Source organism: Macaca thibetana, chromosome 8 (genome assembly GCF_024542745.1).
Source record: "Macaca thibetana thibetana isolate TM-01 chromosome 8, ASM2454274v1, whole genome shotgun sequence".
Lineage (NCBI taxonomy): Eukaryota > Metazoa > Chordata > Mammalia > Primates > Cercopithecidae > Macaca > Macaca thibetana.
In genome coordinates this window covers 74797991-75374706 of record NC_065585.1, presented here as the reverse complement: position 1 = coordinate 75374706, position 576716 = coordinate 74797991, and the positions used below count along the sequence as shown (strand labels likewise).

The following is a 576716-nucleotide window of genomic DNA, read 5'->3' as shown; positions in this document are numbered from 1 at the left end:
TTTGGCTCTGCTGTTCTGTTTCAGCAATTTCAATGTATGTGTCAGCCACCAATGGCTTGTCAATCCAGTTCCATTTGTGTTGTGGTTACTGAAATTCTTCCCAAGGACTGGCAGTGCATTATTTGATATTTCTAGTTTTCAATGTTGTTGGATCTCTGCAGCAATTTTTATGCTTCCAAGAGTTTTCAATAGGAGGGTCAGGAAGGGCAAATCAGCCAGCTGCCATCAGAGCCAATAAATCCACCTGCTATATTGTCATTTAACAGCAGTGAAAGAGCCATGGATTTTCTAGGGTGAAATAAAGCAAGTGCTGTGTACTACTTTATACTATTGGAGCACATGTGTGCATGCACACACACACACACACACTAGATGTTATTCATGTAGGAGACACTCACTCAAGGATATAACCAAGATTATCATCAATTCACGGACCCTATCTCCAATATATTGGACTCTGCTCTTTCTCATGAGGCAAGATACACAATAAACATATAAATATATAACATATCAGGAGACGGAAGTGTTACAAAAATTTAAACAGAGTTGGGAATAAGAGAATTCAGTAGGAGGGGCATGGGAGGTGGTGTGCTATTTTAAGTAGGGTCACCATGGACATCCTTTCTGATGGGGTGACATTTGAGAAGAGACTGGAACGGCGGAAGCACCCAGATACCTGGAAGAAATGGGTTCAGAAAGAAAAAGAGCAAAGGCAGGAGCTTCATTTGTTTGAGGAAGAGGACAAAGCCAGTGTACGCAGAGGACAGCAGGAGATGATATTTGAAATTCATTTTAATTTTAAGATAAATATCTGTTGGCACATTTGTAGTAAGGGGTGGTGTGATCTGTCCACCCCAGCTGCTGTGTGCTGACAAGATCCAAAAGACCAAGCGCTGAGGCAGGTAAACCACTTAGGAGAACGTAATGCAATGATCCAGGAGAAAGATGGTGGTGGCAGCCCCCAAAGTGAAAGTGGTGGAGATGGAGAGGTGTGGTCAGGTTTGGGATATAATCTGATACATTTTCTAATGAATTAGATTTAGGGTGTGGATGAAAAAGCACTGTCAAGGATGACTCCAAGTTTTTAGCCCACACAACTGGAAGAATAAAATTGCCAGCTGTAATTTTACACTTTTCTTCCTTTATTAGGAAAGTACATTGCAATGCAAGTAAGCTTTTGCTGTAGTGACAAAGGACAACCTGCAATTTGTTCTAATTTATAAAATAAAGGAACATTTTAAAACATTAGTTTTCTTGACCATTAAATAGAAAAAGAGGCCAGGTGTGGTGGTTCATACCTGTAATCCCAGCACTTTGGGAGGATCACTTGATCCCAGGAGTTCAAAACCAGCCTGGGCAACAAAGTGAGACCCTGTCTCTAAAAAAAAATTTTTTTAATTAGCCAGGTACCATGGCATGTGACTGTAGTCCCAGCTACTCAGGAGGCTGAGGCAGGAGGAGCCCTTGAACTCAGCAGTTCAAGGCTACAGTGAGCTATGATCACACCATTGCCCTACAGCCTGGATGACAGAGTGAGACCTTGTCTCAAAATAATAATCACCATAATAATAAAATACATGTAACATACTTCAGCATAGTTGTGACTCAGTACATAACACCACATTTAGAGTTTCTGTCAGTTCTTTATTTGGAGTCTTCAAGAATAAATCAGAGCCAGGTGTAGTGGTGCAACCTGTAGTCCCAACTACTTGGGAGGCTGAGACAGGAGAATCACTTGAGTTTCAGAGTTGAAGGCCAAGCTGGGCAAGATAAGGATACCCATCTCTAAAAGAAAAACATTAAATATTTAAACAAAATTTTAAAAATAATAAATGAGCTTCCTGTGTTCCTCAAATGAAAGCCTACCTTAGGCTATTGCTTTAACTGGAAACTGCTTTGGAGAACACATAACCCCCATTTTGTAAAGATGTATATTCAGACATGAGCTATGACTGGGGTGACCATATAATTCATCATCCACACTAAGGTATTTTTGGGTGTGAAAGGGGTGTTATAATCATTGTTGCTGTAATAATGGGCATGTACAGGACTGTCCTAGGCTTTCTAGTTGTGGAGCGTCTTGGCAACAGACATAGCCACCAGCTCTGTGTAGTCAGCATGATCTGCTGCAGAAGCCTGAGGGATGTGACAAAAGCAGACCTGATTCGAGCTGGGTGTACAGCACAAGATGGTCTAATTTAATGGCAGGACATGATGGTAAGAGTTTCTAGGCAGAGGCAATGAAGATGGTATGGTTCTAGGAGAACCATACAGTCTCTGGTGGCATAGTACAGGGTCGGGTATGAAGAATGGAAACAGAGATTATCAGAGTCTGGTCAAGAAAGCTAAGATTTTGGATAAGGCTGTCATCCAAGTAACAGTCACTAGAGTGGAAGTCTAGTCCCAGTCACCAGCCCTCATTCCCACGAGGAGCCCTCATATGACGTAAGACAACTAGCCTATCCCAAACTTACCATGTTGTTGGGGGTAGTAAGATTCTTAGTATTCTCCTTGCCTTGCCTAAATGAGCTTTGAGAAGGCTGCAGCAGCCTCAATAAGGAATAACGTCTGAAGGGGATGTGCAATCTACATCATTTTATACAAGTAGAGGCAAGACCTGGGATAAATTCTATAAAATTCTTAAACATTTCAAAGGTTACCATCACAAGGCAGTTAAAATGTATATTATGAAATATTTTCAAACACATATAAAAGAGAGAAAATAAACACCAGTGTACTTACCAATCAGCTTTGCCAAACCCAAATATTTTGCAACATTTGTTTCAAATATTGTTTTTAAGAAGCAAAATATTATAGAATGCAGCTAAGTTTCCTCCCCCAATCCCATCTCATTTATCTTCCTTCCTCCCCAGATGTAACCACTATTCTGAATTCACTGTTTCTCATTCACATGCACACTTTTTATGTTTTTGCTAAATATGTATGTATATATTCAAAAACATTATTATGCTTTAAAACTCAGTTTAAATAGTGTCATAATGCTTACAGTATGCTGCCATTTTTCTTATCACATTAGATTTATTTTTCAGATATATCTATTTTGATGCATGTAGCCAATTTATTATTTCAATGGTTTTCATTTCATTATATTAAACATACCACTATATATGGTACACACACAGATAAATAGATAATATAGACAGAAAAAAAGACAGGTGAATAGACAGAAGATAGATAGGTAGATAGATAGATAGATAGATAGATAGATAGATAGATAGATAGATAAACTATTCTTCCATTAATGGATATTTAGGTTATTTCCAATTATTTGCTATTACATATCTCACCAACAGTGGTTGAGAATTTTAATTGTTTCACATGCTTGCCAACTCCTGAATTTTCACTTTTTTTAAGTTCTGCCTATCTAATGCGTATGACATAAAACCTGATTGTTGTTCAATTTCCATTTCCCTGATACGAGCAGGATTGAGAATAAATTTCATATGTTTGTGGGCCTCTCAGGGTTCTTCTGTGAATTTCTGGTTCACATCATTCACCCACTTTTCTCCAGTTGTTTTTATATATTCCAGACCTAACCATTTTTTCTTACATGCTTTACTAATGTCCACCACTCCCTGGAATGTCTGTTCACTTTGATTTTGATGTCTTTTATTCTATGAAAGTTTTTCATTTTAATGAAAACAGATTCATCAAAATGTTGCTTTTTTGCTTATGCTTTTTGTGTCTTACTTTTTAAGCTCTTTCCTGCTTCAAGTTTAAATTTCTACCAAAAGTATTGATGTTTTACTTTTTATATGTGTGTGTTCCATAAAAAATCCACTGAGCAGATCCACTGCTCAAGTTCCATAAAAAATCTACAGAAATGTTGATTGGAATTGCATGGAATTTGTGGATTAATTTGGAGAAAAGTGGTATCTTTACAATATCAAGGCTTTCCATCTATGCATTTGTATCTCTTTTAATCAAGTCTGAATTTGTGTTATGGCAGATTCTGCTACTTGCCTTCTCAACAAACTACTTTCTTCCTTGGTAAGAAAATATAAATATGTTTCAGAGATGGCAATGTGTTCAGCTTCAGGTGATGAATACACAGTAGGCATTCAATAAATAGCAACTACTTAATTATCATCATCCCCCTGGTCTACCATTTGGTAACCAAAGCAAAATAAAGTTCTAAGCAGGGGTCAGCAAACTACAGCCCGCAGTTAGTCTGATCCACTTACAATTTTTATAAAGAAGTTTTTCTGGAACACAGCCAGGCCCATTTGTTTACATGTTGTCTATCTCTGCATCCACACTATAGCAGCAAAGTTGAATGACTGCAACAGAGACTATGTATAGCCACCAGAGCCTATCTGGCCCTTTCACAGACGAAGTTGGCCAATCCCTGCCTTAGACGGTATTCTTTGCCAGCTATTGGTTTGGATGGTTCTATTCCTCTATGCCAGATGCTTATTGTTCCATACGTTGCTGCAACTAAGTGTCCGTGGGGCCCAATGTTGGCTGAATGTTTCTGGAAATACTTTTAAATTCCTGAGAAATGTAATGACCATAAAAGAAAAGCTTGCTATCACCAACTCTTCCATCTATTTCCTGCCTCAAACAGACTTGATGCCTGGAACTTTGAGAGCTACTTTGCAATTATGGGGCAACTCTTATGCGGGGAGGAGCTAGAGGGCAAGCAAGAAGCTAAAGATGGCAGGCAGAGCTAGCTGTATAATTTGCAAATCCCAAAAAAAATTAAAATGCAGGGCCTCACCCAAAGAGCAGAAAGAAGTGTCATTAAAGGTACTAAAATATAAAGCATTTTCCTTTCTTCCATGGACTCTTTCTCAACTTGCCATAGCATTTTTAAATTTTTTTTTGAGACAAGGTCTGGCTCTATAGCCCAAGCTGGAGTGCAGTAGCACTATCTCGCCTCACTGCAACCTTTGCCTCCCAGGCTCAAACCATTCTCCAACCTCAGCCTCCCAAGTAGCTGGGACTACAGATGCGTGCCACCACGATGGGTGAATTTTTGTATTTTTTATCGAGATCTGGTTTGCCATGTTGCCCAGGCTGGTCTCAAACTCGTGAGCTCAAGAGATCCGCCCCCCTTGGCCTTCCAAAGTGCTAAGATTATAGGCATGAGCCACTGCGTCTGGCTCCATAGTATTTTTTATTTACTACTTGACGATATTATCAGTAAAGAAAAAATAAACTTTAATTTATTAGCATGAATTTTATCATTGCAGTTTATATTGTTTAATGCCAATATTAAATGCAAGAGCATTTGATTTATATGCAGAATCACCAAAATTATGCTACTTGCATTTCTTAGCTCGTATATGCATGCGTGTGTATTGCTTTCTTACCAAACACTGAGAACACTGCACAAGAAAAACTCAGTTGTCTTTATTTCATGTTTTGATTCACACACATAGTCCCAAAACTCTCTACTTTCCACTTACTGATGAGTAAGGAAAGGACTGAAAAGAAAAGGTACAATGCATTTGCCCTATTTTTCCCTTTCCTTTGATGCCATCATTTTTGGTATAAATGAAATGGCCAATACAGGGAAGTGACATGAAAGTGAAAGGATATATGACTCCTTGGTTATTTATGGTCCTTAGAATGGCACTGCCTCCTTTTTATATTTGAAGCAAGTTTTGGTTTAAATGAAAAGTGTAGCCTCTCTGGAATATCATCTCCGCTACTTAGTGATAGATGTAACATGTTTAACTTGTGCTCACTTTGAGTCTCAATGAACTTCCATGCTTCCTGGGTCCACTGGAATCCATTCCTTATGAGACATCACAAAGACTATATGCAAATGGAGGGGCAAGGAATGACAGACACTCATATTGTATGTATTTCCTGTCATTACACACATGTTCCACTGTCCCATCAGAGTTCATTTACTCAACACAAGTTCAAAGATAAAATTTTCAAGGCATTCAAACAGCAACAGCAAGCTTTAAACCAAGCAAGAGACCCTTCTGAGTATGAACCCTGTATGACTTTACAGGTCACACGCCCACGAAGCCACTCTTAATGGCAGAACAAAAACGGGCAAATCCTAGACCACCGCCGACATTGTTGAGTTGCCAGAACAAACTACCTTCAGATATTTGTTTAACTAAATAATAAACGCCCTCATTATTTAAGCCCACTTTTCTTTTTCAAACAGCTGAAACTGCTCTGTTTTTATTAGATTTCTCAACATAGAATTTGTATTGCTATTGTAAAATATAACCTTTCAAATTAATTATTTGTTGTTGTAGTATGTTAATATATCGAATTTTTGCATACAGATATTCAGATTGCTGAATTCTCTTATTAGTTCTAATAAGATCCTCTTGGCTTTAATCACAAATTTATAAATATTATATATAAACATTGACAGCATTTTTGCTATTTTTCCAATCTTTATGCCTTTTTTCTGGTTGTGCTACAACTAGTTTATATCTCCAATACAATAATTAGTGAGCTTCCTGCTGTTGTTCCTGACTTCAATGGGAATTATTCTGTTCATCATTAAGGATGCTATTTGCTATATAGCATTTTGATAAATTCTTTTTGTGAAGTAAAAGAAATTCACTGCTGTTGCTACATTGCTGAGAGTTTCTATAGTGAAAGAATATGAAGTTTTATCAGATGATTTTTCTGCATCTATTGCAATAAATGTTTTATGTCATTTAATATTTAATAAAAAGAATTACATCAATAGAGTCTATAATTTTAAGCCTCTATATATTCCTGAGCTATGCCCAATTTGACCATGATGTGTTATAATATTGTACACAAATAGTGACATGCACACCCATAGAAAAATATACAAATATATACATACATGTGAATATAATATGAATGTCTATTTCATAATTGTTACTAAACCATAGTTTTTCTTTCTTGTGCTGTTCTTGTCTGATATTGTTATCAAAGTTATACCAGCTTCATAAAAAGAGGTGGAAAGCATTCCCTCTTTGCTCATTCTCCTTATTCAGTATTCAGTAATTAATATATTTAACAAACACTTATTTATAACATGCTGTGAAATATATGGATTATCTATTCCTTAAATGTTGGGGAGAATGTGCCTATGAACAATCTAGGCTTTGTGTGGGTTTTTTCTTTAGCTGTTTTTTTGTTATGGTTGTTGTTACACTTTTAACTGCTGCTACAATATCTTATAATATGTTTACTGGTTTATTTTTCCTTGTTTTATTTATATTTTAGAGATAAGGTCTTGATGTGTTGCCCAAGGTGGACTCAAACTCTTGGACTCAAGAGATCCTCCCACCTCAAACTTCTGAGTAGCTAGGACTCCAGGCATGTGCCAGTAAATATTAGTAAGTTACATTTTCCTAGAAATTTTCCATTTCACTTGTTCTTAAAATTATTATATATTTTATACAATTTATTTTTTCTTAACTTCATTGCAGCAAAGTCATTAATGTTATTTATTTTTTATTGACAAAAATTTACATATTTACGGTGTACAACATGATGTTTTTGATATATATACACCTTAGTTTTTAAATGTGTGAATAAGGTTCTTCATAACTCCATCATAACAATATTTGTATTTCTTACAATTATAATTTTTAAATTCACATTCCTACTGGATTATAAACTTCTTTAGGCCAGGCACTAGATAAATTCTGTATATGCCTTAGAACTTAGCACATGGCAGACACTCATGTACAAATTATTGAGTGTGCAAATGTATGAATGAATGAATGAATGTCCTCTTAAAGAAAACAATATGAAGCCCTTTTTTTAATCTTCAGCTCATAAGTTGTTTTTGTACATTTTTGTCGTTCTCTTATTTACTACTTTTTATTACAATGCAGAAGCTAAAGCAAGTAATTTATGAGAATTTTGCTGCATTTAAAGGATAATTCAAACTCATTTTAGAAAATCATTTTATTACATAATGTAATATTTTATATTTTTAATAACTTGATATCCCAAAACCAAATTTCACTGCAACATGTTCAGAAAGTTTTCTTCCTTTCATGGAAATTGAACCTTTCTAGCCAAGTAACAGTTGCTAAGGGATTTGGAATAGAGATTAGCACAGATTTGGGTGGCACAAGTGATCCTTTGTGCATGGTTAACAGTCTACTTTTCATTTATAAAATTAATATCCGTGTCTGTGATTCCCACTAAGACTAGTTTGAAAATAAGCTAAATATAATCCTCTTCTCTTTAATTTCCATGGGGCCAGCACCACTTGATCTTATTATGTAATGACAAAAAACTCAAGTTTTACTGGCAGAGTGTATAGCGTGCCTCTGTTCTAGTGCTAACAAGAGCCTTCAGCAATTAATTAAACTTCTATCTCTTCAAGGAGATTCACAACATACACTCAGGGGCAGGCAGTCCAAGAAATCTGAATGTAGAAACATTTTAATTTTGTTGCCTCCGAATTTTGGAAATTACTCAGATTTATTTCTTTCACAAAAGAAGTCTATAATTTTGTCTTATAGGTCCACATGCTTCCCACCAATCTTCCTCACTTTAGATCCTTATCCTCTTTTCCAAGGGTAGCATTTCCACTACCCCCATTTTCACTGGCTACAGACCTATTGAACCAAGGCTCAGGTTTGGATCTAGCAGTAGGGAGAGCTACCCATCTGTGGCCACTCCAGGTCTCACAGACAAGGAAGCCAGGTCGGGGCAAGGTCACGTGGACAGCCATGAGTCCTCTCCAGGATCTCATTCCTAGGACTCAGTGAGTACCTCCAAGTGTTTTGGGGATTTCCAGGCTCATCATAAATGTCCAGATGACTCCATTTAACCAACAAGATTTTTATGTCTAGATATGCTCCTCAAAGGTGGTTTTATCACAGTCACAAAAGACAATAATGTGAGCCATAGAACTTCCTAAGGTCTACCAAGAGATGATAGAGCTATTCCAAGATGCAGAGCAGAACTAAGAACCAGCAAAACAAAAATGAATTGTTAGTTAGACGGTTGCTAATATTGCACTTGAATACATATCTGTGTGAGAGGAACAACCTTAAATATTAAAATACTAGATCTTTGCAAACTTTGTGAGTAATTCAGCAATATTTATGGAACATCTGCTGTACAGTTGGCATCCTACTAGTTCTTGGGAAGAGTACAAAAATCATGTCTCTGTGGAGTTTATAATCCACTGAGAATGGTACAATATATCCTATAATTATATTTAAAAACATAATCTTAATTACTTTGAATTCTACCACTTATCCTCATGTCAGAAGAGCAATTGTGCACATATGCTTCTATATTCTTCACAGCTCCTCAATTTCTAACTGTCTTCCAGGGGGAAAAACATGTTAATTTCTCTCAAAATAAACCATAAGCAACTGGAGTACAATAACACACAGTAATACCGGAGACCAACTCGAAGGAGAAACCCTTAAGTTGTGTAGCGTAAGGAGTAAGCCAGTGATTCTCAAACTTGGTTAAGGGCTGGCTACCTAATTTGTGGGGCCAGTGCAAAATAAAATGTAGGGCCCCTTGTTCAAACACAGGGGGGAAAAAAGTGTACTAAAGTGTGAAATTTTCTTTTCTTTCTTCCACATTCTCTCTCTTGACTAGTAACGGTGTTTTTATTTTCTATTGTCATATGGCAACTTGGCATTCTGAGTACTTTGATCTGAAGGACATTGGAAAGGCCTCATAGCCAAGGTCTCTCTGATCTTTGCCTACCTTCCTGTCTCCTGACCCTCTTCCGCCTCTGAAGGGAGCCACAGAAATCAGAATTCCTCTTCCCCATGGTGATCCATGGAAACTAGAACTCCTGTCACCCAAAGCATGTCATAAAACCTAAAAAGGTCACCTCCTCCCTCTCCCTTCTCCCTCGAATACCCTCATTCCAGAGCGATCTTGTCCCATACCCAGGTAGAAGGAGTAGAAGCAGAACAGTGGTGATCTCCTTCTTCCCTATCATAAAGGTCACGGCCCAACCCTCTATAACAAAGATTAATGAGAAAAACATAACAAATTTATTGGATCACTGTTTTATGAAACACAGGAGTCTTCAGAGTGAACACCCAAAGATACAGGGAAAACTATCCATTTTTATGCTTAGGTTTAGCAAAGAATGGACAGCCATGTAGAAATGTGACTGGACAAAAAGGTTATGATCTATATGCCAGTAGACTGTGTGGGGAAACCAGTGAGGCCTGTCCATATTCCTGTTGACTTTGTGCAGCATTTCTTCCTCCCGGTTATAGGGTAGGATGCCTCTGGAATGAGGGTCTTCATTTCTTTATGACCAGTTGTTACACAGAAAAGCAGGGGTAGGGAAGGGGGAGAGTAACATTTTTCAACTTTATGGCTGGCTTTGGAAAAAAGGCGTTCTATTTTCTATGGCCTGCCTTAGAGGAGAATGGAACCGAGAGGCAGGAGAAGGTAAAACAAAAAATTCTGCTTCTGAGGCTGCTTCCTAGGACTTGACTTCAGAGCATTGTTTTCTGAGCCCAAACAGAGGAATGCTACATAGAGAGGCCAAAAAGAATCTGAGCAGATGGGCCTTGCTTGATTTCCCCATCAGTCTATTACCATGGTATCAGATCTTTTGGTCCCATCTCTTTCTACATGGTCGTCCATTCTTCACCAAACCTAAACATAAAATTAGACAGTTTTTCCTAAGTCTTTGGGTCTTCCTTTCTGAAACTTCTCATGGCATGTAAAATTTTTATTAAATAAATTTGTTATGCTTTCCCTTTTTTTAAGCCTCTCTTTTGTTAACTGGTGACGGGTGAGGAAAGATACCACACCTTTTTGACCCTACACTATTTGATCATGGTTTAAGAAAAGATAAAATCTCTAATTATTACCATTAATTATCTTTTTCCTTTATATTACACAATGCCAGTTTTAAAAGCAAATATAAGAGCATGTAACTCGTGCAAAACACCAAATTACCCAATTTGCTTTTCATACCTCATGCAGGAATACACTGTGTATTTTTTTGTCACAAAAACAGTGGACATACCACACAAAACTAACTTAATTGTCTTTATTTCACTTTTCAGTTCACACACATTCTACCAACACTCTCTACCTGTGGTTTACAGATGATTAAGGAAGCTCCAAGAGGAAAAGGTACTATGCGTTGCTCTCTCTTTCCCTTTCTTTCTATGTAAGAGAAAGGCTCAGTGTAAATGAAATGGCTGATATGACGAGGGGCATAGTATAAAAGGATTCAATGGGGCTCCTTGGTCATTTGTAGTCCTTAACACATCATTGCACTTTCTGGTTTGAATGGAAAGCATAGCCTCTCTGGACTGTCATCGCTCCACTTACTCAACTGTAGATGTAACCTGCTTAACTTGTGCACACTGTGAGTGTCACTGAACTTCTACACATCCTGGGCCCAGCAGAATTCAGTGCTCCAGGGGCCATAGGTGAAGGCAATATGTGAATGATGTAAGATGGTGAAACCCCATCTCTACTAAAAATGCAAAAAAATTAGCTGGGCGTGGTGGCACGCGCCTGTAATCCCAGCCACTTGGGAGGCTGAGGCAGAGAATTGCTTGAACCTGGGAGGCAGAGGTTGCAGTGAGCTGAGATCGCACCACTGCACTCCAGCCTGGGCAACAGAGCAAGACTCGTCTCAAAAAAAAAAAAGAAAGAAAGAAAGAAACATCAGACACAAACATAATGTGCATCCCCTATGCTCACAGGCAGGCTTCATTGTTCCATCAAACTTCACATGTGGCCGGTCATAATGGCTCACACTTGTAATCCTAGCACTTTGGGACGCTGAGGTGGGTGGATCATCTGAGGTCACAAGTTTGAGACCAGCCTGGCCAACATGGTAAAACCCCCGTCTCTACTAAAAATACAAAAATTAGCTGGGCATGGCGGTGGGCATCTGTAATCCCAGCTACTCAGGAGGCTGAGTCAGGAGAATCACTTGAACTCAGGAAGCAGAGGTTACAATGGGCCAAGATCACACCACTGCACTCCAGCCTGGGTAACAGAGCAAGACTCTGTATCAAAAAACAAATAAACAAAAACTTCACATGTAAAAAACCCGGTTTCAAAAATAAAATGATTATTAACTTCAAGATAGTGACAGCAGAGCCTTAAAGTAAGTGTGGGTTCCCTCTAAGAACCAGTCCATGAAGCCAACCATGAACACTGGATTCATCTGAGGAGCTTTAAAACTATTGAGGCCTGAGACTCATCTGCATAAGTTGTGATTTAATTGTAGCCTAGGTTTGATCATCAGAAATTTTACAAACTCTCAAAAGATTCTAAGTGTAAGCAAGGTTGGGAAACACTGGGGTTAGAGGAATCTAATGTTATTTTTCAAAGTGAATTAAAGAACTCAGTAATAATCAAAGAAGTACGTATTAGGACATAAGTTACCACTTTATACCACACCATTAGAAGGATGTTATCTATTTTTTCATTAAAACCGTCCAGGGTTTGTCAGCGTGTTAATAATGAGCCTTCTCAAGTTTTGCTGAAATAAAAACTGGTCCCTGTTTAGAGGACATATTAATAGTACTTACCAAACTTCTAATTAGCGTTCATTACAGCAGCATTGTTTGAGAAGGAGAAGGAAGAGGAGCGGGGAGGGGGAAGAGAGAGAGGAAGAAGTAGCAGAAAAGGGACAAGAGGAGGAGAGGGAAGGGGAGGGGAGGGGAGGAGGGAGAGGAGAGAAGGGAGGGAGGAGAGAGGAGACAACTTAAATGTCCAAAATAAGAAAATTATTAAATAAATTAGTGTATGTCTATGTAAAGATTACTATGCAGTCAGTTTTTAAGATGTAGAACTAAATATGCTGACCTAGAAAAAAAGTCCATGATATATTGTCAAGAAAAAAGTTTCAGAACTATGTAACTTATAGAGTCTTATTCTTATAAAATATATGTAAATAAATCATCCTTATACCTATGATGTGTGTGTGTGTGCGCGTGCATGTGTGTGTGAGAGAGAGAGTGTGTGTGAGTGTGTGTGTGTGTAGGCTAAGAAAAAAAATCTGGAAGGATAGCAACTAAAAGATAACTGTTGTCAGCTATGGGTAGTGGAATTTGTATAACTTTCATTTTTTTTCTTTGTACATTTTTATTTCATTCAATTATGTATAACAATTATGTATTAGCAAAGAATAAGACAGAAAATATAAGTGGGAATACAGCAGGAAAAGTCACTAGATTTGTATTCCAAAAACATTATTTGTATCCACACATTCGTTTTCCACAAATTATGAAAAACAAATGCTTTAGTTTATCATAAAAATAGGAATGATGGTTACAAATCTCTTCTCGGATATGAGTGAAAGTATTATGTGTTGTCTATGGGTCAAATATGAATTCTGTCTGTTACTATTATAAATATTTAGTATACATCTTCACTTTAAAATATTATAATCACATATAAAATATTACAAAACAAATCTAAAACTAATATGGGTTTCCTGATTTTGTTCTCCAACAAAATCAAAGTCATGCCTCTTAGGCAAAGGCCACCATCCAAAGAACTCAGGGTTTACACTGCAAAAAGCAGTAGGTTTGTATGTTAGGATATTTAACAGGTCTAGTCTCACTCAACTCCTTGCTATTGTTCCCAAAGATGTCCTTATTCCTTCAGAAAAAGATAAATGGTTGCAATTGTCCCTATTAGGATGGAGAATAATCAAAAGGAAAGCACTTCCTCACTAATTCCCATCTCCATAGAAACCACTCAGCTCCCAAGCCCCTTGTCCACATCCATCAGTCAACAGGGTTTTCTGATATTAGGCAGTCAGAGCCAGAATCCTGCATTCCTTCACATTGTGATACCTTGAAGGGTGAGTTTAGGAAACAGAAAGACTTGTGCCAAATTTTTAAAGACCTCACTGCATCAAATTTAAATCCTTCCTGGTCTTTTTCATGTTTCTAAGAAACTGTTCTTAACATAAGTTTAATAGGCCCATTTCACATGGGCCTCTTATCAGAGTGCCCTTAATCCTGAACATCCTAAATGTCCCTTTCTGTTATTTACACTCAAATGGTGCATTGATAAGAATTTCCTCTCTTCCCTAACTTTTTTTTTTATATGGATATCCTCAGAAGAGTGAGAGCAGACTGTGGGAATATTCACCTGCTGTGTGAATACGTCACTTTAATGTGGAAGTGATGGATGAGTATTATTCACTCCCCATGTCCTTTTGCTCTTATTCAGATCACAGGTTGGGGATGCTATGTTAAATAGCCAGAGTCTGACTGAAAATAATTTAACTCAGTGGCTAATTGGATTTAATAATTACACCACAGCCTTAAGTGCATCAGGTTCATTGACCTGGAAAAGAATTGTCAAACTAGAATTTGAAGAAATGGGTTGGCTTGATTGAATTTTAGAGCTAGAATTTGAGAGATCATTTAAGTCAGGATTCTAATCCTCATTTATTGGTGGAATAAGCTGGATAATTTTAAAAAAAAAAAGCTGATTCCATATCTGATGAAGCAGAATCAGCATGAATAGAACCCAAGGATTTATATGCTAATTTTTTTTATAATCAACTAAATTTGGAAACTACTTCCCTAGAATTGCCTATCACCCTCCCCACTGCCCATTTTATAGATAATAAAATTGGTTACATGGATATGTAGCTGCAAGATTGCAAGCTTAGTGCTGTAAGAGACAGATGGTAAATGAGGTACTGTGCCAGGATAAGACAATAGGGAGTGGTGAGGATAGTGGCCAAGACAGCAAAAGCTCCAGAGCCAAGGGATAGCCACATTCAGCTCAGATCAAAATGTGGTTGGAAATATGCAGGCCCAGTATCAACTGATTGCCCCACTTGTTTCAAGAGGAACTGGAAATCCATATTTTTAGGTGTCATTTTCTAATTTTCTATATACTATAAGAAAAATATAACATATTTTTGGAGTGAATCTTGGCCTCTGCCTGCGAGTTTTCCACCTCCTTATATAAAAGACTTATCTAAGATCATGCAAAGAGCGAGGAGCAACACTGAAGGAATAACTGAAGGGTTTTTTTGGATCTGAAGGCAATTATTTCCTCTACCCTAGGCTCCCATTTCTTCAAGTGATAGCAACTTGTAGAAGATCGAGGAAGGACGATTTTTAAATTTCTCCCATTTCTGGATTCTGTGATTTTATGCTAGTCAACATCTAGAGTTTTTATAGTGATTTTGCGTCCTTCTAAAAGGAGACTCACTTGGGGTTTAAAATGGCATAGTTCATTCTCTGGTTAAAGTCAAAGCTAATGGCTTAATGAACACATGAAACCATTTCCCTAATTATGTCCTCTGCTCCAGACCAACAATCAGAAGCCAACTGCTCTGTGTCTCTGTTTTATTATACCTGTCTCTGAAAAACAGTGAACTTTTAAAGTACATATTACTAATAATACTGGGCTTCAGGAAATGCTGTTCGTGACTGTAGGCAAAAAGCTTAGGTGCACTCACTGAGCAAGTTAAAACACCCTGTACATTACCATTTCCTATTACTTGCAATGACCATTTACCACCAGCTCTTGCCCCACCAGCCCTAGCAGCAACATTTCCTCCCATTTTTCCACTTTCCTGCGCCACAGGAAACCCAGTGGCAACAATCTATGGCTGATAAGTGCCTGAGTAACAAGGTACTGAAAAGGCTTCCAGGGCTAAAAGCATCTTTCTCAAGAGGCATGAAATTCCACACTTGACTTTCTCACACCCCTTGAAATTCTATCCCTTAGAAATGCATTTTGGTTAACTTACTGACCTCTTTTCAAACTTTAAACCCCCTGGGACAGCTGCACCCTAGGGTGGCTTTGCTTAACAGTTTGCTTTACTTGAGTCCTGCTGAAAAGCCCCATGGTTTTTTAGAAGAAAATGCAGAGGAAAGGGAACTTAGGGGCCTGGGTCACTTCAGAGAGTCACAGACCAGTTGAGACATGGGGAGAGTAGGGGGTACCAAGCAGCAAAAATATTTTGTACTGCTGGATGTGAAAGAGAAGACAAGAAAAGGAACTGGAAATAGACCCAAGTCAAACTTATCTTATCCCAGTATTTTACATGGAGATGGATGTCTTGTGGAGGAGTCAGAAAGTCAGGCCTGGACACTATTGGCCGCGATACAGGGGAAAGCTTCAAGGCTCTAAAATTGTGTTCCTTTCTCATCATACCTACTTTCCTCCCTTCCCACCACGTGTTTTTTCATCTTGAGTTGGTAATTACTTTTTACATTGAAATTTTATGACAGCTGACCAGGGTTTGTTTTCAAGTCGTTATAACGATCAGTTAAGGCGTTTTCATTAAGACCTAAACCAAGAGAAATCCTTGTATTGATCACACACACACACACACACACACATACACACTTAATTCATTTTTTAATTAGTTAATGATTTTTCCTTAGGAACAGCTCTGTATTATTGATATGTACTAGAAGAAAGAAAAAATTCACCACTTTGTTGTTTTAATACCAATAACTGTTGAAATTTCAATTTTTACAAGTAGTTGACTTTAGAGAGTGTTTTCTTGCCTAAAGTACCAGATCAGCTGAGAATGAATCTATGGAGCAATGTGTTCCAAGGGCCAGTGGACTTTTCTTTTTTTAACTTAAAAAATGGTGAGTTGGTTTGTTACATAAAAATGATTTCAACAATAATAACTTGCATGCTTTCTGTCTTTCCTTCTTTCTTTTGCTCAAAAATAATGTACTGAATGCCAAAGGCATGCTAGGCTTTGTTTTAGCATCTTGGGATGCAAAGCTGAATAGAACACAATCAATATATATATTGGTCAAAATCCAGAGGCCATTTGTTTATTCTGGAATAAAGGCATCAACAAATTGTCCTATCAGACCATTTTTATCCAATCATATTTCTGTATGGTTGTCCATACCTTATTGAACCTGACCATAAAAATGAACCATTCCCTCTGTATCTTTAGGTCTTCATTCTGAAGGCTCCCATGAGTATGCGTTAAATAAATTTATATATCTTTTCTCCTATTAATATGCCTTTAGTGAGTTATTTTTCAGTGAAACTTCAGCAAGTAAATGGGAAGTTCTCCCTTGGCCCCTACACTAGGGACACAAAACCATGTCTATGTGATTTCCAAAGACCATCCCTTAGCTACTATGCTATAGTTCTTTCCAACATTGAGGAAGAAAACCAGCAACACACCATCAGTCTGCCACCTGAGAGTCATTCACGAATGTTGGATAAATGCTGAATGAATGTTCAAGTCACGTAGCAAATTAGTGGCAGAGCTGAACGTAGAAAGAAACCAGGTGTCCCACCAGTGTTCTTCCCATGACCACACTTGGCAGCAATCTACCTTGGACCCAATTTAGACAGACAAAGTTGTCAAACTCACACCAAGAAAAATTACAGAAGGTCTGGCCTTATGTTGAACTCTCCAGCCTCTGAGTTAAATCTTTCAAAACCTCATCTCCTTGCAGGTTACTTCCAGCCCAGCGGGGTGGCTCAGGCAGGAGCTGACCCTTTAAATGGCCTAATAATCAGACCTTGAAAAGTCCAGCAGCAGCCTCAGAAAGCCAGATGAGATGAGGATCCAGGCATGTAGTATGACCATAAAGAGCCCTAACCAAGGCTTAATTTCTCACATAAAATGAGCTTGGCGAAACAAAAAACAAAAGCACTTGGAAAAGAGAGCTCTCATTCCATACCATATTTTGAACATTACCTAAAACACAATTTCTCATTGAAAAAAAGTTCAGAAAAAAATTGACTTCACCACAAAGAAAATGAAGGTATATACCGAGGAGACATTTGTCTTCCAGGAATTTAACTATGAAATAATTAAATTCAATGGAGTATGTAATTATACAAAAATGAAACCTGATCTCCCTAGAAATTTCCCCTCTGCTATCTCAGGGGATTGAACCAGACCCTGTGTTTCTTCTTGTTTGCATTTTCTGCATTAATCTCGTTGCAATTTGTAACAGGGGATCCCAGTATTAACCTTCAGATTGGTTTCACATCTTCTGGAGCTCCCATGTAGGGGAAGGGTCAGTTTTGCCATTGCTGGAGGGAGCCTGTGGGTACCTCCTGGCAAGCAGAGGTGACTGGGGGTGCAGTCGCCTTGTTGCTGCAGCTCTGTCGCTGGGGCCATCTCCGAGCCTGACACTAGGATTCCCTGCAGAACAAAGGCCTTGCTCACTCTGGGTGTTTTTGTTTTGTTTTGTTTGTTTTGTTTTTAATGAGTATTTGTTTTTTCTAACTACAAAACTTAGATAAACCTCTTGAAAATGTTTACGGGCTAAATGCTTAAATTGGCAGAATATGTTTTTCAAAAAGTGTGTTTTGTGATAACTTTGTTTTATTAACATTTAGTGGTTTATTAAAACTATAATAAGGTAAGAGGGGAATGCCTTTTTCAGATCCAGTGAGATCTTTTTACCCTTCTATAAACTGTGTGAGCCACATACAGTTGTTAACAAAAATATATATTATTTTTTCTTATTCTCATCAGTACTTTGGGAAAGAGATTTAGCATGTAGTACCAATTAGTTTTCCAAATGGAATAGCTTTGTGGTGCTTTCTTAGTTAGGAATGAACAATATTTAGGTTATTATTTGCCATGTTTTCAGGCATCTTATGAAGAAGTGTGTAGCATTTGATAGACAAGCATTTCACTCTAAGGTATTTTTGGTTATGTGGCAGGTGTAAAGAAACAGACTCACATTTGCTCTTCTCCCTGCCAGGCTCTTGGCCTGCCCAACTCCCCACCCTTTTAGGGGATTTGAGTGGCGAAAACGATACGAATTACAACCCTAGCTGCAATCAGTGGAAAAGCACAGATACTATTTTTCTTGGCTTGCATACATATTTTATGTCTTTTGCCAGATGAAAAGATTGGCAATACAGTAAAAGAAGCATCACAACTGTTCACTGTTTTTATTTTCCTGGTTTTCTTGATGAACAATCTTCTGGCAATTTCAGGATTGTCAAGGTTGCTGCTTTCAAAGGCGGATTCACCATGGGGGTGGATGCCCCTCCTCCACAGCTTTCCTCTTGCCTTCATTACATCAGCTGCTACTTAGGGCCCTCACTTGGCCACAACAGCCTGAATTGGAGGTTATAAATTTAAAAAAAGCAAGAAAAACTTTCCACTTTCTCTGCATCCCTAGGATAAAACATCATAACAGAGCAATGCTGTGGTCTCCAGCCTAGCTGCTCCAGGGTCTGGTTGGTTCCCAAAGAAATTGATTTTGTTTTAAGTTTTTCTTTGATATATACTTTAAGGCAAGAATTAGGAGCTCTCAGGGGGTTGAATTTTCATGTGAGTGTTTTAAACCCAATAGAAACACTGACTGACATGTAGCATTTGTGAATATGCTACTGTAATTAATGCCCCAAATCGAGTTTCTGCCTTTTTCCAGGAGTCCTGTGAGGTTTACAGATTAATTCCGTTGCAGACTTAGGATCCTTACTGCGATCCTCTTTAGGGAAATAAAAAAGGCAGGAGGCTTTTGGCTTAGACTGCCAGAGTAAGAACAATAGGCCTTAACGAAGTTCTTTTTCTTTGCCCCCTTTTTGAATGACGACTTTTTACTTCAATGCAGGAAGGTTTCATGAAGGATAAGGAAAAAGATCCCCTGTTCTGTTTGTGTACAAGTGCGTATTTAATGACTGTGGGTCAAAATATATCACAAAAGCATGGTCTTTGACGAAAGGGCTGGATTTCAATCTAAAGAGGATGGTTAAGAGACTTAGAGAGAGGTGATCTAACTGTATTGTTCTCTTCTGTTATAGGGGTTTTTTTCTAATCCACTGCGTCTTCTCAAGAGGTTGCACCCACTGTCTTCCAAGGCTGAGAGCAGGAACTTTCCTGTGCTTTCAGCATGGGAAAAGGGTGGTTTGTTTTCCTTCCTCCCCACCCCATTCTTTTTCTTTTTTGATAAAAGAGTGAAAATAATGAGTGAAGTTACAAGTATACGGAGGTTGCTGAACCGACATCAACTGACGTTTTTCTGATTGCAGGATATCTGTGGGTTCCCAGCAATTTCAATTTCAGTGACTCACTGTATATTCCCTGCATTACAATGCCTACATCTACCAGACCTGAACAGAGAACTCCTTATGCTGGTTTATGGTTTTCACAACTGCAAATGTATTAACTGTTTTTCATTCATGAGCATCTCTAGCTAGAAATAAACATTTCACATAGACTTTGAAGAAGTTAAACATTAAATTTAAATGCTCTAACACTGACCAAAATCAGTAATAGACTAATTTTAGACTACTTCATTCCAGGACAGTCTTCTAAACACACTGATTTTGTTCCCCAATGTTTTTTGATTCTTAAGCAACTACATTTTATTTTCTTATTTACAACTACATTTACAAATGGTAAAATTTATGGTCAGAAAATGAGTGTCTGATTCTTTTAAACTTGACACAAATCATTTGTAGATATTCAATAGAAAGTATTCACATAAAAAATAAAATCTCTATTGTTTTTCTTTTTACTTGCATGACTTAAACCGTGAAGTGGCTAAACTGGAATTTCATAAGTCTAACCTAAGCCTCTTATGTTTGGTACAACTTTCACATTTTTGTTGACTAAACTGAAGGGGGAAAAAGGAAGATACTGATTTTAGAAACTAACAATGTGCCACATGGGAAAAGACGTTCAGTTGCCAACAGGACAAAGGCCTCGCTACCTTCCAGCATGAGCTCCCCACACTCCTCTACAGAGCCTCTGGGATGTGCCTGTCCGCCCCACTCCCTTACCCTAAGACACATTCTGCCTTTCCCTCTGCGTGCTTTTGCTGCTTTCAAAGAACAGAAACATAATATTTTGCCAAGACTTTGTGTGCACCTTACCTATATGAGTTACATTATAAATATCATTCTATTCAACTTTCAAACCATCCCTATGAGGTAGACATCTCTATTTTACAAAAAAAAAAAAAAAAAAAAAAAAAAGCCACACACAGACACAGAAAGATTTGTCTACTTGCCCAAAGTCACAGAGCAAATAAGTGACAGAATAACTTTTTTAAAGCAATAAAGCACTGTCGTTTTTGTATATATACTATATGGTAGGAGTGCGAAGAGGGTGGTCCATTCTACCTGGTGGGAGAGAAAGGGAGAGAGTAAAGCCTTCCTGAAAAAGATAACAGGAGTCGAGCCCTGTAAGATGAGGAGGAGCCCAGTTTTCTGATTCCAAAGCCAAAGCTATTTGCATTATTCACTTTCCTAATCTCTTCATTCTCTTGGCCTATACAAATGCTACCTGTACTTCAGCACCAGGCTCAGATTCCACTTCCTTCGTGAAAACTTGCTGACCACCTCTGTCCTTTGAACTTCCAGGGCAATTATTCATTAGGCAATTTAATTGATGAATGCCACTTTGTGAGATCCCTTTATCAATGAAATAGGTTATAAATTCTTACATGTTCATCTGTATTTGTGGTTGATCACATCAAGTACACAGCAAGCTTTTTTTTAATACGTTTTACTGTATTTCTCATAGTGCTTTGGAGAACATCTCAAAATTATTAGGGGCTTGACAGATCTTTCATATTATTTTAGCTCTATTTTGTCGATTAAAACTGACAGTTACAAAACTCCTAACTGCATATCCCCCACTACTATACAAGTATGGTAAAAACATTAAACATTCAGACCAATGAAGGGATAAGAGGCAATCTAATTACAGAAACATCTAAATTAAACATACCTTAAATAAGTGAACTCTTTTTCAAGTAATCCAAAGCAAATGTAAACAACTGTCCACCTGATATTGTTTCTTGATTCATCTCCTCACCATTCCCCTTTTGTCTCTACCAGAACTGCCCTTGATAGCCCTTGATGGGTAACACTTTCTTGCATACACATATCTGTCTCCATGGCAGGCTTCTTCCATTAGACACCACTGCACTGGGACCAAGCACTGTGACCTGTTTATTCTCGTGTCTCCAGCACTGGCACAGGACCTGACTAGTACATAGTAAGTAGATGCTTCATGTTGAGTGAATTGATGAAGGAATGGGGACGTACATTTAATTATAATCCCAGATGGGAGCTACCGGGAGAAAGCTTCACAGGGAGCCATGTGGGTACACGGTAGGGGTCAACGCTTACTTGGTCAGAAAAGATCAGTGGGTATGTAAGGAGGGAAGACATTCTAAGTAGAAAATCCATGTGTGAGGGCAAAGACTGTGAGTCAGGGATGGTCAAAGAATGGCTGACAGAATGGTCACAGAAGCCCTGTAGGAAACAAATCACCCCAGCCCCACTGGGATCCCAGCACGCCTGACACCACCAGGCATAAGTCCTCCTTCCCAAACGAACAGATAGGATTTCAACAGATAGTGTCTTTTATCTCTAAGCAAGTTATTTCATAATCTGTTTCCTTTCTCAGAGATAACCTGCTTATCTACTAAAAAGAGAAACATAAACTGTTTATAGTTGCTCTGCATAAAAGTCCTTCTTAATTTCCAAATTATGCTCTTTCTCATGCCTTTTTTTAAAAGTAGAAATAACCAAAACAGTTTTGAAAAAAATGTTGGAGAGCTTATAATGTCTGATTTCAGGACTTACTATAAAGCTACAATAATCAAGATAGTGTGATATTAGCAAAACAAACAAGAAAACAAAGATATATAGATCAATGGAACAGGATGGAGTATAGACACACACATGTATAGTCAATTGATTTTTTTGACAAAGGCGCCAAGGTAATTCAATGGAAAGAAGATAGTCGTTTCAACAAATGGTGCTGGACTAATTAGCTACACACATTTTTTTTTTAACTCATCTAACATCATATACAAAATTAATTCAAAATAGATCATAGGCCTAACAGACAAACCTAAGACTATAAAATTTGTAGGAAAAAAACAAAACAAAACAGAAGAAAATAGCTATGACCTGGGGTTAGGCAAGATTTCTTAGATAGGACACAAAAAGTATAACTCAAAAATCATGAAAGAAACAAATTGACAAATTGGACTTAATTGAAATTTAAAACACCTGCTCATCAGAATAAACTGCTAAGAAAATGAAAAGATAATTCACAGAATGGGAAAAAAATATTGCAATTCACAAACATAACAAAGACTTTATGTCCAGACTGTACAAAGAACTCTCAAAACTTATAAGATAAACAACCCAATTACATAAATAAATAAACGCAAAGTGTTTAAATATATGAGATCACATTTCTGCTCTGTATTTCTGTTCAAGTTTGCTATGAAACTAAAACTGCCGTAAGAAATAATGTTTATTGGCCAGGTGTGGTGGCTCATGCCTGTAATCCCCGCACTTCGGGAGGCCAAGGCAAGCGGATCACGAGGTCAGGAGATTGAGACCATCCTAGCTAACATGGTGAAACCTCGTCTCTACTAAAAATACAAAAAAATTAGCTGGGCATGGTAGCAGGCGCCTGTAGTCCCAGCTACTTGGGAGGCTGAGGCAGGAGAATTGCTTGAACCCGGGAGACGGAGGTTGCAGTGAGCCAAGATTGCACCGTTGCACTCCAGCCTGGGCAACAGAGCGAGACTCTGACTCAAAAATAAATGAATTAATTTAAAATAATTTTTATGAAATATGTTTTTAGGTTGGGACAGTGGTGCACACCTATAATCTCAGCACCTTGGGAGACCAAGGCCAGCGGATCACTTGACCCCCAGGAGCTGGAGACCAGCCTGGGCAATATGGCGAAACACCCGCTCCACAAAAGAGTATAAAAATTAGCCGGGTGTGGTGGCACATGCCTATAGTCCCAGCTACTTGGCAGGCTGAGCTGGGAGGATCACCTGAGCCTGTGAAGGTCGAGACTGCAGTGAGCTGTGATGGTACCACTGCACTCCAGTCTGGGCAACAGAGTGAGACCCTGTCTTGAAAAAGTAAATAAATAATAAGTATGTTTTTAAATTTTATGTAATTAAATATGAGGAAGCAATTCTAAAAAATGGTATTTTCCTCCTTTTTTCCATATGAAATGAGAATTAATTTTATACTACCGCACCAAGCTTAAGGCAGTAATTCAAATTGAAGTTCCAGTAAATGATGTTTTCAAAACTCTGTAAGTAGTTTAGACCTTTATAAGCCTTTATAAGCAGTTTTTTTTTTAGCACCTCCATGGGCAAGCCTGGGCTTTTCACCTTGGTGGTTATTCTGAAGGCAAGTTCACAGCTTTGGTTCACTCAAACTGGTGAGCTTCGCGCAAAGTAAAACAATGTTCCAGTACGTTGGCAGCGTGCCAGTCGTGGATACCTCTCTTCCAGAAGGGATTTTTTAAATCACAAAGTGGACTGATCCAGCACGGATGGCTTACTATAAACTCATTACCATTATGAATAAAACAACTGAAAATGGTCTTCCTGCCCTGGGCCAGAGGAATACTTTATTTATGTTAAACAATGGTACATCACTGAGGATTTGTAAATTGAAGATTACAGAAGACACACTACTAATTCCTCACTGAATAGGCTAGCTAACCCTCTAAGACTCCACCACTTGGTTGTGACCCTGTAACTCTGCCTGGACAAATCCAAGTTTGTGTTATTAAACCACCATAATATTTCAGCAAAACGTCTCTTTCATTAGGGGATGTAGAAGGCCAGTTGATAGCCCTCCATTGCAGCAGCTATCTCCAAATTTATTTTGGAAAACACAATAGCTGAATGGGCCTCACTGTGTGAGTGGTGGTTCCTGCCCTTCCATCTCGTTGGACAGCATGTCTGCTATCATTTTATTAATAGTTGATATGGTCTGGATCTGTGTCCCCGTTCAAAGCTCCTATTGAATTGTAATCCCCAGTATTGGAGGTAGGGCCTGGTGGCAGGTGATTGGATCATGGGTGGATTTCTCATGAACGGGTCACCACCACTCTCTTCATGCTGTCTCACGAGAGCTGGCTGTTTAAAAGTGTGTGACACCTCCCCCCACCCCCCTCTTGTTCGTGCTTTGCCCATATGACAAATCTGCTCCCCCTTTGCCTTCCTCCATGAGTGTAAGTTTCCTGAGGCCTCCTCAGAAGCCAAGAAGATGTCAACACCATGCTTCCTATACAGCCCGCAGAACTGTGCGACAATTAAACCTTTTTTCTTTACAAATTACCTAGTCTCAGGTATTCCTTCATAGCAACGTGAGAATGGCCTAACACAGGAGTGTTAATCAAACTCTGATTTGTGATTTGGTTCTGCCAACCAGATTGTCCTTACTCAGGGAGGGAAGGAATAAATATCCTCAACACTGCCATGTGCTTCTCAGGCCCTCATTCCTTGCTATGGTCTTCTCGCCCATAATCTACTCATCTCACCCTTAGTCCCATCTCAATTAGCTACAATTTAATTCCACCCAAAGCAATTTAAAACATCCCATATTTCTTCCTGAGAAAGAGGACATAGAGTGCTCAGATTGTATCACTTGCTGTGTGCAGACACAAGGACATGGACTGAAAGAAATCACTCCTCTAGAGAGGAAAGGAAGCCCAGCAGCACACTTTTTCCAGGGCATACTAGAGAAAAGCAAAAGCCTTAGCAATGTTATTGATAAAAACTGCCCTGCAAAAGCAAGCATGGAAGAGGCTTAGGACTATCTGAAAATGGCACTAAAAGCCTACAAGAAAGATACAGGAAAAACCAATGTGTTTTCCTACTGTCTCTCACCATTCAGTACAATACTTCTGACACCAGAGGTGTGGGGTTGGATTTCCCTACACACCAACCAAGCAATCAATTCTGCAGCAGACCAGCTAGGTGTCCTGTAATTCGATTTAATTCTGACACTATCTATCAGGTAGCATCAGATCCCATAGGTTGAGGTCTCAGTCCCACAACACTTCCCCCTCCATTTCAGATGCCAGTCACAATCCCCAGATTGTGACCTGTGCTTCTAACTGACCAGCTATAAATTGGGGTTCCCACTACCCTTCCTTAGGTTAGATTTATGTGCTAGACATGTTCATAAAACTCAAGGAAACACTTAACTTGTGTTTACCAGATTATAAAGGATATTACAAAGGATACATATAAATAGCCAGATGAAGGGATAGATAGGGCGAGGCATGAGGGAAGGGGTATGGAGTTTCCATGCCCTTATCAGGCACACCACCCTCCAGGAACTTCCATAAGTTCAGCTATCCAGAAGTTTCCAGAACTCAGTCTTTTTGGGTTTATATGGAGGCTTCATTACATAGGCATGCTTGATTACATCACTGGCTATTGGTGATCAACTCAACCTTCAGCTCTCGCACCTCCTTGCAATTTGGGAGGTGGGGCTGGAAAGCTCCAATCCTCTAATCACGCCTTAATCTTTCTGGTGACTAGACCCTATCCTGAAGCTACCTGGAGGCCCCAGCCACCAGTCATCTCATTAGCATACAAAAGACATTCTTATCACTCCAGAGATTCCAGGGGTTTTAGGAGCTGTACATCAGGAAATGGGGATGAAAACCAAATATATATTTTACAAAATTGCACTGCCCAAAGCAGAATTCCATATCTGCATTTAATCCATCAGGAACAAGACAATTTGCAACAATTTGCAAAGAACGATCTGCAGGCTTTGACTATATAGTAAAAGAAGTTTAGACTAGACCAGAAAAGACACAATTCCCAGGGGGCCCTATAGCTCCCTGGGGTCACATGGCTATGATTTTCTCTTTACTGAGGGTAGGCATGGTGTCTTTCTCTTTTTTTGTTTTCCAAGACCTAAGGCATAATAGGTGGTTAATAAATGTTTTGAGGAATGGAGTAACGAATATATGAATCTATCTTCTCTCAGCTGTTCAGTTTGTGAGGAATTTTCAAATCCTTAATTAAGAACAGATACATCTATACAGAAGCAAGCTAGAAGTGTAAAACAAGCCTTCAATATCTATTATTTAGAGTTGATGGTATGTATGTATGTGTTTAGGCTAACTCAGTACTAAAGCATATTTAGTTCTTATGGTGGAGTTCAGTCATTTTCGGAAAATACTTATGTCAAATTCCTTAAATTTAACATTCTAGACTACCAAAATTCTGAATCACAAAGTGGGTTAAACTAAGTAAGTGGCATATTGCAACTTTTATTGTTTTACAAGATCCAATTCTGTCTCAATATGTGGCATTTTATCATAGTACCTGGCCTCAGTGGAACTTTTCCACCCCAAATGCTACTCCTGATTTAATTCTTCAGGGTTTTAAAAAAATTCAGATTGGTCTCTATCTAGACCTGCATGAGACTACTGAAACTGGTGGGGCTTAGGGGAGGAGAATGGGTCCCTCAGTGGTGGACCCATAGAGGGTCCTTCTGGCTTCTCCTCTACCCTTAGCCAACATAGGCACTGGGGCAGCAAGACCCCAAATTTCCCAGCAACACATATCCCACTGGCCTGCTCATCCTGCTTCTGCCCCTCCTTCTACTCTTTGTCTCTTCATCTTCTTTCCTTTTCCTTCTTTTCCTCTTTTCTCCATTCACAGTCCTTACTCCCTCCTTCCACTGAAGGTCTGTGTTGGTAGCCATGGCAGCATGGCAGGTTCTTTTTTTGGAAGATCCATGGCAACTGGGGCTGGCAGGGCTCATCTAGTAGAAGGATGGCTGAGGAGGGCCATTCACCCATCACAACTGTTAAAAAAAATAAGCAAATACCTAACACGTTTTTTGTTTTTGTTTTTTGAAACAGAGTCTCACTGTCACCAGGCTGGAGTGCAGTAGTGCTATCTCGGCTCACTGCAACCTCTGCCCGGATTCAAGTGATTCCCCTGCCTCAGCCTCCCAAACAGCTGGGAGTATAGGTGCCCACCACCACGCCCAGCTAATTTTTGTGTTTTTAGTAGAGACAGGGTTTCACCACATTGCCCAGGCTGGTCTTAAACTCCTGATCTCATGTGATCTGCCCGCCTCAGCCTCCCAAAGTGCTGGGATTACAGGCGTGGGCCACCGTGCCTGGTCTATTTTGTTTTTTAAACCCCATTTTAGGAACTTTGGGCAAATACTTTCCCAAGTCCCTATGTTGTCCCAACCATAACTAGAGTTCCCAGAATTTGTGGTAGAGGAATATCGAATTGAAAAATTGCTCACCAACACTGGAGTTGACATAAATATTAATAATCACTGCAAAGACAGTAACATTTTCTGCTCCCAAAGGGGAAGGAACAGCAGTCAGTAGGTACTGTTGACAACGCATTTGAGATCTCTCTTTCAGCCCTGGTTTCACTCATTGACCTCAGCAGATAGATCAGCTCCCTGGGAATTTGGAAAATGCTGATGCCTGGGCCCTACCCTGAGGAAACCTGATGCAATTGATTTGCGGTGTGGCTTGGCATTCGGATTTTCTAAAGTTCCCCAGTGAATTCAATGTACAAGCAAGGCTGGAACCTACTGACTTCACAGAGTGAGAACGGAAGCACTGAAAGGAAGTAGGGGGAGGGGCCAAGATGGTCCATTAGAAGCAACTGAGGTCCGGGGCGCTCATGGAGAGGAATGAAAGGGGCAAGTGAACACAGCACCTTCAACTGAAATATCCAGGTTCTTGCATTAGGACTGATTATGAAAACAACTCGACCCACAGAAAATGAAGAGAGGCACGAGGGGCAACGGTCCACCTGGGAGCGACAGAGAGCCAAGGGAAACTATGTTTCTCCCATGGATCTTTGCAAGCAAGAGATCAGGAGATCCCCTCGTGAGCCCATCCCACCAGGGCCTTGGGTCTGACACACACAGCTGTGTGGAGTCTCGGCAGAGCAGCTGCTCAGGCATGCACAGAGACCCAGGAGCTTTGCATACTTCAGCCCTGAGATCCCAAACAAATGTGTCTGCAACTCAAGCAAGGCGGGAGGTCCATACATACCCTTAAGAAGGTGGCAGAATCCGGTGACGCAAGCAGCCTCATTCTGCAAGCCCCACTTTCACACCTCCAAAGATAAGACCCACTGGCTTGGAATTCCAGCCAACCCCCAGCAACAGGATGCAGCCTGCCTGAGATGAGGCGGAGCCTGGAGGGGACGGTGGTGGGAAAGGGCGGTAGCCACCTCTCCTGTTAGATCGACTCAGCCATTCCAGCCTGCGGGCTTTGGGGCGTCCAAATGGTCTGGAGGAGAAAGGGTCCACCCAGCAGAGCAACACGGTCTCTTTGCCAGATCGTGGGCAGACTGCTTCTTTAAGTGAGGCCCCAATCCATTCTTCCTCACTGAGCAGGACCTCCTGGCCAGACCCCCTAGCCACACCCACCAGCATGTGTTAATAACAGAGCTCTCTGATTGCTCCCTGGGGCTGAGTGCCTAAGGGAGGGGAGGGCTGCCACCTGGGTTGGTTGGACAACTCAGCTGTTCCAGCCTGCCGGCTTTGGAGAGTCCAAGCTGACAGGGGAAGAGGCGGGTCCCTACCGTATCACAGCTGTTTTGTTGAGGCCTGGCCAGACTGCTTAAGTGAGATCCACTTTCCTCACAGGGTGGGTCCTGCCAGTGGGGTCCTCCAAGCTGGGGCCTCCAGCCACCCCTGCCCATGTTCTCCCTGGGATGGAGTGCCTGAGGGGAGAGGCAGGCTACCACCTTGGCCTTGGGGCTTCTCAGCCAGTCCAGACTGTGGGCCTGTGGAGAGCCCAAATCAATTGGGAGCTGAAGAGATCTCCAACACGGAACAGCTACTCTATCAGAAAGCAGCCAGAGAGCTTCTTTAAGCAGGTCACTGATCCCATTCCTCCTGATTAGGTGAGACCTCCAAACCAGGGTCTTCAGCCACCTGATACAGGTGCATTTGGGATGGCAGTAGGTCAGTACCACCCCGCCCACAGAGGAAGAGCTGGCTGCCATCTTTGATGTTTCGCAGCCTTCACTGGTGATACCTTCAGGTATGGGAAAAACTGAGGCAACTAGGATCTTGAGCAGACCCCCAACAAACCAAGCAGCCCTACAGAAGAGTGGACAGACTGTTAAAAGAAAAACAAACAACAACAACACAAACACAAAAACTCCATCCAGAGGTCAGTAACCTCAAAGATCAAAGAAAGAGAAGCCCACAGAGATGAGAATGAATCAATGTAAAAATCCTGAAAACTCAAAAAGCCAGAGTGTCCCTTTTCCTCCAAATGCCAAGAACACGTCTCCAGCATGGGCACAGAACTGGGCTGAGGCTGAAATGACAGAAGTAAACTTCATAAGGTGGGTAATAACAAACTTCGCTAAGCTAAAGGAGCATGTTGTAACCCAATGCAAGGAAGCTAAGAATTAGGATAAAGCAATACAGGAGCTGACAGCCAAAACAGCCAGTTCAGAGAGGAACATAACTCACCTGTTAGAGCTGGAAAACACACTACAAGAACTTCACAATGCAATCAAAAGTATTAATAGCAGAATAGACTAAGTGGAGGAAAGAATCTCAGAGCCTGAAGACTATCTTTCTGAAATAAGACAGGCAGACAAGAATAGAAAAAAAAAAGAATGAAAAGGGATGAACAAAATCTCCAAGAAATATGGGATCATGTAAACAGACCAAATCTACGACTGATTGGGGTACCTGAAAAAGAACGGAAGAATAGAACCAAATTGGAAAACATACTCTGGGATATCATCCAAAAGAACTTCCCCAAACTAGCAAGACAGGCACATTCAAATTCAGGAAATGCAGAGAACCCCAGTAAGATACTCCATGAGAAGATCATCCCCAAGACACATAATCTTCAGATTCTCCAAGGTCAAAATGAAAGAAAAAATGTCAAAGGCAGCCAGAGAGAAAGGCCAGGTCACCTACAAAGGGAAGTCCATCAGACTAACGGTGTACCTCTCAGCAGAAACCCTACAAGCTAGAAGAGATAGGGAGCCAATATCCAATATTCTTAAAGAAAAATAGTTTCAAACCAGAATTTCATATCAAACCAATCTAAGCTTCATAAGCAAAGGAGAAATATGATTATTTTCAGACAAGCAAATGCTGAGGGAATTTGTTACTATCAGGTCTACTTTGCAAGTGATCCTGAAGGAAGCACTAAATATGGAAAGGAAAAGCCATTAGCAGCCACTACAAATATGTTAAAGTACATAGACCAGTGAAGCAACCACATAAACAAGTCTGTAAAACAACCAGCCAACATCATGATGACAGGATCAAATCCACACATAATAATACTAATCTTAAATATAAATGGGGCAAGATCCATTGGTATGCTGTCTTCAAAAGACCCATCTCACATGCAAAGACACATGTAGGTTCAAAATAAAGGCATGGAGAAAAATTCAAGCAAATGGAATACAGAAAAAAGCAGGGTTACAATCCTAGTCTCTGACAAAACATACTTTAAACCAACAAAGATTTTAAAAAGACAAAGAAGGGCATTACACAATAGTAAAGCATTCAATTCAACAAGAAGGGATAACTATCCTAAAAATATATACACCCAATACCGGTGCACTCAGAGTTACAAAGCAAGTTCTTAAAGACCCACAAGAATACTTAACTCCCACACTAATAATGTTGAGACTTTAACACCCAACTGACAACATTAGCTCCTTAAGACAGAAAATTAACAAAGATATTCAGGACCTGAACTCAGGTTTTGGATCAAGTGGACCTAATAGGTATCTACAGAACTCTCCACCCCAAAACAACAGAATATATGTTCTTCTCATTGCCACATGGCACCTATTCTAAAATTGATCACAGAATCAGAAGTAAAACACTCCTCAGCAAGTGCAAAATAACTGAAATCATAACAAACAATATCTCACACTACAGCGCAATCAAATTGGAACTCAAGATTAAGAAGCTCACTCAAAAAAAACCACACAACTACATGGAAATTGACCAACCTGCTCCTGAATTACTCCTGTGTAAGTAATGAAATTAAGGCATAAATCAAGACATTCTTTGAAACTAATGAGAAAAAAGAGACAATGTATCAGAATCTCTGGGACACAGCTAATGCAGTGTTAAGAGGGAAATTTATAGAACTAAATGCCCACATCAAAGAGCTAGAAAGATCTCAAATTAATAACCTAACATCACAAGTAAAAGAACTAAGGAAGCAAGAGCAAACAAACCCCAAATCTAGCAGAACACATGACATAACCAAGATCAGAGCAGAACTGAAGGAGATAAAGACATAAAAAACCCTTCAAAAAAAAAAATCAATGAATCCAGGAGCTGATTTTTTGAAAAAATTAGTAAAATAGATAGACTGCTAGCTAGACTGATAAAGAAGAAAAGAGAGAAGATTCAAATAGACACAATCAGAAATAATAAGGGGGATATTACCGCTGACTTCATGGAAATACAAACAACCATCAAGAATAATATGAACACCTCTATGCAAATAAACTAGAAAATCTAGAAGAAATGGATAAATTCCTGGACACATACACTCTGCCAAGACTGAATCAGAAAAAAATTAAATCCCTGAATAGATTAATAACGAGTTCTGAAATTGAGGCAGGAACAGCCTACCAACCAAAAAAAGCCCAGGACCAGATGGATATACTGATGAATTCTACCACAGGTACAAATTGAAAAAGAAAGACTCCTCCCTAACTTATTCTATGAAGGCAGCATCATCCTGATACTAAAACCTGACAGATATATTTTTTAAAAAGACCCCGTCTCTACTAAAAAATACTAAAAAACTAGCCGGGCAAGGTGGCGGGCACCTGTAGGCCCAGCTACTCAGGAGGCTGAGGCAGGAGAATGGCGTAAACCCTGGAGGGGGAGCTTGCAGTGAGCCGAGATCTGGCCACTGCACTCCAGCCTGGGCAACAGAGTGAGACTCCGTCTCAAAAAAAAAAAAAAAAAAAAGAAAAGAAAACTTAGGCCAATATCCTTGATGAACATTGATGCAGAAATCCTCAACAAAATACTGGCAAACCAAATTCAGCAGCACATCAAAAAGCCTACCCACCACAAGCAAGTAGGCTTCATCCCTGGGATTCAAGGTTGGTTTGACATACGAAAATCAGTAAATGTGATTCATCACATAAACAGACCTAAAGACAAAAAAACACATGATTATCTCAATAGATGCAGAAAAGACCTCCAATAAAATCAACATCCCCTCATGTTAAAAGCTCTCAATAAACTAGGTACTGAAGGAATATACCTCAAAATAATAAGAACCATATATAAGAAACCCACAGCCAATATCACACCAAATGGGCAAAAGCTGAAAACATTCCCCTTGAAAACCAGCTGATAGGGTTTGGCTGTGTCCCAATCTAAATCTTGAATTTTAGCTCCCATAATTCTTATGTGTCACGGGAGGGACCCAGTGGGAGGTAAGTGAATCATGGGGGCAGGTCTTTCCCATGCTGTTCTCTGATAGTGAGTAAGTCTCATGAGATCTGATGGTTTCATAAAGGGGAGTTCCCCTGCACATGCCCTCTCTTTTGTCTGCTGCCATATAAGACATGACGTTGCTCCTCCTTTGCCTTCCATCATGATTGTGATGCCTCCCCAGCCCCATGGAACTATGAGTCCATTAAACCTCTTTTTCTTTATAAATTACCCAGCCTTGGGTATGTCTTCATTAGCAAAGTGAGAACAGACTAATACACTGGCACAAGACAAGGATGCCCTCTCTTCCCACTCCTATTCAACATGGTGTTAGAATTTCTGGCCAGGGCAATCAGACAAGAGAGAGAAATAAAGTGTATTCAAACAGAAAGACAGGAACTCAAACTATTTTTTTTTTTTTGGCAGATGACATAATCCTGTATCTAGAAAACCCCACTGTCTCAGCCCAAAATTTCTTAAGCTGGTAAGCAACTTCAGAAAAGTCTCAGAATACACAATCAATGTGCAAAAATCGTTGGCATTTCTATACACCAACAACAGGCAAGCCAAGAGCCAAATTATGAATGAACTGCATTCACAATTGCCACAAAAAGAATAAAATACCTAGGAATACAGCTAACAGGAGAAGTGATGGACCTCTTCCAGTAGAACTACAAACCATTACTCAAAGAAATCAGAGGTAACACAAACAAATGGAAAAACATTCAATGCTCATGGATAGGAAGACTCAATATTGTGAAAATGGCCATACTGCCCAAAGCAATTTACAGATTCAATGCTATTCTCATTAAACTACCATTGATGTTCTTCACAGAATTAGAAAAACACTATTTTAAAATTCATATGAAACCAAAACAGAGCCTGAATAGCCAAGAAAATCCTAAGCAAAAAGAACAAAACTAGAAGCCTCACTTCCTGACATCAAACTATATTACAAGTCTACATTAACCAAAACAGCATGGTACTGGTACAAAAACAGACACATAGACCAATGGAACAGAATAGAAATCCCAGAAATATGACTGCACACCTACAACCATCTGATCTTGGACAAACCTGACAAGAACAAGCAATGGGGAATGGATTCCCTATTCAATAAATTGTGCTAGGAGAACTGGCTAGCCATATGCAAAAGACTGAAAGTGGATCCCTTTCTTACACTATATACAAAAATCAACTCAAGGTGGATTAGAGACTTAAATATAAAGCCCAAAACTATGAAAACCCTAGAAAGCAACCTAGGCAATACCATTCAGTACATAGGCATGGGCAAAGATTTCATGAGGAAGACACCAAAGGTAATTGCAACAAAAGCTGACACATAAGCCTAATTAAACTAAACAGCTTCTGCACTGCCAAAGAAATTATCAACAGAGTAAAACAACAACCTACAGGATGGGAGAAAATATTTGCAATCTATACATCTGACAAAGGTCTAATATCCAGCATCTATAAGGAATTTAAACAAATTACAAGAAAAAAAACCCATTAAAGGTGGGCAAAAAACATGAATAGACAATTAGCAAAAGAAGGCATACATGTAGCCAACAAACAGGACAAGAAAGCTCAACATCACTGATCATTAGAGAAATGCAAATCAAAATCACAATGATATATCATCTCACACTAATCGCAATGGCTATTATTAAGAAGTCAAAAAACAACACATGTTGGCAAGGTTGTGGGAAAAAAAAAGAATGCTTTTACACTGTTGGTGCCAGTGTAAATTAGTTCAATCCATTGTGGAAGACAGTGTGGCAATTCCTCAAAGACATACAGGCAGAAATACCATTTGACCTAGCAATCCCATTATTGGATATATACCCCCCAAAATATAAATCATTCTATTATCAAGATACAGGCATGCACTTGCAGCACTATTCACAACAGCAAAGATATAAAATCAACCTAAATGTCCATCAGTCATAGACTGGATAAAGAAAATGTGGTAAATATACACTATGGAATACTATGCAGCCATAAAAGAGAAAGAGATCATGTCCTCTTCAGGGACATGGATAGAGCTGGATGCCATTATCCTCAGCAAACTAACACAGGAACAGAAAACTGAATACTATAACTTCTCACTTATAAATGGGAGCTGAATGATGAGAACACATGCACGTATGGGAGGAAGCAATGCATCAGGCCTGTTGGAGGGTTGTGGGGGGTAGGGAGAGCAGCAGGAAGAATAGCTAATGGATGCTAGTCTTAATACCTAGGTGATGGGATGATCTGTATAGCAAACCATCATTGGACATATTAACCTATGTAACAAACCTGCACAACCTACACATGTACCCCTGAACTTAAAATATTTTTTACAAAAATTTTAAGGAAGCAGAGAGAAACAGCTACTGCTGTTTATGGAGCACCGTCCTAGTGTTTATACATGTGATCTCATTTCATCCTTACAGCAATCCTATCCAGTGAAATATTCTTACTTCTTTGTTGCCTTATACCTCCTTTTGTTTTGGTTTGGTATTTATAGTGGTTCTATTTTTTTACTCTATCAAAGCTACACAAGAACATATTTAAAAATCACATAATTCTATAAGATGTATTATAAAAATGAGTAGCCCCCATTCTACCTAAGACACTGAGTCCAATTTTCTGACTACACAAAGCATAGTGCAAGAGATACCAAGGGGAACTTCCAGTGAAAGATGGAATTTTGAACGCGAGCACTTAAGGCTCTTCCTTCCAGAAACTTCTCTACCAAATTTTGAAAAAGGCATATATTCACAGGAATAGAGAAATGCAAGGGCAGTTGAGGGATACCCAATTCTAGAAGCTAGAAAGCAGAAGAATGGCAATTAAATTAAATTAGTTGTTCTGAGAAAATTAAATCCTTAACCAGCAGGAGAAAGTCAAGATGTAAGCCAATTTTTACCACAGAAACAATCCCAGAAAGTCTTAAAAATAAAACACCATGTTCTTCTAGAATCAGTGATTAACTGAGACTAAAAACAGCAAGATCTGTTGACAGTTTGCTTTAAACCTAAGTCATATATCTCTTCCTTCTTTTGGAGAGTGAGTATTAGTCTTTTTCTCACCATAGCAGATTACTAGAGGTTTATTCTTTGGGAAAAGAGACTGGAAAACACTGAACACATTGACTGCAAGGATATCATACTGAAAAGAGGGGGTTACATGAATTTTTACATGCCAAAGCTGAGGATGCTCAGCCTTTTCCCCCACTTTACATAAAAGTTCACACGATATCCTTTTGATGTTTTCATAATGTCTATAATATCAATAGTTTTGTCCATCTTTCATTCTTAACATAGGCAATTTGTATTTTCTCATTTTCTTGATCAGTCTTGCTAGGGGCTTATCAATTTGTAAAATCTTTTTTAAAAACCAATTCTTAGCTTTGTTGATTTTTTAAATTGTATTTCTACTATTTTATTAATCATTGTTTTTATTACTTTCTGCTTTCCACTTTCTTTGGGTTTAACTTGCTTCTTTTCTAATACATGCATTTGGAATTATAAATGTTCTCAGCACTGTTGTAGCTACATTCCATGAGTATGATATTGTCATCACCATTCAGTTTGAAAGATTTCTCATTTCTATTGTTTTCTTCTGTGTCCTGTCCAATTTAGAAGTATATTGGTTAATTTCCAACATTTGGGGATTTTTATGTAAGTGATCTAACTTAGTTCCACTGTGGTCAGAGAACACACTTTTCATGATTTAATTCACTGAGACTTGCATTATGGTGCTGTATGAAATCTCTTTTGGTAATGTCTTATACATATTTGAAGAGAATGTGCCCTTTGCAGCTGCAAGTCTAGTATTGTATATGTTGATTATGTCAAGTTGATTCATAATGTTCATAATTTCTGTATTCTTGCAGATTTTACCAGTTGCTGTATCAATTACTGTGAGAGGTGTGTGTCTTAGTCTACTTAGTGTTGCTGTAATGGAATACCTGAGGCTGAGTAATTTATTTTAAAAGGAGATTTATTTGGCTTACAGTTCTGCAGGCTGCACAAGAAGCATGGTGCTGGCATCTGCATCCAGTGAGGGCCTCAGACCTCTTCCACTCATTGTGGAAGGTGGAGAGGAGTCAGCATGTGCAGAGATCACATGGCAAGCGAGGAAGCAAAGGAGAGATGGGGCAATGCAGGCTCTTTTTTTAACAACCAACTCTAGCAGAAACTAATATAACTCGCACATTACTGCAAGGATGGCACCAAGACATTCATGAGGGATTTGCCCCCATGACCCAAACACCTCCTTTTAGGCCTGTTCTCCAACACTGAGGATCAAATGTCAGCAAGAGGTTTGCGGGGACAAACATCCAAACTATAGAAATATGTAAAAATTTCCCACAATTATTTTAAAGTTCTTGTCTGCTAATTTCAAGGTCTATATCATCTGTTGATCTTCTAATTTTTTCATGATTATTAGGCAAATATTTCCATTTCTTTGCATGTCAAGTAGTTCTATAGCAGACATTGTGTATAGAAGAACTGTAGAGACTTCAGATAGCTAATCAACTTAATTCATAATCAAGGATTGAACTAAGTTTGAAATGGGGCAGTCTTAGTAAGGTTTTTTGCCGCACTTTTCTTTCCTTAAGTATGACCCACAGCCTGCTGTCTCCCTTTTCATATCCCTGAAAGGCAAGGAGATTTAGTCCGGCTCTTTGGTCCTGATTTTTGGCCTCAAAATCTGGCAGATTCATCAAGGAGAGACCTACTATGAGTCTGAGGCAGGCCCACTCCCTCTAGTTTGACTTTGTTTCTTAAGCACCACTAGATTATGGGAAATTTTACTTTAACTTTCAGAAAACTTAGCCTGGTTCCCCAGCCTCCCATGTGCATTCCATGCATTTACAACTCTCTATAAGTTTCCAATCTGTCACATGGCCCAACATGGCTGCCAAAAGCGGAAATGCCTTCTATTTCCTTTAGTAGCATTCTTTCGGATGAGCCAAGCCAAGTGCTCAGTGTGAACCCAGAATTAGCAAATGTCCCCAGGAAAGAGAATGCCTAGTCATTTTCAGTTAATTGCAGAAGGACTGTAACTCTGAGGAATCCCAGTTCATCTGGTTACTTCTTCAGCTCTCTGCTGTCTTTAAACTTGTATTTATATTTGCTTGTTTCCTCTAGTTATTGTAGGAGAAACGTTGGAATGCAACAAACTAATACATCCTATTCAAAAGCAGAAGCTTAGTATGATCTTTCAGATATACAAATCTGAACACATCATTCTCCTACTTCGATTATCTAATGACTCTCCATTGCCTTCAGATATAATCCAGAATCTTTAAAAGAAATCTTTTATGATAAGAGTGTTGTCTGAAAGTGCTGTATTCTCTCATACTCATGGAGCTTTGTGAGATTGACTGTTCTACTGGAATCTTCTTCCTTCATTGTCCCCTCTTCATCCAGCTAATTCTTACCTGCTCTTCAGGACCCAGTTAAGCTCCTCCTTCTTCAGGAAGGTCATTTAGAACACTCAAGGCTGATTTAGGAGCTCCTGCCTAAATTCCCTTGTCAAACTGCATTTAAGTTACCCGTTTACTGCTCTGAATTATCTTCTAAACTGATCTCTGATGATTAAGAACATGTCATATTCATCATCAGAGGAGTATCTGAGGGTAGAGTTTAACAGCATTTGCTCTGGACCCAAACTGACTAATTTCAAGTGTTAACTCTGCCACTTCTTAGTTGTCTCATATTGACTGAAGTTTTGAGTTCCAGATTTTTCATCTTAAATGGAGATAGCAAAAGCACTTACATAGGGTTCGACAAAGACAGAGTGAGCTCTGAAAAATAGAGTGCCCTGCACAATAACAGTATCATAGAAAAATACTTATAACAAATAAATATAATGGGTGGGAGCTGGAAAGAAAAGACAAAGTCATGCATTACTTACCTCTGCCCTCCTCTCACATTTAAATAAACACAAGTCAATGGAAAAGTCCATGAAGCGAGGGTAGGGGTTTCTTATAGTATTAAGCCAATTCCAACCAGGGTTCATCCTCACTATTCCACCATGACTTGCCTCTGCATTGGTGAATCCAATGGTCAGTGCTCAATATTTACCTCACTTGGCCTATCAGCAACACTTGGTTCAAACGAACACTCTTTTTTTTTTTTCTCCACTTGGCTTCAAGGATGCCATATATTCTTGACTTCCTTCGTAGGTCACTGTGTTCACCTTCTTTGTCTCCTTTGCAGGGTTCTCCCCTTTTCCCTGACCTCTTAATTTTGTAGTACCCAGGACTCAGTTCTTGATCCCCTTTATGGTCTTTATACTCGTTCCCATAAAGATCTCATTTGATTTCTTAGCTTTAAAGACTCTAGAAATTACTTCTCTAGCCCAGACCTCTCCTGAACACCAGGCTTCTATGTCAAATTTCCTACTTGCTATTTCCATCCTGGATCTCAAATACACATCTCTAACTTGCCACGTCCGAAACTGAACTCCTGATGTTTCTCCAAACCTTCACCCACAGCTTTCTCCATTTCAGTTGATGACATATCTATCCCTCCAGTAGCTCTGACTAAACTCCCTGAAGTTTGTCTTGGTTCTTCTCTTTTTCTCACATCCTACAACAAATCTGTTAGCATGTCCTGTTGGCTTTATCTGCTCTACAGGTAGCTAGAAGAAAGTTATCTTTTTAAAATGATTTTCCAGAGGACATGCAAAACAACTTCTCATTGAGTGGGACTTAGTCACATGTCCATGTTTAGCTCCAAGGGAGGCTGAGAAATGTGGGCCACATGATTTCCTGAAAACAAGTAAGGTTTCTTTCACTTTGAAATAGAACGGATTATTGGAGTCAAGCCCATCACAGATTCTTAAGGACCATAAGCCACTGTAGATTGGTGTATATACTGATATTTCCTAGAAAACTAGCATTTAAATCAGTTTTCTGAAAACCAGATGTAAACCTGTCTTAATAGTATTGCATAGCCAAGACAATATAGGAAGTTTATTTCCCTACCTTGGCCAGCAAAACTTCCCACGTGTTTCAATCAGGGATCTGTTTCAGAGAACAGAATCTATTCTAGCTAGTTTATTAAATCTTGACTGAAAGATTAATCAATGGTTATCAAATGGCTTAGAGAATTATTGAAAAGGCCAAAGAGACATAGGTCCAGATAGACAGACATCCCTAGGAATTGTGCTGCAAAGAAAAAGAGGCTGTCCTCTACAATCAAGAAGCCACCCACAAGACTGGGAAACTCTAGAACCACACCACCACTGCCACAATCAGGAAGCTGCCAGTCAGTGCCACAACAGTGTTGCCTAAGAGAAAAGAGCAGAAACTATGGAAATTGAGGTTTTCCCTTGCTTCCAACTTTAAAAGAGCATCTGAGCATCTGATTAACAAACCTAAATGATATCCAGGGTCCTAGCAGAAGAGGGCCTGGAAGGAACTTGGAGTACATAAAATGAGAACTCCTGTGTAAACGACATGATTTGCAAATTTATAGCTATTACAAAAGCATCTTGTTTATTTGTGTTCAGAAGCTAGAAGAATGTAGCATGGATAACTGAAATCTATAGGTAATGGAGGGAAATTATTTTCACCAGCATTTGCAATCTCCTCCACTCTCTGACCATTTTAGTGGAAACGGTGATAAGTGACAAAATATTTTGAGTTTAATTTTGACTTCTACATGACTCTTCCCACAGTGCACTAATAAGTAGTAAAAGCTGGAAGGAAGATAGCTGTCAAGAAGAAAAACAAAATGCTTAGATCACTAATTCATCGGATAATCAGCCACGGAAAAATTGAGCATTGGCTGATGTTTCCACACTGTGACGTTTACACCAACGATACAACATTTAAGAATACAGACAAAAAGATGTGCAAACAATTAAAAATGTTGAGGCTTTTGAGCAGAAAAGTTCAAAAGAGAATTTTAAATAGACATGTTAAAGCACAGAGAAAAAAGTGAGGGCCAAAGGGCCATGAGGGGATATTTTAATCCGAATCACAGTATTTTATTTCAAACGTTTGCCATGGACCTAATTTGAGTTCCAGCCAAACAGCCTCAGCCGAGTGGGATCTAGCCTATCTTTGCTTTTTAGTGAGCCTCGGCTGGTCATTTTGACCAGCCAGAAATAAGGCAGGTGGTAGGTCTCCTGCCAGTCAAACCCCCAGGGCTCTTTCATTATAAGAGGCTGGAGCTCTCTTCCTGCTCCCATTGACCTCCTGGGATTCAGCCACTTTCTTTCACCTTTCAGTCTCCCCTCCCCCTAGACTGGCACACAGCTGACACTCAAATATTTGTTGAATTAATTAATTAAGGAGTGAACGAAGAGAACAGTCTCTCCAGCCTCACATTTCTTTGCAGTCTTCAAAATTGAACACACTGAGAGATCCGTGCCTCTTGCCCTTATAACAAATATAAGAAAAGGACAAGGTTCTAGGCTCTTAATAAGTTGGCCCCATCATTGACCCTATTCTCTAGTTTCTGAAACTTCCTATGTTAGCTGATACCCAGGAACCCTGTCAGCCAGAGGCTCATGTCAATTGATTGTAGCTTTTAGGCTAAGCTGCTTAGACTCATGTCCAGCCTGAAGCATAGCAGGACTGGTGTCAATGTTAAGGCTGGCAGTGAGAACCTGGATGATGAAGGCACTTTTATTCTTCACTCCAGAGTCTTCCCTATACTTCAGACCTTCCCCAACCAACTTTAGAGACTCCTATCTCACCCACCCCTGCATCCCCAAAAAAATCCCCAGCCGGAGCTACTATCTTTGTGGCAGATTATTTTCTAACAACGGCTGCAACAATACTTCCCATCCTACATGCTCTTCTTTTGTTTTTATTTTTCTGTTTAGAGACAGGGTCTTGCTATGCTGCCCAGGCTGGAGTGCAGTGTCTACTCACAGGCAAGATCATAGGGTACTACAGGCAGGAACTCCTTCCTGGGCTCAAGTGATCCTCCTGCCTCAGCCTCTGGAGTAGCTGGGACTCCAAGCATGAACCAGTGTGTCTGGTTTCTACATGCTCTTCTTACAAAGTGATTCTGACATTTTGCTCCAGTGTGGTCTGTTTCCTCCCCTTGAATTTGTGATAATGGTGAGAGTAATGCCATATGACTTCAGGAGCTAGCTCAAAAAAGGTGATGCAATTTCTGCTTGCGTCTCTTGGGTTGCCTGCTCTGGGAAACCATGCTGTGAGGCAGCCCAATGTAGAAACCACATGGCGAAGATGCCAGGTGGAATATTCCAGTGGACAGCCCCCGGTGAGGTTTCAGCCAACAGCCATTTCCAGGCATGTAGGTAAAACAACTTCAGATGATTCCAGGCTTTGACAAGCCAGCCCCCTATAGCCTATTCAAATTCCCAATCTTCATAATCCACGAATGTTAATAAAATGACCATTTTATGCCACTAAATTGGAGATGGTGGTGGTTATAATGTAACAGTAGTTACAACAACCATTCATCTTTTTAAAAAAAAAATTACTGAATTCCAAATATTTGTTAGACAAACTAGCTTTCTCAGCCCCTACCCAGGACTACTGGTCTTTCCTATTGAAATCTGAAATGTTCTCTTCCTGGTCTTCAGAGTACTTGCAGCTGCCTCTTCTACTCTTCCTATAACTCTACTTGGCTTCAGTCCTCAGAAAGCCTTTCCCTTGGCCCGGTTCTCTCTGTACAATGTGTTGTTTGTCTGCAGCACAATAGCTATGTGGTTGCTAAGGCTGGGTCCACCCTTCAGTGATGCTGGGATTCTTCACCTATTATTCTCAGTTAATGTCTAGGCCAAGGCTTCCTAGTTGCCATTTGGCCCAGATGGTAAAACTCTTTTTCCAGGAGTTTATTTGTCCAGCATGTCGCCTCCTCTGCAGCTCCTGTCTCACTGCCCTTCTTTGGCCACCCTTGGGGGATAGTTACAACTACATTAGAGGGGTATTTTGAGGGCTCAATAGAACACATATCATCTATAACATTGGCCAGTACAGTGTAAGTACTCAATCCATAAAAATTTTCCTTGATACATCCTCTCTATCAAAGAGTCTTAAGTCCCCACAGGATATTTTGGTAGATCCTTGTTTCCAGTCTGAGAAATATCCGATGTTCAAAGTCCATTTTTGGAGCAAAATTATTGTTATGCTCTGTCACTAGTATTCAACCTGGATTATTTTTAATCTGGAAGGTCTTCAGACATATTTTCCAGGAAACTACAAGTCTACAAGTCTACCAGTATTTTCAAATAGTGCATTTTCAGCACTCTGATGATTTTATAAGTAAAACTCTTTCGCAGTATTAATGCAAATTCTTAGAAATATTCATACATTTAGTTTAAATTTATTCAGATGGTATTTCTCCAATAAGGGTCAAGAAGTTCACAGGCATCTTAGCTGGGCGCAGTGGCTCATACCTGTAATCCCAGCACTTTGGGAGGCCGAGGCGGGCGGATCACAAAGTCAGGAGATCAAGACCATCCTGGCTAACACAGTGAAACCCTGCCTCTACTAAAAATACAAAAAAAAAAAAAAAAAATAGCCAAGCCTGGTGGTGGGCGCCTATAGTCCCAGCTACTCCGGAGGCTGAGGCAGGAGAATGGTGTGAACCTGGGAGGCGGAGCTTGCAGTGAGCGAAGATCACACCACTACACTCCAGCCTGGGCAACAGAGTGAGACTCTGTCTCAAAAAAACAAAAAAGAATTTCACAGGCATCTCCCAAGGGTCTGACAAAATTGCTATTGTTGGATTTTTTTTGAAATGGACCAAACGCTATTTACATTTAATTTTAAAACAGTATTTTCAACTCTGTGGGTCACTAACCCTAGAAGGGCCAAGTCAGGAATATTATTGAATATAGAGGTTCATTGGGCTTTTAGATTGAGTAAATAGTATATTTCAAACTGCTTTTTTGTTATTGCTGAAACGTACATAGATACTATTGTAATTGTGAATTTATTTAAAATCATACTGAATTCATTCGTAGTAGTTTCAACAAGATTTATTTTCTCAATGACTATTGAAAGTATGATCATTATGATACGAGAATACAGAAAATATTTTCAGTGTTAAAAACATCTTTCTGCTTTAAAAAGTTCAAATGTCATTTTTTCACTATTTCTTGTCTTCTGGTTTGAAGATAATATATTTAGATGACCACCCTAAGGAACTAAGGGAGATTTCCAAAATACATCTAAGGCAAAGATTGCTTAACTACGCATAAAATTTATAATTTTCACCAAGGGAAACAGCAGTTATTTTAGAGCACAGAATCACATTATAATATAGCAATCAAACTTGTGTGTGTGTGTGTGTGTGTGTGTGTGTGAGCGTGCGCGCGTGAGCATGCGTGTTTCATAGAGGGTGAAGGCTGTGTTTTTCACTGATCTCAGATATAACAATATATAAACGATAGTGAAATGACTGGGACACCTTAATCAGTCTGTGACCAACACCCCAATCCTGGTTTAATCAAGATATTCTTCATAGAAAATACACATTTTGAAAAACGGAACAAAGAATAACTGTTAAAACAAATCTTAGTTTCAGATAGTTTCTGTTTTCCCACACTTACAGGACAAATAATAATTTAGCTAATCTTTTTCTAAGGTATTTCTGGCTTATTTATTAAACAGAAGGATTCCTGTTTCAAGAAAATCTATAAATGCCCACTTTTCTTTTTCAAAAGCCTGAGTGACCTCTAATATGATTTCAATTTCATAGGGGGTGGAGGGAGGAGTGGGCGATGGGAATCACGTAAAAGTTATTGGTTCACTGCCAGCATAATGAAAAACATGTGTATGGGGAAATTTACAGCCATAAATCTCTCAGTGGACATACCTTCTAATTAAAACCTCATAACAGTCTTTTCCAAATAATGAACACGATTTTGAGATCTAGTTTAATTTCATTATTTCAGAAGTGGCCATAAGGAATGTGTGTCTGGTAATGCATTACTACAGTACTGTCACTGGATAGCAGAAGAGAACACCATAGCTACTATGTGTCTCAAAAAATGCAGGGACAGGAGGTTGTTAACCTTAAAAACTAGTACTTACTGTACAGAATTAATATCCAGTAGGCATCAGGTATCCTATTTAGTTAGGAAGTCACTCCAGGAAGTAAGCATGTATAACCTAGACAGAATCCATATTATGTTGAATTTAAAAATATCTGAGCTATACCTAGGAAACAGCTCATAGTATATGCTGTTTTGTCAGTCCAGAGAATGGAATGTGTGTGTTTATGAAACCACAGTCCCATTCTTTGGATCCTAAAGTCTTACACAGCCCAGTTTGCCTCTTGGGCAACTCCTTTGGGCCAACCCAAATAGTGTTAACAAATTCCAGGAAGGAGGACAAGTGTTTTCCCAGCGGAAGACAGATTGCATAGAAGGGCAGACAAAAAAGGGTCAATGATTCCAGCTTAAGCCAAAAGTTTAAAAACATTCTGTGAAAAATGAAGAAAACATTTCCTTTCAGTTAGAAGAATACAGAGAAAACAATAATTTGGCTCTTAAAATAGTATGTTAACTGCCTTCTTTACTAAGAATTGTTTCTTCTCTCGGCTGGACAATATTGATCATGGTAATAAACATGTTTAATCTATTAGTTTAAATGAAGCACTTATTCTGCCCTAAGAAGCCCTCTTTGAACTCTTCTCCTTTCTTCTGAAAGTTATGCCTAATCAAAAAGCACAAATCATTATTAAAATACAGTAAATCAAATGGGTGTATTACTTGCCTCTTAACAGAAAGTTAATTCACCAACTATGAATATACTCTAATGGTAGTTGATAGAAATTACAAATGGGACTTTTATTGAAGCGAAATAACATTTAACCATAGGTAATACAAGCGATAAACTTCCAGCACCAGCTCAACTAGAAAACATATGCAACTGCCTCGGTGCCAACTCAAATAGAGTTTTATTGAATGCACCTGATTTTAAGCTCCTTTTCGGTATTCCTTTTTAATAGTTTAATTAAAAAGCAGTTATAGCCTAGCCAGTTTATGCATATGTGTTTAAAAGTCAGAAAACTACATTAGACAAACTCATTAGTTTATAGAAACTCACCAGAAGCAGCAAAACATGAATTTAATACGAAACAACAATAACAACAACAAAACTATTTTCAAATTAACCTGGCCCTTTGTTGTAAATTACTTTCACAATCTGCTTAGAACATCTGAGGCCGGGCCTATCAAAGGTTTCTCAAGACCCCTTAATTCAGGCCTGGCCTTTATGTTCAAGAGCTCAAGCTGCTGGCTGCAACAAGGACTCTGGGATTACGGCTGAAGGAGGGTACCTAGGAGGGATCATTCTTCGCAAACATCTGCAGCCATTGAGATGGCGACCTGCTTGGAGGGCCGGGAAGCTGGCCATTATGGCCTGGCCTCTGTGTCCTCTCTCAGCTGCAACTGCACTGAAGTGCCAGGTGCAGAAGCCTCGCTCAAGAGGAGGCTGGAGAGGAGGGTAATGGTCACGGCGATTACGAACTGATAATTATTCCCTCCCTATTTCCTCCTTTCAACCAACTAGTTGCTCCACTGATTATTTTCTCTTTATTGCTGAAAATGGTATCCTATGGCTCGAGGCTGATTATCTTTCTTTCTACCAAGACTTTTATTTCAAAATTATGTAGCATATACAGTAGTTTGTTAGCTTGTACCTATTCACCACAAATCTGATGAAATCACCCTATTGAATATTTCACAGCAGAATGATGGAGAGTCAATGCAAAATACTATACTCTCAATACTCCTGTTTTCTTTTAACAATAATTCCATATGTGGTCCACCTGGTTTTTTGGTTTTTTTTTGGTATTTTTTTTAGTCTTTTTGTATTGGTTGAGCAAGTTCTCAATTTATCTTTGTAGAGCTTTCCTTATGTTCACTGACAGACTTAAGAAATGGTATTTTATTTCCATGCACCTACTAAAAGGTGGCCACTGTGTTTGCATTCACAAATGTGGCACAAATTTTATATGATACAATAAAATAAGTATTTTTATAGTAGTGCTCTATATGGCCAAATGCTAATTAAAAGCCGGATGGAGTTTTTATTTTCCCCATCAGAGATACGAAGGCCAAAGTGTTTCAGTACAACAATGGTTTTTGTTGCTCTGCAGCAGTTATTAAAGACTGAACACCAGAGTTCCAAATGAATATTATGCCAATAACAGGGGCTTCACAGACAGGCTAGCCTAAGTCACAATTCACCAAAAATAAGTGATATAGAAGAAATAAACTTGAAATTTGATGTTTTAAGAATTAAATAGTTAAAACAAGTATAAGATAAGCACAACACTTTCCTACAAGCAAGTCCAAATCCTTTCACACAGAATCTCAAAATCTACCCATGTGCCAGGTTTTCCTTAGTATAGGAAAATTCCAGGTCTTATAGAAGATTACAACCAATATCGGTAACATCTTAAAAAGAGATTTAACATTTCTGGAAATTTTAAAGCCATGGGGAAAAAAGATGTTTTCCATCTTTTTGTTCTTTTCCTCAAAGGATTAAAAAAAGAGAAAGTAAGAAACCTAGTGGAAACAATAAAATCATGCAAATAGTCAAGCATGTTTTCTGAATCTAAGATAACTTCACTACTTTTTGCATATTAACTATATTATATAGAAATTGGTTTTCTCAAAAAGTTATTATATTTACTTTAAATTTAAAAATAAACCTTATCAAGCTTGCAAAAGGTACCAGCTGATTTTTTTTGAATAAGTAGAAATTCATGCTATTAAAAGTTATGGAATCTAACCCCTTTTTTGTTTTCAACTTTTTCTAAACTATGAGAAGCTAGTCAAGACAGCAAAGGAGAAGAATCAATATTTTAAGATGTATCTATGGTGTCACATGGATACAGAAAGCACTTCTTTCTCTTTAGAAATAGATTTGAGGGGAAAAATAAGGGAAAGACACAAAATTCATTGACTATTACTTTTGTTATTTCCTTATATAAAATCTTTTGACTTTCCTCTCTTTGGGGAATGTGTTATAAGTTCCATATAACCTTATTTTGGGAAATATCTTCGAGACCATCTTTCTCTCTTGCAGGCGAGGTGGCGGGCGCCTGTGTGGGAATGTTTCTTGCTGAGCTGACGTTAGAAGTTAGTCTCACTGTTTCAAAAAAAAAAAAAAAAAAAAAGAAGTTAGTCTCACTGAGGGAAATAAATCAAAGAAAGAGAAATTTGTGGCCACCTTGAAATGAACACAAACACTAAGTAACAAATATCAGGTACAGACTGAGCACTGGTGGCCCCTTAGAGTTAACTGACCCCAGCTCTCCAATTTTCCTAGTCCCTCTCTCAGCTAAGACTGTTTTTGTGTGTTTTCCATATAACAGCAGATTGTAAGGGATTCTGCTAGGATTCATATGTAAGTTGTAAAAAATCTATTATTGAATCAAATGCCCATATTGTAAGTATTGTATTCATATATTGTATCAACTATGATTCAGATATTTAGGTGTTTTCACATACCTATAAATCTATGGTTGAGAGTGATTTTAAAATTTGCTGAAGGCACTTTTTTCCTTTTTCAAATTAAAAACATGGTAAACATGGCAAATACCACATAAGTCACCAGGACAAAAAGTAGCAAGTTTCCATTTCTTTTAATATTTGTTCTTCTTCTGTCCTGGTCATTTTCAGCAAACAAGACAATATGTTTTTTAAATTCTAATTTCTACAAGAATATATGCTTGTCATATTTCTAGCTCTAGATGGAAGATCAACTGTTCTATAAGTACACTAACTTCTTGCAGTTTCCTTTTACAGTGCAATATGAGTGTCACCTGTGGACAGAAATGCATAGGCTCTGGCCACCTAAACCTCTGCTCAATTGCTGGCATTCATTGCATATACTAGTTAATGATCTAAAATTATGGATTATTTCATGAAAGCAGCTTCCTAATGCATGCCTTTTAGACATTTTTCTTCTTTTTCTCTCTTTACTCCCTTATATTAAACTCTCAAACTGGAGATAATAGCATTGAAGCTATTCACTTTGTCAAGAGTCATTCAAAACACCACATTCACCCAAGTACACCCAAGTTCCTGGCATGCAATTCTGTAACTGGACAGACTGCCACACAACATGCCAACTCAATCTTACACTCTTAACATCCTCTACTTAAACTGAATAAATTTGGCTTGCTTTGCTACCCACAACTCCACTTCCTCATAACTGGACAATCACCCTTAATATCTTTTTGAAAGTAGTATATGCCATCCACGACATTGCGAGGCATGCTTTGTTGCTTGTTGCTATCATCTGGGGAATGAGGGAGGTGGGGGAATGCTAAACTCTTTAAAGTATGAAAAAACTTCAGAGGGGAAATCTATTTTCACTTTGTTATGGATGTGTTCACTGGTTAAGAATGCCTATAATATGGAAATAATTCAATTTTTGATAAAATTCCAAGCATATACTAAAGATATTCAATTGTAGGAGTCATGCACAGTTCAAAAACAAATACCGTGTGGTTAAGTTAGATCGTCTTTAAAGATACAATGTTAAGTGGTAACTCCTCTGTGTAACCTCTCTTTACTTCTTCTCTGTACGTGACTTGCAATTTTCTTAGTCATAATGATGTTACAATATATTTTCTCTCTAAATTTTTAAACCCAAATGTATAATTAAACTGTACTACCTTTTCTCTCCACCCTAGAAGCATTCATACAGTATCTCACTTATAAAAAACTGAATATTGGCTGGGAATGGTGGCTCACGCCTGTAATCCCAGCACTTTGGGAGGCCAAGGCAGGTGGATCACCTTAGGTCAGGAGTTTGAGACCAGCCTAGCCAACATGGTGAAACCCTGTCTCTACTAAAAATACAAAAATTAGTTAGGCATGGTGGCGCATGCCTATGATCTCAGCTACTCAGGAGGCTGAGACAGGAGAATTGCTTGAACCCAGGAGGTGGAGGTTGCAGTGAGCCAAGATTGCACCACTGTACTCCAGCTTAGGAGACAAAGTGAGATCTTGTCTCAGGAAAAAAAATAAAATAAACCGATTATTTTGCTTAGTTTTTATGGTAACTTGATGTCTTTAGCTTTTACATTTTCTCTAGAAATTCAATGAGTTCTTCAGATTCCCAAGATTTTAATTTTCCTCAAATATATGCATTAATAATGCACTTGTTTTATAAAATATTGAATTTTAATCTGTATTTTTTGGTGATGAAAATTAGAAACAACTTAAAACCTGTGACTCTGGTATTGCCAACACTTGCACCACTTCCTGGCCAGCACTTCACTTCAGGAGCTCTCTTTCTCCAACTCCAACTGGTGGGTCCAAGAGAGTGGCCATGATTGTATACATCTACCCAGGCCCCTCAAACACAAGATTACAGTTGATTGGTCCAGAAGTAGGTACCTGACCCAAAAATGGCCAGTCAGATTCCTTCCAACGTCTTTTGACCTGAATCCAAAGTAGAAAATTGGGCTGTCTCTAGTAGTAGAAGATACCCAATAAGAAACTCTCTGATTTTTAAAGAGCGCATTCCCTGCCCCAGAAAGGAACCTCAACAGTCATTAGAGAGTATAAAATTACTACAAATGTAACATGGTGAGAAATAGAATGAAAGACCTCAGCATCCATGTCCCTAGTTCCAGTTGCTCTGAAGATGCAGTCATATCTTTACCCTTCCTGTGGCTTAGGTCTTCAACCCTTCCTTCCAATAAATTCTCCTTCTTCTCTAAGCTACTTCAAGATGGCTTTCTGTCACTTTCAACTAAAAGAAACATAATTTATGCTAATTCCTAATAATATAGATTTTGAAAAACCTGAAGGCTGTGATTAAAATGGAAACTGAAACTCCTTGACATGATGGTTCATTTTCATTTACTCTTCATCACAATAATATAGAAAAAAGCTCTGAGCAAATTCCAGAATCCCCAAGAATTTTAGCCCATTTTACCCTCTCCTACAAATTCCTGTATTACATGTAGTGAGGATCGAGAAATCAGCAATTATGTAGAATTTTCTATTTTCCAGCAATAGGAAGAATAAGAGGAGAATAAAATATATCCCATTTAATCATACGTTTACCTTGTATGACTTACTTAGTGAGGAGATATTGCTTTAGTAATTTGGGTAAGGTTGCTTGAGTGGTAAAATTAAATTTAAATCAATATTTAAATATAGGATTTATTTCAAAGTCTAGTGTTATACCACCAACCATGCATTATCCCTTTCTATCAAGCATACTTTTTTCTCATTCCCTTCTATCCCAATATTTAATTTTGACAAATTTCCAACCTAAAGAAAGTTAAACAAATAGGAAAATAAAAATTCCCGATACCCTTCATCTAGATTTACCAATTGTTACCACTATGATACACTTGTCCTCGCTCATGTTCAATAGATAGTAAGGGAAATGCTAAGCCATTGGAAAGTTTCAGATATCTTGTAACTTTACCCCTAAAAACTGAAGAATCTCTGAATCTGCCTCTGTTTTGCCATTCCTAGCATTAACAAATTTAAACGGTCCAGGAGAGTTGTCTTGTAAAGTGTTCTACAGTCTAGATTTGTCCGGTCATTTCCTTAGATTCAGATTAAGCATTTTGGGCAAGAATACAAGATTGGTGATACTCTGTGCATCTCCCTACATCACAGCAGGAGGCATATAAATCAACTTATCCCATAGTGGTGCTACTAAATTTGATCCATTGGTTAATGTCGTTTCTGTCAGCTCTACCCTTTAAAGGTATATTTATGTCTCTATAATTAATAAATGACTTTAGCATCAATATTGCTAGTACTTACTTCAATCAATTAATATATTGGTGGTTGCAAAACAGTAATTTTCTAATTCTAGTTCACGTTTTGCTAGCTAGAATTTTTCTGAAGCGGTTTTTGTCCCTGACACCCTCATCTTTTTAAATTTAAGTATCATAGTAAATTCATGGATTGATTTTAATAGAATCTTATGATCCCTTACCACTATTATTCATTTTGATGCTTGTTCCATATTTGGTCGATGCAAGCACTCATTAAGCCAGTTCCTTTTTGGCACGTTCCCATTAGTCTTTGAGCACTTTGTTTTTAGCACAAAATGTTCTAGGCTCACCTTACACTTTCCTATTCCAGACCTGGAATTAGCCATTTTTCCTTGGAGTCCTGGTTTCTCTTAATGGAGAATGGTATTAGAAACCAAGATAAAAGTGCTAGGTGTGTTAATTGCTTCTGGGGTGTCATTGCTTTAGGCTCACTCAATGAACCAAGTTGTGAAATGAATATTTAAAGGTGAGTTGGTACTTAAACCTCCTACAAGTCCTACACTACAGGATTTTTATTCTTTCCATTGCACATTTATATAGCCTCCAGAAACCCTGGTTTCGAATGATATCAATGCTATTTATTCATTTGCCCTATTCTAAATATGAAATCAGTTAATTTCAATTCCAACAACAAGCCTGCTAAGTAAAGTGCGAGATTCCTTTGCACTTCTTCTTCTCTTCTCTTACAATATGTACTGCTAATAGTAATATGTCAGGGTACAGTGTATCCTGGGTGGTCATGTTATCATTTTGAGATACAGTTGAGTTCATGTGTTCATCACAGTCCTTTCACAACATGACTTCCTCCTTCTTAAATTCTGAGTTTTTGTCTATCTTTACTTTGGCCAAATTATGTTTCTAAGTAACTTTTTCAGGCTGATAGACATTTTTTGATACCTTGCCATATCTCTGAATTGTTTCTCCTGTCTTATATTATACGTGAGTGAAAATTTGAATCCCTTGTCTGTTTACTAAGTTTATTGCAAACATTTTCTAAATTTGATGTTATTGCTAAATGGAATTTCATTTCATCGCTTTTCTGCTTATAATATTAGATGTTAGTGTATTTATTCTGAAAAAGGCACATTATTAAATCAATTTATGATTTAAATAGTTTTTAATTGATTTTTTAACTTTCCTGAAAGATAATTCTATCATCTGAAAATACAGAAGCTCCCCTTTAAGAATAGGTTCACTTTCAAAAAGTTGTTCACTATCTCAAATATTATTAGTCCAAACTGACAACATATAAGTAATTGCTATGATATGAGCATCCAATGGTAGTGAGAAGAGATGATGTATTTTTGCTCAGGTAATTAAAATAAGTTAACATTTATAGTATTAGGTTTAAATGTATGTCATGCCTGCAGAAACAAATCAAATGCAAATGCTAGCAATAAATCTTGAAAGGAATGCAAGATATAATTAGATTAAGTTAAATATTTGGGGGCAAATGCCATTCTCTTAATAAATTAAACACATATTATTTTTAATAAATTAAACACTGATAAACTACTAAGTTTAGGAAGAAGTATAACAAAGTAAGAGTAAGCCAAGTAACTTTCCAAAAATTTGGGTACATTCTTAACTTCGGTTATTAAAGAAATGTAATTTTAAGATTCTTTAGCTTCCATATGATTGCCAAATCCCAATGTAATGTGTGTTTCCCATATTGTTTAGAAAGCTAGCAAAACAAGTGGGAAAATAAATGGGTTAAGAATAGATGGTTATGGAGCAAACAGCTTATGAGACATGAGTGAAACTCATAAGATGTATTAATTGTAGATAATAAGTAAGTGAGCAGCTTGAAAGACATAGACAGAATACCCAAGATTTACTAAATATATAGTAAGTTAGTAGCCACTAACACATGTTAAAGATAGATAAAACAATGGACTATATGATGGGACAAACAAAATGATACTTACAGAAAGAGATGGAAAGACCAAGTAATAAATTTTAAATAATGTTACCCCTAGCCTGATGGCTATGTCATCTCCAAATTGGTCACCCACTGGTAACACCTATCATGGTCTCATTCTGTCCCTACTTGTGCTTTGCTCAAGAAATTAAAAAACAAACAAAAACCCAGGGTTGATCAGCAGGCCAACTGGCAAGTCACCACAGGGGCTAGACATATTTATCTGCTTCTCTTGAATACAGCAAGGGAGTATGTTGACACCAGATAACTTCCACCTGTTGGACTTCTTCATAATCACACCATCAGCTGGGAGGACACTTGAGTCAAAAAGAAAGGATCCCCAGGTGCGGTGACTCACGCCTGTAATCCTGACACTTTGTGAGGCTGAGGCAGGTGGGTCATCTGAGGTCAGGAGTTCAAGACCAGCCTGGCCAACATGGTGAAACCCCATCTCTACTAAAAAAACAAAAATTAGCCAGGTGTGGTGCTGTGCTCCTGTAATCCCACCTACACAAGAGGCTGGGGCAGGAGAATTGCTTGAACCCAGAAGTTGGAGGTAACAGCGGGCCAAGATCATACCACTGCACTCCAGCCTGGGCAACACAGCAAAACCCCATCTCAAAAAAAAGAAAGGATCAAAGGTCAGGCAGTGTTGTCGTTTCACTCTGCCTACATCCTATCCTAAGTGAGTTAACCTCTCCCATCTTATCCCCTGGCCTCTCACTACGTATTTTTAAATGATTTAATAAACCATGTGATTTGAACACTTTAATTTGGTCTGTGAGTGACTCTGGTCCATGACTATTGGGAGTTTGCCTAGTTAATATATTTGGGGAGTAGTGTTGCACAAAGGTAATTTCCCATGTGACAGTAAAGTTAAGAAAAAATATATTAATCACTATATAAAAAGGCAAAGTCTCAATTATGTTCTATAAAAAAATCTAATCATTCAATTTACAAGTTAAACAAATTACATTGAAAATAACAGTAAATGCTTGAGCAAAAATAAATCAAGCAAACATCAACCAAAGAAAGCATGTATGTAATATGGATTGATAAACTTAAGTACTAGCAAATTAACTTCAAGAGTTCAGCCATTCTTAAATAGAAAGCCCATAAATAAATCGACCCACGTACGGTAAATTGATTTTTGACAAAGATGTTAAGAGCACACAGTGGAAAGAGGATGGTCTCTTCAATAAATGGTCTCAAGAAAACTGGATCTCAATATGCAGAAGAATGAAATTGGGCCCCTATGACATACCATATGCAAAAATTAACTCAGAATGGATAAGGCTTAAAGATAAGACCTGAACTGTAAAACTACTTGAAGAAAACATAGGCAAAAAGCAGATATTTTCCCTTGACATTGGTCTAAGCAATGAGTTTTTTGGATATGACCTCAAAAACAAAGACAACAAAAACAAAAATAAATAAGTGAGTGAATGTCAAACTGAAAATCTTCTGTAGAGCAAAGAGAACAATCAACAGAGTGAAAAGACAACCTATGAAATGGGATAATATATTTGTGAACCGTACATCTAAAAAAGGGGTTAATATCCTAAATATCTAAGAAACTCAAACAATTCAATTGTAAGAAAACAACCTAATTAAAAAATAGGCAAAGGACTTTTCTAGAAACACTATTATCAAAAGAAGAAGAAAGAAAAGAAAGATAGCAAGTTTTGGCAAGGATGTGGAAAGGGGAACACTGGCCCACTGTTGGTGGGAATGTAAATTAGAACAGCCATTATGGAAGATGTATGAAGGTTCCTCAAAAAATTAAAAATAGAATTACAATATAATCCAACAATCCCACTACTGGGTATGTATCCAAAGGAATTGAAATTAGTATGTCAAAGAAATATCTGCACCTCCCTGTCAATTGCAGCATTATGGTTGCTCATAAAAGCCAAGATACAGAATCAACCTAAGTGTCCATTGACAGATGAATGAACAAAAAATTACAATCCATATATCCACATATTGGCAATGAAATACTATCATATAGATGTAATATATATAATACCACATATATACTGCATATATACACACACACACACACACACACACACGCAATGGAATATTATTCAGCGTTTAAAAAGAAAGAAATCGCATTCTGGATTAATCTAGAGGACATTTTGCTAAGTGAAACAAATAGTGTATAACCTCACTAACATGTAGAATCTAAAGAAGTCAAACTGAGAAGCAGAGGGTGGAATGATGGTTGGCAAGAGATGGTGAGGGGCAGGTGGGGGGAAGGGAAGGTAACAATAGAGGGTAGGAAGGATAGAGCAATGATGATTAAAGGATACGATGTTTCAGTTAGACAGGATAAATAAATTAGATTTATTGATTGTATAACATGATGACTGTAGTTAATAATAATTTATTGTATATTTGAAAATTGCTAAGAGGGTAGATCTAAAATATTCTCAGCACAAATAAATGCTAAGTATGTGAGGTGATGAATATGTTAATTAGCTTCATTTAACCATTTCACAATGTATACATCTATTAAAACATCACATTATACAACATAAATACATACAATTTTTGTCAATTTAAAAAAACCAAAATTTTAAAATAAATAAATGCGTTTTTTAAAAATAATTTTAAAAGAGTTCAGCAGTTCTTAAATCCAGCATCATGTGTCCCAAATCTGTGAGCAAGAAAGGAATGAATTTGCATTGAATGTGTCAGGGATCACACATAATCTGCTATCCATCTTACTGACATAGTGGCCTGTGGTAAACAACTCCTCCCAGTGAACGTTATGCCTGCCTTCAACATATCACTTCTGCCATGCGGGAAAAATACAAAAGTCAGAGACAACTGAATGTTGAATCAGAGAAAGCTAAGAAAGGATTACTGACAGTAAACTTAACACTATAAATCATCTGGAAAAATAAATAGATAAATAAAACCATGTGAAAATTTTCACAGACAACAAAAAAAGAAAAAAGATTTAGAAACAACAAAAAAAGGTATCTGATTTTTAAGCAACTAAACAACTAAAGCAACTAAACTAAAAAATAACAACTGAAATGAAAAACTAGAATCAAAACTTCTGCAAAGTATGTTGAGTAGAACTTTTCTTTGTGCATCAGAATTGGTGGTGATCACAGTCTCAGTTGAAAATAAATGATACGAAGTACTCACATGTTTTATGATCTACCACAGTTGGATCCAGACAAGCTCACAGCCACTCCCACCACCTGTACTAAGAAGTAGCAGACTCCATCCTACCTCTGTCAAATCTCACCTTCTCCTCCTGCTCCCACCAGTCAGTCTAAGGAAAGAACTAGCAGAAAGAGAAGGGTCATTTAGGTGATCAGTCTCATGGAGTTACAGAATTTATGAACCCAAGGGAGGTGGGGCACTCAGGGGAATCGCTGGAACAGACTGAAGAACCTATGAGCAGGGAGACTGGCTTCTATTCCCATCAAGAGGCTTACTAAGGAACCTGATCTTTAGTCTGCTCTCACCTGGGGACATTTCTGGAGACAAGAGGCTTGCTGGACAACTCACCAAAGAAGATAGAGGGGAATCGCTGGAACAGACTGAAGAACCTATGAGCAGGGAGACTGGCTTCTATTCCCATCAAGAGGCTTACTAAGCCATAGAACCTGATCTTTAGTCTGCTTCTCACCTGGACATTTCTGGAGACAAGAGGCTTGCTGGACAACTCACCAAAGAAGATAGTGTTGACTCCTTGCTCTCTTGGCTCTCTGTGCCTTAGAAGATGGGTTCTGTGGCTCCATAGAGGTACAGGTGATGAAGATGGAGCACATCAGCAGAAATCTGTAGCAGCAGATAGACCCTGACCAAGGATGAGGGCTATAGGGAGGCCCGGGAGTCACTAGCTTGACCACAGTGGATGCCCTATATTTCTTAAAAAATAAGTGAGTGACCAAACTATCAAATAATTTTTAAAATTCTTTTTGTATACAGCTTATAAATCTATCCACTTATTTTTATTTTATTATAGTAAGAACACTTAACATGAGATCTACCCTCTTAAAGTGTCCAGTACATTATCGCTGACTATAGGTTTAAGTCACTTTTTGATACACCTCCAATGAGACTTATATCTCAAGATGAATTTCAATTTTTGTATCTATTTCATATCTCCCTTCATATTTTATAATTTCCTTGAGACTAAGGACCAAGTTCTTAACCTATTAATGTATCCTGGATACCATATCAAGCTAGCATTTTGAACAGAGATACTGAAGCATGTTCCTAAATGAGTAAATAGATGAATAAATACCTAATGTAACAAATGGCCAACACGCTTGCCTGAATCAACTTCTACTACACACTGGTCACACGTTCCAAGATTAATACAATTATTACTTTTGATCTTATCTGATAATTTTAGTAGAAAAGTTCAGGAAGAAAGGTCACCATTTCCTAGTGGCAACAATGCCCCTCTAAAACCACCCTTGGTCCCATATCTCCATTAAGAATCTGTCCCCTCTCCCACTACTCTTGTACTGGCAATTCTCAAAAGATTTGTCTACACTTCGATAAGGTGGTAACATTAACTGTGATTGTGTGCGTTTGTGTGTGTGTGTGAGAGAGAGAGAGGAAAGAAGAAAGGAAGGACGGAAGGAAGGAAGGGAGGGAGGGAGGGAGGGAAGGAAGGAAGGAAGGAAGGAAGGAAGGAAGGAAGGAAGGAAGGAAGGAAGGAAGGAAGGAAGGAAGGAAGGAAGGAAGGAAGGAAGAAAAAAAAAAGTTGAGGAGGAATTCAGGGAAGGGACCAGGTCATGCATTCACTGGGATATGTTGAATTTAAGATGCCTCTGAGACATCCACGTGAAATTGCTGAGTGAGCAGGTATGTGGTCATGTGGTTGGCTTATTCTAGGATGTACTAGAATCCTACATCCACAAATGTGGGCCTATCACTGTCCCACCCCAATTTCCACATAATACACATCAAATAAATGTTTGCTGAGTCAGATAAATTTAACATTTGTCGTATTATCTTCATTTCTTATATCACACTGTTTTCTTCCTTTTATTTTTTACTTTCTCCTTCTTTCTTTCCTTCCTCCTTTTCTCTTTTTCTTTTCTTCCTTCTTTAGTATATATTTATTTGAGTGCCTATTATCTGCCAGAGATCATACTGAACCTCAAGAATATAATGTTTAGCAATCTAGGCAATTCAATTCAGGACATAGGCATGGACAAAAATTTGATGACAGAGATGCCAAAAGCAATTGCAACGAAAGCAAAAATTGACAAATCAGATCTAATTAAACTAAAGAGCTTCTGTATCATAAAAGAAACTACCAACAGAGTAAACAGCCTACAGAACAGGAGAACAACTTTGCAAACTATGCATCTGACAAAGGTCTAGTATCCAGCATCTATAAGGAACTTAAACAAATACACAAGAAAAAAAAAAAAAAACAGCTCTATTAAAAACTGGGCAAAGGATATAAACAGACATTTTTCAAAAGAAGACATGCATGCAGTCAACAATCATATGCAAAAAATAGCTCAACATCACTGATCATTGGAGAAATGAAATCAAAACCACAATGAGATGCCATCTCATGCCAGTCAGAATGGTGATTATTAAAAAGTCAAAAAATAACAGATGCTGGTGAGGTTGTGGAGAAAAAGAAACATTTGTGCACTGTTGGTGGAAGTGTAAATTAGTTCAACCATTGTGGAAGACAACGTGGTGATTCCTTAAAAACCTAAAGACAAAAATGCCATTTGTCCCAGCAATACCATTACTGGGTATATACCCAAAGGAATGTAACTTATTCTATTATAACAACACATACGGGGTAACAACGTTCATTGCAGCATTATTCACAAGGGCTAAGAAATGGAATCAACCTAAATGCCCATCAATGATAGACTGGATAAAGAAAATGTGGTACATATACATTATGGAATACTATGCAGCCGTCAAAAGGAATGAGATCGTGTCCTTTTCAGGGACATGGATGGAGCTGGAGGCCATTATCCCTAGCAAACTAACACAGGAACAGAAAACCAAATACCACCTGTTCTCACTTATAAGTGGGAGCTAAATGATGAGAATACATGGACACATAGAGGAGAACAACTGACAAAGGGGCCTACTGGAGGATGGAGGACAGGAGGAGGGAGATCAGGATAAATAATGTATGGGTATGAGGCTTAATACCTGGGTGATGCAATAATCTGCACAACAAACTCCCATGACACAAGTTTACCTAAGTTACAAACCCACACAGGTACCCCTGAACGTAAAAGGTTTTTTAAAAAAGAAAATAATGTTTAGCACAAACGAGTCATTTCCCTCTCCTCTGGGAATTACAATACAGGGTAGAGAGTGATGTTATTTAAATAAATAAATAAAATTAATAATAAACAATGCTGAAAAGTGCTGTGAAGCAAAAGCACATGATCTGTTACATGGGAGTGGCTGATGTAGCCTCACCTGGGTAAGGGATAAAGGGAAACTTCTCTAAATGAGGTGGGCTGAGAGCTGAAGGATGCATCAGTGTAAACTTGGAGTCAAGGTCAAGAGCAAGAATAAGGAGGAGTCTGGGCAGAGGACCCATGTTGGAAGGAGGACCACATGGCATTCAAGACTCTGCAAGGTTCCGGTGGGTGGTGATTAGAGGATCGTGGAGAAAGTACTGTAAAATGAGGTTTGGGGGGGCACGGTGGCTCACGCCTGTAATCCCAGCACTTCTGGAGGCCAAGGTGTGTGGATCACAAGGTCAGGAGATCGAGACCATCGTGGCTAACACGGTGAAACCCCATCTCAACTAAAAATACAAAAAATTAGCCAGGCGCTGTCGCTGGCCCTTGTAGTCCCAGCTACTCCGAATGGCGTGAACCCGGGAGGCGTAGTTTGCAGTGAGCCCAGATTGCAGACACTGCACTCCAGCCTGGGCGATAGAGCACTCCGTCTCAAAAAAAAAAAAGAAAAAAAAAAAAAGAAAAAAAAGTGAGGTTTGCTTGCCATCCATTTTTACTTAACTTTTTAGCTTTTTCTTTTCCTGTTCTTGTGTATCCTTTTGTCTTCATTATTGTATTTTATCTTTACTTTTCAATAGCTTAAATATTGAATAACTAAAGTAACATCAGCACATTTCATCGCCCTCCCAAGACTTGGATGTAAACTCTGAATGATAATTTGGGAAACATGGAAAGTTGGAAAAGAGTTCAAGGAGATTCGTATTCTTAAAGAGCGTGAAAATGACATTTTAGAAATTTAAATAATTTATACTTTGAGGAGGAACAACTTGAGTGTCCAGTCCTATTGAGTGAGAATAGAGAGTGAATTATTAAAGGAGAATTAAAATACCTGTTCATACTTGTCTCTTGATTTGCCACCCCACTTGTACGCCATTAGCTACAGTAGAGTTTTTTATCATTCTGCAGAGTTTAATTGTTTTGATTAATGGCATGTATTATTCAAATGCAGCACATTAATAAAAACCATAAAATGATTTAAAAAAGAATTCTGCACAATCACCTCAATATATTATTTATCAGACCTGTAAATCAAATATTTTACACCAAGTTGTCTCCAGGTCATTCAGGGCTGGAATTTAAAAAAGCAAAGGTAGTGATAAATATATCTAAATTGACTTTACATTTATCATATATAAACATGATATATATGAACAATATAGAACTGGGCCATAATCCAAAAAGCCACAATCCCAAACATTGCAATCTCAAAAGATCAAAATCCTGAAAATACGGCCAGGCATAGTGGTTCATGTCTGTAATCCCAGCACTTTGGTAGACTGAGGTGGGCAGATTGCTTGAGCCCAGGACTTCAAGTCCAGCCTGAGCAACATAATGAGACCTTGTGTCTACAAAAAAAAAATTAAAAAAAATTAGCTGGGCATGGTGGTGCATGCCTTTAGTCCCAGCTACTCAGGAAGGTGAGGTAGCAGAACTAATTGAGCTTGGAAAGTTGAGGCTGCAGTGAGCCATGATCACACTACTGCACTCCAGACTGGGTGACAGAATGAGACCTTGTCTCAAAAAAAAAAAAAAAAAAAAAAATCCTGAAAATATAATTCTAGAAACAGTAATTTTAAAAAATTATTTCAAAAACATATATTTGGCTAGGTGCAGTGGCTCATGTCTGTGATCCCAGCACTTTTGGAGGCCGAAGTGCGTGCACCACCTGAGGTCAGGAGTTCTAGACCAACCTGGCCAACATGGCAAAACCTATCTCTACCAAAAATACAAAAATTAGCCAGACATGGTGCAGGCACCTGTAATCCCAGCTACTCGGATGGCTGAGGCAGGAGAATCACTTGAACCCTGGAGGCAGAAGTTGCAGTGAGCCAAGATTGCACCACTGCAATCTAGCCTGGGCAACAGAGACTCTGTCTCAAAAAAAAAAAAATCATATATTCACATTTTTAAACGGGAATTTATTTGAAAAATGTATGAAAGCAGAACATTTCATAGGCCACTTTATACAATTAATTAGGCAATAATAACTCACATATTTTTGTAAGCATAAACACTCAGTATACTAACAACAGTCACACACATATAACAGCTATGAGCAGATGAACCAGATTCAGAAAGGAATCAGTCAAAAAGAGAAACGAATAATTGTGTGCACCCAGCTTTATATCTGCCATCATCTGAAATACTATGAAGGACAACCTAATTCTTTATGAGATCAGTTAAGTTTGGATGGATCACCATCACACGTGCAGTCACCCAAAAAGCCAAGATCACGAGAAATTTTATTTTTCACAAATGGAGATGTACAAAAAGAACATCGTTTCATTTATTGAGGAAGTTTCCAACATTTTTACGTACACATACAATGCTTACACACAAAGTCAACATTGTGATAATGCACTTTCGTGGAATCAAATTTGTAAAACCCTGTATAAAACAAATTACTTTAAAGACTTTTAAAAAGTCTTTAAAAGACTTTACACAATTTATACCTAGTACTGGAAATGATGTGAAGATGAAATACATAGCATAGTGAATGAATGAATGCTATGTGTGGACAGATGAAAGTCATACATAATTGAATAATTTGGTATGAGAGAATTCTTGTGTTTTTCACCTGCATTTTCACTTTTCTATGATCTTTAAAACACTCACTGCACTTGAATTTGGAGATTGTCTACAAATTTTGGAAGCATATGCTGTCCATTTGAAAGTCTGGTTATTGCTCATCTCTCGTAATTAGGCAATTTTCTGCTTCCAGGCACCAATAATAATTAGCTTTTAAGCTTTATATTTCACCATTAAGTAACCTCATGTGCTTGAATTATCATAGTCTTTTGGTGAGGAAACAATTTTACAGATCTCTTCCATCACGTAACAAGGAATACAGTTTAAAAAAAAACGCATCTGTGGTCCCAGTTACTTGTAAGGCTGAGGTGGGAGGATCCCTTGAGCCCAGGAGTTTGAGCCTGCAGTAAGCTATGTTCGCACCACTGCACTCCAGCCTGGGTGACATAGCGAGATCCCATCTCAAAAAATAAATAAATAATAAACAATGATATTCATCATCCTCCAATACCAAATTTTTATTAGTCTCCAGAGAGACTATTAGGGTTCTCCAGAGAGACAGAATCAATAGGATATCTATATAGATATATGAGAGGGTGTCGTGAGCAGTTCAAAGTCAAACATAACCACGACCTTGCACATTTGTGTCTTTTTATAAGGTTAGAATTCCATTGATGTTATTTTAATTATAAAAGTTACACACTATATGGAGTTTCCAAGGAGGCGATTTTCTTTAGTACTATCCGTCTACTTGGTAGTCAAAGTTGTGGGCACGTGGGCTCAAGCCACCTTACAAGTTAGTTAATAACATAAACCATGCATAAAATTATACTTAATCAATATAAATGTTTTAGATTAAATATTTCACATCGAACAAAATCACATTGAGACAAAAAGGGATAGAAAAAAATGGGTTAATGAACAAGTTCAGGGAAAGTGACGTAGACAAATAAAATGTCCTGGCCTAGTCTGGACAGTCTGTTAATGTCTTGTAAGGAAGTGTCTTTGATGTGGACAGGACAGCAGGATGGAAGAATGTAAGATGGAGTCTTTTTCTAAGATGGAATTACTTATGTCAAGCGGATTCTATACAGAGGAGATTTATTAGGGAAATTTGCTCACATAATTACAGAACATCTGTAAGCTGGAGACCCTGGAAGAACCAGGGAAGCAGATAATGGTGTAACCCTCAGTCTCAGGATGAAGCCTCAGGACCCAAGGCACTACTGGTGTAAGTCCTGGAGTCCAAAGGCTAGCGAGCCTGAAGTTCTGATGTCCAAGAAACTGGAAGAAAAATCTGTCCCAGTTCTCAGAGAGAGATCAGTTCACTTTCTGTATTTGTTCTTTCCAGACCCCTAACCAATTGGATGGTGACCACCACCATTAAGGGCAGATCCTCCCCACCTAGTCCACTCAGGCGCAAGCACTGACCTCCTCTGGACACATCCAAAATAATGCTTTCCCAGGTTTCTGGGTATTCTTTCATCCAGTCAAGCTGATATCTAGTATTAACTCCACAAGTCTACCGTTTGTCAATATGGCAGCCATATGAACCTCTTTAAACCTTAGTACATTTCCAAATAAAGACAACAACAAGGTCCTAGTTCCCCTAACAAGATGCAACTATCCCAAGTACAACCAAAAACACACTAATCCCTTCCCCAAAATTTGACTTCCAGGATTTCAACATTTGGGATTTTATCTTTAGGGACTGTGATTTACAGAATTTTAGACTTAATTTTGATCAAGTGATATTGATCTTTCGGAATTTTCATCTTTTGATATTTTTTGCGTTCAAGATTATGGCATTCAGGATTGTGTCTTTCAGGATTATGATTGGCACCAGGACAATATAATTTGTGGATAGGTGCTTGCAAATACCATACTCAGGTATTCATCTTTTTAAAACATTTTAAATTTATAATAAATAAATAAATAAAAATTTTTAAATGTCTTAATTTAAAAAATTTTAAATTTCTTAAAAATGTCATTATTTAAATAATTATAATATAAAAACAAATAAATTGTTCTTTTGAAATGTATAGCAGAAATTTCAAATATGTCATAACAGTTTTTGTCTTTTTTTGATGCTGAGTATGTCAATTAGATTTCCGTCTGATTTTTGTTGTTGTTGTTGTGGAGATAGAGTCTTACTCTGTCACCCAGAGTGATGCGCTTACAGTTCACTGTAACCCAAAACTCCTGGGCACAAGCAATCCTCGCGTCTCAGGTTCCAGAGTAACTGGGACTACTGGCACACACCACCATGCCTGGCTATTTTATTTTATTTTATTTTATTTTATTGTAGAAACAGCAGTCTCATTTCATTGCCCAGACTGGTCTCAAACTCCTGGCTTCAAGCAGTCTTCTCACCTTGACTTCCCAATCTGCTGGGATTACAGGCATGAACTACTGTTCCCAGACCCAGTTTACTTTTTAATATATGTTAAGTCACTAGATTTTAAGTAATATCATATTATGTTTGTGGACAAATCATTTTTTCATATTTAAATTAAATTAAATAGCATGGGTCATGATAAATGGGGGAATTTTGAAATTTATTTCATCTTATGAATATTATTAAATGTTACATTAAATAAACCTTATAAATATAATTTTAACAATATGCTGATATTGTTTTATCTAAACTTATTTATAAATCACTTCACTAAAATAATGAATTACAAAAATTTTATAAAGAAGGTCTGTGAGATTATGTGCTACTTTGAAAGTAATTCATTAATTAAAAATGTTGAGAAACTGTTCTAATCTACTTGAACTCTATCCCAAAGAGCTCCAGTACACACAGTGGATATAATATTAAAGGAACAGCACACCTGCTGGGCATCTAACACTAACCTCTTGTTTTCTTACTACAATTTGTTTTTATCTTCTATAACATTTTACAACTAAGTGTTAATACATACATGCACATACACCCACACTCAATCGAAGAAAATGATATTCACAGTCCTCCCCATTAAAATGTATGTGCACCCAAGTAAGTAAAAATAACCTCCTAGATTTTTTTTAAAAATAAGGCATCAAGAAAATCTTTAAAAGTTAAAACCATAGCTATAGAAATGATTTGTGCTGCAAGTATTTAAGCCCACAAGGTCAGTGATTGGCAGTTAGAATTTTACATACCTCACAATGTGTATGATTTCAATTAAGTTCTAAATCACTTTAGGTGAAACTATGCAAAGAAAATTATTTTCCTACTGGAGAATAACAGGGACTTAACTTGGCTCCCTGAGGTCTATACAAAGCACTTAATCTCTTTTCCTCAGTTTCTAGCTGGGAATTACATCTCTACAATATAGAGATGGGATGACCAAATAATCTAACATCTATACCAAGCTTTGAAGTTTAGTAAAACGGATGTGCTGGTTGGGTAGCAGCGCTATTGTTTTCATTGTGTTTCATTACTTTCATAACCCGGGGTTTCCATTGATGAAAGCCTACAACAAAGAATTCATGGTGTGTGTGTGTTTCAAACTGCCACATTAGTGGCTGGCTGTGTATACACACAAAACATCTACTTATTCATTGGTAAATTAGTATGAAGTGTTTATTATTTAATAATTTAAACACAAATTTTTCAACCTTTCCATTCTTTTAACTTTTCTTCGGAGTCACCAGAATTATTTCACTAATACAGATCAGAAGTGCTCTTAAAGCACACACCCTACATTAGATAGCAACATTTATTTCACAGACATAATTTTGACCTAAAAAATAAAATTTTATAACCTACCAAATAAATGGATAAGTCATCAAGAAGAGCTGATACTTAAACTATGTGCACATGATGAGATCAAAGATTGCCAAATCAATGAGACTTCTTAAAATCCTAGAAAAACGAGAGCAAGACATCTCATTGACATCTATTAGAAGTACCTTAGTAAATTAATACATTTTTCTCTTCCCTTTCTTTGTCAATTTATATTTGAGTAACATAAAGGCTTATGTTTTCAACTGAAGCCAAAGAAACACCTATTACCATTGAGGTTTAGATTTTTCTTTTCCATTTTTCATAGGACCTACACAGAGTCCTTGTCTGCAAAATGTAAGATATGAATTTTATAAAATGCCTTTGCCACACAAATAAGGATTCATTTTAAAACACTAATCTATTTAAAGTGATACTACTTTTTCTTTCCTACATTAAATTTATTCTGAAAATGTTAAATTAATAATTAAAAGTGTTTTAGTTAGAGATAATAACCGTTTATGAGAAATGACAATAAAATAATATGAAGGATGTTGAAAGTATTCTACATATCCACAGAAATGCAGTCTCACTGATGTAATCTTATTAGGAAACTATACACATCTTCAAATGATATATTTTGACATAGTTTTATAGCTATTGCTTTATGTGTATTCGTTGTTTATCATATGCTAAATGCTGAAACATGAATGAATGAACAAGTGAATGGATTGCCTCAGAGACCACGTGATTTTTTAATAGCAAAAATGGTGATAAATATTTATGTTCCAAGAGTAATTTCAGAAATGACAAGACCATTAAAAGCAAACTCTGATGAATAATAAAGCTAATCAGAATTTGATGAATGGTAGAGAAAAAAGTGATCATTTGTTTAGCATCTACTATGTGCTTGCCTCATGGTAACTGCTGGTTTCCAATCCTCTTTTTCTGCCTAAAACCCCAAATTTAGTTGTTTTCCCTTTTCCCCTGCTAACTAAAACAAAGCAAAGTCAACCCTATTCCCAGATCCCAGGCTAGATCCTCATGAATCTAAGCCAATCAGTACACATGGAATTACCCTAGGAGCTCTTACTGGGTGAGGGTTGGGCATGTCATTTTGGCCCAATTAGACTAACAAAAAAGATTTCTATTTCCTGATCAGGAGATTTTTCTCTTCCTCTTTCTGAACATGAAAAAAGAGGCCTGTTTTTGCCCATTTCTAGCAGTCTTTGACAGGTTGGTTTTCCTGAAGTCATGAGGGAAACCAGCCTGAGGTTAAAGGAATAACACAGCTAATGGCAGGGTCCAGAGAATATCAGAGAAGCAGACCTGGAATCCTCATATAACATAGCTGGTGCCCACAAAATCTCTGAACTTCTTGATGTGAAGAATAATACTTTTCCTATTTTTAAGCTAATTTGAGTAGAGTTTTTCTTTCCCTTGAAAAAAGCATCTTAACTGAAAGAATAAGAGCAATAACACTAATCATTTATTGAGCAATTACCATTTGCCAGATACTGCAGCAAAAATTAAAATTCCTAATTCTCAATATAGCTCTGCCATAATTTTCATTTAATTGATGAGGAAAATGAGTTTAAAGAAACTAAGTGTTTTACCTCAAAAATATACGTATGTATATTTTACCAATTTTAAAGTAATTTTTAAAATATATTAATACAGTTGTTTTTTTTAAAATGAAGTATCTTATTCACAATATCTTGTTATCAGTGAGTGAATTACAGTCAGAATCTGGGATCCTCTAGCTGTAAAACTCATGTAAAGTACTTTATGCATCTTCACATTTGATGTTCACCACAGCCCTACAATGTGCTGTCATCAACACCTTAGAAATAAAGCATCTGTGCAAGTTGGTAATTAATTTGACTGTTAATAATAGAAAACTATACTAGAGTGGTTTAACCATATAAATGTTTATGCTTACATATAAAAGGAATTTTGTACTACACAATTCTGTGCTAGTGAAGTGGCTTCACAAAATTATAACGAACCAAGCTCCTTCTATCATACTATTCCATCATCCTAATCCAAGGGCTACTACATGCAGTCTCCTCATGGTTCATAATTGCTGCTAAAGTTCCAGTCATCAAGGCCATACTCCAATCAGTAGAGCAAAAGATACTTCTTCTAGATGAATTCACTTTCTTAGTCACATTGCCTCACTTAACTATAAGGGAGGCTGGAAAATTTATTTTATCCTATGTCTTGCTGTTTCAAATAAAATTATGATTCTGTAAGAATGAAAATTAAATGAATATTGGTAAGATAGAAATCTTTGCCTTAGCATAAGAATCTTAAGGAAGTAATAAGATTTGCATAAGGTTTTACAACTAGGAAGGGTAGTGACTCAATATGTGAACTATGGCTGTAGAATTCCAAAACTCAAGTTCCTAATTTTTATGCTACATTTCCTCACTAAGTAGATGCATGAATTATAGAGCGTAAAGAAATGACACCAAATGATAAAACAAAAATTAAAAATGATGTTAGATACTCATTTGTGAGTTAAAAATTAGACTCACTACTTTAGAGTTATCTTTTAGTATGTGTAAAATTTACTGACATAAAATAAATAGCATAGCAAAGTTAATCTAATATAATTTAATGACAGCATTATCATTGATATGTTGGCTTCTGTACATAAACAGGTATGTCCTGTAAGCACTACACTTACAATCTTATCATTATTTTTTAAATTGTCAATTAATTTAGCCCTCTATAGAATTATGCTATTCACCCTATATTCCTAATAGAGCAGCATGAATTAGACTCTTTATTCAAATGATGTATAAACATTATTAAAATGTATTTCTGTTGTGATGAAGGAAAGGAAAATGCATGTGAGGACAATTAAAAGAGCCGAACACCTAGATTCCAGTCCCGGCTTCACCCACGGCTCACTCTGTGATCCTAAATGGAGGCAATTTGGGCCCCCATTTCTGCATTGTTTTTTGAAAGACAGCTGAGTTTCTTTTATTACAAAATCCCAAAATCCTCATGTTCAATGAAAATAAGGTGGATAGGAAGAAGCAGGCAAAGACCTAAAGAGGGAAAAAACAAACACACACACACATTACAAAATAAAATCCGGGCCTGGTGAGGCAGCTCACGCCTGCAATCCCAGCACTTTGGGAGGCCAAGGCGGGCGGATCACGAGGTCAAGAGATTGAGATCATCCTGGCTAACACGGTGAAACCCCGTCTCTACTAAAAATACAAAAAATTAGAGGGGCGCGGTGGTGGGCTCCTGCAGTCCCAGCTACTCAGAAGGCTGGGGCAGGAGAATGGCTTGAACCCGGGAGGCGGAGCTTGCGGTGAGCAGAGATCGCGCCACTGCAGTCCAGCCTGGGCGAAAGCGCAAGACTCCGTCTCAACAAAAAAATTTAAAATAAAAAATAAAATAAAAATAAATAAAACAAAAAAATAAAACCCTAAGCTTTCTCTGCGCAAATTATGTTTTAACATAACCTGTGGAAATAGACTGAAACAGACCATTTGGGCTCCCTGTGTGTTCTGGTACACATCTTTAACCTGGCATTTCTCTGCATGCAGAAGAGAAAACGGCCCTCTTTGCAAGACTATGTTTCAGAGTTCTGAATTTGATAGTCTTATTGATTGTAAGTAGAATTTATACAAGTTCTATTTATTATCTCATCTATGCCTAAAATTCAAGGAACCAATTCCAACTGATAATCAAATACTGGGAATTCATAAAAAATAAATTAGGTAGCTCTATGTTACGGCTAATATTGAAAGAAGTTCAATACATATTGTTAAGTAAAATAAAGTTAAGGTGCAGAGCAGAGGGTATAGTTTAAAGGCATTGCCATAAAAAAAGTACATTTTTTAAAGTATATATTAACTATAATATATATTAAAAGTAAGTATATATTGACTGGGCATGGTGGCTCAAGCCTGTAATCCCAGCACTTTGGGAGGCTGAGGCAGGTGGATCACAGGGTCAGGAGATCAAGACCATCCTGGCCAACATGGTGAAACCCCGACTCTACTAAAACTACAAAAATTAGCTGGGTGTGGTGGCACGTGCCTGTAATTCCAACTACTCAGGAGGCTGAGGCAGGAGAATCACTTGAACCAAGGAGTCTGAGGTTGCAGTGAGCTGAGATCGCACCACAGCACTCAAACCTGGCCACAGAGCAAGACTCCATCTCAAAAAAAAAAAAGTAAGTATATATTTTTTAAAAAAGTGTGTGTATGTAAATACAAACACACACTTTGCAATATGTGCACATATTATGTGTGTATATATATACACACATACATATATAAGTAGCATATATTCACATATGTGTGTATGTATATATATGTATGTATATATACATACACATACATTGTCATATAATTTGAGAAAGCTTAAAGCAATTATCTTTTCAGAAAGTATTTATCATCCTTCTAGAGTCAGACATTTTCAACACATTTCACTGTCACTTCTGGTCCTTTTCTGTACTTTTCATTGTTTTCAATGTAAATATTTAAATATTTTCTTCTGATCTATCTTCCAGTTCACTAATTCTCTATTTGCTTTTATTTAATCTGCTGTTAAATCTATTTATTTAGTTCTTTATTTCATTTATTGTATTTTTTACTTCTAAAATTTCTTTTTCAGTTTCTAAATCTGCCAAATTTCCAATCTTGTTTAGTTTCTTGAACATAAACGTAGATATTTTAAATTTAGTTTCTGGTATCTACATGATCTATATCCCATCTAAATTTGTTTCTATTATCTGTTCCTTTCCCCTGGTTTCTACTCACATGATCATATCTCCTTGTATGCCTCCCTTTTTTGAATGCTGAAGATTATTTATAAAAAATTATGGTGCTAATATTAGGCTCTAGAGATTGTAATCTTTGTCCTGAAATAATTATTTGCTTCAGGCAGACAGCTATGTAGAGTCACTAGCAACCACAAATAACCTCAATCCAATCAAGAATTAGGATAATTTAAAGTTGGGTCGTCTCCCTGGAAGGGCTGATTGATTCTCAATTTATTGTCATTCCTACAATGTAGTCATTTTGAATCCCAATCCAAAGCTTCAGAGAGTTACCAGGTTTTCTTCTCCAACATGAAAAAGAAACACATATAGATACATAGTCCAGAGGAACACAAATTGGAGTGCAATTTGGACTACAATTTGTGCTCCTCTGGCCTATGTATCTATTGAAGCACACTTACAGAATTGATGGCACCTCTAGGGATTGAAGTGTCTCCAAATGTCAAGTTCAATTCTATGGCATTTTTCTTCTCCAGGGTCTTGGCTGCACAATCTCTCACCATCTTGGGAGCTTTCCAATGCCTTTAAAGAGAATTTTCAAAATTTGTCCAGCTTCTGTAGTTGTTTGAAGTGGGAGGGTTTGTCCAAGCTACCTAGCTTGCAATTTCCAGGAACAGAAATCCTATATATGTTTTTAAAATACATATAAATCTTTGGGAGGATATATGAGAAAGTATAAATGTGCTTACTTCTTGGGAGAGAGATAGAAATTTGGGTAAGGAAACTTTTCGCTTTTAGCATACAACCTTTCATATACAGTTAGAATTTATTTTTCTTGTAAGTATGCATTGCTTTTATTTTAAAAATCTAGTTTATAAAATTATTAAATAAAAGTTTAAAAAGAAAAGTAATGATCAAATAACAATAACTTTGTAACAATTTTGTAGTATTCACTACATGGAAGTGTTATCAGAAAACCTACCTAAACTACAGGTTGGAAGATATGTTTGTCTGTTAATTTGATGTGCAATCTATATCACATAGCTAAAAAATACACTTCTGTAGAGGAAGAGAACACATGAAAACAAATAAGTCAAAGAAGGCAAAAAGGAATCAGCAATATTAGCCATTGTATTTGAGATCTTAAAGTTTATTATTTATGCGTCCTGTTATTCACAATTAATAAACATAATTATCATCAATTATTAGACACTTAATATATGTAATAATATATATAGTGGTTTCTAATCACTAAGTTAACATTTTTTAAACTAGAATATCTGTTTTCAGGGCAAAATTAAAGCATAGAGACTTTCCAAAATTAGTATGTGACTTAAAAGACATGCAAAAGTACTCCCTGTAAATATTAACTTGCTTATGCCACCAATATGTACTCAACACTATTTGACAGTCCTGATAGACTCAAGCATTCAGTTATCTGGCAAAACCAACAAAGACTATGGCTTAAATGGGTCTGAATGATTGTGAGAACCATTGTTCTGCGGTTTCCCTCAGCTGTGATATCAGGCCTTTGTGCAATAAGTATCACAGAAGGAAAATATCGACAAAAGAAAAAAATAACAACACAAATTTTAAACTCAAGCTGATGGCATTTTCATTGTGTGCTACAGGTTACATCCCAATTCAGTGAAACTATAACTTTGCAAATATTTGTTGTCTATTAACAAGCTTGAACTAGATATTGATTTCAAAATGGAAAAACATAGGAGCACGTGGAAGATGTCTAGTTTACAGTGATACACAGAACATTTACAAAAGATATATGAACTACTCATATTTTGCTTCTGTGAACTGAACACTTCATTTATCCTTTTCAACTCTGTGAGTGAACAACTTGTTCCTTAAGAAAAAAAAGTAAAGCTGAACATTTTTTAAAAACCTTTCAAATCTCTACTGATATCCAGTTTATTTCAGTTATACAATCCCATCTCAATACCCTGTAAGCCAGAATTATCAACTAAATCACATCACGAGCACCTCCGATAAAAGAGAAAGGAAAGGTAAGTAAGGAAATGCACACATGTATGTCCATGTGTGTATATCTATGTATACCAAACCAAAGAAGAAAATGTAATAGTCATGATAACATAGCTGATACTTTATAATTTTATATATCCCCGTCTCCATTTGCTCCATGATCCTTTATTGTAAACTATATTCCTTGTTCATAATCAATGTTAATTGAGATTACCAGGACAGTGAATGATGTCAGAAGTTTGGCAAGCAGGGAAGGCAAGTGCATATCTTAAACAAGTGTTTATTCCCATGAATATAAGTCCTTCAGACAGAAGATATCTAATATCATTCACCTTCTGCCAGAGTATGATGCCCTACTAGGGACCAGCTTTGGTATTTGCTATTAATAGATTGTGCATTAGTAAAAAGCAGTAGCTTGATCAACTATGGTGAGGAGAAAATTAGGTTTTAAGCCCCCATCCTTCCCACCATGGCCACATTATTCATAAGCCCATGGAGCAAGCTGTGAGGTAGCTATTACCTAGGCTGACAAACACCTGCAGAGCAGGTCATTTTGTGCACCAGACTGTTGAGAACCTCTCTGCAAGATTTCATGTTGAATATTAATTTGAAACGCAAATATTTGGTCATTTTAAGAAGACTACCACACTCCTCTTCCCCAGACTTTCTTTTCATCAGTTCCAACTGTGTTCTCTTCAAAGTCCCTAGCCATTTGACCAAACCACTGATCGTTATCTAAGAATCAGTGGAGCTTCAATACAAAAGCAAAATCTCTTTCCAGGTGAATGGGTAAGCAGATACAACTCTCCGTGCCCTTTACTTGGAAGATTTTACTTCCTCAATAAACTTCAGCAGGAGGAAGGGGACTATAAGGATGTAGTTAGTCTATTTCCAGCTAGTGTTGGCAGATCATGCATGACTACTCAACTGGCCTTGGGAAACATCCCATGAGGAGTGAGTATACATTGAAAGATGGCAGTGAAGGAGTAGGTGCACTGGGCATTGTGAACCACCTGTTCTTTGAATAAATTTGTGCTTTCAGGGTCTGCTCTAGTCACATGATGATGGAAGCCTGCCATCAAGCTTAGGTAACAGGGGGTTCACAATGACTTTTGCATCTAAATAAAAAAATATTTGCATTGATGGAATCATGCACTCTTCAATATCTTTCAATAACACTATTTATACAAATATCTATAAATGATAAGTGGTTGAATTTTGCACAGCTCACATAGCTTTGTCTATCATGCAGTCAGAACTTAGTATTCCACTAAAAATCATAGTTCTTTACCTATTAGTCTATAGTTTAGTGTATTAGTCTTATCTTCTTTTATTCAACTGTAACATTCACTATCCAATATATTACTAGATTTTTAAAACAGTTCTCAGATGTAGGTTGATTTTATTTTCTCATTATTTATCTTCACAGTTTATTTTCTACAGGTCATATACTTCACAGTTTATTATAAATTTATTGATTCTTATTCCAGTATTGCATTCTCCTCCTTATCATGTTTTTATGGGTGTTGTTCTGTGAGATACTTCTCAGCACCTGCCAAGTGTTGTTTTGGTGTTAAAATACCCACATTGATTTTGATTCTATTTTTAGCAATTCGGCTACTTAAATAACACTTCCAGACTATGTAAAGCAGCACTTTTTCTTTTGCAACATACTTTGTGGATATGACCTCAGTTCGTAGTAACACTAAATCTAGGAGGTAAGGTGGGTAGAGAAGATTTTCTTTCTTTCTTTCTTTCTTTCTTTCTTTCTTTCTTTCTCTTTTTTTCTTTCTTTCACTCATTTTCTTTATTTTTAAATTTTTTATATTAATAGACTATTTTTAAAAACAGTTTTAGGTTTATAGAAAAATTGAACAGATAGTATAGGGTTCCCATATTCCACTTTCCCTTACACAGTCTCCTGTTATTAACACATTGCATTAATGTGGTATGTTTGTTACAAACGATGAACCAATGTAGGTATGTTATTCTGACCTAAAGTCCATAATTTACATTTTTTACTATTGTATTGTTTAAGTTCTATGGCTTTTGACAAATGCATAAGGTCATGTATACACCATACACAAAAATGTTGCCAACCTGAACCTCCTCTGTGCCTCACCTATTCATCCCTCTCCCTCCACACTAACTCTGGCAGTCACTGATCTTTTTACTTGCTCTACAGTTTTTCCTTTTTCATAATGCCTTCTTTCACTTGCAATATGTATTTAAGATTTCACTATGTCTTTTCATGGCTTGGAAGCCAATTGATTTTTATTGCCAAATAATACTCACCTGTATAGGTGTACCATAGTTTATCTATACATTCATCTACTAAGAGACATTTTGGTTGCTTCCAGTTTGGGGCAACTATTAATAAAGCTGCTATAAACATCTATGTGCAGGTTTTTATGTGGATGTAAGTTTTCAACTCATTTGGGGAAATACCTAAAAGTGTGATTGCTAGATCATGTGGTAAGACAAAGTTAAACTTAGTAAAAAGTAAATAAAAATAAAGGAGGTGGGCACGGTTATTGGGGGAACTCTCCCCCAATATTTCAACGTAGGTTCTCTCTATTTTCCATAAGTGTTGGTCAGCTGAGAAATAAACAGAAAGAGTACAAAGAGAGGAATTTTACAGCTGGGCGGGTGACATCACATATCGGTAGGACCGTGATGCCCACCTGAGCTGCAAAACCAGCAAGTTTTTATATAGGATTTCAAAAGGGGAGGGGGTGTAAGAACAGGGAGTAGGTCACAAAGATCACACGTTTCAAAGGGCAAAAAGGAGACCAAAGATCACAAGGCAAGGGGTAAAAGCAAAGATCACAAGGTAAAGGGCAAAAGAATTACTGATAAGGATCTATGTTCAGCAGTGCATGTATTGTCTTGATAAACATCTTAAACAACAGAAAACAGGGTTCGAGAGCAGAGAACGGGTCTGACCTCAAATTTACCAGGGTGGGTTTTTTTTTCCCCACCCTAATAAGCCTGAGGCTACTGCAGGAGACCAGGGCGTATTTCAGTTCTTATCTCAACAGCCTAAGACAGATACTCCCAGAGCAGCCGTTTATAGACCTCCCCTCAGGAATACATTCCTTCCCCAGGGTATTAATTATTAATATTCCTTGCTAGGAAAAGAATTTAGCTATATCTTCCCTACTTTCATGTCCATTTGAAGGTTCTCTGCAAGAAGAAAAATATGGCTCTATTTTGCCCGACCCCACAAGCAGTCAGACCTTGTGGTTACCTTGTTCCCTGAAAATCACTGTTACTCTGTTCTTTTTCAAGGTGCACTGATTTCATATTGTTCAAACACACATGTTTCACAATCAATTTGTACAGTTAACACAATAGTGGTCATTAGGTGATGTACATCCTCAGCTTACGAAGATAACAGGATTAAGAGATTAAAGTAAGATAGGCGTAAGAAATTATAAGAGTATTATTTGGGAACTGACAAATGTCCATAAAATCTTCACAATTTATGTTCCGCTGCCACGGCTCCAGCCAGTCCCTCCATTCAGAGTCCCTGACTTCCTGCAACACATGGTGGCTCATGCCTGTAATCCCAGCACTTTGGGAGGCCAAGGCAAGAGGATCACGAGGTCAAGAGATGGAGACCATTCTGGCCAACATGGTGAAACCCTGTCTCTACTAAATATACAAAAATTGGCTGGGCATAGTGGTGCACACCTGTAGTTCCAGCTACTTGGGAGGCTGAGGCAAGAGAACTGCTTGAACCCGGGAGGTGGAGATTGCAGTGAGCCGAGACCATGCCACTGCACTCCAGCCTGGTGGTGACAGAGTGAGACTCTCTTGCAAAATAAATAAATAAATTAAATTAAATTAAATTAAAATTAAAAACTTTAAAAACTGGCAAACTGTCTTGCAAATGGTTGAACAAGTAATGAATGAGAGTTTCTATTGTTCCATATCCTCATCAGCCTTTGTTGTTGTCAATGCTTTGGATTTTAGCCATTCTAATAGGTATGTATAATGGTACCTCATTCTTGTCTTAACTTGCATTTCCCTGATGATATATGATCTTCAGCATCTTTTTTATGTTTATTTGCTGTGCCCTCTTTTGTAAGGTGCCTGTTCAAATCTTATGCCAATTTCTTATTTAATTTTTTTATTTTCTTATTGATGAGTTTTAATAGTTCTTCGTATATTTTGAATATAAGTTATTTTTGAGACAGAGTCTCACTCTGTCACCCAGGCTGGAGTGCAGTGGCACAGTCTTGGCTCACTGCAACCTCTGCCTCCTGAGTTCAAGCAATTCTCCTGCCTCAGCCTCCCAAGTAGCTGGGACTACAGGCATCCACCACCACAATGGCTAATTTTTTTTTTCTTTTTGTATAGATGGGGTTTCACTATGTTGGCCAGGCTGGTCTCAAACTCCTGATCTTGTGATCTGCCCGCCTCGGCCTCCCAAAGTGCTGAGATTACAGGCGTGAGTCACCATGTCCAGCATGAATACAAGTTCTTTATCAGATATGTGTTGCCAATATTTTCCCTCAATTTGTGACTGGTCTCTCCTTTCTCTTAAATGTGCTTGATTTTTTTTTTTTTTTTGAGATGAAGTTTTGCTCTTGTTGCCCAGGCTGAAAGTGCCATGATCTCGGTTCACTACAACCTTCGCCTCCCAGGTTCAAGCGATTCTACTGCCTCAGCCTCCTGAGTAACTGGGATTACAAGTGCACACCACCTCACCCAGCTAATTTTTTGTATTTTTAGTAGAGGCGGGGTTTCATCATATTGGCCAGGCTTGTCCTAATCTCCTGACCTCAGGTGATCCACCCGCCTCAGCCTCACAAAGTGCTAGGATTACAGGTGCAAGCCACTGCACCTGGCCATGTACATTTGATCTTGTTTCTGTCACTTGCAAATGAAAGAATTCTGGCTAATAGATCTTTGTAAACTTTCATTAATATATAAAATAGATTTTAAAATTGTATCAGAACTTGACTATTGAAGATCATCTGTCCAAGGATATGTAGGTGGCTATCGTTTAAGAGACTGTCATTAATTAGTGAGTCCTGTAGACAAGACCCACGAGGGATTAGCCTAAGTAAGCTATCCCTAACCTTCTGAACCTTTCAGTCAAGCAGATTTAGCAATTTAAAAAAACAACAAAGACAAAAAGCTTTATAGGAAATATATACTTTATAATACCTGAAGAAGTGTCCATTTTCTTTTCACAGTTCTTTTTCATTTTGGCAAGTTATGATGAAGAATCTCTAAGCCTAAAAATTATAAAGAAAAAAATGGGGTAATGAAAATAATTAATGATATAAATATTAATATTTTTATATCTGTAAATTACTTACAGAATATTTTAAAACTCCAAGAAACTAGTGGCTCTCAATTTTCCATTTGCTTTTATGTTTATCAAAATGCAACAGGACAAAGTTGTTGATATGTCACGTATAATTTATTTATATATAGAAGTAATTCATGATAGTCAAAATTAAAATATTATGCCTTGATATAGCAGTGCTCATTACAGTAAAATCACTCTAGGTTACAGAAACGTCTTTTCAATTTAGAGTGTAAGGTTATTCAAACAATATAAAAATAGAATTTAATTGAGTTTGGGTAGAATTATTTCCAACATATGTATGAGATGAATTCAAGATTGGGAGCAGGGGGTGTAAAACAAATGTTTCTTCAAAGACATTTTCCTTCCAGTCTTAATGGTGACAACATTAAACCTGCCCTCTGCAAATTGTGCCATCTGGTCCTTACCAGAAGAGGCCATGACTATGTGCCTTCCACCCGTCCAAGGCAGGACTGGCCTTCTCCCCTTCACGCTGATTTTCTGGTTTGAGCACCCGTGCTCTGAGGCGTATAAACTGCTTTACTTCCCCTATTAAGACGTTGACACGAATCCAAAGTGGTATCCCTGCAGTAGTGAAGAAAGGCTTCGAAATTGAAATGAACCACCCTTGCAGTTTAATGTTCTTGTCATGTAGGGTTTCTTCCTTTCTTTCCTTTCTTCTGTCCTTTTTTCCTTCCTTAATTTTATTTTTAAATAAAGACTACAAACAGCAGGGGATATACAGACCTTGCAATCACTAGAAAATGAAATGTTTCCACAGCACTGAGATGCATTTAGTGCTAAGACAGAAATTTAGCTCCTTCTATTCTTTTGTAAGGCGAAGGGCTTTTTTGAAACAAAAATGAAACAGAAATAATTTCAGGGTGATGGGACATCCCCAGCCTTCAGGTCATGTTGCTCTCTCATCATTTTTTAGGCTGCATGGTGATTTAAAAAAAAGGAAAAGAGAAAATTTCCTAATCAGAGTTTCATCAACTGAGTGGATCAACAAGAGAAAATGGCCTCTTTTATATTCATTAAAGTAACTTTTCAAAGAGGAGAAATTTCAGAATTAGTGACACTGAGTGCATATTGCTAAATATATTGTTGACAGTTACTTGGAACTTTTTGTTTGATTTTTCTTTGTTGTCTTCTTCTGTGGTGTAGCTTCGTTATATATATCTGGTTGTGTCTTTCTTTTAAGTTCACTCTGACAATTTAGTTTCCTTATGTTTAGTTGTTCTGGGAACCACATTCAAAAGAAATTGAGAAATTTTTTAATTCAAAAAATGCAATAAATCTTTCAACAAATAACATAAATTTGTAATTAAAAAATAAAAACAACTACATGTATTATACATATATACTTTTTATTCATAAAACATTTCTTTATTTGATCTTTCTCCAAAGATAACAGTATTATACAATTGTTACAATTAAAATAGTGTAATATAAAAAGGTAGAGGTGCAGAAATAACTTTGTGTATACTCTCCACCTCACCCCATCCATCTACCACCATCTCACCCCGCTGAGTTAACTGATGTTGACCTCCTTTGATATATCCTTTTATGCTGCTATGTTTACATATTCTTTATGGTCATACATAGAGATTTGGAGGTAATACTTTTAGTGAAAAATAATCATATCATATGGGTTTTTTGCAAATTGTGTTATTTATTTTGAAAATATGTCATAGAAGATTTGTATAAGATTAATTTTTTTAACTTTTTATTACAGGAAATTTCAAACATACACAAAAGTAGAAAGACTTGTATAATTAACCCCCATGTACCCATCAACCAGCTTAAACAACAATCAACTAAAAGACAACATTTTTTGCATCTTACCCTCCCTACTCAATTATTTTGACACAAATTTAGACATCATCCCACCTCAGTCATAAATATTTAAGGTGCACCTATTAATAGAAATGATGAATATTTTTAGTACAACCATAATACTTTTTAACAATCTAAAAATTAATAGCCAGCCAGTATTCAAATGTTCAGTTTTCTCATAAATGAAGTCTTATGGTGCTACAGAATTTCTCACAATATGGAATTTTTTGGTCAGGAATAACTCACAGGTGGATTTGTGTGTATCTCCAGAATGCACATATCTGCTAGTCTCTTTTTTTGTGATATTAGCAGCCATTGATGATCATTGCCTACTTCTATTAATTTATTAGTGGTTGCAAAATTATAGTGGTCTAATGATACAACTTTTTCTTGATTCATTACCTGGAATACTTCTATAAAAAGAAAAGGCCTTTTATCAACAACTTTCTTACTCTGAAGAGGAGTTCATATAGGAAAGAGGGAACAAATGCTTAAATATTTCTCTTTGCTTACCTCTTTTCAAACTAATGAATAAGATTTCTTATACCCTCCAAAGATATCCAATGATTTCTAAGTATAAATATAAATTTATGGATGTAAACATATTTGGTATGTCTCAATCCACTGTGTTTATTATCCTTTATGATGTTTAAATAGTCACATCTTTTGCCATAGACTCTTTGAGCCCATTTTTATAGCCTCCGATGGCTATATTACCTTATTAAAACAAGTTACACCAGCTTTGGCATTTGACAAAATGCAATATCTTTCCAATATTAAGAAGAAAAAAAAAACTCAACAAATTAGGTATAAAAAGAATGCACTTCAACATAATGAAGAACATATATGCTGAACCCATAGCTAATATTACACTCAATGGTGAAAAGCAGAAAGTTTTTTCTCTAAGAATAGGAACAAACAAGGATTCCCACACTCACCACTTCTATTGAATACAGTATTGGAAGTCCTAGCCAGAGCAATTAGGCAAAGAAAGAAAGAAGACAGAGAGAGCATAAAAATTAGAAAGAAGTAAAATTTTCTCTGCTTGTAGTGATATGGTCTTATATTTAGAAAATCCTAAAGACTTCATCAAAAAAAAAAACTAAAACTGTCAAAACTAATAAATTTAATAAAGCTGTAGGATGAGCTTTATTTGTATTGATCAACAAAATCAATACACAAATCAATTACATTTCTATAAACTAACAACAAACTATCTGAAAAAATAAACTAAGAAAACAAACAGAAAACCAAACACCACATGTTCTCACTCATAAGTGGGAGTTGAACAATGAGAAGACAAGGACACAGGGAGGGAAACATCACACACCAGGTCCTGTCGGGTGGTGGGGGGCAAGGGGAGGGAGAACATTAGGACAAATACCTAATGCATGCAGGGCTTAAAACCTAGATGACGGGTTGATGGGTGCAGCAAACCACCATGGCACATGTATGTCTATGTAACAAACCTGCATGTTCAGTACATGTATCCCAGAACTTAAAGTTAAGAAAAAAAAAAAAAAGTTGATAGGAGTGAAACTCAGAGAAAAAAAGAAGGGGCAGATCATGGGACCCATCCCAGCAGGGTGGAAATCATTAGATTATTATTAGGAAATGGAATGAGATAAATGGAAATTTATTATGTAAAATAAAGGCCTTAATACACTATCAAAGGTTCAAAGGTTGAGTGGACCAAAGAGAGCCCCTGCTGGTCCCCCAGTATTAGAAAGATCCAAACCAATTTTCTATATTTACCCTAGATTGGAGAAATTTTTTTTAAAAAAATCAGAAAGCAAAGATTACAATAAGGGGGAAAAAAGTATAGGCCAGGCGCTGTGGCTCACACCTGTAATCCCAGCACTTTGGGAGGCCAAGGAGGGCAGATCATGAGGTCAGGAGTTAGAGACCAGCCTGGACAACAAAGCGAAATATCATCTCTACTAAAAATACAAAAATTAGCCGGGCATGGTGGTGCATGCCTGTAGTCCCAGCTACTTGGGAGGCTGAGGCAAGAGAATCTCTTGAACCTGGGAGGCAAAGGTTATGGTGAGCAGAGATCGCCCCACTGCACTCCAGCCTGGGTAACAGAGTGAGACTCCAGCAAAAAGAAAGAAAGGAAAAGGAAAAGAAAAAGGAAAAGGAAAAGGAAAGGAAAGGAAAGGAAAGGAAAGGAAAGGAAAGGAAAGGAAAGGAAAGGAAAGGAAAGGAAAGGAAAAATAAAAGAAATAGGATAAAATACTTAGGAATAAATTAATCAAGGAAGTGAGGAATCTGTACACTGAAAACTACAAAACATCAAGAAAAGAAAATTTTAAAAGACCCAGAAAAATGAAAAGATATGCCATGTTCATTGTCAAAATAGCCATACCCCCTAAAGAGATCTATACATTCAATGCAATCTCTATCAGAATTCCAATGTTATTTTTTGCAGAAACAGAGAAAAAAACTCCTAAAATTCATGTGGAACCACAAAAGACCCCAAATAGCCAAAGCAGTCTTGAACAAAATGAACAAAGCTGAAGACATTACACTTAGTGATTTCAAATTATAGTAGAAAGCTAAAGTAATAAAAACAGCATGGTATTGGCATAAAAACAGACACATAGACCAATGGTACAGAATTGAGAGCCTAAAAATAAACCCCCACATATACAGTCAACTAATGTTTGACAAGGGTGCCCAGAATACAAAATGAAGAAAAGACAACCTCTTCAATAAAGAGTATTGGGAAAACAAGATATCCACATGCAAAATAATAAAACTGGGCCATTATGTAATGCCATACACAAAAAATCAACTCAAAATGGATTAAAGACTTCAATGTAAGGTGTGACAAAAATAAAACTTCTAGAAAAAGGCATACGGGAAAAGTTCCTTGATTCATCTTAGCAATGAATTTTTGGAAAAGACACCAAAAGCACAAGCTACAAATGCAGGAATAAACAAGTAGGATTACATCAAACCAGAGAGCTTCTGAGTAGCAAAGGAAATAACCAACAAAATGAAAAGACTACAGCCTGGGCAACATGGCAAAACCCTGTGTCTACTAAAAATACACAAAATTAGCCAGACGTGGTGCATGCCTGTAGTCAGGTGCTTGCCTGTAGTCTCAGCTACTGGGGAGGCTGAGGTGGGAGAATCACCTGAGCCTGATGTGTTAGTCCATTTTCATGCTGCTATAAAGTAATACCCAAGACTGGGTAATCTTTATAAAGTAAAGAGGTTTAATTGGCTCACAGTCCCATATGCCAGGAGGCCTCAGAAAACTTACAATCATGGCAGAAGGTGAAGGGAAAGCAAGCAACTTCTTCACAAGGCAACAGGAGAGAGAGAAAGAGTGCATGAAAGGGGAAGACCCCCACACTTATCAAACAAACAGATATCGTGAGAATTCACTCACTATCATGCATACAGCATGAGAGAAACCGTCCCCATGATCCGATCACCTCCCACCAGTTTCCACCCTTGACATATGGGATTATGGGGATTACAATTCTAGATGTGATTTGGGTGGGGACACAGAGCCAAACCTATGATCCGGGAAGTCAAGAGTGCAGTGAGCTGTGATCACTCCACTCTACTCCACTCTGGACAACAGGAGTGAGACCCTGTCTTTTTAAGAAAAGGAAAAGAAAATACAACAGGATGGAAGAAAATATTTGTAAACTATACATCTGATAAGGGGTTAATATTCAAAATATATAAAGACCTCAAACAATTCCAGAGTAAGAAAACAGACAACCTGATTAAAAAATGGGCAAAGGATCTAAAAAGACATTTCTCAAAATGAGACATGTGAATGAGCAGCAGATATATGAACAGGTATTCAATATCACTAACCGTCAGGAAAATGCAAACCAGACCATAAGGATATATCATCTCACACCTATTAGGATGACTAATATTAACAAAACAAAAGATAATAAGCTTTAATGATGATATGAGAGAAAGGAAACCCTGATACACTGCTAGTGGGAATGTAAATTGGTACAGCCTTTAGGGAAAAAAACAAAAACAAAAACAGTAAGGAGGTTTCTCAAAATATTAAAAATAGAACTACCATATGATCCATCAACCCCACTTCTGGGTATTTATCCAGAGGAACTTAAATCAGGATCTTGAAGAAATACCTGCATGCCCATGTGTTTTGCAGCATGAACAGGATATGCAAACAACCTAAATTTCCACTGATGGACAAATGGATAAAGAAAATGTGCTATACACATACAATGGAATATTATTCAGCCTTTAAAAAGAAGGAAATTGGCCAGGTGCGGTGGCTCACACCTGTAATCCTAGCACTTTGGGAGGCCCAGGTGGGTGGATCACCTGAGATCAGGACTTTGAGACCAGCCTGGCCAACATGGCAAAACCCCGTTTCTACTAAAAATACCAAAAAAGAAAAAATAATAAATTAGCTGGGCATGGTGGTGCATGCCTGCAATCCCAGCTACTCGGGAGGCTGAGGCAGGATAATTGCTTGAACCTGGAAAGTGGAGGTTGCAGTGAGCCGAGATCATACCATTGCACTCCAGCCTGGACAACAAGAGGGAAACTCTGTCACAAGATAAAAGAAAAAGAGAGAGAGAGAGAGAGAGAAATCTTGCCATTTGCAACAGCATGGATGGACCTGGAGGGCATTATGCTAACCGAAGTAAGCCAGGCACAGAAAGACAGATAGTATAGGTATGATCTCATTTATATGTGGAGTCCAAAATAGTCAAATTCATAGAAGCAGAGAGTAGAATGATGGTTACCATGGACTGAGATGAGGGAAAACTGGGGAGGTGATGGTCAAAGGGCACAAATTTTTATTTATGCAAGGTAAGTTCTTGCATATTGCTTATAGCTAACAATACTGAATTGTACACTTAAAATTTGCTGAGAGTATACCTTTTGTGAAGTGTTCTCATCAAAGAAGAAAGCAATAACATAATAACAAAGGTGGCAAGAGGAAACATTGGGAGGCAATTAATATGTTTATGGCTGGCTGGGCACGGTGGCTCATGCCTGTGATCCTAGCACTTTGGGCGGCCGAGGAGGGTGGATCACCTCAAGTCAAGTGCTCGAGACCAGCCTGGCCAACATGGTGAAACTCCATCTCTACTAAAAATTAAAAATTAGCTGGGCGTGGTGGCGGGCATTTGTAATCCCAGCTACTCAGGAGGCTGAGGCAGGAGAATCGCTTGAGCCCGGGAGGTGGAGGTTGCAGTGAGCCGAAATCATACCACTTCACTCCAGCCTGGGTGAAAGAGCAAAATTCCGTCTCAAAAAACAAAAACAAAAACAGTATGTTAATGGCCGTGATGGTGATGATGATTTCATGGATGTATACTTATTCTTAAACTCATCAAGTTGTATACATTAAATGTGTATAGTTTTTCACATATAACCGTACCTCAATAAAGTAATATATATAGCATAAGTTAATAAGTGTAGAATGTGCAGAAGAATACATGGTGCATAATAAGCATTAGGTAAATGTAAACTAGTATTATTAATTTCAATGTGCTCTTCACACATTCCTACTATTGTGCTTTTTCTTTCAACATTAGAATTCTTAACTTTGCAAGTTTATTTTTATTATATCCATCTCAATCCTTTCTCAGTCAAACTTAAATCTATACATATTTGTGCAAAGACTTGTGTCAGGATTGTATTGTATTATGTGCCTTATGGAATATACAATAATTATATCATGAAAAAGATGGTGAGTTGAACACCTGTATCTACTTTGATCCCTCCTGAAACTTCACTAAAATAAGAATAAAAGGATTTTCTTTAATGAACAAACCAACGAAACTGTAAAGAACAGGAAAGAAAACAAGAAAAACAAAATTTCAGAAGCTGGAAAGCAGACAGACGAGTGAGTAGTGAAGGATTTATCAGAGAGAGATATAATTTACACCAGAAAATCTCCCAGAGGCTTGGGAATGGGTGACACCGGGGACTTCTGGAAGTCAGATGGATGGGGAGGCCCTGACATAAGGAAGGACAATGGAAAGCCCGGGGAGTTCAGCCACTAATCCACTCTTCCACACTGTGCCACCAGCTCAGCCGACTTTGGCAGGAGGCTAGAGCTATGGCTTCTGTGGGGGCCACTGGGACCAAGGAACCTGGGGGGCTGCAGGCTCGATGGGTGGGGAATGAGACCTTCCATTCTCTCACCTCCTCAGGCCCCAAAACACAGCAGGAGACTGGAAGTCATCTCTTGGATTTTGACTAGCACAAAAGTGAGGGCTTGGAAATACTCATTTAGAAGCTATCCACCAAGGAAATGACCCTGCCAGGTCACCAAGAGTAAGCATCACATTTGACAAATCCCCTTGCACCCAGAGCTTCTGTCACCCCACCCTTCCATATGAAAAGGCAAGGAGGATCATCAGACATCTGAGGAAAGCCGCTAACCTGACAGAGAAAGACAAAACCAGACTAATAAGAGAACAACTCCATGGAAGCAGATACAATGCAGGGGAAGAACCATTATTAAAAAGCAAACACTATCAATGATATCCTCAAATAAATTAGAGAAAACATTGTAGCCATGTGAGAAGAATGGAATGCTCTTTAAAAAGGGATTCTGAAAACAAAAAGCATAGATCTTAAGCTCTTGGAAATTAAAACTCTGTTTGCAGAAATTATACCTATTATACAGGAGAGAAGGAAGCTAGGCCTCATGGAAAGTAAAGCAAAAATGAAGGACAAGGAAAATAAGAGTAAAAATAGAAGAAAAAGAGAGAGGACTAGTTCAAGAGGTCCTAAAAGGAGAGCCAACAAACAGGGAGAAGGATATCATCCACAAACATACGCAAGGGAATTTCAGAAAATTGAAGCACATGACTTCAAAGTACAGAATCCACTAAACGCCCCACACAGTGGATGAAATAGATGCTACGAAATTCCAGATGACTGAGAAAAAAGAAAATCCTCAGATTTCTGCTGATCACTGAGAGATAAGAGCTTTTTGAGAGAAAAACAGATCACACGAAATGAACCATAAACCCAAATGGCTTCAGGCTTCCTAACAGATACACTTACAGCAGGATTACAGTGAAGAAATTCCTTTAAACTTCTGAAGGGAACATGTTTCATACCTAGAATTCCACCCCCAGTCCAACTACAGATCAAGTCAGAAGGCTAAGGCAGACATTTCCAGACAAATAACATCTCCGAAATTTTACCTTGCTTGCAACCTATCTATGAAAACTACTGGAGGATGCGTACCACAAAAATGAGGGAGTAACACAGGAAAAAGGAAGAATAAAATACAGAAAACAGGAGATGGCACATTGAAGAGACGAGGGAGGAATCATGAAGAAGGGAGACCAAGAATGACAGCTGTGACCTGGCACACAAGCCAAACAGGCCAGATGGGCCCAGCTCCAAGGGCCATGATGGATATTTTTTCAAGAAGATGCAAACGGGAGAAGACCTGATCCATCGGAAGGTCTTCAGACTGTGATTCATGCCTCTTGCTGTCCCTCGTGCCACTGACTTCTCTAGATGTTCAGGTTATTAATTTCCCCATACCATGAAATTTGGACTGTCATTGAAATTGAATTATTGATAAGGACAGAAACAAGGCAATTATTTTCTTAAGAGAAAACAAAACATACAGATTGGGAAAAGGAAGACTTACTTAGTACAATGGCTCAGCTTTGAACAGCATTTACAATTGTCATGTTATGGTAATATAAACACTGAATTCTGATGTAATCAAAACTATAGTACAATGTTGCAAGGATGAAGACATAGAGTGCATGGGTATGGTGACAATAGGAGGAAATAGAATTAAATCTCTCACATCTGTAGAGGCAGACGGAATACCTCAACTCAAAGTCAGAAACAGCAGTAAAATCATGGAATTTAGAGATATGGAGGTAAATTCTAAAATCAGCTAAAGTAATTGAAAGTGTTTCCCGCCAAGAAGGGAAGGGGGGCGGGGCAGGGCAGAGAGGACTGGTATATTTCGTAACAGAACTTGTAGAACTATCTAGCTCTTCAAACTAGGTGTACCCGTAATTGCAGTAAAAGTAAAGGAAAATTGAAATCACTTTTATGAAAATAGGATAACTAAACTGTGTTTTACAATTCTGTTTCCCAAATGAGATAAAGGGTATTTCTTCAAAGCTTATTTCCACGATTTATTTCTTTATCAGATCCATTTATCATTGATGGAGCCTATCCTGTCTTCATTAAAGCAAAATTAGCATTAGTGCAATTCATTCATTTATTTATTCAACAATAAGTAGATATCAAGGTGTCCTTGCCTTAAAGGAGCTCACTATACCTCAGGGGGAACATTAAATTACAAATCCCCCAGCTGCCAGAGGAAAAGAATACCAAATGTGTCATGAGAGGACAAGACAGGGATAGATTTGCCTGAAAGTATCTCAGAAAGTTCCACAAAGGGATTTTAAAGACCTGAAAGAGGAGACTATGTAGGTTTTTATTTTACTTTGTAGATTCTCAAGGTAATTCAGTAAAATGAATGTTAAAGAGTATATCTTTGTGTGGATCACTCTACTAAAGGCTATAGGAAACATGAAGATGAATGAGGATATGGTCTCTACTGCCGGCCCAAAATATAAGAGAGTAAAATAAGCACTGACATGAAAATTCAGAGAGCTTCAGGAGAGAGGACACAGAGAGTTGTTACAGAGAAGGGATCTGGAGTTTCAGGAAAGTGCAGTTTGAGAGGTGGGACCTGATTAATTGTCTATCTATTCATTGACTTCCAGAAGCAGCATACTTGATTTATCTGTTCACTCATAATTCTTTCCTTCATTCAACTGCCGTGTATTAAGTGCCTACTCTGTACCAGACACTGGACTGGGACTGAGTATACAAGGTGTACTTGAGCACAGGCAAAGGAAGACATCACAAAGCAAGTCCAAAGAAAGGAGACAAGCTGGCTGGGCTGGTGTACAGGAGGGAGTGGAAGGGAGGACAGGAAGGGAGGAGAGGAGAGAGGTGGCAAGGAAAGATGAGTCATAAAAATCAAAGAAGGAAGGGATGACTACCCTTCATGTTTCATTTTTCCCAACTTCCTCTAACTTCTAAATTATTGCCTGCTTTTAGGAAATTTTAAAGCCCCTGGGAAAAAAAAATTCTTAAAATAAACATATGCAGAAGTTAGTTGGCTCCTCTGGGTTCCTTGGGTGGAATATAACCTGACAGCCCGAATGGTGCAAAATAGATTGCCCCATGGACAAGAACCCTTCCCAGGTCCCAAGCCTGTGGGCCCTTATGTAATATCCCACCACTACCCTGCGCATCCCTTCACTCTCTAAGAACAGAAATGGAGCAGCTCAGTGTTTTGGAGGTTCATTTGTGTTGTATCGTGTGTTGGCACTTCATTCTTTTAGTTTCTTTTTAAGCCGTTTTGTTGAGATATTAACTCATGTACCATATGATTCAACCATTTAAAGTGAAAAGATTTTAAGTATATTCACAAAGTTGTACAACCATGACCACAATCAACTGTAGAACACTTTTGTTGCCCCAAAAAGAAACCTCATACCCATTGGCAGTAGTACTGTATTCTTTTTGTGGCTAAGTGCTATTCCCTCGCACAGATAGATCATATTTGATCTATCCATCCATTTATTGATGAACATCTGGATTGCTTCAACCTTTTGGCTATTGTGAATAGCGCTTCTATGGACATTTGTTTGCAAGTTTCCTGCTTCCCAGGAGGCAGATTGGCAGTTGCCAGGGACTTGAGAAATGGGCAGGGGGAGAGACTGATTTACTAAGTTCAAGGCTTCCTTTCGAGGTGATGACAAATTTTCTGAAATATAATTTTGGGATTGCACAGCATCGTGAACCTACTTAATGCCACTGAATTGTGTACTTTAAAATAGTTAAAATAGTAAATGTCATGTTTTGTGTATTTGCCATAATAATGCTCCCTTTTTCTTCTGTCAGAAGTCTCATTTCCTTTGCTCCCACTATCTCTCGCTTGCCCAGGCAGCTTCCTCTTCTCCGCCTTTAGTAAGGTCTTTAGTAAAGTCTGTACTCTCAGCAGCACTTGGGTGTCACTTAAAACTGTAGACAGAAAGTGCCCAAAACAGCTTGTTCTAATAGGAGAATTTATCTGGATGACACATTCTGCAGAAAATCCCTGTGGACAGTCCAGTCATTCCCATTTCCATGTCTGAACGTCTTTCTTCACTTTAACTGCTGAAATCTTTCACAGTTTCTATTAAAATTGCTTCTTAAATATAAATAGCTGCAATCTCATTCCAATTCATTCCAATAATTTCAGGCTCCTTACATACACAAGCGCACTCGCGCGCACGCGCACACACATACACACACACACACACACATATACTGCACTTAGAGCCCCGCCTGCTCTCCTGTTTCTTACTTTGGGAAGAGAATATTATCTACAGGGCTCTGTGTGCTACAAGGCCCACATATCTCTTCCTTGGGATGAACAAAGAGGCAGAGGCCCGATTGGCAAGATTCCTAAGGATGAGAGATTTCTCACATGTGGCCAGCAGAGGTTGAAGGAAGAGGTCCAAGTTACCTTGGTCATCAGGAGCTGACAGTGCCTCATAGCTGGCACTGGGCTTGGGACTCCTCCCCACCCCACCTCTATCTCCAGTTTTCTTGAGAAGAGTGACAGCAAAGGTAATCTGTTAGCTCCCTATTTCTCAGTGTTTGCCTTTTTCTGCTGACTGGGCGAGACTTCTTTAGTTTCTGAAGAAGTTTTGTGGTTGTTTTTCTTAGTCACAGCAGGCAAGGACTGTGCCTAATAATTAGAACAAACTAGTGATAAGAATTGCAGAAGGGTCTTTAGGAACTCAACATTAATGAGTAGATAGATGATTCTTAACTGCCTGCTACACCCATATAGGTAAAATCATGTTAACATGATTTTAACCTCTATGGTGGGATTCCAAACAAAAATAAGTCTGGCCAGGCACGGTGGCTCAAGCCTATAATCTCAACACTTTGGGAGGCCAAGGTGGGAAGATTCCTTGAGTCCAGGAGTTTAAGACCAGCCTGGGCAACATAGTGAGACCCCATTTCTAAGAAAAAAATTAAAAATTAGCCAGATGTGCTGGCACACGCCTGTAGTCCTAGCTACTCAGAAAGCTGAGGTGGGAGGATCACTTGAGCTTGGGAGGTCCAGGCTGCAGTGAGCCACGATTGTGCCACTGCACTCTAGCTTGGGTAACAAAGCAAAACCTTGTCTCAAAAAAAAAAAAAAAAAAAAAAAAAAATCGACCAGGCACAGTGGCTCACGCCTGTAATCCCAGCACTTTGGGAGGCCGAGGACGGGAAAATCATGAGGTCAAGAGATCGAGATCATCCTGGCAAACACAGTGAAACCCTGTCTCTACTAAAAATACAAAAAATTAGCTGGGCATGGTGGCGGGCACCTGTAGTCCCAGCTAATCAGGAGGCTGAGGCAGGAGAATGGCGGGAATCTGGGAGGCGAAGCTTGCAATGAGCTGAGATTCTGCCACTGCACTCCAGCCTCCTGGTGACAGAGCAAGACTCTGTCTCAAAAAAAAAAATCTAAAACAGAAATCTGAGGTGCTAGCATTTGATGTTTGTGTGTCTGCAAGAGAGAGTAAAGGTGACTATTGCTTATAAATTTATAGATTACTTGGGTTGTTTTTATTAGTAGAAATTTTTATCTTTAGAAATAGACAATAAAGTATTTTGACATTTTAAATTTAGTGAGGGCCGGTTGCCGTGGTTCATACCTGTAATCCCGGCACTTTGGGAGGCCAAGGCGAGCAGATCACTTGAGGTCAGGAGTTTGAGACCAGCCTGGCCAACATGGTGAAACCCCATCTCTATTAAAAATACAAAAATTAGCCAGATGTGGCGGTGCGTGCCTGTAATCCCAGCTACTCCAGAGGCTGAGGTGAGAGGATAGCTCGAGCCTGAGAGACAGAGGTTGCAGTGAGCCAAGATTATGCAACTGCAATCCAGCCTGGACAACAGAGCACGATAACTAACTAACTAACTAACTAACTAAATAAATAAATAAATAAATAAATAAATTTAGTGAGGAGCAAATGTAAGCACCCAGAATCCTCAAAGCTGATTTATTTTTATCTAAGAACACACGATATGAATTTGCTTGGCTATTCACCTTAACTTTTGCAGTGAAAATTTCGATTTGCCTCCTATCTTATTACAAAATTCAGATACTGTCTTTGTTTTGTCTTTATTTCCTAAGAAATTATTTCTTCTGTTCTTAATAGAAGATTCCAAAGATATATCTACTGACTCAATTTTGACTTACAGACCCTTTTAGACAAGCTTGTTTTGTGTCACAAGAAGTTCTTTAGATTCTCAACTAGAAGCCAAATGAGTCACCATTTTGTCTTCTGCATCTTTCAAATAGAATTTGTTTTTGAAATAATAGCTTTATTGAGATATAATCCACATATTGTATAATTCATCTTTTAAAAATGTACAATGTAAAGGTATTTAGTATATTCATAGAGTTGTGCAATTGTCATCACAATCAATTTTGGAATTTTGGAATATTTCATCACCTTCAAAAGAAGTCTCATACCCATTAACAGTAACTCCTTACCTCCCTCTCCACCAGTTCCTGGCAACCACTAATCTAGTTTCTGTCTCCATGGATTTGTCTATTCTAGATATTTTTCATAAATAGAATCACAATGTTTGTTCTTTTAAGTCTGTCTTCTTTCACTTTTCACAATGTTTTCAAGGTTAATCCATGTTGTAGCATATATCATCACTTCATTCCCTTCTATGGCCAATGAATATGGCATTGCATGGATATACCACATTTTATTTATCCATTCATTAGTTGATGGACATTTGGGTCATTTCTATCATTTAGTTATTATGCAAAGTGCTACTTGAACATATGTGTACGAGTTCTTGTATGGATGTATGTTTTCATTTCTCTTGTGTTCACATAAACATTTTAACTTAATACAGACTAGATTTGAGTCTGAATGATTTGGGTGGGTGTGTCCATTCCTGGAAAGGAAGAGGAGAGGTAATCAAAAGAGAGAGATAACAGTAAGGAAATGGAACTTACTTCACGAATTTCCCAATTTGCAAATCCCTCTAAAATAATACCATCTGATATCATAACATTATAAGATCACAATTTTACATATGAGCAACTGAGAACCCAGAAAAGGTAAATAACTTGCTCAACAATTTGTTGAAAACCAACTGGGCCAAGGGCCAATGGTTCCTGTTTTTTAGTAAACTTCCTTTTGCACCACCTGCATTGCATTAGTACACACTGATATCCAGGTGGTGTCTAATTAGAAAAATTTAAGTTGCCAAGGATCCTATTTAAAAAAAAAAAAAAAAAAGTTGAGAATTGGCTAGGATTTCCTTCATTTCACCAGGAACAGAAATAGCTCTGTTAATCAACACTAACTCTTATGGAGGTCTTAGTATGCACTATGTACTAAGCAGTGTTTTGCTTAAGCTACCATATTTAATTTTGAAAAGAACCCCATTTTACAAACGAAGGAACCAGATTTAAAAAAAAAAAAAAGTCACACAGCTTTAATACATGATGAAGAAACAAGTTGAAGCCAGAAGCATCAGACTCTATGAGATTTGGTTATGAAGTATTTTGTTGTGCTGATAGATAAAGATAAACATACTCTGTCCTCTGTCTCCTTCCTTTGTCCTCCCACTCCCACTGTTGTTTTCATAGGTTATAAGGCTGTTTTTTCTTTTTTTTTTTCTTGAGACAGAGTCTCACTCTGTCACCTGGACTGGAGTGTAGTGGCACGATCCCGGCTCACTGCAACCTCCGCTTCCTGGGTTCAAGCGATTCTCCTGCCTTGGCCTCCTGAGTAGCTGGGATTACAGGTGAGTGCCACTATGCCCAGCTAATTTTTTGTGTTTTTAGTAGAGACAGGATTTCACCATGTTGGCCAGGCAGGTCTCAAACTCTTGACCTCATGATTCGCCCACCTTGGCCTCCCAAAGTGCTAGAATTACAGGCGTGAGCCACCACACCCGGCCTATAGGTTATGAGTTTTAAACAACATACAAATCGGACATTTGTAACCTGGGAATGTTCATAAATTTGTAATTGTACTAAGCAAAAATATGAAATCATTCCATGTCTAAATAAAATCACATATATCCTCCAAAATTTTCGACAAAAGTGATATGTTCTTCATCTCAGGCCAAGATGACAAATACTTTTTGAACTCAAATGCAAACTCCAGGCAATTGTTAGTGGCTCCTAGAGTACTGTGTTGAAAATGATGCTAAAGCCTTGATCTAAATGATTCTAAAGACTGAATGTTTTTAAAAATTATCACATCAAGGCCACACACTGCCCCGCTGCCTGGTCCCACCGACTCGCAAGCCACCAACCCACAGATTGGCTCGGCTCTGGGCTGTGTCACGTCTGGTTCCCCCAGCCTTGCTGCTATAAAGAAAGTGCTTCAGCAGCTCTGGCTGGAGGCTGGACTCAACTGTATCAAAGTATCCCAGGGATCTTCCAACTTGAAACAATTCTGTCTGCAGAATGTTCCACATGACTTCCTGCTGACTGGGGTATCTTCGAGTTCAAATCTCTCCAGACTCCAGAACGTCTGTTCCTTTTTGTGGTCAAACGGACCTTTCAAAGGTTTCCCAGACCACTTCTCATGAACCAGTGAATACTCAAAAGAGAGCTAGAAATCTGAAGCCTGGACAAAAACTTATCCCTATAACATATGTGCCATAATATACAAACTTCTACCTTTTCAGTCCTTCACATCTACCTCTCCGAATTTTCATAAATTTCTGTTTCACAAGGGTAATTGTTTTATGTACACTGGCAGCAGCATACAACCAAATACATAGTATAAAAACAATTCTCACAATAAAGTGAGGGCAGCAATATTGGTTATGCGTATGTTCCTTTTTAATGTCATTTTTTTTTTCAAAGATATGACCACTTGCTTTTTCACTTTAAAAAATAGGATTCTGAGACAGGGCATGGTATAGCTCACCCTTGTAATCCCAGCATTTTGGGAGATCGAGGTTGGGGGGGATCGCTTGAGCTCAGGAGTTCGAGACCAGCCTGGGCAACATAGCAAAACCCCATCTCCACTAAAACAAATAAAAATTTAAAAAATGGTTTAGAAAGTTGGGTGTGGTAGTGCATGCCTGTAGTCCCTGTAGTCCTGGCTACTTGGGAGACGAAGACAGGAGAATCCCTTGAGCCTGAGAGATTGGGGCTGCAATGAGCTATGATCGTGCCACTGCACAATAATATTAAAATGTAAGATCCTGGGCTGGGCATAGTGACCTGTAACACCTGGAATACCAGCCACTCTGGAGGCTGAGGCTGGGAGATTGCTTGAGCCCAGCCTGGGCAACATAGTGAGACAGCATCTCTAAAAAAAACAAATAACAATAAGATTTTATTGATGCCTCATTTGGGGCATATTATAGTTAAATGAAGAGAGGCAACAGAAACTCAAGGGTTGGAAATGTCCTCACTTTAATGTGAGAATTGTTATATTAGATAAGAACTACTTAAATAGTTGAGTAACTTCAATCTTGATAAGAGTAACTAATGTAGAGGAAAATTTTGGGGGCATAGCTTGGTAACCAAAGGGATTCATGAGCTAGTACAGTAATCATATTTTCCAAACTCAAATTGGAACATACGACCTCATAATAATTTTTAAAATGTATAACTAAATTGATTAGTAGAAAGGTATTTTTAAAAGATATTAAAGTTAAGTAGCATTCGAGGATGTTTTAAATAAATCACGTTCATAGATAAAATATAGAACTACAGTATATTTGCTGATAATTCTGGAAAATACAGTGTTGTTGATTTAAATAACAACAACAACAAAAAAAGAATCTGGAGTTGCTGCTCTCCGATTTCTCCAAAGAAAAGTTTTTATAGCTTGCCAGACCCAGCGCCCTCCCTGAAATTCACTCACCTCCTTCTGCTTCTACCTAAAATCCATATAGGAGAAGAACTTTTCGAGCCAGCTGGAAACATACATTTCTCTCCAGATTGAGCTAATGTTCTTAAGAGCAGACTGTCAGTCAGGTTCTGAGAGTTCAATTTCTAAAGGTACAAGGAAGCCACTTTCTATATTAGCTGTAATTTTAGGATCATTCACATGGAGATTCTGGGCTCTCACCTTTTGCTTGCCTGAAATCCACCCTTCTAATCATTTGCTTACTTTCCAGGGGCGGCTTAGTTTCAGCTTGAGTATTATCTGGTGAGTTGGCAATCTGCTGTTTTCATGAGTGGTCTGGAAATTCTTCACTGGAGTATGAATTCCTCTAAATTCCAGGTTCATTGTCCTTGCTTATGACCTTTAGCCCCAGTTGAAGACGTTTCCCGCAGTCTTCTGCATTTAGCTTCAGGACACTCTGCCAAGCCCAGTGCTACAATGTCTTTTTGACTTGGGCATCCCTAGTCAGCACTATCCCTGGGTTAGTGTTTTTCTCTTTTTCCTACAATAAACATAGAAATGGGAGCCAGTATATTAGCTCAGTGAATTCTCAAGGTAAACCTACTACGCTTCCTTTATTGCCCATCAATAATCCTTTCATTTTGTCATGTTTTCTTGCCTTTTTGTACCCTGTTAGTTATTTGTACTTAAAGGTTAAATCGAGCTTCTCCACTCCTCACTTTTTCCCCTTCTATTCTTTGATCCTACATTGAAATCATAATGCTGGCTTTGTGACGTCACTCTCAATTGTTTCCAGATGGTTTATCAGACTGATCAAAAAGAAGATGAAGCCAATATATGTTAGTTAAAAAGCAGATCTTCAAACAGGGAGATCGTTCAGAAAAAAAAAATGTATAATAATAATGTTGAGAACACAAAACAACTATAGGTAAAGTAAATTGCCTTTTCTCTCTGTCCTAAAATAAAGTCTTTGATCAATTGTTCCAATGTATGAAAATTTGAACTCTAAAGAGACCAGGCAGCTTTCTAAACCCAAACATCAAAAGCTTTGCTTCCATTAGAAAAATTTAAACCCATGATACTTTGAATGGATTTGAAATTCTCTAAAATGAGCTTTAATAATAACCTTCACAAACAGAAAGAAAAAGAACAGTAGGTTATATGGCTTCGTGCTACCATTTTCTCTGGAACATTAGTTTTCCAAAGATGCCATTTTGGCTTGTACCAAATAAAAGGGCAAAGGTTACCAAATGCAAGCCTGGGGAAGCCAGGAGAGAGAACAGCTATTACAATGGAGAGGGAAATCCAAGCTGTCAGCTCTGAATGGATAGAAATTGCATGTGTGAAATTGACAACCAGCAACAGCATGGCACCCTAAGAGGGGCCAGGAAATGAGCTCAACTGGGATTTCTATTTACTGTATTAGAGCTGCAGTTTTGTAGAGTTTTATTTGAGATTCACAGATACAAATCTTCAGGTTTTTGACAACTTTAGTAATATTCAGTGGCTATTTGGAAAACAATCTAAACAAATAAAATATCAGAGTGAGAATGGTAGAAATGATACAGGAAAAAACATAAATAAAGGAAAAAAAATCACTCATGATCCAGCCTCCCGAGAGTCTCTGTTAACAAACTGTTGCATTTGCTTCTTCATACACACATTGTTCTACAACATTGAAACCAATTTGTATACATAACTTTGATTTCTGTTTATTTAGTATTATGTCACAAATATTTTTCCATGTCATGAAAATGTTTTCATAACCATTGTGTTTATAGAGCATTCTGTCACATGAATATACAGACTTTAATTTACTTAACCATAATCAATTCAACTACTAACTCTTTCCCCCAATTGTTTGTCCTATTCCAGTATTTTTCCCACTGAGCAACTAGAGTGATCTTTCAAAAACTTGATCTTGTCACTCTCCTTTATAAAACCATTCAATAACTTTTCTTTCTCTTAGAAAATATTATTGTCCTTAGCAGGCTCTTTGGAGCTTTATGTCCTTGCTACTTCGATGTGGTTATGTCCTTGGTATCACCTGGGAATTTAGAATCTTAGAATTTATGTTATGTCCTTGGTATCACCTGGGAATTTAGAAATATAGAATCTTCACTCGTTCCCTGACCTACTGAATTCGAGTCTTCATTCTTACAACATCACGGGTGGTTTCTACCCAAGATAAGGACTGAGAAGGTCTGCTCTTCATGCTCTGGCTCTTGTGTGGCCCCCACCAACCTCACCAGCCTCCTCAATACTTTTTAGGATCCAGCAGACACCTAGCTTCAGTGCCTCATTCACCACGCCCCTTTCGCCCACAAAGCCTTGCCAAGTGTTTGGACTAAATGTGTCTGTTCCTCCAAATTGACATGTTGAAACCCTATTCCTCAATGGAATGGTATTTGGAAATGGGGCATTTGGGAGCTAATTAGGCTTAGATTAGGTCAAGAGGCCAGGGTCCTCATGATGGAATTAGTGCCCTGGGAGAAGAGACACCAAAGGGTTCTCTCTCTCTCTTTCCCTTCCATGTGAGGACATAGTGATAAGGTGGCTGTCTACAAGCCAGGAAGAGAGTACTCTCACCAGAACCAGATTATGCTGGTCCCCTGATCTTCCAGCCTCTAGAACTGTTAGAAAATAAATCTCAGTTGTGTAAGCCACCCACACTACCAGATTTTGTTATGGCAGCCCAAGATGACATATACAGCAGGTACGTACTATGCTCTCTGCCTGGAAAGGTCTTCTCAAGACTAGTCACCAAGTTAACTTCCAATTATCCTTCAGAGTCCAGTTCAAAAAGGGAAGCGAGACTTCTCCCACTTCAGGTCTTTGATAAATACATGTTCACACAAAACCTTGTATGCAAAAGTGTATAGTGGGATGTCTCCCACTTCCCTTTTTGAGCTGGGATCTGAAGGATAAGCCCAGTGGGACTATCCAGAATATATAAGAACTTTTACAATTCAGTAAGCAACTCAATTTAAAAATGGGCAAGGACATGAATAGACACGTCTCCAAAGATAAATAAATGTTCTGGAACTAGATAGTAAAGCACATGAAAAGATGCTCAGTGCCATGAGCTATCAAGGAAATGCAAATCAAAGCCACAATGACATACCCCTCTGGACCCCGCCAGATGCCTACAATTTAAAAATAATAGTAAGCATTCATAAGGATATGGAGAAACTGGAACCCTGATACATAGTTGGTGGGAATGTAAAATGATACAGCCATGGTGGAAAACAGTCTGATGGTTCTTCAACAAGTTAAAGATAAAACTATTATATGACCCAACAATTCCTCTCCTGGGTAAGTGCCCAAGGGTAATATATGCCCCCACAAAACCTGTACACAAGTATGTAGAATAATATTATTTATTATAGTCAGAAGGTGGAAAAAAATCCAATGTCCATCAACAGACAGATGGATAAACAAACTGTGGCATATCCATAGGATGGAATATTATTCAGTCACAAGCAGAAATGAAATACTAATACATGCTACAGCATGGATGAACCTGGAAACATTATCCTAAGTGAAGGAAGCCAGACACAAATGGCCACATATTCCATTCCATTTATATGAAATGTCCAGAATAGGTAAATTCATAGAGACAGAAAGCAGATTAGTCCTTGCCAGGGGCTGTGGGGAGGGGAGAATGGGAAGTAAAATAGCTTTATAGGTTTGGGGTTACCTTTTGGGGTGATAAAACTGTTCTGGAACTAGACAGTGAAGACGGTTATACAACATAATGAATGTACTAAATGTAAATGAATTATACAATTTTAAATGGCTGAAATGGTAAATTTTGTTATGCATATGTGTATTCTACAATTAAAAAAAGAAGAGGAGGAGAAGCAGAAGTAAAAGGAAAGAGAAATACACAGAAACAAAGAGATAAAGACAAAGAAACCAAAATAAAAGGGGAATCTAAGAAAGATGCCTGGGCGGGCACAGTGGCTCACGCCTATAATCCCAGCACTTTGGGAAGCCGAGGAAGGTGGATCACTTGAGGTCAGGAGTTTGAGACCAGCCTGACCAATATGATGAAACCCTGTCTTTACTAAAAATACAAAAAATTAGCTAGACATGGTGGCGGATGCCTGTAATCCCAGCTACTTGGGAGGCCGAGGCAGGAGAATCACTTGAACCTGGCAGGCAGAGGTTGCAGTGAGCCAAGATTGTGCCACTGCACTCTAGCCTGGGCAACAAGAGCAAAACTTCACCCAGGAAAAAAAAGGGAAGGGAAGGGAAGGGAAGGGAAGGGAAGGGAAGGGAAGGGAAGGGAAGGGGGGAAGGGAAGGGGAGGGGAGGGGAGGGGAGGGGAGGGGAGGGGAGGGGAGGGGAGGGGAGGGGAGGGGAGGGGAGGGGAGGGGAGGGAGAGGGGAAGGGGAGGGAAGGGAAGGGAAGGGAAGGGAGGGAAGGGAGGGAAGGGAAGGGAAGGGAAGGGAAGGGAAGGGAAAAGGGAAGGGAAGGGAAGGGAAGGGAAGGGAAGGGAGAAAGGGAAGGGAAGGGAGAAGGGAAGGGAGAAAGGGAAGGGAAGGGAGAAAGGGAAGGGAAGGGAAACTTATTTATTGTGAGAACAAACTACCCAGTTTTTTGTTTGTTTGTTTGTTTGTTTTTGGACAACCCTTAATACTTGATTATAGAGGCAATCAGATCTTCTAAAACTTTCCCAGACTCGTCCGTGCCAAAAAGAAGTGCTTCTTCCAAACTAGTCCCTGGGCATGGACCTACTGTTTATATTCTTCCTCCACAAGAAGCTTCCACTTTCCACACGCCATCACTCAATTTGTATTTTTAGTCCACGCTTCGCTGCTGAGCTTGGAGATGGGAATTCTAATTCTTCTTGGATAATTCTACTGGAATACCTCACCATCATTTTCTTACTTAACATATTCACAATTCCTCCCCGAAAATAATCCCCATCTACTGCTTTACTATTGTACCCGTTTCACCAGTTATCTTAATTTACAGAGTCTGAAACCCAAGAAGTGTGAATGAGTTTTTAAAGTCACATAGCCAGCTTAGTGCAGTCCCAACTCTGAAAGGTTGTAGTCATTTTTCGTTCACTTCCTTCATCCAGGATCTCCCGTTAGTCACTAAATTGTGTTGATTTTTCCTTCAAATGGTCTTTGTATCCATCTGCACCCTTCCATCCCCGCTGCCAACCCCCCAATTCAGGTTTTCAACACCTCGCGCCTCAGTGCCTGTGGCAGCCTCCTGGCAGGCCTCTAAATCCATCCTGCACACAGGCCTCAGTAGCTTGCCTGAAACCACAGCATGTTTGCACAGAAAGGATTTGGGAGATCATCAAATCTGTTGCACTAAACAGAGAAAATGCCAGAGCCAACACAAACCTCTGCATGCTGCCTGGGTCCATGCTCATTCCCCAACTACTAAGACAGGGGAAAAGAATCAATTAAGGATACATTTCAAGATAGTCATGACCCCTCACAGACTGTCAGCAGGGCCAGCCTCATGCTTTAAGGACCAGCAAGGAGTACAGTTGTATAGAATCGCACAACAGGGTGCCCGAAGATAACTCAAGAGTTGTGGTTTTAAGAGCTCTGCAAGTGGTCAAGTGCAGTGGCTCACACTTGTAATCCCAACATTTTTAGAGGCCGAGATGAGAGGATCACCTGAGCCCAGGAGTTCAAGACCAGCCTGGGCAACATGGTGAAATCCTGTCTCTATCAAAAAAAAAAAAAAAATATATATATATATACACACACACATATATACATATATATATATACGGCAGGTGTGGTGGTGCATTCCTGTAGTCCCAGCTACTTGGGAGCCTGAGGTGGGAGGACTGCTTGAGCCTGGAAGGTGAAGTTTGCAGTGAGCTAAGATCGTGCCACTGTACTCCAGCTTGGGTGACAGAGCAAGACCCTGTCTCAAAAGAAAAAAAAGAAAAAGAGCTCTGCAATCTGGGTGCCATCTGCACTTCTGCCATCACACTGGGTCTGCAACATCAGAATGAAGTAAATATAGGAACTGCCTGAAAGTGAAGGCTCCCAGGATTACTTCTGGGGAATCTGGAAGCCACGCTTCAATAGTATGTGGCTGCCTAGTGGAGGGTCCTTAAGTATAGCAGAAGACATTAAACTGGACCTCGAAGTGTTCTAACATCTTCATTTTACAGATGGGAATACCAAGACCCAGATACATGAAGTAACTCACCCAGGCTCACTCAAACAACTGGTAGCAGGGCTGAAATAGAACTAAGATTACCTGCTTCCCAAATTAGTGCACGTTTACCTTTCTACTATGCTCTATATCAGTCTCTCATAATTAGGGCAGTAGTCCCAATAGAGTAACAATTGAAAAATATCAAAGCAGCTCTATTATCCACAACGTTCTGTCTTCCACAAACTCCACTCCTACCAACCCCAGGGGTGAGATAACTGTCATGCGCTGCCACCTTTTTGATTTTATGACCCTCAGAAGGCCCCTTTGCAGGTAGGTATTCATTGTCATACACTGAGGAGCCCAAAAGTGTAACAACTGCTCTGGCCCTCGAAGAGTTCATTGTCTTGAGGAGACAACGGTGTGCACAGATTCTGCCTCATTAAATACAATAATGAGGGTATGAATAAAATAAGCAGAAAAAAGAAAGGCACACTTGTTTCTGTCTATGAGGGTGGAGAATATTCTCAGAAGTGGTATCTGAGCAGGATTTTCCGGGACAAATAGGAGTTCTACAGATAGGCAACAGGAAAGTGTGTATGTTCTGGAAACACACCAGCATTTTAAACACTGGCCCTCACTCCCAGCGTAACCGGGGAACAGCGCTTGCTGCTCTCATCCTGAGCTCCTGCCCAGGAATACCACTTCATTCAGTCTGTACTAAAATTCTGGTCCTCTTAGTCTTTACCCACCGTTTCCAGGAAAGTGCTTAAAATGAAGGCAGAGAGAAGAAAGCCGCTGGCTTGACAGCCATCATATACTAATTAAGTAAATGCACACACCTCTTCCAGATTCTGCAGTGGTTTTCTGTTCTCTTGGCACGAAGTTATTTTTTCTCTCTAGTCATCATGAACCCCTAAGTCCAATCCAAGCTTGTTACCAAGGCTCCATTTCCTCCCACCTAGTTGAGCTCTCTAGAGCATCATGACTCCTGGCCTCTCGCCGATCCACATGAATTCTGAACTTTATCTAATTAGTGGACCTCAAATTCTAATCTTTCTCTCCCTCTCTCTCCCCTCGTCTCTCTGTCTCCTCTTTCCCTGCTTACCTCCCCATCTTGACACTTTGCATATGTCCTTTTCCTTAACTGCACATGGCCTTGTTCTGCAACAGGCCCAAGCTTTACAATCACAAAGAGACCCAAATTCAGCCATTTGTAGTATCTACAATTCGATTACATTCGCTGACCCAGAGGTACTCTGAAAGATTCAGAAAAAGATATTTGTTACTGAACTTAAACATGTGTCCTATCTGTAGCCCATGCTCCCCGTTGTGCACTAGAAATTATTATTTCTAATAAATCTTATAATCACGGTGTGAGTGGTACAATTATATTGCATTACATATTTGCTGGTTACAAGCATGAATTTTCAAATGAAAATACATAATATATTCCACAAGGATGTATTAGGTTATGGCAGTTCCTTTTTTTTTGAGTTTTGAGACAGAGTCTCGCTCTGTTGCCCAGATTGGATTACAGTGGTACAATTATAGCTCATTGCAGCCTCGAACTCGTGGACTCAAGCGATCCTCTCACCTCAGCCTCCTGAGTAACCAGCGTCATGATGACTCACAGGGCTCAGCTAGAGGAGAGGAGATGGTGTCTTAGTTACAGGCTCGATTTGGACTTGGCAGTTCATGATGATTGGAGAGAAAAAATAATTTCATGCCAGGAGAACAGAAAACCATTGTGATTACAAGAGCAAGCCAGCGTGACCTGCTAACTTTTTAAATGTTTTGCAAAGACTAGGTCTCCCTATGTTGCCTAGGCTGGTCTCGAAACCCTGGCCTCAAGCAATCCTCCTGTCTCAGTTTCCCAAAGCTCTAGGATTACAGCCATGGTACCTGGCCTCATTCTTTTTTTTTTTTTTTTTTTTTACGTGCCAGAAACTTTTCCCCAACCTATCTTCCTCCCTCATCACCAGCAGGGCTCTGCAAAATCTGGTCCCCAGATACTACCGCAGAGGTGAGAATTAAAGAAGAAAGCTAAGAGAGATGAGAAAGCACATTAATTTTCAGGGCATATAGGAAGAGTTTGGGAACCGCCTGAATATTTATAAATTGAAAGTGCATTAATTTTCAAGGGCATATAGCAAGACTTTGGGAACTGACTGAATATTTGTATATTGCTAACATGAACTTTAAGCTAATTTATATTTTTAAATCTTGCATGAATAACATAGGAAACACAGAGTGTCCTAGTCACTTTGGATTCCTGGTGTCTGGAAACTATGAAAACTCCCAACTCCTGGAATCAGCCTAACTGGGGAGCAGGATGTCATAAATGTGGTTATCTTTGAGACGAGTGTCAGAAGCCTGATTGATGTGTACTCTAACTAAATTATGCAGTACTAAATATGTCACAAGAAGTCTCAGAGTTTGTTCCCTTGCTTAGTGATAAGGTCGATTCTAATTGGGGATAGCTAAAGATTTTCTCTTCAGTCTTTCCACTCGCCTTCCTGCCTCACCCACCATCCCTACCCTCTACCCTCCTTGCAGTACCTCTTCCATGCTAGCTCCAATACCCTCATCATGAGTTAGGAATTTCTTCTCTGAGGAATAACGGGCAAGTATTTTTCATTTTTAAAACTACACCTATTAAACCAGCTAAATCTTCAGCAGAAGAATCTCAGATAATAGAGAGAAGTCAACCATGCTAAGAGTTTGCTGTTAAGATCAGCTTTCTGTTAAGATCAGTCCTCCGAATTTCCACTTTATAACTCTCAAATCATATAGAATTCCAAGGTTGTTTTTCTATTTTTGTTTTGAGATGAAGTCTCACTCTGCCGCCCAGGATGGAGTGCAGTGGTGCGATGTCAGCTCATTGCAACCTCTGCCTCCCGGGTTCAAGCAATTCTCATGCCTCAGCCTCCCAAGTAGCTGGGATTACAGGGATGCATCACCATGCTTGGCTAATTTTGTATTTTTGGTTGAGATGGGGTTTCACTATGTTGGCCAGGCAGGTCTCGAACTCCTGACCTCAAGTGATCCACCCACCTCGGCCTCCCAAAGTGCTGGGATTATAGACATGAGCCATCATACCCAGCCAGAATTCCAAGATTTTCACAGCGATTCTCAGGGCTTCAAATTCAGAGACTTTGAGTGTGGATGAGAAGAAGCACTGGCAAATTTCAAACACCAAATGTCCCTTCGTTAAAGACTAAGCAGTCTTTTTCTCTCTCCCCTAGAAGGTTGGGCTTCTATTTTGAGTTTGATATTATATTGAATTCATTTTAATGAGGTTCAAACAGCCCTCATTAATATAGAGCCCAGTGTGTTTGTCTATTTAATTCTATATTTACCTCCTGATTGATTTCCTGCCATGCAGCCATGGCTATCTATGACAAAGGGACTCTGACTCTTTGAGCTTAATGTCTGATAATCATGGTTACGTAATACACTAAAGAGTAGCTAACAGTAGCATTTAAGCCAATAATAAAATATACTAAGTTGTCCTTTTAAAGATTTTGCTTTCCAAGTTTACAAAATACAAATACTTGATTGATGTTTTTGTTGTAAAAGATCAGAAAATATGGATTTGGAAGCTTCTTCCTTTGTGAGCTCTCCATGTGTGGGACATTTGGAACTTTATGCCAGCAGATGCCCTGAGAGGACTTTTCTCTAAAAATAAATGTCTCTTGAATTCAAGTCTACTAATTTATTTGACTTTAATTTACCACCTCCAAAAAAAAAAAATACCCTCCATTTATTCACATGACTCTTTCTAGAAAATATTTCATCCAGCTGGCACAGTGGCTCACATCTGCAATCCTAGCACTTTGGGAGGCTGAGGCGGGCGGACCACTTGAGGTCAGAAGTTAGCCTGGCCAACATGGCAAAACCCCTTCTCTACTACAAATACAAAAATTAGCCTGGCGTGATGGCGCATGCCTGTAGTCCTAGCTACTTGGGAGGCTGAGGCAGGAGAATCGCTTGAACCCTGGATGCAGCGGTTGCAGTAAGCCCATAGCACCACGGCACTCCAGCCTGGGCGACAGAGCAACTCTGTCTCAAAACAAAAAGAAAAAAATTATGATTGACTTCATGCTCAAATGCTAAAGTATGCCTTACTAAGTCCATCAAGATACTTTAAAAATTGCGTCTCAGGTATATTTTCTTTTGGGAAAGCAATTTTTTAAAAATTTGGTCAATAAAGGAGACTATGAAAAATGAAGTATTTTCCTTAGGAAAATAAGCAACTTGAATTCATATCCTAGGTGATATTGGCAGAGTAATAAAAGTGGTAGGTAGAGTACCATATCAAAAATTTTTAACTTATTTCCACAAATCATTGACTGAAGGAGTCTCCTCTGTTGCCCAGGCTGGAGTGCAGTGGCGCCATCTCGGTGAACTTGCAACGATCACTTCCCAGGTTCAAGTGATTCTTCTGCCTCAGCCTCCCGACAGCTGGGATTACAGGCGCGCCACCACGCCCGGCTAAATTTTTTTTATATTTTTGGTAGAGATGGGGTTTCACAGTGTTGGCCAGGGTGGTCCCCATCTTCTGACCTTGTGATCCACCCACCTAAGCCTCCCTAAGTGCTGGGATTACAGGTATGAGCCACTGGACCCAGCAACAAATCATTTAAAAAATATTTCTGAGAAAAAAATTAAAGCTGTAGACACTGTTTCTAAAAAATGCTGTAACCCTTTATATTTACCCTTTGGCTACTGTTTTGTTTTGTTTTGTTTTGTTTTGTCTTTTGAGATGGAGTCTTGCTCTTTTGCCCAGAGCCTCCCAGGTTCATGCCATTCTCCCGCCTCAGCTTCACGAGTAGCTGGGAAAACAGATGCCTACCCCCATACCCGGCTAATTTTTTGTATTTTTAGTAGAGAGGGGTTTCACCGTGTTGGCCAGGATGGTCTCAATCTCCTAACCTCGTGATCCACCCACCTGGGCCTCCCAAAGTGCTGGGATTACAGGTGTAAGCCACCGCGCCCTGCCCCTTTTGGCTACTTTTAAATCTAATTTCTAATCCCATAGTTGAGTTCACAGTGGTTTAAACAGATATCAAACATATTTTAGGTATTAGAACTCATGGTATTGTCCTGAGAAAGTAACAGAGGTCAACTTAAATTCCCTTGTGATTAATTAAAGGAGTTAGAAATGAGTAAGACTGCCACGGGGATATTTGCCTTATTTTTAAAAATCAAATACAGGTAGCTAATAGGCCCTGCAAAAGATGTAGAGGTTTGGAGAAATGAAAGGCAACCAAGACCCCAATGTAGGGATCTCAAGGGTAAATAGATAGGCTTTCCTTTCTCAATGCTATGTAATATCACCTAAGCACCTGCTGGGCCCAAGCATTCCATTTTCACTGGGCTGGTGTGGTGCAGAAAAGAGACCTGTCCCATTGAATGCAAGACACAGATAGTTATAGGAAAATTCTTCTTTAGCATTCACTTGGGTCTCTCATTTCAGAGCAAAAATGGGGAGTTATTTCTGCAATTTGCAGAAATCTCTCCCTTTTACTTTATAATCATGCAAGTAACATGAGGCCAGTTAGGCTGTAGTAAAGTAATAGAGACTTTTGATGATGACTTTACCACCTTAAAATTTTTATAAATAGGAATTAGAGAGTTTAAGAAAGGACACATTCATTAGTGATATAAACTCTGAAAGTAGGAGCTCAATTTCAGGCTCGGCTTCTTGCCAGATGTTTGACCTTAAGCAAAGCACTTTATATTTCTAAGCCTCAGTTCTCTTGTCTATAAAATACAGATCATATTAAGACCTTCCTTATTGGAGTATTGTGACAGTTAATGAAATTAACTTGGGTAAATACATTTAAAAAATCTCATTCACAGTGAGAGTTCCAAAATTCTTAGCTATTATTATTTTTATTATGGTAAAAATTTGGAAGAAGAAACAGTTATTTTGGGGGGATATGCCGGGGAATAAGTTCGTCAAGAACAACAAACAGTATCTTTATAATCCATTAAAAGCTATGCCAATGTTTGCAAGGTTTCCTTCAGCAACAGAAAATTAATACACTTAAAAAGTAAAATCCAAAAAGTTATTTTAGAGAATAGATGTTTTAGATTAATTCTTTTGTTTTCAAAATAAGTAAGAACCATGGTAATGAACCTCAAAGGTGTATTATCTTAGAGTTTCTGGCTTTAATATTGTAACTGATGACATTAAAGGCTAATTAAACCATGAATTAAAAATCTGCATTGATTCAAAGCAGAGGGGAAATAAACTACTTCAACTTTAGCTTCTGACATATTTACACTTGAAATCAAAGCTTTTGTTAAGTTAAACTAGAGAGAGCTATTTAACATAAGAAAGAGTTAACACTCGCTTAGGGGTGCCCTGTTTTTTAAGTTTGTTGGAAAATACTTGACAAATCTGTCTGTAAAAGCAACTGCAAAAATATTGTCACTGCCCTTTTGACAGTCTGAAAATATCATGATTGTCAAAATAATAAGCAAACTACGTTTTATAACTATCAAGAGAAAAATATCAGTTTTCTATAAAGTTGTTTTTTTGGCATATCCTAGTGTGCGATGACTGACTACCATACAGATAGGTTAATAATGTCAATATGTAGGATATCTCCCTAAAAGAATCTAACAAAATCCAAGCTTTCATTTAGGTTGCAGAAATATATCATCCTACTGAGTAAGTAACCAAACATTGCGGCTGACTTAAAGAACATCTTCTATCCATGGAAATGAACATTTTTTAAACGTCTGTAAGCCCTGGTTTCTTGGTAAAGACAGTAATAGTAGTAAGTTTGAGTGGGCAGCTGTTTTCCATCTGTTACTCAGAAATTTTTACACAAGTACTTACTTCCCGGTAGTGTTGAGTGAGTACTAGACCTGTATTACCTTCCTTAAAAAGAGAAAGGAACGTGTGTCAAGGGACTGTATTCTGCTTCTGAAGAGCTATGTACTTAGCAAGTAGTTTATTCAGAAGTAAGAGCCTACAGCAAGCTGATTTCAAAAGTTACTTAATCTTTTTAGACAAGCTGAACATGTCATTCCAGAGGCAGCACATGTAAATTCTCCCAAGACAAGCAACCCACTAACATTGGAAACTTTTGTAGAAGATCTATCATGTAAATGCATCGTGCTAAATTCTAGAGAGAAAGGATGCAAAGATAATAAGACACAGTTTCTGCTCCCAAAAAGTTTTAAGGTTTTAAAATAAATTGGCCTTGAGGTCTAAAAGAAAGAAACTTTTCCCTCTCCTCTTTTTCTTTCACTAACAGTTTTTTGTTTATGTTTTTTAAGAGTATTTCCTTTGCCCTTTGTATCCATCTTTCTATTATCTTCTGCTGTGTTGGTTCAATGATAATGATTTTGCTGCTAAAGTTTTTATTTCTTCAACTCATCTGAGACTTAGCTTTACATTAAAAAATTTCAAATAAATGTCAGAAAAGTAGTGTTACTTTTTAAAACTCAATCCTGGTTGAGGAGCAATATGCCATTGTTAATTTCCCAAACATTAGGTAAATAAGTAGGTCATGTTCCTGCCCTATATTCTAATTGTTAGTAAGAGAAATTCTCAGTTCAGGATGAGATGTTTGTCTCTTCCAAAATCTATATAGCATTAATCTCATTGAGATACCCCAAAATCTCAAATCTGAAATATTGAAAAAAATACATGAAAGTAAGAAAGGGAAGTGATGTATCCCCCTGGGATCTACTCTACTTTTTACAATAAAACACGGCTATAAGAAAAAAAAAAATCACATTATCTAATAATTATCAAGTAAAGTTCTGTTGTGTTTATTATTATGTCTGCCTAACAATTCTCATGCCTTTTAAGCACTCTGATGGCTTAAAAGAAGAAATACTACCTAAAGACATAAAAAAGAAGAAATACTGCATATCTAAAGGTATTTTGTGCATCTAAATTCACACTGACTTCTCAAATTATGTAGCGCCAAGAAAACATAACTACTCCAGTTTAAGAGAGTCTTTGTCGTTCTGAATATTGTTTCTAATGAAAGTACATGTTATTATTGAGAGGCTATAAGAGCTAATGGATTAAATATTGGGGTGTATTCCCAATTCCACCAATGACTCGGATGTTACCCTTATGCCTTCCTGGGCCTCACTTTGCTCCTCTCTAAAATAAAGAAATTTGATTTTGTCTATTATTCCTTCCAAACGCAAAATTCTACTGCGTTTCTGAGACATGCATGATACTCATGGCTGCATTCAGTTTTCCACTTTCATTCATACTACTCACCTTAACCAAGGAATGTATTTATTACAAATGAAAGGTAATTATTTGACTCATTAGGTTTAGGGTATATACATGTCAAATACCCTCAACCTTACCTCCAGGTATATCAAACAAAACCTTGAGTTCCTACTGCTGAAATTCACAATTTCCTCTTACTTGGTATCTATATGTTCTATTATGTCTCATAAATTTTAATTATCTGGTAAAATGAAGCCTGAAGCCCAATGCCCCAAACACTAATTTCTGCAAATACGGATTCAGAATAGGTTTCTAAAAATTTTACTATCCTATTTCTCACAATTCTATTGAATCTATTATCTTTCATTAAATTATTCTGTGTGTGGGTCACTGTTTTGTCCTAAGTGATTTACTACCCAACCTTGCCCTCCTACAATTATTTACAATGCAGCTACACAACCCTTTTCAGCATGCTCTAGGCTTGTACTTCCTGGAGGGAACTTCACTTCAGGGACAAAACTATTCATCTGCTATGAACACTACCACTAGCTCCAGTGCCACCTCCCATGTAGCTATGCAGTCACTGCAAACATGAGTAAGCCTAAAGCTTGCTGCATCGCATGTGAATTCATTTAACAAGCAATAACTTCCCTTTTCTTTCTGATAATGACTTGGTTCCATGTAAATAAAGGCCATAAAGTTTAGTTGGAAGAGAATAAGAGAATATCGGAAGTTGTGTAGCCTGGAGTAATTTAGATATGCAGGATGTTCCAAGTTACAAGATTTATTGTGTATCTACAGACACTTTATGATACAAATGGCAATGAGCTAATAGTTATACATGCTTCTGGTGTCATGGAACTCTAGATGTCATTTGTCATTTATTTAAAGGACAAAACCTAAGGAAGTCAGGTTAGGTTTAGGAATCATCCAAAAAAAAAAAAAAAAAAAAAGAATGTGTCAGTATAAGGAGTATCACAGGTTCCTATATCCTATCCGATATAATAATGGTGATCAGAACTTTTTCTTTTCTATTTCTAATATTCAGATTACAGATGAGCTCAGAAGCCAACCTCAGAAACTATTTTAAGAATAAAACATTCCATCATTGCAATTGAAGGAATCTTATTTGCAATCATTATTTGCATGTTGGAAAAAATTGTGGTAGCAGAGGTGATACAAAAAGGAGAAATCTAATGCTACCATTTTGACTTACTTTTACCAAGATTAAACATGGCCATCACAACTTCCTAAACTGTGGGCATCTTCCCAGTTCTTATAAGTAAGGATGGTTTACCTCAAAGTAACACTGAATTAAAAGTGAGTTGTGTCCAAAGAGCTAAAGTCAGCACAAATTATAAAAGCCCATGGCTTACTGAGTTCTCACAATTTCAAGCATTTGCCTGAGGCCTTCGCCACTCACTTCTTCCGTACTCACACTAGCTGACTTCTGGGGGAATCCAGCAGCATCGCCGGCCCCCATTGGCACGGTGGCACAGAGCAGCCTGCAACCACTAAGATGCTGGGAGTCCCTGTCGCCTCCCTCCCCAGCAAGTGTGTGGAGGGGCCAGCTCTCTCCGCCTCCCTGATCATTTGTTTACTGTGCTCAAGTTGGGATTCTTGGCCAACAGGCAGCTCAAGGGGGAAAGAACCACCGTGTCTTAAGTGCATTAAATCTTCATATTAGCCCCCTGGCTTGGTAAACCTTTATGTTGGCTTTGTTCTCTTTTTTTCAAGCATGACAAACAAGTGGTTTTTCTTTTTCACTTTAATGATTCTTTAAACAAAAAGGGGTAGTTTAGGGCTTTCTCCGAGGCTGATAGGTGTTTCTGTTTAATGAGGTTTTTATTATACTGTATTGGCTTCCCTGAAAAGAAATTACGAGCAGCAAACAGCTGATAATAGAACAAGACTGGAAGAAACAATAACCAAGAGGGGGAAAAAATTAGTGTGGCAGCAGATGCACGCGTTGTAGCTGGGGGATTAAATGCCACTTCCATTCTCCCTTGGCCACCATTGTGCAAGTAATAAAGTGAATGTGGGCACTTATGTGCCAGTTATGTGTGTGCAAAAGATATGGATATAGATATAGACTCAGCTAAACTACCATCTGTGGAGGAAGAAGGCTGGTGAGTTCAGTCTAGACAAAGATGAGTGAAGCTCAGAGTGCGGGGTTTACAAGGGCTGGTCGGTTACCATGGAAACTAATTGGAGCTAATAAGTAAAGGGACATTTTAACTGTGGGAACAGAATAGGAGGGGCTATTTTTCAATATCACCGTTACCTACAATTAATCTTTCATTTTAGGAGTGTCCTTACTTAATTCTTACGGAGAAGCGCTTCACTCTGTGCACAACCTCACGCTGCTCAATGTACTTGAAAATCCGGCATCTCATCTTTTAGAATGTGCTGTATTTTAGGTTTAGATCTTTCAAGACAGAATCAATTTCACTTTTTTTTTTTTTCTTAAAAAGTAAACTGTTTGCAGATGGCAAGGAGAAAGGAAGGGAGGTAATGGAAAATTCTTAACTTCTAAACTGACACTCCACTGAGCACTAAAGCAGGCTACAGAGAGAAGGGGAGCTGGGACCTTATCCTGCAGCACCAGCTTCAGGTTTTTGTTTGAGTTGATTTTCCCTAACAAAAGCATTTCAGAACAACAAGGAAAAATGTGTCTCTGCGGGCTCACTCTTACAATACTTTCCAAAGGTAGCATTTCCAGCTACTGCAGAAGCAAGTGTTAAGATCACAGCAAACAGCCACATCTATTGCATCCTTGTATTTTTTATTTTAAAGCAAGTATTAAATCCTGTAAATAGCTGAAGTTATCAATAAAAGAGAAGCAGTGACTGAGTTTTAATGAAAAGATCTACAATGTAATAATAGAATAAAGTGTCTGTGTTAAAAAGCACTTCAAACAATATGTAGGTCAGAACCAGGCCCATTTGGGAACCCCTCATAGACGGTGTGTTGCAAGCACAGGATTGATAAAGCTTCTTGATTTGACATCTGTACAGTTTCTTAGGTTTTACTTTTGTAACTCAATTTACAGTTTAAGAGAATGCGAACTACCTTAATAATGTCTCTGGGGTCTTCAAAATCTATGCAGTTGAGGTAATCCAGATTTCCAGACATGGGTCTGGATGTTAACCCCCCACCCACCAAAACAGGAAAAAAAAATACCTTACAATAATTGGCACTATTAAAAGTTTTATGATGCCCAAGGGAAGGGAGAGCCCTGTTGTGCCATTTGCCATTGTTGAAAATGTTTGTGTTGATTATGTATCTGGACTTAGCTGATTAGGAGTAGTTTAGTGAATACACAATATATTGTGAAACAGACACCTCATAATCACTTCTGAGAAGCAATTGAGCAAATGAATCAGGACTCTAACTTCTGATTCTTTTTTCCCCTCCTTCTTCTTTATAACCCAATTATAAGAAAAAATGCACTGCGGAAAAATTAGTTTTCTAATTTTGTACTTCAGAAAATTGCACCAGGGATAATTTTTAAGTATCTTAATATAATACCACACAAAAAAATTCTGGAAAAACACAAGCTAGTCAAGTCAATGTTGCTAGAAACTGAAATAATTCTCCTTGTGATACTAGCACTCCACGTATTAGATAACTATTTATAGTCTAAATTTTAAGGCATTAGGCAAGTTTAAGTGTTTTTTTGTTTTGTTTTGTTTTTAAACAATCTCCCTTCCAGTTCAAAGAAATTCAAAAGATGCAATACTTAAAATATTGGCTTCCCACAGACACTGTCAGGGAGTTGGTAGTATTTAAAATTCCTATTTTCTCTTTCAGTTTATCAAAATTCCTTAGATGTCTGATGGAATTTTTGAAATTGTCAGATTTGTGGCAATCAATTGATTTCCAGATATCTTCTTAAAGTACTGTAACAAGTATAGCCATTTTCTGGTTCAGACGGCTGTCAAAGTACTTAGTTTTATAAAACAGTTCAGAAAACCAAAAAAAAAAAAAAAAAAAAGCACATAAGAAGGAGATATTGAAATGACCAAATTTTGAAAACATTTCAAAGAAAAATTGTTAATGAGCTGTTTGAGCTATATGGGCATTATAAGTGCAATTAACTAGAAGCCAATAAAAATAATCAATGGCAGAGTGCAGTCCTCTGGTACCAAAGTGCTTTTACAAAGAGATGTCTGTGAAAGCAGCAAGTGATTAAAAAAGCCACCTTTATCTATGGGAGCGCGTGCTATTTTACATGAGTAGAAACGAAAATGATTTTCATTGACTATTTCTGAAGTTCAGCCTGTGGCAAACAGTGAAGAGCTGTGTGTGGGAATAGGGAAGTTTCTGCTCTTAGCTGCGCCCCCACCCCCTCCCTGCCAGGAATGTTGGAGGCAGCCACGATCTAATCAAAGGAAGGTAGGAGTTTAGATTTCAAAATGTAGATGTCACATTTCAGTGCAAACTACTCCTACATTAACCCTTTATCAGCAAGTCAAGATGAGTCTTTTATCTCCTATGGAAGGGAAAGCCTCTTGCTGAGAAGATGGCCCTTCCGTAGATGGGCAGTAAAAAATTTTTAGGGTTTCTTTGCATCCCACTGAGGGTCCCCATCATCCCAGGGGGAGCACGAGGAGTTATGAAAAGTAACGCGCAACTGGCCATCGGAATAATTCATTCCCTCCACCTTCTCTGTAGCACCTCCCACTTCTCTTTTTATAGCAGTCCTCTCTCTCCGAAAATCTCAGGTTACTTGACTGGGAGTTCTCAGACCTCCAGTTTCAGCCCTGCCCTCAGCCTCCATTCTGTAAGAGACACCCAGCCCCAGCAATTGGATTGGGCAGCCCGTCTTGACACACCACTGTGCTGAGTGCTTGAGGACGTGTTTCAACAGATGGTTGGGGTTAGTGTGTGTCATCACATTCGAGTGGGGATTAAGAGAAGGAAGGCTGCCTTGCTGGAGCTGTGTGGTCTTCTCCAAGTGAGAGTCGTAGGCAATAGAACTACTTTGCTTTTGGAGGAAAAGGAGGAATTCATTTTCAGCAGACACAAGAAAAGCAGTTTTTTTTTCAGGTAAAGTAAAAGACATTGAATGCTTCTCTCTCCGTCTCTCTTTTAGCATAGTTTTGAATGGAATGCTAGCACGGCACACTTGTCAAAGCCAGTTGTTGCTGTCCTATCAATGCTGCTATTGTACGGCTGACAGATGACAGTGAGCATAGCTTGATGCTTGGCTGTCTTTGTAGAACTAACACTCCTCATGCCTTGCTTTTGAAGGTGTAGCTAAGAAAATATCTTTGGGAGCCGCGTTTGTACCTTTTCATATGCCCGTTGTGTACTCAAAACAGGAGCTATAACTTGCTTGTAAAGAGTAGATAAGGCTGAGAAAGGATTTATTTTAGCTTTCAAAATTAAAATTCACTTTCAAACTGTTGCATTTTACCGCTCAATTTATAAAGATTCTTTGAAGGGTCTATTACTGAGTTGCTAGCAGAGATGGAAATGCTTTCTTCACCGATTTGTGCAAGGTAGATTATGTCTGACTTATGACAGAGCAAAGGGTATTTTAAAATGCTTTTGGAGATTGACTCTAAAGTTTGGAAACTCCTTAAGAGAAGGGGCTACCCTCTGAACAGCCGCTAGGTCGGCTTTAAAACTAAAATGCTTAGAGCTGGAAGAAAAGCAGAGGAGGAAGAAGGAGGAAAATGCTCTTTAACATAGCCCTCTTGCAGCTGCAGGGAAAGCAGATGGAGGTAATTGATTTGCAGATCTGTTTGTGAAAGTTTTACAAGTCATGGAAAACTAAAGTAGCATCTCTGTAATGGATCATTAAGAGTCACTACATTTATAGGTTTTAGACCGGCTAAGTGAAGTGTTAATTAAACGTAAATAGATTTTCAGGTTTGGTTATAAACAGGCAAACAAAAAGGATTTAATTATAAACTAGTCATTGGAAATTAATAGTCATCTGGTGCCTGAGCAACATAAAATGAGTTGTCATCATATATGTGAGTAGCTGTAACGGCTCTACCAAAAGCACCCACCAAAATTGAATTGAACTATTTATAAATATAACAAGGGAGTGTATATGCTATGTTTAATTTGTGGTATAAAAAAAAAAAAAGCCTTTCAATTCAGGCTCTATTTTCACAGGGATCAAAACATAAAATTTTTAATTTTCCAAATTTTCTAGCAAGATAGGTGAGCCAATGAGACTTCTGCTGCCCCAATATACTTGCCCTCCGATAGCAACGTTCATATACCTGTGGTATGCAGAGATTTGGGCTCTTTCACATTTGGCAGAGAAACCCAGCATTATCCTTACCCTTTGCAGGTGAGAGATTCTATGAATAATATTGTATATAAGCTGTTCTGAAATAAGAGCTGTTTAGTAGGTTGAATAACAGGATTTATGGCTAGTGCTTTGTGATTTTAGTATTCAATTGCATAAAGATGCCTGTAAAATTATGTTTCAAGTTGCATTATACATACTTTTGCAACCATGCAGTTAATTTTTTTAAATCCTTTTTTTAAAAAAGTTAAGACTGAAACAATATTTTAATATGATCTTTCATTTTTATTCAGAATGTTCCCCAGTTATACTCTCAAACTTCTCCTTCAATGAGAAATTATCCTCATAAATACCCAGACAGTTATTTTAACTGAGTATTATCTGATTCCCAATATTACATAACCAAAATAGAACCAAGTTCATAAGCTGAAGTCTTTTGGAATTCCAGTCATTCCATTTTGACTTTACAATGGAAATGGGGTTTAAAAAAATAAAGACAGAAAGGCAAACTAATATCTTGTGTCGTATCAAGATTAGAACTACATGGACGGCATATAGCATGCATGGTGCTAACTACCAATGCCGTGTTTCACTACTGCAGAGATATTTCACAAGAAAGTCAAGTTCCTCCTCACAGATCGGATTTTCCTCCCTGCGATGTGGTGTGATGGCTTCTAACAGAGGCAAAGTGCTGTTTAGCAACAGGTATCCCACCAGCATACATCCCTAATGCTGCAGACCGATCACAGGGCTACCTGGACAGGACTGTGGCAATATGGGACAATTCCCCTGAAACAACAGTTGTACACAGGATTAGGCAGGATGGAAACAAGAAAGGAAGTGTGGAGAGATAATAAATTCACACCTTGAAACGGCAGCGGTGTTTTTGTCCCCCTACCAGGATAATGTGAAGTTACTTCGTGAACTGAAAGGGCTCACATAAAACACAGTGCCCACAGGGCAATCCCAGCTTCTTGTCAAAATCAAAATCTATTGTCCCAGATGGTAAACATGCAGAGACACATTTATGGTGACTTCTACATACCTCAGTTTGACATTTGGTTTCTTCCTGACAGCACTTGTGCTGGTAATACACATGAAGTTCCCATCAGCATTCCGCCAGCTGTGAAAGTGTTTGAGCACACGGGATATCCCTTTCAGAGAAGCAAAAAATAACGGAGGTCGAGGAGATCTGAAATGTGCACTCGGTGTACATTAAGGTGACAGATCTTAGATGTGAAAAGTGATCTGAAAGCTTGATTTGTGAAAGTGACAAAATTCATTTTTATGGTGGTGTGCAATACCAAAATACATTAGTCCAGGTATTGACTGAATCCATGGTAGGTTATGAGTGGGAACCTCCATCAGGAAACTAGAAGGGTTCTACTCTGTTTTCCTTCTAGGAAAATGTAAGTGACTTCATGCAGATTGTTGTAGCCATTTCCATCATAAGAGTAGAGACAAGTGGCAAGTGGGACATTTCCTATTTCCTTCCCTAATTATGTATCCATATTGGAAGGATGAGAGGTTTGGTTCTTTTGTGTTTTATATTGAAAATTAGTTTATTCTTTAAAAATCCTAGGACCAGGCACAGTGGCTCACGCCTGTAATCCCAACATTTTGGGACGCCGAGGCTGGTGGATCACCTGAGATCAGGAATTCAAGTCCAGCCTGGCCAACATGGGGAAACCCCATCTCTACTAAAAATGCAAAAATTAGCCAGGCATGGTGATGGGTACCTGTAATCCCAGCTACTTGGGAGTCTGAGGCAGGAGAATTGCTTGAACCCAAAAGGCGGAGGTTGCAGTGAGCCGAGATCACGTCATTGCACTCTAGCCTGGGCAACAAGAATGAAACTTCAGTCTCAAAAAAAAAAAAAAAAAAAAAAAAAAAAAAAAAAATCCATAAAGCAAGATTTCTGATACTGAGCTGTATATATCACCACATAGATGAGGCCAACCAAAGGGTAAGCTCAGGACATCTGTAGCCCCCCCGCCCCCGTGCGGTATTTTTGTGTGGAGAGCATGAAGTACATTTAAGGAGATTAAAATTTTTAAAACTGGACTCTAAATAGATGCTTACTTTTATCATTATTGACTTTGGGGAGGAGGCTCATGTATGAAATTAAGTCTATGATCATGTGGTAAATTCACCTTTTATTTAGATTAGATCCATGAAAATTTTTGAGAAGAGGTATCTTATTGGAAAAATATTTCCTGAAATATATTTCCTATTTAAAACATTTTTATCTATGTTAATATCCTGAGGAGATGGGGAATTCGCCTGTTAGCCTTTTTTTTTCCTCTCATATTTCCCTCTCCCCTATAGCCAATCTGTCATCAAATTCTGTGAGTCCTTCCTTTAAAATGTCTCCCACATGTGGCCCACAGCTACCATCCCAGTGCAGTGATCATCTCACATGTGGGTCATTGCAGCAGCCTCCTAAATGGTCCACTTGCCTCCATTTCCCTCTTCTGTCTACTACTGCAGACTCAGCTTCCTAAAATGCCACTTTCATCAAAGCATTTCTAGTCTGAAAATTACCACGTGAACCCTTACTACCCACAAAATGAATTTCAGTCCTATTCTAATATTCTGGCCTTCTGTTATTTGGCCCGAACTTTCCAACCATTTCTCCCTACCAAATCCCCACAACCTCAGAACTGTACCCTTCCTTCCAGCTAAAGCGGCCAGCACAGCATCTCCACTTGCTAGTCTTTTCTTTCAGCCCTAACCACTCTAGCTTTCTATCTTGTCTTTAAAATGAGACTTTGTCATCATGTGCACGGTTCCTTCTAAGTCTATATTCATAAGCCTGTGTGTAAAATGCCCCACTCAGTTCATCCTTATCACCTCTATATATTCATCCTTCAAAGTTTCAGCCTAAGTTCCACCTCCTTCGAGAAGCTTCCCCGATCACTACCTCTTCCTGCAATGCTTTTCTTCCCTTCATGTTGACCATTGGTTATCCATGGATTGCATTTAAAGCCATTGCTTTATTTTTTATTTTACTCTATAGTTTGCTTATTTATTCCTTGACTTCTCAGGGAGGGTGACAGCGACTGGCCCGGTCCACTTTAATGACCCACAGAAGACCCTAAAAAGTGTGCTTACTAAACTCACCAGGACATTCAAACACTCAAGGCACTTTCCCTTCTAGAGTTACCCCACTTTAGAGCCATTCACTGGCTCCACTAGCTTCCTCCCCACCCAGGACAGGAAACGAAAAAAAAAAAATGAAACTCAGTGGGTTTTATTTAGGGGAACCTTAGGGAAAATGGTCGTAAGGCAGAAAGTAAAATAATTGCCCCAGATTAAGCTTGACTATTATATGAAAAATCCCCATCAAGTTCAGCTTGAACTGTAGTAGAAATTAAGTGTATTGGCTGTTGCTCTATCATAAAATCCCAAATATGGCTTTGGAGCAGGAGAGTATGGGCTCTGGGTTCAAACAGACCTGTGTTCTAATCCAGGGACCGCCTCTCTAGCTCTGTGGCCTTGGACAGGGAACTGACCCATTCTGAGATTCAGCTCCTTCCTCTGTAAAATGCAGATAGGAGTACTTATCTTGGGAACATTGTAAAGAAAACACATAAATCAGCTAGTTCAGTGCATATCCAGTATTGTGTGTTCAATAAATGGAAGTGAGAGGGGGTTGATTGGTGCATACATAGATCCAGACCTAGGATGCAGGAATAACAATCATTCAACTGTGTCAGTCATTAATCCTACGTATTCATGATGTACCTTCCTTTAGCATTTTCTTCTGCCCCCAAAGGCAGGGGAATAAGGAAAGGAGGGAGAGAGCAAGGGAGAGAAAGTGAGAGTAAGAGAGAGAGAGAGAGAGAGAAGGAGAGAAGTGCTCTTGGCATTTAGGGATTTGGAGCAACTGAGCTAATGGCTGTGTAGGGACAGTAGTGACAGTTAAATACACATTGAGGGAGGAATGAAGCATGAAGCCCTGGGTCCTGCACCAAGGACGATAAAGAGCAGGCCCTGGGCCACGGTGCTGTTGGGGAACAAAGGACCCTCTCTGTGGACCCCAGCAGGGATTTGGATTCACTAAGGGTCATGTGCTTCCCTTCTTTCCTCCTGGCTCACCAGCTAGAAAGAAATATTAATAAAAACTTGACAAAACACTATAGAGAGTCAGATCAAGCTTCCAGAAGTAATTGATAAAGCAAGATACCATTTAGACTTCACCTGCAAGCCAAATTTAACAAAAAAACTGAAAGCAATCAGTTTGAGCCCCTTACCATTCCCAAACTCTGCACCCATCATCAAACATTGAACCTTCTATTTGTGCCTTTTCCCTGGAAGGGCAGCTGACTGCAAAATTCTCTAACAAGGCACTGAGTGCCACTTAGCAAATATGTCCTTAGACATTGGATATTCAGTTCTAGCTTTCTGATCATCTGGTCTGCACCTGCTCTCCGTCAGGAAGAGGAAAGAAACTGGAACTGCCAGGGATGATGGGCAAGCCAGTATTTCTGGAGATCCCTCCCTCTCCATAGCAAACATAACTATCAAATTTTCAAAGAGAGACATTAACAATTACGTTTGACACCATCTTCAGTTGTGGCCACTAAGCTGGTCCTCCTTTGCCCTCTAAATATGTCATCCATGTACTCCTGCACAATAGTGCATTAAACTTCTTAAATTTTAATTTAATTTAATTTTTTGAGACAATGTCTTACTCTCTCATCCAGGCTGGAGGGCAATTGCAAGATCATAGCTCACTGCAGCCTCCATCTTCTGGGCTCAAGTGATCCTCCTGCCTCAGCCTCGTGAGTAGCTAGGACTGTCGGCATGCACCACCATACCCAGCTATTTTTTATTTTTAATTTTTTAGAGACTGGGTCTCACTATGGTGCCCAGTCTGGTCTCAAACTCCTAGCCTCAAGTGATCCTCCCACCTCAGCCTCCCAAAGTGCTGGTATTACAGGTGTGAGCAACCATCCCGGCCCTAAGCCACTTTTAATTAAAAAAAAAAAAAAGCAGGTCTTCACTTTACCTTCAAAGGTAAAATTTTTCTTATGCTGTTTTGTTTTTGTTTTTGCTTACTACACAAGTGCAAACCTATAGGAAACTATGTCTACATTTTCTAAAATATGAATCTAAGGGACTTGGACATGCTACGGTTTAACTGTTGTGGGTGAGATTAATAATAAATCTCTGTGCTGAATAAATGAACAGACACACTGTGTTTCTCGATCAAAGGTTTTAATTGTAAAAGGTAGACTCTCTCAAAATCAATCTAGAAATTTAGGTCACACTAATCAAATTCTAAAATAAAGTTAGAAGGCTGGTGATGGGAGTGGAGTTTGGAACTGGCGAGAGTCCACGTGGCTCTTGTTGAATATAAACTAAAAAAGATTCTAAAGCTGGAAGGACAATCAATTCATGAGCAGGCCTAGACATTTTCGTAAAACAGTATCCTTGTAAGATGGGGATTTGTCTTATTACATATCCAATCACATTATAAAACAGTAACAACTGAATTGTCTGTTCTTAAGCAACGAACTCTGATGCAGCTTCATCTACTGTCATGTAATTTCACTCTAGCTCTTCTTTGTTTTGCTCTTTTCTTTTGTTGGCATTGACCAAATCTTCAACTGAGCTACAAACTGCTGTAGCCAGATACTAGTTCTGTTGTTAGAATTAACAGAAACTCTGAACTAATTTTTTATTTTTTCCTATGGTCTTTCCAATCAGTAAATAGGATTACTAATACATGCAACTTTTTCCACTTCATAATATGCAAAGAATTTCTGAGACACGTTTGTTTTAAGAACTCAGGAAAATCTCCTTGTATTCCTTTGATGACAGAGGCTCAAAGATTATTCAATCTAAGTGTCTTCCCATTTTTCTGAACAATATTGGCACATTTAGCCCATTCTTAAAAACCAAAATGGAAATCTGAAATACAAACAGTTCTGCTTATTGTCCAGTTTTTTGGTATGGTGTTACAGGCAACATCTGCTATATTAATTTAAAGTAAAACTAAAGGTTACACAATTAAAAGATATTAGCTATACCAGAATTATGGTGGGAAAAGATTAATTGCATTCCAAAGTACATTTGTTGATAAGTTAATTTAGAAGTGTGCACCTGTAGATATTATCTTCAAACTCCTATTACAAATATGCCTTTGCATCCCAATCACCTTTCTATCATATAACATGTGTTCTGAATAGACTTCCTGCCAATTTAAAGTTTCACCCTTAACCTTCACCTGCCAATAATCAATCTTCTCCTGAATAGAATGTCCCTGTAAACAGATGTGCCTTACCGTGCATCCAGAAATTCTTGAAACCAGCTTTTAACCTTCATCTTATAAAAAGTGCATCCCAGAAAAGAGAGGCCCCCTACAAATCATGTTCTCCTTTTTTTCTTCTGAGAACTTTATGCTGGTAAAAGAAAAGAAAGTTTTCCGAATATAACAGATAAAGAAAAGCATAGGACATGTAATATTTTTTACTTGGGATGCCTAGAGGCCTTACATGTATTATCGTGATCTTTTTCATATGTGATATTTAGATTTCATAAAGGAGATTTATGATATGGACCCGATATCAAACAGATTAAATCTCTTTATTTTACTTTGACTCAATTTCCTTCTCTGTAAAATGGAGTTAATGTTTATCACAAAAGTTTGTTACAAAGATTAAATGAGATAATAAAATAAGATGCTTAACACAGAATATAGAACAGAGAAACTGCACAAACACAAAACACAAAAGCGGCATTTTTGTTCCCAGATGGCAAAAGAAAAGGCTTGAGCTGAGGCTTGGTGATAAAGTGAGTATGTCCTTTTCAAATAAAAATAGCACTTTTTAATCTAATGATCTGTATGACACAATTTGGAAATATAATGAAGGGGGCCACTTGGCAAAGAAGATAAAGAGGAAGAGGGAGGGAAAGAGGATAGAGGCAAAGAATAGAAAAAAAGGAACGGAAGAGGAGAGGAAGCATTGTGATCCTCTCTTGCCTCTGCTCTGTGCCTTGCTATAATAAGCATTTCATGTCATAGCTAAGTCAGGCCAGATTCTAGAGTGTCCTAATACATCAGGTAGAGAGGTTGGACTTGATAGCTAAACAGATGCCTAGGAAGTTCAAGCAGTAGGTTTTTAAAAGAATGAGGAGAGATTAAGGAAAAACGAGAGTGACAGTGAGTGAGCAGAGTCAGAGAGAGAAAGAGAGAGGGGAATAACGAGACAATTGATCCCCAAAGTCCAAATAAATTTTTTAAAGTGTTGTCTATTCCCATTGATGCAGTGAGAATAAGGAAAGGATGAATATAAGAAACATTGTGAAGAAATAAATAACAATAATACAACTTGGTGATTAGTCAAATAGAGGACAAAAGAGAGAAAAATACTGAGGTATCAAGCCCAGGACACAGGGAAATGGTGGCTCAACCCAAAGCTACTGAAAGTGGAATTTCATTCGGCAACACCATATGTTTCCAAAGTGACAATGGTCATTATGGAACAAACGTTTATCTGTTATCTGTAAACAGACTACACTCGATAGAACTTTATAATGCAGACATAGGCAAATATATGTGTATATCAATGTTTAATAATATACGTGCTGCCGAAGCGAGCACTCAATGTTTAATAATATAATTTAAACAGATCTTATTTCCTGATCATTGGTGGGCATTAGACAGAATACACAACTGTGATTTTTATAAGGCATACGCTGCCTTAGATTAAAAAAAAAATCTTTTCTCAGATTAAGAAAATGGTTGGCCAAGTAACAATCTAGCATTTCTATAACTTAGGGGAAGTTATGGATATTCAAGTCAAAACACTCAACTACCTCTGCATAACACCTATAATTCTCTTCTTTTGACTAAGAGACTGCTAGTGGGGAGGAATATGAAATTTAAAAAGTCTAGAGTCAAGAAAAGATGAAATATTTAAGTTGCCTATGCGCACAAACCTTCATATTCTACCTTGGAGGAGGCTGATTGACATCCTTTCACAGAATGTACCAATGATTTATTTACAAATGAAATACACATTCCCTTATTCACTACAAAGACAAATCATCCTTAATTTTATGGATCTGGGAAAGGTTTCTGCATTCCCCTGCTTTTCTTTCTATCCCCTCTTGTTTTATCCCTTTTTATTTTATTTTATTTGTTTCAACCACTTCCTCTTCAAAATAAGAGAGCCATTCTCTAGTCAAGTCTTCCTACTAAATCAATGGGCAGTTTTCAGGATTAAGCATAGGTTTCTTAGAAGTAGAAGATTGTGTTTGCCATTTCAAACTCTTGCCTTATATGTGGAGGCTGCATGACTGAAAGAATACAGAGCTTGAGTCAGCAAAATCTGGAACTGAAATGTAGCCCTCTTACTGAAAATTTGTGGGAATAGCATTGACCCTGGAGACTTGACAGCATTTTGGTTCCTCAAAAGAGACTTGGTTCTCATTCAAGTTTTTAATGAAGTCTTTGGCCTGTTCTATTTCACCCAACTGAGTTTTCTGAACCATATTCCCTAGTTCCCCTGGAAGAAACGCCAGCCTAAGTATCAGCACCTGTAATCTATTTCTCACTCATGGTTGCCAGACATGAGGGATTAATTGACATAAGCCAGTTTATATTTAGAAGCCATTAATGGCTAACAACTGAATTGTTGAGACATCCAGTGCAACGAACCAGAGAGAAAAGAATAATACACAAGTGCCATAGTTAGATCAATAAACATCATCTTCAGCAAGCACAAACGTTGGGCTTAGCTGCCAAACTTAAAACTAGGTCTCTTCATCTAGTACCCACTTAAATCAATGGGCCAGGGTCCTGGTATAGAGGTTAGGGACTGAAACATGAGTTGATGTTTCCAAACTTCTTAAGTTTGGATTGTCTAAGTTCAAATTTCAATTCAAGATTCTACTCCTACCTGTTACGCTTTTAGATCTTAGAGGTACAAAGACTTCTGGAATTGGAGAAATTTGGTCCTTCTAAGAAAAGAAAAATGAGTAAGTAGAGAAGTCAAAAAAAGAATACAATGAGTCAAAACACGTTCCGTCATAGAGAGTCGCTTTACCTTTTTGACATAAAAATCAGTACAGAAAACATAGGGAAAAATAAGCTATATGAAAAACTTCATGTACAGCAATTGTTATTCTCATTAGCCATTCTCCTACAAAAATAGCTGTCTATTCATCTAACGTTCCGGTAAACTACTACAGTAGTCTCAGAAGTAAAATTACAGGTGTTCCTACAATTGCTTCTACCATTGTCATAACCCCTTTGGAAGCTTAGAATACTCCACTTAACTTCCTCATCTGCTTCAGGCAAATCATATTTCGTGTTGGGCAAATAATATTAAAATGTATATTTTATTATTTCCTTGGTAACTTTTCAAGTCTGAAAAACCAATTAAGCACACTATTAGCAATGAAATAAAATTTGCTGAAAATGACAACAGTGTTGGAGCTAGGAAAAAGAGGCAAGGTGGTACAGTGGAAGGACATTAGAAATCTGGATGCCAGAACTTGGCTACTATTAATAGTGTGATTTTGAGCAAATTAGTTAACCCTTCAGGAGCATGCCATTATCTCTTTGCCTGCATTCTGCCATTCTCTTCACCTAGATGACATTATTCTCCTTTACTGGCAAACTCTGCTCTTCCTGTTAAGACAAGCTTAAATAAATAAAGCATTCTCCTTTGTTGTTTGTTTTTTTGAGAAAGTGTCTCATTCTGTCACTCAGGCAGGGTGCAGTGGTGTAACCATGGCTCACTGCAGTGTTGACCTCCTGGGCTTCATTGATCCTCCCACCTCAGCCTCCCAAGTAGCTGGGACCTCAAGCACACACCAAGCCCGGCCAACTTTTTTCCTATTTTCTGTAGAGATGGGGTCTCCCTATGTTGCCCAACTGGTCTCAAACCCCTGGGCTGAAGCAATCCTCCTGCCTCAGCCTTCTAAAGTGCTGGGATTACAGGTATGAGCCACTGCACCCAGCCTAAGCATTCTCCTTGAAACTAAAAAGAATGGTTGGAGGAAAGAGGAAGGACTTCAATCCAGTTTTGCATCACCTCATGCATCTAAAATAAGCTCTGTACCTTATCTCTTTCTTATCTCCACTCGTCTTACCTACTGCCATTAAACTCATCTTATTTCTACACTGTTTCATCATATCATTCCACTACCCTAAAACACCTGTCTCCCAATTTTCTGCAGCATCCAGTCTAAATAAAGGACCAGCAATTAAGAACCTCCATTATCTTTTCCACGATAACCATTCCACTCCCCCTATACACTTTCTGCTCTTTCCTAAAGTGGTTCACCATGTCCTGAATTTACATCTTTACTTCTGCTACAAGGCACGTGCTCACACTGTTTTCTGGGCTAGGACTGCATCATGGTTCTGCATGTTCAAATTCCACCCATCTTTGAAAAGAAAGACTCAAGCCTCATTACCTCCATGGAACTTTCTTTTCCTAACTCTTCCAACCATCAATAATCTCTCTCTCATCTGTGCTCTCTTTCCACTTAAAATCTTGTCATATAAATTTAGCTCTTAATTATGTACAATTTTGCATTTATTCTTACTCTCATCATTTTTTTAAATTGCTTTCTCTCTCTTATATTTCGAGAAACAGTAAGACAAGTTGAGTTTCAGGCCCCTGCATCTATCAAGCATAGCTTCAAGGTGGTAGAGCCAGTACATCCTAAAGGCCTTCATTACACATTCACAGTTAGAATGATCAAGGACTACGGGGATAGAACATTATATTTTAGTCATTGAGAATTTTAGGAAACTAATCAGCAGCACATTCACAACTACCCCGGGCATTCTTTTGACAATGTGGAAGGCACTATCTCGGGCACTGATTCTCTGGCTCAGATTTTTTGTTTCCATCTTCTGCCCACATCACTCTCCAGGGCTGCATTTGCGCCAGCTGGATTCCATCCAGAAACAGATTCAAATAGACAATAGGCCAACTAGAATTCCCATCTTCCTTGATTAGATGTGAAATTGTATAGCTGGGTGTCACTCACATGCCAGCCACTCAAGATTCTATGTTATCAATTAATTTCTCTTGAGAGCTGAACTGAAGAGATTGTGACAATTCTGTTTTCAAGGACCTGTAAAATTACAGCGAGAGCAGATTTTCATGGATAGTGCTAGATATATAGGCCTGTCCACTATCTGCCACATAGCATAAATTAAAACACCCTGTTAATTTCACAGTAAATCGTGTTGGGTTTTTTTTTTTTTCTGCAGTGGGTATGGATTGGAAAAATTTTTTCTAGGAATGGCATTCTCATTTGTAGGACAATTAGCAACTGAGGTAAAAGGTTTTAAATTACTTGGAAGAAAGAAGAAATTATTGCACACTGTCAAAACTACTGAATCTTATTTGCTGTTGTTGCTTCAATAACTTAGAATTCGCAGTGGATTTTCCAGGAAAGGATATCATAGAAACACAGAATGCTGGAAGCATACCTTAGAGATAATCTAAGCAGAACCTCTCATTTTACATCTGAGGAAACAAGAGGACTGGGTTTGTTGGCAGACCTGCCTAAAATCACAAAACTCATTTTTTTTTTTTTTTTTTTTTTTGAGATGGTGTCTCGTTCTGTCACCCAGGCTGGAGTGCAGTGGCGCGATCTCAGCTCACTGCAAGCTCCGCCGCCTCCCGGGTTCACGCTATTCTCCTGCCTCAACAAAACTCATTCTTACCAGGCAGAGTTCTAAACCCAAGCTTTATATTTTTAAAAAGTACAAGTCAGTAAATTCTACTGGGACAAAAATGAGTTCATGTGTCCACTTTACATCAGGACCCAACAAGGAGAAGAGATGAGTCCAGCTCCCTTTTTGACCATGGACTTTCTTGCTGAGGGCTACCGTGAGTGATCAGGCAGTGTAAATGATGACTGGGACTGGAACAAATACAAGAAAAAGCATTTTTTTTTTCAGATGTACTCCTTATGGAAAATCTGTTCTAATGGAGATCACCAAGCACTGTTGCTATGGATGATCTGTGAAAATATGCAGCTTTATCATTGAGAAACTTCCTTGTAAATGCATTTTTTAACATATGTTTAAAGAATACACTATCCACTGTTGATGATGACAATATCAACCATCACGACTTCAAAACAATTTTCACTTGCACTAAATCACTGGAACTTGTAATATTTGGGTAAGGAGAGCAGTATGTCATTTCTGTACACCAGAAAACTGAATCTGAGGGACAGCATGCCATTTGCCTGAGTCTAAACACCTGAGTGAGGTAATTAGTGTTAGAACTCATGTCTTCTGGATCCCACTTCACTGCCCAATACTTCAAATGATTTCACATATACCATATTTTGTCAATATTAGGGACACCTATTGCATTAGAACCGTTGAACTGTCCCCTTAGTAATGTCACCTTACTGGGAAATAAACATTTGAATACCTCCTCAGGTACTGAAACTTTCCCAAGAGAAGTCTATAAGCAATATTCTTCATAGCTTAATGAATTACATGACTGTATATACAATTATGCATCTATATAATTTCCATTTGAAACTGATTTATTTGTAAAAGAAGTAGCAGTAGTCATTATTGTATTATAAATGTATTTCCTAGTCATAACTTCCATTTTTTATTTTGTACTATAAGGAATAACAATTTAATAACTCAAAATAAAAGGATTAATTTAGAATATCCTAAGTATGGTTTTGACTCTTTAAAAAAGTTTTGTTTTTCAGAGATGTTCTAGATTTTCTTTTTGATGTCGTAAATATCTCAAAAAAGCCATTATGATTTCCAGAGCAATGAAAGAAATAAGTCATAGGAAAAAGAGCATTTTCGTTCATATTTTTAGGTTATTGGTCATATTTCAATCCACTGGAAAATGTGATTGCAAATCTGGTTAGAATTATAAAAATATCAGGCTTACCAATATTACAACTTCTTATGAAAGTGTGAATTCTGTTGAGAATGTGAAGATAAAGTGGCAGAATAATTATCTTTTTTTATAGCTAAACTTTATGATAGTGAATGCTGTTGAAAAAGGGATTCTATGAAAGTTATTTTTTGATCTGTAAGAATATTTTGTTCATACTGTTTTCCTTTTCTTAAATTTCCAACTTTTATTTTAAGTTTAGGGATACATGAGCAGGATGTGCAGGCTTGTTACATAGGTAAATAGGTAAACGTGTGCCATGGTGGTTTGCTGCACAGTTCACACCATCACCCAGTTATTAAGCCAGGATTCCATTAGCCATTCTTCCTGATGCTTTTCCTCCTCCCAACCACCCACCCTACGACAGGACCCAGTGTGTGTTGCTCCCTGCCATCGTGTCCATGTGTTCTCATCATTCAGCTCCCACTTATAAGTGAGAACATGCAGTATTTGGTTTTCTCTTCCTGAGTTAGTTTGCTAAGGCTAATGGCCTCCAGCTCCATCCACGTCCCTGCAAAGGACATGGTCTCTTTCTTTTTTATGTTCATACTATTTTCAGCTAAGCCTATACATTAAACACTTCTATAAAACAATGCTTCCCTATTTCCTATTTGTATCTCAGTTGTTGTTTATAATGAAAATAAAGTATGCCATTTTCACTACTCAAAGAGAAGACCAGAAGAAATAAAGCTGAGCTCTTACTAAACTCTTAACAGCTGTATTCTTGATCTTCCCTCAAGTAGCAACTGCTCTTTAGTTTCTGTCACCTTGCCTCAAACATGCTCATAACCTCCACCAAAAAGACCACATAAAATGGCAAACTGTTGAAATGAGAAAGAGCACCAAGAAAAGATGTAAGTCCTCGCAGGAGGAATACAACTCAAAAAGGATGACATAGAGGGTGAGGGCATCAGTCTCTTTTGCTCTCACCACTGAGAAAAATTTGGCACTATAACCGGCTTGTTATGCAAACAGATAAGGGGCTTTCTTCGTTTGCACTCTACTACCATTTGTAAATCCTCTGAAGTTTTAAGTAATTTGATTTTCCCTATAGTTTATGAAATATACAACCTTCAATTTTTGTATAACAATTTACGCTTTTCAACATGCTTTTAAACATTTCATTTGATTTTGACAACCTATGGATCACGCCACATAACTAAGTACTTACGCCCATTTCAAAGAAATAGAAACAGAGACACATCTTAGGTGATACATGCTGAAATATTAACGTATAGTGGTATAAGATCATGATGTGTGCAGTTTACTCTCAATAGTTCAAGGGAGGAATATATATATGTACATAATTATGTATATAATATATTATACTTTATATATATATATATATAAAATCTCTGTGTGTATATATAGAGAGAGAGGGGCAGGGGGAAGGAATGAAACTGATAAGGCAAGACATTGAGGCAAGTTGTTAACCATAAATGAATATGGGTAACTGGTATGTAAGTGTTCTTTCTACTACTCTTCCAAATTTTCTATAAGTTTGAAATTATTTTCAAGTACAAATTTTTAAAAATTAATTAAGGAAAGTTAAGTAATTTGTATAAACAAACAGCTGATTAGAGGCAAAGTGAAGAACTAGGATCCAGGTCTCCTAACTGTAATCTATTTCTGTAAACTGAAAGTAATTTCCACTTAAATTATAGTCAGCCCTTCATATCCATAGTTCTACATCAATGGATTAAACCAACTTTGGATAGAAAAACTATTCAGGGGGAAAAAGTACAACAATAAAAAAATACAAATTTTAAAATACAGTATAACTATTATATTTACATAGCACTTATCTTGTTTTGGGTATTATAAGTAATCTAGAGAGGATTTAAAGTATACGGGAAGACGTGTATATATTGCAAATATCATGTCATTATATATCAGGGACTTGAGCATCCCTGTGGTATCTACAGTGGGGTTCTGGAATCAATTCTCCAAGGAGACCAAGGGAGACTGTCTTTATAAATCACAATCATACGTTTTGTCAGTCAGTCATCAATAATCAGTACCATAGCTCAGGAGAAACTCATAATGATTTATTAATAACCCTTACTTATACATCATACTACTCGTTGCAAACTGTTTTCACTGACCTTATTTTAGTTATCTTCATAATGCTTCCACTGAAGTGGATTGGACAGGCATTGTGGGACCCATTTTGCAGTTGAAGAAAGAGGCTGTGAAGGTTACTTATACCATTAATGTTCACAGCTACTGAATGGCAGAGTTTAGAAGGATGCCAAGAGAGAATATTGGAAAGAGCACTGGTTCTAGAATTTAGGATTTAAATTCCAATATGCCTTCTTAGCATTCTAATGCTTTTTTATACTCCTACTGACCATACCTAAAACTTCTAGGGCTCACATTATATTTGGCGCTAGAAAAGCAACGTTCTTGCCGGCACGGTGGCTCACGCCTCACCTGTAGTCCCGGCTAATCAAGACACTGAGGCAGGAGGATCACGTGCACCCTGGAGTTCCAGGCTGCGATGAGCTATGATTGTGTCCACTGCAACAGAGTGAGACCCTGTCCCTAACAAAGCAAAAATCAAAAACATTCTCTTAAAGAACAAAACAAAATGACTGAGAAAGATGTCTGTTTTACTTACTAATGTTATATATATAACAGTAACAGCTAAGATTTATTAAATACATACTTACCATGTACAAGTAAGTGCTGTACATACATTATCTAATATAATTTATGCAACATCTCTATGACATAGAATTCTCTTGGTCCCCAATCTTATAAGCAAGGAAATTGGCTCTGAGAGTTGGACTGACTTGGCCAAGGTTACAGACTTGCAGGGACCAAGGTTGGATATGGACCCAGAAATCTGACTCCAGACCCCCTACCATTAAATGGTCGTTATTCCACATTTTCCTTTTTTTCCTTTAAGCTCAGCTGACTTTTTAACAAATGTCTTTTCCTCATATTTAGTAATTTTTAAATTCTGAAATTAAGATCATCCTTTCTAGAAACATAGTTTATATGGAAAAACATTTGCATGAAAAAAATAGACCTTCCTTCTTATTTGCACCCTCTTGAAAGCAGGCACCACATCTTATCTGCACCAACAGCAGCTCCTGGCACACATGGAACACTCAATAAATGTTTGTTAAATGAATGAATAATGTTCAGAGTTCTCTATTAAAAAGTTTTTACATTATCTAAAATACTTAAAGACAAGACCTAAAAATTAAGTTGGTTCAATTCACCAAATCTCAACTTTATAGTAAAGCACACAGTTTCAGTGCCAGAAAAACAAATAAATGAAAGCAGAAAATAAATTTCACTTTCAAGAAATTTTTAATTCTGCCCTTGGAAAGTCAAATTGCTCTGTGGATATTTGAACAAATGTGGCCTTTGACTATCTGGGTAACCTTTTTTAGATTATAATCTATTGTCCGCATGGCAAAAAGTTATGCCCAGGCTCACTAATATCTGCATTTCATGATTTTCCTTTTGCTATAACCAGATAGGATAAAAAAGGAGAAACAGTCAAGCAAGGACCATGGTCCCAGGACAGGAGGAGAACCACCTCCAGGATATACAGCTTGCTTTCTTCTTCTTCTTCTTTTCTTTCTTTCTTCCTTTCTCTTTCTTTCTTTTTCTTTCTTTCTCTCTCTCTCTTTCTTCTTCTTCTTCTTCCTCCTCCTCCTCCTTTTCCTCCTCCTCCTCCTCCTCCTCCTTCTTCTTCTTCTTCTTTCTTCTTCTTCTTCTTCTTCTTCTTCTTCTTCTTCTTCTTCTTCTCCTTCTCCTCCTCCTCCTCCTCCTCCTCCTCCTCCTCCTCCTCCTCCTCCTCCTCCTCCTCCTCCTCCTCCTCCTCCTCCTCCTCCTCCTCTTCTTCTTCTTCTTCTTCTTCTTCTTCTTCTTCTTCTTCTTCTTCTTCTTCTTCTTCTTCTTCTTCTTCTTCTTCTTCTTCTTCTTCTTCTTCTTCTTCTCCTCCTCCTCCTCCTCTTTCTTTTTCTTTTCTTCCTCCGCCTCCTCCTCTTCCAGACAGGGGTCTCACTATGTTGCTTAGTCTGATCTGCAGCTCCAGAGCTCAAGCTATTGTTCTGCCTCAGCCTCCTGAGTATTTGGGACTACAGTTGCATGTCACAGCACCTGGCTACAGCCAGCTTTCCAAGGTGCCCGTCACAGTTGCCCTCTGAGCAATGACTCAAGAAGGGACCAGTTGGAGCGAAGATGGGAGCTCAAGAAAAGTGTCAGGATACACCTTGCCACCTCCTTCTTCTAACCCATGCTTCCAACCCTTCCTTTTGTGATTTCTTCCCACTCCAAAATTCCCCATAATATTTATTTGCATACATGTTCCCCCAAATAAGAATGACTAGGCATATTGAGAGGACCACATTCACCTACCTCCCTTCCCACTTTAGAATAACATCATTGTTCTATCCTGTGCATTCCAGTATAGCACACAGACATCTTAAGTGCAGAGCTTAACTTTATTGCAACATAAGGGAATTTCAGGGTAAAAACTGCATTTGCGAGGTCAATCACACATGGGCCTCAGGTTACTCACCCTGACATGGTTTAAAGCCTTATAGCAATTCCTTGTAGGTACTGCCTGTTATCACTCCCTTGGCTGCCTGTCACCCTTGCCTCAGGCTCCAGCCTTAGCCTCAGCTTCTTCTTCCTAATGCACCTGCCAGCCCAAGACATGAGTCGTTTCCAGATTCTGCAGAACGAGGCTTTTTCCTGTCTAAGTCTCAGCACATCCTTATCAGCATCTCACACAGACTTCAACCTCTGCAGTCGGCTTGTGTCCAGGGTCCTAGTCCCCACCACTGCTTCGTCTTTATCCTTTCCATCCAATGCCTTCTCCTGTGCATTCCCACACTCCTGCCCTCTGGCATGTACAGTTTCGCATTTGTAATTTATGCTTCTACCTGCTTACACTTAGAGGAAGTGACAAACCGGATTTGGCACATATCGAATTTCTTGGACTATGTTCATTTTTTTTCTGTGTCTGGAATCCACCATTTTCCAGCAAAAACTTTCTTAAGATTTCAAACACCAAACCCAACACTCTGAGTTTACATGCTTGAATGACTGCCTGTCCCTGGGGCTGAAGTCACAACATTCAGGTTATTATTAATGATTGTCAATCACCGTCTTTTTGGGTCCCTGTTGTTTTGCCTTCATATAATTTAATATTTATATTTAAACACAGAAACTTAGGCAACTGTCAGAGTCACTCCTCAGCTAATGCTCCCTGGAAAGGGCATATGCTTTTTGCTCACTCAAGGCAGATAATACTGAACAAGTTCTTCAGAATGTTCATGCTGTAAAAGACTCTCAGAAAAGGAAGGAGAAATTGAATGATACTGAGTCCTTACATATGCAGGACACGGCTATTTCCTTTCAGATTTTGTAATTCCTATACTGGTCATTCTAGTTCTAAGTAAAGAAAGCAGGTTTTAAAAAAAAAATCACAAACCTGTAGAGCTAGGTTTTGGACCCAAGTCAGTTTGTCTCCAAAAATTCATGCATTCTCTCAAAAGAATATAAATGCATTGTATATAAATGCTAAATAGTAAAACCCAGACATTAATTACATGGAGGCAGTTTACATTTTCCTGCAATTTACACCTTTTTTTTTTCCAGACTAATTAAATTTCCTACGCTGGTAAAGTGCTTCTTCCCACAGTTTACTAGAGTTTTTGGTAAAGAGCTAAAAGAAGGTTTGCTGTGAAGCTGGCGAGGAAGAGAAGACTGAGATTCCAATAAAAACTTGTTAACTGGCGTGCAACACCGTGCCTATTAAGAGTAGAACAACTCTCCTACAGAATACACAGCCGAGTCTATACATTGCTTGTTAAGTACTGGCCCAAGTGCTCATGTCTCAGACTTGTCCCTTGGAACCATGCCCAAGCCAGCCCTGAGAAGGTTGGAACAACCCTCCCGCCCCCGCAGAAAACACTGCTGGTTATTTAGAATCTAGGGCATCACAATGAACATGCCTCAGTATTTTCATAAGATATTACTACTGTTGTTGTTCTGAAAAAGCAAGGAATGTGCGCATTTACTTAATATGTTCTTTCTTGATTTACACGTCATTGATTTTTAAATCACTTCCAGAAATTCTTAGTAAATGGTAAAAGAATTTCTCAAATAAATATGTTATCTTTTCCTCCAAAAGAATGCCAGATCACTTCTTGAAAGATCATTTCCAGATTCTTCTTCAGTTCAAACTGATTTTCACAAACTTAAATCTGCACACCATAATTAGGAAGCTACTGTAGGCCAATTTATTCGGTTAATTTGCATCAGTCTAAATAATTTTTCCTGACAGATTACTTCCGTTCTAAGTACCAAGTACTTTTTAATCCTAGTCAGGTTATTGCTAAGGATAAATGATTTCACATTTCTCATAAAGATGCCTGTCATTAAGAATATTAACACAAATTCCTTCCCCTTGAATAGAAATGAGCTGTCATTTTAGCAATGTTGCTGTGTCAGCCTTTCTATTGTCAAACACAACAAATGATGGGAAAATCATTTACTCTTTAGAATTAGTCAAGTGAGGAATCCTTTGAAGTGGGGGTGCAGAGTTTCGCCTGAATTCTATAATCACGTAACAGCGAGTACTGTATGTATGTTGGTAAAATGTTGTGAAATTTAATGAGGACTATTTGTTGCCGTAAGACCTTCCAGACAGAATCTATCTCTGAAAAAGAATTCCCCACTCCTAAAATAGAGGTCTGATGAGCAACAGATGTGGTTTAAATGAACCCTTGTTCAACTGAACCAAGAATATATTGTGATCTGTATGAGGCACAATTCAGAAGAGAGGGGAGGTGGCTACAACACAGCCTCAGTGTTGAGTTTGGTTGTGGGGTTTAAATATATTTATTTATTTCATAAAGTTTCTCCCATAAGGCACAATGCAAATGAGTTTTAATTAATACAATCTAATGGTCAGCGGATGGTCTTCATGCTGTTTATAAAACAATTTACATTTTTATTTTGTAGTCTAAGAACGTGTGTCGAAAAGCATTTCAATGAGTAGCCATAACCTTCAGAGTGATATATGTCCTGGCAATGATTTGTGAGTTCCACAACTCAGTTTCTCCACCCATAAAGAGAAGATTAGATCGTTGTTCAAGAATGACAACTATTTAATATTTGGAAATGACTAAATAATGAAGTGCCTGGATTCTATAGAAATGCCAAGGAGAAAAGAAGATTAATTTCAAACCGAAGTCTAGTGCAAACATGACCTTCCTATTGTAAATCTCATGAATAGGAAAAGAAATAACATCTAAAGCTTTGTTTCTAGGGCTGAGACTCTGGAAATATATTAATTTTAGGTTGTTTCTGATGGCAAAAAAAAAAAAGGATCTGTTTGTTATAATGTCTTGCCTGTGGAGATGAGAAAAAATTCTTCCTGCTACATTGTACTGAAATAATGCAGTTAGCAAAGATTTAAATGACAAGAATAGAAGGTTCATCTTTTTGTCCCTTTGCCTCTAGGCAGGACTACAGTTAAGCCATCTCAGCAAAGAGAACAGTGCTGTTGTTTCCAAAAATCTCCAGGTGAGAATGATAAAAATTAAAAAGAGCAAGAGAGAAAACTCAGGGGCCCTGAAATTAATAAAGGTCAGTTCCAGCTCACATCGTTTCAGTTAAAATTTATTTCTATTTGGAAATAGCCTAACAGCAAAACTCCAACGGATGGGCTGTTTGGCACTAGCTCTCAGTGAAAATTCAATTTAGTATTACTACTAATGTCTGCTCATTTTTATTCGCCTCCTCTTCACCCTGTTGGTGAGAGAGGGAGTCCATCCTAGGGATCTGGGGATGACCAAACACACGGCACACAACAGTGGACAGATGAGATCCACAGCAGCTTAGAGTCACATAAACTCACAGGCCAGGGAAGGAGGATAACACATACTATGCAGGGCACACAGGGGTTGCACCGGGAACAGAGTGGACAAGCAGAGGCTGCGGGAGGCAGTAGTAATAAGAAAATGCGTTGCCCTCAGGCTCCCCGGGGAAGATGTAATTGGCTTGTTTGAATAATTGTGTGGGCTGGTAAGGAAGTAAAACCCATTAGGTTGAAGACCTGGTGGAGTGAGGCTGGCCCAGCTGACAGAGGAATAAGCCAGGTGGGCATCCTTTCCTGCTGGAGGGGACATATCTAGTGAAAATAGAGGAGCTCACAGTTAGGCCTTGGGGAGTCCTGGTAAGGCTCAAAGGTAATAAATACCAAGGTAACACGTGAGATTTCAGGCCTTACAAGCCAATCCATACAAACTATGCCAACTTATATGAGACTCATGTTCCCGTGACCATGCCTGATCTCTCTAAGGTCTTTCCCACACCTATTTTGTCTCACAGGAAAAGAGCCACTTTCGACTAGGTTGATAAAATGGGAGTTTAAGCAGTTTTTCTAGTAGGAGGACTCTCAGGCCAAGACCATGTAATTAGCTAAATGACTCATGCAGAAGTATCCTACACTCCTGGCTTTGGTTTGAATGAAAAGAGTAGGAGAGTCCTAAATCATCCAGACAAATTACAACTTTAACTCTTTATTTAATTTTAGTTTGTCACAAGGTAAATGTTGACAAACTTTAGACTTATAGCCAAAGGGCTAAAAAAAAATAAGTTTAGCTTGCCATTGTGGCTGTATTCCCGCCTTCCGTTTTTCAAGAATACTGTCGGGACACAGAGTCAGGTCAGGGAAATGTAGATTCTCTCATTTCCCCTGGGATTTAACAAATGTCCTTTATCTAAAAGACAAAACTTGAAATGTTCAGGCTCTGTCTGAAACTACTGGCCCCTTGCGTCCTTTAGATAAAGGACATCTGAAGTTAATGCTGGGCCTATCGCCCTTAGTTATACCATGTTGGACAAGGCATTTTATCTTCTGGACCCCAAGTTTCATCCTTTTCTTTTCTTTTCTTCTCTTCTTTCTTTCTTTCTTTTTTTTTTTTTTTTTTAGACAGGGTCTCACTGTGTTGCCTAGGCTGGAATGCAGTGGCACAATCTGGGCTCACTGCAACCTCTGCCTCCTGGGCTCAAGTGATCCTCCCACCTCAGCCTCCCAAGTAGCTGGGACTACAGGTATGTGCCACCACACCTGACTAATTTTTTTTTTTTTTTTTTTTTTTGCAGAGACAGGGTTACACCATGTTGCCCAGGCTGGTCTCGAACTTCTGGGCTCAAGCGATCCACCCACCTTGGCCTCCAAAGCGCTGGGATTATAAACATGAGCCACCATATGTGGCTATACTCTTTAATGAGGAAGTTAAACAAGAGTTTTAAAATATTTTTTTAGCAGCAAAACCATTGTCTCAAACAAAGTCTAAAGTCACTCTATAAAACAGATGGAAATAATGTTTATCCATTTGAATCCAACGAGTAAAGTCCAAGCCAGATTGCCTGGCCTCCCACACATTCGCCCGCTTCCCACACACTGCCAAGGTTCCTGAAGTATCCCTTGAAAGCCTAAAACTTCTTGGAACCCAGTTTGAAAACCGCCAGATGAGATAATATCTCAGGTTTCTTTCAGCTTTCAGTAGAATAGAAAAATCATTGACTACAGAGTCAGATAGACCTAGATTCAAATCCTAGTTCTGTCACTTTCTAAGCTGTATGACCAGACTCCATTTACCCATCTGTAAAGTGAAAATAAAAAATAGTTCTGCTAGGTTGAGAAGACATGTAAAGCATCTAGCCCGGTTCCTGAAACCCCAGAGGGATTCATAAATACTAACTATAGTAAAGGTTATGGTCCTCACCTGAGCATAACAAAATGACAGACGATCCTACACTTGAACTACAAATTTGCAGTAAGATCTCTGTCATTCCTGAAGCCGAATCCTCAGGAATTTGAGGCCAAAATTCTTTAAAACCTGAATTGGTTTTCATTGTTCCAAATTAGTGGAGGGGGGAAAATTCTTCCAATTCACTGAACAATTCACTGAACAATCTGTATGCGTGGAGAGCGTGTATTGCATAGACACACCCCAAGTCTCTGAAATGACACCACGGTCAATCCAACTGGCAGAGATGAAATTTGAAGCATGTTGCCTTTACCAAAAAATAACAGGAGAAATGTCATTAAGGACACTTTAATACAAAGCCACAAGAAATTCAGTATCTGACAGCTCGTGTTCTAAATTTCACCCCATATCATAAAACAATTCACCCGAGAGCAGCTGTTCATTTGCTAAGCTGCTGTTGTGATAGCACATATTCTTTCAATAGTGGAGGAGTTCCTCCATAAAATCTATCCCAGAAGCCAGTGATGTCTGAAAAATCTCACCTTTGGGTAATTTTCCTGGCATTCTGTAAAGGAAGTTCCACTTACGGGTCCCCTAATGTGCAGTAGCAAAGAATCAACAGATGCCAACATTCCTGTTTGCCTCACGAACTTACATCCTAAAGTAAGCTGACTTGAGTGAAGTTTAGAGGCTCCCCTACAAGTTTTAGAAAAGCTTTCTTTTTTAACTTATGCAAGTTTACAAACCCTCATGAACCTATTGCATATATCCAACAACCATCCATATTTTAGTACCGTGTGGTGGCTCTCACCTATGCCCATATAGCTGACGACAATGCAGGTAAGATCTGGTCAGCTGTCAGTTTCATTCAGTGAATACTCACTAAGCACCTGCTTTATGTAGGGCCCTGTCCTGGGCCACCAAGGAGAACAACGCAGGGTTCCAAACCTATGGAGACAGACAACGCATGAGGAATGACAACAGAGAAACAGAGTCACAGGGAGAAAAGAGGGGAAATCAGGGAAGGCTTTTGTAGGGGAGGCGGGATTTGAACTGAACCTTGAAGGAAATGGGTGTGAGGATTGGGGTATGAGTAAAGATGGGAAATGGAGAATTGAAAGGCCATCTTTAGAGAATGATTCACATTCTAATGTGCTGGGGGGTGAGGCAGGAGGGCGGGATGGGAAGTGGGAAATTAGTGTGGAGACAGAAATTGTGGGCTTTGAGTGCCAAGATGAGGATTTCTTTGCGTGTTGGGAAGCAGTGGCAGGCGCAGGCCAGGATAATAATAATTTTAAAGAAAATATGAGTAGCAAGTCGGGGGAGGGGGGAGGGAAGCTTGGTGCTCAGAATAATCAGAACTTTCTCAGAGGACCCAGGCTCAGTGGAAAGAGCGCTCTGGTTCCGTTTATTGCTCCCACAGAGAGGAGAGACCCAGAGACGTTTAAAATTAGAGGGATCGACAGGGCACAGGGAACTCCTGGCCAACCATCCTTAGGAAAACAAGAGACCAGGAATAAAGAGAACCAGCAGAAGCACCTGGTCTGAGTCTAAGAAACATCAGTGTTTACTAAGCACTTGGTCTCTGGAACGCCTGGCTTTCCAAATACCACATCTTCCCATCCACTCCATCCTGCCACAGGCAGCTACTGTGCCGGGCGGGTGCTCAGGGAGCCGGAACCGCACGCCTGGAAACCCCGAGCCTCTGCCCGCCGCCCTCTAAGCCGGCCGGCTGCAGCGCAGTTTGTTTGCAGAGGTTTGCATGCACATATTGAGTTGCCCTTTTTTTTTTCCCGCAGTTCTTTCAGCCGTGTCCCGAAATTCACCCCTAGTGTAACTTCTGCCTCTGCTCCTCCTCTTCTTGGAACTGCCTTTTGTTTGTCTGGCAGCGTTGGTTCTATGGGGGGGGTGTGATGATAATAATACGCGGGCTTATATAACCGTCTTCATCTTGCGAGCACTTCGCAGACCGTCGCTAATGAATCTTGGGGCCGGTGTCGGGCCGGGGCGGCTTGATCGGCAACTAGGAAACCCCAGGCGCAGGGGCCAGGAGCAAGGGCAGTGAGGATCAGAGGCCAGGCCTTCCCGGCTGCCGGCGCTCCTCAGAGGTCAGGGCAGATAAGGAACATGACTCTCCCTCTCCGGAGGAGGAAGGAAGTCCCGCTGCCGCCTTATCTCTGCTCCTCTGCCTCCTCCCTGTTCCCAGAGCTTTTTCTCTAGAGAAGATTTTGAAGGCGGCTTTTGTAAGTATCGTGCTCTGCTTTTACTTTAAAAAGAAAGAAGACAAACTTTCCTTCCTGTCCCTGTCCATTTCATATTATTTATTCATTATTCATCATATTATTATTCATTAGATTCTCAGATGATGGAAAGTTTGTTTCTGGCCAAAGTCCTCCACCCAAATTTGGTCCCTTGTAATGATAATAAGAGGGGAAAGAGTTTTCTGTTGATAATTAATTCACTTAACAAAATAGCACCCAGGCGAGGTGCTGAAATTGGCCACTTTGACAGCATTCTGGTGATGTCTGGCTGTTGATACACACCACACACACACAACACTACACACACACACACACACACACACACACACACACACACCTTTTTGCCCTTAAGAGGAGCCCTAGTTAGTCACCTGGCTTGTTAGACAAGGAGAAACGATGCCACTTCGATCTTCAGTTTCTCTGCCTTGGGTAGTCACAATTTCAATCAGTTGTAATTGTTGAAAGTTTCTTTTCACACTATGAAATAAATCCCATCTTTCAGTGCAGGCTTGAAACTTGCACTGACTTGGGTAAACTGTACAAAACACTGTAGCTATAGTGAACATGTGAATTTTTATTAAATTTTTCACTGCATAACTGAAGGTTCTAATATTAAAGAAACATGGACACTAACTTTTTAAGCACAGGCAAAACTCAAAGCCCTGTTATCAAACTATGTTTCTGTAAAGAGTGCTGAATTAACAGAGTACTCTTCTCAGAGATTATGCTCACTGCTTTGAGAAACTGCTTTTTAACAAGAGGTGAACTTAAAACTCTAGAATAACATGAAGAAAGACACAACTTCTGAATACTTAGCAACTATGACTTGCTATTTGAACAAGCCAAAAAACAAAGGGTCTATTTTGGGCAATTGTACAATTTGCATTTATAAAACCATGATTATAATTTGGTATGCTATGAGATACTGAGATTTATTGTTTTAATAAGATTTCAGGTAAGAAAACTAAGAACTATAAATTGGTAATAATGTAGAAAAGCAAGTCCTCTCACTTTTAATGCTGTAAGTGCTGTGATTCGTTCATAAGGCTTTATCATCTTTGCCTCTCGATGAATGGATGTGAAAACCATGGATAATATGTGTGTAGATGTTAGTGTGTATATGTGTCTTTAATTATCTTAAATTCTTACATTTATTGTATCTATCTAGTGCTCAGTATGTTACATGATAGTATAACATCCAAAATGGATCAAGTGGAGAAACTTATTTCACATTAACTTTCAGATTGCAATATTTATTCATTATTTATTAACACACATGAGAAATATTATAAAATTATGTCTTTGTTTCACATTCTCTTTAAATGATATTTTCACTTAGAATTCTCTGTGGCTCCCATGAAATTCTAAGGTATAATTGAAGTCAAAAATAAGACTGGATTCTAGTTGCTTTTACCCCTAAATTTAAAAGTGATATTTCAACACCAAATTCTATACGTTGCCTAATTTGATTACAAAGATGAACCACATAATCTCAGCATTAGCCTCAAAGTCATACTCAATCATAATAGAAAGAACACAAGCTTTGATGCGATCTGGACTTGAGGCTTAGTTTGGTCATTACCTAGTTACATGACCAGCAGCAAGATCTTTAAGATTTTCAGCCTCAGGTTTCACATCTATAAAGTAAGATCAATATTACTTACCCCAAGGAGAGGAGTTGAAAGGCCTAAAAGGAAATAATATATGTAAAATGTCTAGCACCCAGTCTGAAAGTAGTGGCATTTTAGTCCATTTTAGAGCTTTTTCATTTACTCTATTTTTTCGTCTTTCATTCAATTCATTCATTTATTGAGCATCTACTATGTACTGCGTGCTGAGCAAAGCACCAGTGGTACAAAGATGAATAAGATTCATATCCTACCTTGGAAGAGTTGGTAGTCTAAGGAGACAGACTTAAACAACAGATGATTTTCAAAACAAGATAATAGCAAAAATACAAATGTGTTCAAGATTAAGAGTCAGTACTAAAGCCAGAATGGTTCCCTCTGCCTAGTAAAAGTCTGAAGCCAGAATGGTTCCCTCTGCCCAGTAAAAGTCAAAGGAACTTTTCAGAGGTGTTACATGATAATCAGGAGGTGTGGAAGGACATTCTAGAAGAGCAGAGCACTGGAGAGCAAGAAGTAGAAGAAAGCCTGGGAACAGGAACTGGGTCAGATGGTGCTGGAGTGTTTAATTTGGGAGGCTGGAGGTCCAGTAGGGGCCCAGTCATCAGCATTTGCTGCTTCATGCTGAGGTGTTTGGACCCATTAAGTTTAGCAAAAAAAAAAAAAAAAAAAAAAAAATCATCCATGGACCAGCCTCTGATCTGCATACCGTTCATTTTTCTAGGTCACATTAAGATAAGAGCTTATTTGTGCCCAAATGTAAATCCACTACATCACTAAACCATTGTTTGGTTCAAGGGACTATTTTGATTATTTGTTTGTTGCAAACCCATCTCAGTGATGGAAGCATTGTAGCTGAGCTCTTATCTCACCCAGGCTCAGCACTTTCAGGATTACTTTTTAATTAGTGGGGACACATCAGAGGACTTTGTGTGAGGCTGAGAAGACCAAGAGTAAACAAGTCTTGTGATTTGAGTTTTGGAAAGATTTGATGTAGATCATCTAGTATCCTATATGAGCGTGTGCTGGGCAAAGACCTGGAGCTAGCAACACTCTCGGAGGCCAATTCAGAGACTATTGCAGGTCAGGAACAGTGTCTCAGGCCGGTAATCCCAGCACTTTGAGAGACTGAGGCAGGCGGATCACTTGAGCTAAGGAGGACGAGACCAGCCTGGCCAACATAGTGAAATTCCATCTCTACAAAAAATGCAAAAAATTAACTGAACATGGTGACACACACCTGTAGTCCTAGCTACTCCGGGGACTGAGGCAAGAGGATCGCTTGAGCCTGGGAGGTGGGGGCTAGAGTGAGCTGTGTTTGTGCCACTGCGCCCCAGCCTGGGTGACAAAGTGAGATCCTGTCTCAAAGAAAAAAAAAAGAGACTATTGTAGTGTTCCAGTGAGAACTGCTGGGAGCACTGGGCAGTGTAGGTGGACAATAGGGCACAGATTCCAGAGATATTTAGAAGGTAGAACATACTTGACTGGATGAAGAGAATGGAGGAAAAGGAAACTTTCGTAATACTAGTTTTGGGCTTGGGCAACTGGGTAGTTGTAATAGAATACCATAAAACAAGAGGAGGTACTGGTTTATAGAAGAAAATTGAGTTAGTTGGAGTAATATCAGGTTGAGATATCACTAAGAGGTTAGACTGCAACACGGAGTAAAAATAAAAAGCATTTTTTAATATAAAATTATTGTCTGGATGTGGTGGCATGTGCCTGTAGTCCCAGCTACTCAGGAGGTTGAAGCAGGAGGATCTCATGAGCTCAGAGGTTCAAGGCTATGGTGCACTATAATCAAGCCTGTGAATAGCCAGTGCACTCCAGCCTGGGCAACATAGTGAGATCCTGGTTCTTTAAAAAAAAAATGCTAGATTTTTGTCTTTGAAATTTTGAGTAGATACATAAAGACTGAGCTCTCCCTATTATGTTCTAATCCCCCCCCCCAAGAAATGGTCACTATCTGGACTCAATTGAATCAGAGCTTTAATCTTATGTCCCTGCTGCCAAATGAATTTTTTTTCTCATTAACTTTTAAATAGGAAGCCCATGTCTAGGGCAGTCTTGCCAGTAGCTGTGTGTACCCTCAAAGAGAGTAATTTTTACTTCTTCAGAGACTTCAGAAATGAGCAGAGACTAAAGATTTATGAGCCAGTAGAATACTTATTCATAAAAAGCACATATGCATAAAGAAGTAATACTCATCAAAAACAAGCCCTTTCCTTAACAAGGATTTTTCACTTCTGTTGAACGAGGAACTCACTCAGAGACTAACGCAAAGGAAGTAATTTCTTACCTGGTCATTATTTAGCCTACAATAATTTCATCCTTCTTCAGCATGACCAGTAAGTTCTTCCCATACTCTTGAACAGAGCATAATTGGAATGGAGAGGTGAGTAACATTTGCAAATTTTTTAAAGATGACAACTGGAAGAATTTTAACATTGAATGAATAGAAATCAATCTGATTAGCAGGCAGGAAGCTGTGACTTTTTAAATCTTGAGGTCTGATTACTTGATAACCCTGGTTTTCTTATAGCCTTTCACCCTTTCTATGCTCAGCACTTAATCTTCTAGGCAAAGCCTCTATCGGATTTCCTGGATTTCAGAGCTCTTACCCTACCTGAGCACTTCAGAGCGAATGCCATTTCTTATAAAAGGGGCTTAGCCCCAGACTTTGTGGCTAGTCTTGCAAAGTGGTATAATATTTCTTTCTGGTAGGTGAACTGTATCAACACATTCAAAAACAGATTTAAAAAGCCATTTCCACCTCTAAATATAAAAAGCCTTACCACTTATTAGAAAGATAGCATTTGACAACAATCTGAATTTCTTCTGCTTCTGATGGCTCACTTAATTCACTGAACTTTGGAAATCATCTTTGGCTTCTGAAATGGTGAAAAACATTTCTATTTTTGCTAAAATGCTTTTGCCATAAAAAAAATGAAGTGTCCCAAAAAGGAACTGTTAACATCTCAGCTATGCAAAATAATCACCAAATACATACTTTTGAATAAGATGACTTTGCATCATGGGAAAGTTTATTATTTAAGGAAGGAGCAAGATATATTTGGGGAAATTCCCATTAGCACAATTGAAGTATGAAGAATATACTGAGCTTCCATATATGGTGCTGGTCATTCCACATTTAGGTTACTCAAGCTATTTAAACTTGGCTTCATAAGCAAGTGCTACACCCTCACCATCTTTTTAGGTTTGCTGACATAATGATTTACTTCCATTTGGGTGCTGCCCGAGCCACTGTGCTTTGCCTCTGCAGCGTTTGAAGAGTGGATAGGTCGCAGCTGTGCAGTTCCCCAGACACTTGAGTCCAAACTGTTGCTGGATTTTGCTTCTTTCTGTGCTCCATGGAAAGCTGGAAGCTCCTCAACTTTCTCTTGGGTTTGGCTTCCTGTTCACATGTTTTCTGGCCCCATGTCAATTGTGTATGAAGTAATAGTCCCACATGCATGCACCATCCACAATGGCAAGATTTGTGTGGTTCAGCACAAGTTTTCTAATGAGCACACTTTGGACCTTCCAACAACCCTTTAAGAAAAGCAGTTTGGAACCAGTTATTACTTTCCAAGGTGACGCGAGCAAAGAAAGAATGTTCTTTTTTTTTTGAGATAGAGTCTTGCTCTGTCACCCAGGCTGGAGTGCCGTGGCACAATCTCGGCTCACTGCAAGCTCCACCTCCTGGATTCAAGCAATTCTCCTGCCTCAGCCTCCTGAGTAGCTGGGATTACAGGTGCATGCCACCACGCCTGGCTAATTTTTGTATTTTTAGTAGAGACGGGGTTTCACCATGTTGGTCAAGCTGGTCTCAAACTCCTGACCTCGTGATCCACCCGCCTCAGCCTCCCAAAGTGCTGGGATTACAGGCATAAGCCACCGCGCCCAGCCCAGAATGTTCTTAAGCAACAAGGCTAAAGCCACTTTTAAGAGACAATTAAAGGACAATTGCATAGGAAAAATGAACATTTACCTTACACATCTGTCTAAATGTGTGTATGTGTAAAGTATATAAAAATGCCTCCAATTCACAGTTTAAAAATATCAGTTACTGTTTCAGCATTTTGCTAGTGATGAATGGCGCTAGTGTTTCCACTAAGGACTGTTATTTTAATGACATTTCTCTGCAGTAAAATTTGATGAGTTTACAAAGTTTCAGAGCCAGGAAATGCAGCTTGGTTTCTGAACAACTGAGACAACCAAGAGAGTTAAGTTCAATCATCTAGTTGCTTTATAGCATGAATTCCTAAGTGCTAACTGCAGTAACACACTGACACAGAGAGTGAAGCCAAACCAAACTCTTAAAGTACAGCTGTTAAACTATCAAGCTTAACTTCCCGATATATTCTCAACAGGTGAAATTCTGGCACACACCCACACTTATCTGAAGATGGTAATGTCAAATGAATCGCCATACGTGCCAACATTTTATAGAATTTTAGAGTAAGAAGAGATATTGGAGGTCTTCCAGTTTTACCTTATCCTTTCACTATAGGAACAGAAAAACTGAGACACATGAGTGCTCTCTCTCTCTCTCTCTCCACACACACACACACACACACACACACACACACAGAAACACACACACACACATCTGAGTTGTGCTGAGTCATTACTTACAGAAAACATCCTAAGTCTGACTTAAGCAACAGAAAGGGACGCAGTGACCCACAGCTAGGCCACTGGTTTCCTGGTCCTTTCAAGTTTGTGTGGCCAGCTTCAGCCCTGTGGGCTGACAATTTGTTATTGCTTGAGAAAACATTCAGAGTCTTGGAGTCTATATTTTTAACCAAAACTTGAATAAACCCTAAAACAAACCAATGATCCATCGGTGACTCAGATCCTGACTGTCCTTTACAGTGAGGCTTGGCCACCTTCCAATAGTTACTGGGGCCACACTGTGATCCCATAAGATGGAGATGAAGCCCAAGACACAACCCTCGCTCTGAGAAATCCTGAAACCCAACCGGAGATGAGACCATCATGTATGCAGGTCACAGAGATGGTAGTGTGTGATCACAGTTCACTGCAGACTCAAACGCCTGGGCTCAGGCAATCCTACCGCCTCAGCCTCCCAAGTAGCTGGAACTACAGGTGCGCACCACCTTGACCAGCTATTTTTTAAATTTTTTGGTTGAGATGGGGGTCCCACTGTGTTGCCCAGGCTGGTCTTGAACTCCTGGCCTCAAGCGATCCTCCCACCTCAGCCTCCCAAAGTGCTGGGATTACAGGCACAAGCCACCACACCTGACCTACACATTATCATTTTAATGATGAGAAATCAAAGTCTACATTTATAAAATTTAAGAAAACTCTGGTCTCATTTCATGAAAATGTCTTTTGATTGCAAATATGCAAGGAAGGTTGTATCTTTATTACTGGTCTAAAAAAATCAATCCAAGTAATAATGATTGCCGATCTTTATTGAACCCATATTTTGTTCTAGGTAGTCTTCTAAGTTTTTCACATGAACGTTTTCACGTCATCCTCACATCAACCCTATGGGGTAGATAACATTTTAAATTCCCATTTATCAGAGGAGAATACTGAGGCATAGAGAAATTAAATAATGTGCTCAAGGCCACATAGCCAGTGAATGCCGTAGCCTGGTATTCCGGCATCTCATTCCAGACTCGGCTGCCTGGTAGCATATTCAGAACAGTCTCAGAAAAGGTATTCTTTTGACATCAGACTGTGCCAACCTAACCACAGCCAGATACTTTTGACATCACATTTAGATGTAAACTTTCACTGTAGGAGATCATGAGTTGCACATACGATTATAAGCACAAACATGTATGTGTCCTCTCAGAACATATTTTACAAGTAGGCATCTGCATGATGCTTCTAATAATTTGTGATATCAGCACCGTGGAGACAGGATGGAAAAGTTCTCCTGGAACTCCCCAACCCCCAGGAGGAGAAGCACAGTGAAGGGAGTGATCTAGAGGCCTAATGGGTGAGGTGGGGCACATTGCAGAGGGTGGCATAAAACTAGCAGTGGCGGAGTTTCACTCCAGTGGAAAGAGGGGTGATGAGAGTGGAAAGAGGGGTGATGAGAGTGGTGTGGGAGGAAAGTGAATCCTGCAGCACCAGGCTAGCTCCAAGGAGGTGCTGCTGCAGCAATTTTGTGGTAAGAATGGTCCATCGAGAGCAAAGCAAAGGACCTGGGGCTTAACCTGACTCGCCAAGGCCAGCTCAGGATAAAAAGAGATTCCAGGCCAATGGAGGGAAAAAATCTGCACCCATTACCTCTGAGATCCCCCCATGTGTATACCAAGGTACAATTGTATTCACCAGTGGAAAAGTATGAAAACTCTAAATGAAATGCTTTATTAAACATTAATATTTACATGGGCATGAGAAATATTTTTAAATGTAAAGGAAATTCTACGTTGTTAAATAAGATGTCTCATTTCCCTATTCTATCTTATATTATGTTCTCTTTTATATCATATACACATTTACATACAGTGTGTATGTGTCAGAATGTTCATGGCAGCAAGATTGCTTCATCTGATATTTACAACATTAAATGAGGGTTTCCTCTTATTCAAAGTGCTCAAATTTATTTTAATCACTTACATTTTTCAGCTGTCAAAAATGTGGAATATAAACAAATTTAACCACTTGGAAATGCTTACTTTGCTGCTCATCAAATAATAGCTTGCTGCAACTTTAAAAGATTCTATGATTCAGCTCATTTTCCTTTAAAATAGGTCTCCCAACCTGAAATTAGACAGCACTCAACCTTTAAACTTGGAACACTTTGTAAACTTTTAAAAAGAAACTCTTCTTTAATGGTTCTATGAAATCCAGTCAAAGAATGATATGAAATGAATCTAATGGAAAGTCTTTTCTTTGTTGGAGAAGCGGTCAAAATAGAAACTTCTACAAAAGGACCGAATCACCCACAATGCTTCAAAGACTCTTGCGAGTGATTGTAAGAAAATCGGTCTGGATGAAATTTGGAGAATATTATTCCTAATGATCACCCCCTTCGAGGCCGTGAAAGGGCAACATCTGAAAGATGAGAGGAATTGCTGATAAAACGTAACTCACGGCACTTTTGCTCTTCTCCATCGTAGGTGCTGACGGCCACCCACCATCATCTAAAGAAGATAAACTTGGCAAATGACATGCGGGTTCTTCAAGGCAGAATAATTGCAGAAAATCTTCAAAGGTACTCATCAAATTTTTATCTCTAGCTTAAACCAAGGGCCACCTGGGCACTCTATGTCACTTGAAGAGGGGAACATTTCACGGATGGGGAATTGTTAAGAACTGGCAGAAACTGAAGAGTCAATGGTCCTCTACCTTCCCATCACATTCTCATTCTTGTTGGCTGAGGGAGCTAAAAGGGGCCTTCCACGTGGCAGAGCCATGTCATGAAATCAGTCCTAAGAAATGTCAGAAGAACCATCTGTAAAATGGGAATCTAAACAATCATATGACTATTGACATATTATTAGCTGCTCAGGAAGGAAGCTCGGGGGAATTAGGGGGCAGTGTGGTAGGCCCATCATCCACAACGTACTCCACAGTGTCAGGAGTGAAAACTGTACCTGATTTATTCACAGCTTGTCTTCACAGTTTCTTTCCTTGGCCAGATAAACATTAGTGCCAAGAGCTTTCATGGAGCCAGGGAGCATTGTGGCAACCCATCTCAACAATTTCACCTTGGTGGCAAAAACATTTTTAGGGGTTGGGTTCGTATGAGGGTACAACCCCATAAGCCTTTTTCAAATGTCAACTTTGAGAGTTGCTCCCCTTTGCCCCAACCAAACTAATGCAAGTAAAACATTTAGTTCCTCTTGATTTCATTAGTCACTCTTCAGAATCGTTGCTATTTGCTTGATTTTTTTTTTCTTTTCTTCTTTTTCTTTTTTTTTTTTTTTTTTTTTTTTTTTTTTGAGAGGAAGTCTCCCTCTGTTACCCAGGTTGAAGTGTAGTGGCATGATCTCAGCTCACTGAAACCTCCACTTCCTGGGTTCAAGCGATTCTCCTGCCTCAGCCTCCCAAGTAGCTGGGATTACAGGCACCTGCCACTGCACCCAGCTAATTTTTGTATTTTAGCAAAGATGGGGTTTCACCATGTTGGCCAGGCTGGTCTTGAACTCCTAACCTAAAGTGATCTGCCTACCTCAGCCTCCTAAAGTGCTGGGATTACAGGCATGAGCCACCGTGACCAGCCTGCTTGATTTTTATTCTAAGCCTTCTGTTGGCCCAAGTTGGCTTGGAATAAGTCCTGTAATCACCAAAACGTTCATGAACCTCACCCAAAAAGCAATGTCTTCAAGTCTGGCCTGAATTTCAGGTTTGCCTTGGAGGGTTGTTTTATCCAGCTTCTCTTTCTAATACTTACGGAATTAAACATTTTTGTCTTCATTCTACAAGTTATATGTGAAGAAAGTGAATGAATGGTTCAAAGTGTATGGGAGATAGGTTAGTTCTTTGACATAAAGTTATAAGCATTAGCAGTTTTTCTAGAATTCTTGGAGCTTTGTCTGAAGATGGCATGGGGTATTAACCCCAATGGCTGATTACAACACTGTATCAGATGCTTGTCATAAATGAGCTGAATCCACAGTAAGAGAAGATAAGTTGAAATCCAGGTCTCCTTACTTCAAAGCTCTAACATGAGAAGAAAATATTCTAAAACAGAAACTTCAAAAGATAAATGTTTAATAATTCAATGAACGAGTTCATTGAATAAGTAATAAGTTCAACGAATAGAACTGGAACTTCTCAAGAGTTATTTATCTTCTTGAATCAGCTTGTGAACATTTTCTTTGTGAAACTCTAGCCTGATGCATCAACTTTTATGTTGGAAAAACCGAGGTTGGCCTTCGGTGCCATGCCATTCAAAATTAACTGTAGAAGAGACTGGAAAACCCCTGATACTACAAGAGCACCCATCCTTTCTGAAGAGGTCCCTGAGGACCTGATTTCTCAAAGTATCTTTCTTAGTTTCTCTTGTGCCATGAAGAAGCCATTCCCCCCCACCCCCACCCCCGAAACGGAATCTTCCTCTGTCTCCAGGCTGGAATGCAGTGGCAAGATCTTGGCTCACTGCAACCTCCAACTCCCGGATTCAAGCGATTCTCCTGCCTCAGCCTCCCGAGTAACTGGAACTACAGGCATGCGCCACCATGCCTGGCTAATTTCTGTAATTTTAGTAGAGACGGGATTTCACCATGATGGCCAGGATGGTCTTGATCTCTTGACCTTGTGATCTGCCCGCCTTGGCCTCCCAAAGTGCGGGATTACAGGCATGAGCCACCGCACCCATGAAAAGGCCACTTTTCTACAATGCCATGTTGTTTATTAACTAGCTGGTAATCTTTCATGTTGCACTTTTCTCCCCGTAATGTGTGATTTCACCGCTGTTATGTGTTTTTCACTTCTCAGCACATCTTTATTATGGGAAAACACAAATAAGTATCTAGACTGGGCACGGTGGCTCATGCCTATAGTCCCAGCACTTTGGGAGGCCGAGATGGGTGGATCACCTGAGGTCAGGAGTTCAAGACCAGCCTGGCCAACATGGTGAAACCCCATCTCTACTAAAAATACAAAAAATTAGCCAGGCGTGGTGGGGCGCACCTCTAATCCCAGTTTATGAAGAGGCTAAGGCAGGAGAATTGTTTGAACCTAGGAGGTGGAGGTTGCAGTGAGCTGAGATCATGCCATTGCACTCCAGCCTGGGCCACAGAGCAAGACTCCATCTCTAAATAAATAAATAAGTAAATAAATAAGTAAATAAATAAATAAATAAATAAAATAAGTGTCTAATGTTGGATCATTTAGATTCACTTGCTCAAATTTAACATACACAACACTTTTCTTGAAAATCTGTGGATTCTGTATGAGACCTGGTTTCAATCTCCTTTTTTTTTTATCTTGGGGCTGGAAAATTCAAATTTAATGTTTGGCTTCAGAGATCTCTGCCCCTTCTCATCCAACTCAAGGATTTGAGCTGAATTAGATAAGCAGCCGAGTCACTTCCCATCACTACCTCTGTATTTGTATATCCACAATCCTCCTTCTAGTCAATTTTATGGAAAGAAATGGATTTTTTTGTGTATGTGTTTGGACAGTCACGTTTATAAAATAGGGACCACTGTACTGGACCTTACAGTTTCAGAATGCCACCCTGCGCATTTTTGATTGCCTCTCTACTCATGTCATTTGGGTATAAAGTTCTTTCATTTAATATTCAGAACTGCTTACCTGTAGCTCATTGAACTTGGCATAACCTCTAAAATACATAACCCAAGAGAAAGTACAAGGAGATATTATAAGCAAATCTCAGAAGCTGCCCAAGCATTTCCTATCTTTCAGATTGCCAGATTATCTCTTGTTCCAAGGAGAGATAGGTTGTATTCACATATGAGAAGACACCAAAAGGACAATTAAATCTCACAGCTTGGGGGAAGATTTTGAGGGTTCTTATCAAAAATGCTCACACCTGTGAAACAGATTGCTTTTGTGTCTGTGTGTGAAGCCTGGTTTTCAGCTTAAAATACACCTGCCAATATATGAACGGCCTTTATTGTACCTTTTGGACAATAATATTGCACTGTTGGACGAGGTTTGGTGCACACAGATGGGATAACTTAGAACAGCAACTATGTTGTTTGTGAGAAAATTAAGACTATTCCCAGCCTCGTTAATGCCTATTTGGGATGGAAAATTTTATAATAAGGATGTCTTAGCAGTGCCTGGCACTTTATTTTTAATATTATTTTAATTTTTAAGTTAAATTTAGTATATTAATTTAAATCTAGGTGGTTTTTAAAATGGCCCATAGACTATAACAGTAAACTAAACCTTTTCAAGGAATCAATATCAGATGTGGACCCTAAATTTCTCCTTGTCTTGCTTTAAGTGCATGTTGGATACCAAGACAATGATAATTTGTCTTGCTACAGAATATAGAGACCTATATTTGGGGGCCCTAAAAAGTAGACTCTTTTCCTTTGTGATCACCCTTAGATATTTTGAAACATTTCTCATTGAAGAGGACAATTTATTACACAGAATATCAACTCATTTAAAATTAGGTATTTGTTGTAAAAACTATATGACAGTTGCTTTAAGAGTTTTTTTTTTTAAATCACACACTTAACCCAAACCAACTGGTCTTTTCTGTATAAATATATACTAAGTGGAATCATAGAAAATTGCTTCTATTTAACTATTGTTGACCTACAAAAGCAGTAATTTCATAGCGTACTATCTAATATTTTACAAAATTGGAAGCATGGAGAATGTACAATGTTTATTGTTTTGTTTTCACCTACCTTTGTATCAAAACAGTTCATACAGTTTCTGCATTGTCTTTTTAGTTCTTTTAAATTTGTGTATTGTGTTCCATTACATGGATGTGGAACATATAAGTTCTTCATGCTTTTTCTGTATAAGAGAGATAACACTAAACACTCACACACACACACACACACACACAATCAATACCTTCCTTCGTATAATCATTCTGTTTAGTTGCATTTTAATGATGGTTTTTAAATTGTCTTCTCCTGCACCATCCTTTTATCTCTTTGAGACTAATCACTTTCAGATGTGAGACTTCAATACAAATATAAGTGATAAGCAAATGTTAGTATGTACAAGCACACACATTTGCACCCATGTATGTACATAGCTAAATGGATCTGCTTAGACCACAGTCCTCAAAGCCAGTGAGCTTATGTTTAAAGAAAATGCCAAACTCCAATTGGAGGAGAAACATTGTGCCCATCAGGCTGTGCCATCTTTTGCAGGCTCCTCTCTCTTCCTTTCTGACTGAGACCTGTCCCAGCAGATGGCTCTGTCAGTATGCTTTGGCTGCCAATAAAATTGTGCTTTGCCTGATTTGGCGAGGAAGCAAACTCCAGAGATGTTGACCGACCCAAGGAAAACCCTTTGCTCTTGCTATAATGATACATTCAGGCAGGAAGTTAAGAGACAAATAGCTCTTCCCCTGGCAAGGAAAGGAGTTTAATTATGATGAGGGTGGGGACTGGGGGACATTCACAAGTGGATATTAAGGAAAAAGAATGGGATGATGTCAATCTTTACTGAGACAGTCACTGAAATGAAATCAGGTCACACAACAATGGTCTTGTTCTATGCTCAAAAGCGCAAGTTGGTATGAGACATTACTTTGCCATGATGCTCTCAGGAAGGGCCTAAAATGAAATTAGGTCACACAACAATGGTCTTGTTCTATGCTCAAAAGCACAAGTTGGTATGAGACATTACTTTGCCATGATGCTCTCAGGAAGGGCCTAAGGGGCCCTGCTCACATGAAACTATTTCCCCAAACACCTTGAAGACAGGTCAAAAAGTGCAGAATCATTCCATCTAGTGCTGGAATGGCCCACACTGGGCCAACATTTGTTTCAGATCACCATGCCACAGTTTAAGATAGAAAAAGTGTCTGGATTCTTACAACACCATGAATTCAAAGAAGCAGAATGTAACTGTTCAATCTGGTATCAGGCCAGATGTTTTAAATTGGTTCCTTTTTTGTAGGATAATTTTAAATGGCATACTGAAATTAACATGGAATATATTCCTCAGGGGAAGGTTTCAGGAAGTCACTTCCCAAGAAGAAATACTGCCTTGTATCATGGTAGAGAATTTGTAGGGCTGATTAATTCCGCTTACAGAGGAAGCATTTGATCTATGTTGATCTTGAGTCCTCAGTTCCAATGGCAAATATTCAATTTTAGGTTCCTTTTCTCAATGGTGTCCTAATTTGACCGCATTTATCTGCTTAGATTTCACAAGAGTGCATCATAATTATAACTGAAGATTAGACTTTCTAAGAAGCCATTCCTGGAATAATTAGGTGGTGGGGTCAAATCCTGTTACTAAGATTCTATCATTATTGCATTAAATAGGGCTTAAAACAAATAAGCCATTGGCTGAGGCTTTTTTTGAGGATATTTTTACTGCAGGAATATTTATAATAGGAGAATTGAAATGCTATGGGCTTTTTACATTGGTATCTGCAGTTTAGAGAATTTGCAAAAAAATATTATTTTGTAGTAAACCACTGGCCTTCAGGTGTATGTACACATTGAGACATGAGTTCCTTCTCTCTCTTGCAGATTACATGAAAATGTAAAAAAGTGGATTACAGTGGAAATTCATATTTGTTTTATGACTTTACTCTCAAATTATTCAAGAACTTTGTGTCATAATCTGGCGTGTAGGGGAAGTTGAGATGTGTATGGGACAAATCTAGTTGAAAACTGCTTTGGATTGTGGCCATCAGAATGAAAAGAGGCACATTTTGAAGAAGCCCTTTTTTGGCAGATACTAAAGAAAACCTCAGGGATTCCTGCTACCCTTATTTTTAAAAAGAAGGTAATTCAGCTATGGGGTTTTTGAGAGGGGATAATTTTTTTTTTTTTTTTTTTTTTTTTTTTTTGATACGGAGTTTTGCTCTTGTTGCCCAAGCTGACGTGCAATGGCACGATCTCAGCTCACCTCAACCTCCACCTCCTGGGTTCAAGCGATTCTCCTTCCTCAGCCTCCCAAGTAGCTGGGATTACAGGCATGTGCCACCATGCCCAGCTAATTTTGTATTTTTAGTAGAGACAGAGTTTCTCCATGTTGGTCAGGCTGGTCTCAAACTCAAACTCCCGACCTCAGGTGATCCACCTACGTCGGCCTCCCAAAATGCTGGGATTATAGCCATGAGCCACCAGGCCTGGCCGGGTAATTATTTAAAAATAAAAAGTGACTAAAATATTTCCAAACAAATTGTCAGCACCATCAGAAGTTCTCAAGTTTCCAAGAAAATGCTTAATATTATTTTCTATTTGTTTCTTAGTAGCCTTTAAAGAAATCTAAGTCCATTATCTGTAGTTGGTTGACACTAGCACTAAAAATACAGGTGTAATTTTAAGCAAATTCATTATTTACAAAGCAAATAAGAGAGTCCTGGTGTCTGACAATGGGATTCACCATAAAATTAATTTTAAAATTACTGGGTTTTAAATTTTTACCCAAAAATGATTTGATGCATTTCTGCATTAAAAACTGCATTTATTTATTACACGAAGTATGAACACCCCAGGAGATTAAATCCATCCTGCCCTACTCATGGGATCCTGATCTAGCCCGAGATATAGGCGTGATGATGCCCAGCAGGACACAGTGGCCATAGGAGAAAGGTTAGCAGCCACTCAGAGCGGTCAGCACTGTGCTGGAGGGATTGTAGGTATTGTGAGTAACTCTCTTGATGGTAAGTAGGTATAATATAATCAATCATAGGATTCTTCTCTCCAAAGAACACTTTGCTTAGAGTCAAGATATCGGCTCTGGTTTTAGGCATCTAATTTACTCTATAATTTCCTACAAAATTAGAATGTACTTGTCCCATTTCCCTCACTAGGATGTGGTAAAGACCAAGAACATAAAAGCACTTGTAGGGGGAGTAGACATATGAAGCCACTCAAACACAACCGATTGTTATTGTTGTAATATTTAAAGGATAAGGTATTACATGGTGATCATTAGTTCCCATCATAACTGTGCTATTCCCATCACCTTATTTCTCTCTCATTATCCTTTCAGTTTTACGTCTCTGCCTGCCAGTAAACTCATCTCAATGTGTATTTTTTAATGGTTGGCAAAAATTCAAAAATGTTCTTGAAAAGAAGGAAGGTCATACAATTGCCAGGATTATAACTATGTATTCAGTGCATTAAAAATAAAAAAAAACCAAAATAACAAAGTAAAATAGAATGAAAAATCTTTACTAGCTTAAGCATTGAAAATGAAAGTGAAAAATATTAGCACATTCTTTTTATATATACTTATTGTTGGAATTCAGCTAAAGGTTGACTTCAAATCATCTTTAGGATTAGAAAAAATTTCTATGATTAACTCGCTTGGGACAGGTGCTACTGCTTTTAGTATTTGTTGATTGGCTCCCATTGGGCACTAAGGTGATTCAGAAATTATCATCAATTTGGATTCCTCAAACAGAGGCCAGAGACAAAAAGTGACATCCCTCCACTCACTGTCCGTACCTGTCACGAGGCTGCCTTTCTCACAGGGAAATACTCAATTTTCTTTTTGCCTTTTCTACCCCCAAGCACTGATTTATAGAGGAATTTCTTTCAAATGTCATATACAGTATCAGCTTAGTAGTCTTTAAGTGCTGAAATGTCCCTTCTGGGTAAAAGGAAAGGAATGTAGTTTACGTTTCTCATTTGGAAGTCCATTTAGGTTAAAGTGCTTTCTGGTTGTGGAAATATTAAGGCAGAGTTTGTATGACATGACTTGTGCATACATGTTTGAACAACTGTTCTAGTGATAGCCAACCCCTAAATGTGACAGACAATAATTCTGACTATCAAAACATTCATTTTCTTCTCTGTAACTCATGTAGCCAGTAATACTGTGTATGCACCTAGTTATAACTAGCTGAGCTATTGGCTTTTGTGGATGTCTGAAAACATACGCAGTGATATGTGTCAGGGTAATGCAAGAAAGAGCCTTTCCTACCTTAGGGAGACTTTGGGAGGCGTTCAAGAGTTATCACCCACAAAAGTGAACTTGTCTTCTTAAAATGGGAAGCTCTTTCTTGTTGTCCTAATTTAGAGAGACCCATGAGAGAAGTATGGTGTAATGGTTAGGAGCACAGATTTGGGAGCCAGACTGCCAGGGTTTTAATTCCCACTCTGCCATTTGCTAACTGTAACTTAATTTCTTTATGCTTCAGTATCCTTATTGGAAAAATAGGGGTCAGTAATACCATCAACTTCATTATGCTGTTCTGAAGATTAGATGATTTCAAATGTATAAAGGGCCCAGACAATGCCTAAAAATTAGTAAAGTGCTTTATGCATGGTAACTATTTGTATTTATAGAAATTCAAAAATCCAGTAATTCACAAAGTAGAAAATAATGCCTTTGTGTTGGGTTTTTTGGTGGGTTTTTTTTTTTTTTTTTTTTTTTTTTTTTTTTTTTTGAGACAGTGTCTCACTCTGTCACCCAGGCTGGAGTATAGTGATGTGCTCTTGGCTCACTGCAACCTCCGCCTCCTGTTTTCAAGTGATTCTCCTGCCTCAGCCTCCCAAGTAGCTGGGATTACAGGTGGGCACCACCATGCCTGGCTAACTTTTATATTTTTAGTGGAGATGGGGTTTCGCCATATTGGCCAGGCTGGTCTCAAACTCCTGACCTCAAGTGATCCACCCACCTCAGCCTCCCAAAGTGCTGGGATTACAGACATGAATCACCGTGCCCAGCCTGATAATAATGTTAGTCCATACCATAATTACACACACACACACACACACATATTGCCAATGTATCAGGTACTCTGGAGAAACCTGTCTCAGGGCTCTGCACCCACCCTCTGGAAACTAGTGCTAGACAGGAGCAGGACTATGCATGTGCCTCACACATGATAGTAATAACAATACCTTAAACTTACATGCTTAAAATGTACATTTGCACACTTGTGACAGTTGTCGAGAGAGCTAAATGAAGCAATGAATGGGAAAGTACTTTTGGAATATATGATCAGCATCTGTACAGATGGAAAACCTTTTTTAAACCAGTTTTTAATTTTCTAATTTTTGATTTCTCTTTGGATTTGTTTACCCTTTGGTTCAGATTTTTTTCTCCCATTCAACCATGGTTTGACAAATACTAATAAATAACAACTAATAATCTTGAAAATCCAATGAAAAGACCCTCCTGATGGAGACTTTTAAGATTCAATGGGTTCAGATTCTGATCCCCAACAGGCTGGGTATTTTTCCTCTGGTCTAGCATCTCCCCTAGTACAGCATCACAGAGCTGCATACTGAGCTCCTCAAAAGAATAAAATAGATCTGCCTCATTGAAACATCTGTGGAGACTTAATTTTTTAGAGCCATTTTTGGTTCACAGTAAGATTGAGAAGAAGGTATGGAGATTTCCCATATACCCCTGTCCTCACACATGCGCGGCCTCTACATTCTCAACATCCGTAGTGCATTTGTTACAATCGAGGAAACTACACCACACATCATTGTCACCCAGAGTCCACAGTTTACATTAGCATTCACTCTTAGTGTTGTTTTTTCTATGGGTTTGGACAAATGCATAATAACATGTATTATCAGAACATTTTTTACTCTTTTGTTGGCAAGTTATATACATTTAATGACTTTTTTACAGCTACAACTATAATTAGCCATGCTATTTACATGATCTAATTTTAAAGCTCCAGGTTAAACACTGTACAGGATAGCACCCTGCCCTTCTATTTTGCCATTATTAGGATTCCCTTGTTAAAAGATGAAAATAAGGTTCCTAGAGAATGATGAAAAAAAAGCATCATGAAGAGAAGTTTCCTAAGTATTTTGGAGATATTTCACACAGCACAGAACACTAATTCTGCTTGTATTTTATATTTTGGAAAAATACACTTTATATTTAAAATTCAAAATTCAAGTCACATATCAAATGTTGCCACAGGATCTCAAAGTAACAAACTCAGTGTTCAGTTTCTCTACTTCTCTTTTCTTTGTCTGTAAGTATGTGAGAGTGCCAAGGGCTGGCAAGTCCCTGCTCCACCAAAGGGAGAGTAGAAAAAGTGCCTCATGAGCGAATATTGTAGACCCCATTACCCCACCAACATCTACCAAGTGAAAGTTAAAGGTGATCATCGGCATCGCCTGAAATGAACAACAGTGCAATGGCTTCTCATATGTACAGAATCCAGTTCAAACCTTTTCAAAGCCAGTCAAGGACCATCGGTATGAGGAAAGAAATACAGTATTGTAAAACGACAATGGAGAGACTCCACCACTTACTTGCTTGTGAATCTGGGCAAGCTGCATGTTCTTTTGGGCCCCAGATTGCCTTTCAGTAAAATGTGGATAACAGTATTTACCTCATAATATTGTTGTGAGGGACTCACAGAGAAGGTGTGCGCAGAATGTCAAGCCTAGAACCAGTCAGAGGGCACATAACCGAGAATCATTCACTTTTCCCCTTACCTTGTCTTTGCACGAGTGTTCTTTCGTCCTCCACCTCCCGACTCTTAACTTGGCCCTAACATGTCTCATCTTGGCTAGGATCTCCAGGTTCCCTACACAACACTCCAGACTGCTCTTGCTTCCTCAGACATACCCTTCATGGGCAGAGCCCTGCAACTGACATAGGCCAGAATGCCCTTGCGCCACATTTATGAAAAGTTAAAATGTGATAACCTTTGTAAAATATTCCTAGATTCCCTTAATTTATTATTATTAACATCCAGAAATTACTTCTCCTTTTGACCTCTTATGGACTTTATACCTTAATTATGGTTCATATTTGGTACCTTACTGTCATTTACATATCTAGGTTTCACATTAGATTCTGTGTGTTTTGAGACTAGGATATTATCTGTCTGTTTATTACTAGATTTAGCACAGTACTTTGCAGGTAGTTAAAACACAATAAATGTTCATTGTTGATTTAAAAAACAAAGTTACAACTTAAATTTTAAAACACTGAGATTTGTGAACTGCCAAAAAGAGGCATCCATGCTTTGACTTGGGCCAATCCCCTTGTGGTAAATTTTAAAAATCACCTACAAAATTTTTCTTCTATTTGCTTACGTGTTTGAGTATCTAAAAGACTCCTGTGGAAATAGACCCAGAAATAAATATTGAGAAGAGCCTCTGGGCTGGCATCTGTTTTAGAGAGTTTAGTGAGAAATGCAGCTACATATAGAGCTGTTATGAAAGGCAAGGACTCCATGGAATAATGAATGAATAATCCCCAAAGCTCTTTGCCATACACCAATGTCTCTTAAAAGTAGCATGTTACAAAGTATCACTGTGAAAGACCATCAACCTTTGGTCATAGGAACACTACATAGACAACTTTAAGCCTCATGGCTAGGAAATAACAAGATACAGGCAACAGAAAAGCCACATCTATGATCAGGTGCCTGAAATGAGGTGATTTAATTTGAACAAAGCCCTTGTGAATCTCAGGGGGTGAAAAGGCCACGGCCACCACGTGTTGTTTCATCAGCTAAACTGGACTGTAGGACAGCCTGCCCATGCCCTTGGTGTGGCCAGAGTTTCCAACCAGACTACCATCATTTCAGCCATATTACAGAAAAGATTCCAACAGATGCTAATAGTTGAGAGACAAATAGTAACACACTCTTAATAAGTTTTCTGTGAAAAGGCTCTAAAATGTATTTTTTGTTGTTGTCTAAAAAGATAATGAAAAGGTAACAGTATAAGGGAAAGTTTCAGGAGGCTGGGGCTTTGTCCCAGCTGCATAACTAACTGGTTGTGTGAACTTGGTCAAGTCACTTAATCTTTCTGGGCCTCCATTTCTTGTTTGTAACATGGAGGTGCCACGTTCTGCACTGAGATTGTTGACTGAACTCTAAGATTATGCTTTTACTGTATTCTACCCCAGATTGTATCACCTTGTATTAGTTCATTCTCACATTGCTTTAAAGAACTACCTGAGACTGGGTAATTTATAAAGAAAAGAGGTTTAATTGACCTACAGTTCTGCAGACTGTACAGGAAGCATGGATGGGGGAGACCTCAGGAAACTTACAATCATAACAGAAGGTGAAGGGGAAGCTGGCATGTCCTATATGGCTGGAACAGGAGGAAGGGAGAGAGAAGGGGGAAGTGCTACACACTTTTACACAACCAGATCTCATGAGAACTCACTCGTGGAACAGCAAGGGGGAAATTCATCCCCATGATTTGATCACCTCCCATTATGTTCCACCTCCAACACTCAGGATCACAATTCAACATGAGATTTGGGTGGGGTTACAGAGTCAAGCCACATCATTCTTCCTCTGGCCACTTCCAAATCTCATGTCTTTCTCACATTTTGAAATATAATCATTCCTTCCCAATAGCCCCCCAGAGTGGGGGAGTGGGGGAAGGCTGTTCCAGCATTAACCAAAAGTCCAAGTCCAAAGTCTCATCTGAGAAAAGGCAAGTCCCTTCTGCCTATGATCCTGTAAAATCAAAAACAAGTTATTTACTTCCAAGATACAACCAGAGTACAGGTATTGGGTAAATGCTAATGCTCCAAAAGGGAGAAATCAATCACAACAGAAGGGTTACAAGCCCCATGCAAGTCTGAAACCCAGGAGTGCAGTCATTAAATTTCAAAGTTCCAAAATAATCTCCTTTGATTTTATATCTCATATCCAAGTCACACTGTTGCAAGCAGTGGGCTCCCAAGGCTTTGGGAAGCTCTGCCTCTGTGGTTCCGCAGGGTACAACCTCCTGGGCTGCTTTCACAGGCTAGCATTGAGTGCCTGTGCCTTTTCTAGGTGCAGAGTGTGCATGTTGGTGGATCTACCATTCAGGGGTCTGGAGGACAGCAGTCATCTTCTCACAGTTCCACTAGGCAATGCCCCTGTGGAAACTTTGTTTGGGGACTCCAATCCCACATTTCCCCTCCATACTTCCCTAGTAGAAGCTCTCCACAGGAGCTCCACTCCTGCAGCAAACTTCTGCCTGGACATCCAGGCATTTCCATTCATCCTCTGTAATCTAGGTGGAGGCTCCCATACCTCAACCCTTGTCTTCTGCAAACCTGAAGGCCCAATACCATGTGGAAGCCACAAAGGCTTGGGGCTTGCATCCTCTGAAGCAATGGTCCAAGCTTTACCTTGGCCCCTGTTAGCCATGGCTGGAGTTGGAGCAGCTAGGATGTGGGGTGCCATGTCCCAGGGCTGCACAGAACAACAGGGCCCTGGGCCTGGCCCACAAAACCATTATTTCCTCCTAGGCTTCCAGGCCTGTGATTGGAGGGGCTGCCACAAAGGTCTCTGAAATGCCCTGGAGGCATTTTCCCCATCGTCTTGGCTATTAACTTATTCTGCAGCCTTCAATTCTTCCCCAGAAAATAGGTTTTTCTTCTCTACCACGTGGTCAGACTGCAAATTTTCCAAACTTTTGTGCTCTGCTTCCCTTTTAAATATAAGTTCTAGTTTCGGGGTTTTTTTTGTTTGTTTATGCAAATGAATGTACACTTTTAGAAGCAGTCAGGTCATATCTTGAACACTTTGCTGCTTAGAAATTTCTTCTGCCAGATATCCTAAATCATCTCTCTCAAATTCAAAGTTGCACAGATCTCTAGAGCGAGGGTGCAATGCCACCAGTCTCTTTCCTAACGCATAGCAAGAGTGGCCTTTACTCCAGTTCTGAATAAGTTCCTCATCTCCATTTGAGACCACCTCAGCCTGGACTTAACGATCCATATCACTATCAGCATTTTGGTCACAACCATTCCACAAGTCTCTAGGAAGTTCCAAACTTTCACTAATTTTCCTGTCTTCTTCTGATCCCTCCAACCGATTTTAACCTCTGCTCATTACCCATTTCCAAAGTCATTTCCACATGTTCAGGTATCTTTAAAGCCATGCCCCACTTGTCTGATACCAATTTTCTTTATTAGTTCATTTTCACATTCCTATAAAGAACTACCTGAGACTGAGTAATTTATAAATAAAAGAAATTCAATTGGCTCACAGCTCCACAGGCTGTACAGGAAGCAGGGCTGGGGGAGACCTCAGGAGACTTACAATCATGGCAGAAGGTGAAGGGAAAGCTGGCATGTCCTACGTTGCTGAAGCAATAGGAAGGGAGAGTAAAGGGAGAAGTGGTACACACTTTTAAAAAAACAGATATTGTGAAAACTTACTCACTATTATGAGAACAGCAGGGGGCAAATCCACCACCATGATCAAATTACCTCCTACCAGGCCCCACCTCTAACATTCAGGATCACAATTCAACATAAGATTTGGGTGGGGGCAAAGAGTCAAAACATATCATACCTCTTGGATGAGAATAGTATCTTTCATCGAAGTTTTGTCAGGAAAATGATGCAATGAGAATAAAAAAATGAAAACACAAGTAATTTTTACTTTATTTTTTCTTATTCAAGCTGACCCTAGATTTATTTTTCAACAACTGAGGTAGAATATTTGTTGATACAGATGTTACTAGAGGCAAATCCCTAGTTACAAACAGATACATTGCAAAACAAATACCTTAACAAGCTTCCTTAAAACCTAAGCATAAAATTTAAAGTTTTGGTGAGAAAAGACATTTCATGTGATAGTCTACAGTACCAAAAACATCTTCTCACCTGTGCTTATGTCTCCTTTACCCTGCTGTCTTAGTCCATTTTCTGCTTCCATAATAGGATATCGTAGACTAAGTAATTTATAAAGAAAAAGGATTTATTTGACTCATGTTTCAGGAGGCTGGGAAGTCCAAGAGCATGGTGCCAGCATCTGGTGAAGGTCTTGTGCTGCATCATCCCATGGCAGAAGGGTGGAAGGGCAAGCAAGTGTGCAAGACATAGAAAGAATGGGGCAAAACTTCTTGCTTTTATCAGGAGTCCACTCTCATGATAGCCAACATGAGAACTGACTATCATGAGAGTGGGCTCCTGTTAAAAGTCCACAATAATGGCATTAATCTGTTCATGAGGGCAGAACTCTCATGACCTAATCACCTCTTAAAAGTCCCACTTTGTAATACCATCACAATGGCAATTAAATTTCAACATGAGTTTTGAAAGGGGCATTTAAGCCATAGCACCTGCTTTCTCAGCTTTTTTAAGAAGAATAAAGATTTCTCTTTTCCTTTTAAGCTAATTCTGATGATATATCCCTGCTTGAAATTCTAATGAGACATAAATTTAGGAACCAGAAAGTAAGGGTTTTAGGGGAAATTAAAAGACTTAAGGTAGGGAAAGGATATAAGGTTTTATCATTTAAAAGGCAGGTAAATGGGTGGGGGCAAAATGAACATTAATAGCACTGATGGAAGAAGCCCAGTAAGAGTTGAGTTTATCAGGTCCTGGGGACTTTAAACAGTAACTATGGGTAAGTTAATTTTAAGATATGAATAGAAAATAAGAGAAAAGGTATCTAGTAAAAAAGAAGTCAATAGACAGCAAAGAGGAAATAGAAAACAGTTTCTCTATATTTTCATTTCTGTTTTCCTTGTGCATTTCTGCATCTTCCCTTTTCATTACCACAGACCACAGTCATGCTAACACTGATGAAAGAGGAAAGTGGAAGACTGATAAATCCTCCAAGTAATTGGCAGAAGGAAGAAAAATAATAAATGCACAAATGAATCAAGGAAAGTTATATATTTTACATTTATCATAGGCATATAGTTTGTATATTTTTGTTATAGCACTAATCACATTGCATTTATTAGGCTTTCAGTTAGTTGAGCTTTTTGGATCTGTGAATTTATATTTTTTAACATATCTGCAAACTTTTCAGTCATTATTTCTTCAAATATTTTTCCATTACCACCACCATCTTCTAGTACTCAAGTTACACTGTATGTCAGACTAGTTGATATCGAAATTGTTCCACTGAGACGGAATTCACTTTTTTATTAGCCTTTCATTTCAGATATTGTACTTTTCAGCTCTAGAAATTCTATTTGGTTCTTCTGAATAGTTTCCACTTATCTCTTCATTATGTTCACCTTTTCCTTAATATGCTCGAGCATATTTGTAATAGCCACTTCAACATTCTCATCTGCCAATTCCATCATTTCTGAGTCTTTTTCTCTTGACTAATTTTTCTCCTGGTTAGACCTCACATTTTCTGGCATTTTCACATGTCTAGTAATACTTAATTGGCTGCTGGAAATTGCAAATATTACATTGTTGAAGGTCTAGATTTTGTTTTCTTCTTTTAAAGAATATTGGGTTTTGTTCTGGCAGGCAGTTAATTCACGTGAGGATTAGTTGAACTAGACCTTTTAAAGCTTGTTTTTAAGTTGTGCTAGGTCAGATCTATAATGATCTACCTCTCAGGCTCATTGAGTCCTACTCTTAAGGCTTGACCTTTCTAAGGTTTCTACTTATGTGTGTTCACATAAATGCCTCATGTGTGATCAATGAGTTCTTCCCACTATAGCTAGTCAGAACTTGAGGGCCTATCGGCTATGTGAAATGTAAGTTATTCAAGGTACAGCCCCCAGTAATTGTCCTTTGGCCATCTTTGTAGTCTTACTCTACATATCTGTAGCTTTCATATTCCGCAAAGGACTTGAGGGGACCCCATACAGATTTCTGGAACTCTTTCTCTTTATGTCTCTCTCCTCTCAAACTCTGTCCCATAAATTTCACCTCACTTCCCCAAACACACTCTATCCTCATCTCTCTTAGATTCCCTCTCTGTGTCATAGTCTAGAAAGTGTCTCTAGTGGAGCATATGTTACTTGTGTCCCTTCTCTTGGGTATCACAGCCTGTTCAATGTCTGAGAGTTGCTTCATATGTCACTTGTCCAGTTTTCTGGCTGTTTATGGCAGGAGAACCAGTCTGGTACCAGTTGTACCATTATAACTGGAAAAATAAGTCCCACCACATTTGTATTCAAACTTTGTTTCTATTTCTTTTCTCCCCAAGAGGCAGTGACACCCTTCAAGGCAGTGATACCCTTCAAGGCAGTGACAGGGCCTCATTCACCTCTGCATTCTCAATGTCTTATATATGAAGTATAGTATATATCAGGCATAATAGTATTGTTGAATAAAAGCATAATTGACGATTGTTAAACTAATCCATAATACTTATGGTATCTATATTTAAGTAATTGACATGAATATGTAAGTGTTTCTTTAACACGTGGGGTTTTTTAAGCAACTGAGAATAATCTATTAAATGACTGAATATATGTAAGTTAGAGATCAATGCTAGAGTCAGATTAGTTCTATGCTAAGCTTACATAACATTCCTTATAGCTGTAAGATGCTAGTGTCTAGAAGCAAGGATCACATTCATTCAGGTATCTCTAGGACAATAATGATGGGCTATTCTAGAATAAAAACTAGTAGAGCTGTTTTCAGCATTCAGTCTGTGAAGCTGACAAATAGAGTATCTACCTTCAGAGATTTCTGCCTCTACGCAAGCAAAAGGGTTAAAAACTTTCAGACCATAGTTTCATTTATGTTCATATTCTAAAGGACTATGGTGGCTTTTAATTTAAATAGCAAGATGCATTGAGTTGGTCTTTTAAAAGTCTGTGTAGCTATCTTCCTATAATTAAAAAGTAGACTCACAAAGTAAGAATTACAGTCAGACTGCTATAAAGTTCAGATATTGGGAAGGAAAGAAGTCTTGCATTTTCACATTAAAGGTTTCTTTCTGAACTCTTTTTTTTTTTTTTTTTTTTTTTTTTTTTTTCCTTTTTTTTTTTTTTTTAGACGGAGTCTCGCTCTGCCACCCAGGCTGGAGTGCAGTGGCCGGATCTCAGCTCACTGCAAGCTCCGCCTCCCGGGTTCACGCCATTCTCCTGCCTCAGCCTCCCAAGTAGCTGGGACTACAGGCGTCCGCCACCTCGCCCGGCTAGTTTTTTGTATTTTTTAGTAGAGACGGGGTTTCACCGTGTCAGCCAGGATGGTCTCAATCTCCTGACCTCGTGATCCGCCCGTCTCGGCCTCCCAAAGTGCTGGGATTACAGGCTTGAGCCACCGCGCCCGGCCTTTCTGAACTCTTAAAGCAACATCTGTACAAGAGGTTTCGTATAAGAAATATCTGCATCTGGAAGAATGAAGTCTTAAAAATCTATGATGCTTAAAATCTGTGGATATGGGCACATCTATAGATATCTGTACTTTATTGTCTAAAGAGTCTCTAAAATTCCAGTTACACACACATGCACACACACACACACATCACTGTACCTACTTCACAGGTCAACACAGGGTTCACACAATATTGTTATTATCAATCACACAGTCTTTTAATACTTAATCTCATTCGATCCACAGGATTCTTAAAATTCCCTTTTGTTCCTTTTTGACTATATTTCTCGCTTTTTCCAAAGAAAAGGAAGACTTTTTTAGGTTAAGGAACTCAGCTGTGAATGAGATGTCAACTCTGTTGGTTCATTCTTCTAGTTACCTTCAGCAAGTCACTTTTTCATCTTTGTTCTTTGATTACACAACCTACCAGGTAGAAATAATAATTTGATCTCCACACGAGAGTTAAGAACTCCTGAAATTTTAATATAGGATAACAAAAAACTGGTGCATTATGAAGAGAAATTTTTCAAAGTAATGACTGTACTTGTTTAAAACTAAGTGAAATGAAATGACATTTAAAGAAAAATGATTTAAGTTCATGGTCCCAAAACTATTTAAAAGTAAAGGTTTTATTTCACTGTGTTTTTTTCCAACATTTCCCCCTTTGGTTTACATTTGCTAGTTAAGAATTTAAAGTGAACTTTTGCCAAAGCCTCAGGTTCCACCTGGTTTGGGCTTGAAACCACATGAAGCCACTGAATTTTGCATAGTTTCCATTTGAAATGATTTATCAGCTTGGGTTCTCTTTCAGTGAGAGCCAGGTTTACATGAAACTTGGCCAAGCATTAGATGAACCTGCTCTGAGTTTTGATTTTATATAAGACCCTAAAATGAGGCCACTCACCTAATTCTGTCTTTCAAAAAGTTCTTCTTATAATGTCCCCAGAGTATACATAGTAGTTACTAGAGACTGAGGCATGGCAACACTTTCTTTCAGTATAATATGGGGGGAAATTTGTCAGCTACTTGGAACCTATTCTAATTTGAAAAACAGACAGATTTAATAGAGGCTCTAGTGTCAAGCATGACACTTTAGGGAAAAATTTCTTTAGAAGTCTCAACACAAGGGTTTTCAAGTAAATAGCTCAGAAAGACCAGGTTAATTCATTTTTTTCCTGTATTTTTTCCTTTACTTATGCATTCATTAATTTAATAAATATTTATTGAGCATCTACTACATGCCCTGCCAAGCGCTTTTCTAGGCATAGGATACATTAGTGCACAAAATAATTAGAGATTCCAACTTTTGTAGGTCTTACATTCTAATAGCAGGAGACAGACGATAAGACTAGCCACAATATACGTAGTATATTAGAAAGCAGTAAGTACTATGAAACAAAAGTGGAGCAAAATTAAAGATCAGGGTGGGCTGCAGTGTTAAAGAGGATTTACAAGGAAAGACTCGTTGAGATGGTAAGATTTGAACAAAGACTTGAAGGAGTGAGGAAGTAACAACCGGATCTTGATGAAGAATGTTCTAGACAGAGAGAACAGCTAGAGTGAAAGCCCCAAGAGGAAAGTGTACCCTATATATTACAGGAACCATGGGAGAATATTATGTCAGAAATGGAGTGAGCAAATGGGAGAGTGGTAGGAAATGAGGTCAAGCAAGTCACAATAGGCTAACACATGACCTGGAGGCCATGGGAAGGACTTTGGCTATTTCTCTAGATGAAAAGGAAGCAACGGCAGGATTTTGTACAAGGGAAACATACATTCCAACTTATAAGAATATATAAGTTCAAAAGGCTCTATATCACATTGTGGTAGATGATAGATGGGCCAAGGTTAAAAAAAAAAAAAAAGAAAGAAAGAAAAGAAAAAAGAAACATTAAGGCCATTGAAAAAGATGAGTGCTTTGGATTTGGTGACAACAATAGAAGTAGCAAAAGTAGTCAGATGCTACCTGTGTTTTGAAGATAGAGCCAACAATATTGCCTAATCAACTGGATATTAAAAAGAGAGAAAAAGAAGGACAGAGAGAGAGATAGGGAGAGAGAGAGATGGATCATGGACAATTTTTCTTTTTTTTGAGACAGAGTCTCACTCTGTTGCCCAGAATGGAGTGCAGTGGAGTGATCTCAGCTCACTGCAACCTCCACCTCCTGGGTTCAAGTGATTCTCCTGCCTTAGCCTCCCAAGTAGCTGGGATTACAGGTGCCCACCACCACACCCGGCTATATTTTGTATTTTTAGTAGAGATGGGGTTTCACCATGTTGACCAGGCTGGTCTTGAACTCCTGAGCTCAAGTGATCCACTCACCTCAGCCTCCCAAAGTGCTGGGATTACAAGCATGAGCCACCGTGCTCAGCCAAAGACGAATTCAAGATGCTGGCCCAAGCAACTGAAAGGACTGAAAGGCTGCAGTTGAAAGAGTTTTGGGGAGATAGATAAGGAGTTCAGTTTCGGAAGTTGAGTCTGAGATGTCTATTAGACTTTTGAGTGGAAATATCATTAATTAGGCAGTTAACTTGATGAGAGTCTGTATTTGGAAATAAAGGTTTGCATTTGGAAGTCATTAGCATAATGTCAACAAGTATGTGAGTATAGACAGGGAAAAGCACTAAAGTCTAACCCCCAAAGTACTCCAGCATTCAGAAGTCAAAGAGAAGAGGAGAGAAGAGCTCCAGTAAAGTAGGATGAAGACAAAGGGGTGGAGGAGTTTTGGGTGCCTTGGAAGCCAAATGAAGACAGTGTTTCAAGGACGAGAATGTTATCAACTGCGTGTGGCAGTATGATGAGGATTGAAAACTGATCATTGGATTTATCTACTGGAGGTCATCGGTGACATGTATAAAGGCAACAATGGTGAAGTAGAGAGAGAGAGAAAGTCTGATTATTTAGGCAAAGATAAAGTGGAAGAAGAAAAAACTAAGAAATATAACAATTCTTTCAAGGAGTTTTCTGCAAATGGAGCAGTGAGATAGGACAGTAGCTGATAAGAGAAGCATAGTAAAATGTGTTTGACATAACCCCCTGTTTATATAGTAACATGGGTGATATAACTTTTAGGGAAAGCATGATGATCTGAGTGAAAGAGAAGAGTATTGCTGGAGCTGTGGGTTTGAATAGATGAGAAGAGGTGGAACCTGGCCCACAGGTAGAAGAGTCAGCTTCAGACAGAGAGAATATGCAGAACCTATCTACTCCAATAGAAGAGAAGAACATACCTGTAGTGGAGTAGATGCTGGCGGGTGAACAGGCTGAGGAGTTGGGGGGACCCGTAGAAGTTCTCCTCCAGTTGCTTCTATTTCTCCAGTGAAGTATAAACCAAGGTTACGAGTGAAAGTCAGGGAAGAGGGTGAGGAGGGATGAGGTGGTGTGGAACAGACATTTGAGAGAATGGAAGAGTCATGGGATTAGGGCAATAAACTATGACTGCAAGGCAGTATTAGGGCCTCTTTGAAGTTCATGGCACGGAACATAACATGAGACCATTCAGGGGACTTCTGTGCTCTTCTCCAGGCATGTAGAGTTGCACAGGTGCAGATACCAAGCAGCCAGAGAGCTGGATTTAACTCAGGTTTGGGGAAACCAAGCAAGGATGGCGAAGTGACAGAGGGAGAAGGAGGTTGAGAATGTTTGCAAAGGACTGATAATAATGACTGTTTTTGGAATTATAATTTACTACCCTCCCCTGATAAGGAGGGGAATTAAGACATCAAGGGCTGGTGAAGGAGTGGGAGGATCAAGGAGTGAAGAGCCCTGCCATGTCAAAGGACTGTTGGGGTTGGCATACTAAGAGCAATGATCAGAGAGTGGGTTGCATGGAACCAAGATGATGGAGCAGGCAGTTACTAGTACTCATAAGGGCTAGGGTTGACTAGATTGGCCAGGGAGTGGCTTGGGGAGAGAAGGGGTGGTCCAGAAAGGAAGAGGCAGTGGTGCTGGCGAGCTCACATCCAAGAACTTTGAAATCTTCAAAAATTCAGACAGGAAGAAATGACAGTAAAGCAGGAGCTAAAATTATTTAAAAATTAGGGACAACGTCCTGGGGTCGGTGAATAACTAGGGAAGTAGTAGGCTATGTAATACAACAAGATTAGAGATAAGAAAGCTGAGATTTAAAGTGGACAATAGAGAGGGATGGAGGGAGGGAGAAAGGGAGAGAGAAAAGCAGGCCAGCAGGCTTTAAGAAAGATTTTGGCATGACACTGATTCATCTGTATGTTAGTCCATTCTTGCCTTGCTATAAAGAAATACCTGAGGCTGGGTAAGTTATAAAATAAAGAGGTTCAATTGGTTTACATTTCCTCAAGCTGTCCAGGAAGCATGGTGCTGGCATGTGCTCCTGATGAGGGCCTCAAGAGGCTTACAGTCATGGAGGAAAGCGAAGAGGGAGCAAGCAAGTCATATGGTGAGAGAGGAAGTCAGAGAGTGAGCAGTGAGGTGCCATGCTCTTTTCAATGACCAGATCTTGCATGAACTCAAAGCAAGAACTCATTCCTGTGAGGATGGCACCAAGTATTGATGAGAGATCTGACCCCATGATCTAATCCCCTCCCCCACACCCCACCTCCAACACAGAATCACATTTCAACATGAGACTTGGAGGGAACAAAAATCCAAATGACATTAACTGGATACACTCACATGTGCATTGAATCTTCTAGAGTTATGTTATTCAAAGATAGTATAGTTATAGACAAACCTGAATAAATCATTGCATTGTGTATAAAGTTACAGTTTGCCAAAATGTGATTCTTCCTCCATCAGAAGCTATCAAGGGGCCCAATAACATGCTGCTTCTTTTTTTTATAGTGAAATAAACAAGAAAATCCTTAGAAAGGTGCCAAATGATACTACAGAAAAAGGAATCCAATTTACACATAGATGGTCTAGGCTTACTTTATGACAATAATAAAACAAGTATTTTCTCTAGGAAAGAGAGCTTAAATCTCTGAAGGACAGTGGATAGCTTTATAACGTATAATACTGGCTTTATACCCTTTTATGGTTTTACATCTTCTCTTTACTTTGACAAAAGATCATTCAGAAGTGAACTTACTTCAATGATACCTACATAGACTTTATACCCACAAAAGTAATTCATAGTATTTATCCTGGTGACAGGTCAGTGGAGATGATCAAATTTTTTTATTTTCATAGTTAAGCTATATTTCATTCTTGATGCCAGAGAAGAATTTTTTTAATTTCCTGGGAATGAGGAATGGCACTTTTGGCAGGTTCTGCACCAATTTGAGCTCACAGATGCCCAAAAATTGCTCAATGGGACTAAGTCTCGTAAGTAATTCCAATTTTGTAGTGAAACAAATTCTATTTTCTTTTGGAATAAAGTAGAGAAACATGGCCAGGTAGAATTTCCCTGGAGTAATTTTCCTTTTCGTGTTTATGAATTATGTCTTTGCCCATGGTGAGCAGTGGCAAAGATGACAGCAGGTGGCTCACTTTACAAATCAGTAAACCAGAGGAAACCTTGGTTTGCAAGGAAGTTGAGTGGGGAGAAAGACTATTCAAAAGGAAAAGAATATTAAATAGAGAATTCCAAGGAATTAAGTTCTTGTTTGTTCGTTACAACAAATAGCAGTATTATAAAAACTGCAATAAGCCTCCCAGGCACCTAACACTATGCAGAGTGGATTTTGTGGACTTCATCTGAAATGACAAATCTCAAGAATTAATTCAACAAATTTCAATGCATTCCTTACATGTGCAGGATATCGTCTAGGCACTGAGGCTGTAATGGTGGGATGTGGCCCACAGGTTCCACTCTCAGGGAGCTTACATTCTCAGATGACCACAATACTGCCCCCGTGTGAGCTGAAGTTGTGACTGCAAGTGACAGGCACTGAACTTCCTGGTGTGATTATCGAAGACTGCATCTTTAGAGGTTGTTGGAGGAGGGATGAAGAGTTTTTAGCACTTGGAACAAATTTCTTGAAGCTCTTCCGTGTAGTAACACCCTGGCTCTATTGTTTGGATAGGTTTTACACCAAGTTGAGAATATAATACATTCTCTGAAAATGATTACAAGTCAATAATGAAAATGTGCAAGATCCTAAGCAGAACTGTAAAGTTTGGAAATGCAAATTGCTCATAACCAAATACCTGGCTTCTGCAAGCACGTGCCAGCTTAAGGACACTTAATACTGTAGAAGTATGCCTCAGGAACCTTCTCACCTACCAGGATTTTGAGTTCAACAAAATCCCTCTCCTATCCCGGCACAGAGCTCTTCTTCAGTTCCCTGTAAAGATAAAGGACTTTTCCCAAGGCTGTTAGCTGTGCTTTGATGCAAAAGAGAATTTAAATTTAAATTATTTTTATTTAAATAAAGATCAGTCTATTCTTAAATTTTGTTTTATGAGTCAATCTGTTCAAATGATGGACTTTTTATTTTATTAGTCAATTAAAAAAATCTTCCATTTCAAAATATTTGTCACGTGAAGCTTATAGAAAAAGGCAGGCCAGCATAGTAGCTCATGCCTATAATTCCAGCACTTTGGGAGCCCACGGTGGGAGAACTGCTTAAGCCCAAGAATTCAAGACCAGCCTAGGCAACATAGTGAGACACTATCTCTACCAAAAAAAAAAAAAAAGAAAGAAAAGAAAAATTAGTCAGGCATAGTGGCATGTGCCTGTAGTCCCAGCTACTTGGGAGGCTAAGATAGGAGGATCGCTTGAGCCCAGGAGGTGAGGCTGCAGTGAGCTATGTTTACACTACTGCACTCCGACCTGGAAGACAGAGTGAGACCCTGTGTCAAGAAAGGAAGGAAGGAAGGAAGGAAGGAAGGAAGGAAGGAAGGAAGGAAGGAAGGAAGGAAGGAAGGAAGGAAGGAAGGAAGGAAGGAAGGAAGGAGAGAAGGAGAGAAGGAGAGAAGGAGAGAAAGAAAAGAAAAAAGAAAGGAAGAGGCTACTTGAATTTCACTCAGGTTACAGGATTAGCTTCAAGAGAAAGATAGCAAAAATAATAATAGACTCTTGTAAGTGTCTAAAAGAGAGAATTAATCCAAAAGTACTTAAAACACTCTAGAAATGCAAATAATAAAATGTCAGTGTGAACAGTTCTTGTTTGGATTTGGCTAGTATCTTATTCTTAAGAACTCCTTCCGGTTTGCTGACAGCTCTCTATCTGCTTTGCCTAAGATAACAACCCAGGCAGGCAGAGTATGCAAGGACTCTTCAGGACAGATAATTGCATGTAAAAAAGTAGCTTGGATTCAGAGCTTCATTTTAACAGTTCATAACCATATTATCAATCTGTAAATTGCCTATAAACAGAAAAGATGTCAAGAGAAAATAACAGGAAAAAAATAACGCTAGTTGACAGATTCTTCCCTACAAAGTCTTGTAGTAGAAACCAAAATAATACAAAAACCTGACAATAGCCATGTCATTGGGGGCAAGTGAAAAGACAAGGCAAATGACCAGTAGAGCCAGAGGAAAGAACTAGAGGTCAGAAAGCACAAAGGGCTCTGCAGAGAGGACGAAAGACTTCGTTCCGATGCTCAAAGACAGAGGATGGTGGTGTCAGCAGGGGATTCCTGGGCAGCTTAGGGACTAAGCAAGCACAGGGCTTTGGTTTAGTTAAAATACCAGTTATGCAAAAAACAGAATTGCAGGTGTCTCCACAGGATGTATTTCTGCACAGGTTCCTAAGTAAATATAGAGGACAGATAGATAGAGTGAACAAAAAAATAAACAACCATTATCCATACAGATTTAAAGTCTTAAAAATGAATGAGATTTTCATTGTGTGGTCTCTACCCATTTAGTGTGGGCGAGTGTGTGTGTGCGTGTGTGTGTGTGTGTGTTTCTTTTTCTTTAGAATTGCAGGGGAAATGCATGATGAAAAATGATGTTTAAATAACCAAATTCCTATGTGTTTCACTGGCTGAGAGCAGAGACACAGGATGAAGGAAATGAGAAAGAAGGAATTTGTGAAGAGTTTGACTAAAAATTGTCCTCTTCCCTCCTCCGGTATAATGCATCAAAGTAAAAGACCAGTTTTGAGAGGATAAAGTTTAGGTCAAAAATGTGCTATATCCAGCCTGTTTCTTGCTTTCCCAGGAACTCTTTTATGTCCAACTGCACAGTCTCTATCTTCCTCTAATCCTTTTCAGTCTTCTTGCCCTTTGCCCCCACAGGACCTTTGGCACATTGCCTCTTGACCTCAAAAAATGAGGAGTTCAGAGTTTCAGGGAGATTTTGATGAAACCACCTGCTGTTCTTCTCTACCATTTTCCCCACCACTGAATTCAAATAGAATGGTAGAGGGTATAAATATGCTAATATTCTGAACCACACCAAATCCCCAACTCAACAATTCCTGTGAGATAGGACAGTTGTAGGGATGGGTTTGAGTTAATAATTCTCCCACCACTACCCAAATAAGAATGGGAATGGAAGAGCTTGTAGACAGACATGGATTGCAATCTCTCTCATATGGAAAAAGTGCAAAAATCCAAATTCTCAAAAGATTAGTCGATTTAGTATTGTGCTTTGAAGTCGAGACAACTCTTGATTTTCTCTTACAAAACTCGGTTTTCTTTAATTATGTACTGGTAAACTCTGACTAGAAAGCTGGAATATTTGGTTATCTAAAATTTCGCTTTTATAAATCCAACTTTTGGACATACAACTCTTAGAAGAAAGGGTCATACCAGTGTGTCCTGAGACAGGGCATCATTTAGCTTGGGGAATGAAATAAGACAAGCATAGCATGGCATTTAAGCCATCAGTCCTGATGAGACATATTCACAGTTGGTCAACGCAGGAAAGAAAGCAGGCAAGATAGCCAAGGAACCACAGTGGGTTTTTGTTGTTGTTGTTGTGGTGGTGGTGGTGGTGGTGGTGGTGGTGGCGGTGGTGGTGGTGGTTTTTCAGGTAGTAGTTCCCTGTCTGTTTTAGGTTTCAAATTGAATTTGGGAAATGTTTTAGTTGACTAAATGAAAGACGCATGAATTCATGGATCATAGAACAAGAAGGAACTACAGCAGAGTTAAAATGTTTGGGTTGTGAAAATAAATTAGTAATAAAAAAGGAAACGCTTATTAGGAACTTTCTATGTACCAGCTCTTCTCCTAAGTGTATTACATATACGAAGTTATTTAAACCTCAAGAAGTCTGTGAGGTTGATACTCTTACTCCAGCTTTACTAGTAAGGAAACTGAGATCCGAAAAGTTTAACCTGTGCCAGGTGTCACAGCTAGCAAAGGGGCAGAGCTCCCGTCAGACCCCAAAGCCTGTGTTTATTGTAAAACCATTATGCTAGGTGCCAAAAGAATGCCTGGATATATGAAAGGGAAAAGAGGTGAGGCTCTTCTGAAAAAGCCATTAGGAAATTCCTTTGAACTATCGCTGATGTAGCTCCTAAATTTCAGAACCCCTCTACTCTCTATTCTCATGAATCATCAACAGTTAGCACTGTACCTCTAACTATGAAACTGAATCGCACCTTCAGTTTTTTATGAAATTGGTCTTTTTTAGAAACTTATTGTATTAGTTATCTGTTGTTGCATTAAAAAAAAACAAAATGTAAGAGACTTAATAATAAACTTCAATCCTCTTACACAGTTTCTGTGAATCGGGAATGTGGGAGTGGCTTGGCTGGATGGTTCTAGTTCAAAATCTTTTATGAGGGTGCAGCCTAACATATAGAGCAGGCCCTACGTTCCTCTAAGGGACTCACTAGAGTAGGAGGATCCTCTTCCAAGACGGCTCACTCACAAGGCTGGCAGGTTGGTGCTGGCTGCTAATTGGAGGCCTCAATTCCTTGCCATGTGGACCTCTCCATGGGGCTGCTTGAGTGTCCTCACCGCATGCATGGTCACTGAGAGCAGGTGATTCGAGAGAACAAGGCAGAAGCTGCAAAGTTTATTGGCACCTAGACTCAGAAATCACATTCTGTCATTCTGTAATCCCATTGGTTACCCAGATCAGCCGTATGCAGCATGGGAGTGAGCTGCACAAAGGTTTGGATACCAGCAGGCGAGAATCACTGGAGACTGTATTGGAGGCTGGCTGCCACACTTACTATCAGTTTATTAATGATCCTATTTGGTGACTTGGTCTCATTTTTCTGCTTTAGGGCAAGACCAATAGAGAGATGAAATAAATGCAGTAAATGCATTCAGTTATAATTGCAGTGGATAATCTGCCCTTGCGTCTTTCCAGGAGAGCTAGAGGTTAGGGAGTCTTGCTGGACTCTCAACTCCAGTCATTCTATTGCCTTACTGCTTGTATCAAGTGTAGGATTTGTCACTAAATGTCAGGCTCACCAGGATACTCAAACATCAGTTTCTTTGAGCAAACAGAAAAAGTAATGTCTAGGACTACCCTACATATTCATTCAGTTATCTGAAAAATATTTTTTAGATGCCTACTGATGGATAGTGCCATTGTCTATGCGGAATCTTAGGCATAATGTACCATTAGGGAGGCTCAGTCTGCTATTTATAGAGATTCTTTGCTAAAATGAACTTTAGAGATAATTAAATATAGTCACCACTCCTTATTACAAATAAAAACAGAAAACTAAAAGTTGCTTTTGTTACTTGGTTATACCTGTTCTGCTTTAACTTCTCATTAATGAAATCACCATCAAAGCCACTGCCTAAAATGGTTTTTAGAGGTTCTCTATGGATTTCATTGCTTTTCCTCTACCATAGTAACCAGATGAACTATTTGAATGAATTGTACCTCTTTCCAGAGTTCAGTCCAAGAGTCATAAGTTGTTTATGGACATCACTCTGGTCCTTCTGTCTTAGAAAGAGGAAAATCTAACTCAACCTCAATACTAGCATTGACCTATGACTAAAGAACCACTTTCTATCTGGTGAGCCAACGTGTCAAGTTAGACAATCGTCCTTTCCAGAGGGATTGTAGCTGTTGGTGTCCTGCACAAGTAGATGCTGAGAAGGGGTAGAATGGAACAAGGTAAACAGGTACTTACTGAGGACCTACTGTGCTCCAGGCAGAATGCTAGCACTTTCACACCCGGGTCAACTCTTTAATTTCCAAAACCATGGCATGAGGTAGGAGGCATGATGACTATCCCGTTTTACAAAAGAGAAAACTGAGAAGGTAATTTGTCCAAGAATGGTTGGGGAACAAGAGACATATTTGGGTTGTAAATCCAGATCTGCCTGAGCCTGTATTCTGACCCACCACGCTGCCCAAACACCACTCAGAACTGACTTCTCGATGAACACACCTAGCTCATGCATGTGCTGTCTCCTCTCATTGTCCCTTGTTGCTTTGGAACATTAAAAACTCTTTTAACTTTAAGTTTGCATATATGTGTATATGTGTAAATGAACAGTTTTCAAATACATTGTTATCTCCTTAATAACAGTATCCCTTTTAAATTTCCCCTTCCCCACCCATAGGGTGGAATACTATGCTCTGGCCGCAATGAGCTCTGAAGATAGTTTTTGTTTCATGACAAATTTTCACCCAAGCCACCACCCACCTCTCCTTCACCTCAACTCACTAAGTGTTCTCTTCTGCTGGTGGAGAAAAAATAAATCATTTCGATTTTTTTAATATCATGTTATTTCCCTCCAAACATGTACATATTGTGCTTCCTCAAAAAGTCTTTCTTAACCAGTCAATACATTTGTCTGCTTTAGAGTTGTGATTACAGCAATTAATGTGGAAGCTGACAAGTCAGATTTATTATGACTGAGAGAAGTCTTTGCAGATAACCTGCGTCTTCACTTAATTTCACCATAGAAGTATTTTTTATTCTGGAAATATTTTTTAAATGTAAGCACAGCATAGTCATTGCTGCTTCTTTGTCTTTCTCTGTAATTTCCAAGAAGACCTTTTCCTCTTCGTTTCTGCTTGTAGTGGCTTCACAGCTCAGTATCAACACAGGAAAGAGAGGCACCTCTAAGCTGATTACAAACACGGCCACCCCGCTAAGGGCGAAACTGCATTGCTGTCAGTCTTAGGAATTCACAACCTCACAGCAGCCATGGCTCTTCAGCAGAAGCCCTGAGGCTCGGTTGCCAGCTGATGACCTTTGATGGGATAATTTCTAGCTTTGCTAAGACTGCAAGAGGAACAAGTGAGGGGTTAGGAAGCAAGAGTTGTTCATGAAACCACTGTGTCTTTATTCAAGAATGTTGAGAAACAAACCTTGTTGGCTATTCTTCATTAAATAAAGTAGCATACCCATTTAAATATCAAAATTGTTCGTCAAGTCACTCATAAATCCTCAAACTTTATCTTTTTCATTTAAAAATTCTTTTTTGCCTGAGGGTCTTGTAAGAAAGCTAGTCATTCTATGCCTTAAAATAATTGTTTCAAGCCAAAACAGGCACGTGAGAACATTTTAAGCTTCAATGAACCTTGAAAGAATTTTCAATATTTGAGGAGGGAACCCTTCAATTCTTTTTTTTTTTTTTAAAGGAACCAGACAGCAATATGAATGTAATCTGTTAGCATTGTGAGAAACAGGTCAGTAACCCCCCTTTTTATTCCCACAACACCATCAAATACTTTGCTGATTTTAATAACTGTTAGAAAGGTCTCCTCAAACACAGAAAGGAACTAGTGTTTTCACGACCCCCTGAAAGAAGAGGACGCATTGCAAGATCTTTAAACTCCTACAGCAAGAGAATGAAAAAAGAATGTAAGAGGAAAGTGGATAACTACCTGTTTGACCTATATATATATAATAGATTTGTTACTAATTTGAATCAATTTGTTTGTTGTTGTCGTTGCTTTCACCATCTTAAACTTTATTAAGTTTATGGTTGTGCAATAGATCTCTAGAACTCTTCTATCTTGCAAAACTGAAACTCCACATTCACTGAACAGCAACTCTGCCCTTTCCCTCCCATCCTTCTCTCCCTCCTGGAGCCCCTGGCAACCACCAATTTTACTTTCTTTCCTGTGACTTTGACTATTCTAGATATCTCATATAAGTGAAATCATACAGTAAAATTATTAGAACCAGTTTGGATACAAATAAGATTTAAATGTACAGATTGATTAATCTGGATGTACTAATATCAAGACAAACAAAAGAAAACCAAGTGTGGCCACGGGATCAAGAACACTTGCTTGGCTCTTACTGCCTCTACTAGTTTTCCATATGCTCACTTTTGTGCAAAAGCTGTTTAAAGTCCAGATTACTGATACTTACAATCCCAGCAAGGACAGGGTCGTATTGGGCAGTGGAAAATGGTGAAACCTAACTCTGAAGGCCCTTGGACCATTTGTTCCAAAAGCAAACAAGTTGGAAAGAATGTGGGATTTTTAAATTTTATTTTAAGTTCCAGGGTACATGTGCAGGATGTGCAGGTTGGTTCCACAGGTACACATGTGCCGTGGTGGTTTACTGTACCTATCATCAATCACTTAGGTATTAAGCCCTGCAGGCATTAGCTATTTATCCTGATGTTCTCGCTCCCCCCGTCCCCATCCCCCAGTGGGCCCTGGTGTATGTTGTTCCCCTTCCTGTGTCCATGTGTTCTCATTGTTCAGCTCCCACTTATAAGTGAGAACATGTGGTATTTTGTTTTCTGTTCTTACATTAATTTGCTGAGGATAATGGCTTCCAGCTCCTTCCATGTCCCTGCAAAGGACTTGATTGTATTCCTTTTTATGGCTGCATAGAATTCCATGGTGTATATGTACCATATTTTCTTTATCCAGTCTATCATTGATGGGCATTTGGGTCGATTTCATGTCTTTGCTATTGTAAATAGTGCTGCAATAAACGTGTATGTATCCATTGTAAATAGAATAATTTATGTTCCTTTGGGTATATACCCCATAATGGGATTGCTGGATCAAATGGTATTTCTGGTTCTAGAACCCTGAAGAATCAAAATGTGGTTATTTTTTTTTACCTCCAATCTGTCTCTATTGTAATATTAAAATCAAAGACTTGTAGCGAGTAGCCTAAAATCCCTTAAACAAAGTTAAAAGGCAAACAATAGTCTAGAAAAAAATTTTGCGAAATTCAGTGCTAAAGTCAACTATTTTCCTTGGCTTAAGGGAGTTTTATTCTTAGCAGTTATTATAATGACAAAAATCATGATATGGAATGGGAATGAGAAGGAAGCTGTCAATGGTTTGGGAAAATTTTTTGCTAATGACTTCATTGAGAGTAACATAATGGAAGTTCATCCTGGGAGCTGAATACTGTACATTCTACGTTACTGAACCCTGAAGTTTGCTTACTGAAAATACTTGCAGGAAGTAGCTACTCATTAAATAGGCATTCTCCAAGAATCAGATGAAAACTGAAAAATTCCGAAAGCATTTACAAATAATTTATTTAAATGTCTTTAATATAATAGTCCATCTTTATAGTCAAATAGTTCTTTAAGAAATTCTTTAATTAAGATCACTACATTGTGTATGGTGAATATTTTTCTGGGCAAGTTAGTATTAACTCTGTCTTTAAGAGAATTATTTGTATATCATAAGAAACAAGAATCTTATAGTGCGTTTGAAGAGGGCAACTCTGAAGAATAAGGCTACATTTTTAGAAATATCACCAATCATTTAAGTTTTAGAATATATAAGAACAAGTATTCTTTCCAGGAAGGTGGGAATATTACATTTCTTTTACTTATATGTTTTATTACCAATTCACACTTCAACATTGGTAAAGTCAGCTTGATCTTTCCTGTGTCACAGACTTCATTTCGTTGACAAATGAATTAGTTATAATACTTTATTCCACCACTTTTTTTTGAGACAAGATAGCAGTATATGAAGGCAATTTGAGAAGTTGGCAAGCTTACAAATTTCTAAGCTTATGAAATGTATATGTTACACTGATACAATTGACGTCATACATATTTTACAAGAACTGCCCTGAACATAAACGTCATCATTCATAATGAATTAATACTTAAAGGAAATTTTAAAAAATAATTCAGCTAAGAGTGTACTGTTTTGATATGAAATAATATAAGACTTTATAAGGATTGTTTCAATCACAAAAGCAAGTTGTTTTTAAAATTAAAATTTTGCATGATACATCAATTAGAATGCTTTGGGTTAAAATAGAAACTTCAGCCTAAATTGTCCTAGGCAAGCAACAAGACAATGTCCAGGCTCACAAATGATAATTCCAGAGAATAAGGAAAGCATGCTGCAGTTGGGGCTGTACTGGAGCTCCATTAAGGTCACCTGTTCTGTTTCCTTCCTTATCTCGCTTGGCTTTGCCAGCTGTGGAGAGCTCGACATTTAGGCATGGTTAGGCCCTTGTGTTTACAGTGTGGCTGCTCCAGCTCCAGCTTCATATCTTCGCAACCTGAAGTCAATGGCCAACAGAGCACTGACTTCCTCCACTGCTCAAACAACAAAACCTCTGAAGTGAGTCTCACTGGTCCTGAGTGACCTGGCATTGGGCGTTGATCAGTCTTTGAAACCATCACTCTTGCTGAGGGGAAGAGAAGAGAGATGCACTCCAGACAGTGTGCTCTACAGGAGAGAGGAGGGGGTGTGCAACTATTCCTGGAAGTACAAGGGACAGCAGAGGAAAAAATTATTTCCTCAAAACAAAATCAGGGACAGTTACAAGAACAGAATGCAGCTCCTGGGAAGGAAAAAGGCAAATAGGGCCTCTAGCGTTAGGATGTAAGGAGTGAAGCTCTAACCTTTTTTGTGGATTAATATAAAATCTTACATAAGATGAGGGTGCCAACTAAGGACAGCCAGTGGGGAGCAGGTACTAGAAAATGTATGCCACCTGCCAAGTAACAACACAACCACCCTCATCCAAAGCAAAGCCATAAGAGGCCGGGTGAGGTGGCTCATGCCTGTAATCCCAGCACTTTGGGAGGCCGAGGTGGACAGATCACGAGGTCAGGAGTTTGAGACCAGCCTGTCCAACATAGTGAAATCCCGTCTCTACTAAAAATGCAAAAAATTAGCCAGGCCTGTAATCCCAGCTACTCAGGAGACTGAGGAAGGAGAATCGCTTGAACCCAGGAGGCAAAGGTTGCAGTGATCTGAGATCACACCATTGCACTCCAGCCCCAGCAAAAGTACGAGACTCCATCTCAAGAAAAAAAAAACAAAAAACCGTAAGATCACTGTAAGCAATCACCGGCACCTCACTCTTTTTCATGGTGAATGTCACTTAGATAGCAGAAACTTTGATCAATTTAATTTGATCATGTACTCTATAGTATTTATGCCCAGGTGTTTTACGCAGATCATTTCACTAGTCTTCATGGCATTGCTGGTTAACAATACCACCCATTGTCTGTTTGGTGTCAATGAAGGCTTGTGTACCTGCTTACATGTGTAAATTCACTTTGCAGCTCCTAAAAAGGGCTTGTCTTGTTCTTATTCGAACAATGTGTAAAGGATCAGAAAGTGAATGTTGTTCCCTTTCATCAAACATGCCACAGAAATTAATTTTGTTTATATTTTGTGTAAACTCCATGATCCTGAGTATCATTAGTGAGTTAAATTAAAAATAGCTGATGTCTTACCATTACTACTACATATCAGAAGACATTTGGGCTTTCTTTGCAGCCTGCTGCTTGTGTTTATTAACATCTTTGATTGGCAAGACATTCTGCTTCTAGGTACATTTGGTTGGAGGGATGGTCAGAGTGTAATCTATTAGCCACATTTCCCAGGCTAAAGTGGGCTGAATTTTAAAATAATCACTTAGCAAACATAAAATTACCGAGGATGGAACCCCGAAGCACAGACACCCAAGAATATTTTCCTTTTTCTAGGAATCCTTGGTATGTTGATTCACTAACTTCTATTCACTTAGAGCAATGTGGCAGACATAGCTGCTATTTTTTAAGCCAATGTGTCGAACTCACACTCTCATAAGTAAGACATGGAGTGGTAACTGCCAGGAAGTCTGGTGAGATCATCAAAAGCCATGTTCCAGGTCATTATGGCCCTCCCAGGGAGGAAGGGTGGTGTCCTGCAGAAGGACCCAGGCACTTGACTGCCTGAGTTAAATGCCAGTCCCCTGCCTACTAGTTGTAACCTTGGAAAAGCTATTCAACCTCTGTACTATGATGACTTCAGCTAAAACGGGGGAATGAGTCCTATCTCCTCAGTTTTGTAGGCAGTTAATGCATGGTTCCTGGCACATACTCTGTGCCCAGCAAACGTAAGCTTCTATCATTAGCACCTCTGACTCACTGCACAGAATTAGGAGCCTCTGTGCCCTGGAGAGAGAGTGAAACCCTCCAGCTGGGTTTTCAGAACACTCTATTTGTCACTGCTCGTGGAAGGAGATTAGCTAGCAAGGGGATCTCTGGGCATCCCTGATAGCATCTGGTACACAGTAGGGCCTCTTAGAGGTTTGTTGAATGAATGCCAGTACCCTGGCTGAAAGGTGCTTCTCATCCCCAAGGTGCCAAGCACTTTAAGAATAGCTTCATAGATTTCTTTTTAATAACCTCAACCCTTTCTTCTATGAAATAGAGTTCGATTGCCAGAAACTGTCATTAAATATGCATGATTCTCTTAAGAGATTTTTTTTAACAGCTTTTGGTTTCCAAGATTATACCATATTAAATAGATATAAAAATTCTTAATTCTACCCTCAGCATGAGTGTAGGCATCTTAGGGGTACCCCAAGAATGTGAATCATTCAAGGGGATTCGTCCTCATAACTAAGCCATCTTCTGACACTAAAGTTCAGGTGTTTACCATTTTTACCACAAAGGGGGAGGCAGCCTGCAGAAACAGTTGCTATCCTGCCATACATCAGGGGACACTGAGGCTAATGTCTGCACGTTTGGAACGAGAGTGTGTGACATGCAGTGCTTTACACAACACAGGATGACGGCAACTTTGACTTTCAACTTCTCGCTTTCTTCACTCATTTTCAAATTCCTCAGAGGCTGTCTTTTCAGGACCTTTTAACTGTGTGTCTGTAACTGAAATAGAAGAAAAAGAGAAAACAGAAAAATAAAAATAGAATAGAAAATTGAAAAAAAAAGTCATTTTCTCAAGTTGTATAACGTTTCAAATACTTGCATACTTTTTTATACTTATGCTTTTTTTTTTTTTTTCCAAGGAAAAAGCTACTCAGCCTGCTTTTTGTTTTGTTTGCTTATTGGTTTTTACATTTCTGTTGCCTTTTTTTTGAGCCATTAAACTCTTGCTCAGACACATGCTTCTCATCCCGTCCTTCTATGCAATGCCATGAACATTAAACCCTTCAGCAGCTGCAGCCTTCATTTGCCTGCAGTCAGTGACTGTCAATTTGTCTTGAGATTTCTAAGTTAAGTGCTGTAATGCACTAAGGCCAGGCCCCTTTCTGGAGATGTCAGCCCTCAGGAGTCTGCCCCAGGTAGTCCAGAAGTTGAATTGGTCTGAAAGCACCTGTTTGAAAGGTGAGGTGGAGTACTTGGTAATGGTTTCTATGGAGAGGTGCTTGGAAACAAAGTGCGGAGCAAAAATTAGACCATGAGAGAAAGTAGAAAGTCCTGTCATGTCAAACCTTCCAACACTATAGTCTTTTTACTTTTTACAAAGTTTAACTTAATTTCTTTCTTTTTTTTTTTTTTTTTTTTTTTTTTTTTTTTTGAGACGGAGTCTTCCTCTGTCTCCCAGGATGAAGTGCAGTGGTCAGTGTTGCAATCTCGGCTCACTGCAACCTCCGCCTCCCGGGTTCAAGCGATTCTCCTGCCTCAGCCTCCCGCGTAGCTGGGATTACAGGCGCCTGCCACCATGCCTGACTAATTTTTGTATTTTTAGTAAAGACGGGATTTCACCATGTTGGCCAGGCTGGTCTTGAACTGCTGACCTCATGATCTGCCCGCCTAGGCCTCCCAAAGTGCTGGAGTTACAGGTGTGAGCCACCGCACCCGGAATAACTCATTTTCAAAACAAAGTGAGATACACCAGGATTGAACCCTGTAGCTGGATCCCTTCTAGTGTCCAGGGCTGTCTTTGAAAAGACAACAGAGGTCCATCTGTCAGTGAATTCTTCCCACTGCTCAGACACGCACCTCTGTCATTCGACCTGCTGGTAGGCTGTGGGGGCTGCCTCCAAGGGGAAATATATTAGCCATTGTTCTTGGAAAGAACAACTTAAAAGCTGAGAAATGGCTTTTAGACTGATTGGGAATAAAACTGGACTTCCACAGCTTTTTACCTTTTTTTTAGTCTACCAAATAAAAATGATCTTTTTGAGAAATCAGGGCTCTGTGAAAGAGGAAAGGCTTTTAAAGATGAAAGATCTCATGTTATTTGAAAAAGGCATTTAGATGTCCTAATATTTCTCAGATTATACTATGATGTGCAAATATGAAAAGATCTTGTGCTTGGCAATTGCTAACTAGATATGTAGATATGGCTGCAAACATCAAGGAATGAGGTAGCCAGTTCATTTTATTAAATATTTTACATTTGAGTTGAAGAAATACCCATAGAAGAGAACATTACCATCTAGACATCCATTCTTCTATTCCAAACTCAATGACTAAGCCCCTATGATGTACCAAATTCTAGGTGGCCTCTAGAGGGAAAATAACTGTCCTAAGATAGAGATATGCACAGGGCATTCCTAGAGTCTCAGGGAAGGACAGGGAATTTTTAGGGAAGAGAAGTAAGTATGTGCATGGCAGTGGAAGGTGAAGGGAGGCTTCACTGAGGTCTGAACTTTCTTAGGGTATAAAAATGGTGTAACCATTTTGGTGGAAGTGGAGTTGGTTGGGCAGATAGCTGCAGATTCATGAGCCCACAGGTGTTTTTAATAACAGGGCTGTTGTGGGGAACAGGGAAAAGACATGGTTAGGCCAGCATCTAAGAAGATTGGTCTGGTACCTGGGTGAATTTAAGGGTAATTTCAGGAGTAACAGACAGAAGGCAAAAAGACCATTAGAAGCCTTTACAGTGATTTGGAAAGTAATTATAAAGGCATGAACTGTGGTAGTGATGAAAGCAATGGAGAAAAGGGGACAGAATCGAGAAACATTTTTATGATAAATCAGCAGGATGGGGATTAATCAGATCTCATGAGTGGAGAAAGTACTAGGATAAATGGAAAGAGAGGATACATATGGCCACCAGATTAATCTCTCTGTTCATAAAACGATAGTTGTGCCACTGAATAAGATAAAGACACTAATAAGACCCTAAGTGACTTTTCCTCCTAACATAATGACATGGATTATTTTCTATAAATAGAGACCAAAATACTAGAGTATCTAATATTTGTAAGGCACTTTTTGCATTTATAAAATGTTTCGTTCATTTTAAGTCATTTGGTATAATTGCAATGCTGAAAGACAGGCAGGGCCATTATATTTTATGGACAAGAAATTATGTTTCACAGAGGACATCTACTTCTCAAAATCACACAGCTAGTAAGTGGGAGAGCAGAAACTCAGATTCAGAACTCCCTTCCAAATCCATCCCTCCTTCCCTGTAGTAAGGCCGGTTCTTTTGGTGAGGATTCATCTCCCTGCCAGGACAGAGACAAGCTGTTTCTGCATTGGTGACAGCGTTTCCTGCCTTCTTGCCCAGATTTCTGTAACTAGCACTGTGCATTGGTGACCATGGTCAGGAGTGGATGTTCTTGCTGTAGGATCATATTTTAGGGCTCCACTTGAGATATATATGTGTTATACCTTCTTTTTCCTCTTGCCACATAAAATCCACAAATGGAAGACCAACGAAAATCTGTGGAACAAATGTGCTCTTTGTAACTTTCACAAGACCTGTCAAATTATAGATGACTGCAGGCATTTCATTAAATGAAGTCAGTAGGGACTTACTAACGCCTCTGTTAACTTCACTCTAAACTAACCCAGATTAACCTGGATCTCGAAAATCTGGGTTTTCAATAAGCATTTCTAATCTTGAAAGCTTATAGCTTTTCCTATATGACACAGCTAAAAGATTCCTGAAAACAGAAATTTAGGAAAAGGGAAAGAAGCAAGCAGAAAGTAAGTGTGAGTTTGGGAAAAGCGTGATAGAAAATGACAGAGCAGGAGTGAAGCGGAAAGTGTGAAATTAACAGGGAAGAAAGGATAATGTCTCCAGGTCTATATATTAATTTCCCACTAAATTCAATCAGATGTCACAGATGGCATCCACATTGCACAGAAATATGAGGGTAAAGCAAATTAATATGAAATGGCCCTGCTTGTGAGACTGGAGGACACCCCAACTAGTCTTAACCTAGGCAAAGGCTACATGCACTTCCCCTGAGAAGTGTGATGGCGGGCAAACCTGCCAGTGTCGCTGAAGGAACATGAAAGAGCATCTAACTCCATCTATGGCACAGCTAAAAGATTCAGAAAAACCAAGGCAGTGGAAATAAGGGAAATGCATTCTCACTTTTCATCCCATTTGTTTACCCTAGCATATGATTTGAGGATGAGGGAATGTAACAAATGCATCATATGTGAAAGAGAAGGAAGACAAAGTAGAAACGAAAGATGTCCGCTTCTAACAGTGACATTTTTAAAGCAAGCACAGTAATCTCTGAACACGTATTTGAAAGTACAGATTTCTTGTTCAAATAGGGTACCACAGAACCACAGAACCCCAAAATTCTCACAGGGAGAAGAGCTTAGGAAGAATGTCTTTGTTTCCAAATATTTGTTAGGGAGAGAAAGCCATTAAATAAGATATGCGGGTATTGTGAGTGTATGACATATGGATAAATAATGATGTTTGTTTTCCAGAGTGGTTACTATAAAACTTAACTTCTTCATTAAAAAAAGGAATAAATATGGAAATGGTGTAAGCTTAGAATTGTGAAGGTACCAATTTGCAGATCACTGAAAATATTTGAACTTTCATTCTTTCTCAACACTTCTTCATCCAAGCCATTGATGGGAAGGAACTGGAGAGGGAGTGGAAGAGGAGTAAGAGAAAGGTGTGTCCTACTTAAACTTGAGGCTTACTGACCTGTTATTACACATTTTCTTTACAGTGTTGTCATTCATTCAAAGGTCTGAAGGATAGGCAGGTCCCCTAACACCTTCTTCCCAGAGAGTTGGCGACATACAGTTATATTCTATTCTTCCCATACCTTCCTCATTGACATAACTTCTGGAGGTCACTACTGTAAGACCTTGAGAGTCCTGCATACACTGAAGAATATTGGTGAGGGTTTCACAAAGTTTAGATATGTGGTTATGATGGGGGCAGAAGACATTTCTTCACAACGTATGCAACTTACTCATCTGAGAAAATTCCTTACTGGCTTCCATGAAAATATTCATGGAACATAAAGGAAACTGCTTTGCATCTAGTGCAATGTGTGTCCCCAGTGTGGTCATGAGGGAGTATTCTGTGGTGTAGCAGAAAGGTACGAGATATGGCTTCCTTCTCCACTTTGAGAAAAGGTGATTTGGGCTTTGCCATTTCACCTCTCCGAATCTGTTTTGACCCCGAGAAATGGGGATACCAACAGGGCTGCCTAGAGTTACTGGAGGATCCAAATTAGAACAAGTATGTGAAACCTTTGTACAGTGTAAGTTGGATACAAATGATATTATCAATTACTTGAGGCCTCAGCATCCTCAATTTTAAAATAAGTTGAATACGATGACTTCTGAAGTCCATTCTTGATTCCTGAGAACAGAAATTTAGGAAAAGGGAAAGAAACAAGCAGAATGTAAGTGTGGGTTTGGGAGAAGCGTGATAGAAAATGACAGAGCAGGAGTGAAGAAGGTGGTGAAATTAGGATAGGGAAGAAAGGATAATGTCTCCAGGTCTATATATTAATTTCCCACTAAATTCAATCAAATGTCATAGATGGCATCCACATTACACAGAAATATGGGGGTAAAGCAAATTGATATGAAATGGCCCCACTTGTGAGAGAAGAGGGCACCCCAACTAGTCTTAACCTAGACAAAAACAACATGGGACTCCCTCTGACAAGCGTGACAAACTTCTACGAGTCTGTGGTTCTATGAGATAGAGATTTAGCAACCATCCAATTGATACTTCTTATTGATCAAATCAGACTATTTGTTTTTTTAATTACTCTAAAAACACCACTGTATACATTCCATACTTGCAATTATATAAATTAAGCCCCTGATTTTGTTGTTGTTGTTGTTGTTGTTGTTGTTTATTTTATTTTTTTAAATTCCAGGGTACATGTGCAAGATATGCAGGTTTGTTACATAGGTAACAAACATGTGCCATGGTGGTTGGCTGCACCTATCATCCATCACCTAGGCATTAAACCCAGCATGCATTGGCTATTTTCCCTAATGCTCTCCCCAACCCCCACCCTCCCCTGACAGATCTTAGTGTGTACTATTCCCCTCCCTGTATCCATGTGTTCTCATTGCTCAGCTCCCACTTATAAATGAGAACATGCAGTGTTTTGTTTTCTGTTCCTGCATTAGTTTACCGAGGATAATGGCTTCCAGCTTCATCCACATCCCTGCAAAGGACATGATCTTGTTCTTTTTTATGGCTGCGTAGTATTCCACAATGTATAGGTACCACATTTCCTTTATCCAGTCTACCATTGACGGGCATTTGTGTTGATTGCATGTCTTTGCTATTGTAAATAGGAGCCCCTGATTTTTTTAAATCATCTGTGTTCAATACCTTTACAATCTTTTTTCTGACAAATAGCCACATCATTTAGGAATCCTCATAGCCCAATTGCTTCTCTAGACTGCAGCATCCTAGCATCACTCTATGTTGGCAGTGGGCCACAAATGGATTACAGATTTGTCAAGATGTGGACTACAGGTATACCAAGATATCTACCTGCTCAGCCTCGGGATGGCTGGGCAGGCCTGGGATGGCCAGAGCCCCTTGGACTGTGAGTGGCCTCATCTGCTTATCCTAGTGTGCTGTATATAATCAATGTTAGTATTTTCCATGACAGGAAACAGTTTGGCAATCATAGTCTAAACTAATCAAGTTTATCAAATTATTTCCATTTCATGGTAGTTATGCATAAATCAAATTGGCTAAGGTATTTCGATTTACCCATTCATGTTTTTCTTTCTAAACTTTGCTAGTTTATTAATAACTTTAGAGTTTAGTAATTACTATAAAATCAGTTTCACAAGTCTAAGAATAGTGTGTTGTAACATATTAATTTGAGTTTTTGGAATTCTAATTTGAGGTATAACTGAGACATTTATACAAAACAAATGTTTTGGTTTTTTTGTTTTTTGTGAGATAGAGTCTTGTTCTGTCGCCCAGGTTGGAGTGCAGTGGCACGATCTTGGCTCACTGCAACCTCCGCCTCCCAGGTTCAGGCAATTCTCCTACCTCAGCCTCCTGAGTAGCTGGGATTATAGGCACGTACCACCACACCCGGCTAATTGTTGTATTTTTAGTAGAGACGGAATTTCATCATGTTGATCAGGCTGGTCTCGAACTCCTGATCTCATGATCCGCCCGCCTTGGCCTCCCAAAGTGCTGGGATTGCAGGGGTGAGCCACCACACCTGGCCCAACAAATCACTTTTTAAAATTCCTTTAAAGCCTAGAAACCTTGTTTCTTTAAAAAATCCTTTACTATTCAGTGAAAGCAGAATTCCTATTTACAACTGAAAATGAAAGTCATATTTGCATGAGTGAGAAAGGAAATGGGGAAAATGCCTGCAGATGAAGACAGATAATCAAGTTTTTCTTATGAGTAAACATGTGCCAAAATTCCTGTGGAGTTGTTTTTAGTATCATCTTTGTATCCAACATTACAATTTTACAATTGGTTAAGAAAATATAGAATATCTTTAGCAATATTTTCTGAAAATACTGAAATTCTTCTTTTGGATATAAAATATGAAAATCCATCCTTTGGGGGTTACCCCTTAACCTCTTTCAGGAAAACTCAGGTAGAGTCCAGGTAGATTGCTTGTGTGAAGACTCTAGGCTTTTCTTTTTTTTTTTTTTTTTTTTTGAGACGGAGTCTCGCTCTGTCGCCCAGGCTGGAGTGCAGTGGCCGGATCTCAGCTCACTGCAAGCTCCGCCTCCCGGGTTTACGCCATTCTCCTGCCTCAGCCTCCCGAGTAGCTGGGATTACAGGCGCCCGCCACCTCGCCCGGCTAGTTTTTTGTATTTTTAGTAGAGACGGGGTTTCACCATATTAGCCAGGATGGTCTCGATCTCCTGACCTTGTGATCCGCCCGTCTCGGTCTCCCAAAGTGCTGGGATTACAGGCTTGAGCCACCGCACCCGGCCGACTCTAGGCTTTTCAATGTTGTTGTTTTTTAAAGAAGCTAAAGAGCAATTCAAGGCATAATGAAATATACTTGAATCCTAAAAAAGTATAAAAAGATAAAGGAATTCTTTTTTTTTTCATTTGTATGGCTCATGAGAGATTCCTAATATTCTTTATTTGATCCAGAAACCTTAAACTGCCTTAAATATGAGTTAAATAGAGTTTGGAGCTTAATGTCTGTTGAGAGAATTTCCTGTTCCCACTTGCCTCTATCAATTTCATAGCACTTACCATATTGTTATTGTTTGTCCTATTTCAAATATAAACCAAACTCTTCTGGTCTGATGTTAACGGCCATGATGTCCTAACATTTTAAATCCAGGATGGTTGTAGAATGAGAAAAAACTGTCGGGTTCGTTAGGAGAAGTAATTGGGTATTTGACTACACATAGCAAAAACCAAAATAGGGCCTTCTTGACAAAAGGTTTTATTCTCTCAAGTAAAGAAAATTCAGAGTCAGGGCATCAAGACTGGGACATTAGCCACTAGGGACTCAGGATTCTTCTCTCTCTTTACTACACGATGGAGCATTCCATCTGGGAGAACTTCTCATGGTCCAAGATGGCTGCCGAAACTCCAGTCATGACATATGACAAATGGCCACCCACACTCTTTTGTTTCTTTTGGTTTTGCTTCTTTTTGTTTTGTTTGTTTGGGTTTGGGTTTGGGTCTTTTTTTTTTTTTTTTTTTTTTTTTTTTGAGACATAATTTCACTCTTTTCTCCCAGGCTGGAGTGCAGTGGCGCGATCTTGGCTCACTGCAACCTCCACCTTCCAGGTTCAAGGGATTCTCCTGCCTCAGTCCACACCCAGCTGATGTTTTGTTTTGTTTTATTTGGTTTGCTTTGGTCTTTTTAGTAGAGACGGGGTTTCACCATGTTGGCCAGGCTGGTCTCCAACTCCTGACCTCAGGTGATCTGCCTGCCTCGGCCTCCCAAAGTGCTGAGATTACAGGCGTGAGCCACCATGTCCAGCCTCCACGGTCTTTTATAGAACGGTCCCACACAATCCTTTCATTACATCTCACTGGAAAGAAATCAATCATGTGGGCACATAGAGTTGCCACGGCAACTAAGAAAAGTCACCTATAGCTGGCCACTGCAAATAAAATTGGGATCTTGTTGTAAATAAAGAAGACAATGAATGATGAGGTAGGGAATTAGCAGTTTGCACCACATCATTTAGGACTCTACAACAGCAAAAAAATGAAAATGCAATTGTTTTCTAGAAATAGTAACAGAAATGAGATGAGTTCACAGTATGGAGAAAATAGATTGTTGCTATCAGACAAAATAAAGTTGTGCCTTATCATTATTATATGGAAAACTATTTTGTCTTCTACATTTATCCCCGTGGTCAGGCAAAGCTATGATTCAAGGTGAGGTGAATTCCCAGGAATGTAGCACATTCCCCTGCCCTCTTCCCCATGAGTCCTACCTAGAAAATTACAAACTTTCCAGCTGCCGTCCACAGGAAAGATGCTAAATTCCCATAAAGCAGTCCTTTTCTATTTAAAATTATTTTGAGTTTCATGTCAAGTCCAAATGCATTTTCGGTATAATCAATCTAACTTCCTAATCTGCTTTTGTAAAAAGACTGTTTAAAATGTTAAAATCAACGTATCTTCAAGGCTTTCCTTAAATTATTAATCCTCGAGTGATTTAATCTGAGCTATTTTGTAGACATATTTTTACCAAAATATTGTTTTTCACATACTTTATTAAAACGTAAGAGTCTATTAAGAGTACTCTGAGCAACATCATAATGTTGCTAAAATTATTAGGAAGCAGCATTAACACTTCAACTCACTATATTCGCATGACTCGGGAAGTCGTTACCTCTGTATTTTTACTGGTTGTTGCGTTTGTGCAGAAAGAATAAGTAAACCTGAAACCAATATTCTACTTGTGTGAGTTTTGTGAAAAGTAACAATAAAAAGGTTTGAAATGAGTGCAAATACATCTTTTCTTTGCTTGTCTGCACATTATATTAGCTTATATATTTTTACCATCCATATCCATGAACGATCAAGTTGACAATTATAAAAATGAAAAATAAGTGATTTATGTTGGAAACTAGCTACCAGCCTTGGAGTCAGAAGACCTGAGTATAATTTCAGGTTACGCTTTGTCAAGCGACTGTGGTAGGTGGAGGTGGGGTGGGTGGGGGAGGAATAATAACGCCTGCTCTAATTGCCCATATAAGTTATGAAGAGCAAATTTGATGATTTATACCAAAATATTTTCCTGAACTGTGATGCCTTGTGAACACAGAATGAATTATTTTATCCATGAAAGAGCAAATATTTTCCCATGGGATTTGAGATATAAGAAACCACCTAAGCATATGAAAAATCTGGTTCACAGATCAGTTATTACCAATGCAAGGTCAGGCTTTCAGAAGATAACTAAATATTTATTAGAGGAAAATGCTAGCTAGGAAATAGTTGTGCACTAACCAAGTTGAAAACGTTTGACTTTCATCTACTTTGACTGGCGAATATGGCTCTTTGGGGTTTGTTTTCGTTTGAAAAACATGAGCGCTGCACGCCACTGTGGTGTTCAGGGTAATCTCAACCCACAGAGAGTATCACACACACCCCAGGAAGCCCTGGGGCCTTTCGAAGTGTGCCATCTGCTCCACCTTTAGAGTGAAGGGCGTTACCAACACATTTTGAAAGTGTATTATACGTAGCATAGCATATGACTTTCCATTCAAAGGCAGGACTCTTTTCCATTATCTCAGTAGTGCCTGATGAAGTGCCTTATACAGGTGTTCAACAAAGGGTTGCTGAATCAAAATGTTTCTGGAAGTGAGAATAAATGGAATTGAACAAATTGCAGGTAGTGTTAATGCTTAGTCAAGTATCTGGGAAAAAAATCTGTTAAATATGGAAAATGGCAAAGCAGGAGTGCTTGGAACTTAATCCAGCTCAATCTTCTCTAAGTTCATTTATCTAACACCCTCAACCAGCCCGCAAAAACAGGGAAACAAAAGCAAAACCAAGCGGAATTCTAATAAACCGATGATGCCCCCAACACAACCTTTTGCCAGCATGCCCACACACAAAGGACTTGAGAGACCCTCATGTCTTCATTCTCATTTTAAACATGAATCTAATGAGGTCTAACAAGCCTCCTCCTGGTATCTCCCTCACATATTATTATAGAAGGGAGAAGGTGGGAGAATACTCTCCCTAGCACATTAGAAGACAAGTGTAAACACTCCAGTGATAACTAGAAATGATCATTGATAGCAAAGGAGGTGAAAACAATATTATGAAAAGCATCCATAAGGAATTTCAAACAGTGTGGGTCTGGTGTCATTTATGTATTGGGCAAACTGCTTTCCACATCCCAGTATCCCTTAGAAAAAGTCAAAATCATAGCCTAGAGCACTTTGGATGTTAATTTTTTTTTTTTTTTTTTTTTTTGAGATGGAGTCTCACTCTGTCTTGCCCAAGCTGGAGTGTGCAGTGGCATGATCTCGGCTCACTGCACCCTCCACCTCCCGGGTTCAAGCAATCCTCCCACCTCAGCCTCCTGAGTAGCTAGGATTACAGGCATGCACCACCATGCTTGGCTGACTTTTTTTTGTATTTTTAGTAGAGACGGGGTTTCACCATGTTGGCCAGGCTGGTCTTGAACTCCTGACCTCAAGTTAGCCACCCACCTCGGCCTCCCAAAGTGCTGGGATTACAGGCATAAGCCATCATGCCCAGACTTGGATGTTAATATTGATGACCCAGAGCCAAAAAAAAAAAAAAACAGTGACATCATCTGCAGTACTGATGACCAGGAAATATGTAATTAATTTTTGTACTGATTACCAGGAAATATGTAATTAATTTTTGAAAGTGTGTATGTTAGATTTTGTCACAATCCCCAATGATTGTCACCACCTCCCCACACACATATACACACACAAACCAGAGAAGTGAAGGAAATCAACATCCCCACCCACAGGAGAGCAGAACGTATACCCACCCTGCCCTGGGCTCGACCCTATGGCTTGCTTTAGCCAATGGAAGATCAGCAGGTGTGCCAGATGCCCTGTGTAAGCAGATGCTTTAAACAGCATTCCCAGTTTCCATCAGCAGTCCTGCTCCTGCCATGACAATGCCATGCCTCAGCCCAAGTTCTGGAGTGAGAAGAGCCACAGCTTGGAGCAGCATGGAGCCACTGCCCCCTCCATGAAACAGGAGGAAATAACCCTTTTTTTGTTGTGAGCTTAAAGGGGTTCCTTGTGCAAATTCCGTGTGCTTTAAAATATTTTATTTTTATTTGCTTGTTTTAAGTTGGAGCTTTTAAACAGTTCAAGTATGGAAATTCACATATCTAGAGACCCTCTTTTCCCCTACTGTGATCGATAATTGAGGTATTACTGTGAATAGCCTCAGTTAAAATTGCACTTGGGATGGTGGGAAAACAGCCACAAGCAGCCAAACGCAAAGTGTTAGCTAGATTGTGCCTCCTGCACCCCACAAGCCAGGATGCCTGGCCTCATCTCCTTGAAGTTGGGGAGACAAGTCCTGCTGGGACTGGGTTGGGAGGGGGATCTCGGAGGATGGAATTTTCATGGACTGGGGAGATTGAAGATGATGTCACTCATTAAGGTGTGGGTTAAGGACAGCTTTCTGTTTCTGGAAAACCAAGCACACCAGTACTAACTCGGAGCCCGAGAATGACCGACTGCGTGACTATGCACAAATTATTTCACCTTCTGCCTTGTTACCAAGGATTAATTAATCATTGCAAGTTGTCTCGCGACTCCACAATGCTAAATACAAATAGAGGAGACCCTCGAATTCATGGAGCTGTGACTCGTGGTCTTGAATATTCATGTTTAACCACGCCAGTCCACTCTCTCACCCAGCAACGACTCTTTGTTTTACTGAGTTCTGAGGGGTCCGCTTCTGTTTGGAAGGTGAAAGGGGGGCTGTACGTGGTGTGTGGCTGCAATACTGATGGCCTGTTTTGTTCTCCCAGGGAGATACTGTAAGGCACAGTGGCAGATTCACCTGAAGCTCATTTTTGCCCCTCAAAATTTCCCCCCATTAATTTTGCCAGTTTGAAATTCTCTAGACATACAAGATCTTTTAGAGTTAAAATGCACTTCAAGAGAAAATGCAAAAACAGAACACTTACGAAGAAAGATGTTGGTATGGGGTCGTCCCCGTTCTGCCCTTACTGTGTAATCTTGAACAGATCCCTGAACTTCCCTGAATCTCAGTTTTCTCGTTTAAAAAAAAAAAAGAGTGAAAATAGTTCCTACTTCGTTGGTGTGTGGCTATGATAAACTAATGACTATGAAAGGTCTAATACATGGCACATGCTCAATGGATATTAGCAAAAATTCTTGCTTCTTGATTAAGAGTTGAGTGTCATCCAAATCTTGGAAATTGTGGGAAGTTGGAAACTCAGGAGAACAAAAAGAAAAAAGTGGAGTGGTAAGGGACTTTTGTCAGTCAGGGGGCAGAATGGGGCTGTAGGATCTGAGGAATGAAGGAGGAGCTGGCGATAAAATGAGGGGGTGAGGGGAAAAGGGAGCAAAAAGAGAGAAGGAAAGAAGACCAGGCGTGAACCCTTTCGGTTGTGCCAAGGTCCTGGCACTAGTCCACGTGGTGCTGGAAGTTACTCCCTGAAGTCAGGCAACTGGAAAACTAGGGCTCCAAAATTGTTTTCCCTTCTCAACCGGGTATCAGACCACGTGTCCCAATTTGGGGTTGCTGCGATAAGAATTGAGGTAGATAAAGTCGTTTGGAAGGTTGCAAACATGACCTTGGCCCAATTTCAACCCACTGCACCTGGTCCCCGTGAATCCTGCCCCACTTTTCCAGCTCACTTTGTGTGGCCACATCCCTTTCCCTACTCTTCCACAGTGTGGGACGAAGGATTCAGCTCAGCATTCCCAGGAGCACCTAATGTCATGGTGTCTTTCCTATCATGGTGGTTTCATACATTTTTTGGATCATATTGTTTAATCGATTCAAAGTTTGTTTCCTACTGCAGCTACATTCACCTGCCATTGTCTCAAAGAGGAGGCCATAGATGATGAAAGGCCCACAGGGGGTGATTGGCAGATAAGGCTGAACAGAATTGGTAAACTGAATCAGGGCTTTATGAAAACAAAAGCCAAGTAACTCACTCTGCCTCCTTAATCTCTGGTAATAATTTACCTTAAGATGAAGATTTCAACCTGGGAGTGGTGAACCTATCTTTGAGCTTATTAACAAACTCCAGCGTGGGCCCCTGTTAGAGTCTGTTAGTTCACATATGTCAAGAATTTTGAATTTGAGCAATCTTATTCCTTCAGACATGGAAAGAGATGTTAGCTGGTCATTTGAAAGCCACTCAAAAGAACACTTCTGGATACTTGTTGAAGGAGGTGAAGGTTCTCCCATGGAAAACTCCTTCAGTTGTTGATGCCTAGGATAGACTGTGTGTTGGCATGTTTGCCTTCTTGGCAACTCTGGGAAGGATGATCCTAAATACAGTCCTATCAGCTACAAAATAATTGGCAGTATCATTAATCCTATCTTGTAAATGCTTAGCTGCCTCAGCCCATGCAAAGGTCTGAGGAGTCAGCCTTCATGGAAGAGACTTGCAACACCTGCTTGGCTGGGCTTCACTTTTCCTTTCATTGATGCTAGTGGATTGATCGCTGTACTGTAGACCAGTACCATCAGCATCAGCATCACCTGGGAACTTGCTAGAAATGCAATTTTAAGGCCGGGCATGGTGGTTCACGCCTGTAATCCCAGCACTTTGAGAGGCCAAGGTGGGCAGATCACCAGAGGCCAGGAGTTCAAGACCTGCCTGGCCAACATGTTGAAACCTCGTCTCTCCCCAAAATACAAAAATTAGCTGGGCATGGTGGTGCGCGCCTGTAGTCCCAGCTACTCAGGAGGCTGAGGCAGGAGAATCACTTGACCCCAGGAGGTGGAGGTTTCAGTGAGCTGAGAGCACGCTACTGCACTCCAGCCTGGGCAACAAGAGTGAAATTCCATCACAAAAAAAAGCAATTTTGGTTGGGCTTGGTGGCTCATGCCTGTAATCCCAGCACTTTGGGAGGCCGAGGCAGGCGGATCACGAGGTCAGGAGATTGAGACCATCCTGGCCAAAATGGTGAAACTCCATCTCTACTAAAAAAATTTTAAAAATTAGCCAGGCGTGGTGTTGGGCGCCTGTAGTCCCAGCTACTCGGGAGGCTGAGGCAGGAGAATGGCGTGAACCCGGGAGGTGGAGCTTGCAGTGAGCCGAGATTGAGCAATTGCACTCCAGCCTAGGTGACAGAGCAAGACTCCATTTGGAAAAAAAAAAAAAAAAAAAGCAATTGTATAGGCCTCATCCCAGAATCAAAAACGCTGGAGTAATTAACAAGACTTCTAGGTGATTCTGATGAACCTCTGCTCCACGTTATGAATTAAGTACTTGAGCCTAGGACCCTTGTTTAAGGGTTGTTATTTTCTTGCATAGCTCTTTTAAAGTATCCAGTATTCTGAAGTTAGGAGCCATGTGTGGTAAAGATGTTTCTTTTGGGAAGAAAAGCTTCCTCAAAATCTAATTACTAGAAGGAAATCAGTAAGTTGTCAAGGAATTTTTTAAAAAATCAGTACTTGGATTATGACGCTAGCCTGGATCTTCATCTTTCTTGCCTGGCTTTATTCTCCAATAAAACTAATTAGCAATTTAATTATGCAAATTTTGGAAGATTTCTGATTTGGATGTAGTTCAAGCATGAAAATAGTGGTACATAAGGACATTTTTCTTAGTGAATTTGGAAACCATTGATTTGCAGTAGTCTAGTAGTCAAAATCCCTTTGAGCCAGATGGGCATTAAATATGCTGGCTTGCTATTTGTGTAACTACAGTTTTATAGGATTTATTGATCCAATAGTTAACCAACCAATGGCCAAATTAAAAATAATCCCTTCCAACTCTCTCCCGTAATTACGAGTAAACCACCACGTAGGTATGTTTTGTAAGAGATGATTTAGGAGTTAGATAGAAACAATCTTGAATTATTTAAATCATTTGTTATGTAAAAAAATATATAGAATTGTTTTGTGTGGCTCAGAAGAATAGAGCATGAGTAAGCATCTAGAAGAAAGGGGAAGGCAGATTTTTGTTCAATAAAAGGGAGAATTTCCTAATCTGAAATCTCACCCTAAACTAAACAGGTGGCCTAGTGAGTCCCTTGTTACCTACACAGGGACATTATTCACTGATGAGTGAGAAGTTTTATTCACTAAAGGTTAATGGAGGTGAACTTTAAGATCCTTTTCAGACTTAGAGATTCCACAAGGTGTTTTCCAGAACACCTCCTTCACATTTGCTCTCCAAAGTCAGGCTTGCTAACCTCCTTTCTCATATACGATCTGTCCCCTGAAGCCATGTTCCAAGGAGAAAAAGTAGATGGCCTGCGTGCCAGAGCACTACTTTTGCTGATTTCGCAAAAACAGTTTATTATCATTTACATGTTTCCTTTCGTGTGTACTTCAAGCATATGCTGTATGCAAGAGATCCTGATATGGAGGACCAGACGCATGTCAAATCCAAGCCTTTGTATTTTCATCCCTGATTGAAACTAAATACAGTCATGAAACACAAAGAAAGATCAGAGAGAACCAGCAAATTAACAAAACATCTAGAAGTCCACCAGGGCTGGAGGTCTCGGTAAACTTTAGGAGCCCTGGTAAACTTTGCAGGCAGCCAGACTTAGTATACTTCTATTAATGATGACAGCTATTAATATTTTGAAATTGTCAAATGTTGTTCTGTGACACATTTCACAATATTTCACCAGAACGGGCCAAGGGAATGTTAGACTTCAGATTCACAACTTTATAAAGCATTTTCCAAATAAACCAAGCTCCTCACTATAGTTGGAAAATAGTTGCTATGTTTGGCTAATCCACTCATCAGTAAAAACTGTTTTCGTTTCCCCCCAATTTTTATGCAAATTTTATATATACCCTAATCAAGAGAACATGAGTGCAGTCTTTATTTTTGTTTTTCCTTAATTAATAAACATCATCTAGCTTCCTTTCCATGCATGATGTTTTAGTAAGCTTGCAAATATTATTAAAGATTGCTTTTCTTTTTGAAGACAGATATTAAAATCAACCCAACCCTGTTGTACTATAATCTGTAATATCACATCAGGTTTTGCAGCACACATGTGCTTAAGACTTCATGGAAACCAAATCAGCAGAGAGAAGGGATTACTTTAGATGACTTTAAAATATGCATTGTTTGAAATGGCCTCTGGTGACCAGCTTTCATGAATGGCTGGCTTTACGTGTGGGGCCCATCATCTGGTTTAATTATATCAGCTGCTTTGTGTGACAAGTGCTGTTCTTATGTGTGCTGAGAAATGAAGGTTTGAAACAAAGTAGAGTGTAATGAGTGAGAAAATAAATTCTGGAAGTGGAACACCACTGGGCGTTTGTATGGAAGAATTCTAAGGACTAGTCCACCTATAAACATCTATTTATAAAGACACTCCACAGTGACAGTAAGTGTAAATTTGCCTTATATGTTCATGGACCTAGATCATAATCTGAGCCTTTTCAGGAAGCTTTATTTCACATATAAGATAAGTAATAGCTTAGGATGCTAATGTGGCTCTTAACATTTTCATTCTATAAATTCTTATGCATAAAACTTCATAAAAGTTACTCTTTTGTAACATTAGAGTAAAATGCTAAGTTTTTATTAGCTAAAGTATTTCCCAACTTCTGTCCAGCAAGTAAACTAAGACAGATGTCATAAAGTTTCAAGGCACTACCGATTCATTATTTGAATCTATAAATGTTAGGAAAATTATGGTTTTAGAAATCTCCTGTTGTATCTCTTTAGTTGTTAGTCTTTCTAAAAAAAAGAAAAGAAAAGAAATTGGCCAGACGCGGTGGCTCACGCCTATAATCCCAGCACTTTGGGAGGCCAAGGTGGGTGGATCATCAGAGGTCAGGAGTTCAAGACCAGCCTGGCCAACATAGTGAAACCCCCTCTCTACTAAAAATACAAAAATTAGCTGGGTGTGGTGGTGCACACTTGTAATCCCAGCTACTCAGGAGGCTGAGACAGGAGAATTGCTTGAACCTGGAGGTGGAAGTTGCAGTGAGCCTGGATCACACCACTGCACTCCAGCCCAGGCAACAGAACAAGACTCGATCTCAAAAAAAAAGGAAAAAATAGAAATTTATAAATATCTCTATGTCCAGATAGTGATTTGAAGATAGGAAGGTGAATTTGATTGAATAAGAATATCATAGATTACACTAGTGTCAATGATAACTGACAGGCAATTTTTATTCATTATATGCTTTATTGCTAAGATTAATACAGTAAATTAATTTTCCTAGATGGGCATACTAGTTACTGAGTTTTTTCTACTGTGATATTTTCCAAGACTGCAGACCTGAATTTCACGAGAAATTTAAGTAGGGTTGCTCTTTTTACTTGATAATTGTAAAGCTGTGCTTGTTAGTCGTTGAGAGAGGAGTACAGAGCTGAAGGGGACCCAATGTCTGAAGATAGCTCAGGGATTTAGGTACATGGTGAAGATGATTTTGTTATTTAAAGACTGGGAATTATGTATTTAACCATTAGGACAAAAGATCTCAAAACACTATTTCCCAGTACAACTTGTAAAGGACGATTTTTTAAAATATTAATACATAAACTAATCTGAATTTTAAAGTTTCCTTGAAAATGTCTCCAAGCAAAGACATTGGCTTTAATAGGATGTTTGAATTTTTTTTTTTTTTTTTTTTTTTTTTTTTTTTTTTTTTGAGACCGAGTCTCACTCTGTCGCCCAGGCTGGAGTGCAGTGGCATGATCTCAGCTCACTGCAAACTCCGCCTTCCAGGTTCAAGCAATTCTCCTGCCTCTGCCTCCCGTGCAACTGGGACTACAGGTGCCAGACACCACACACAGCTAGTTTTTGTATTTTTAGTAGAGACGGGGTTTCACCATGTTGGTCAGGCTGGTCTCGAACTCCTGACCTTAGGTGATCTGCCCACCTCAGCCTGCCAAAGTGCTGGGATTATATGCGTGAGCCACCGCGCCCGGCTTAAATGTTTGATATTTTTTTAAGGTTCTCCTGTAAGTAATACACTTTGAAAAAAAAATACAGCTAATCTCCATAATTTGCCTTGAGCTAGGAAAGAGAATTGTCTTTTGAAATGTGATTACCTCCTTCACACTGTTTCCCAGAGCTTTCTTTCCTGGTCCTCTCTCTGCTTGTTTCCCCATTCTGCTGTGTTTACCGCCTAGAAGAAGTTAGAGAGCATTATATTGGCAGTGAACTTGATGGCATAGAAAGTAGGCCAGTGGACGGTCACAGTGGCTAACACCTGTAATCCCAGCACTTTGGGAGGCCAGGACAGGCAGATCACTTGAGGTCAGGAGTTCGAGACCAGCCCGCCAACATGGTGAAACCCCATCTCTATTAAAAATACAAAAATTAGCCAGGTGTGGTGGTGTATACCTGTAATCTCAGCCACTCAGGAGGTTGAGACAAGAGAATCACTTGAACCTGGGAGGTGGAGGTTGCAGTGAGCCAAGATCATGCCACTGCACTCCAGCCTGGGCAACAGGTGAGACTCCATCTCAAAAAGGAAGTATGCCAGTGGGGTTCTCTTGACTGCAGCTTCATTTACGTAGTAAAGTCAGGTGTTCTTCTTCCTACATACGACTGCGAGATAGTATTTCAAGAAATGATTTTCAGACTGTATATTTATGTTTCGAAACCATTTCTCATAGTATGAGATAGTGTTTCCAGAAATGCTTTTGAAACATAAATATACCATCTAATTGTCTTTTTAAAAATATTTACTTCAACTTAAACGTATCTCGAGAATTGTGGAATTTTAAAAATTTTGCATTGTGCCAGATTATGTACATCAGGAAAACAGACTAAAATGAAACATGTATAAAAAATCCCCGAATCTGTCGAAAGTATATTTTTAGTACCTAAGAATGATTGAACTTTATACTGTGAGAAAGATTGTTTCTTCGTTCCTTGCGATATGTGTCTGTGTGTGGGTACGTATATTTATACACATATCTTAAGTATGTGTGTGGGCATACACACGTGTATGTGTGTGTGTGTGGTGTGTGTGTGTGTAGAGAAAGAGAAAGACATGGGGTACTAATGAAACATAAAGTTTGTGGCATAGACATTAGTGCTCAGCAAACACTTTGGTCTGCTAAATTTTCCAATGCCCTTGCAGTTGAGTGGGGCCACATGACTAATAACATCCAATGAAATGTTAGAAGTGAACTGGGTCACTTTCAGGTTGAAGCCCTGAAAAGCTCCTGCAAAATTCTTGAGCTTATTTTTCCCTTGCTTCTTGGTCTACTTATTGCAGCAACAGGACAACACTGCCCCCGTCAGTGTGCATCCATGTATGGCTGGGCAGAGCAGAGCTCTCTGCCATCCTGTGTGTGACTTGCAGTACGAGTGACAAATATGCTTTTATCATATTTGGAATTTCTTTGTTATTGCAACAAACTACTTCTGCTGACTAATGCAGTATCTCAAGGTACTTCTGTACAAATAAGCTATAAATGTATAAAACCAAAGGCCAATTTAATAAAATTTAATGTAATAAATCATATATTTTAAGACATAGCTAAGATGCCCAAGATCACATTCTAGTTTTTTTTAACAATATTGTTGTCCTTCCACCAAACCCACTTTATTTTTTTTCATCAACTTTTATTTTAAGTCCGGGGTACATGTACAGGATGTGCAGGTTTGTTACATAGGTAAATGTGTGTCATGGTGGCTCGCTGCACATGTTATCCCTTTATCTAGATGTTAAGCCCAGCATCCATTAGCTATTCTTCCTGATGCTCTCCCTCCCCCAACCCTAAAGACCCCTCAACAGGCCCTAGCATGTGCTGTTCCCCCACATGTGTCCATGTGTTCTCATCATTCACCTCCCACCTATAAGTGAGAACATGCGCTGTTTGGTTTTCTGTTCCTGTGTTAGTTTGCCGAGGATAATGGCTTCCGAGTTCATCCATGTTCCTGCAAAGCACATGATCTCATTCCTTTTTATGGCTGCATAGTATTTCATACAAATCCACTTTAACTGAAGTTTCCATTGCCTCTTCTTTTGGAATTCCAGTTGTCTCTTTGTTCTCATTCTCTTGGATCTCAGTGCCACTGTTGAAACCATTGATCATTTGGACCACAATTGGTCACCAATGACCATTATTAGTCCCTTTAGACACTTTGTAACATATGCTTCAGGAATATTGAGTTCTTCCGGTGGTTTTCATAATATCTAGATCAGTTTGTTTTCCTTTGTCTTGTTCATTTCATCCGAAAGAAGCTGGACAAATTTTAATTTGGACTTTATGCATTCTCTAAAATGCCCTTCAGAAGCTTGATTTTATATGGTTTTAGTTCCTCCTTTTATGAGGCAGAGTCTCAAAGGTACATTTCTCACTTCATCCTTCTCACTCTTCAACTCTCACTTAATCCTTCACAATCTTCTACTCCATCTATTTTCTTCCTCCCTGAGAAGACAGAGAGAAAAACCTAGAAAACTTAAGTTTATTTATTTCTATGTTTTGTAATGCAACCAATTATTGAAAAAATTCAATATATACATGCATTCAGCCAAAAAATAAAACCTGTCCCTCTCCCTCCCCATACACCAGGGATAAACAACACTCACCACTGTGTGAATAGATGACTTTTGAAGATTCCTTCCAATTTCAAGATTCACAGTGTTGGGTGGGAGGAGGAGAGGAGAAAGGAAGAGCTCATCATTTAGCCAAATATTTCCCCACAGGTGCTCCAGGTCACAGGCATACACTTTTCAGCCGTCATTGTTTGTTGGAAGAGGATTTATTATTTGAGGAGAATAAAAGTGTTACTACACCAGGAGGGGATGATTGTCTATCTTCTTTGCTTAGAGTTGTAATAAATTAGACCAGGAAACGGGCTTTCTAGAGATTAACAGTAGGTGAACTTTGCCAGCTATGGGGTTGTTAAAAGAAGAAATTAACTTCTTCATGGATTCATGTATATTATAAAGAAGATAGCACATCCTGAAGGCTTACTCTAAAGAAAAGAAGTAATCTCTGGGAGACTCAAAAGCCAAAATTAATGAGAAAGGGCCATGTTAACTGATCCTAAGAAATGTATGTAGACAGTAATGTGGGATGGGAGGATGAGATGTGGGTACCAGCTTCTTGCTGGCGTAATTCTACTTTGCTTGCCTCTGACAATAATCTAAGTGTGTTCTGGCTAAATTCAGCTTCACATAACTGCATAATCTCCCCTGCCCCTGCTGTTTCAACTGGTTATGGTGTCCCTTTTTTCTCTGGCCTAACTATAAAGTGCCATTGCTTTGTACTAGAAATAATTCTTTTGCCCCATCCTAGAGAGGTTTTTTTCTGTGGCAAGTGGGTTGTTCTGACCCTGTCCCTTGTATACTTTAGCTGTGTGGGCATTCATTTGTAAAATTTTATGTTATCCTTGGGGAATAAAAAAACACAGAATTTTATCACTCATCAACAACTTTTATCTGAGACCAGGCATTTAGAACTGAGGACAGTTTCAAGGCTTTAAGGAAAAAAAGTAAATGAGAAGCTTGTGACTAGGGCCAGACCTAGAGCCTTAAATGTGAGAGTCTGGGCTTAACTATAGAACAAGGTACACTATAAGTCAGCAATTCTCAAACCCTTTGGTTGGGCTCAGTATCTCTTTATATAATTAAAATTTATTGAAGACTCTTGCCCCAACAGTTTTTATGTGGATTTTAATTATTAATACTTAGAAGTGAAAACTGATAAAATTTTAAAATATATGATTCTTTTGAAAATAATGAATCTATTATATGTTAACCTAAATGATATATTTTATTTAAAAAACTATATTTTCCAAACAAAAAAAATTGTGAATAAATTATGAATTCGTTTTACATTTTTGCAAATGTCTTTAATGTTTATCTGAAAAGAAGAAAGTCGAATTCTTATTTCTGCTTCTACATTCAATCTGTTGAAATACATTGTTCTGGCTGAAGTACAGTAATAAAATCCAGACTGACATGAATAAGTAGTTGGAAAGGTAGAAGCATTTTAATAGCTTTTTCAGATACTTGTGGATATTCTTTGATACTACAACAAAACTTGGCAAGTGATAATTCATTAAAGGTTAGTTGTGTTAAGAAATCTGAAACCATATCAATGAACTTTTCATTCTGTTACAATAGAATCCAGTGGTCATCTTGTACTTTGAATGAATATTTTACTCATGTAAGATTTTATAGCACTGTGATAATTTGGGAAATTTAGTTCACTGAACTATGCAAATATTCTAAATGTTGACTCATTTCATTTTACAATATCAAAAAATAACATTTGTTAACATCACTATCATTGTCATCAGAAAAAGTTACTTATTGGAAGTCTGCCAAGTGGAGTATACAAGCTTTCCAAAATTCTAATTTTAGTTTGAAAGGTAGATTTCTATCATTGGTAACAAACACTGTCAATTGTTTCCCTTGAAATGATAGGCTTATTTCATTCATTATTTCGTAAAATGTCTACCAAATATCCAAGTCCAAAAAAATTATTTTAAGTAAAAGTAGTGTTTCATTTTTTTTGTTTAAAGCCACTTTAGCTTGCAGCTCAGCCACCCTCATGCCTTTCCTCAAGACAGCCATCATACTCCCCCAGCCAACAAGGGACTTTGAGTGAACCTCCTATCTCAAAAAACAGAACAGTGAAAAGAAAACATGTGCACTCAAGGTCACGGTTTCATAAAATTAGTGATTTTACTGCCTCATCTTAATGAAGCTGGATTTTTTTTGTTGTTTTTGTTTTTTTGTTTGTTTTTACTATATGTGAAGCTTTTATCATTCATGCTAAGACAAAAGCGGAAAGTGGCTCTACGTACCATTGCTCTTACATCATCTGTAGAAATGTCAGCACAGTGAAGAAAGCAAATAATGTGTCAGTATTCTTATCAAAATAGTTCTGACCTCATGAACCTCCCAAAAGGGTCACAGGGTCCCCCAAAAGTCCCAAACTATACTTTGCTGCTGTAGACAAAAGCAGGGTGCTGTTGATGTATTGACCACCATCCCCTCTAGAGACCTAGCACCAAACTGCCCAGCCAAAGGGGGGATTGGGGAAGACAGAGATCCCCTTAAACCTTTGGGAGCAACAGGGCTTGAGTTTAGATTGGGGTATTGCGGGACAAACATATGTGACCTAAACTTTCTATCCAGTTGGCTGGACATCTTTCCAGTCTTTTTTTGTTTTTCTTTTTCTTTTACATGTGACTTGAAAAATTTATTGCCACTTTTATAATTTGGCTTGACCACCCTAAACAAAGTCCTATAAACTTTCCACACCAATTGGCCATAACTACAACTGCTGTTGTCATTTTATGGGTTGGAGTAAAAGCAGCTTATATCCTGGTCTTGATCAGTGAAGAATAAAACACTGTTCTTCAAACTCACTTTGTATGTGTGTGAGAAAAACCTTTCTACATTTCTTTCATTTTCTACTCTTTCTCAAGACCAATTGCTAGTCTCTAAGGACTCTTGTTGTCCACCACAAAGTATCCAATTCAAACATTGCATCCTTGTCTCTTCTGTCAAGCTCTGCATTTTGTCTGTCAGGATTTTTTTCCCTTCTTTACTTCTTTTCCTTCTGGAGCTGGAAACCATTTTCGAATAAAGAATTGTCTGTGTGCAGTGTTTCTAGAATGGCATGTTTTGTGTGTTTTCGTGAAGGAAGATGAGATGAAAGATAGAGAGGACTCTTGCTGGCCAGACTAGGTGAAAAATTCAATTTTCTTGACCACTTAATGTATATATCCTTGTAGGTACGAATTCCCTGAATTGAATAGTGGTGGTGGTGGGGGAAGCTGACCGAAGGGTCCAAAGTTCTAGTGAGACAGGAGGAATAAACTTTCAAGATCTGTTGCCCAGCAAGGTGACCACAGTTAATAACAATGAATTAATCGTATGTTTCAAAAATGCTAACAGAGTAGATTCTTCAATGTTCTCACTACAAAAAAAAAAAATGATAAGCATGTGAGGAGATAGACTGTTAATTAGCTTGATATAATCATTCCACAAAGTACACATATATCAAAACATCAAATTGAACCCCGTAAATATATATAATTATCATTTGTCAATAAAAATAAAAAATTTTAGTTAAAAAAATAAGATAAACCGTGGCAGAAAATAATGTAGACCTTTTCTGCACTTTTCATTCACCAGAAGGGAAGTTCGCTTCGTAGGAAAAAACCACTCTCTCTTTTCCATATTAGGAAATGATTTTTGATGTAGTTTACACAAAGGTATCATTAAAGCTAATTTGCTTTTTCCTAAAGGAAGAAGTAAAGTAAATAAGATAAAGAAAAGAATAACTAGCAGTGTTGATTGGGTTCCAGCAAAGGTTATCAGCATCTGAATTGTCAAGAACTTCCAGTTTCTCGTGTTGCTGATTATTTAAACTCAAATGCCACTGTTTGTCTAATGCAGTGAGCCTGAAATTGTTCCTCCCGGGTTGCTACTGTCAGCAGAGGTTGGTTTACACTATAGTGGGTGCACAAACGCCGTCTTCACAAACTCTCCCTTCACACACCTCTGCAGGCTTTGAGAGGTGAGCAAAGTTTTACTACTTAAAGAACCAACCTCTTAAGAAATTTCTGTATTTAACTATTTAGCCTGACCCATGCTTTGTGAGAACAAGCCATTGTTTGTCATTTTATTCCTTTAGTTTTCCTGTCCCTTCGTGCCTGTATCAAGTGTCTCACGATTTAAAACAAATGCACAGAAGTCAAACAGTCAGTGCAGAATAATTGCAGGCTTTCAGTGTTTGGCATGCACAGCAATCACTGTGGAATCACCCTGAGTTATTAAGAAGAAAGCACCAAATCTTACATTAGTGACTTCTACAGAGCTCCGTTATCAATTGGAGCTGGCTTGTGTGTTGCAGATAATGTAGTCAGGACTGCCTGGCTGCAGACACTAGAGTTTTGTTTAAAAACCTGTTTCTTTTTGTCTCTTTCTCTCTCCTACAGTATAATTACAGGCTGCAGAGTGAAAAGCATTAGAACTGTTTACAAAACAGCTCATAAAGTTTAAAATATGTGTGTGTTTGTGTAAAACAAAATAATGTATATGGTATCCAGTCTTTCTTCTTTCACTAACCCCTGTCACCCTCCAGAATTAAGGGCATGAAGTTGAGAGATGGAGCCCTTTCCTCCTGCTATGCGATGCTTACACTTAATTAGTTATGCCTACTTATCCAATGCCAGTTTATTGTTGCAGATCAAAATACAGATTCTCAGGTGTATGGGGACTGAGTGACTGATGAAACAGACTGCTATCTAATTAATTTTAGGGCAGCCTAAATTCCCATAAAGTTGTTCCCTCATGACATATGAGACAAAGATTTTATTTTTTTAATGAGCCCTTTGCTATCTTTCCAAGAGAAAAGCTTTCAGCAGGTTAGTGTTCCAAAGTGAGAGGGGCATTTTTCCAACCCTTTCAAAAGCCTCCTTCTGTGCAGCTTTGCAAAGATTTTGCAGCTCGCCCTTCTGGATTTTATTTATTTATTTTTTAATGTGGAAGGGTAGCCGCTAACTCCAGCCTCAGGGCCAATCAATCGTTTTGCTTCGCAGGTTTAAGATCTGCAGCAAAGCGAAACCCCTGTGCTATCTGTGCCTTACCGGTCTCGCCAGCAGTAAGCCTGGTGATTGACAATCAAAAGGGTGTTCTGTCCACTTAGGTGCCGGCACAAGCTGAGGACAGGGGAACCAGCCTTGCACGGAGGAAGCACCTTTTCCTTCTGGTGATTGATTGATGGGGGACAGTGAGGAGGTTTTCAGAGGCTGGAAAAAATTGTCCCAGTCACTTACTATGAAGTCTTTGTCAGCAGAAAAGACTCTCCTGGGTAGTGAATGATATAATGCAGATGACAAATGACAGGTGTGGTGTGTGTTTCGTTCTGCTTGCTAGGTACTCAGTATCACACGCAGGTGAGTCAGCGCTCCCCAACAGGCTCCTTGCGCCATCTGCTTCCCACATGCAAACACTTGTTCCCAATGCTCTGTTGTTTCCCTGGCACTGCTGGCTCTTCCTAATCGATCGTCAGCTCTGTTGGGGATGTGTAAAGTACTGTCAGAGTGTGAGCAGGGCGATACCTTACCACCCTTTTATGGAGCTGATTATGAAATGAAGATAGCATTTGAGTCATTTGTTAGCAGTTCTGCAGTTCTGAAAGTTGTTTCCTTCTGTTCCTCCCTTTTGGAGCACAGAAGAAAAAATATATATAATATATACACATATAATATGCTGTTGCAAGAGACTACTTCAGATCGAAAATCTGTTTTTAAAATCGTTGACTGATATTTCCTTTGTATTTTTTTCTCCTCCTTCCAGGACCCTATCTGCAGATGTTCTGAATACCTCTGAGAATAGAAATTGATTATTCAACCAGGATACCTAATTCAAGGTATTAGCTCTTGTCAGAAAGCTTTTACATTTGAGCTCTGTGTTGGAAATTCTATTTTGGCAATGAATTGAAATAGGAAAAGTTGGAATGAGAATAAAGGACAAAAGTGAATTTGCAAAATAATCAAGTGCTTAAAAAACTACCCAGCGCTTGTGAGGGTTTGCTATTTCTGACTCATGTACAACCCTGTCTCTGCCAGCTTATGTGCCAATACTGACTTATTTGTAGCCCTTTTTCTGCAACTGTGCTTGGAGTTTGGATTTCATTTTAGTCTCACCGTCTCCGTTTTTCTCTGACTGCCCAGAACTCCAGAAATCAGGAGACGGAGACATTTTGTCACTTTTGCAACATTGGACCAAATACAATGAAGTATTCTTGCTGTGCTCTGGTTTTGGCTGTCCTGGGCACAGAATTGCTGGGAAGCCTCTGTTCGACTGTCAGATCCCCGAGGTTCAGAGGACGGATACAGCAGGAACGAAAAAACATTCGACCCAACATTATTCTTGTGCTTACCGATGATCAAGATGTGGAGCTGGGTGAGACACTAGACTCTTCACTTGTTAGTCTCTTTTGTTCAGATGCTTTATCGAGTCACAGGATTATCAGTAGACATTTTGAGGTTTTGCGCTTAATTATTGCACCTTAACCAACATCCTAGTTTATGCAATGAACTTGTATTGATCATAAGGCATTTGGTTCATGTTTCAGCATTACTTTTCCGATGTTATACTTTTGAAATGGTCGGGGAAGGGGCCTGGGGGAGTAGGACGATGGAGGAAGAGGGTCAGCACTGAAGATTGTAGAAGTAAAGGATTGAAAACCCTCCGTTAAGAAATTGTAAAAATACTTGGGCAAAGTTGTTTCAGAGAGTATGAGGATGTGACTGTAATTCTATGCAATGGATATGAATATAGACTGTACTAAAGGAACTTTCAGTGGTTATTATTATTAGAATGGATTACTTACTCACAGTTTGTCATAGAAATCATTAGGTAATTGAAAGTTGCAGTGTTCTATATGTCTTTTGGTAGAGAATTCACTTACTACTATCTTAGATATGATGCTTTTTTAATTAGCTTGCCTAGGCTAATTGTAGAGCACCCAGAAAGCTTGCCAAAATCTAGTGATTCTAACTTACCGTCTGTATCATCTGATTGGGTTTCTTATCTTCTCACCGTCTTCAATGGTCCAGCCCTAGGGTCTTGTTCATAAGCCGAGGGCCAATTCTTCTAGTGCCGCTAGTGCAAGGCAGATAGAAAGCTTGCCCCTACAAGATGTCACTACCACTCCTCAGTTCCTTTCCTGAACTCAAATTCCTTGCTCTCAGGCATCACCCAGCTGTGCTTAGCCATCACATTCAACCTGACTGCGAGTCGAATCTTCTAGCAGAGCATGCTGGGCTTCTTTACAGAGCTCCTGCAGCTCAGGTTCTTGAGGATAAAACTCTCCATGCTGGCACTTGATCTCCATGGAAGGGGACTTTGGTTTCCCACTTGAAACCAAAGAGTGGGACCCCAGTAAAGTTAATTCCTTGGGTTCAGCTGGAAGCAAATGCGCTAAAAAGCCAGCAGAGGTCATTATTGTTGAAGTTGGTTTGCAGAGTCAACCCACTCTTTTTTTTTATTAATAAGGGTATTGATTTTCAGGCCACAGGCCAAAATGAAAGATGTCACAAGTACATGAGTCTGTATTTAGCACATATGATGTTAGTATGTATGTAAGCGATGGTTTAAATGTTTTCATTCACTTACAGAGCAAGTAATTTTAGCTTTTTCAGAGCCTTGTGGGTCCATTTCAAGTTAGTTTAGTACCTATTATGTTAATAGCACAGTCTCTGCATGAGGATTGCAGTGTTAAACATATCCTTGCCCTCTGCTTGACCTCACACCTGAACTCACCTTCCTTAACATCTCACCCATTCATTGCTTTTGCTACAGCTGAGATCTCTGGATCTTCTCATCTCTCCCAGTTTTTCCCTCACCAGTTTGTCACCTGGCCTGCCTGCCTTCTCTAGTCTTAGCCTCTCTTGCCCACCCTTCCCTCCATTGCCAGAGTTATCTTTCAAGTATCCATCTGATCAGATCACTTTTCTGCTTAAGTCCCTTCTGCGGTTTCCCTTTGCCACGAGATTAAGCCCCTCTCCTCTGGGGGCAAATGAGTTCTGAGCCATGCGGCCCCTACCTGTCCCCAAGTCTGTTTCCCTTTCCCCCACTTTCACTCTGTACCTCATAAACACAATTGCCGTCTCCCCAAAGGTGTCTGGTGGCTTCACCCCCATTGCCTCTATCCATGCCTTTGCGCATCTCGTCCCCTCTGCCTTTTCCTCGTTCTCCACCTGGAGAAACCCTACCTGTTCTTCATAACCCAGTTCATGTCATGGGTTTGGTGTTCCCAAACCAAAACCACCCTCCCCTCCCGCAGCATTGATGGAACTTTCCTTTGCACCCCGAGAACATGACTCCAGCATGGTGCTCATTCCAGCATGCCCCTCCATGCCTGTCCCTTCCACTTGACCAAGATCAACCAGAGAGCAAGGGTGTGTTTTATGCTGCACTCCTTATGCACTCCTAGTGTCTGGGAATATAGTGGGCACTAAACTAACTTGAAATGGACCCATAAGGCTCTAAACAAGCTAAAATTCCCTGAAATAAATATTAAGTATTCATCACGATCTACCTCTTCAATATACAGCACTGTCTTTAAAATATATTAAGAAATTGCTCATAACTTTATTTTTTAACAGAATTCAAATTTTCAGCCTTGTCCTATAGTTCATTTATTCATCCAGTAAATATTTTCTGAGCAGTTACCAAGTATTGCCTTGTGTTGAAGGCATGCGAATATCATGGTGAAGGGTTGTAGACCAGGCTCAGTCCAGTCCACTCAGATGTTTCCTACGTATTTGCCTTTAACTCCTTCCTTGATTTTCTAGCCAGATAACATGCTAAGAACTAGCTCATTGGCTGGGCGTAGTGGCTCACGCCTATAATCCCAGCACTTTGGGAGGCTGAGGTGGGTGAATCACCTGAGGTCAGGAGTTCAAGACCAGCCTGGCCAACATGGTGAAACCCCGTCTGTACTAAAAATACAAAAATTAGCCAGGCGTGGTGGTGGGCACCTGTAATCCCAGCTACTCAGGAGGCTGGGGCAGGAGAATCGCTTGACCTGGTAAGGCAGAGGTTGCAGTGAGCTGAGATCATACCATTGCACTCCAGCCTGGGAGATAGAGCGAGACTACGTCTCAAAAAAAAAAAAAAAAAAAAAAAGAACTAGATTATTTAACCCTCACAGCAACTCTAGGAAGTAGTTACTATTCTCTCTTTGATTTATGTATGAGAAAAATAAGGCTTAGAGAAGTCATGTAGCTTGTGATGAGCAAGTAAATGGTGAAACCCAGACCTGTATTAGATCTGAGTCTCCACAGCTATGCATTTAACCACTATCCCTTCTGTTAATCAGCCATCTACAGATAGTTATTCAGTGCCTCCTGAAAGCAATCTGCAAATGCATAATAATATTCTAGGTTTGGGGAGAGAGGGAACAGAAGCAAAAGATGGGCCACTGGCAAAACAAAATGACTAGGAAGCGCAGTGAACTGTGGGTTGGAGGTCCGGAGAAGACCTCCTTTCCTGGCAGAAAAGTCATGCTCTTCATGGTGGTGCCCACTTGATGGAGACTTTTCCTTATTTTTCTGTAATATGCTCATAATCCTTCTAGAACATTATTGCCCTAGATTTGGGGTGTTTGTTGTTTTGTTCTTGTTTTTTACCATCTTAACTGTTTTTAAGTGTACAGTTCAGTACTGTTAAGCACATTTATATTGGCGTGCAACCCACCTCCAGAACTCTTTTCATCTTACAAAAGTAAAACCCTATGCCCATCAAACAGCAACTCCCCTTTCTCTCTCCCTCAATCCTGGCAGCTATCATTCTACTTTCTGTCTCTGTGAATTTGACTACTCTATATTCCTCATGTGGGTGAAATCGTACAGCATTTATCTTTTTATGACTGGCTTATTTTACTTACCTTCATGTCCTCAAGGCTCATCCATGTTGTAACATGTGTCAGAGTGTCCTTTCTTTTTAATGCTGAATAACATTTCATTGTATATATGTACCACATTTTTTTTTTTTACCGATTCATCCACTGTTGGAAATTTGAGTTGCTTCCTTCTTTTCCCTATTGGGGATAATGCTGCTGTGAACATGGGTGTACAAAGAGCTCTTCAAGACCTTCCTTTTAGTTATTTTGGAGCTACACCCAGAAGTGGAATTGCTGGATCATATGATACTTTTATTTTTATTATTTTGAAGAACCACCTTACTGTTCTCCATAGCAACTCACCGTGTTTCGTTCCCTCCAAGTGAGCACAAGTGTCATAATTTTTCCACATCCATGCCCACACTTGTTATTTTCTGGTTTGGTTTTTAATAGATGCCATCCTGATGGGCATGAAGTATCTCATTGTCGCTTTGATATGGTTAGGTTTTGTTTTGTTTTTTACTCCAGTGCAATTGTCTTTGCCAAGTGCTTTAATAAATCTTCACCTAATGCAAACCCTTTTGCACCTGTAATGCTGTAGGCATTTTGGCTACTGTGCCTCCAAAAAGAAAATAACAGACTTAGAAAAGACTTAGAAGAACAATTATGAAAATTCTAATAGAATACTTTTCTCATTGGGAAAGCATAAAACAATCTTATCTGTTTGTCTAGAAAGATGAAGGCTGAGAAGGGCTATAATCAAAGTTTATAAAATCAAGCCAGGGAGGAAAGCATTAGTTCATCATGAGCAGGAGCCCTTCCCTTCGCTTTCAGGACAAATAAACTATTACTCTGTAAAGGGAGTAAGATGCATAAGGAATTCATTAATGAAAGTGCTAGAACCTTGCATGTGGATAACACTTTATCTTTTTCCAAAGAACATTTTGTTCACATTATTGTGAATGAATACTGCCATCTCACTTGAATTGGGTGGGTAGGACAAAGATCATCATCCCAGGAGGAAACAGCCTGTGGAAAGATGAAATGACTTAACCATCGTCCCCTTACTTCTGAATTTGCTTTTCCCACAACTTAAGAAGTTGTTCAGGTTGTGCCTATACCCGTAAGTACTTCAGGGTTTTAGGCTAGAATAATGAGTGGAAGATTTACAATTTTTAAGCTCAGTAAACACGCATGGAAGTGATCAACATGAAGTTCGGGATAATGGCTACCACTGGGGAAAAAATGATGACCAAGAGCATCAGCACATTCACATTCTATTTCAAAATTGAAAAAATACATATCTGAAGGAATATAATCATGTTAAGTTTTGTTAAAGCTAGGAGATGTATATGTATTCTGTTATACCCTACACTTGAAATATTTTATAAATCAGAAGGGAGAAAATAAAAATTGTTTGAGGGACTCCTCTAACTTTCTGAGACTAGCGTCAAAGAGATTGGGCTCTAAATTTTTCCCAAAAGGCCCTTGGTGCCACTCTGAGAAACAAAATATTGAGCAGATTATACCATTGATCTGACTCAATATGGCATTTCTTACATTCCTAGGAAATTGGCCTGACAGGAACATCTCAGTAACACTCACCTGATGTTTCTCTTAGATCATATGTAGAGGGAAGCTATGAGTACATGGAGATACTTTGTTTCTTTAAAGCAGAAGCCAGAACACAAGGTATTCAGACCAGAGCTAGCCCACAGATGTGTGTTGTTTGATGAGCATACTTTTCAGAATTAAGCCAATGTTTAAAAATCATATTTTAAAATATATATAACATATTCAAAAATCAGATTCTGACATTTCTTGAAAATTCAAAAGAATGAAGGCTTGCATTCCCGTGAAGCAGTCATCACTTAGATGTTTGAAATGGAGCTGCAGCTGCTCTCGGACACTGGGATCCCCCACTACTGTGCTGTCCCTTGATACTTACACCAAGGTACAGGTGCCATTTATCATTGACCATACTGCTGTTTTTCTTATAGTCAGGAAAAGCTCTATAAACCATGTCTCTATCAAAAGTAAAACAATGAAAAGACACAAAAGCCCTCTGACTTTTCTTATACCTGGCTGCCTTCACTTGCCTACCTTATCTGTGTAGCCCTGTAGGCATGTTAACTTCTTCCATTCCTGTAAGTAGCTTTTCATGGCCTTGTCCTCTTTTGGAGGGGCCAGGAGGAAATAATGAGTCTTAGTGACCTGGAAACATTCCAGACTAATTTATTATCTTCTCTTTTTTCCCTTGTTCTCCCAACTGGCTTTTCCCCCTTTGGTTTTAGCTAAAAAACATCTTTTTTTTTTTCCTTGCCAATTCCACAGTTTGGGTAGAAAAAAAAATACCATTTAATTTTGTTATTTTTTTAGATGCTTATGCTTTTAGAATTAGAATATTCAACAGATCATACAGACATTTTCATACAGGAAATATCACTGTTTCATGTTTCATACCTTACTATGAAAATAACTGTCGGCATGCGAAAATGGCAGGGAAGTATCTAATACAAACTACTTAAATATTTAAAGCATTAGCCTTACTTCATCATAAAAGAATGATATCAACAAACACCCCTCCACAATCAGTAAGAGCTGGGTTTGCTTGTTGTTGTCACTCATTGAACTGTGAATACTGTAATCCACATGGAAGTATCTCTCTAGGAAGCCAGGTGTATATGAATCCCACATGTCTGGGACTTCCGTAAGTGATAATGACAATATTTACTATTGAATTTCTGGTTCTGCAAGTTTCTCTGGACATGACAAACAGTTTTGATGAAAATTTTAATGTTTAATAATACAAAATACTGCATACTCAAATGCTAAGATACATGTACCGGGAAAGGTAAAACTTTGCTTTAAAGTTTAAACATGTCAATGAAGTAATTCAGGATCTCTGTGTGATTTTAGCAAAGTCATCCAAATTAGGGGAACATTTTCTCCCATCCTTTTTCATACAAATGATTTTTATATGAAATCATTCTGTATGAAATGATTTTGGGAATCAAGCAGTTGGAGTATATAGAGTGATTTAAATTCCTCACTATGGTTCTGTCTAGCCACAACCTATCACATACTCCATCCAAAGCACTACTCCTGAAGCCTTGATTTTTAACTGCACCAACATTGCAAACATGGTGGATCTTAATGGATTCCTGAAGGGTGGCACTTTTCCCACTCCCAGCCACCACTGACCTCTTCAGCATCCTGATCCACAGCCGATGGCTGTCACAGCATTCCCCATCCTGCAGGAGCAATGGCAGATGTTCTCAGCGGAACTGGGACACTGGGACAGTGTGTCTTGGCAGTCCTGGGACTCGGCTGCGGCCTGGACCTTCCCTCTCATCAAGCCAGCCCAGTCAGCAGTGCATGCACACCAGCTACACAGTCATAGTCAGGCTGCTTCAGAGCATTTGCGTCTGGCTCCCACCTCACGGGACAACTTAAAATAACAATGAAGTTGGGCTTTTTGCTTGGGATGAGGAGTCAGTGTGTGTATAAAGGGGAAGAACTGATATTTGTATTTGAAAAGCAGTAGCAACATTTTAGGTCTTACAGCATAGAAAAAGTAGTTGACCTCTGTTCTGTCCTCCAGCTTTTGGACTTCAGATGTAGATTACAGAAAAGAAGATGGAAGAGGCAGGAGAAAATTTAATGTGATGGGGTTGGGGTGAGCACATAGGGCAACCACAGCCACGTCGGCACACTCCTTGCAGGAAGTGCTTTGATGGCATCGAGCCGCTTGCTCAGCAACAACCTTGTAAACTAGTCGGAGTGGGGAGTGCTATTAGAAGTTCCATCTTACAGATGAGAAACGCAAACCAAAAGAGGATAAATGACTTGCTCAAGCTAATCTGTGGCAAAATCCAAATGTTTTCCACATGTTCAAGTCTAGGGCTCTTTCCCTTCTCATTTGTATCCTCCTCACCACTGCCTTGTGAATCTGGTTATGAGTGTTCAGCTTCACAATTCATATCATTCCTATGAAATAATTATTCTAATAACTGAGAATTAGCACCGTTTGCATTTCAGACACCAAAGGCTTGAAACCTACAGAAGTGAAGAGTTTCAGCTTAAAACAAAACTGAGCCCTTCCACCTATCAGATAGACATTGTCCTGTCCACTGCTCTCAACAGCTGTGAATAAATAACTATGAGTTTTATTACAGAATCATTTTTGGTAAGGTTTGCCAATAAAAAATCAATGGCACAGTCACAGTGGGAATATATACAGAGTAAGGCAGTGTTATTGACTGACATTAATCATTGCACAGCCATAAAAAGGTGCTCGATGCTTTCCTTACTGATACACACTAACACAGTGGAGTGAAGAGATTCAGATTCCTGCACACCGTCATCTGTCTCTACCCAGAGAATCCACAGAGATCAGAGGCAACAATTAACGCCAAAGTGGCAGTCAGCAGCTAAAGACAGACAGATGCACAGCCCACTCATGCCTCATCTGTGCCTGAGCCACTGAGACCATTTCAGCCCTGAGGGGAGGCGAGGAGACAGGTATTAATGTCAGTCAGTATGTCCTCTAAGAGGCGAGAAGAATCGAAAGATGAGACTGCAGAAAGAGAGACCTATCGCGACTGCAAGCAGACATCAATTCTGTTTCTCATCTTGAAAATGTCAATGTCACAGCCAACACTCAGCCTAGATTGAGCTCAAGAGCATGGTCTCTGGGCAGACTGCCTGCATTTACTTCTGGGTTCTGCCACTGAGGGTCTGTGTGGCCCTAGGCACAGCATGATTTAGCCTTCTGCACCTCTGTTTCATTATCTGTGATATAGGAATAATAGCTACTAGCACCCACCACAAAGGATTATTGTCTGAATCAAATTAATTGCTCGTGTGAAGCACTTAGAAGAGAACCTCGCTGAGAGTAAGTAGAAAATCAGTGTTTCCTTTTCCTGTCTACAATATATCCTACAATCTTGGCAGTAATCTAAGCCACCTAGATCACTCAAAATGAGGTACCCACTACAGTCTCTTCCAGCTCTAGGCTTCCCTGATTCTGTGTCCAACCTAGAATACTTCTCCAGGTGAGATTCACTGAGAGGCAGCTTCAACTTCACCCAGGGTTAGTTAGAAACAAATTCTCAGGCCCCAGCCTGGACTTACTAAACCAGTATCTTGGGGCGGGTACAGGATTCTGGGGCTTACTATGCCCTTCAGGTGAGTTTTTAAATTTGGGCAAACATTGTCTCAGAATCTCTTTACTGAGAACCTTCAAACCAGATTCCCACTTTTTGTTTTGCTTTTATGAGACAGAGTCTCACTCTGTCTCCCAGGCTGGAGTCAATCTCCACCTCCCAAGTTCAAGCAATTCTCCTGCCTCAGCCTCCCAAGTAGCTGGGTCTACAGGTGCCCACCACCACGCCGGGCTAATTTTTATGTTTTTAGTAGAGACAGGGTTTCACCATGTTGGCCAGGCTGGTCTTGAATTCCTCGCCTCAGGTGATTCACCCAACTTGGCCTCCCAAAGTGCTGGGATTACAGGCATGAGCCACCGAGCCTGGCCCAAGATTCCCACTTTCAAGGACCCCAGTGGATGGAGCTGTACTGTTAATAGTGCCTATGGGGATCCAGTGTTGTCTTGGTTCCCTTTGACTGTGGACTGGTGGGAACCAGGGCATTTGGAGGGATTATTGGGACTCCTGCACAATCCGCTCAGTTAGTTAAGAAAAGGGTGAGAGTGAGAATGAGAGGAGAATCCTGGCTGGGGCACTTCCCACAGTGATGAATTGGGATAAGTTTTAGCCCCTGTTTTCGTATTATTTTCACTTTAAATCAGATTTCTATCTCTGTCCCATATTTGTAGTCTAAATGAGCCCGTAAACTAGAGATTGCAGTGCTGCCATTGAGAACCTTGGATGATGGCCTTAGCTGCATTTTTCTTTTATTTGAATTCAGCTAAGGCTCATAAAGGAAACTGGGAGCTTGTTCTTTGAAACAGACTACTGGACAATGAAAAGCCATCAACAGTGCCTGCTGGTTTCCCAAAATTCAAGACACTCAGTAACTAACTACTGCAGAACTCTAAAGGGGAGCAACGAGACACGACAGACATCTTCAGTGTCACCTTTCCCTCTCTTTTCACTTCTACGTTTCCGTTCGTCCGCTCATCTCCAGGATATTCCCCCTGTGTGATCAACCAACACAAATACAAAATGCAACTTTTGTAAAATGGGGTTTTTAAATCTCCTATTAGGCATATTCCTTTTTAGTTACTTCTTCACCATCAGTGAAACTATTGGTTTCCAGTTTTCTTCTCATGGTAAAAACTTCAAGGTGTTAGCCAACTCCCAGCCTTCTCATGCATTACCACATCACTTGGGTCAGCTCTTCTCTCCTCAGGGCTACACGGCTTCAGTGACCTCATCTGTACCCTTCGCGGACCAGCAGTGCTGTGCCCTCCTCAATCCGCACACCACCACTGCAACAGCAACGCCTCTTGAGGCAATTGCAATCCACTGCAATCTGCAATCCACTGCAGCAGCAACATCTTTCAAAAACTTTTTTCTTAACATGCCATTCATGACTTTGACACAGAACATAACTCTACCTTCATTTTTTCTATTCTATCACATCCAGTATCTCTGCCCAGCCTTCAAGCTATTTGCTAAATCTGCTTTCCACATTTCATGAAGAGAATTCTCCATATTCCTCTTCATGCCAGGAAATCAATGTGTTGTTCTCATCACTCTACTTGTTTCTTCCCACCTCTAGAGCATCACACTTGTCACTCGCCACAATCCCCCAATGATATACTTCACCCATCCGACATTTACTTCCTCCTTTTTTTCCATCTGTCCTCATCTCTCATTTCAGAACTCCTATTAAGCCTTCAATCCAAGTTCCCTCTATTTTTATATGCCCTGCTACTGCTGTATTCACACTGTTACGTGTGCATTGCTTTGCAAATATCCCCAAGTGATTTTTCTATGTAGATTCTCGTCTAGAGAGTTTATTACTGAAGACCAGAAGCAGAAAATTTCCCATTTCTTTTGTTTATGCTATACTTGGGAGATCAGCCCAGAATGCTGAGGTTGATAGAATGTTTTGCATGAAGTAGGCACTCACGACATGTTATTCACTGACTACAAAAGGTTACTTGATCCCCTGAAGACAACCAGAAGAGAAAGAACAGTTAGGATTGCTCCTAGCTGAGGCATATTTTAGGGAGCTCTAATGAGACCCAATTAGAAACCTTCCTCCTGTTCTCATATGCGTCATGTGAACGGTAAAAGCTAGTATATGAAGACACGGGACTAACTGTGGCTTTTTGGACTATTGCATGCTTCTCTTCTGCCCTGAATGCTTGCCTGGTTTGCATTACGATTTCCTTCCTTGCTGGAAAACATAGACTTTCTTCCTTTCTTTGGAAGAAGTGGGACCTGTTGGAAATCTGAGGCTCCAAGATTCAAATGCAATGGGCTTGGCTGTAGTACTCTGTAGTGCACTTCTTGACGAGTCCTGAAAAGACTATTGAATTCTGGCCTGTGCTTTTCTGCAGTGTTTGGATGTGTTTCAGCTGCAATGTTTGGCTAGATAGAGTAATCGAAATAGTTTTTTTTTTCCTTCCTCAGCAATCTTATGTTACCATTTCATCCTTAAAGTTAAAATGGAATATTTTACAGTCATGCAAATACTTTTGAGTGCAATCGAATTATAGCTCTTTCACAAGCAAACAACCTATCCTTAAAAATTGTGCATAAATAGATCAAAATATAAATTGATATTGCTATCCTAATAGAAAAAACTGGCAAACATTTGGTGAGCTTGCTAGAGGATACCAACTTGCATTGAAGATCTTTTTTAATTATTATTAAACACAGGCATTTTGATGGAACTTAATAGTGAAGAAAATTTTTTTCTCTTTTCTTTCATATGATTAAAATGCTCTAGTAATAATCTACACTAGTAATCTAGTAGCAATGTCACTAGTAGATTGCATTTGTGCTGGGCTGGGGGTTTTGATGCTCTGTGTATCAGGCTGTTGTTCTCTGATAATCTTCAATGGGCTGCTGGCCTTTGAATCTGCTCCATAGCTAAAATTCTAGCTTTAATTATCAGATTAGCCTGCATTATTTTTCTTTGTGATTACAAAGGGGAGAAGTATGTTTACTATTCTGCAAAATACTTGAGATGGTAGGATCTCAAATGCTTAATTTTGTTGTAGAAATGAGAGCTGATCAAATTATAGACTCCTTCAAGCTAAGAAAGGAAATAAATAAGTCAGGGAAACAGAGGCACTGAAGGGCACGATAGAAATGAGCATTCATGTGCTGCACTTTGCTAAACAATGCTGGCACTGTGCCTTTCAGGGTCCCTGCAAGTCATGAACAAAACGAGAAAGATTATGGAACATGGTGGGGCCACCTTCATCAATGCCTTTGTGACAACACCCATGTGCTGCCCGTCACGGTCCTCCATGCTCACCGGGAAGTATGTGCACAATCACAATGTCTACACCAACAATGAGAACTGCTCTTCACCCTCGTGGCAGGCCATGCATGAGCCTCGGACTTTTGCTGTATATCTTAACAACACTGGCTACAGAACAGGTAAGAGATGATATTTCTAGCCCATGAACCTCTCGTAATATGTCTTAGACTCAGGAAGAAATGTTGTGTAATGAAATGCATGAAGCTCCAACAAATACCTAAAAAAAGGATCAAGTGTTTTTAAACTGCTTGACATCTACCCTAGGGTCTGGGACACAGTAAATGATCAAAATTATTTATTATTTATTAATTAACGAGTAACTGATGGGTAAACCAATCATGTGTACCTTATTGATTCATGTATTTGTTCATTCATACTTAATAGGATTTGGAAAGTTTCTTTAGCTTGTGGTCATTTTTAGGTCTCAAATGTTCACTTCTACCTTCCAGGAAAGGAAGGCATTCTAATTGCTACACCTCCTATTATTGTTTAACCTACACCCGGCAAGAAGAGGTTTTTTTTTATTGGTTTTTTGAAAATTGGGGACTTCTTTCAAGAGGAGTAGTGAACATCATGCCAGTCTTTCTGAGACAAAAGCAAAGTTCCTTCTAGTAATGTTACCCCCAAGGCCCTATACTCCCAGCATGTAGATGATCTCCTTGGGTTTTTGTAGCATTTCTTCATAAAAGGACACAACGTTGTTCATAGAAGGGCTACAGTGCAGACATGGGTTGTTGCTTGTTTTTATTTTTCCAGAATTACCTGGGTTATTCATAAGAATCAGATATGTTATTATTAAAGCTTGTCCAAATGACTTTCAGGGCTACAGTTTCTCTATTTTGAAGATTTAAAAGTAAAAGAGTTCAGATAAATATTCTCCTGCATCTCTTTTACAAGTGAAATTCATTTTTTCCCACCGGACTCAGGAAATATATGGCCATTTGCTTCTTTGCAGAGCGCCCTGTGGGCACTTAATACTTGTTATTTATGGATGAAAATATTGATCGTGCATGTGATAGCACTGTCACTGGCAGACAGCTCAACATCTCGACTCAAAGCAGCAGCTCCTCCTGTGCATCTCAAGGGTGTTTTCTTATGCTGAGGAAAGAAACTAGGTTACAGAGAGGTTACAGAGAGTGCCTTATCTGAGTGTGTTTTCTCACATTAGTGATTTAAATTTATAGCACCTTTCGTCTGAGGACTCTAAAGCAATTTGCAAATCCATCAAACATCCCTGTAGAGTTCATAGACGGCAGATGTACTTGGCTCTGTTTTATAACTGAGGTGGAGCTTTCAAACATTGTGTGACCAGCTCAGAAACAGAATCAGAGGCAGTTCCCTAATACCTGGTTCCTGATTTTAACCATCAAATTGTGTTTTGTTTATGGGAAGTGTTGTGTGAAATCAGTGCCTTTCACCTCCCAGGTTCCCTGTAATGTAATCCCTAGTAGCAAACTTGGAACTGGAATGATTGGGACTCTCACATATCCAGAGTGATGTGGATGACATTTGTCATAAGAAATAGAGATTGAGGGTGAGACAGGGCCCTGCCAGGACTTAGAGCAGTCAACTAGGGTTTGCTAACTTGTTTCAGGGCTAAATTAGGAAGGGCAAGAAACAAGGGAATTCGATTTTGCCATTATCTCACCTAATTCCTAGGGCAATCTTGAAAGAAAGGAATTCCCCATGTTACTAATGAAAAAACCGAGACTCAGAAAGGCTAATTGTCTATGGTCATGAGCTAGTCAGTGATGGAATGAACCCAACACATCTGACTCCAAAGTCTTTCCTCTGTTCATTGTTTTATTTATTTATGTAATGATTCTATCCTGCCTCATTCCAAAATGCCTTCCAGAGATACAGACGTTAGAGGCTACAGACCCATAAGGACCCTGGCAAACAGAAGCAAAGAGTAGAACTAGTTAAAGTCAAGGTGAATATTGCTGTACAAACTGCTTGCTGTAGGGAAAGGTGGAATATTTAGAACTCAGCATCCAGATGGTAAGAGCAAAAATGGAAACACCATCCATTGTAAAGTTCACCGAGTCACCGGGATAAAAACAATTCAGTTGCCTGTAAGCATAATGTTTCCTGGTACTTGCTTTGGTTATACTGTGCTGTATCCACCCTAAGAGGGATTGAGAGAGTTTAACTAAAACTGAAAGATAATTTAGTTCCATTTCCTTATTTTTAGAGGAGCAAATTTACCCCCACAAGAATAAAGTGACCGAAGTGGCAGATCTGACTGACGTTCTAATGGGAGGAGTGGGCACTGGGACCTTAGTCTTCAGGGCTCTCTCCAGTGTGCTGATCAAACCTCAAGAATCAGGTCTGGGATGAAACTGTGTACACACCGGAAGGCTTACGTGTTACCTCAATGGGCTGTCACTTTTTTGTGCAGCCCAAGGATTTTGTTTCAGTCGATGTCTTCTCCAGGGAAAATAGATTTGCTCCTGGAAGCTAAGTCTGATTCTAAACCTTTTCCCCGGGGTTTAGACACTTAGGTAATAATACAATTTATAGTGAGTCATCCTCCAAAATAAAAGGAATTCTTTAAGGGAAATAAAGACTTTTACAAAACCTTAGTTAAGAGTAGAAAAAGGGGCCGGGTGAGGTAGCTCACACCTGTAATCCCAGCACTTTGGGAGGCCGAGGCGGGCGGATCACAAGGTCAGGAGATCAAGACCATCCTGGCTATCACAGTGAAACCCCGTCTACTAAAAATACAAAAAATTAGCCAGGCATGGTGGCAGGCGCCTGTGGTCCCAGCTACTCGGGAGGCTGAGGCAGGAGAATAGCGTGAACCCGGGAGGCAGAGCTTGCAGTGAGCCAAGATCGTGCCACTGTACTCCAGCCTGGGCAACAGAGCGAGACTCTGTCTCAAAAAAAAAAAAAAAGGGTAGGAAAACGATAATATGGGCTCAGGAAAACAAATCTTGATTTGCCTATTAGTAAATCAGAAAAAATAAAAATTGGGGCTGGGTGCAGTGGTTCACACCTGTAATCCCAGCACTTTGGGAGGCTGAGATGGGCGGATCACCTGAGGTCAGCAGTTTGAGCCTGGCCAAAATAGTGAAACCCCATCTCTACTGAAAATACAGAAATTAGCCGGGTGTGTTGGTGCATGCTTGTAATCCCAGCAACTCAGGAGGCTGAGGCAGGAGAATCACTTGCACCCAGGAGGCAGAGGTTGCAGTGAGCCGAGATCGCACCATTGCGCTCCAGCCTGGGCAACAAAGCGAGACTCTGTCTCCAAAAAAAAAAAAAAAAAAAAAAAATGGAAAACTGAAATGGCAGTGATAGAGATCTCTATGATTTAAATGTATCCTTGATGGGAAAACATTGCAGTATCTCAGACAATTAGGAAATAAATATGTCTTCATGACAATAGTTATTGACCCAACCATGGACAACAACCCATTTGAAAATACACAAGTACACACAAGTGGCAGGAATCTTAGAAAATTAAGAGAATTGGTAGGTAGGTATTAAACCAATGTAATTATTTATGAGATACTAAACTAGTAGGGAGAAAGTCAATGTTTTTTGACTTTTATTGTTTTATTTTATTGTTTTCCTAATAATGAATTTATTATTTGGAACATTTAGCTACAAACCTAAGAAAAATAATGAGGGAAACTGAAATATGTACTATACATAAATATCCATCTAGAGAGTAAGTTTTATGTAGAATAACTCAGAGAAGACAAATTACTAAGGGGCTTATTTTGGGAGGCGTCCAGAATCCATGGATTTAAATGAATTAAATTAATCCAGTATTATATTTACCATTGTATGACATGAGTTTTCTCTTTCAGAACTGAGGCATATTTTTGGACTGGCTATAGCCTAAATTTTTCTAACTTTACTCATGGAAAATATGAGTCTATGAGAGCTTGAATGTTCAAGAAGGGGAAAATGCAGTAACATGTCTGCTGCACTTCATATTCCGACAAGTGAAATAGGAATGAGATTGGATTATCTATCATCAAAATGAATATCCTGCCTGAAATCAGCTCCAAAAAAATTAACATAAATTTATTATGAGGATATCAACATTAATATAAAACCTGGCATAGGTTTTAAGGTAAAAATAATTATCCATGGTTGAGAGATAGCATTAAGTATTTAACGAAAAAAAACTGAAGCAAAATCGAGAAGATCATAGAATCATATTCTACTTTGATTTGTTTTGAGGACTTGGACAGGCCAGTTTTCCAATCTGTACGATGCAGAGATTGGCCTAGAATGATTCCTAAGTTTTCTTTCTTGCCCGAAATTACTGTATGTTATAACTTTATTATACTCATGGTAATTATAATATTGATTCATTTAACAGTTGTGGTATTCTATTACAATCCTAACACATGGTACATAAAATCACATATGAGTTAAATCTTAATCACATGCATTCTACCTCATGTCACTGAGGTAGAACGGACAATATTTAATAGACATCTGCAATAAATCTTTTTGTGAAGAATTCTTTTGTAATAAATCAAAATCATAGGCCTTAGTTCTGAAAAAGAAAAATTATGTCAAATAATGGTAAATACAATATTGGATCAAAAATTTTTTTGTCTTTTTACATTACAAAATTTATGTTACTTATAGCAAGTATACTTATTCTCTAATATAAGATGTTTTTAAATGTAGAGTTCACTTAAAGTAAGACAAACTAATATTCTTAATTTTATTATGATGTAGATTCTTGATAAGTACATAAACATAAGATACCTCATATATTTGTTAAACCACAGTGTGCCTGGAACATACTAGACATTGGGTTGAAGACATTTAAAGTAAGATTCCTGTCTTCACTATATTTACAATCTGGTTTGGGAAACCAGACTGCTGTATACAAACTGACATTAATCATAATTTTAACTTGGTTCAAAATTATATTTATAGTTACTACCATGAAATCCCATCACCCTAAGTCTATCAATTAAATGGATTAAAATTTCAATATATCTTTTGATACATTAAATAATATTTGACTTTTCTGCAGCATCAGATCTTCGGGTTAGTTACTATTGCTGGCTTTAAAATAAATGCCTTGGCTTCAGATAGTTCCAGGACATTTTTCTAAGCATTATGGAACAGGTTGTCCTAGACAGAAGTAGCGTGGTCTAAAGCCAACAATAATTACAATCAGGTCTTCTGATCTTTCTCCCTGCCTCCCAACCCCCACCACCTTCTTAAACAGCTGTGAAGGGGAAGTGCTTAATGGTGTCCAAAAAAAAAGAGGATGGGTGAATGGCATGTTAGCGATGTATTCAGATAGCAGGAATTGAATTGAATTGCCAATGCCGAAGGATAGAAAAACGTTGAACTATATGTAACCTACATATAGACATAATGGCAATATGGGCAAGAAAGCTAAATTCACCTTAGGAAGGGAGAGATTTAATACATCTGGAGGAAAATAATTAGCAGGCCAGATAATCAATTGCAGAGCGCCGCCCGGAAACATCATGTTGAAAGAGGCCAGGGGTGATTACAAACGAGTCTCAATGTCATGAGGCAACAAAAAGTCCAGAGCAACTGGAGGCCAACAGTGCTGCACCCTGACACCCGGGGCCCCCATCAGCCTTGGGATGAGTGTGATGGGTAAGCGCACATCTGGAATACTGAGTACATTTCTTACGCTCCATTAACATAGAGACACCGAAAACCTGGAGGGAGTTCTGAAGCAAATAGCAAAGACTATTAAAAGACTTGAAGGAATAGTTTATAAGGGAAGGATTAAGTCAAAGGGGAATGCCATGGCAATGGGTAGAAAACAGTACAAAATATCCTACAAAGTAAAACAATGAGGAAAGGGCAGGAATGACGTGGGGAGAGGAAACAAAAAACCCCAACAACGAAGTAACTTAAAGTGCAGAAAAAAAAAAATAAAACTAATTAAGCAGAAAAATGTAAGCCAAATGGAGGAGTTTGTTGCCACAAAACAAATAGTAGTGGGGAAGAAAATATGTAACCTCCGAAGAGATATTTTCAAGGGCACAAGTGCAGAACTCTAGTGTGAGATTTCTTTACACTGCAGAATAGAAAATCATTTACTATAAGACAGGGCCAAAAGGACACTGATAATGGTGACGCTAATAACAATATTAGTTGTAGGAGCACTTCACAAGCCCTTGTTTTGTGCCAGGCACTGTTTTCAGTGCTTTACATATGTGTTGATGCATTTAATCCTCGAAACAATCCTGCCACCATTATCGTTATCACCACAGTGGCTTTATAGAAGGGTAGTTGGGGGAGGGAGAAGTTAAGTAACTTGCATGTAGATGGATACCCTAGCAAGTATTAGGGCCAGAATTTGAACCCAAGCAGGCTGGCTCTAGGGTTTATATTCTCAATCACTATGCTTTTTGCCTTTTTGGAAAAAAAAAAAAAAAAGAGGAGAGAAAAGTGGGATAAACCCGTAGGGATGAGGAGGAGGCCAAGGAAAGCACGGGGCCTGAGGTTGTTAAGTGCAAGCTTTTTGGAAACAGTCCCTTTGAATGTTAGTGGGGTGTGGCCTTGGTCTGCTGCCTGTGGCTCCAAGTCATACTGCATGTTGTTGGAAAAGGAAAATCATCTTGTGGTTCTATGTGAAAAGGTCAGTTCGTCTCTAAGACAGGAATTCCTCATTAGAAGAATTCCTACTACACATAGTCAGCCCAGAAAGAAATCCTGAGTCACCTGATGTGAGACCCTTTGACACTTTGCCCTACACTGATCAACCTGCTCAATGCCCCTGACAGAATCCTTAAGCAGTGGGCACTTGGCTGACTGACGACCTGATTGGTTCACTCATTCACAGAGTCAACAAATAAACATTCATTCAACACACACACATTGCCATATTTCTCAGACTGGAGTCTAGACTCTTTTAAAAATAATGTAATAAGAAATAACAATTTTGGAAACTCTACAGCTCTATTCTATGAAAATGTTTTGAAGGCCAAATCAGCTTTAAAAAATATAATTTGGCTGAGCGCGGCGGCTCATGCCTGTAATCCCAGCACTCTGGGAGGCCTAGGCAGGTGGATCGATCATCTGAGGTCAGGAGTTCGAGACCAACCTGACCAGTATGGTAAAACCCCATCTCTACTTAAAAAAAAAAGAAAAAAAAATTAGCCTGGTGTGGTGGCATGCACCTGTAGTCCTAGCCACTTGGGAGTCTGAGACAGGAGAATCGCTTGAACCTGGGAGGCAGAGGTTGCAGTGAGCCGAGATCATGCCACTGTACTCTAACCTGGGCAATAGGGTGAGACTCCATCTCAAAAAAATAAATAAGATAATTTTAAAAATCACAAATTTTTAAAAGTCTAGACCTAGTAAAGTCCCCAGAATACATTGGGTTCATGAACCCAAGTTCAAGAAACAAAAAGGTTGGAGCCCTGAACTGTGTGCAAGGATGGAGAGTGCCTCAGAGATAAGGCAGAGGCAATGTTTGCCCTCAAAAAGCTTATAGTCTAGCAGGTATTCAGCTTCTATATGAATATGACTATACCACAATGGAGAAAGGGAAGATGACATTAGAACCACAAAGACAGTGTTGTGGAATTAAGACAGAGACTGTGAGTGAAATGGCATCTATTCTGGCCTTGATATATAAAGAGGCAAATAAAGAGAATTGCACAAGCAAAAATATTGAGGTGGGAACCAGAGAGCAAATAGAGGAAACATTAGCTGGAGAGAGGGACGATTAACAGAGAAATAGGAGATGGGGTTGGAAAGGGAAGGATTTTGTCCAAACTCAAGGTAACTCTGAGGGCAAGCTAGCAGAGTACAGTTGATTCTGCAGTCAGTGAGGGTTATCTGAGATTGCGAGAAGAGGGTGAAGTAACCAGAGCAGGTCCTTGGGAAGATCAATCAGTGGCAATCGGAGTGGAAAGACCCTCCAGCCTGGCTGGGAAAGTCAGTGAGACCATGAGCATCTGTGGGGGGTGGCAAGTTACCAGGGATGGTGGGAGGGATTTGAGCACTGTTTCCAAGGCACACTCAATAGGGGGTGGCAACTGCCCAGCAAGGGGAGTGCAGGAGCAGGCAGAAGCAGAGGAGACTCTGGAGGGCCAAACACGGTTCATGGAGGGTGATTATGCCATTCAGAGGAATGGAGTAAAGCTGAAAGGGAAAACCGGTAATTCCATTTTAGGTAATGGCATTAGGAAGCAAGTAAAACATTCAGATGGAGGAATTCTACAGGTACAGATGCTCCTTGACTTACGATGGGGTCACATCCCCATAAACCCATCATAAGTTGAAAATACAGTAAGTCAAAAGTACGTTTAATATACCGAACCTACCGAACACCAGAGCTTAGCTTAGCCCAGTCTAACTTAAATGTGCTCAGAACACTTATATTAGCCTACAGTTGGGCAAAATCATCGAACACAAAGCCAATAGGCTTGTAATAAAGTACTGAATATCTCATAGGGTTGATTGAGTACTGTCCTGAATGCATACCAATTTTACACCGCTGTAAATGTGAAAATCTTCAATTGAACCATCACAGGTCAGGGACCATCTGTAGTTGTATATCAAAGATAAAAGCAAGCTAACTAGCTATCCCATAGAGACACCAAAATTATGTACATTAAGTTTAAAATTCAGAATGTGTGTTTTCAGACCAATGTCAATAAAGTGCCCCAGTTCTAGAATTCGTTTCTATTATCCCAAGCCAGTCTTCCAGGAACTACTTTTTTTACCATGGATGTAAGCAAGGGCACCTATAAAATCTGTTTAAGGAAGCCAGGAAATGGCTTTGACATGGAAGGCGTCTGGCAACAGCTTTATAACATCAGAAAAACTAACACTTGCCTACATACGTGTATGTATGTATAGGGATGTGTGTTTGTGTGTACACACACATATATACATACACGCACACATGCATATACCTACACAGATATATATAAAATAAAATTTTCTCTGGCCCTTTCTACTTGAAGGGAAAGCTATGTGTGTGGCTAGAGTGACCAAACATTTAGGTTTACCCAGAATCGTGCTTGTTTATACCAGATTTTCTGTAATTACAATTACAAATAGCATCCTCTTTCTCTCTCAAAACTATTCCAATACATTTATGACTACCATTCGGCTAGTTTGTAATGCATTTTTCACTTCAAGAATGAACTCATATTGTTCCCGGAATCCCAGCTTCTTCTTTTCTTCCCGTACCCCTCTCCTGTCATCATCTTTTGCAGAAGACCAAATTTCTATTCACCCTCTCAGAAAGACCCAGTCAGCCCCGTGGCACAGTGGTCTTTCTTGGAAGTGACATGACAAAGTTATAAATGTGAAGGCCTTCCAGTGGCTTTTTTAGTGAACTATGTTGTCTTCATGCCACATATACTTCTACTATACTATAATTCTATGAAAATTAGTAATCTATATAGTAACTTTATGTTGAGAGAATTTTTATTATCTATAATAGATATATACATTCATAAAATACATGTAACATAAACACCCATTACATACTATACATGTGATATAAAACCTGACCATATCCCATAAAAATGGAGTTTACCATGGTTCCCTAGTTTAGAAAATTTGTACTTTCTGGATATGTAAAAACAAAAACAAGCTTTTCAATAGTGTTTTTATAATTCACAATTCTCAAATAGTAAGTTAGAAAACTTATCACAAAGACTGAACTTTCAGTTCTCCAACTCTTGCCCAGTGGTTGCATTCCAAATCTCACGCTACTTCTCTGATTGTTTCATCAACTTAACAAAAGGGCATAGCCTGATTTTACTGCAGTAAGACCATAAGAAATAAATGCACCCAGAGTGCTGTGATCATTATGATGCTTTCATTGAGCTGTAATCCATGTACTTGGATATGACTTCTATTTATTTTTTAAAAATGTGTTTATGTCACTTTGCCAAAGGATTGGAGTATTATACTAATGTCATTTTGGCATTCACATTACCTAGGCCAACTTTTGTTTTACCATCTCTTTTACAAGTCATAATTTTATACTTATCCATTTATTTAGGATTAATCATTTTACATGAAAAAAAATAATTCTTTTTTTCCCACTGCAGCCTTTTTTGGAAAATACCTCAATGAATATAATGGCAGCTACATCCCCCCTGGGTGGCGAGAATGGCTTGGATTAATCAAGAATTCTCGCTTCTATAATTACACTGTTTGTCGCAATGGCATCAAAGAAAAGCATGGATTTGATTATGCAAAGGTAATTTTCAGGCACTTTTACACTGCATCAATTTACTTTGTGCATAATGGGGAAAAGCCATTTTCAGTGAGTTAAACTATCCACAAGATTGGCTTTCTATGTTCTCACAATGTTAGCATGAGAAATGTTAAGGTAATTTTAAACTCTAGGCAAGGAAAAGACTCTCAAGGAACGCTGCCTTTGTGTAGTGATTTCCCTCATTAGGATGAAAGGCAATCAGGCTTTGATGAAAGTATCATCAAGAAAATCAGAATTCTCTGCTCTGTCTTGTGATAATTTTTGTCCCCCTAGCTGCCCTGGACCCAACCAGGGACTTGTCCACACAATCAAATGTTCATCTTATACTGTTTTACTTTTCATTGGGACAAAAGTATATTTTGTCTGTGGCTTCAGATTTAGGCACAAGCATAAGAGCAAATAAATATAATAATTAAAGGTTGAAAAACCACATTCCTTGTTTTTACTCCTGTTCTGACCAAGCTTATATGTGACAAGGATACCTGCCCTACCACAGCAAGCGTCCACAAAAGTCTCTAATGCTATCAATTCTAGGATTTTCAAATCAGTTCAGAGAAACTGAAATCAATGTCCTATGGTTCTTTGACAAATGGGTTCTAGTTTTGACTTAAAAATTCACAAAGATTTTGTGATAGCTGACTTAGGTTTAAATTTTTTTCAAATCATAAGAATAAAGGGGAAAATATCTTTGAATTTAGCCTGCTAATTTGCCTAAAATATCCCCTTCCCTTCCAGCCATACCCATCTCTTCTTCATTTATATAAAAGAAGCTGAGAATCTGCTCTATCTAGCAACCTCTCCCAACAGGCTAGATCACTTGGTAGAAATCGGAAGGAGAGAACTTGATTTAATGTTGGCATATTGCTGTCTTTTTGCTTGGCCTGATTTGAGCACAAGGGACTTGGTGGGAGATAAGATGTAAGTCCGGCTCCTTCATACCCTTCAGAAAACAATGAATGCAAATGAATTCATAAACATTGCTAATAGGCTTCCAAACTCATGAAAGTTAAAAGTTAGCATAGACCTTGGAGGCAAATTTGAGCAATATCCTCATTTGCAAAAATGAGAAAAAAGCTTTCTAGAGTGGCTCAACCACTCATCCTAGTTCATATCCCCGGCTGTGGATACAATCATCGCATGCAAATGGTGCAGACCATGTGCACTAATTGTCACTGCTCTCCTTTGCTGTCTGTAGGGATGCTTTTCATGCTCCTTGTTCAAGTTATTAACCTTTCTTTCCCTGTTGTCCTAAAGAGAGCAAAGTAATCAAGATTCTCTCCAAATACTAAATCAGCGTAACTTGTTCATTATCACAGCTGATTAAGTGTCAAAGACAACTGTGTCTGAAAAGAATATATATATTTTTTCAGTGAGGAAAAGAATGAAACAGACACCCCCTTGGAAGAGGAAGGAGATAGCCTGTAGAGTTGCCCTAACAATGACATGTGACACACACCATCCCTCTGATACTGCTTTTGCAGCTGTTCTGGTCCTTAAATCTACAACATGTGATTAGCCATGCCTGGGAGCCTTCAACATTTGCAAATATTGCCTAAACACTTTCTGAATAAAGTTTATACTGGAGCTCCAAGCCAATGACACACACTTAAAAAAAGCAGGTGGTTTAAGTTTTCATCTTTTCTTTCCTTTTTACTCCATTTCCTCCCTCCCTCTTACAGACCTGCATCAGCCCCCCTGACTGTGGGTTAAGTCATTTTATTAGCAAGTCAGACTCTAATCCCAGCAGCTGTATTGCTTTAGTTGTGCAATTAACACAGTATAATCTGCAGGAAATCAACTGCTCCCTATTCAAGTGTTTCAAGTAAATTAACTGATCAAATGTTACAGCTTTTCCCTGTGCTCCCAGATTTTGGCCATGACTTTGATTAGTGATTATTGTAATTCCCACAGGTGGATTTTTCATTTGAAGACAATATATTTTCTTGTGTTTGCGTATTTGTGTGCGTGTGTGTATGTGTGTGTGTGTGTTCTGCAACTGTAAATTTGAAGTGGGCGTGGGTGTTTCCTGCCCTTAAAGTAATTAAATTTTTTGCCAAGGAATTACATCAATGAAACCTGAGACTGAAATATGTATCTGGTGTTTCATGTGTTCTAGTGCTTTTATTGCCAGATTAATCATTATCTTGGGCAAACACGACTTGACTTTTTTTCCCCATTGCTAAGTTGTATATTACTTAAAATCCATTTTTCACATGTTACCAAGCTAGCAACCCTAGAAAACAACTGGCAGCTGATTTTCTCTATTATCGAAGATGTTTGGCTGCCTTGGGAGGTGCAGCCTTCCTTCCTGCTGTAGACCTTACCACTTCATGCAGTGAATTGCTTCTGGGGAAAGCAGTTATTCAAATGTGATCTGATGAATGTCACCTTTTGTAATTTTTGTTTTGTGTCAAATGTATGTTTCAGGACTACTTCACAGACTTAATCACTAACGAGAGCATTAATTACTTCAAAATGTCTAAGAGAATGTATCCCCATAGGCCCGTAATGATGGTGATCAGCCACGCTGCGCCCCATGGCCCCGAGGACTCGGCCCCACAGTTTTCTAAACTGTACCCCAATGCTTCCCAACACATGTAAGTAATAAACTCAACCTGCGACCTGCCGAACATGCCTTTCCCTTTTCTCCTCGCCCCACTCCTCCCCTTTACCCTGTTTCCTTCCACCCTGTGTATCCACAAGGCTTCCTTCATGAAAGGATAACTTAAGTGCAGACCATGGAACAGGCGGAGCCGCTGAGCCTGAAAGAAAGCGCCTTATCTGGGTGGTTTGAGGAGGAATCACATTTCCAGCATTTACAAGTAGCTAAATAGAAAGGAAGAGACGCACATAGAGTGAATGGGGGCAAGTTTTACAAGAGTTTCCTTTTGTTGTCTTAAATAATATTCGTGTGTCTGATCTAATAATAACGATGATCAAATAGTATGCTTTTCATAGCTACACAGTGGGGACCCCTGGTCTGGTTATAGAAACATGGGTTTATTTTCCAGGCGAATACTGTAGCAGCTTTGCTGCAGACGTGCGATTAGAATTCCTGCAGAAGGCAACTTAAGTGTCTTGCCCAAGAGGGCTTCTCAGGTCACAGCTTTAAAATAACCTGATTTTTTTTTTAAAAGAGGCAAGAGTCTTGGAGATGGGGGAGGTGGGAAGGCACAAGGGAGAGGGCTGATGGCATGGGGGGATGAGACAGAACAGAGAGCTGTCGTGTGCCACAGTTCTCACCAGACAAAGGTGGAAAAATCTGGATGCTCTGGCAGCAAAGAACATGATTTTGTTGTTCACTCATTTGACACCATTTCTTCCCAAGCTTTGCCATCAATATTCAGTCTTCCACACAGAGCAGTGGAGTTGGCTCTGTGTCTGCTGAAAGCCTGACCATTAGGGAGACAGGGAACAGAAAATTGGTATCTGTTTCCTATATTGTGAAACCTCCAAAATTGGTTCTTAATCTATTTGTACTTAAATATCATCTCTTTTCATCCACTCTGGTTATTAGCCAAGATTCCAGGCAGAAAGAACCTTATGAAAATAGATAACTAACTACTGCAGGCTCTCTAGTTGCTGGTCACTATACATCCCTAGAGTTTTTATAAAATGTTCTTTTTTTTTTTTTTTTTTTTTTTTTGAGACAGAGTCTCGCGCTGTCACCCAGGCTGGAGTGCAGTGGTGCAATCTCAGCTCACTGCAACCTCCGCCTCCTGGGTTCAAACAGTTCTCCGGCCTCAGGTTTCTGAGGAGCTGGGACTACAGGCGCACATCACCACACCTGGCTAATTTTTTGTATTTTTAGTAGAGATGCAGTTCCACCATGTTGGCTAGGCTGGTCTCAAACTCCCCTGACCTCAAATGATCCACCCACTTTGGCCTCCCAAAGTGCTGGGATTGCAGGCATGAACCACCGCACCCAGCCTTATAAAATATTTTTATTTGTACCTCATTGTAACTAATTGACTTATGACTCTTGGTCAGTGGTACACAGATCATCTCTATATCACGTGACTTAGACTAGAAAGAAGGAGGCCAGAGCTGACTCAGGACAAGAACTAACAATATGAAGCCAGGGTGGGTAACCTACTGAGCATGCCCAGGAACTCAGAGGATGGAAGTGTTTTTTTATTTGTTTGTTTTTGGATTTTTGTTTTCTGAGACAGTTTCGCTCTGTTGCCCAGACTGGAGTTCAGTGGCGCGATCTTGGCTCACTGCAAGCTCCACCTCCTGGGTTCCACGCCATTCTCCTGCCTCAGCCTCCCATGTAGCTGGGACTACAGGCACCCGCCACCACGCCCGGCTAATTTTTTTGTATTTTTAGTAGAGACGGGATTTCACCGTGTTAGCCACATGGAAGTGTTTTAATGCACAAACTATCATCAACAAATCGTGAAAGTTGCCCCAGCACCTGGGAATATAGCTGGGATAAGCCATTATGTTTTGGAGTCTACTCCATGGGCGGATATTTAAGCTTCTGAAGATCTTCCGCTATATATAACTCTGCAACTAAATTCATGAATGAAGCCCATGTGTGACAGTGGCTCTCCATTATAACTCACTTACAAATTTAGTAGCCAACTGATTCAATGAAAGGAAAAAGTCCTGCGGGCTTTTTCAATACCCCCGAACCCCTCTGTTCCCATTTCTGTTGAATCAGAAATCACTTTACCTTTCTTTATTGCATTAGCAGAAACCCAGCCTAAGGTGACTTCCTATAACTGTAAACTTTACAGATGTTCCCCTAAGCTGGAGGAGAAGGGGTTGACAAACCAGAGTGCTTTATGGCTCCTTAAAAGTCAGCCTGCCTTTGAAGCTTTGAGGCAAGGTCCTAAGCCTGCAGGAAAATCAGCCTCAGGTCAAGAGGTTCTGAGAGCTCAGTTGCATGGATTCAATATTGCATGAGGGGAGGGGTCTGCAGAGTTCTCAGGGTCTCAGCAATAGCTTTTTGAAAAGCATCTCTGATTCCAGTAATTAAAAATTCTATTTCATTACACAAATATTCATCGGTGCCACCTGTGACACTATGCAGTCCAGCAGGGATACAGATAAGCATGAGGAAGACATAGTTGCTGACATTTAAGGACTGATGAGCTAAGACAGGGGTTGGCACACTGATACTCACAGTCCAAACCTAGCTTGCCACCAGTTTTTGTTAATAAAATGTTATTGGCACACAGTCACGCTCATTCATTTATGTATTGTCTGTGGCTGCTTTCACAATACAACAACCAAGTTGAGTAGTTGTGTCAGATGCCATACAGACTGTAAATACTATCTTAGCCTTGATAAAGTGACTTTGCCCCAACCTCTGCTCTAGGGGCAGGATGGGCAAGTGTCCCAATGGCGATATCACCAATAGGGCCAGAAGTGACAAGCACAGAGCAGACATTGGCAGGGCTGCGGAGTGGGGAGGGAGAAGCATTCATATCTTCAAGGGAAACCAGGAAAACTCATGGACCACGACTTTCAAAGTGGGCCTCAAGGATGGGTAAAATTTCTGCAGATGATTGTATAGAGATTGGGTTTCAGGAAGAGAATATGGCAAGGACATGCGGTCACTGTGTAAGGGATGCAATCTAAGATGTGTCCTAGAAACTGCAGAATTGACTACAAAGAAAGCAGCACTGAGGAACAATGCTGCAAAGGGAAACTGTTGCAGAATATTGAGGATGTCAGTGAGTTTGTATGTAACTGCAAGCAGAGAGTCACTGGAGGTTGGGTAGTAACAAAATAGGAGGTGGCTCAGTCATTTCCACGTGCAAATAGATTCAGTAGTTCCTTTTTAGTTCAAATGAACCATCTATTGCCCTTATTTAGTGATTCTGTAAAGTAAAATCTACACAGGGCAGAGTGTGGCCTTAGAGGCTAACAAGCCTGCCTTCCTGTCTCAGCTGCTCTCACTAAGTCTATGGGTGCTTTCTTTAATCTCTGCAAACCTCCACGGTCTCATCTGTAAAATGGAGATAATACTAGCACCTTGATGTGATGTCATGAAGAGAAATTAAGAGAGGCAATGTAGGTAAAGTCCCCACATACAGCCTGGGACATAGAAGCCACTTCATAAGTGTCAATTCTTATTGATGCTTTCTATTGAGAAACTACCAACATTCTATCATTCTTGACCTACAAAAGGGCAATTTCATATGACTCAACTTAAGGTTTAGGGGAAGCAGTGAGAGAAATGACAACTTGATGCTTGTCCATTGTGACATGACATACCTCTTGACAAGCTAAGACTCACATTGTGATGAGCCTCTCACACCTGCCCATTCCAATGCAATAGACAGGATAAGGACCAATCTGGACTGTGTTATCTTTTCCAGGTGCAAGTATGTGCTATGGGTAAGTGCCAGTTTGGAGAACTCCCTTAGCCACAGGAAATGAAAATTCATATGGTTGGTTGAGGGATTCAGCTTCTCTTTGCTGCTAATCCTTGGGTTTTGTGCACCTAGACTGTGATCTCCTGCATACCCTGAAAGCCTTGAATTCCTGGCATCTTTGCTGTAAAGGTGTCCCTGGTTGCTGCTGGAGGAAGGGGCTGGAAGGAGTGAGCATGTGCACAGGTTCAGAGTTCAGTCTTCAGACAAAAGGAGTGAGACAAATTGAAGACAAGCTGCCGACGGTAGTGCATGGAGCTACTCAATGACCAGCTTCCTTAGCGAAAACATTAGCAACACATTCAGGCAAAGGGATGCAAGAAGTTAAGTACTTTGCAGAAATATTTGGCAGGCCTTGTGAACACTGCGCAAGAAACCGTAGGTTCTCCCCAGTTGCAGGGATGCAAGTAACGTGAACACTTTCCTTTTGGTCTTCTTCCTTGGTGGTCAGGCATCATTCGGATCGCTTTCATCTGGCATCGGGTTTTAACTATCTGATCCTCTCAGAACTGGGGCGAATGTATCATCTTTCCAAGGTGTTTGCCGTTCCCAACAAAGAGAGGAAGCCAGTTCGCTATTGGCCTGTTAGCTTTACAAATTGATGGTAGAGCTTATGCTTACCAAGAAAGAGTGAAAGGGGATTATCGACCACTTGTTGACAGGGAAAACAGTTTAATCAAATGGTAACTCAGCTACTCATAGCCACTGAGAAATCTGAGGAAGCCTCCGTCATAATAACACACATAATAATCCTATTACTAGAAAGCCCTGCACTCTGGCTAAGACTCTACTCTACTTTTCAGTAACTTACTTCCCCAGAACCTCCATAGGGATGCAATTCCTTCACCCCTGCTTTAATGTACTTCTCTCTCCCCGCCTCAGTGATGTCATGATACACACCTGTGGACAAAAGCCGTGACAGGGAAGGAGATGCCACTTACCTCCCCGGTGATTCTATAGGAAACTAAGGGACCTCCTTATCACCCTTCTACGAACTATGCCCCTGTCAACTTTGAAAATTTGTTGTTGTTGTTATTCCAATTTCTTTTTTTTTTTTTTTTTTTTTTGAGATGGAGTTTCACTCTTGTTGCATAGGCTGGAGTGCAACGGCATGATCTCGGCTCACCACAACCTCTGCCTCCCGGGTTCAAACCGTTCTCCTGCCTCAGCCTCCCGAGTAGCTGGAATTACAGGCATGCACCACCACGCTCGGCCTAATCTTGTATTTTTAGTAGAAACGGGTTTTCTCCTTGTAGGTCGGGCTGGTCTTGAACTCCCGACCTCAGGTGATCCGCCCGCCTCCGCCTCCCAAAGTGCTGGGATTGCAGGCATGAGCCAGCACACCTGGCCTGTTATTCCAATTTAACAGTTCTTTCTTCCCATACCTATAAATGTGTGTGACTGTGTGTGTGTGCATGTACACTCACACACACACAAATACACAAGTTCAAGTGAAATCTAAACTCTTGGTAGAACAGTCCGTGTGCACTAATTTGCAAGAGTTGTTGTGAAGGTAGAGCTTTTGAATAAACATAGATGTCAAAGGGAAAACTCCCTCTGTGCAAGCCACAGGACAAAGGTTTTGAAACACCTTTGTTATCTAAAGCTGAAAAGAAATGTCTTGCCTTAAAAGAATTTGCACATTCATACCTCTTTCCACAAATACATGAAAGGACGTGCTTTTGAAAATGAGAAAAGTTTAAATTCTACAAAAAAAAAAAAAGAAAAATGTGATTTGGGCAGAACTCATTGCTCCCTTTTCTCTGTTTCTAGCTCATTCTTCTCTGGGTGGATCATTTACTAATTATACTGTCAGCGTTGGTGTTGCTTTTTTACTGAGATCCCTGAAGTCAAGTTGCACAACTCCAGGGGGCATTCAAATAACATATCAGGTGAATGATGCCCTGGAATTTTGCAGGTAGCTTTGTTCTGAAGACAGGGACAAAATGCTTCATCTCTTTACCTCCCAGTGCCTGGTGAACATGCCTTCCGACAAAGGAGTTGCACAATTCATTGTTGCTTAGCAAATGAACAAATATGTTCACCTCATTAAATAGCTGACATGAAAACATTTTTAAAATAGTATCAAAATATTTAAACAGTTGGTTTCATGAATTTAAAAGACACTCAGAGATAATATAATTCCAGTTTTTTAGATTAAAAAACAAAAACCCAAAGTCTATGTTCTTTAAATGAAGGCCCAGATGGTTTTGTGAAGGTCACATGAGTATTTAGGGACAAAACTAGAGCTGAAACTCAATTCTCTTGGCCCCAGGTGATCTTCTCACTCCCCCAGACTTACTCAGTTCACATCACAGTCACAATTCAGATTAGAGCTATAAACAGTTCCATGCATCTGCACAATTCTAACTGATATTTATAGCTTCATTAAAAGACTCTGAATTATTTTTCTTATATACCTCCAATCAAGATCATTTGGTATTATCCTGCGTATGTTCAAATGTTACATATCTACAGATATTTGAACTCAGGTGGGGAATATCTCCACAAAGTCAATTAAGTAAGTTCAGTTTTAGTGAAAACTGAGATGGTGCAGCTTGAAGATTAAGTATAGAATTTCCAATTTAATGCTTTGAATGTGTGCCTTACATCTGTATCACTGGCTTATTCTGGGAATTGAAGTCTTATTTCATTTCTAAGAGAATGACGGTTCTGCTACCAGTGACCTTTAAGGGTTAGATCATCAGGGCTTTTTGTTTGTTTGTTTGTTTGAGACTAAATAAATGAAGAAAACACATGTTCAGATATAAAACACTAGAAATATATTCATTTTCACTGGGGTGACACCAAAGGCCATCAGCATTAAAAATGAACTCCTAAGTTCTTGCCATTCCCCAGGTGTAAATTTAATATACAAAACATGCATCTCTTGAAACTCTTTCTTTGCTAGTAAGAATAATTCTCCTAAAATACTCACCTGTCAAAAAAAAAAAAGGTAACATTATTGATTTTCAGAATTCTTATTTCTGTCATGTCAATAAGCAATACCAGAAAGAAAATCAAACAGCCAGGAGAATTGGCATGATGGTGAAGGTTGAGCTTACAAGTACAGTGGACTCAAGTATCCATGATCCAGCATACTGAGCAATAAATCCAAACGAGCAGTGACTACAGGAAAACAATATGCAGGGAGGCCTCGCTGGGAAAAGTTAAACTTTGATGTATGGGAATAGTCTATGGAGGATTACAGGGATGTTTTCTTGGAAGGATAAGGTCTGGAGTGTACAGTACTGGGTGAAGCCCTTATCTAACAGGCAAGAGAAAGGTCTTCCCAGGTTAGGCATGTGTGACTCTACCTCCAACACAGAATTTTTTTTTAAGAAAGCAATGGAAATTTGAAAATGATAGTCTTGTCTTTAGTCCTCTCAATTTTAATAACCAGTATTGTGTTATCTACCTTTTCATGGATGCAGCCAGTGTGCCTAGAAGAGCCAGGCTTTATTCTGTATTTGCAACAAAAGTTTTCCCAGGAACTGATGGGAAGATACCTGATGGGAAAGCAGAAGCAGGTGGTATTGTAAATCAGGATGAATGCTAAGATTTTAGGACTTACTTTTGATAGGAAGAAATGGATATATCAATTTTCCTTATAATGAGTGAGATTTTTGAGGCACTTTGTGGGGCTTCTGGTTCAAGACTGTGGCCCGTGTGGTGTTGTAGGAGGGGGACTGATGGAGAGCTATCCCGGTGCATTATTTCTGAGCCACCTCGGTGTACTTTACTTCCTCATTTGTAACATGGGACTAATGTGCCCTGCTGAGTCCCCACAGTTGCTGCAGCAATCAAATGAGCTATTAAGGGATAAGCTCTTTTCCAGCTACCTATGAGAATGGGTGTGATATGGTCCCAGAATTTGCTCTCTAGAGTCACAGAAATCTCCTAACCCTCACAAGAACTCTTTAAAGTTGTTATCCCCATTATATAGATGAGGGAACTGAGACTTAGACAAAAAGCTGTCCAGGATCACATACTATTAAGGAACAGAGCTGGGATGAATATTTGAGTCTAATTCCAAAACATTCTGGAATAACTCAATATGTGGTTTTCCATTTCTCCCAAAAACAGTTACCTGCTTTTTTCAGTGGCTTGTGTTCCAGCTGACAGCTCCAGGCCCTGTTTGAATAATTTGAAGGCAATCCTTAGGGAAGCAAGCTTTCATTATCACTGGGGAACAGAAGGCCGCATCTTCGAGGAATTTGGCAGACCTCAGCAGGGGGCAACCACAGGCCTTTGGCAAAAGATCACTTTTCAACAACATTGTCAATTCCAGTGACCCCCGACCTTCCACCTGCGGGTCCTTGAACAGCTGCTGTTCTGTGGGAAGCAGTGGCAGTCTGTCTTCCTTTAAAAGGCACGTGTACACTCTGTCCCTGCTGCCTGCTGAGATCCCACCTGGGACCTCATCCCCAGAGCTGGGGGTCATCTCCCATATCGAGAAATTAAGAAAAATAAGGGGGGCGGGCAGGGGAGGACAGCTTTGACATCAGTCCCTGAACTTTCCCTTTTAATATAAGCCAGATTTAACATATGTCATTCTGTAAATCCGGGAGTCCAATTTGAGGCTTGTAATTTGCTGCAAGCTTCCCTGTTCCTCCAAGTGGGGTGGAGCTATGCCAAGCACACCAAGGTAACTGGTGGAAGATATAATTTGCCCACTGTGGGCCTGCGTTTCAGTTCCCTATTGTAATTTTTATTTGTGTTGAGGTTTTGTGGTTTTAAAAAAGTCAACTAGATTCATTTTTAAATTAACCCAACCCAACATCAAAGGCAATAAGTAGAGGATGTTTAGGTATTATAAAGAAACCCTGTGTAATCTGTTATAGCTGTATTCTTTTTCAGGGCACGTATCAGTAAATGGTTAGGGGCCTTTCACGACCAACTCTCTATATTTCTCTGACCTCGAACTACCCCCATGGGCGAAAAACCCTTTTTGAGGGAATTTAGAAGCCCCTGTCTCCTCCTCCTCAACCTCTCAATCTAATCCTGTTTGTAACGCAACATGCTGCATGAAGAATAAGAGACATGGGCTTAAGTCCCTCCCCACTTCCCTTATGACTGTGGTTTACTTTTGGATATGAAGAACTCTTTCAGACCAAAGAAAAAAAATGGGACCATTTGGTTCATGAATCATTTACTTTGGTAGGCAGGAGAAAGTTTATATTGAAAGTTTATCTTAAGAATGACAGGTCATACCTGAAGAGTTTGTTTTGGAATACTATGGATTTTTTTCCAACCCAGATAATTACATGGGAGTTGCTTGTTTATTGGCTCATGGAGGAAATTCATGTGCCTCTGTTCTAGGCATTTTAAGTGCTATGTATATATGCTGGTTGTTCCTCAAAACAGCTTTGGGTTTGTTTTTTGTTTTTTGTTGGTGGTGGTGGTGGTTTTTTGAGATAGAGTCTCCCTCTGTCACCCAGGCTAGAGTGTAATGGCGCGATCTGGGCTCACTGCACCCTCCACCTCTCCGGTTCAAGAGAGTCTCCTGCCTCAACCTCCTGAGTAGCTGGGATTACAGGCGCCTGCCACCATGCCCGGCTAATTTTTGTATTTTTAGTAGAGACGGGGTTTAGCCATGTTGGCCAGGCTAATCTTGAACTCCTGACCTCAGGTGATTCATCCGCCTGGGCCTTCCAAAATGCTGGGATTACAGGCATGAGCCACCACGCCTGGCCCAAAACAGCTGCTTAAGAAAAGTGCTATTAACCCGTTTACAGATGAGCACATTTGAGCCACACCCTCTTTTCCACTCTAAATCTCGTCTCTTTCTTTAAACATGAGTTACTTACACTTCTGAGCATAACTGAGACACTTTTAGAGACAGTGTCTTCTGAGCTCAATGTTATATTATTTGTGCTGCTGTGCTTCTACTGGGTAACCAGCACCCATCCTGGTCACCAGGGTAACTTTGTCAACCAAGAAGGCCAGGGATCCCAAACCAGCGTTTTCTACTATCAAAAGAGAGGTTCTGCAAATCCACCAGCAGAAGAGCCTGTATAATAGCCGGTGGCATTTATATGATCCAGTGTGCAAGGCAGTGTCCCAGCGTATCACCATGAATCTCAGAAACTCCAGGCTTTCCCATGGGAAACCCACACCACCACAGAACCAGGGGAGGACTCGGTCAAAACTCCTGAAATCAATAAGCTCACAGTGACTGATTATTTCCCTAGTTTTATAATACAAATAATGGCATGGGATCACATTCAGCTGTCATTATCCACAACATTTCACTGATGGGATCCTCCTCAGACAGAGACTGGGAATCAGATTTCTCGGTCACATAAACTGTTGCTCATTCTGTGAGGCTGCCTATTTGTAAAGCTGTGGTTCATATTAAAAGCAATCTCAGATGTAGGAAGCACCCCTCACTTCCCTTCTCATTCATTTTGTTAAAGCAAATGGGCTTTGGGATTCAGTTCTGTTTCTACCACTTACTAATGTTGTTAATTTGGAGGAGTTCCTTAACTTTGCCAAGCCTTGATTTTCTCAGCTGTAGAAGGGGAATAATAAACCTATTTTACAGAACAGCTGAGACAATTCGGTGAGTTAATGTATATAAAACAGTTTGCACGATACCCAACAAATGTTAAACTCTCACTCAGTTTTTAATATTAACCTCTATGTGCTTAATAACATTGAAGAAGAAGATTCCAATGGATTATAGTCTGTTAAAGAGTTCAAATATAAACAGATAATTCTCGGGGTGAGAACTGCCGTAGCATAGATATGTTGTCTGCCCATGCCAGAGCATGAGGTGGCGGCATCTAATGGTGGAGGGGGTTGGGTGAGACATCAAGAGAAGGTGACATATTTTTTTCAGTACCCGGTGGAAGACATGGGATACTACGTGGATCTCTGCGGTAGATTAAATATAGACTCGAACTAACCTATTCTGGAACAATAGGACTATTTCCTTGTGGCTTATAGAAATTATTCCCTGCACCTATATTGATTTGTTTATTAAATGAATAGCTTTATTGGTAAACATGTATATTGCAGAAGTAGACTTGGTTATCATTCCCACAAGTCCAATTAAAGTAATGGTATCTATATACAAAACTCATAAAGACTAGATAAGTAAGTATTCAATAAAATACTCTTCTCAAGTATTCAAGAGAAAAAATGTGTTGAAATGATGATTCATCATTCCACATAACATATTTGTGACTACATTTAATAGCCTCATTAGCAATAAAATTTTTATCAGTTAACATCACATGAGAATATTCCCTTGTACCTTACTGAGATTTTATCTGCAGATTTGTAACATAACCATCATCATCTTGATACGTTTCTTACACATTTTATTCAGTGAACCCAAATGAACTTCTAATTACATGTTCAGCTGCCAGTCATGGTTTTATATGTTTGAATATATACACCTTCAGAGGATATTTGCTGTTTGGGGTGGTGAAGACTTCATCTTCTTATACATGCAAACAGAAGATAGTTGGAAGAGGAAGATGTTTTAGCAGTGTCTCAATTATCTCTCCATAATGATTATTTCACAACCTCGAGATATAGTCCTGAAAGACTAAGTAAGAAATATATAGTAAGATTCCTTTCTGGATATTTGCAGAACTCCTAGTTATAACTATGCACCAAATATGGATAAACACTGGATTATGCAGTACACAGGACCAATGCTGCCCATCCACATGGAATTTACAAACATTCTACAGCGCAAAAGGCTCCAGACTTTGATGTCAGTGGATGATTCTGTGGAGAGGGTAAGCACATGAACCTACCTCAGTGATAGTTTTTGGCCCAGCTTCCTTGGTGTAGACTCATTCTTGCCAATCCTGTTTGGTTTTTTCCCCTTCATTTTCCAGCATCACGTTGAGAGAGAAAGAAAGAGAGAGAATATGTATTTAGTGGCTGAATCATCCCTCCCCTATCTTGCCCTCATTCCATCTACCTCTCCAGAGTTGGTTTCTTATGGAGCCAGTAAAAAATAGGAGAGAAAAATCAAATCAGCATAGATCAAGGGCCACATCCTCAAAGACAATGAAGAATGATGGAGCTTGTGGTGAACTTGAACTTGGAGTTAAGGGCCCCATCTAAAGCAACAGCAATTACTCAGCTCCAGCTAAATTTTGCCATGTCGAAATGTGGATCAAGTATCAGCAGGTCTTCTGACTTTTTTAAAGAAGCCAGAAACACAAAAAAAATTATTTGAAATTTTCTGAACTTTGAAACATAGTATAAGCCAAACAAGATGTGCCTCAGGCTGGATTTAACTGGATCAGGCTCGGAAGCAGCCTGTTTTTAACCCTTGGTAATTAGATATGTGATGATAACTTTAACAATGGGTTTTGAAAATACAACCTATAAAGTTTGATGGTAGAGGTTTTTGTGTGGGGTGTTTTTGTTTTTGTTTACCAAACAAGCAAGCAAAAAGCCTGTAAGTAGAATGTGCTAGATTCTAAAAAGTTACGTTTCAACTTTACTATTGGACCTTTTCCCTCCCAGATTGTAAGCAAACAGAAAATATACATAATGTTATTAAAGCAACTCTTGCCTTTTAAAAATAACAGGAAAAATATTCGGGGGCAGTCGTGGCAACATTATTGAGCATCATCTTACACCAGCACAATTGATTCTGACTTGTTCCTGTGCTGTATTTCAGCTGTATAACATGCTCGTGGAGACGGGAGAGCTGGAGAACACTTACATCATTTACACCGCTGACCATGGTTACCACATTGGACAGTTTGGACTGGTCAAGGGGAAATCCATGCCATATGACTTTGATATTCGTGTGCCTTTTTTTATTCGTGGTCCAAGTGTAGAACCAGGATCAATGTACGTATTTCTCTGTTTGCAACATTCAACTGTCGTACCTCATGTGTGTCTAAGATAATTCAATTACCAGTCTCAGTATCCGGTTTCCTTTCATCCCAAACAAAAAAGGATGTGTGTGGGTTGGTTAATTTAGAAGATGAAAACCTTTTCCCCCCTGCCACATCTTAAATTAGCTGAAGTATACTACTTAAAGAGAAAGGAAAAATAACTGTATCAATGACTATTCTCTCAAATTGACTGGAATCCATGTCTTTTTGGTCTGTGTGCACAGACAGGATGTGATCTTCTGGGACATCATCCTTCTTTGAATCAGAGATGCGCTGTCATTTAAAAAAAATAAATAAATAAAAACCGATGCCATCCTTTTAGTGTGTAACTTTTAAAATTTTTCCGAAAGAAATGTTTTTAAAAGATAAATTTTTAAACGCTGGCTTTTCTTTTAAAGGAAAAAGAGCTGAAGGACTAGGCTGCTATTTCTGTCACTGTAGGCAGGTCACTGCATCTCTTTGCATCTCTGTTTTCCCATCATAAAATGGCCTTGCCAATCATCTCAGAATGTTTTGAATAAAATGGGATTGCATCCATGAAAGAATTATGGGAAGACTAAAAGAAAAAGTAGAAGTAGAATCCAGAAGCTGGAGTGGCCCTTAAAAGTCATCTAGCCTGGACCCCTGATGTAACAGTGAAGCTAGGCAGACAGTGTCAGTGCCCACCTCAGATCCCTGATTCTGGAAGTGCTGGCAGTGGGGCCCAGAGCCCAGATGTTCTGAATCTCCCCCATATACCTCATGTGCTGCCACATCCCACTACGTCCTGGAGAGAGGGCAACTGAAGTAAGAAAGGTTTCTTTGAAGAATGTTATTATGCCTCCTAAGATTATTAGAAATACCCTGGGAATTGTCAGACCTATAGCTAGAAGGCTTTATGTTTTAAGGACTAGGTAGCATAGATTGAATTCAACTGTAAAAACTGTACATCCTATTTAAAAATATTGATTTTAAGGCCCTTGTTCAACTGGAGAGTTATGGACTATTGGATTTTAAACAAAAGTATGCTTGCTGCAAAAACCATGTATCAGGCTGCATCTTGCCTGGTGATGTGGTCAGAGCACAGGGGTGCAGGCATCTCTCCAGCCTGAACCTGGCAAGAGTCAGTTAATCTTGCTCAGTGCCATTGGTGTGATCACACACCCACCCTTGCCATGGAACCACCCATGCCTAGGAGACCAGATGAGAGGGTGAGAAGAGTTGAAGGCCAATGAGTCACTATTGTAGAAAAAGCAGCCCTAAGTACCACCTTCCCCTGGCATTGGATCTCAGCCATCACCGTGTGCCCCTTTACAGAGTCCCACAGATCGTTCTCAACATTGACTTGGCCCCCACGATCCTGGATATCGCTGGGCTCGACACACCTCCTGATGTGGACGGCAAGTCTGTCCTCAAACTTCTGGACCCAGAAAAGCCAGGTAACAGGTGCGTCACTGTTCCTCCTCTCAGCCAGCCCCAAACACACTGAGCTCCAGCTGGTGCCCAGAGCCATCCAGCAGCTGAAGACATGGAGGCAGAATATACCTTGCCCACAAGGATCACCCCAAGTTGAGCATTCCTCAGCTGCTTGTGAATAGCATATTGATGGAGATGCAGTCGTGGTCTGTGGGAAGTGAGAGGTGTTTCTTTAAATAAGCTGTTAGCACAGATCCATTTGGAAAAACGTCCAGATGCCAACAGTAAATATTATCATTTTGCTTTCAGGTTTCGAACAAACAAGAAGGCCAAAATTTGGCGTGATACATTCCTAGTGGAAAGAGGGTAATTATTGGTTCCTGGGGTGCTTCTGGGAACCAGTCCTAGTGGGCAGCTCTCCCTGCTGGGTATTTTTTTTTTCTCCTTATTTTTGTTTACTAAGCATGCAGATTTTGTAAGCCTAGTCACAAGATTAAATGATTTGCTGCTTATTCTGTGGTGGCCAATAGAGTAATTATTGCTGGATCAGAATTGTAAAGAATAACCCTCAAGTTGGTTAATTGGTACAAAAATACAGTTAGATAGAAGTTATAGTATTTGATAGTATAGTTGGGACATTATCATTAACAATAATTTACGGTATATTTTGAAATAACTACAAGTAAAGAATTGTAATATTCCCAACACAAGGAAAAGATAAATGAGATGATGAATATCTCAATTATCTTGATTTGATCATTACCCATTGTATATCACACATACCCCCAAAATATGTATAATTATGATATATCAACTTTTAAAATACCAAAACAGCAAGAGAATGATGAGTCCACATCCCCCAAAAAGAATAAATTCTCATAAGATTGGACCAACGCCTTTATCATGGGTGTAGATTTACTGTTGCATTTCTCAGTGCTGGTTTCTAATCAGTCCAGTAGATTGAGTTTCTCTACCATCCTCCCCACGTTCTTCTCTAAGCTGCCTCCAAGCCTTACCCAGCACCTTTCTTTCTACTTCCTACTTCTTTTCCTTATGTGCCTTTCCTAGCTTTAAATAGATAAATATATGCCATTGTAATTATTTCCATCGTCACTTCTGGGTTTCTCCCTTTTGATTCATTAATGCCCATTGCCTTGTTTTTCTCTGTACATAAATAAGGAGAGAGACAACATTTATATAATTTTTTTAACAAAAGGAACTTTGAGCATGTAAAATGAAACATGTATGCCCAAATTTTGAAATTAATGCTTTTGGGAAGAATGAATCTTTTCCTGACCTGTCATCTTCATCCTACCCAGCTTGTCATTTTCATAAAGGACCCATCAAATGTTGAACTCCTGTAGACACAGATTAACATCTGTTTCTTGCTGTTTAAAGAATGTGGAGTCATGTGACAGAGAAAAAAAAAAGGGCAGGACTCAGGGACCGTAATTCAGATCACTTCTCATGTACGAAGCTTTTCCCTTTTTGTCGAAGCAAATTTCTACGTAAGAAGGAAGAATCCAGCAAGAATATCCAACAGTCAAATCACTTGCCCAAGTACGAGCGGGTCAAAGAACTGTGCCAGCAGGCCAGGTACCAGACAGCCTGTGAACAACCAGGGCAGGTGAGTGACACAGGCTTTTTTTACCACCACTCATGGGCTTCTCCATCCCTAATTTAGAAAGTTGTCCAAATATGAAAGAATGTACATTTGTGTATAAATAAGCTTTTCCTAGTGGTCTTGAGGGCAAGCTCACTGAGACACCTCTCCACAGACAGGATTACGTAACTGGTTCAGGCTGGGCCTCCCCATTACTACTTGGGCTCCCTCCAGTTAAAAAAGATGATTATCTCAGATAAAGTTCTATGCCAAAAGACACTGGTTTCCTCTGAGGAAATGATTCCTGTTATAGTCCCTGTTAACTAGTCACTGAGGAGTTGCCAAGAGGCTACTTAGTCAAAGCACAGGTACGTGCTGAGCCTCTGGGCAGTGAACCACTGCAAGAGACACAATGGGGCCTTCACCCTAGGCTAAACTCAGATGTCCTCTTACCCCCAGTGGAGGACAGAGCCTGTGACCAAGCTTGAGGAATGAGAAGAGAAACTATATTCTGTTTATTGTTCCTACTTCTGCTACAAAGATTCTCGCATCAAATATTTCATTAGAATAAATCTTCATTAGTAGAAATATTACTATAGACCCCAGGGCTACCCAGAATATCAGTTATTATCAGTAAGAATAAAAGAAATACGGTGTGATGAATTAACATTGCTTTTAAAGAAAGTGAGTACATATGAATTTAAACCAGTTTAAAACCAATGATTTTAAATGCTCTTGATTGAAATGTATGCTAGCTAAAAGAGAATGCTGTGTCATGATGAGAGGAACTGAACTTTGGCCCAAATCATTGCAGCTTAGAGCAAAATCAGAGGAAAGCGAAAAATACTAACACGTAGTGAGCATTTGTCTTATCTCAGGCATGGTACGCAGGATTTTGTAGCATTTACTCAATTTAATCTTCACATCTGTAGAGTGAGGTGGGCATTGGCATCCCCATTTTACACATGGGCGACTGGAATTCAAACAGGATTTGTCTGATTCAAAAACTCAGTCCACTTGCTGCCTTCCAAGGTAGGTTACAATAACCAGGTGAAGAGAAGTTCAAATCTTCTGTGAGTCTTTTTTTAACTTAACTGACCTCTAGATATCCACACAATTCACCAACACCAGTTCAAGATGTCAGGCTCATGGAATGAGTAGGTAACGAAGTTATGAAGTGGCCTCACTCATTATACGCTTATTTTATGGTATCTAGCTTGTTGAATAGACATTCATAATAAACAACTTGATCCTTATACCCTGCATTTCCTCGGGCTTTCTTGTACACAGGATCCCTTTGAAATAGAAGAGGAAAGGGAGGGAGAGCCGTTGAAGGAAGGGCTAAAACTAAGCCTTCACTGCATTCTAGTACGTCTTAATTTTCAAGTGTTTAGTGGAGAAAAGCTTAGACCTATTCATTATATTTTAATTTGAAGTCTTCAAATCTTTCTTATGAAAGCTCCAAACATTATTATGAGTAAAACCTCAGAATTACTTTGTAGCTCTAAGATGATTTTTATGAGCCAGCCTCAATAGACTAATTTACTTTTATTCAGGAGTTGCAAATGTTCAGTGTTAAATACATTTCATGCAAATTGGTGATCTTGTTACTCTTTTAGCTCTAAGAGGTGAACATTATAGTCTTTTGGGAATAAGGTACACTGCCTACCTTTCAGTGTATAATTTTACAAACCTCTCCATATGGCTTGCCCTAAAATTTTAATATATGTCCTAAAGGGCAAATGTAGCATAAACTAGATTATGGTACTTTGGCACAAGATTTTCACTCATGAGCTGAATGCTAACTATATTAAAAACTTAAGTTTGCTTTTTCATATTTTTCTGAACTTGTTTTGGCCCCATAAAATGCTTTCATATCTGGAATTTTCCTCCACTGTTTCATTTCTCTGTGAATCAGTCTGAATTTAGATCCATTTTGTGGATATATGAGAACGTCAGCAATGGTCTCTTTTAGAAAGGCCTGAATTTGTGGAACAAAGAATTAGGCTATGCCCCAATGGTGATTTATTTCTTAGAATTTCTTTACATTGGGCCTGAGTGAGCTTTAGAAGTGAAGACCTGGAGAGTATTTCTGATTTTCTCTAGCTTCAGTGTATCACAGCACTAGTGAACTGTTACTCTAATCCCGAACCAGTAGGATCAGCATCCCTGAGAGTTTGTCAGAAGTGCAAATTCTCTGGCTATTGCAGACCTTCTGAATCAGAACCTCTAGGGGTGAAGCCCAGCAATCTGTGTGTTAACAAGTCCTCCAGGTGACTCTGATGTTCCCTGAAAGTTTGAGAAGCACTATTCTAACCCACGATTGTGATTACTGGTGGTCCTTAAACCATCACTTAGGAATCTAAGAACTTCAAGAAAATTTTGAGCCTGAATCTTTAAAGCAGTTATTCAATCTATGGGTCAAACCTGATAGCTATGTTGTATGCTGTTGTTTTGTTTTGTTTGAGACAGCGTTTTACTGTCACCCAGGCTAGAGTGCAGTGGCATGATCATGGCTCACTGCAGCCTCACCCTCCTGGGCTCAGGTGATTCTCCTACCTCAGCCTCCTGAGTAGCTAGGACTGCAGGCAAACACTACCATATTCAACTAATTTTTGTGCTTTTTTAGAGATGGAGTTTTGCCATGTTGCCCAGGCTGGTCTGGAACTCCTGGACTCAAGCGATCCTCCCACCTTGACCTCTCAAAGTGCTGGGATTACAGGAGTGAGCCTCCATGCCCAGCCAGCTCTGTTGTGTTCTATCGACTTTTTATATCTCGGCCTTTTGCTCTTTCTTTCTGGCTACTTTGAAGATTATCTTTTTTTGGTGACAGTATCACTGGCTTTAAAAAATGGAAGAAGAAAATTCAGAATAATGATGCTGAATTGTTCAGGTTCGAGGTAGCAGCAGAGGCTAGAACTGACCTGCTTGGAATCTGCTCTCTCTTGACGTCCCTCCTGGCATGCACCCTGCTTCTGTTCCTATTAACAAGTTGAATGGCCTTCATTCCAAGGCAACACAGTCTTAGGTTTTGACACTCCATGGGGTACAAAGGGAAAATCAGCATGACTAGCCCCATTCTCTTCACTCTTAATCCCAGAGATGGTGAATGCCCCCTTCCTCCCACATCCTTGTGCCAGGTCACCTAAAGGTTGTTTGGTGGCGTCAATGCGGGTGCATGAGGTAAGTCAACAGAGGAAAGAGATCCAAAGGTTGGGGTTAGAATATTGGCCGCCACCACTTTCTAGTTGTGTCTTCTCAAACAGTTCACTTACTTTCTCCTGAGTCTCAGGTTTTCTATCTCTAAAATGGAGAAAATTAACCTCACCCTTGTGAGGATTAAGTGATATTATACTAAGTGAGACTGAGATTAATTTTCTCCAGTGTGCGAGTATTGGGTGGTGTTATTATTCCAAGCCATCTTACCTGCTGTTTTCATTCCTATGAAGCCAATAAGAATTAAAATGGGCTGAGGCCGGGCGCGGTGGCTTATGTCTATAATCCCAACAATTTGGGAGCCCGAGGCGGGCAGATCACCTGAAGTCAGGAGTTCAAGACCAGCCTGGCCAACATAGTGAAACCCCATCTCTACTAAAAATACAAAATTAACCAGGTGTGGGTGGTGGGGCACCTGTAATTCCAGCTACCTGGGAGGCTGAGGCAGGGGAATCACTTGAACCCAGGAGGCAGAAGTTGCAGTGAGTCGAGATTGTGTCATTGCACTCCAGCCTGAGCAAAAAGGGTGAAACTGCATCTCAAAATTAATTAATTAATTAATTAATTAAAAAGAATAAAAATGGTCTGGAATCCCAGAGACTTGGCATCACTTCTTGACTATGTGAACACAACAACCAGCGGGGACTAATTAAGACAACATGGACATATGTGTTTCCATTACTCCCACGTTCCCGAATTAATATGAGACAGAGTGTGAATTCCCTCCACTCTCTCAGCTGGGCATTACACCCCCAGGCATGTTTATGTACAGACACTCCCCATCCCCCTACACAATCACACTCATACACATGTGTACACTCATAGGCAAATCTCAACCTCTGTCTTAAAGCATGTTTGTTCCACAGAGAACAAAGAGCAGTGATGCTCAATGCTGGTGGCACATTAAACTCACCTGGGGCTGGGCACTGCAGCTCATGGCTTACTCTCATAATCCCAGCACTTTGGGAGGCAGGCGTTCTAAACCCCCTGAGCCCAGAAGTTCTAGACCAGGCTAGGCAACCTACGGAGACACTGTCTCCACACACAAACAAAATAGCCAGGCATGGTGGTGTGTGCCTGCAGTACCAGCTACTCAGGAGGCTGAGGTGGGAGAATTGCTCGAGCCTGGGAAGTCGAGGCTGCAGTGAGCCATGACCATGCCACTGCACCCCAGCCTGGGCGACTGAGTGAGACCCTTTCTTAGAAAAACAAAAAATAAAATAACAGAAAAATAAAAAATAAACTCACCTGGGTGGCACTTGAATGCTGCCACACACCCCAGACCAACCAGGTTGAAAATGTCTGGAAGTGAGGCCAAGGAATCTATTTTTTAATGAGGTTAAGAATCACAGGCCTAGAACCAGAAAATATCAAAGTTTGAAGGAATCTTAGAAATTTTCCAAGTTGAATGGTATCATTTTTCTAATAAGGAAATTTAGGTCCGGAAAAGTTAAGCTACAAACCCAAAGCCAAAACCTGCATCTCTTCACTTCGCGTTGAGTACTTTCTTCCCTGTAACATGCTGCCACTGCAAAATTGCAAGACAGATTTTCTCTTTGAAACTATGAATGGCAGTTGCCACTCACGTTGGTTCTCAACCCAGACTGCATATTAGAATCATATGGGCAGCTTTAGAAATGCTTATGTTTAAGTCCCAGCCCAGACAAGTTAAATCAGAACCTCTGGGTACGAGATCCAAGTGTCACTGTTTTTTCCAAGCTCCCCTGATGATTCCTATGTGCAGACAAGCTTGAGATCCACAAATGTCAAGTGAGCATTATTGGGCTGTTTTTTCTTCTTCTTCTTCTAGGCATAGGTATTGACGTCTTAAATAGGAGCTACATAAAAGAGAAATTCCCTGGGCATTAGATTTTGAAATACACTTTACATATTATCTGGCATTTAAGAGGAAAAAAGCAGCCTGCTTTGTTTTGATAGGGCAAATAGCACATCCTTTTGATGAGTTGTTGAATTCCAGCATCTTTACAATTTAGTTTGCCTTTCTACTATTGGATCAATATAAAATCAAACATTTGTTTAAAAATCTGTGAGGACCCCTGCATCAAGCAAGCTGATGCTATTATAATGGAAATAGAATGTAGTTTGTTGAGTGGAAACTGGTTTAGCTCCAGGATCTTTGTTCCTATCCAAAACTTATCTCTCTGGCCATATATCCCTCTGACCCTTTGTGACCAGCTGCAGAGCATGCATAATAAGACATTTACCATTGAGATCCTCCTAGAATTGTTAGTTTTCCAGAAGCAGACAGGCTGTTTCCCAAAACTCACTGAACCCTGGTCAAAATGGCAGCATGGCTCATAGAAATCTTCCCCTGGCTTACCTGATTCCAGGGGGCCCATCCAGAAGGATTGAGCTCCCAGTGCCATCCTCTTACTGAATTCTCCTCTGTGCTTGGATCCATTGTGGACCACTCAGCCTTTAAACCTTGCTTCCTTACCTCTTCAACCCACGCTGAAGCTCATGTCTGAACAGTTGTGCTTCTGTGATATTTTCTGAGATATTTTGCTTCTGTGCATTTGTTCTAAACAAGTCAAAAAAAAAAAAAAAGACAAACATGAGAATAGGCATTTTACTCATAAACTATATAATACAGCCCCATTCTGCTTAATTTGTATTGTGTCTTCTTTTCCAACATTTCCTAACAGCCCACCGTAGTCAGGTCCTCCTCTGTGTTTCTTAAACATTACCTGCGAATCTCACTTTCTTACTTGTATGGATGTTGTTACTTCTCTCTTCTCGCCTAAGGCTTACCTGAAGACTCATACAGAGAATGGTCTCTCTGTTTGAGTTTTCTCTTTTTCATTCTCTTTTTCATCAGTATCCTGATCAAGGTGCTTTGGGATTACATCCTGGATATACTGCTTCCTTGGTATTTGACTATGTGCAAGTTTCTTAACCTAACTCTGCCTCAGTTTCTTCATCTATAAAATGGGCATCGTAATAGTTCTTGCCTCATAGGTTGTTGTAAATATTATATGAGTTAAATGTATCAAGCATCTGGGACAATGTCTAGGACATAGAAAGCACTCAACAAATGCTGGTTGTCAATCATTGGCCAAGATCAGTTTACCAATTTCATTTTCTAGGAATTACAATAATCATACATCTTCCAACATTCCAGTGTTGACTTTTACAAGTGATTATCCAGATTAAAATCTATAGTAGGTAACATTTCTCTCTCTTCCGCTTCTTCTCCCTTTCTGTTTTCCCTCCCCCTCTCTTTCCCATCTCATACCATCTCAAAGAAAACAAGCCAGGAGATAAATCCTCCTGGCACAAGTAACACTATTTAACATTTGTGAGAGAAAATTCGACAATGACTTCAGCTAAGTAGCAGTTTGGACAAAGATGTGAATATGGTCTTTGTATATTCCCCGGTGTTAAGATAAATATTTTAAACACATGTCCACATGCAGGTAACTGTATTTTATGATGTTCATTTTGGCATGAAGAATAATCAGATTATCACAAAATTACTGTACAGTTGTGACATTTCAGTGAACATGATTTGACCTTCATTATCACCAAATCCATGTCGTAAGACATATGATAACCAAGAACTAGTGTGTGTTTATGCATAAAATTAAGCTTTCACTGCAGTGCACCTTTGAAAAAGTTGTAGCCAATTTTTAAAATTTTTATTTTTATTTCAATAATTTTTGGGATACAAGTGGTTTTGGGTTACATGGATAAATTCTTTAGTTAGATTTCTGAGATTTTAGTGCATCCATCACCCAAGCAGTGTATACTGTACCCAGTATGTTGTCTTTTATCCCTCACCTGCTTCCCAACCTTCCCCTCCAAGTCCTCAAAGTTTATTGTATCATTCTTATGGCTTTGCGTCCTCATAGCTTAGCTCCCATTTGTAAGTGAGAACATACAATATTTGGTTTTCCATTCCTGAGTTACTTCACTTAGAATAATGGTCTCCAGCTGCATCCAAGTTGCTGCAAAATACGTTATTTTGGTCCTTTTAATTCCTGAGTAGTATTCCGTGGTGTATATATACCACATTTTCTTTATCCACTTGTTGGTTGATGGGCATTTAGGCTGGGTTCCATATTTTTGTAATTGCTACTTGTGCTGCTATAAACATGCCTATGCATATGTCCTTTTCATATAATGACTTCTTTTCCTTTGGGTAGATACCCAGTAGTAGGGTTGCTGGATCAAATGGCAGTTCCATTCTTAGTTCTTTAAGGAATCTCCATACTGTTTTCTGTAAAGGTTGCACTGATTTACATTCTCACCAGCAGTGCAAAAGTGTTCCTTTTTGCCACATTCACACCAACATCTATTGTTTTGTTTTGTTTTGACTTTTTAATTATAGCCATTCTTGCAGGAGTAAGGTGGTATCTCATTGTGGTTTTAATTTGCATTCCTTGATGAGTAATGATGTTGAGTATTTTTTCATGCTTGTTAGCTGTTTGTGTATCTTCTTTTGAGAATTGCTGTTCATTTCTTTACCCTACTTTTTGATGGAATTTTTTTTTCTTGCTGATTTGCTTGAGTTCCTTTGTAGATTCTGGATGTTAGCCCTTTGTTGGATGCATAGTTTGCAAATATTTTCTCCCACCCTGTGGGTTGTCTGTTTACTCTGCTGATTATTTCTTTTGCTGCACAGAAGCTTTTTTAGTTTAATCAGGTCTCATTCATTTGTTTTGGGGTTCTTTATATTTGCTTTTGGGGTCTTAGTCATGAGTTCTTTGCCTAAGTCAATGTCTAAAAGAGTTTTTCCAATGTTATCTTCTCAAATTTTTATAGTTTTGGGTTTTAGATTTAAGTCTTTGATCCATCTTTAGTTGATTTTTGTATAAGGTGAGAGATGGGAATCCAGTTTCATTCTTCTACATGTGGCTTGCCAGTTTTCCCAGCACCACTTATTGAATAGGGTGTCCTTACCTCAATTTATGTTTTTGTTTGCTTTGTCAAAGATCAGTTGGTGGTAAGTATTTGGCTTTATTTCTGGGTTCTCTATTCTGTTCCATTCTATGTGCCTGTTTTTATGCCAGTACCATGCTGCTTTGGTAATTATAGGCTTGTAGTATAATTAGAAGTCAGGTAGTGTGATGCCTACAGATTTGGGGTTTTTTTGCTTTGTATTGTTTGGTGAAGCCAATTTTGGGTGTTTTTTGTTTGTTTGTTTGTTTGTTTCTTACTTATGAAAATGGACACAAGTAGGCATAAGTAAGAACAGAGAACAACATCCTTAACCAATCTGAGAAGTATTTGCAATTCAAAATGCAGAAATTATAATGATTATTTAGCGGATACTTCGGGAAGGAAAAGCAATCGGAGGTCATCTAATATTGCACTAAGTATTTTACATGGAAAACTCTTCTATGAGATACATATTATGCCCATTTTAGATATGAAGAGACCGAAGCTCAGATGGGAAAATAACTTAACCAAAGTCACACAACTAGAAGAATGACAAACCTGAGTTCAAACCAAGATCTGAGTGACTCAAAGCTTCTGTCTCCCTCACCAAATAATAATTATTTTGTACACTTTACCACCAGAAAACATTAGCTTGCCCAGGATTGGATAAACATTTTAAAGGCCAATTACAGGACTGCTGTAGGTTCATATAGTACATCTTTAACTAAGAATTTCAAAGCACTCAAACAATCTATTCTCATGTCTATCCATGAAGCCAGGAGAAGTAAGTATTATTTAATCAGATGTGGAATCCAGAAGAACAAAGAGATTCTCCATTTTGCTCAAAACCATAGAGTTAACAGCAAAAAATAAAATAAAATTAAGGTTTTTGAATTCCATCCCAATACTCATCTCCATTAAAAATGGCTACCTCTTATCAAGTATACATTAGATCACATTCTTTAAGTAATAAACCGTGTGTGTGTATGCGTGTAATAATAATAATAATAGCAGCTGCTTTTGTTGAGCGCCTGCCATGTACTGAGTCCTTCCCGTGTGTTATCACTGATGCTCCTGACTCTGCAAAGGGTAATGTGGCATATCTTACTTGCTCAGAGCCACATAGCCATGTGATAGAGCTGGTGTTAAAATCCAGGCTTTTTGAGCTTGCAAATCCAGACTTTTTCCTTTAAGCCACACCGATGAATACAAAACACCTTTCCAAGTCTGAGACAGAATATAGGTAATATTCACTACTACGAAATCCTATTTCAGTAAAAGACTTGTGACAGCACTCTGTGTTGTAGTGAGGATTAAATGAAAAATTCATAAAGCGTGCTCTAGAGCAGTACCTGCTATCAAGCAAGAGTTAAATAAATGATCATAATCACGGTAGTCAAGATGATGATGAATGAAATTGTTTGAAATGCATTTGACATATTTCTCATTAGATTTGATTCCACCAAACTAGCTGCACACTATTTGTATCCTCATACCAAAATTACCAGCCTTCTCTTCTTTGTCTGGTGTTATTTATATACAGGCAGATATAATCAATCAAAAACACTAACACATAATTACCTAACCGAGTGATTCTGTGCTGAGCTAACTTCTGGGAATGACTCAGGAATATGAGACATGGCCCTTGCCCTTAATTCCAACTTCCAGCATAGTTAGGAAGGCTAAAAGAAAATTATAACAACTTAAAAAATTATTTAAGTAGTTTTATCTAGCACCTCGCCCATAATTGGTGTGCAGAAATATTTGTGGAATGACTGCGTGCTAAATTATTGGCACAGACTGATAAACAGAAAGAGAACTGAAATGTAGTTGAAGAAAAGAATTTGCAGAAGGAATGAACCATCAGTGAAGATGGAGACAATCAGATTTGGCAATTCACTGATTTACTGATAAACTTCAAGAGCGTAGATAAAAGCAAGACAGTGTGACAGCTGTGTTTCTGCAAGGGCATTTGTTGAACAAAGCTTATGTCTGTGGCTGACTCCACACGTCCCATTAGCAGGTGCCTCACCGGAGCTCAGGCTTTCATCTGATTCCTGAAACTCCTGTAATGCAAAAACCATCTCTTCTCATTATTTTGACTATTTAAATGGCTTGCCGCGTGAGTTTCAGAGCAATTCTTTCAAAAATTCTCTTTTTCTGCCTCCCTCTATAAACTTTCTAAGATTACCACTTTAGTTGCAGCTATTTCAAGGTTTTATTGTGCAGTCGTAAAAATTGTCATGATATCCAGTTCTAAAATGGCTGTAGCAATGTGTGGTAATTACATTTCATTAAAATTCCTAGTATGCTTGCCAGTAGGAAGATTTTCAAAGCCTCTAGTTAATTACTTTATCTAACAGGGCCTATGACTTTTTCAAAGGGTCCATGGTAGAACATATAATTGACATTTTTGTTCGTGGCTCTTGCTTTATCCAAGTATGTGTGTAGATATATGTATATATGTAGTATGTATGGATAATATATGTTTGTATGCATGTGTGTAGATATATATGCATATATGTATGTATATTTGATTTTGTATGCTACACCATCATAGCCAAGGACAGTGCCAGACATCCAGTGTGGTTAAATTCAACTCTTCAGGAAGGAAACACCGTTTCCCTTCTTCTCTATCCCATAGGAAATCAACAAGGAATCTGGCTAATGGGAAATTCAACTTGGATTCCAAATAGCCTAAGTCACTAAAACTTCTGCCTACACCTTTGTGTTCTACAGGAATCTACTTGTATCCTCAGCTCCTCCAGGGCAAAAACAAACAAAATAGGCAGAATTCTTTGAATGCATTGTGATTATAAAAACCGCAGGTTTTCACTATAGTCATGTGCTTTAAAAATTAGTATTTGTACTAAAGTTGATATAAATTGGATCCACAAAAAGACTTTAGGCTATTATTTTTCAAGAATGAATATACATATATTTATATTTATATAATATATTATATATATATATATATATATATATGTTTTTTGAGATGGAGTCTTGTTCTGTCACCCAAGCTGGAGTGCAGTGGCTCAATCTTGGTTCACTGCAACCGCTGCCTCTCAGGTTCAAGCCATTCTCCTGCCTCAGCCTCCCAAATAGCTGGGACTACACGCATGTGCCACCACCTGGCTAATATTTGTTTTGTTTTTTGTTTGTTTTTTGAGACGGAGTCTTGCTCTGTCACCCAGCCTGGAGTGCAGTGGCATGATCTCGGTTCACGGCAACCTCCACCTCCCAGGTTCAAGCAATTCTTCTGCCTCAGCCTCCCAAGTAGCTGGGATTACAGGCGCGCACCACCATGCCCAGCTAATTTTTGTATTTTTAGTAGAGACGGGGTTTCACCATGTTGTCCAGGCTGGTCTTGAACTCCTGTCCTCAGGCAATTCACCTGCCTCGGCCTCCCAAAGTTCTGGAATTCCAGGCTTGAGCCACTGTGCCTGGCCCTTTTTTTTTTTTTTTTTTTTTTTTTTTGTATTTTTAGTAGAGAGAGGGTTTTGACACATTGGCCAGGCTGGACTTGAACTCCTGACCTCAGACGATCCACCCACCTTGGCCTCCCAAAGTGCTGGGATTACAGGCCTGAGCCACCACACCCAGCCTCAAGAATAAAATTAGCCATATTTTCCTGTCTGATAGAAGATAGAGCACCTCTTATGCTTCCACTTGGCTGTGGATTGTGAATTCACTAGCCAATTACTTTGCTTCTCTAGGCATTAAGCAGTCAACTCTTCATTTTTAAATGCTAGAGGCAGAGATCATCCAGGTAGATGGATAAGCCTTAAACCATTTGAATTTAAGACAGATACACATACAGACAGACACTCAAATGCTACTAATTCCCAAACTTTGCGAAGTTACAAAAAGTTATTTATTTTGGCAACACTTTCCCCAGCAATAATTCTATATGGCATATAGTTATATGTTAATGGAGTTGTCTGTCAGTTTCTGAGCCCAGGCTACAGTGCAGTGGCATGATGGCATGGTCTCAACTCACTGCAGCCCCAACCTCCTGGGCTCAAGTGATCCTCGCACCTCAGCCTCCCTCCTTGTAGCTGGGACCACAGGCATGTGCCAGCATGCTTAGCTATATACATATATATATTTTTTTTGTAGAGACAGGGTTTCACCATGTTGCCCAGGCTGTTCTCAAACTCCTGGACTCAAGCAGTCCACCTGCCATGGCCTCCTGATGTACTGGGATTATAGGTTTGAGCTACCGTGCCCAGTTCTGAGAACTTTTTTGATCATTTCATGGCACATCCTCAAGCTAATTGGATAGCCATGAATGCTATAATTGGGTCTGTGAGTGCCAAAAACCCAGGCGTGGAAACCACTGATGTCCGCATTAAATGGCAGAATCATGGAACAGGCCGCACGCAGTTTTCAGCTAAGTCAAAATTCTGTCACTTACCAACTAACTGTGGAGAGAGCCCAAGGATAACTGGTTTCACTTAAATAAAGCACATAGTCCTGAAAGCATAGGTGCACCGATAGTATTCATTCATCCAACTGGAGTCATTTTCTGATCTGCTTACATCAGTCCATTTCTAGACACAGCTTCCTTTGCACACGCCACTCCCACCAATTACATGCATCCCTCTCAAAGACCCATGCATCTGAGCTACTTAGACTTAAATATATCCCTCCTGCCTTCCCCATGGAATCCAGCTGCAAAACTGTCCAGTAAGCAGTTGCTAATGTAAAGCAGTGGCCTGAACTCCAACTGCACATTAGAATCATCTGGGGAGCTTCTGAAAGTCCCAATGTCCAGCCAAATTTGAGTACCACTCATCCGATCTAACTTCCTGTGTTTAATTAAGTTGACTTCACAATTTTTAAGTTAAATCATCTCTAACTTAGTCCTTAGGCTGTTCTTGTTTGTGTTGCCGTTTTGCGGCTTTGTAAGTAAAATCCGCCCTCTGTATCCATGGGTTCTACATCTGTGGGTTCAACCAACCGCAGATTGAAAGAATCAAAAAAGAAAAGATGATTTCATCTATACTGAACCTGCATAAACTTTTTTTCCTGTCATTATTCCCTAAACAATACAGAATAACTACTATTTATATAGTATTTTATTATATTAGGTATTATAGTTAACGTAGAGATAAAGTATACAAGAGTGTGTATGTAGGTTATATAGAAATACTATATTTTATGTCATAGACTTGAGCATTCATGGATTTGGGTATCTGCAGGGCATCCTGGACCCAATTCTCAGTGGATCCTGAGGGATGACTCATTAGTTGCCTGTCTGTCCCTTGAGCTCCTGCTTCTGTGGATGAAGATGTTAAACATTCAAGACATTCTAACCAATCCACAAAAAAAGGTTGTACCCTGATATGGCTTGAAACAACCAAATTCAGTAGTACCAAGAGTATAAAGGGCTAAAGCAAAATCATAGAAGAAGCCCTGTATCTCCAGGATTTGGGGATTTTATAGTAGAAGCCAAAACGCAGCTCTGATAATTCAACATATATTGAAGACATACAACTCCCTTAGGAGAAAACAAATCATGGCTCTGCATCTTGGTTCATTGTGAATAACTGCATGTCACTTTGTACATGAGTGTCAGTTATCTGCAAGGCCGTCTGGGACCTTTGACCAAACTTTGCCTTGCAGTAGGACACTTTGCAACAAAGATGTCACCCCAGATATGGTACTGGTACAAGAGGGGGATACGAGATCTTTTAAATGATGCATGAAAGAACATCTTTTATTTAATAATTATTTATTTGAATATATTTGAAAATATATGTGGCACAAAAAAAACGTACTTTTACAGTGCAGATAGTATTGTGCTGTCCATAGGTTAGAAATGCACCCATTTAAAGAAGAGCTTCTCACTCTTTAGATATGAACAAAAACAATGAAGGATAAAGAGAAGTTTCAGTAGATAATAGTACACAACTGATAGACCGATATGGAAAGGAAAAAAGACAAAAGTTTGATAACACTATATTTTAACTCTGTGACAACTGTGGCCAATTAAAATTAAATATTCTTCCCTCCTCCCAAATTAATTTTGTAGGGAGAAGGGGGAAAATAAAATGTAAAAGAAGTTACTCAGTCTTTAAGTAAGATGTGGAGGATCCCAGGAAATGACCCCCAGGGTGAAAAGCTATTATTTCAGCCAGGATGAGATCCAGTAAGTGCAAGGACACTTAGTCCGGAGGCAGTGTCATATTTACTCGGACGCAAGCCTGCAGCATCTGTGGCAGGCGTGTTAGAAAGCTCAGTCTAGAAAAGTCAGTGCAAGCTCGCCGTATGTGTCTGTTGGAAAGTGAACTCTGTCTCACATAGGAGCATGCCCACTCTCTGCTGAGTGTGCAGTTGAAACTGGAGAGTTCCCTGATCCCCTTCACAGGATGTGCAACAGGGGTGTGGCACACCTGCTCGGTCACCACCACTGTTCGAACCCCTGATGAGAGGGGGAGCACACAGATAGGCAGGTACAGGAACCAGGGCACGTCCTTTGGGCTCCAGCCCTGCAGTAGTATCTAGGGGCAGGCGCCTATGGCCCCAGTGTTACAATGCTCTTTTAGCCTTGCCATCTGCAGACAGATTGTTAACCAGCTCAATGGACCCTCTGCCTTTTGACAAGGGCAGAGGGCCACCAATATGACAGCTTTCTGTATTCCAAGCTCTTGCCTAGCTCCTGGAAGAATCAGGTCACGCACGGGCTTGAAGGACGAATGCAGGATTTTACTGAGTGGTGGAGGTGGCTCTCAGTAGGACGGATGGGGAGCCAGAAGCGGGGATGGAGTGGGAAGATGATCTTCCCCAGTTTGGCCACTGGACAGCCACACTCCTCTCCGACCACCCCCAGCCAAGCTCCTCTCAGTGTTCAGACATTCCTCCTCTTTTGTCTTTCTCTGCCACCTTGTTCCACATTCATCTGCTTGTCTCCTCATCTCCTTGTCTGCTTCTGGAGCCTGGGTTTCAGGGTTTATATGGGCACATGGCAGGCCATAAACAACTTTTGGGGTACAAAAGCAGGAATGCCTGTCCCCATTTAGGGCCGTAGGTCCCCAGGCTTGAGGGTGGGGCCTTTGCCAGGAAACTACCTTCTTCTACCCAGTGTTTCCCTGTCTGCTGTCCATATCACAATGTTCTTAGAAGGATAAGAAAAGGCACAAAAGAAAGCCTGACAAGTTTGCTAATGTCTGGTGTCTGTGAGAGTCGGCTCGCCCCATGATGGGCTCCAATTAAACTCAACTCTGTCTTCCTCATGTGCCACTCTTCCCTGGCTCACATTAGAAATTCAGGAGCGGAGAACAAAGCGGCCAAGTTTGTTTTTCCAGAGCAAGAGGGGTCTGGTGAAAGCAGTCCTGACAGCTGCTCTGTGTGTCTTGGTGAACTAACAGCTTTTACATGTTTCATTCAAGACTGTTTAGTCTGCGTGCTGAGGATTCATATATCAGTTTTTGGCTCTAGTGTCATTGAGGTAGTTTGATTTCCAATGATTTCGTTGTCATCTGCATTTGCCTACAGTGAAAGAAATAACTGAGAGTCGAGTTATTACGGGGTCACTTAAAAGCTTGCCTTTCTTCATTCACTCTCCTGAAAGATATTGCCAGTGCTTCTAAAAAAAGAAAAAAAAAAAAAAAACTAAGGGAGTGGCTCTTAATTAATAACACCTGGAGCAGAATCGGTAAACTGCTTTCACGTTGGCTTTTGCAGAAGTGGCAATGCATTGAGGATACATCTGGCAAGCTTCGAATTCACAAGTGTAAAGGACCCAGTGACCTGCTCACAGTCCGGCAGAGCACGCGGAACCTCTACGCTCGCGGCTTCCATGACAGAGACAAAGAGTGCAGTTGTAGGGAGTCCGGTTACCGTGCCAGCGGAAGCCAAAGAAAGAGTCAACGGCAATTCTTGAGAAACCAGGGGACTCCAAGTAAGCCACGCTTTTGTGACCATCTCGATGGTGGCGTAGGCCTGTGGTAATAAACAAGAGAGAGACGAAAGGGTTGCTCCTTCTACATTTTAGATATTATCAATGCATCGTTTTCAGGCTAAAAGCACATCGTTGCTCTATTTAAAATAAGAAAGCTAAGATTAATGTGACATTTTGCTTTGCAAACATTTTCACTTAAGCATAGAATGAAAATATAGTTTGTAAAAGCACCAGAAGTGAAACATATGCACACATAAAAGAGTTTATAAAATGGCTATTCCAAAAGGTAAAGGATATAGTTTAAGTCCATTTTATTTTACCGCAATGCCAACGTCCTGATTTGTCTGCCTTAAGTTGCTTTTAAAAAATAGTAAACACAAGGTTTCAGTGTGTATGCATTTAATTTTAAGAGGAAAAGCATAACCACTTTTTTAAGGCATATATTTTAATCTCTGTTTTATGACAATATATGTATTTTTTAATTCCGTCAAATCGTTGGATCTTGTTGACTGGCAGGGACAAACTAGTTGAATTCAGTTTGAAAAGCACTTCCTAGCATCTTCTTACTAAAACCTCGATGAGGCAGCTATGAGAAACCTATGATTACATAAATGTGAAAATCCACAGACTGACACCTTCCACGAAAGAATGAATCTAGTACCACCTAGTGGAGTAACATGAAAAATGACAATTTTATGGTGATTTCTTTCTATAATGGTTTGGAAAGAAGCAACTTAAGTAAATTAAATTCTATGTCAAAGATTTGGGAATCAAATCATACACTAGAACAACGGAAGCCTTGAGAACATGCATTTTTATTGTAGACTCCGCAATATGGGCTTTAGGGCCGTTTGCCCTGATATTTCATCCAAAATTGTTAAGTGTTTTCCATGTGTATATGGACATTTGTTTCCATGTCAACAACTTTTAACAAATTTTAAAGGAATCCATAAGCCAAAATACTAAGAATCTTTGGGAGATTTTTTTTCTTCCCTGAGAGAAAAATTCCAGGTCTAATAACTCACACAAGGATATCAAATTTCTGAAAATCAATAAGGCCAGGCGCGGTGACTCATGCCCGTAATCCCAGCACTTTGGGAGGCCAAGGCAGGCAGATCATTTGAGTTCAGGGGTTCGAGACCAGCCTGACCAACCTGGTGAAACCTCATCTCAAAAAAATTAGCTGGGCATGGTAGCACATGCCTGTAATCCCAGCTCCTTCTCGGGAAGCTGAGGTAGGAGAATCACTTGAACCTGGGATGCAGAGGTGGCAGTGAGCCGAGATCGCACCACTGTACTCCAGCCTGATTGACAGAGTGAGACTCTGTCTCAAAAAAAAAAAAAGAAAAAATGAATAAGGAACTAGGACCCTTGGCACGCTCCTTTTTCAGAAGCTGATTAGCAACATTCAGCTTAGAAGAAAGCGTGCCCTCTTCTTTTCCAGAAAGTTCGACCTTGTTTCCCAGGCACTGAGCGTAAAGCACATTGATTTTTCAGTATTAGGCCCAAACACAGGTCTAGGGCAGCTCTTTCAAACTGTATGGAATCTTGTGTATTTGACAACAGGAGTCGGTTTTCACCCTTTCTGCAAGGATGGAACTCGTAAGCACTCTTATTGACCCCCCTACTGTCACGGAGGTTGCTCCCTGATCTGGAAACTGCAGGATTCTGCTGAGAGCTGTCTCAGAAGCATGACAATTCTGATTCCACAGCCAGTATGCCCCACTTCTTTCTGTGTTAGGCTAATGAGATAAGGCCAGATGAATATGCTGCTACAGAGCTAAGAGCATCCAGTGTTTGCACATTGAAGTTCTTATCTGGTACACATGAGCTCTTGAAAAGGTTCATAGTCACCAGAAAGCATGCTGCCCTCTCCCCATCCCTGCCCGCCCACCCCCTGCCTTAACCCTCCTCTGCCAGGTATAAAAGTGAGTTGACTAATGAAAGCATTAGCAAAATTTAATTCTTCTTAGAGTAATCCTCTACTATTTGTGCAAATAGAAGTTGTCTAGAGCATTTGCCTTTTTGAAAAAGCAGCCCAGTGTAGTGCTAAGACTTCATAGTCTGAGAGATTATAGTCCTAGCTCCATAAGCTTGCAAAATGCATGTGACATTCAAAACTTCAGTTTTCTCGTCCATAAAATAAGGATGAACCTGCATTGATAATCTGATGTTTTTGTATGTAAGGGTTTTTATAATAATACCTGTCTTTCAAGACTCTGGATTAGAGATAAATAGGAAGTATATAATATATAGCAAAAGCTCAATAAAGGATAGCCATTATTATTAATACCGTAATTGGGAATATGGTTTTATCCAAAAAAAATAGCCTGAGCAGTTCACATTGAAAACCAAATGTAGAAGTTCACAGCCTGCCACGAGTAAAAAGGATCCTAGAAATCACCTGGACCAACCCCCTACTTGACAGATGAAGGGCTGGAGGCCCAGAGAAGTATGTCATCCATCACACTGCCATTGCCTGGCACTGCCAGGACAAGAATCCAACCTCTGCCTCCGTGAATTGCAGGCACCACGATGCCGCTCAGCAATGAAGCATGGACTGCTTTCTCCTCTCCAGGATCCTTCCTGGACCAGGTGATCACTTTCTTCCCTTGTAAGCTACATCAGGACGTCCATAGTAATGTATCTTCCCTTACTTCTAGAGTACAAGCCCAGATTTGTCCATACTCGGCAGACACGTTCTTTATCCGTCGAATTTGAAGGCGAAATATATGACATAAATCTGGAAGAAGAAGAATTACAGGTGTTGCAACCAAGAAACATTGCTAAGCGTCATGATGAAGGCCACAAGGGGCCAAGAGATCTCCAGGCTTCCAGTGGTGGCAACAGGGGCGGGATGCTGGCAGATAGCAGCAACGCCGTGGGCCCACCTACCACTGTCCGAGTGACACACAAGTAAGAAGACTTTATTTGTTGACTAGGGTTGAGTTCAGAATTACCACCACAACACACCATATTATCACCATTTTGCACTTGGCAAAAAAGCAGTATCACTTGGCAATACGGTGCCTGAGGGCTGGCCTACGTAGCAACTGAGGGTTAGAGAAACAATGAGTCCACACAATCATAGGCTTTGACAAGCGTGCTTTGGGTTTGATTTCACATTAAGACTGATCAGCTAGGAATCCAGCCAGAGTAATTCACATTAAGGCTGATCAGCTAGGAATCCAGCCAGAGTAATTCCATCACATCTTGACTTAGCAGGCATGGAGTTCATGAGCCTAAGCAGTTACCTTTGCAGGCATCTAGAAAACAGATGGAAACAATTTCAGAGGCTGGAAGTTCTTCCATGTTGCACGATCACTGTCACTTGGAGCAGTTGTGGTCACAGCCTCAGAAATGAAACACAGTCCAAGGGAAGACAGTGAGTCCCAGAGACACTTCCAGAAAGATGATGTAGGTTACGAATGGATGTAAGACATACAAATATCTAACCATTCCAGATCACAGAGAGGGCCTTGGAAGTCATGGAGATGGGGAAGGGAGATGATTCCCTCATAGGTTTAATGAACTCACTTTGTTCTTTGGCTCCTTCCAAAGTCTACTTACTCTCTTGATTAGGAAATGTTTTCTTTCTGAATTTATTAGCAAGATCTTTGTTTTCTCCCTAATTGTATCCCTTTGGCGAGATGGGGCACTGTGCACTCTGCCAGGATTTTTATCTCTGAGGTTCTGGCCTCCTGGTGCCTGAAGTTGGTACAGTTACATACTAAGGGGTTTAGACCAGAATGCATTTCTCTTACATTATTGCTTAACCCCACATCCCACCTGCTGTCTATCCTTGGGGCTGTATCTTTACTTCAAAACTCAGTGGGGTACTTAGGGCACTCTCTTTTTAACAAAATGAGTGGAATGAATACTGCCCTTCTGAATCTGCTTTTCTTCAAATAAGCTATTTGCATTGTGATGTGAAAGGTCCTCCCTTTTGTTCTATATCTATTTGAACTTGAGTTTTCTGGTGGCGTCCTGTTCATGGGGTTGTGAGTATTCAGAACTGCCTTGAAAAGTGGTCGTAGGGATGATCTTAGTCACAGAGCTGTGACACCATCCACCCATGTGACATTTTGTCCTCACTGGTGGCTAGAACATATTCCCATTGATGCTGGTCTTGGATCAGCTCAACAGTTACTGCCTGTGTCAACATTAAGGGTTTTGAGGATTAAAAGTTCTTTTTGCGATCTTGAGTGTTTTCTACTGTTAGAATATAAACCTATTTGACATGGTTTTGGTTTGTTTTGCAGGTGTTTTATTCTTCCCAATGACACGATCCATTGTGAGAGAGAACTGTACCACTCAGCCAGAGCGTGGAAGGACCATAAGGCATACATTGACAAAGAGGTTAGCCGTGGCTGTGTGACTGTCAGATATATTCCAGACTCACACTCAGCCTGCCAGCCCTGCAGTGCCTGGTGGGACATACCATGGATACACATCATCTATAATTATGTGAAAAATACGAAACAAAGTTATTTGTCTTTCTCCAGTGATTTAATGGTAGTCCTACTGAAAACAATATAGAGTGTGAGAAGAGACTGGGAACTGACTCCATGGCCTTTTGAAATCTCTGTGAGAAAAAGATTCCGTTATAAATGAGGAATCTGCTACTGTTTATCTGTAACACATGGGTTGGAATATAGAGTCTATATAGACATATTTTATGCCCGGTTTGTTTCTATGTTAAGTATCATCTCAGATGAATAGCTATTATTACAGAACAGAGAAAACAAGGTGAAAAGAAAAGTGCTTTGTAAAGAAAATCCTGATCTTAACATGTAATTGCTTGAAAACATGTTTTCCAGATTGAAGCTCTGCAAGATAAAATTAAGAATTTAAGAGAAGTGAGAGGACATCTGAAGAGAAGGAAGCCTGAGGAATGCAGCTGCAGTAAACAAAGGTGAGCTTGTTTCCATCCATGCTCCACTTTCCAAATTCATTTTTACACAAGCCAGAGGCATTAGCACTGGGCTCATTTTTCTCTTTTACCTATAGAATGTATTGTCATAGAGTATGATAACCTAAGCTATTTAAGTCAAATTAAATATGCTTAAACTTAAGCAGGAAGTAAAAGATCCCATTCAGCTAAAATACTTACAACATAACTGCCTTCCTTCTTTCTATTTTGCTTTCTTTTTATAAAATGAACACTTTGATCCAATGCAAGGTTATGAAGGCTCACTTTTTAATCTTCTCACCTGCAGCTATTACAATAAAGAGAAAGGTGTAAAAAAGCAAGAGAAAATAAAGAGCCATCTTCACCCATTCAAGTAAGTAACTCTCTGTTTTCCACATTTGCTGGAAGTCAATGAGTGTCCACTTGGCCCTTCGAAGAGGCTGGAGGGACCCCTGTGTTCCCCGCAGTGCCGCTTCAGAAGAAGTAGACCCATCCAGGAGGGCACCTAGCTCATGAAGTTGAAAGCAAAGCCCCACCTCACCAAGGGACCGTAGCAGTGCTCTTGGCATCCTTTGTCGGGGAGCCATGCTGAACTCCACTGTCATTCTGTGAGTGCTCCCTACCTGGCAGATTGGACCAGTAACTAGATTTTACTCCATGCACTGGTTTCTGTGGAGAGTGCTTGAGGGTTACAGACTCTCTCAGTGCTGTCGGTGTTCTATAGAGTAGCCTGGAACAGTGCTGAATTGTGAAAGTGGGAAGAAACATAAATGTTTTTAAATAATAGCAAAATTTGCACGTGCAGGAGATTTAGTATTTAAACCTCAACAAAGTTTAAGCTTTTTATATAAAAAAATAAATAAATAATAATTCTAAAAATAAAGGCTATCTAAACTTGTTTAGTAGAATTTGTCAAAGAATTTTTTAAACCTTTTAATCCAAGCCATCTATTTCAACTAACCTTTAACTCAATGGCTGATTGGTACTTGGCTGCCAAAAAAAATAAGCCATTTGTCCAAAGAGTGTGACTAGCAGGATCCTCTCATTCACATTGACATTTATTTCCATCAATGTTTCCATGCACAGGAAGAGGAAAATGTTGGTCCTCTTAGGTTCAATAAGGTCCCAAGAAGCTGTCACTGAATTCATTTGCCTTCAGTATTCCTTTCTCTTTTTTTTTTTTTTTTTTTTTTTTTTGAGACAGAGTCTCACCCTGTTGCCCAGGCTTTAGTGCAGTGGTGCAATCTTGGCTCACTACAACCTCCACCTTCTGAGTTCAAGAGATTCTTGTGCGTCATCCCCTAGTAGCTGGGACTACAGTTGTGCGTCACCACATCCGGCTAATTTTTATATTTTTAGCAGAGACAGGGTTTCACCATGTTGGCCAAGCTGATCTCAAATTCGTGACCTCAGGTGATCCGCTCTCCTCAGCCTCCCAAAGTGCTGGGATTACAGGTGCAAGCCACTGTGCCCAGCCTATCTTCACTATTCCTGATTCTATTTTAAGTCCGTCTATACAAATTGAAGGTCGTCCATTATCTCTTATCAAGCATCTAAATATTCTTGCAAGACTCACAGCAACAAGCCTACTTTTAATTGAGAAAGTGCCTTCTGAACACTCAAAAAAAAAATCCCTTCTCTTGGAACAGGGAGGCTGCTCAGGAAGTCGATAGCAAACTGCAACTTTTCAAGGAGAACCGTAGGAGGAAGAAGGAGAGGAAGGAGAAGAGACGGCAGAGGAAGGGGGAAGAGTGCAGCCTGCCTGGCCTTACTTGTTTCACGCACGACAACAACCACTGGCAGACAGCCCCGTTCTGGAACCGTAAGTTGCTTGTTCCAAATGCCACTTCCTGCCGCCATGCAGAGACAGCGACTCATAACTTAGATCAGAAATTCAGCAGCATAAAACCAGGAATCTACAAAGATTCAAGAGAAAGGCATCATATTCTACTCCATAGTGGAAACTCAAATGATTTTGCCAAATATTACTGTTTTCTTTAAATTTTTTTCTGGTATTTTGTTTGGTAATGCCAAGCTTCTCTCTGGGTTTTTCCTCCTGATGATGTTGTTTCACATAATAGCCAGCACCTGGCACAGTTTTTACCCAGTAGGACTGTTCTACAGCTAAATAACGCAATGGATGAACATCCCATAAATGGGTGAAAAATTTTGTCCCAAATAGATTTTGGTTCTGCTTTATTTCAAGTACATAAGCGTAATAAAAGGAAGTAAAAGAATAGTAAAAGCCTCTTCAGTGCAGGGCCCATATTCTACTTATTCTCGGTCCACTTCAGTACCAGCACTAGACTTACAGAATAATAGAGACTCTACAAAATTATTTGGTTTTACATTGGATTGCTAAGGATATGGAATAATAACATTTGTGCACTTTTAAAATTAGTGCTTATATTTTCTTTAGTGGCCTCTGCACATTATTCACTGAGGCCATATAGAAGTAATAACCTACATTCTTACAGTACATCCTCTGATTGAAACTTACCAGCCTATAGAGTAGATGAAACACAGAATCTTCTAACTGAGAAGCTCACTAGAGACCACCTGGGCTACTGTTTCTCAAACTGGGATTTGGAGACTCCAAAATATTGACAGACCATTCTTAGGGGGATCTAGGGCTTGTCCAGGAGACTTTATGTTTTCCCTTTCCATTTTGATGTTTCTTGATTTCAGGGTCCATGTTTGCATTTCTGTTTAAAATCACATCAAGGCTGAATGAACTCTTAAAGTCACAGCATTTAACTTTTAATATAGTTTCTGAAACTGTGATGTGGGAATCCCTGAGGGTTATTCAAATTGCTGGGGACAGTAACTGGGGACACAACATTTAGCAAGACACTTTATTTTCTGTGCTCATAATATATTTTAATGGGGTACAGGTAGAAAAATAAAGGAAAGTAAATGAAATAAAATAATTATGAGTTGTAGTAATGCTATGAAGGAAACAGTGATCGACGTTTTTAAATGGGACCCTTTCAGAGAGTGTGGGGAAGACAGGCCTTTGAGGTGAAATTTAGGCTGAAACCTAAAGGATGGGGAGAAGTGATCCCCGTGGGAAGGAGCAGGGAGCGTGTCCGGACAGAGGGAGCACTGCAAGTAGAGGTCCTGAGGAAGTCACGCCTTTGGTGTATCCAGGACCGGAAGCTCCTTGAAAGCTGAACCATTGCAAAACACAAGGTTATAGTTGCTTATGGCAGAAGGAGGCCCTTCATACCTCTCTCTGCTTTTCGCCATCTGAGTTGAGGCCATCCTGCTCAAGCCACCACCATTTCTTACCTCGGCCACTGTCAGGCCTCCTCTGTAGCCTCCCAGGCTCCCCTCTGGTCCTCACCAGTCCATCCTGCTCAGAGGAGCTAGGGTGATCTTTTAATGACACCTGCTTTTCTTAAGCTAAAGAGCAGAATCCCTTCACCTGACCCCAGAAGGCTGAGGCTGCAGTGAGCTGTGATCGTGCCATCACACTCTAGCCTGGGCGATAGAATGAGACCCTGTCTCAAAAATAAAATAAAATATAGCAAAATCCTTAACATATCCAACAAAACCCCACATGCTCCTATCCAATCCTACGCTGGGACCATTGCCTCTGCTCTTGCCTGCTTCCGCCACTCAGCTTCTCTTTATTCCTCAAACATCTCAAGCTCCCTCTTGCCATGGGATCTTTGCGCTTGTTTCTCCTCCCTGGAAGGCTCTTGCCCACAGCCCCGTGCCCAGCAAATACTACTCACCCTTCAGACCTCAATTGCGGTGTCACTGCTTGTGGACACCCTCCCTGTGCCTCAGACTAGGGTCTGCCCCTTTGATACGCTCTATCAGCAAGTTCTGCTTTTCCCCCACGGGGCGTATTACATTTATAATCATACGATTTTTTACATTTGTTTCTGCTTGACTGTTGTCCTTTCCACTAGACTGTAAGTTTCTCAAGATAAGAAACCATGTCTGTGTGACACTGTATTCCTGACCCAAAGGAATTGCTTAGTTAATATTAGGTGAATAAATAAACAAGCAAGCAAGCCACCCTGTCCAGATCAAATCAACTCATATCAATTGAACAAAACTTTGAGTGCCTGCCGCTGGGGGTCACTGTGCTGGTGAGTGAGGACCGTGCCTGCCATCACTCTGCTCTTATACACAGGAGAGAATTAGGAACTGATCCCATTCAATACCAAATTTGATGCTCCTTCTGATACACAATGTATGCTTGGTGCTCTGATATTCTAGGGCAACGGCTTCCAGAATTTCTTCCCAAAAAGCCACAGTAAAAAATGCATCTTATATCAGGATCCTATACACGTATGTACACATACGCAAGTATATATGTGTATCTGCATGTATACGTAATATATATACTAAAGTAAAAATTTCAAAAAGTAATACTATGTGTGCTATGCTTTAATATTTTTATCCATTCTATTACATATTTTGATAATATTATTGCTATATTCTTCATATTTGCTATGTCAACTTAAGCCCTTGGCATAGTAATATTCAATAACATGAAAAAAAGAAGAAAAGTCAAATCCATCCAGGCACAAGATGCTCCAATGCAATGGTCTCTAAACATTTTTTTGTTATGTACCCATATCAATTTTTAAAATAAACACACCATTTATATTTAATTACACTACTATACAAACATGCCTGTGTATTATGAAAATATACCAAATAAACAGTCCACGCACAGAGATTCATGTCTGTAATCCCAGCACTTTGGGAGGTCAAGGTCAGAGGATCAGTTGAACCCAGGAGTTCAAGACCGGCCTGAGCAACATGGTAAAACCCTGTCTCTACAAAAAATACAAAAATTAGCCGGGGTTGGTGGTGCACGCCTGTAGTCCCAGCTACTCAGGAGGCTGAGGTGGGAGGATCACTTGAGCATGGGAGGTGAAGGCTGCAGTGAGCCATGATTGTACTCCAGCCTGGGTGACAGAGTGAGACCCCATCTCACAAGAAAAAAAAAAAAAAAAGAAAAGAAATAAAAAGAAAATACACAAAATAGAAATTTAAAGTTGAGATAAAGATTAAAAAATAGTTTTTAAAAATAGATTTCATATTCTTTGGAGGTCCCAAAACGTTTGTTCTCACTTATTAAAGAATGCTTAAGGAAAACAAATCTCAGTGTCCCACTTCACAATGCAGTGAGACATTCAGTTTATGTTTGATGTGGAATCTTAATTGCTTTCATATGAAAGGTGACTCAGAAAGATTTTCTGCTTCCATAGATGTGCTTCATGTCATGCTGAGTCAATCAGGACATTTTTTTTTCTTTCTTTCTTTCTTTTTTATTTTTTTAAGACAGAGTTTCGCTCTTGTTGCCAAGGCTGGAGTGCAATGGTGCGTTCTCAGCTCGCTGCAACCTCTGTCTCTTGGGTTCAAGTGATTCTCTTGCCTCAGCCTCCCGAGTAGCTGAGATTACAGGCAGCCACCACCACGCCCACCTAATTTTTTTGTATTTTTAGTAGAGATGGGGTTTCACCATGTTGGCCAGGCTGACGTCACCTAAGATCACCTAACTTCAGGTGATCCACCCGCCTTGGCCTCCCAAAGTGCTGGCTTATAGGTGTGAGCCACCGCGTGCCTGGCCAGGACATTCATTTATTTATTTATTTTATTAATTTTATTTTTATTATATTTTAAATTCTGGGGTCTATGTGCAGAACGTGCAGTTTTGTTACATAGGAATACACATGCCATGGTGGTTTGCTGCACCCATCAATCTGTCATCTACGTTAGGTAATTTTTAATGCCACCATTAACTAAGTAGTCATCTCTACTGAAATTACACTATTAAATGTCTATTCTCCCTGAGATTGATCAATTATTCTTGCAAATACAAAGGTATTGTATTTGTATATTTCATGAAACAAGTTTAAAACCCTTTTCAACTGTTAATTTGGAAGATTTCTACACAGATTAGAAAATTTGGATTCCATGGTTTTAATGTATGTAGATGTGAGATAAATGTTCACCTATAAACAATATGTTATAAATAACATATTTAGAGATCTTTTAATGAAAAGTCATATAATGATGAAAGCATTTTCAATCATCCATTTTTAAGATATTATCTTTTCTTTGCCTATATTTTGTCTAATCTGGTTCATTCAATTCAATTTAGGATTTTTTCCCCACAGCTACTCTTTCAGGTCATTTCCTATAAGCTTTAGGTCTTTCTTTGAAATAAGCATATGTAGTTTGTTATCTGATTTGTTGATATCAAATCTCAAGTATTAAGGCTTTTTAATGTTTTAATATAATTTAGAAGTTCTCTAGAATAGATGGTTTTTATTAGGTGACATTCCTAGAATTATTGTCATAAGTTATTATAAATGAGGTAACATTTTATTTAAAATGTGCATGTCTATTACAAAGACTGTTTGCATTAAATAAAAGATCAGAAAGGATATGAAAAGTTTAAGAGTGTAAAAGTTGGCTGGGCACGGTGGCTCACACCTGTAATCCCAGCACTTTGGGAAGCTGAGGCAGGTGGATCACTTGAGCCCAGGAGTTCAAGACCAGCCTGGGCAACATGGTGAAACCCTATCTCTACAAAAAAATATGAAAATCAGCCGGGCTTGCCTGTAGTCCCAGCTACTTGGGAGGCTGAGGTGAGAGGGTCACTTGAGCCCCAGTGGAGGAGGCTGCAGATCACACCACTGGGTGACAGAGTGAGACCCTGTCTCAAAGGACATAAAAAGAGAGAGAGAGAGAATATAAGTTTTAAGTTGGAGAACATAATGTGTAAAAAAAAATTTTTTTTTCTTTTTGAGACAGAGTTTCACTCTTGTCTCCCAGGCTGGAGTGCAATGGCGTGATCTCGGCTCGCTGCAATCTCCGTCTCCTGGGTTCAAGCAATTCTCCTGCCTCAGTCTCCCGAGTAGCTGGGATTACAGATGCCCGCCACCACGCCCGGCTAATTTTTGTATTTTTAGTAGAGACGGGGTTTCGCCGTGTTGGCCAGGATGGTCTCGAACTCCCGACCTCAGGTGATCTGCCCACTGCAGCATCTCAAAGTGCTGGGATTACAGGCGTGAGCCACCGCACCCGACCGTGTAAAAATATTTAAATTAGCTAATCAACTTAAAAAAAAATCATTCCTGGAGGGAGAGAGGGGTGAATAGGCAGAACACAGGATTTTTAGAGCAGTGAAATTACTCTGTGTGATACAACAATGGCAGATAAATGTCATCATGCATTGTCCAAACCCACAGGATGCACAACACCAAGAGTGAACCCAAGTGTAAACTATGAACTTTGAGTAGCAATAATGTGTCAATATAGGCTCATTGATGGTAACAAGTGTGCCACCCTGGTGAGGGATGTCTATGGTGGGAGAAGTTATGTATCTGTGAGGACTGGGGTTATATGAGAATGCTCTGTAGTTTTCACTCAAAACTGCTCTAAAAAATAGTCTATTAAAATAATTTTTTTAAATCATTTCTGATCCATTGTTTAAAACATCTCTTTTAGCCTAAGGGGACAGATTTAGTGTGTCTGATACTGCATAGGACAGCAGAGTCTAGTAATTAAGAGTAAACTCTTGGCCGGGCGTGGTGGCTCATGCCTGTAAGCCCAACACTTTGAGAGACCGAGGCAGGCAGATCGCTTGTGTGTAGGAGTTCAAGACCAGCCTAGGCAACATGCCAAGACCCATCTCTACAAAAAATAAAATACTAGCCAGGTGTGATGGTGCATACCTGTAGTCCCAGCAACAGAGGGGGCTGAGGTGACAGGATTGCTTGAGACTGGGAGGTCAAAGCTGCAGTGAGCCTTAATCATGCCACTGCACTCAAGCTTGGGCAAAAGAGACACTGTCTCAAAAAAAAAAATGTAAACTCTGTAGCCAGATCCCAGTGCTACCAGTTGTCAGCCGTGTGACCTTGGACAAATTACTTAACGTCTCTGTGCCTAGGGTTTTTTCATCTGTTAAAATGAGGATGATAATAATAACCTCTGTCTCAAGAAGTGGCTTTGAGGATTAAATGAGTTATAGTACATGCAAAGTACATAGTGCACAAGGAATGCTCATCACGTGTACCTATCCTATTAGGTTGGTGCAAAAGTAATTGCAGTTTCGGACTCATATCTGGGCTCAAACACATCTTTATCAACCAAAATAGGAAGCATTACACTCAACACATTTTTGCCGTAAGAAATAAGCTCGTTTATTCCTGTAGCATAAAAATTCATGCTTCAGGATTCAATGAACTCTTGGAAAGCATTTTCTACATTCTTTTGGTTGTGGAAGAGTTTTCCCCACAAAAAGTTGTCAAGATGCTTCAAGAAGTGGTAGTCGGTTGGCAAGAGGTCAGGTGAATATGGCAGATAAGACAAAACTTCGTAGCCCAATTCGTTCAACTTTTGCAACATTGGTTGTGCCACAGTCAGGCATTGTCGTGGAGAATAATTGGGCCCTTTCTGTTGACCAGTGCCAGCTGCAGACATTGCAGTTTTTGATGCATCTCATTGATTTGCTGAACATACTTCTCAGATGTACTGGTTTGGCCAGGATTCAGAAAGCTGTAGTGGATCAGACCAGCAGCAGACCACCCAACAGTGACCATGACCTTTTATGGTGTGAATTTGACTTTGAGAAGTGCTTTGGAGCTTCTTCTTGGTCCAGCCACTGAGCTGTTCGTCGCACATCACGGTCTGATTGAGAAATGGTTCGTTGTTGTTGCATAGAATAAGAGAAGACAATACTTCAAAACGACAATATTTTTTATTTTCCCCTCAGCTCATAAGGCACCCACTTATCGAGCTTTTTCACCTTTCTGGTTGGCTTCAAATGCCAAATGACCATAGAAGGGTCGACATTGAGTTCTTCCGCAACTTCTCATGTAGCTGTAAGAGGATCAGCTTCGATGATTGCTCTCAAGGTCGTTGTCAGCTTCCAATGGTCCACCACTACACTCCTCGTCTTCAAGGCTTTCATGTCCTTTGCAAAACTTGTTGAACCACCACTTCACTTTATGTTTGTTAGCAGTTCCTGGGCCAAATGCTTTGTTAATGTTGCAAGTTGTCTCTGCTGCTTTACAATCCATTTTGAACTCGAATAAGAAAATCACTGGAATTTAGTTTTTGTCTAACACCATTTCCATAGTCTAAAATAAACATAAAGAGCAAGTAATACGTTATTAGCGGAAAAAAAAAAAGAAAGCAAGAAATGCCCATTAAAATGATTAATACAACCACATTTATTTAAGAATGCATTCCAATATCAAACAGCAAATTTCAACAATGCAAAAACCATAATTATGTTTGCACCAACCTAATAGTTGTTTTAAAAAAATTTTTGCTGGGCCAGACGCAGTGGCGCATGCCTGTAGTCCCAGCTACCTGGGAAGCTGAGGATCACTTGAGCCCAGGAGTTCTAGTCCAGCCTGGATAACAGAGAGAGACCCTATCTCTTAAAAAAATATATTTGTTAGGCAGCACATTTCTGAAATTCAAGAAAGGTCAGCGAATTTGGAACATGTGCCCTTTTGTAAACAGAAGAGGGGGTGAGTTGATTATAAATGGGACATCTCTTCTGCATACCTTCTACAAGTTAACCAGGGGGCTATGTGGTATAAAAGATGTTTGTGGTCACAGCCTAGCTCAGGTTAGAGTGTTGCAGAGACCATCCCAAATCCTCCAGGCTGGGCTCAAGGCTTCTCTAAACCCTTCTTTGTTGCAAAATCCCATCTTTTCATGCTTCATTGGTGACACGTGGCCATCTGCCATATATAACAAGTGAGGGTACTAGTTCCATATCTTTATTAAATAACCATTTTTCTTTTTAAAAAAGAGAATAAATAGAAATTCTGATATTTTTCTTCTCATACTTCCCCCACTCACCCCTCTTTGGAAACCACTGCATAACAGAGCTAAGGGGAGGATAAACTAATATGCCTGAAATTTTACTTTAGTCTTCAGCCTATAAGAGATCACTATCTTTTTCCCCATTTTCACCTAGTTTCACAGCAAATTTACATGGCGGGGGGAAAGGTATTATTATTCTTAACATGAAACCACAGTATTTATAAGAAAGAAATTGTGAACTTTAAAGTGTAAAGATAAGGGAACACTGGAATGGCAAGCCTGCCTCTGCCTAAGGTTTTTCACTCTTTTTGTTTTGTTGTGTTTTTCTTTTTTACCCAACAGTGGGATCTTTCTGTGCTTGCACGAGTTCTAACAATAACACCTACTGGTGTTTGCGTACAGTTAATGAGACGCATAATTTTCTTTTCTGTGAGTTTGCTACTGGCTTTTTGGAGTATTTTGATATGAATACAGATCCTTATCAGGTAAGACAATATATGTTCATTTTATGAAGGTTGTTGAAAATAGGATAACCAGACATAAGCTTAAATAGATTGTCCTGTCTCTATTCACAGCTCACAAATACAGTGCACACGGTAGAACGAGGCGTTTTGAATCAGCTACACGTACAATTAATGGAACTCAGAAGCTGTCAAGGATATAAGCAGTGCAACCCAAGACCTAAGAATCTCGATATTGGTAAGGAAAAAAAATAGTATTTTTTCTATTTTACCTGGAAAATTCTTTGTGTTACTAAGCTTTCTGCCTTGGAAACATTTAATTGTACAGAAATATATAGTTCAAGATATTTAGACGAGATACTTTCCAGGCAATTCTAAATACAATTTGATCTCTAAGTTTAGCTCTGGGTGTACTAATGAAAAACTTAATCCACCAAAAGATTTGGTGAGCATTTCCTTCCAATATCTCCCACAGGTCTATTCTATTAGTAAACCTTGATTCCTGATAGAAGCATCTGTTGGAAGATGAGATGAAAGCATTGGGGATTTGTTTGTTATTGCCGTCAACAGTCTGAAGATATACTCTAAGTAAACCAGGATATTCTCTTTTTTTAGGAGAACTTTGATGGAAAGACACAATGCTCTATTTCTGCTATCCCAGTTTGGAGTTCCCCGAGTTGGATTCCTGCCTATGACACTGAATTAGATTTCTTTTGCCAATATTTTTCATCTGAAACTAGAGATATTGGAGCAGTTCATTAACTTGGGATCTAAAAATATAAGAGGGTCTGAATGGAATCAGCCAGATGTTCCTTCCCTGCTCTGTGTGTTAAACTGGCTTATTTCTCCTTTGTTTCATGGAGATGCAGTTCTTTTCAGTGTCCACCCCAGCTCTTTCTTGGTTAATGAAAATACTCATTTCTTCCTCATGATTTCTGCAGAAATGTAAATACCAGCTCTCCATACAAGGAAGGAGAAAGACTTAAAACCGGCAAGGGCATGGACCTTGGCATGGCATGCCGGCTCCAGAAGGGTGAAGAGCTGAACTCCCAGGCATTTGGGTGCAGTTTGCAGGAGCTTTTTGTGGTGCCGCTGGGTTTTCTCTGTGGGTCTGGTGCAGAGCCAGTGTCATCAGCAGTAAAATGGGCAGCTTTCTGGGTCACATGCCTTGAAGGGGGTAGGAATTCCCATCCCAGAATGATCAACAGCACCACCTGTCATCTCCGCCACTGTAGGGTCACAAAGGCTTTTGAGTTCTGGGAGTCCCCTAAGAAAATATAAATCCTCAGTTTTCAATCAACACCTCGCAGTTAACACTTAGTGGAATCAGTTGTCAGTCAAGAGCAGACTGGACTTACAAAATAGGTCTTTTGGTCACTGACCCCACTCAGCTCAAATCTTTTCAAATATCCTGCTTATCTGTTGACCTTTTCCACAAATCTGACCAAAAAAAAAAGAGAAAGAAAGAAAGGAAAGAAAGAAGAAAGAAAAGAAAGAAAGAAAGAAAGAAAGAAAGAAAGAAAGAAAGAAAGAAAGAAAGAAAGAAAGAAAGAAAGAAAGAAAGAAAGAAAGAAAGAGAAAGAAAGAAAGAAAGAAAGAGAAAGAAAGAAAGAAATAGAAAGAGAAAGAGAAAGAGAAAGAAAGATAGAAAGAAAGAAAGGAAAGAGCCTGCAAAGACTAGGAATCTTAACCAACCATTAGAGGCACTAGAAATACTATACCCAGATATTTCTCCCCAAAAGAACACAGGACTTTTATTGGTGGTGACATAACAACTCTACTTAGTGAAATCTGATCAAGTCCCTTAATGGTGAAATGATACACTGGGTGGAGCCAGTTACGCTGTTTCACTTTAAGCCGTCCTCTCCACCTTCCAGACTGTTCCTACGGGAGATGATTATTAGCCCGTTTTTTTCCCCAATGTTTTGTCTAAAAATAACCAAAATTTAACTTTTCCCGAGAATTACATGGACTTTTGGAAGTACCTTTCCCACTGCTTTTAAGTGGGCTCTCCTCCCTTTAACACCCACCCATTTTTTTCATATGAACTCTTTTTTATCTTAAATCTTTTCATTTATAGCTTTCAATCCTCATTTTGAACCTAATAGGAAATCTCTGTTGGGCTTTAACACTGTCTGTATTTAACACCATGTGTTTCTTTCTAGGATTTAGATGTTATGCATGGAAAACTATATAGTGAATGGTTTTATAAGTTCTAAAGCTAACAGAAATTACTCTTGTATTTTCCTATATCAGGAAATAAAGATGGAGGAAGCTATGACCTACACAGGTATTCACACTTTTTTATTCTTCTCGGCAGCTTCTTCCCCAATAATTGCATGATCCAGTCATTTCCACTAATTTCTGTTTCTTACCATGTTGCGCAGAGCACAGCTGTGGGTGCATGCTTGTTCTAACAGCATTCTCCACCACGTTTTGTCATTGATCACAGATCTATCATTTTGCTTTTAAATCAGCTTACTGTCCCATCAAGATGTCCCAGAGCATTTACTCACTACCATGCTTGTTTGCTTGTTGGATGATGCTTTTAAGCATGGAATCATGTGAAGGAAAAAAAAAAAAAAAACAGAATGGCCTTTGGGAGCCCCGGGAGAGGGGAGGGGGAGTTTATTTTCTTTGTGGTACTTACACATTGATTTGGTGGGGGAGCTTCACGAAAATGGGTTAGAGATTTTTATTAAATATAGCATCAAAGGCACAAAAGGACTAATGAGAATTTTAAGAGCATTCTAAGGCCAAAGTTGGAGGAAACAAGGAATTTCCTTGTTGATGTTCATTCATTAACTTTGGTGGTGAAAAGCAGCAGCCACAAGATTCCGAAAGCTCTGCAGAGAGGTGGTGAATAAAGAGAAGGTGCTGGGAGTTGGGGACAGAGTACCGGGAGTCAAGACACTAGTAAAGGGACACACACAGTGGCTCACGCCTGTAATCCTAGCACTATGGGAGGCCAAGTGGGAGGATCGCTTGAGTCCAGGAGTTTGAGATTAGCTTGGGCAGCAAAGTGAGACAAAATAATTTTTTTGACTAGGCAGGTGTAGTGATGCACACCTGTAGTCCCAGCTACTTAGCTACTCGAGAAGCTGAGGCAGGAGGATCGCTTGAGCCCAGGAGGTTGAGGCTGCAGTGAGCTATGATAGTGACACTGACCTCCAGCCTGAGGAACAGAGAGAGACCCTGTCTCTAAAAATAAATAAATAAAGACACTCAATAGTCTCAACATAGCACGGAGACAACACACACACATTCCATAAACAACCCTCAGCCCTGTCATTTTTATCCCCCTCCAACCCTCATCCATCCCTCACTGTGCTCCTGAGGGGGGACACACACTCCTGGTGGCCATGTCACTTGGTCACCTGGCCGTATTCACTATTGCTAATTTTCTACTCTGAGCACAGACCTCAGGCAGGTCTTCCATTTGAAGCAGCTGGGCACTGTCCTTACCGCCTCTGCTGAGGCAAAACTGAGGCACGGACGTTACCAGTACCCTAGTTAATGGATCCACTTGGGAGAAAAACGTCCATCAAAGAAGTGTGAACTTCAATGGTGCCATCTATATTAATATCTTCTTTATCTATATTAATCTTCTTCATCTGTATTTATATCTTTAAAATTAATATACCAAAGAATATTTCTGTTCCTGGCACCCTATTCGGCCCCTCTAACCTCCAGAGCTATGGTCTCAGAGGCTTCCCTTTAGAGAACAGGTCATTCGTCCAACAAGAAGCCAAATGACAACAGGAAAGGCGATGGGGCAGATGAAAACAAAGGAAGCTGGACTTTTGGGGATATGTTATAACCATTTATGTATGTCTTCTTTTTTCTATTTTCTCTTGTTCTTCATCTTAACTGTCCTCAGTCTGCCCCACACCAACCCCGTGTCACTCCCAGCACACATAAGACAGAGCGGAAGACCCCACCCTTGAGCTGGTCTCCCTGGGGCATGGGCTGATGAGGTCATACCCCGCACACTAGGGCGATCTTGCCTGCCTCCCACTGGTCACATTAAGACATTTCCAAAGTGTAATATTATCAATGGACTTATCTCTAAATATTGACTTTGCAGTTATTTTATGAGGCACTCAATTTATAGCTAAGGGATTTTCAGTCTAGTGTCGTGAAAGAGATAAAAGGGTGTTCACAGATTATTTAAGACATAAGACTGGTCAGGGATGAGTCAGAGAGTCATTCTCCATGAAGTCACCCCTGGCCAACTTTGAAAGGAAGAATGTTTAACTGCTCCTTGGGTGTAAATGACAAGCATCTGGGACCCTCCCCTTCCCTGATCCCTGCCACCACCACTCAATGGGCCAGATAATCAATTGTTTCTGAGGTCATTTTCACATAATCTTAGCAACTTTAGTTGTTGAAAGCATATGTGCAGGGGCAACATGGTGTTACCTGTTGCTTTTTTCCCCTTGTAAGCTCCTTACCAGAGAACAGATCTAAGGATACTTTATAACTCAAAATAACTGGCATTTTCAGACTTTGCCATTTCATAGTCCACAAGGCAAGCCATCTTTCAGTGGATATCCACGTGGCAGGCAGGAAATCTTGACATGGAAAATATCTGCCTAGTCACACCTGGGAATTCACTAAACACCCAAATGCAGTGTTTGATGTGGCCTTACCTGCTCCTTATATCTTATTGGATTGAATGAGAACAGATGCAAAACAAGTATGTACAGAAATGCCAGGAAAAGTACTGTCTTCCAACGGGGTCCAACAGCTCAAAGCCCTCCATTGATGGAGCCACTTAGGAGGCTTCAGTGCCTTAATTATTTCAGATTTTGATAGTTTTAGAAAACTAATTTTAAAAAAAAAAAGATTTTTATCGTGAAATTTGATTACAAAAGACTGAGAGAAATGATAAGAACCAGATCTGAAGAATTTGAAATTTGAAAATTCAACAGAGCATTTTTAAAAATGTATCCTGTACAAGATGAACTAAATAAATGTTTATAAACTGCCTTCTTTTTGGTGGATTTTCAAAAATTAATCTTCAGACTTATTTAGAGGATTTTTATAAAGCAAGTTTTTTTTTTTTTCTGTTGCTGTTCAATTTCTTTCTTTTCTTTTCTTTTCTTTTCTATCTTTTCTCTTCTCTTCCTTTTGCTGTTCCCTGTGCATGAGGCAGGAGGGGCAGCTGAAATGCTTTGCATACTCACCCTGGTCATTTTCCATTTAGGACAAGCTCAGAGGGAGAGCACAGCTTAGAAGGTGGCACTCATGACTCAGGAAATAATTTGTGGCTGATTTGAAAGCAACATCTTCTAAGTGTGTTGCAAAATATAGAAAATCAGCAGGTTGATGGGGTGTTTATTTTTCCCACTGCGTATGAAAGCTGATGCTACTGCCCTTTGAGGGCCAAGAGGAGCTCCTGGCAGCCATGGCCATGTGTCCCGTGGCTTGGTAGGGCAGACGGTCAGTTCTTGGCGGCCTTCCTTTGGCAGGGCTGCTTCCTGATCCTTTGCTTCAAGCCTCTGAGCTGTTAGACCACACTGAGCTCCACCCTCAGCAGCCACGCTCTGACCACATTGCTTTTGCTTATTTTGATTCATCTCCCCCATAGTGACAGTGTGTGCCAAAGGTGGCCATGGGTGACACAGCTGTGTGTTAGTGCCATACAGCACTGTGGTCATGGGGTGGCCGCTGGAGCCCCTGACTAGTTTAAGTTCAAATCCCAGCCTCCCTGGTTGGCATGCTTAGAACAGACCCTGGCAGGGGCCAAGCCCCAGTAAGTGGTGGAGTCATTGGTAAAGATAATACCAAATGCAGGACATGTATATGAATGAAAGAGTATGGGAAAGGGAATTTCAGTGATATGAATTCCAAAGCGTGTTAGTATATTTTATAAGAAAGACAAAAAGGTATTCATCAGCACCACTAATCTCCATCATCAGTCCTCTCAGGGACTCCATCTTATTTTAAAGCTGTCTTACTAGCACTTTTGGACTTTTCTGTTTCAGATGCTCAAACAAGAGATTGGGCAGGGACAGGGTTTTGGGTTAAATGGGCTGGAGGTGAGATTGGCCCCCTAAGGTGTTGAGGAGACTTGGGGTGAAGATCGTTAGGGTGTAGGTCAGAGCCAGGGCCACTGTGTGCACAGAGGTGTGTCACAGAGCAGCCAGTAGGCACCAAAATGCAACCAAAGCTCTGCCATGAGAGCTGGGTAGTGGCAGGGGTGACAACAGTGGCCACCCTGATAAGGTTAAGGTCAGACTTGGTTTAGTCTAAGTTGTCAGAGTATGTTCATCGTTTTTCTTACCTTTCCAATAGTGACCCTATTCCAAAGGCCTTGTTTCTTGTGCCATAGAAGAAACTAAACTATAGCATGTGCAGAACTCCTTAAGATCCTCCCCAGACTGCAGAATGAAATGTATCTTTAATCAGTTTCAATATATAGGGGGAAAATGTGTCCTCATTCATCCATGCAACAAATAAAGACAGAAAGAATCTAAACGACCACCTCTGTGCCAAACGCCGCCTTCACCGGGAGTGCAATCTGGTGTTAGAATGCACGATGCAAAGTGCTTTGACCAGAAATATATGGCGCAATAAGAGCCAGGGGAGGGCTCCAACCCAACCCTGAGGAATCAGAGGAAGCTTTCCAAGGAGTTGGCATTTATGCCACATCTTGAAGGCAACAGTGCGGTGATCCAGACACAGGATGGAAAAGGAAGTCAGTCCAACCAGAAGGCAAGACTCGTGTGGGGACTTATGATCAGTTCCGTGAAGGTGCAAGGGAAGGAGAAGAGAAGAATGAGCTGAAAAGGCAACCAGGGCCTATTTTATGGAGCGTGTTATATGCAGAATGATGATATAATTTATCCTCCAAACAGGGATGTTTTGACCATGGGGGAGGAGTATTAAAAATAGTTAATTAGGCCGAGCGCGGTGGCTCACGCCTGTAATCCCAGCACTTTGGGAGGCCGAGGCGGGCGGATCACGAGGTCGGGAGATCGAGACCATCCTGGCTAACACAGTGAAACCCCGTCTCTACTTTAAAAAATGTAAAAAATTAGCCGGGCGTGGCGGCGGGCGCCTGTAGTCCCAGCTGCTCAGGAGGCTGAGGCAGGAGAACGGCGTGAACCCGGGAGGCGGAGCTTGCAGTGAGCTGAGATCCGGCCACTGCACTCCAGCCTGGGCGACAGAGAGAGACTCCGTCTCAAAAAAAAAAAAAAAAAAAAAAAAAAAAAAAAAAGTTAATGATTTATATTCATTCTATATAAATATTGTTATGTATTTGTTCACCAATGAACTAGTCAATAGATCTATAAAACAGCTGTATTTAAAATTATTTTTTAAGCTAAAATATCAAAAATTCTGGACAAATGCCAAACTGAACAGGCTACCAGTACAGCAGATACAAACTGGGACCATCCCAGGCAAACCAAAAATGTGGTCACCCTAGTTACATGCTACATCAAAGGATGTACTCTCTGTCCTAAAAGCAATAGGCAGACATTCAAGAGCATTAAACTGGGAGAAATAATATGAGAGGATTTGGGCTGATCAGATTAGGTGACATAAATAGTTATGAGAATAGTTTTGTGAGTCACATTGGTTTGTGGGTCAGTTCTGGCTCCATCACGTCCCAATTTGAGGACCATTTGCTAACAGTATTACAACACTTACTATGGTCCAGCGCTCTTCTGAGTGCTTTCATATATTAATGTATTTAACCCTCTCAGTAACTTTGTGAGGTCAGTACTATTATTATCCTCATTTTTTTTTTAAGACGTAGTCTCACACAGTCGCACTGTCGCCCGGGCTGGAGTGCAGTGGTGCCATCTTGGCTCACTGCAACCTCCACCTCCCAGATTCAAGCAATTGTCCTTGCCTCAGCCTCCCAAGTAGCTGGGATTACAGGCGCCTGCCACCACACTCAGCTTATTATCCCCATTTTACAGATGAGGAAATTAAGCCACAGAGTGACTAAATAACTTTCCCAAGATTACACAGCTGATAAATGGTGAAATTCAAACCCAGAGAGTCTGGTTCTAGCTGTGCTGTTAATCTCTACACTATACTGGTTCTCTTGGACAATTTATTTAACTTCTTTTATTATGGCTGAATTTTCTCATCTTTAATAAGGTGATAATACATATACATAATAATACACAAGGATTTCATGAGATATTACCTGAAAAGTAAGCCCTGAATTCATGTTATTGTATGACCGATGTTTGATAATAAATTTGAATAGTGAGAGATAAATTGTATCAAAGAACCCTGGAATTTTTTTTCTTTTTTTTTTTTTTTTTTTTTTTTTTTTTTTTGAGGTGGAGTCTTGCTCTGTCACCCAGGCTGTAGTGCTGGAGTGCTGGAGTGCAGTGACACAATCTTGGCTCACTGCAACCTCCACCTCCCAGGTTCAAGCAATTCCCCTTCCTCAGCCTCCCTAGTAGCTGGCACTACAGGTTCAGACCACGATGCCTGGCTAATTTTTGTATTTTTAGTAGAGATGGGGTTTCACCATGTTGGCCAGGCTGATTTCGGATTCCTGCTCAAGTGATCCTCCCAGCTCAGCCTCCCAAAGTGCTGGGATTACAGGTATGAGCCACTGCACCTGACTGAGCCCTGGAATTTTGAAGGACATTTATCTTCACATTAATGGATGATAAAATTGCAGTTTTTAATGTCAATGCTATATTAATAAAGAGGAAAAGTTATATGCATTTACTGATAAGTGGATATAATCAGCCATTGACCATACACAGGTAGTCATCTATAAATGACATATATATTTATTTCTATTTTTAGACTATCTTTATGGTTGAACATTAATTGGCTTTCATTTGTAAAATAAATAGTTATTCCTGCAATTCATCTATAAAATTAGGTAGGTTAGAAATTTATGGTCTTCTGGTTGCTCTGCCTGTGGAGTAACCATTCTTTATTCCTTTACTTTCTTAATAAACTTGCTTTCACCTCACAAAAAAAAAAAGGCTAGGCACGGTGGCTCACACCTGTAATCGCAGCACTTTCGGAGGCCGAGGTGGGCAGATCACCTGAGATCAGGAGTTCGAGACCAGCCTGACCAACATGGAGAAACCCCGTCTCTACTAAAAATACAAAATTACCCGGGCATGGTAGTGCATGCCTGTAATCCCAGCTACTCAGGACGCTGAGGCAGGATAATGGCTTGAACCCAGGAGGCGGAGGTTGCAGTGAGCCGAGATTGCACCATTGCACTCCAGCCTGGGCAACAAGAGTGATACTCCATCTCAAAAAAGAAAGAAATTTATGGTCTTTTTTACTAAGGCCAATTCTGATTTTGGCGACCTGCTAGTATCCAAAAGCAAATTGTAAATTGGCTTTTTGATACTGGCAGGACGCCAAAATCAGAACATCTGAAATTTCAAAGCCTCAATCAAATTCCATTTCAAGCTAAAACATACTATGTTTCAAGTAGCAAGAAAATCACCCAAGATGAATACCAATTTGGTCCAAATATTGGAAACCCTGTGCCTTCAGAAACAAACAAACAAAGAAAAAAAAACCAAAGAGCTCAGCAAAACATGGAAGGGCTTAGGAGAAAGGAGCAGATATATTAATGCAGATACTCTGTTCGGGCTCTTTCCATTGTGAAATTTAAATTAGCACCATTAGAAATGAGACTTGAAAGAGAGTAGCTATATTAATTAAAATATCCCGCCAGATAGCAACAAGCAACAAACTATATATAAGGCTTTGTGATTTTCTGATGGACCCATTGCTTGCTTCTTGAAACTGTAGACACCTGGCCTGGTGAAATTCAATTTGTGACTGAGTACAGGTACCCAGAACCAGGTTTAGATGATGCCATAATGGAGGGGTTCACACAACCCAGGGGAATGGCCAGAGAGGCTTTGTGGAGGGGATGATGCTTAATCTTGAAGGCTGAGATCTGGCTGGGCTAATGAGTCAGGGAAGTACATTCTAGAAATAAATACAAACAGGAGAAAGCCTGGTACTTTCAGGACTTTGCACTTGTTTCTGTGGCTGGTACAGAGGTGATGTGTCAAAGGGGAAGAGAAGAGACCACAGAAGCTGCAGAAGTCAGCCTGTGTCTACAGAAACAATCCCTTCTGCTTCTTATGACATCATCAGCACCTGTTAATTGTAACACTGCTCCAGGTAGAGTTAAAATTCCAAGCATGCATCATCTCTTAAGTTACCCATCTGTGGAATATAGCATGATGTAATTATGTGGTTAAGTTTTTAAAAGTAAGTAAGTGTCATCTAGAAAGAAATGTGACTTGGCTTGTGACCTGGGTATGTTCTTGAATTTCTCTTAGTGGATTCACGGCTTTTCTGTTTCCTGGATTGGGGAATAATTACCTGTGACGTGAAATCATCTACATTTATTCTGAAAATTCACCTGTCAGAACAATCCTATCTATACCTTTTCTCTCTGAACAAAGAGCTTCCAAATGACCCAAGAAAAAGGTTTCCTTTTTTGAGCTGAAGACAGGCAGAAACCAGGAGACACATGGAAAATTTAAGTTCTAATGTCAAATAAGTGTAACTTTCTATTTTGATAAAACTTTACATTTACAGAAAGGTTGCAAGAATAATTTCAAGAACTGTTACCCCATTTGCTTTATTGTTTTTTCTTGTTCTTTCACTCACTTTCTCCACGTATACACACACCTTTTATTCTGAATCATTTGCAAGTAATTTGCAAACATCATTCCCCTTTATATATAAATGGTTTAGGAGGTATTTCCTAAGAACAAAAGCATTCTCTTATATAACAGTCATGCATTTATCAAAATCAAGTAATTTAACATTGTTACAATGCAATTGTCGAATCCACATTTCATGTTCAAATGTTAACAATTGTCCCAATAATGTCATATTCATCCTTTATTGCTTTTCTGGCCTGACATCCAATCCAGAATCACACATTGCAGGAAACTCACCTCTTTCGAGCATCCTTTTATCTGGAACAGTTCCTCAACTTCTCATTATCAGTCATGATATTTTAAAGAGTACATGCCAGTTATTTTGTAAAATGTCCCTCTATTGGGGTTTGTCTGACGTTTCGTCAGGATTGAACTGAAGCTGTGGATTTTTGTTAAGAATACCACATATTGTGCTCCTGGGATATCTTATCAGGAGCTGCATGACATCTTGGTGGTATTACCTTTGATTACTTGGCAAAGGTGGAGTTTGCTAGGTGAAGCCACTATAATTTTTTTCTTTTTTAATTAATAGGTAATTCATCTACTTGCTTTTAAGGCATTCATGATTCCATGATTCATTTCTGCCTGAATCATTTGTTGTTACCATGACAGCTGCAAATGATGATTTCTCCCACTCTGTAATTCCTCTTGCTTTGTTGTTTTTTTTTTTTTTTTTGGTGGTTGTTTTGTTTTTGTGTGTTTTTTTTTTTTTTTTCTTTTTTTGTAAGACAGGGTCTTGCTCTGTCACCCAGGCTGGAGCACTTGGCTCATTGCAGCCTTGACCTCCCAGCCTCAAGGGATCCTGCCACCTCAGCCTCCCAAGTAACTGGGATTACAGGCACATGCCACCACACTCAGCTAATTTAAAAAAAAAAAAAATTTGCAGAGACAAAGTCTCACTCTATTGCCCAGGCTAGTCTCAAACTCCTGGGCTCAAGCGATTCTCTCAGCTCTCAATCTCCCAAAGTGCTGGATTACAGGCATGAGCCACCATGCCTGGTTCCTCCTGCATTTCTTAGGTAGCATTGTACTGTAAAGAAGAGATTTCCCTGCCAGATGCGGAGGCTCACACCTGTAATCTCGGCACTTTGGAAGGCTGACGTGGGAGGAATACGTACTTGAGCTCAGAAGTTCAAGACCGGCCTGAGCGGCATAGCAAAACCTCATCTCTACTAAAAATACAACATTTAAGAAATTAGCTAGGCATAGTCCCAGCACCTGTAGTCCCAGTTACTCAAAGGCAGAGGTTGCAGTGAGCTGAGATAGCACCACTACATTCCAATCTGGGTGACAGAGTCAGACCCTGTTTCAAAACTATAAAAGAAGAGATTTTCCTCCTCTCCTGTGTATTTATTTCTATCAGTATGAACTCAGATTCTCAGTTTATTCCATGGATATTCTCTTGCTATCATTATTTATTTTGATGATTAAAGTGTCTTAGATTTGGCCACTGGTGTCGCTGCACCTGAGTTCTGTGTACTTTTGAAGCATCCTCATCATTTTTTGACCACCTCATTGCTTTCTGGCCTAAAGGCCTGTTCCAGGTTCATCTTGCATTTTTGCCACTCCATATCTGGAAGCAGCCATTTCTCCAAAGGGCCCCAGTTCCTTTTAAAGGGGAATGGCATTTGAACACCAAAATCTGGGTCTGAGGTGTATAAAATTGCTGCTGAGGTGTCTTGGCATATAGATCCTTTTGCTGGATAGAGCTAAGACACACACGTGCATCTATCAACATCTATTCCTTTTTATTTTTATTATTTTTATTTTTATTTTTATTTTTTGAGATAGAGTTTTGCTCTGTCTCCCAAGCTGGAGTGCAGAGGCACGATCTTGGCTCACTGCAACCTCCATCTCCTGGGTTCAAACAATTCTCCTTCCTCCCCTCCTGAGTAGCTGGGATTATAGGCACCTGCCACCATGCCCAGCTAATTTTTGTATTTTTAGTAGAGACAGGGTTTCACCATGTTGGCCAGGCTGGTCTTGAACTCCTGACCTCAGGTGATCCGCCCACCTCGGCCTTCCAGAGTGCTAGGATTATAGGCATGAGCCACTGTGCCCAGCCTTGACATCTATTTTTGTACCTACAGATATGTAGAGATACGTCTAACTGAGTGAACTAATACTTCCAATATAATGTTACCCTGCTCCTGATTTCAATTAAAATGCTTTTAGGGTTTCTCTATTAAATAAGAGGCAAGCTTTAGGACTGAGTTATACATAGTTTTATTGTGCTAAGGAAATAGCCATCAGTCCTTTTTTTTTTAGTGCTTTTATCTTTAATGAATGTTGAATTTGTCAAAAAGCATTTTTTAGCATCTATGAAGATGATCAGATAATTATTCTCTTTAGATCTGTTAAATTATTATTGTATACTATATTAATAGATTTAGTAAGAATGAATCCTTTCATTCCTGAAATAAATTCCACTGGGTCATTGTGTGTTGCTTTCATAATATTGAATTCTGTTCACTAATATTTTAAGATTTTTGTATCATATTTTTAAAAGATACCAATCTGTGATTTCATTTTTGTTTTTACTGGCATTATCTCTTAGATATTATATTAGTTTCTTATTGCTGCTGTAATAAATTACCACTGTTCCTTTAAAACGACACAAATTTGTTCTCTCGTGTTTCTAGAGGTCAGAAATTCGAAATGAATCTTACTAGACTGAAATCTTCTGGAGGTTCAAGGCAAGAATATCCTTGCTTTTTTCAGTTTCTGGAGGCTGCCTGCATTCCTCATTCATGGTCTCTTCCACGATCTTCAAATACAAAAACGTAGCCAATTTTCAAATCAGTCTCTCCCCCAACCCACACCTTCATCTGTTTTCTGGGGTCACATCTCCTTCTCTAACCCTCCTTCCTACCACCTCCCTTTCCCTTTATAAGGACTCTTGAGATCCCACTGGCCCCACCTGGATACTCCAGGATACTCCCATGCCCCAATCTCAGGATCCATGACTTAGTCACATTCGCAGAGTCCCTTTTGCCAGGTAAAGGAACTTGTCCATAGTTTCCAGGCATTTGGATGTGGACGTCTTTGCTGGGTGGAGTCCACTATTCTGCCTATCGCAGCTATCAATGTTATCCTTTCTTCGTAAAAAGAGTTTGGAAGTCTTCTTGAGTTGTCTGCTCTGGAACAGCTTATCAGGATTCTCTTTTCATTGAAGATTTGGTCAACTTCTCCTGTGAAAGTATATAGACCTGATGCATCTTTGCAGAGTGGGTCTTTGGGCTTTCTTTTTCTTCTATGGAAACTGTTCTATTAAAGCCTTCTATCTATATTGGGTTGTTAAATCAAGTTTAGCCTAAAGCTGCCTCCTCACATATTTTAAGTTCAGCCTAAAGGTTTCTCTGTACATCGTGAACTATAACCTAAATAGAGTTGCATACAGACTGTAGCCTACTCTTGTGCCCATCACTGAGTTTTGGCCCATCAAAGGTGGCCAACTGTTCAAACTCTGTTCAAATAAGGCAAACGCTGAGATGTAACCAATCTGGTTGCTTCTGTACCTCATTTTTGTTTTCTGTCTGTCGCTTTTCTTTTTCTGTCCATAAATCTTCTTCCACCACGCAGCTGCGTTGGAGTCTCTGAGCCTACTCTGGCTTGGGAGGCTGCCAGATTTGCAAATCGTTCTTTGCTCAATTAAACTCTGTTAAACTTAATTCAGCTAAGGTTTTTCTTTGAACAGCATCAATTTGGGCAAACTATTTTCCTGTGCAACTATGTTTCATCCAGGTTTTCAAATTTGTTCTCATTCAGGTCTGCAAAGTAGTCTCTTGCTTTTGTTTCCCTCTGTCACCCAGGCTGGAGTATAGTAGCAATCGTGGCTCACTGCAGCCTCAGCCTCCTGGGTTCCAGCGATCCTCCCACCTCAGCCTTCTGAGTAGCTGGGACTACAGGCGTGTGCCACCACACTCAGCTAATTTTTAAATTTTTATTAGAGGTGAGTTCTTGCTATGGTGCCCAGGCTGCTGTTAAACTCCTGGGCTCATGCAATCCTCCCATCTCAGCCTCCCAAAGTGCTGGGATTACAGGCATGAGCCACATCTCTTGTGTTTTTAATTCTGTATATTTCAACGATTTTTAAAATATTTACCAGTTTATAAGAAATGCAAATCAATAGCCAGATGAAGAGGAACATAGGCTAAGGTCCAGAAGGGTCCCAAATGTAGAAGCTTCTGTCCTAGAGTTTGAAGTGTGCTACCTTCACAGCATGTGGTTGCATTCACCAACTGGAAATGTCTCTGAACCCTGTTATCATTTAAGGTTTTTAACGAGGTTCCATTACATAAGCATGATCGATTGCATCATTGGCCAGTGGTGGTTAACTCAATCTCCAGGTCGCTGTCCGCTCCCCAGGGGTCGGGAGGTGGGACTGAGAGTCCCAGCTCTCTAATCATGTGGAGGTCTTTCTGATGATCAGCCCAGCTCCCAACCTAGAGCTGTCTAGGGAACCGTAGCCATCTCCTCAGCACATAAAAGACACTCTTATCTCCCTGGAGATTGCAAGGGCATTAGGATCTCTGTGAACTGGGGGTACATCAAATATATCTTTCTTATTATGCCCTAGTCCCCTGGCCATGAATCCCTTAGTGAGAAGATTATAAAAGCCAAAATATACTGGCACATTCCTAGAATTCCATTCAGCCATCAGAAATTAGTCCAGTCCATCATTCTGTCATATGAGAATACCTCCGAGGGCAAGGCCACTCAGGTTTGCCAGCTTCTGTTGAATCTTGCCAGGAGTGGCTTAGCAATATATGACCTCACCCTTTTAGGAGTCTGGTGTAATGGAGCTAAGAGACAATGTCATCTCCTGTTCTGAGCTTTTTTTGAGCTGTTAATGTAATACTGGATTTCCCTCATGACTCATGACATAACCCAATTATTCACTCCTTCAGCCTCAGTTACTGTTCCTCCATCTCTCCATTTATGACCAAACTTTTCCACCTTTGGAAGAGACATTAGATTCATCCATTGTGCCGCTCTAGACTTCAGGCAGTAATACTAGTCTAGTATTATCATTAGACTACCAGTAATAGTCTAGCAAGTACCTCTTGCTCAGTCTGCTTCCATTCAAATAGAGTAAGTTTACATAGGTACAGAACTAATGAGCTGCTTTTAACCACCAGGCAATATACCTGCATTCACTGTTAACCCCAATTTTGCCAGTTGGGATGAAGGCATAACCTGCCCCATCAGGCCCTTAGGAATTCTGACATCATTTTAAAGTATAATTTGGGTTTTTTGCTTACGAAGCATCCCTGCTTCCAACACCAGCAGTTGCATCTCTGCATGAGGAATAAAAAAAGAAAGTTGAGGTGCTGTGCAGAAGACTTGCATCATCACACCAGCATCCTCTCCTGCCCCTCTCCTCTTATCCCCCTGCAAAGCAGAGAAATCTGTCCAGTGGGGGACCCTCCCTTAGCCCTCGCATGTTGGGTGTGAAGGCATGTAAGCCAGCCTTTAATGCTTTTGTCTCTCCCCATTTTAGACAGCAAATGTTTTAACTGCCCATTCCTTCCTATTCTTATACAATTGTTACTCTAAGGATAATGTGCACCATTATACGTCCATTTGATGTGAACTATCTTTGCTCACTTTTGGATATGGTGGGCTATAAAATGTGTCCTTTGATCTGAAGAAATATAACTTGGTGGTCCAAATTAGTACAATGTTTTCTGTTCCTATCCTGTAATAATATTTTAAGCATTTGCGTCTACCACTGGGTCTTCAAAACCCAGCCTGGGGTAAATGTCTACTTCTGTTAGGACCCTGGTCTAGCCCCTCAGGGCTACTGGCATTGGTTGCTCCCATGTAATCCACTTACCAGCTATGTGCGGGGTGCCTACCCCAGGGGAATCTGGCCCATAGACATCTGCAGTCCCTGGCTCTCTTTTTGGCATTATATGTCTGAGAGTGCAAGAGGAATAGGTCTAGGCTTAGCCCGTCTCTACATGGCTTGCAACACCACCCCCCATGCCCGCTCATTTTATGAGCCCCAGTGGCTACCACAAGGGAGCACACCAAAAGCTCCACTTGATGGTTCCAGTAATATTCCAATACATATTCTTATTTATTCTTGCTGTATTTGATCTGCCTCGGACTGATATCACCTATTGTGTTTCTATATATTTCTTGTTGCATCTTCTATAATTTCTTCTTTATCAAGATAGTTGCTCTTTTCTTTTTCCTTCAGAACTTAGTAAGGTTTGCATTTTGGTAATTATCTTTGTACTTATACATTGTTAATGCCCTTAATCCGCGTTTTGTATTTTTTCTTTTATTTATTTATTTATTTATTTGTTGGTTGGTTGGTATTTTTAATAGAGACGGGGTTTCACCATGTTGGCGAGGCTGGTCTCGAACTCCTGACCTCAAGTGATTCACCCGCCTCGGCCTCCCCAAAGTACTGGGATTAGAGGAATGAGGCACCGTGCCTGGACTGAATTCCTGTTATCTTATTTAACCTTTCATTATCTCATTATTCAGTTTTTAGTGGCCTTCTTTCACTCCCAACTATTACCTGAATCATACTCAATGAGTTTATTCTCTTTGATCTGTGCTCCCTCTCACATTTTTAGTTGCATTATTTCTAGCGTGTCCTATAAAATGCATATATTATTTTTTCACTCTTCTTTTACCTTTATTTTTATCCTAGATCTGATAAATCTATTACATGTGCACCCTCTATATTTTTGCTTCAGTTTCCCTAGTGATTTCTTGGACGAACGAGTCACATCCTCTGGAAGATTGCTGAAGAAGAGCTGATGTGCACAGTACCCCCTGCGTTCTTATGTGTTTCAAACTGTTCCTCCATAGCCTTGATACTTGAAGGAGAGCTGGACTGGACATGAGATGCTAGGCTCATGTTTTAATTTCTGATTTCAGATGCTTTTCCGTCCTCAGATGCTTGATTTAGAACATTTAATTCACACAGCACTGGTGCGTTGTGGTTTTCTGCACTTTATTTCGCCAGAGGCATTTTCTCAAGATGGTTTTTTAAATTCCTGTTTTCCACTTTATTTTTGTTGTTGTTGTTGTTGTTGATTTTATTTTTTTAAGTTCTGGGATACATGTACAGGATGTTACATAGGTAAATGTGTACCATGGTGGTTTGCTGCACCTATCAACCCATCACCTAGGTATTAAGCCCAGCATGCATTAGCTGTTTTCCCTGATGCTCTCTTTCTCCCGACAAGCCCACAACAGGCCCCAGTGTTATATAGTTCCCCTTCATGTGTCCATGTGTTCTCAATGGTCAGCTCCCACGTATAAGTGAGAACATGCAGTGTTTGGTTTTTTGTTCTTGTGTTAGTTTGCTGAAGATAATGGCTTCCAGCTTCATCCATGTCCCTGCAAAGGAAATGATCGCATTCCTTTTTATGGCTGCATAGTATTCCAACGTGTATATGTACCACATTTTCTTTATCCAGTCTATCATTGATGGGCATTTGGGTTGATTCCATGTCTTTGCTATTGTGAACAGTGCTGCAGTGAACATATGTGTGCATGTGTCTTTATAACAGAATGATTTATATTCCTTTGAGTGTATACCCAGTAATGGGATTGCTGGGTCAAATGGTATTTCTGGTTCCAAATCTTTGAGGAATCACCACACTGTCTTCCACAGTGGTTGAACTAATTTACACTCCCACCAACAGCGTGAAAGCTTTCCTATTTCTCCACAACCTTGCCAGCATCTGTTGTTTCTTGACTTTTTAATAATCACCATTCTGACTGGCATGAGATGGTATCTCATTGTTCTTTATTTTATAGTAATTTGATATAGATTTAGGTTGCTTTTATTTCATGGATTTATAGTATTTACAAGCCTCCTAGTTTAACTGTAGTTTAAAAGAATTCAGAATTCTTTACCTTTTTATTTTATTATTATTTTATTATTATTTGGGAGTGAAAGTGAGAGAGGTTGTGTGTCTTCCAACTTTTCGTATCTCTTTTTTTCTTGCAGGACCTGAAATTTCCCACCTTTTGCTTCCTCCTTGTTTTACCACCCAGTTTCCAAAGGGCGTTTCTCCCTTCTCTCTTTCTTTGTATCCTTTTCTGCCTGAAGCAATGCCTTCCAGACTGCCACCTTGAATCGTGCACAGGCACAAGGCTGGGACTTAGGGGTCCCATTCTCATTGTCAGTGCTGTGACTCACCAGGAATCTTTACAATATTTTATGCAAAAGATTTGACATTCTTTCCACTAAGGCCTCCAATCAATCTTTGACTCCATTGACACTTCCCTCTTCTCTCTTCCATACTGTTTTCCCAGGGCTTGTGGCCACAGCGTGACATTCAGCTCTGCTGGGATTTGGTGTTAACATTTTTTACTTACAGGCGATCTGAAGATTGTAGGATTCTCTATCTTCTAGCTACACCGAGGTTGTGGGTTTGGTGTAGTTTTGCTTATTCTTCTGACTGGTCTGTGTGGCTTTATGGGTGGTCATTGCACTCATCTAGGCCACCTCTTTCCAAATGGTACTTAGGCACAACTAGAGAACAAGTGTTGTTTTCTGCAGGGCTACAGTCATCCTGGAGATGCAGAAAGATCTGAGAGAGAGAAAGCTGGTGCCTTCTTTGCATATGAGAAAGCCATTCAGTTATCTGAGGCACACATTTATCTAGGACATAGAACTTTCAGGGCAAAAACAACAAGCAAAGAAATAAATCCGGGCATTTGATTTGAAGAACTCTGCAATTGCATTCAGATTTGCATTTATACTGAGTGTCAGGGAATATAAAATAAAAATATCATACTAAGCATTGCCTATTACATTCAAATACTTTCAAATTTGTCATTCACCCAGCAACCTTATAAGTAGTGATGATTTTATCATACAATTATTTCTACACTTGACAGATGAGGGAGCAAGACTCAGAGGGACTCACTCACATGCTCTTCTTGTTGCAAAGTTGATTTGAGTGGGGCCAGGAGTGAAGCCCAAATCCCCCGGCTGAAAGGACAGTGCCATTTTCAGCACCATGTTTAGTCATAGATGTTTTCACGAATGTGATCTTCCCCACCCCCACCCCCCCAATTTTCTGTTGTTTAATCACTTGTAACCTAAGGCCACTCTGTGATAACAAATGACTAGGGGAAAATGCTTTTGAGTGTCATATTTTTCATTGATTAACTCTGGAAAAACAATATAAGTTGCTTGTCCAGATAAGTAGAAAATCTTTTCTCCACTAATGATTCACTTTCTTCTCTCTTTTCACAGAGGACAGTTATGGGATGGATGGGAAGGTTAATCAGCCTCGTCTCACTGCAGACATCAACTGGCAAGGCCTAGAAGAGCTACACAGTGTGAAAGAAAACATCTATGAGTACAGGCAAAACTACAGACTTAGTCTGTTGGACTGGACTAATTACTTGAAGGATGTAGATAGAGTATTTGCACTGCTGAAGAGTCACTATGAGCAAAATAAAACAAATAAGACTCAAACTGCTCAAAGTGATGGGTTCCTGGGTGTCTCTGCCGAGCGCTCTGTGTCAGTGGAGATGGCCTCTGCTGACTCAGATGAAGACCCAAGGCATACGGTTGGGAAAACACCTCATTTGACCTTGCCAGCCGACCTTCGAACCCTGCATTTGAACCGACCAACATTAAGTCCAGAGAGTAAACCTGAATGGAACAACGACATTCCAGAAGTTAATCGTTTGAATTCTGAACACTGGAGAAAAACTGAAAAATGGATGGGACATGAAGGGACCAATCATCTGGAAACCGATTTCAGTGGCGATGGCATGACAGAGCTTGAGCTGAGGCCCAGCCCCAGGCTGCAGCCCATTCGCAGGCACCCGAAAGAACTTCCCCAGGATGGTGGTCCTGGAGAGGACGTTTTTGAAGATCAGCTGTATCTTCCCGTGCATTCCGATGGAATTTCAGTTCATCAAATGTTCACCATGGCCACTGCAGAACACCCAAGTAATTCCAGCACAATGGGGAAGATGTTGACCAAGGTGGAGAAGAATCACGAAAAGGAGAAGTCACAGCACCTAGAAGGCAGCGCCTCCTCTTCACTCTCCTCTGATTAGATGAAATTGTTATCTTACCCTAAACACAGTATTTCTTTTTAACTTTTTTATTTGTAAACTAATAAAGGTAATCCTAGCCACCAACATTCCAAGCTACCCTGAGTACCTTTGTGCAGGAGAAGCTGGTGAGCATGTGAGCGAGCAGTGTGCACACGGAGACTCATCGTTATCATTTACTATCTGCCAAGAGTAGAAAGAAAGGCTGGGGATATTTTGGTTGGTTTGGTTTTGATTTCTTACTTGTTTGTTTGTTTTATACTGAAACAGTATTATCTTTTGAATATCGTAGGGACATAAGTATATACATGTTACCCAGTCAAGATGGCTAGAATGGTGCCTTTCTGAGTGTCTAAAACTTGACACCCCTGGTAAATCTTTCAACACACTTCCACTGCCTGCGTAATGAAGTTTTTATTCATTTTTAACCACTGGAATTTTTCAATGCCGTCATTTTCAGTTCGATGATTTTGCACTTTGAGATTAAAATGCCATGTCTATTTGATTAGTCTTATTTTTTATTTGTACAGGCTTCTCAGTCTCACTATTGGCTGTCATTGTGACAAAGTCAAATAAACCCCCAAGGATGACACACAGTATGGATCACATGTTGTTTGACATTAAACTTTTGCCAGAAAATGTTGCATGTGTTTTACCTCGACTTGCTAAAATCGATTAGCAGAAAGGCATGGCTAATAATGTTGGTGGTGAAAATAAATAAATAAGTAAACAAAATGAAGATTGCCTGCTCTCTCTGTGCCTAGCCTCAAAGCGTTCATCATACATCATACCTTTAAGATTGCTATATTTTGGGTTATTTTCTTGACAGGAGAAAAAGATCTAAAGACCTTTTATTTTCATCTTTATTTGGTTTTCTTGGCACGGCTAAGAAGCTTAAATGTTGACAAAATATAGTTAGTTTTGAATTTACACCAGGAACTTCTCAATAAAATAAAATCATGAATGTGCTACAATTTCAACATACCACAAGGGAAGTTAATTTCTTAACCTTGTGTTCTATGATTATTTGTAAGGCCTTCACCAAGTTCTGATATCGTTTAAAGACATAGTTCAAAATTGCTTTCGAAAATCTGTATTCTTGAAAATATTCTTGTTGTGTATTAGATTTTTCAATACCAGCTAAAGGATTACCTCACTGAGTCATCAGTACCCCCCTATTCCTATTCACTTGCCCAAGAAGATGTGTTTTTGCTTACCCTAAGACAGGTTTTCTTCTTATTTTTAGATAATTCAAGTGCTTAGATAAATTTTGTTTTCTTTAAGTGTTTATGGTAAACTCTGAAAAAAAATTTAATATGTTATAGTTGAATCTTTTTGGTAACTTTAAATCTTTATCATAGACTCTGTACATATGTTCAAATTAGCTGCTTACCTGATGTGTGTATCATCGGTGGGATGACAGAACATATTTATGATCATGAATGATGTGATTTGTAAAAAGATTTCAAGTTATTAGGAAGCATACTGTGTTTTTTAATCATGTATAATATTCCGTGATACTTTTATAGAACAATTCTGGCTTCAGGAAAGTCTAGAAGCAATATTTCTTCAAATAAAAGGTGTTGAAACTTTTTCTGTTTCAGAGAAATGAACTTAACCAAGTTTTTGTGGTACACCCATTCCTTGCAAGTAAAATTGAGTCCTGATCTCTATTTATATGATTGAATATTAGCCAAACTTATAAAACTGAGCTGAAGTCAGTGTATTACAGAACATTCTCAGATTAATGACTTCACCATGAATTTACTTCATTGCTGTCTTGGGGGAGGCAGCAGAGGCAGCACTGAGGTAGCTTTCCCGGCAGGCAACCTAGATGGTCACAAAGGCCCAGCACTTGGTTTAATGCTCTGATGTCACCACCTTGAAATTCTTAATAATTTTTTAACAAGAGGCCCTACATTTTCATTTTCCACAGGGGCCCTGCAAATTAGGTCCAGGCAGAACCAAAAATGATTCTGGGCAGTAAAATGGAATTTTTCAAAACCAAGGGAACAGACTCACCGAAGGCCGTGTGGGTTCTTCAGGATCCATGAACTTGGGTGGATACTTAAACACCTTTCAAGATCTCAAGTTTTCTGATACACAAATTCCATATGCTTCCTTCTATCTGTTCCAAATCTCCTGAAGAAATTTAGCCTTCAGGTTGAGGGGCTAAAAATCTGTGAAATGTCCAGAGATCAGAAGGTTACAAAAAAAGAAGAAGAAGAAAAAAGAAAGCACAGGGTCGGGGACCTACCAATCCAACCCTTGGATAATAAAGGAAACCAAGTTTTCATCAAGAGAACAGAGCCTAAGATAATAGCATTGTGGTCCAAAGGTGCGTCTTGGTGCCTTGCTCCTTGTTCCCTTCTGTAAAATGTACCTGAGTCAAATATTACCATCCTGGAGAAAAATTCATTTTCCATTCAAAAGCTGCGTATGGAGTACCTACTACGTGGCAAGAACATGAGAGAGACTGCGTGTCTCCCAGAGCTGTTTATCGGATCTTGAAAGGCCCTTAGAGATTGGCTGCCCACCTAGCCTCATTTGATCTGCAAGGAAGCTGAGGCTCAGAAGAGCCGAGTGACTTCCCTAGACGTAAAAGAGGAAGAGATCTCTCAGAGGCCAGGCCTCTCCATTTTCTCCATTTAAACTCATATGCATATATACCAGTGTGTGTGAGGCACACAAGCATGCACCCGCCCCCTATCCCCCCCCACACACACACACACTTACCAGAACGGGGAAAAGAGGGCATCGTGGGGCCCCATCTGCAAGGACTAGTGGAAAGAACTGTGAACATGAAACTCAGCAAGACCCAAGTTAACTTCAAATGTTATTTTTTACTGTTTCTGTTAGCTTGGAAAAGTCACACAAACCTCTCTAAAACAGCTTTCTCGACTGCAAAATAAGACATTTGGGTCAAGGATGGCAAATACATAGCATGTGTGACTTCTTTTCCCAAAATATCCCCAGGAAGACATTGCTAATCCAATGGGATGCTCATCCACTAAGCTAGAGCATTTGTGGCCTTACAGGCCTTCTCAACACAGCCAACTACTTCTCCAGCCAGCTCTGCTGTTGAATAAGCATTGGCGTGCGAGACGAAAACCAATGGTCCCTACCCAAATGAGATGATTTCTGAGACCCTCCCTGCCTTTAAAAAATAACCAAACAAACCTGTGATCGGCAGCATGTGCAGTTCTTTGCTTCAGAGACAAGGAAGGAATACTTTATATTCTATCCCTTTGCCAAATATATCTCAATATGTTGGCTTTTTTTAAAAAGTATTTTAAATACTTATTTTTCAGAGCTCTTTTAAAACCCTCCATTCCCCAAATTAGTCCAATTCTGCCTGATATTTCTGAAATGTATTTAACAGAAAACCAAGATCTTCAGTTGATAATTAAAGTAAGTAATCATTAGGGCAATTAATACCTGACTATGCCCTACCAGCTGGGGCTTTTACGCCCCCAGGGTTCATAGAAGCTGCTGTGAAAGCTGCGATAGTCCCCAAGCCCCTTTCCCACCTCCTGCCTCTCCCAGCTCCCGGCACGTTCCCACACTCACTGCCTGGGGAGTCTTCCACCGCCTTGGCTCAGATCTCAGCCTCCTCTCAGAAGCCTTCAGTGCTTCCCAATGCCCCCGTGTTCTGGACTCTAAGCCACAAGAAGCCCCAGCCTCCCACTCAGCTCCTGCTCCCACCCCCGCTCCTGCTGCGGCTCCCGCCCGGCCTCACCTGTCTCTCAGCTGCTCCTGGGTTAGCGCCGCCTTCCCAGGCCAGAACTTTCACTTCTCATCTCCCCTCCTGTTTATAATATCTACCCCTAGCCCCACCTCAACCTGGAGAAATCTTGTCCATCCTTTAATTCCCATATCAGTTCGAAATTTAGCTTTTCCTTTTGTGTACACTTTCCTGGACTCGCCGACCCCTGGAACTACTATCTCCCCTACTTGACACTCTCCCCCCAGTAAGAAAATGCTGATGTTGTACCAAGTGTGCGGCCAATGGAAGAACAATCACTGGCCACACTTACCACCTCCCCCTTCCCCACTGCTGACCAAGAAACTGACCCTCATGTGACCATCGTTGGTTGTGGTCTAGTTAACTCACCTTTCCCTCAGTGGTGCTGTTGACACTGAGCACGTTGCCAGCACAGTACCTTGGGTCTTGTAGTGACCCCACTGCTGTGTGAAGTAAGTAGAGAGAATGACTTTTAAAAATCAAATTTTCTCTGTTGAGACTACAGAATCCCTGACCCCTCATGTTGGGGGAAGCACTACAGAAAGATGGGGACAAAGGAATCCGCACTACCTCACTCTTCAGCTGGCGAAGGTATTGCTTTCTTTCTAAATGTCCTCACATCAGTGGGCCTTCTTCCGAGACTCAGGTCCTGAATCTGCATCCACCACCGACCTCCCCATTCCTTCCCCGACGTTTCCCCACTTTCCAGCCCCAACAGGGCGGATGACTCAGAACTGGAGAGGAACCAACCCAACCTCTAGTAAGTTTCAGCAGGAGAGGGGTCATGGACCGACCCTGCCCCCATCATCTGTTTCCCCATCACTAAGAGCATCACCCCGTCAAGCCCAGGAACCAGAAGACACGAGATTAGCGTGTGTTTTCCAAAATGACCACTAGGTGGCAGTCTAGTTCAACTAAAGACATCTTTGCTTAGGCTCCAGGACCTACCCCTGCAAAGCGGCTACTTTGATTTCTAAAGCAGCAGCGCTACCATGTTGACAAGAACACAGCTAGAACAACTTGATCCACGATGGCAGGCTTACCCTTTCTTCAGTGCTTAGGATCTTAGCCATTCCAGCAGGCGAAAGAACAGTTTTTGCTTACTTCTGATTTATGTTTGTATTTTAAATTGGAACTGCCTCAAACTTTGACGTTTCAATTCGAAAGTGAGCACTGAATATCGATCTCCCTGCTTTCCAAAGTCTTTGTGCAATTAAAAATGTTTTTTAGCTCCCATACATTAAAGCAACAGAGGCCATCTCTGCCTAGCTGGCAATTTTGCAAAGAAGAGTGGAACTGTATGCTTTTTAACTGCTCTTAAAACACCAAGATTGTGTACCAAGTCTGGTGCTAAAGCAAGGAAGACAAGTGACCATGTTCAAAACCTTTCCCTCTCCTCATTTCTTAAAAAGAAACGTTTTCTAATGTGCCTGTTTAAAAAGCCCAATACCGAACACAGATCTACCTATATGCTGAAAGTGTGGGAAATTTAAGAAATTTAGCAGAAATCCTTTTGCCTAACTTACGCACACATAATTGAGCAGAAGATGGTAGATTCAGGCAGGGGTTACTACTTGCTCTTTGCCTAAAAGGCTGCCTTGGTGAATGCAGAAAGCCATGGGGGGAAGTCAGCACTAACACCTATATCCCCTCCCCCAATAACTCATGTAGCTTAGACCACTGCTGCCCTTTAGGTGAGCAGTGGGATGAGGGAATGAAAAGTGGAAATCAGTTACGCTGCTTCCCACCTACAAAGTGGTCAAGGCAGGATTCTAAATACACCCACCTTATGCTTCATTCCGTGAGTTATGACTCCCTTACCTCCTTCCACCTCTCACCCCAAAGTTTTAGATGCCACTGTGTTTAGAAAACTCCACTGCTAGTCAGGAGAGGCCTCCAGATCCAGGGGGTTTTTTCTCCCTAAGTGGGTCTGAGCTCAAGTTCTTCTTCTTTTTAACTTAACTTTTAAGTTCAGGAGTATGTGTGCAGGTTTCTTACTCTTGTCTCAGAGCAGTGGCTTCTGGGCCACTTCAGCAATGAATGATTAGTTTGCTATTCAGTAGCAAACTAGGAGATAGGAGGAAGGGAGCTTTTCAGTGCTTTGTTGACCAAGTTTTGATATTCACACCTTTGGAAATTATTCCAGTTTTTGGAATAAGGAGTTGGACTTCTTTGGAAATTATTCTTAACCTATCAAAGTCAATCATGTGGCAAAGAATTATACCCACTGAATTACCATTTACTCCTCTGTATTTTCAGGATCTCAGGCTGTTAGGCAGAGCCATGAGACTAGTTAGGGCCAACGAAAGGGGAGAATAGACATATGGCACTTCCAGGCTGAGAAAAAGAAAAGCTCTTTTGCCATTCTCTGGGCATTTCCTTTCCTTGCCCCAGCAACCAAGATTAACCCTGGAAGTTCCAGATGGTGTCACTTCAAGATGGTGGAGCCTCTGTCAGCCTGGATCCCTGAAAGACTGTGTGGAACAGAGCCTTAATAGATATGTAAGTGAATGAGAAACAAACCCATGTGTTATGAAGCCATTGAGATTTGAGGGTTAATATGTTATTTAAGTATAATTTAACAAATCACATTCAAGGTACATAGCTCTGTGTTCCGAAAGTCTGTTTTGAATACATAAGTGATGAATTACTTAAAATTATTACCTTTGGAGACTCAATTTAAAAAAATATGCTATGGCTCTTAAAACTATACTCCTACAACTTTACACATAGAACATTCTGCTTCAAGGTAGAGTTAACAGTTAGGTACGGAGTTAATTTTGTAGGCGGGGTGGACTATTGCATCAATCTCAATGCTTCATCTCTTCAAACAACAAAGTTCTAGAAACAATTTCGTTTCAGTCCAACACACTTTATTCATTTTTAACTTTTTTCTTAATTTTCAATAATCAAGTATTCAAGATGCTGTAAACCAAGATTTATTAGTACATCGACAATAGATTTCATTAAACATATGGAAATTATACATCTTTTAAATTACCCTAAGAAGTCTCCAAATAAATATCATTTTAAAAATCACAAAATCAAACTTCTTTAGGCAACAATGCAAAACAGCCTTTCATCACAAACACACTTCTACACAAAACATACACACACACACAGAGAACACACGCTCCACTAAGAACCTAATGCCAGTTTAGTTGACACAGTATTACATTTCCTTAAACAAAAGGGTCAGAGCCTGACCTGCCTGTTTCATGATTCTAAATTAACATTTGGGGTTTGGGGTAGAGGTATGTATTTTAAGAAAAATGCCCATTATTTGGTACTACTCTTACCAATGATCAATTACCAATTGCCAGTAATTGGTACTAGTCTTGCCAATGATTCTTATTTTTCATTTCTAGATGGAAACTTTAAACCTCTTTTATTCACCCCTTTGGTTTAATGTGTTCCTGCAATTACTTTAGTTTTCAATAATATTTTCTCCTTCAATTTTAACATGTAATGATAGGATACCAGAAAAGATAACACCTTCAAAACCCCAGTGTTAAAAATACCTTACATGGGTGTAAGCTTTTTGGAGAAGATATAAGAAAAGATTATCTGAAATATTTTTTCTACCTCTCTCTGAAATTATTTTTAGCATCTGATTATTCTTGCTAAAATAAATATCAAAAGCACTGAGTATTCCATAGAAAAGTATTCCCCCTTACACACTTCGTTTTTGCAGCATAGAGTTCATGGAGTAACTGTTGAAATAAGAGTAATGGATGCTTGTTTTCTGGAAAATTCTTCAGATTTCCAAAGAAAAAGTACATGCAGCCCCTTAGCAGTGAAATGCTGTGAATTCAGTGGCGCTTTTTAATGGTGAACATGCATCATTAAACACTTTTTAGCACCAAAGCATTTTTTTAATGTTGCAAAAGCAAACACCTAGGGAGGGTTTTGTTTCTTTTGCTTTTTGTTTTTGTTTTTGTCATATTTGACCCTTCCTAGAGCTGCGTAAAAATGAAGTCTTTAAAATAAAACCTCCTCAAACACACACAGATCTGATTCTAATGCAACAACAAGTTTGGGACAGATACAGCCAGCAGCATCCCTAAAGATGAAGAAGAGAAAAAGACAAAACGATAAAGTGCACGAGGTAACTACCTGTGCCTGCCAGCCACGGCACTCTCTTACTGTGGAAGAGAAAACACAAATGTGTGCAAAGGCTACCTACTGGTCTGTATGACAGAGAACTAGCAAACCTGCAGTTTAGGCAGTTCTGGGATTATACAGTATTTTGGCTTCTATCTGCTACTTAGAATACTCAGTATGCACCTACACATCGATCATTATGTTCATGTGCTGTGCCATCTCTGATGTTTTAAGTACATACACAATCGCAAAATATAATTGGCTACCACTCGAGGCTTGGGCTTGCCTTCTGCTCCTGGGTGCACTAGGGAATTCCCACCAATGCTTCAGCTCCATCCAAACTCTAAAGCTTCTCCGTGGTAAATGCACGGTTTCTACAAAACAGGGCCAAAAAGAAACTTTCTGGCTCCAAGTCCACCAAAGAACGAAGCTGGAATTGTGGACCGAAGAAGAATTTTCTTGGTGGTTGGTGAACATGGAGGACTGCCATGACATCCATGAGGCCTTACTCCAGGTAACTCCCCCTTCTCTGAAGGTTGACATTTCCAAATGCATGCAACTAAAGGTAACAATGTCACAGTGACTAAAGGGAACAGTCGGGATCAGTGGTTTGATATGTATTTTGTGTGTGTTCATTTAAAACCCTTATTAGGAATCTTAAAACTCATATTCATCAAAAAACTAATGGAAATGTTAATATTCTGAACAAGGAAAATTTAAAAAAAAAAAAACATACACCTGAAATCCCTAAAGCTCAGATTCAACAAATCTAAACTACCTTTCTTCATAATGTTTCATTTCAGAACTCTGCTGAGACCTGATGTTAACACGAAGACTGGATTTGTTCTGTATTAAATACGAACTATAAATAAATATTTGAGGTATGTTATGACAAATAACTTTAATATAACATTTAGCTAAATAAATGTAAATTTAAATTTACCTTGAAAATCTAGTTAAACATTAAATCGTGATATTTCCTACAGATGTTTCCACAGCTTTTTTTTTATTTACACAAAAAAACCTCTCTACTCTTCAGAAACGGTAAAATATCAAAAAATTGAAATGCTTTAACCTCACGATTTTATAGTCACACCTTGCCTTTGTTAACCAAAAGCTATTGTATGCATTGTGTAGTGTAAAAAATGAATAATGGAGTGAGAGAAATCTATGTCTGAATCCTGACTTTGCCATTCTGTACAAACCTAAATGAGTTCTTTTACGTTTTTTAAAAAATAATAAAATCAGCCGGGCATGTGGCTTATGCCTGTAATCCCAGCACTTTGGGAGGCCGAGACGGGTGGATCACTTGAGGTCAGGAGTTCAAGACCAGCCTGGTCAACATGCTGAAACTCTCTCTCTACTAAAAACACAAAAAAAATAGCTGGGTATGGTGGCACACACCTGTAATCCCAGTTCCTCAGGAGGCTGAAACAGGAGACTCACTTGAACCCAGGAAGCGGAAGTTGCAGTGAGCCGAGATTATGCCACTGCACTCCAGCCTGGGTGACAGAGCAAGATTCTGTCTCAAAAAAAAAAAAAAAAAAAAAAGAATCAAATCTTTGCAAGGTAATTAAGAGGATCAAAATGAATGATGATATATATTAAGTGCTTGACAAAATGCTCTACAAATTGTCAACACTCAACAAATGCTAAATTGTTTCCTCTCTGTTCCTCCTTTCTCTCCATCTCCAACACCTTGATTCTGAATTACTTTTGAATATTTTCAAGAATTAAATCCGCCTATAAAGAATAAGGACCTAATGCTAATGAAAATAACCAAAGAATGTGCCCCAACCACCCATCTTACCTCCTGGGAGTTTCTAAATTAATAGGATGAACTCAAGGATATTGTATTTGCATATTAAAGCTAAATAATATATGAATTTACAGTTTATAAAGGAACAAGATGACCTTTTCCAAAACAAGTAATTCGAAGCCTAAGGTCATGGAGAGTCTTCATTAAAACTTCTAATAGGAGCTGTGACTATAAAGTAATGTGAGTAATTTATTAAGAAACATATGAGACCCTATATATACAATTAAATGGTATCATCTACAAAATAGTCACTTCAGTTGGCTATGCAATATTCCAATGATGCTACCATAGCCCCAAGTATTTCGTGAACAACACTTAATTGGTACATATTCCAAAGCTTTATTTTCTCATGATTTTTACTACTTAGTCTACATTCACCAACAACACATGAATGAAATACCTGCTCTTAACAAGGAGCAGATACTTGAGCAAGTACAATATTAACACTGTGGTGCACATTTCTTTGAGTTCTGGCCTAATCATCTCAAAGGATGTTATGGAGTGGCAGATGGCAGTCAGGTAAAATGACACCTGAAGATACCTGGCACCTGGTCAGTGATCGCCGAACTGGATGACTGTTCAAGGCAGCAAAGGGAGTAAGGGAGCTCTCTAACTACCCCGTGCTGAGTCCAGCAATCTTAGCTACCAGAAAAAGTGCCAATCCCACCAACATTCTCTCAATGCAGTATCTTAATGATCAGAGGAAAATTAAGAAAACACCACACCTCTCCAACCTACATATATTTAACTCCCACACCAAAGGAAACTTTCTCCTTTAAAGGATCAAAGCCCTCCCACAGAGGGTAAAGGGGAACCGTGAGGCCCCAGAGGAGACACTAGGTCAATCAGCAAGGTTTTCTGAATCAGCAAGATTTTTTGCATACTTCCAATATATGCCACATTGGCCAGAGTTTGACAATTACCAGTGCAATTACAGTCTTAACCAAGCAAGAATCCTCACTTCCCCGAGAGCCAAGCCCAACAGCCAGAGGGAAGTCCTTAGCCCCTGAGACCACTAGCTCCACCCCTTGTAGACATTGTTCAGTCTAATAGTGTTAACGCAAACTGCACACAACCAAGAGAACAACTTGACCAATGTCATTCCTAGGAAGAGAGGGAAACAGCCTTATGCTCAGGAGTATTTGCACAATTCCACCTGTGCAGTCAAGCAAGGATGGAGAGCAGAAGCCTGAGTCATGGAACAGTCTGTCAATCACATCTCTTCTGGGGATAAGGGTAAACCAGAAGAGAAAAACATTTCCCTAATTAGCCCTCCATGACCATAGGCTCCTTGGCAGAAAAAGTTCACAATTATATCAGCATTTGGCCCTTACACTACCTTGCAGCCAGAACCCATGAGCTAACTTGCTATCAATTCGTTAGCGGCGTCAGGAAGCATCTATCTTAAGAGCCATGTAGAAAGCATTCTGTATGATGCTTACGTCAAAGTGATGTGCTGGGAGGTACTGAAAAGAATGATGGATAATGAACCCAAGGTGCATTTAGGAACAGAAAAATCTTCTCTCAGAATCACTGCCAGAAACTTACAGTAAGAGGGAATCAAAGGATAGTGTAAAACGATTCCAACTCTGATAAGGTAGGGTTCAATAGGATGGACTGGTTTATTTTACATAATTTTCAACAATTACTTAAGATCGTATTCTATTCCAGAACACAGATCTCCCTCCTCCTGTATTCAAAGTGATTTTCATATCCCAGGCACAGATTTCTTGATATAAGTACTCATTTTCAGGAACAACCACAGCAATTTTCCGTCCAGAAAAAAAGAAAACCACACAGATTTGCCAGTGCTTTCAAGATAGAACTAAAATACTCAGGTGGGACTTTTCCCAGTGACTTTGAGGACCCGTAGAGCTAAAGAAAATTTCTGCAACAATTTTCTTGGATGAGAAAGCTGTCATTTTCTTTCCTTATTGTGCATTTCAAATTACAGTTTCTAGCCATATTGTTTAGCACACTAGTTTTAAAGCCCCTTACGAAAGAATACTGGAGTTGATATTTAAGCTATCAGATTTATGATTCAGCAGCCTCTTTATCTTAGGATGGGGCAGGCAGACTAAAAGAGAATGTGTCCTCTGACCTGAAGTAGCTGTTCCTTCTATCACACTATGCCTATGGTTCCTTTGAAGCATTTGACAAATTCTACCTGATTTATAACTCTGCTATGGCTTAAAATGCTCTTAACAGTACTGGATGGAAAGTTCGGAAACATATCTGCTTTATTCTGTGAAAGTAAACGTAACATGCTGCACATACATTTTTCCAATCAAATTGCATAGTTGAGACAAAGTCATTTGTGCTTTGTAGCAGAACTCACAGTAGGTGTTCATATCTAAAAACTTTGATTTGGAAATGCCAAGTCCTGGGCAAGCTCACCTTTGTTTGGAGTGTTAGTTAATGATATGCACCGCCATTCCCCTTCCCATGATTTTGCTAACCGTGTACCTCAGCCTATACCGTAGGGGAGCATGAGCTTTAAATTAACACAACGGAAATGGGAACAAATCTAGCTGAACGTCTCCTTCTTGGAGAGAAGCGGGGAAAGGCTCTCAGTCTTGTTGAGGTATCCAGCCCTCAATGAATAGCGGCTGTGTATACTGAGTTTTGTTGGTTTGAGGATTGTGTCTGTAGAGGTTAAAAAAAGAAATAAAGAAAAGAAGGCACGGTTGTTTCTCAAGTCGCCATTTTCAACTCAACCAACAAAACTAAATTCTTCCATTTTCAAGCTTCAGGAGGGCGGCTCCAGGGCAGCTGGGCTCTCTTCCAGCCCCGGGTCCGCAGAGGAACTTATTGCTTCTGGGAAGGGCCCCGGGTAGGTCTGTGCTGCGCACTGGATCCCTTTTTGCAGACCAGTCTCTTCGTGGAATTCTCCCTGGGTGCTGAAAGCTGGGCAAGATCTAGTCCGGGCACTGTCGGGGTGGCCCACTCTCTCACTCACGGTGCTCACGGGGAATTCTCTCCACCTCCGCCTCTGGAGTCCATCCTCCTTGTATTTTATGGAGTACCAGGCCAGAAAAATAAAAATAAAGCCAACGAATTTGAGGCCGGCCGCCAAACCAAAATACACAAAACGAAACGACGTCACGTTGTACTCCCAGCAAGAACCCTGCACGCCACACTCCTGTTGCCAGAGCATGCAGGTGGTGTCAATGACTGCTCCAAAGTAGATTGGAGTAGGAATGTATGCTAGAGAGGGGAAGAAGAAAATACGAAGACTTAGCACGTCTTACAAGGGAGAACAGATTTGTAAATTAGCAAGGTACTGGTGTGCTCTAAAACCAGTTGAAGGGAGGGATTTTCTTATGTTACCAGATTTTTTTAAAGACACAATCACATTTTATCACAATATATTTATCATAAAAGCATTCGCTATATGATAAACACTTAAAATCGAGTTTGCCACCCAGAATGCGCTGTTGCTTTTTACGATCAAATCAACATGTTGCACACTATAAGTAGATACAATTTTATTTGTCAATTATACCTCAATAAAACTGAAAACAGGGATATTGCTAAAAATACAATTAGAGAATCGTTTTAAACCTAAAAATTGGATTTTGTCATTAAGTATTCAACAGGCTACACTAGAACCCTTTATTACCCACCGAAATTCAATACACTTAGTTCTTGTGGGTTAGGCGCTAGTCTTTGGATGCAGGAAGAGTACGAGAAAAGCAGCATCTCTTGTGAGTCAAACACCACATAAAATGGCAACTTTATAAAAGCACTTATAAATCCAAGAAATTATATATATAAAGGTACTTTATTATGGCATAAATTTCATCTTTGAAGTTTATGAAACATCTGAGATGAATAGTAGCTTCGTCGTCTGGGCTATGATATAGACATTTCCTTAATCCAATGAGAAAAAAAAGTCTACCTAGTACGTAGACTCCTTCACCACATGCCACTCCCTTTGCCAAAATGTTCCCCAAACTCATTCACCTTGCAAATATCTATGCTCCCTTTAAATTCCTGACTTACTCAGATGCCATCATATTCTCACTGCATTTTGTATCTACCTCCATCTTATTAACTATCACATAGTATTGTAAATGTTTGCAAATCTGTCACTCCATAAGCTTCTTCAAAGCAGAGACCATGCCTTTTATTCTTTGCATCCCAAAGACCTCAAAAAATATTTACAGAAGATAGCGATGGGAGAGAGGAGGGAGGAAGGAATAAAAGAGAGAAAGGAGGAAGGGAGCCAGGAAGACAGAAAGGAAGGCAGAGAGGATAGGTGGGCTGATAATCCAGGAAGCTGTGAGTGATACATTTTAAATAAGTTGTTTTTATTTAAAATAAAGTCTATTGGTTTAATTTTAATATTATTAAAGTTTTTTTTTTAACTCTTTTTCTGCTTCGGAATTTGGGGGGAAATGAAAATTGGCTTGTTGGCCCAACTAGACTTTTTCACAATCCATAGAAGTTAAAATAAAGTTGAATTAAATAATAAATGCCTGCAATGTTCTCCCTCCACTTATTCTTGATGCTGTGGCATACATGTGTGGACTCACCTTTACCTCTAAATCGTATCGAATGACCCCAACTCTATGGCATCAGAGAGGGGCAAAGCAAAAAAAAGAAATTACCTTTTTCTGGCCGGGCATGGTGGCTCACATCTGTAATCCCAGAACTTTGGGAAGCCAAAGCGGGTGGATCACCTGAGGTCAAGAGCTGAAGACCAGCCTGGCCAACATGGTGAAACCCCATCTCTAGTAAAAAAAAGAAAAAGTAAAAGAAAAAAATGCAAAAATTAGCCAAGCATGGTGGCAAATGCCTGTAATCCCAGTTACTTGGGAGGCTGAGGCAGGAGAAACACTTGAACCCTAGAGGCAGAGGTTGCAGTGAGCTGAGATTGTGCCACTGCCCTCCAGCCTGGGCAACAGAGCAAGACTCTGTCTCAAAAAAAAAAAAAAAAAAATTTTTTTTTTTATATATATGTCTTTTCTTATTCAATTACCCCTTTGGTTAACAAATCTCCTTATTTCTAAATAATACTGTTTAACTTCTAACAAGAACTACAAGACAGATTTTTTCTTTTTTTTTTTTTTTTTTTCTTTTAGACAGAGTTTTGCTCTTGTTGCCCAGGCTGGTGTGCAGTGGCTCTATCTCCGCTCATTGCAACCTCTGCCTCCCAGGTTCAAGCAACTCTCCTGCCTCAGCCTCCTGAATAGTTGGGATTACAGGCATGCACCACCACACCCAGCTAATGTCTTTGTATTTTTAGTAGAGATAGAGTTTCATCATGTTGGCCAGACTGGCCTCGAACTCCTGACCTCAGATGATCCACCCGCCTCGGCCTCCCAAAGTTCAGGGATTAAAGCATGAGCCACTGCACCCAGCTTAAAGCAGACTTTTTCACTATATCTAAGTGTGTCAGGATTTCCTTTAAACAGCATGCTTTTTTAAAAATGGTACCCTCAAAGTCTTATTAGTACCAAACAAAAACAAAAACAAGCCACTCATTACATGGAACTAGAAGCATCTTCCTCCTGGGGCTTATTGAAAAGAGCTCATTTTTGGACTGGGCCATCAACCACAACATATGACAAATGGAGAATGCCAGGGGATTAGTGCTTTAGGGGGTCAGAAGATGCCCTTTTTAAACATTACCTCTTCAAAACTGAAATAAGAAATTTGAATCAAAAAACAATTTTTTTGTCTTGTAGACAATAACACTGATTACTGAGGAGAAAATAACAGCTGAAGAAAATGACAGACTGCCACTTAAGAAAAAGAAATTATAAAAGGAAAAATAAGCTTGAAGACAAGGATATCAATTAAAAATACATTGAAACTGATCAAAGGAACATTGTATTTCACATGCTTATTTCCCATTGTCTCAAGAACTCACAGAGTGCTGTGGTGTTTGTAAAAAGAAGACCTATATTCCTCCTGCACAAATGTACTCTGTGGTTTGTCACATGGACACAGCACTACTGAGCTTCTCTTTTTGATAAGTAAAGACTTACAAGGCAGTCCCTATATGTCACTTTGGGCACCTTTCTTTTCCTTTCTAAAGTTTTTTATTTTTCTCAGAAAACATGATAGGTATACTCTTTGTTTAGTCCAATAAAATTACTATAAAGAAGTAAGGAATTGAAAACTTCGCAAATAAAGACCGATTTCTATTGCTTTCATAGTAAAAAGGCATAAAGGGGTCAGAATGCTAGGATTACAAATCCTTGACAAATTGCTTGATTTCCTATTTCTTACTGTGCAAAACGCTGGGGAATTTTGTCCAAGTTTATGTTCATGATGGAAAAGAAACTAACCTAACGTTGGTTTTGTTTTGTTTCATCAAACAACAGAACCTGTCAGCTTCTAGTTCAAATCAGAAAACAAGGAAGTTGTACCCTCACCACTAACCGGTAAAATCTTACTCATGGTAATAAATGACGTGACTTGCCATTTTTAAAGGACAGTGAAAATTTGCCATCTGCAAAGAGGAACTAAGAGGCACACTTGGAAATTCAGGGACGTACCAAGTGTTCGCAACAAAACAAACTGCATTCCCAGCGCGAAAGGCCTCTCCTCATCTTCTACGGACCTGCAGTGAAGGGAAAGAAGGCAATGTTTTGTAAATAGTAGCCCCAAGAAAATGAATGTCAAATCAAGTCGGCTTTGTGCAGAGCCAGGGACTAAAGAGATACCATGCCAAAATATTTAACTCACTATTATTTACTAACAATAGCCACATAAGATTGCTGGTGGCTACATCACTGAATAAAGATCTTCCCAACGCAGACACCAAAGAAACTCTGACTAACTCTAACTGTTTCTACATAAATACTGGTGGAAGGTTAAAGGCTCTTGGCTGAAGAAGCTGAAATGCCTCTAACTGAGCTTCCAAAATCAGATCCATTTTTTTTTTTTTAATAGAATTTCATCCTAAATACTGCGGGGTTTTTTTGTTTTCGTTTTTGTTTTTTTGCCTGGGTGCCTGCATCTTCCAGAGTGGTAGATGTGTACATTGAAAATTACTCCAACAATTCTTCCAAAACAGGAAGAAAAAAGAGTAAAGAATAAAAGTAAAGAATAAAAGTATACATCAGAGGAAGCATAAGCCCTCCAACCACGTCTTTTTTTCTTTTTTAAAAAGTTACACTCCAAGTTATTCCCATGTGGCAGGAAGATTGGAGTCTACCGGTTTTGTAATTAGCAAAGATTAAAGGGTTCCTTTTCTGAAATTTTAGGTTAGAAGCCAGCTGGCTATTTGCCATGTATGAACACTAAAGGAAAAAGTAGCCTATGGGTTATTTAATATCTCTTGAGGAATTAAAGTGCAAAGAATGAGATTATTTGAGTAAATTTATGAATGATTCATATGTCTTTTTAAATGCTGCAGTACCTTATCCTCTCCATCGAATACCCATGAGAGTACGGTGTATAATGGGAACTTTCCCAAGACCAGTGCCCTTGTCACCTTTTCCCTAATTTCTTTATTTCTCATAGCAATTTGCAAAGTGCTGCACCCAGGTTGTTATTCCATAAATATCTGCTGTTGGAAGAAATGAGTAAACAAACCAGTGGGCCTTTCATGCACCACTATCTGGCTGTCAAGGAACAGCTTTGCTTGGAAATGCCTGATTCTTTCCCAGTGGGAAAGAAGCCAGAATACGCCTGGTGCAGCCCACTGCCCTTGCTAACCAATGACATCTCAGCAGGCGCTTCCTGCAAGGTGTCCAGCATTGTGGCATCTGAGGAGCCTGGAGGAAGAGTAAGAACTGACTCCCTTTCTTCACTCCTTCCCTGCCCTCCACCCCCCTAATCCCCCTGAAGCTGCCCAGACCCATGGGTGTGCTCTTCTGGCTTCACCACGCTGCCCAGTTCCTCTGTCCACTGCAGTCCTTACTGCAAATATCAACACACCAATGTGAATGTATCAGTGTGGCAGGCCTCCATAACAACTGTTTCAGTACTGGCTGAGTGGTTAAGTTAAATATTAAAAGCCAGTGCCCTTATACAAATGCTGGAATGTAACAAAAGCCCACCAAGACTTTTGCCTAGGTCTTTCCTGGGACTTAAAGCATGAAAAAACAATGAAGGAATTCTTAAGAGGATCCATTTAGGATTAAACAAGTTTTATTGGGGGTCTGCAAAAACTCCCTAGGCCTCCACAAACAAGTTTATTGGGGATCTGAAGGAACTCCTCAAACCTCCATGATTTAGCAGGAGATAAGATAAGGGTAATCACCCCAGCACCTGGACCCATTTAGATTAAGTAAACTTACTGAGGCTCCAGAAGAAGGTCTTCAAGATTCAGACCTTTGTTATAGGTTAAAAGAAATTAATCATTTATGTCTTTAGATGAATGCACACTTACACATGCACAGATAGCTTACAATGTATATAAGCTCTAATAAACTTTGTAATTTTGAGTTGGTCTGGTGATAATTTCCAGGTCTTCTCCCTGTAACTGGTTACAGAAATAAAAACTCTCTTTCTCCCCAGTTCATCTGGATCTCTTGTTATTGCACTGCAAAAAATAGCAGCCCAACTCTCATTTTGGTTCAGGAACATCAGTGCCAACATTTTTAATAGGACAAAAGTAGCTTCCGTGTTCTCTTATCAACAAAAAATCCAAACAAGACATGGCAAAGAAAGCACAGCCTGAAAAACTAAAAAAAAAAAAAAAAAGAGAGAGAGAGAAATCACATTCCCTAATATGCCCTTTTCTTGACTCAACTCTGAAATTTTGTATGATAGTAAAATTAATGAACTCAGCATTTCAAATTGCAAGCCCAGCATAAAGCACCACTGATCCCAAAGGTAGTAACTATCTAAAAGGTTGAAGATAATAGCCTTTGCTGTATGCACGATTTAGCAACTTTCCCAAATTACTTCCTGCCCTCCTCTGGGGTCCAGCTTCTCATAGCTAACAGAGTGATGACTTTCAACTGCTGAAGTTGAACCTCACAGGGCAGAGACTTCAGGAATCAAAAACATCAAAGAAGTTTCATTATACATTAAGAATATAACCCAACTGAATAAAAGAACCTTCCAAAGTATGGAATGTTACAACCTTCCTTTCCCTTCCCAAAAGGGAAAAATCCCTCTTAAGTTCACCAGGCAAATATCTGAGCACCCTCCTGCACATGCTAATTTTGCTTTGCTCCATGATTTACCACATAAGCTCCTTCTCCTGGATTATGTGCTCTGGAAATTCTAAGTACAAAACACCCCGGAAGTTGAATGCTCTTCTCACCTAAGTGTTACTATGATGGCCGATGGTTGGGCACAAGCTGTGATGAAGGTGACTATGAAAAGAAAAACTAAGAATGGGATAAGGGTATTGCAGGTCCGTTTACATTTCCCAGACACAGCATAGCCGTTCTCATTGAGATAAGTCTTGACAATAACCACACGGAGCTGACTGCGCTGTCCCACGGTGGGCGGAGTGATCACTTGTCGACTTTGGACACAGGTGCATTCTGTATAATTCCGTATCTAAGTGAGCAAAATAAAGAGCAGTTGTGTGCCCCTCAAAAGCTAACTGGGGCATAGGAATATTAAGACAAAATTAAGTAAAAGTACTCTAAAATAGCTCGAATATTTTTTAAAACACAAAATATTTCATTGAAAGTAACTTCCTCATTGATAACAGTAAGGATCTCAAGTGTGTGTCTAACAGAACCAAAGTCTGCTGGTCAAAATTGTTTAAACCTAAACTTTCCTAAGAAGCTTTCAACATTCAATACCATTCACATTCCGCAGACTCATTTTTGTCATCATTATATTCTGCCTCAATTGCTGTTAACTCTTGGGCTCTCCAATTAGAGAAGCCCTTCAAACACCAGAACCAAACCTTATTTTTCTTTGTGCTCACAGAGCACCTAGCACAACTCTGGGCACACAGAGGGCCCTAAAGTAAACATCTATTAAATGCAGAGAATTCATAATGCAACCGTGACGACTTCAGCACCAATAATAGTAAACACCTCATTGGTGTTCCATTTTCTTTTCTTTTTCAACTTTTATTTTAGATTCAGGGGGTACATGGGCAGGTTTGTTACATGGGTCTACTGCGTGATGCTGAGGTTTGGTGTACAGATGATCCCATCACCCAAGTCGTGAGCATAGTTCCCAACAGGTAGTTTTTCACACCTCCCTCCCCACCTCCCCCTCTAGTAAGTCTCCAGTGTCTATTGTTTCCGTCTTTGTGTCCGTGAGTACCCAATGTTTAGCTCCCACTTATAAGTGAGAACATGTAATGTTTGGTTTTCTGTTCCTGCATTAATTCACTTAGGATAATGGCCTCCAGCTGCATCCATGTTGCTGCCAAGGTCATGATTTTATTCTCTTTTATGGCTGTGCAGTACTCCATGGTGTATATTATCACATTTTCTTTATCAAATTCATCACTGATGAGCACCTAGCTCAATTCCATGTCTTTAGTCTTGTGTATAGTGTTGTGATAAACATACAAGTGCATGTGTCTTTCTGGTAGAATGATTTGTTTTCTTTTGGATACATATCCAGGAATGAGATTGCTGGGTTGAGTGGTCGTTTTAAGTTCTTTGAGAAATCTCCGAACTGCTTTCCACAGTGGCTAAGTTAATGTACATTCTGGTGCTTCCATTTTAAACATCTTTTTAGTCCCTATAATTAGCCGGTGCCCTACTCCCTACAGAAGAGCAACCAGCTCCATGGATGGAACTTGACTACCACAGCCCCCACCCAGTACTGCTCCTGGACTCTGACAGAGTCACGCTAAATGGACATCAGCTGAGCTGACCTTCATTGCAACCTTGAATACCTGAAGCAGTGGTAAGAATAAGTATGGAGACGGGGCACTGTTTGGCTGTCATGCTCAAAAGACTGCTGGCATTTTTTAAAGGATGAGCACTCACTCTCAAGGAAGGACTTAGCCACCAGGAGAACAGATCTCACCCTTTCAACATGGCGACACAGTGGAGCTCACCAGTTATACGATGGGGAACAAACAACAGGAATTCTCAATTTGTCATTGCAGTTTAAAACTCAGACATCAAAAACAATATCCCCAAAACATTCAGTGGATGGTATAATCCCTTATCACCTGCACAGAACAAGCACATGCACTTTAACCTTTTAGTGAAAGCAACTTCCTACAGCCTGTTCTTCACAAAGAATCAAACCGGGCTCAATAAGAAACTGAGTAGAGGCCAGGTGCGGTGGCTCAAGACTGTAATCCCAGCACTTTGGGAGGCCGAGGCAGGCGGATCACCTGAGGCTGGGAGTTCAAGACCAGCCTGACCAACATGGAGACACCCCGTCTCCACTAAAAATACAAAATTAGCCGGGCATGGTGGCACATGCCTGTAATCCCAGCTACTAGGGAGGCTGAGGCAGGAGGATCACTTGAACCTGGGAGACGGAGGTTGCAGTAAGCTGAGATCGTGCCATTGCACTCCAGCCTGGGCAACAAGAGCGAAACTCCATCTCAAAAAAAAAAGGAAAGAAAGAAAAAAGAAAGAAACTGAGTAGAATATGAAAACCTTCTCCCACAGTATTACGGCCCATTTATAATTTGCAGGAAAGGGAATTCTCAAAATAGCCTATTCTTGAACTGTCAGAAATATCTTTACTTTGAAAGTTTTTTTTAAGCCAGAACTGAACTGATACTGTATGAAAAATGGCCATCGCCCATCTTCACAGACTCCAGTCAGGGGAGGTACTTTCCTATTCTCTTCTATCAGCACCAAATATGGTCATCTTGACCTTCAAATCCATCACAAGGGCCCTGTCAGAGAAACAAATGGCAGGCCTAGAGCTCAACCTTATCAAGTTTCACTGAGTTGGCGCAGAATATAAAGTAGGAGAATGCTGATATGGAACCAAATCCCTGCACCCAAATGTTCCCGTCATCCCTGGAAAAAAAAAATAATAGCAATACATAACTTTCTTTCCTTGAGGTTTTCGTCAGAGTTATTTTGTAGGTTACTTGGAGCCTCTTGAAAAGAAAGACTGAAGTCATTGTGGCAGCATATGAATTTCATCACATCCTTGTCACAGGATGTTGGACTAACAGAAGAGGAACTTGTGAAATATACTCACCCCAGTGCTAAGATTACCACTATTAACACAGCCAGCCAGACAAGGGTTAAAGTATGTAATTCCATCTGATCCACAGACTGGCTCATACTCATGTATTTTACAGCCACAATTAACGTTGCAGCTTCCTGTCAGATTCCTATGGGGCATGGTGAGAGAAGGTCTAAGAGAGAAGAGAAGCAGATCGTGAGCAACACTTACCAAAATAAAACTCATAGGAAAGGTCTTGAAATTAATAATTTGTCCATTTTAGAGAAAATATTCTTCCCATTGAATCAAAGCCATGATACCCTAAGTAGCCACCCTCAACAATTATTTTTGTGACTTTAAAACAAAACATAAAGAAAAATGTTTCAACTTTCTGGTACTACAGATTCAATGCTTTTTATCAAATTACTACCCCACCTCAATTTCACCCTCCCTCTTGGTGCTATGAACCTGGTCTCAACATCTAGGATCTGCAATTCTAACCCTAATATAACTACGCACCCTGTAGGCATCAGGCTGTACATCTTAACAAATCTGTATCTCAATTTCTTTATAAAATGGAGGAAATACTTTTTAGTATTGAATCAATAACATCACTCTGAGCACATGATCACAGTTAAAACCCATCTATCCCAGTTATTAATACACGTTCCTTTGACCAAAAACTTATACTCTAGAATAAATTATCAAAGAAAGGCATGAGACTCTAGAAAATCAAAATGAAGTATTTTCAAAGATGATTAGGAATCACATTGCTAGTTTGATTTAAACAACCAGAGAATAAAGATTAAGCAGTTCTTCACTCAGGATTGCCCAGGTGTGGATCCACAATCAGATATGGTGGGTTTCTTTTCTTGAGATCATGGTGTCTGATACAAAGAAATGATACCATATGAAAAGCTTGAAGAAAATAAATTCAGGCAACAAATATAGAGAGAAGGAAAGGCAGGTAAGGATATAGGCCTAGGGAGGGGAGTGTAAACAAACCGGTGGAAGAGCAGAGGAGCACCTGGGGGATCCACAGAAGAAAGAAAGGGGCTCTGTACTGCTCGTACCTAGTGACCACTTTTGCTTTTGTGACCACCAGTTTTGTGTATCACTGATGAAATGTTGTTTCCAAGACTATATGAGTTAGCAGTGGAAGATCCTTCATCCAACCATCCATTTATCCATTATCTACCCATTCAACAAATATTTTGGAATGTCTGTTATGTACCAGGTCTTATCTTTTTTAAAATAGATTTAGAGGGGGGAAACATAATTTTGTGTAGTAGTGAAGTTTGGTTAGTGAACCCATTGAATATATTGTGTAGTAGTGAAGTTTGGTTAGTGAACCCATCACCTGACTAATGTACATTGTACTCAATAGGTAATTTCTCATCCCTCAACTCCCCTCCCTCGCCACAAAGACTTTTTTTTTTTTGAGGAGTCTCACTCTGTCACCCAAGCTGGAGAGCAGTGGCGTGATCTCCACTCATTGCAAACTCTGCCTCCCAGGTTCAAGCAATTTGCCTGCCTCAGCCTTCCGAGTAGCTGTGATTACAGGTGCCCGCCACCTTGCCCTGCTAATTTTTGTATTTTTAGTAGAGATGGGGTTTCACCATGTTGGCCAGGCTGGTTTCGAACTCCTAACCTCATGATCCACCCGCCTCAGCCTCCCAAAGTGCTAGGATTACAGGCGTGAGCCACTATGCCTGGCCAAGACTTATCTTTAATGACTATGCTAGTACCACTTATACAGTAGCATAGCCCATCCCAACCATGTGTGTTAATCAGTGTTTGTTCAAAGGTTTGTTCAAAGGTTTTTTTCCTGTGGCTTCTTTCAAACTTTGATAATGAGTCCTTAAATTTTAATGGGTGAAACAAATTCAAAACAATATTAAAGTCTTATCAAGAACGCCTTCTAACAAGGCAAAAGGCAGATAAATTCTGTTTTTCATTCATGTCACTCCACACAAAAAAATTATCACAAGACTCTAATAATCATTACATTCACAAACTTCTAGTGTCATACCATTTTAAAGTTTGTATATACTTAAAAAAAAATTATTCTAGACTAGTGGGTCTCCACTGGGTCAATTTTGCCCCCCCCAGGGGACCTTTGGCAATGTTAGGAGACAATCTTGGTTCTCACAGCTGAGGGGGTGCTACTGTCATCTAATGGGCCACTAGTTCCTACTGAGGTAGGAGATCAGCAGGACCTGCTTTCTGAGTCCTGGTCACAACCCTGCTGATCAAAACAGGGTGTAGCAAAGAAACTGACCAAAACCAGAAGGACGAAGATGGCAACCAAAGCGACTTCTAATTGCCTTCATGGCTCATTATATGCTAATTATAATATATTTGCATAAGATACTCCCACCAGCACCATGGCAGTTTATAAATGATGCCACGGCAAATGGCTCAAAGGTTACCTTATATGGTTCTGGGAACTCTCTGCCCCGTTTCCAGAAAGCTTGTGAATAACCTGCCCCTTATATTGTACATAATTAAGAGTGGGTATAAATATAGCCAGCCAGCAATCCACAAGTGCTTCTCTGGGCCATTTTGCTGTACACTGCTGCTCTAATAAACTTGCTTTCTTTCACTGCCAGCTTGCTCTCGAATTCTTTCCTGTGCAAAGCCAAGAACTCCCCCGAGCTGAGACCCAATTTTGAGGTTTTGCTGGCATCACTACAACGCACAGGAAGGGCCCTACCACCTCCCATAATAAAAAATTATCTGGCCCAAATGTCAATAGTGCTGAGGATGAGATACCCTGTTCTAGACCAATTTTCACACTGTTCAAGGAGGCAAAAAGCTTTCCTGAGTTTGGGAAACAGGCACAGTCCCCGGTCACCTTTGGGTATGTTTGCTTTTCTTATGAGATCGTGGTGTCTGATACGAATAAATGCTATGAAATGAAAGGCTCTAAGAAAATCAATACATGCAACAAATATAAATAGCAATGAAAGGAAGTGGGCATTCCTGAAAAAGTTATTAGGAGAGAAGGTGATCATGGTACACACACAAAAAGCTGCTGACATGGCTCATCCTTTACACTGTGCTGAAAATCATTTTTAAGAATAATGATGTTCTGATTGTCATTCACTCTCCAGAAAACAGACTGGATTCTAATAATAGCACCAATGTTTAAACCTGAGTAACACTAAGCAGTCTCTCATTAGCCAGACGTGAACCCATCATGAGAGCACGAAATGCAGAAGGACTACTTACTGAAGGCTGCACTCATCCTTGTGCAAAGGGACTGTGCAGCTCCCTCCCAACAAACAAAAAGCATTTCTGGCAAGACATAAAATGCACAAGGGCTTCTTGCTGAAGGTAGTCCTCCAAATAAGAGGATTGTGTTAACTCAAGAATCAATGTAAGTGTTAATTTTGAGTGAGGCACGGGGCCTCGATAGCAAATACCTTATAACTGCGTAGTCCACAATGTAAGCCTGAGAGTCACACCTTACATCTTAATATAAAAATGATGAAATTACAAAGCTAGAGAGATGGAGGCATCTCTGAGATTATCTGACAAACTTGCTAACTTTAAAGAACGGGAAACTGTAAGAGGTATCACGGCAAGCCTCACAATCGCTGAGGCCTCAGGAAAACCAGCTCTGGGGAGACAGCAAAAAAGAAAACAAGAAGTAAAAACAACCACCTTGTTATCCAATCTTTGTTAAATCAATCACTCAGGGATCGATGCTTATGTAAAGTAATATATAACAGCAAGACAAACGATTGTTAAACATAATTCAAACTATTTCTGCGACAGGGTCATTACAGCTAAGTATGTAAGAACACAGTGGCCCTCAAAAACCACAACCACACCCCAGCAATTGTGTCCCATCACCCTGCCCCAAGATCTAAAGAACACCTGAACTTCCCCACCTAAACATACTTCTCCTACATACTTCTCCTACATACTTCTCCTACATACTTCTACTGATCTCTATAAACCAAAGAGAAGTCTCCCAACTTTCTTAAGGAACTTCTGACTCTTTTTGAGTTTTTCTCTATTAAAAGATGTGACAAGTAGAAATCCATACATACTATGTTCAAGCCATAAAAGAACATGATTCCCACAGCACAGAGAGAGAGAGAGAGAGAGAGAGAGAGAGAGAGCCTCCTTAGCAAAATATACTAATAAACTAGAACAGTATCTTTCTTATAATTTCTTAATCTTCATCAATTTATCTCAGTCTTCAAGAAGACTTCAATGAGAATGTTTCTTTTCAACTCCACTTAAATTTTTGGTTTCATATTAGAACACTTCCTTGGCTATACAGAGCTACGCAACTTCGGGTTTACAAATATTATTATCATCACCATAATCATCATTATCATTTAAAACTAACATCAGCAGAACCCTATTTTGATTCCATGAATTGCACCCTGAGATCTCAACATAAGTTGTCTCATTCATTCCTCAAGAGAATTGTCATTATTATTGCCATGCTTCCATCTTTCAGACAAGGAAATTGAAGGTTTGAGGGGATAGGCACTGCCAAAGTCACACAACTAGTAAGGGTCAGAAATGGATTTAAACCCAATTTTATCTTTCACCACAGCATGCATCTGTAAGCCCCAACACTGGCAGGGAAGCTTTGTGTAACTGTCCCTCGTTTTACTTCCTCCAGCACAGGTCTTCTGGGTGGCTTATTTCGCTTTCTTCTTCCTGGAGAAAGCTCTAAGGCAGCTTTTCCGGCGCTCTGCTTTTAATGTTCTTGAGTGTGAGTCAGAAAGAGCTGGGTTCAATTTCATATCCACAATTCACAAGTGCTGTGAATTTCAGATTTTATATTTGTAAAACAGATATCAAAATATCAGTATCACACAGTTGTTGTGGGGGATTAGGCGGGTGAATGTATGGCCAGTGTCCAGCATTGTGCCTGGGACATAACATACACTAAGATATTGGTGTGCTATCTTTCCACACTTAACAGAAGCAGGAATGAATAGCAGTAACACAATCACAAACATGAGGAGTGCAAAAGGCTACTGTGACATTTTTCCTTTCAAAAAGGATAGTTTTTAATTTACTCCTACAGAGAATGGTGGGAAAAGAATTACATGGAGATCTAGTTTCAGGCCTGACATTTAGTAGCTATGTGACCTTGGGCCAAATCTTTTCATCTATGGCTATTAAATACCCCTCCTGACTACATAAAGGAGAGCAAGAATAATCAACAAAGCGCAGTGTGTGATAGCATATGTGCTAGCATAGGTTTGGAAGAGGACTATATTCAAGGAAGGTTGTGATTATCGTGTCTAATTGTTATTTTTATCATTAAAGCTCCTTTCAGCTTTGTAGACAACAAATTTAAACCAGGTATAACTTGAAACTTATGTGTAATAACCCACAATGTGTACAAACTATCTCTTTAAGTCCAAAATCATTTCAAATAAAATAATGTGTCACTTATATGCTTTTCAAAATATCTTTATTTATTATTAAAGTAATACATACTCATTGTAGAAATTTTTTAAAATACACAAAGACAAAAAAATTAAACTTATGCATAGTGCTACCACCCAGAGATATCCACTTTTAATGCTTTTAGTATATTTTGTTCTGGTCTTTTTTCAATGTACACATAGATTAACATTAATAATATATTGCTACCAAGATTGTATGTAAAGTTTTAAATTCTATTTTTTCTCCTCCTAACATTACATTATGTTATGTTAATATGTTAATAGAACATATTTTAACATATGTATAGTTATAATATAACATATGTTAATATAAGGGTATAGAAAGGTAAACTTGGTCCTAAGTTTAATAATACTCATAGGCATTTTTGAAATAAAAACTTATCATGTTTTAAGATATATACCTTACAGACTTCATGTTGATTTCTTTAGATCTTTGTTACAAACAGACTTGGCAGAAAGAAAATTTGCTTATACTTTATATCCCCTTGATACTCCTAAAACAAAGTAAAACAAATGTTGTTTGTGCCTCCAAATAGAGCCAACTAAGGGATGAACTCATATATTTACATCTAGAAATGAACTCTAAGCCTATCAATGAAAAGAGCTAGGATAATCCAAAAACTTGTATATCTATGATCTTTTAAGCAAACTTCCTTTCCCTCTAATTCTCAGAAACTTCCGTTAAATTAGTAATATCTATAATAAATGATTTTGAATGGTGCTAAAATATTTAAACAATGGAGAAAAAACTCTTAAGCAGATTAAGCTACCCATGAGACACAGGCAAGGAGATGAATGGTTTCAATGATATAATTGGAGAATTTAGGAATGACCTGGCCAGAAACACCAGTCACCTGAGAGGGCTGGTCCACTATCTAAAGACACCATGTTGTCCTATGGTAAAATCCAGCGTGGTGAGGAGGAAGCTGAGTTGTGCCTGTGGCAAAGGTCTGAATTAATAGACTGTATTTATTTAATTTCTAGAGTCTGAATACGATGGGACAATAAAGCTATATTCAGAGAAGATGCTTTAGGGAAATATTTTGGAGCTGGGTGGGACTGAGTGAATCATTCCGTCCAACAGTCTCTGCCGAGAACAGAAAACTGAGAAAAATCTTCCTGGTCATTTGGTAGCTCAAGAAATTACCCTTGGAAAAGTTTCAGCTCAGTAGCTCTAGTCACCAAACCAGATAATATAATAGATTTTGCTTCAAGTTCAAAAGGATGGTAACTGATAAATGACAGATAGTCGTAGACAGTAAGTAAATACCAAGCGATTTATCAGCACATAGCCCTGGTTAAAAAGTCTTTACACGGACCTCAGACTTAACCCCATTTTGAAAAATTATTTGAAGAAAAGGCAGAGTGAGGGGCAATAACTCACATTACACAATGTATTTATGTAAAGCATCACTTAACCAAAGTTTCATGGTCAATGCCAGCTCTTTCGGGTCCAAGGTGATTCGGACACACCTGTGTGAAGTACAGTCTGGCAGCCACAGAGACGAAGCAAAACACATTTCCTAATTAAAACTGGAGGAAAATTGTGGGTGCTGGGACTGTAATTACGTGAGTTGGAAATGGGCCAGGATTTTACTAGAGCTCTTAGGATCTTCCAAAATGAAAACTCATCAGATTTTTAAGTCTGAAGTTTCTATTTTATTTTATGAGGGTTAGAATACCTAACGTGAAATCTACCTCCTTAACAAAGTTTTAAGTGTACAATACAGTATTGTTGACTCTAGACATGATGTTGAACACCAGATCCCTAGAGCTTATTTACCTTGCTTGACTAAAACTGTATGGCTCCTGATTAGTAATGACCCATTTCCCAATCCCCCCAGCCTTGATGACCACCATTCTAACTCTTTGAGTCTATGAATTTGACTCTTTTAGATACCTCATGTAAGTGAAATCTGTGACCAGCTTTTTTCACTCAGCATGATGTCCTCAAGGTTCATCCATGTTGTTGTATATTGCAGAATTTCCTTCTTTTTTAAGGCTGAATAGTGTTCCATTGTACGTATATAATCATGTGTCACTTAATGACAGGGACACATTCTGAGAAATACATCATCAGGTGATTTCATCGCTGTGCAAATGTCGTAGAATGCACTTACACAAACCTAAGTGGTCTAGCCTACTACACTCCTGGGCTCTATAGTATAGACTATTGCTCCCAGGCTACAAACCTGTACAGCGTGTTTGTGCACTGAATACTGTAGGCAATTATAACACAATGGTAAGGAGTTGTATGTCTAAACATAGGAAAGATACAATAAAAATAAAGTATAAAAAATAAAAAATGATACACCTGTATAGGGCGTTTATCACAAATGGAGCTTGCAGGACTAGAAGTTTCTCTGTGTGAGTGAGTGCATGGTGAGTGAGTGGTGAATGAATGTGAAGGCCTAGGACATGACTGTGCACTGCTATGGTCTTCATAAACACTGTACACTTAGGCTACACTAAACCCATTTAAAACCGCTGTTCTTTCTTCAATAATAAATGAACCTTAGCTTACTATAATTTTTTTACTTTATACACTTTGTAATTATTTTTTAGCTTTTTGATTCTTTTGTAATAGCACTTGGCTTAAAGCACACATTGAACTATAGTACAAAAGTATTTTTTCTTCATATCCTTATTCTAAAAGCTATTTTCTTTTTCTTTCTTTTTTTTTTTTTTTTTTACTGTTTTAACCCTTTTGTTAAAAACTATGACACAAACACACACATTAGCCTACACCTACACAGGGTCAGGATCATCAGTATCACTGTCTTACACCCACACCTCTCGTCCCAAGATCTTCAGGGTCCATAACATGCATGGAGTTGTCATCTCCTAAGAAAGCAATGCCTTCTTTTAGAATACCTTCTGAAGGACCTGCTGGAGGCTGTTTCCCAGTTGACTTTTTTAATACGTAGAAAGAGTATGCACTAAAATAATGATTAAAAGTATAGTATAGTAAATGCATAAACCAATAAAAACAGATGCTTATTATCAAGTACTATGTACTCTATACAACTAGATGTGCTGTACTATATTGCAGGACTACCAGCACAGTAGGTTTCTTTATAATAGCATCACTCCAAACTTGTGAGCAATACATTGCACTTCGACCCTATGACTACAACATCATTAGGCAATGGAATTTTTCAGCTCCATTGCAATCTTACACGATGACCATTGTATATGTGGCCCATCATTGACTGAAACGTTGTTATGTGATGCACGAACATACCACATTTTCTTTGTCCATTCACCTGTCTATAGACATTTAACTTGTTTCCATATCTTGGCTATCAAATCTGAATTTTCTAAGAAAACCACTAATAACACATCAGGTTCATTCTACAAAAAGACCGTGATTATGTTTTGGCTTCACAGGAAAAGCTCATTCTCCTAAAACATCCCAACTCCATCCCAGGCACTTAGGTGACTCACAAGTACTTGACGCTAATCAAAGAAGGGTCAGTCATTAAGTCCTTTTAATGTTAGAAAATTCACCATGCCCGTAAACCTGAAGCCCTTCACATAAACTTTAATGAATAGAAATGACTTACATAGAATGTTTTCTTCTTTGTATTTTTTTCTTCTGTCAGAATAGTGTAATAATCAAAAGTATTGCAGCATTGCATCCAGAGTCAAAGAAACTTAATTTCAATCCCTAGCTCAGCCATTTTCTAGCTGTGTGACTTCAAGCAAGTTATTTAACCTCTCTGAGACTTTATCCTCATTGAAATATCATTAAATAGTTATTATCAAGTGCTTACTATTTATGCATTTTATCCGATTTTATCCTCTCTATAACCCTAAGAGATAAGTACTATAATTGATCACATCTTAATGTTGAAGAAATTGAGGCACAGAAAGGTTAAAGAATTGGCCAAGTATCTTACTCAATCCTCACATCAATCCAACTAGATAGATACTATCTGTAGTCTCACCTTAAAAATGTAGAAACCAAGCCCAGAAAAGTCAAATAACTTGCCCATACCCAGACAGCCAGTATGTGGCAAGGCTAAGGTGAAAATCTAGACTGGCCGATGTGAGAGCCACAGAGCAAATGGTGTAGGCGTGCAGAGCACGTAGCATGACTCCTGTAACTCAGCTGCTCTGAAATATCAGAAAACCATGCAGTATTGAGAGGTAGATACATCCCCAATAGCTCACCCAGCAAGAAGGTTGTGTGTGCATGCAGTTGCGTACACGCGTGAAATACACGATTTAAAACAGCACCTCAGTGAGGTGTTCAGAAAGAATGCGAACTCTGACATAAATCATCTAGATCTGATTCAGCTCCACTCCTTATTAACTGATGAGTTTGGATAAATCATTTAATTTCTCAGGTTCTTTAACTAAAATATAGATAATAACATAAACAGTACAGGGGTGTCGTAGGCATAAGACATGTGTAAGTGCCAATCACACTGAACCAAACATATACCTTACAAAGACTCCTCTCTTCACTGCCACTCCCTTCATCTTTCTCTTTACTAACTTGAAAGGGGAAAAAAGCCACATGCAAGTCTTAAAATCATGCAGAACGAGAAACAGTTTTTACTAGGCAGGCCAGCCACATACTGTTGAGCAGGTTGTACACTGAACAAGGGCACCCAGCCAAGGGAGCAAAGTTAAAATGTAGCTCACACCCTGCTTGAAGAAAGGATTCCATTTTTGTTCACAAAAGGTATCTGCTACTCTAAAAGTGGCACACCTATGCAGCTGCACCACCCAGTAGTGTTTTCATTAAGTCATTCTAGACTATATTCCTAGGACTTGGGAAACCAGAAAAATTCTCCATGGAAACTGGGTTATTCTTTTGCTACAATTTATAAACTTCCTTTAAAGTCAGACTGCAAATACTAAAACAATTGGGTCCTTGCCACAGTTTCCAGCACTCTTAATCAGGTTACTTGTTCAAGATTGAATAAGTAAGAAAAGGTGTACCGTAATTCATGGATTCGATAATAAAGATGTAAATTTTTGTCGAGTTCATAAGAGTTGCAGCCTCACTATATGAGTAACATCCCTGAACTGAGATAGGTGCCAGACATTTATTCATCTATTAAAGAAGAAAATGGAATTGCTCTGCATGATCTAGAAGGAAAGGGAGTAGAGATAAGAAGCTAACTTTTTTCAGCATATTCAAAGTGCTAGATTCTGTGCTAGGAAATATGAGAAGCTTCCCGATATCATTCTCATTATCAAAACTACAAATATTTGTTTAAAATATTCACATGATTTAAACTAAAGGTTGCCAGGCATGGTGGCTCACATCTGTAATCCCAGCACTTTGGGAGGCCGAGGCAGGCAGATCTCCTGAGGTCAGGAGTTCAAGACCAGCCTGGCCAACATGGTGAAACCTCACCTCTACTAAAAAATACAAAAATTAGCCGGGCATGTTGGTGGGTACCTGTAATCTCAGCTACTCAGGAAGCTGAGGCAGGGAGAATTGCTTGAACCCAGGGGGCGGAGGTTGCAGTGAGCTGAGATTGTGCCACTGCACTTTAGCCTGAACAACAGAGCGAGATTCCGTCTCAAAAATAAAAAATAAAAAAACGAAAGGTTGAGGATGAGAGGAGGAGACATTGACTTCTCTCTTTTTTTTTTTTAACCCTTCTGTGCTACTTTAATACTTTCAACCGAATGTATGAGTAATTATGCTGGTAACCAGGAGAGATGAACTTTAATTATGCTTGTAACCAGGAGAGACTGACATTATCACCAGTTTTAAATATGAGAAACCCAAGACTCAACAAATATTATGTAACTTTTTTGCAAGGTCACACGGTTAGAAAATGATGGAGCCAGTACTTGCCTTTGAAAACAATGCTGTGTGAGACAAATGAGTTTGAGGGGATGGAAGAAAGAAGTTCAGAAAGTTCACTCTTCATAACTTCATCTGTAACTAACATGGGCCACTCGGCTGTCTGCTAAGAAAAACAAGACCGGGGCATGATAAAGGACTTGAAGAAATGGGTTCAAATATAAAAACAGAGCCACCATCATGGGCATGAGAAGAAAAGCTGACTGAGATGAAGTAAATGGATTGCTCAGCAAAGATGAGGGCCTGCTAAGATTGGAACTCATAAATTTGTAATGAAGCCAATCAGCACAATTATATAATTTTTCCCAGGAGTGCTGGGCAAGCCCAGCCACAGTTGATTCCAGATGGATGAGGCAGGTGTGGTGTTAAGCCCGGGTTTTAAGAATCTTGTGCCTTCCGTTCCCTTCTGAGAACACACTTGAAATAAAAGCAGAGTAGGGTTAAAAGGAAAGTGTGACACCAAACTTCACAAAAATGGCAAGTAGATAGGGATGGGTTTATGAGAAACAGGCAGAGGCTGCCTTGGAGGAATAGGAGCCAGCCTGCCCGATCAAATCTCCATGGGTTCTGAGCTCAAAGTGAGCAGATGCGACAGAGGGCAAAAGTGAGAGGTAGAGAAACCACTGTGGGCCTCCCTGGAGCTCTAAGGAAGAGAAAATTGGATCAGTGAGCCCTTCCATTCTCATTTATCCGTTCCCTCCCATCTCCAATTTACGGCCCAGACATTCTTCAGGACGTGCTTCTCTAAGGAAACTGGAAGAAATGTAAAAAGCTAAACTTCTACTCTAGATGTTGACAACTCTGAATAAAATCCCCTCATTCTTGGATTTGAGGTAGAGGGAGAGGAAAGACACCATCTGAGATATGCTAGGCTGAGTATTGTCACCTGCAAAGCCCAGAATAAACAAACAGAAAAATTGATTCTTCAAAACAAAATGATAAAATGCAAGGCACAAAAAAAAACAAAGTAAAAAAAAAAGATTATAATTGTATGTGCAGAGAGATCTGAGAAGACATTATTCCATAAAACAACACCAGAATGCTATGAAAAGGGAACACTCAGAACACAGCAAAGAAAAAAATCCTCAAAATAAAAAATGTACATAAAGATAGAAAACAAGGCTTAAAAAAATCTCTCAGAGCAAAAGACAAAAGCATGCAATATGAGAGAATAAATTAAAATTAAACACACAGGCAACCAGTCCATACGTTCCAACATCTGATTAGCAGGAGTACTAGAGAACACAGGAAAAAGAGAAAGAGTTTAAAAAAAAAAAAGACGTGTTGCATTAAAAGGGTTCAGAAAGTGCCTAGTACAATGAATGAACAAAGCCCTATGCCGAGGCACTCATTCATTCGTTCATTCATTCATTCACACAACAAATATCGTACATGTTTTAGACGGTGAGGATGCAACTGTTATATAGATAGCTGGGCCGGGTATGGTGACTCATGTCTATAATCCCAGCTACTCAGGAGGCTGAGGCAGGAGAATCGCTTGAACCTGGCAGTTGGAGGTTGCAGGGTTGCAGTGAGCCAAGATTGTGCCACTGCACTCCTGCCTGGATGACAGATCGATATTCTGTTTCAAAAAAATTATATATATATATATACAGCTCTACAAACTGTGCCCAAGGAGCTCATATTTTAGACAGATGGGACAAAAGCAAAGCAAATCATTAAATGAGATCATTTCAGATAATGTTAAGTGCCATGAGGAAACCACGGAGAAATAATGTAATCAAGAGTGGGGGAACAGTGGGCTCCCCTAGATTGGGCAGAGATGGAAAGCCTCTCTGAGAAGGTGGCATTGGGATTATAAGAAGCCTCCAGCCATGACAAAATCTGAAGGTAAAGCATTCCTTATGAAATTTCACCTTGAAAAAAATGTATTCTGAAAATTTCCAAATAAAGTTAGCCCCAGAGAAATGAGAACTAAGGCTGAAATTACATTTCTTTTTTTTTTTTTTTTTTTGAGACGGAGTCTCGCTCTGTTGCCCAGGCTCGAGTGCAGTGGCCGGATCTCAGCTCACTGCAAGCTCCGCCTCCCGGGTTTACGCCATTCTCCTGCCTCAGCCTCCCGAGTAGCTGGGACTACAGGCGCCCGCCACCTCGCCCGGCTAGTTTTTTTGTATTTTTTAGTAGAGACGGGGTTTCACCGTGTTAGCCAGGATGGTCTCGATCTCCTGACCTCGTGATCCGCCCGTCTCGGCCTCCCAAAGTGCTGGGATTACAGGCTTGAGCGACGGCGCCCAGCCGAAATTACAGTTCTTATCAGCAACAGAAAATGCTAGATGACAAATAAAGCAATGGTTTCAAAGTCCCCAGAAAGATACTTTTTTTATTTTTACTCGTTTGTTTTAATTCATTTTTTAAAACTTATTTTAGGTTCAGGGGTACATGTGCAAGTTTGTTATATAGGTAAATTGTGTGTTAAGGGGGTTTGGTGGACTGATCATTTCATCACTCAGGTAATCAGCATAGTACTCAATGGGCAGTTTTTCAATCCTCTCCCTCCTCCCACCCTCTGGTGTTAGGCCCCAGTGTCCATTGTTCCCTTCTTTGTGTCCATGTGTACTCAATGTTTAGCTTCCACTTACAAGTGGGAACACGAGCTATTTGGTTTTCTGTTCCTGTGTTAGTTTGCTTAGGATAATGGCCACTAGCTCCATCCATGTTGCTGCAAAGGACATGGTCTCATTCTTTTTTATGGCTGCATAGTATTCCATGGTGTATATGTACCATATTTTCTTTATGTAGTCTCTCATTGACGGCCATTTAGATTGATTCCATGTGTTCGCTATTGTGAATCATACTGCAATGAACATATGTGTGCATGTGTCTTTATGGTACAATGATTCATATTCCTTTGGATATATAACCAGTAATGGGATTGCTGGGTTGAATGGTAATTCTGTTTTAAGTTCCTTGAGAAACCATCGAACTGCTTTCTACAATGGCTAAACTAATTTACACTCCCACCAGCAGTGTATAAGCATTTCCTTTTCTCCACAACCTTGTCAGCGTCTGCTATTTTATTACTTTTTAATAATAGCCATTCTGACTGATGTGAGATGGCATCTCACTGTGGATTTGATTTGCATTTCTCCGGTGACTAGTGATGTTGAGCATTTTTCCATATGCTCGTTGGCTGTGTGTAGTCTTCTTTTGAAAAGTACCTTCTCATGCCCTTTGCCCACTTTTCAATGGGGCTGATAATTTTTTAACCTAGAATTCTATGCCTGCTTAAACTACCACTAAAGAACAAAGATGCTTTAATATGCTCACAGGCTCAGAAAGACTTCCTTCCCATGTACCCTTTCCATGGAAGTTATCTAAGGTTTTTTCTGGCAAAATGAGCAGTTACCAAATAAATAAACAAACAAAAACTAGTGGATACAACTGAGGAAACTTCTGAAAGGAGGACCCAGGGTGTAAGTTATGTCAACTGGGCAAGCAGTCCAAAGTGAAGCAGGAGGATGGAGTTCAGGGAAACAGGAAGATTCAGTAAAACAGAAAGCATGATTGAGAACTTAGAAAAACATATGGGCATGATCAAGGCAAGCAGCAAGAGAAAGAAGAGGCCCTTAGACCTCAAGGACAGTAATACAAGAAAGATATGGTCCAACTATGACACCATTTTAAGCAAATTCCCATCCCTTCTCTACTTAGGTAACTGCTCCTTCCCTCATACGCCCTGTTTTCTGGAGAAACTGAACCAAAGGCTCTGGCTTAAAAGCACCACACATAAAGGAGAAGTTCAGTGAGATGCTAGAATGATGACAGGGAACTTAGGTAAAAGCCTGCAAAATGAACAGTGAGGACCCAGGCCCATTCCCCCGACTCTCAGTTCTAGGATGCCAGCAGCAAGGCTTACAACCCTGTAGTCCTCCCCAGCAGGGCCCCAGCAGGAGAGAAAGGAGCATCTGTCTCTTGAGGAACTGAAGCACCTCAGAGGTAAGCCCTTGGGTCCTGACACTGCAGCACCCTGATGAAAACTCCAGTTGCATCCACCTTCCACAGCGAGACCTACCAGATAACAAGCCCTACCCTCATACACACACAGCAACTGCTCAGCTTTTTAAGTTCTCATTCTTCAATACCAAGAGCACGCTAAGGATCAACAGAAATTTGAACAGAGCTGCTAACACAATCAAGACAGCAAAATAAACAGAAAGTAGGCTCTCATAGGACACAGAGACAAATTAGGAAAGAAAAGGAAATCTAAATAATGTTGGAAAAGTAAGAGAAAATATTCCACTCATGAAGCAAGATGGTTAGAAACAAGGGACAATCTGAAATCAAGCAAGAATTTTGAAATTAAAAATATGATAGGCTGGGTGAGGTGGCTCACGCCTGTAATCCCAGCATTTTGGGAGGCCAAGGTGGGCAGACTGCTTGAGCGCAGAAGTTCAAGACCAGCATAGGCAACATAGAGTGACCACATCTCTACAAAAAATTATCCCAGTGTAGTGGTGGACACGTGTAGTCCCAGCTACTCAGGTGGATGAGGGGGAAGGATCACTTGAGTCCAGGAGGCTGAAATTGCAGTGAGCCATGATCGTGCCACTGCACTCCAGCCTGAGTGACAGAGCAAGATCCTATTTCAAAAAAATAAAAATGACAGCCAAAATAAAGAATTCAACAGAGGACTTAGAAGATAAAATGCAAGAAATCTTTTTAAAAAGTAGAACAGAAAAGGACATATGAAATGATGATAAATAATAAGGAAAGGAGGATATGAGAGTAATTTGGCTGTGACACCTGCCACCACATTGATTATCAGAGTTGATTCGGCTGATCTGGCTGAATAGACGGGTGTCCCCTGCCTCCCTCACCGCTCCACCTGTGTCCCTCCTGAACCTGCACACTTGGTCAAAGAGGACAACCTTCTCTGATAGAGGAGGATCATTCTTTGGTCAAAGGCATACAAAAAGTTGCTAGTACCTCCAAACAAGAATAAGAACAGGAGAGATCAATGAAAGGGAGAAAGAAAAAAATGGCAAGGAGAAAAAAGAAAGTTTAAAAACAGACCTGTAAAATATAGTCTCCAGTCAGAAAGAGTTCACCACGTGCCTAGCAAAAAATCAAAATGATCCATCTCAAAACACATCATAGTGAAATTCTGAAATACTAGTAATAAAAGGAAGCTCCCAGGAAGGAAAAATACATCTGCTACAAAGCATTGGGAAAAAGAAAAGCCAGACTTCCAACAAGAGCATTAGAAATTAGATGACAATGGGGCAAAAACTTCAAAACTCTGAGTAAAAATGACTCATCCAAAATTTCACCCAAATTGGCAATCAAATGTAACAGTGTGTATGTGTGTGTATATGTCTATATATAATATTTATCAATATATATAATAAAAAGTCTCCCAAAAAAACAAAGTTACAGCCTATACAGCCTTTTTGTAGCTACTGGAGGTTGTGCTCCATCAAAATGAGGGAGTAAATCAAAAAAGAGGACTCCACAGAGTCCAAAAAACAAAGGATCAATACAGAGAGAGGCAAAGGAATTCTCAGGATGACAGCCGGGCAGCCAGTCCAGAAACATTGTGTCCAGATGAGAGTAGGGGGACTGTGGGCCCTGCATAGATGACTCCAAGGAGTGGGCAAATGGAACCATGAGCTTATCAACTAGGTGGAAGGTCATGTTGAGATATTTTTTGAGCTCTCAGAGGATGTGGGAAACTAGATGCAGATTCAAAGAAAACAAAGTAAATGAAAATAAGGTAATTATTAATTCCAGGAAATTAATTCCAGAAAATCAGTGTTACACAAATAAGGAAATCTAATCATGATACTGTAAACCAAAAATAAAATTCTAAGGCCCCCCAATGAACTGAATGGACTTCCTCCTCAGCCAGGGCTCTTTTAAAATTTAACCTGAGATACCAGTTCAGACCAGGATGGGAAGTGGGGAATCTGGCATGCCTCATTATACCTCTCCAACATTAACATCAACACAAACTTGAAGTCTGATAAGAAACATTTCACAGCCTATTCTCTCTGAAGCCTGCTTCTGGAAGGTTTCCTCTGCAAATAAGAACTTGGGTCCCCACAGTCCTTCATCTCAACCCAGACATTCCTTCCTATGGATCCCAGGTCTTCAGATAAACTCAACCAATTGTCATCCGGGAAATTTTTTAATCTACCTATAAGCTGGAGGCCCCTGCTTCGAGTTGTCCCACTTTTCTGGACCAAACCAATGTACTTCTTAAATGTATTTGATTGAAGTCTCATGTCTCCCTAAAATGTATAAAACCAAGCTGTACCCCAACCTCCTTGGGCACATGTTCTCAGGACCTCCTGAGGGCTGTGTCCCAGGCCACGGTCATTCATATTTGGCTCAGAATAAATCTCTTCAAATATTTTACAGAGTTTGACTCTTTTCATTGACAATACATATGTCATAAATTTAACATGAAAATACCAAGAAAGGATTTGACCACAATTTGTAAAGTGAAGCTCCTCATTTGCCAAGCTAGGAAGTCACAAATAATACCTTAGTTTGATTAATTTATATAGTATTTCTGAAAAATACAGAGATACATTGCAAAAGAAACAGCTAAAAAGAATTTAAAATTATTGCCCCTGCAAATCAGAGTTAGTCATAAGACTGCTGTGTTTTTGTTATGAACTTTTTAATTCTATTTATGTTCTCTAATTTTAATAAAAAAATAATTTGATAGAAATAGAAATTATTCTTAATTTATTAGTGATGACTAATGACAAGAGCTAGCCTTCAGTGCCTCACATTAGCTGAGAGCTTTACACATGTTACATACATAACCCTTGCCCACAACCTTCTAAGATTGTTGCTAACATCACCCCAATTTACAGAGGTAGATATTGGGGTTTAGCGTTAAGCAACCAGCCAAGCAGAGTCAAGATCCAAATTCTAATTCCACTCCAGAACCTGAGTTCTTATTCTATACTGCTTGTCCATTTTTGAAGACTTTATTTTTTGTGCCATCCTATTAGGCACTATCGGGAAGCCACATACCCAGTGCACGCATCTTAAGCATACGCACACCAATGTCTTCTGGTAGAAAAAATAACCCCCAGGACAAAAAATGGCACAGTATTCTGTAATCTAAATAAACTCTGATTTGTTATTCCTTCTCCTCACCCCCAAACATTCTAAATTGGCTAGATGAAATCAAAGCTTTTGTTATTCAAATGCAAAGTGGAACATTTTATAACATAAAACTCCACTGAGAAACAAAAGGAAACAGAAGTGTTTCTTGGCACCAAGCACCAAAACTTGGACAATGAAGCCCTGTTAAATGAGCAGATCCTAACAAAAATACATGTAGTTAAGAAGTAAAGGTTGGCTGGGCACAGTGGCTCACGCCTGTAATCCCAGCACTTTGGGAAGTTGGGGCGGGAGGATCATTTGAGCTCAGGAGTTTGAGACCAGCGTGGGCAACAAAGTAAGACCTCGTCTCTACAAAAAATACAAAAACTTAGCCAGACATGGTGGTGCATGCCTGGAGACCCTCTCTACTCGGGAGACTGAGGATAGAGGATCCCTGGAACTTGGGAGGTGGAGGCTGCAGTGAGCCATGAGTACACCATTGCACTCCAGTCTGGGGGACACAGAGAGACTCTGTTTCAAAAAGAAAAGAAAAAAGAAAAGAAATAAAAGTTAAGGTTTTCATAACTCTCACAGAAGAGCTTTCCACCTTCTTTTGGTGAGGCTGTGGGGAAAACAGCACTCATATCCATTGCTGGTGAGGGCAAAAATTGGTACAATACCTGTGGAGGTAATTTGGTACTATTTATTCAGTCTCACTTCTGAGAATTTATCCTGTACATACAGAGCACACAAGAGAAGTGATAAATGCCTTGAAGTTATTTATTGCAGCATTGCTTTTAACAACTAAAAATTAACTGAGCATGGTGCCATGTGCCCATAATCCCAGCTATCTGGGAGGCTGAGACAGCAGGCTCACTTGTGACCAGGAGTTCGAGACCAGTCTGGGCAACATAGTGAGACATAGACATAGTGAGACCATGTCTATAAATATATAGATAAATAAATAAATAAATACAATTAAAGATCAGGAACAACCCACTGCCCACCAAATGGGGGCAGGTTAAAACAAAGTGGAATATAATGGAACGCTATGCAGTGGTTAAAGGTTGTGCTTATGGGCACAGACACTGTAGCCAGATTGCTTGAGGTTAAGTCTTGGGTTCTGGGCAGTGCCACACTGGAGGCAGCCACCCTGGATGACAAGATTCTACTGTGAAATTCTAAGGGATTTTGTCAATTGTTTGTTTAACACAACTATTTTTAAAAATTAAATTATATAAACATATAATTAAATGATATTAAAGACAAAGATAATAAGTACGTAAAATTCATCACCTTCTAATTATTTTACTATTATCTATGCTGTTGTCTAGGCTATTTAAGTCTATTCCACCTGTATGATAGAAACATTATACAATGGTGTGTGACTGAGCACCTCCTCCCAACTCAGTGTTCAGGGTCGACAAGTTGATGACGTGAAATCATCCACAGGGGTGTATTTACATCTCAGAATTGACAAATGCTACAAATCAAGGCTTTTGTTTACTTTTTACTTTTTGTATAAATGGGTTACCACTATGTTGCCCAGGCTAGTCTTGAACTCCTGGTCTCAAGTTATCCTCCTGCCTCAGCCTCCCCCAAGTGCTGGGGTTACAGGTCTGGGCCACTGCACCGACCATGAGCCTTTTTTAGAGACCCATTTAAACATTTGTCGGCAGTCCACTGGTTACATGTGATCGGTACCTCCGTTTTGCTATCTGTAAACTCAGGATGATAACAGCACCTATTTGATAGGGTTATTGAGAGGATTCATGGATTAACATATGTCAAGCACTTAAGAGAATGCTCAGCCTGCAATGCTCAGTCATGGTAAAGGGGAGTTATGCTTCAGATTGTTACTACCAATACAGAAAGATCTCCAAGCTATATTGTTCCATTTTTTAAAAGCTCAGCAAAGCATGTATGAATGCTCTATTTTAGATACAAAAGAGGGACAATTGAAAATACATATCCACAGTGTCTTCAATAAAGAAGCCTTGGAAGGATATGCAAAAAATGAATGAAAGGGGTTACCTGTTTCATCTTCGGTTGGAGGAATGTGAAGAGCTAGGTGGATGGAGGACTTGAGTAAGAGCAAGAGGTTTCAACGTACCTTGTATTTCCATTGAATTTTATGTTTTTGAGGTACAGAAACACATTCCCCATTCAAAACATTACAATAAAAACTGAACAATTTTCATTAACCCAATGAGCATTTCATCTTCATCTGATGTAATTAAAATGCTATGAAAGTCCCTCTGTGAGGGTCAGAAGGGGCACAGAGGAAGAGGAGACCCTGGCTTCTGCTCTGCAGGAGTGCATGCTCCACTTGGAGAGGCAGAGCACACAGAGAACACACAGGGAGAACAGCTTGGAGGGAGGGGTGCGAGTCTGACTGCAGATGCACAAACACCATGGGGCTTTGCACCTCCATCGTGCAGATACGACGCGGTTCTTAAGAGGTACTTACCCTGTTGTATAAGGGATGTTTATGCCCCCTAGATTAATGCTTTCACATCCAACAATAAATAGGGTTGAAAAACACAGTAAAGACACACCACTGCAGATCATTGCTAGTTTTGCAGATTCTCTGGCACCAAGTTTCAATTTTTTGATAATGTAGCCTCCGAGGACAATACCAACACCAGCACTGGGAACGATAATAACCCCTGGGGAGAAGAGAAGGAGAGGATTAATTTGAACTCGTGTACACTATTATTCATCTTATCTATTCTGTCTCTTGCTCAGTAGTACTAAGGTAAAGAATCAAAAATTACTGTAAACAATACATCTTCATTGTGTGTGATTTTATAGTATAATATTATTTTCAACACATACAATCAACAATGGACTCACATCCAGATTTCAATAAAAACTTTTATACAGCAATAAAATAAAGACAAGCAACCCATTACAAAAGTGAATAAAACGTGAGTAAGTTCTCCACCAAAGACAAAATCCAGACAAACAATAAACACATGAAAGGGGGTCAACCTCATTATACAGAAGGAAATACAGATGATGCACCTAACATAGAAATGATAAATACTCAGGCGACAGGTACCCTAAATACCCCAATTTGATCATTGCACATTTTATGCATGTCACAACATTCCACGTGTACCTCATAAATATGTATGAATGTAATGTATAAAATAATTTTTTAAATTTGAAAACCACAGGGAAATACCACTACACACCAATCATGTTGGTGAAAATTGTAAAGTCTAACAATACCACACGTTAAAGATGGAACGTAATGGGAACTCTCAACACACTGGCAGGATGTAAATCTCAACACTCACTTTGAAAAACAGTTTGGCATTATCTGGTAGAGTTGAAGATATACACACCCTGTGGCAATCAATTCCATTCTTGAATCTATACCCTGAAAAAACTTGTGCACGTGGGTACCAAAAGAAGTGGACAAGATATTTGAAGCATTGTAATAGTAAAAAACTGGAAATAAACCAAATGTCCATTAATAAATATATCATGTATAGTATATCTATATAAAGGAGTGCCTCTATACACTCATTAAATGGAAAGAAACATAGCTACATACAGCTTTGTATGATGAATTATACAAAGACAATGATGAACAGAAGGAACCAAATGCAACAGAATGCACATGACATGACTACGTTGGTATGAAGTTCAACAACTTGTAAAATTAACAGCATTGTCTGGGAATGCGCAAACAGGTAGTACAACTATGAAGAAAAACCAGGAGTAATTAACACAAAAGCCAAGATAGTATAGGGATTCATGGTATCAGGAAGGGATGCAGGAGGTTCCTCTGGTGCTGAAAATACTTCTTGCCATGACCTGGGTAATAGTTACTGCTGTGGTCTGAATGTTTGTGTCCCCAAAAAGTTCACATGATGAAATCCTAATCCCCAAGGTGATTAGGAGGTGGGACCTTTGGAAGGTGATTAGGTCACAAGAGTGGGAGGCCTGATGAATGGGATTCGTGCCGTTATAAAAGAGGCCTGAAAGAGCTACCTCACCTTTCCATGTGAAGTTACATGGTGGGAGGTCACATGTGAGAAGACAGCCTTCTATGAGAAATTGGGCCCTCCTTCATCACACAGGGCCAGGGCCTTGTTATTGGACTTCCCAACCTCCAGAACTGTGAGAAACAAATTTCTGTTGTTTAGCATTCACCCAGTCTATGGTAATTTTGTTACAGTTACCTGAATGGACTAAGACAGTTACACTGTGTTCACTTTATAATAATTTCTAAATTATGTTTAATGTACTTCTGGGTAAGTTATTTTTCATTGTAAAAAAATAAAGAAATTGGCCAGATGTGGTGGCTCACACCTGTAATCCCAGCACTTTGGGAGGCTGAGGTTGGCAGATCAGTTCAGGTCAGGAGTTTGAGACCAGCCTGGCTAACATGGCAAAACCATGTCTCTACTAAAACTACAAAAATTAGCCAGGTTTGGTGGTGCACACCTGTAATCCCAGCTACTGAGGAGGCTGAGACAGGAGAATCGCTTGACTGAACCCTGGAGGCAGAGGTTGCAGTAAGCCAAGATCGTGCCGCTGCATTCCAGTCTGGGTGACAGAGTGAGACTCCATCTCAAAAAAATAAAATAAAATAAAGAAATCATTATGGTGCCTGCCCCCAAGAACCTTACAATCTAAAAGAGAAAAAAACAACTTAATAGAAATTAGAATACAATAAAATAATTATACGAAGTGCAGGGAGAGAGTCTTCCCTGAATGAAATCTGGGAGGGTTTCACACAAGTGGCAGTATTTGAGTTGACTCTCAATAGGTGAGACAGAATCTGCCCAAAGGACCAGCACAGAGACTATCCTACACAAAGAAAATATCTGCACAAAGAAAATACATGCACAGAGGCATGAAATAATGAAATTGAGGATTCAATGCAATACAAAATATTGAGTATGGAAAGGAAGCAGCTGGGAGGTGGAAAGACCTGGAGAAGAGAGTTAGGGAAAACGGAGACCATGAAAGACCACGGAAAGGAGCTCAGGTTGTATTTCTGATCATGGAGGCCGCTGAAGAATTCTGAGCTGCGGTTGACAAGATGGAAGCTCTGTATTACAAAGATCAATCTTGAAACGACATGCAAGACAGCTTAGATGGGGTCAAAACTCAAGTCAGAGAAGTGGTCAGGGGGATGACTGCAAAGGTCCTTGTGAGCCACAGTAGGGCCCTACAAAGATGGCCCAATAAATTAGATAAGGACAGGGAGAGAGGAAGGATGACTACATAACACCAGATGAAGGAAGAAATCTGGAATATGAGGAGGAAATGTGTGAGCAGAGCAGCTCAATGGCCCCCATTGTAGACTTGTTGATTGTGAAGGGCCTGAGGAACAATCAGGTGAAATGCCTCACCCAGTGTGTCTGTGGGCTGCAAGATCAACAAAGAGCTGGCTGGGGGATTTATAGCCAGGAGATGAATTCATGGCATAAATGAGATGCTCCAACAAGATGGTGCAGAGTAAGAAAGCAAAAGAGCCCAAACTAACATCCAACATCCAGAAGAGTGCCAATGTTAATGGGGTATCATAAAAAGGTGAGCCCACATAGCAAGTTGAAAATGGACAGCCACAGAGGCTGGAGGAAATGTGGGAAACAAAAATGTCAGAAGCCAGAAAAACTTGGATTTTGGATTCAGAAAGACTGGAGTTCAAATCCTCACTCTATTTTTTGTAGCCATGTAATCATGCAGGCTTCCTAAACCTTCTAACTCAGGGTTCTTTGCCTTGTCATGGAGATGTATTCCTTTTACCTTAGCCTTAGAATGAAGATTACAGGAACTATCTATAAGTAGACACAGTACATAGTATTTGGTACATAATATAAATTGTAGCTATTAATTAGCCAGGCAAGATGGTGGGTGCCTGTAATCCCAACTACTTGGGAAGCTGAGGCAGGAGAATGGCTTGAACCCAGGAGACAGAGGTTGCAGTAAGCCAAGATGCGCCATTACACTCCAGACTGGGCAACAAGGTGAGACTCTGTTTCCAAAAAAAAAAAAATTGTAGTTATTACCATTACAACTGTGCCATAGAAAACCAAGGAGAGAGAACAGGCATGGTGGCTCATGCCTATAATCCCAACACTTTGGGAGGCTGAGGCAGCAGATCATTTGAGGTCAGGAGTTCGAGACCAGCCTGACCAACATGAAGAAACCCCGCTCTACTAAAAATACAAAAATCAGTGGGGCTTGGTGGTGCATGCCTGTAATCTCAGTTACTCCGGAGGCTGAGGCAGGAGAATTATTGCTTGATCCCAAAAGGCAGAGGTTGCAGTGAGCTGAGACTGCACCATGGCACTCCAGCCTGGGTGACAGAGTGAGACTCCATCCCAAAAAAAAACAAAAGAAAAACGAAAAGAAAAGAAAACCAAGAAACCAAGGAGAGAGTTTCAAGGAGAAAAGAGACAACAGTATCAAGTGCATTAGAGAAGTCCAGTAAGAAAGACTGAAGTGAGACAATGTGTCACTGGACCTCTGACAAGAGCAATTTTAAGAGTGTCACACAAGTGGAAACCAGACTGTGATGGGCTGAGTAGTCAGTTATGAGGCCCTAGAGTTTGAGAAATCCAGTCAGCTCTTTCTAGAACTTTGCATGTAAAAGGAAGAATGGATATGGGTCTAGAATTAGACTGGGACCAAGGTAGGGTTGGGTTTGGAGGGTTGTATCTGTTTGCTAGGATGCAGAGAGGACTCAAGCATATTTATATACTGAGGAAAATAAACTAAAAAGAGAATGAATGGTTGAATGTGGAGGGGAAAGTTCAGCTAATGACAATGCAAGATCCTTGAGAAGTCAGGATAATATAGAATTAATAGCACAGATAATCAACTTAGCCATGAATGGGGGAGAGAGACTCCCTCCTCTGGGCTAGAACAGGGGATAAATCCGTGGATGAGTAGTAGCTTTACAATGTTAGTTTTTCTGTTTTATTTTTCCATTATTTTGTAAACATAATGTAATACATATTTTAACGAAACAGTTGAAAAATATAGAAAAGTAGGAAGGAAAACAGCAAAGTAGGAAGGAACAAAAATCCACTGATTGCATTCTGGCATATTTCATTGCAGACGTTTTTCCTCCTAGAATTCATAACATGCTGCAGTTTCATTTTTTTATAGCTTTGATTTTTGTTGGGTTTTTTTTTTCTGTACGATTGAAAACAAAACCACCTCTTAGAAGGAAGAGATATTGAGAACTTTAAATGTGGCCAAGGGTTGGAAAAACCATGGTAGGAAAGTGAAGGCAGCACTACTAAGAATATGTAAAAGACAGTACTACAGATCCAGACTATATTGGACACCAGAAGTCTGCAGCTGCATTCACGTGCATGGTTGCATGCTCCTGCATGTTCAACAACCCGTAAAAAGAAGCAGAGGAAGATTGAGCTTAACTTAAAGTCAGTTTTGCCTGGCAGCCAGTGTTCATCCTGTAATCCTCACCAGAGTCCTATGAAATCGGCAATGGCTTTTTTTTTTTTTTTTTTTTTTAAGACAGAATTTCACTCTTGTTGCCCAGGGTAGAGTGCAGTGGTGTGATCTCAGCTCACTGAAACCTCTGCCTCCCAGGTTCAAGTGATTCCCCTGCCTCAGTCTCTCAAGTAGCTAGGATTATAGGTGCTGGTCACCAAACCTGACTAGCTAATTTTTGTATTTTTAGTAGGGATGGCATTTCACCATATTGGCCAGGCTGTTCTCGAACTCCTGACCTCAGGTGATCCACCCACTTCGGCCTTCCAAAGTGCTGGGATTACAGGAGTGAGCCACCGCGACCGACCCGCATGGCCCATTTACAGATGAGGAGATTGAAGGCTCAGGGAAGTGACCTGCTCTACAGTGCGCAGCACAAAAAGGGGAGTTTGGATGGAAACTGACGTTTTCTGTTCCCAGCCCCACGCTGAGCCCACATTATCACAGCTGCCTCTTACACCCAACAAGTCCCTGGAATCTTATCCAGAGCTCTGGGGTGAGATGAGCTGGCGAATAAAGTACCCTCCCCCCGAAGCAAACGTATACATGCTATCAATGTGATTAATTTACCTTTAGAATGAAAACGTTTTATTCATAAAATTTCCATTTCAACTAAGCAATTACGGAGTCTCAGACACTGTACTACAGCCTCAGGATAACAACAGATCTCCATGCTGGTAGCTGAGTCATAATTAAAAAGCAGTATAATTTATTTGATTATGCATCCTAGTTAGCATTAGACTCTCAAACACAGAACATTTGTCATTAGTAAATATGAGGGCACATTAAACAGAGTGAAGACCCTTGAAAATGTTCTTCGGCGCCTCCGTCATCTGCATCTCGCTGCACTATCAAAACAAAACAATCTGACCACTTATTTACGCGAATATGGACATTGCTTGGATCTCCAGTCAGAGAAAGATCCAAAGTTTGCTTTGGAGAATTATACGCGTCTTGGGTCGAGCAGCGGGGATGGGATCGGACAGTTCAGAGCCTTCTTACTTCCCCCTACTCAAAGCCGCTGGCTCCAGGTACAGCTCTAGTAGTTCCCGGTGAGCTTATGGAGGGGCTGGGAGTCAGTTTCTCCATCCGCAACCACGCGACATCCAGGCCTCCCCGCCTGCCCACTCCCTACTGGGGGTGGAAAAAATAAATGTAAATGATGGGTTCTCCTGGCAGAAGTTACGGTCCTGCCGGTCCTGCTGCTAGCCCTGTCTGAGCTCAAATTCACGTCCCTGGCTGGTGCCCCCCTACCCTTCCCTCTGTCCCCGGGCCCCAAAGAGTCTCAGCTCGCCCCTCCGCTGCGCCTCTCACCTCTGCGCCCCTCACCTCTCTGAGCCCCTCACCTCTCTGCGCCCCTCACCTCTCTGCGCCCCTCACCTCTCTGCGCCCCTCACCTCTCTGCGCCTCTGCCCCTGACCCTGCCCGGTTCCCAGCCTCGGAGGGACCTGCGAGTTCCTGCTCCACGCGCCCTCTAATGGCCAAGACCTAGGGAGCGCAGATGAGAAGCAGGTGGGGAAAAGGCCATCAACGGATGGATACCCAAGGACACTTCCATACGTTCGGTGGGGAGGACAAGGGGGACACAGTGTGGGAAGATGGGAATGCCTGCACCAAGCCCAGGCACCCGAGGCCCTAGGTGCCAGCCGTAGAGGAGAGAGCCCAACGCAACTCCTTATGTTCAAGAGGCAGCCAGATCCCCTGAGTTCAAATCTCAGCTCAGCCACTTAGAAGTTGCATGTCTTCAGGCAAGTTACTGAACATTTCCAGGCCTCGGATTTTCTCTTCACTGAAATGTGGATTATAATAGTATCTTCTTCATAGGATTGTTAGGATTAAATGAATTAAGACCCGTGAAAGGCTTAGAACAGTGTCTGACCAACAGCATACACTCAATAAATGCTGGCCATCATCATCATCGTTTTAACAAGTATGAACTTCATTATCTGCCTAACATTATGGGTTTAAATTTGCACACATATGTTGGAATTATAATCAGGCAAATTCTTATATGCTATTTAATCTATAGAATTGAATTGAGGCAATCTATTAGTGGCCCAACATAAACCTCTACATGTTCTTTAAATATACAAACCTTGATATTTACTTACTATGTGCTTCTAACACATAAACCTCTGTTAGATATTTAGCACCATGTCTTTTATCTGAATCTAAAGAACTCACTGCAACATTAAGTGCTGACAACGCAGAAGATTCTGCTTTGCTCATACAAGGTCTGGGAATATCCTGCTGCTTTCCAGCTGGAAATCTTTTATCTACTCATTTATCCAAGCAAATAGACATTAATTGTCCTACTTTCTTTCTTTCTCTGTCAAGCACTATTATGCCGCAACATTAGATTTTGACGTTTTTATTCTGGATCCCAATATTGCTTTCCTTTTGTGGCTGCATGGAGCCGAAGGGTCTTTATGAAAACATAATATTTATTTAATTACCAAATATAAAAGCTAATGACTGCATTTTTCCTCTTTCGCTCCAATTCTTGCCAATTTGTATTGTAAATAGACACAGAAAATATACATAAGCTTAAAGCATGATTTGGAGCACAGGAAACCCTAAACCTAAGGAGAGAACAAAATTAGGCAACCCATTCATTATCAAGAATGTATCATAGGTTCAGGGAGCTTCAATTGTGCTGTCGTTGCTATTGTTAAGACAACAACAATGTGCTTTTATGGTACCCAGGGCTAGCCCCTGTCATCACACTCGCTACTCCTATTGTGTTTATTCTCTGTCTTTCTGTTATCTTTCTTTAAGGTTCTTGTCTGTATTTTAGCATCTTCCTATTTATTTAGCACTGACCAATGCCTAGTGTGTGTTTGGATGAAAGAACAAACATTCATTTTGAACTTATTATATAAAATCTTATATAACTTTTAATTTATTATATAAAATCTTCAAGTGATTTACTCATTAATTTCTGTTTTCAATTATTCCTGGAACTAGGTTGTATCCCATTTTACAAATAGAGAATCTAAGATCTAACTTGAGGTTAAAATAAATTGCTAAAATCAGTTTAAAACTGATAAGCACTAAATATCTAGATTGATGCCTGAAAAATCTCACTTTTACCAAGATTCTGAATTGAACATTATTAGCAAAAGCTTATTAAACTGCCAAGCCATCAAAGGAAATTCAGAGGACAATATCAGTCTCTGAAACCTCTTATCTATTGTGAAATTACAGTGGTGCAGAATGTCCTACCATGGTGAATTAAATTAATACAGACAGACTCTCAGAATATTAAACATTGTCATTTCTTTGCTCTAGTTTCACTGCCCTTCTGTGTTTTCCATGTCCAAAGTTTTCTTAAGTTCTGTTGAAAATAAATGGCTTGCAAACATAAGACTATCAATAAATAAGGAATATCATTGTAAGCCATTATGACATGTGGATTCTCCTGTTGCCTGGCTGGGCACACGGGAGGGACAAGAAAGCAGAATGAGTACCTAGAAAAGAAGAAAGTACCATTTATTATTATTATTATTTTTTTTTTTTTTTTTTTTTTTTTTTTTTTTTGAGACGGAGTCTCGCTCTGTCTCCCAGGCTGGAATGCAGTGGCCGGATCTCAGCTCACTGCAAGCTCTGCCTCCCGGGTCCACGCCATTCTCCTGCCTCAGCCTCCCGAGTAGCTGGGACTACAGGCGCCCGCCACCTCGCCCAGCTAGTTTTTTGGTTTTTTTTTTTTTTTTTGTATTTTTTAGTAGAGACGGGGTTTCACCGTGTTAGCCAGGATGGTCTCGATCTCCTGACCTCGTGATCCACCCGTCTCGGCCTCCCAAAGTGCTGGGATTACAGGCTTGAGCCACCGCGCCCGGCCGAAAGTACCATTTATTTACTCATTCATTCTCTCTCTCTCTCTCTCCCTCCTTCCCACCTCCCTTTTTCTTTTTGTGTGCAAGTGCACACACGTGCATCCACAAGCAACCGCATACACACACAGATGTTGATTACATGCCAGGTACTGTGATAACTGCTCTAAATACAGTATCTCATTTAATTCTCAAATGTCATGGATTTTTATGCCCTGAACCCAACATATGTCTTACAATCAATAGTCTGCAAGCCTTATGTCATAATCTAATTAGAAGCATTTTTCTTTCATAGTAACTCAAAATCATGGTGCACCTTGCCAGCAAAAGTGTGAGATTGGAAGGAATACAGCATTCTCTCCACATCACAGAGGAAGAAACACCTAAAGAATTCTGGAGCAAGGAAACTGACTCAAGATTATTTCACTTTTCTAAAGCCTAAGCTTCTAACTCGATGATTCAAAAGACACCTTTTCCTCTTGCTCAGAATAAATAATTTTACCCTTTTAAGCTTCCACTGTATCTTGCAAACATTTTCCTATAGGAAGTAAGTATCAATTACCATCAGAAGGAAACAACTAAAAAGATTGTTTAAAAACCCAAACCTTGAAGCTAGCAAATTTTAACTGAGCTGAGAATAGACAGCACAGTAAGTATACATCCTCACAAACTATAAATGACTCCACAAAGTTTAAAAGCACAGTATATCTCTTTCTCTTTCATATATCTCAATCTTACTGTTGCAAAAAATTCAGCAATCCCTTCATAAACGATGAACAAGATGTATCACTAGAATTAATTTAAGGTACCTTTTTCTTTGAACTCAGTGGCCATTTAAGACAGAGAACAAACTATTTCTTTATAGCCATCATATTTCACAGCATAGCTTCAAGCCAAAACTTAAAAGAGGAGTAGCAAAGCCCTGTTTGAACTTAGGTTTAGGAAAAGCAGCCTGCATGTGTTGAGCATTTGTTGCAGTCAAAGCTGCCAGTACCTGACAAAGTCTTTAGGCAGAGTAGAAGAACTTACAGTAAGTTCTTTTAGGAATTCTCTTGAGGCAGATAAGCCGGGGGGTTAGCTCGCTTAGCTCAAGCTGCTGCACCCCAGCTGTCTCAAGTTTTGCCCCTCTATAACTTCAGTTAGAGGAGACAGAAGTAGACTTTATCAGCCTCAGTTTCCTCTGTCAGGTTCCCCCTGACAATCATAGTGTGGCTCCCGTGGGACCACTTACAGCTAACCAAAAGAGAATGCCCTTGAATTTCTAGTGTAGCCTTGCTGAAATTTTTAGTAAAGGCTTTCAAAGGAATTACACACTTCTAAAAACCTTAGCGTCGATGACTTCAACAGGGAGATATTTATATAAAGCCCGTATTTAACTCCTCTTAGGCCAAATGGATCTCATTCACCCATAATAACACTTTCTTCAACTCTTTACCAACACAGGGAGACACTGTGCAGTAGGAGAGAAATATGAGAACCCCAATCTCAGGATTCAAGGTCTGGGGATCACTGAAGGAAAGGTAATAGAAAGGAACATTCAACAGTGAAAACAAAGATGCTTTTCATTTCGGGTTTCTGTAAAGCTTTGGCTGAAATAATGCACAAAAGAGAAGGCTGAGCTGTTTTATGAAAGGGATTCAAAAATCAAATCAAATTAATATTTCATCCTTTATGGCTTACAGACCTGAAAGAATTTTCTGCATCCAGGCGATAAACCCACAGAGGGCCAAAACCACTCGAAATGATGAAATGCAAAAATCACAGTGTTTACTTCCGTTTTCCCCAGTGCTGGGAAACTGAAGGTGAAAACCTCTAAGCAAACTACTGGAAAGGTGGGTAGGGGGCTTTGTGGGGGAAATTTCACAGGAGAACAATAATACCTTACTAACTTTTTCAGCTATCAAAATAAGCCTCAAACGACGTTGGTATCAATTTTCTGTACTGGGTTTCCATTCATACAGGTAAAGCCCACAGATGCGGCCCATGCCAAGCGCAAAACCCTCTTTGGAGGCCCTCTGGGCAAGATCCATTTTCTGTCAGCAACTTTCAACTTCTCCTCTGTCCATTGTTGTCAGAATCCAGCAGCCCGGAGCTTTTCCATCGAGACAGTTCATCGTCATGACGCCCACTAATAACAGAACTGCAAAACCCTGACAAGGCTATCCTTCCCCTGGGAGAAGTAAGCAGACTTTTCAAACTGTATATGGGGAAAAAATTGAGACAAACATCTGCACATCTGAACTATACCTATTAGAGCCCCTTGCCCCACTGGGACCAGGTAGAAATTTTGCTCTTGAGAAACCTTATTAATTCTGCCAAGTGAATAGGGAAGACCAGAGCAGCCATTTCATAAATAGAGTCAGATCACTAATTAGACATATTGTGTTTCTTTTTTTTTTAATTGACAGCTTCTCTGAGCTATAATTCACGTACTATACAATTTGCCTACTTAAAGTGTACAGTTTAATGTTTTTCGTATATTCACAGAAACATGCAATCATCACTCAAATGTTAGAACATTTTCATCGCCCTAAAAAGAAACGCCATACCCATTAGCTATCACACCCAGTCCTCCCTCACCCCTCACTGCTCCAGCCCTAGTTTCTAGTTTCCACTCTAATTTCTACTTCCATACGTTCGCCTATTCAAGACCTTCCATATAAATGGAGTCATACAATAGGTGTGCCTGGCTTCTGTCCCTTAGTATGTTTTCCAGGTTCATCTATGTTGAAGCATGTGTCAGTTCTTCATTCCTATTTATGGCCAAATAACATTTCATTGCATTTCTAGATCACATTTTATTAATAATATTTACCCATGCATTGGTGGATGCACTCTTGGGTTGTTTCTACTTTTTGGTTATTACGAATAATGCTGCTATGAACATTCATGTACAAGTTTTGTGTGAGCGTATGTTTTTGTTTCTCTTGGATACATGCCTAGAAATGGAATGACTGGATCATATGTTAACTCTGTGTTTGAGGAAGTGCCAAACTGTTTTCCAAAGTGTCTGCACCATTTCACATTCTCAGCAGCAGTGTGAGCGTTCCAATCTCTACACATCTTCACCAACTCTTGTTATTATCACAGATAATACTTGATTTTAGCCATCTGAGTGTGAGGTGGTACCTCGTTGTGGTTTTGGTTTGCATATCCCCGATAACAAACAAGGTTGAGCATCTTTCCATGTGCTTATTGTTGGACACTGGTACATCTTTTTTGGAGAAATGTCTACTTAGATACTTTGCCCATTTTAATTGGTTTGTCTTTTATTACTGAGTTGAAAAAGTTCTTTATGTGTTCCAGATATAACTGCCCTAGCATATATATGATTTGCAAATATTTTCTCCCATTCTGCAAGTTGTCTTTTTACATTTTTTTTTTTAAGGCAGGGCCTTGCTCTGTCACCCAGGCTGGAGTACAGTGGCACAGCCATGGCTCACTGTAGTCTCAACCTCCCAGGCTCAAGTGATTCTCCCTCCTCAGCCTGCCAAATAGCTGGGACACAGGCACATGCCACCACCCCCAGCTAATTTTTATATTTTTTTATAGAGACGAGGTATTCCTGTGTTGCCCAGGCTGCTCTCGAACTCCTGGGCTTGAGCGACCCTCCTGTCTTGGCCTCCCAGTGTTGGAATTACACATATGAGCCACCATGCCTGGCCCATTTTTACGTTTTTGATGGTGTCCTTTGATGAACAATAGTTTTAAATTTTGATGAAGTCCAACTCATCTATTTTTTCTTTGGTTGTTGTCTAATGCAAGGTCACAAAGAGTTATGCTTATGTTCATTTCTGAGAGTATTATAATTTTAGCTCTTACATTAAGGCTTTCAGTTTATTTTCAGTTGCTTTTTGTATGTGGTATGAGGTAGGGGTCCAACTTCATTCTTTTGCACATGGCTATTCAGTTGTCCCAGCACCATTTGTTGAAAAGACTATTTGCTCCTCATTGAATAGCCTTGGCACTCTTGTCAAAAACCAGTTGACAATAGATATATAAGTTTATTTCTGGGGTCTCAATTCTGTTTCACTGATGTTTTTGTCTTCTTTAATCCTATACCATACTGTCTTGATTACTGTTATTTTCAGTAAGTTTTGAAATTAGGAATTATGAGTCCTCCAACTTTGTTCTTTGTCAAGATTGTTTTGGCTATACTCAGTACCTTACATTTCTATCTGAATTTTAGAAGCAGCTTGCCAATTTTTGCAAAGAAACCAGTTGGAATTTTGATGGGGATTGTACTGAATCTGCAGATAGATCAATTTAGGAAATATTGACATCCTAATAATATTAAGTCTTCCAATCCATGAATATGCAATGTCTTTTCATTTATTTACATTTTCCTTAATTTTTTAACATTTAATTTTTTAATTGATAAATTAAAACTGTATATATTTATCAGGTACAGCATATCATTTTGAAATGAGGATATATTATGGACAGCTAAATTGAGCTAATTAAAATATACATTACTTCACATACTTTTTTTTGCAGTGAGAACACACAAAATCTACTCTTTTAGCAATTTTCAGGAATGCACTGCATTGTTATTAACTATAGTCACCATGTTGTACAGTAGATCTTTTGAATTTATTCCTTCTACATAACTGAAATTTTGTATCTTTTGACCAACATTTTCTTTTACTTTTAAGCAATGTTTTGTGGTTTTCAGAAGATAAGTTTTACATTTCTTTTGTTAAACCTACTCCTAAATAGTTCATTTGTTTGATGCTAATGTAAATGAAATTGTTTCCTTAATTTGATTTTTGATTCAATGCTACTGTATAGAAATATAATAGATTTTTGTATATTGATCTTGTAAGATCTTGCAATCTTGTTGAACACATTCATTAGTTCTAATAGTTTTTATAATATATTCCTTAATATTTTCTCTATAGAAGATCACATAATCTGTAAATAGAAATAGTTTTACTTCCTCCTTTCCTATCTGAATGCCTTTTCTTCATTTTCTTCCTTAACTGCCCTGGACCTAATCTCCAGTATAACAAAGAATAGAAGTAGCAAGAGCAGATATCCTTTCCTTGTTCCTGATCTTAGGGAGAAACAATCCATTCTGTCACCATTAAGTATGATGTTAGCTGTGGTTTTTCCATAGATGCCCCTTATCACATTGTGTTTTAAATCTTCAATTACTTAAATGGCAGTTGAGCTAAAATTCATTTTTGGGTTATTTACAAACATGTTTTTAAAAACAACTTTCAGAAAACTTACAAAAATATGTAATTTTTAAAGTTTATATACAGAAAACATGTATTGAGCAACCACTCTGTGCCAAGGCCTGTTCTAAACTCTGGAGACACATAGGGAATAAAAGTGACTAAAATTCCTGCTCAGATTGAGTTTACAATCTAACGTGGGAAACAGACAAATCAATAATTAAGCAAATTGTACAGAATGTTAGAAGGTAACAAATACTAAAGAGAAAAATGCTCAGCGGAGTAAGGAAAATGAGGAGTAGGGAGAGGAGTTGCATTTTTAACTGAGGGATCCTGGGTAAAGTCTCATTGACAAGGGGCCATTTGACCAAAAACCTGAAAGAGGAACGTGAACCAGCATTCGGGGGATTAAATGATACTCCAGTTGTACACTGTCCCCATTTATTCATTAAAGAAAGTTTACCAGGAGTCTGGGATAATAAAAATCAAAACATTTTGTAACAAGAAGAAACTTCAAAAATTAATCAGTTCACCTTGCTCTCTGAATAAGATAGCTTAAGCCAGAAAAAAATAAGAACTTTGGACAAGACAGTGATAGATGGGTTGAAAATCTTAACCAGTATGCTAAATACTGCACTTTCAACCTGAAGATTTTGTTTGTTTGTTTCAAAACGACATGTACAATTCCACCAGATAATGAAATCCACAAAATAAGTTTTACAAATGCAAACATACTCTAGGAATCGAATGGTCAGAGCATTTGTGGAGAACATCAATCCTACTGTCTATGAGAACTTAGGTTTCAGAAATCCATTAATTAATCAACCTTATAGAAACTAGTCATTGTGAAGTAGGAAATCAAGAAAATAATAGAATAATGCCATAAGAAATAATAGTAAAGATTATAATAATAGTAAGAGAAATAACAATAGCTCATAGAATGAACTGCTGTATTAGCCAAGGCTAAAAAGAATGTAAGTAGCGCCCCCTACAAAGTTAAAGTTAGAAGAGAGTATTAACTGTCTCTCCCAAGAAACATTAACCATATCTACCCTCCTCATATTTTGTAGGCTCCATAAACTCCTGTTCGTTTCTTCCCTGCACAGCTGCAAGGTCACAAGACAGAGAAGCATAACCTGCAAACCGAGTTTTCCCAGACATGTAAGACATGTTGCAAAAGTGTCACAGCAGCCTTTGTTCTCGCTTCTGTAAGCCAGCTTCCTGCTTCACGTAGTGCCCGCCTCAAAATGCTCAAACTCGTTTTCTTTGTTCTGGGCTCAGACTTTCAGGACACATGTCTGCTGAGCCAGTGTATACATTAAATAAACACTTTCCTGTACTCCGTTCAGTCTCTCCAATTCCTTAATTTCCCGCAATAATTAGGTAGAAATTACTAGAAAGGAAACAGATGACATGGTTCCTGTGTGCCTACAAAAATTTAAATTTTATTAGAGCCATCTCTAAATCTCTCAGCAAATCATCTAATCATTTCCCCTTATTGCTCAGATCTTATTTGTTCTTGGTTTTTAATAATAAAATCATATATTTTCAGATAAAACTTCTCTTTGGAAGACAACAATATAACTTGAAAAGCTATAAGAAGTAAATGCAGTAAATATTTAAAATTTAACCCCAAAGATACATGTGAACCAGCAAAGGATGAAAATGCAGTGTAGCACCTATGACTGTAACGTACCTCCCACTGACAACCATAGACTTCTTTCATGGTGTGATGGTCACTGGTTCACCAATAACCCCAGATATTATACTAGGAAGTCTTCACCAGGACCAAAGGTAGCCCTGAATCTTTTCACATTTTGATTTTCACCAAAATGAAGGCCATGCAAGGCACATGCCAAATAAAGTATTAATATTTCTGTACTCAAAGTTGCAGGAGAGTAGCTAACATCTTAGATAATTAGATGGGAACTGAGAGCGGCCATATAAAATCAGGAAGCGGACAGAACAAAAACAGGACAATGTAATAGGCACAACTCAAGTTTCGACCCATTGAAACGAGAAAACTTCACGTTTTAGTATTTACTAACATTTTTAAATTTATTGCTACATCATATGAAATAAAGTGTTTGTGCTTTTTATTTATTCGTTTGTGTGTTATCACAGAATCATAGAATTTAGAAGGGCGCTAGAGCGGAGATTGCTACTTACTCTCCAATGACTACTCTTCTTTTTCCTAAAGCAAGAGTTGACAAGTTTTTCTATTAACGGCCAGATAGTAAGTATTTTCTAATTTGTGAGCCCCACAGTGTCTATTACACTAGTCACCTCTGTTATTGTAGTGTCATGGACATGTGCAAACAAATGAGCATGATTGGGTCCCAATAAAGTTTTATTTACAAAAGCAGGAAGCAGGCTAACTTTGGCCCAAGATCCCTATTCTAGAGTAACAGCTTGGCTTATGGCTGCTTGGAACAGACTACATTTCCCAGCCTCCCTTGCAAGTAGGTGTGGCCATGTGGCAAGTTCTGGCCAATGTGATGTAAGCAAAAGTAGTAAATCCATGCTCTTCCTCCTTCCTCCCATTTTGCTACTTGAAATGCAGACATAATGACTGGACTGCCACTTTGGACTATGATGACAGGAGTCTGTAATGGAGAAGAAATTGGAAGCACTATGGGTGATTACAGTCCCTACACCAGCCCTGAGCTATGTTCAGAATTTTATGTGACAGAGAAATAAAGATCTCTTTTGTTCAAGCCTCTATTCCTTTGCATCTCTGATATTCTCAAAAAGTATATAATCCTAAATTAACACAGGAGCCCAGAGATCATGTATTTAACTCCCTTGTGTTAAAGATGATAAAATAAAAGTGAGACTCTGGAAAGATGAGTGATTCACCTCGGATAATTGGCTAATTAATGCCAGTGAAAGGCCTAGACCGTTTTCTGATTCTAAATCCAATGCTTTTTCTAGATTTTTATGAGGCTAGTGCTCCCATAAACATACATTTAAATTACAAATGTTTGTTATTTTCTTTGTGAGATCTTTTCAGTCATTTAAGCCACTTCATTTTTTAAGGAACGGGTGCTCAGTTTTATCCTAAAAATGAAGAAAAAATATTTTTATTTATAGAAACTTGCCTTAGGATCAATTCTTTCAAATCCTATTTATTTCAGAAAGGAAGATATTTTAGACTAATTTTCCACCTACAACAGCTGGAAACTCCAAATTCCTTTCAAAGGGTTTATCCCTTATTGTCTTCAATCCTGAGGTACACACCAAAAAAATAAGAGCTATGATTAAAAGATGAAATGTATTTATAAGCCAGGCATGATAGCTCATGCCTGTAACCCCAGAACTTTGAGAGGCTGAGGCAGGCAGATCATCTCAGGTCAGGAGTTCAAGACAAGCCTAGCCCACATAATGAAACCTCATCTATACTAAAAATACAAAAACTAGCCAGACGTAATGGCACATACCTATAGTCCCAGCTACTTGGGAAGCTGAGACAGGCGAATCGCCTGAGCCCGGGAGGTGGAGGTTGCAGTGAGCCAAGATCTACCACTGCTCTGCAGCCTGGGTGACAGAGCGAGACTCCATCTCAAAAATCAAACAAATAAATAAAATAAAATAATAAATGTGTTTATGTTAGAGTGAGCTGACTTCAACTTTAACCAAGATTACCAACAACAACCTAAACTCATGGTGGGAAATAAGACCTTATGACTTTTTCAAAGCACATTCACATCAATTATTTAACGGATCAATATAACAGCTCTATAAACAAGTACTATCTGCTTATACAGGTAAAACAGACTGAGAAAATGAAATGACAATGTAATAATCATAATAAATGTGTGGAGTACTTCAAGTCTTGAACTACTTACACTTAATATTATTTAATCTTATGGATTATTATTTATTCCTGTTTTTTGTATAAGGAAACTGAGATACATAAATGACACACCTTGCCCAAGATCACAAAGCGAACAAAACAAAGACAGGGCAAAAATCTGATTTCAAAGGCAGAGCTCTTTCAGGTCTGACATGAGAAATCTGTTGCCTAAGTTCCAGGGCCATTGTTCCTTCTAAAACTGAAACCTAGTCTCTTAACTTCTACTCATTTTTTTCAGCTAGTTACACTGTCTCCTAAAACAAACTCAAATCTTCAAGACAAACTGATGAGATTTGTTAACACATGCATGGTGTGTGTATGTGTATGTGTGAATATTTGTGTATGCATGTACGCATTGTGTGTGAATGTATACATACATATGTAGGAACATACATACGCATCAATGAATTTGACTGATACAGAGATGAGGCAGTGAGTGACTATTCTTGATCCATAATTTAGCCACAATATATGAGACTATAGTAAATATATATTCTTTGGCCAATTATTGGCATTTTAATTTACTCACATCAGTACAAGACACAACAAAATAAACTTACTGAAGAATCAGATTTTATGTTGACCACAACATGAAAAGTATAGCACAAGAGCAGAACTTTCATTTTCAGCTATATTGAAGCCATATTTGTAAAGCTGTATTTGTTTTGTGTAACATTAAAACTATTTTTTGTTCTGTTTATAAGGTAGTTTTTGTTAATAATTTTAATGTTGTGCCTGATGAATGTTTGAATACAAATTAAACACATTTCTTTTTTTATTTTTTTTTAATCTTATTTTTTGAGACAAGGTCTCACTCTGTCACCCAGGCTGGAGTGCAGTGGTGTGATCTCAGCTCACTGCAACCTCTGCCTTTTGGGGTCAAGCAATCCTCCCACCTCAGCCTCCTGAGTAGCTGGGACCACAGGCACAAGCCAGCATGCTCAGCTAATTTTTTTTATTTTTTGTAGAGATGAGGTCTCACTACGTTGCCCAGGTTCAAACTCCTGGGCTCAAGTCATCATCCAGTCTTGGCCTCCCAAAGTGCTAGGATTACAAACATGAGCCACCATGCCCACCCCAAGTTAACATCTTTCTCAAAATCAAAATTCACTTATCCTTTTTTATCCTCAAAAAAAAAATTTGAGGTGAGAGGAAAAAATTTGAGGTGAGAGGAAAAGGTTCATACTTCAAAAACATGACTAAGTTTATTAACTAATAGAAAAGGAAGCTAAGGAGAGTTGTAAAATCTCTTTCCTTGAAGTTTTTCCCTAAGAAATAGGATAGGTGCTCATTTGTTTAACAACAATTTTAGTATGCTTTTTTTTTTTTTTTTTTTTTTTTTTTTTTTGGGACACTGAGTTTTAATCTGTCACCCAGGATGGGGTACCATGGTACAATCTCAGCTCACTGCAACCTCCGCCTCCTGGGTTCAAGTGATTCTCCTGTCTCAGCCTCCTGAGTAGCTGAGGCTACAGGTGTGTACCACCATATCCAGCTAATTTTTTGTATTTTTAGTAGAGATGGGGTTTCCCCATGTTGGTCAGGCTGGTCTTGAACTCCTGACCTCAAGTGATCTGCCTGCCTCAGACTTCCAAAGTGCTGGCATTACAGGCATAAGCCACCATGCCCGGCCCAGTATGCTTTTTAGAAACAGCAGTATATGCTAATTGACTAAAAGAATACTGCAATATATAAGCATTCAATTTTTGCATTTACTATATAAATACCTATTCAATTTTTTACATTTTCAAAAGGGTTTGGTATTTATACAGTACCTATTTCAAACAAATTTAAGGAAGATATTGCTAAATAATGTCTTCTGAACTACTGAATAATATATCACTGAATAATACTGAATAATAATATCACTGAGCTACTCTACATAAAATGAGCATACACAAATTGTCCCTTGCATAGGTAATAAGAGAAGTGTGCACCCATGTTTCTAAATATCCACTTTAATCAAAAATCCAACATAAATTATATTCATCTTTATTGCAAATAGAGATAGGAGAAGAATTTCAGTATGATGACCCAAAAAAATTAACTATTAGCCTGAAATCTAATCAGTCTAACAGTAACATATCCAAATAAACCCAAGTTCTCCCTTCTGGACAATGGAAAGATGCCACACCAGGAAGCTGAGCCTGGCAGCAAAGCTAATTTGCTGAGGTCCGTTGTGAGATGGTTCAGCAAAAGGACATTACTTCAACTTCTAATAATGTCTAAGCACATGCTTCATTCTTTAGAAAAAAAGAGTAAGGTATTTCCTGCCTGTGTGGTAATAACTCTATCCTGGCCGTATTTAAGGGCCAGGATATTCATTAGCTCAGGATGTGATCTTTATGAGTAAACAGAAAGCATCTCTGGGGAAATGAGAGATGGCAGCATGAGCTGGGAGTCAGAACAGTTTGTGACTAGCCACAGTGTGCCACTACCTGTGAGGCCATGGATGCTTGAATTCGCGCCTGTATCTTTATTAATTATCTACCCTGTCTCTTACTTTTCCCCTTCCCTCATCTTTTTCAATAATAATCCTGGTTCTCCTGTCCTTTATATGGAGGATGGTCTATTTGATGAATAGGGAGAAAAGCCAGGGTCATTCTCATTAATAATTAATATTTGTGTTGTTCTTTACACTTAAGTAATTTTTAATTTTTAAAACTTCAAAAGCCCTCTAAAATGGATACAATTATAGCATTTCACAGCCAGTAAAACTGAGGCCAAATTAGTTAACTCACTCAAGGCTACACAGCTTGTAAGGGGCAGAGGCAGATCTTGAACTGAGAACTCCCAATGCCAAAACCCACAACCTTTTTCCTATAGCATATTGGTTCGGTACAGAGCAGGTAGGGAATCACTCACTTTAGCAGGGTATGGGCCTGCTAACATGCCCAGTAAGAAGTTCCTGGGTTCTTAAAAGCAGAAATTTAACCATTGAGTTACCTTATTCCTGTAAAGTACCCCCAGAAAGGCAAAAAGTGAAGCAATTCAACCTCAGTTCCATCTCATCTACCAAGGGAGAAAAAGAATAAAGATGTATGTATGCATGTATATATGTCTGTATGTATACACAAAAGAAATTTTAACTTCCAGGAAAAGGTATAGATCCAAAGTAAAGTGGTAAGATAGTGATTAAATTGAATGCCTAGAAAAAGAAGCTACTCAAAAAAATCAGAGGATTTTGTAAGTCGTGGGGGATGGTGGGATGTTTGTTAGTTGCCCTTTAGTGAAATGTTGTCTAATTCAAGTCCTCATTGCAGAGATGCAGACCCCAAGGGTCAGGAAGATGAAAGTTTTCATTCGTTCCTTCATCAGATCTATTGGGCATATCTTTGTTGATTGAACAAAGGATAAGATGCACTCAGTAGCAGAAATGCTCCTGCGTCTGCTCCTGACACTTCAGTGTTGCCTCTGGGTTTTCAGTCATTTTGAAAAGCTCTCTAATCTTTCTCAACCGGACTTTTATTCACAAATAAATCTTGCTCTGTGAACAACATATAATATTTTGTATGATTCAGGCTCTCAAGGGGCTCTGGGCTATTCAGAACACCGTGGGGCTGTGACCATAGATGTGGTAATGTGGAGAGCACCGAGATGAATGTCCTCAGAGCCCAGAATATATCCTCATAAGTAGGTCATGTTTGTCTTTGTTTTTCAGTGTGAGCGTGCACACATGTGCTTGGGAAACAAATCCCAGATATACTCTGACTGTGCTATTAATCATCAAAGATGAGTGAAGCAAAAAACATTTTAGTTAATTGAGAGATTTAGTCAACAGACATTTTCCCACACTGTGCCCAAATATATAAAATTTAAAACACTTAAAATTTCTTTTCTCCCACTAAGAGTTGTGAAAAGTAGCCATTTATATTGGAAAAATAAATGCAGAGTAAATAAATCAGAGATATAAACATTTGACCCTGACTCTACACTGATTCAGCTGATACACGTTTAAAGCAATTGTATTTTTATCATTGATATTACATCTCCTAGCTTCCTTCAGTTCAGATGAGATTATCCCTCAGCCTTTCACTTCAGTATCAAGTCTCTTGCTTTCTCTTTCATTTTCCTACTTCCCTTTTTTTTTTTTTCTTTTCTCTCTTTTTATTTTTTTTTTTTTTGTAGGGATGGAGTCTCACTTGTTGCCCAAGCTGGAGGCACAGTGGTGCGATCTCAGCTCACTGCAACCTCTGCCTTTTGGGTATAAGCGATCCTCCCACCTCAGTCTCCTGAGTAGCTGGGATTACAGGCGTGTGCCACCACACCCAGCTAACTTTTGTATTTTTAGTAGAGAATTGGGTTTTGTCCTGTTGGCCAGGCTGATCTCAAACTCCTGACCACAAGTGATCTGCCCACCTTAGCCTCCCAAAGTGCTGGAATTACAGGCATGAGCAACCATGCCCAGCCTCTACCTCCTATTAGTCACACTTTTTCTTCTTCCTCTTAAAATCCATTCCCTCCAGATAATCTTTCTTATGAATGTTTTCCACATGTCCTAAGTCCTGCATTTACTCTTCTGCCTTAGATTCCTCTTCCTGGAAGATCTTATAAAGTGAGCAATACATTTATTTCTAATAGCTACTTTCCAGACACTGTGTGAAGCCCACAACATACATTCTCTAATTTAATCCTCAGAGCCTTTGCTACCCATAGAGGATGATGAGTTCATCCAGGGTCACAGGCAGCCTACAAGTTTCACTAGACTGAGGCCTTGAAGGTGGGACCCCTCTGTGTTCTCATATGGCTTCCCTGTGCATAGTGCCAGGCCCATAGCAAAAGCTTTATAAATAGTTGTGCATGGATGGGTGGGTGGGTGAGTGGATAGATGGATGAATGGGTGAAGGGATAGCAGCTATCCAGAAATGAGCAAGGTCTCTAGACTGTATGGTACAGAACAGGGCATATAGCATGCCAACCTATGGAAAGAAAGGTGAAAAACACCAATGTAAAATACTGACTATATATTATATATATTGCATATGTAATAAATGTATTTACTTACGTATTCAAAAAGAAATTTAAAAAGGATAAACTAATTTTTTAAATGGCTTCCTATAGAGGGAGGAAGAGAATTGGAAGAAACTAGAACGGAAGCACTTTGTTTATAGTTTTGACCTTCAAACCAAATAAATGTTTTATGTAATTTTAAATACAAATTTAACTTTAAAATTTTTTTAAAAAGTAATTCTAAAATTAAAAACTCAAAACAAATTAAAACAAATAAACATCACAACATATCAGACATAACCAAACAGAGAAGAATTACTTCAAATAACTTCAGAACAGTATTTTGCACATCCGTAGTAAGAAATTGCCTTTGAATAAAAGAAACTGCAAAAGTCTAAAGCTGTATTTAGTATTTTACAGTTAACTTCTGTGCTATATGTCTTATGGTTTATGGTTGGTAATACTGAGAACTGATTTGAAATTATTATACATACATACAAAAACACACACACTTGAATAAAATAATCATGTTAAAGTCATTAGAAAAAAGATTTTATCATTAAACAAAAGGGATTAAAATATAATATCAAAAAGTTAAGTAATAACTTGTAATATTAACCTTTGAAATGCAAATATCTATACAATCTCATGACTTTTCTTAATTAGAAAAAGCCCAGAAACAATGACAACTTGTAGCAATGAGCACCCCGAGTATCCAGATGATGGTGTCCAAGTACGATTTTCCTGTCAAAGAAACCAAGATTCCTTGAAGATACACGACTGATCCGAGGTCTAGGGCAGGAAATGTGGAAGGTAAGTGAGTCACCTTTTGTCATGACAGAAGCCACAAAGACTACTGAGGTAGAGCCAAACCACACAGGTGCTAACTTTAAGGGGCTCCCAGTGGTCAAAGATTGGGCAACTGGAGCATCAGAAAGAATGATGACTGCCATGGAGTAAAGCACATCAAACAGCTAAAAATAAGTAAATAATACTTTAACAAATTTTGGCCACTGTATAAATTTGCTAGAATATAAATTTTTACTCTGAAAACTAGTAAATAAAGAGAAAGAATCACATAAGAAATTATGATCATTGGGGGAACTGGCCAAACAAGAAGCTGGTCATTTGGTGAAGTGATTTGGAACTATTCAAAGACAGAGGGAGCATGTGTGTGAGTGAGAGAGAAATTCGTAATATGCTGCAAGCATGGACATCCCTCCCTAACACCTTCTTACTGTCTCCTGACCCAGAAAGTTTCCGCTACTTTACTCCTATGATTAAGGTGAAAATAGTCACTTCTTACCATTTTATATGACTGTATTACTTCTCTTAGCAAGTGGGATTTAACAAAAAGCCTTCAAATTACCACTGTAAAGTAGACCAATACAACATGTTTTAAAATCAGAAAACCTAACAAGATTTCCTAAAGGAAATTTAAATTTAGCACAGTTTCCTAACAGAAAAAGAGGAGAAATTGATTTTTCTTGATTATCTACTATATAACAAATGCTTTAAGATCTAATTAGCTCACTTAATATTTTACAGTCTCCCTGGGGAATGATCACTCACATTTTACAAATGAGAAACTGAGATTCTGAGTGGGTAAGCAACTTGGCTAAAAGTATACATCTAGTTAAGTCACAGATCTGGGATTCAGAGAGGTCTGTGTACTACATCAGGCTGCCCACAGCAAAACGAAACAGATAATATTGATTCTGGACAGGGCCAGAGTTTGTGGGGATGTAACATTACTACAAATACCAGAGTGATTAATTGGTTAATAACTAATCCCTTTTAAGACAACAAGGTAACTCTATAGGGAAGGTAAGAATAAATGTTTACTTGGTACACATGGCTTTGGAAAAATTATTTAATCTAACATTTTAGGGAAGGAAGAAATTACAGAGTTCTTTTCAGTTCAAGTTATTGTTTTCTAGACTAGAAAACAGACCTGGAGAGAAAAACACTGTCCTCCTTATGTACTGCAAAAGCCCTGGGAGTCCCTGTGAGGAGTAACTACACAGGCCTGGAATTAGCCTGAGCTGTCGTGCCGAATCATCAACGTGTATCTTCAGGGCACTGACTCCTAGTCAAGGCACAAAACATGTCCATGAACAGTGTTGCCTTATAACTATGGGTCCAAAGTGGTTGAGGATGGTTTGTACCAGTTTGTCAGCGTTGTTTATTGACAAAAATGAACATGAACTCTGTAATTTCTTCCTTCTCTAAAATCTTAGATGAAATAATTTTTCCAAACATGCTCATTTCATGTTTATTGTAACTGGTCTCACTAAGACCCCTGGAGAGCTCAGTTGTTGAGGCTGGTTATATAGCAGGAATCTATGGCACCAAGAAAATATTTAAAATATTCAAGTATTTCAAATATTTTAAAACATAAAAAATGTTTAAAAGTAAATAAGACTCCAGACAAAACACCATTTTGGATTCTATGGTTCCTGGGTCATCCATGCACAAACACATCCGTGGTGCCTGGTATAAGAGAGAAAGTGGATCTTGCCACTCCCTTCTGAGGGGGACAAGTGGATCCTGCCTCTTGCTATGAGATGGCCTGTGGCTGCAAAGTATGAGGTTGGTGCAAAAGTAATTGCAATTTTTAATTTTTTTTTTTTTTAGAGATGAAGTCTCGCTGTATCGCCCAGGCTGGAGTGCAGTAACACGATCTCGGCTCACTGCAACCTCTGCCTCCCAGGTTCAAATGATTCTCGTGCCTCTCAGCCTCCTGAGTAGTGGGGATTGCAGGCATGTGTCACCACACCTGGCTAACTTTTGTGTTTTTTGTAGAGATGGGGTTTCGCCATGTTGGCCAGGCTGGTCTCGAACTCCTGACCTCAAGTGATCCACCCACCTTGGCCACCCAAAGTGCTGGGATTACAAGCATGAGCTACTGCGCCCAGCCAATAATTGCAGTTTTTGTCATTACTTTCAACAGCAAAAACCGCAATTACTTTTGCACCTACCTAATACATCTTTAACGCTGATGCTGTGTAGTATCCTTTCCTGCAAGAAATGCCAATGTGTTTCTTGTCATTTTGGGTCCTCTGAGTCGTAAAGACATTATTAAAGAGCAACTGAACCGTGTTTAACTGCCATCATTAGAGCACTGGCTAAAAACCTGCCACATGGTAAACACTCAAACATTCCTTAAATTAGTTGACTGATAAATAAAGAGAAGCTGAGTATTCTGACTTGTCCACTATAAGCTCTTATAAAAGTTCTCATTAGCACTGAACAAATGTAATTCAGCATGATGTTAATACATACCTCTCTGCCCAAAAGACAAAAAGCCTATAATTGTCACTTTTTGTTCCTAATAGCTTCTATTCATCTCAATAATAATTAAAATGATATAAGTGGGAAGACTTTAGCAGCTGCTACAAAACGTTGGTTTGCAAGTACCTTTCTCCTCTCTCAGAGCCACCATGCTTGAGTGGTGTCAGTACACGTCTCAGGGCCAAGTGTCATCACCTGACCATGGAAATGGACGGTGATAGTGGACATCCACACCTAAAATACTTTATTTGTATTTAAACGCTTAGTCTCAACATTAAAAAGAAAATCTGTGTACATGTTTACAAAACTAGTACAAAAATGGATTTTAAAAACTGCTCATAAAATTATATAAAAGCTGTTGATGCCCTTAGAAGAATGAAACAAATCAAAGCCCATTCATATGCCTCTTGCATCTAAAGATGAAGTGATTCCCAAAGGCTGCAATTTAAGTTCAGTGGCACTGCTGTAAATCACTTCAACCAAATCCCAATTCAGTGGCTAAAGATGGATGGCAAATATTTGGTTATTTAGACAACAATAAAAATTACAGTAATTTTTTAAATTATACTCCAACCTAATTCTTTTACCACAGAAATAAGTATCTCAATCACTCTACAGTGAAAAACAAAATGGAATTTTCCAAAGCTACTTCCCTTGTAAAGACAAACAATAGCTCTAACCCTTTATAATTCTACACATCAAAGGGCAAGAGCCCAAGCAAAGGCAAAGCTGAAAAATCACAGTGCTCTGAAAGCAGACGTTGTGGGCCATGGCTGAGTGGATGGAAGTGGAATCCTAAAACCTTTGGAATATTGTCTTTTTGGAAATAGTGAAAAGACTAAATCAAAATTATGACAACAGCATACACGTATTATAATATTTCAGTAAAAATCACACAGCAAGGCCGAGTACAGTGGCTCATGCCTGTAATCTCAGCACTTTGGAAGGCCGAGGCAGGCAGACTATGAGGTCAAGAGATTGACACCACCCTGGCCAACAAGTTGAAATCCCATCTCTACTAAAAATACAAAAATTAGCTAGGTGTGGTGGTGCATGCCTGTAGTCCCAGCTACTTGGGAGGCTGAGGGAGGAGAATCACTTGAACCCAAGAGGCGGAGGTTGCAGTGAGCCAGGATCGCACCATGGCACTCCAGCCTGGTGACAGAGTGAGACTCCATCTAAAAAAAAAAAAATCACATAGCAATATGTATGTACTCCAAGGAGTGTAAGACTCTAGCATCCGGTTCTAACACTTACTATTTGCCTTTAAGTAAGTTACTTAAACCCCTTTGGGCATTTTTTTTCTCATCTGGAAAACTGGCATAATTAATAATTCATAGGCATTAGTTAAATTGATTAAATGATGTTATCCATATAAAATTGCTTAGGTAGAGCCTTGAACTTAGTAAACACTCAGTACATGTCAGCAGTGTTTTTATTATCATCATTATTATTACAGAGATTTCATTCTCAGACCTATTCAAAGTGCACAACTTCAGATGTAAGGTGCTATCATCATAAATAGTATTTTTTTTACTGTGATATGATCAGGTTGTATTTTTCCATTTGTATTGTTGTACCTATTTAAAGTTAAGTAAACTTCAAAACAAATCACTATTCACTACTTCATTTGATCCTCACAACAATGCTGACATAGAGAGAGATGGGGAGAGACTATCCTCAAGTTACAGATAAACTCCAGTTTCAGCTGAAATTTAGGGAGGAAAGTGACTTGAACAAAGTCATGCAACTAGTTACTGGCAGTGAATGGATTCCAAGGGCACCCTGTATAACTGCTCCTTCAGGGTTGATATGGTTTGACCCTGTGTCCCCACTCAAATCTCATCTCAAATTGTAATCCCCATAATCCCCATGTATCAAGGGAGGTGCCAGGTGGGAGGTGATGGGATCATGGGGGTGGTTCCCCCCATGCTATTCTCATGTTGGTGAGAGTTCTCATGAGATATGATGGTTTTATAAGGCAGTTTCTCCTGCTCTTGCTCACTCTCACCTGCCACTATGTAAGACGTGCCTCTTATCCTTTCACCGTGACTGTAAGTTTCCTGAGGCTTCCCCAGCCATGCGGAACTATGAGTCAATTAAACCACTCTTCTTTATAAATTATCCAGTCTTGGATATGTCTTTATAGCAGTGTGAGAACAGACTAATACAAGTGGTCTTCCCATCATTTCAGGCTTCTCCAAAATACCAACTTCATAATATTTAGCTAGTTTCAAGAGATAAACATGACCCCAAGTGGGTCAGCAGAAAGACCATGAGCAGGGAGAGTGCACTGTGACACAAACCCACTGTTTCGTGGAAAAACACTATACCAGAGGAGTGAAGTGGGATTGACTGTGGTATTGCGATGATGCCCTCATCAGACATTGGTGTCACCACCTCCCGCCAGGCACAAGCGTCCTCAAGTGATTATGGCATGAGAGAAGAGGAGCTGAAGGTCCGTGAGCAGATTTCCCATCCTGCACCTGCTTGCCTTTGGAGCTCTATTTCTGACCTAGGGATAAACTCTCCCCTCCAACCTTCTCTGCCACTAGAGGAAGCTTTATCCTCCCCTGCTGCTTTGCCTTTGCTCAAGCTGGTCCTCCACAGGAAATAAACACCTTTTCTCCAAACTCCAAATAGGCAGATTCTACTTTCCCTTAAAAACCTAGTTAAAAGCCATTGTCCATGAAATGCAACTCAAACACACTATCTCATCAGCCAAAATAATCTCTGTGATCCAAATTTTCTGTTAATTTATTTAGACAGCTTTTTCTAATGTATTTCATAAGTTTTCTCTCTCCTCTTAGATGTATAAGCAACTTAAGGCCCTGGTGTGAGTCTTTAGATTTCCCCAGCCACACACCAGGCACAGCGCTGTGCACAGAGCTGGCATTCAATGGCAATGTGAACGAGCGAGCAATAGAAGGCCAGTCCTTCCGTAGGTGTTTGGTGCTTCCTCTCTATCCATAACACAACGCAAACAAATTGCAATGAAGGTCAGGGTATTTACCTAAATAATTTTTTAAGTGAAAAGAGAATTTTAACTCAAAAACTTTGTCAGATGATAAATTCTTTTTCAGATATATTTCTTAATTCCCCATGTCAGTCTACATGCACTAGAAAAAGGGATTCACAGAACAAAAGAGCTCAAATTTTTAAATTTCTTTTAAAAATGAAATCTATGCCCAGAGAGTAAGAATGAATAAACTGATAACAATTCAAAAAACCAAGAGGAGTTTTAACAAATTTACAAGACGACAACAAACAACCCCATTGAAAAGTGGGCAAAGAACATGAACAGACACTTCTCAAAAGAAGATATACATGCAGCCAAGAAACATGAAAAAAGCTCAAAATGACTGATTATTAGAGAAATGCAAATCAAAATCACAGTGAGATGCCATCTCATGACCAGTCAGGACGGCAATTATTAAAAAGTCAAGAAACAACAGATGCTGCCAAGGCTGCAGAGAAATAGGAATGCTTTTACACTGTTGGTGCAACTGTAAATTAGTTCAGCCATTGTGGAAGGCAGTATGGCGATTCCTCAAAGACCTAGAACTAAAAACACCATTTGGCCCAGCAATCCCATTACTGGGGATATACCCAAAGGAATATAAATAATTATATTATAAAGATACGTGCACACGTATGTTCATTGCAGCACTATTTACAGACAAGGAATCAACTCAAACGCCCATCAATGATAGACTGGATAAAGAAAATGTGGTGCACATACACCGTGGAATTCTATGCAGTCATACAATGGAACAAGATCATGTCCTGTGCAGTGACATGGATGGAACTTGAAGCCATTATCCTCAGCAAACTAACACAGGAACAGAAAACCAAACACCACATGTTCTCACTTATAAGTAGGAGCTGAATGATGAGAACACATAGATAGAGGGAGGGGAACAACACACACTGGGGTCTGTTGTGGGATTGAGGGAAGAAGGAGAGCATCAGGGAAAATAGCTAATGCATGCTGGGCTTAATACCTAGATGACGGGTTAATAGGTGCAGCAAACCACCATGGCACACATTTACCTATGTAACAAACCTGCACATACTGCACATGTACCCCAGAACTTAAAATTTAAAAAGAGAAGAAGAAAAAAACCAAGAGGAGTTTTAAAAAGAATTACCTCTGTTTAATCTTACTGCAATTTAACAGGCCCCTCTACTCTTAATCAATGTTAATATCTCTTGACTATTATTATTTGTTGCCTATCTATAAAGAAAAAAAATATGCGACCTGGAAATAAAAAGCTTTTTATCAGAACAAGTAGAATAGCAAACATTGTATAAACTGCATTGACTATGATCAAAATAAATAAACAAACAAAAGTTGCTGATGACAAAATCAGAATGGAAGTGGCATTTTTGAGATATTGCTTCTTTCATTCTGATGTTGGACCATGGGATGAACACTGTGAGTTAGCCTTATTCAATTCTGCACTTCCCTGGCCAAGTGGGACCCATTTAGTGGCCACTGCCTCAACCATACCACTGTGGAAGTCTGCAGCCGACACCCCAGCTCCAGCTGAACCCTTTATTCTGTTTTTCCACAAGTTGTCTGTCTAGCCTCGGCCTCCACCAGTCACTAAGAGATGACTTTAGCCACTATGCATTCAAGGTGCATTAGTGCCTGCCCAGCTCAGCACTGCACTACTCTCCCACTAACCCTGGGGGTGAAAATGGTGCATCTGCAGAGAAATGGGATGATCTAGGCAGCTCTGCTCCCTAGTCTGTCTGGAACCGGGGCACACAGTATGGCTTCCCTATGTGCCCTATGTGTATCCTGGGGAACTGTGTTTATGAAAAAGATGCCTCTAAAAACATCGGGTTTCATGGTCAAATGACTTTGGAAAAGGCTGTAGTCTGAGTCATCTTCTGGGAGTTTCACAATGCATATCGGCATATTAAAGGAAATGAAAGGGCCTGCAGTAAAGAATCCTATGATACTTTGTTGAACTCAGCAAGTTCCAAATTTATTTTATTATGAACTGTCTTCCCAGTAACACCTTTGAATATTGAAACTTAGTTTGGGAAATGCTGGAGACTACAATTAACAGCTGTGTGGCTTTGAATCCGACCACAAGACAATTTTTGCTTTCCCTGTCCAAAAATCATTGCTCAACAAAGGGTTAGTGGAAGAGTTAAACTACAAATGGAAGGTTTAGATTTTCTCACAACTAAACTGTAAAATAATCTGGAAATTTTACCTTAACATAGGAAAACATATTTTTGCAACCAAGATTGAGAAAAGCATATTTTAAGTCACAATTACAATAGTCCACAGCAGTATGTTCTTTATAAAACATATGCTATCCTAGACCCACAACCCAATGTTGTATGTCTTTATACATGTAAGATAAAGCAGAGAACAAAGTGATTACCCAAATATTTCAAATCAATTTCTCTTTCTACAGTGATGCCTGTTCATTTTCAGATAATTCAAGTTTACTGGATTTGAATGTGGAACTGGAGAACTAATTCTCGTAAGAGTGTAAGTGACCTGAAAAGTTATCATAATTCTACACTATTTAAATATACTTCAACTGTTGAAATATACCTTATTAAATAAATTAAGACTTTAGGAAGATATGGTCAGCCATCTTTGATACCACTAAGAAAATATCTAGAATATTACATAATATACTGAAAATTTCTCCAATATCTGAGAATTAATGTTTCCACATTTCTAAGCATCCAATTTATTATGAAAGAAGATTTGAACACTAAGTACTATGGGTATATGCATCAAAGTCTCCTAAAAATCAGTTTGCCCAGACATCAAATATCTAAAATAAAATTCATACATTTCCTTTTTAACTTCACACATCTCCAGTAATTCAAATAAAATCTGTTCACATTTCTGAAGGGGAAATCCTGCTACCATGAAACAGCTCTATATTTCAGGTTATCAATTTTTTTAACACTTTAAGACCCATGCCAACCCATAAAAAGATCTATTTAGATTTAAATTTGAATGTCATTGCCTATTTCATTTCTTTAAACTGAGAACCATGTAAATATAAATATGCAAAATTCTCTCCCTTCCCAAAACACAGTTGGGAAATGTGTCACATGGTAATACAATCTGAATCAAAGAGAACACTTTCCAGGATTTCCTCCTTCTAAAATCTGGGGGGAAAGGTAGCTGTTAATGAACTAGTTTAACACTTCGATGTTAGATTGAACTTTCTCTTCACCCATTCCATTTCATGGTCAAAATGATCATGTTTTCAAGCAGCCCTAGCGGCAGTGCCTTACCAGTGTAGATGCTGGCATTGGAGGCTGGGATACCAAACTGTGACTCGATGAACTTGGGAATGAAGGTAATGAAAGCAGTTACAATGGCACTCTCAGCTGTGTATGACAAACTCACAAAAAGGAATGTCATGTTGCTTAAGATCCTGACAGCTGCTCTTGGTAGGTCTACAAAATGACAAAAATGACAAATGAATGTTATAAACAATGGATGGAAAACAAAATAAAACTGAATTGTTTTTGAAATGAACCGGAAATAGCCATTCAGCAACATTTGCCACCAAAGAATAAAAAAATAGAAAGATCCGATGATGATTAGAAACCATTCTCTCTAAATAGATTTTGTTTTGTTTTGTGTTTTACTTTCAACCAGGATATGGAAATAAAGTACCTAAAAGCATACCCATACAACTGATAGTTCCTATTTCAAAAACTGTTAGAATTATTTGCATTTCTTCATTGATTAAAACAATGTTATTTATTGTTAAGGCCTCAAAGTCCACTAGACGTGTAAAGTGCCTGCAATGCAGCCTTCAATTTCAATTTCCACTTTTCCCAACTAACATTATGATGCAGCTATTCCGCTTCTGTGGGCATCTACATGATGTTGTACTTCTGATTGTCAAGCCTCATTATGAAACAGGAAATAGTCACAGTTTAAAAAGCTAAAAGAATGAGGCCATGAGGTCAGACACTCTGAGGTACTGGAATTGGGGAACAAAGATCTCCAAAGGGAAAGGAGAGCCAAAAGGTGGGGGCTTAGCATCTGCTGAGCTGCCTCCAAGAAAGGAAAGCCTCACCCTTGAGTCTAGGCATTTATTTCACAGAACCTGCCATCTATATTTTTCAAGATATATGTGCAAGTATTTTCACTGGAGCATAGTTTATAATACCAAAAATGTAGGAGGGGGGAATCTACATTTCCATCAATGGGAAATGTTTAAATAAAAGATGGCACAGCCATATAATGGAAAACCAGACAGTGGTTAAAAATGAAATAGAGCTGTATGTACTGGCATGAAAGAACTCCAAGAAATATTTGTATTAATTTGTAAAGCAAGCTGCAAAAATAGATGTACATATATGTGTGTAATTCTATTTAATTAAAAATCAAACAAATCAAAACAATGTATTTTATATGATCAAATACATACTTTTCAATCATACTCATCCTACAGCCTCTTGTAAACACTGTAAATTAAAATGTTATATCCAAAATTTAGAACTTAGAAAGTTAAGATTACCTATCAACAGTTAAAGATTCAAATTAAGTTTAGCAGTATATTAAAAGCCAATGTGTTGATTCTAAAACATCTGGGAAAAATATATAACACCAGATTATTAAGGGTTTATGTTCTCTGAATGGGACTAAGATTGGGAAATAGGAAAAAAAGGAGATTATTGTGTATATACTTTTGTATTTTTACATGGCTAGAATGTGAATTAATGTACATTTGTGTAATCTTTACGTATCTTCATAGAAAAGGTAAGGTGCATTATTTTTGGCAATACAGTCACCTCAGAACAGTTATTTCTTTCAACATAATGAGTCATTTCATTAAAATTAGCCAAGAACTTTTATTAAAGCTATAATTCATAGCTTCCTATTCACCAGAATTTGAAACGTAGAAAGTTAAGACTGCTCACTATCATCATTTTAAAATTTAGACTAACTTTAATGTACTATATTTTAATTTAATTTTTAAAGTTTAAATTAACAATTAAAAAACTTAAGATGCATGCTTCATTTTTTCACATGGATAAACACACCAGAGAAACAACATCATCAAAGTGCTTCATAAAGTCATCCTACAGCCTCTTGTAAACACTGTAAATTAAAACGTCATATCCAAAATTTAGAACTTAGAAAGTTAAGATTACCTATCACATTTAAGATTCAAATTAACTTTAGCAGTATATTAAAAGCCAATGTGTTGACTCTAAAAATCTGGGAAAAATATAAAATAAATTTTTAACATAAGAAACTAACACACTATCACATGACTATTTTAAGAAATACTAGTTATATCGAATGGGTTTTTCTTCTATAGCCATTTGGCACGATAAAATCGCCTTCTCATTTCAAGTGTAACTAAAAACATGCATGATGGTTCTCTCTTCTTTTATTAAAAACGTCTGCTGTTATCTAAGAAGAATTAGCAAAAGTTCAGACCTTCAACGACTCTAAGTTCCTCTCTTCTTTCTTCTACCTTTCTCAATCTCCTTTACTGGAGCTGAGCTTTCAGCCTACAGCCCTCCAGGAGTTGGGGTGGGAGCACAGTATCCACGGTTGTACCTTTAGTTGGTGGGACTGGTTGATTTTTTTACATCGAAGGAGACTTAGCAAGTTATAAATGCATTGAAAATAATGGAAATCAGTTTTCTAACCGCCAAAGAAGAGAGTTACAAATATGGAAAGGGGGATCATTCTACATCAGATTGGAAGGAGGTATTGGTATGAACTCACGGTTCAGATAGGCAGATAGATAAATAGATTAGATGAAGATAGACACATGGATGATAGACCGTGTGTGTGTTTGTATGTGGGTATAAATATAGGTCCTTCTCTGTCTGTTCACAAGGCTTAGAAGTAATGACACCCTGGTAGGAAAGCATCCACCTGGCACCCAATTCTTGGTTTCTAAAAACCATCTTCCCAGACCATCCTGGCTAACACGGTGAAACCCCGTCTCTACTAAAAATGCAAAAAATTAGCTGGGAGTGTTGGCGGGTGCCTGTAGTCCCAGCTACTCAGGAGGCTGAGGCAGGAGAATGGAGTGAACCCAGGAGGCGGAGCTTGCAGTGAGTCGAGATCGCGCCACTGCACTCCAGCCTGGGCGACAGAGCGAGACTCCGTCTCAAAAAAAAAAAAATGTGCTCATGGAATGATGAGGACATGTCAGAGGGACACAGAAGACAGCTTGGAGGATTCTCAATGGCCCAATCTGGGACAACTTGACCTCTGTAGATGCTAAACCAGTAAGCAAAAGTCTAATAGGAATGAAATATATTCGGTGTTTATTATTCACAGATTCCATATTTGCAAAGACACCTATTTGCTAAAATTTATTTGTAACCCCAAAAATTAACACTTGCAGCACTTTCACAGTCACGTGCAGACCAGAGAAAAATTTGAGTCGTCCAAGGCACACATTCCCAGCTGAGGTGGAACAAGGTGACACTCTGCTTTCTTGTTTCTGCTGTCATATTGTAAACTCATGTCCTTTCCATAATACATTGTCTCACATGTTTTGCATTTTTGTACTGTTTGTTGGTGATCTCATTGCTTAAAATCCCCTGTGCCGCAGTACTGTCTAGGGTTCCTAAAGTGCAAAAGACCATGATGTGCCTTACGGAGAAAATACTTACGTTAGATAAGCTTCTTTCAGGCATGAGTTACAGTGCAATTGACAATAAGTTCAGTGATAATGAATCAACCCTATATATTAAATAAGGAGTCTTTAGACAGAAAGATACATGAAGCAAGGTCATGTATCGACTGATTGGTTGAGGATTATGTTGTAATAGGAACCCAACCCTGTACCTCCCATAAGAGCGAAGTTCAGTCCAGGCTAATCCAGTGTTCACGGTGGCTCTATAGAACATAGCTGCCACAAATAATGGGTGTCAACTGGATTTACATAGCCTCAAAATATTTCCCCACAAAGTACTTTTTAATTACTCATTGATTAATAATTACATTATACTTATTAACTTTAGAATGAAGGAACCTGATAAGTACTATCTTATCCCAGTGATAAAAGTTAGCCTAACTGGTGATAGGGCAAACTAACACCATGTGTCTCTGCTCCTATGTACTGAGCATAGCATCATTCCAGTGGTGTAACACGCATAAATCAGGAAATATCACCAAATCCAAATTGAAGGATATTCCAAGTTAATGGATATACAAAGTGACTTGCTTGTACCTTTTTTAAAAGGTCAAGGTCATGAGAAACAAAAAAGGTTGAGTGACTGTTTCAGGTTGAAGGAGACTAAAGGGCACAAAAACTAAACGCATGTGATCCTGGATTGAATCTTGGACATGATGGACATTATTGGGATAATCAGCAAAATCTGACTGGGGCCTGTGGTTTGGATGGTAGCACCAGGTCCATGTGGATTTCCTGATTCTTATGGCTGCCTGTGGTTACATAGGAGAGTGTTCTTGTACTTGGGAAACATACACTGAAGTATTAGGGACAGTAGAGTACCATACCCTCAATTTTTCAGAAATGTTAACAATTGGAGAATCAGGATGTAGGTACACTGGTGCCCTGTGCTATTTCTATAGCTTTCATGAAAATTCAAAATTATTTCAAAAACATAAAATTTAGAAGACCAAGATAGCAAAAAAGTTGTTAAACCTTCCTAAATTTGCAAACAAATACTTAATTTTTATGCAACAGAATGTATTTTAGATCAGTTTCTTGGTGTCATTTATAACTGTGTCATTGTAAAACCAAAGATGCAGTAAAAAGCATGATGAAGGAGAGATGATGAAATAATGATAGTGATTATCATTTTTTGATCATTTAATGCTAGGAAATCTTACAAATTCAAGCTGGCACTAAAACCAGGAAATACCTGAAGCGGTAGTAAAGTAGGAATAAAATTCCACACAAAGCACCAAAATTCAAGAGGTTATAATTTAAGGTGGTCTATACTCTGAAATCACTTTGAAAAGTAGTGTTAATAGCATTGGCAGATCATTTGCTCCTTCAGGTGCACAGTGACGACAGTGTAGGCAGCCCCATCATCCCGTGCATGCGGACCTGGTGTTAAATTGCACTCCAATCACAACAGAGCTGTGCTGCAATAAATCTGGTGCACCCAGTGGCCTCCAAAGCCTTTGGTCAAAATTCAGAAAATCTGAGATGGGTGGTGTGGATTCTTTTTTTTTTTTTTTTTTTTTTTTTGAGTTGGAGTCTCGCTCTGTTGCCCAGGCTGGAGTGCAGTGGCATGATCTCAGCTGACTGCAACCTCTGCCCCTAGGGTTCAAGCGATTCTCCTGCCTCAGCCTCCCGAGTAGCTGGGATTACAGGCAAGTGCCTCCACGGCTAATGTTTTGTATTTTTAGTAGAGACGGAGTTTCACCATGTTAGGATGGTGTTGATTTCCTGACCTCGTGATCTGCCCTCCTCGGCCTCCCAAAGTGCTGGGATTACAGGTGTGAGCCACCGTGCCTGGCTGTGACTGGATTCTTATGGAAGCTGATAAGGGATGGTGTTTAGGAGCGACTGGATCAGTATCATGAGGGCAGAGGCCGTAATTTATTCTTCAAACCCCATTGATCACAGCATGATATAAGGCAGAAGGTATTGATATGTTTCTAATTTTTTGACCATTAGCCAAACGTGTTCCAGCATGTGTGAATATTTTATGCTCATTCATAAAATAAGTCACAATTTAAAGTTTGTGTTAGATGAAGGTCTTCATTTTTTTGTTTGTTTGTTTGTTTGTTTGTTTGTTTGTTTTAGATAAGGTCTCCCTCTTTTGCCCAGGCCAGGATGCAATGAAGTGATCATAGCTCACTGCAGCCTCAAACTCAGGGCTCAAGCAATCCTCCCGCATCAGCCTCCCGAGTAACTGGTACTATAAAAGGCCTTTATTTGGATGAGCAAAGCTTAAATGAGCACCAACTTCAGCGAACCTGAAAGGTGCAGTCATCTTTTCAAGCGGGCAGGGAGATGAAATTCCTGGGAGTTTATTTAGTTTGATGAGAAATATATCCCAGGCTGGAGAGGGCTCTGCAAGTCTCTGTCACACTGAAAGACCCCTCTTCTGTGGCTCCTTATACAGAAGCTGCAAGGTTTTTACCATAGGACCTGATAGCCCCAAATGAGTTGATTGGACCAGGGAAGGAGGCTGGACTCAGAGGTGCTACCTACAGGCAACCCAACAGCCACCAGAGGCCTAAGGCACACTCTGTGAGCAAAGACTGGCCAAAAATCCCTTGACTTTGTTTTCCTTAGAGTGTTTGCATTAGAGACTATAAAGGGATAAGTAGGCAGAGAGTATGAAGATTGAGTGAGAGACAAAAGTAAGGAAAACTGACCCTGGAGCCACAGTGGAGTCTGCAGAGTGACTGTGGGGCTCAGTGGCAATGGGCATATCCCTGTCTGCCAGGGGCCCAGCCGCTGGGGCTTCTGCTCTCCCCTGGAGTCTTGCACCAGGACCCCGGTATCTCAGGTGACTTGAACTGGCTTCTGCTTTTTACAACCTGAAAGGATCTGTACCATGTCTTTTTGCTGTTGTGTTAGATTACTGAAACAAACTTTGTTTTAATGACATATTTGAAAAACGTACGCCAACAAAGGGATTGACCAAGCAAAAGAGGAAGACCCAGTTACCATGAACACCACTGAGTATGCCAGGCCTGTGAGAGCGGGCTGCTGCCTGCCCTTCCACTCTGTAGTCCTATGACTGCCCTGCCCCAAGTTTCATCCATGGCATAGTCTTCTTCATTTCTGTACTATTTGTGGATTTCCCACCGGTCTCCTTGGCAAATGTCAAACTCATCCATCAAGTTTCAGGATTGGTGTCTGCCCCTACTGGAAGCATTTACAGCTTCTCTAGACAGTCTAGGGGGCTCCCTCTCTGTGCTCTCATGTACTTGGTCCATAGCTCTAGTCATCAATTCTTAGGTTCTGCACGTGTTTGCCTGTCTGTTCCTTTCAGGAGACTATAAAAGCTCTGACTGCAGGACCTTGGGGTATCTGTACATCTTCAGCTCCCAGCATTCATCTGGCCTATAGGAGGCACTCAAAAAATATACTTGGAATGTATTTATTAATATTCTTTATTATATCATTCCAATAATTTGTACTAAAACAATAGCCATATACTTGTGAGAAAATGAAGTCCATTCCAAAGAGGCATAATTTCCTCCTGGGGAGCGGGTTAAGAGTTAAGAAAACGTAAGATGAAAGGTGGTTCACAGTGGTGAACTCACTGAAAATAAAAAATTATGCTCCTTTTCAAAGTATGGTTCTTTAATGCTAACAAATCCTTAGTGGTGTCAGATAAGATTATAAACTAAAATGTCCATTAAATAAAAATTAAAATACTAACAGGAGAAACAGAAAATACACAATATTGTCCTTTATCCAGCATATCTGAGAAAGAGGTATGCTTAATTTTTCAGATATCTGAGTGATGGCCTCTTTAAGCAACAAAGCTTTAAATATTTTTGCTGTATTAACTGGTAATACTAGAGAATGCATCGCATAATCAGACATTTTCTTCAAGATTCAAAGTCATAATTATAAATACTAATTTCTATAGGCTAATTAGTTTCACCATATTTTTTAACCTTCATTAATTTTCTGATTTTTTTTTTTTCTGGTTGCAAGAAAATTCCATGCCCAGGATGTGTTGCTCATGTGTTTGTTTTTACCCACTGACATTGTGCATCCACACCAACTTTTCTTTTATGTTCTTCTAAAGAGCCCTTCTAAAAGTAAAATTAGATATTAATTTTGTTCCTTTTACATCTTTTTTTTAAATTTAAACTGGGGGTGGGATAGGACTAGTGCTTGTTTTATTATTATACAAGATAGGTAAGTTAGTATTACAATGAAACAGTTGACTAAATTTTATTACCTCCAAATGTACATTTCTAGCCAGGTATAAATTATGAGTATTAAATACCAAACAAACATACTGGCCCATCTTAATGCTTTTCATAATTTTTGACATGGATGTATCTAGACATACTAGCATTTATCTAAAATTTAGTAGCCCAGGCAGTTTATTTTCCTTATGTTTAAATTCAACTAAAATACATACCCTTTTAAAAAAAATAATTTATTGTGCCAAAATTCACAGAATATAAAATTAACTATTTTAAAGTGAAAATGTTAGTGGAATTTAGTACAGTCACAATGTTGTGCAACCACCACATCTTTCTAGTTTCAAAATATAAATACTTTCTTACTATTGAAAAAGTTAAGCATTTTATTTTCAGAAATGGGATTGGACTTCACTTTTATTTTATTCTCTAAATTTTCTGTCATGAACGTGTATTACTTTTAGGATCTTGTTTTAAAAGGTGCAATTTTAAAAGGATGCAGAAATGTGTCATCCCTGAAAGTCCTCCCTGACTCAGGCAGCCAATATGGATTCCTTCCTCCTCTTCCTTCCACCTCCTTAGAATGTGCATACCTCCATTTTAGGACTTAACATATTAATATTGTGTCTACTTTCCTTTCTGCCTCCCTTTGAGGGCAAGTTCTGTAACTTTCCATGTATGAGTCCTGAGTTCTTAGTCCTGTAGTAATTGTCCGATAAACATATTTGTGAGAAAGAAAAACAAAAAAAGAGAAATTTCCTTAGGATAGATATTGCCAGCCATTTATCTCAATAATTAAATTATTGGGTTCCATTTGGAAACCCATCTAGTCCTTTCCTAAAAGTCTTAAATAACACTCATTTCTTATATAAAAGTACATTTTGAGAGAAGAGTGATCAAACAGGCAGATAAAGGCAGCTTAAAGGGACTAACGTCAAACAAGGCATAAAATTCACATTGGGCACAGAGACCAAGAATGAAGATGACAGCAACCAGAGTGGAAGGTCATTGTTATATAAAAGATGGGGATTGTTATTGATAAATTTTAAAATAATGTGATACTGCCAAAATACAGGGTGCTTTGCAAAGAACATGAGCAGTACCAAGGCCTTTGCCTTGAGGGCATAGGAAAGGCCTCCTCAGCGGGGAGGAGGAAAAGTGGTGTAATAAAGAAAGAGGGAACACCACATGATAATTATAGCTGAAGGAGGCCAGTGAGCGGATACTCCAGCTAGAACACATAAGTTTCTCTGTTAATCATGTTTGTAAATTTATATATTTTATAATGCTTTGACTTCTTAAAAGGCTTGCTGGCCAGGGACAGATTGCCCTCCCAGGACTACAGCCATTTCTTAGAGATAGCACTGGGCTCAGCCACCACTGGGAGCATACCTTTCATAAACAAACCAACGAATCCCAAGGTGGTGGCCCCAACAACCTCCTTATCTAACTCACACACACTTCACATGTCCTAAATTGCCCAGGGTCAGGTACCAGACAACTGGAGGCCATCCTTATAGCCCAGAGCCTATGGACATTATTCAAACTAGCCAATCCTAAGCTCTTTCCCAAGGAAACCCCAATAAAGGTTGTGGCCCAGACTCTGGCCTCACTCCGATTCTGCCTCCTGACCAACCTGATGCTCCCCCTGTGGTCCTGCATGGCAGGGCCTGCCCCCTTCTCTTAGGAAGTGTAAGTAATTTATTCTATCAGTGGTATTAACCTCGTCATGTCATCACTCAGACATCTCTATACATTAAAATCCTATGGGTGCAAATGATTGAATAGCCTTTAACATCTCTTGAAACTCCCTTCTTTTATAAATACTTAAAGTGCAGTTGCCTCTCCATATCCATGGATTCTGCATCTGTGGATTCAACCAACCATGGATCGAAATACTCAGAAAAAAAAATGAATGGGTGCATCTGTACTGAACAGATACAGACTTTTTTCTTGTCCTTATTCTCTAATCAATACCATGTAACAACTATTTTACATAGCATTAATATTGCATTAGGTATCATAAGTAACAAGAGATGATTTAACGTATACCAGAGGATGTGCATAGCTTATTTGCAAATACTGCACCATTTTTATATCAGAGACTTAAGCATCATGGTTATTGGTATCCACCAAGGAGTTCTGGAACCAGTCCCCCATGAATACCAAGGGATGACTGTATTTAAATTTTCTTTTATCTCTAATCTTGTAGTTCCTATCATTTGTATTCTTTAAAGCCTTCTGGTGGATCAAAAAGTTGGTGAAAACATATGATCATCCTGCAGTGAAAACCTTAGTAACTTTTATGGCCTGTGAATCTCACATGATCCTGTATGTGTTTGAGCATTTGGCAGATACAACTTTTCCATGCCTGTTATCCAGAAGAATGAAACTATTTTTAGTCAGGGTTTTCTGTAAAAGCAAAACCAAGACTGCTTATCATATGCAACATGGCCAACACAAGATGTACAGGCCCTCATTTCCTGTTCATTTTCTTTGAAAGAAATTACCCCACGGGTTTCCCAATCTAAGGCCCCATGAAGATACTCTACGTCCTCCCACCCCTGCAAAACACACCGGCAAATAGCATTAGCTGCTTGCCTGGAAAAGACAGGAACTAGATGACACTAGCATACCACAGTCACCTTGCAGCTTAGCACATCGAGCCCAAGACACTTACCTACGACAAGGGGGTAGAAACGATGGCTGCCAGAGCCTAAAAGACATCATTAGTGGCTCCTGGCTGCAGTACTACTCTGCTTGTTTAAATCAGCACTTGTGAGTATATTCACATACCTTTCTAAGGAGATGCTACTCTGATGAGTCATCCCACAGTTATTTTGCTGAGTATAAAGAAAGAGCTTTCTTTTTTAGGGATTCTCTGCCTGGACTGTTACCATTTACCTTTCACCTCCTAAGGTGCAAGTTCAAATCTAAAGATGTGGCTTACCACCAGAAATCACACATACAATAAAATAAAAGTTAGACAGAAAAGAAACAAAGAATTCAATACACAGAAAACGTAAATAGAGCAGAGCATCCAAACTGGGGGAAAGAATTAAATGTGGCCGTAAGACTTTTCCTGGGTTTCAGATTTGACTCTGACTTTCCTGGCCATCAAAGCAAAAAGCTGTGTAATCATCATTATCAGAAACGCAGAAACATTCTACTTTCTCCCTGGAAAACAAAGTTTTTCCTAACTATGTTCTAGAGCTGTGATTTTCACAGTGCGGTTCCTGGACCAACAGCTTCAGTATCATCTGGGAAATTGTTAAAAAAAACAAAGCTAATTCTCAGGCCCCCCTCCAGACCTACTGAATCAGAGACTGTGGACTGGGGCCTAGAGACCTGGGTTTAAGGGAGAGTTTGTGGTGATGCTGATGTAGGCTAGGTTCGAGAACCATTGATCTTTGGAAAGGGGTTTTATATAAAGGGCACTGAGCAACCATCCTATGGCAAATATGGGGAATTCAAGCAGCAACTTTCAATAAAGCTGCAAACACAAAATAAAGGGCAATTTAGCAAGGGAAGTATGTATGCAGGAAGACTAAGAGCACAGGGCCCAGGCATGTAGCTTTTAGTGATTCCTCTTTGCTGGGTCAAAAATTGACCTGAGCACATTCATACTATACTTGTTCCAAAACACCTAGCAAAGGACCATATACAATGGTTCTGGGTGCTCTTAGGCAGCTCAAGTTCAGAATTTATTCCTTCTGCTTCTCTCAACTAGCTCCTCTCCCCATTACCTGAGGTTCAAACCCTATAACCACTTCTGGTACCTCTCTCTCCATTATTCCCATACCAGTTGTCACATCCTAAAGAAATGACCTCTTTCGCCAGATGCAATGGCTCATGTCTATAATCCCAACATTTTGGGAGGCCGAGGCGGTGGATCACCTGAGGTCAGGAGTTCGAGACCAGCCTGGCCAACATGGTGAAACCCCATCTCTACTAAAAATACAAAAAGTAGCCAGGCGTGGTGGCAGGTGCCTGTAATCCCAACTACTCGGGAGGCTGAGGCAGGAGAATCGCTTGAGCCTGGGAGGTGGCGTATGCAGTAAGCAGAGATCACGCCACTGCACTCCAGAGTGAAACAAAGACAGATGGTCTCAAAAAAAAAAAAAAAAGAAAAAGAAATGACCTCCTTCTTCCCTCCTCTCGTTCAATAATTCATTCATCAAATATTTACTATGTACTTACTAGGTGGTGTAAACTCAGCAGAAATGTAATGGACCAAAAAAAAAAAAAAAAAAAAAAATCCCTGTCTTCAAGGAGCTTACTTTCTCATTGGGGAAGCAATAAATAAGTAAGTACAATCCACGGTAGGTGAGTGATGGGTGCTAAGGAGAAAACCAAAGGCAGAATGGAGGTAAGAAGCCTTGGAGGAAAGGTCAGCGATTTTTAACAGGGTGGCTAAGGAACGCCTCACTGGAAAGGGGCCATGTGAGAAGCGCACTGAGGAACGTGAGAGAACATTCCCAGCACATGTGTGGCAAGTGTAAAAGTCCTGGAGTGAGACTGTGTCTGGCATGTTTGAGGACCAACGATGAGGCCAGTGCAGCTGAAGCAGAACACACAATAAACAAATGGGATTGAAAGGAGAAAGAGTCGAAGAGGTAACCAGGGGTTAAATCATAGGTCACAAAGGAGTGGACTTGTCTGTGAATGAGCTGGGAGACCACAGAGCTTTGAGCAAAGGAGTGGCATTTTAACATTTCTAGCTGCTGAGTGGGAGACAGGTAGAAAGGCAGCAAGGGTCAAAGCAGCAGGGCCAGTTTAGCAGGCTGCTGTGCTCTCCTTCTCTACTAGTGGAAACCTCCCCACCGGGCTCTGTCTGCAGCTGTCTACCTGTGCCCCTTCCTGACAATCTGCTCCTCCTCCTCCCTAATCTACCTCTTCCACTGCTACCAAACACCGGCTCAGACCTCCCCATTCCCCATTAGAAAAGAAATCGGAGAACTCACACTAGAACTCACGCTCTCCACCATATGCCCTGCTTGACCTTCCCAACCTCATCTCCCTGGCCTCTGCCACATATATCCAACGCACCAACCACAAAACGCTTGTTCAGTGCTTTCAAATACATCTACACAGTCCCAGTTTCTGGTCTTTGCTCTCTCTGCCTGAATATACCTGACACCCACCTCCACCTTCTGAAATCCTCCCAGTCTTTCGAGGTTCATCCCAAATCCCACCTCCTCCACATAACTTTTCCTGATCCCTCAACTAGATGTTCCCTCTGCAGCCTTGAACCTCCACACCATTGCACCTGTTCTCTTTTTATGGTCTTTAATACATTTCCATCTGTATTTGTCCTGGCTCCCTCAGTGGACTCTAAGCTCTTGGAGGGTAAACCATGGCTCACTCAACTTTATAACAAAAGCATGGAGTACAACACCTTCTATAGAGTGAACACTCAGTGAATTCAATGATACCAGCATTATCCTTCCATGAGCAAAATTCTCTAACTTTCAGTGGCCTCTTTAAATCAGTTTATCACCTCAGGGCAACTATTTTATTTAGTTAGGATTTTAAATATATTGCACTCTAACAGACAAAACTCTAGCAGAGAAAAAAATCTGTTAAATTTTATGCTTGATTAATAATACTAAGCAATTAAGCTTCAAAGATTAAAAAGTGGACATAGAAAGTAAAATCCTTCTTATGATTAACTGCCACCAAAAGTTTTTTAGATAGAAAGCTGCCCAGTTAAATTTGGAATGCTTTAAAATGCTGGACCTCAAACCTCAGGAAAATGGATTCACTTAAATATTTTAAGTGTTTATTTTTATTGGTAAGATTTTTGATGGAATCAATGCTAATCTCTTTGTGGAATGTAATGCAGATACACTGAGAATTCTACTTTCCCCTTTGTGGTGTCTTAAATCAGCATTATTCCTGCATAATTTATAATAAGAGTATGAAAACACTGAGTCAGATTTTTCTCAATGTCTGTCATTAAAATGTGGAGGTGGACTTATATTTTCTTCTAACATTCTCTGCAGTAGAACTACTTCCCAAAAGGGCACCATTCTGTATGGCTCAAATAATTTTATTTTCCTTTTTTTTTTTTTAAGATGCAGTCTCACCTCTGTTGCACAGGCTGGAGTGCAGTGGCACAATCTTGGCTCACTGCAACCTCCACTTCCCGGGTTCAAGCAAATCTCCTGTTTCAGCCTCCCAAGTAGCTGGGATTACAGGTGCTCACCACAACACCCATCTAATTTTTGTATTTTTAGTAGAGACTGGGTTTTGCCATGTTGGCCAGGCTGGTCTCAAACTCCCAACCTCGGTTGATCCACCTCAGCCTCCCAAAGTGCTGGGATTACAGGCATGAGCCACTGCACCTGGCCAATAATTTTCTGTTTAAGGAATTATAAGTTACCAACTTCTACCTCCTCTTTGAAGGTACTAATATTGGTATCCAAATTTGAAATACAAAATAAAGACCAAAAATCCAAGTGTGGTGGCTCACACTTGTAATCCCAGCACTTTGGGAGGCTGAGGCAGGCAGATCCCTTGAGCCCAGGAGTTCTAGACCAGCCCTGTGAAACATGGTGAAATCCCATCTGTACAAAAAATGCAAAAATTACCTAGGTGTGGTGGCACAGGCTTGTAGTCCCAGCTACTAGGGAGGCTGAGCCAGGAAGGATCACTTGAGACTGGGAGGTTGAGGGTGCAGCAAGCCAAGTTCATACCACTGCACTCCAGCCTGGGTGACAGAGAGAGACTCTGTCTCAATAAAATAAAAATAGAATAAAAAATTCAAAAATTAAGATCAAAAGAAGCCCTACTCCAGAAAATAGAAGGGAAAACAGGATCTGGGAGTCAAACTCAGATTTAACTCAAAATGGACTTTTCTATGAATCATTCTTTAAGGCAAGACCTCAATAATAAATCTCAGCTTTGTTTAAAAAAAAAAATGATGTCAATAGCAGAACGATTCCTGGGGATTTAATTTGTCCTTTGGAAAATTATATTAAATATTAATCACTTTCTTCAGGTGATATGTATTAGATACACTAAAGGAAATAGATGTATACAAGATAAAAATGAATTAATTTTAAATATTCTAATTGAACATTATTTTAATATCATCAATGTCATTTTTGGCAAAACATTTTCAATATAATTCAATTAAAACAGTATTTCTTTCTAACAAGATAATGTGTCTCTTGAAGTTCCAGTCTTGATATGATTAGAGAATCCAGTACAGGTGGAAATAATAAAATGAATCAGTTGTGTGTCCCAGTCAGGAGATTTGGCTGCAGAAGTAGGATTAGTCATGATAATCAAGGCCTAGGGTAAAAAAAGGAGGCTTTATCAAAAATACTCATAAGAAAATCAGAATAGAAACAGATTTTATAAACCAACTACCCATCATCGTTCAAAGACTCCTCTTATTCTTGTTTTTAAAAGAAAATATCTTGAACCATCACATTGAGCATAGAGAAGACAAAGAAAAGCAACCCCTGGCAGTACAGGAAGATCTCCCATAAAATAGTGTATAGATTCAATTTCCAAAACCATTTTTGAATTCTCAATGGCCCTGATCGCTTTTGAAACTGCATGTCTAAGTATGGGTTCCCCAGGAGCAGGACCTGAGACAAGAGTTCACGTCCAAATAATTTATTTGGGCAACTCAGGGAACGCTGGGTGGAGAGCATGGTGGAAGTGCACTGGAAGGGAGGAGAGCCCACGAAAGACACAGAGACACACCTCAGAATTGCCTCCTCCAAGAGGGGCAGGAGCCGCGGTGCTTATCCAGTCATCCGCTTAAGACTTATCTGGGGCATGGGAGGCCAGGGGTTTCATTCCTTGGTACCTGAAAACCGCCTCAAGCAGGAGCCAAGCAGTTTTCTCAGCCCACAAAAAAAAACCTTCAGGCAAATAATTTCAGTCCCGGCAGTTAGTGGACCTCCGCCATGAAAACGGTAGGGTCCAAAAATGTGAACAGGGCATTGATCGCATTGTCTACACTGCATCTTCCAAAAGAACTTCATTCCCAGCAACAGTTGTATCTGCTGTTGGTATTTGATACCAATCTTCTCCCCACTTTTTTATACTGTCCAATAGATGATATATTTCATATTCAAGTCACCTAACCCTAAGCTATAAAACATATAATTTTATCTTATGTATGACTTTATTTCTCCCTTTGAGTCTACTTTATAGTCTCCATAAATGAAAACTCAAAGGCTGGCCAGGCATGGTGACTCACGCCTGTAATACCAGCACTTTGGGAGGCCGAGGAAGGTGAATCACCTGAGGTCAGGAGTTCGAGACCAGCCTGGCCAACATGGTGGAACACCATCTCTACTAAAAAAAAAAAAAAAAAAAAAAAAAAATTCAAAAAATTAGCTGGGCATGGGCGGGCGCCTGTAATGACAGCTACTCAAGAGGCTGAGGCAGGAGAATTGCTTGAACCTGGGAGGCAGAGATTGCAGTAAGTGGAGATCGCACCACTGCACTCCAGCCTGGGCGACCCATCTCAAAAAAAAAAAGAATCGGCCGGGCGCGGTGGCTCAAGCCTGTAATCCCAGCACTTTGGGAGGCCGAGACGGGCGGATCACGAGGTCAGGACATCGAGACCATCCTGGCTAACACGGTGAAACCCCGTCTCTACTAAAAAATACAAAAAACTAGCCGGGCGAGGTGGCAGGCGCCTGTAGTCCCAGCTACTCGGGAGGCTGAGGCAGGAGAATGGCGTGAACCCGGGAGGCAGAGCTTGCAGTGAGCTGAGATCCGGCCACTGAACTCCAGCCTGGGCGACAGAGCGAGACTCCATCTCAAAAAAAAAAAAAAAAAAAAAAAAAAAGAATCACAAAGACTATTGCTATGTTTTAAATTCTTTGACATCAACCTTGTCTCAATTGAGTTGTGAAAAAAAAAATCACTCTTTTGATAGTAGCCATAATGGTCTATAGCAGGTTCACAAAAATGATGGGCCTGTGCACATGGGAAGAGATCAGGCCATGCCAGCGTCCAGAGAACAATTTATGTTATTAGAGCATAAGAAGTCATGCACAGTTCCAAAAGTGCACAGTGTCACAAAATCATGGGAAGGGAGAGGGCCAAATCTAAAATGTAACTGGAAAGAAGCATTTTCAATGAAATAGCACTTCATTTGCTTTCAAAAAATATAGTCTTTAAAAATGGTTCAATCTAACTGTTATTATTCTTAGGTCATAGGGACATGTCTGTAACATATGAGTAACTTTATTCTAGGCTGGAAATGTTCCTCTTTGGCCACACTGTGTATACAGTCAAAATGAGATGATAACGTGCCTAGGTAAATTTTACCTAACACAACCTTGACTGATGAAAGCACTTGATAAATATTGTGCTTCATAATTTATACCAAAAAAAATCAATTCAGAGAATGTTGGAAACAAAATTGAAACTAATGGGAGCGTCACATTATAGGTTTCTAGAATTAAAGGGACTTATTTTCATTCAACAGATATACGAAACACTGAACAAATATTGTCTGGTCATGATCACTTCAAATTGTTTAGGTTATAGATTGCCTAATCTAGCTTAATATAATCAGCATTTTTAAGATAAATAAAAATGAAAAAAATAAACTATACATCACCAAGACCTTCTGAATACTTTTACACTGGGTTTGGAGGCCCATCCCCTGGCCACCCTTCTCTGAGCCCATATGCAAGCATTTGACACAGCTGCTAAGTGAGATCCCTTTCTAGTGGTAGGTTTTATACTTATGTAGGCATCAAACCACACACCAAAGCCACTATTATTCCCCTGCAACAAACCCTCCATGGCACAATGCACTTGATTTTTAATATTTTAAAAATCAGACATCTCTAATTATAGTAAATAACATATATAGACATCTGTTTCTTTATGATCTAAATCAGTGCTTCTCAAACTGTGTGTGAGGAAAAGCCATTTTTTAAAATTATGATTTCTAGCCTGTCATCTACTAATACTTTTGCGAAATACACAAATGAATAATTTAAAAATTAATTTTAAATAACAAAATATAAGCTTAATTTTTAAATTATTATTAGATGCAACACAAAAAAAATTACTCTGTCAAGTTTCTAAAAGTTTTGCAACACTTACTCTCAATCTTAGTACTTATCTGGCCACAAGCCAACCACAGACAGTGGGTAGACAGCACTGGCCTGGGACCACACTTTGAGTAGCACTGACCAAAGCTCCATGCATGTATTTATTCAAGAGGTATACTTTACCTCTGACATCCTTTCCAAATCCCATAGAAGAAACTTTTTTGTCCACTTGTTCACTGTTGTTTGATTTCTCCTTCAGAACATCGTCATCACTAACAGCATCAACAGAAAACTTTTTCTTTTTCTTTTTCTTGTGTCGAGGTGGAAGCTTTTTTGGAAAAGTAAACATTGGGAATATCACAAGAAACATTGCAATGGCACAAAGGAGGAATCCACTCCACCTAAAAAATTGGAAAATGTGAATAGCATTTATGGCTTTTCTTTTGTGAGTGAGGACAAATTAGCAAAGTAGAAGTTTGTGGTGAAAAAATTCTCGAGAAAACTTTTTGTAATCAACTGTAAAGCAGTGGGAAGTTGAGCAAACTAAGAAAATGAAGGAATTCTCCCTTTCTGTGATGTAAATGAGAAATCTACTCAATAATTATACTAGTGTTATACTGAATATTATAAACAGCAACCTGATTAGAATTTCATTCAAGTGTTTTTGAGCACCAATGGGTTAGTTCTGCTAGCATTGCTAACCTTCTATGATGTGTATTTTATGATATATCACTAAATTATAAATTCAATAGAAAAATAATGTAGACTATAGCATGTTATATGGACCAATATAGACATTTCTTTCTCATAAGAAAAGCATTAATATCCCATGTGAAATATGTTTTACATTATTGAGAATATTCAAATATTTTTCTGCAAACACTTAAGAATGCATTGACCCAGCCGGGTGCAGTGACTCACATCTATAATCCCAGCATTTTGGGAGGCTGAGACAGGAGTTTGAGACCAGCCTGGCCAACACGGTGAAACCCTGTCTCTACTAAAAATACAAAAATTAACCGGGTATGGTGGTGTGCACCTGTAATCCCAGCTACTCGGGGATTACCTGAGAATCACTTGAACTTGGGAGGTGGATGTTGCAGTGAACAGAGATCAGGCCACTGCACTCCACACTCCAGCTTGGGTGACAGAGCAAGACTTAAAAAATAAAAGAATATATTGCTGCCCACTTAGCTGGCCTTCACAATACTTCACCAAGTATGAGGGTTACCGACAAAGACATTTAAACTTAGCCCTTGCCGTCAAGAACCTACAACCTATTCATAAGCAAGCCAAAAATATAAGAAACAACCTCTAAAAAATGCAAAATGCATATAATTAAATGTTAGATTATATGGTACAGATTATGAGTGCTATCAAAATTCAGAGAGGGGAAATGAATGTGTATTGGAAAGCTTCCCAAGAAAAGTAGAACAGGAGCTATTAGACTCACACTTCTGTCTTTAAATTCACCTGAGCTTGCCACGTTGCAGAGCACTGGGAAGCAAATACAGAGAGTAGAATGAAATTGTAGTATTAGAGCCCTGGACTTCTTGACTGCATGATGCCCCGTGGATCAATTTCTCAGTCCCCTTTCAACATTTCCTTAGCAATCAGAGGTCCCTGGCCCTCCCTAACAGGGTAGCCATGTTCTAACTACGATTCCTCACCTCCAAACTCTGCCATTCAAGCTTCCAAGTTCATAAATAGTCAACACATTCCCATCAATTGTAAGCAGAATACAAGCAGCATCATAAGTATTAATACTGAATTCAATCAAGTAAGAATATAGATCCATTGCAAAGTGAAAATTCATTTTTTAAAATAAGTTTCTATTAAGTGCTGTTATCAGCTACTAAAGGTCACAGTTGAGAGAATGATTCCTACAATTAGTCATTAATAATTGAGTGTGCTATTTTCAAAGATATTTAAAGTTACATCAAATGAAGATTTTAAGATAGTCAGGAAAGGGCTTTATTTTGAGAAGTTTGTTCAGGGCAGACTTCCAGAAATCTCAGTTATTCAGAATGTAACCACCAGCCCAGTGCCTGACACAGATTAGGTACTCAAAAAAAATCTGCTGAATAAATAAATTGAAAGAGACAGTTTTGATTTTAAAAAGGTCAGCTGGGCACAGTGGCTCACGCCTGTAATCCCGGCACTTTGAGAGGCCAAGGTGGGTGGATCACCTGAGGTCAGGAGTTCGAGACCAGCCTGCTAAACATGGTGAAATCCTGTCTCAACTAAAAATACAAAAATTAGCTAGGCATGGTGGCATGTGCCTGTAATCCCAGCTACTCGGGAGGCTGAGGCAGGAGGATGGCTTGAACCCAGGAGGCGGAGGTTGCAGTGAGCCAAGACCTTGCCACTGCACTCCAGTCTGGGCAATAAGAGTGAAACTCTGTCTCAAAAATAAAAATAAAAATAAATTTAAAAGGTCATCTGTCTACAGATAACATAGCTATGATAATGCCTGACCCCTCTTACTACTTGGCTGCTTACGAGGTCCTTACCCATCAGGCACTGCTCACTTGCCTCTGGAGCCAGTCTCCACAAACTCTCCATTCCAGTCCCCCGAATCCCTGCAGCTCCCTGAGCTCTCACACTCTCTCCAGAAGAGGGCAGGCAGTGTAGTGTAGGGGACAACTCATGGGCTGTGGCTTCAGACAGACCTGGGTTTGTATCCTGTCTTTACCACTTGCTTACTATAGGATCCTGGGAAAATTATTTTGCTTTTCCAAATTGGCCTTCTTATCTACAAGAGGGGTAATAAGTATGTTTGGGGATCATCGAAATTAAATAAGACAATGTTATGATGGACATCATAAAATGTCTGTCCCCAAATTAGCAATCGGTTCATGATAGCTAGTTTTTTGTGGTTGCTTTGCTTTTTAATTTATTTATTTATTCATTTTGATTTTTTTTCTTTAGAGACAGTGCCTCACTCTGTCGCCCAGTCTGGAGTGCAGTGGTACAATCATGGCTCACGGCAGCCTTGACCTCCCAAGCTCAAGTGATCCTTCCATGTCAGCCTACCAAATAGCTGGGACTACAGGTACAGTGGCTAATTTTTAATTTTTTTATAGAGAAGTAGGGGGTCTCACCATGTTGCCCAGGTTGGTCTTGAACTCCTGGGCTCAAGTGATCTGCCCGCCTCAGCCTCCCAAACTGCTGGGATTATAAGTGTGAGCCACCGCACCCGGCATGCTTTTTACATAGCATTGCACTCAGCCTCCCTGCCCATCCCAGCCCCAGCCATTGACTTAAAATTATATGCAAACATTAAATATTTACTTGTAATAGCCCAAAGTGAAGGTGCATAACAGGAAGGGAAGAAATATAGCAAATAAACAAAAATAATACAAAAATAATACTAAAGTGTGGGGTCGCGTCAAAGGAGAGCAAACTGACTCATTCTTCAACAGTCTCAAATAACATCGATACAACACATGATATAATAATGATGCTAAAGAGGACTCTGAGAAAAGCTGAGTGAGACAAGAAAGTGTGCAGTACATGTTGGAAAAAGACACATCAATACTAGCTACACTTGAAAAGCCAAGCTACCTAAATCCCTTTCATGAACCGTGACTCAAAGACCATTCACTAAGGGGGCCAGTAAGAGAACAGACTGAGAGCTCTGCTCTGGGTCAGTTTCTTTTCTCAGCTCTCACTGACTCTGAGGCCTATGGAAAATTATTGAACTCCCTGAACATCAATTTCCTCAGCTGCAAAATGCACATAATACCAGTGACTACCTATGGTTGTTACAAGGCTTAAATGAGAATGTTTGTAGAGCTTAGTATAATGCTGGACACAAAATAAGCACCCAATACATTTTAGCATTATTCATTCCTTCCTTCCGTCTTCTCCCTCTCGTCATATACCTATTGAAAACTTATCACTGCTGCTATACATCATAAAAAATAACATTGCATCAAATAACTGTTTTTGTTCAAGGTAGAAGTCTGTTACAAGTAGTTACTCAATAAAATTCAAATTTGTGTTTAAATAGACCCTCATTATATGTTTCTATATTGACAGTCTTTATCATGTGTAGAACTAACATTGAGCCATTAAAAATGGGTAAAATTACTTCAGCGCTGATTAGATTCAAAGGACTGAATAGCTAACACATACTGTACAGCAGGAACAACTTAGAGTGCCAGACATGTAAACTCATTCATTCCTCACAATGACCCTATGATAATAAGTACCATAACTACCTTCTTTTATGGATTATAAAAACTGAGGCACAGAGTAACTTCCCCAAGGTCACATAGGTATTAGGTGGCAGACTAGGGTTTAAACCCAGGGGAATATGGCTTCAGGGTCATACACTCTTCATCTCTCAATTTTATTTATTTATTATTTATTTATTTTGAGATAGAGTCTCACTCTGTCACTCAGGCTGGAGTGCAACGGCACGATCTCAGCTCACTGCAACCTCCGCCTCCCAGCTTCAAGCGATTCTCCTGCCTCAGCCTCTCGAGTAGCTGGGACTACAGGCATGCGCCACCACACCTGGCTAATTTTTTGTATTTTTAGTAGAGATGGAGGCTCGCCACGTTGGCCAGGGTGATCTCAAACTCGTGACCTTCAAGTGATCCACCTGCCTCGGCCTCCAAAAGTGTTGGGATTACAGGCATGAGCCACCATACCCAGCTCTCATCTCTCAATTTTGCTGCCAACTGGACTAACGTCTCCTAAAAACAGTTCAAAAGACAGCATAAAGCACTGGTAAGACTAAAGCTCCTGCCTTCCCTCCTTCTCCCTACCCGAGTTGGTTCTCCCCATCTTTCCCTCCAGATGTTTCCCTGTCACTGTGCCCTCCTTAAGGACCTCTAAATAGAACACAGAACATATGCTGGATGTTCATAAATAGAGTTAATTAATCTGGTTTTCTGACAATGAAAAAAGTCTCTACTCTGATTTATTTCAGAACTGGAAAGAAAACAGACAAGACCAGAAATTTCACTATGAGTCAAGAACTTAAAACTCCTGTGTTACTTCCCTAACGCTGACAGGGGAACTCCTTTCTGTATGATTTAAAAATTCTACCAGACATAACACTTCCAACTTCAAAGAGCATTACTTATGAAAATAGGAAGTGTGTGTAACAACTGGTATCTGTTAGCTGTTTTGAAAATCAATAGTGTTAAACATTATTCCTACCAACCTCAGAGTTACAATGTTATTATCATGTAATGAAACACAGAGAAAACAAAGTACTCTAAGACACTCTAGAAAGTAATTACTTTCTCCATGTGCATCTATGTTCCAAAAAAAAGTGAGTAATTACTTGGCACGTATCTTTTCTAATACTGAAGCATTAACTATAAAGTGAAAATGCCTTATCAGTGTATATATATTGCTAACCCACATGAAATGAATTCAGGACACCAATATTTTCAGTTAGTGCTTGCAATTGTAAAAAATAACTTATTATGTTCAAGTTGAGGACTGCAAGAACTCAAACACGACTCTGTTATTTGGATAAATAACATAACATCCAAAGTTGAAGTTCTCATTCTGAGTCCTAAGCATCACTTATTTTGCAAGACAGTTAAGTCTTAGGAAGTGAGAAAGCAGTTAAATCTCTAGCACACGTGAGGAAACAAAATATTAGCAAGAAAAAAGGGTCACTGAGAGTGTGACAATGGAAAAGCAGGACTGGCATTCCAGGCAGTGGGAGAGGGTTGTAAAGCAGACACACAAATACAATAAGAAAGTGAAAACAATGTATTTTTTTAAGGCACAGAAAAGATACTGAAAGGTATGATTAAAGTCAGCAGGAAAGTCCCCACACAGCCACAGCAGTCCTTTTCCTTCACTCTGCTATAAAGGAAGCACCCCAAACCTGAAGAATGCGGATTAAGCCAGTGTCCCCAAACCCTCTGTATAAGCTCCCTGCTATAAGAAGTGGCTTCAGGAACACAATCTGATTCATGTGACAGTTGTGGAGGTCAGAAGTGTAAAATGGCTGAAAGGGCTGCGTGCCTTCTGGAGGCTGGGGAAGAGCCCATTTCCTTGCTTTTCCAGCTTCTAGAGTCCACCTGCATTCTTTGCTCGCAGCCCCTTCCTCCATCTTCAAGGCACATCACTCCAACCTGTGCTTCAATCAGCAAATCTCCTTCTCTGATTCTTGCCCTCCTGCCTCGCTCTTTCCTTTGATTACGTTGGGCCCACCCAGGTCATCTAAAATAATCTCAGAGTCCTTAATCACATTTGTAATGTCCCTTTTGCCATGTAAGATAACATATTCATAGGTTCTGGGGATTAGGATGTAGCTTTCTTTGGGATGTTATTATCCTGCCTGTCACCCCTTCCCAGACACGTTTCAGCTATTTTTTGTCTCCCTATTGGAAAAATTTTAAATACAAATGTACTATTATTTTAACTATCGTTAGTAAGAAGTGAAATTTAAAAATTAGAGAACAGAACTTACCAGTTTCCAATGAAACGAGGGTCATTCTGGTCAAGGTGAACAGGATTTCTGGGATCAACATAAAAACCAATAAGAAGTCCACCTAATAAATATCCCACTGCAGGGCCAAGTGCTCCCATGACATACATGATGGCTGAGAAGACAGAAGGGGAAATGTGAAATACAGCAACGTTTCATTACATGTTAGGAGTTCTCTCATTTCACTGTCATACCATAGACACGTCACAGTTCAATACAGTTAACTTTCAAAAAAGGGGACCTTCGGAGATTTGTGTCCATGTTTACATCTTGGTTTTGAAGCTTGCCCTTTATTTACCCATTGTCCTCTTAGAGCATCAGAATCATTGGGAGAGCTTTTTTGGTGGCTTTTGTTTTGTTTGTTTCTTTGTTTGTTTTTTGAGACGGTCTCGCTCTGTCGCCCAGGCTGGAGTGCAGTGGCTGGATCTCAGCTCACTGCAAGCTCCGCCTCCCGGGTTCAAGCCATTCTCCTTCCTCAGCCTCCCGAATAGCTGGGACTACAGGCGCCCGCCACCACGCCCGGCCAGTTTTGTGTGTTTTTAGAGACAGGATTTCACCGTGTTAGCCAGGATGGTCTCGATCTCCTAACCTCATGATCCACCCACCTTGGCCTCCCAAAGTACTAGGATTACAGGCATGAGCCACGGCACCCGGCCCTGTTTTTTAATATAGGTGTTTGGGCCCCACTCCAGAACCACTAAATTCTAATTTCTAGAAGTAGAGACCCAGGCTAGTTAATGAGGCAGTCACTGAATAACCAAGAGAAGACTTTTTTTTATGTCTAACATAAAGAAAAAAAAAGAAAAAAGTAGGTGTCACTCATCATAGTTAGAAGATTCTAGCAGGATGGGGGAATTCAAGGCCAGATTTTGCTATGAGGCTGGATTCAGCTGAATTGACAAAACTGCTTAAGTGTCCTCAAATTGCTAATATTTTTTCAAACCACCACTTTAGAATTAAATAAGATGTTACAATGCATTTGGTTTACTGTTAATTGAAGAATCTTATTCAAATATGAATAAATCTGCCTAAATGGCATGGGTCAAAAGTTCCAAATGGAAAGCACCAACCACAGATGAACCAGAAAATAATTTTTTAAAGCACATGCCCAAGGGAGTGGGGAGAGTATGTCTCACTGTCAGTGAATCAAAAAGGTTGTCACTGTATCCAAAAAACTTGCCATCAAAATGTGCATATAGGCCAGGCACAGTGGCTCACGCCTGTAATCCCAACACTTTGGGAGGCCAAGGCTGGTGGATCACCTGAGGTCAGGAGTTCGAGAGCAACCTGGCTAATATGGTGAAACCCCATCTCTACTAAAAATACAAAATTAGCCACTGTGGTGGCACATGCCTGTACTCCTAGCTACTTGGGAGGCTGAGGCAGGAGAATCGCTTGAACCTGGGAGGTGGAGGTTGCAGAGAGCCAAGATGACGCCATCACACTCCAGCCTGGGCAACAAGAGCGAAACTCCATCTCAAAAAAAAAAAAAAAAAAAAAAACAGGCCAGGTGCAGTGGCTCACGCCTGTAATCCCAGAACTTTGGGAGGCTGAGGCAGGTGGATCACTTGAGGTCAGGAGTTTGAGACCAGCCTGGCCAACATGGTGAAACCCCATTTCTACTAAAAATACAAAAATCAGCTGGGCATGGTGATGTGCACCTGTAATCCCAGCTACGCGGGAGGCCGAGGTGGGAAAATCACTTGAACTTAGTGTGCAGAGATTGTAGTGAGGCAAGATCACACCACTGCACTCCAGGCTGGGAAACTGAGCAAGACGCCAAAAAAAAAAAAAAAAAAAAAAAAAAGGATGTATAGCAAACAACAACAAATCCATTAGCATTCCTTTAATTTTTTGTTTTTCAATTTTCACTTTTATAATTTAAAATTATAAAATAAGTAATATTTTGTCAATTTTAAAATTTTAAGATAGAGTATGTAATTCCTTGAGAATCATAGAAAAATCTAGCCACATTCCAAACCTAATTTTTTCCTATTTGAACTCAGTTATCTGGGGACAAATCAATAAACACTTTTATTTTTTTTTTTTTTTTTTGATACGGATTCTTTGTCGCCCAGGCTGGAGTGCAGTGGCGTGATCTTGGCTCACTGTAACCTCTGCCGCCCTGGTTCAAGCGATTATCCTGCCTCAGCCTCCCCAGTAGCTGGGATTACAGGAGCCTGCCATCGTGCTGGGCTAATTTTTGTACTTTTAGTAGAGACAGAGTTTCACCATGTTGGCCAGGCTGGTCGCGAACTCCTGACCTCGTGATACACCCACCTCAGCCTCCCAAAGTGCTGGGATTACAGATGTGAGTCACCACACCCAGCCAATAAACACTTTTATGGCACTGTTGTGTACAAGGCCTGGTAATGAACTCAGATGTTAAGTGTTCCTCATTTCCAATGTCGTCATACATTGTTAACCACTGAGTAAATAAGGAAGCTTTGCCATATCCTTTAAAGTTACCAGAAAGCAAACTGGAATAATTAGAATGGCTTCACCTTACTTTATCATTCACACCTAAATACACTTTGAATGATTTTTGTACCTCCTGTTACTTTTAACCACAAACAGCAAGACAGTAATTTAACACCTGCTCTCACTTTTCACACTATTTCAAAAGAGAAAGCACAGTGTTTATTTTATAGAATCATCTGCTCATAACAATAAGACATTAAGTTCTTTGACTCTCCATCTGTGATTGGAAATGGAAAATGGAGGCAGAGCCACAGGTAACTGGTACTCTTTCGGAAGTATGATTCTCATCAATAAAATTAGAATTTTGATAAAGATCTTGTTAATCTCTTTGTTTATAACCTAGACTGTAACTCAAGAATAGAAAGTACTTTTTCTGTTACAGGTATTCCCATATGCATATGAAGATAACACTTATGTTTACACCTCCAGGCAAACCGGCATCATTTACAACTTAAAACTGTAATGAGGCCAAAATGTGACATGAATCATTCTCCCAAAATAGTTCTTCTGGCATGAAAGAGGCTATCTTACAAACACAGACAGGGAAAAGGGTATTTCCGCCATACTGTTTATGCCGGGGCACCTGAGGATAACATCTTGGAGTGGCAAACGGAATTGTGCAGGATGTGTATTGGCCAGACACACAATTATCCAGTGAGAGGAAAATTCATTAAATAGCATTCACCAAAAAAAACCCTAACTACTCCCTAAAATATAGATAAAGCTTTTTAAAATTTGTCAGTGTAACCAGAAACATTTATTTCTATTATATAGCAAGCAAGTCCAATGGAATCATTCCCATATATATCTGTGTGCCTGTGTGTGTATATATGTATGTATATGTGTGCCTGTGTATGTATATGCATGTATATGTGTGCCTGTGTGTATTTAGATACATATATACACACACACGGCACACATATGCATACATATACACTTACATATATGTGTATATGTGTATAATTACTGTATATCGCAATTATATATGTATACATATGAATATATAACTATATATTACAGTTATATAAGAATGTGTGTATATGTATATTACTCTGTGTGTGTATTATATATATTATATATATTAACCAATGGTTCTCAGTCAGAGCTTACAAGAGAAGCAAATTGTTGAAGCCAACCCGTACCACTCAACTCCCCCAGTCAAAAACTCCCAGTCATTCCTACTGACTGAAGGTAAAGTTCTAAACTGCCCCACCTGGAGTTCAAGTGCCGGACAAACTGGCCTCCTGCTACCATTCTATCTTAAAACTGTAAGATCTAAAGCCTGTACTCCAGGCTCCATGATCAGCACAGGCCTAGGAGGAACCAGGTCCCTTCCTTTGCTGACCTCACCATACCCTGCCTGGGACTTTCCAACTCTCTGGATCCTACCCATTCTTCAAGGTCCAATCAAGTCCACCCCTGACTGTCCTCCTCTGAATGGCCTTTCTCCTCAGAATCCCTGTAGACTCTTTTTTGTCTATTCTAGCAGCCTTCACACTCCCTTATGCATCTCTAGAAGTAAAAGGTTTTAAGTATTAATCTCGAATGGAAGCGTTTTCTGTGTGATGTGTAGGTACTATCAGTCTCTCTCTCACAGCTCACTTCAAATGCATCAGTAAATCCTGTTGGTTCTCCCATCAAATTATATCCAGCATCCAGCTCCTTCTTCTCACCTCCATAGCTAATACTCTGGTCCAGGCTCATCTGGAAAATTACCCTAGGCCTTCCAGCTGGTCTCCTGGCTTCTGCCCTTACTTCCCTACAATGTATTTCAACACAGCAGCCTTAATATCCTCTAGAAACATGAGCCAGATCATGTCACTTCTTGGCTCACACCCTCCAGTGCCTTCCCATCCCACTCTCAGTCCGAAACCCACGTGTAGCTACAGGGACCTGCCGACACATTTGCAGCCTCTCCTTTACCTCCCCACTTCGTCTCTCATCACTCCCTGTTCCCTAGGCTCCAGTCATACTGGTCTCTTCGTTCTTTAACCTTCCAGGCACATCTCCGCCTTAGGGTCTTAGCAGTTGCTCTATGTGCACGTGTGTGTGTTTGTGTGTGTATGCATGCGTGTATGTACGTGTGTGTGTGTGTTTTGAATGCTCTTCCCCGCCACATGGCCACACGGTTCCTTCACTCACTCCCTCCAGGTAGTTACTCAAACAGTTCCTTCTCACTGACTCCTGACGTGGCCACCTTATTCAAAAATTAAAGACTCTTTCCCCAATTCTTACCACCCCTTTTCCCGCTTTATTTTTCTCCTTAGTATATATCACCACCTAACACTACATATTTCCTTTGTCCATCTTGCTTATCATCTGTCTTCTCCAACTGGAGCATAAGCTCCTCAAGAGATGCTTGTCAGTGGTGCTCACTGCTGTGTCCCCAGTGCCCCACACGTGGAGGAGGCACACAGCCCTCTGCACTCACACGCTCGTTACTCTCACTGCTCCCATGCAGCCAGTGAACACTCTACTGTCATGAATAACAGTAGATGTCATGATGAAATTCTTCCTCAGTGTACACCAGATCCCGACATCTTAGCTAAGAACAGCAGCTATCAACCCATATTTCATGTGGTGAAGTTGATAAATTCATGTTTTTTGACCGTGTCCCATCAGATCTGATTACACCGTCATTGATTTTCTCTTTTGATGAAGAACTTGGAAGTTTGAACTTCAGTTCAAACTTCATTTGAATTCAATGAACCAGTAATATAAATATAAATAGAAGCTCCAATCTGCCCTTCCTGCACCCCATTGGATTATCTCACAGGCAATGGAGTGCCCACTCCCCTCTGAGAGCACGCTAAATCATTCCATTTATTTGAGATTAAATGTGCCCTACTTTTTATTTCTATTTATCCTGTCAAATAGTTATCTCATATCTTTTCAAGAAGCTCTGCATCATTGACAGCAGGAATCACATCCTACATAGTACTACATAGTGGATAAAGCACAGACTCCAAAATCATGTGTTCAAATCTCAACTCCAATTCTCAACAATCTTAGGACCTTGAGCAAGTTGTTTAAGCTCTCTGAGCCCTTTTCCTCATCTGTAAAGCTGAGATGGTAGAAGTATTGACTCACAGGGTTATCCTAGGCATGAAAGGAGTTAATACCTGTAAAGCATGTGGAATGCCTGGCACACAGGCTATATAAGAATAAGCCATTTTAGGCCGGGCACGGTGACTCATGCCTGTAATCCCAGCACTTTGGGAGGCCAAGGCAGGTGGATCATGAGGTCAGGAGTTGGAGACCAGCCTGACCAACACGGCGAAACCCCATCTCCACCAAAAATACAAATACTAGCCAGGCATGGTGGCACACACCTGTAGTCCCGGCTGAAGTGGGAGGATCACCTGAGTTTGGGAGGTCAAGGCTGCATGAGTCATGATCATTCCACTGCACTCCAGCCTGTGCAACAGAGTAAGACCTAGCCTCTTTGGACATGGGAGGCATTCAATATGAATTTTTTATGGATTGATTACATACCATGATCAAAAGAATGACCATACCCCTTATTTCTTATCCTATATCTCTGATTCCACCTTTGTCTGGATGTACCTCCTCCCAACCTTGGCAAGATGTACAGGTTACACATCAAAGGAATGCCTGTTATTTCGTTATTTGCCCATAGTCACAGACTTAAACTTATATAGATTTAGACTGTGTTGGTCATCTCAGGCTGCCATGACAAAATACCACACACTGGGTGGCTTAAGAAACTGACATTGGTTTCCTCAGTTTAAGAGGGTGGAGTCTAAGATCAAGGTGCCATCAGCACTGCCTTCTGAGGAGGTCTCTCTTCCTGGCTTGTGGATGGCTACCTTCTTGCTGTGTCCTCCTCTCCCTACACGAACAGGGAGAGAGCATTCTGGCGTCTCTTCCTATTCTTATAAGGACCTTATAGATTAGGGACCAGGCACATGACCTCATCTCACCTTAACAACCTCCCTAGAGGCTCCCTCTCCACATACAATCATACTGGAGGTCAAGGCTTCGACATATGAATCCTTGGGGGACATAATTCAGTCCCTAGCAGATACCGACCCACCTGCAACCATATCATTCCTCTTTCCCTTCTCTTGCTATCACTTCACTGCTCATCTAACATGTCTGTCCTCACTTTGACCACAGCCTGCCTCCCTCGGCCTCGGACATGATTTCTCTCCTGACTGTGCTTCCACCTCGTTCACTCAGTCAGCAAACTGGCATCTTGTGGTACCATCCCTTCAGGCTTGACTGAGTCCCCAGAGTCTGCTGGTCGCATGGTCATTCTTTCTCCAGAACATCCTATGTACACTCGACCTAGAGCTAGCTCAGTGACCCACATGGGCTACACTCCCCATCCTTGAAAGCCCAGTGCTTCACTGAGGCCTCGCCTGACCCACACAGGCCACAGGAATGTCTGTCCTAGGGGCTCACATCAAGTATTATCTGCACTGCCCACTGTATTATGTTGTTGTATTATCACTACATACCCATTCATCACTTTTTTTCATCTTTCCAGCTAGGTTAGACAGACTTTGAGGGCAGGCAACATGAATCACACTTTTCTGAATCTGCCCCAAAACCTAAAATACTGAACTATTGACACAGGAAGCACTGAAGTGAACATCCTCAGATCAGATCAGAGCCCCGCGCCCACACCTGTGCCTTGTCAAAAGTTACTCTCTCTGAGCCCTAATAAGATGATGCATGTAACATGCTTAATATAATAAACATTGAAAAAAATACTAAGTTGGATTTTTATGTTGAACAATTACCTACTCGTTCTCTAATAAATATTATTAAATATTAATTTTGTGTAGATCACATACATACATTACTTAATACATGACATACTTAACACCTTTAGGTTATCTTAATAAGTTATCTCTTCTGGAGTCACTATTTTTGATTCAGGAACTGGTTTTTGTGACAGGCTGGGGAGATGGGAGTTGGGAAAGAGAACATCCAGCCTCTCTTTCCTTGCAGAAGGGCCAGTGCAAGGTATCTTTCTGGAGTTGAACACGTGCATGTCTATGCCTGTTTCTATAATTATTTTAAATTAAACTTTAGGGTTTTTCCTAATGATTACTAAATATAAGATGGATTCATTTAGGGAGAACTCTCAAGAGCACAAAAAATAATTTTAAAAAATCAGCATAATCTCTACTACCCAAATAATACCATATTAACAATAGTAATAAATATTTTGTACTATTCATATGTTCATCTACTGTATAAACTGTTTGAATAGTTAGAATTACACAGTAATTATTGTTCTATAGTTCTGTTTTTTCGTGTAACTATCTCAAGCTTTTTCTATGTCAGTAAGTATTCTTCTATAACATTTGCTGTGTCTAAATGGTACCTCATGATGTGGTTATCTCATACTTCATAGAATACTCCCCTATGGATGCCAGGTTTATGCTGTTACAAATATCTAGCTGAGATTATTGCTCTGAAGATTGTATGACCTATTTGAAGCTTTATTATGCATATGCTGCAAAGAACTAGATCCCGGCCGGGCACGGTATCTCACACCTGGAATCCCAATACTTCGGGAGGCCGAAGTGGGAGGATCACTTGAGCCCACGAGTTCAAGACTAGCCTGGGCAACAGAGTGAGACTCCGTCTTTATTATTTTATAATTAATTAATTAGTTAGTTAAATTTTTTCAGTGAAGCAGATCCCAACGTAAAGATTGCGACACCCACCCACATATACACAATCATTGTAAATCATTGATTTACAAATCATTGATTGTGTATCATTGTAAATCATTCCCAGCTCAGCTGTGTACTTTCGTGGAGTTAAGAAGCCACTTATGATGGGAAGGGTTTCTGATCTTTTCAGACCCTTCCAAAAAGGCCACCTTCCACAAGGGGAAGCCAGCTCCCCAGCTCACCCTGGCCTCGGACCTCACAGCTGCCCCAGTCGAGAGGCGGCTCTCGAGAAGCCTGGCCCTGCTACAGCTTCCTAGCTGCCTCCTCGCTGCCCACCCCCCACAGTATTTCCTGCACTGATCTTCCCCAAGCTCCTGGACCTTACCAGAACTTGTATTTAATTTTCTTCTTAAATGACTCTTCCCCTTATTCTATGATCACTTCTGCTTTTGACATTAAAGCACATTAACTGCTATTTTTAATCCCATTTACCCCACATTTTTAACTTTCTTCTGCAGATTTCACCTTTATTATACTCTAATCTCTCTTTCACTTTTAGCTTTTGATCTTACTTTTTTATTTTATTTTATTTTAGATGGAGTTTCACTCTTGTCACCCAGGCTGGAGTGCAGTGGTGCAACCTTGGCTCACTGTGACTTCCGCCTCCTGGGTTCAAGTGATTCTCCTGCCTCAGCCTCCTGAGTAGCTGGGATTACAGGCTCCCGCCACCACGCCCAGCTAATTTTGCATTTTTACTAGAGATGAGGTTTCACCATGTTGGCCAGGCTGCTCTTGAACTTCTGACCTCAAGTGATCTGCCCACCTCACCCTCCCAAAGTGCTGGGATTACAGGTGTGAACCACCACACCCCACCTGATCTTACATCATTTTAAATGTATTTTATCTTTTAAAACATTTTCCTGGGGTGTTATATTTTAAAAATTAACTTTCATGTTTTTCTTTTGAATGTGTTCTTACTTTCTCTCTCTCATACTTTTAAGTTTGCCTACTTTTTTAGTGCTGTTCGTATGAGGCTAAATTTATTTGTAGCAATGATCTTGATTTTAGAACTTTAAACCTTTGTTATATTCCTTAATTTTACCTTATTTTTAGTGTTGAATGGTTTTTCTTTCCTTTTTAGTCTTCTTACATTATCTCCTTTAACAGTGTTTATCTTACTCTTCTCTTATGCGGTGCTTATTTTGTGATCAGTTTTGGTGATTGCTCATGAGAAGCTGGGTGCAGCATCACACCTCTTCTGGGCATACCTCGCCCAGAGGTCTCTGTCGCTGCTGCCCCAGCTGCCCCTCGGGCTCGTCCAGTGGGTGAAGGATGGTAGCCTGAGAGGCTTAGAGTTCATTCTCTCCAGGACTCAAGCTCACTCAGCACATGGCATGTTGGATTAGCTGGAACCTATGCTTGCTCTCTCACATTATCCAGTAATGAGAAATGTGAGTTCTAATCCAAGTTCTCTGATGAATAACTGCTGACACTAAGACGAGCCAGAGGGCTCTTTATTCAGCTCCAGCCTGGCCCTGGGGAGGGTCCTATGGGTTGACCTTCCCAATGGCTGCTCCAGAGATGGGGAGAAATTGCACCCTGCAACATGCTCCGGGAGCTACTTCACCACTTATCAAGGCTGCCGCCCCATTCCTGGCAGAATTCAGAGACGCTCCTCCCTCTTCACCACAAAAACCCAACAAGGCTGCATCAGGGATTATCTCAAACAGGGTTGTTCCATGGAGTCAGCTGCAACCTCGGGGACCAACTCTCTGAACTCTACAATCTATATTAAATAATTCAACCTGCCTGGAAACCTATGCCCCTGAATCACAGGAAATGATTCTGGCATATAATCCCAGCACTCTGGGAGGTCAAGGCAGGAGGATCACTTGAGTCCAGGAGTTGAAGACCACCCTGGGCAACGTAGTGAGACTTCGTCTCTACAAAAAAATTAAAAATTAGCCAGGTGTGATGGCACATGCCTCTAGTCCCAGCTACTTGGGAGGCTGAAGTGGAAGGATCCCTCCAGCCCATGGGGTGATGGGGATTGAGGCTGCAGTGAGCTATAATTGCACCACTGCACTTCAGCCTGGGTGACAGAGAGAGAGAAAAGAAAAGAAAAGAGAAAAAGGAGGGAGGGAGGAGAAAGGAAAGGAAAGGAAAGGAAAGGAAAGGAAAGGAAAGGAAAGGAAAGGAAAGGAAAGGAAAGGAAAGGAAAGGGAGAAGAAAAGGGAAGGAAAGGGAGGGAGAAGAAAAGGGAAGGGAAGGGAGGGAGAAGAAAAGGGAAGGGAAGGAGAAGGAAAGGAAAGGAAAGGAAAGGAAAGGAAAGGAAAGGAAAGGAAAGGAAAGGAAAGGAAAGGAAAGGAAAGGAAAGGAAAGGAAGAAGGAGAAGAAATGATTCTGGAGTTCCTAACAGTGGTCAGCCAGGCAGACATGGGCCTTCCTGGACCTGGGAAACTGAGGGACCCAGTCAAAACCAGCATCATGTAGGGCTGCAGAGTCACCTCCTTCCTGGCCTCATGCCCTAAAAGGTTGAATAAGGATTCACATGTAAGTTCAGAGATCATCCACTCATCCATGCACTCTGTGATGCAAGGCCCTGGGACAGGGAGGGGTCATTGCAAAGGTGAATCAAACTGATGCATTTTCTTCCAAGAAAGAAACATGTAAAACTCATTATGATCCAAGGTTCAGTGAATAGATGCAACAAGCACCAATAATATGCTGTGGACTGTGGGAAAGGAATGATGCATTGTAATTAGTTGGGGAGGGAGGACAGAGAAGGCTTCATGGACCCTGGACACTAAAGGCTGAGCAGCACACGTGGGCAAAGGCCCACAGATTTGAAAGTGCATGGTATATTCAGGGAATTGCAACCTGATCACACTCAGGGAGAGGCAGAGAAGAGTGACCACCACCACCTGCACCCTACTCCCATCTTGGGGCCTCGATGCATACACAGCTGTGTGCAGGTTGCCAGCCCCTCTTCTCTGAGTGCCCTAGAGAGTGATGGTAGCACAGAACTGGCTTCCCCTACCACGTAATGGCATTTGGAAATGGTTTTCTGTTGTTTCTCAGAAGACAGGAGAATAACAAGTCACGTCCACTGTGCTATTGAGAGCAGACTCCAGCATCTAGAACGGGAAGTCCGGGCACTCGTCTTTGGGACTCCTGAACCCTTGTATCTTTCCTCTTCCCTCTTCCCTCTCTGCTTTTGCACCAGTCATTGGGATGCAGTTGAGAGTCCAGAGTACCAGAGGCTGTCCAAGGCCTCTCTGTCCACCTCATTCCTGCTGTCCCCATATCTTGGAAGTGGACACAATTCCCCTTCTCATTCATTCTCTCTGTTTTGGGGCAGAATTCAGTGAAAGAATGACCACCCTCAACTGTGGTGGGGGCCACCCTTATTGCACACAGTTCTGATAGCCCATCATTCATGAGGCCCCATCCTCCATGATTCATCAGAAGACAGGTGACCAACCCAGGCCACTCAGATGCCCTTCTCCCTGGAAGATCTTCCCCCAGATGCCCATGGCTCACTCACTCCCTTACTTCTTCCAGATCTCTGCCCAAATATTATCCCTTACAGAAGCCACAATGTTCCATACATCTACACATGGCACCTGCCACCTGCTTCCATCCCGCTGTCACCCACCCTGCTGCAGTTTTCATCAAGGTGCGTATCATTGCACTGCATACTTATATATATTTGTTCATTATCTGCCTCTACCACTTGAATGTCAGCTCATTGAGAACAAGGACTGTTTTTCTCACTGATGCATTATCAGTGCCTAAGCAGTGCTGATTGTAAGCACTAATAAGCCTTTACTGAATGGAGAAGGGATGAAGACATGGACTTTGAATGTTGGGTGAAATCACAGAAGCAGCTGCAGCTTTGTCCTTACAGCAGAGCCTTGAAGAGTCATCCATAGGCTCCTGGTGCTAGACCCTCAGGGCTGCCCTGTCACAGCGAGCATCTATACCTCCCCCAATCCCACCCCAATAGAGTCCTTGATTTACAGAGTTGGTTCCTATGGTTTACAGTCACAGATCCCTGACTCATGCCTTCTCCAGGCCCTCCACAGGCCACCACCATCTCCAAGTGGGTTTGCTGGGTTCTCAGAGTCTCCTTATAACTGACCTGGATTTACTGTTCCCTTTGACCAATTTGAACTTGGTCTCTAAATTATCACCCTCTGATTCCAAGTCACACCCCACCCCCAGCTCACTGCTGATTGCCCATGGCTCCCCCATATTCCCTCTGGTGTGTAACCCACTTTCTCAGCTGCCACACACGGCAGTGAACCCTGCTGAGAACTGTGCCCACAGCGGTTTAAGGTTACAAGCTTAATATAGGTCCAGTTTCAGGGTCTGGGACTGCACCCAGGATGGTGCCACAGAAAAACATTTTATGCACATGTCTGAGTCCTCAAATGGCTATTAACCCTGTTGTGCGGCATAATGATAGGAGGCCACCCTCTTGTATGCGTTTGGTGACACAGCACTGCAGATAACAAAAGGACATGAAGAACAATCCACGCGCATCACCACGATACCGCAACAGTGATACCAACTCTCTTTCAACCTGCATATTCCCTGAAAAATAGCCAAAGTACTTTAAAGCACCAGAGCACTGTATTTAAAGAAAATTATTCCAACTCATTCCTTCCACTCACAAGCACAGGCAGATAAGAGGCCTTTGATCTCAGTTATTTTGAGCAGCAATTTTTTTATTTTAAGTGATTCCGTTATTTTGACACAGGCCTGACAGCAAAAGAACAGCTGCCATGGCAGTCAGGGAATAGTCTATCACTTTGCTGAAACATCCAGAGAGCACCTCAGGTCACAAATGAGAGGGGAAGAGAGTTTCAGTAGATTTGGAGAGCTTTCTCCTCGCTGCCATAGAGAGAAATCGTTGGTTGAAATTCACTAACTTCCTTTAGAAATATTTTCAAAGTAATTTGAAAATTATTTAGAGAATAATGTGTTCCCTAAAAGGGAACATACAAATGTATAAGCAGCAGCCACTTATGCTTAATTAGCATCTGGGGTATGGAAGGGGAACAGGTTTAATGTGCTGTGGCTTTAAAACATCAGATTGGCACATGTATCTATATGTAACAAACCTGCACGTTGTGCACATGTACTCTAGAACTTAAAGTATAATAATAAAAAAAAACACCTGTGAGTGACCACTGTCTATACACTTCATCAGATCCTCAAGAAGGAGCACAGGGGGTTATCAGGAAGGCATGAAAAATATTAGGCCAAATTTTTAAAAGTATATTTTGGAGCAAAACAATTTTCATAAAAAGTTAAGAATGAATCCCCTTAGAACACAAACAGAAAATGGACGAGACTTACCAAAACATAAATGAACTCATGAAAAACTTTAACCTCACAAGTTATCAAAGAAATAGAAGCTGCAGCTGGACACAGTGGCTCATGCTTATACTCCTAGCACTTTGGGAGGCCACGGTGGGAAGATCATTTGAGCTCAGGAGTTGGACACCAACCTGGGCAACATAGTGAGACCTAGTTCTCTACAAAAAAAAATTTTAAATTAGCCAGGTGTGGTGGTGCATGCCTGTAGTCCCAGCTACTTGGGAGGTTGAGGCAGGAAGATGGCTCCAGCCCAGCAGACTAGGCTGCAGTTTGCCATGATTGAGCCACTGCAATCCAGCCTGGGTGACCAAGATCCCATCTCAAAAAAGAAAAAGAAAAAGAAAAAAAGCTGCAAACACTGAGACACAATTCTAATTTAATAAACTCACAAAGACTGAAATAACACTCAGTGCAGAAACAAAATCAGTGAGTTAGTTATTCTAATCCACTGCTGGTACAAAGTTATACGATCCAACTTTTGGACAGTAATTCCCATATATATATATATATATATATATATATATACACACACACACACACACACACACACACACACACATATATATACACACACATATATATGTCATAGTAACATTTATCAATATATTATGTATACAATAGAAACAACATTAATAATAAAGTAATTGTTAACTAAATTTTGAGACACAGTGTGGCTATTAATTTTAATGTTTATGAAGAGTTTTTATAGCTTGAAGAAATATTTATTTTTAAATTTAAGTGAAAATGAAGGATACAAAATTTTTTTAATAATGTGGTCATGATTATATAAACCTTCAAAAAAAGACTGGGCTGGGTGCTGAGACCTGTCATCTCAGCACTTTGCAAGGCCAAGGCTGGCGGATTGCTTGAGCTCAGTTCAGGACCAGCCTGGGCATCATAGCAAGAACCCATCTCTACAAAAAATACAAAAATTAGCTGAGCGTGATGACATGCACCTGTAGTCCCAGCTACTCGGGAGGCTGAAGTGAGAGTATCACTTCAGTCCAGGGGTTTGAGGCTGCAGTGAGCCGTGATCATGCCACTGCACTCCAGCCTGAATGACAGAGTGAGACCCTGTCTCAAAACAAGAAACAAACCACAGAAAGGAAAAAAAAAAAACATCTAGCAGGAAATAATCATAGAAAATATTTCTGAACAGGTACTTTACCAAAAAATATACATAAATGGAAAATAAGCACATGAAAGAGATTCAGCATCATTAGTCATCAGAAAAGTGCAAATTAAAACCACAGTGAAATACCACTAAACACCTATTTGAATGGTTAAAATTAAAAAGACAGACCATACCAAGTGTTCTGGAGGATGTGATGCAAACTAGAATGTCATACCCTGCTGGTGGGAATGTAAAATTGGTACAACCACTTTGGAGAACATTTCAGTAGTGTCTTATGGAGTCGAACATATACATATCACACGATTCAACCATTCCATGCCCAGGTATGATCACAAAAGAAATAAAAACATATGTCCATACAAATGTTCATAGAAGCCTTATTTGTAGTAGTGAAAAACTGGAAACATCGAAAACATCTGTCTAGAGATGAAGGGATAATGAATTGTAGTATGGTCATACAATGGAATATTACTTAGCAATACAAAGAAATGAACTATCGATACTTGCTGAAATGTGGAGAAATCTCAAAATAATTATGTTGAGTGAAAGAAAGCAGACATAAAAGAGTACACACTGGATGATTCAATTTATGAAATTCTAGAAAATGTGAACTATCCCATAGTAATAAGAAACCAGAACAGTGTTACCCAGGGACTGAGGAGGCCAGGCAGAAGGAGAGATTTAAAACAGGCCCAAGAACGCTCTTGGCAATGTTGGATCTGGATCCGTTTGCCATCTTGATTGTGGTGATGGCTTCACTCGGGTGGGTGTGTGGGGGGGTGTGTGTGTGTGTGTGTGGTCGTGGTGGTAGTAGTAGTCCCCACTTACTCTTGGTTTCACTTTCTGATGTATTAGTTACCCACAGCCAACTGCAGTCCAAAAATATTAAATGGAAAATTCCAGAAATCAACAATTCTTAAGTTTTAAATTGCACGCCGTTCTGAGTAGCCTGGTGAAATTTCACATTGTTCAGCTCTGTCCCCACCGGGGATGTGAATCCTCCCTTTGTCCCGCGTCCTGACGCTGTCTACGCTTCCCACACGTTAGTCATCAACATCATCTGCTCCTGACATCCAGTCATCGACGTCGTCATGACTGGATGCCAGAAGCAGATGGTCCTTCCTCTGAGTGTCGTTAGAAGGTCAACTGTCCACAACTGTCAACTGTGCCTACGTCATTCATCTCCCTTCATCTCATCACATAGACATTTTATTATCTCACATCACCACAAGAAGGGTGAGTAAAGTACAATAAGATATTTTGAGAGAGAGACCACATTCACATAAATTTTACTATAGTATATTCTTGCAATTGTTCCATTTTATTATTTTTGTTGTTAATCTACTGTGACTAATTTATAAATTAAACTTTGTTATAGGTATGTATACATAGAAAAAGACAGTATATATAGTGTTCAGATCTATATGAGGTTTTAGGCATGCATTGAGGGGTATTCCCTGCAGACAATGAGGGACTATTGCATATTTATATATATGTATGGGGGTGTGTGTGTGTGCATATATGTGTTAAACCTTTTCAAATTGTATATTTAATTACGTACAGTTTATTTTATGTCAATTTTATGTCAGGAATAAAAGGAAGGACCAGAGATCTAAAAGTGGATTCTGGAAGTGGTTGCACAACTCTATATATTTACATCACTGAGTTGTATACTTAGAGTAGGTAAACATGGTCTGTAAAATATGCTTCCAAAGAACCATTAAAAAAAACAAAATAGACTAGAAGGAAACACATCCATGTGTTAAAAGTTGTTAGCTCAGGTTAGTGAAATTACAATGGGGTTTTTTTGGTGCTTTCCTTATAACTTTTCTTATTTTCAGGTTTTCCTAATTGAATCCGTATTAAAATAAGCAAAAAATTAAACATATCTTTGGGAATTAGTAGTACCTCTATAGTATTCAGCTACCAATGCTCCAGCCATCAAATGTACTATCTTTGTATATACTTAGGACAAATCAGTATTTTTTAACTTGAAGGAGGCCTTTACAGGTTAATGGATTTGTTTTATTTGTTCTTATGTCTATATCATTTTTTGCAGGGGCACCTCACACATCCTGAACATCAATAATCTCTGAGGAATGTATGTACAGGACAGTATTTGTAAAGCAGCCCTCCCATTTTCTGTAAGATTGATCTGTCTAGTACTTCAAGATGACTTCTTATAGGCCAAACTATTATAACAAGTCAAGGGTTAACAAACTACCAGCAGATCTGGTAAATACAGTTTTATTAGAAAACAGCTACATGGATTCATTTATGTATTGTGTATGGCTACTTACACCAAAACAGCAGAGTTGAGCGACTGCAGCAGACGTGGTACAGCCCACAAAGCTGAAGATATTTACTATCTGACCCTTTATATAAAAAGTTTGCCGACCATTATAATAAACCATGGCAGTCTTTTATTAAGCATTTACTGTGTTCCAAGTATCAGCAAAATGTTTGCATACATTGTTTATTTTAATTTTCACCCGTAAGGTAGTTATAATTATTTAAGCTATGACTCTAAACCACAGAAGTATGGGTAAATTTTTGTTTAGATGCATATCTGAAAAAGCCATTTCTCTATAAAGTTTATAGTTTTAACATGTTAACTACGTAGAATAAAATTATGCATGGAAATCAAAAGACTATTTGCATAAAAAGAAAATTTATTTGTAAAATCAATTTTTCCAAAGCAGGCAGTATCTCAAAGGTTCAACTTATAAAGGCGTAAACCCAAAGTAGTATTTTAATTGAACTATAATTCATGCTGAAGTGAAATAGAATCATAACTGTTATTTAATGACTACCTTTCAGAAACTACACTAGGTGCTTCACATTACTTGTGCCATCAACACTATCATTCCTATGGTAAAAAACATACTGTCATTTTCAATTTACAGATGAGAAAGCTGAGTCCCTGAGAAGTTAAGGAGATAAGCAATTAGTAAATGGTAGAGCCCAAATTAGAACTTGACTCTATCTGAACCCAAAGCCTGTCCCCTTTTCATTTAAGGGCACATTTCTCCAAAACACAAAAAAGTATTAAAATTTTAATTATAAGAAGCTTAATCAAACTAAAAAGCTTCTGCACAGCAAAAGAAGTAGTCAACAGAGTGAACAGTCAACCTGCAGAATAAGAGAAAATATTTGCAAAATCATATATATAACAGGGGACTGATATCCAGAATTTATAAGGAACTCAACAACAACAAAAACAATTCTATTTAAAAGTGGGCAAAGGACATGAATAGATAATTTTCAACAGAAGGCATACAAATGGCCTACAGGCATGTGAAAAAAGAATGCTCAACGTCATTAATAATCAAAGAAATGCAATTTAAAACCAAAATGAGACATCATCTTACACCAGCCAGAATGGCTATTGTTAAAAAGACAAAAAATAACAGATGTTGGCAAGGATACAGAAAAAAGAGAACTCTTATACACTGTTGATGGGAATGTCAATTAGTATAGCCACTATGGGAAATAGTATGGAGATTTCTCAAAGAACTAAAAATAAAACTAACATTTGATCTAGCAATCCCACTACTGGGGTATCTACCCAACCGAAAGGAAATCAGTATATCAAAGGATATTTGCCTTCACACGTTTATCATTGCACTATTCACAATAGCAAAGATAAGGAATCAACCAAAGTGCCCATCAATGGAGAACTGGATAAAGAAAATGTGGTACATATACACAACGGAATACGATTCAGCCATAAAAAATAGCATTATATCTTCTGCAGCAACATGAATGGAACTAGAGTCCATTATCCTACGTGGAACAAGCCAGACACAGAAAGACAAATAGCACATGTTCTCACTTATAAATGGGAGCTAAATAATGTGTACATATGGATGTAGATTGTGGAATAATAGACAATGGAGATTCGGAAGGGTAAGGGTGGGTGGTGGATGATGAGCAATTACTTAATGGGTACAATGCATGTTATTTGAGTGATGGATACCCTAAAAGCCCTAATTTCATCACTATGCCATTTATCCATGGTATTACCCAATTACCCAAAACACCATAAAATTATGCCTGTACCCCATAAATTTATTCAAATAAAAAAGAAGCATACAAGACTCTGCTACTGAAAAAAAAAAATCACGTAAGAGCTGAAAATCTCAAAATATTTTTGGAGCTGTTAGTAGCAGGAGGCCTAAAAGCATTCTAAATGAAAAAGAAGCTCATTATTAGATTTCCTTTTTCAGTTTCATCACTAATTGGTTTCCATAAGGATGGCAGGGAAATGTACATTATCTGGAAAATACATGCCAAATATGTTGCATGCCATTTACTTCAGTAATTACGGTGAAGCCTCAGAAGAGCATACCAGCTGTTAAGAGCAGCTTAAATATATCTCCTGGGAAGGCTAAGTCACTGCTAGGAAGCACCTTCCAGGTAAACAGGCATCTGTGTGACACATGCTTTCCAGGCACTTGAAGAAATTTGATTTCCACTGGAAAGATCCAAGTTCAGGGCAACACTGAGGCACAACTGGAACGATGTCTTGTGTAAAGTCCCCATAGTCATTGGCATCACCATGGCCATCCATTGGATTTTATAGACATTTGAGTGATATAAATCCTTTAGGACACCTTTAACGCTACCCTGTTTTTGCATCAATCCACAGGAATTAGTCTAGGTACACTTTAAGTAAGGCTGCCTGCACTAGGGTTCCTCGTAAAGTTTTTTTCTTGAATTCAGAGGCATATTAGTAGTCAAAGCCAACAGTCATTGACTGCTACTATAAGATAATATTGGGCATTTGTTGTCTGTAAGATACTGTGCTAAGGCCTTTATATGCATTTTCTTATTTAATCTTCACTTCAACCTTATGTAATAGATACTATGATTATCCTAACTTTTTTTTTTTTTTTTTTTTGAGACAGAGTTTCTCTTTTGTTACCCAGGAGTGCAATGGCACAATCTCGGCTCACCACAACCTCCACCTCCCAGGTTCAAGCGATTCTCCTGCCTCAGCCTCCCAAGTAGCTGGGATTACAGGCATGTGCCACCACACCCAGGTAATTTTGTATTTTTAGTAGAGACAGGGTTTCTCCATGCTGGTCAGGCTGGTCTTGAACTCCCAACCTCAGGCAATCTGCCTGCCTCAGCCTCCCACAGTGCTGGGATTATAGGCATGAGCCACTGCACCCAGCCTATTATCACAACTTAAAGCATTTTCCTTTGTCACTACTTCATCAACGAAATAACATAATAAACTCATCTGAATTAAGAATAGATAACATCAAACACCGGCCCTGTCAGGGGGTGGGGCGCGAGGGAAGGAAGAGCATTAGGACAAATACCTAATGCATGCGGGACTTAAAATCTAGATGACGGGTTGATGGGTGCAGCCAACCACCATGGCACCTGTATACCTACGTAACAAACCTGCACATTCTGCACATGTATCCCAGAACTTAAAGTATAATAAATAAATAAATAAACATCAAAAATTATATTAAAAGTTTTAAAAAATAGATAATCCAGCCTAGCACAGTGGCTCACATCTATAATCCCAAGACCTTGGGAGGTCAAGGTGGGAAGGTTGCTGTAATCCCCGCTACCCAGGAGGCTGGGGAAAGAAGATTGCTTGGTCTTGCAAGAGTTCAAGACCAGCCTGGGCAATAAGGCAAGACCCCATCTCTTCAGAATTAAAAAATTAGCCAGGTGTGGTGGCATGCACCTATGGTCCCAACTACTCAGGAGGCTGAGGTGGGAGGATATCTTGGGCCCAGGAGGTCAAGGCTGCAGTGAGCCATGTTCTTGCCACTGCATTCCAGCCTGGGAGACAGAGCAAGACCCTGTCACAAAAAAAAAAAAAAAAAAAAAAAAGGTAATCCTTGTATTTTTGTTATCTAACAATAAGAAAGATAACTTGTAAATACAGTTTTACTTACTAAGTTAACATACCTAAGCGTTTTGTATCTTTTCTATCACACAACACTTCAATTTATAGTAGTAGAAAAAAATTCTCATTTGGAAAGGTGGAGTAGTCTACAGTCTACTCCTATGAAAAAGACAAAAGTGCCAAATGACCCATCTAATACCAGGCATTTTGTTTTAAAAAGTTTTTAAGTAATATTCAGTTCACTCGGGGCAATTATGACTCAACTCATATTCAAGAGGTTTGTAAGAGTACTGGCTTCAGCATCAGATGTCTGTGTAGGTCTCTACCAGGGACTGGCTCTGTGATCCTAGACAAGTTACTTAATCCCACTGGATGTGCTTCTTCATCTATAAATAGTAGATCATAATTTATCTGCTTCCAAGAGTTACTGAGGGCAGTAAAAGAGACAATTTACATAAAGCCCTTCACACTAAATGCTCATCAGTGTCAGCTATAACAATGATCATTATTGTTACTTCTATTATTATATATGACTTTATAGTTAAAATTATAATTCTGAGACAATACCAGACTTTAAAGTGTCTTCAGATCAATGGGTACCAAAAAAATATAGAAAGAATGAATAAGACCTACTATTTGATAGCACAATAGGATGACTATAGTCAATAATAATTGTATATTTTAAAATAACTTTTAAAATGTAACTAGATTATTTGTAACTCAAAGCATAAATGCTTGAGGGGATACCCCATTCTCCATTGTGTGCTTATTTCACATTGCATGCCTGTAGCAAAACATCTCATGTACTCCATAAATATATGCACTTACTCTGTACCCACAAAAATTTTTTTAAATAATATTTTAAAAATAAAAATTTTAAATTTTAATTTTAATTAAATTTTAATTTTAAATTTTAAAAATTAAAAAAGGTATCTTCACAAAAGGAGGATGATGATGATGTCAATTTTATGGTTAACTGTATTTTCTTTTGTTACCAAAGTCTTAGAAAATGGAATTTGCATATCTGGTTGTCAGATAATTGGAATTGCCCAAAACACCCTATTCCCTAATCATTAATCAGTCAGTAGTTATTTGGTAAGTTATACTTTTAAAATATCTTATGTTAAATATTATGAGTGAAAAACAGGGCCATGCCCCTTCCTAAACAGAGTGTGAGACCTATATGGAGAATGAAATGATAATTGCAGTGGAGATACATCATTATACATTTGTGCAAGCCCATAAGATGTACACCAAGAATGAATCCTAATGTAAATTATGAATCTTGGACGACAAGGATGTGGCAATGTAAGTTCATCACTTATAATCAATGTACCTCTCTGGTGGGACTCTTCATAATGGAGGAGGCTATGCATGTGTGAGAAAGGAAAGAAAGAAAGAAAGAAAGAAAGAAAGAAAGAAAGAAAGAAAGAAAGAAAGAAAGAAAGAAAGAAAGAAAGAAAAAGAAAGAAAAGAGAGAAAGAGAGAAAGAGAGAAGAAAGAGAGAAGAGAGAAAAAGAGAGAAAGAGAGAAAGAGAGAAAAGAGAGAAAGAGAGAAAGAGAGAAAGAGAGAGAAAGAGAGAAAGAGAGAAGAGAGAGAGAGAGAGAGAGAGAGAGAGAGAGAGAGAGAGAGAGAGAGAAGAGAGAGAGAGAGAGAAAGAAAGAAAGAAAGAAAGAAAGAAAGAAAGAAAGAAAGAAAGAAAGAAAGAAAGGAAGGAAGGAAGGAAGGAAGGAAGGAAGGAAGGAAGGAAGGAAGGAAGGAAGGAAGGAAGGAAGGAAGGAAGGAAGGAAAGAAAGAAAGAAAGAAAGAAAGAAAGAAAGAAAGAAAGAAAGAAAGAAAGAAAGAAAGAAAGAAAGAAAGAAAAAAAAGAAAGAAAGAAAGAAAGGCATTTACCATATGACCCAGCAATTCCATTCTTAGATTACCCAAGATAAATTAAAATACATGTTCACACAACTAGTGCTAGAGAGCATCTCAAATGGTTTTGGGGGCAAGAAGGGGGTGGAGATTGCATAATGGCACAAGCAGACATTTTGGGTGATGGAAACATTATCATGATAGTAGTGGTAAATATAGGACTATAGATATTTGTCAAAGCAACCAAATTCTATACTTAAATTTAGTAAATCTTATTGTACGTTAAAATTATATTTCAATAAAATTGGTGTAAAAAATATAATTATTGACATAAGTTATTCTATGATAAATGCCTAACAGTGGTTCCAATAACCACAGACTTCAGGAGACAGAAAAGGAAGAAGAGAATGAATACTTATAAAGTGCTTCCTGCGTGCTTTTTAAACATAATAGTAAATCCTGCCAACAAGTTATCTGAAAGATAAGTTTAGTTACTTTGCACTTTGAAGAAGGTGTCTGATCTTTGAAATAGTAAGGAATGCACCCAAGTTACAAAACTAGTAAGCAGTAGATTCAAGCCCAAGTCTGTCTGACTTTGAAATCCAAATACTACTCTACACCACATGGTTTCCCATGTAATTTAAATACAGCCACAAATGAAATCACACTTTAACCCAACAAATATCAAAAGCAAACCATCCAAAAGAAATCAAACCACCATTGCTGTTCTCCTAGCAGAAGGATATTATGTGCAACAGTCAAATAATACATAAGAAATCTCGACACCAAGTCCTAATCTTTTAAATAGAGAATCCTGAATAGTCACAGAAGCTATTATAATTTTCAGAGCAAAGTTATTATAGAGATGTTTGCATAAATACACTATGTGAAATTTTTAAATTTACTTACACATTTTATCAAATTCTCAAGGATATTTCTGGAGTAACCTCATCACTTATAAAGCATTAATTCTGAGGCCTGCCTACAGATGATATAGTTATTATGTAATATTTAATAGTTCAAAATGGGAAGTTAATATACTTCTAAAAATACCAAAGAAACTAGTATATAAAAATGTCAACTGTGATCACCAAAAATTGCTTCTAGTTGTATCTAATTATCTCATACTCTCTTTAAGAGCTCTGCATTTCATATCAGGGATGGCCTGAATAAGTAACATTATTTCATACGTGGCAACTGTTTAGCTTATTGTCAATGATACAGATTTATCATGAGCTTATAAACCTCATGATCCATCCAATCCCTCAATTTTTAACTACTTCCAGGAAGTTTCACCAATAGGCAAATATGCTGAGGGACAAAAAAACAAATACTAGGAGCATTTTAAAAATAATTATAAGTGTCCCTAGCAGGATTCAGTGCTTAAGCTACAACGATTAATGTGATGTACCAAATTTTCACAAGTGCAATGCATCTTTGCAGCTCCTCTAATGGAGTTTGGGTAATACTATTCATTAGTAAGAACCCTTAGAAACAATCGTTTATTTTGTTCTCCCCAGGAAAGTGATCTTCTCATGATTTGGCAAATGTGGGTGCACACACACACACAACAACAACTTAATAGTTGTTTTTGTAGTAATCTACAAAATGGACAGCCAAAGTACATATTTGGTCATCTAGAATCCCTCAAAAAATTATCTTTTTTTTTTTTTTTTTTTTTTTTTTTGAGACGGAGTCTCGCTCTGTCACCCAGGCTGGAGCACAGTGGCGCGATCTCAGCTCACTGCAAGCTCCGCCTCCCGGGTTTACGCCATTCTCCTGCCTCAGCCTCCCGAGTAGCTGGGACTACAGGCGCCCACCACCTCGCCCGGCTAGTTTTTTGTATTTTTTAGTAGAGACGGGGTTTCACCAGGTTAGCCAGGATGGTCTGGATCTCCTGACCTCGTGAACCGCCCGTCTCGGCCTCCCAAAGTGCTGGGATTACAGGCTTGAGCCACCGCGCCCGGCCCAAAAAATTATCTTGCGTAGAACTGTGTGGATAATTGAGGAAAATGATGTCTATGTCAAATATTTGGAGAAAGCTCTAAATTAATGAATACTTTGATTACTTAAACAGCCTGAAAGAAATTAAGTAAAAGCCTTGACAATTCAGTCTAAGAAAATAGGGAATAGTTAAGGATCCATTCCAAAATTTTGGAAGAAAGAGTGAAGATGCATTTAAATGTTAGTAGATTGAATTTGCAAAGCTGTCTGCATGGCAGAAGGCAAGGGAACCCCTTTGTAACCTAGGGCTGAGCAGCTGCCCCCTGCTGACTTGTCCTCATCCCTTCCCCACGAATGCAGCCAGAGTCCCACATCATCACCCACAGGATGAAATCAGGAGCCTTACGTCATTTCAACTCGTGGCATCTAACACTGACACATCAACCTCTTCTTACAAAGAGTAACATTATTCTTTCCAACTTCTGATACATTTCTGACCAATCAAGATTCAGACCTGTACGTGCCCTAAATTGACATATCATTTTCCTTTTCCCCCATTAGAAATGCTTCAAATATATAACTTTCTCTTTATGCCACATGATCGTTGCAATTGAGTAGTATCCGGCCACTGACCCGAAAGAAGCAGTTAGTTTTGCAGACAGCCCTAGTTATCAGCATCCGCATGTGCTTATGCACCATGGCAATTAATCAAGGTTGCCCGGATTGGATGATAACATGACTTCAGGTTCACAATCCCTCAGCCTAAACCCTTAAAGCTGGATGTGTCTTGGAATTAAGATTTTTTCACATTTTACAAAAGTAAAATGGTGCCTGAGGCTGTATGTTATGTAACATCTCAATGAAGTCTGGAATGGCGTTCCAAAATCAAGCACACTAATATTTCTGCAACAAACGAACGAGTATTCACACTAAGTATGATTTTGAAAATAGCCACAAATCAGGTCAGATTAGGCTTTGCCATCACGTGAGTTGTGAACTAACTATTGGATCTCAAAGTTTTTAGCTGAATATAGAAGTAATAACAGAGGAATAGTAGCAGTGGAAAATCATTATGAGAACTGGTATATGCAAACAGATGCCAGGCACTAGCTATACATGATCTCCTTAATCTCCCCAACAACCTTGAGGTCAAAACTACATTCAAGAGACTGTTTTACACAAACTGACTTAAAAACACTCTTTTTACAAGGTACATGATATATAAATGTTGTAAACCCCTCTCCCAAATCATGAATCAAACCCAATATTGTTATTAGCCCCATTCTTTTATTGGCTTTCTCATTTTGAATGACATTTCTGTTCTTGATTATAGGATTTTAATCTCATTAGAGTCCTACATAACAAATCCAGAGGTAGATTTAAAAGAAAAAATCACACAATTTCAAATTATTTCAGGAAGGCAACCCTGAGATTATTCACTAGTTCAGCAACTCAAACCAAAATTACACACTAACAATTACCCCATTAAGGAGCTTTGCTTCCTTTAGTGAAGTATGCTTATCCCATAAGTATGAAATTTATGTTTACTCTACCATTATAGGGGAAAACTTGATTTAAAAAAAAAAATAAAAGACTGTACAAGAGCTCAAGGTGTTAGTACGGAATTGGATGGTAATCTGCTGAGTCTGGAACTTGTATACTGAGACCTGTGAAAATCTCATTACTTACCTTAGCCCACCATCCCTATATGGAGCTCAAGTGGCCCTCAGTCTTCCTAGCTGTGTATTCTACATTTAACTCATTAATTTGGATTCGGACTCATCCAAATCATGCCAACTCAGCTTGCAAACTCCTCGCCCAGATTACATCTTGTGGAGGTTTTATAAACATATTACTCTAAGAATTACTAACATCATAGTATATGAGGCTAGAGTGATATGATAATCACCCCTCATATCTCCAGTAAACAATTCACTCTAACAACCTTGGTATAAACTGATTATACATATAATTATCATTTTTAATGTTCATCTTGTTCAAACAATGAATTAGATACTATAACAATATAATGCATTAGCATTTTATTCTTTAAGATGCTTCCCTACTGTGTACCTTAATTAAGGAACAAGGAAAGCATCCCAACTAAATTTATAGTCTTAGTATAATCTAAAATTATCTTCTCACAAATATGAAAGTCTTTGCTATTGCAAATATCTTAGGTTGAGTTCCTTCAGAAGCCAAACCTAAAAGATTTGAATGCAAGTAATTTGGCATGATTCTGGAATCCATATCCACTGTGCTTAAGGATACCACACCCTGTGCTGATTCATCTAAATACTATCTGTCTCTGAAATATCCCCAAACATATGTATTTATTTCCACACACATAGTCATCTGTTTCAGTATTGTGTGTGTGTTCATTCCCCAAGAAACAGAATGCATTCTCAAGCAGTAAAACTGGCCCAGGACACAACACTGTGCCTCCTGGCTAATGGGCCTTAGCTACTATAGAGCACCATCACCTTCAGCCAATCTACCAAAGCTAGTATGTCTCCATATAGTTGGTTTCTCTTTTGTCCATGTATTTTGTGTTTTGTGAATAATTTTGACCCATACTGTCTCAAAAATCAGTATGCAAGTAAGAGTGCTGGATGTGTGACAAAAATTAAAACCTAGGAGAACCAACCTGGACATTGAAAGGCAAGAAGTTTTAGCTCCCTAGGCAAGAAGCTTTATCTCCCTTGAGGCATCATCAAGTAAGTGGTCAAAGACAGTAAGAGTCTTCTATGTGGAATCATAAAAAGAGCTCAAATACACAGAGAATGAAACAGTGGTTACCACCTGCTGGGTGGGGGAGTGGTCAGGGAATGGGAAATGTAGGTCAAAGAATTCAAAATAGCAGATGCGTATGATGAACAAGTTTAGACATCTATCGTACAGCATGAGAACTAAAGTTAATAAAATTATATTGTATATCCGGGTTTTTTGTTAAATAAGTGGATTTTAGCTGCTGTCTTATGACAAAGAATTAACTATCTGAGATGATAGATATGTTCATCTCCTTCACTATCATAACCTTTCTACTATCTATTAATATATGTATCCCACAACATGTTGCAAACCTCAAATATATACAATAAAGTTTATTTTAAAATAATAAAAATATTGATAGTACAACAGGGTGACTATAGTCAATAATAACTTAATTGTACATTTTAAAATAACTAAAAGAGTGTAATTGGGCCAGGTGTGGTGGCTCACGCCTGTAATCCCAGCACTTTGGGAGGCCAAGGAGGGCGGATCACAAGGTCAGGAGTTCGAGACCAGCCTGGACAATATGGTGAAACCCCGTCTCTACCAAAAATACAAAAATTAGCTGGGCATGGTGGCAGATGCCTGTAATCCCAGCTACTCGGGAGGTTGAGGCAGAAGAATCACTTGAACCCAGGAGGCAGGGTTGCAGTGAGCCGAGATCATGCCACTGCACTCCAGCCTGGGCGACAGAGCAAGACTCCTTCTCAAAAAAAAAAAGAAAGAAAGAAAAGTGTAATTGCAGTGTTTGTAACTCAAAGGATAAATGCTTGAGGAGATGAATACCCCATTCTCCATGATGTGCTTATTTCACACCGCATGCCTGTACCAAAGCATCTCACGTACCCCACAAATATATATACCTACTATGTATCCACAAAAATTAAACATTAAAAAATGTAATAATAATAATAAATACTAAAAAAGTGGGAGAAACATATTTGTAACATTTATCTCACCTAAAGACCTAATATTCCTAACAAATTTTAATTATTAAAATTGAGGAAAGAGAGCCAGGTGTGGTGGCACACACGTGTAGTCCCAGCTACTTGGGAGGCTGAGCTGGGAGACTCACTTGAGCCCAGGAGTGTGAGCCTTCAGTGAGCTGTGCCTGTGCCTGTGAATAGCCACAGCATTACAGCCTAGGCAATCTAATGAGACCCTATCTCTAAAATAAAAATAAATAGAGGAAAGAAACTATGATACATGCACACATCAAAATAATATGCAGCTTTAAACTACAATAAATAAGAGCAGTATAAACTAAAAGCAAAAAAAATAAAGGGCAGTGAAGGTGAAGATCAGCAGTCACATGGGATTGGTGAAGGGAGCCTGCTGACATTCTGAGGGCATCATAAACAGACCACAGCCCAGGAAGACTGAGCAACAGCTGGGTGAGTAGAACCGGAAAGAACAAAGGCCAGAGGCACATCATGACTTCAGGGGATTTGAAGAGAACAGAGAGCTGTTGCCAGGACTGCCATTGTACAAACAGCATATTCCCTTCCAATGTTACTTACATAGAAAGAAGGAAGGGAGGAAGGAAGGGAGGGAGGAATGGAGGGAGGAGGAGAGAAAGGAAGGGAGGGAGGAGGGAAAAGAATAAAGGCCTGGAATTTCCCCATTCAGCTGGCTGTCAGAGGGTGTAGAACTGAGGCTTCCTCTGTTCCCGCACCCTAAAGGTCCTCTGATCACATCCCCTTGCTCCCTCATTCTTGGCTAGCTGAGCTCCCATCACCACCCACCACCTGAGTGTTCTAGGGTATATTTCAAAGGCGCAGAAGCTGGGGGCAAGAACACGCACAGAGCCATCTCAGCATGATCACTCTACAGGGACACAGAAACGTGAAACCTCTGCAAAACCAGAATGGCAGCAATCACGATCAAATGAGTAGACACTGTAAATCCAAGACATGGATGTACTGAGTCAGAAGATAAGAGATTTGAGGGAGGGATACTATATTGTTAAATTACAGTCATTAAAAATTGTGCTTTGTTTGTTTAGAAGAAAAATATTTAATTCATGACAAATATTTAAAATTATCTGAGATGTAATGTTTCCCTCCTTCCAAGTCTGCAGTGCTGCTCTGCAGTTTTCATTTGACACAGCAAGTTCACACCTTGTGGCAGAGGCTGTGTTAGGTACTGAGATCATGGACACGACTGAGAAATAGTAACTTCCCTCAAGGAGCCCAGAGTCCAGTGGGACAGCACCCAGGTCATTAACAACAGAAGCATTTGCTCTGAAACTAGGATTTTACTAATTGGAGTTTTATTTCATTTTTAAAATCCTATACCCAAAAATTTAAAGACCTTCTCTAATAAGTGAATTACAGAAAGCTTGCTTTGGGAGATATTCAAGTAAATATTGATCTGACCATTAAAAGAAGCTCAGACTATCAGGATAAAAAACATTATAAATAGTAAAGTCAAAACAAAGTCAACAAGGAAAAGATCCAAGTCAAAATTCTGTCTTTACTTTTAAATAAAATGAAGTATTTTTATTCTAGCATCTATTTTTATCAAATATTAGATATATTAATTCATCTGTCAATATCCTAGCTATTACCCATCTTCTTCTGTAAAGCACTGGGGTGTTACAAAATGTAAGCACCCTTAGAAATAGTATAATTTAGTTGGAGAGAAGAAACAGACAACAGAAATGTTAAAAGATATAGATTAACAACATTTCAACATAAGAAAATCTCAAGTCAGTGTGTGATTAATGGCCAAACAGAGCAGGGCTATTGCAATTTACAAAGGAAAAAAAATGAACATTTCAGACGAGTGTGTATTTAAGCAAGATCTCGAAGGACAAGTAAAATTTGGACATAAAGGAAGCAGGAGGGCAAAAGTGCTACTGTACAGAAGTATGTTAGGAAAAGACCATAAATAAGGTAAGTGGTGAATTATTTGAGATAGCAGAGATTGAGTAACGTGGACAGCTTTCAATGTCGAGCCAGGAAATTGGATTTTATCCTCAGCAATGAGGAATGTAAGGAGCCTCTGCTAGTGTTTGAGCAAAGGAATGATATAAGGTGGTATTTTAAGAGCATTGTCTGGCTTTACTCTGCAAGAATTAAAAGGAAGTCGATGGATAAGAAAAACCCAATAGTCCAGACGTGAAGTGGTAAGGATCAGAAGTAGGTTGGGACAGTGGACAGTAGTGTGAGAGGTTTAGGAGAAAAGATTCATAAGACTTGATAAGTTATTAGAGACCAGGAGATTCACTGGTCTCAACAACAGGTGGCCAAGGGGGAAAAAAAAAATCATTAATGAAATTTAAAAGTCAAGATGGAAGACGTTTCGAAGAGGGTGAAAGCTAATGGAAGTAGGTCATAAAACTGAGGTAAAATCACTAATCACAGGACTTAATGTAGTGAGTGGTATACACTCTTTGGGAAAAAAAAAATCGTAGTAAATATAGTGTTTTGGGGGGTTTTGGGGGGATTTTTGTTTTGTTTTGTTTTGTTTTGTTGCTGCTGCTGTTGTTTTTGAGATGGAATCTCGCTCTCTGCCCAGGCTGGATGGAGTGCAGTGGCATGATCTTGGCTCACGGCAGCCTCCACCTCCTGGGTTCAAGCGATTTTCCTGCCTCAGCCTCCCAAGTATCTGGGACTACAGGCATGCACCACCACACCCAGCCACTTTTTTTGTGTTTTTAGTAGAAACGGGGTTTCACCCTACTGGCCAGGCTGGTCTCAAACTCCTGACCTCAAGTGATCCACCTGCCTCGGCCTCCCAAAGTGCTGGGATTACAGGCGTGAGCCATTGTGCCCAGCCAATATACTGTTTTTAAATAATATTTTTTTCCTAACTATAAAGTAACAAGTTCAGTGCACACAAATTTGGTATGAAAAAAAAAAAATCCAAAGAAATAAAAGTCATTCAGAATCCTACTACCCAGAGATGGCTACTTTCACAGATGTCTATCCTTTGAGTCCTTTTTTTTCCCATGTCAATAAAAATAATAGAGCCAACATGGGGGCTCATGCTTATAATCTCAACACTTTGGAAGGCTGAGGCAGATGGATCAGCCTTGGCCTATCCTCTTGAGGTCAGGAGTTTGAGACCAGCCTGGCCAACATGGCAAAACTCCTCTGTACATTTTTGTAAAAATACAAAAATTAGCTGGGTGTGGTGGCATGTGCCTGTAATCCCAGTTACTCGGAAGGCTGAGGCATGAGAATCACTTGAACCCAGGAGGCAGAGGTGGCAGTGAGCTGAGATCGCCCCACTGCACTCCAGCCTGGGTGACAGAGTGAGACTCTGTCTCGAAATAAATAAATAAATAAATAAATAAATAAATAAATAAATAAATAAAACCTTTTAAAATGAAAGGGAAAGGGAGTAGAGGAGAGAGAAGAATGGCTAAGATTTATTGACTGCCTATTACATTCCAAGCATTAGTCTAAGGTCTTGACATATATTAACAGTTATTCTTGGCAACAATTCTATGAGCTAGATAATATTACTATCCCTTTATGCAGATGGAGAAACCAGGGCCCAGAGAGATCAAGTCTGCTGAGGCTGCCTCACTTGTTGTGAGGTGGGCAAGCAGCAGACATGGCACCCTCTGGGAGTCATGGTTTCCCTGGCAGTCCTGGTGCTATTGCTTTGGAGGACATGGAAAGAAACAGAACAGGTGGCAGAGAGATGTATGCATTATCATGGATGAGAACTGAAGACAGTTGCTGGAAGGAGACTGGATGACAGAATTTTGTGCCCTGTGGTACCCCGCTTGTCAAAAGCTTCCACCAGAATGGGAAAGTTTTGCTGAATGGGGAGAAGTTCTTGAGGTTAATGTAGCAAAAGTAGATGTCACAGGGCAGCCAGGACTGAGTAGACAGTTCATCGTAACTGCTCTCCTACTATTTATCATTGTAAGGATGGTGAATTTAGACACCATCAGGGTCCAAGGACTAAGAAGGACTTCAGAAACTTTATAAGTGATGAAGAGTGGAAGAGTATTGAACCAATTCCATCATGGTTTGGTTCAGGTTCTTTTCTGATGAGCAGTATGTCAGCACCCTCAGCACTCTATGTGGATCAGGATTTGCCATGCTATTTTACTGAAGACCTTAGATTACTGGTTTGGAAATTGTATACAGCTTTTGCTTTAGCAATTCTGCTTTCAGGGTCGTTTTTAGGACTCTTTATGATATTTTTGTCAGATTGCCTTTGTCCTTCAAAAAGGCTCAGACTGCAGCCATACTTGTTATATTAGTTCATTCTTGCACTGCTCTAAAGAAATATCTGAGACTGGGTAATTTATAAAGAGAAGAGGCTTAAGTGGCTCACCGTTCTGCAGGCTGTACAGGAAGCATGACACTTCTGCTCAGCTTTGGGGGAGGCCTCAGGAAACTTACCATTGTGGCAAAAGGCAAGGGGAAAGTTGGTTCTTCACATGGCCCGAGCAGGAGGAAGAGAGAGAGGGAAGAGGTGCTACACACTTTTAAACAACCAAATCTCACAATAACTCATTTACTCTCTATCATGAGAACAGCACTGAGGGGATGGTGCTAAACCATTCATGAGGGACAACCCCTGTGATCCAATTACTTCCCACCAGGCCCCACCTCCAACATTGGGGATTACAATTCAGCATGAGATTTGGGCGAGGACAGAGATCCAAGCCATATCACTCAACCTCTGGCCCTTCCCAAATCTCACATCCTTCTCACATTGCAAAATACAATTTATCCCTTTCCAACAGTCCCCTCAAAGTCTTAACTTATTCCAGCATTAACTCAAAAGTCCAAAATCCAAAGTCTCATCTGAGACAAGGCAAGTCCCTTTGGCCTATGAGCCTGTAAAATCAAAAACAAGTCAGTAACTTCCAAGACACAATAGGATACAGGAATTGGGTAAATACTCCCATTCCAAAAGAGATAAATTCAGTAAAAGGGGCTTCAGACCCCTTACAAGTCCAACAAGTCCGAAATCCAACAGGGCAGTCACTAAATCATAAGCTTCAAAAGAATCTCCTTTGACTCCATGTCCCATATCCAAGGCACTCTGATGCAAGGGGTGGGATCCCAAGGCCTTGGGCAGCTCTGCCATGTGACTTTAAAGGGTTCAGTCCCCAAAGCTGCTCTCCTGGACTGGCATTGAGTGCCTGTGGCTTTTCCAGGCTGAGGGTGCAAGATGACAGTGGATCCACCATTTTGGGGTCTGGAGGATGGTGGCCCTCTTCTCACAGCTCCAGTAGGCAGTGCCCCAATGGGGACTTCATGTAGGGACTGCAACCCCATATTTCTCTTCTGCACTGCTCTAGTAAACAATCTCCATGAGGGCTCCAACCCTGCAGCAGGCTTCTACCTGGACATTCAGGCTTTACCATACATCCTCTGAAATCTAGGTGGAGGCTCCCAAGCCTCAGCTCTTGTGCTCTGTGCACCAACAGGGTTAACACTGCATGGAAGCCTCCAAGGCTTACAGCTTACACCCTCTGAAGCATCGGCCCAAACTGTACCTGGGATCTTTTGAGCCATGGCTGAAGTTGGAGCAGCTGGGATGTGAAAAGTAGTGTCCCGAGATTGTGCAGGGCAGGGGGCCCTGGGTCTAGCCCATGAAATCACTCTTCCCTTCTAGGCCTCTGGGCCTGTGATGGGAGGAGCTGTCATGAAGGCCTTTGAAGTGCCTTCAAGGCCTTCTTCCCATTGTCTTATCTATCAATATTTGTCTTACTTTTAACTATGCAAATTTATCCATCCTGACTGAATTCTTCCCCAGAAAATGAGGGGGGTTTTTTTCCTACCACATGGCCAGGCTGCAAGTTTAGCAAACTTTTGTGTTCTGCTTCCTTTTTAAATATAAATTTCAGGGCTGGGTGCAGTGGCTCACACCCATAATCACAGCATTTTGGTAGGCTGAGGCAGGAGGATCACTTGAAACCAGGAGTTCGAGACCAGCCTGAGCAACACAGTAAGACCCTGCCTCTACTACAAATATAAGAAAATTAGCCAGGCATGGTGGTGTATGCCTATAAACCCATCTACTCAGGAGGCTGTGGTGGGAGAATCACCTGAGCCTGGGAGGCAGAGGTCTACAGTGAGCCATGATCATGTCACTGCACTCCAACCTGGGGAACAAAGCAATATTCTGTCTCAAACATTATATATATATATATTCAAGTTTCAGGTCATTGTTTTGCACACACATATAAGCATAAAATGCTAGAAGCAGCCAGGCCATATCTTGAACACTTTGCTGATTAGAAATGACTTCCACTAGATACCCTAAACCATCTCTCTCAAGTTCAAAGTTCCACAGATTCCTAGAGCAGAGGCACAATGTAGCCAGACTCTTTGCTAACGCATAGCAAAAGTGACCTTTACTCTAGTTTCTAATAAGTTCCTTATCTCCATCTGAGACCTCATCAGCCTGGACTTTATTGTACATACCACTATTGGCATTTTGGTCACAACCATTTAACAAGTCTCTAGGAAGTTCCAAACTTTCCATTATCTTCCTGTCTTCTTCTGAGCCTTCCACACTCTTTCAACCTCTACCTATTACCCAGCTCTAAAGTCACTTCTACATTTTCAGGTATCTGTGTGGGAATGCGCCACTCCTCAGTACCAATTTTCTGTATTAGTCCTTTCTTGTACTGCTCTAGAGAAATACCTGCAACTGGATAATTTATAAAGAAAAGAGGTTTAATTGGTTCATGGTTCTACAGGCTGTACAGGAAGCATGATGGCTTCTGCTTGGCTTCTGAGAAGGCCTCAGGAAAGTTACAATACAGGCAAAGGCAAAGGGGAAGCTGGAACTTCACATGGCCGACGCGAGAGGAAGAGAGAGAGGGAAGAGGTGCTACACACTTTTAAATAACCAGATCTCATGATAACTCACCCACTCACTATCACAAGAACACCACAGAGTGGATGGTGTTAAATCATCCATGAGTGGCCACCCCCATGATTTAATCACCTCCCACCAAGCTCCACCTCCAGCACTAGGGATTACAATTTCACATGAGAGTTGGGTAGGGACACAGACTGGGCATAGCACCACTCCAAAAAATTATTACCAAAATCTTCTCAATCTTTTAACAACGTGGAGGAGGAATAAAAGGTGGATGTAGAAGTTTCCAAAGAGGAAGCTGAGAGTAAAGAAGGAATAAAGAAAGGCTTTCCATAGAATACCATAAATTGGCCATGGATAAATCCTAATTTTTATAGTTATCTTAATATTATGATTTTGACAAAAATAGAAGATTAATCATTTCTTTTGGTTTGAAGTGAAATGTTACTTGCTTGTATACATATTGCAGGGCTCAGACTAGACTGTCATTAGATTGAGAGTCTACATTCAGAACATAAAAGCACTAAGTATAAAAGTTTGAAATATGATTTAAGCACAGTGTGGTGGTTTAAATAGTTTAACTTTTGAAAAAACACTGCCAAGCAGTGTGTTTGTTTAATAATAGCCTGTTTCAAGTCTGAGTTTAGAAAATTTAGATTTTACAAGTATTATATTATTGAAGGTATTTAAGAAGCTTACTTTAGAGAAAAAGATTTCTCATCTAGTACAGTTTTTCTTCGTTTCACTGTATGAAAAGAAGAAGATACTTCCCACAAATAAAAAGAAATATCCCACAAATGGGAATTTTGCCCATTGTCTCAAGAAGTGTATATTTCAATAACAACTCTGTGGTCTCTTTAGAGATATAATAACAATTTTTTCATACTTTTAGATTATGCAACTAACAAAAACTACATTACATTAATTATAGTTTTCTACACACAATAATGCAGGATATGCTATTGATTTAAGAAGTTTTTATTTGTCCGTAATATTCTCTTGATTCCTATAAAGGTTGTATTAATCCATTCTCCCACTGTTATAAGAACTTACCTGAGACTGAGTAATTTATAAAGGAAAAGGGTTTAATTAACTCACAGTTCAGCATAGCAGGGGAGGTCTCAAGAAACTTACAATCATGACAGAAGGGGAAGCAAAATGTCCTTCTTCACATGGCAACAGCAAAGAGAGGTACTGAGCAAAAGAGGGGAAAGCCCCTTATAAAACCATCAACTCTCATGAGAACTCACTATCACAAGAACAGCATGAGGATAACCAATGATTCAATTATCTTCCACCGGGTCCTTCCCACAATGTGTGGGGATTATGGGAACTACAATTTAAGATGAGATTTGGTTGGGGACACAGCCAAACCATATCAAGGGTTGATTTCCTTTTTTGTATTTTTCTTATTTGCCATGGATTCCATTTTTTATTTTTCAAATTAGATAATAATTTCCTGAAAATATTTTTCATGTTTTGGTAAATGGTATTTTTTGTTGTTGTTTCAAACTAAAGTTTACTGAAAGATCCATCAAATTGAGCTATCTGTTGATAATTTGAATTTTGGTCACCTATTTAAGGCTTTACATTATTCTGCTGAACTTCTATTTGAATTTTTTTCTTTTTTCTTTTTTGGATGTAAAGGTGAACATTCCTGATTTATCTGATTTGGAAAAGCCTTGATATTTTACATTCTGAAAATTCACAAATGCTTGACTTTTTTTTTTTTTTTTTTTTTTTTTTTTTTTTTTTGAGACAAGGTCTTGCTCTGTCACTCAGGCTGGAATGCAGTAGCACAATCACAGATCACTGCAGCCTTGACCTCCCAGGAGAAGGAGGAGGAGAGGCCTGCCCAAACTAGCATACTGCCTCTTGCATGATATGCTTTATAGCTTATACCAGTTTGAACAGATAACAATGGGACACAGTCATTCATTCATTCTTTAGCCAAGTCTCTAAACTTTGCTAGTCTATATGAACAGCAGAATTCCTAGGGAAAATCTCACCAAAGGGCTACCAACTGGCATCTTTTCTTTAATACATTTATTTACTAGATGGCTGCTCTCCCTTTGATTCATTGGGATTTCTCAACTTATTGAATCCAGTAGTCAGCATAGGCTACATTATGCTGCAGTAAGAAGCAGGCTTAAATATCTTAGGGTTTATAATCATGAAGGTTTATTCCTTGGTCACAATTCATAATCCATTCAAGGGTCATCTGGGATATCTGCTCCATGACTTCTGATTCCAGAACCCAGGCTGATGACACCAGAATGTTGCCACCCCTGTGACAGAGGAAAAGGGTGTTCCCGTGGCAGTTAAGTGTTCTGGCCTGGGTATATCCCTTGCAGAACTACATGGGACTGTTTGTCTAGAATTTGTTACATGGCCCCATCCAACCCCAAGGGGGCCAGAAAGTACATTCCTACCCTGGGCCCAGAATGAGGAGAACCCACACTTGTGAATAGATAATAAAGGAACGTATACACCTTCATTCTTTCTTTAAACAATGCCCAAACTTTGTTGCTCTATAGGAACAGCAGAATTCCTTAGGAAAATCTCACCAAAGAGCTCCCAACTGGCATCTTCTCTTTAACACAATTATTTACCATGACTTTACCTTACCTATACACAGCTCACATCCTAAGTCCTCAGAACCCTCAGGTCCCTGTCACACCTTGACCAAGATTCTATTGCTAACATCCCTTCAAGGCAAAAGTTGTCAAATATAGATATCTTAAATTAGTAGAGCTGAAAAGACCTTAAGGAATATTTGGATCCCTCCTATAGATAAAGAAAAATCAATCCAAAGTAACTCATATAGCTAGTAAAAAACTAAAATCCAAGAGTCTTTTTTTTCCTAATTATTTCCTCAACAATTCCTTGGAAAGCAAACAAGAAAAAGATAGATTTCACGTGTTGTGAGATTTACTGTTTGTATTCAAATCAACTATGAATTTCATAAAAATGGAAATCAATGCTAAAATATTTTACAGCAAAGTACATTACCATAGATCTTAGTCTTTCTCCATTGCTTCTTTTTTTTTAACCAACATTTTATGATTTAGAGTTTTACATCCTCTGACAGATTTTATTTTAATTACTTGTCTGGGAAGTATATTCATTTGAAAGCAAAAATAACCTAGATGGTGGTATTTGATGAATGTATTTATGTGAATCTCCCAGTGCTTTTCCTTTGGCTTAACTGACACAAGGCTCCCAAGTCAAAAAAAATCAGTAGTCACTCACCCAGAGTGACTCCAGGATCCTCAGAGAGCAAACAGTGCAATCTCCCATTTTGGCTGAGGAAACTACCCAGTTTAGGCAACAGACGCCAGGTCCCACATTCACAAAATACAAGAGCAAAGTCTCAAACCTCATCTTCCACCCCCAAACTCAGTGTTCCTTCCACCGCCTCATGTCACCTCAAGCTTTATTATTTGGAACAGGCTATTTCATTTCTCTGCTCCTCAGTTTTCCCAGTTAGAAAATGAGAGAGTAGGACTTGCTAGATCAAGATTTCCCAAATGCATTTCAAAGAACATCAGTCTGCGAGGTGATTGAGGGAGTAAAAGTTTCATGGTCATGTAAATTTGAGAAAAAAATACCTTATCCTTCTCCTGGAGATTAATAATGGGGATCAGCACAATAAAAACCTTAGGAAAATTCTTCAATAAAGAAAAACATTTAATGTCAGCCGGGTGCAGTGGCTCACACCTATAATCCCAGCACTTTGGGAGGCCGAGGTGGGAGGATTGCTTGAGTCCAGGAGTTCAAGACCAGCCTGGGCAACATAGTGAGACCTCATCTCTACAAAAATAATGGACAGAATTAGCCAGGCTGGTGGCGCATGCCTGCAGTCCCAGTTACTCAGGAGGAGGAGGTGGGAGGATCACTTGAACCCTGGAGGTCAAGGCTGCAGTGAGCTGGGATTGCACCTACAGCTTGCTCTATAGCCTGAGGAACAGAGCAAGACCCTGTTTCAAAAAAAAAAAAAAAAAAAAAAACTAAAAAAAAAAGTTTTAATGTTGTTGAAACGAACATTTCCTGAACGTATCTGGTCACAGGAATATTTTTGTGTGTGACTCTTACCAACATTCTGCCGCCCGCTCTGACCACTCTCCCTGTCTCAACTCCCAGTAAGACCAGCCTCTTCCTGCGGAGGCTCTAACACACCAAACACTTTCCTACCTCAGGCCTTTACCCTGCCACTCCTCTCCCTGGAGGCCTCATCTCCTCGAAGAGATTCTCCCTGGCCACCACTCTCCTACAAAGAGACCTACTTTGTTTGCTTTTTCTTCATAGCCCTTATCCCAGACAAACATTGCATGATGTATGTTTGCCTCTTGCACCAGCATAGAGGCTCCCTGAGGCAAGAACTTCATCTTGTGCATCAGCGTAACCTCCAGCACCCACAGCTCTGTCTGAGAAAAATATTTGTTGAATGAATTAATTAATGAACCAATCAATGAAGCCTGTGAGCTTCATGTTCTATAGAACATACAGTATTATTGGCTGGGCACAGTGGCTCACACCTGTAATCCCAGACCAGCCTGGGAAACATGGTGAAACCCTGTCTCTACTGAAAATACAAAAAATTGGCCGGGTGCAGTAGCTCACACCTGTAATCCTAGCACTTTGGGAGGCCAAGGTGGGTTGATCATCTAAGGTCAAGAGTTCGAGATCAGCCTGGCCAACATGGTGAAACCCCATGTCTACTAAAAATACAAAAAATTATCTGAGCATGGTGGCATACGCTTGTAACCCCAACTACTTGGGAGGCTGAGGCAGGAGAATCACTTAAACCTGGGAGGCAGAAGTTGCTGTGAGCCAAGACCACGCCACTACCCTCTGGCCTGGGTGACAAACCAAGACTGTATCTCAGAAAAAAAAAAAAATTAGCCAGCCATGGTGCCGGGTGCCTGTAATCCCAGCTACTTGGGAGGCTAAGGCAGGAGAATGGCTTGTGAGCTGAGATCGTGCCACTGCACTCTGTTTCCAAAAAAAAAAAAAAAATGAAGTATTGTTAGCAAACCAGTGATATTAGCATAGCATCACCTGGACCCTTTTTAGAAATGCAAATTCTCAGCTTCCCTCTACCTTCTTGGAGTGGAGCCCAGCAGTCTGGGTTTGAACAAGCCCTTCAGGTGATTCTGAAGCTCAGTAAAGTGTATGGCTGGGCGTGGTGCCTCACACCTGTAAACCCAACACTTTGGGACACCAAGGTGGAAAAATTGCTTAGGTCAGCATTTCAAGACCACCTGGGCAACATAGCAAGATTCTGTCTCTACAAAATTGAAAAATTAGGCTGAAGCTGGAGGGTCACTTGAGCCCCAGAGTTTGAGGCTGCAGTGAGCTATGATCATGCCACTACACTTCAGCCTGGGTGACAGAGCAAATAATAAAAAATAAATAAATAAAATAAAGTTTGAGTTCCACACTCCCTTCCTCACCTCTCCACTGGGGAAGGGGATAGGAAAGGAAGAAATCTCAAAGAGCAGCCAAGAAGTAATGTTGAAAAATAAGAATTCTAACTACAGGAAAATAAGGTTAGGAGAGAGTTGCCTTCCTTGTGGGAGCAAGCAAGAGACCATGCAAAAATTAAGTCTGACTAGATATATGTGAGTTTTTCACTGTCCTCTGAGGCTAGACATTAGAATTCTCAAGAAAGAACATAAGATAAAATCAGTCCTGTAAGCAAGACATTTTTGCTAACATCTAAAATCTATACCTTAAAAATTACCAAAGTTGTAAGCTTTTTGTATTTTCTTTTTTGTTGTTGTTGTTGTTTTTGTTTTTTTGTTGTTGTTGTTTTTTGAGAAGGAGTCTCACTCACTCTGTCACCCAGGCTGTAGTACAGTGGTGTGATCTCAGCTCACTGCAACCTCCACCTCCCGGGTTCAAGCAATTCTCCTGCCTCAGTCTCCCAAGTAGCTAGAATTGTAGGCACGGGCCACCATGCCTCTGGCTAATTTTTGTATTTTTAGTAGAGGCGGGGTTTCACCATGTTGCCCAGGCTGTTCTCAAACTCCTGACCTCAGGTGATCCACCCGCCTCGACCTCCCAAAGTGCTGGGATTATAGGCATGAGCCACCGTGCCCAGCTGTTTCTTGTATTTTCTGAGTTTATTTATTTCTCTGATGCTCTTATTAGTATTTGTGTATGCCTTTTTCAGCATGCCAAGGAAAACAAAGGGAAGGTGGTTGATTATCTGTTTTGGTTATTAGCACACCAAGCAGGAGGCTACCCACTCCACCTTACACCTACGAGATGAACACGGAAATTGTGCTGAAATAAAAGTGAGACATTCCAAGGGAGAGGTGAACACACATGTCAGAGTCCTATTCATGAGTTCTCACCCAACCTGCAGGCCGGGCTCCTGCCAGAGAAACCTTGACACTTCTGGATTCTCCTGGATGAAAGAAGAGGGTGAGCTCTAACAACTCCCTGTGCTTTATTAAGATAAATATGTTCACAAGCCAGGTGTCAACTCCTTCCTCTTATCAGAGAATGACAGTCATCATTCAGGTTGGGGTGGTCCTATAGGCAGCAATGATTGAGCATAAAAAGCGATGGAGTGCACATCCGAGATAACTAAGAATCACTATTCAGGCCATTCTCCATTGAAGCAGAAGGTGACAGGCTGTGTTCCAAAAGATTGTTTGACATGAGCCACACCCTGCCAGCCACTAGCCTACTGGACTACTAGCAACCAACCTTTTTAAAACATAACTTGGTTCTAAAACAAACCAAAAAACTCTCATGGGTAAATCCCAATGGCTACTCTAATGTTCTCAAATAAATTGCTACTGGCTCCCCTGAAATCCCCCAGGAGGGAGAGAGAAGAGAGGAAGCAGCTTCGGTTCCTTTTCCCCAAGACTCAAATGGGCTTCAGTAGAACCTATGATCCCAAGATAAGAGCTATTTCTAGTTTCACTCAAGAACCACTCAATTTGAAACCACTCAATTTCATTAAATGTATTGAATATATATACAAAGTATATTAAAGTTATATTAAAACTAGGCAGAGAGCAAAGATACAATGAATTATGGCGTGAGAATTCTTCATGCCAACTTTTATGGAATTCCAAACATATTTCCTGCAGGTATAAAATTACAAAAAGCACTTAGATTGCCAAACCAGGCCACAGCAGTCGATTCAACATACAATGGTATACACCAGAATTCCAATATGCACTAGAAATACAGCCCCCTTCTCCCACTTAACAGCATCCAGAAGTTTCTCTTCATATAGTACACCTGCTGGGAAAAAGGGAACAAGTCCCACAGCAGCGTTGGGAAGGCTCAGGGTCCTAGATCACAGAAGTTTCCAAATCGTGGAGGTTGGTATAAGAAGCGAAGCATGGCAGACGAGAAGCATAATTAAAGAAGACTAAGCCATAGTCATTCCTTTGAAAGGAAACTCTTGTTTCTCAGTAGAATTTCTCCAAGACAATAGTTTCCAAACTTAACAGATCAACAGGATCATCTGGACGCTTTTAAAAAATGCAGATTCTAGATTCTAGAGCGTGACCACAGTCCTACTAAATTAAGACTCCCCCAACCCCCGCCAGAGGAAGGTCCATGAATCTGCAATTTGAAGGATATGCCTCAGATGATTATGATGTTCATACATGTGTAAACATCCACACCAGAGTTTTTGATATCAGAATCGTGGACTAACATTACACACTACACATCACAGTTCTCAAGCATCCTTTAAGCCTTGGATTACACATCGATTCCTCTTAATGATCTTCCTATTTAAGCACCCCTCCCCAAATGCAATATATAGTTTCCTTGATTTATAGCACCTGCCCTGATTTGTAATTCCTTATTGTTTACTTGTTTATTGTTTGTCTTCACATGAGAGTCTAAGTTCTACCAAGGCAGTCCTCCTTCCTGCTAGGACCCGGCACCTAACACAGAGCATGTGTATATCATCTTTGGTGAATGAAAGTACACTGAAGCCATTGATCTTGTTACATCTCATCTCCACGTGTATAACATAGATGGAGTAGAAGTTATTATGCCTAAATTGATGAGGTGAACCAGAACAGTTGAGTGGCTCAAGACTGCAGAGGAGCATGTGCAGGAGCAAGTCTAACATCCAGGCTCAGGCTTCCAGATCTACCTCCACTCCCTTCCCACTATCTCACCCACCACCCTTTAGAGAATATCAAACCTTGGCTCCAGTTTATCAATATCGAACTCGCTGAAGAGCTGGTGACTGTGTCTCAAGGTCTTATATTTATTTGCCTGGCATACAATTGTGCAACTCAGAAGCATAAGACCCCACGAGCTTCTGGACAAACTTTGAACACATTCTATGCATTTAACAAAGAAACAATAAACATGATGTAGAGTGGGAAAACAGAAGTTCATTAGAAAATTTTGGCTAATACTGCCTAAGCAATTTATAGATTCAATGCGATTCCTACCAAACTACCAATGACATTCTTCACAGAACCAGAAAAAACTACTTTAAAGTTCATATGGAACCAAAAAAGAGCTTGATTAGCCCAGGCAATCCTAAGCAAAAAGAACAAAACTGGAGGCATCATATTACCTGATCTCAAACGGTACTACAGGGCAATGGAAACTCAAAAGACAGAGAGAACCATTTACTGGCCACATCTGTGATCAATAAGAAATAAACATCTGGAATTAGAATATACAAGTGTAAGGGTTTTTTTTACATTTCATTTTTAATTGACAAATAATAATTGTATACATGTATGGGGTACAATGCGATGTTTTGATGCATGTACACATTGTGGAATGATTAAGTCAGGATAATTAGCATACCTATTGTCTCAAATACTTATCATTTCTTTGTGGTACAACATTTAAAATCCTTTCTTTTTGTTATTTTGAGATATACAATACATTATTGTTAACTACAGTCACCAAGCTGTGTAATCAGACACCAAAACGTATTCCTCTTGTTTAACCGAAGTGTTGTACCCGTTAACCAGCGCCTCCCCTTTCCCCGTCCACTCCTGGCCCTCTCCCACACAGCCTCTGAAACCACCACTCTACTCTCTACTGCTATGAGTTTGACTTTTTTAGATTCCATATATAAGTGAGCTCATGTAGTATTTGTTTCTCCTTACCTGGTTTATTTCACTTAATATAATGTCCTCTAGGTTCATCCGTGTTATCACAAATGACAGAATTTCCTGGTTTTTAAGGCTGCATAGCATTTCATTGTGTATTTATACACTGTCCCACATTTTAAAATCCATTCATCTGTTGATGAACTCTTAGGTTGTTTCCATGTCTTGGCTATTGTGAATAGATGTGTGAGGGTTTTTTGTTTTGTTTTGTTTTGTTTTTTAATGAAAGCTTTTTTTTTTTTACATTTATTTTAGATTCAGGAGTACATGTGCAGGTTTGTTACACATGTAAACTTGTATCATGGAGATTTGCTGTACAGATTATTTCATCACCCAGGTATTAGCCTAGTATCCATTGGTTGTTTTTCCTGATCCTCTCTCTCTCTCCTCCCACCCTCTACCCTCCAAAAGGCCCCAGTGTGTGTTGTTCCTCTCTATATCCATGTGTTCTCATTGTTTAGCTCCCACTTATAAGTGAGAACATGCGCTATTTAGTTTTCTATTCCTGTGTTAGTTTGCTAAGGATAATGGCCACCAGCTCCATCCATGTTCCTGCAAAGGACATGATTTTTTCTTTTTTATGGCTGCATAGTATTCCATGGTATACATGCACCACATTTTCTTTATCCAGTCTATCACTGATGGACATTTAAGTTGATTCCACATCTTTGCTATTGTGAATGGTGCTACAATGAACGTACAAGTGCATTTGTCTTTGTAATAGAACAATTCATATTCTTTTGAGTTTATACCCAGTAATGAGATTGCTGGGTCAAATTGTATTTCTGTCTTTAAGTCTTTGAAGAATCACCATGATGTGTGAGATTTTAACGGATAAATATGCTCCTGAAAGCTACATACCAAGTCTAAATTTTGACAATCATAACTAAAGGACCCAGGTGTGGTGGCTCATGCCTGTAATCCCAGCACTTTGGGAGGCTGAGGTGGGTGGATCACCTGAGGTCAGGAGTTTGAGACCAGCCTGACCAACATGATGAAACCCTGTCCCTACTAAAAATACAAAATTAGTCAGGCACGGTGGTGGGCGCCTGTAATCCCAGTTACTCGGGAGGCTGAGGCAGGAGAATCACTTGAACCTGGGAGGAAGAGATTGCAGTGAGCCGAGATAGCACCATTGAACTCCAGCCTGGACAAGAGCACAACACTCTCTCTAAATAAATAAATAAATAAAGGAATTCATGATAAAGCAAAAGACTTTGTTACAATGTAAAAAGTTTACCTTTCCTCCTGGAAAAAAAAAGTATGTATTTTAAGTTTTCATTTTTATATATCAGTTTTTCTTAAAGCAAGACAAGCTTAAAGGTTCAAAATTGAACCAGCATAATCTGAAATCAACTGATTAATAAAAAAGCACAGTAATCAACATGAATTTTTAGCCAAATAATTCAGATAGAGTGACAATTTATCTTTTAAGTATCTGAAAAGATATCAACACCAAAGAGGAAAACGAATACTTCTTTTTTAACTTAAATACAATTGCCAACGAAATGTGCGAATGTTTTGTATGGCACCTAAATTTTAAAAAGAAAAAAGGACAACCAAGTCATCCAAATACAGTCAAATTTTCCAAAAGAAAATTTGAAAAGATTTAGAATCCTTGAGTCATTTAAAAGCAGCTTGGTCAGAACATTTAAGCACCCCGACTCCCCAAGGCTACTTACAAGATGATGATTGTAATTACCATACCATCACTATTATGCCAACTTTATTATTATTATTATTATTATGCTATCTTTCATGCATGGAGATACAGCTACCGACCTAAGGAGTGTGGTGTGTGTGTGTGTGTGTGTGTGTGTGTGTGTGTGTTTTGTGAGAAGGGGAAAAGGAAGAAGTACTTATTTGCTTTGGTTGTGTTTTGTTCTTTGCTAGGATGGGTGAGCATTGCTCTATTACCTGCCTCCTGGAGATCGGTAGCATCATTTGCAAGCTGACAAGACAAGACGAGAGCAGGGGAATATGGAGCACAACAATGGGGACTGACTCACACATAACTCGCGGTCACGATCACAAGTCTCACTAACATTGGACTATGCCTAACCCAGTGAGTTCTCCAGCTACAGAGGCAAGATAACCCCCACTGAGAATTATAGCTGTGTACAGTAAAGCACCAGTGCATGGCTTAAACATCTGATTTCCATGCCAGGACAAAAAGGTTCCAGTGCCCCAGGCCCAGGTGGGAGTTCTGAGAGCTTGAGGAGGCACTGCATTTAGTGGAACTGGCCATGCTGGAGGGTAGAGCCAATGCAGATCAAAGCACAGCTTCCTGTAAAAGCCGCAGTTAAGATCCAAGGAAATAGTGCACTAGCATCTGCAGGGACTAGGCTGGGAGAAGGAAGTGAGGTCCCAGGCAGTGGACATAAGCAGCAGGGCAAAGCAAGATGGTGGAGGAGTGAGGGTAAGAAACAGAGCCTCCAGAGGTCTTCTGAGTCACTGTAAAGCTGTTACCATAGCCTGAGGCCTAAAAGTGGACAGAAAGGAAGCTGGAGGAGTGCTGTTCCAGCTCCCGCAGTAAAGACAGAAGAAAGCCAAATTCTAACAAACACTGACCGCTCAGCAAGTGTGTGATATCATGGCGTGAATGACATTGACCAATTTCAGGAATCCAAACTTTATTTCAGACATCGCTTTCAACTTTTCAGGCAAAATATTTTATAAAAGTAATTAAGTAGAAAAATCAATTAATGAGGTCTTAATTTCCTTTCTTTGCCCATACAAACTCTGAATGGAGCACCAATAGACAATAAACTCACTACAATTAGATAGAGAAGAAAGAACAAGAGACTTTAATAATAATTTACAAACTATAATTTGACCTTGGGTAAATAAGAATTAAAAGAAATCTAAAATTTCCTGCTCCGGCTGCAGCAAGGTTGATATTTCTGGAAGACACTATGAAACAACCCGTGAAAATGCTTTGTAGCCATTTCTTCTGCTGGTTTTTTTTTCAGTCTACATCCCCAAACACAATACACACAGACATTCGCAAGCACACCCATGAACACAGACTCTGTGCCTCTATGACAGAAGTTAAGCAAAAAGACCCATATCTGCATTTCCAGGGCATTAGCTCTCTGCTCCTTTATTCAATCCATCCCACCTTCCCACTTCTAATAAACGCCATGAGCCAACGTCTCAGCAGGCAGACTATCCATGAAAGTTCCAGACCCACTCCAGGAACCACAAAGGCTCTGCAGTTATTCCCATACGCAACCAGATCTTGCCGGTTGGAGACACAACCGGAGATTTTAAAGTTCAGAACTGGATAGAGAAAACATAAAGATAGCCCGTGAGCTTCCGTGTTTAGGGCTACCTCCCTACGCTCCTCAGCAATTAAACTTGATTACAACCAACAGCGCCTGTCGTAATTACCAGAAGCCCATAGCAAGAGCATCTCGTGAGGAAGCTATTTATAACCTGAAAGCTTTGTCTTCTTTCTCCCGTGTCACTCTTTGCTTTGTAGGGGAGCTCTCAATAGAATCTCCAGACACAAGGAAGCAGAGATTCCATGCATCCCTATGGCGGATGGGGTGGATGCCTAATGGAGAGGCTCGGCCCAGCCAAGAAGACTCTGGTGTAAGGAAGCCCACATTTCTTGTGCCTCTTGGCTCAGGGTCAACTAAACACACAGCACCCAAGCAAGAGTAGTCAACATGGGCGTGCTGAGCAAGCCTATCCTGTGAGGCAGGGAACGCGTTCAGAAAAGCCACAAGAAGAGCTGTACCCTGCCAGCTAAAATGAAAGCTAACACCACTCTCTTCCTGAACAGAATTAAATTTTAAAAGTAATGACAGACCACATTTTTGAGTGTTTAACCATGTGCCAGGCCAGGCCGTGTTTTAAGTGCATCCTGAGCACTGGCCCACATGATCCCTGCATTAACAGAGGCGGGATTGGGCACAGAAAGGTCACAGAAGCTGCCCCAGGTTGCACCACTGGCCAGGACAAAGTGGGAATTCAAACCCAGGCAGCTGGACCCCAGGGGCCACTCTCTTAACAAGATTCAACTACTTCGAGTACGCTAGCATCTGGATCTAGGCCACAGTCGGTTCAGAAGAAACCAGAGTATAGTTTTGAGAAGACCCTTTGCAGCCCTCTCATTTAATTCCATCAGTTAACAAATGCGAAAACTGAAACCCAGAGATGTCGAGTGACTTGCTGGAGGTCACGAAGCTCACAGATCATCTTAAGTCATCCAGAATAAATGGTGCTAAAGAAATCCTCAAACTAGATTTTAAAGCCCCTGGGGATCAGGAGGTACTTCTTTTTTTTTTTTTTTTTTTTGAGGCAGAGTCATGCACTGTTGCCCAGGCTGGAGTGCAGTGGCGTGATCTCGGCTCACTCCAAGCTCCACCTCCTGGGTTCACGCCATTCTCCTGCCTCAGCCTCCCAAGTAACTGGGACTACAGGCACGAGCCACCATGCCCAGCTAATTTTTTGTACTTTTAGTAGAGACGGGGTTTCACCGTGTTAGCCAGGATGGTCTCGATCTCCTGACCTCGTGATCCACTCGCCTCGGCCTCCCAAAGCGCTGGGATTACAGGCGTGAGCAACCATGCCCGGCCAGGAGCTACTTCTTAACATTAGTTTCAGAAATACAGTATATACAATATAGCAACTCCCCTCTCCCACTGTTCCTAACCCTAAGCAAGCTTTCAAAAAAATTAGAATTCAAAAAAGCTTAGATTAGAAGCCACCTGAGGAGACATGGGTCAAACATTGTACAGAAAAGAAACTGAGGTCCTGAAAGGTTACGTGATCTGGTCAAAGTCATGTCAGTAATTGTGGACTAGTTTGTGTCAAATTGCACATTAGTCATCTATGTATAATTTACCATTTCTACAAAACTGGATGACCTGCAAGGTTTATGTCCTAAATTAATAATTTCCAAAGTATAGTATGAGTCTCATATAAGTACGTAAATAAGTGCCCCACCAGAATCCATGTGAGGGCCCTGCAGACCTCTCCCTGACAGCAATGGCTCTAGAACCTAAAAGGAAAGAAAGTGTGTACAGAGGAGAACTCTGCACAACCAAAAAACTGAAGCCAGCAATTTGGAGTAACACTACCCATCGCTCTTCGTGGCTTGCATTCACTACCACTGCCCTCCACCAATCCTAAGTGAAGAAATTCAAGCCGATTTCTTTTGAGAGTTTTAACAATAACAAAATAACTGGAGACATCTTAGCAGCAAAACCAAATTTTGGAACCATTTTCTAAGATTTATGTGTATCTTTAAGTAAGTCTTTCTCACAGGTAATTTTTCCGATTTCTCTACGCAGATTTTTCATCTTGTTAAAAGTTACTGCTGTCCTCCACCTAAGGCAAAGCCATTAAAATGCAGTTCAAATCAGGACACATTCCCTTTCCAGCCGAAATTAAACAACAGAGACATAAGCAAATTTCTAGACAAAATACGGGCAAGAATCTTCCCTCGAAAAATGTAAAGAGATTCTGCAAATGAGGATTGTTGATCCGTCATTATACATTGACCAGAAATCGATTTATAGCCAGGAAGTCTAAGATCGGGGATTTACTCTATGCAGTCTTATTCACTTAAATTTCTCATTTCTCTTTACAAAAAGAAAATTATCTTAAAACGTCTATGACCTTTGTAAGAATTTAAAGTGAAAAAATTAGGAAAACACCTGACAAAACCAAGACTCATTAAAGTATTATTACTAAGAATTCCCACATGCTAGAATGCCAGGAACTGTACAATTCCATTTCAGACACTTGCAAATTATATAATTTCATTCTGCTGAGAATATTAATTACATAAATATGCTCTTTACTTTTAAGCAGGGGTAACCTGCCCCTGTCTTTCTAAGTTATATTAGGGAACGAGGATTAGCGTTTTTGCAGGGTGACAGTTTAACGAGCAGTCATAACTCCCTAGAGGGGAAGTATACTCTGAATTTACCATCAGGTAATACACAGCTGCTGGGGAAAAGGAGCAAAAGGACTGCCTGACTCCCCAGGGACAGCTGTCCTACGACAACATCTTTCAAGCCGCTGGGAGGTGGAGAATGGGCTCAAGGGATGGGCTTCTGATGGCTCAAGGACTCCTCTGGAGACCTGAGTCCCAAGTTGCAGAAAAAGACCACATCAAGTCAGACTGAAGAAAGCACAGAACCAAAGTAGTAGAACACTTAAGAGGTGACAGGAATCTAAGAAACCACTAGCCTTACCCCTTTGTTAATATCAAAAAAACTCAGCCAAAGTCCCACCAGAAGTTTAGGGACTTTTCCCTCCCCTCTTCATAACACCAGTGGTTAGATCCTCGGCTTTGGAGGAAGACCTGACTTGTGGTTTTGTCACTTTTTAGATGACCTTCAGCATGTTATTTAACTTCAATTTCCTCATCTATAAAATGTGGGAAATAGGATAACTACTACATAGTTGTTCTGAGGATAAAACAAAATAATAAAGTATTTAGACCAGAAACTGTAACAAACTACAAGGAAAAAAAAACATAAAGGAAAAACTACATGACATTGACCTTAGCGATAATGTTTTGAATATGACCCCAAAAGTGCAGGCAACAAAAGTAAAAGTAGACAAATGGAATTACATCAGAATAAAAAGCTCTGCACAACAAAGGAAACAAGTATGTACAGACAGCCCACAGATCAGGAGAAAACATCTGCAAGCTATACATTCAAAATATACAAGTTCAAATACCTCAATAGTGAGAAAACAAAAAAATTCAATTAAAAAATAGGCAAGGGACTTGAATAGACATTTCTCAAAAGAACACATACAAATCACCACCAGACATGAAAAGAATGCTTAATATTGCAAAGAATTATGGAAATACAAATTAAAATCACAATGAGATATCACCTCACACCTGTCAGAATGGCTATTATCATCAAGTTTGATGAGGATGTGGAGAAAGGGGAAAACTTGTACACTGTTAATGGAATGTAAATTAGTATAGCCACTATGGAAAGCTGTATGGAGATTTCTCAAAAAACTAAAAATAGAATTACTATATGATCCAGCAATCCCACTGCAGGGTATTTGCCAAAATACCCAAAGTGATTTACCGAAGATTTGAAATCACTTTGTCAAGGAGATATTTGCATTCCCATGTTCACTCTAGCACTATTCACAGTAACCAAGTTATGGAATTAGCCCAAGTGTCCATCAATAAATGAATGGATACAGAAAACTATTCCACTTTAAAAAAAAGAAGGAAATTCTGTCATTTTTGACAACATGGATGCTGTTAGAGAACATTATGCTAAGTGAAATAAGCCAGGCACAGAAAGACAATATCACATGTTCCCACTTATGAAATTATGTTCACTTGTGAAATCTAAAACAATCAAACTCATAGAAGCAGAGAGTAGAGTGATGGTTACAGAGGCTGTAGGATGGGGAAGTGGGGAAATGATGATTAAAAGGGTCCAAAATTTCAGGAAGGAGAAATGTTTTTAATTTTTATTCCACAGTATGGTGAATATAGTTAATAGAGTGTGGTACATTTCATAATTGTTAAAAGTAAATTTCAAATGTTCTCATCATGAAAAGGCTAAGTATTTGAAAAGATAGATATGTTCATTAGCCTGAGTTAATTATTCTGCATTGTATTCATAAATCATAACATCACTTTGTACCCATAAATGCATGCTGTTATAAATTATCAAATTACAATTTTAAAAATTAAATATTTAGTACAATGCCTGGCATATTTTAAACACTCAAAAATATTTGCTGTAAAAATAGTCCTTGTTAGACCTCCACCTATGAAACCATATCACAGTTGTTGGGTTTTTTGTTTGTTTGTTTTAGTTAAGCTCTCATTTATTTTTAAGAAAAATTCTAGGTCTTATAACTCCTCATTAAATCTATCCTACAGCTCCTCTTGATGTCCAATTACTTCATTGATGAGCTCTGCTTTAGAATGCTGATTAACTGCTTTCTAGTTTTCCATAATTCATTGTCTTAATGTTTTCTTTTCCTAAAGTCACCACAACTAAAAGAGAGGTAAGATATCAACACACTCACGCACACACACACACACACACACACACAATTACATCATTCCCTCTTCAAGGATTACAGTATTCCCAACTCCAATAATATAGTCCAGAAAATTCCCATGGTTAAATTTGTTTAAGCTGATGGGAACTAAAGTAACTAAAGAAACCACAAAAGCCCTAATATTTTTGCACCCACTAAAAATAATCCACTGGAGCACACTATAGTATCTTCTCTAAACTACTAACAGCACAGTATAGTGTAAATACTACAGAATCTACCGAGCAACACTGTAGCAATGAGTAACACACAGTTAATTTCTACTTCCTATCCCTTGCTTGCTAGAAGACTTTCTTACTTACAAAGATCTTTTTCCTAAGTCTCCTCCATCCACATATTCAATACTTTTCTGATTCTATGATCTAGAGATTTTGACTTCTAGTTCCAAGATATAAGGAACTCAAGATACTGAGTAACTTGAAAGTTTAAGCTGAAAATAAAAGTTTAGAGCATCACTATTGGCAATGCTTTATTGGATAATTATTGGATACTGGAGGCTCTTCTGGACATCGTAGGATGTTTAGCAACATCTCTGGCCTAAACATGCTGAAATACCATAGACTCTCTCCAAGTTGTGACAATCAAAAATTACTCTAGACATTGCCAAATGTTCCCAGAGAGTCAAAATCTTTCCTGATTGAAAACCACTATTTTAGAATGACTTGAAAGTTACAAAGCTTTCCACAGGAACTGAAATGAAGAACCTGCAACACCTGAGTATTGTAAAATTGCAAATGCTGGTTGAGGAGGGGGACTGGGCAGCTGTGGGACCCCCATCCCCATCTCTTTTTCTCCAGCAAAAGGAAACTGAAAACACAGGAAACAGGGTGCAAGCACTGGCTACTGCAGGAGCACCCAACACAGCAGAACACATTGACATGAACCCATAGTCTCTACCTCCAAGTATTCCAATCTCTTTCCCTAGAAACACACAGTAGAACAACTCAAATCCACAAGTATGTTTCTTCACCTTCATTTCTCTGCCTGAAGACTTTAATCTTAACATGCCTACTCTAAAATCCACTTTACCTTTTTCTTTTCCCAAATCCCTATTTCTTCTTTTTAAAATTATGCCCAAAAGAAATGATTTGAAATTCCCACACACCTAAGAAAACAATTCTCATCACTGAAGGACAGACTCACATTATTTAACATGTGCTAGAATGCTTCATAGGCTGGGAGAAATGACTTTACCATTCAAGGACTTGAACTTTTTAGAATTTCCATTTGTATCATAATTATGTTTTTAATTCAGATGGATTTATAGTCCATATATCCATTTCAGACTCAAGGCAATTTGACTGTATAACCTGGGCAGATCTCTTAATTTTTAAAATCATCTTAATCATGTATAAGTGTATACAGTGGTGTTAAGTATATCCACATCATCGTGCAACAGATCTCTCAGATCTTTTTCATCTCGCAAAAGTATTAATAAAGCTCTAAATCCATTAAAGAACAACCCCCTCCCAATTTTCCCCTCCCCTTGACCCCTGGCAACAACTATTCTACTTTTTGTTTCTATGAATTTGACTATCTCATGTAAGTGGAACGATACAGTATTTGTCTTTTTGCCACTAGCTTATTTTCACTTCACATAATACCCTCAAGGCTAATTCATGTTGTGTGTCAGACTTTCCTTCCTTTTTGAGGCTGATAATATTATATAGATATCACATATTGATTATCTATCCTTCTGCTGATGAACCCTTGGCTTGCTTCCACCTCTTGGCTATTGCGAATATGCTGCTATGAACACTAGTGTGTAAATATTTCTTCAAGACTCTGTTTTCAATTCTTTTGGATCTATACCAAAACTGGGATTGTTGGATCATATGATAACTCTATTTTTAATTTTTTGAGGAGCTACCATACTGTTTTCTCTTGCTCAAATCCTTTCATCCTTTGGAATCTGGGTTTTCTTGCCTGCCAAATTATCATTTTCACAAATGAGGTTAAATGAGAGGATCTCTAGGAAACATCTTGGCTTGAATAGTACCCCTGGAGAGAACCTCAGCCACCAGGCCAGCATGCCCCCTTCTCTGTATGATCAAGTCTTTGCAATGGAAAAACTTCTGATCCTTATTCTCCAAAACCATTTTCAATATAGATCTTACATTTGTCGGTCACCAAACTCCCAGTTCACTGCTAACATTTCTAGATTGTCTTTAAAGAAAAAAGCAGAGCCAAATGTGTAGATTCGTTTGCTTTTCCCCCACCAAGGGGCCTTAGCAGGTGAGCTCACCTAGACTAACATGGCTTGCAGACTCACCTCTGACATCAAGAGTTCCACCAAAAAGGAGCAACTCGACTGCACAGAGCCTTCTGAGTCAGGAGAAGACAGGCACTTCTTTTGGTGAATATCAAAATGGATACTATTCATCTCAGGTCATTTCTCTCACTGAAGGTATCAGTGATCATATCACCCAACTGTGAAATTCTAAGAAGTAGCCATAGTTTATGAAATACCCAAAACTGACATCTACTTTCACAAATGCAGTAAGATATTTTTCCTAATGAAATAGAACTGCAATTAGCCCCTGATTTTACCAACAGTGGCTCCAACCCCAAATCCAGAGAGAGAGACTTCTTGCCACTGAAAAGGGCCAAATATCTCTGTCTTTCGATCCTTGCTGCTCAAAATGTGGCCCCTGGATTAGCAGCAATGGACTCCCCGGGGAGCATATTAGAAACACAAACTTTCAGATCCAAGCCAGATTTATAGAAATAGAATCTGCATCTTGACAAGATCCCCTGAGAGTCTCACACACATTCAGGTTTCAGAAGGACTGTTTCAGACCACATAGATAACAGAATTCATAGCCATGTGAGAGGAGAGATCAATAAAACCCTGTTTGAAAACTCTACCATAAATGCTACTAAAAATGCTGCTCTCTGTTATTTGTGGGTGGGCTGAATCAATCAATGTGCACCCACTGTCTTTTCCACAGCGAGGCAGTAAAACCCTTTGTTTTGCAGTTAGACCCTGAAATGGGTTTGTTTCTCAGCATGGTAGATAAATTTGTCTTAGAGGCCAAAAATGACCACCACACAGCTGATCAAAATTCAATCATTGCTGTTGTACAGAAGACATATCTGTGGCACAAATTAACTGTCTCAAACACACACAAAACTCCTGAGCATCCTAACAAGAAGCTGATGCTGTGTGGTCCTCCACTCATGGCATCACGTTGTTCAAGGTGATCCTCTGTGTGTCCTGGAATCATCCCCTCAAATTCCTCAACCATCATTCAGACTCATATTAGTTTTCAGTGGAGATTATTTTTTATTTATTCATGATTTGCACAGACGCTACTTACAGAAAGGATTTGTTGTGGTTTACAAAGGTAAACACATTGTAAACAAGACAAGCAAAATTAAGGCAGCATTTTAAAATGGGTTACGAGTCCTAGGAGACAATGTGTATTCCCACTCTCGATGTCTCCTTTCTCACCTTCTCTCTGCCTCCACTGCTCCTCCTCAGGAAGGGAGAAAGGGGTTAATGTGACTGATGAATTTGAAATAAACCAGGCATGCTCAGCGCAGCTCCTCTTTTTTGCCTCTTGGGAGTAAGTATGCACGCAGGGAGTGAAACTTTAATCCTGCTCCTTCCTGGCATAAGTCCCACCTAGACACCACCGCCACCCCCTACTCCACATGGGAGACCCCAGGCAGCCACACTGCTTGGGTCCAGCATTGCCCATGGCTAGATGGACGAGCCTATTTATTTCTGCTCTTATTAGAAGTCCACTTGCACAAAGATATGAGCTATATTCTGCAACGTCACTTCTATCAGTTTTAAAAGTGGTATTTTGGCCTCCTTGTGCTCCCTTTGTCATATTTCTCAATTAAGTCAGAAATCAAGGTGGGGAAAGAGGTGCTATTTACTGAGCGTCTTTAAAATCCCAACCAGAAGAATCAGAAAAACTAACGCTACACGGTGCTTAGGATACTTGCTAATACTGGTCAGGAAAAAACAGTTCTGGGCCAGGAGCAGTGGCTCATGCCTGTAATCCTAGCACTTTGGGAGGCCGAGGCGGGCAGATCACCTGAGGTCAGGAGTTGGAGACCATCCTGGCCAACATGGCGAAACCCAGTCTCTACTAAAAATACAAAAATTAGCCAGGCATGGTGGCAGGCACTTGTAGTCCCAAATACTCGGGGAGACTGAGGCAGGAGAATCACTTGAATCCGGGAGGTGGAGGTTGCGGTCAGCCAAGTTTGTGCTACTGAACTCCAGCCTGGGTGACAGAGCAAGACTCCACCTCAAAAACAAAACAAAACCAAAAAAAACAGTTCTGAATTTTCTGCCTACTAGGGCAACCGTGTGAGCATGACTGGTGTGGTCGATATGACGGGAGCCATTCAGCACTCACTCCACCCTCCTCTCACCTGTCTTCCTCTCCCATATAGCCTGGAAAATCTAAAATCTACCTTCTCAAAATCATGTTAACTGGAATAGGCCAGGAGACTCCGTTTGGCTGATAGGACATCCTCTAGAGGAAGCAGGTACTACCTCCTCCACTTTTCCCTTCTGTGGGAACAGATGTGTGATACCTGAGACACAGCAGTCGTCACTAAGAACAGCCCAGGAGGAAGAGAGGAGGGACCTGGCAGCACTCAAGGCTGTACCAGCCCCTGACTGCCCACCCCAGCTGGCTTCTAACTCAAGACAAAGAAGCCCCTAACTTGTCAAATCACTGGTACACATGGTTATATGGTTCCAGAGAACACTGAACTGAAAGATACATATATGTATCTTTCATTGTATATATCACTACAAATAAATTTATATAGATATTGATCTGTAGATTGCTCTATATAACATTGTGGAAATACTGACCAAGATTGTTCCATAGGCTGGTCACAGTGGCTCACACTTGTAATGCCAGCACTTTAGGAGCTCAGGGAAGAGGATTGCTGTGGTCAGGAGTTCTAGACCAGTCTGAGGAACATAACGAGACCTTGTCTCTACAAAAAAAGCATTTAAAAAAATTAATAAAGTTAAAAAAAAGATTTTTCCATGCAATATTTCTCATATTCAGAGAAAAAATCAAAAAGAGCAATATATATATATACATATATTAAAATCATATATGTGTATATTGACTTATATACACATATATAATGTTTATATTACCATAAAATCTTGAAGAAATACAATTCAACTAATTTGAAGCTCACTCGTGGCTCAAGCCTGTAATCCCAGCACTTTAGGAGGCCGAGATGGGCGGATCACAAGGTCAGGAGATCGAGACCATCCTGGCGAACACGGTGAAACCCCATCTCTACTAAAAATACATAAAAAACTAGCCGAGCGAGGTGGCAGGCGCCTGTAGTCCCAGCTACTCGGGAGGCTGAGGCAGGAGAATGGCGTGAACCCGGGAGGCGGAGCTTGCAGTGAGCTGAGATCCGGCCACTGCACTCCAGCCTGGGCGACACAGGGAGACTCTGTCTCAAAAAAAAAAAAAAAAAAAAAAAGAAATGTTTAAAAAAAAATTAGCTGGGCATGGTGGCACACCCCTGTAATCCCAGCTACTCGGGAAGCTGAGGCAGGAGACTCGCTTGAACCCGGGAGGCGGAGGTTGCAGTGAGCTGAGATCAGCCCACTGTACTCCAGCCGGGGTGACAAAATGAGACTCCGTCTCAAAAAATAAAATAAAATTTGAAAACTGAAGAAGCACAGGAAGAGAATGAAGAAGAGGAAGAGGAAGAAAGAGGAGGAGGAGGAGGAGGAGCAGGAGAAGGAGAAAGAGAAGGAGAAGGAGAAGGGCCAGAAGAGGCCAGGGGCAGTGACTCATGCCTGTAATCCCAGCACTTTGGGAGGCTGAGGAGGGCAGATCACTTGAGGCCAGGAGTTCAAGATCAGCCTGGGCAACATAGCAAAACCCCATATTTACAAAAATACAAAAATTAGCCACGCATGGTGGTGCACACATGTAGTCCCACCTACTCAGGGAGGCTGAGGTGGGAGGAATATCCAGGTGAGAGGCTGAGCCCAGGGAACTTGAGGCTATAGTGAGCCATAATTACAGCACTGCACTCCAGCCTGGGCAATAGAGTGAGACCCTGAAAAAAAAAAAGAAAGAAAGAAAGAAAGAAAAGAAAAGAAAAACAATATGGCCAGGCGCAGTGGCTCATGCCCATAATCCCAGCATTTTGGGACTCCAAGGTGGGTGGGTCAACTGTGGCCAGGAGCTGGAGACCAGCCTGGGCAACGTGGCAAAACCCGTCTCCACTAAAAATATAAAACTTAGTGAGGCGTGGTGGCGGGCGCCTGTAATCCCAGCTACTCAGGAGTCTGAGGCAGGAGAATCACTTGAACCAGGGAAGCAGAGTTTGCAGTTAGGCATGATAGTGCCATTGCACTCCAGCCTGGGAGAACAGAGCAAGACTCTATCTTAAAATAAAATAAAGTAAAATCAAATCAAATCAAATCAAATAGAAAATAAAAACTAAAAGCTATAATAATTACTTCCAAGTATGTCCTGGGACCTGTCCTTGTTCACCATACATCCTGCCACAGTCCACGTGGACAAATGTAGACCCACAGTGGTGAAATGGCACACCACAAGCCCCTCAAACTTCAAAGGAGCTTTTACTGTGTTATACTAGGTGCAAATATGCATTACTTAAATGTTCATATATTAAAGAAAGATGATCATCAAATGTTGGCATGCAGAAAGTTCTCATGATAAAACCTTGAGTCCTGAGAAAATTTAATTAATCAGGTTATAACGTTACTAAAACACTGATCAAAATGTTCCTGTTTAATGTTTCCCAGGAGTGCTCTCCTATACAATGTTTTAGTTTCCCATGCAATGTCTCTTTTCTTTTTTCCAATTATAGAAAATATATGTTTAAAGGTTTTCATACTTGGAAAGAGCAAACTCTCTCACTCCACTCTCTGCCCACACCTAGGATAAGTTTGAATTCTACTTTGTCAGAGCACCGTCCCTTACAGTTTGCAGAACACTTGCACACACAGAATCCCACTTGGTCTTCAAAATGTTACAGCGAGAGAAACAAATGTGCTAATCCCCACGTGGAAACAGAGGCTGGGAGAAGCCAAGGGGTTTGTCTGAAGTCCCATGACCAGTTGTTGGTAGAGAGGGACTAAAATACAATTTTTTTGCCTCTTTATCTGGTGCTCTTTCTAAGGCACGGGGCCAGTTCTAGCCCCTGTCTTCTCTGTCATGTGAAGTCAGGGCTGGCAGTTAATGGGACACACCAGGGAGGTGGAAGAGCCAGCACCCACCCTGCTTAACTGATGGCTGAACCATGCCAATCATTATTGATCCTGAATATCACCCAATCAGAGTTGTGGCTTTGTCTTCTAGAAATGCATCCTTTTCTTCCTTTTCCTACCTGGTTCGCCATTCTTACTCTTTTCCCTGTCAAATCACAAATTTCTTGCCCCCAAAGAATCACATTTTCTCTCTCTCCTTATATGTAAGATATAATTACAAATTATGGTCTAGTTGCTAACCTACAAAGCTTTCTCTATGCTCCTGGTCAATACTAAGCCTCTCTCCTTGCAGAAGCTAAGGCATTTAGTGGTTTTAAATACTGCTGTATCTCATCTGTGACCACATCTCTTCTACAGTTAAAACTGCCAGAATGTTAACATAGAATTTCAAAAGATTAAGATATACAATTACATTCCATTTCAATGGTTTGTACGTTGCTGCAGATATTTGTTTCTGCTCATAATTACTAACCTACTACCTGATTTTTTTTCTTTCCTCTGAGGTTATAATGAGAAGTCAGAAAGACGGACAGGAAGATTAAGAAAGGGGTGGGTGGTGAAAAATTAATACAGAAGAACACTTTTGTGAAAAATAAGAAAGATTTTAACCTGTTATTTATTGGGAAATGTCTCACATCTTAACTGGTCAACACTGCTCATGTTCTAAGGGTACAATGGTCTCTAATTTGTACAGAGGTAGTCTATCAAACCTACTTTAAAAGGTTTAGGGAATAATCTTATTTTGATCATGTTTTGATGACTTTAAGGCAATTCTGCATTCTGCATTCTGCGCTGTTGGAAAACTCTGCTGAACGTGCCACATCCTTTGGTTTCAGTTGGTTCTCAGGGCTTCTTGCCAAAGAGCCATGCACTGTAGAAGGAAGCTCAAGGGCCCCGGGGTCAGCAAGGCATGGGGTTGAGGCCCTTAGTAAATCACTTAAACTCTCTGAGCCTGTTTCCTCATCTGTAGCATAGGGAAAATAATCTCCATCTCGTTAAGGTCATTGAGAACATTAAGTGAAATAATATATGTAAGATTTCTGATTCTCAAACTACTGTAGCTCCTACTGAGATCCATTTAATAGAAAGCAGAATTCTCCTAGGTTTCTTAAGGGATGTGTCCTAATGCAGTTTGCATTCATCAATTTTTTCAAAAAAAAAGCAATTTAATCAATATCTTTAAAAAAGAAAAGGGCCAGGCGAGGTGGCTCACGCCTGTAATTCCAGCACTTTGGGAGGCTGAAGTGGGTGGATCACAAAATCAGGAGATCGAGACGATCCTGGCTAACATGGTGAAACCCCGTCTCTACTAAGAATACAAAAAAAATTAGCCGGGCGTGGTGGTGGGCGCCTGTAGTCCCAGCTACTCAGGAGGCTGAGGCAGGAGAATGGCGCGAACCCAGGAGGTGGAGCTGCAGTGAGCCGAGATCGCGCCACTGCACTCCGGCCTGGGTGACAGAGCAAGATTCCATCTCAAAAAAAAAAAAAGAGAGAGACTCCGTCTCAAAAAAAAAAAAAAAAAAAAGAAAGAAAGAAAGAAAAAGAAAAGAAGGAGGGAAAAAAGTGAATACTCTTTCTATTCCTTTCCTTCCCTTGCACACATCACTTTACACTCCTACCTTGCACTGGCAATATTGTTTTACACTAAAAACACCTCAAATGCTGAGACTGTGTCTCACTTCTGGTCTTCCCAAAACTAGCAGAGTGCCTAGCACGGACTATGCACTTCATATGCACTTGCTATTTTTCTTCTTGATGGGCAACCACTACCAGAAAAGTTAAATCTCAGGGCTGTTGTTAGTGGATGTTCTCCCTTTGGATAGGGTTCTGCCTGTGATTTTGACAAAGTAAGTCTGCATTGATGCTACCGAAAATGGGATGAAAGGGAGATCCAAGTTTTCAAAGTAAATAGAGGCAAAGAGCAGCAAGAATATGAAAAACAACTGGGGCATTTACACGGAGTCCAGGTATCACTCTACAGATTGATTACTATTTTCAAAGTGATAAATGAATCTGTACAGTGGAAAGACACCAATCACTCACTCAACCAAATGATTAAACTTAACATCACTAGTGAACAGCAAGGTGCATGTAATATAAAACACCCAGCATTGCCTCTGACATAGTCAGACCAAAAATATTTTGTCTGAATTTAATCAAGCCTCTAGATTGATCTTCTAGTATACAAGAAATATAGGGAATGGAGGATCAAGGTAAGTCACACCATGAGGAAATGATCATCTAGAATGTGGAACATTAGCCTTGCCCCTTCAAAAAGTCTATGCCATGGAAAAAGAAAAATGCTGAGGCACAGTTCTGGATTATAGAAGGCTAAAGTGGCTAACAGCCAAATGCAATGCATGAATGAATCTTGATTAGTTCCTCGTTTAAAAAAAATTATTATTAGCCTGGGAAACATGATGAAACTGTGTCTTCACAAAAAATTAGCTGGGCATGGTGGCACTGGTCTATAGTCCCAGCTACTTGAGAGGCTGAAGTGGGAGGATTGCTTGAGTCTGGGAGGCAGAAGTTGCAGTGAGCTGAGATTGTGCCACTGCAGTCCAGCCTGGGTGAAAGAAAGACTCTGTCTCAATCAATCAATCAATCAATATAAAAGACTTTCAGAGGACAATTGAGGAAATTTGAATGGGCCTGAATATTTAATGATATTAGGGAATGATTATGAACTTTCTTAGGATGTTGATGTTCCTTCAGTTATGTAAAAGAACACCCTCATTTTTAGAAGATGCCCTAGCAGTGTCTGCAATTACTTTTAGAGGGCTTAGCCTCCCATCCCCCAAAATATATTTCTATACATACATATACTCACGCACAGGTTGATAAAGCAAGCATGACAAAATAAACAATCATTGGGTCTACATGGTAGGTATACTGGTGCTTATTGTACTATTGTTTCAACTTTTCTGTGTGTTTAAAATTTTGTCTTAATAAATGTTAGAAAACACGAAGGCAAGGTAATAAGCAAGCTATTCTTCTCTACCCAGAAAGGAAATTCCTTTCTCTTGCAGGTAGCAATAAAAATAAGTTATAAAACTCTTTTTCGGACCCATTTCTGACCCAGTTAGTGGGGATTACTGAGGACTCAAACACCCCTCTATAACAGCTTTTGGGGACAGTAACTATACCGAGGACAAAGCATAGTCCTCTTATATTGGATATCATTTACACTGTCCTTTGAAATCTTACTATTCCCAAATCAAGGGTCCTATCAGCACATCACTAATAAACTGCTAAATATAGCTAGTATTTGTTTATTTACCATTTTAATATTTTTAGGAGATGGAGTCTCACTATGTTTCCCAGGCTGGTCTCACGCCCCTGGGTTCAAGTAGTCCTCCTGCCTCAGCCTCCTCAGTAGCTTGGACTACAGGCACACACCACAACACCCGGCTTCCATTTCAGTTTTTTTCAGTAAAGTAAAATGCTTTAGCTTGTTTAGTTTGCACTCCAATAGAGAAACAGAAAAACAAAAATCTCATCTGGTATGACAGCCACTGATCCTTCTTAGGGGTTTAAACCCATCCCTTGGAAGTTCAGTTTTGAAGAACCAGCTACTACAGGGAAGTGCTGACAACCTCAAATGTCTAGAATATAAATTTTCATACCCTCCGCAACTGCTGCCTGGCCTAACAGGAGCCCCCTGTACTTAACTCAAGCACCCTGTCCACTGATGCTGACTTATGCAAGTCAACACAACAAATCCCAGAGCCACAGCTTTTCAGAAAAATAGGAATGGATTCTTCTCCCAAGTTCATACAATTGAGGGTTTTTGACAGCAATAAAAACAGCTTTGGATAAACCTTATAACCTGTGGTGTTGCTTCTTCATAAAGATAAGCCAGTCATTTGACATTATTAAAATTTTTGTTGTTGTTTTTAGACAGTGGTGCAGGTGACACATTAAAAAAAAAAAAAAAAAAAAAACAGGTATGAATCCCAGTGCTTTGGGAGACCAAGGAGGGTGGATCACCTGAAGTCAAGAGTTCATGACCAGCCTGACCAACATGGTGAAACCCTATCTCTACAAAAATACAAAAATCAGCCAGGCATGATGGGTACCTCTGATCCCAGCTACTCAGGAGGCTGAGGCAGGAGAATCGCTTGAACCCGGGAGGCAGAGGTTGCAGTGAGCTGAGATCATGCCATTGCACTCCAGCCTGGGTGACAAAAAGACTCCATCTTTTAAAAAAAAAAAAAGAAAGAAAGAAAGAAAAGAAAAGAAAAAGAAATACAGGTATAAAGGCAATAAAGCATGATGTATGTAGTCTGGCCACGCCACCATCCCTGCTGCTCTGGACAGAAATCAGAAGCAGCAGCAGAAAGAAGCAGAAAATCATTCAAAACTTTACACACGAGGTACTGCTATTGCTTCCTCAACAAGTGTCTTAGAACATAAACTTGACAAATTGGAGCTTTTCCATAGGTAGGTAGCAACAGAGAGAAGCATCACCCCACAGTTTAAAGTTTATGTTACTTGGGAAAAGACAAACATGAAGTATAAGTCTGAAAATTAGTTTCCAGAACTCTCAACTAACTGATTCTCTCCCAAACTGAAAACACACCACAGCAAGGCTAAAACATAAAATAAAGTGAACTTTAACCTATAATACACATGAAAATGTGAAAGAAAATGCTTCCTTTTGATTTGTATAAGGAAAGTAAGTTTCGGTGTGAGTGAAACATATCTGAGAGAACAGGAAAGTCTTACCTAGGTACAAAGAGGAGTTCTCTTTCTTGACATTGTCATCTAAGTAGGTTGGTCCCAGGGTATAAATAGGTGTGGAGCCCATTCCAATGAGAATCTGCGCGCAAATGAATAAAGCCACATAGACCCAGTGATTATTTCCTCCCGAGTCCTTCGGACAGGCCGGAGGCTCCAAAGTGGCGGTGGAGTTGCCACCCTGACACAGGCCGTCGTTGGGGGCCGAGGCGTTCAACTCTTGGATCTGGTAGGGGGGCGAGATGAAGTGAGGTAAGGCGAAGAGGGCTGCCCCGAAGGCGATGAGGAGTCCACCCACTGCCAGCCACAGGGGCCGCCGACCCCGGCCGCCGAAGTAGCTGACGAACACCACCACCACCAGGTTCCCGATGTCGAAGCAGCTGACCAGCAGCCCTGACTCGGAACTCTTCAGACTGTAGCGCCTTTCAATGGTGGTAATTACGCTGCTCAAGTACCCAGAGACCATCAATGCCTGGATGAAGGTCAGAAAGCACATGCATACCAGGAAGCAACGGGAATCCGTGAGGACCACGTAGAGGCACCTTCTCCCCTGGAGCGTGGCCAGGGCGGAGGACACCGAGAAAGTTTTGCTGAGGTCCACCCTGTGGTTACAGTCCCCGAGCCCCGCCGAAGTGGACGGGGCAGAGGGACTGGGGGCCAACTGGTTCGGGCCTTGCTTCAAGTCCTCGTGGCCAGAAGAATCCGCACAGCCAAAGGCCGGCTTGGCGTCTTCATTAGTGGGACTGAGGATCGGCCGGCAGGAGGCGCTGCTGAGGACCGGTAAACTCTTAGACCTGAAGGTCTCTGGCTCGCACCTCTCTTGGACAGCTCCTGTGGTAGCCGGCGCCTCCAGCTGCTCTCCCGGCCCGGGCTGCAGTCCAGTGCCTTCGTCCATGGCTCTTACAATTCAGATTCGATAGCTGATGGCACCCAAGCACTCTGGCACGTTTCATCCACCGGCACGAGGGGCCGAAGCCGGGCCCACTCAGTCTTGCCCACCTGGGACTGGGGCTGCGGGCGCAGGGCCGCGCAGCAGGGCATCCTCACCAGCTGGAAGGCGCCCAGTGCATGCTGATCACAGATGAGACTCCAAGGCTCCGCAGCCGCGTGCCACCGGGGCCAGGGGTCCGCGCGGTCCTGCGATGAGCCCTGCTCGGCGTCCCTCTCCGAGAGGTAGCTTGAGGCAGGCGTCTCGCGCGTCCTGGGCTCATCCCCTCCGCCGCCGCCGCCACTCGGCCCGCGGCCAGGAGCGAGTGCACCCCGCGCCGGGCGTGGGGGGCACTTAGCGCTGCTGTCCGCACCGCATCCCACCTCGCTGCGCCAGGGGTACCGGGTCCTCGCTGCGTGGGCTCGCGGCACCCTCGGGAGTGAAGCTGCCAACCTGCAAGGCAGAGAGAGGGCGGTCAGCGAAGAGCAGCTGCGACTTGGGGCTAGCGTCCCAGCGCCCCGGGGACCAGCGTTGGGCGACCCTGAACGGTCCCTAGAGGAACGGAGGAGTGAGCCGGGAGCGGAGCCCCGAAGGACTAGGCAGCAGCCGGTTGCAGTCTCTAGTCCGGGAACAATAAGCAGCAGGCGGTCGGCGGAGACTCTACCTCATTGTCTGCCGCGGACCTGCCCCCGCCCCGCCCCTTTTGCCTTAAACATTGCGTTTGCTTTTATATGTTAATAATTATCAACCTGGCAGCTCTGACTCAGAGGCAGTGTCTTTTATTCGAGTGAACTAATTGCAACCTTTTCGTACTCCTACTCCATTACTCAAAATAGAAAATGCCCAAAAGAACAAAGGAAACTTTTTCACAGACACACAATGTATTCCCTGTCCCAATTTTTTATAAAAGGAAAAAAGAGGGTGGAGGTAAACTACGTGTGTAGAAATGTGTGTGCACACTGGTGTGCGCTGGCACGTGTGCGCGACTAGATTTGAATCTGCTCCACCAGAGACACGCATTCAAAGCCGAAAGCAGCAGCAAAAAGGTCAACATGCTTGCCTCTTTATTCCCAACACCAAAAATAACCCCCTGCCCGAAAGAACTCTTCAATTACAAATACCAGGGGCATTCGAGGCTGTGGACCGCACTAAGTCCCAGAGCGCTGTATCAAACGAAACCGAAAATCCGTCTGCTTTGCCGAGAGCTAGGGAAGCCACAACCAAACAAAGAGATCCCGGCACGCTGTCAGAGCGCGCGCGAGGAGCCCACGGAGCCGGCTGGGCGCACGCCGGCCGGCGGGGAGGTGTGCTATTGACTGAGCGCACCCCGCGAGCGTGGGCCTGGGGAGCGTGCGCGCGTGCGCGGTCACACACACACACGCACACACACAGACACACACACCCTGGCGTGTTGGAACCGCTCTCGCGATCCCGCACCCAGCTTGAATTCAGCGAGAATTGAAAACAGGTGTGCCCCCGGGGTAAGCCCCCGCCCCTAATCTTGGGGACCCCCACTCCACTCCTCCAGCCTGGGGCGAGGACGGGGGTCAGAATATGCACCAGGTGGAAGAGAGCCGAGCTTCACTACACTGGGTTTCATTTTGCGGCGCGCCTTTGTGATGCTGCTGAGAAAAGAAAACAGGAAGGGCAAGGGAGAAAGGCAGAGAGGCTGGGCGGCCAAGGGTGGCCTCTCCGGCATCTCCCTCGGCTGTGCTGGGCCAAACCCTCTCCCAGATTCCCGGCCTGCCAGCCACTCACAATCCCGGGCTTCCCCGCCGCTGCCTTGCCCAGGCGCCTTCCCGGGGAACCCCACCAGCCGCTGCCTGAGGAGCCGGGGAATCCCAGCAAACTCTCGCCGCGCGCTGGGGGCGTCCGAACCCCCTGCCTGGGCGAGCGCCCTCACAGCAGCGCAGACTCGGATTGACACGCGGATCCCGGCAGGGAGCTCTTGAGCAGGCGTGGTATCCCAGGGACACCCCCTGCGCGCACATCACACACACGCACACCCTCCACACACACGCATACACACACACACACACACATACACACACACACACAACCCGTGGGAGGACAAGACAGCCGCCGACAGCCCGCCGCGCTGCCCGGGCGCTCAAGCCGCGGCTACTCACTAGCGAGTCTGTCAGTCTGTCTGCCTGGCTGAGTGGAGCGGCGGGAGGGGGGCACTGAGCTACAGGAATAGTTGGGAGCCGCGTGGGGAGGCAGCCTCGGTCCAGCCGAAGAGAAATCAGTGAATGAGGCTGTGACTCAGACTGAACTCTTCCCCCCACCCCTCGCCTGTCACCCAAGCCTCTCCTCGGCTCCAAACAGACACACGCGCACAGAGACGCGCCCGGAGAGGAGCAGCCGAGGGCGCAGGCGCGAGGGCAGCCACCCAGCCCAGCCCTCCCACAGCCAGCCACCCCGCTGCCCTTCACCTGCGCGGCCGCGGGGGCCGAAGAGCGCTGAAGCCCCGAGGGGGCCGGTCTCTAGAAAAGTCAGCGGCTGAGGCTGACAGCCCACTCTGAATAAATAAATCATTTCTGAGTGTTTATTCCGTGCCTTGGGCACCCACCATGTCTCATTCACCATAGTAGGTTCTGGGACCAAAGATAAACAACACAAGATATTTGGTAGGAAGAAACCTCTGACTTGTGGGGAAAATACTCATGTAAATGGCTTAAAACAACGTGGTACATTCTATGCAGCCTGCTACTGGAGAAGCCAGTATCCATTAGCCTTCATTTCCACGCAGCAGGAAGAAGAGAGGCACCGGGGCATGGTGCTGCCGGTCAATAGGTAGATGAGCTGCCGGGAAGATTGCAGGGATGGGGCAGAGGACCAGACTGCAAGAGTGGCTGAGTAGGAAAGGACACCACGGGTTTCCTAAGTTGTGTACTGTCAATACTGTGGAGGCAGTGATGTTCCGACTTCCTCACCAGAGAGCTGGCATTGGCAGTGACAGGTAGACAGATGTGAAGCCACACTGCAGGCACAGAAGTGGGTTGAGAGGCAGTCTGAAAGCAAAATGTTATGAGGCATTGGCAGAGGGCGTGGAGAGGAGGGAACTGGGCAGCTGATGCAATCTGCAAGAGGAGAAAACGGGCCACGGTAGGATGACTCCCAAGTTTCTAGCACCAAGTTGGGTGACTAGGTGCCTGACAGCCAATAAAAGCACAGAGGGAGAAACATGCTTGAGGGGAAAGATGGTTCTCATCTACATGTGTTGAGTTTGAAATGTTTGGGGGACATCCCGGTGTACATGTCCCATAAGCCATTGGACACACAGGAGGTTTGGACTAGGAATATTGACCAGTAGTCATCAGCCCAAAGGTGGCACAAGAAAGGGTGGAATGAATAGGGAAGATCATCCAAATTGTGAAGAGATCTAGGAGAAGAGGGAACAGCCAAAGGAAGGAGACTGGAAGCAAGGTCAGAGAGGTATGGGACGCATCAGAAAAGCCAAAAGAGCAGACAACTGTAAGAAGGGAAGTGTCAGATGTGCACAGACTACAGGGAAGACAAACAGGATGATAACTGAAAAGAAAAAAAAGAGTATCTGAGGGCACTGGTGACCACTGACAGAGTAGGATAATGCTCTAATGGAGGAAAGGAGGCTGCTCACAAGTACCAGTGACAATGCTGGCCACTGCTGCCAAGTCGAGGCCCCTCCATTGGCCCTTGGTCTTACCCAATGAAAGCATTGTCACCATTTCACAGATGTGACAAGTGTAGAGAGGTTAAGTAACTTTATATAGGCACACAGCTAGTCTGTAGACAATATGAACCAATGTGCTCCAAAAGACTATGTTCTTACTTAACCTCTTAACCCTGACTCTCTTCTCTCTCTCCTGTCATTGAACAGCATCCTGACTCATCAATGCACCTTGATTCTGCTGATTATCTCCCTTTAGTCCAACAACCATCTTATCTACAGCGATCCTTAGAGAACAATTAAGGCCAGCTGACAGTAAAGAACACTCAGTGTGTACTTGAAGTCCATGCTGAGACAGAATCAATCTTCTGGCAGCTGCAAGACTGACCTATCAACCGAGGCATTTCTTCATTCCCTGCCATTGTCTCCTTCTCTTGAGATCACCATCAGGCCCAGTCACTTTTCTACAAGCAGGCAATAGGACTGCTGCCACCCTGCCCAGATTTTAGTCTTCTGCTGATAAAGTGGGCAAAGATATGTGGCACTTCCTGAACCTAAATACTCTTCTGAGCTCATTCTAAATCCAAACAGAATCAACCTACCTCCTATTACCTCCTTCCAAGCTCTGTGCCCCATTCTCTCATTTCAGTCTCAGCTCCAGATATCAGTAAATTCAATGTGATGCATCAGGTGCCATCGCAGGACTTCCCTACTTGAAAAATCAAGCAATCATGTCCCTGAAACACACTGTCTTTATTCATGGTCAATTACCATAGTTAAAGTAGATGCAACTCTAAGAACCTATGGATTTTTTTATTGCCACTAATAGAAAGGTCATGATTTACAGACAAAATTTTTGAAGTTCCGATTTTACTCACATAAGAAACAAGAAGAAAACATTCAGCAAGAAGCATTTCTTTTGCTTTATCGTTCCCAGTTAAATATGACTTTAAAAAAGACAAAATTTTAAAAGGTCTGATTTTACTCACATATGAAACAAGAAAAAAACATTCAGCAAGAAGCATTTCTTTTGCTTGATCTTTCCCAATTAACTATGACTTTGAAAAAGACTAGCACGCCTCATTAGCCCTAATTGTCTGATTAATACAAAGAAACGGACTCATATCATGGGGTTCCACTACCCCTAAGATAGTGTTTACTACCCTTATTTCACTCAATGTTTACAGTTAGTTTGACCAGAATGCCTGCCTTGTTTGACATTTTGGGAGAGGAAGCATGTGACTGTAAACCCTCTTCAAACTTTCAGACTTAACGTTTACTTCTTCCAAGTCCATCAAATTTGTACATAAATGACTTCTTTTCTGATCTTCTTATAACAAGTATGTAGCCTTTGGAATTTCCAGAGCAGTCTACAGGTTTAAAATCTGGCCGTCCTGGAGAATGGGCAGAAGAAAACTGAAGAGAGCCTTTTCCCACCGCCCTTCCCTTCCTTCTTAAAGAAGGTTCACTTCAGAGGTCTCCCAGATACAACAAGAACCGAGTTTTTGGTTCAGAATATTTTGTAGGTGCAAAACATAATACATAGTTGCCAGTACCATAATTGAATTAGGTGTTGGTTGTTTAACAGGAAACACACTGGATCTTTAAGGTAGCCCCTTAATAGGACTTGGCATGTATACCCTTCCTTAGAAGTGAATTTCAGGTTGGATAAAACCTGAGGAGGAACAGATCTGGCCCTGGGGTACAATGAATGCAGGCCATCACTCCAACCCTGGTGGCTTGAGGGCCCTGCAAGTGCTAAAGGAGTATAGTGACCAGCTGTGTCCAAAGAGACACAGCACTGCAAGTCCCACACCGCAGGAAACCACAGTTCCATGAACACCTGGAGGCTTGGCTCCCTGTAAAGAAACTGCCACCTCCCTTAATATAATTAAGCCAGATTAGCTGAGTACTGTGGCTCACATCTGTAACCCCAGCACTTTAAGAGGCTGAGATGGGAGGATCCCTTGAGAACACATTTCTACTAAAAAATGTTTAAATAGCCAGGCATGGTGGCATGTGCCTGTGGTCTCAGCAACTCAGGAGGCTGAGGCAAAAGGATCACTTAAGCCCAGGAGGTAGAGGCTGCAGTAGGCTGTGATTGCACCACTGCACTCCAGCCTGGGCAACAGAGCAAGACTCTGTCTCAAAAAATAAACAAACGAAAACCAACAACAACAAAAAATAATTAAGCCAGGCTGGATGCAGTGGCTCACGCCTGTAATCCCAACACTTTGGGAGGCTGAGGCAGGCAGGTCACCTGAGTTCGGGAGTTTGAGACCAGCCTGACCAACATGGAGAAACCCCGTCTCTACTAAAAATACAAAATTAGCTAGGCATGGTAGCACATGCCTGTAATCCTACTCGGGAGGCTGAGGCAGGAGAATCGCTTGAACCGGGGAGGCGGAGGTCGTGGTGAGCCGAGATTGCACCATTGCACTCCAGCCTGGGTAACAAGAATGAAACTCCATCTCAAAAATAATAATAATAATAATAATTAAGCCAGATACTCCAAGGCTAGTAATGGAGGGAAACTTCCCTGTGAAGAGGAGACAGTTGTCTAAAAAAAAAATCATGTTCCCTTGAAAGATGTTTCATAATTACCACCACTGCCACCTTGGCCTGGAAAAGAAAGAGGTCGGATGGGAAGGGGAAGGAAGCAGGTTAGGAGAGAGGCAGTCCTCCATGGGCTGTGAGCATCTCTACATGTTTTTCTTGGGTGCACCTAGAACGCAAAGCCCTAACCACTTCTGAATGCGGAAAAACTCAAACTGCGTTGTCCTCTGCTCTCATACCACAACAATCAACACAGAAGACTTCTGTGACCAGATGTTGGCGGGGAGTCTGCACCAACAAATAAGCAATCAGTTCTGCAGCAGACACCAGCTGGGCGTCCTCCAATTCAAGTCTGTTCTGACACCAACTACCTCAAGACAGCATCAGATCCCACACGCTGAGGGCTGAGTCCCACAAAACTGCCTCCTCTCTCCCGTAGACACCAGCATTGAGCCTGGGCCTCTGAAACGTCTGACCAACTAGCTTCAATTTGGTATTCCCACAACCCCTTTTTGGGTTTGATTAATTTGCTGGACAGGCTCACAGAACTCAGAGAAACACTTACGTTTACCAGTTTAATACAAAGGATATCAGAAAGAACACAGATGAAGAGGCGCACAGGGGGAGGTATGTGGGGAGGCGCACAGAACTGCCATACCTGCTCTAGGTCCACCACCCCTCAGAAACCTCCACGTGTTCAGCTGTCCCAGAAGCTCTCTGAACCCTGTCCTCCTGGGCCTTTTTTGAAGACTTTCTTGGATAGACATGACTGAAGACAACCACATCAGACGGTGACTAGACAAAAAGCAGATGATCTAATACTGATAGACTGAGTGGGGAAACCCAGGAAGACCTGTCTGTCCATATTCTCCTTGGCCTCTCTGTGCTGCATTTGTTCCTTCAGGGCATGTGGCAGGACTGTCTCTGAGATGAGGGTCTTATGACCTCCAATCAGAAAGACTGCCTTGGGGCCGGGAGCAGCGGCTCACGCCTGTAATCCCAGCACTTTGGGAGGCCGAGGCGGGCGATCACCTGAGACCGGGAGTTTGAGACCAGCCTGACCAACATGGAGAAACCCCGTCTCTACTAAAAATACAATATTAGCCGGGTGTGGTAGCACATGCCTATAATCCCAGGTACTTGGGGGGCTAAGGCAGGAGAATCACTTGAGCCCGGCAAGCAGAGGTTGCAGTGAGCCGAGATCATGCCACTGCACTCCAGCCTGGGCAACAAGAGCGAAACTCTGTCAAAAGGAAGGAAGGAAGGAAGGAAGGAAGGAAGGAAGGAAGGAAGGAAGGAAGGAAGGAAGGAAGGAAGGAAGGAAGGAAGGAAGGAAGGAAGGAAGGAAGGAAAGAAGGAAAGAGAGAGAGAAAGCCGAGGTCATGCCACTGCACTCCAGCCTGGGCAACAAGAGCGAAACTCCGTCGAAAGAAAGAAAGGAAAGAGAGAGAGAGAAAGAGAGAACGAGAGAGAAAGGAAGGAAGGAAGGAAAGAAGGAAGGAAGGAAGGAAGGAAGGAAGGAAGGAAGGAAGGAAGGAAGGAAGGAAGGAAGGAAGGAAGGAAGGAAGGAAGGAAGGAAGCAAGCAAGGAAGACTTCCCTGGGCAGGTGAAGAGAGAACAGGGGAAGGTCAGAAAGAGATTGTGTTTCCCGAGGCCTGCTTCCAAGGCCTACAGTGCCCCAGCACCAGAACAGATGACCGTTACGTCAGGAGCCATGGATGAAAACATATATGTGTATATGTACGTGTGTGCATGTGTATGTAGTAATGTCACACCACTCTTTACCCAGGCCATCTCTTAGAGTTGTGTTTGCAGCCAGCAACCTGGAGGGATGAGGTAATATTTTCCCCTGGGCAAAGAGCAGGCTTGCTGCTTCTGCTTATTGAAAAGCAATGTATCCTCTAAGCTCAGTGCTCCTCTCCCATGATGCAGCCCATCATGTGCACAGGCATCTATAATGAACTCTTTGCATCACCCTGTGGGACTTGTGGGGCATGGGGAACCGGCACAAGCATCATTCTCACCCTCTGGCTACTGACTTTGCCATAAGTAATAATATCCTTTGTCTCTGACCCTAGAGTCTTTTCTCCCCAGTATCCATGAAACCCTAGCAGGATAACTTGTCATCTTGGAAGAAGGGTAAAATCCTAGACCCTACACAGTTCTTGACCGGCACTGCCTAATTTGATGCTCCCACTCAGATATTAGTTTCACTTATACTCTATGGTACAGCTGACCTAAGGTCTGAGCTGTTAAACAGGTCTTTCCTCAAGGCTAAAGGCTAATAAAGGAAAATACATTCATGTGATAAAACAAAACTAACTGTGTTAGATGTGGTTGATTGGCAGTCAGTGAGCACTCCCTACTTTTCTGTTCTTTCTTAAATGGCAGAGTCTGGAAAAGCTATAAAACTACCTTTTCCAGATTCCCTGCGTATCAGGTTCTGGATAAGAATTGATGTACTCTGGCACGTTTGGAAAGGTAGGGTGAGGCACAGGTGATATCCTTTGTGGCTGTCTATGCCAGCAAGCAGGTCACGGAGACATGGCATTTTTCTGCTTTGGTCCAAATTTTTGTCCAAATTCCAGCTTCTAGATGTTGAGAGGCAATTGCAGTATTGGCTGCTTTCTGATTTCTGGATTCAGCCACTACAAGATGCCCTGAAGTCAAGAGACCAGTGTATGCCTTTGACTCCTCACCCTACAGATTGTAGCTGAAGTACCAGCTTTCCTGGCAGGACGGATCTGCAGTGTTACAGCATCAATCCTGGTGACCCAACCTAGAGACCATGTGTCCAGGTCTTCTGGATATTCTGTAAGCCCCTAACCTCCCGTAGTGAATCCCTTTCTGCCTAAAAATGCAGAGTGGTTGCTCTATCCTGCCCCTGGACAAGGATCTAAATACTAGGTCATCAGTTAGAAAATTACGGCTTATCAGTCACAGTCTGGGATCTTGCTGTCAGCTTGCCTCTGTAGCAGAAGTCCCTTTTAGGATCTACTTCAAGGACAACCCTGAATTGTAAACTTCTCTAAATCTAGATCCAGACAGCAAAACCCAGAGAAAGCTGGGATTTCTCTCTCTATCCTACTTTCTGGGTTTCCATTGCCTATCGGAGGACATGCTTCTTTCCTAGATCCGTAGAAAGATCCATGTTTCAGGGGAACCTGAAGGTGGTGATCTTATCCCAGAGCATAGAAGAATAATTAACACAAAGCGATACAAAACAGCACAATCACCGCAGAGACACACTGTTGAAGCCCCTCTACGAAGCAGGTGGGGTGGTACCAGGTTGTTGTTTCCTTACATATGGAAAGGAACAGATACTCTAACAGTTCTAAATGTACCATTTCAGACCCGCTGTTATCCTTCCTGGCTTCCCCACCCCTCTTCAGAAGGCCTGCTTCATTTGTAGGACAGACAGAATAGAACCATGACAAAGAAAGATCCCAGCTAAGCACCGTGACTGCAGCCTGTAATCCAAACTACTCTGGAGGCTGAGGCAGGAAGAGTGCTTGAAGCTAGGAGTTCAAGACCGACCTGGGCAACATAGCAAGACTCCTATCTCTTAAAAAATACATTAATTTTTTAAAAATTGTAAAGGACTTCATAGCAAACCAACATGATTAAATCTCTGTGGTGAGTGTGTGGGTGTCACTATACCATCTTTGATTACAAGAAAGACACCCTTAATTTTAAGATGCACCATTATTTCATGGACCACTAAGAAGGAAAAAATGCTGCCAATTAAATGGCACACACCTTAATGATTAAACAGAGAAAAAGAGGACTTTGTTGCCAAACCACAAAAATTTAGTCCTGGCTCTGTCACTTATGGCAGTATGGATTTGGGCAATTCACTAAGGCTCTTTTTACTCAGTTTCCAAGTTGGGGTTAAACACAATACCTATTTCAAATCATCAAATGAGATAACACGTGCAACACGTGATTAGAACATACACACAGACCAGCGCCTGGACCAAGGTAGGTGCTTAAATATTAGCCATCGTTATAGTTATGCCGTGCTATCTTTTGCATTCATCCTAAAAATATTTTTTCTCTCTGCTTGTTAGAGGGCAGGGGACCCTGTATCTTTTGTTTCATAGAGGTCGCACACTTCTCTAGGATTAGCTTCAGCCTAGAAAATTATTGCCAGGCCAATTAAACATCCAATCTTTGGGGGTTCAGTATTGGGTTGTTTTTGTTTTTTCACCTTTTAATCACCAGAATCCCCTTCTTATCAATAATTCCACCACCGCTCAAGAATTCACAAAAGTAAAACAAAAATGATCTCTCTCATTTATTAGCACTACATATTTAGTACTACATATTTCACAAACATGATTTCATCTTCACTATCAGGGAAGCATTACCAAGCCCTTTAATAGAGGAGGGAGCTGAGAATCAGAGATGATCACCAACTTACCCAAAATCACACAGCGTAGAAAGTAAGGAGAGAGAGCCAAATCCAGACCAGCTACACTCCAGAATCTACACTCCTAGCTATCTTGCTCAATTTTCTCCAAAAAATGCTATGATCCTTTTAGGAGCTCGTCTGTTGATTAAGATAAAACATTCTCTGTAGTGCAATATTTAAGTACGATGAAGCAATCCAAATGCAAATAATACATGCTATGATTTTGAATAAAAATACAAAATAAGCTACCCCATACAGCCAATCACTAGATCTCTAATGACTAGGATTTGGTCTATTACAGGACTGCCGAACCTGAGAGTAACCAGCCCTGGTTTCATTGCCAACTCACGAATTTTTCACCAGCCTTCTCTGTCCGCCTTTCCTTTACTACACAGTGAGCCACACTCCTGGAACAAGCTTCCCTTAAAGTTCACCCTCTGAGCGCCACAGCCCCTCTCCAGCCTGCATTCCACTGTAAGGTTGAGAAATATCTGATCGTTAGTGATGAGAGAGAAAAACTAGCCTCATTCTCTGGTGGCCTGTCTTGCAAAAGAGAGATGAAATCAAGTCTGGCTTCCTGAGATTCCAAATTACAAACATCACATACTAGGTTTTTTGTTTTTTTTTTTTTTGAAATAAAATCATGGGGCCAGATGTGGTAGCTCACACCTGTAATACCAGCACTTTGGGAGGCTGAGGCAGAATGATCACCTGAGGCCAGGAGTTCAAGACCAGCCTAGAAAACAAAGGCAAACCCACTTCTACAAAAAATTTAAAACTTAGCCACATGTGGTGGCATGAACTTGTAGTTTCAGCTACTTGGGAGGCTGGGCAGGAGGATCACTTGAGCCCAGGAGCTGGAGACTACAATGAGCCACGATTGCACTACTGCACTCCAGCCTGGGTGACAGAGGTAGACCCTGTCTAAATAAATATCACAGAAAGGTGGGCAACTCACTCAGAGTGTCCCATATTTTCTTTTTCTTTCTTTCTTTTTTTCAAAATTAAGAGACGGGGTCAGCAAGGCACAGTGACTCACTCCTGTGATCCCAACATTTTGGGAAGCCAAGACAGGTGGATCACCTGAGGTCAGGAGTTCAAGAACAGCCTGGCCAACATGGTGAGACCCTGTCTCTACTAAAAACACAAAAATTAGCCAGACACAGTGGCACACACCTGTAATCCCAGCTACTCAGGAGACTGAGGCAGGAGAATCGCTCGAACCCTGGAGGAGGAGATTGCAGTGAGCCAAGATTGTGCCACTGCATTCCACCCCGGGCAACAAAGCAAGATTCTGTCTCAAAAAAAAAAAAGAAAGAGAGAGAGGGTCTTGCTATATTGCCCAGGGTGGAATGCAGTGTCTACTCACAGGCACAGTCCCACTACTGATTCTGCTCCACATCTGACCCAAGCCAGTTCGCCCCTCCTTAAACAACCTGGTAGTCCCCCACTCCAAGAGGTCACCATATTGATGCCGAACTTAGTTCAGACACCCAATTGCTACAGCACACTACAGCTCAGAACTCCTGGGCTCAAGCAATTGTTCTGCCTCAGCCTCTCGAGTAGCTGAGACCACAGGTGTGCACCACTGAGCCTGACTTCCTTTAGCATATCTTTCAAACAGCCTTTTCTTTATATTGAGATACCTGAAAAGGGCTCTTTACAAAATCCATTCGAATTCCCTTCTCTCCTCTCTGCCCTCCTTTATTATTGATGACATTTTTGACAATTATCTGATTATAGAAAAACTCCAAAAAGCCAGGATGAAGTGCTGATTTTTGTTTTGTTCTGAGATGGAGTCTCACTGTCACTCAGGCTGGAGTACAATGGTGCAATCTCGGCTCACTGCAACCTTCACCTCCCAGGTTCAAGCGATTCTCCCTGCCTCGGCCTCCCGAGTAGCTGGGAATATAGGCGTCCACCACCACACCCAGCTAATTTTTGTATTTTTAGTAGAGATGGGGTTTCCCCATGTTGGCCAGAGTGGTCTCAAACTCCTGACCTCAGGTGATCCACCCACCTCAGCCTCCCAAAGTGTTGGGATAACAGGCGTGAGCCACTGCGCCCGTCCAAAGTGCTGTATTATTTTACTCATCACTGCTATTGACTTCGGCATATGCATACACAAGTGTCTGTATTTTTGACCTGACATCTATGCTCCATTCTCTTTGGATTTCAGGTATAACATGATAATTGTTCTAGTTCTTTTGCTGTAACTGATGAATACAAAATAATCCCATAGTAGAATGTACCACCTGGAAGATCAAGAAAGTGATTTTATAGGATTTCGCATTCCATTTGAGGGCTGCAGAACCTGTCATCAGATAATAGAATTTGAATGATAAATGAACTGTCTCATGTCAATCCCTTTGTGAAAATTAGAGCTTTTAAAGTCTAGGTTTAGCTTGCTTAAACTGAGAAATGGCCAGGCAAATAGTCATGTCAGTAGAAATATAACATCTAAAAGTCAAGATCTTCTTCCCTTCCTTTAGTTGTCATTATTTGTGAAATTTCACACCAGAAGACAATTGTGATTTTTTTGAACTGGAAAGAAATATTGTGAAAATTAGCTCATGTTAGACCTGTGATGAATCTTCAACTCTAGAAAAGAAAAAGAAATGTGCTCTAAGAAGAAATAAGAGGCTGGGTACGGTACCTCAAGCCTGTATTCCCAACACTTTGGGAGGCCAAGGCAGGTGGATCACTTGAGGTCAGGAGTTCGAGACCTGCTTGGCCAACATGGCAAAACCAAAAATACCAATATTAGCTGGGCGTGGTGATGCATGCCTGTAATCCCAACTACTCAGGAAGCTGAGGCAGGAGAATCGCTTGAACCCAAGAGGCAGAGGTTGCAGTGAGCCAAGATTGTGCCACTGCACTCCAGACTGGGAGACAGAGCAAGACTCTGCCTTAAAAATAAATATATAAATAAAAAGAAGAGATTTATAGGCAAACAAAAATATGCATTTTCTCTCTGTACTATGTACATTCTTCCCCAATCTTCCCTAAAGAAAATATCCCATAGGAAGAAAGGTCTGAAACCTTGGAAACTACTTTTACTAGTCTTAGAAACATATATAACAAATATGCAAAAACATGAACAAGCAAAGTAATCCAAGCTGTCGAAAACCTAATAAGATTAGCTTACTCGTATGCCTCCAAGACAGAATGCTATCAGCCTTCTGCAATTATAAGACCAAGATTCTGACTTCTGCCAGGTGCAAAACCCATGGAGAGAAACACTCTAGAGATGAAAAAAGGCTTGAGTTAGACCCAGAAAATTAAGTAGAATTTTCACATCTGTTAATGGAACCCATGGCCTCTGAGACAGAGCAACCTCTGATAAAGGAGACCAAAACAGAAGGACTCTTGGGTGGAATGTCTCAGGGATGCTCAAATTGTTGGGAAAGTTGGGGCATGTGAGGGGGAAAAACAGGAAGGAAGATAGAAAAGATCGTCTCCCTTGGCTGAGAAGTTTGGACTCTAGTATGTAGGCAACAGAAACTCATCAAAGATTTCTAAGCAGAGTAGTGACAGGATCAAGCAGGACTTTATGAAAACTGATTTTTCAGGAAAAGCTGGGAGGGATTGAAATAGGATGGAAACTGCAGGTAGAAAGACCACTCTCAAAGCTGTTAGAACAATGCAGGCAAAAGACTGAACCATAACCCTGGGCTCAGCTATGCAAGTCAAGACTAGGTATTGAACCACTGTTGTTTTCTGATGTCAAATGAATGACTTTAGATTGGAGGGAATTTAGGAATTGTTTTGCCAAAAATTCACAAACCTGTGGCAAAATCAGACGGGTGGTAAAGTGCACGTGCGCGCGCATGTGTGTGTATAAACATGTATATAAATATATATATATAATTTTTTAGCTTTCTGAATTAGTTACCAAAGTTTTAAAAATGGGAGATTTCAGATGAAAACCCCAGATTTCTGGATCTTTGAAATTTGGCATTGTCACATTGGGCTCAAAGCCCTTACCTGACCCTCACCCTGTATCATCCTCTTAACCTTCATTTAGTCCCTCCCATTCCTGTCCTGCCATTCATACCCCAATCTTAAAGATGAAGACACCGAAACCCGAGGAAGGTAAGGAGTTTTCCCAAAGTTTCACTGACAGTTGGTGGCAAAGTCTGCAAGGATGATGTGACATAATGCCTGTCCCATTCCCTACAGCAACTTGACATATATGATCACTGTTCCTCACAAACCCTTAAGAGTAGACATCATTATCTCCACTTTGTAGAAGAGGAAACGGGTTGAAAGATTAGGTAACTTCCCCAAAGCCACATAACTGGTCAGCGGTGGAGACAATGTTCAAACCTAGATCTTTCCAGGTCTTTCTTATTACACAATTAGTGTAAGATTCTGAAACCAGACAAGCCTGCTTAAAATCTAGGCGGGCCATTGACTGGCTGTGTGACAGCAGGGATGTTACTCAACCTGTCTGAGCTTCACCTTTTTGGTTTTCAGACTGAAATGAGCATGTGTCTAACAGCAATTAACACATGTTAATTATTTTATAGTCACAGTTTGCTTTTTGAGAAAAAGCACTCTTAGTGGATTTGATCAGATACTTTATTTGTGTTGTTGGCTCTGAAAATCTTTTTAATCCCCCCAAAATAAAATCCAACTCCAAAGATAGTGTCAACCACTGATGGTATTCTAAAAATTGTGACATAAGATCTAAACCTTTTTCCAAAAGATTCTTTAAAAAAACAGGGTAACAGTAGCAGTATTGACATAGAAATCTCACACAAGAGGCAGGGATGGAGGCATATGCGCCCCACGGCTCACTCCTCCTTCTACTTTCCTTGCCAATGTTCCTGTTTGGCAAAACCAGCAACGTCTGGGCCCTACACTACAAAAGGACCCAGAAAATATAGTTTATAGCTTCCTAGCCCCTTTGATACAGAAAAGCATGCAAGAAAGGTGGACCAGTCATCTGCGTCTGTCACAAAATTGCCCTAAGAACCAGCTTGTCAGCCATAGAAGAAAACTGTATCTCATTATTTTATGGTCACATTTTGCTTTTTGAGAAAAAGCACTGTTCGTAGATTTGATCAGATACTTTACTTGTGTTGTTGGCTCTGAAAATCTTTTTAATCCACAAAAAATAAAATCCAACCCCAAAGATAGTGTCAACCACTGATGGTATTCTAAAGATTGTGTCATAAGCTCTGAACCTTCTTCCAAAAGATTCCCAAAAAAGTGAGCTTAACAGTAGCAATATTGGAAGTACCATTCAGCATCCTACTTTGAAAGGGACAGTGCTCATTAGGATAAAGACATTCTAAAATATTTGCTTTTTAGTCAGCCCTAGTAGTCACAGACATACCTCACTGGAGTTACCCTCCAGCTTCCTCCAAGGAAGATAGCCAAACACTTGATGGTGAGCAAAGCCATTACCACCTTGACTTCCTGCCAGAATTCTTACCACCATCAAACTTTCAAAAAAGGTCTTTGAATAGTGGATCTTGCAAACAAAAGCACTACAATGATTCAATACTTACATGGAAATCCTCCCAAAAAACAAGTATGCTTCAAAAAATCATATTGCCTTAACAATGACCATGTTCCCCTTTGGTTGAATTGGCCTCCTTTGTAAGATTCTAATTACGCAAAAGTAAGGGATTTTGGAAGGTTTTTTGCTTGTTTGCTTGTTTTTGTTTTTTGTTTGGTTTGGTTTGGTTCGGTTTGGTTTTATCGTGACAGGACTGGCATGATAAACTTTATTCCAGACTTTGACAAAATGAGCCCTAAAGTAATATACATGTAGATACTTTAAAAAGTCCAGATGTGAAATTTCAAGAAAATTTTGAATTCAGTCCAAAGTCAATATTAAGTCAAAAGTTGAACCAATTCTACAAATCATAAATACTATTTTCCTTCTTAAGTTCATGTATTTTCTGAGATAGATCACCAACTTGGTTTTCTTCAATATTGGTATTTGGAATAATTTTAACACGATTTGACATTTTTAAGTTCTAAATCTATACTTATCCTGAATATCTTATTATAATTAAAAATACAAATCCAGAAGTGATAACTCTTCCTTACAGAAGAATTCCAATTAATAAATGTAGAAGGATTGAGAGAAATAGAAAATCACCATTAGAACACCATAGTAGTAATTGCCAAAGCAAGATCTGCCAATGAATAGTAAAATGAGCAAAAGTTTAAGCAGAAACAGGACATTTGCATAGTCTCAGGGTATCTCCAGCACATATTCAATAATTACAAGGAAAACACAATACGTTTACAGTAGCAAATCCTAGCAGACACCACCTTAGCATAGTGATCAAGGTTAACAATACTGGAAATACATTACAACATCAGGTATCCCCTGTTATGATACACTGTCACAGACTGGAAGACACAACATAGACATGACAGCTAAATGCAAGGCTGGGTCTTGGAACAGTAGAAGGACATTAGTGAAAAAACTAAAATCTCTACTTTTTAAACTTTATACTTAGTATTATATCAAGGTTAATTTCTTAATTTTAACAAATGTTCTATTGTTATGTAAGATGATAATACAAGGGCAAGGTGGGTGCAGAGTATACAAGAACTCTATTTTTTACAACTCTTCTGTAAGTCTAAAATTATCTCAAAAACTAAAAAAAAATGGTTAAAACACACACACATATGTATGTATGTGCATAACATGTGTACATATGTTTAATCAAGACTTCATGGAAATTGACATCTTGGGCACTCAGTCAGTAAAAGAGTAGTGCTCTCTTCTGAATTATTCATTATCTTACTCATAACTTAGCTGTAAGGTCCTCCCCCTTCTAGACTTTTAATCTCAAGTATAAATTTCTAATTCTCATAGAAAAGCCTTTTTTAAAAACATTCCTATATTAGGCCAAAAATGAAATCCTAGAATAAAGCTATCACCATACTATCTTATAAAATTACTCATCCCAACCATAAGACCCAGCCAGTATTTTTACTACATTTCCTCTCCTCATATAATACATTTGTGTTGGTTTGGTTTATGAGTGGAGACAGCTAATAGATTTAGTATTTACTCATAGGCCTGACAGTCTAAGGGAAAAAAATTATCACTTGGGTATCTTATGAAGAAACAACTGTTTTTCCAAGAACCGATATTGTGTATTCAACTCAGACATAAAAAGTTATTTACCTAAGTCTCTTCTATCTAACAGCATAGAGCTACCCAAGCACAGTCAACAAAGACCCTTTCAATATCCCTTTTCTTAAATTAGGCTCTAAAATGACTGTTAATAATGGTAATAAGTATCTTTTTATTAAATAGGCAATTTTATCTTATGCAATTTAGGGAAGTAAAGATAAACATAAAATCTACCTTTAAATGAAGAAAATAATAATTTCCCACTCTAACTACGGCTGATTCATTCCCTGACTATGAATCCCCTTTTACCCTCACTGTTTTTAACTATAAACTGAGATGAAATCTGCTCATAGGTGAAACTAATATTTTAGATGGAGAATGATATCACCAAGTAATCATAATTATCACTTTCTGTAGTCATCATTTCTACTCACTGTGGCATTTACTGTTTCATCTGTATCTCTCTATCACAATGCCCTCTATAGAAGCAGCAATAGTGAAAACATAATTACACTTTGGGAAAAAAGAAAAACAAGTAATTTTCAAGTGGATCTTTATCCAAATACAATAAAAAAGCAAAACAGAAAAATGTCTGTAAGCATTTTCATTTTATCTCAATGCCATTTCCAAATTCACCTTCCACTACTACCATGAACAGCAGAAGTGGAAGAAAAAAAAAAACCCTCTAACCTAATGATCTATACAAAAAGGGAGACAATTTACTCACTACACTTTGCAGTATATTCAAGTGGTGAAAAGATACAAATTCTTTCAGAACTGCCATACTATCTGGCTGTCAATTTAGTCTCTTGAATAATTATATTAAACATATTACTACAAAATGTACCAAGAAGTAGAGAATAATACTATATTTGTGAATTGCAAATGACAAAACAAAACCCAAGTCCAAGAAGGCTAAAGTCTAAGCTATAATTACACATGAAGTATATGTTGAAAGCAGTCATAATGTATAAAAATGTGACAAGATATCCAGATGTTTAAAAAAACACATGCTGTTTGTCTCAGATTATATCCACTTTCATCTTGTAGGTTTCTAATAAGCCTGTTAAGTAAAGTGTGTTTCCCTCCTGCTGATAAGAAGCAGCTTGCAGATATCCATAAATTTTTTAAGGAGTGAATCTACTTGGCAATATTGGTAACTCCATAGTTTCCTATTACATTCATTCATCTGAAAACTGAAAACAACTCATGACTAAAATATTCTTCCATTCCTTTGCCAGTTTTTCAAGTTTAAAATCAAAAGAAAGTTGGAATGTATTGCTTCTTGTCATCAACAGGCATTTCAAAAAGAGGGTAATTAACCAAATCAAGTGTTCTTTGGTCAACTTGGTAACAGGCTTCCACTCCGTTCTAAATTCTTTCATAATCTTTTTTTTTTTTTTTCCTAATTTTTCCAGTATGGCCTGAATCTTACAAACAGCCTCTTTTCTGGCCTGCCATACAGAGTCCTCGTCCCCAGTTTCAACTGAATCCAGTTCCAAAAGTTTCTTGGTTAGCATTTCTTCCAGAAGCCAGTATGCTTAGTCTATCTTTTTTCCTACAAATTCTTCTACTTCTTGTTCAAGATACTGGACCTTCTCCAGCACATGCATGGTTTTGTAATACTCGGAGGAGTACTTTCATCTGAAGGTACACATTCTTCAGGAAGACTGCTACTTTAATCTTGACTGTTGGGATGGTCACTGGTGGCATTACCATACAGCTGAGGCTCAGCGCTATACTGGACTTGGGAATCCAAAAGATCTGAATCATTCTTGTTCACTGTCCCCAAGGATTCAGACTGATGGACACTGCAAGGGAAGTTGTGCCGGTTCATGCTTTGATCTGATTGGCTGCAGGGGTGTGAAGAATCCTTGGGCTGCTGGAGTGGGGGTGTAGGTGGTGACTGAGGAGAGCCACTGCTAGGCCATGGTGAAGTACCTCCGGTCATGTAGAGATTGCCAGGCGGTGCTGAGGGCGCTGATGAAGGCCAAGGATAATGGCCACCCATTCCATAAGCACCAGGAGAAGGCCACGCATCTTCTTGTGGTGGTACAATTTGTCCTGATTGTGGAACACTACGATTACCATCTCCATAACGATAATGGGACAGGGTCATTCCAGGGTTCTGTGAAGCCGGATACCCTGCAACCTGCCGCCTAAGAGAGGGTACTTCAGTCTGACAGTCCTGCCGAGAATAGACTCAACGAGAGACTGGAGTTGGGCTGTTGCCAGGTGAACGGTAAGTATTTGTAACTTCTGTGGAGTAACAGGTCTGAGTATAATCAGGTGCATTAAGCCCCTAAGTATGAGGCAGTATTTGCCCCAGAGCCTGGGGGGTAAGTTGGACCATATGGTCCATTTGTATAAGAATTTAAACTGGTGGCTTCCTCCGGCTCGACCAGGCTCTGGCCAGGCGCCTCCAGAGGGATAGTACCCATCACCTCCTCCACCTTCTCCCAACCAGGTGGTCTCCACTGGGCCGCCCCCCACGCACCCGCCAGGAAATGGGAGGCTGGGGAGGTTCCAGATGAAGAGGGTATAAGGGTGGAGGTGGGTGCTCTGGCATGTCTCCAACCCCAGGCCTGTAGTAGCGGTGGTAGGACTGACCCTCAATGGGGCCATAGCCCAAGCCCCTCAGGGCCTACATGGGCTCCGCTGCCCTGAAGTACTTCCCGCCCCCCACGGCCGACCATCGGGAAGGCCAAATTAAGTTTTAATTTATACAAGCCACTGCATATACTTAGACAGTGTCACTTGGGTGATTTTGCTCTACAAATACAAAATTTTGGATAAGATCCAAAACCTTACTCAAAATTCAGACTTAGTTCTCATTTCAGATTATGGATCTCTCTTTCCAGATGCATAGAGAAGTAATTTTAAAGCCAAGCATGGTGGTTCACACCTGTAATCCCAGCACTTTGGGAGGTCAAGGCAGGCGGATCACCTGAGGTTGGGAGTTTGAGACTAGCCTGGCCAACATGGTGAAATCCTAAAGATATGAAAATTAGCTCGGTGTGATGATGCATGCCGGTAATCCCAGCTACTCAGGAGGCTGAAGCAGGAGAATTGCTTGAACCCGGGAGGCAGAGGTTGCAGTGAGCCGAGATCACGCCACTGCACTCCAGCCTGGGCTATGGAGCAAAACTCCATCTATTAAAAAAAAAGAAGAAAAAGGTTTCAAGTCTACTGTATTGGTCAGGGTTCTCCAGAGAAACATAACTAAGGGAGATCTAGAAAAACCGATACAGGTACAGATAAAGAGATAGAGATAGAGATATATAATTTATATAAGGGGATATACTGTGAGGAATTGGCTCACATGATTAAGGAGGCCTAGAGGTGCTGAGATCTATAGCTGCCAAACTCAAGACTGAGGAGAACTGATGGTGTAGTTCTGGTCAGAGACCAAATCCCTGAAAACCAGGGGAGCTGACAGTGTAAGTCCAAGTCTGAAAGTTGGCAAAGCTCAAGCCCCAAGAAGAGCTGAATTTTCAGTTCAAGTAGGAGGCAGGAAAAGACTAATGTCCCAGCTCAAGCAGTCAGGTCAGAGGCATTTCCATTTGCTCAGCCTTTTTGTTCTATTTGGGCCTTCAGTTGGTTGGGAGAGGCCCATTCACATGAGGGAGGGCAACCTGCTTTACCTGGTTTACCAATTCAAAGGTTCATCTCATCTGGACACGTCCTACAGACACATTCAGAATACTGTTTGGCCAAATTTCTAGGTGTCCCGTGGACCAGTCAGGTTGACACACAGAATTAACCATTATATGTACTAAGCTAGAAAACCCTTCTAAATGTTACAGTTCACATATGACGAAATCTTAGCAGAGATTTTCGCAAATTTGACAACAATCCTAAAAATGTATGTGATATTATGAATAATGAAGTGTGAAACTGAAGCAAACTCTTTTTAAAGATTTTTTAAAATATAGAGACAAAGTCTCCCTATGTTGCTCAGGCTGACCTCAAAATCCTGTCCTCAAGAGATTCTCCTGCCTCAGCCTCCTGAGCCGCGGGGACTACAGACATAAGCCACTGCACCCAGAAGAAATAAACTTAGATTAAAAAAGAATGAAAAGGAACAAACAAAGCCTCCAAGAAATATGGGACTATGTGAAAAGATCAAATCTATGTCTGATTGCTGTACCTGAAAGTGATGGGGAGAATGGAACCAAGTTAGAAAACACTCTTCAGGATATTATCCAGGAGAACTTCCCCAACCTAGCAAGGCAGGCCAACATTCAAATTCGGGAAACACAAGAACACCACAAAGATACTCCTTGAGAAGAGCAACCCCAAGACACATAATCGTCAGATTCACCAAGGCTAAAATGAAGGAAAAAATGTTAAGGGCAGCCAGAGAGAAAGGTCGGGTCACCCACAAAGAGAAGCCCATCAGACTAACAGCAGATCTCTCAGAAGAAACCCTACAAGCCAGAAGTGAGTGGGGGCCAATATTCAACATTCTTAAAGAAAAGAATTTTCAACTCAGAATTTTATATCCAGCCAAACAAAGCTTCATAAGTGAAGGAGAAATAAAATCCTTTACAGACAAGCAAATGCTGAGACATTTTGTCTCCACCAGACCTGCCTTACAAGAGCTCCTGAAGGAAGCACTAAACATGAAAAGGAACAACTGGTACAGCCACTGCAAAAACATGCCAAATTGTAAAGACCATCAATGCTATGAAGAAACTGCATCAAATAAAGTGTGAAATAACCAGCTAGCATCATAATGACAGGATCAAATTCACACATAACAATATTAACCTTAAATGTAAATGAGATAAATGCCCCAATTGAAAGACACAGACTGGCAAATTGGATAGAGTCAAGACCCATTGGTGTGCTGTATTCAGGAGACCCATCTCACATGCAAGGACACACATAGGCTCAAAATAAAGGATTGGAGAAAGATCTAAAAAGCACATTTGGAAAGCAAAAAAAAAGCAGGGGTTGCAATCCTGGTCTCTGATAAAACAGACTTTAAACCAACAAAGGTCAAAAGAGACAAAGAAGGCCATTACATTGTGGTAAAGGGATCAATGTAACAAGAAGAGCTGATTATCCTAAATATATATGCACCCAGTACAGGAGTACCCAGATTCATAAAGCAAGTTCTTAGAGGCCTACAAAGAGACTTAGACTCCCACACAATAATAATGGGAGACTTTAACACCCCCCTGTCAATATTAGATCAACAAGACAGAAAATTAACAAGGATGTCCAGGACTTTAACTCAGCTCTGGACCAAGCGGACCTAATAGACATCTACAGAACTCTCCACCCCAAATCAACAAATATACATTCTTCTCAGCACCACATCACACTTATTCTAAAATTGACCACATAAATGGAAGTAAAACACTCCTCAGTGGCCAGAGGCGGTGGCTCATGCCTGTAATCCCAGCACTTTGGGAGGCTGAGGTGGGTGGATCACCTGAAGTCAGGAGTTCGAGACCAGGCTGACCAACATGGAGAAACCCCATCTCTACTAAAAATACAAATAAAATCAGCTGGGCAAGGTGGCACATCCCTATAATCCCAGCTACTCAGGAGGCTGCGGCAGGAGAAGCGCTTGAACTCAGGAGGCTGAGGTTGCAGTGAACCGAGATCATGCCACCGCATGCCAGCCTGGGTGACAGAGTGAGACTCCACCTAAAAAAAAAAAAAAAAAAAAAAAAAAAAAAAAAACACTCCTCAGCAAATGTAAAAGAACAGAAATCACAACAAACTGTCTCTCACACCACAGTGCAATCAAATTAGAACACATGGATTAAGAAACTCACTCAAAACTGTGTAACTACATGGAAACTGAACAACCTGCTCCTGAATACTGAATACTCCTTACTACTGGGTAAATAATGAAATGAAGGCAGAAATAAAGATGTTCTTTGAAACCAATGAGAACAAAGACACAACATACCAGAATCTCTGGGACACATTTAAAGCAGCGTGTAGAGGGAAATTTATAGCACTAAATGCCCACAAGAGAAAGCAGAAAATATCTAAAATCAACACCCTAACATCACAATTAAAAGAACTAGAGAAGTAAGAGCAAACAAATTCAAAAGCTAGCAGAAGGCAAGAAATAACTAAGATCAGAGCAGAACTGAAGGAGACAGAAACACAAAAAAACAATGAATCCAGGAGCTGGATTTTTGAAAACATAACCAAAATAGATAGACCCCTAGCCAGACTAATAAAGTAGAAAAGAGAGAAGAATCAAATAGATGCAATAAAAAATGATAAAGGGGATATCACCACTGATCCCACAGACATGCAAACTACCATCAGAGAATACTATAAACACCTCTACGCAAATAAACTAGAAAATCTAGAAGAAATGGACAAATTCCTGGACACATACACCCTCCCAAGACTAAACCAAGAAGTTGAATCTCTGAATAGGCCAATAACAGTTTCTGAAATTGAGGCAATAATTAATAGCTTACCAACCAAAAAAAGCCCAGGACAAAATGGATTCACAGCCAAATTCTACCAGAGGTACAAGGAGGAGCTGGTACCATTCCTTCTGAAACTATTCCAATCAATAGAAAAAGAGGGAATCCTCCCTAACTCATTTTATGAGGCCAGCATCATCCTGATACCAAAGCCTGGCAGAGACACAACAAAACAAGGAGAATCTTAGGCCAATATCCCTGATGAACATCAATGTGAAAATCCTCAATAAACTACTGGCAAACTAAATCCAACAGCACATCAAAAAGCTTATCCATCATGATCAAGATGGTTTCATCCCTGGGATGCAAGGCTGGTTCAACATACGCAAATCAATAAACATTGTAATCCATCACATAAACAGAACCAACGACAAAAGCCACATGATTATCTCAACAGATGCAGAAAAAGCCTTCAACAAAATTCAACAACCTTTCATGCTAAAAACTCTCAATAAACTAGGTATCAATGGAACATATCTCAAAGTAATAAGAGCTATTTATGACAAACCCACAGCCAATATCATACTGAATGGGCAAAAACTGGAAGCATTCTCTTTGAAAACCCGCAAAAGATAAGGATGCCTTCTCTCACCACTCCTACTCAACATAGTGTTGGAAGTTGTGGCCAGGGCAATCAGGCAAGAGAAAGAAATAAACGGTATTCAGTCAGGAAAAGGGAAGTCAAATTCTCCGTTTGCTGACGACATGATTGTACATTTAGAAAACCCCACTGTCTCAGCCCAAAATCTCCTTAAGCTGATAAGCAACTTCAGCAAAGCCTCACGATACAAAATCAATGTGCAAAAATCACAAGCATTCCTATACACCAAGAACAGACAAACAGAGAGCCAAATCATGAGTGACCTCCCATTCACAACTACTACAAAGAGAATAAAATACCTAGGAATCCAACTTACAACAGATGTGTAGGACCTCTTTAAGGAGAACTACAAACCACTGCTCAATGAAATAAAAGAGGACACAAACAAATGGAAGAACTTTCCATGCTCATGGACAGGAAGAACCAATATCCTGAAAATGGCCATACTGCCCAAGGTAATTTATAGATTCAATGTTATCCCCATCAAGCTACCAAAGACTTCCTTTGCAGAATTGGAAAAACTACTTTAAAGTTCATATGGAACCAAAAAAAGCCCGTATAGCCAAGACAATCCTAAGCAATAAGAACATAGCTGGATCATCACGCTACCTGACTTCAAACTATACTACAAGGCTACAGCAAGCAAAACAGCATGGTACTGGTATCAAAACAGATATATAGACCAATGGAACAGAACAGAGGCCTCAGAAATAACACCACACATCTAAAACCATCTGATCTTTGACAAACCTGATAAAAACAAGAAGTGGGGAAAGGATTCCCTATTTAATAAATGGTGCTGGGAAAACTGGCTAGCCGTAAGTAGAAAGCTGAAACTGGATCCCTTCCTTACACCTTATACAAAAATTAACTCAAGATGGATTAAAGACTTAAATGTTAGACCTAAAACCATAAAAACCCTAGAAGAAAACCTAGGCAATACAATTCAGGACATAGGCTTGGGCAAAGACTTCATGACTAAAACATCACAAGCAATGGCAACAAAAGCCAAAATAGACAAATGGCATCTAATTAAACTAAAGAGCTTCTGCACAGCAAAAGAAACTATCATCAAAGTGAACAGACAACCTACAAAATGGGAGAAAATTTTTGCAATCTATCCGTCTGACAAAGAGATAATATCCAGAATCTACAGAGAACTTAAACAAATTTACAAGAAAAAAACAAACAACCCCATCAAAAAGTGGGCAAAGGATATGAACAGACACTTCTCAAAAGAAGGCATTTATGCAGCCAACAGACATATGAAAAAACGCTCATCATCACTGGTCATCAGAGAAATGCAAATCAAAACCACAATGAGATACTATCTCACACCAATTAGAATGGTAATCATTAAAAAGTCAGGAAACAACAGATGTGGAGAGGATGTGGAGAAATAGGAACGCTTTTACACTGTTGGTGGGAGTGTAAATTAGTTCATCCATTGTGGAAGGCAGTGTGGTGATTCCTCAAGGATCTAAAACTAGAAATACCATTTGACCCAGTAATCCCATTACTGAGTATATACCCAAAGGATTATAAATCATTCTACTATAAAGACACATGCACATGTATGTTTATTGCAGCACTATTCACAATAGCAAAGACTTGGAACCAACCCAAATGTCCATCAATAATAGCCTGGATAAAGAAAATGTGGCACATATACACCATGGAATACTATGCAGCCATAAAAAAGGATGAGTTCATGTCCTGTGCAGAGACTGGGATGAAGCTGGAAACCATCATTCTCAGCAAAATATCACAAGAACAGAAAACCAAACACCACATGTTCTCACTCATAAGTGGGAGTTGAACAATGAGAACACATGGACACAGGGAGGGGAACATCACACACCGGGGCCTGCTGGAGGGTAGGGAATAGGGGAAAGATGGCATTAGGAGAAATACCTAATGTAAATGATGAGTTGATAGGTGCAGCAAATCAACATGGCACATGTATACCTATGTAACAAATCTCTACATTGTGCATATGTACCCTAGAACTTAAAATATAATAATAAAAAAAAAAAAGAGAGAGAGAGACAGAGTCTCACTATGGTGCTCAGGCTGGCCTCAAAATCCTGGCCTCAAGACATCCGCCTGCCTCAGCCTCCTGAGCAGGGACTATAGACATAAGCCACTGTGACCAGATGAAATAAACTTTTCTAAGCTGGCAATAATTTTAAAAATTAGTCAACCACAAAAGAAAAGACTAAGTTTTCCTTTTATTGTCCTTTTATTGTCTCTATAGAAAATATTGCAAAAATTTCAAAGTCAAGAGTATTAGCCAAAGATGAAAAATAAACAAATAAGAAAATACTGCAAAATTGCTGTTAAATGAAGAAATAACCAAAGAGTAAGTAGTCAAGAAATTTAAAAGAAAAATGTATACAAGACATGTCTGATAGTTAATTAATAAAAATATTATCTTATATTTCTGGATTTTTTATGTCTGATACATTCATTGACTTTTTAAAAATTTATTTATTGGGATTTCTTTTTCATTCTAAATAAATCTTTTTTATACTGAATTTTGTGTTTGTAATTTTGTTTTTTTGTTTGTTTTTTTTTTTTTCTTGAGATGGAGTCTCGCTCTGTCCAGTGGCACTGGAGTCCGGTGGTGCGATCTCAGCTCAGTGCAACCTCCGCCTCCTAGGTTCAAGTGATTCTCTGCCTAACCTCCCGAGTACCTGGGATTACAGGCATCCACCACCACGCCTGGCTAATTTTTGTATTTTTAGTAGAGAGGGGGTTTCACCATGTTGGCCAGGCTGGTCTCAAACTCCTGACCTCAGGTGATCTGCCCGCCTCGGCCTCCAAAAGTGCTGAGATTACAGGCGTGAGCCACTGCACCTGGCCTAAATTTTGTATTCTTTTTAGTAAAGATGGTCCCTGACATTGCTTAAGGCCCATGAAGTTAGTCTCTCGACAGGCCTACATCTTTTCACAGAATAAGATTTTCAAGCTGAAGGCCCTTGGATCTCAGGAAATGGGGCCTGCCATGGTGTTTTTTAAACATTCCCCAGTTGGCTCTATTGTACATCCAAGGTAGAAAATTGCTGTTCCAACTTAATCTCTTCATTTTACAGATGATGAACCTAAAGACCAGGGAGAGGCTGGAGCTTGTCACGAGTCTCAGTGAGTGTGAGATAGAACTGACCTGAGACCAGGAATCTCCTACGTTCAGACCAGAACTCGACAACAGTCCCTTCCTTGTTCAGTTTTAGGAATGATCACAAACTGTACTTCAGTAGATTACTAGTAGTGCACACTCTCACACTCTCAAAGGTTTGCTGGCCAGAGAGAGGAAGAGGGATGTTCTCAAATCCTGAAGTAGAAAATGTATTGTTTACACTCAATTTTCATTCTTCTGTGGCAACACAATTAAGCCCATGGAGTGGTTTAGAGACAAAGGATAGAACGTGAAAGTTTGTGATTAGACTTAAAACTACTATGTTGCCTTAAATGTTAAGGTCATTCCAGACTAAAAGCTCCTAAATATAGGTGTTCTATTTTAAGCAAAATAGTCTATTCTGTTTCCATAGCTTCATGTAAAGTTCGTTCTACACATTTTGGTTTTTTTAAGGCCCCGTTTAGGCCCTATTATTCAGATGAATAAAAGTCACTAGCTCATCCTAGGACTAATTTCCATTTAAATGCCAAAGGAGAAATCATAACAGCCTCTCCCTCCCTGAATTTCCAAGACTGGGAATCACCAGACCCCAGTGATTTTCAATATCCTATCCAGCATAAAAACTGTTTTGTTCTATAAAATAAGGCAAGCCTATCATTTCCTTGGTGTTGTTATTATGACTTAATTTTTCATGGGAGCCTACAGTGGATGTAGCACAGTTAGTTTTTTTTTTTTTTTAACAGTTGGTATTCTGTAAATGGTTTTAACTGGTTCCTTTATTGTACATAGCAAATTTTAAAAATATATATATTTTAATATGTATTGCTTTTCTTTTTTTTTTTTTTTGGAGACGGAGTCTTGCTCTGTTGCCCAGGCTGGAGTGCAGTGGTGCAGTCTTGGCTCACTGCAACTTCTACCTCCCAGGTTCAAGCAATTATTCTGTCTCAGCCTCCAGAGTAACTGGGATTACAGGCTCGTGCCACCACGCCTGGCTAATTTTGCATTTTTAGTAGAGACAGGGTTTCACCATGTTATCAAGGCTGGTCTGGAACTCCTGACCTCAAGTGATCCACCTGCCTCAGCCTCCCAAAGTGCTGGGATTACAAGCGTGAGCCACCACACCTGGCCATATGTCGCATTTTAATAATTAATCTCATGCTGTCTCATTTCACAATCTGGAAATCTTAGGTATGTATGCCTTTTTCCATAATGAGATTATCAATCTTCAGTTTTGCATCTACCAAAGTATTATGCACCTAATAAACTGTCTATAAATATTTGTCAATTGCCGGGAGGCGGTGCTTGCAGTGAGCTGAGATCCGGCCACTGCACTCCAGCCTGGGCCACAGAGCAAGACTCCGTCTCAAAAAAAAAAAAAAAAAAATTTGTCAATTGAATAAATAAAAACTTTTTTTTTTTTGAGACAGAGTCTCACTCTGTCACCCAGGCTGGGTTGCAGTAGTGTTATCTCTGCTCACTGAAATCTCCGCCTCCTGAGTTCAAGCAATTCTCCTGCCTCAGCCTCCCAAGTAGCTGGGATTACAGGCGCACGCCACCACACCCAGCTAATTTTTGTATTTTCAGTAGAGACGGGATTTTGCCACATTGGCCAGGCTGGTCTCAAACTCCTGACAGGTGATCCACCTGCCTCAGCCTCCCAAAGTGCTGAGATTACAGGAAAAGCTTAATTTTTACCAGAGGAAATCTACTTTTAAAATTCTCTCTGCAGACAATTGTTTAAGATATTTATTCTCACAAAGTGAGGCATAGTCTAAATTAATGGAGACATCACCACTAATCTGGTCATGTGAGAGTTATGGTTGATTTTTACTTTCCTTAACTACCCCCATCCTTACACTCACAGTACTCTGCATCCTCAGTATCTCTCTTACCCACCACTATTTTCCTTTCCTACTACTGCTGCCATATCTAGGCTCTCATAGTCTCTCTCCTGTACCACTAGAATAACTTCTAAGCCCTCCATTCTCCTTGAGCTCCTCTCCAATCGTTTTACATACTGCTAGATAGGTTTTTCTCAAATGAAAACATCTTCTCATCACAATGTCCCCTCCATCTTCCTCCTGCCCTCCTCCCATGACTCCCATTTGCCCACGGGGGATAATATAAAGTTGTCCACCATGTGATCTCCTCTTTCTGCTTCAACAGCAACTCTCAAAGTTTCACACACCTACATCTCCTGTGCCACAGCCATATTAAACTATTGGCAATTCTTTAAACTCTCTTATATGCATTGCTCTGCCTAGACTATCCTTCTCCCCACTGTCCGCTTAACTAACCCACTAGCATCCTTTAAGACACAGCACAGTGGTCCTCTCTGAAGCTTTACCTAGCCACAGCCCTCTCTGCAACCACCAGGAGTTGACCACACACCCTCCTTATTCCCCCACCAGGCACTCCACATCCTCAGCAGAGCATGATTTTCTCATTTGTTTGTGGTCCACGTCCTCCTCCTCAAGGGAAAGCTCCTGAGGACAAAGATTGCATCCAATTTATCTCTGTGTCCACAGTGCCTAAGTCAGGACTTGGCAGGTGGTGGCAAGGTAAGGGATGGCCTTGGGCCTCCAAAGAGCAAGGCCCCAAGGAAATGAGATTCAATGATTGGAAATACTTCAGCTGGAGAAAGGAGAGACTAGGCACATGGAATATAGCCCGGGAAGACCTGAAAGGGGAACTGCAGTGTATGGCCCTGACAACCGGAGGACAGCTTAGAGATCATAGGTGAGCTCTGCCTAAATCAGGGAGGTACACAAAGTGGGAGACACATGCAGGCAAGCCAATTCGACTGTCAGAAGTAGCTCCTGCATCTGTGGCGACTGATCCCATTGTCCAAACTCCCACAGAGTATCTAGGAGATCAAGGAGCCCCTGGATTTTCAACCACTAGAAGCTGTTGGAGGCATTGACAAAGTAGATGTAGTAGCAGCCAGAAGAATGAAATGGAAATTAGTTGATTAACAAGTCCTAAAGAACCAGTGCATCCAATCTGTCACTGATGGACATTTGGGTTGATTCCAAGTCTTTGCTATTGTGAATAGTGCTGCAATAAACATACGTGTGCATGTGTCTTTATAGCAGCATAATTTATAATCCTTTGGGTATATACCCAGTAATGGGATGGCTGGGTCATATGGTACATCTAGTTCTAGATCCTTGAGGAATCGCCATACTGTTTTCCATAATGGTTGAACTAGTTTACAATCCCACCAACAGTGTAAAAGTGTTCCTATTTCTCCACATCCTCTCCAGCACCTGTTGTTTCCTGACTTTTTAATGATTGCCATTCTAACTGGTGTGAGATGGTATCTCATAGTGGTTTTGATTTGCATTTCTCTGATGGCCAGTGATGATGAGCATTTTTTCATGTGTCTGTTGGCTGTATGAATGTCTTCTTTTGAGAAATGTCTGTGGCACATATACACCATGGAATACTATGCAGCCATCAAAAAGGATGAGTTTGCATCCTTTGTAGGGACATGGATGCAGCTGGAAACCATCATTCTTAGCAAACTATCACAAGAACAGAAGACCAAACACCGCATGTTCTCACTCATAGGTGGGAACTGAACAATAAGATCACTTGGACTCAGGAAGGGGAACATCACACACAGGGGCCTATTATGGGGAGGGGGGAGGGGGGAGGGATTGCATTGGGAGTTATACCTGATGTAAATGATGAGTTGATGGGTGCAGCACACCAACATGGCACAGGTATACATATGTAACAAACCTGCACGTTATGCACATGTACCCTACAACTTAAAGTATAATAATAATAAATTAATAAAAAAAAAAAAAAAGAAAGAACCAGTGCAAGCCGGGCATGGTGGCTCACACCTGTAATCCAGCACTTTGGGAAGCTGAGGTGGGTGGATCACTTGAGGTCAGGAGTTCAAGACCAGCCTGGTCAACATGGTGAAACCCTGTCTCTACTAAAAATGCCAAAAAAAATTAGCCGGGCATCCCAGCTACTTGGGAGACTGAGGCAGGAGGCAGAGGTGGCAGTGAGCCAAGATTGTACCATTGCACTCCAGCCAGGGCAACAAGAACAAGAAGAAAAAAGGAAGGAAGAAAGGAAGGAAGGAAGGAAGGAAGGAAGGAAGGAAGGAAGGAAGGAAGGAAGGAAGGAAGGAAGGAAGGAAGGGAGGGAGGCAGGGAGGGAGGAAGGGAGGAAGGGAGGAAGGGAGGAAGGGAAGGAAGGGAAGGAAGGGAAGGGGAGGAAGCTTTTGGAAGAAACTCTCACCATATTTTTCAAATGGGTGTGGAGATCAATGATAACATGGGGAAATATCCTTTGAATCTCCCAGTTAGGAGTGAGGGCAGGGGAAATGAAAGAGATTAAACTCAACTTCATTCATTGTGACCCATCCTTGTGAGCAGAGCTCATAAGACATTGAAGGGAGGAGAAAGCTAAAACTCGTGGCTCAAATAGACCCCAGGGGATTCTCGGTTAACATTCATTAGCCTGGAAAAGTGAGAGCTGGTTACACTGCACAGTAAGCAGTGAAGTCATGCACTGTCTCAAAACCATTTTTCCGTGGCAGGTGGACTTCCCAGGCAGCTGTGAAGATCTGTTTTTGAATCATGTGAGCAGAAAATGTCACGACCCCACAGTAATGATAGAGCAACAAAGGAAAACGATCTCTTTTGGGTGTTTTTAAAGGGCTTAGGGTGCCCTTTGGCTCTGTCTAGTTCCAGAAATTATACACTCATGATAACTGCTAAGTAGCCTCAAACAAAAGAGCCCTATTTTCCATTCTTCATCCACTCTTACATCAATTTGCAGAGGCAAAAATAGGAAGCTGTTATAATACAGGGAAGAGAATGCCCTGGGCAAGAACATCAATGGAAAAACATATTACGTTTAGGTTATAAAAATCACAGTGAATAGTTTATACAGCATAGACAGAAATAAAAACCACCATTTAGCAAACTGGCAAGTGAGCCCAACCATTTTTAAAACAAAGCTGTTCAATGGTACTAATGAATGAAACTTCGTTAAGATAGAAATAGCCCACATCATCTGCTCTTCCTTTTAATTAAAAGCACTGCAAGCAGGTTAGAAGAAAAGTCTTCCCTAATTTTTCAGGATAATGATTATCGTTACTGGATTACCATAGTAATCTCCCAATTAACACCTTAGACCTTGAAAAGCAAAATTTTGAAAAGATTTTGCAAATGCTTAGGTCCATATGTAAAGCAGTTCCTGGACATGTCGAAGTACAGATAAATGGTGCCAGATGCAAAGCCAGACCCAGGCTGTTTTGCGGTTCATTATCTTTATTACCTACCGAGACAATTCAAGAAGATTTTGAGTGAAGGTTAACATTTAAAGTCTTCGCAAACACTTTAGACAAGCTTTTCAGAGTTTTTTAGTGTTTGACAAATTCTGTTAATTAAGCTATCAGAGAAATAACTGTCTGGAGTCCAACAAAATAATGTACTCAATCATTTGTGAACAATGGCTTACTGTAGAGAAATATTCCCACTGTTAATAGTCCCATAGCTTTCGAAGTTCTTCTGGGATACTGGGACTGAAGAAGAAATAGAGGCACCGGGAAAAGAGGTGTATCCTATACAGTTATCTTTAAAAAACTACCTCCCCAAAATATATATATACACACATACATACATATACATGTGTATATATACATATATTCTCCTGTTTAATATGAAGAAAAAACAGGACAATGAGAAATGCACTCAAATTAAAATATGGTTATAATCTTTCTGTAACTGTTGTTCTAAAAATAAGACTTAAAAACAAGCTCATTGTATTTTCTACAGATAATTTAGATGCCCAAGGTGTTTATGGTACATCAAAAAGAGCTTTTTTTTATTTTTAATTTTTGAGACGGAGTCTCGCTCTGTCGCCCAAGCTGGAGTGCTGTGGCTGGATCTCAGCTCACTCCAAGCTCCGCCTCCCAGGTTCACACCATTCTCCTGCCTCAGCCTCCCGAGTAGCTGGGGCCACAGGCGCCTACCACCACGCCCAGCTAATTTTTTATATTTTTAGTAGAGACAGGATTTCACCATGTTAGCCAGGATGGTCTCGATCTCCCGACCTCGTGATCTGCCAGCCTCAGCCTCCCAAAGTTCTGGGATTACAGGCATGAGCCACCATGCCTGGCTCAAAAAGAGCTTTTAAGCTTTAAAAAAAAAGAAATCATAAAATTGTGCTTTTTATTTCTTCAAAATTCTGAATCTTGTCACTTTGCACTTGCCAAATAAAAATATTGAAAACAAGGTTGTAGGGGGTCAGGGTCCATGCAGACTGAAACACTAATCTCCTCCACTACCAGTAGAAAAATTAGATTAGATACATTTAAACACTTAGTAAATTATCTCGACACTGTTAACAACTATAAATGTGATATTCTTTATAAAAGGCCAAGACTCAGAAAGGGGAAGAGGAAGAGAGGAGATGGGGAGAGAGAGAGATCACTGTGTGCATGTCGGAAGCAGCAGCCGTATTGAAATGAGGGAACAGGGGAGGATGGACCGAGTCTTCCGACTGCTGGCACTTGGGGGTGGTGACTAAGGACAGACGTAAAAACCTTGGAATTAACTAGTCCTAAAACTCCAAATGGCAGTCTGGCATCCAGTTGTTTTTGGCCACAGAACTGACTCAGCCTTCCAAGTGCTGGGGAGGATTTGATTCCCTCCTGCAATTTCCTGTGACCTTGAGAAGTGTGGAAGCGAATCAGGACTCCAGACACCTGAGCACGCTGATTTTAAGTAATTGCCATGTGTCAACAAATTAATCAGTTAGAATGTGACCCATCCAAGCGGGTTATCCCCTAATCTTAAGTAACAAAAGCAGAATCCGAAAGATGTGACCAGTGATTAGAATTTATTAGACCTAAACATAAATCTAGGCATATCTAGGAGGGGATTTGCAAAATAAAAATAGTTATGTTGAGGCCATGGAATAATAAGACTTTTTCCTTAATTTTTGTTATGTTACTTTTGCCATTTCAAAAGCAACAAGGAAAGGTTAAGAGATAAATGATAATCTATAAGAAAATATTTACAACTTACCTTACAAAGAACTAATATACAAAAGCTCTTAGAATTTCAGGGGGGAAAAAGACAAAGATAACTACAGAAAAAGCTTTTAAAAACTTAAACAACCTGTAGTCCCAGCTACTCAGGAGGCTGAGGCAGGAGGATCGCTTGAAGCCAGGAGTTCAAGACCAGGCAACATAGTGAGATACCATCTCTAAAAAACAAAATATAAAGAAATCTCACAAAAAGGTCATTTGCTTGTTAACATGTGAAAAAGATGCTTAACTTCAATTCATAAGAGAAATGCAATTCAAAATGCAGTGAGATACAATTTCTCATATGTCAGATTGGCAAAAATCCGAAGGTTGACAATTCATTTGGCTGATAAGCCTGGGGAAAAACCAGCTCTCTCATACATTGCTGACAGAAGTAAATTAAAGAAGCATTTACCGTTACACCCAGCAATTTCACTTCTAGGAATCTATCCTGAATCTACATAAATACTCAACAAAATATTCACAGGCATAGTAATTGCAGAGCTGTTTGTGACAGCAAAAGACTGGAAACAACCCAAATGTTCACCAATAAAAAACTGACTGAATAAACTACTCCCACAATGAAGTATAGGCAGTCATGGAAAAAATAAGTAAGATTTCTATGTACTGATAAGGGGTAGTTTCCAGTACATATTAAGTGGGAAAAAAAATGCACCACAGTTGTATTAGTCTGTTCCACACTGCTAATAAAGATATACCCAAGACTGGGTAATTTATAAAGGAAAAAGTTTTAAAAGTTTAGCACGGCTGGGGAGGCCTCAGGAAACTTACAATCATGGCAGAAGGGGAAGCAAACGCATCCTTGTTCACATTATGGCAGGAAGGAAAAGAATGAGTGCCCAGCAAAGTGGGAAGCCCCTTATAAAACCATCAGATTTCGTGAGAACCAACTCACTAGCATGAGAACAGAATGGGGGAAACTCCCTCCATGATTCAGTTACCTCTCACCAGATTCCACATGGGGATTATGGGAACTATAATTCAAGATGAGATTTGCATGGGGACACAGCCAAACCACATCAACAGTATACATAAAATGCTGTCTTTTATATAAGAAAGGAGGTAGGCCAGGCACAGTGGCTCATACCTATAAACCCAGCACTTTGGGAGGCTGAGTCAGGAGGATCACTTGAGCCCAGGAGTTCAAGACCATCCTGAGTGACACAGGAGCACCTACAAAAATTTTTTAAATATAGGAAGAAAGAAAAAAAGAAAAAGAGAGGGAAGAAGGAAGGAAGGAAGGAAGGAAGGAAGGAAGGAAGGAAGGAAGGAAGGAAGGAAAGAGGTAAAATAAGACTATGTATACATAATATATGTATACTATATATACATACTATATGTGTGTGTTTTTAATTTTGCTTATTGTTCCAGAAACTCTAGACAGATAAATCAGAAATGAATACTAATAGAGCTAGCTATATGGGGGTTAGAAAGTAGGGAATAAGGAGAAGCATGGAGATGGAAGTAAGACTTTTCTGAATATGTGTTTTTATATAATTTTGAGTGTTTACCTACTTAAATGTTTTAAATGTTCATGAAATAGACAAAATTATATCAAAAAGGGAAAGAAACCCTAAAATTGGGAAAAAGAAAACTTAATTCTATATCCAATGAGCAACATACTGACACAAAGCAAAAATTTATTTCAAGTGATTTTTAGACACCTATTTGGACAATTCCTTCTTTAGTGGGATGTAGTCTAAAAATAGAGACCTACCTAAAAAATTCTCAAAGTTCACCTCATATTTTTATTGCTGTGATGATGCGATAATATTGGCTTGTAATTTTGAAGCCCTTTTATGTGTCTACTAGGATCAAGCAAATAAATGTTAATCTTATTTTTTCAATTTCCAATTTAAAAAGATATAAATATCAAATCAATAAGAAAACCACATTCATTTCTTTTTTGAGACAAGGTTTTACTCTGTCACTCAGGCTGGAGTACAGTGGCACAATCACAGCTCACTGCAGCCTAGACCTCCCAGGCTCAAGTGATCCTCTCCCACCTCAGCCTCCCAAGTAGCTGGGACCACAGGTGCACCCCAGCATGCCCAGCTAAGCTTTTTATATTTTTTATAGAACTGGAGTCTCACTATGTTGCCCAAGCTGGTCTTGAACTCCTGGCCTCAAGCAATCCCACCTTGGCCTCCCAAAGTGCTGAGATTACAGGTGTGAGCCACCACACTTGGCCAAAATATTTTATATAGCTTTATTAAAATATGATTCACACACCATAAAATTAACCTTTTAAAGCACAAAATTCATTCCACAACCCACTTGGTTTTGTCAAAAGCCAAAAAAAAGTACAAAATTCAGAGCTGGGTGTGGTAGATTGCACCTGTAAGCCAGCTACTCAGGAGGTTAAGGCAGGAGGATAGCTTGAGGCCATGAGTTCAAGACAAGCCTGGGCAACACAGTGAGATCCCATCTCTAAAAAAATAAATAATAAAGCACAAAACTTACTGATTTTTAGTATATTCACATAATCGTGCAACAATCACCACTATCTAATTTCAGAACTTTTATCACCCCAAAAGAAAATCTCATACCAATCAGCAGTCTCTCCCATTCTCTCTCCCGCTTACCTATTTTCTGTCTCTATAGATTTGCCTATTCTAGACATTTTATATAAATAACATCAAACAATATTGAGACCTTTGTAACTGGCTACTTTGACTTAGCAAAGTAAATCTGTCCTAGTTTCCTGTTGCTGCTGTAACAAATCACCACACATTGGGTGGCTTAAAACAATGGAAATTTATTTTCTCTCAGTTTTCAAGGACAAAAGTCTGAGCTGAGCATGGTGGTTCACACCTGTAATCCCAGCACTTTGGGAGGATGAGACAAGAAGATTCTTTGAGTCCAGGAGTTTCAGGCCAGCCTCAGCAACATAGTGAGATCTTATTTCTACCAAAAAATAAAAATAAAAATTAGCTAGGGGTGGTGGCACATGCCTGTGGTCCCAGCAACTTGGGAGGGCTGAGGCGGGAGGGCTGAGGCAAGAAGACTGCTTGAACTCAGGAGGTTGAGGTTTCAGTAAGCCATGTTTACACCATTGCACTCCAGCCTGCGTGACAGAGGGAGACTCTGTCTCAAAAAAAAAAAAAAAATAAGTCTAAAATCAAGATGTCAACAGGCTGCACTCCCTCCAAAAGTTCAAATAGATGGACAATCTGTTCCTTTTTCCCTTTCAGCTACAGGTGGCTCCAGGCATTCCTTGGTTTCTGGCCAAATCACTCCAATCTCTGCCACTGTAGTCACATTGCCTTCTCCTCTTTTCTGTCCTCTGTGTGACTCTTATAAGGACACTTGTCATTGAATTTCTGGCCTATTTGGATAATCCAGGATAATCTCATCTCAAGACAGTCAATTTAAGTACATCTGCAAAGACCTCTTTTCCAAATAAGGTAATGTTCACAGGTATGGTAGATTAGGATATAAATATATCTTTTGAGGGGGGCTCATTCAACCCACTACAGTCTATCCTCAGACTTTCAAAAGTTCACATCTAACCTACTTGCAAAATACATTCACCCACCCCAAAATCCTCAAAAAATCTCAATCATTGCAGCATCAGTACTAAGTCAAAAATCTCATCATCTCAAAAGTTTCACATCGTGGTATCTAAGTCAGTTATGAGTGAGACTCTGCATATGACCCATCCTGTGGAAAAATTCTTCTCCATCCGTGGGCCTGTGAAATGAGAATACTACTTTGAGATGAAGCTTCAATCTTGTTACCCAGGCTGGAGTGCAATGGTGTGATCTCGGCTCATTGCAACCTCCATCTCCCGTGTTCAAGTGATTCTCCTGCCTCAGCCTCCCAAGTAGCTATATATATAAATCCTCTTTAATTGATGGACATCTGGGTTGCTTCTACTTTTTGGCTACTATAAATAATGCTGCTATGAACATTCATGTATAAGGTTTCTTTTGCCGATATGTATTTTCATTTCTTTGAGAATATAACTAAAAGTGGAATTGCTGGGTCATATGGCAACTATGTTTAACATTTTGAGGAACTGCCAAACTGTTTTCCAAAGTTGGTATATCATTTTGCAATACCACCAACAATGTATAAACATTCAAATTTTTCTACATCCTTGTAAGTACTTGTTAATATCTGTCTTTTACTTTAGCCACCCCAGTAGGGATTAAGTGATATCTCAATGTGATTTTGATTTGCATTTCCCTAATTACTAATACTATTGATCATCTTCCTATTCATGTGCTTATTGGCCATTTGTATGTCTTCTGTGAAGAAATGTCTATTCAAATCCTTTGCTCATTTTTTTTTTTAAGGCAGGATCTCGCTCTGTCACCCAGGCTAGAATGCAGTGGTGCAGTCATAGCTCACTGCAGACTCTATCTCCAGGGCTCAAGTGATTCTCTCACCTCAGCCATCTGAGTAGCTGGGATTTCAGGCATACGCCACATGCCTGGCTAATTTTTTTGTTTTATGTAGAGATAGAGTTTTGCTTTGTTGCCTAGGCTGCTCTAGAACTCCTAGCTTCAAGCCATCCTTCTGTCTTATCCTCCCAGAGTGCTGGAATTATAAACCTGAGCCACCACACCTGGCCTTTTCCCCATTTTTAATTGGATTTTTTAAATTGGGTTTTATCATTGAATTGTATATATGTATATATGTCTATATTCTTGATACAAGTTCCTTATCAAATATGATTTACAAATACTTTATGATAATGCGAAACAGAATTGAAAGTTAATATAAACTCACTATTTCTTCCTGTTAACATATTTTGTAGCCCTGTTCATAGATAGAGCCTGAAGACAATGAGACTCAAGTGGAAATGAACCCACTGTGATGGTTAATTTTATGTCAACTTGACTGGGTTAAGGAATACCCAGAGAGCAGTAAAATTTTATTTCTCGGTGGGTCTGTGAGGTGTTTCCAGAAAAGGTTAGCATTTAAATCAGTAGACTGAGGAAAGATGATCCACCGTCACCAAAGTGGGCATCATCCAATCCACTGAGCACCTGAATGGTACAAAAAGGCAGAGAAGGGCAAATTTACTGGCTCTTCTTGAGTTGAGACATCCATCTTATCCTTTCCTTGGATATTAGAGCTCCTGGTTTTGGGGGCTTTAGACTCTAGGACTCACACCAGACTCCTCCTCGCCCCAAATCTTAAGCCTTTGGCCTGAGACCGAGTCTTGCCATTGGCTCCCCTGGTTCTCAGACCTTCGGAGTCAGATTGAATTAAACCAGCAGCTTTCCTGGTTCTCCAGTTTGTAGATGGCAGATCATAAGACTTCTCAGCCTCCACAATTGTATAAGCCATTTCCCATAATAAGTACACACACACACACACACACACACACACACATCCTATTTGTTCTGTTTCTCTGGAAAACTCTAACACATCCACCTAGCACCCAGATCCTTTTCCAAAAACTTCCCCAAGACTCCTTGAAGAAACAGTGATTCCAAGTGTAGGTCAAGGAATGAACAAGATGGGTATATAATTTCAGAAAGCAAAGATGCTACTAAAGACTAATGAGAAAGTGTTGAGGGGACACATGCAAAGGATCAGACACCACTGGAAGCATATCCATGGCCAAATTTGGGACAGTACAAGAATTTTTCTTAAATTATAACTAGAGCTTATTATAAATATTGGATACATCAAATGCTGAGTCCGTAGTAACATTAAAGGAGGGAGTGAAAAGAGAACTCATTCATCATTGGAGGTGACTGTTAAACTAACTCATTTTTCTAAAAATTAGTAATTAATGTGGAAAAAATAAGTACTCACCCTATCTTTTCAAGAAAATCAACATTTCTTCCCCAATTGATGGTGGAAAGCTCTCTTTTACAGAAGAATGCCAGATAACAAATGTAGGAGGAATGAAACGATTGGAAATTCACTGTTTTCCAAACCCTAATAAAGACACTGATTCAAGCAAGGATCATCAGTGCATAAAAAATATAAAGTGAAAATGTTTCTGCAACAGGATAGTCACAAGGTGCAAAAGTGTCACCGCACATATTCCTTGCTAACCGTAAAGGGGAAAATCTCTTTATAACAATAAGACCTGATGATCGTCACCTTAATCAGGTGATCAAAGTTAGTATGACTAGAAGTGAAACAACTTGATATGAGGCAATATGAGATATACAACATGACCTATGAATGAATTCTTGTGAAAAACCATTTAACCTAAGTGTAAACAAACCATTCAACCTAACTACTGCATATTCAATTATAGAAGAAATACACATGAATCCGTCAGGGTTCTAGAAGGAAACAGATTGCATGCTGAAATTACTATTCAAAAAAGTAGTAAAGGGGTACTTCTGCCTCTAGTCAAGATGAGATAGCAAAGACCAGATTTAGTCTCCTGCCTAAAGCAACCAACAGTGGACAAAATACACAAAACAACAGTTTGCAAAATACTGAACATGAGGTAATGACAGATAGTAATCCCTGAAAGACAGCATTCCAGTTTTGAATGTATTGCCTCTTGGCTCCATATTTGCCCTTCCTTGCCTAATCTACAAAAATGGGAGTAGGCCCTTTTTATGTTTTGCTTTGTCAGCTGACTAATGTTAAGTTTTGTTAGTGGAGGGCATAAAAGAGACATTGCAGGGAGAAAGTGTTTTGTTTCCTGGATCAGGTGTGCTTGCTGAGCAGGTCACTGCAACATATGCAGCTCCCCCAGCACCCAGGCTCTAGCAGCACAGGCAACCGCATCTACAAAAAAAACCCCTATAGCTAACACGATACTTAATAGTGGAAAACTGAATGCTTTCCTCCGAAGATCAGGAGCAAGGCAAGAATGTGTGCTCTCACTATTTCTATTAAACATTCCCTGGAAATTCTGGTCTGTAAAACAGTTCAATAAAAAAGAAATTTTAAAGTTTCCAGATTGAAAAGGAAGAAGTAAAATGATCTTGTTTGCAGGCAAAATGATTGTATTAGTCTGTTTTCACACTGCTACAAAGAAAAACCCAAGACTAGGTAATTTATTTTAAAAAGAGGTTTAATTGACTCACAGTTCCACATGACTGGGGAGGCCTCAAACTTACAATCACGGTGGAAGGCAAAGAGAAAGCAAGGACCTCCTTCACATGGCACCAGGAGAGAGAAGAGTGAGGAGTGAAGGGAGAAGAGCCCCTTATAAAATCATCAGAACCATCAGATCTTGTGAGAACTCACTCACTATCACAAGAACAGCATGGGGGAAATCACCCCCATGTTCAATCACCTCCCACCAGGTCTCTCCCTAGATATGTGAGAATTATGGGGATTACAATTCAAGATGTGATTTGCGTGGGGACATAGCAAAACCACATCAATAATCATCTATGTAGAAAATCTGATTCAATCTCCAAAAAAACTACTAGAACTAAGAAGTGAGTTTAATAAGGTTGTAAAATACAAGATATATTTACAATAGTCAATTTTATTTATATTAGCAATGAGTAGTTGGATACTAGAATTTTAAAACAATGTCATTGACAATAGCACTCAAAAAATTAAATATTTGGGGATTAATCTGACAAAATTTTTACCTGTACATTGAAAATTTACAAAACATTTCAGAGAGAAATTAAAGAAGACCTAAATAAATGGAGAGATATAACTTGTTTATGGGTCCAAAGACTCAAGATTTTTAAGATGTCAATTCTCCCCAAATTGATCTTTAGATTCAATGTAATCCCAGTCAAAATCTTAGCAGGCTTTTATGTGGATTAACAAACTGATTTTAAAACTCGTATAGAAATGCAAAGAACAATAGCTTCTTGGCCTTTTGGCTAAGATCAAGTATAGAAATGCAAAGAGCCTAAAATAGCCAAAACAACTTTGAAAAAGAAGAATATATATTATAGATTACAATCTGGTTCTACTAATCAAGACAATGTAGTATTAGCATAACAACAGACAAATCAAATCAAATCAGTGGAACAGAATAGAGGGTCCAGAACTAGACAGACACTGAAATGAACAAATGCTTTTCAACAAATATGTACAAGTAATTTAGTAGAGGTAGTATAGTCTTTTCAACAAACGGTGATGGAATAATTGGACATCCATATGCAACAAAATAAACTTTGAGCCAGGAGCAGTGACTCCTGTGTATAATTCCAGCACTTTGGGAGGCCAAGGCAGATGGATCACTTGAGCGCAAGAGTTTGAGACCAGCCTGGGCAACATGGCGAAACCCCATTTCTACAAAAAAAAAAAAAGCAGAAATTAGCCAGGTATGGTAGTGTGCACCTGTAGTCTCAGCTACTCTGGAGGCTGAGGTGGAATGATCATTGGTGCCCAGAAGGTGGAGGCTACAGTGAGCTGAGATCGTACCACTGCACTCCAGCCTGGGTGCAGAGTGAGGCCTCACAGAGTGAGGCCTTGTCTCAAAAATAAATAAATAAACAAACTTTGTTTATACCTTGTACCATATGCAAAAATTAATTCAAAATACAACATAGATGACATGGTTTGACTCTGTGTCCCCACCCAAATCTCATTTCAGATTGTAATCCTCAGTGTTGGAGGAGGGGCCTGGTGGGAGGTGATTGATTCGAACCATGGAGGTGGTTCTCATGATAGTGAGTGAGTTCTCACAAGATCTGGTTGTTTAAAAGTTTCTTTCCTCTTTCCTGCTCCACCATGTGAAGATATGTCTGCCTCCCCTTTGCCTTCTGCCATGATTGTAAGTTTCCTGAGATCTCCCCAGCCATGCTTCCTGTACAACCTGCAGAACTGTGCGTCAATTAAACCTCTTTTCTTTATAAATTACATAGACTCGGGTAGTTTTTTATAGCAATGTGAGAACAGACTAATATAATAGACCTAAATATAAAATATAAAGCTATAAGACACTTAGGAGAAAACCTTCATGATCTTGGGTTAAGCAAACATTTTTTACATGTAACACCAAAATCATAATCCATAAAAAAAACAAACTGGTAAGTTGCTTTTCAGCAATAGAAACATCTTCTCTATGAAATACACTGATTAAAAAGAATAAAAACATAAAGACTGGAAGAAAATATTTTCAAAGCATATATTTGGTACAGAACTTCTATGAAAATATGTAATGAACTCAAAAATCAATAATAGAAAACAAACAACCCAATAACAAAATTGGCAAGATACTTTACCAAAGAGGACCTGTTTATGGAAAAAAAGAGAGAAGAAGAAGAAGGGGGAAAAAAGCACATAAGGCCAAGTGCAATGGCTCACGCCTATAATCCCAGCATTTTGGGAGGCTGAGGTGGGCAGATCACTTGAGATCAGGAGTTTGAGACCAGCCTGGCCAACATGGCCAACCCCATCACCCTGTCTCTGCTAACAATACAAAAATTAGCTGGGCATGGTGGCACACACCTGTAATCCCAGCTACTGTGGTGGCTGAGGCAGGAGAATTGCTTGAACCCAGGAGGCAGAGGTTGCAGTGAGCCGAGATGGCACTACTTCACTACAGTCTGTGTGACATAATGAGACTCGGTCTCAAAAAATAAATAAATAAAATTTTAAAGGCACATAAAAAAAGTTGTTTAATATCCTTAGTGACTAGAAAAATTCAGTTAAAACCTTAATAGGATATCACTACACATCTACTAGAATGTCTAAAGCTGAGACTCTTACACTGCTGGTGTGACTGTAACATGGTGCATTCACTTTCTAATAAAGCTAAACAAGCAACTACCATATGATCCAGCAATTGCACACTTGGATCTTTATGACAGAGAAATGAAAAATTATGTATACGCAAAGATCTGTACACAAATGTTCATAGCAGTTTTATTCATAATTGTCAAAATCTGAAAACAACCCATTTGTCTTTCAACAGGTGCATGGTTAAACAAACTACATATCATGGAATACTGCTCAGCAATTTAAAAAGAACAAACTATTGGCCAGGCACAGTGGTTCACACCTGTAATTGAAGCACTTTGGGAGGCCAAGGTGGACAGATCTCTTGAGGTCAGGAGTTCAAGATCAGCCTGACCAACATGGTGAAACCCCGTCTCTACTAAAACTACAAAAATTAGCCAGGCATGGTGGCACGCACCTGTACTCCCAGCTACTTGGGAGGCTGAGGCAGGAGAATTGCTTGAGCCCAGGAGGTGGAGATTGCAGTGAGCCAAGATCATACCACTGCACTCCAGCCTGGGCAACAGAGGGAGACTCTGTCTCAAAAAAATTAATTAATTAATTAATTAAATAAAAAGAACAAACTATTGATAAATGTAACAACTTGGATGAATTTCTGGAAATTACACTAATTGGAAAAAATCCAACCCCAAATGTTATAAACTGTGTGATTCCATTTATATAACATTCTCAAAATGACAAAATTATGAAAATAAGGAACAGATTAGTTGTTGCCAAGTCAGAAATGGGCAGAGGGTGGGGATGAAGGGTAGGTGTGGCTATAAAAGGGAAACATGAAACATTCATTTGGTGATAGAACTCATCTTTATTCTAATTGTACTGATTTCAATATCCTGGTTGTGACATTTTACTTAAGTTTTGTAAGATGTTACCGTTGGGGGAAACTAGATAAAGTCTCTCTGTATTAATTCTCAAAATTGCATGTTAATCTACAATAAGTAACCAGCATTCCATGGGGAGAAAAATGTTAATTCCAGGTTTGGGGCAAGAAATAAATAACATCTCTTCTTGGAACATCTTTTACCACATAGCAAGGAAGCGATCAAATATTACTAGGGTAATGTCAAAAATACATGGAGTCATTTTGAAAAGGCTCCTACTGGCCAAAGAAGAATATAAAAATCAATAAGAAAAATAACTGCAACAGATTGAAATATATCAAATATATTTCGATATCTCAGTTCACAATGATACTTTTTTTAAAAGGTATTGTTTAAGGATATCAGGGAATGAACTTATTTTGAAAACTGATAAAAGACTCAAATATTTTTCCTGCTATTTCTATATGAATTGTAGCATTGGACAACCAGATAGAAGATAAGGGGAAGTTGTCTTTACAGAAGTATTGCAGCTAATAAATTTTATGAACTAGATTAGAATCTCATACTTTTGAAAGCCCTAATGAACTAATAGATAGCCATTGAGCATCAGAGTCTGCTAATATCCCCCAAAAATAGATAACTAATTATTGCGTGACTTCTAATGAAAGAAACCAACACCAGCTATGAATGATCTTGCCAAGACAAATCTAATCTGAATCTGAGCATGCCTCAAGATCCAACTACCAATTTAAAGCAAATACAGGCCCATGAGATAGCCCTGCTCTGTAAGGAGCAGTAAAAAATAGTAATAATAAAATAAAAATAAATAAAATGAAACAAATACAAAGGACTAAGGACCATGTTAAACTATACCTTAGCAATGCAATCAGAAGCATTTCCACTATGGGAAACCATCAGCCAAACAATCTAATTTCTTCAAAAACTGGAAGAAAAGAAAAAGGAGATAAAGGGGACCCTGTAAATTAAAAAATGCCTAGTTCAGTTAAAGTATTTAAAAAGTTGTTTACATATGAGTGACAACCGGAAATTGTCTTCTACATGTAAAATTCATCCACTGATGGATATTTGATGATATTAAAGAATTATTGTTGGCCGGGCACAGTGGCTCATGCCTGTAATCCTAACACTTTGGGAGGCCAAGGTGGGCAGATCACGAGGTCAGCAGTTGGAGACTAGCCTGGCCAAAATGGCGAAACCCGTCTCTACTAAAAATACAAAAATTAGCAGGGCGTGGTGGCCAGCATCTATAATTCCAGCTACTCAGAAGGCTGAGGCAGGAGAATATCTTGGACCTGCGGGGCGGAGGTTGCAGTGAGCCAAGATCGCACTATTGCACTCCAGCCTGGATGAAAGAGTGAAACTCCGTCTCAAAAAAAAAAAAAAAGAAAGAACAGAAAAGAATTATTGTTAAGCTTTTAGGTGTGATAATGATATTGTTATTATGGTTTTTAAAGTGTTTTTATCTTTTAGGAATGTATATGGAGACAGCTACAGATGAAAATGATATGATGCTCGGGATTGCTTCAAAATTCTACAGGAAGGGGAAAGTAGCTAGGAGTGTGGATGGACATGATTGAACAGCGGCTGCTGGTTGGTGGAGCTGAGCGCTGGGTATGCAGGAGCCTCTGATTCTAATCTGTCTACTTAGGTGTATGTTTGGGTATACTTACTTTTGAGAATGTTTGAAATGCTCCAAATAAAAATGTTTATTTAAAAAAAAAAAAAAAAAAAACCGGCAAAAGACCACACAGCATGGCTCATGCTTGTAATCCCAGCCCTTTGGGAGGCTGAGGCAGGTGGATCCTTTGAGCTCAGGAATTCAAGATCAGCCTGGACAACATATCAAGACCTCACCACTACAAAAAAAAAAAAAAAAGAAAAGAAAATAGCCAAGCAAGGCGGTATGCCACTGTAGTCCCAGCTATGTGGGGAGCTGAGGTGGAAGGATTGCTTGAGTCCAGCAGGTCGAGGGCTACAGTAAGCCAAGATCATGCCCCTGCACTCCTGCCTGGGTGACAAAGTGAGACTCTGTCTCAAAAAAAAAAAAAAAAAGGCCGGGTGCAGTGGCTCATGTCTATAATCCCAGCACTTTGGGAGGCCAAAGCAGGTCAGGAGTGCGAGACAAGCCTGACCAACATGGTGAAACCCCATCTCTACTAAAAATACAAAAATTAGCTGGGCCTGGTGGTGCATGCCTGTAATTCCAGTTACTGGGGGGCTGAAGCAGGAGGATCACTTGAGCCTGCTCCCAGCACGAGCGACACAGAGGACAGGTGATTTCTGCATTTTCAACTGAGGTACCAAGTTCATCTCACTGGGGAGTGCCGGACAATTGGTGCTGGTCAGCCAGTGCAGCCCAACCAGCAAGAGCTGAAGCAGGGCAAGCCATCACCTCACCTGGGAAGCACAAGGGGGAAGGGAATCCCTTTTCCTAGCCAAGGGAAACTGAGACACACAACATCTGGAAAATCAGGTAACTCCCATCCCAATACTGTGCTTTACCAAGGGTCTTAGCAAATGGCACACCAGGAGATTATATCCCACACCTGGACAGGAGGGTCCTACTCCCATGGAGCCTCCCTCATTGCTAGCACAGCAGTCTGAGATCTAACTGCAAGGCAGCAGCGAGGCTGGGGGAGGGGCACCTGCATTGCTGAGGCTTAAGTAGGTAAACAAAGCCACTGGGAAGCTCGAACTGGGTGAAGCCCACTGCAGCTCAAGGAGGCCTGCGTGTCTCTGTAGACTCCATCTCTGGGGACAGGGCATAGCTAAACAAAAAGCAGCAGAAACCTCGGCAGAGGTAAATGACCGTGTCTGACAGCTTTGAAGAGAGCAGTGGATCTCCCAGCATGGAAGTTGAGATCTGAGAATGGACAGACTGCCTGCTCAAGTGGGTCCCTGAACCCTGAGTAGCCTAACTGGGAGACATCCCCCACTAGGTGCAGACCGACACCTCTCACCTCACACAGTGAGGAACACCCTTGAGACAAAGCTTCCAGAGCAAGAATCAGACAGCAACACTCGCTGTTCAGCAATATTCTATCTTCTGCAGCCTCCGCTGCTGATACCCAGGGAAACAGGGTCTGGAGTGGACCTCAAGCAATCTCCAACAGACCTACAGCTGAGGGTCCTGACTGTTAGAAGGAAAACTAACAAACAGAAAGGACACCCACACCAAAACCCCATCAGTTCGTCACCGTCATCAAAGACCAAAGGCAGATAAAACCACAAAGATGGGAAAAAAGCAGAGCAGAAAAGCTGGAAATTCAAAAAATCAGAGCGCATCTCCCCCTCCAAAGGAATGCAGCTCATCACCAGCAACGGATCAAAGCTGGACAGAGAATTACTTTGATGAGTTGAGAGAAGAAGGCTTCAGTCCATCAAACTTCTCAGAGCTAAAGGAGGAACTACGTAACCAGCACAAAGAAACTAAAAATCTTGAAAAAAGAATGGAAGAATGGATAACTAGAATAATCAATGCAGAGAAGGCCATAAACAAACTGACAGAGATAAAAACCATGACACGAAAAATACGTGACAAATGCACAAGCTTCAGTAACCGACTTGATCAACTGGAATAAAGAGTATCAATGATTGAAGATCAAATGAATGAACTGAAGTAAGAAGAGAAGTCTAGAGAAAAAAGAGGAAAAAGAAATGAACAAAGCCTCCAAGAAATATGGGATTATGCAAAAAGACCAAATCTACGTCTGATTGGTGTGCCTGAAAGTGAGGGGGAAAATGGAACCAAGTTGGAAAACACTCTTCAGGGTATCATCCAGGAGAACTTCCACAACCTAGTAAGGCAGGCCAACATTCAAATTCAGGAAATACAGAGAATGCCACAAAGATACTCCTCGAGAAGAGCAACTCCAAGACACATAAAGACCATCGATGCTAGAAAAAAACTGCATCAACTAACAAGCAAAATAACCAGCTAATATCACAATGACAGGATCAAGTTCACACATAACAATATTAACCTTAAATGTAAATGAGATAAATGCCACAATTAAAAGACACAGACTGGCAAATTGGATAAAGAGTCAAGATCCATCAGTATCCTGTATTCAGGAGACCCATCTCATGTGCAGAGACACACATAGGATCAAAATAAAGGGATGGAGGAAGATCTACCAAGCAAATAGAGAACAAAAAAAGCAGGGGTTGCAATCCTAGCCTCTGATAAAACAGACTTTAAACCATCAAAGATCAAAAGAGACAAAGAAGGCCATTACATAATGGTAAAGGGATCAATTCAACAGGAAGAGCTAACTATCCTAAATACATATGCACCCAATACAGGAGCACCCAGATTCATAAAGCAAGTCCTTAGAGATTTACAAAGAGACTTAGACTCCATACAATAATAATGGGAGACTTCAACACCCCACTGTCAACATTAGACAGATCAACAAGACAGAAAGTTAACAAGGATATCCAGGAATTGAACTCAACTCTGCACCAAGTGGACCTAATAGACATCTACAGAATTCTCCACCCCAAAGCAACAGAATATACATTCTTTCAGCACTACATCACACTTATTCCAAAATTGACCACATAGTTGGAAGTAAAGCACTCCTCAGCAAATGTAAAAGAACAGAAATTATAACAAACTGTCTCTCAGACCACAGTGCAATCAAACTAGAACTCAGGACTAAGAAACTCAATCAAAACCACTCAACTACATGGAAACTGAACAACGTGCTCCTGAATGACTACTGGGTACATAATGAAATGAAGGCAGAAATAAAGATGTTCTTTGAAACCAAAGAGAACAAAGATACAATGTACCAGAATCTCTGGGACACATTTAAAGCAGCGTGTAGAGGGAAATTGATAGCACTAAATGTCCACAAGAGAAAGCAGTAAAATTGACACCCTAACATCACAATTAAAAGAACTAGAGAAGCAAGAGAAAATACATCACAAGCATTCTTATACACCAGTAACAGACAAACAGAGAGCCAAATCATGAATGAACTTGCATTCACAATTGCTTCAAAGAGAATAAAATACCTAGGAATCCAACTTACAAGGGATGTAAAGGACCTCTTCAAGGAGAACTGCAAACCACTGCTCAACGAAATAAAAGAGGACACAAACAAATGCAAGAGCACACCATGCTCATGAATAGGAAGAATCAATATCGTGAAAATGGCCATACTGCCCAAGGTAATTTATAGATTCAATGCCATCCCCATCAAGCTACCTATGACTTTCTTCACAGAATTGGAAAAAACTGCTTTAAAGTTCATATGGAACCAAAAAAGAGCCCGCATTGCCAAGACAATCCTAAGTCAAAAGAACAAAGCTGGAGGCATCACGCTACCTGACTTTAAATTATACTAAAAGGCTACAGTAACCAAAACAGTGTGGTACTGGTACCAAAACAGAGATATAGACCAATGGAGCAGAACAGAGCCCTCAGAAATAATACCACACATCTACAGCCATCTGATCTTTGACAAACCTGACAAAAACAAGAAATGGGGAAAGGATTCCTTATTTAATAAATGGTGCTGGGAAAATTGGCTAGCCATAAGCAGAAAGCTGAAACTGGATCCTTTCCTTACTCCTTATACGAAAATTAATTCAAGATGGATTCGAGACTTAAATGTTAGACCTAATACCATAAAAATCCTAGAAGAAAACCTAGGTAATACCATTCAGGACATAGGCATGGGTAAGGACTTCATGTCTAAAACACCAAAAGCTATGGCAACAAAAGCCAAAATTGACAAATGGGGTCTAATTAAACTAAAGAGCTTCTGCACAGCAAAAGAAACTACCATCAGAGTGAACAGGAAACCTACAGAATGGGAGAAAATTTTTGCAATCTACTCATCTGACAAAGGGCTAATATCCAGAACCTACAAAGAACTCAAACAAATTCACAAGAAAAAAACAAACAACCCCATCAAAAAGTGGGCAAAGGATATGAACAGACATTTCTCAAAAGAAGACATTCATACAGCCAACAGACACATGAAAAAATGCTCATCATCACTGGCCATCAGACAAATGCAAATCAAAACCACAATGAGATACCATCTCACACCAGTTAGAATGGCAATCATTAAACAGTCAAGGAACAACAAGTGCTGGAGAGGATGTGGAAAAATAGGAACACTTTTACACTGTTGGTGGGATCGTAAACTAGTTCAACCATTGTGGAAAACAGTATGGCAATTCCTCAAGGATCTAGAACTAGAAATACCATATGACCCAGCCATCCCCTTACTGGGTATATACCCAAAGGATTATAAATCATGCTGCTATAAAGACACATGCACACGTATGTTTATTGCGGCACTATTCACAATAGCAAAGACTTGGAATCAACCCAAAAGTCCATCAGTGACAGACTGGATTAAGAAAATGTGGCACATATATGCCACGGAATACTATGCAGCCATAAAAAAGGATGAGTTCATGTCCTTTGTAGGGACATGGGTGCAGCTGGAAACCATCATTCTCAGCAAACTTTCGCAAGAACAGAAAACCAAACACCGCATGTTCTCACTCATAGGTGGGAACTGAACAATGAGATCACTTGGACATGGGAAGGGGAACATCACACACTGGGGCCTATTATGGGGAGGGGAGAGGAGGGAGGGATTGCATTGGGAGTTATAACTGATGTAAATGATGAGTTGATGGGTGCTGACGAGTTGATGGGTGCAGCACACCAACATGGCACATGTATACATGTGTAACAAACCTGCACGTTGTACACATGCACCCTAGAACTTAAAGTATAATAATAAAAAAAAAGAAATTTAAATATGTGCTAAGTGTTAGATGACACTAGATTAGAGAATCCCTGTTTATTTTCTTAGATGTGACTATGCTGCTGCGGTGATGTAGGAGAATTCAAAAATAGTGATTTGTACACCAATGTTCGTAGCAGCATTATTCATAATTGTCAAAAGGTGGAAACAACCCCAAAGTACATCTGCAGATGAATGGACAAACAAAATATGTGTGTGTGCAACAGACTATTATTCAGCCTTAAAAAAGAAGGAAATTCTGGCACATGCTACAATATGGATGAACCTGAAGATATATGCTTCGTAAAATAAGCCATACACAAAAAGATAAATGTTGCATGATTTCAATATTTGAGGTACTTAGAGTAAGCAAATTCATAAAGGAAGAAAGTAGAACAGTGGTTGAATAGTTGTTAACAGGGACTGGCAGGAGAGAAAATGGAGTTAGTGTCTAATGTAATGTGTAGTTTACCACATTTTATGTTTTTAAACCAAGATAGATATGAAGCAAAATAACAAAGTGCTAACAATTGTTGAAGATAATTGGTGGATCTATGAGTCCTTATTATACTCTTTCAACATTTTGTGTATTAGAATTAATTCCCTAATAGGGGCTGTTTCAAGATGGCCAAATAGGAACAGCTCCAGTCTACAGCTCCCAGCGTGAGCGACGCAGAAGACGGGTGATTTCTGCATTTCCAACTGAGGTACCGGGTTCATCTCACTGGGGCTTGTTGGACAGTGGGTGCGGGACAGTGTGTGCAACCCAACGAGCGTTAGCCAAAGCAGGGCAAGGCATCGCCTCACTGGGGAAGCGCAGGGGGTCAGGAAATTCCCTTTCCCAGCCAAGGGAAGCTGTGACAGACAGCACCTGGATAATCAGGTCACTTCCACCCCAATACTGAACTTTTCCAATGGTCTTAGCAAAAACCACACCAGGAAATTATATCCTGCACCTGGCTCAGAGGGTCCCACACCCACAGAGCCTCGCTCATTGCTAGCACAACAGTCTGAGATCGAACTGCAAGGAGGCAGTGAGGTTGGGGGAGGGACGCCCGCCATTGCTGAGACTGGGTGGAGCCCACCGCAGCTCAAAGAGGCCTGCCTGCCTCTGTAGACTCCACCTCTGGGGGCAGGGCATAGCCGAATGAAAGGCAGCAGAAATGTCTGCAGACTTAAATGTCCCTATCTGACAGCTTTGAAGAGAGTAGTGGTTCTCCCAGCATGGAGTTTGAGATCTGAGAATGGACAGACTGCCTCCTCAAGTAGGTCCCTCAACCCCGAGTAGCCTAATTGGGAGGCACCCCCCAGTAGGGGCAGACTGACACCTCACACGGCCGGGTACCCCTCTGGGACGAAACTTCCAGAGGAATGATCAGGCATCAACATTTGCTGTTCAGCAATATTTGCTGTTTTGCAGCCTCCACTGCTGATACCCAAGCAAACAGGGTCTGGAGTGGACCTCCAGCACACTCCAGCAGACCTGCAGCTAAGGGTCCTCACTGTTAGAAGGAAAACTAACAAACAGGAAGGACATCCACACCAAAACTCCATCAGTACATCACCATTGTCAAAGACCAAAGGTAGATAAAACCACAAAGACGGGGAAAAAACAGAGCAGAAAATCTGAAAATTCTAAAAATCAGAGTGCCTCTCCCCCTTGAAAAGGAATGCAGCTCCTCACCAATGGAACAAAGCTGGATGGAGAATGACTTGGACAAGTTGAGAGAAGAAGGCTTCAGACAATCAAACTTCTCTGAACTAAAGGAGGAAGTTCAAACCCATTGCAAAGAAGCTAAAAACCTTGAAAAAAGATTAGACAAATGGCTAACTAGAATAACCAGTGCACAGAAGTCCTTAAATGACCTGATGGAGCTGAAAACCATGGCACAAGAACTACATGATGAATGCACAAGCTTCAGTAGCCAATTCGATCAACTGGAAGAAAGGATATCAGTTGATTGAAGATCAAATGAATGAAATGAAGCGAGAAGAGAAGTTTAGAGAAAAAAGAGTAAAAAGAAACAAACAAAGCCTTCAAGAAATATGGGATTATGTGAAAAGACCAAATCTACATCTGATTGGTGTACCCGAAAGTGACGGGGAGAATGGAACCAAGTTGGAAAACACCCTTCAGGATATTATCCAGGAGAACTTCCCCAACCTAGCAAAGCAGGCCAACATTCAAATTCAGGAAATATGGAGAATGCCACAAAGATACTCCTCGAGAAGAGCAACCCCAAGACACATAGTTGTCAGATTCACCAAAGTTGAAATGAAGGGAAAAATGTTAAGGGCAGCCAGAGAGAAAGGTCGGGTTACCCACAAAGGGAAGCCCATCAGACTAACAACGGATCTCTCAGCAGAAACTCTACAAGTCAGAAGAGAGTGGGGGCCAACATTCAACATTCTTGAAGAAAAGAATTTTCAACCCAGAATTTCACATCCAGCCAAACTAAGCTTCATAAGTGAAGGAGAAATAAAATCCTTTACAGACAAGCAAATGCTGAGAGATTTTGTCACCACCAGGCCTGCCCTACAAGAGCTCCTAAAGAAAGCACTAAACATGGAAAGGAACAACCGGTACCAGGCACTGTAAAAACATGTCAAATTGTAAAGACCATCGATGCTAGGAAGAAACTGCATCAACTAACGAGCAAAATAACCAGCTAACATCATAATGACAGGATCAAATTCACACATAACAATATTAACCTTAAATGTAAATGAGATAAATGCCACAATTAAAAGACACAGACTGGCAAATTGGATAGAGTCAAGACCCATCAGTATCCTGTATTCAGGAGACCCATCTCATGTGCAGAGACACACATAGGCTCAAAATAAAGGGATGGAGGAAGAGCTACCAAACAAATGGAAAACAAAAAAAGGCAAGGATTGCAATGCTAGTCTCTGATAAAAAGACTTTAAACCAACAAAGATCAAAAGAGACAAAGAAGGCCATTACATAATGGTAAAGGGACCAATTCAACAGGAAGAGCTAACTATCCTAAATATATATGCACCCAATACAGCACCACCCAGATTCATAAAGCAAGTCCTTAGAAACTACAAAGAGACTTAGACTCCCATACAATAATAATGGGAGACTTTAACACCCCACTGTCAACATTAGACAGACCAACGATACAGAAAGTTAACGAGGATATCCAAGAATTGAACTCAGCTCTGCATCACGAGGACCCTAATAGACATCTACAGAACTCTCCACCTGAAATCAACAGAATATACATTCTTCTCGGCACCACATCGCACTTATTCCAAAATTGACCACACAATTGGAAGTAAAGCACTCCTCAGCAAATGTAAAAGAACAGAAATTATAACAAACTGTCTTAGACCACAGTGCAATCAAATTAAAACTCAGGATTAAGAAACTCATTCAAAAGCGCTCCACTACATAGAAACCGAACAACCTGCTCCTGAATGACTATTGGGTACATAACGAAATGAAGGCAGAAATAAAGATGTTCTTTGAAACCAATGAGAACAAAGACACAGCATACCAGGATCTCTGGGACACATTTAAAGCAGTGTGTAGAGGGAAATTTATAGCACTAAATGCCCACAAAAGAAAGCAGGAAAGATCTAAAATTGACACCCTAACATCACATTTAAAGAACTAAAGAAGCAAGAGCAAACACATTCAAAAGCTAGCAGAAGGCAAGAAATAACTAAGATCAGAGCAGAACTGAAGGAGATAGAGACACAAAAACCCTTCAAAAAATCAGTGAATCCAGGAGCTGGTTTTTTGAAAAGATCAACATAATTGATAGACTGCTAGCAAGACTAATAAAGAAGAAAAGAGAGAAGAATCAAATAGACACAATAAAAAATGATAAAAGGGATATCACCACTGATCCCACAGAACTACAAACTACCGTCAGAGAATACTATAAACACCTCTACGCAAATAAACTAGAAAATCTAGAAAAAATGGATAAATTCCTGGACACATACACCCTCCCAAGACTAAACCAGGAATAAATTGAATTTCTGAATAGTATAATAAATAAATAATAAAAAAGGATTAATTCCCATAATAAAAATATTTGAGTTGTTTTGTTTTGTTTTGTTTTGTTTTGAGTAGGAGTCTCGCTCTGTTGCTCAGCTTGCAGTGCAGTGGCACGATCTTGGCTCACTGCAGCCTCTGCTTCCCGGATTCAAGCAATTCTCCTGCCTCTGCCTCCCGAGTAGCTGGGACTACAGGTGCACACTGCCACACCCGGCTGATTTTTGTAATTTTTGTAGAGACAGGGTTTCACCATGTTGGCCAGGATTGTCTTGATCTCCTGACCTCATGATCTGCCTGCCTTGGCCTCCCAAAGTGCTGGGATTACAGGTGTAAGCCACCACATCCCGTCAAACTTTTGAATTTTTAAGAAAAGCGAAAATATTGACACAAGAGGAGAGAAGGAAATAGACATAATTAAAGTAGGAGAGAAAGAAAGAGAAGAAAAAGAAAAGAATTCCCCATTGGTGATACTAATTATTACAGGACTAAGCTTCTCTACTATACAGACTCTCCTGTGCAGCTGGGGAGCAGGTGCTCTTCAGTCAATACCTGCAGAGTCTATGCAAACACGCTTCAGCAAGAGCATCTCCACATAGGACCAGAGCAGAAGATTGTGCAGGTTTTGCCTGCACAAGGGTACCACATAGTAGACATCAAAGATTTATATATATATTCTTACAGTCTTTCAAAAGAGAAGAAGTATGGGCTCACAGGGACTCTGTAAAGTAGGTTGACATTATTCCTTTCCTAAGAAAAGGAAATAAACAGGTTGGGAGCGGTGACTCATGCTTATAATCCCAGCACTTTGGGAGGCCACGACAGGAGGATCAGTTGAATCCAGAAGTTCAAGACCAGCCTGGGCAACATATCGCGATCCCGTCTCTACAAATCATACAAAATTTAGCTGGGCATGGTGGCGCACATCTGTGGTCCCAGCTACTTGGGAGGTTGAGGCAGGAGGATCGCCTGAGCCCAGAAGTTGAGGCTGAAGTGAGCTATGATTATGCCACTGCACTCCAGCCTGAGTGACAGAGTAAGACCTTGTCTCCAAAAAAACAAAAAGAGAGAGAGAGAGAAAAGAAAATAAACATTCAGGTCCTAAAGGGTTAAGTCTTGGAACCGAATATTATGTAGTATTGTTTTTGTTAACAAAGCCACTTTGTGCTGAATCATAAAAAGATTTTTCATATGGAAACATTTGATATGATTTCATACTACTTTTATTCTTATTTCTTAAGAAACTAGAAATCATTTATAAAAAGATGTATTTAACAAACAATTTGTGTTTTTCATATCACATATCACCATGAATGATAAAAATTACAGGTCTAGGCTGGGCACAGTGGTTCATGCCTGTAATCCCAGCACTTTGGGAGGCTGAGGCAGGAGGATCACCTGAGGTCAGGAGTTCAGGGGACCAGGCTGGCCAACATGGTAAAATCCCCTCTCTACTAAAAATACAAAAATTAGTTGGGCATGGTGGCATGCATCTGTAGTCCCAGCTATTCGGGAGGCTGAGGCAGAAGAATTGCTTGAACTCAAGAGGCAGACGTTGCAGTGAGCTGAGATCATGCTACTGCACTCCAGCCTGGGCGACAGAGCAAGACTCTCAAAAAAAAAAAAAAAAAAGACAAGACTAGCCTAAGTATGTTTTAAATTAGTTTTTTTCTTTAATGTCCTGATATCCTTGCCTTCCAAAATACATTAGCCATTTTGAAGAACACATGATATTTCTGAGATTCCATTTTTCAGTTGTCCAAGTGTCACTGAGTTGGCATTGGTGTATAGGGGTTGGTTATGTCTTATCTTCCCAACTCCCTCACCTCTAATCTGGGAGCTCACCTAATTTTTGGCAGAAAACATTTCAGAAGGCAAATTAAAACAAAGGCAAGAGGAAAAAAAGAAATGGGAAAAAAAAATCACTGAAAACAGAATTACTGGTAAAACTACAGCAGCAGCCAGAAAGTGATCTGTGAATACAAAGTGTCTGAATGTTAGTAGCATGTGCATTTATTTAACCAAAGTAAACCTAATAAACAAATGATATTCCCAAATACTTTACTGGCTTAGGGAATTTTTAATGAGAGAAAACATCCCAGTTTGATCAAACCCATGATTAAAACATATGTTAAGCAAAAACTCTTGTTCACTTTAAACAGTCCCCTCCCTTGAATATCCCTTGTTATCAGAGTTTAGAATTACATGAGTCAACCTAGAAAAGGATAAAAGCCCCAGCTCACTCACCATACATTTGAGCCTGAGGGGTTTTGGCAAAATATTTCCAGAAAATCACTCATCTGACTGAGAGATTAACCCATTTATAAATGCGTCCTGTCATCACTGAGTATGCAGGGCTTTTACTCATCTAATGAATACTGGTCTAATGCAAATTTGTATAAGGTTAAACATAAAGGGCCCCATTTAATGCTCGTGGAGACTTTTTGTTCTGCTTCCCATACAGGACTGCTGTGGATATGTCAATGTTACTTCCAGAATGATAGATACCTCCAGAATAATTCAAACATCCTAACGATGATAGCAGAAGGACAAAGAACTCCATGTTCATCGCTCAGACCCTGTGCATTAGAACTCTTAAGTTTAAAAAATAAATAAGTAAATAAAAGATGCAGTCTAAATGCACAGTTGACAGTGGTCAATAACATGCAGTTCTAAGCAAGTCAATTTTTAAAAAAAAAAGCCAACATTGAATTGCAATTAATCAAGACCACAGAGGTTGGAAAAGCCATTAGAAGCCATTCAAAATATAAGAAGATGCCTACACTTTGAATTCCTCCAGGAAATGTACCATATTGTATCCAGTTTATATTCCCAGTGTTTAGCAGGGCACCTGGCACACGGTAGGAGGCTGAACAAATAAATTAATTAATGAGTTGACTTTCTATGCTGTAATGGAGACTCTAATATCCAATCTCCACTTCTTTCATATAATTGATTGCCACATTTTTAATGGGCCACAGGAATGCCCAGAATCAAGGCTATATTTCCCAGGCTCCCTTGAAGCTAGATGTGACCATATAATTAACCTCTGCCCAAAGATATAAAAGCAGAAGGCCAGGCACGGTGGCTCACAGCTGTAATCCCAGCACTTTGGGAGGCCAAGGCAGGCAGATCACCTGAGGTCAGGAATTCAAGACCAGCCTGGCCAATATGGTGAAACCTAGTCTCTACAAAAGAAAAGGAAAGAAAAAAATACAAAAAAGTAGAAGTAGAGACCAATTCCATCACGTTGGGAGGACAAGGTGGAAGGATTGCTTCCCAGGAATTCAAGACCAGCTTGGGTAACATAGAGCAAAACCTGATCTTTACCAAAAGAAAGGAACACTTAATGAGTTAGATGTGGTGTCACATGCCTGTAATCCTAGACACTTGGGGGGCTGAGGATGGAGGATCACTTGAGCCCAGGAAGGCAAGGCTGCAGTAAGCCACGATCACATCACTGCACTCCAGCCTGAGAAACAGAAAGATCTTGTCTTGAAAAAAATAGATAGAATACAAGTAGAATGCTTCATTTTCTTCCTTGCTTCATTCTTCCTGTTGCTTGGAATGCAAACAAAAAGCCTGGAGCTCCAGCAACGGTCTTGGATACCAAGTAGTGACCCAGAGAATGAAAGTAATCCATGGTAGAGCCACAGAGAAGTGAAGCCGAGATCTCTGACCCATGGTGTTTTATAACACTGAAGACCTTTCAAATGCTTGACTGAGAAATAAACTTGTATTTTTCCAAACTGCTGATATTTGAGGATCTCCTTTATTTGTAGCTGAATCTAATCCTAAGCGATGCATATGCTTTATCTAATTACTTCTTTACTGTATATTTAGCTAGATTTTCATTTTTACCTCAAATAGTGCCACAGCCATGTTCCATAGCCATGTTCCATGTTCCATAACACTTTACCTGTAAACGGCCAGACAGTAACTATTTTTAGGCTTTGCAGGTCACATATGATCTCTCTTTCTCTCTCTTTCTCTCTCTCTCTCTCTCTCTCTCTCTCTCTCTCAGATGTTCGTCTTCTGGGTTTTTGGGGGGTTTTGTTTTTACACTTCCTAAAAAATGTAAAAACTGTTCTTAGCTCACAGGCTCTACAAAGACAAACTGCACTCAGGCCACATTTGGCCTTTGGACCACAGTTTGCAGATCCGGGTTTTATGGCAGTAATGCAAATGTTTTTCTAGTCTCTGAACTCACTACACAAACAAAATTTTACTGGTATCCAAATGTGTAACACGGGGCAAAATTTGAGCTGGTTGTGAGAGAGGCAGGAGAGCTGGAATCCTCCTGCCAATTAATCTGTTTCTTTTTCTCCTCTTTATCCTCACCCCTCACCCCACATCTCCTTCTCCTAAATGGGATTCACCAATCTTCGGGGTTTCTTAGAACACAATTTGAAAAACACTCATCCAGGCTGGGCATAGTGGCTCATACCTGTAATCCCAACACTTTGGGAGGCCAAGGCAGGTGGATCATTTGAGGCCAGGAGTTCAAGACCAGCCTTGCCAACATGGGGAAGTCTCATCTCTACTAAAAATACAAACATCAGCCAGCCATGGTAGCATGCACTTGTAATCCCAGCTATTTAGGAGGCTGAGGCACAAGAATCACCTAAACCAGGGAGGTGGAGGTTATGGTGACCCAAGATTGTGCCACTGCACTGTGGCCTGCATGACAGAGCAAGACTCTGTCTCAAAAAAAAAAAAGAAAGAAAGAAAAGCACTCATCCACGACCTAGGACTTGGCAGTCTCTGTCACCTATTTATTCATGTGTTGTAGTAAATCTAAACCGGAGTTTTTAGGAAAATCTTAGATATATCACTAGGCTGTCTTTCAGAGGGGGAAGTTGTGTGTAAGGGTGTGGGTATACAAGTATATATACATTCCTGCACACATAAGTACATATTTATTTATTTTGATCAGAAGGGGGAAATAGGCTATTTTCAACAAAAAAATTCAATTGCTAATAATTATCCCTATAAGTGAAGATGAGTGACACCAGCATTCACATCAGTAGGGATATAAACTTCTTTTTTTTTCTTGAGATAGAGTTTCACTCTTGTTGCCCAGGCTGGAGTACAATGGCGTGACCTCAGCTCACTGTAACCTCCGCCTCTCAGCTTTCCAAGCAATTCTCCTGTCTCAGTCTCCCAAGCAGCTGGAATTACAGGGATATGCCACCACGCCCGGCTTTATTTTTATTTTTATTTTTTATTTTTTTGTATTTTTAGTAGAGATGGGGTTTCACCATGTTAGTCAGGCTGGTCTCGAACTCCTGACCTCAGGTGATCCACCCGCCTAGGCCTCCCGAAGTGCTAAAATTACAGGTGTGCGCCACCAAGCCCAGTCTGGGAGATAAACTTTACACGGTTTCCTTCTGTTAACAAATGCTTGGCCGGGCGCAGTGGCTCAAGCCTGTAATCCCAGCACTTTGGGAGGCCGAGACGGGCGGATCACGAGGTCAGGAGATCGAGACCATCCTGGCTAACACGGTGAAACCCCGTCTCTACTAAAAAAATACAAAAAACTAGCCGGGCGAGGTGGTGGGCACCTGTGGTCCCAGCTACTCGGGAGGCTGAGGCAGGAGAATGGTGTAAACCCGGGAGGCGGAGCTTGCAGTGAGCTGAGATCCGGCCACTGCACTCCAGCCTGGGTGACAGAGGGAGACTCCCTCTCAAAAACAAAAAAATGCTGATGACGGAGGGAAAGCCTACTTAAAACTTTGATTATGTTAAAGAAGAGATTAAAGACTTTCCTGGTCTGTTTTATTTTGCTTATAATAAAATACCTGAAACTAGGTAATTTATTTTAAAACGGAATTTATTTCTTACGGTTCTGGAGGTTAAGTCCAAGTTTTAGGTGCTACAACTAGAGAGGACCTTCTTGATCACGGGGACTCTCTACAGAGTCCCAGGGGTGATGCAGGGCTAAAGTGCTAGCTCAATTCTCTCTTCCTCTTCTTATAAGGCCACCAGTCCTCTAGTGATAACCCATTCATCCATGAATGCCCTCATGATCCAATCACCTCTTAAAGACCCCACCTCTCAATACTACCACTCTGGGGATTACATTTCAACATGAGTTTTGAAGGGGACAAACATTTAAACCACAGCACAGACTTAATCAACAGAACATCGTAGTGAATTCTTGGATATTTGAAGATAATGATGGAGGTCTTTGCAGAAAGGCTGGGGGCCTAAAACTGCACAACATGATAAATGAATATAAATTTGAAGGGTGCTGAGGGCTCTTCATGCAAAAGGAGAATGGGGAAAAAAAAAAAAAGCATGAGAGAAGTTCCTAGGAGAACTGCCAGTGAGAAACAGGCCAGTGAGAAATGATCAGTTGCTGGAATTCTTAAGAGTAGAGACACTCATTCTAATTTGTTATTGTTTGCTGCTCTCCAAGCATTGATGTGCAGCCCTTCTTTAACACTCTCAGCTTTTTCTTAAATTGGTATGGTATCTCACTGTGTCACCAGGGCTGGAGTGCAGTGGTATGATGTCAGCTCACTGCAGCCTCTGAACTCCCAGGCTCAAGTGATCCTCCTTCAGCCTCAGCCTCCTGAGTAGCTGGGACCACAGGTGCACATCACCATGCCCAGCTAATTTTTTGTATTTTTGGCAGAGACAGGGCTTTACCATGTTGCCCAGCCTGGTCTTGAACTCCTGGGCTCAAGCAATCTGCCCTCCTCGGCTTCCCAAAGTGCTAGGATTACAGGTGTGATTAACTTTTGACAAAATGAGTTACATATATAAGTCTTATGTGGATGATAGAGTAAGGAGAAGCATAAGGAAAAGGCGATGCATTACATCTCTTTGGTGTAATATATGAATAGTATCGACATAAAAAAGAGAACACATGAGGCAATAAAGTGCAGAGCTGAGAACAAACATTTAATGCGAGCAAAACATTGGGGCATGGGCCCTCTACAATTCTTTTAAGATACTCTTGGGGAATATTTCAATGTTTTGACCCTGTTTCCATAAATAAATAAGTAAGTAACACAAGCAACACAAGTAACACAAGTAACACAAACACACACAAAATTTAACTTCTAGAAATACAAAACACAATAACAGTATTTAATACTCACTGGATATGTTTTAAAGCAAAATAAATAGAGAATTAATAAACTAGAAGGTACATCAGAAGCCAGACCACAGCTTGGAGAAAAAAAAATATGTAAAATGTTAAAGAGAAGGGAAGAAACATTGAGGGTATATAGAGAGAAGGTTTAACCTATATTTAATCAAACTTCTGGGAGAAAAGGAGCAGAAAAATGCAACAGAGGTAATATGTGAAGAGAGAATGGTAATTTTCCAAAATAATCAAATACACCAACACACAGATTCAAGGAACCCAATATATTCCAAGCAAAATAAACAAAAATAAATCCATCAATAAACACATCATAATAAAATAGGAGGCCAAAACAAACCCTAAAAAATCTTAAAATTGGCCGGGTGGGGTGGCTCACACCTGTAATCCCAGCACTTTGGGAGGCTGAGGCAGGTGGATCACGAGGTCAGGAGATTGAGACCATCCTGGCTAATATGGTGAAACCCCGTCTCTACTAAAAATACAAAAAATTAGCAGGGTGCGGTGGCAGGCTCCTGTAGTCCCAGCTACTCAGGAGGCTGAGGCAGGAGAATGGCATGAACCCAGGAGGCGGAGCTTGCAGTGAGTGGAGATCGCACCACTGCACTCTAGCCTGGGAGACAGAGCCAAACTCTGTCTCGAAAAAGAAAAAAACAAAAAAAATCTTAAAATTATCCAAGAATAAAGACAAATTAACTTTAACAGAGTTAGACCGACAGCCATCTTCTCAACAGCAATAGTGGAAGCCAAAAAGCAGTGAAATCCCTTCAATGTCATGGAAAAAGTGTAACTATCAATTTAGATAGAGTTCTATACTGACCAAAGGTAGCCTTAACAAGAAGAAAATAAAGACATTTTCAGGCAAACAAAAAAGAGAATTTACCACCAGCAAATCTTCACTAAAGGAAGTTCTCATAGTCTTACTTCCCAAGTACAAAGAATGTGATACCAGGCCAGGCGCAGTGGCTCATGCCTTTCATCCCAGCACTTTGGAAGGCTGAGGCAGGAGGATCATCAGGTCAAGAGTTGGAGACCAGCCTGGCCAACATAGTGAAATCCCGTCTCTACTAAAAATACAAAAATTAACAGGGAGTGGTGGTGCACACCTACAGTCCCAGCTACTCAGGAGGCTGAGGCAGGAGAATCGCTTGAACCCAGGAGGCAGAGATTGCAGTGAGCTGAGACCATGCCATTGAACTCCAGCCTGGGTGACAGAGTGAGACTCTGTCTGAAAAAAAAGAAGAATGTGATATCAGAGGGAACATCTGGGATACAAAAAGGTAAAAAATAACAAAGACCATGGTGAACACATGCACACATTGAAACAATTATTAAGTGAATAAATAGCCAGGAAGGAATGCATTAGGCTGCAGACTGAGTGGTGTCCCTCAGATGCCTGCAGTCCCTGGACCCAAGAAGCTTTGTCCCTAAAAGAGGTGGGTTACCTTTCAAAGGCCTAGAATGTGGATATAATCAGTGAGTATAGAACAAGAACTTCCTTCGTTCCCACCAACTGCAAGAAAAGCAGCTAAATATATCTGTGAAAAAAATATATAAATAAATAAATAAAAGAAAAACAGGGCTGGCTCAGTGGCTCACGCCTATAATCCCAGCATTTTTGGAGGCCAAAGTGGGTGGATCACCTGAGGTAAGGAGTTCAAGACCAGCCTGGCCAACATGGTGAAACCCCTTCTCAACTAAAAATACAAAAATTAGCTGAGCATCATAGCGCATGCCTGTAGTCCCAGCTGCTCGGGAGACTGGAGCAGGAGAAGCACTTGAATCCAGGAAGCAAAGATTGCAGTGAGCTGAGATTGCACCTCTGCACTTCGGACTGGGTGACAGAGCGAGACTCCATCTCAAAAAATAAAAATAAATAAAAGTAAGAAAAGCAGTTTAAAAATAAGAGCAAAAAGAAGGGGCCCCTGATGGAAATACAAGGAGAAGGGCTGTGAATAGCCACATCTGAAGCTGCAAACTCCAAGAAAGGGCTTGAGCACCTAATGGAAGAAGGGAAGGAGCCAGAGGGGAACTGGAACTCTAAACATCATTGTAATTGTTACCCAAGGTAGTGTAACCATGAGGAAATAGGGGTTCACTAGTACCTTCTTTTCTTTTCTTTTCTTTTCTTTTTTGGGAAAAAAAAAGCTGGAGTGCAGTGGTGTGATCATGGCTCACTGTAGCCTAGACCTCCTGGGCTCAAGCAATCCTCCCACCTTAGCTTCCTGAGTAGTTGGGACTTCAGGTGTGTTGCCACCACACCTGACTAATTTTTGTATTTTTTGTAGAGACAGGGTCTCACTATGTTGCCCAGGCTGATCTCAAACTCCTGGCCTCAAACAATCCTCCCACCTCAGCTTCCCAAAGTGCCAAAGTGCTGGGATTACAGGCATGAGCTACTGCACCCAGCCAATATCTTCTTCATGCAGCTAAGAAAACAGGTTCAAAGGGACATCTGCTTAGTCACCTCACTAGCTTAAAAGCTCAAATCCCAGCTCTGCTACTTACTAACTGAAGAAATTACTTGCTGTCTATGAGCCTTAATCCCCTTGTATGTAAAGTGAGGATAACCCTACTACCTACCGTATAATGTAAGAGATTTCATAGTGGTTGGGATTGAGTATTCATCATATGACAGGCCCTGAGATAAATGCCCTTTGAGTATTAGTTCATCTGACCGATTAAGTCATGGCCAAATTGTGACGAGCTCCAAGCCTTCAGATTCCAGTCCTCATATCTTCACTACACCAATGTTGGAACAAACAAATACAACATTACACACACACTTCCCATAGACTTCTTAACAAAATAAATCTATGAGTTTCACATAATTAAACACACTTTTTGCTGAGTAAATATAGTTGGAAACTAACAACAGCTAAAAGCAAAAAGGTTTCAAAAATCTATGTAAAATGACTTCATATAGGGAGAAAAATCTCTTTCAATTTAACTTCCTAAGTCCCATTTAATTCTATCTGCTGCGTTCATACTGTCTGCATGAAGGTTTTTGCATAAAATTACAATGGCTAATGCAACGCATAAAGACACAGTCTCCTTTAAGAGACCATTTCCTCCTTGGATGATGACAACACACTTGGCCGCCTGTGATGTAAGCCCAAGAGTTTGGCTAACTTCGCATTATTTTTGCCACTCTCTGGTTTACAGATACATCATATAATGTCAGCAATTTGAAGTCATATTTCATTCTTTTTTTGTTTGTTTGTTTTTGGTTTTTTTTTGTTTTTTTTGTTGAGACGGAGTCTTGCTCTGTCGCCCAGGCTGGAGTGCAGTGGCAGGATCTCAGCTCACTGCAAGCTCCGCCTCCCGGGTTTGCGCCATTCTCCTGCCTCAGCCTCCCGAGTAGCTGGGACTACAGGCACCCGCCACCTCGCCCGGCTAGTTTTTTGTATTTTTTTTTTTTTTAGTAGAGAGGGGGTTTCACTGTGTTAGCCAGGATGGTCTCAATCTCCTGACCTCGTGATCCGCCCGTCTCGGCCTCCCAAAGTGCTGGGATTACAGGCTTGAGCCACCGCGCCCGGCCTCATATTTCATTCTTTTCCTGGAATTCAGTACACACAGAATGTATTATTTCCTAAGTTCTTACCTCCCATTTGAAACTTAGAAAAATTCTGAGCTTAGCCACAATTATGATTTAAAAGGTTGAAAAAAGATTTGGAGAGCAATTTAAGAGAACAAATATTATTCAGAGTAAAGCAGAAATGATGAAAGCCATCTCCAACTGTATGGAGTGTTCTTTCCTTGGGCTCCTGACAAGCTGTTCTCTCAAAAGGTCACATTTGTAACACTAAGTTTTTGGGCAAAATGTTTACAGCCTGACTTCTTGTCAGATCTGAAAACATTCCATAGTCAGACATCCAAGCAGACACTGGTGGTTGCCGATATTCACAGTCATGCCTCCACCTTCTGCCTTGCTAATAGTATCTCAATTTCATTCGGGTAGCCCATACCCATTATTTTACGTGAGTCCAGACTCTTCCCTAACCGTGACCGGTTTAATCATACTCTTATTTCCCTCGCCCAATGACTGGTTTAGATATGAGCATGTGGCATGATTCTGACCAATGAGACATGAGGGAAAGTCTGCTGTGGGAGGAAGGAGGGTTTCTGGAAAAGATTTTTCACTGGTAAAAAGAGACAGCTCCTCTTCAACCACTTAAGAGTTACCTTCTGAGCCAAGCACAATGACTCATGCTTGTAACTCCAACACTTCCTGAAGCCGAGGCAAGAGGCTCTCTTGAGCTCAGGAGTTCAAGACCAGCCTGAGCAACATAGGGAGGACTTGTCTGTACAGAAAATAAAAATAAAAAAATAACTGGGCATGGTGGCACACACCTGTGGTCCCAGCTACTCGGGAGGCTAAGATGGGAGGATCACTTAAGCCCAGAAGGTCCAGACTGCAGTGAGCAGTGATTGTGCCACAGAACTCCAGCCTGGTCATTGGTGCAAAAGTCTGCCTCAAAAAAAAAAAAAAAGAGTTATCATCTGTATATAAAGATGGAATATAAGGCCAGGCACAGTGGCTCATGCCTATAATCCCAGCACTTTGGGAGGCCAAGGCAGGCAGATCACCTGAGGTCGGGAGTTCAAAACGAGCCTGACCAACATGGAAAAACCCTGTGTCTACTAAAAATACAAAATTAGCCGGGTGTGGTGGTGCACGCCTGTAATCCCAGCTACTTGCGGGACTGAGGCAGGAGAATCACTGGAACCCAGGAGGTAGAGGTTGCGGTGAGCTGAGATTGCGCCATTGCACTCCAGCCTGGGCAACAAGAGTGAAACTCCATCTCAAAAAAAAAAAAGATGGGAATATGAAACTAGAGCAGTCATATAGACCATAAAGAAAACCAACCAAAGTCATACTCAGCAGAGCCAACTCACTGAGTATGAAAGTCCTTGATATTGCCTTTGACTTTGAGTCATTGAATTAACAAACCCAAGAATAAGAATAGACTTATTTTTATTTGAGGGGATCCGTTTTTCTTATTGTTTAAGTCACTTGAGAAAGATTTCCTAGTAACATACCAAACACACCTGTGGGGAAAAGAAAGAGAGATCAGCCTGTTACTGTGTCTATATAGAAAGAAGTAGACATAAGAGACTCCATTTTGTTCTGTATTTGAGATGCTGTTAATCTGTGACCCTACCCCCAACCTTGTCCTTGCAAGAGACATGTGCTGCGGTGACTCAAGGTTTAATGGATTTTGGGCTGTGCAGGATGTGTCTTTGTTAAACAAGTGCCTGAAGGCAGCTTGCTGGTTAAAAGTCATCACCATTCTCTTAATTTCAACTACCCAGGGACACTACACGGCCAAAGGTCGCTGGGACCTCTGCCTAGGAAAGCTAGGTATTGTCCAAGGTTTCTCCCCATGTGATAGGCTGAAATAATGCTAAAAGGTTTATGGAGATGTTTGCATATGCATCTCAAGGCACAGCATTTTCCTTTAAACTTATTCATGTCACAGAGGTTTTTGTTCATATGTCTTACTGCCGATTTCCTCCCTACAATGATCCTATTGTCCTGCCACTCCCTTATCTTTAAGATGGTAAAGATAATTGTCAATAAATACTAAGGGAACTCAGAGACCAGTGCCGGCGTGGGTCCTCTGTAAGCTGAGTGCCGGCGTGGGTCCTCTGTAAGCTGAGCGCCGGTCCCCTGGGCCCACTTTCTCTTTCTCTATACTTTGTCTCTGTGTCTCATTTCTTTTCTCAAGTCTCTGGTTCCACCTAACGAGAAATACCCACAGGTGTGGAGGAGCAGGCCACCCCTTCACACACCCAATTCAAAACCAGGTTACCTGTCAGTCCTATATTCTAACCCTTCACTACACATTATCAAGTCTTCTTAAATTTTCCCACCCAGCTGTTTCTTTCCCTAAACTTCCCATTGCCAATCCAAGCTCTTACGTAACACTTCATTTCTGGATTACTCAGTAATATAACTTCTTAGCTCTTCTCTAGTCTTTAGTCTCAAATATTTTCAGGTTTAATATTTCTCAAACACAATGACTTCCTGTGGCAGACGTTTGAAGGCTCTCAATTTTGTACAATGAATGTTGGCTGAATTCTTCACCTAGTATTCAAAGCCTTACATTAGACTTTAGAGTACCCGATTAACTAACCCAACTTCACTCTAGGAAGACTCATGCCCTACTGAACAGCACATGTAACACAATACTAAATGCCAGTGTTGGGCATTGCCTAAGAGCAGCTGGCAGCCCTGGGGTGGCTGTTTCTGGAGGTCAGATGCCCTTTGCCCTGGAAGTAGAACCTCAGCCTCCCTGACATTTCAGTTGTTATCAATGATTTGTTTCTCTCTTAAGTTTCTTCACCTTTTAGACTTCTTATGCCTACCTTGTCTTTATTTTCTTTTACTTTACATTGTTATTTTTCTCATTTTGATGACTTTTTAAAGTTTCTTTTTGAAATTTTGTTACTTGTTTCAAAAAAAAACTATTTTGATTCTCAACTCTCTAGCTTTATTTTTAACATATTTCCTTCTCACTTTCATACTTACCTTTTCATTTCAGTAGTTCTAGCTTTCCATGTCTTTTAACTCTTTTACACAACTCTCATTTTCAAAATGTCTTACTCTTTTACCTGTCTTAAACTCTTAGTGCTTAGTTGTACTCTTTTTAGTTTTTTTCTTAGATGATTCTTAATTTTATCTCCTCTAGCTTTTTACCTCTTTCTATTTTACTTTTTTATTCCCTTTCTCTTTCCAATATAATTTCCTTACATGTGATTGGTTTTTCTGGGTTGATTGGTTGTTTGTTGAGATGGAGTCTCACTCCGTCATAGGTTGGAGTGCAGTGGCGCAATCTCAGCTCACTGCAACCTCCGTCTCCCAGGTTCAAGTGATCCTCCTGCCTCAGCCTCCCGAGTAACTGAGATTACAGGCACCGCCACTGCATCCAGCTAATTTTTGTATTTTTAATACAAACAGGGTTTCATCATGTTGGCCAGGCTGGTCTGGAACTCCTGACCTCAAGTGATCCACCTGTCTCAGCCTCCCAAATTGCTCGGATTACAGGTGAGAGCCACCGTGCCCAGCTATGATTAGTTTTTCTTATGGCTACCAGGAAATGTGACTAGAAGTTTGCCACTGAACAAAGCCCACAGTACAGATAGGGGAGATTAGAGGTCTTCTGTCCTCTGTACCCCAAGAACCCACACTGTGGTCTTGTACACTAGCCTATCTTGTCTTTCCATATTGTTTCACCTCCTTTGGCAGGTGCCCAAGATTATTTCTTATAATTAAGTTTCCACCCCTACGCCCTCCCCTTCTTTCTTCTTCACTAGGAAGAAGAAAGAAACTTTATCATGATAAAGCTAAGATGCCAGACACCCACACACATACTCACACACATGCCCCACTGGGCACTAGACTATTTTCTCAAATAAGAACTTACAAGTTAAGTCAGCTGAGTAGTTCTCTCCACCTACAATATCAGACCCTAAGGGGAAAAGTGGGCCTGTTTTACCGCACGTCATGGAGAAGTTCCCTAGGCACTGAGAAGTCACTAAAGCTAGAGCCTCTTGTGCCTCTCTTCCAAAAATGGAACTGGACAGTCTTCTAGGGCAATTCAGCTCCTGGCAGGTTCATCTACTCATCCTTCCATGCAACAGGTATTGAGCATCTTTTATATTCTAAACACTAGGGATGCAGCACTGAATGAGGCAGATGTGGTCTCTGCTGTTCTGGTGATTATATTTTAGTGGAAGAAGAAAGACAAGTATATAAATGTGCAAAATAAGTGCATTGAAGATAAGAAAACAGGACGTTGTGCCTAAAAGGGATGATGGGAGATATCAAGGTAGATTCTCTGAGAAAGTGACACTTGAGGCAAAACTTGAGTGAAACAATGGAACCAACCATATGAGTATGTAAAATGGCAGAAAGGTAAAGTAGTTTGCATTCCCACCTACGGTTTACAATGGTTCCCTTTTCTCTACATCCTCACCAATACTGGAGTTTCACTCGTCGCCCAGGCTGGAGTGCAATGGCGTGATCTTGGCTCACTGCAACCTCCGCCTCCCGGGTTCAAGTGATTGTCCTGTCTCAGCCTCCCCAATAACTAGGATTACAGGTGCCCACCACCAAAAAAAAAAAAAAAAAAAAAAAAAAAAAAAGTAGCTGGGTAAGCTACTTTTTGTATTTTTAGTAGAGACAGGGTTTCGCCAAGTTGGGCAGGCTTGTCTCAAACTCCTGACCTCAGATGATCCACCCGCCTCAGCCTCACAAAGTTCTGGGATTACAGGTGTGAGCCACCGCACAAACCTTATATATCTTTTTGTTAGCAGCCATCCTAACAGGTGTGGAGTGATATCTCATTGTGGTTTTTAATTTGCATTTCCCTGATGATTAGAGATGTTAAGCATTTTTTTCATGTATCTATTAAGCATTTTTTTCATATATATATTGGCCGTTGGTATGTCTATGTAGATCCTTTGAGCATTCTTTTCTTTTTTGAGACAGAGTCTCACTCTGTCACCCAGGCTGAACTGCAGTAGTGCAATCTAAGCTCACTGCAACCTCCCGAGTTCAAGCAATTCTCCTGCCTCAGCCCCCCGAGTAGCTGGGATTATAGGCCCGTGACACCACACCAGGCTAATTTTTGTATTTTTAGTAGAGGCAGGCTTTCACCATGTTGGCCAGGCTGGTCTCAAACTTGTGACTTCAGGTGACCCGCCTGCCTTGGCCTCCCAAAGTGCTGGGATTACAGGCGTGAGCCTGTTTCTTTTTTTCTTTTCTTCTTTTTTTTTTTTAATGCAGTTTACCATGTTGCCCAGGCTGGTCTCAAACTCCTGGGCTCAAGTGATTTACCCAGCTCAGTCTCCCAAAGTGCCAGGATTACAGGTGTGAGCCACCAAGCCCAGCTTTTGAGCATGTTTTAAATCAGGTTATTTGTTTTCTTGCTATTGAGTTGTTCGAGTTTTTTAATATATTTTGCATACTAGCCCCTAATTAGATATATGGTTTACAAATATTTTCTTCCATTCCATGGGCTGTTTCTTCACTCTGTTAATTGTTTCCTTTGCTATGCAGAAGATTTTTAGTTTGATGAAATCCCATTTGTCTTGGGGTTTTTTTTCTTTTTTTCTTTTTTTCTTTTTTTTTTTTTGAGACAGAGTCTCAGGCTGTCACCTGGGCTGAAGTGCAATGGCGGCATCTCAGCTCACTGCAACCTCTGCCTCCTGGGGTCAAGCAATTCTCCTGCCTCAGCCTCCCGAGCAGCTAGGATTACAGGCACCCAACACCACACCAGCTAATATTTGTATTTTTAGTAGAGATGGGGTTTCACCATGTTGGCCAGGCTGGTCTCGAACTCCTGACCTTGTGATCCACCCACCTCGGCCTCCCAAAGTGCTGGGACTAAGGCATAAACCTAATTTTTTGTATTTTCAGTAGAAATGAGGTTTCACCATGTTGGCCAGGCTGGTCTTGAACTTCTGACCTCAGGTGATCCACCCACCTCAGCCTCCTAAAGTGCTGGGATTATAGGCATAAGCCCCTGCACCCAGCCCCATTTGTCTATTATTGTTTTTGTTGCCTGTTCTTTTGGAGTCCTATCTAAGAAATCACTGCCCAGATTAATGTTGAGCTTTTCTTCTAGTAGTTTTAGTGTTTCAGCTCTTACATTTAAGCCATTTTGAAAATAGATGGAGATTCCTCAAAAAAACTAAAATTAGAATTACCATAGGATCAGTAATCCTTCTTCTGAGTATAAACCCAAAGGAATTGAAATCACAGTGTCAAAGAGATATCTGCATTCCTATGTTCATTTCAGAATTATTCCTGATAGCCAAGATATGAAAGCAATCTAAGTGTTTATCAACAGAAGAATGGAGAAAATGTGGTAGGCCAGGCATGGTGGCTCACACCTATAACCCCAGCACTTTAGGAAGCCAAGGCAGGTGGATTGCTTGAGCCCAGGAGTTCAAGATCAGCCTGGGCAACAGGGTGAAACCCCATCTCTACAAAATAATACAAAAACGAGTGTGACTTGGTAGCATACACCTGTGGTCTCAACTACACAGGAGGCTAAGAGCTAAGGTGAGAGGATCACTTGAGTCCAGGGGAATCAAGAGTGCAGTGAGCTGAGATCACACAGTTGCACTCCAGCCTGGGCAACAGAGCAAGATCCTGTCTCTAAGAAAAAGAAAGAAAGAAAATGTGGTGTATACACACAATGGAATACTATATAGTCTTTAAGAAGAAGAAAATTTTTGTCAGTCACAACAACATGAATGGAACTGGAACATTATGGTAAGTGAAATAAGCCAAGCACAAAAAGACAAATGCTATATCATCTCACTTTATGTGGGATCTAAAAACATCAAAGGCATAGAAACAGAGACTAGAGAGGTAGTTACTAGAGGCTGGAGGGGAAGAGGAGGGATGGGCAAAGGGAAGGTATTAATGAAAAGGTGCTAAGTCTCAGACTGAAGAAATAAGTTTTAGTAATCTATTGTACTGCATGATGACCACAGTTGTTGTTTTTTTTGTTTGTTTTTTGTGTTTTTTTGAGATAGGATCTTGCTTTGTCACCCAGGCTGGTGTGCAGTGGCAGGATCACAGCTCACTGCAGCCTCAACCTCCCAGGCACAAGTGATCCTCCCACTTCAACCTCCCAAGCAGCTAGGACTACCAGCATGCATCAACATGCCTGGCTAATTTTTTTTTTTTTTAATAAAGATGAGTTTTGCTGTATTGCCCAGGCTGCTCTTGAATTCCCAGGGTCAAGCAATCCACTTGCCTCCCAAAGTGTTGTGATTACAGGCATGAGCCACTGCACCAGGCTGACCACAATTTTTTTTTTTTTGAGATGAAGTCTCGCTCTGTCACCCTGACCGGAGTGCAGTGGTGCTATCCCAGCTCACTGCAACCAGGTTCCTCCTCCCAGGTTCAAGCAATTCTCCTGCCTCAGCCTCCTGACTACCTGGGACTACAGGCACCTGCCACCACGCCCAGCTAATTTTTCGTATTTTTAGTACAGATGGGGTTTCACCATGTTGGCCAGGCTGGTCTCCAACTCCTGACCTCAGGTGACCCACCCGCCTTGGCCTCCCAAACTGCTGAAATTACAGACGTGAACCACTCAATAAACTAGGTATTAATGGAACGTATCTCAAAATAATAAGAGCTATTTATGACAAACCCACAGCCAGTATCATACTAAATGGGCAAAAACTGAAAGCATTCCCTTTGAAAACTGGCACAAGACAGGGACGTCCTCTCTCACCATTCCTATCCAACATAGTGTTGGAAGTTCTGGCCAGGGCAATCGGGCAAGAGAAAGAAATAAAGGGTATTCAATTAGGAAAAGAGGAAGTCATATTGTCCCTCTTAGCAGATGACATGATTGTATATTGAGAAAACCCCATCGTCTCAGCCCAAAATCTCCTTAGGCTGATAAGCAACTTCAGCATAGTCTCAGGATACAAAATCAATGTGCAAAAATCACAAGCATTGTTATACACCAATAACAGACAAACAGAGCCAAATCATGAGTGAACTCCCATTCACAATTGCTTCAAAGAGAATAAAATACCTAGGAATCCAAGTTACAAGGGATGTGAAGGACCTCTTCAAGGAGAACTACAAACCACTGATCAAAGAAATAAAAGAGGACACAAACAAATGCAAGAGCACACCATGCTCATGGATAGGAAGAATCAATATTGTGAAAATGGCCATACTGCCCAAGGTAATTTATAGATTCAATGCCATCCCCATCAAGCTACCAATGACTTTCTTCACAGAATTGGAAAAAACTACTTTAAAGTTCATGTGGAAACAAAAAAGAGCCCGCATTGCCAAGACAATCCTAAGCAAAAAGAACAAAGCTGGAGGCATCACACTACCTGACTTCAGACTATACTACAAGACTACAGTAACCAAAACAGCATGTTACTGGTACCAAAACAGGTATATAGACCAATGGAAGAGAACAGAGTCCTCAGAAATAACATCACACATCTACAACCATCTGATATTTGACAAACCTGACAAACACAAGAAATGGGGAAAGGATTCTTTGTTTAATAAACGGTGCTGGGAAAACTGGCTACTCATATGTAGAAAGCTGAAAGTGGATGCCTTCCTTACACCTTATACAAAAATTAATTCAAGATGGATTAAAGACTTAAATGTAAGACCTAAAACCATAAAAACCCTAGAAGAAAACTTGGGCAATACCATTCAGGACATAGGCCTGGGCAAAGACTTCATGTCTAAAACACCAAAAGCAATGGCAACAAAAGCCAAAATTGACAAATGGGATCTAATTAAACTAAAGAACTTCTGCACAGCTAAAGAAACTACCATCACAGTGAATAGACAACCTACAGAATGGGAGAAATTTTTTGCAATCTACCCATCTGACAAAGGGCTAATATCCAGAATCTACAAAGAACTTAAACAAGTTTACAAGAAAAAAGCAAACAACCCCATCAAAAAGTGGGCAAAGGATATGAACAGATACTTCTCAAAAGAAGACATTTATGCAGCCACCAGACATATGAAAAAATGCTCATCGTCACTGGTGATCAGAGAAATGCAAATCAAAACCACAATGAGATACCATCTCACACCAGTTAGAATGGCAATCATGAAAAAGTCAGGAAACAACGGATGCTGGAGAGGATGTGGAGAAATAGGAACACTTTTACACTGTTGGTGGGAGTGTAAATTAGTTCAATCATTGTGGAAGACAGTGTGGCAATTCCTCAAGGATCTAGCACTAGAACTACCATTTGACCCAGCGATCCCATTACTGGGTATATACCCAAAGGATTATAAATCATGCTACTATGAAATAGGAACACTTTTACACTGTTGGTGGGAGTGTAAATTAGTTCAATCATTGTGGAAGACAGTGTGACAATTCCTCAAAGATCTAGAACTAGAACTACCATTTGACCCAGCGATCCCATTACTGAGTATATACCCAAAGGATTATAAATCATGCTACTATAAAGATACATGCACACTTATGTTTATTGCGGCACTATTAACAATAGCAAAGACTTGGAACCAACCCGAATGTCCATGAAGAATAGACTGGATTAAGAAAATATGGCACATATACACCGTGGAATATTCTGCAGCCATAAAAAAAGGATGCGCTCATGTCCTTTGCAGGGACGTGGATGCAACTGGAAATCACCCTTCTGAGCAAACTATCACAAGGGCAGAAAACCAAACACCACATGTTCTCACTCATAGGTGGGAACTGAACAATGGGAACACATGGACACAGGGCGGGGAACATTATACCTGGGGCCTGCCAGGGGGTGGGGTGCAGGGGGGAGGGATATCATTAGGAGAAACACCTAATGTAAATGATGAGTTAATGTGTGCAGCAAACCAACATGGTACATGATTACCTATGTAACAAACCTGCACGTTGTGCACATGTACCCTAGAATTTAAAGTATAATTTTAAAAAATAAAGAAATAAATAAAAGACACTGGTGTTCAAGGGTTTACCTTTCAAATATCCTAATTGAACAAGTCTAAGGATAATGGCAGTTTGTGCTCATTTATGGAATTAGTAATCTTACATGAACAAGGACCTCTAAATAATTGATCTTGTTCTCCAACAGCATAGACATTCTGTGGCACCACAGTGAATGGGATATTTAAAGTTTTCTAAAGGCATTTGATATCTGTCAGACACCAGGCAAGCTGCTGACTTGAGGCATTTCACAACTTCAACATTAGATAGCTACATTCATTTCAGTGATGTCACGCCTTTGCAAAGCTAGACTTTTGCCAGTTCCTTTGATATAAATAATTAAAAAAAAAAAAATCAGGCCGGGCGCAGTGGTTCACCCCAGTAATCCCAGCACTTTGGGAGGCCAAGGCAGGTGGATCACTCAAAGTCAGGAGTTTGAGACCAGCCTGGCCAACATGGCAAAACCTTGTCTCTACTAAAAATACAAAAATTAGCTGGGCATGGTGGCACATGCCTGTAATCCCAGCTACTCAGGAGGCTGAGGCATGAGAATTGCTTGAACCCAAGAGGTAGAGGTTGCAGTGAGCCGAGATCACACCACTGCACTCCAGTCTGGGCAACACAATGAGCCCCTATCTCAAAAAAATAATAATAATCACATAAAACTGAGTGTGGAACAAGAAATGAAGGTGGCTGTCTTGTCTGGTTCCAAACTTTGAGAAGTTGTGTAGAGCCCAAGAAGTACAAGCATATTATTAGTAATTATGGTTATTTAAGAATAAAACAAAAATAAATCTTTTATTTCAATTTATGAGTTTAATAATTTTCAGATGTCTACCAAATACTATTACATGAGGATGAGGTCCTCATAATAGGATTAGTGACCTTATGAGAAGAGACACTAGAGAGTCCTCTTTCTTCTCTTGCTAACCCCCCCAACATGATGCTACTTGGGATGGCCTTTGGGATTAATAGTCTAGATAGGTCCCTGGATGAGGTCCTCATAATTTTGGATTAGTGACATTTTGAGAAAGAGAAGAGAGTCCTCTTTCTTTCACATTGAGGTAAGCCTTCTGAACTCAGGAAGCAGGCCCTTAGCAGAAACTGGACACTGCTGGACCATGATTTTACACCGCACCCAGTCGAAATATATTTTGTGATTTACCCTCAGAAGTATATATTTCTCTTAACAGTTGATTAAATACACAATGCTGTGTTTTAACAGTGTGGTCTGTGACAAACTGCAACAGAACCATCTTGGCTTCCTGGTCCCCTCCATCGCCTCTCAAATCAGAATCAGCCTGGGAGGTCAAGAGGCCCTAGGCAACACGGGGAAACCCCATCTCTACAAAAATAAAAATAGACTGGGCGCAGTGGCTCAGGCCTGTAATCCCAACACTTTAGGAGGCTAAGGTGGGTGGATCACTTGAGGTCAGGAGTTCGAGACCAGCCTGGCCAACATGGTGAAATCCCATCTCTACTAAAAATACAAAAATTAGCCAAGCATGGTGGCATATAGTCCCAGCTATTTGGGAGGCTGAGGCAGAATAATCGCTAGAAACTGGGAGGTGGAGGCTGCAGTAAGCCGAGATCATGCCACTAGACTCCAACCTCAGCGACAGAGCAAAACTGTCTCAAAAAACAATAATAAAAGTAATAAAAATAAAGTAACTGGGCATTGTGACATGCACCTGTAATCCCAGCTGCTACTTGGCAGGCTGAGGTGGGAAGATCACTTGAGCCTGGGAGGTTGAGGCGGAGGTGAGCCATAATAACATCACTGAATTCTAGCCTGAGCAACAGAGGGAAACTCTATCTCAAAAAAAAAAAAAATTAATCAATTAATTTTTTTCTGTGTTCTGGTAGAGCTTCAGAAATACCTAGAAAATATTTTTAAAGAAACGCTTATTTTTATTTTTATTACCAATGAAATGTGTGCTCGTAGTAGAAAATCTAGGAAATATGGATAAGTGACAAGAAGCGAAAAATAATCAGAGATGACCACTGCTAATTTTTTGGACTATTCCTATTCAATAACTGTAGGGAGATATAAATTTTTTAAATAAAATGTTAATAATATTATATATAGCATGCTGTAATCCGTTATTTTTTTCACAAGTCAATATCTTTTTTATTTTATTTTATTTGAAGCAAGGTTTTGCTCTGTTGCCCAGGCTGGAGTTTAGTGGCACAATCACGGTTCACTGCAGCCTTGACTTCCTGGGCTCAAGGGATCTTCCTGCCTCAGCCTCCAGAGTAGTTGGAACTACAGGCACATGTCACTATGCCCAGCTGCTTTTTAAATTTTTTTTTGTAGAGATGGAGTCTCACTATTTTGCCAAGACTAGTCTTGAACTCCTGGGCTCAAGAGATCCTCCTGCCTCGGCCTTCCAAAGTGCTAGGATTTTAGGTGTGAGCCAACTCACCTGGCAATAATAGCAATAACTTTAATTTTAAGAGTATAAATAATGGTAAATATTCTATTGGTAGTTAACTGGATCCCCAATTCTCTACGATGGAATTTTTTGCAGCAATCATGCACTTGATATTGCATTTGATTTGTAGAATTAGCATTTTTACATGGACAGAAAGCACAAAATAATAACAAATTACTCAAGAGGGGAGGTGGTTTGTTCAACTTTGAAGCATTCGCCAAAGAAAGTGTTCCCTACACATGAAAGTTAATCAGAGTGTGGACTGCAGTCTTCTGCAGTGTGTGTGTGAAAAAACCCTGTCATCAAGAAACTCACAACTTCAGGTGAGGTGACAGAATGTCCACAGTTAAATATATTCACCAAACATGCACAGACAGCAGAGCACAAGCAGAGTAAAGAGTGAACGGTGAGTGAAATCAGGAAAGCTTTGTTAGAAGAGGTTAATTTGGCACTGGCCACTGCGCCCTCCCCAAGTCCTGCTTCCCTCTGAAATGTCAACAAGCACCCACCAACACTGAGATAGACAGGCCAGGTCATTATTATGGAAAAGGAAAAAGAAGTTCAAGTTTAACATCAGGAAAAGGGGAATTCCAGTCACAAGGTTTAAGGGACACTTTATATTGGCAAAATGTGTCATCCATGTAGAAGATATAATCATCCCTGGCGTTTAAAAACTACTACACAGCATCCAAAAATAAAAAACAAACAAATACAAGGAAAAATTAAGACCCACTACTACTTTATGGGAGCTCTCTGTGCCCCTTGCATGGAACTTTTTGGTGTTTGTGGGGGTTTGGGGTGGTAGGTTTGCTTGTTTGTTTGTTTTTGAGACAGTCTCGCTCTGTCACCCAGGCTGGAGTACAATGGTGTGATCTCGGCTCACTGCTGCCTCCACCTCCCAGGTTCTCCTGCCTCGGCCTCCCAAGTAGCTGGGATTACAGGCGAGCATCACCATACCTAGCTAACTTTTGAATTTTTCCTAGAGACAAGATTTCACCATGTTGGTCAGGCTGGTCTCAAACTCCTGACCTCCAGTGATCCACCCACCTTAGCCTCCCAAAGTGCTGAGATTACAGGCATGAGACACTACATCCAGCTGGAATTTTTTTTTTTTCATCCTCTGCCTATGAGTTTGTTTACTATTAAGTACAAATATCTAAACTAGAAGAACTCTATCTACATATTTAGGAGTCTTGAGGTCCAACATGTATACAACCTAGGAAATAGCGTTCTTAGAATACTACCTGGCTGGGGCCGGGCATGGTGGCTCACACCCATAATCCCAGCACTTTGGGAGGCTGAGGCGGGCAGATCACGAAGTCAAGAGATCAAGACCATCCTGGCTAACCTGGTGAAATCCTGTCTCTACTAAAAATGCAAAACTTAGCCGGGTGTGGTGGTGTGCACCTGTAACTCCAGCTACACAGGAGGCTGAGGCAGGAAAATGGCTTGAACCTGGGAGGCCAAGGTTGCAGTGAGCTGAGATCGTGCCACTGCACTCCAGCCCAGGTGACAAAGTGAGACTTCATCTCCAAAAAAAAAGAAAGAAAGAAAAAAAAAGAAAACTACCTGGCCGGGTGTGGTGGCTCACGCCTATAATCCCAACACTTTGGGAGGTCAAGGCAGGTGGATCACCTGAGGTCAAGAGTTCAAGACCAGCCTAATATGATGAAACCCAGTCTCTCCTAAAATTACAAAAATTAGCTGTGGTGGCATGCACCTGTAATCCCAGCTACTCGAGAGGCTGAGGCACGAGAATCACTTGAACCCGGGAGGTAGAGGTTGCAGTGAGCCAAGATCATGCCATTGCACTGCAGCCTGGGCAACGAGAATGAAATTCCATCTCAAAAAAAAAAAAAAAAAAAAAATTAGCCAGGCATGATGTCAGGTGCCTATAATCCCAGCTACTTGGGAGGCTGAGGCGGGAGAATTGCTTGAACCCCAAGGTGGAGGTGGCAGTGAGCCGAGATCGTGCCATTGTACTCCAGATGGGACAGCAAAGTGAGACTCTGTCTCAAAAAAGAAAGAAAGAAAAGAAAAGAAAAAGAAAGAAAAGAGGAGAGAGAGAGAAAGAGAGAGAGAGAGAAAACTACCTTAATGGAACATAGTTTTTTCATTTGTCGTTAGGCATATAAGGGTCAAAGGACTGTCAAGTTGAAGCCAGATATTTGCAAATTCAGCTTGTGCTCTGACATGCTTGAGATATTGAATGAACCCTAGCAGTATTCTCTTAACAGATTCAAATCAGAAGAATGCAGAAAGGAAGGAGGAAAAGAAGTCAGGAATGGAAAAAGAAAAGAGAAGAAATAAATCATCACCAAGTAGCAAGACATCATGCGAGGTGCTTTCATAAATATGAGTTCTAAATTACATGCCTGTTAAGTCAGAAATAGTCCCTCTGACATTCATCACAACGAGCAGGGCCAGATTTTTTTTAAGCCTTAAAGCTTTGAACATGAACTAATTTGTCCTCTAAATCCAGGTCTCTCTTAAACAAACGATGTCAATATTCGAGAGGGTTATGACATCAAGATCTCTGTGTGCAGTCAAATTCCTTGTCCTGCCTCAATTCCAGAATAAATATCCAGGTATCCAGCCTTTAAATCCTTTGCAGTGAGGTTGCAGTGAGCAGGAGAATCACTTGAACCAGGAGGTGGAGGTTGCAGTGAGCCAAGATCATGCCACTGCACTCCAGCCTGGGTGACAGAGTGAGACTCTGTCTCAAAAACTAAACAACAAAAAGAAAGTGTGTAGCACTTCCCCTTTCTCTCTCTCTCTCTCCTGCTCCGCCATGTGAAGATATGTCTGTGTCTACTTCCCCTTCGCCTTCCACCATAATTGTAAGTTTCCTGAGGCCTCCCCAGCCATGCTTCCTGTACAGCCTGCAGAACTGTGAGTCAATTAAACATCCTTTCATAATAAATTACCCAGTCTCAGGTCGTTTCTTATAGCAATGCAAGAACGAACTAATACACCATGTTATTTATATATTCTGAATTTGTATCAAGGGAGAATTGTTAGTTAAAAGAGACAGAGATGTTTGCCCTTTCAGAAAGTGGACATGACTGACCTCTTCACAGGTTTGAAAGACTGTGGGGCCAGGCATGGTGGCTCACACCTGTAATCTCAGCACTCTGGGAGGCCGAGGTGGGCAGATTATGAGGTCAGGAGTTCAAGACCAGCCTGGCCAATATGGTGAAACCCCGTCTCTATTAAAAATACAAAAATTAGCCGGGTGTGGTGGTACATACCTGTAGTCCCAGCTACTCGAGAGGCTAGGCAGAAGAATAGCTTGAGCCTGAGAGACGGAGGTTGCAGTGAGCCGAGACTGTGCCACTGCACTCCAGCCTGGGCAACAGAGTGAGACTCCATCTCAAAAAAAGAAAAGAAAAAAGAAAGAAAAGAAAGACTGTAATGCTGGAGATTAGCTTTACTCATTGTACATCCAGAGAGCAAGGCAAGGACACGGAGGTGGCAGGGGACCATGTATTAATTTATTAATTAGGACTCTTCCCCTATGGAATGGGCTACCTAGTGAGATGTACCCCTTCATGGAACGTGTTCATGCAGAAGCTGGAAGATCATTGTTCTGCCTGGATTGGAAGGACAAATAGACCAATGGTTCCCAAGTACCTGTCCAGGTATGACAACATTTCTACTGATCAATGACAAAACAATAAAAAAATAAAGAACAAAGAACAAGGTCATGAATTTCCCTAGAATTCACTTGATTGAATTAAAAGGATTGCTCTTAATTCTAAAATTACTCAAAATTAACCTTCCCTACTTTTTCATCAGTAGAGTATCCTCTCTTCTAGGAAATGATGGTGGCAGGAGATGGTGATAGTTATTACTTTTGCAATAAACTGACTTGGCAAAAGAAACAATAGCATCAATATGCTGACTACACAAATTTTGTCCTGTTAGTGGTTCATCAAATTCAAATTGGGGAACTAGACTAGATGAACTCAGAGTTGATCCAGTTGTTGAAGCCAAAAATGCGAGGGTCATCCTTGAGTCTTCTCCTTCTCTCCACCCGACATGCCATCAGCATGTCATAATGATTCCATGTCCACAACATGTCCCCAAAGGGACCATTCTCTCCTGTATCATGACCCTAGCCCCCATCGTCTCTCTCACCAGGCCTACTGCAACAGGTTCCTTACCCCACTCCCTGGTTCCACTCTTTGCCCCTTACTGTAATTCATTCTCTGTTCAGCAACTAGACCAATTTAAAATGCAAATTAGGTCATGACCTCCTCCTTGAAGCCTTCAAATAACTTCACATTCCACCTAGAACAAAATCCAAATTATTTACTATGGCAGGGCATGGTGGCTCACGCCTGTAATCCCAGCACTTTGGGAGGCTGAGGCAAGCGGATCACCTGAGGTCAGGAGTTCGAGACCAGCCTGGCCAACATGGTGAAACCCCGTCTCCACTAAAAATACAAAAGTATCCAGGCATGGTGATGCATGCCTGTAGTCCCAGCTACAGCCTTGCACCGCCATGCTTGGGAGGTTGAGGCAGGAGAATCACTTGAATCTGGGAGGCACAGGTTGCAGTGAGCTGAGATTGCACCACTACACTCCAGCCTGGGTGACAGAGCAAGACTCAGTCAAAAAAACACAAGGTCAGGCGCGGTGGCTCACGCCTTGTAATCCCAGCACTTCGGGAGGCCGAGGCGGGCAGATCACAAGGTCAGGAGATCGAGACCATCCTGGCTAACATGGTGAAACGCTGTCTCTACTAAAAATACAAAAAAATTAGCGGGGCGTGGTGGTGGGCGCCTGTAGTCCCAGCTACTCGGGAGGCTGAGGCAGGAGAATGGCATGAACCCAGGAGGTGGAGCTTGCAGTGAGCCAAGATCGCGCCACTGCACTCTAGCCTGGGTGACAGAGCGAGACTCCGTCTCAAAAAAAAAAAAAAAAGAAAAACACAAAAAACCAAATTCCTTACTATGACAGGAGCCCTACAAGACCTTGGCCTTGCCTCCCACTCCAGCCTCAGTTTATCCTTTTATCCCCCTTGGCCTTTCAGTACTTCAAACACAGCAACCTGGACTCTGTTAGGACTTTGAATCGTCATTCCTTCTGATTTGAATGCTCTTCCCCCAGGTCTTCCCAGGGTTGATTCCTCCCCCTGACAATTCTGACCTCAAATGTCACCTCCTTAAAGAAGTCTTACAAGACCATGTGACTTTAAGCAGCCCTCCCCTCCTCTTCCCCTCCCCCTGTTTTTTTTTTTTTTTTTTTTTTTTTTTTAGAGACAGGGTTTTACTATGTTGCCCAGCTAGAGTGCAGTGGCTAGTCACAGATTCAGTCCCACTACTGATCAGCACAAGAGTTTTTAACCTGCTCTGTCTGCAACTTGGGCTGGTTCAGCACACCTTAGGCAACTGGGTAGTCTCTGCTCACAGGAGGTCACCATATTGATGCTGAATTTAGTGTGGACATCCAATGGACATAGCGCACTACAGCCCAGAACTCCTAGGCTCAAACAGTCCTCCCCACTCAGCCTCCCACAGAGCTGGGACCACAGGTGCACACCACTGCCCCAAGTCCCTCTTTATCAATGAGATACAGTTTTGTTCCTGTTTTCTTGTGACACATATTTATAAAATTAAAATTGTCTTGTGTGTTTGTTTGCATGTTTCTTGCCTATCTTCCCCCAATAAGGACAGCTCCCTAACGGCAGGGGCCACATCTGCTTGCTCATTTCTGTCTTCTCAGCTAAGGGAATAGTACCTGGCAGTTGAATGAACGAATAAAAGATACTCTCCAGGCCGGGCGCGGTGGCTCAAGCCTGTAATCCCAGCACTTTGGGAGGCCGAGATGGGCGGATCACGAGGTCAGGAGATCGAGACCATCCTGGCTAACACGGTGAAACCCCGTCTCTACTAAGAAATACAAAAAATAGCCGGGCGAGGTGGCAGCGCCTGTAGTCCCAGCTACTCGGGAGGCTGAGGCCGGAGAATGGCGTGAACCCGGGGGGCGGAGCTTGCAGTGAGCTGAGATCCGGCCACTGCACTCCAGCCTGGGCGACAGAGCGAGACTCCGTCTCAAAAAAAAAAAAAAAAAAAAAAAAAAAAAAAAAAAAAAGATACTCTCCAACTCTAACTTTCCAGGACCCATTTTCTCTTCCAAAATATCTTTCTATGAGCAAATACGCTTAAAAAAAGCATTACTGTATTTATTAAAGAAAAAGAAAGCAGACTGGGCGTGGTGGCTCACACCTGTAATCCCAGCACTTTGGGAGGCCGAGTCGGGTGGATCACTTGAGGTCAGGAGTTTGAGACTAGCCTGGCCAACATGGCGAAACCCTGTCTCTACTAAACATACAAAAATTAGCCGGGTATGGTGGTGCATGCCTGTAATCCCAGCTACTCAGAAGGCTGAGGCAGGAGAATCACTTGAACCCAGGAGGCGGAGGTTGCAGTCAGCCGAGATCATGCCACTGTACTCCGGCCAGGGTGACAGAGCGAGACTCTGTCTAAAAAAAAAAAAAAGAGGCTGGGCGTGGTTTCTCATGCCTGTAATCCCAGCACTTTGGGAGGCCGAGGTGGGCAGATCACGAGGTCAGGAGTTCGAGACCAGCCTGACCAACATGGTGAAACCCTGTCTCTAGTAAAAATACAAAAATTAGCCAGGTGTGGTGGCGCGTGCCTGTAATCCCAGCTACTCAGGAGGCTGAGGCAGAAGAATCACTTGAACCTGGGAGGCAGAGGTTGCAGTGAGTCGAGATTGCGCCACTGCACTGAGCGACAGAGTGAGACTCCGTCTCAAAAAAAGAAAAAGAAAAAAAGGAAAAAAAAGCAATATAATCTCTAGCTCTGATAGAAATCAAAATATAATCTGTGGTAATGTTGCTGTTTTGTTTTATGGTGAGATGGGGGTTGTGGTACCTTTTTCCTCTAAGAACAAGTGAAACCAATGCTCAAATAGAAGAAAAATAAGAGATTTTCTCAAGAATGCTGATGTCTCCAAATGTACTCAGAGATGGACTAAGAAATGATGTAAGAATTAAAATACCTATCACAATAACTAGCATTTAGATTATTCCATTCTAGACACTGTCCTAAGCACTGTCTGCTAATTTGTTTCATCCTCACCACAACCCTGTAAGAAAGACACTATTATTATCCTCATTTTACAGGGAAGAAAAACTGATCAATTTAGCTTCAAGTTACCTACAGGGAAAAAAAAAATGACCAAGATGCTGATATTGTTTCCTGCACTTAATGACTTTCATTAGTTGGATCAATGCTTATTTCAATTCTTTTTCTTTCCGGTTTCTCTCGGCATGGTTGCAAAAGCGGAGAGAAGGGAAATCTTCATTCCTTGCTCATTCAAAGATTAATTCCAGTAATACATATAATCTATTATGTCCTATAATTTTTTATAATGATGTCAATTTTTAACTTTTGTGAGACAAGTTATGCAATAAGCATAGCCAAAAAGGGTGCACAAAATAAAGTGCAATAGCTACAGGAAAACGGAAAAATTATGCCCATTCCGTTTTCCATTATTGCAGCAATCTGTTGAAAAGCAGCCTCTTCAATGTGCAGAGGGTCAGGATTTTGTTGGGCAAGAACTACACAGCTGCTCCCAATCTGGCTCCAAACAAGGACCACCTGAGAGCTGACTCTGCTGAGTGAGGCCACGGCTTCCTTTAATTGACTCTCTTCTGCCCCATTCATTAACATATGTCACTCTACAAGACCGAGAAGGAAAGCACTCCGCTTTTTGTTTTGTTTTGTTTTTTTATTATTATTCTTTAAGTTCTAGGGTACATGTGCACAATGTGTAGGTTTGTTACATATGTATACATGGAAAGCACTCCATTTTTAAAGGTGCCTCTACACTCAGAAGGATAGCCCTTAGAGGCTGGCCTGGATAACACCTTTGATGTGGCAGTGCACTGCAATATGGCGTGCTAGCACCTCTTCATCTGGAGCTCCATGGCATACGGCGGCATGCAAAAGAAAAAAAGAAAAAAAAAAAGATATTCCCAGATTAACTGGCTCATCGGGTAGGAGTGACACATGCAGCAAGGTGAGAAGGGCACGGGGGATCAGCATTCAGGATGTGTGAAAGAGGCATTTTTCCATTTCTCTAACAATGAGAGACGCTCATCAAAAAAAAAAAAAAATGAGAAGTTCCAGGCCTTGGACAAGTTCACAAAGGCTACAGTGATTGAGTGGAGGATGCTGGCGTGTCCTATTGTCCTAAGAACAGGAGAAGCTGAGGCCACAGCTTCACCTCTGAGCTCATGCTGAATCTGAGAGTTTAAGAACCAGCTTTCAGATCAGTTTCCAAATGGCCAAATTTAATGTATTGCCATTTAGAGCCAAGAAACAAATTCCTTTTATAGAACGCATTTGTGTTCCAGGGAGACGCCGTGCATGTCGGCTTCAAATTACTGACTGGCTTTTGCTTCCCAAGAATTCAACATGCCATTTTAAGCTTATCTCTGTCTTTTTAAAGACAATTTTCAAATTTATTTTAAAAACTAAATGGTTAGTGCTGATGGTTGCACAACAGTATGAATGTACTTAGCACCACTGAACTATAGACACTATCTATGGCTAAACATGGGCTGGGCGCAGCGACTCATGCCTGTAATCCCAGCAGTTTGGGAGGCCAAAGCAGGCAGATCACCTGAGGTCAGGAGTTCGAGACCAGCCTGGCCAACATGGCGAAACCCTGTCTCTACTAAAAACACAAAAAATTAGCCGGGTGTGGTGGCACATGCCTGTAATCCCAGCTATTTGGGGCACTGAGGCAGGAGAATTGCTTGAACCTGGGAGATGGAGGTTGCAGTGAGCCGAGGTCACCCCACTGCACTCCAGCCTGGACGACAAAACGAGACTCCATCTCAAAAAAAAAAAAAAAGGCTAGAAATGGTACATTTTCTCTTATGTATATTTTACCATAATTTTAAAATGTTTTACTTGTGACAAAAAGAGTAGATGGAGACATATTTGAAAGTTTCAGCTTTAACAATAAAGTGCAAAGACATTATGCTGACAATAGTAATTTTACATAAATATGTATACTTAAATATTAAATAACAAAAGAGCAAACAAGGAAGACAGTGAGTAAAACAAATCTGAAATAGTTTGCTTTCTTGCATAATGTTCCCATGGGAATCCACAACGTTCACTAAGAGAGTCAACATGGAGGTGTTTTTTAATGAAGGTTGGGTTCAAAATATTGAATACAATAAAAGGTTAATTGAGGAATAGTAATAAATCAAAAAAATCAAGTCTCTTAAATTTTTTATTATTTTAATTGTCTAAAATAATAGGAAATATTGTGCTTCAATTAAATTCCACATCATTTTTAAAAATCCCTTAAAAGTTATCAGATTTGTTTGGAATCATCAATAGAACAGAAAAAAATAAAAAATAAACCCAGACTTATATAGACATTTAGTATATGGTAAAGGTGGACTTTCAAATAAGCAAAGAAAAGATAGGTTAACCAATAAATGATATTGTGACAATTGAGTAGCCATCTGAAAAATAACAATTAAAAATAAGAGATCCCTACCTTATCCTACATAAATTCTAAATGAATCAAAGATTTAAGTATAAAAAAGAAGAAGAAACCATAAAAGTATTAAGAAGAAAACATGTTAAGTTTAAACACTATAGGAAAGAATTTTTTAAAAAAGAAAGAAAATACAGAGAAAACATGGCTGGGAGCAGTGACTCATGCCTGTTATCCCAGCACTTTGGGAGGCTGAGGAGCAGGGATCACTTGAGGTCAGGAGTTCGAGACCAGCCTGGCCAACATGGTGAAAGCCCCTCTCTACTAAATATACAAAAATTAGCTGGGCGTGGTGGCATGTACCTGTAATCTAAGCTGCTTGGGAGGCTGGGGCAAGAGAATCACTTGAACCCGGGAGGCAGAAGTTGCAGTAAGCGAAGATGGTACCACTGCACTCTAGCCTGGCCGACAGAGCGAGACTCAGTCTCAAAAATTAAAAATGAGATAAAAATAAATGCAGTGGTTTTTTTTTGTTTTTTGTTGTTGTTGTTGTTGTTGTTGTTTTGAGACAAAGTCTCATTCTTGTCACAGCTGGAGCCCACATCACTGTGTTGTTTCCAAGGAAATCAAGGGAGACCTGGGCTGATCCATCGAGAGAAGAAGCTGAAGCAGTCGCGCCAGGCAAACACGGCCAGGGCAGACTGTGCGTCCCTTCCATCTCTCAGTGAGCCGCAGAACAGTTTAACAACCATAAGACAGAGGGGAAGAAGTTTTGTCCTTCAGAGAGTAACAGAAAACACTTGACATGGTTCAGACCCAAAGATTTGAAAACTGAGAGGCCGGTGCGGCAGCTCACGCCTGTAATCCCAGCACTTTGGGCAGATCACGAGGTCAGGAGATCGAGACCAGCCTGGCTAACACGGTGAAACCCCGTCTCTACTAAAAATACAAAAATTAGCCGGGCGTCGTGGCGAGCACCTGTAGTCCCAGCTACTCGGGAGGCTGAGGCAGGAGAATGGTGTGAACCCAGGAGGCGGAGGTTGCAGTGAGCCGAGACCTTGCCATTGCACGCCAGCCTGGGCAACAGAGCGAAACTCTGTCATTAAAAAAAAAAAAAAAAACTGAGAAAAGAATTTTTATTTCCCAGAACACTTTTGAGAGATTAGTATGCTATAATTACTGATAATGCACTGCTGTTAAGTGTATTTATGTTACTTTTTTTTTTTTTTTTTTTTTTTTTTGAGACGGAGTCTCGCTCTGTCGCCCAGGCTGGAGTGCACTGGCCGGATCTCAGCTCACTGCAAGCTCCGCCTCCCGGGTTTACGCCATTCTCCTGCCTCAGCCTCCCGAGTAGCTGGGACTACAGGCGCCCGCCACCTCGCCCGGCTAAGTTTTTGTATTTTTTTTAGTAGAGACGGGGTTTCACCGTGTCAGCCAGGATGGTCTCGATCTCCTGACCTCGTGATCCGCCCGTCTCGGCCTCCCAAAGTGCTGGGATTACAGGCTTGAGCCACCGCGCCCGGCCTATGTTACTTTTTATTAGCCTACATGAAATAGTAGTATATACAAATGGAGATAAAACAACAAACTGGTTACAAGATTTTTCCCCAGCCTACCTTTCCATTCCAGTCTTTTTTTTTTTTTTTTTTTTGAGATGGAGTCTTGCTCTGTCATCCAGACTGGAGTACAATTGTGCGATCTCGACTCACTGCAACCTCTGCCTCCCGGGTTCAAGCAATTCTCCTGCCTCAGCCTCCTGAGTAGCTGGGATCATAGGTGCCCGCCACCATGCCCAGCTAATTTTTTGTAACTTTAGTAGAGATGGGGGTTTCACCATGTTGGCTGCTATGGTCTCGAACTCCTGACCTCAGGTGATCTGCCTGCCTCAGCCTCCCAAAGTGCTGGGATTACAGGCATGAGCCACCGTGCCCGGCCTATGTCCATACTCTTAATTAATGCTGTTTGTACAAGTATTTTCACTAGAAACAACAAAATATCTGGTCAAATAACTAAGAATAGTCATGTACCACATAACAGAATTTGGGTCAATAGGGATCGTCGCATATATGACAGTGGTCCCATAGATCATAATACCGTATTTTTATACTGTACCTTTCTATGCTTAGACATGTTTAGATACACAAACACGATTACCATTGTGTTACAACTGCCTACAATATTCAGTAATGTGGTGAAACATATAAATGGTGTTCCCATAATGTTCCTATAACATGGACGTGGTGATCCCATAAGATTATAATAGAGCTGAAAACTCCGTTATAGCCCAACGATGTTGTAGCACAATGCATTATTCATGTGTGTTGTGGTGATATTGGTATAAACAAACCTACTGTGCTGCCAGTAGAAATGTATAGCACATATAATTATGTATAGACATCATACTTGATAATGAAGATAAATGACTATGTTACTGGTTTATGTATTTACTATAACATACTTTTTTTTTTTTTTCTGAGATGGAGTCTCGCTCTGTCACCCAGGCTGGTGCAGTGGCGCTGTCTTGGCTCACTGCAACCTTCTCCTCCCGGGTTCAAGCAATTCTTCTGCCTCAGCCTCCTGAGTAGCTGGGATTACAGGCACATACTACCACGCCCTGCTAATTTTTGCATTTTTAGTAGAGATGGGGTTTCACCATGTTGGTCAGGCTGGTCTCGAACTTCTGACCTCATGATCCACCCACCTTGGCCTTCCAAAGTGCTGGGATTACAGGTGTGAGCCACCGCACCCGGTTATAATATACATTTTATTTTTATCTTAGAGTGTACTCCTACTTGTAAAAAAAATGTACTGTAAAACAGCGTCAGGTAGGTCCTCCAGGAGGTATTCCAGAGGAAGAATACCTTTGTTATAATGAGATGACAGTTCCATGCATGACAGCTCCTACAGTACCCTGAAGACCTTCTAGTGACAAGGTGTGGAGGTAGAAGATGGTGATATTGATGATTTTGACCCTCTGTAGGCCTAGGCTAATGTGTTTGTGTCTTAATTTTTAACAAAAAAGTTAAGAAAGTAAAAATTTTTAAATAGAAAAAAAGCTTATAGAATAAGGATATAAAGAAAGAAAATTGGCCAGGCACACTGGCTCATGCCTGTAATCGCAGCACTTTGAAAGGCCAAGGCAGGAGGATTGCTTAAGTCCGGAGTTCAAGGCCAGCCTGGGGAGCAAGCTAAGACGCCCCCGTCATCACTATTTAATAAAATAAAAAGCAAATATTTTTGTACAGCTATACAATGTGTTTGTGTTTTAAGCAAAGTGCTATTACAAAATGGTTGAAAAAATTAAAAACTAGAAAGTTTATTATAAAGTAAAAATGTTGGACTGGGTGTGGTGGCTCATGCCTGTAATCCCAGCACTTTGGGAGGCCAAGGTGTGTGGATTGCTTGAACCCAAGAGTTCAAGACCAGCGTGGGCAACATGGTGAAACCCCAACTCTACAAAAAATACAAAAATTAGCCAGGTGTGATGGTGCACAACTGTAATCCCAGCTACTCAGGAGACTGAGGCAGGAGGATCACCTGAACCCAGGGGGCCGAGGTTGCTGTGAGCCAAGATTGAACCACTGCACTCCAGCCTGGGCAACAGAGCCAGATCCCGTCTCAGAAAAAAAAAAGTAAAGTTACGGTAAACTAAGGTTAATTTATTATTGAAGAAAGAAGAGTATTTGTCTACGGCCATACCACCTTGACTGTAGCCAATCTCTTCTGATCTCAGAAACTAAGCCAGGTCAAGCCTGATTAGTACTTGGATAGGAGAATCCTAGGACTACTGAGTGCTAGAGGCTTTAAAAGAAAGAAGAGTGGTGCTTTGTAAATTAAATTTTACATTAATAAGAATAACAATTTAGGCCGGGCGCGGTGGCTCAAGCCTGTAATCCCAGCACTTTGGGAGGCTGAGGCGGGCGGATCACAAGGTCAGGAGATCGAGACCACAGTGAAACCCCGTCTCTACTAAAAATACAAAAAATTAGCCGGGCGCGGTGGCGGGCGCCTGTAGTCCTAGCTACTCAGGAGGCTGAGGCAGGAGAATGGCGTGAACCCAGGAGGCGGAGCTTGCAGTGAGCCGAGATCGCGCCACTGCACTCCAGCCTGGGCAACAGCGTGAGACTCCGTCTCAAAAAAAAAAAAAAAAAAAAGAATAACAATTTATTATGAATAATAGTAACTATTTGGTTTTCTTTGTTTGTTTGTTTGTTTTGAGACAGAGTCTCACCCTGTAGCCGAGGCTGGAGTGCAGTGGCGGGATCTCAGCTCACTGCAAGCTCCGCCTCCTGGGCTTACGCCATTCTCCTGCCTCAGCCTCCCGAGTAGCTGGGACTACAGGCGCCCGCCACCTCACCCAGCTAGGTTTTTTTTGTATTTTGTAGTAGAGACGGGGTTTCACCGTGTTAGCCAGGATGGTCTCAATCTCCTGACCTCGTGATCCGCCCGTCTCGGCCTCCCAAAGTGCTGGGATTACAGGCTTGAGCCACCGCGCCCGGCCACTATTTGTTATTAATAATAGTAATAATTTATTAGTGGCAATAATAGTAATAACTTGTTATTATTAAATGATTTATTATAATATATAAAGTCACTCAACTCACCCAGAACAACTTCCAGTCCTGTGAGCTCCATTCACGGTAAGTGCCCCTATACAGGTGTACCATTTTTTGTCTTTTACACTGTATTTTTACTGTACCTTTTCTAGTTTGGATACACAAATACCATTGCATCACAGTTGCCTACAGTATTCAGTACAGTAACATGCTATACTGTACTGTATATAGGTATTTAACTATATCACAGAGCCCAGGTGTGTAGTAGTCTATATACCATCTAGGTTTGTAAGCGTACCCTGTGATGTTCACACAATGACAAAATTACCTAATAACTCATTTCTTAGAACGTGTCCTCATCATTAAGCAACACATGACTGTATGCACACACACACACATATGTACATATGTATGTATGAATGTATAATTTAAGAAGTCAATTAACCATAACAGGCAATTGACAGTAACAGTTAAGGCCATGGGACCTGGGGTCCTGGGTTTGGAATCCCCACTCCATCACTTACTGTGTGACCTTGAGGAATTTACGTACCCTCTCTAAGCCTTAGTTATAAGACCCATGTTTAAGAAATACTACTCTTAGGGCTGGGCGCGGTGGCTCATGCCTGTAATCCCAGCACTTTGGGAGGCCAAGGTGGGCAGATCACAAGGTCAGGAGATCGAGACCATCCTGGCTAACACAGTGAAACTCTGTCTCTACTAAAAGCACACACACACAAAAAAAATTAGCCAGGCATGGTGGCGGGTGCCTGTAGTCCCAGCTACTTGGGAGGCTAAGGCAGGAGAATGGTGTGAACCCAGGAGGCGGAGCTTGCAGTGAGCCAAGATTGCGCCACTGCACTCCAGCCTGGGAAACACAGCGAGACTCTGTCTCAAAAAAAAGAAAAAAGAAAGAAATACTACTCTTCAGTTTATTTACTTTGTTCATCAAATATTTAGTGAGATTCAATTATCGGTCAGTGCCTGGAGAATAAGGTGAACCAGGTCCCACCTCCATAGAAATCTAATGTGCAAACAGGATGTATGTACTCTAGGTACAGTCTAAGCAGGGGGGTCTAGCTCATCATCAGATAACCTTCAAATATCCAATACATATTTCCAATGAGACATGACTTTTGCAAGTGTTTTACTGGATCATTGTTGTCATGGAAATAGGATTGAGCTAATATTAATATTACCTAGCATATGGTAAAACTATAATTATGAAGAAGATGTTATTCATGTAATTGTTTAAATTTCTGTGAAATGTGCCTATGTCCTGGATCCCTATATATATTTTTATATATATTTATATAAAATATATATGACATATATTTATATAAAATATATATATATAATATATATATATTTTTTAAGACAGAGTCTCACTAGAGTACAGTGGCACAATCTTGGCTCACTGCAACCTCCGCCCCCAGGGTTCAAGCAATTCTCCTGCCTCAGCCTCCCGAGTAGCTGGGACCACAGGTGCCCACCACCACGCCTGACTAATTTTTTTGTATTTTTGGTGGAAACGGGGTTTCACCATATTGGCCAGGCTGGTCTCAAACTCCTGACCTCATGATCCGCCTGCCTCAGCCTCCCAAAGTGCTGGGATTACAGGTGTAAGCCACTGCGCCCGGCAGATCCCGAATTTTTTTAATTTTTATTTATTTAATTGTAGAGAAAAACCTTGTTTTTAACAAAAGCATTTCCCCTTGACTGATTAAGTACCCATATAGTCAAAATACATGGGTACTTAATCCTGGGGATTTTGCCAGGCTTTAGGTATAGCACAGGACACAAAGTCTCACTATGCATTTTATGTTTACAATGCTGTTGCTATACTCAAAATAAAAAATACAAAAATAAGGAACTGAGCTGAATGTATAGCCACCTCAGGAGATACTTAAGATTGTTTTTATTTATTCATTTTTAATGAACTTATAATGTGACTTTCTTAAGAGTGGCTTGCTTTACTAAGTCAATACTCAGCAAATATTTGAGTATTTGATAAACAATATAATAAATGCTAAAATGTCGACTTGAAAGCAGGGCAAATTTGAAGATTCCAGACAACTGGTTCCCAGTTAATTGAGGTTTTAGCTGGGCGCGGTGGCTCATGCCTGTAATCCCAACACTTTGGGAGGCCGAGGCGGGCGGTTCACCTGAGGTCAGGAGTTTGAAACCAGCCTGACCACCATGGTGAAACCCTGTCTCTGCTAAAAATACAAAATTAGCCAGGCGTGGTGGCAGGTGCCTGTAATCCCCCCAGAAAATGAAAACCCTTCTATCTTTGTGAAAATTATGTAAAAATGACTTCCTCTTGTTAGTGGAGCAGGCTGCCTGCCTCCCTCCTGCTGTGCAGAGCTATGTTGGACTGTAGCCATGCAGGAGCCTTTTCTACCTAGCAACCAATAAATAAAAAATTAAAAAAAAAAAAACAAACCTTTGTCATTGGCCAGATCTCTATTTGGAAACAGGCATAAATTCACTAGTCTTACTTTAGCTACTGGAATTGCATCTTAGCAGAGAGAGAAGGAAAAGAACACAGCTTTTTAGAGCACATTATGCATCTAACTAGTGTGAACTCCACAGCAGACTAGTCACAGAAGATAAGTGAAGACGAAGAAAAAGCAGTACTTAATGACACAGCACATTTACCTCTTTAATTCGCAGAAACGTCTGGTGTTGTCCTAGTTCATGTAGCCCAAGGTGGGACAGGGGATAGACTTTAAAAAGCAACAACACTTTGGCTTGATATTTTGTTTAAAAACAATGTTAGCCAAGCGTGGTGGCAGCTCACTCCTGTAATCACAGCACTTTGGGAGGCTGAGGTGGGAGGATCACTTGAGACCAGGAGTTAGAGACCAGCCTGGGCAACATAGTGAGACCCTGTCTCTACAAACAAACAAAAAAATTTTTTTTTAATTTAAAAGTTAGCAGGGTGTGATGGCTCATTCCTGTGGTCCCAGCTACTCGGGAGGCTGAGGTGGGAGAACTGCTTGAGCCCAGGAGTTTGAGACTGCAGTGAGCTATGATCTCACCACTGTACTGCAGCCTGGGTGACGAAGACAGACCCATCTCTAAAAAAATAAAATAAAATATTTAAAAAAAAAAAAACAGTGATGTGAGCTCATCCAGAAAAAGTTTGTAGAGAAAGCCCTTCAGGTGTCCTGTGTTGGCCAGGCTCAGAATGAGGGAACTAGCACCAATACTTTAAATTTTCCTTCCTAGGGCTCCTTTTTAAGACTTTCAAAGCAGCTTTACTCATCTCATATTCATCTTCCCAAGAGCCATCTATTGGACTAGTAGGATTTATACAAGAAACTTGGCCATAGACGGATTTAGTGACTTGTCCAAGGTCAAAGTGAGTTTTCAACAACTCCAGGAATCAAGTCCAGGTTTCCAGCCCTACTGGCAGATCCCCCTTCACACACTGGAAAACATTCTTTCCCTCACCCATCCCTTGCCCTGTTCTATTCTCAGACTGTGTTGATGCCCACGCTGAAAATAGAATCTCCCTACCACTGCCAGAGCTCTTCTCGTCATTGCCGGGCAGTGGGAGAGTTATAAGAAGGTGGCAATGGCCCATTCGGGCTTCTCTCCAGAACTGCCCCCAATTATGAACTGCCCCCAATTATGACTGCCAGATTTAGCAAAAACAGTAATATGAGATACTCAGTTAAATTTGAAATTCAGATAAGCAAAGAAAATTTGTTTAGGATAAGTATGGCACATGCAATATTTGGGACACACTTACACAAAACATTTGTAACTTATCTAAAATTCAAATGTAACATGATGGGTCAGGCGCGGTGGCTCACACCTGTAATCCCAGCACTTTGGGAGGCCGAGGCGGGTGGATCACCTGAGGTTAGGAGTTCGAGACCAGCCTGGCCAACATGGTGAAACCCCATCTCTACTTAAAATACAAAAATTAGCTGGGCGTGGTAGTACACACCTGTAATCCCAGCTAATGGGGAGGCTGAGGCAGGAGAATCGCTTGAACCAGGGTGACAGAGGTTGCAGTGAGCCGAGATCATGCCACTGCACTCCAGCCTGGGAGACAGAGCAAGACTCCGTCTCAAAAAAAAATTTAACGGGATGTCCTGTGTTGTATCTGGCAATGCTGCCCCCATCCTTCCCCACATCTACCCTGGCACCCACACACAGGAGTATCTCAAGGGCAACATCCTCACCCAGGACACAAGGAGCAACACAAAGATGTCCTTCCTTCCAAAACCTAGGAAGGTTCTTTTCAACTCAATTATGCAAAATGATTCTGCAATCAATCTCTCAGAGAATTAGGCTCCTAGGTATTTTATAGGCTTTTTTTTTTAATTGCAATGATATTTATGGATTTGTTTCCAAATACAAAAGTAATATATACGTATTTCCAAAGTTGGCTGCAACTATGTCTCCCAGCCCACTTTTCTACAAAGTGACCAAGAGGTGGTTTCTGTGTCCCCTTCCTCATAAATATGGACAGGCTTAAGACTTGTAGAAGTTCAAACTGAATATGGATAGCTTGAATATGGATGGGTTTGTGACTTGAAGTATGGACTGGCTTGCGACTTGCAGAAGTTCAACTTCTCTTGAGCTGTCATGAGAGTCCAACTACACCAAGGCCAGCATGCTGGTAGGAAGCCAGGCTACATGGAAAAGCCACAAATAGGGGCTGCAGGAGGCAGACCAGGCTTTTTTGTTGTTGTTGTTATTGAGATGAAGTCTCGCTCTGTCCCCCAGGCTGGAGTGCCATGGCACAATCTCAACTCACTGCAACCTCCACCTCCCAGGCTCACGCAGTTCTCATGCCTCAGCCTCCTGAGTAGCAGGGACTACAGGCATATGCCACAACGCCTGGCTAATTTTTTGTATTTTAGTAGAGATGGGGTTTCACCATGTTGTCCAGGGTGGTCTTGAACTCCTGAGCTCAGGCGACTCATCCACCTTGGCCTCCCAAAGTACTGGGATTACAGGCAATGTCAGAGATCCTATATATCTTTTTGTTTTGTTTTGCTTTTTTGAGACGGAGTTTCACTCCTGTTGTCCTTCCTGACTGGAGTACAATGGCGCGATCTCAGCTCACTGCAACTTCTGCCTCCCGGGTTCAAGCGATTCTCCTGCCTCACCCTCCCAAGTAGCTAGAATGACAGGCATGTGCCACCACACCCAGCTAATTTTGTAATTTTTTTTTTTTTTTTTTGACATGGAATCTTGCTTTGTCACCCTGGCTGAAGTGCAGTAGCACAATCTCAGATCACTGCAACCTCTGCTTCCCGGGTTCAAGCGATTCTCCTGCCTCAGCCTCCAGAGTAGTTGGGATTACAGGCGCCCACCACCATGCCCGTCTAATTTTTGTATTTTTAGTAGAAATGGGTTTCACCATGTTGGCCAGGCTGGTCTCGTACTCCTGACTTCATGATCTGCCCTTCTCAACCTCCCAAAGTGCTGGGATTACAGGCGTTAGCCACCACACCCAGCCTAATTTTGTGGTTTTTTTAGTAGAGACGGGGTTTCACCATATTGATCAGGCTGGTCTCGACCTCCCAACCTCCAGTGATCCACCTGCCTCAGCTTCCTAAAGTGCTGGGATTACAGGCGTGAGCTGCTGTGCCTGGCATCAGACCATCCTTTAATGTCCTCCTAGCCCAGGTGTCAGGCAGGTGAGCAAATTAGCCTTCTGATGATTCCAGCCTCCAGCTATTTAGTCACTTTCCAGCTAAGGTCTGAGACAGGATGAAGCAGAAAGAAGCCATCCCTACTCTGACCTTCCAAATTCTTGATCCCAGAACTTGTTGACATAATAAAATAATTGTTCTTTTATGTCACTAAGTTTGCAATGGTTTATAATGCAGCAATAATAACTAGAACATAAAACCTGCTTGTTGCAGAAACTTCAAAAAAGAAAATAATCGCCGGCCGGGCGCGGTGGCTCACGCCTGTAATCCCAGCACTTTGGGAGGCCGAGGCGGGCGGATCACAAGGTCAGGAGATCGAGACCACGGTGAAACCCCGTCTCTACTAAAAATACAAAAAATTAGCCGGGGCGCGGTTGTGGGCGCCTGTAGTCCCAGCTACTCGGGAGGCTGAGGCAGGAGAATGGCGTGAACCCGGGAGGCGGAGCTTGCAGTGAGCCGAGATCGCGCCACTGCACTCCAGCCTGGGCGACAGAGCGAGACTCCATCTCAAAAAAAAAAAAAAAAAAAGAAAATAATCGCCTGTAAGTCTATATGCAAAGGCAATTGCTTTTAACATTTTGAGCTATGTGCTTCCAATACTTTTCTATGGCCATATGGACACATTTTTCTACTTAAGCAAGCACAGTATCGTGGAACAGGTGCCATTCTATGCTCTGATTTTTTACCTCGACAACATTAGTTGAAAATCAGCCAGGTGCCGTGGTTCATGTCTGTAATCCCAGCACTTTGAGAGGCCAAGGCAGATGAATCATTTGAGCCCAGGAGTTCCAGACCAACCTAGGCAACATGGTGAAACTTCATCTCTACCAAAAATAAGAAAATTAGGTGGGCTAGTGGCACTTGCCTGTAGTTCCAGCTACTTGGGAGGCAGGAGGATCCCTTGAGCCTGGGAGACCCAGGCTACAGTGAGCCATGACTGTGCCACTGCACTCCAGCCTGGGAGACAGAGTGAGACCCTTTCTCAAAAAAAGAAAAGAACAATCTTTCCATTTTATTGAACAATAGTGTCTTTGACAATAATAACTGAAATAGCTATTACTAAGAATTTACCTTGTCTCTCTTTTTTTTTTTTTTTTTTTTTTTTTTTTTGAGACAGGATCTCACTCTACCATCCAGGATGGAGTGCAGTGGCAAGAGCTCAGCTCACTGCAGCCTCCACCTCCTAGTTTCAAGCAACCCTCGTGCCTCAGCCTCATGAGTAGCTGGGATTACAGACACACACCACCACACCCAACTCATTTTTGTATTTTTAGTAGAGAAGGCATTTTACCATGTTGCCCAGGCTGGTCTCGAACTCCATCCAAGTGATCCACCTGCCTCAGCCTCCCAAAGTGCTAGGATTACAGGCATGAGCCACAGCACCCGGCCAGTATTTAATTTGTTTCTATTTGTTTATTATTATAAAAACAACTGCAACAATAATCGTTATACATACATCTTTGCATTCAGATGAAAATATAAAGATAGTATTTTTTCCTTAAGATAAACTCCTAGAAATAGAATTCCTGATCAAAAGTCTTGCATAATTTTTAAGGCTTTTAATAGATATAAACTTTCCTCCAAAAACAGCTCTGCTTTTTATTAACAGGTTAAATTATGTTATGCTGCCAACAATAGTGTATGATTGCTTATGTCTTCACATTCTCACTAGCAAGAGATACAATGATCATTTTAAATTTTGACCAGGCATGGTGGCTCATGCCTATAATCCCAGCACTTTGAGAGGCATAGGCAGGCAGATCATTTGAGGTCAGGAGTTTGAAACCAGCCTGGCCAACATGGTGAAACCCCGTCTGTACTAAAAATACAAAACAATTAGCTGGGCATGGTGGTGCACGCCTATAATCCCAGCTACTTGGGAGGCTGAGGCAGGAGAACTGCTTGAACCCAGGAGGTGGAGGTTGTAGTGAGCTGTGATAGCTCCAGCCTGGACGACAGAGCAAGACTCCATCTCAAAAAAATAAATAAATAAAATAAAAAATAAATTTCACCAATTTCGTGAACAAAAATTACAATTCAGCTGGACACAGTGGCTCACACCTGTAATCCCAACACTTTGAGAGGCCAAGGCAGCAGGATGGCTTGAGCCCAGGATTTCACAACCAGCCTGGGCAAGATAGTGAGACCCTCACTCCAGCCTGGGCGACAGCCCAACTCCATCTAAAAAAAAAAAAAAAAAAAAAAAAAAAAAAAAGCAAGACCCAGTCTCTGAAAAAAAAAAAAAAAAAAAAAAAAAAGACAATTCATTGTTATCAGGGTGAACACTGCTTACCTGTTTATTATTAGCCATTTTTGTTCCTTTTTTGGCATGAATTGCCTCATCTTGTCCTTTGCCCATTTTTCTATTGGAAGAGTTATCATCTCCTGGTGATTTGTAAAAGCAATTTCATTATTAATTATACCAATCCTTTCATATATGTAGAAAAAATGTTTGAGTTCGTCATCTGTCTTTTATTGAAGATGCATTTCAAATATCAAATATATTTGAAAGATAAAATAGCATCTGTGAAATTGAATACTATTTTATGTGCACTTGGCTATACCCTAAAATGTCAACTTATTATCCCTAAAGGCATATTTATTGATGTTTATCAAGAATAGAAGTTGACTGGGCACAATGGCTCACCCCTGCAATCCCAGCACTTTGGGAGGCCGAGGCAGGTGGATCACCTGAGGTCAGGAGTTCAAGACCAGCCTGGCCAACATGGTGAAACCCCCTCTCTACTAAAAACACAAAAAATTAGCCAGGCATGGTGGCAGGCACCTGTAATCCCAGATATTCAGGAGACTGAAGCAGGAGAATCGCTTGAACCTGAGAGACAGAGGCTGCAGTGAGCTGAGACCATGCCACGGCACTCCAGCCTGGTCAACAGAACGAGACCTCGTCTCAAAAAAAAAAAAAATAGGAAAAGAGACCAGGTGTGGTGGCTCATGCTGTAATCCCAGCACTTTGGGAGGCTGAGACAGGAGGATTGCTTGAATCTAGGAGCTCAAGACCAGCCTAAGCAACATAATGAGACTCTGTCTCTATATTTAAAATATATATACAGGAGAAGAAATCAAACACAGAAGAAGTGGAGACAAGCAAAAAAAAAAAGTACACACATTGAAACCAACTCTAGGGGCCAGGCACAGTGGCTCACACCTGTAATCCCAGCACTTTGGGTGGCTGAGGCGGGCAGATCACAAGGTCAGGAGTTCGAGACCAGCCTGACCAACATGGCATAACCCCGTCTCTAATAAAAATACAAAAATTAACTGGCGTGGTGGCGTAGGCCTGTAATCCCAGCTACACAGGAGGCTGAGGCAGGAAAATTGCTTGAATCTGGGAGGTGAAGGCTGCAGTGAGCCGAGATTGTGCCATTGCACTCCAGCCTGGGCGACAGAGCGAGACTCTGTCTCAAAAAAAAAAAGAGAAGAAAAGAAACCAAGTGTAGCACTCTAGCTGAAACAAAAAAGGAAGTGGTGAAGAGCACAGACCTTAATAATAATAATAACAATTTTTATTATATTACATATTGTAAAATATCATAATTATATTAATGTCATAAATAAGATGTATAATAACATTTATATTTATATTATAGATATGATAGTCATTGTATTTAAAATAGTATATGTATTAAATATATTGTTACATTTATATAATAATTCTTTTTTTTTTTTTTTTTTTTTTTTTTTTTTTTTTTTGAGACGGAGTCTCGCTTTGTCGCCCAGGCTAGTCATTGTATTTGCAAAATAGTATCCCGAGGTGGGATTACAATATATTTTTTGTATTTTTAGTACACCATATTAGCCAGGATGGTCTCGATCTCCTGACCTCGTGATCCGCCCGTCTCGGCCTCCCAAAGTGCTGGGATTACAGGCTTGAGCCACCGCGCCCGGCCAATAATTCTTATAATAACTAACATTCAGCATTTTACATGCACTTTATATGCATTTTGTATATATTCCCCCAGTAACACTTTAGAAGCTACTATTAATATTTCCAATTTATAATTGAGGAAGTGAGGCCTACCAGAGGTCCAATGACTAGTAAATGCTATCGTCAGAGGCCTGTTCTCATGCCTCAGCCTGAGTGCTCAAACACTAAACATTACCACCTCCCCTGGACAACTTACCCAACTTCTGCAAATCTCACCTTCTGTACTTGGTCTTTTGAATATGAAATGACATCATGTACATGTGGTGCTTACACAGGCCTAGCATATAATAAATACACCCTCAACAAAGGTGTGACATCACCCTGATCATCTTCATCATCACCGCGTGGCCTCTAACACACCTCAAGAGCTGACCCAGCATATCAATGCCCCTTTCCATACCAGCGGACATTTTTTCCTAATCACGCCTCACCATGAAATTTTAATACTACGGATATACCATGTATCTCTGTATGTATTGTGGCTCTTCGGAAGCCACAAACCATTGTAATAGCTGTTGAAATAAATATCTGTGATTTTTTGTCCCTTCTCTCCCCCAGAATTAACTCCCACCTCTTAGTAATGATGTTGCCCCCACTACCTCTCAAACCTCCCTCCTGAGAGGGCTTGGTCTATGTTACCTGGAAATCCTCTGGTGGGCCTGTCTTCCATGTCAAGACCCACACCCTAATGTGGTTCCTCTGTGCAACATTGCCCATGCGAGCCACAAGCAGATGCAGGACCGTCCACTTAAAACCCAGCCTCAATTCAGACATGTAAAAGCTCCACAAGAACAAATACACAAACTAAGGCAAACATATTGATCACCTATTTTTTTTGTTCACTTTTTTTTTTTTTCTTTTGAGACAAGGGCATCACCCTGTCACCCAGGTTGATGTGCAGTTGTGGGATCTCAGCTCACTGAAACCTCGACCTCTTGGGCTCAAGTGAGTCTCTCACCTCAGCCTCCTGAGTAGCTGGGCCTACAGGTGTGCACCACCATGCTATAGGCACGTGCCACCATGCCTGGCTAATTTTGTAGAGGGAGTTTCACCATGTTGCCCAGGCTGGTGTTGAACTCTGGGGCTCAAGCAATCCTCCCGCTTCAGCCTCCCAAAGTGCTAGGATTACAGGCTTGAACCACCACACCCAGCCTTTCCTTCACTGTTAAAGAGAAAAGAATTATTACTGCTGCCAGGCAAGGTGGCTCATGCCTATAGTCCCAGCTACTCCAGAAGCTAAGATGAAGTATTGCTTGAGCCCAGGAGTTAGAGCCCAGCCTGGGCAACATAGTGAAATTCCATCACTGATTTTTTTTTTTTTTTTTTTTTTTTTTTTGAGACAGTCTTGCTCTGTTGCCAGGCTGGAGTGCAGTGGCACAGTCTCGGCTCACTGCAACCTCCACCTCTCGGGTTCAAGCGATTCTTCTGCCTCAGCCTCCCAAGTATCTGAGACTACTGGCATGCACTACCACACCCAAATAAATTTTGTATTTTTAGTAAAGACAGGATTTCACCATACTGGCCAGGGTGGTCTCGATCTCTTGACCTCGTGATTCACCCGCCTCAGCCTCCCAAAGCGCTGGGATTACAGGCATAAGCCACCGTACCTGGTCCTGTCACAGATTCTTTTTGAAAAGATGAGCCTGGACAAATTATCTTGTCTGGGTTAAATCAACATGACCTTCTATGTGTTTTATACACCATTATATGATATATAATCAATCTGATTATGAAAACTGATTAAGAAGTGATGCTACATAATAGCTTCGAGTTATTAAACCATTGACTAATGAGTCTTCTGCATTCACTGCAAGACCACAAATTTTTCAGCATTCTACATTTTGTTTTAAATAATCTAATTTTCTACTCAAGGTCAGAAAGATACTGTGTTCATGAATTGGGATAGAGTGGGTCTCTGCTGAGTATTAAGAAATAAAAATGATCATTTAGCAACTAGGAAAGAGGATAATCCATTGCTGAAAATAGTGTCCTCAATCAGCTTGGAAGGTTCACTGTGGAAGAAAATGTACCCAGGCAAACATCCGGTGACTTACCACCTTGCCAGAATAGCCCTCCTCCTGATGTGTGTTTTGGACTCCATTCTTTTTATACCAAACACAGCCCTGCCTCACCCTCAAATTCTTTCTAGTGAATTACACTTTGGTAGCAAGATTTCAGTCTACAACAAGGAAATGTTAAAAGAACCACATGGCATTCATATGTATCATGAGAATGCTGTAGAGGATGTTGGTCACTGCACAAAAAGATGTCTTCTACTAGACAGTAGAAATTATCTTTGGTTTCAGACCCAGGAGTAGTTGTACTTCCCCTTAGCAACCAGTTTATTTTTAGCTACACACCATGAACCGTAGAGTCTTGGCATTTGCAGGTTTGATCTTTGCCCGTTCAATTGTTCAAAAGAGATATGTCAGTTGTTTAACTCACAACCACTGTAAAGCCAGGATGTGATATGTAACTCTTGCTAATGAGTGAACCTGACGTCTCAGTGCACATTAGGACAGCTTTGCGGTTCATCAACACATGCTGAGGGACTGTCACTGTTCTTTGCCACACTGTCCTGTCTGACCGCACCGTCCTCCTCGGGCTGGCTGCTAAAAAGCTGAAAGGTAGTTTCAGTACATTCTGTACATTCTGGGCTCTAACCTCATTCTTCGTAACGATTCCATCCCAATGCAAATAAGTTAGAGTTTCTAGGTGCCCTTCCCAAGGGCCCAATGGTCCGCACGGTGTCACTTCACCCTGAGCAAGGTCACCTGGGAGCTGGGCTCAGCAACAGGACAAAACTGAGCGTCTCACCCTTGCTCAGAGCCACCTCACGAACAGAAATGTTCTCTTCATGGGAAGAGCTCCGTCTTGGTGGAAGAGAGAGATGAGGGATGAGGGATGAGGGAAAA

The 576716-nt window shown here is 40.1% G+C and overlaps 3 protein-coding genes and 2 pseudogenes across 9 annotated transcripts; 3 read left to right on the top strand and 2 right to left on the bottom strand.

Annotated features, from left to right (window-relative positions):
* Positions 1-94751: 94751 nt before the first annotated feature.
* On the top strand, positions 94752-95105 carry LOC126960679 (guanine nucleotide-binding protein G(I)/G(S)/G(O) subunit gamma-5-like). The gene has a single exon (XM_050800324.1). It carries the CDS (start codon positions 94752-94754, stop codon positions 95103-95105), a length of 354 nt encoding a protein of 117 aa, XP_050656281.1.
* A 20361-nt stretch (positions 95106-115466) lies between these two features.
* On the top strand, positions 115467-308330 carry SULF1 (sulfatase 1). Of its 6 annotated transcripts, none has more exons than XM_050802638.1 (22): positions 115473-115793; positions 150674-150768; positions 213785-213857; positions 214162-214393; positions 226181-226420; positions 236348-236499; positions 238945-239114; positions 250507-250657; positions 251557-251732; positions 253076-253204; positions 253484-253540; positions 254672-254801; positions 270585-270801; positions 273465-273717; positions 275064-275160; positions 275622-275716; positions 276021-276086; positions 277363-277535; positions 285872-286014; positions 286105-286228; positions 288247-288280; positions 305923-308330. In XM_050802638.1, exons 4-22 carry the CDS (start codon positions 214222-214224, stop codon positions 305951-305953), a joined length of 2610 nt encoding a protein of 869 aa, XP_050658595.1. In that variant the 5' UTR covers positions 115473-115793; positions 150674-150768; positions 213785-213857; positions 214162-214221; the 3' UTR covers positions 305954-308330. The 6 variants fall into 6 exon arrangements, with proteins under 6 accessions (XP_050658592.1, XP_050658595.1, XP_050658594.1 ...); XM_050802637.1 differs by lacking the exon at positions 115473-115793 and adding an exon at positions 141472-141924; XM_050802635.1 differs by lacking the exon at positions 288247-288280 and having other exon boundaries at positions 115467-115793.
* Positions 308331-313338: 5008 nt separating this feature from the next.
* SLCO5A1 (solute carrier organic anion transporter family member 5A1) lies at positions 313339-473122 on the bottom strand. Of its 2 annotated transcripts, XM_050801551.1 has the most exons (10): positions 472912-473122; positions 469843-471235; positions 405740-405872; positions 399475-399692; positions 381682-381846; positions 349269-349467; positions 328469-328628; positions 325638-325879; positions 322915-322979; positions 313339-319612 (listed from the first exon to the last, which is right to left on the bottom strand). In XM_050801551.1, the coding sequence occupies exons 2-10, from the start codon at positions 470747-470749 to the stop codon at positions 319155-319157; spliced, it is 2547 nt and encodes an 848-aa protein (XP_050657508.1). In that variant the 5' UTR covers positions 470750-471235; positions 472912-473122; the 3' UTR covers positions 313339-319154. The 2 variants fall into 2 exon arrangements, with proteins under 2 accessions (XP_050657508.1, XP_050657509.1); XM_050801552.1 differs by lacking the exon at positions 381682-381846 and having other exon boundaries at positions 472912-473071.
* On the top strand, positions 437431-438091 carry LOC126961569 (thioredoxin-related transmembrane protein 1-like; annotated as a pseudogene).
* A 91-nt stretch (positions 473123-473213) lies between the features above and the next one.
* Positions 473214-491165, bottom strand: LOC126960678 (BAG family molecular chaperone regulator 4-like; annotated as a pseudogene).
* Positions 491166-576716: the final 85551 nt, after the last annotated feature.

Coding starts and splice junctions, on each gene's coding strand:
- SLCO5A1 (XM_050801551.1), bottom strand. CDS start 470,749: ATGGACGAAGGCACTGGACTGCAGCCCGGGCCGGGAGAGCAGCTGGAG. Junction 328,629..349,268: donor AACATCCCTTATACAACAGG/GTAAGTACCTCT, acceptor CTTCTCTCTTAG/ACCTTCTCTCACCATGCCCC. Junction 325,880..328,468: donor GTGGTAATCTTAGCACTGGG/GTGAGTATATTT, acceptor TTGCTCACTTAG/ATACGGAATTATACAGAATG.
- LOC126960679 (XM_050800324.1), top strand. CDS start 94,752: ATGTTTTTAAAAATTATCACATCAAGGCCACACACTGCCCCGCTGCCT.
- SULF1 (XM_050802635.1), top strand. CDS start 214,222: ATGAAGTATTCTTGCTGTGCTCTGGTTTTGGCTGTCCTGGGCACAGAA. Junction 214,394..226,180: donor TGATCAAGATGTGGAGCTGG/GTGAGACACTAG, acceptor TGTGCCTTTCAG/GGTCCCTGCAAGTCATGAAC. Junction 286,229..305,922: donor ACCTAAGAATCTCGATATTG/GTAAGGAAAAAA, acceptor CTCTTTTCACAG/AGGACAGTTATGGGATGGAT.